Below are 576,716 nucleotides of genomic sequence, written 5' to 3' on the forward strand. Positions count from 1 at the left end.
GTGTGTGTGTGTATGATTTTGTGTGTGTGAGAGTAGAGAGGGGATATGCCCCGAAACACTTTATGAATCACACGGATGCATGAACTTTCTATTTTTCTGATGTGAACCGAAATAAATACACTACTGACCACTAAAATTGCTACACCACAAAGATAACGTGCTACAGACGCGAAATTTCACCGACAGGAAGAAGATGCTGTGACATGAAAATTATTAGCTTTCCAGAGAATTCACACAAGGTTGGCGCCGGTGACGATAGCTACCACGTGCTGACACGAGGAAAGTTTCCAACCGATTTCTCATACACAAACAACAGTTGACCGGCGTTGCCTGGCGAAACGTTGTTGTGATGCCTCGTGTCAGGAGGAGAAATCCGTACCATTACGTTTCCGACTTTGATAAAGGTCGGATTGTAGCCTATTACGATTGCGGTTTATCGTATCGCGACATTGCTGCTCGCGTTGGTCGAGATCCAATGACTGTTAGCAGAATATGGACTCGGTGGGTTCAGGAGAGTAATACGGAACGCCGTTCTGGATCCCAACGGCCTCGTATCACTAACAGTCGAGATGACAGGCATCTTATCCGCATGGCTGTAACGGGTCGTGCAGCCACGTCTCGATCCCTGAGTCAACAGATGGGGACGTTTGCAAGACAGAAATCATCTGCACGAACAGTTCGACGACGTTTGCAGCAGCATGGACTATCAGCTCGGAGACCATGGCTGCGGATACCCTCGACGCTGCATCACAGACAGGAGCGCCTGGGATGGTGTATTCAACGACGAACCTGGGCGCACGAATGGCAAAACGTCATTTTTTCGGATGAATCCAGGTTCTGTTTACAGCATCACGATCGTCGCATCCGAGTTTGGCGACATCGCGGTGAAGGCACATTGGAAGCGTATATTCGTCATCGCCATATAGCGTATCACCCGGCGTGATTGTATGCGGTGCCATTGGTTACACGTCTCGGTCACCTCTTGTTCGCATTGACGGCACTTTGAACAGTGGACGCTACATTTCAGATGTGTTACGACCCGTGACTCAACCCATCATTCGGTCGCTGCGAAACCATATATTTCAGCAGAATAATTAACGACCGCATGTTGCAGGTCTTGTACGGGCCTTTCTGGATACAGAAAATGTTCGACTGCTGCTCTGGCCAGCACATTCTCCAGATCTGTGGTACCGTGTTGAAGCTGCATGGGCCGCTGTACCTCTACACGCCATCCCAGCTCTGTTTGACTCAATGGCCAGGTGTATCAAGGCCGTTATTACGGCCAGAGGTGGTTGTTCTGGGTACTGATTTCTCAGGATCTACGCACCCAAATTGCGTGAAAATGTAATCACATGTCAGCTCTAGTATAATATATTTGTCTAATGAATACCCGTTTATTATCTGCATTTCTTCTTGGTGTAGCAATTTTAATGGCCAGTAGTGTAGTTAACGGTGAACGTCCATGTTGCATCATAATATCAGCTGAAAGTGAAACGGATGAACATAAACGATAATAGGAATGCTACTTTTTTTTCAAGGTTACGGAATGGAAATCACTAAAATCAAAGTGTTTTGAGCCGTGGCGGCTGGCGCTAGGGTGTTCTACGTGCATCGATGATACCGATATTCGGCTGCCTTGCTATATTTGGCCGGCCGGAGTGGCCGAGCGGTTCTAGGCGCTACAGTCTGGAACCGCGCGACCGCTACGGTCGCAGATTCGTATCCTGCCTCGGGCATGGATGTGTGTGCTGTCCTTAGGTTAGTTAGGTTTAAGTAGTTCTAAGTTCTAGGGGACTGATGACCTCAGAAGTTAAGTCCCATAGTGCTCAGAGCCATTTGAACCTTTTTTTTTTTTTTTTTTTTTGCTGTCTTTGACTGCTCCCCCCGACGGTTATCCGGGTGAACCGGTGAAGGGAGAGTCTCCGGTCGGCGTTCAACGAGCCAACGTGTGTTGGAAACAAGATGGCGTCCCTAACCGTGGTGCATGATGGGCCTCGCATTGCTCGCCGCCCGTGTCTTTTGTCGCGCCGGATGTACGGAGCCCATCATTGGGCGCCTTGACGTGCAAAATTGTGGTGGGTTCGTCGTCTCACGCCGAACAGCTTCCCAGCTCGTAATTTGCAAGCTCCAAGTTACTTATGACTTTTATTCTGTGTTTAACTAAGAAGATGGGTTGGGTTGTATGGGGAAGGAGACCAGACAGCGAGGTCATCGGTCTTATCGGATTAGGAAAGGACTGGGAAGGAAGTCAGCCGTGTCCTTTGAAAGGAACCATCCCGGTATTTGCCAGGAGCGATTTAGGGAAATCACGGAAAACCTAAATCAGGATGGCCGGACGCGGGATTGAACCGTCGTCCTCCCGAACTAAGAAGATGGTTGAATCTTACTGTGGCATGGGTAGCTGCCGGAGAAGGCTCTGAACTTGGTTACACAGTGGCTATTTTAAGGAGCTGATGTTCCTGATTTCGTTTCGCATCATCGGTGGTGTGTGTGTTTTAAGTGATTTTTATGCAAGTTTTAACTTGTTTTAGGACATGTGATCGCTTGGGGACTGCTTGCCGTTGAGTAAGCACCCGACAGCTGTAGAGTTAATGGTTTAATCATTTGTCACGGCAGGATTTTGTATGTTTATTTAATGTTGAAAGTGCCTTAAGGCAACTGGAAGTGATCTCTAAGTTTTCAGCTAGTTTACTGGAAGACGGCTAATGTTAGAGTATTGCTCCATAAGAATTTGGGGGCATGCTTATTATATATTCCAGTGTGGCTGTGATTTGACCTTGTTTTCACTGCAATCTACACTCCTGGAAATTGAAATAAGAACACCGTGAATTCATTGCCCCAGGAAGGGGAAACTTTATTGACACATTCCTGTGGTCAGATACATCACATGATCACACTGACAGAACCACAGGCACATAGACACAGGCAACAGAGCATGCACAATGTCGGCACTAGTACAATGTGTATCCACCTTTCGCAGCAATGCAGGCTGCTATTCTCCCATGGAGACGATCGTAGAGATGCTGGATGTAGTCCTGTGGAACGGCTTGCCATGCCATTTCCACCTGGCGCCTCAGTTGGACCAGCGTTCGTGCTGGACGTGCAGACCGCGTGAGACGACGCTTCATCCAGTCCCAAACATGCTCAATGGGGGACAGATCCGGAGATCTTGCTGGCCAGGGTAGTTGACTTACACCTTCTAGAGCACATTGGGTGGCACGGGATACATGCGGACGTGCATTGTCCTGTTGGAACAGCAAGTTCCCTTGCCGGTCTAGGAATGGTAGAACGATGGGTTCGATGACGGTTTGGATGTACCGTGCACTATTCAGTGTCCCCTCGACGATCACCAGTGGTGTACGGCCAGTGTAGGAGATCGCTCCCCACACCATGATGCCGGGTGTTGGCCCTGTGTGCCTCGGTCGTATGCAGTCCTGATTGTGGCGCTCACCTGCACGGCGCCAAACACGCATACGACCATCATTGGCACCAAGGCAGAAGCGACTCTCATCGCTGAAGACGACACGTCTCCATTCGTCCCTCCATTCACGCCTGTCGCGACACCACTGGAGGCGGGCTGCACGATGTTGGGGCGTGAGCGGAAGACGGCCTAACGGTGTGCGGGACCGTAGCCCAGCTTCATGGAGACGGTTGCGAATGGTCCTCGCCGATACCCCAGGAGCAACAGTGTCCCTAATTTGCTGAGAAGTGGCGGTGCGGTCCCCTACCGCACTGCGTAGGATCCTACGGTCTTGGCGTGCATCCGTGCGTCGCTGCGGTCCGGTCCCAGGTCGACGGGCACGTGCACCTTCCGCCGACCACTGGCGACAACATCGATGTACTGTGGAGACCTCACGCCCCACGTGTTGAGCAATTCGGCGGTACGTCCACCCGGCCTCCCGCATGCCCACTATACGCCCTCGCTCAAAGTCCGTCAACTGCACATACGGTTCACGTCCACGCTGTCGCGGCATGCTACCAGTGTTAAAGACTGCGATGGAGCTCCGTATGCCACGGTAAACTGGCTGACACTGACGGCGGCGGTGCACAAATGCTGCGCAGCTAACGCCATTCGACGGCCAACACCGCGGTTCCTGGTGTGTCCGCTGTGCCGTGCGTGTGATCATTGCTTGTACAGCCCTCTCGCAGTGTCCGGAGCAAGTATGGTGGGTCTGACACACCGGTGTCAATGTGTTTTTTTTCCATTTCCAGGAGTGTATTTGTGCTGTAGGCCATTTGTTAAGTCTGCTCGTTTTCTGGCACCGCTGCGGTTATGGATTCTTCTCAGGACCGCTCGTTGTGAGGCCGGTCGGACTATATATAAATATATACCGCCTGCTAGTGAGCCTGAGCACAAGCCGTGGGGAGTGAACGCTCGTATTGCCTGCCGGCCGTAGCGTCATTGCTTGCAAATACTGCTGTGGGCCTCAACGATGTTCTCTAAAGTTAAATGAGGCCACTTTGTTAATATTAGCGTTTCTGTAAGTTATTTTACTGGTTGAGTTATTACTAGCCATTCTTATTTAACATTTACGTTGATCATTTGTGTATCTTCATCTATATCTACATTTATACTCCACAAGCCACCCAACGGTGTATGGCGGAGGGCACTTTACGTGCCACTCTCATTACCTGCCTTTCCTGTTCCAGTCGCGTATGGTTCGCGGGAAGAGTGTGCAACCTGTTATTATTCCTGTGTGCCAGTCTTGTGACCTTAGTTGGCCCACTTTGCATTTTTAGTATAAGCATGTTTCACTGTGGACCTTTATGTGGGCAGTTTAGTTTTATTAAGCTTTAAGATTTTTTTAAAATTAAGTTGTGGTGTTATGTGGCTGTGTAACTTTGGGTTGGAAGTGTATATATAGTGTTACTAGTCTTTTGAGATATGGTTAAACAAGAACGATTGTTTATGACTGATTATTCACCGTGCCTACTATCTATGATTTTGGTCCGGACGCAAAATATTATTCTTATTCGTGTTTATGTAATTCAGTTAAAGTGAAGATTTGTATATTGCATCAATAAGAGGGCAAATGTCGGAATTGAAGTTTATAATAAAGTCTGTTTTGAGTCAAATTAAAATTGTAAAACAAATCACAAGCTTGTCCATCACCAGCGATCCCGGGCTTCCTATTTCCTTTAAATAACTGTGGTGAGATTGGAACTTTGATTTTCTAAAGTATTTTATTTGGAACATTCTGCTACACATTCCAGCTACTTCTCTACATCGTCACAACAGCGACTTGGACATCTGTCGTAGCGTGGTACCAACTTTCCGACGCCCTCGTCACAGAAGGCAGCGCCCAGGTCGTAGTCTGTGCCAAAACACTGATCTCTTAGCGGGCGGATCATGTGAGCAGAGAGGTGAGAATCACAGGGAACAAAGTCTGGCCCGTATGGTGGGTGATCGAACACTTCCCATCGAAAACTCTGCAGGATAGTCTTTGCTGCAGCTACGGTGTTCCGTCGAGCATTGTGATGAAGACGGACAGCCGGCCGGGGTAGCTCAGGGGTTCTGGGCGCTACAGTCTGGAACTGCGCGACCGCTACGGTCGCAGGTTCGAATCCTGCCTCGGGCATCGATGTGTGTGATGTCCTTAGGTTAGTTGGGTTTAAGTAGTTCTAAGTTCTAGGAGACTGATGACCTTAGAAGTTAAGTCCCATAGTGCTCAGAGCCATTTAAATCATTTGATGAAGACGGACAACATCTGATGACAACGTTCGCTTATTCGCTTATTCTGAACTGCCATCCGTAGACAATTTCCTCCAATAGCCTTATCCACTCGCTGAGCAACACTCGTTTACTTTCCATACCACCTGCATCATACTTTTTGGTACTTGCTGCACCGTTGCTGCACGTTGCTGTCACGCATGGCATTTAACGTTATGTGGGCTGCATGAAGTAAGGCAGAAACGCTCAGCAGACGAAATCAAATGACAGCACGCACTTCACACCTGCCGTGTGGCTCTACTGTTCCAGTGTCTTTACATCCTCACTGTGTGCTCAGAACTGAAAAGTGCGACGCGAAGCGATCGACGTGCATTCTAGAGACGATGCGCAACACACCTGCGCAGAAATTTATCTGATTTTTCCCTGTGGTTTTAATTTCGCGACCTACTGGACCTTGCAGGAAAGTAGCGCTCGTGGAACTAAAAACGTTAAAGTAAACGTGGATTCTTAAAATAGCTGTTGTGCTTATGATTAGCAGTTGATTTCAGTATGAAGTACTGGCTAGTTAGCACAAATGTAACTGAAATGAAAACCTTTCGATTACGTCCCCATCTATATATTTTTTGTGAAAGCTAAGCTCGCTTGATTTTAAGACATTTATTTCAAGTAGTAGTTTCCGCAGAATCGAGCAGTCATCTTCAGATTGGCATTATACTTTGCGTAAATGTTCACATTCATGTGTCGTCGACATTTTGAGAACAAATTGCAAATATTTACTATCAAACACAGTCGTGATCACAATTTGTTTATTACGGTGATTGTGATCACCGTAATAAATAAATTGTGATCAAGACTGTTTTTGATAGCAAAATATTTGTAACACTTCGATCACTGTTCACTTCCACAATGTATTCAAAAGTAATTAAACTGCAAATACATTAAAAAACTCCACATGGTTTCTCATTTATAAAACAAAATGCTCGCCAGTGGGTTGTTAAATGAATAAAAGGTAGAAGTACAACAGGCATTGCACATACAATTAAAACTACACGTCATGTCGATGACCTCGCTGAAATAGTGGTGGTAGGCTGTATGTGAAATTATACCGTAATTAGATGACGAATTATTCAAAATGTTTACATTGCAAACATATTTGTACTAACTACGACAATATTTCACGGAGAAGTCAGTTATGGCTTGTAACCACACATTAGCAGTTATCTCGCAAACTGCTTGTTTGCACACGCACTTTCACGGGAAACTTTTTTTTTTTTTTGTTTTTACGAAGGCGTTCTGAAGAGTGAAGCCTCGGAATTTTTCATGTGAAAGCCCTTAAAGTTTTTAAATAAAACCAATTGTAACCTCCCCCTCACTTACCGACCTTAATGACAGTGAAAAATGAAACCGCGTGTACCTAATGGGAGTTTTGGAAAAGCAATCGTCACCGAAGTTAACCTGTCGGTAAAGAGGGAGGAAAGGGTTACATCTCGTAATGAAAGGAAATGTGCTAATGAAACTGGTGGAAATTAATTTTGAAAAGGGGTAAAGTTAATAAAGAAAGTAACTGTGCAGCCGTTACGTTAACAATTAACTAGCGGTAATTAGGTATTTGAGATTTGGGGGAAATCACGGTCGCCAGTCCTAAGGACAATTACTATAGTAACTGAAAAAGAAAGGTTATTACACATATAATTAGCACTAGAAGCGTGGCAACTGAAGGTTGACACGTGTAGTGTGAAAACTGAAAGTTTGTTAGAAGTAATAAATTTCGCTACACCCTGACTTAATTTAGCAAAAGAATTAATAAAACCGGAAAATCGAAAGTTAATTTAGTGACTGAAGTTAATAGTGAGCTTTCTTTCTGAAGCACATCGAAATTCAGTAAAATACGGTTAGTCTTGGACTACCTCAACAATCATTTCAAAAACTACTTGAATCTACACAATTTAGAAATAAGAGATTTAACTTTGAACTTGAATTAAATGATTCCGAACAATTAACAATAGTAAAATTTAGTACGTACCAAGCTGAGCTGCAGTCACAGGTAAGCTAAAATATGGTAACAAAACTCGCACTCTTAATTTGTGCTTGTGTAATCTAAATAGTGTAGCCAGCTATAAATACTTTAACCGAATTTTGAAATTAAAGCAGTGAAAACGAGTTAGCTATATTACTTTAATGCTGGCGTTTGAATTTCAACGACACTCGGGTTCATTTCGGAAAAGGAAGGGACTCTGCTTGGTAATGCAGTTGGGACAATGAGCAACAAAAGTTCATGCTAAGTTGCTGTAATTACAGTGACGAAAATGGAACAGTTTGAAAAGCTGAGGTCTGCCATACAGTTCTAAAACTTTACGTGCGTCCAGTCTTCCTTGTCGGTTGATTGAAGGTTTGAAGCCGTCGGTCGAGGAGGTGGCGACAGTCACTCATTGTCGGCCGTCGCTGTTGCAGAAGCTGGATGTTGGCGCGCCTTCTTCTCGACACGGTCACCAGACGAAACGGGCTCTTGATGTGCGCTAGTTAATGTTTCCCGTCCGCGACACCATGTCAGAAACTATCATCGCAAGTCGATCGCAATTACATGCTGCCAAACCCCGAAAGCGCGGCAACTCGCGGGAGCGTCACACAACACACCTGCTCCACCGCACTACTCCAGCCAGACTCCTTCTCTCAGCCCGCGCTCCACGCGGCAGAGTTAACACTCCCAAAGATCCTACACACTTTGATTCTTCACACGACCTATCGATGTAATCGTTCGATAGCGTAGTTTTCCCTAGGCAAGACCCAGCGTAAAAATACAAATAATATTCACGAAACAAACCAATTATACATCGACATAAATGTATAAATATATATATACCAACAGTAAAACAATTACAATATACAAAGAGACAGAAATGTCATATCTTGAGGTAACAAATCAAGGAAAAAAATAATAGTACAATAGATGGAAACAGGAGGATATGCATTTCCGGCGTTACACAATGTTATTAACATTCTACCTCTTTATTCTACATGTCTACATATTTATTTCTCTACGTAGTCACCCTGGAGACGAACACGTTTTCCCAACGAGATCAGTTTGATGACACCGTCACTGTAGAATATTTGTTGACCGAGGCACAACTTCACCTCTGCTTTCACTACTTCACCGCTATCAAAGTGAAGTCCTCGAAGCTGTTTTTTGAGTTCTGGAAACAGATGAAAATCGGATGGGGTCAATTCGGGTCTGCGCGGAGGTTGACCGACGACAGCGAACCGAAGGTGTCGGATTGTTGCAGGATGTCGCAGGATACTTGTATCAGAATTCGGTATTAACTGAAGGAAGAAGAAAGGAAAATTGGTTCAAATGGCTCTGAGCATTATGGGACTTAACATCTGAGGTCATCAGTCCCCTAGAACCTAAGGACATCACACACATCTATGCCCGAGGCAGGATTCGAACCTGCGACCGTAGCAGTCGAGCGGTTCCAGACTGAAGAGCCTAGAACCGCTCGGCCACACCGGCCGGCCCGAAAGACTGGGTTTACCGTCCCGTCGACATCAAAGTCACAAGCTTGGATTGTGTCAAGGAGAGGAAAGGAAATCGTCCGTGCTGTTTCAAAGGAACCATCCAGGCATTTGCATGCAGCGATTTAGGGAAATCACGGAAAACCTAAATCTGGATGGCCGGACGCGGGTTTGAACCATTGTCTTCCCGAATGCGAGTCTCCAGTGTGCTAACCGTTGTGACACCTCGCTCGGTTCGGCATTAATTATAATACACTGGAACTGAACCTCGTCGAACAGTCTAACGCACAGAGCGCTAGTTTCGGGACAGGCAGGCGAATCAAACCCGGGTCGACCGTACGACGAATAAACGGGTATTTTCTGGCACACCAGTCAGCTTATGTGTGTCTTTTATGTGATTTTCCACACTCGTTTAGACAATTTCTGGGCTGGTTCCCAGTGCCTACCTTAGAAAATAGAGTATACAAACAACTGAAACCCGACAATACACAGAACAATGGGGTACACGTTACGCAGATGGCGCACACAGTGTTCTTCCCTTATCGAGAAAAAAGGGTGTCGGCTGAAGGACATTCTGTAACGTAGCTTTCCTTAGTGGCAGATAATAAAAAAGGCTGTGCATGGGTATGAGTTTGTCTTGGGAAAAACGCATGACGAATGCGTTGCCATGGTTTGGCTACAAAATTTTATGCACATCCACACATAATTAATGTCTTTAGGATCTTGAATCATTATTATTTCGATGTATTAGGCCTTCGCGATACTGAGCGTCAATCACTGAAGGTTCGGTCACAGCAAAAATACTATTGTGACTTCCACATAAAATGTGATAATAAATATTTGATCGGACTTCGCAAAGAAAAAAACAGATCAGGTCCGACTTGAGAATATAATATTTAAACGACACAGTGCCATAAGGAAAATATCGTCTTGCTTTCAAACAATGTGAGCAAAACTCCCTGATACATCTACCTGAAAAATACAAAAAAAAACATTAATAAATTCAGTATAGTAATATAAAAAGGCTTACTACCTTAGCTGGAGACAGTGCTGTTGCCGGCAGTGGTGGCCGAGCGGCTCTAGGCAGTCTGGAACCACGTGGCTGCTACAGTCGCAGGTTCGAATCCTGCCTCGGGCATGGGTGTGTGTGATGTCCTTAGATTAGTTAGGTTTAAGTAGTTCTAAGTTCTAGGGGACTTATGACCTAAGATGTTGAGTCCCATAGTGCTCAGAGCCATTTGAACCATTTTTGAACCATTTTTGACAGTGCTGTTTATGAATGTAAGTTGTTGTTATTCCATAAAAATACACGGCTTATATTTCTCGACAACGTATCTCTTAGTACATCGAATGCTAACAGAGAAATGAAACATTAGAAGAGGACGTATTCGCTTGCTTCACAAATCATTTGTTTCTTTAGAAAACAGAATGTAGCTTTCTTACAGAAGTTTGCTTTTTACTTTTCATGTATATAGTCTTTGAAATATATTTCACATTTGTTTGTTATTCACAGACATTCTACGTAATACTAGTGATAAATAATTTCGCTAAAAGTTAAGGGTTTTGTCGTAACAAATTGAGACAATACATATTTTCATAACATACTCCTTATTCGCCCTTGAACTTAATTAAAATTGCCACAGCTTGAAAATAGCGAGCCTTGTATGGCGAAATAAACGCTAGGCAAAAGACAGAGTATTGTGGAACCCAAACAATTTTTCACAAAAAGAAGTTTCGCTTCTTCCCGTATCCAAGGAACTAAAGGTGGATATCATTTGCAAACTATCTGCTGTCAACATCAAACCCACCACGGTCATGTACGTGTCGAACTTTCCTCGTTGTTGTCGTCGGATATGGCCATGCTACACTGGGTCGTGTACGACGACATCTTCACTGTGTTCTCATTGAGTCAGTACGTGATTGCTGTGAATGACCACAGGAACATTCACGTGCTCGAGCACCAATGCCCGAGATATATGTTGCTAAATGGCTAACCCGGTGCTAGGTGTAAACTCCTGGTTGCAAGCTACCTATGTAACAGCTTCCAGGGGCAACAAAAATTTGATTTTCGATATTTCATGTAATTGCTGACCTAATTTAAAAATATAAAATGCTGTATTAATCTAATCATTAAAAGTTGCAATATCATGTTAAAGACAAGATTTACAGTTAGAAACTGTGCTTGTATCTTGAGGGAGAGAAACTCACTTCGCTCAAAGAGAGAAACTCACTTCGCTCAAACTATCCAGACTATATTCATCCAGAGTTTGAGAATGGGAACACGTAGCGACTTAACGAATTTTACACACTACTTTTTAATCCTTTTGAATATTTTTTTCGCTCACACCCCCACGAAATGATGAAAGGAAAAAAATTATCGCTTACTACATGTCTTGCTGTTCATGCAGTAAAACTTCAACAGCAGGGATGACGTTTTAAGTTATTACCTCTTTACCACTAACTCTATACGTAACCCGTCACTGGATATACCTGCATAATTATGTCATCGTACGTCAGGTAGGAGATATAACGTCACAATAATTGACATCCGTGAAAAACTAGCTTTCGTTTAGCTCGGAAACTACCCAGACTACACTGATCCAGTTTTTGATAATGTAAGCAGTTGCCAGCTTCCAACAAACTTAAAACATAATCTGAATCTTTATTATACATGGCTGTTCCATTCTTCAAATAACGTAGAGGGGTTACTGCCTTGGAACCGAATGAGAAACGCATGTATCCACTTTTTACGACGTTCCGAATTAAGGTATCAGATACTTACACTGCGGAAATAATTAAGGGATACAGAATAATGAACATGTTCTGAACTACCGTCGTTTTACTAATGATATCGCACTGTTTGGCCTCAAGTGCGGCTACACTTCAACAACCACAGGAAAAACTTCGACAGCAATCCTGTAAATTTATTATTATAAATTAAAAATTATGTAGAGTATTTCAGAAAGAATAGTATGGATTTTGTAGTCCTGTCGTCCGCAGTTGCATGTAATGTTATGGAATGCTGATAATTTTTGCTCTGGGACCGTCTGACCATAACTGAATGGAACACAATTTTTGTACCATACGCGTTTCACCTTTATTCTTTGAACGGCATCCTCAGTGGAATCCAATATGTACACATTTTTGTTTATACTATTTAGTTTGCTTTTAAATAGTGCCAGAACTGCTTATAATCTATATATATGTACATGTATGACGTCCTAAACGTAAATTGAATAGTGTAAACAAAAATGATTTGTATATCGAAGATGCCTTGCAAAGAATAAAGACGAAAGGTGTATGGCACAAAATTGTTCATTCATTTCATTCAGTTGTGGTTAAACGATCCCAAAATAAAAATTGCCAACATGCCCTAAGAATTATCTCTTTTGAAAGAAGTACATCGTCTGTATGACTGAAGATAGAAATCTGAGCTTAATGTTTTAGCTCAGAATAGGACTACAACGTCATTGTTTTCAAAAGAACCATCTGAATTTTACAAGGGTATATCTTTTTGATGCACACACGTACAACCCTCTCGTACTTCTTATAATTCGTTCACCATTCACAAATATTCATGCGCGCACCTCCAGACCACATTCACTATTGTTGCTATGCATCGTCGCAGTTGATCCAAAGTCGTTGGAAGGAAAGGTACATAGCCCTTCACAAAAATCTCGTTTCGTGAGGTCTCTGGGAGTCAATGATGGGATGTGAAATCCGTAAGCCCATACTGGCCCACCTGTGGCTGAAGCAGCTGATTGTTAATAGTTACTGTCGCATGCAGGTGCCAATGCGGTGGTGCTTCCTGATGTTCAGAAATGAAACTTTCTACCAGATCTACGGCACTTCATGGTAACGAACCACAGATCTTCTCCCGAGAAAGAGCGTAAAACAGATGAAGCTGTTGAGAGTCTTTCTCGTGTTCGACTATCGTATGTGGCTAACGTGTTCCCCATATTCTGAAGTTGTGGCGTTTCATTTGACACACAAATGAAACGTACCCCCCCTCCCCCCCTCCACCAATGAATACTTAACATTAAAAGCAATTGTTACCTTCCCTCTCGAGGACCATAATAAAGTCAAAAAATTCTTCACGTTATCACCATCATGAAGAGCTTTTGGGAATTGAGTCCTGTACGAACTGGATGAAATATGTTGCCCAGAAGCATGCCAGGGAGACGCAGGAGGACTGGGTAAGTCTTGGCTGGCACGACTAGCGTGCACCACGTGAAAAACACTAGGTGAAAGGGTTGAAACAGATAGAAACGATAAAAATGGTTTATAACGAAAATATTTTTTATACATGGCTCTGGCTGCAAGGATACTACTTCATAGTAGGTGTCCCATGCCAGGATAAGATAGCATGGTACTTCTAAACAGAAATGTAAAATTGGGCTGAAGTGCTGTTCTGGGTTTCAAAATTAAGCTATTGCTGTGTTTGGACTGGAAATCTTAAAATCAGCGTAGTGAAGTGAAGTCCGAGTAATTATGATCGCTGTAAAAACGAAACGATGGTGGCCACGACATGCAGCCAGGTAAATCGAAGGAATCTACCAAGCAAGTCCTTTGCTGGATTCCAGGAGATAAGACAAGGATTTAATGATAAAACACTGCGCAGCTGACTTTTTTTATTGTTTTATTACAATCTGAAATCGGAATATATAAATCTTTTGATTTTTGTAATTGTAATCTTAGGTAATAGTAATTTTGATATATCGCAAGACTGATAGTTTCTGATTTTCAATGACAGTAAAACCAAGGAAAGAAGACTGCAGGGCAAAAGATGCAGAAATACGCTCATGCAGACATCTCATAAAATACCAATGTAAGTAGCTGCACTTCCAGATAGGAATAACTTCCTGAAATACGTCGAGCTATGCAGTGTTTTGTTATTTAATTAAAATGACAGAGTTGTAGGCTTTCTAAAAAAATGTATTGCAATTTATGAAATTGAGATAACGCCTGGAAAATTTTAAAGCAGTTGTCCAGCTGTTGCTGTTGTTGTTGTTGTTGTTGTTGATGATGATGATGATGATGGTGATTATGATGCGGTTCAAATGGATATAAGACATATCACATTTCATATAGAATTTCAGTCTGATATTCCGTACGATATCCTGTAGGACTAGAAATAACATCTACATCTACCTCTACATCTACATGGTTACTCTGTAATTCACACAAGTGCCTGGAAAAGGGTTCATCGAACCATTTTCATACTACTTCTATACCATTCCACTCTCGAACAGCGCGTGGGAAAAAGAAACACCTAAATCTTTCCGTTCAAGTTCTGATTTCTCTCATTTGATTATGATGATCATTTCTCCCTACGTAGGCGGATGTTGACAAAATATTTTCGCATTCGGAAGAGAAAGCTGGTGATTGAAATTTCGTAAATATATCTCGTCGCAAAGAAAACAGCCTTTGTTTCAGTGACTGCCACGCCAACTCGCGCATCAATCAGCGACACTCACACCCCTATTGCGCGATAACACGAAACAAGCTGCCCTTCTTTGTACTTTTTCGATGTCCTCCGTCAATCCTATCTGGTAAGGATCCCACATCGCGCAGAAATATTCCAGCAGAAGACGGACAAGTGTAATGTAGGCTGTCTCTTTAGTGGGTTTGTCGCATCTTCTAAGACTCTGAGAAGCTCATCTGCAGAAACCAGCACGGTTTTAGGAAACAGCGGTCATGCGAGACACAGCTGGCCCTCTTTGTGCATGATATACAACAGGCTCTAGATACCGGATCCCAGGTTGATGCCATATTTCTCGACTTTCGAAAGGCGTTCGACTCAGTTCCGCACTGTCGCTTGCTACGAAAAGTGAGCGCTTACGGTCTATCCAATGACATATGCGGTTGGATAGAAAGTTTTCCAGCAGATAGGGAGCAGTATGTCGTCCTGAACGGGGTAACTTCAACAGAAACAAGAGTAACTTCAGGTGTGCCCCAGGGCTGCGTAATAGGTCCTCTGCTTTTTACGATTTACATAAACGATCTGGTTGATGGTATTGACAGCGGCCTTAGACTGTTTGCCGATGATGCTGTAGTCTACAGGAAAGTAGTGTCACACGAAAGTTGTGAACAAATCAATGAGGATTTGCAGAAAATAAATGCGTGGTGTAATGACTGGCAGTTATCTGTCAATATTAGTAAGTGTAACCTACTGCGTATAAGAACGCGAAAATTCCCATTAATGTATGAGTACAAAATAAATCAGTCTTTGGAAGCGGTAACATCAGTCAAGTGTCTGGGTGTGACCATTCGAAAGCCGGCGGTTCTAGGCGCTTCAGTCTGGAACCGCGTGACCGCTACGGTCGCAGGTTCGAATCCTGCCTCGGGCATGGATGTGTGTGATGTCCTTAGGTTAGTTAGGTTTAAGTAGTTCTAAGTTCTAGGGGACTGATGACCACAGATGTTAAGTCCCATAGTGCTCAGAGCCATTTGAACCGTTTTTGAACTATTCGAAATGATCTCAAATGGAATGATCAGATTACACAAGTAACGGGTAAGGCGAACTCTGGATTGCGGTTTATTGATAGAATCCTGAAGCGATGCAGTCCTTCAACTAAGGAAATAACTTACAATGCGTTAGGTCGTCTAGTCTTAGAGTATTGTTCGTCTGTATGGGACTCTTAGCAGTTGGGTCTGATTCAAGAGATTGAGAAGGTCCAAAGAAGATTCGTGACTTGTACATTTAGCCATCGTGAGAGCGTTACAAATGTCATAGAAAGTTTGAAGTGGGACAGACTTGCAGATACACGACGCGCTAAACAGAAGGGGCTGCTCACTAAATTCCGAATTCCAATCTTCACCCAGGATGTAGAGCATATATTATTACCACCAACTTTCAAATCGCGTAATGATGATGATTCAAAGGTAAGGTAAATAAGAGCTCGTACTGAAGCGTTTGGGCACTCGTTTTTCCCACGCGCGATCAGCGAGTGAAACAGAGGGGGGAGAGGGGGGGGGGTGGAAATATGACTTTGGCGCGAATTGTGCCCTCCGCCACACACCGCTTGGTGGCTAGCGGAGTATATATGCAGATGTAGATGTAGATGTGTTGTGCCAACAAAACGCAGTCTTTGTTTCGCCTTCCCTCACAATATTATCTATGTGGTCTTTCGAATTTAAGTTGCTCGTAATTGTAATTCCTAGGTATTTAATCGAATTGACAGCCCTTACATTTGTGCGATTTATCGTATACCCAAATTTTATCGGATTTCTTTTAGTACCCATGTGGATGACCTAGCACGTTTCTTTATTTAGTGCCAATTGACACTTTTCGCACCATACAGAAATTCTCTCTAGATGAGTTTGTAATTGGAATTAATCATCTGATGATTTTACTGGACGGTAAATTACAGCGTCATCTGCAAACAATTTCAGGGGGCTGCTCAGATTATCCCCTAGATCATTTATATAAATGAGAAACAGCAGAGGGCGTATGACACTACCTTGCGGAACGCCAGATATCACTTCTGTTCTACTCCATGATTTACCGTCTATCACTACGAACTGTGGCCTCTCTGAGAGAAAATCACGAATCCAGTCACACAACTGAGACGATACTCCATATGCACGCAATTTGAGCAACAGTCGCTTGTGAGGAACGGTATCAAAAGCCTTCTGGAAATCTAGGACTGTGGAATCGATCTGAGATATCCCTTGTCGACAGCACTCATTACTTCATGGAAATAAAGACCTAGCTGCGTTGCACAAGAACGATATTTTCTGAATCCGTGTTGGTTATGTATCAATAAGTCATTTTCTTCAAGGTGAGTAATAATGTTTGAGGACAGTATATGCTCCAAAACCCTACTGCAAATTGAGGTCAGTGAGATGGGTCTGTAATTCATTGGGTTACTCCTATTTTCTTTCTTGAATATTGGTGTGGCCTGTGCTAGTCTTCAGTCTTTAGGAACAGACCTTTCGCCAAGTGAGCGGTTGTATATGATTGCTATGAAAGGCGCTATTGTGTCTGCATACTCTGAAAGGAACCTGATTGGTATACCATCTGGACCTGAAGACTTGCCTTTCTTAAGTGATTTGAGTTGTTTCACAACACGTAAGGTATCCACTTTCATTTCACTCAAACTAACAGCTGTTCTGGTTTCGAATTCTGGAATATTTACTTGGTCTTCTTTCGTGAGGAACTACGTAAAACTGTATTTAGTAACTTCGCTTTAGTGGCTCCATCATCGGTAACATTTCCATCGGTATCGCGCAGTGATGGTATTGACTGTTTTTTTGCCACAATTCCTGACCGTAATAGCATAAAAAGACAGTGGATTCCAAGGTGTGAGCTCAGGTCTTGGTAAACGTTCGTTAACTTGTAACTAATACCTGACAAGCAATGGAATTGATATGTATCCTGCTGTACATAAAATAAATACATATATTCAGGAAGAAATAAAGAAGCTCCTGTGCTTTAATTGGTCAAATATGAATACAGTTACTGACTGATCAACAACGTATAGATGTGCGGGGTACCAGCTGAAGTATGTGAAGTGTGAATCAAGAATAAAATATCTGACTCGGAACGGAGCGTGACATGACGCCGTATAGGTTCGGAGAATCGCACTGATATGCCTTTGACGTTCGCCAAGTGTGCTTGCTCTTCCACGGCTGCTAAGGCACGAACGGTTCCCGGAACTCTGTGAAATGTCCACAGAGCTACCTCAATCACATAACGGAGGGAAAGGCGTCCTTCCGGGGCAAATACGGTTTTCCACGGAACTGTCCGAATCCGGCGCTACCTGGAACTCTAAAAGGGATCACAAGTCCAATCGTGGCTCTGTGTATTCAATGTTACGTACACCCAGCTGCACATCAACGGGCGCTTTCAGAATGACTGCCAAATATTTGCTCAACGAACGCAGCAATCTCCTTTAACACAGCTACGGAACAATACACACAGCAATATACGCAGTAATATGCAGACGTAATGGAAATTATCAGTAACAGTTCTGGTCCTGTGTAGCGCATGGCGCGTAGATCACTCTCTCTGATAACTGTTTCTGAGGAAAGAAGATAGCGGTAGTATCCCTGTGTTCATTATTTCATGACAAACGAGTGTCAAAATTTGTAGAGACGAAATAGTTGAACAGATTTAGAATAATGGAGCAAAAATCGCTAATTGGTTATTCGGTACCTCAGAAACTGATTTTGGATGCAGAACGAAAAGAGGAAACAGAATACGAGTCCAGGAGCTTAATACTTGTGTTTGCTCAAGACAGAATTTCCACACATATTTCCATAATAATGTATTAGGAAACAACAATAAATCGTCATTTTCTAAATAATTGTATTCTATGGCGTGTTCCACGCCTCGTGGTCTAAGCGTATTTGCGCTGGACCAACACAGTATCTGCTGGTGGCGGCAAAGGTTCAGCCTTGATAAGTTTTCACTGTTAAACTGATAGTAGGACTTTACCTTTGTCTTTACCTTTGCTGCAGAAATGTGTGACTGGTATAGAAATTTTCGTGAGAGATATGCTCAATGTAGGTAATATAAATGTTGAGTGGGATTATATTTTCTAAACGGTGATTTAGACTTAGTAACATTCACAGCCCGAGGACAAAAAATAATTTAAATTTCTCATAATACGTTCGGTGGCCACAGCAGAAACTTCATACTGTAGTATGAATTCCGTGTTCTCTAAGTATTTTGGAAGCAGTTTTTGCAGCCAGAACCTGACAAACCCGAACAAACTACTACTTGAGCACTTACAACCGGAAGTAGTTGGAACATGTATTCTGTGAACTCACTCCTTGAACGTTTTTCACACGATGCATGACAATTTTCTTCAAAACAATGTCGTAAAATTTACACTACATTCGCCTGTTGATATTTTTCTGCCTTCCTGATTTTGGATAATCGTTTGTGCACAGAAGGCCACCACAAAAACGATTACACCAGTTAGATTCTGTGATTCGTGCGGCCACACCAATATATCACTATCAGAAACTAAGATCTGGTCCACTGTCGACTCGCCACTAATTTCACATCAGACAATGTGGACTCGTGTAGAATGTTTCTAGGTGGAGTGATTTTAATGCATATGTTCAACATACACAGTGCTTATCACTCGTGCAGGGCCGCGCAGAATGGCCGCGCGGTTAGAGGCGCCATGTCACAGACTGTGCGGCCCCTCCCACCGGAGGTTCGAGTCCTCCCTCGGACATGGGTGTGTATGTTGTTCTAAGCATAAGGTAGTTTAAGTAGTGTGTAAGTCAAGGGACCGATGAGCTAAGCAGTTTGGTCCCTTAGCAATTCACACACATTTGAACATTTGCAGGCTTTATCTACATCTACATCTACATACATGCTCCGCAATCCACCATATGGTGTGTGGCGGAGGATACCTCGTACCACAAATAGCATCTTCTCTCCCTGTTCCACTCCCAAACAGAACGAGGGAAGAATGACTGCCTATATGCCTCTGTACGAGCCCTAATCTCTCTTATCTTAGCTTTGTGGTCTTTCCGCGAAATATAAGTTGGCGGCAGTAAAATTGTACTGCAGTCAGCCTCAAATGCTGGTTCTCTAAATTTCCTCAGTAGCGATTCACGAAAAGAACCCCTCCTTTCCTCCAGAGACTCCCACCCGAGTTCCTGAAGCATTTCCGTAACACTCGCGTGATGATCAAACCTACCAGTAACAAATCTAGCAGCCCGCCTCTGAATTGCTTCTATGTCCTCTCTCAATACGACCTGATAGGGATCCCAAACGCTCGAGCAGTACTCAAGAATAGGTCGTATTAGTGTTTTATAAGTGGTCTCCTTTACAGATGAACCACATCTTCCCAAAATTCTACCATTGAACCGAAGACGACTATCCGCCTTCCCCACAACTGCCATTACATGCATGTCCCACTTCATATCGCTCTGCAATGTTACGCCCAAATATTTAATCGACGTGACTGTGTCAAGTGCTACACTACTAATGGAGTATTCAAACATTACGGGATTCTTTTTCCTATTCATCTGCATTAATTTACATTCATCTATATTTAGAGTTAGCTGCCATTCTTTACACCAATCACAAATCCTGTCCAAGTCATCTTGTTTCCTCCTACAGTCACTCAACGACGACACCTTCCCGTACGCCACAGCATCATCAGCAAACAGCCGCACATTGCAGTCCACCCTCTCCAAAAGATCATTTATGTAGATAGAAAACAACAGTGGACCTACCACACTTCCCTGAGGCACTCCAGATGATATCCTCACCTCCGATGAACACTCACCATCGAGGACAACGTACTGGGTTCTATTACTTAAGAAGCCTTCGAGTCACTCACATATTTGGGAACCAATCCCATATGCTCGTACCTCAGTTAGGAGTCTGCAGTGGGGCACCGAGTCAAATGCTTTCCGGAAGTCAAGGAATATGGCATGCGTCTGATACACTTCATCCATGGTTCACAAGATATCATGTGAAAAAAAGGGCGAGTTGCGTTTCGCAGGAGCGATGCTTTCTAAAGCCGTGCTGATGCATGGACAGCAACTTCTCTGTCTCAAGGAAATTCATTATATTCGAACTGAGAATTGTTCTAGAATTCTGCAACAAACCGATGTTAAGGATATTGGTCTGTAATTTTGCGGACCCGTCTTTCTACCCTTCTTATATACAGGCGTCACCTGCGCTTTTTTCCAGTCGCTCGGGACTTTACGTAGGGCAAGAGATTCGCGGTAAATGCAAGCTAAGTAAGGAGCCAATGCAGTAGAGTACTCTCTTTAAAACCGAGTTCGAATCTCATCAGGACCTGGCGATTTATTTATTTTCAACCCATTCAGCTGCTTCACAACCCCAGGGATGTGTATCACTAGTCCTCCATACGGGAATCTGTACGAGACTCAAACGGCGGTGTGTTTGTACGATCCTCCTGCATGAAAGATTTCTCTAATGCTGAAATTAAAATTTCAGCTTTCCTTTTGCTGTCTTCCGTTGCCAGGCCAGACTGATCAGTGAGTGACTGGATGGAAGCCTTCGACCCGCTTACCGATTTTACGTAAGACTAGAATTTCCTTGGGTTTTCAGCAAGATCTTTTGCTAAGGTATGACGGTAGTAGTGGTTGAATGCTTCGCGCATCGCTCTTTTTGAAGCAGCACGAATCTCTACTAACTTTTGCCTGTCCTCATTCTCCCGATCTTTCTTGTACCGCGAGTGCAACTGTCTTTGCTTCCTGAGCATTCTCCGAATTCCGCTGTTAAACCACGATGGGTCTTTTCCGTCCGTAACCCACTTTTTCGGCACATACTTGTCCAATGCGTGATTTACAATGTGTTTAAAATTTGCCCATAATTCTTCCGCGTCCATCGTACCGAAAGCAAATGAACTCTCACCTTGCTTAAGAACGATAAATGGTAAGGATAAAACTAAACTTCCGGTGATGCCTCATTTCACCTTACATGTGTTTTACTATTGATTATACACAGCAATTGTGCAGTACTCAGAATGTAGAGACCGCTTTGTTCTTACAATTGTTATTAGGGCTGCTCATCTCACAGATGTGCCAAACACAATTTACTAGTAGAAAAACTATGTTACTACAGGTACTAAATTCTAGTTACAGTAACTATAAATTATTATTTAGCACACAAACACGTTTGGGTGAAGTTTTGCCATCGTCAACGGCCAGCCATGGCAGCTTTGTTTGTTACATACTACCTTCATACATCTGATCACCAAGGTGCTTATGACAGTCTGATGACGGGTTTTACAAGACACGCGTCCAATAAAGTCATCGGTGTATCAGCTGGTGACTTCTTATTTTGTGCCAATACAGCAATTGTGCAGTACTTTTATCGTGCATGTATATATACTGTTTTTGTTTTTTAATCTCTTAATGTAGTAGACAGTAATAATTTTCCTTTTACTTCTATTGTAGATTTTGAAGTTGGTTACCGCCTAGCGCAAAGCCGTAATTCTGTTCAAAAATATTTGCAATCAATCACATGACCACTTTCAAAACGGATATTTTATGTCAAATTCTGCTCGATATATCCATATGCCAACATCTCGATTGGTGCTGGATTATTTTCTCCACGTGCTGTAACATCGCCAGTTTTCATCGTAGAGGTTGTAGCTGAGCGTCGATGAGCTCTCTCATCGGTACAAATAAAACATGCGCTTAGATTTTGGGTCGCAATAGTGGTTCAAACACAATTTGATTCCCGCGGAATACGGTAGTCAGCTCTTCTAAAACTGCGGCCACCAACGTTTGAAGGCACACGAGACGAGGATTTTTCCACAAAATGTGAGTACAGAATTCTGCCTCCTCCTCATAAAAAGCCCTACCTTAACACGCAGAAGTCAAGACTCAGGTGGGTGCCTTTGGTGCACTAACGAGGAGAACACGGTAAGTGATATAACCCGACTTCCCAGAAACTTTACGCACTCGATAGATTCTCTCCTGTTATGGAGGAAACGACGGAGAACATTTTCAAGGTATTTTATGTGGTTTTCAGCGTTATACAGTGCAATGGCAGCTGTGTCACAGAGGATAGCGTCGCTGATTCACACTTTTGTGCCCTTTTTTAGAAACCCGTTTGTTATTTTTATTTTTGTTTCTTATTTACCCATCTGCGTAGAAGATTACTGTACAAATGCTTTCTAAATTATATCAAATAACGTTCTCCTTATTCGTCTACTAATTGTATGCGCGGTGAATGTATTTAAAATAAATAAATAAATGACACATTTGTTAGAGATTGTTTTCTGTGAAATTGGTGTAGTTTATCTTGATTCATAATCAACTGCAAGAGCAAGTTTTCGGTAAAGTGATCCGTAATGCGTGATTTGCGTCGGAATCATTGCCTCCAGCCGTAGTGGCCGAGCGGTTCTAGGCGCTTCAATCTGGAACTGCGCGACCGCTATGGTCGGCGGTTCGAATCCTGCCTCGGGGCATGGGTATGTGTGATGTTCTTAGGTCAGTTAGGTTTAAGTTGTTCTAAGTTCTAGGAGACTGATGACCTCAGATGTTAAGTTCCATAGTGCTCAGAGCCATTTGAAATTATTGCCAACGCAATGTTAGCGACGTTTCTTCTCCGAGTAAGACTCGTACGAAGAAATGTCACTGTGGTAAACCTGCCTTCACGAGATGCTCGTTGTGTTCAGAATATCTGTGTTTCGACTGTTTCTATGATCGATGTCATATAAGGGAATGCACAAATCTTTCTGAAGATTAAACATAAGAATGAAAATAGATAAGAAATAACATAAGCACGAAACATGTCCGCAGTTCGTGGTCTAGTGGCTAGCAATGCTGCCTCTGGATCACAGGGCCCCGGGTTCGGTTCCCTGCCGGGTTGGGGATTTTTCTCTGCCAGGGGACTGGGTGATTGTGTTGTCCTCATCAATCATCATCATCATCATCATCATCATCATCATCATCATCACCACCACTAGCGTAACGGGTTGGCGACGGGAAGGGCATCCGGCCACCCCTTGAATTACACATGCCAAATCCGACCCTAACCATGCCAACCCGGCGAAAATGTTGGAAAAAGGTACAAGAAAAGAAGAAGAGAATGTAAGAACGAAACATAAAAATACGAGAATTTAAGAGGGCTATTCAGAAAGTAGGGAACGTTTCCGTCTGACGCCGCTAGGCGCGTGCCGGTCGCTTATATTATGATATGTGCGTACTCGGCAGCTCAGACGGAATCCACCCATGAAAACGGGAACGTGTCTGCGCGTCTGGTTTTTTCGATATTCGAATCTGAAATGTGCGCTGCAATCGAAAATCCCGCCAGTTGTGAGGTGCGGCCTGTGATACAGTTTTTGTTGACAAAACACCTAAAACCTATAGAAATTTATCGTGAACTGAGCGAAGTATAGGGGAACAACGTAATGAGTGAATGTTCCGTCCGGAAATTGTGCATTCGGTTTAAAAATGGCCGAACCAGCATCCATGATGAAAAGAAGAGTGGACGCCCGAGCACTGCGACTGACGATCGTGTCGCTGAAGTTGATGAGACGATTCGTGGAAACCGTTGCTTCACAATACCGGAGCTTTCGCTTTCTTTCCCACTAGTTTCAAGGCCTTTGTTGTTTGGAACTGTCACTCAAAAGCTAGGCTACCACAAATTTTGTGCACGATGGATGCCCAAAATGCTTACAGAGCACCATAAAGAACAGCGAATTGGCGGCAACGTTGACATTTCTGGAGGTCTACCACAAATATGGTGATTCATTACTAGATCGAACCGTAACCGGTGACGAGACTTGGGGGAAACACGTCAATTGCGAGACAAAATTACAGTCCATTGAGTGGGGGCACACAACGTCACTCCAAAAACCAAGAAAATGTTTGCAAACCTTGTCAGCAAGGAAGTTGATGGCGACGTTGTTTTGGGATAAGCAAGGTGCGCTTCTTATTGATTTTCTCGAACGTGGAGCAACCATAAATTCTGCCCGGTACTGTCAAACTTTGCACAGCCTTAGAAGAGCAGTTCAAAACAAACGCCGAGGAAAGCTGACGTCCAAAATTTTGTTTTTGCGTGACAACGTCCGACCTCACACGACAAACCGCACTAAAGAACTAAATTCATTCAGATGGGAAATTTTCCCTTATGTGCCCTACAGCCCCGATCTTGCACCAAGCGACTTCCACTTGTTTCCCAAGATGAGGAACTGGCTTGCAACGCAGCGCTCTGATGACGACGCGGAACTCCAGGAGGGCGTGACTCACTGGCTGAAGTCTCAGGCGGCAGAATTTTACGACGAAGGTCTTTCAAAGCCTGTCCACCGCTATGATAAGTGACTATGTGGAAAAGTAGTATCTCAGTAGCTCTTTCAGATATATATATATAATAAAATGTATTTGTTGTTCTTAGTTCCTTTTCAATGCCAAAACGTTCCCTAGTTTCTGAATAGCCCTCGAAAAAAGGACTAAAACGGTTAAAAATAATATTATATAATTAGTGCAAAACACTTATCGTGAAACCCAGTTGTTATTCCATAATTAATATACAGGGTGATTCAAAAAGAATACCACAACTTTAGGAATTTAAAACTCTGCAACGACAAAAGGCAGAGCTAAGCACTATCTGTCGGCGAATTAAGGGAGCTATAAAGTTTCATTTAGTTGTACATTTGTTCGCTTGAGGCGCTGTTGACTAGGCGTCAGCGTCAGTTGATGCTAAGATGGCGACCGCTCAACAGAAAGCTTTTTGTGTTATTGAGTACGGCAGAAGTGAATCGACGACAGTTGTTCAGCGTGCATTTCGAACGAAGTTTGGTGTTAAACCTCCTGATAGGTGGTGTATTAAACGTTGGTATAAACAGTTTACAGAGAATGGGCCAATAAAGTTTTTGGTCCCTTTTTCTTCGAAGGTGCTACTGTAACTGTACTACAGTATCTGGAGATGTTAGAGAATTGGCTGTTCCCTCAGCTCGAACAAAAAGCACAACAATTCATATTTCAGCAGGATGGAGCGCCACCACATTGGCAATTATCTGTCTGTAACTACCTGAACGTCAACTACCCGAGGGGATGGATCGGCCGCCAGGCAGCCCGTGACAGAGCACTTCATCACTGGCCTCCAAGAAGCCCTGATCTTACCCCCTGCGATTTTTTTTATGGGGGTATATTAAGGATATGGTGTTTCGGCCACCTCTCCCAGCCACCATTGATGATTTGAAACGAGAAATAACAGCAGCTATCCAAACTGTTACGCGTGATATGCTACAGAGAGTGTGGAACGAGTTGGAGTATCGGGTTGATATTGCTCGAGTGTCTGGAGGGGCCATATTGAACATCTCTGAACTTGTTTTTGAGTGAAAAAAAACCTTTTTAAATACTCTTTGTAATGATGTACAACAGAAGGTTATATTATGTTTCTTTCATTAAATACACATTTTTAAAGTTGTGGTATTCTTTTTGAATCACCCTGTATTGTTCTTCTATCCCCAAACCTGATAAGAATCATTCTTGTAGTAACCTTCTACGGACGTGGATAGATAAAAGAAAAAAGTAAATAGAAACAATAACTGGGTATCGAACACGGGTTGCAAAAATGAGACCCTGTACGCTAGCCACTGTGCTACCATCTCGGCTGACATTATCGCGCTCTGAAAGGCACGTAATTTTCGTCGGAAACTCTCACCATCGTTTTCACACAAACGATCGAATATCTACGAATAAGCCGGAACTCGTATTCGTTTACTTTGACTTGTTCCACTGGACGAAGTTTCTGGAAAATGGGATTAGAGCACTTGCCGTGTTCTCCTCTGAGACCCGCCATTTGGATGAACTGTGCAGCACAATTACTATGCCCAACCTACTGCCACGGCGGTCAGTGTTTTGACCGCTTTGTCGGATTACCTGCAACCGCCACGTCACAGTTTGCCTACCTTGTAGGAACCCATTAGCCTATACCCACAAGTACTGCGCTGTTTTCGTAGCACTTTCGTATTTTTGCGGATCTTCCTTTTCCGACGAACTCACTTCTGAGAAGTGCTGCGAGAGGAGAGAGAGAATCTCACACTGCTGACGCAGGCTAGCATCATCGAATTGAAGTGTGCAACTCCCCCCCCCCCCCTTTCCCCCCAGTGACTATACATTCGGTTGGGTGGTGGGGAGGGGGGCCTACCGATTCAGTGTGGAGCAAGTACGACCGTTGAAAGATTAAGTGAATCTAACAGTCGGCTGCGTGTATCCCTCGCTGTCGATGGATCCCCTCCCCATAGGAAAGCGACAAACTCCCTCACTGCCTGGCACCGACAAAAAGCGACAAAAAAAAAAAAAACAAAAAACAGACGCAGAGCACAGTATTCAGTAGGGGTCACGGCCAAAAAAGAGAAACAGCCGACGAATCTCTAAAATTAAAAAATTCATGAGGGCTCGCGTCGCGAAATCCCATCGAGTGGGGGGCGGTTCCGTCTGCTGGCGGTGATTCTACTGGCTGAAAACTAACGCGAAAAACTGGCTCTCCACGCCGATCGAGAGACGAACGGATGGAGAAGGAGCTGATAACAAGAAGCATCGATATCCACACTAACCTACGTCTCTCGACAAGGTTATCGAGTTGTGGGAAAAAGAGAACAAGCGCGTAACGAGTTGGAGGCGTAACAGAGGCATGGCTGCGAGTCTTTCAGGCTCAAGCTCGCTAGTTTTGGTGAACGGCTGGTGAAAATGAATGTGTGCACGAATTTTAGTGTCTAATACGTTTTGCTTACTGGAATTATTCAGCGTTTTAAACACCACATTTCGACAATTCCGTGTGGTAATACGCGACCCAGTCACATTAATGTGACCACTACCTGTATTTGATGTCAACGTGCAATAACCGCTCACAGACCGCAGGTGCCATCACTAGCCGTGGAGCGTATCAAATTAGTGTGTCGGGAAGACGCGGAAGCCGGCCGCTGTGGCCGAGCGGTTCTAGCCGGTTCAGTCCGAAACCGCGCTGCTGCTGCGGTCGAAGGTTCGAATCCTGCCTCTGGCATGTATGTGTGTGTCGTGTCCTTAGGTTAGTTAGGTTTAAGTAGGTCTAAGTCTAGGAGACTGATGACCTTAAATGTTAAGTCCCGTAGCGCTTAGAGCCATTTGGACCATTTGAGACGCGGAAAATAGTGCAGTCTTTGTCATAATGCGGAAATGGAATGGTTTATCAGACGTCCGAAAGTGCACGACTGTTGGCTTTCGGGCCAAGGGTTCAAGCATTTCTAAACCACCCAAGTTTGTAAACTGTTCGCGTGCTGCCGTTGTTAAAGTATATCGTGCCTGACAAAACGGCGTTATCCAAAACTGGCTTCGAGGCAGCTGTGGTGCGCCACAGGCCGTAGTTGACAAGGATAAACGACGGCTGCGGAGATGTGTATGGGCGAATATGTGTACAACTGTTGAGTAGCTGACCACCCAGATAAACCAAAGAGCTACCAACCGTGTCTAATCAACGACCGTTCAACGGACATTTGTGCGTATGAATCTTTGCAGCGGGCGTCTGGTTCATGCACCCTTGCTGATTACTGTTCTTTGCCGACTTGAATTAGTAAGCCAATACTGTAACTGGGTGTCCACTGCGTGGTGCGCAATTCCAGGTGAATCCCGTTTTATGCTCTATCGAGCAACCTGCAACAATCGTCGGAAGTTTCGGGTCCGGAGGAGAGAGCGTTATGGTCTGAGGAATGTTTTCGTGGCGCTCTCTGGTCATCTCGTTACCCTGGAAGGCAGTATGCAGTTATCCTGGGGGGAACATGTTCCCCGGCATGATGGCATCTACCAGCAGGACAATGCAGCGTATCACACAGCTCGCAGTGCAAATGGGTGGTTCGAAGATAGTTCAAATGGTTCAAATGGCTCTGAGCACTATGCAACTTGACTTCTGAGATCATCAGTCGCCTAGAACTTAGAACTAATTAAACCTAACTAACCTAAGGACATTATCACACACATCCATGCCCGAAGCAGGATTCGAACCTGCAACCGTAGCGGTCACTCGGCTCCAGACTGTAGCGCCAGAACCGCACGGCCACTCCGGCCGGCTGGTGGTTCGAAGAGCACCATGTGAGTTTACCGTACTCCCCTGCCCAACAAACCCTCCCGATTTAAACTTTACCATCTGAGAACCACCTCGATCGGGTTGTCCGCGACACGGAACCTCAACCGAGACGCCTACCACAGCTGGGCACGGCACTCGAGTCGACATGGCTCCACATCCCTGTCGGTAGCTCCCAGAACCTCACTGACTCCTTCCGGCTCGTCGGCGGAGCAAAAGGTGTCTATTCAGGCTCTTGAATGGTGGTCACGTTAATGTGACTGGACAGTGTAAATATCGGTACGTTGCGGTGAACGGCGAATGTGCATAAGAGATACACGATGTGATCGAAAGTATCCGGACACCGCCAAAAACATACCTTTTTCATATTAGGTGCATTGTGCTGCCACCTACTGCCAGGTACTCCATATAAGCGACCTGAGCAGTCATTAGACATCGTGGGAGACCAGAATGGGGCGCTCCACGCAACTCACGGGTCAGGTGATTGGATTTCACATGTGTATACGTCCGTACGTAAGTTTCCCACACTCCTAAAAATCCCTAAAACCACTGTTTCCGATGTGATAGTGAAGTGGAAACGTGAAGGGACACGTACAGCACAAAAGCGTACAGGCTGACCTCGTCTGTTGACTGACAGAGACCGCCCACAGTTGAAGAGGGTTATAATGTGAAATAGGCAGACATCTATCCAGACCATCACGCAGGAATTCCAAACTGCATCGGGATCCACTGCAAGCACTACGACAGTTAGGCGGGAGGTAAGAAAACTTGAATTTCATGGTCGAGCGTCTGCTTATAAGCCACACATCACGCCAGTAAATGTCGAACCACTCTTCTCTTGGTGTAAGGAGAGTAAATATTGGACCATTGAACACTGGAAAAACGTTGTGTGGAGTGACGAATCGCGGTACACAATGTGGCGATCCGATGGCAGTGTGTGGGTATGGGAAATGCCCGGTGAACCTCATCTGCCAGCGTGTGTAGCGCCAACAATAATATTCGGAGGCGGTGGTGTTATTGTGTGGTCGTTGTTTTCATGGAGAGGGCTTGCACCCTTTGTTGTTTTGCCTGGAACTATCAGTGCACATGCCTACACTGATATTTTAAGCACCTTGTCGCTTCCAACTGTTGACGAGCAATCCAGGGATGGCAACTGCATCTTTCAACGCGATCGAGTACCTGTTCATAATGCACGGCCTGTGTCGGAGTGGTTACACGACAATAACATCCCTGTAATGGACTGGCCTGCAAAGAGTTCTGATCTGAGTCCTACAGAATTGCTTTGGGACGTTTTGGAACGCCGACTTCGTGCCAGGCCTGACCAACCGACATCGATACCTATCCTCAGTGCAGCACTCCGTGAAGAATGGGCTGCCATTGCCCAAGAATGATTGAACATGCCTGCGAGAGACATTCTACTTTACAAAGTGACTAGCTATATTCTGCCATTTGTTGCTGAGGCTCAGTCTGGTTAAACGGAAATGAAAAAAAAAATGAGAAAGAACACGTTTCTAATAATATATGTAGCAGCTGTAGATACGTCCTTTGCTCATTATCCCCCCCTCCCTGTCCTTGTCCATCTCCTCATCCCCTCTCTTTGTCCCTCCTCCTTACTTCTCTCATTGTCCGTCGTCTTCTCCTCTCTCTCTCTGTCCACCTTCCCCTCCCTTCTCTCTCTCTCCATCTCCTCCTGCTCCTCCTGTCTGTCTGTCTCCTCCTTTCCGTGCTCTATATCCATTTCTTCCCACCCCTCTATCCATATACTCTTCCTTTCCCTCCTCTGACCTTGAGCCTTGTTTACTGTTATTGCCAATTCAGATTCTACAGTAATATTCTAATCATAAGCCGACAAGCTTGAAATACAACTTTTCTGTGAAAACAGTCTGTGACGAAGAAAAGAAATCAGCATATAGTTGTTTATTCGGTTTATGTATAATAAGGATGGAAGCCACAGAAATAAATTAAAATTTATACCATAGCCGGGACTTGAATCTCAGTCTCCTTGTTTACTAGGCAGGAATGCTAACCATTGCACTACCACATCACTATGGCTAATAAGGTCCATGGACTAACCAAGTCCAATGCCCTCGCCAACACAAACTTCAATCCATATCTTCAGCTTATCTTCCCTTTCTGAGATCGTCACTATTGCCGAGGCTCTCTCGCATTGGAATAGCACCCCATTTAATTATAAGATCTATAGATCACCTACACCTTATGTACAGGATTTCCCGATTAAGTCCAATGCTAGGGTGCTATTTCAATGCAAGTGTAACACGCCTAGAACTCCACCTCACAAAATGACATCCGGCACATCACGACGCATGCACGTTTGCATGCTTGCATTCAACATTCTGGTGGTTACACTGGTCATTAAAGTACCAGCATTTCACATTTGCAGTGGCATGTCTCGCACTCACATTAAACATTAACTTGCAATGTTAATCACTTAACTGTGTTATCTTATATATACATGGTGGTCCACTGATCGCGACCGCGACAAATATCTCACGAAATAAGCGTCAAACGAAAAAACAACAAAGATCGAAACTTGTCTAGCTTGAAGGGGGAAACCAAATGACGCTATGGTTGACCCGCTAGGTGGCGCTGCCATAGCTCAAACGGATATCAACTGTTGTTTTTTAAATAGGAACCCCCATTTTTTATCACATATTTATTCATTTGAAGCTTATTTCGTGAGATATCTGGCCCGGTAACTATCAATGGACCACCCTATATATTAAACATATTAAAGATATACAGCCAATGACCATGCTTATGTACATTGGAGTGGCGAATAAGAATTTGAAGTAAATCAATCAAGAATTTTTGGAGTTTTCTGTAACAACCTTTCCCCTTTATATGTTACATATTTGTTTATGCCTCAAAATGGTTCAAATGGCTCTGAGCACTATGGGACTCAACATCTGATGTCATCAGTTCCCTAGAACGTAGAACTACGTAAACCTAATTAACCTAAGAACATCACACATATCCATGCCCTAGGCAGGATTCGAACCTGCATAGCGGGGTTCCGGACTGAAGCGCCTAGAACCGCTCGGCCACATTTGTTTATGTGTGAAATATAATCAAAATCAGATATACAAAAACATGCACGTATTGGAACGTTGTTCAAAAATTTCAAGTCAATCGACAGATTGCGTTTCGAGTTTTGCGAGCGCGAACGTATGACGGCTGAATTTTTGTATCCGTTTTTCATCATTACGTGTGACTTGTGTTGCAATTTCCGTGATGGTGTAAACTGATAATTTACTTCGAGATCTATTTGCTGTCAATTTATCGTGGACAAAATTGCGCCATCTTGAGCTCTTATATCTCTAAAGATGACTTTACGTATTTTTTCATAAAATTCAGTGGGCGTTGAAACCATGTGGCATGTGGCTAAATATAGTGCGTACTATGGGGGCCAGTGAAATATATGAGTAGGACAGTGGCACACTGACACTTTGATGGGACGTAGAAAGGGATTTGCGTAAGTCCCCCTCACAGCGGCATCTTAAACAGCAAGCAACTGGAAAGATTTCATTGTATCAATTCATATGATTTTATAGCTTAAATGAGGATTAAACTTCGTGTTTCGAATTTTCTTTCATCATCTGCTGCCTTATTTACTTAATTATAACACAACACAATGAAATGAAGTCTATTCTTCTGTATCATTATGCTATTGGCGCTTATGTTCTTTGTTTAGCAGCAGCTGGGTAACTAACGCTGTACACTAAATATAATGACCCTAAATGTTCTCTAAAAAAGCGCAACTTATCGCAGATCATGATCATGAACCGCGAATGCTTCCGTTCTTACATACAAAGCACAGTTATGTTAATTACCAGTGTCAACAGCCGTTCCACACAAAGGACAACCACAATATGTCTTTTTAACACTGCTTTACAATAGAAACCATTCTGCAAACGAAGTTAACATTTATCATAAGTAATTACATCATACGTAAACAGAATAAAACTTCCATCGACATAAAGACGACCCCTGAGTATTTTTCACCTAGACATCGTAAAATGTAGAAAAAATAAACGCAGACGCCATATCCAACACACAAAAAATGCAGAGGGAAATTAGCTGGTGGAGTAATTACGACCTTTTGAATTTACGTTTTCACACTCATTAACTTTTCAGCATCGTATATAATAGGTGAAGTTAAGTAAGAGAGGAAGTTAGGGAAAGGGGAAATGGAGAGCAGATGACAAGCTGAGACTTTTTTTGTTATCAGCGTCGCTATGAGGCTGTGCTGGACGCGGGCTCGATGTCCAGCGCGTTCCCTTCCTTTCTCTCTCTCTCTCTCTCTCTCTTTCTTTCTTTCTTCCTCTCACTCGCCGCGTCGCCAGAGCAGCCGTCGCCTGGCGCACGTAGGGCCCTTTGTAGCGACACAATGGAGCTGGCGGCGGATTTAGAGCTCTCCCCGCTGCCCACGAGTGTCCACACACACACACACACACACACACACACACACACAGCTGTTCCATTCGGGAGGCGCCTCTCCACCACTTACTGTCGATACCTGCAGCGGACATGTAAGGCTCACCCAGACAATGTAGCTAGTACACAAAAAAGACTCCCATTTGCATTCTAACAACACCCCTGATGGCCTGCAATAGGCTACCCTCCCGACAGCGCTCGGACAAGATTAGTTAATGTATAAATGGCATTATACAACAACGTAAGCTGCTGTTTAATGCTTTCTTTAATGTGGTATACACTCTGAGAAGTTGCGCACACAAGAACAAATGTTGTCCTCAGAGTCTTCCGCAGTGGTATGCTTCAATAAAGTCTTCTCGGCTTACAAACCGCGTCCTTCTCAATAAAAGACTCAAGCTTTCGATAGCTATCTCCGCTTTCATCATCAGGGGTTACACTACTGGCCATTAAAATTGCTACAACATGAAGATAACGTGCTACAGACGCGAAATTTAACCGACGGAAGAAGATGCTGTGATATGCAAATGATTAGCTTTTCAGAGCATTCACACAAGGTTGGCGCCGGTGGCGACACCTACAACGTGCTGACATGAGGAAAGTTTCCAACCGATTTCTCATACACAAACAGCAGTTGACCGGCGTTGCCTGGTAAAACGTTGTTGTGATGCCTCGTGTAAGGAGGAGAAATGCGTACCATCATGTTTCCGACTTTGATAAAGGTCGGATTGCAGCCTATCGCGATTGCGTTTTATCGTATCGCGACATTGCTGCTCGCGTTGGTCGAGATCCAATGACTGTTAGCAGAATATGGAATCGGTGGGTTCGGGAGGGTAATACGGAACGCCGTGCTGTATCCCTACGGCCTAGTATCACTAGCAGTCGAGATGGCAGGCATCTTATCCGCATGGCTGTATCGGATCGTGCAGCCACGTCTCGATCCCTGAGTCAGCAGATGGGGACGTTTTCAAGACAAAAACCATCTGCACGAACAGTTCGACGACGTTTGCAGCAGCATGGACTATCAGCTCGGAGACCATGGCTGCATCACAGACAGGAGCGCCTGCGATGGTGTACTCAACGACGAACGTGGATGCACGAATGGCAAAACGTAATTTTTTTCGGATGAATCCAGGTTCTGTTTACAGCATCATGATGGTCGCATCCGTGTTTGGCGTCATGGCGGTGAATGCACATTCGAAGCGTGTATTTGTCATCGTCATACTGGCGTATCACCCGGCGTGATGCTATGAGGTGCCATTGGTTACACGTCTCGGTCACCTCTTGTTCGCATTGACGGCACTTTGAACAGTGGACGATACATTTCAGATGTGTTACGAGCCGTGGCTCTACCCTTCATTCTATCCCTGCGAAACCCAACATTTCAGAAGGATAATGCACGACTGCATGTTGCAGGTCCTGTATGGCCCTTTCTGGATACAGAAAATGTTCGACTGCTGCCCTGGCCAGCACATTCTCCAGATCTCTCACCAACTGAAAACGTCTCGTCAATGGTGACCGAGCAAATGGCTCGTCACAATACGCCAGTCACTACTCTTGGTGAACTGTGGTATCGTGTTGAAGCTGCATGGGCAGCTGTGCTCGTACACGCCATCCAATCTCTGTTTGACTCAATGCCCAGGCGTATCAAGGGCGTTATTACGGCCAGAGGTGGTTGTTCTCGGTACTGATTTCTCAGGATGTATGCACCCAAATTGCGTGAAAATATAATCACATGTGAGTTCTAGTATAATATATTTGTCCAATGAATACCCGTTTATCATCTGCATTTCTTCTGTGTGTAGCAATTTTAATGGCCAGTAGTGTTTAATCTCTGGTTTCCAGGGCTCGCACGGTCTTCTGCCTATATAGACGTCATGGCAGCGTCTGGATCCTTCCAGAAAGGGCTTGAGTGACACATGCGTGGAAGGGACGTTGGACAGCTCCTAAGAGCGTGACATTAGATGGTGCGAAGGGGGGCTCTATGAGAGAAACAGGCCTCAAAACAAACTTGTGGTGTCTTACTAGTCAGCTTACCTGTCATACTTCGCTCTGTGCAGTTCCCAGACGAAATCAGAAGGTCAATAAAAAGGTATTCACTACAGGTTTTAAATTTGCGTGTGCTATCGAGAGCTTACATGCATTTAAACGTACATCTGAGAATTATTAAACTCGTGTGAATGATACTCGCACACCGCTGAAGATGGTTGCTGGCACTCATAAGACCTGTTGTGTCACGTGCTGTGACGTAAGCGCCGCGGCAGGTCTTTCTCGTGGGCTTCAGCGTGAGGGACTGGCGCCACCTCAGCCGCTCCCATGAAGTATTAAGCCTATGTCCTTGCCTTCTGTAGCATCCAAAGCTCGCCCACCCTCTAATAAGTGTACCCCTGGTCTCCATTAAAACTTCCTGTTTATTCAAATTTCGGCCCCTGGAGCGCAAACGTGGCGCCAGCACCTTGTTCCGTCTGAGGTTAATAAGTCCTGCAGCGGGAAAAAAATGGTTCAAATAGCTCTGAGCACTATGGGACTTAACTTCTAAGGTCATCAGTCCCCTAGAACTTAGAACTACTTAAACCTAACTAACCTAAGGACATCACACACTTCCATGCCCGAGGCAGGATTCGAACCTGCGACCGTAGCGCTCACGCGGTTCCAGACTGTAGCGCCTAGAACCGCACGGCCACCCCGGCCAGCCCCTGCAGCGGGAAAGAGCTGCTAGGAGATACCCACTTTGAATTCCGTGCATGCATGACTCCGGCCCTCTCTGGAAAGTTCTAGACGCTATCACTACATCTATATAAGCAGAACACCATAGCAGCCTCAGTCAGTGATCCTAACTCCTGAGGACGATGGCGCAACCTCAAGTGTTTTAGTCGAAGTTACGCAGCTTGTGAGACCTTTAGTGTGGTGGAGCAAAGGACTACAGACGTGTGATTTTGGTGGGCGGGGGCGAGAGGGGGAGGGGGGGAGGGTTGGAGACACTGTCGACCCTGGGATAACTTAGCAAGTCATCATCAGCAGGCACATCTGGGTAGCACCGTGCATAAGTAGTGTCACCCACTGCATCAGTAGGACGGTTGCAGCTGGCAGAGGCCATGTTTTATAGCGGAAGTAGGGCAGTCCAACCAGGCTACTGGCGCACGCCGGGCTGCAGAATACAGCATAGGGTGGGATGGTACAAAAACCAGTGGTTCCAGCATGGTCGATGTCGAAGGCTTCTGTCTGGGCGATGATTAGCGTCGATGGAATCGTCCAGGAACCAGTGCAAGATGACAGAGAGGCTGGGACGCTTCCAGCCCAGACTCCAGCAGGATGTAGTCACCCTGAGGGTGAGCCATTGGTGCAAAGGCGCTAAGTTGTCTGCACATGGTCTCCAACATACATGGTTTCCTCTCGTTACTGAACACCAGTTTACGTGGGAGGGGAAAGGAGAAGGAGGTTACGGTATCCGTCATATTACGACAGTGTACGGAGATCGAACAACAAATTGAAGTGGGCAATCGAAGGAGACGCAGTTCATGTTAACTTGTGTTGGTGGCCGGTCATGGAATGCAGAGCCAGAGGTTCTGCCTCCCAAGAAGGACGTCTGTTCTGCTCAAGGTCTGGATCACAAGGTGACTGAATAATTTATCTGATAGGGTAGCAGTGTCCATCTCGAAATCAGCAGGTTATAAAGACATCAGTGTTTGGCATCACGTACACACCTCGATACACTCGCGCACAGGGAACGTCGGCGAACATCTGAGAAGAGTCTGCTGGACAGTAATTCTGCAGCAGCCGCACCTCCATCCTGGCAGAGACAAAAGGCTCAGTAACCGGGTGCGTAACGTGGTGATGACTTTATTCGGTCTTCTTTTCTTGTTTAGTCAATGCCTCAAGGAACCTTGTCGGAACTGTAGCCTAGCCCAAATTCAACCTTCAATGGCGCTGGCTACCGTATTCCGTTTCTTTGGCTTCCTGAATAAGCGCTCTTACACCCCGAGTACGTTTCCTGACTGCACAATGCGTGGCCACCACAGTGAGGGTACTGCTCTCCCTGTGACATCGTTTTGCTGAATTGGCTCCAGGCAGTTCTATGCTCCTGACTAGGGCGTGACGCAACAATCTGTTCAATCGATGACAGCAAGATAGCACTATAGGTATTATCGACAGCAAACGAAGATGCTGATGTAATGGGTATAGATCAAATGACGTCCGTAGTACTGTGCAGTGCATTGCTTGGTAGGCGTGTCACTTTCCCAAGAGCAGCGACTTTTCACAGTTCAACAGTATTTTGCCAGTTGTTCGCATGCACGTGCTGTTGACGCATTTCGTGTGAAATACTGCAGATACGAACAGATACACGACAGCGAGATTAACTGCTCGCCTCTGGGAATGCAGATCTGTTGTAGACATGAAAAGCTCTTGGCGACTGGCCACTTCGACGAACGCTAAATGAGCTAAGGTAAAGAACATGATGCTACATTCGCCTTCAAACAGTTTGAGGAAATTTTCTGTCTAATGTATGATTTCATATGCTAGTGGTCCGAAACCGATTCAGAGGCTACAATTTCGTGATCATTATGTACGTTGTGCGCAGGAACTGATGCCGCCGCAAAAAAAGAACGACCAGGCAACTGCAAATGGTTTCGGTCATTTGTTGACGTTCATGGAATCTCTTCTGATAAACCACTGATAAAGCGCGGGTTCGGTTTAGCATATACGCCAATACTCAAAACACAAGAAGTTGATCAACTGATAATTCACACGTCTTTCATGAAACCAGTTTCACGTCCTAAAGTAGGAGTGTGGTGTACCGTATCGCACCGTTGGATGGGCGAGCCCCATTTTCTTTGAAACAACAGTGCGCTGTGTTGGGCAACAAGATATTGTTACACGGTTTATTTCGCTTCTGAAGACTGATATGCACGACGTTTCGATCACGTTATGGATATGGAAACATTCAGATCAAATAGATACTTCAAAATTCTAGTAAAAGCACAATCTGTAAGTAGTACTTGTGTTCTTACTACAATTCTGAAACATCCTTTTCTGTACCAAGGACGTCTGGCAAGTGCTGCGTAATGGTATTTGACCCAAACCGATCACACATTAAAGAACAATTAAATGAGCAGCTTACAAACATACAAAATGTCATCTATAAAGCTTATCAAAGCTATACAACAAAACCAACATTGCTTAATACACGAAGTCGTGCTGAAAAGTAATGCCTCCGAATTTTTTATGTGACAAGTCTCAAAACATTTTAAATAAGACAAGCTTTATTAACGTTCTCCATATTTATTTCTAAACGTAGTCATCCTAGCAACGAACACATTTCTCCCAATGAGAGACCGTCACTGCAGAATGTTTGACTGTTCACGGAGCCACAAATTCACCTCTGCCTGCACTACATCACCATCGGGAAATCCTCGAAAGTATTCTTTAACTTTTGGAAACACGTGAAAGTCGGGACTGTATGGAGGATGATTGATGACAGTGAATTCCAGGATTGCTGCAGATATCGCAGCACTCATGTGTGCTCTGGCGTTGTCATGCTGAAAGAGAGTTTCGATGAACTCTTTTGTGGTAAAACCTCGATCACAGCACGCACCGATTTACAGGGTGATAATTATTGAACTATGTGAAAAAAACGTAAATTAGTTACAAACTACGAGGTGCACACGCTTTATTCAACAAGTAAACGTCACTACTGATGTTCAGATTTAGGCTATGATATGTTCGATATGCCTGCTATCATTGGCGATAATGTGGCGTAGACGAATAGCGAAATTCTGCATGACCCGGTGAAGTGTCGGAACATCGATACTGTCGATGACCTCCTGAATGGCTGTTTTCAGCTCAGCAGTGGTTTTGGGGTTATAGCTGTACACCTTGTCTTTAATATGGCCCCACAGAAAGGAGTCGCATGTGTTTGGATCCGGAAAATATGGCGGTCAACCGAGGCCCATGCCAGTGGCCTGTGGGTATCCCTGAGCCAGAATGCGGTCTCCAAAGTGTCCTCCAGGACATTAAACACTCTCCTGCTTCGATGGGGTCGAACTCCGTCTTGATGGACCACATCTTGCTGAAATTAGGGTCACTTTAGAAAATGGGAATGAAATTATCTTCCGAAGCCGTCACATACCGTTCGGTAGTCACCGTGTAATCAAGGAATATTTCACCGATTATTCCGTGACTGGACATTGCACACCACAGTCACTCGTTGAGGATGAAGAGACTTCTCGATCGCGAAATGCAGATTTTCAGTTCTCCAAGTACACAACTGTTGCTTATTGACGAACACACGCAAAAAAAGTGGTGAACACATATTGCCTAGTGGGGCGATCACTCTGTTCCAGAAATAATTCAAAAGCCAAGAACGCTTAAATACTGTTTTCTGGATAACCGGTTTCAACACACTAAAGGTGCCATCATCGGATCTGACTGTAGATCAACATTTATAAACCATTCGGACATAACGGAACATGAGGCAGTGTGATGCCGACCGTTGTTATTGGTTCAATTGGATCTGAGCACTATGGGACTTAACTTCTAAGGTCATCAGTCCCCTAGAACTTAGAACTACTTAAACCTAAATAACCTGAGGACAGCACTCACATACATGCCCGAGGCAGGATTCGAACCTGCGACTGTAGTGCCTAGAACCGCTCGGCCACCCCAGCCGGCTCGTTGTTACTGAGCAGCTGTCATGTACCAAATAGTTTTATTTTGTGACTTCGGTTTTACATATTTTACGGAAAAGAATGACCATGACAGCACTTGTTTTTTTATTTTTTGTGACAATGATTTTATATCAGCTGGTATGCCTCATGTATCGTTCTATACGAATGGTTTATTAATGTTAATCTACTTTCAGATCCGATGATGGCACCTTTAGTGTGTTGAAACCGGTTATCCAAAAAACAGTATTTAAACGATCTTGGCTTTTGAATTATTTCCAAAAAAGTGGGTTTCGCCGCTGAACTAAATCATATTACACTCCTGGAAATTGAAATAAGAACACCGTGAATTCATTGTCCCAGGAAGGGGAAACTTTATTGACACATTCCTGGGGTCAGATACATCACATGATCACACTGACAGAACCACAGGCACATAGACACAGGCAACAGAGCATGCACAATGTCGGCACTAGTACAGTGTATATCCACCTTTCGCAGCAATGCAGGCTGCTATTCTCCCATGGAGACGATCGTAGAGATGCTGGATGTAGTCCTGTGGAACGGCTTGCCATGCCATTTCCACCTGGCGCCTCAGTTGGACCAGCGTTCGTGCTGGACGTGCAGACCGCGTGAGACGACGCTTCATCCAGTCCCAAACATGCTCAATGGGGGACAGATCCGGAGATCTTGCTGGCCAGGGTAGTTGACTTACACCTTCTAGAGCACGTTGGGTGGCACGGGATACATGCGGACGTGCATTGTCCTGTTGGAACAGCAAGTTCCCTTGCCGGTCTAAGAATGGTAGAACGATGGGTTCGATGACGGTTTGGATGTACCGTGCACTATTCAGTGTCCCCTCGACGATCACCAGTGGTGTACGGCCAGTGTAGGAGATCGCTCCCCACACCATGATGCCGGGTGTTGGCCCTGTGTGCCTCGGTCGTATGCAGTCCTGATTGTGGCGCTCACCTGCACGGCGCCAAACACGCATACGACCATCATTGGCACCAAGGCAGAAGCGACTCTCATCGCTGAAGACGACACGTCTCCATTCGTCCCTCCATTCACGCCTGTCGCGACACCACTGGAGGCGGGCTGCACGATGTTGGGGCGTGAGCGGAAGACGGCCTAACGGTGTGCGGGACCGTAGCCCAGCTTCATGGAGACGGTTGCGAATGGTCCTCGCCGATACCCCAGGAGCAACAGTGTCCCTAATTTGCTGGGAAGTGGCGGTGCGGTCCCCTACGGCACTGCATAGGATCCTACGGTCTTGGCGTGCATCCGTGCGTCGCTGCGGTCCGGTCCCAGGTCGACGGGCACGTGCACCTTGCACGTGCACCTTCCGCCGACCACTGGCGACAACATCGATGTACTGTGGAGACCTCACGCCCCACGTGTTGAGCAATTCGGCGGTACGTCCACCCGGCCTCCCGCATGCCCACTATACGCCCTCGCTCAAAGTCCGTCAGCTGCACATACGGTTCACGTCCACGCTGTCGCGGCATGCTACCAGTGTTAAAGACTGCGATGGAGCTCCGTATGCCACTGACGGCGGCGGTGCACAAATGCTGCGCAGCTAGCGCCATTCGACGGCCAACACCGCGGTTCCTGGTGTGTCCGCTGTGCCGTGGGTGTGATCATTGCTTGTACAGCCCTCTCGCAGTGTCCGGAGCAAGTATGGTGGGTCTGACACACCGGTGTCAATGTGTTCTTTTTTCCATTTCCAGGAGTGTATTTACTATCATGCCGCGCGGCCAACCGTGCAATTTGAACGTTCTAACGCAAACCGTTCAGAAGTTATAAAGATATTATTTCGAAATACAACTGTGACCCTATAGTTACGTTACACACATCCATGTGAGATACTACTTCAGAGCCCTCTATCGGTAGAGGGTCGCAACGTGCGTCAACATACACTATGTTATCGAAAGTATCCGGCCACCTGGTTGAAAATGACTTACAAGTTCGTGGCGCCCTCCATCGGTAATGCTGGATTTCAATATAGTGTTGGCCCATCCTTAGCCTTAATGACAGCTTCCACTCTCGCAAGCATACGTTCAATCAGGTGCTGGAACGTTTCTTGGGGAATGGCAATCCATTCTCCATGGAGAGCTGCACTGAGGAGAGGTATCGACGTCGGTCGGTGAGGCCTGGCACGAAGTCGGCTTCCAAAACATCCCAAAGGTGTTCTTTAGGATTTAGGTCAGGACTCGGCGCAGGCCAGTGCATTGCAGCGATGATATTGTCGTGTAACCAAAAATGGTTCAAATGGCTCTGAGCACTATGGGACTTAACAGCTATGGTCATCAGTCCCCTAGAACTTAGAACTACTTAAACCTAACTAACCTAAGGACAGCACACAACACCCAGCCATCACGAGTCAGAGAAAATCCCTGACTCCGTGTCGTGTAACCACTCCGACAAAGGCTGTGTTGAAAGATGCAGTCGCCATCCTCGAATTGCTCTTCAACAGTGGGAATCAAGAAGGTGCTTAAACATCAATGTAGGCCTGTACTGTGACAGTGCCACGCAAAACAACAAAGGGTGGAAGCTCCCTCCATGAAAAACACGTCCACACCACCGCCTCCGAATATTACTGTTGTCACTACACACGCTGGCAGCTGACGTTCGCCGGGCATCCGCCATACCCACACCCTGCCACCGGATCGCCACATTGTGTCGTTACTCCTCACAACGTTTTTACACTGCTCAATGGTCCAATTTTTAAGCTCCTTACGCCAAGCGAGGCGTCGTTTAGTATTTACCAGCGTGATGTGTGGCTGCTCGACCATGAAATCCAAGTTTACTCACTTCCCGCCTAACTGTCATAGTACTTGCAGTACGGATCCTGATGCAGTTTGAAATTCCTGTGTGATGGTCTGGATAGATGTCTGCCTATTACACATTACGACCCTCTTCAATGTCGGCGGTCTCTGTCAGTCAACAGACGAGGTCGGCTTGTACGCTTTCGTGCTTTACGTGTCCCGTCACGTTTCCACTTCACTACCACATCGGTAACAGTGGGCCTAGGAATGTTTAGGAGTGTGGAAATCTCGTGCACAGATGTATGACACAAGTGACACCCAATCACCTGACCACGTTTGAAGCCCGTGAGTTCTGCGGAGCGCCCCTTTCTGCTATCTGACGATGTCTAATGACTAATGAGGTCTCTGATATGGAATACCTTGCAGTAGATGGCATAAAAATTAACCTAATATTAAAAACCTATGTTTTTGGGGTTGTCGAGATACTTTTGATCACGTAGTGTAGTCTACTGGGTAATATTCAGGACAATATATTCGGAGGAATTACTTTTCAGCACGCCCTAATAATTCTGGCACAGATGAGACACTGATATTTCTTTCGTTGGATAAATTTGTGCGTTTGGATAGCAGCAGCTGAAATGACAAAATGCTATCAGAATAATCATGTAATAAGAACATTATCTACAGAATGTACAAGAAAATATCTACCAGACGTCGTGGCGAGTATGTCGTGATAAAAGATAATTTCTACCAGACCAGGATCAGAACACGTAACTCCTGCTTATCGAAAGCAGTTGTCTTAACCTATTCTCTAAATTTTAATTAATTTACCAATGAAGAACTAGATTAAGGCACAAACAGAAAATGATAAATGAAGTGTATTTAAAATACTTAAATTATATATTTTTTGCTCCGCGTATCACTTCAGATAAAAATCAAAGTCGAGATGTAAAATAATGACACAGTCAGCAGCAAACTATTAGACTGTCTGAGCACACCTCCACACCCTACAGATATTCTGACAATTACAAAAATATCTTCAATGACCACTGGAGGACCGCCGGTCGTTTGACTCCCCAACCTGTTCATCCAACGCAACGTCAAAAAGTGATTTAATATAATTTTCTTTTCATGTGAATGGTAGCGCGGGCAGGACGTGTCTTTGTGCGCGAGACGAAGCAAATTAAAGACACTAATTTTCCACTAGCACAACCACGATCTTCGCATCGGAAAATGCAACAACTTTCTGAATCATCATAAACGTTACAAGAGATTCTAAGTTGTACATGTATCTGTGGTTCTGCTACTATGTAGAGATACTGTATCACTGCAAGTAGTGTCTATCGTGGGACCGCACCATATCTACGGATTGCTTAACGTTTACCTTTCTGGAGACCATCATACAAACGCATGACAAGGTTGCAATACAATCTAGGGACCAAATAAGCGTATTTTGATTGTTATCTACAGTGCTCTATATGTACTAATATAAAATTTCTCTTAAATATGTATTACTTTGGCAATGTGATGCTGGTTGCATGGTATTTACACCAGACACAAATAAAAATTTAGACTACTACATATATAAAGACAAGTTGTTCCTCAGCGTTTCTCCCGAATATATGGAAATGTGCTTGACCGATTTACTTCACAGCTTTACGTGATACTCTAATGAACGTTCGGATCGTCATAGGCTGTATATATATATATATATATATATATATATATATATATATATATATATATATATATATATATATATATATATATACTCCTGGAAATTGAAATAAGAACACCGTGAATTCATTGTCCCAGGAAGGGGAAACTTTACTGACACATTCCTGGGGTCAAATACATCACATGATCACACTGACAGAACCACAGGCACATAGACACAGGCAACAGAGCATGCACAATGTCGGCACTAGTACAGTGTATATCCACCTTTCGCAGCAATGCAGGCTGCTATTCTCCCATGGAGACGATCGTAGAGATGCTGGATGTAGTCCTGTGGAACGGCTTGCCATGCCATTTCCACCTGGCGCCTCAGTTGGACCAACGTTCGTGCTGGACGTGCAGACCGCGTGAGACGACGCTTCATCCAGTCCCAAACATGCTCAATGGGGGACAGATCCGGAGATTTTGCTGGCCAGGGTAGTTGACTTACACCTTCTAGAGCACGTTGGGTGGCACGGGATACATGCGGACGTGCATTGTCCTGTTGGAACAGCAAGTTCCCTTGCCGGTCTAGGAATGGTAGAACGATGGGTTCGATGACGGTTTGGATGTACCGTGCACTATTCAGTGTCCCCTCGACGATCACCAGTGGTGTACGGCCAATGTAGGAGATCGCTCCCCACACCATGATGCCGGGTGTTGGCCCTGTGTGTCTCGATCGTATGCAGTCCTGATTGTGGCGCTCACCTGCACGGCGCCAAACACGCATACGACCATCATTGGCACCAAGGCAGAAGCGACTCTCATCGCTGAAGACGACACGTCTCCATTCGTCCCTCCATTCACGCCTGTCGCGACACCACTGGAGGCGGGCTGCACGATGTTGGGGCGTGAGCGGAAGACGGCCTAACGGTGTGCGGGACCGTAGCCCAGCTTCATGGAGACGGTTGCGAATGGTCCTCGCCGATACCCCAGGAGCAACAGTGTCCCTAATTTGCTGGGAAGTGGCGGTGCGGTCCCCTACGGCACTGCGTAGGATCCTACGGTCTTGGCGTGCATCCGTGCGTCGCTGCGGTCCGGTCCCAGGTCGACGGGCACGTGCACCTTCCGCCGACCACTGGCGACAACATCGATGTACTGTGGAGACCTCACGTCCCACGTGTTGAGCAATTCGGCGGTACGTCCACCCGGCCTCCCGCATGCCCACTATACGCCCTCGCTCAAAGTCCGTCAACTGCACATACGGTTCACGTCCACGCTGTCGCGGCATGCTACCAGTGTTAAAGACTGAGATGGAGCTCCGTATGCCACGGCAAACTGGCTGACACTGACGGCGGCGGTGCACAAATGCTGCGCAGCTAGCGCCATTCGACGGCCAACACCGCGGTTCCTGGTGTGTCCGCTGTGCCGTGCGTGTGATCATTGCTTGTACAGCCCTCTCGCAGTGTCCGGAGCAAGTATGGTGGGTCTGACACACCGGTGTCAATGTGTTCTTTTTTCCATTTCCAGGAGTATATATATATATATATATATATATATATATATATATATATATATATATACTGAAGCGCCAAAGAAACTGGTATAGGCATGCGTATTCAAATAAAGAGATATGTAAACAGGCTGAAGACGGCATTGTGGTCGGCAATGCCTATATAAGACAAGAGTCTGGCGCAGTTGTTAGATCCCTTACTGCTGCTACAAGGGTAGGTTACCGAGATTTAAAGAAGTCGGAACGTGGTGTTACAGTCGGCGCACAAGCAATGCGACACAGCATAGCGATGAAGTGGAGACTTTCCAGTACGGCCATTTCACGTATGTACCGTGATTATCAGGAATCCGGTAAAACGTCAAATCTCCGACATGGCTGCGTCTGGAAAAAAAAATACTGCAAGAACGGGACCAACGACGACTGAAGAGAATCGTTCAACGTGACAGAAGTGCAACTCTTCCGCATATTGTTGCAGATGTCATTGTTGGGCCATTATAAAGTTTCAGTGTGCGAACCATTCAACGAAACATCATCGATATGGGCTTTCGGAGCCATAGGCTCACTTGTGTACCCTTGATGACTGGACAACACAAAGCTTTACGCCTCGCCTTGCCCCGTTAACACCGACATTAGACTGTTGACGACTGGAAACATGTTGCCTGGTCGGACGAGTCTCGTTTCAAATTGTGTCGAGCGGATGGACATGTGCGGTTATGGAGACAACCTCATGAATCCATGGACCCTGCATGTGAATAGGTGACTCTTCAAGCTGGTGGAGGCTCTGCAATCGTGTGGGGCATGTGCAGTTGGAGTGATATGGGATGCCTGATACGTCTAGATACGACTCCGACAGGTGACCCGTACGTAAGCATCCTGTCTGATCACCTGCTTCCATTCATGTCCATTGCGCATCCTGACGGGCAATTCCAGCAGGACACTGCGAAACTCCACACGTCCAGAACTGCTACAGAGTAGCTCCAGGAGCACTCTTTTGAGATTATGAATATCATTGAGCATATCTGGGATGCCTTGCAACGTGGTATTAAGAAGAGATCTCCATCCCCTCGTACTCTTACGGATTTATGGACAGCCCTGCAGGATTCATGTTGTCAATTCCCTCCAGCTCAACTTCAGGCATTAGTCGAATCCACGCCACGTCGTGTTGTGACGATTTTGCGTGCTCGCGGGGGCCCTACACGATATTAAGCAGGTGTAGCAATTTCTTTGGCTCTTCAGTGTATAAATATGTACACGTTATATGAATGCGTGCGCATTCACATAATTGATTCCCTCTACGAACATTGAATCCACCAAATTCGGTGCAGATGCACGATTGCGTCCGACCTCCTCCAGGAAACCCAAAGTAGTGAGCATGGCGGACATGGACAAGGACAGCAAGTAGGTGGCGCTGTGTGGGAACGTGGGCCAGCCGGGAGGCATGCCCAAATAGTCCCCGCAGTGGTGATAAACGCTGTGGCCGGGAGCTGCAGTAGTTATCACAACTGGCTGGTAAAAAGCAGGTCCTGTGTTCGATTCCCGGTCCCGCCCACATTTTCACTCGTCGCCGCTGATGCCTCGGGTCGGTTGGGTTGAGTTGTCCGCGAGGTCATCGGTCTTATCGGATTGGGGAAGGACGGGGAAGGACGTCGGCCGTGCCCTTTCAAAGGAACTATCCCGGTATTTGCCTGGAGTGATTTAGGGAAACCACGGGAAACCTAAATCAGGATGGTCGGACGTGGTATTGAACCGTCGTCCTCCGAATGCGAGTACAGTGTGCTAACCACAGCGCCACCTCGCTCGGTTATGCCTCGCGAAGTCCTGATGCGGCTGAAATTAACAGTCCCTTTCCTTTCTCTCCCCTTTTCCTACAATTTACAAAATGTGTACGTAATACCTACAAGTTGATTCTTCCTTTTGGTTTCAACGTATGTACTGAATGGGTTTCAGTATTTGACGACGCCATTATAATTATGTAAGACTATTACATTATTATACTTTTAAATAATTTTTAAGAAAATCTAAGGCAAAATTTTCAGTAATAAAGAGAGCACTAGTTACTAGTGACGTTACGTACCAAGGTCATCTTCATGGAAATGTAACCAGCAAGATCAGTTTAACACATGTTTGTTACCTGTAATGTTCGTACGATGAGTCAGCATGATTTGGATATAACTCGTACGTAAAGTTATTATTTACAAGTTAACATATTTAGTATCGGGTTTTAATTTCTATTTTTATTACCTTATTACGATTACGATCTTGTATTCACGTAGCACTGAAGATAGTTACACACCAGCTGAAATCGACATGCAATAAACAGATTAAGAATTGAAGACCGATGCTGCTCTTCCTCCGCTCTTGGATACACGTAAGCCGGCTGGGGTGGACGAGCGGTTCTAGGCGCTACAGTCTGGAACCGCGCGACCGCTACGGACGCAGGTTCGAATCCTGTCTCGGGCATGGATGTGTGTGATGTCCTTAGGTTAGTTAGGTTTAAGTAGTTCTAAGTTCTAGGGGACTGATGACCTCAGAAGTGAAGTCCCATAGTGCTCAGAGCCATTTTTGATACACGTAATATATAAAAGGCGTAACGGGGTTACCAAAATATCTAGGAAAGTTCTTGACCGATTTACTTCGACTTTTACACCGTACTCTAATGAACATTTGGACTGACAGAGACTATACACTTCTTAAAAATAACCTAAACAGGCCTGCAAAGTATAAACAGAAGTAAAGATATGTGGTGTCACCGCCAGACACCACACTTGCTAGGTGGTGGCCTTTAAATCGGCCGTGGTCCGTTAGTATATTTCGGACCTGCGTGTCGCCACGATCAGTGATTCCAGACCGAGCGCCGCCACACGGCAGGTCTAGTCTAGAGAGACTCCCTAGCACTCGCCCCAGTTGTACAGCCGACTTTGCTAGCGATGGTTGACTGTCTACATACGCTCTCACTTGCAGAGACGACAGTTTAGCATAGCCTTCAGCTACGTCATTTGCTACGAGCTAGCAAGGCGCCATATTCAGTTACTATAATTACTTCAAGAATGTATTCTGAACAGAGAATATTGTCAATCATGTACCGTCAAGAGCGACGTTCATTATTAATGGATTAAAGTATCAAACTAATTACGTCCGCTTTCTGAATTCTCATTCCTTGTCATGTTCCAGACCTCGCGTCAGTATGGTTCTTCCCTCCTCACGCCAGCCTGCGTGAGCTAAAACGCGCGCATTTCGGCTTCCAATCGTAACACGGTGTTGGCTCTTCTGCCAACACAAAAAGATATATTTTGTAAGGGACTGGTTGCAGTATTTATTTTTGCAGCTGACGTTCCCCTCTTCTTTATCACGACGAAAGCTACGAGATCTCACTGTCTGCTCTTAAGGTGTGGTAATTTCCTCCTCAAACGCTCTACACGTCGACGTCTCTCGTTATTGAATGGGTGATCTCGTATATCGAGTGTTGGCAATATCCCGCGGCCACACCCCACAGAGCGACCGCACCCTTCTTTGCGACGGCGATGAATTGTCACCTGTTTCACGCGGCGATTTTATTCCGATCTCGGCAGGGCACTCTGCGTGGTGTAAATCAGTGTGCATGTGGGGCCGCTGATGGGCGGGGTGGCGGCCCAAAGGGTTGCTCCCCTCGCTGTCCCTGTGCCATGCGGGCTTTGCGTCCATCCCCCCTCTGCCCGCCCCCAACCGCCCCCAGCGTCGCCTGGTGGAGACAGCGATGAGTCGCAGTCACCGCGAGGGGCGGTCCCACGGCCCGTATTGATCACCCACACTACCCCTCACCCTACATCCATCCCGTATGGTCGACCGCCGTTTTAACTTGGCTGCGATTGCAGCAGCGGGCAAGGTCCTGCCCTAACCAACCACAGAGTCCGTCCCGCAATATCCGCGGCAGTCAGTCCCTCAGAATTCTCATACTCCATGATATGGCGCGCGCCGTTAACCTGTGATCTTGTTCAGAGCGCGCACTGTAATCGATTATAGTTCGGTGTCCTGGCGCGGGTGGCGCTCCGGTGGCGATTTGCTATGACGTCGCTGGTGTGTGTTTGCGGTGGCCGGCGGAAAGCGAGAGGGTAGTTGGTTTTCCGGGTATTGCACGGAACAAGTTCGCTCTGCCTGACCGGCTAGTGACTAGCGCTAAGGTTGTTGTGCCTCGCAATACGAGCACAGACGTCTGGGGCGGAGGCGACTCGCCGCTGTGTTGGCCATGCGGTGGTGATTAATGGGAGTCGGCGTACTTGTTCTTCCTGCCTGTCTGATGTGGAGGTCCGGCGGGGTCCTGTGATACTCTGGCCCGGGGAAAACTAGTTGGTGAATTTTGGAATCTTCTTCCAGGTTAGGGTGTGGGATCGGTTGGCTCTTCAGATTTTCCCCTGGAAGCTCCAGCAGCGGTTTCTGAAAACTTTTCTGATCTGGGACGGCGTTTTTGGAACTTTTTGCTGTGTGTGTGTGGCTCGTTACGATATTTGTTGGTACTAATTTATTTGTTCAACTGGAGTCCTGCCCGGAGTTGCGTTCATGTATGGTACATTTGGCAGTCGATGTGTTAGATAAAGACTGCCTAAGAAGGGCGGGTTTTTGCAGTATATACATAGTGAATTACTGCTGCCTGGTATATGTGGCTCTTCTGGGACCTGAACAACACGATCTAGTCCATTTGGTTGTGTAACAGCATTTAGTGGTATGTTCTGTATTTTTTTCTGTGTTATTATTAATTTGGTGGAATAGTCGCGTTTGGTGTCGTTAAGGCACTTCTAAGACTGTGGTTTGACTATTCATTTGCGCTTGACTTTTATTGTTTCGTTTTAGGAAGCGAGAAATGTTTGAGTGTTGGCTTCCGGCACTTATTAAGAGCGCCGGAGTTAACGGCGCTGTGGTTATCATGTGCTGTCGAGATGTTATACTGTATTTTTGAATTTTATCTTGTGTTCATATTATCTGTCGTGTGTTACAGAACATAACCAAGGTGCGTAAGTGATGGGCACTTGTGGGAGGCATGTCGGGGAGCTCTCAGCGGTTTATTTCGGGGACCGTTTTTACTGGGAAGGCTCCGAACTGTTGAGAGCTCGCTCGTCTGTGATTGTGTTGGGAGTTGCCCTCGCCCTTTGGTTGTATCAAATTATTATTTTTGTATTATATTTATTTGTTGTGTGTTGAGTTTCTTTCATTTTATGGTGCCAAGCACCATTATCTTTCTCAAAGTTTTTTATACAAATCATTTTAAATTGTAATGCCAAGTTAACTTATTATTGGATTTCGTCTTTTGGATAAACTCTAAAAGCACTATTGTAAAAGGTTCTTGGTTTTATGGTGGCAAGCCGCCGTTATTGTTTTTAAAAACTCACTCTTTAACCATTTGTTAAGTTTTGTAAGTTATATGAATTTGTTGTTATTTAAAAGAGTTTGGTATTGGCAATTTAATAAATTGTGTACAGAGTCTGCTGTTTGGATATTATTTTGTGGAACTCATTGGATAGTTGTCCTATAAGAATACACATTTCACTCCACATACCTCAGGCGAAACGCGAGGCAGAGGAAAATTAGTTGAACCATTGACCAAAACTAGTAGATGACAAACCTGATCATATCTGATTTAATATATAAGAAACTAACATCCTCGATTGAGGTAATGCAACAATCTTTACCTAGGTTTCAGCCCAAGTAACTGAGCCTTCTTCAGAAGATACGCCTGATTCTATAATATGTTTACGAGGGCATGGTCTAGAAATGAAACTAAAACAGCCTGAATAGGCGTAGTCACATTCTAAAAATGCGGCACATAGGTACTACGTCACCACCAAGACTTGACTTAAGCTACGGCGAGCGCCTCGTCTCAATGGACGCCCTGCGGTTGGCCTCGGGAGCTCACGTAAAACTTAGTAGACCTAGATAACGCGCTGCGTATATAATTTACTTAACAAATTTCATGACAGCGCAAACCAAACAGTGTAAATGTGTGTACATCGATGTCGCCATTGGTCATGTCATACATTTGTGTTAGTCGGCACTTCCTCTCTGCAGTTTGTAAGAGATTTCTAAGGATTTCACGATCCAGACTGTAATACAATTCTATTCACATCGCCGATCTTTCCATAAGTTCAAGTTCGTCATAAACTAAATTCTAAGTAAAAAAACTTAGTTGAGATTTACGATAGCAAACACTTTCGACTATTACATGAAACTGCTGGAAATTATCCGTAACTTTCCATATCGATCGTTTTACTTATTAGCTTCCTTCGTGTCTTCCAAGTTTTATATTCGGTTTGTCTTAAGAAAATTATCCCCATCTTTACTAACATTTATTTGAAGGCAGAACCACTTCTTAAAACAGATTGGCGTACTAGGTTTAGTGAGAGATCGCTTTCATCAACTAATCTTGCAATTCAGTTCGAAATAAATTCGCTGCCGAGTACGAATATCTAGGCATCGGCTGTATTAAGTGTAGATATATTACCTATTGGTTAACAAGATTTGCGCCAGCTCACCGAGCGAGGTGGTGCAGTGGTTAGCACACAGGACTCGCATTCGGGAGGACGACGGTTCAAACCCGTCTCCGGGTATTCTGATGTTGGTTTTCCGTGATTTCCCTAAATCGTTTCAAGTAAATGCCGCGATAGTTCCTTTGAAAAGGGCACGGCCCATTTCCTTCCACATCGTTCCCTAATCCGAGCTTGTGCTCCGTCTCTAATGACATCGTTATCGACGGCAGGTTAAACACTAATCTCTTCCACCTTTGTGCCGGCTCGAGTTCTAACCCGGATTTCCTCCTTATCGCGAGCGGTCGCTTAAACACTTTTTGATTCTGTTAAATCTCATTTTGTTCGTTGCATTTGTTCGGGACGGACGTCCTATGATACACGTTCAAGTTCATTGTTGATCCACTCCTTTTCTTTTTTTTTTTTTTACAGGGGGCAGCAGTGACCAAACACCCTGAGCTACCGTGCCTGTAAACACTTCGGTTAAGTACGAAATCAATTCGAAATAAATCGCTGAGTGTTAATAATTTGCACCTGTCCAGGACAAGGTTGTAGACAGTATGAAACATGGAAGTTTGGGTCGGTCCGGGAGGTGTGCGCGAATAGGCGAAGTATTTCAGGCGACCGCTCTCGATAAACAGGAAACCCGGGCTCGAGTCCTGGTCCGGTACAAATTTTCATATGTCACCAGTAGGCAATATAATTGTACCTAATACAGCCGATTTCACGATATTCGCAGTCAGCGATTTCATTTCGAATTCATTCAAAAAAAAAAAAAAAAAAAAAAAAAAAAAAAAAAAAAAAAAAGTATGTGAAATCTTATGGGACCTAACTGCTAAGGTCATCAGTCCCTAAGCTTACACACTACTTAACCTAAATTATCCTAAGGATAAACACACACACGCATGCCCGAGGGAAGACTCGAACCTCCGCTGGGACCAGCCGCACAGTCCATGACTGCAGCGACCGAGACCGCTCGGCTAATCCCTCGAATTCATTTTGTACGGCTATCGATCGTGAGGAAAGTACGCTACTGGCCATTAAAATTGCTACACCAAGAAAAAATGCGGATGATAAACGGGTATTCATTGCACAAATATATTATACTAGAACTGACATGTGATTACACTTTCACGCAATTTGGGTGCATAGATCCTGAGAAATCAGTACCCAGAACAACCACCTCTGGAAGTAATAACGACCTTGATACACCTGGGCATTGAGTCAATCAGAGCTTGGATGGCGTATACAGGTACAGCTGCCCATGCAGCTTCAACACGATACCACAGTTCATTAAGAGTAGTGACTGGCGTATTGTGACGAGCCAGTTGCTCGGCCACCATTCACCAGACGTTTTCAGTTGGTGAGAGACCTGGAGAATGTGGTGGCCAGGGCAGCAGTCGAACATTTTCTGTATCCAGAAAGGCCCGTACAGGACCTGCAAAATGCGGTCTTGCATTATCCTGCTGAAATGTAGGGTTTCGCAGGGATCGAATGAAGGGTAGAGCCACGGGTCGTAACACATCTGAAATGTAACGTCCACTGTTCAAAGTGCCGTCAATGCGGACAAGAGGTGACCTAGACGTGTAACCAATGGCACCCCATACCATCACGCCGGGTGATACCCCAGTATGGCGATGACGAATACACGCTTCCAATGTGCGTTCACACGATGTCGCCAAACACGGATGCGACCACCATGATGCTGTAAACAGAACCTGGATTTATCCGAAAAAATAACGTTTTGCCATTCGTGCACCGAGGTTCGTCGTTGAGTACACCATCGCAGGCGCTCCTGTCGTCTGTGATGCAGCGTCAAGGGTATCAGCAGCCATGGTCTCCGAGCTGATAGTCCACGCTGCTGCAAACGTCGTCGAACTGTTCGTGCAGATGGTTGTCGTCTTACAAACGTCCCCATCTGTTGACTCAGGGATCGAGACGTGGCTGCAGGATCCGTTACAGCCATGTGCATAAGATGCCTGTCATCTCGACTGCTAGTGATACGATGCCGTTGGGATCCAGCACGGCGTTCCGTATTACCCTCCTGAACCCACCGATTCCATATTCTGCTAACAGTCATTGGATCTCGAACAATGCGAGCAGCAATATCGCGATACGATAAACCGCAATCGCGATAGGCTACGACCCGACCTTCATCAATGTCGGATACGTGATGGAACGCATTTCTTCTCCTTACACGAAGCATCACAACAACGTTTCACCAGGCAACGCCGGTCAACTGCTGTTTGTGTATGAGAAATCGATTGCAAACTTTCCTCACGTCAGCACGTTGTAGGTGTCGCCACCGGCGCCAACCTTGTGTGAATGCTCTGAAAAGCTAATCATTTGCATATCACAGCATCTTCTTCCTGTCGGTTAAATTGCGAATCTGTAGCACGTCATCTTCGTGGTGTAGCAATTTTAATGGTCAGTAGTGTATTTTACAGTCCATGTTTGCTAGACTTTTTTCACTTCGAATGTTCGTTCCTGTCATATCCCAGATTGTGGACAGTTCCTCCTTGGAAACCATGCCACCAGACAAACAGTCCGCCGGTAGGTACTTAGTGCTATCGTTGAGAAGCAGGGTGGGCCGCAATTTAACACTAAACAGTAAAACAGTGTGTCAAGTTTCACGACAAAAATATGTTTCTAGGAAATATTCAGAGTGTATCTACTATCTAAGAAACTAAAACAAGATTTATCCCAGTAGTTAAGTATCTATGGAATGTAAATGACTATATGTGATAATGTGAAAATGGTTCAAATGGCTCTGAGCACTATGGGACTTAACATCTATGGTCATCAGTCCCCTAGAACTTAGAGCTACTTAAACCTAACCAACCTAAGGACAACACCTAGTCATCACGAGGCAGAGAAAACCCCTGACCCCGCCGGGAAGCGAACGCGGGAACCCGGGCGTGGGAAGCGAGAACGCTACCGCACGACCACGAGCTGCGGACTGTGATAATGTGAATTGATGACGTTGTGTCTGGTGTATTATGTGTGGCAGATACGTGTACAGTCAGCAAAAGCATAGGTAAAGACCATTGAGATTATTTGAACACAAAACACAGATACACTAACCAGCCAGAATATTATGATCACGGACCTACTATCATTATAAACCCGGCCAGGCGACAGCAGCAGCATCTGCAGGGGAATGACTGCTAGTCAGGTACACGCACGGTGCATTTAGTATTAGTGAGCGTGCTGTCCGTAGAATGGGGAAGGCGCGCGATATATCTGACTTACACCGAGGGCAGATGGTGATGGCCCTTCAGCTGGGCACGAGCATTTCGGAAGCTGTACGACTTGTCGGGTGTTCGAGGAGTGCTGTGGTGAAACCACGTCGAGACATCGTAGGGTTCGGCGGCCACTCCTCTTTACAGATGTCGGACATCGTAGGCTTGGCGGACTGTTAAAACAGGACAGGTGGCGAACTATAGCGGAACTAACATCAGACTATAACTCTGGGCAGAGAACAAGTGTGTCTGAACACACAGTCCACCGAAAGTTGCTAACGATGGGCCTCCGCAGCTAATGAGCCAAAGTTAACATTACGACATTGGCAACTATGGCTGAAATGGGCAAGTGACCATCGGCACTGGACGTTGGCGCAGTGGCAGAGCGTATCATGGTCTAATGAATCCCGATATCTTCTTCATCATGCCGATGAGAGGCCGGAAATCCGTCATCTTCCAGACGAACAGCTCCTTCTGTACTGCGGTACGGAGACAGATTGGCCGTGGTGAACATTAACGTGGGAATTCTTGGGTCCAGTGGAGCTCGTGCAAGCCGCCATTACGGCCAAGGAGTATCGTACACCGCTTGCAGACCACCTGCACCCCTGCATGACTATCATGTTCCTCGACAGCAGTGCAATTTTTCAACAAGATAATGCGTCACGTCACTGGGCCAGGAGTGCTATGGTGTGGTTCGAGGAACACAGTGGCGAGTTCCAGTTGACGTACTGCCCCCCCCCACCCCCAACTAGCCAGATCTGGACCCGATCGAACACATCTGGGATGTGACTGAGCTCCTCGTCCCCCTACACGGAATTTATGGGAATTCGGTGACGTTTGTGTGCAGATGTGATGGCAACGCCCTCCAGCGACCTACCAAGGCCTCACTGCTTCCATACCACGACGCATCATCGCTGTTATCCGTGCCAAAGGTGGACATGCCGGCTATTGGGTAGGTAGTCACAATGTTGAGGCTGATCAGTGTAATCGTGCACACTAAAATAAGTAAATGTCTCTGCACAGGGACAATTTTTGGTACACAATCTCATTGACACACCAAACAAAGACACCCTATCACACTTCAAAGGCATCTACAAGTAATTATCAGTTTACAAGTCATTGTAAAGCACCTGACGGTGGCTGCATTTCAGCATCATGTCAGTTAGTATTTATAAGTGAGAGAGATTGAAACTGAGAAATTATTTTATATATTTTGCGATACTGTCCCCATACAACAGCGATAAACTTAATTTTGAATATTCGTTTCCGACCATTAATGTCCTAATTCAGGTTTCTCAGTTTAGGATTCACTACCACCTCTTTCAGGTATTTCAGATTCCGAAAGATGTGTTGGACGACAGCACATCCAGCAGAATTTAGAAGATACCGTTGGATAGCCTGAAACGGAGACGAAAATGACCCGCTAACGCAGCAGGAACCTGATGAAGATCACAATGTGTGTTATTTTTGCTCAAAGCCTTTGGAACAGCCATTAGTTTCGCATACTTCCACATAAGTGGCACGTATGATGCTAAAAATTGTAATTATATAAGATCTTCTTCCAATGCTCTATGGGCGAAGGATGTCGGCCGGCCAGTATGGCCACGCGGTTAAAGGCGCTTCAGTCTGGAACCGCGCGACCGCTACGGTCGCAGGTTCGAATCCTGCCTCGGGCATGGATGTGTGTGATGTCCTTAGGTTAGTTAGGTTTAAGTAGTTCTAAGTTCTAGGGGACTGATGACCTCAGATGTTAAGTCCCATAGTGCTCAGAGCCATTTGAACCATTTTGAAGGATGTCGCTGTTTGCGTTACTCGAAAATAACAGAATCTACAGTGTTATCAAGGACTTCTAGAAAGCAACGAAACAATGAAAATCGTTCCTACGGCCTCTCCGCGTATCGATCTGCTACCGATCTGTGTACATGAAATGTAGCTGATTTTCTCTGGAAACATCGACACGGACGCAGAGCTTATAGTTTCAGGATATACAGGCCTTAGAATAATTAAGCTCTACAGAACTATAGCTGTTCAACGATCGTTACCACCCTGTGGTTAGTGTACTTGCATGTAATTGCGTCCCTCGCAACTAATGGCAGCAATGTTCTTTACGGTCAAGTTACACAGCGAAATCTCACCTGGCGATCAACACGCACCTTTCTGTCGTTATGTTTGCGACCGAGTTATCTGTAACTGCAGCCATTACATGTTCCTGAACGACTCTTTCTCGACTTCAAAATTAAAGATAAACAACAACGGCGTAGAAACAGGATCCCATTACGCAATTAAGACATCGAGTTACACTTTCATTTACTTCATAAAGGCTGCCTGGAACCTTAAAAAGTAGTGCACAACTTCTCTACTCTGTAACTAACAAGGCTACGGACCAACAAATTATTTCACAAGCAGGCTTTAGGCCAGGCAAAAGTGCTTGAGGCGGTCTGTGGTCGATGGCAGCGGTTATTACCTTACGCGCGAAGTTCAGCTCGCCGACAGTGTGAGGGGTTGGGTTCGCAGAGGTTTGAAGAGCGCGAGCAAACGGTTTCGCCTTGGTTTGTATCCCGACCGCTAAGCGAGCTTGATGGTGGGGTTTCTGACAGAATACTTGTGCATAGAGATACATGCTGTGGACAATGATATATGGAACGGGATATGTGATTAGCAGTGCTAGTGAAGTTACGTAAACCTGTCACAGTGTACCTTTTGTAACGATAAGCTATCAAGGCTGTTGATTCAGACCCGTCTGGAGTCCGCGAATTTTTACGGAGGTAAACATCGCCATTAGCTTAACTGGGTCGGCCTAGCCGCTGTGCTGCAGAAAAGGTGCTATTCTGCGAAGGTTACAGCACTGTATTGATTTCACCTTGGTTTCGGGACGGGTAGAGAGTGAGATTGGTGGAGTCATTTGAGTCGTATTGCACAGCACGATTGTTTGTGTTTTGCACCTGTCCTTGCGTAATGACAGAATGCAAGTCTCAGGCTTGCTGTTGGCGCCGGGAATGTTTTGGCAGCTCCTGTCTGAGTAGTTGTATTACCTGATCGCTGGTGGTGTTAATTTGGATGTTTTAAGGCTTTTAAGTGTTTTTAAATTTTAAGCTGAGTGCGTTTAAACGTTGGGGGCCTTTCCAGTTGTTACGTGAATTACTATTTGCTGAATCTAACCCGCAGTTTGTGGTACTGCACAAATTTGATTTCTGTTGCACTATAATGAACATGAAACATCCATTAATTTAAATGATCTTCCAGATGTCTTACTGGTGTTATTTAAAATTTATTGCGGTTTTGAAGTGTCTTTCTATTTTAAATAAATTTTAAAGTTACCTCGCACCTGCAGTGGTCTTGGTGTAAGTGTTTCATAATTATTTGGGTGTTAAAATTCGGTTTGTTTTGTTTTAGATAGCCAGTTGGTTAGTGTTCAAAATGTTATTTGCCTGAGGACGGCCGCTGTTGGCGCCATTTTGGCATTGAAGCATGTTGAACCTGTTTGTAAGATAGGAAATACATGAATTTGAAATTCTTACATACATGTGAATGTGAACTGACTATTAACTGTATTATAACTTTGTGATAAAAAGTGTGATTTGTTAAACTTACTGCCTCTGGTTTGTGGTTTTGGAACCTCTTAATTGGTACGATTTGTCATTTTTTCGAGTGTTTTTAAAATGTTGAGCAGTCGTTAGTTAATTTTACCTGCATGTAAGAATTGTTAGGACTGAGCCATAGATTAAGTCATGTGGCTACATTGCGAGTGTAGCCAAAAATAAACTGTCAGTCACATGTGCCAGTGCCCTCTCTCCCCATTACCATGGCAGAACAGGGTCTGTTGCTTGCCAGTAGCAGTGCTGCAGGTTTGGAGAAATGTTATATGAATGCAAATTTAGTCAATTCCTTTAGCATGCTTCAGACACCAATAAATAAAAAAGAACCCACGTAATGATACGGCGCAGAACGAACAGAGAACCAACTGTGCCCTCTTAGGTGCAACAACAGAAAAAGTTTTCGCTGTGATGTTGCAGATACATTGAGTTAAGTGGAACCAACGCAAGAATAAGTGCAATTTGTGAAGAACCATCACTGTCTTAAGTGTACTAAATGGAGTGATTTCCATTGCCTTCTACATCCTCAAGCCATTGATCATTGCTGATTCTTCCGTCTTTTATGGGCTAAAGGGGGGCTTCATCCTCTGCCGCCCCCTCATTCTTCCTTGACAAGACCATTGACAGAATGACGATGACTCTTTTGCCAAAGCTCTGCTCTTCGGTCCCCTTCGCTGACGAATTTTAAGATCGTTTCTGGCACCGACGACGTTTTGATTGCTCGTGAAAGATGCTACCCCTAGACCACAACTGGTCATGGCAATATGTGTCAAAAATTGATTTTGTGCGCCTCTGGCCCCTCCCTTAAATTATCGCCCCAAGCGGCCCCTTGATTCACTTGGGCTCATAGCAAATGTAACAACATTTTTACTTCGGAGACAATGTACGCTGTAAGAGAACCGCCAAATCTTTCCGGCCTCGGTACTTAAAAGAGAAAAATGATTTGTTATGAAGGCTGCATTAGATTTAGTTGTTGCTGTTGATGATAATTATATTGTTCACAACAATGATGATGAGATTTTTGGGGCTCGATGTCAACTTTGGTGCCCAATCTTTCAGTCACCTGGCATGTTGAGCTTATCATTAAGATCCTTTTTCTTTTACAGTGGCCACGTAATCATTCTCGCTCCTTGCACGAGTTTCTGGACGTCCACGCAGCACAGACGCCCACCAGCATTGTCGTATTGTAATGACAGTGGTCGCAGATCGTACAGATACCACAACACAGGTAAGACGGCTTGTGCGCTCATGTGGCGAACCGGTTGTTAACAGTGGAATTACGGGCACCTACACCTCTGGCCGTGTCTCCCACTCACGCCACAGCATCGACGTGCACGGCTGGACTGGTGCTGGATCACTTAGCAGATGGAATGGCGCGCCGTAGTCTTCAGCGGCGAAAGCAGATTCTGCGTGCACGCAAGTGATGGTCATTTGCGGATACAACGTAGACTTGGTGCGAGCTGTCTCGTAGAGTGTATTCGTCGCACTGGCCCCAATCCTGGCCTTATGATCTGGGGTACTATAAGTGACATCTCCCCTTCACCTTTGGTGTTTATAGAGAGGACACTAACCATGCAGAATGTTCTTAGACTCTTTCTTTTGCCGTTCTTGCAATAGGAGGGTGATGTGTTGTTCCAACGGGATAATGCTGACCCTTACACTGCCCGTGAAACTCAATGTTCTCTGCAAGACGTGCAGCAACTTCCCTGGCCATCACTACGAGGTGCATTCAAGTTCTAAGGCCTCCGATTTTTTTTCTCCAGACTGGAAAGAGATAGAAACATGCGCATTGTTTTAAAATGAGGCCGCGTTCATTGTCAATACGTTCCAGAGATGGCAGCACCGTACGGCAGATGGAATTTTACCGCCAGCGGCGAGAATGGGAACTGTTTTAAATACTTAAAATGGCGAAGTTTTCCTTACTTGAACAGCGTGCAATCATTCGTTTTCTGAATTTGCGCGGTGTGAAACCAATTGAAATTCATCGACAGTTGAAGGAGACATGTGGTGATGGAGTTATGGATGTGTCAAAAGTGCATTCGTGGGTGTGACAGAACATCGTGTGACAACGAACCGAAACAACCTCGGGCTCGCACAAGCCGGTCTGGCGACATGATCGAGAAAGTGGAGAGAATTGTTTTGGGGGATCGCCGAATGACTGTTGAACAGATCGCCTCCAGAGTTGGCATTTCTGTGGGCTCTGTGCACACAATCCTGCATGACGACCTGAAAATGCGAAAAGTGTCATCTAGGTGGGTGCCACGAATGCTGACGGACGACCACATGGCTGCCTGTGTGGCATGTTGCCAAGCAATGTTGACGCGCAACGACAACATGAATGGGACTTTCTTTTCGTCGGTTGTGACAATGGATGAGACTTGGATGCCATTTTTCAATCCAGAAACAAAGTGCCAGTCAGCTCAATGGAAGCACACAGATTCACTGCCACCAAAAAAATTTCGGGTAACCGCCAGTGCTGAAAAAATGATGGTGTCCATGTTCTGGGACAGCGAGGGCGTAATCCTTACCCATTGCGTTCCAGAGGGCACTACGGTAACAGTTGCATCCTACGAAAATGGTTTGAAGAACAAATTCCTTCCTGCACTGCAACAAAAACGTCCGGGAAGGGCTGCGCGTGTGCTGTTTCACCAAGACAACGCACCCGCACATCGAGCTAACGTTACGCAACAGTTTCTTCGTGATAACAACTTTGAAGTGATTCCTCATGCTCCCTACTCACCTGACCTGGCTCCTAGTGACTTTTGGCTTTTTCCAACAATGAAAGACACTCTCTGTGGCCGCACATTCACCAGCCATGCTGCTATTGCCTCAGCGATTTTTCAGTGGTCAAAACAGACTCCTAAAGAAGCCTTCGCCGCTGCCATGGAATCATGGCGTCAATGTTGTGAAAAATGTGTACGTCTGCAGGGCGATTACGTCGAGAAGTAACGCCAGTTTCATCGATTTTGGGTGAGTAGTTAATTAGAAAAAAAAATTGGAGGCCTTAGAACTTGAATGAACCTCGTATCTCTGAGCTTGTTTCTAATCGAGAAAGTGTGGATTATGATAGGATGAGAAGTGACTTGTGTGACCCATCAACCAACAGCTCTTGCAGAACTACGTGAAGAGCAGGCATGGAATGAGCTATGCCAAGGTAGTATTCGCCACTGATATTTTTATTGCCGTCCGTGGAGGCTATATTACATACTATTGCGAATGTCTCAGCACGGGTCGATGCCTGGTGCCTCTGTTGATTTGTAACTGTTATCATTTCATATACTACATAATCACTGTTGCAACAATGAATCTTGAATATACTAGAAACCTCTAAAAGGATGTAATAATTTTTACCCAGTAGTGCATAATAACTTTTGATAAAGTGGTGAAAAGTACCCCGTACACTCTGACGACACTTTCATCCAGTCGCAAAGACCCATTATTGTCTTCGGTACCGTCACTAATAACTAGTGTCGGTAACGATCATCAGATCTGTAGGAGCATCGTCACGAGGAATTTAGGGTGTATCAGTCACATAAATCTAAATGACAGAAAACGTATCCATCACAGAGATTCCTTGGAAGATCACACAGAAAGTGTTGTTCAGCAACGAAGTAGGTCTCCAACAGAATTCACCATGTGAAGCCCACCAGGATCAAAAGTGATTGCTTCCACTGCGTTATAGCGATTCAATGCACTGAGCTTACACGACGTCCATCATCTTTTCACGTATTCAAAATGGTGAGTCTTTCCTCATGGTAAAATGGTAATCGTTTGTATGACAGAATCACGCCCGAGTACCGGTACCTCGGAGTGCCTCCCTCAGGGACGCCCTTCTCATCATACAGTTTCCGTACATGCGTCAGCTGCGTCGCATATGTGGGCGTATGCGTCTGTATCAGTATGCCGCTCTCGATTCCACTTCCTGCTGCCGCCGTAACCCAGTTTGTCCCCGCTCGCAGGGCAGGTAACCTCGTTGCTCCTCGTCTGCGTCCCGCTGGGACACGGGCTGCTGCTCCCTGCAGGCGGCGTAGTTGGCACGCCTGATGCTGTTACAGGCTCCCCAACTTGACGGATGGCGCCGCCGTTGCGATAGTTGAGCGCGCCTGACGTCGTTACACGAGTCTCGGGGAACTTGCCCCCCCACCAACATCAACAAGCGTAGTGGCGACTCGTCTCCCTTCGTGTTCCTTCCTTATCACCCTTGTCGTCTGTCTAGGCCGTTAATACCATGGTATCTTTCAACTGCGTACAGCACACTTACAGTCCCTTTTAAGTAGAAGGCCTCCGACAGCTTGTGGTCTGTTACCTATAGGCACGACCCGTTCAGTTCATTGTGCTTGCCATTTATGCAGTAGGAAACTTTTGCAAATGCAAAATTTATCCTATTTCAAGAAAAAAGTAATTACTTCTGGTATTCCGAGGGACTATGTTCTGGAAAAGGCGAATACAAAAATTACCTTTTTTTCTTATTTGTCGCCATCCATTCGCCTTCCTGCCCATTCACCTCCCTCCATACCGAGCATGGTTGTGTTGTCACTAGCTCACTGGACTTACATTTGGGAGGACGGTGGTTCAAATCCACGTCCAGCCATCCACATTTCCTTTTTCCGTGATTTACGTAAACTGCTCGAGGCAAACGCCGGGATAGTTCCTTCGACAGGGCACAGCTTACTTTGCTACTTCACCCTTGCATCGTCTGTGATGACGCCGATGTCAACGGGACATTAAACCCTAGTCTTCCTTACTTCCTCCCTTCCTCCATGGCAACCTACACAATATCGTGATAAGTACCTATAAGGTAGTTTGTATAACATACTGCTCTGTTAATTATATTTAATGTAATTGAAGACTGACCTTAAGGTGACAGGGATACAAGTTCCATGATGTTTCAAATGCATTTGACTTACTCTTTTAAGCTGCTCACGCAGACGAATGAAAAAACTGGTAGAAGCCGACCGCGGGGAAGATCAGTTTGGATTCCGTTGAAATTCCGTGAGGCAATACTGAACCTACGACTTATCTTAGAAGCTAGATTAAGAAAAGGCAAACCTACCTGTCTAGCATTTGTAGACGTAGAGAAAGCTTTTGACAATGTTGACTGGAATACTCTCTTTCAAACTCTGAAGGTGGCAGGGATAAAATACAGGGAGCGAAAGGCTATTTACAATTTGTATAGAAACCAGATGGCAGTCATAAGAGTCGAGGGACATGAAAGGGAAGCAGTGGTTGGGAAGGGAGTAAGACAGGGCTGTAGCCTCTCCCCGATGTTATTCAATCTGTATATTGAGCAAGCGGTAAAGGAAACAAAAGAAAAATTCGGAGTAGGTATTAAAATCCATGGAGAAGAAATAAAAACTTTGAGGTTCGCCGATGACATTGTAATTCTGTCAATGACAGCAAAGGACCTGGAAGAGCATTTGAACGGAATGGATAGTGTCATGAAAGGAGGATATAAGATGGACATCAACAAAAGAAAAACGAGGATAATGGAATGTAGTCGAATTAAATCGGGTGATGCTGCAGGAATGAGATTAGGAAATGAGACGCTTAAAATTGTAAATGAGTATTGCTATTTGGGAAGAAAAATAACTGATGATGGTCGAAGTAGAGAGGATATAAAATGTAGACTGGCAATTGCAAGAAAAGCGTTTGTGATGAAGAGAAATTTGTTAACATCGAGTATAGATTTAAGTGTCAGGAAGTCGTTTCTGAAAGTATTTGTATGGAGTGTAGCCATGTATGAAAGTGAAACGTGGACGATAAATAGTTTGGATAAGAAGAGAGTAGAAGCTTTCGAAATGTGGTGCTACAGAAGAATGCTGAAGATTAGATGGGTAGATCACATAACTAATGAGGAGGTACTGAATACAATTGGAGAGAAGAGAAATTTGTGGCACAACTTGACCAGAAGAAGGGATCGGTTTAACCCTCGTATTTGGTTTGTGGGGCGCTCAGCTGCTTGATTGTCAGTGCCCGTACAAATTCCCAATCTTTTCACAGTCCAGAGTCGCTACTTTTCCCGAATGGTGATGAAATGATGAGGAAAACACAGACACACAGTCCCCTGGACGTAACAGATCCCCAAGATGGCTGGGAATCGAACCCGGGACTCCGTGATTAACAGACAGAAACGCTAGCCACTAAACCACGGTGTGCGCTGTGATTAGATTAGATTAGATTAGTTTTTCGTTCCATAGATCCATGCTGAGGAGATCCTCGTGGATGTGGAACATGTCAATATTTTTATTAGCTGAAATAACAATACTACTAGTATGAATATACAATACATCATTTGTTTCTATTAAAAAATGGAGTAGAAGGAGTTGGCCACTAGTAAGTCTTTCAGACTCCTTTTAAGCTGATCTTAATTTGTAACTAAATTTTTTTATGTTCGCTGGCAAATTATTGAAGATGAGTGAGTGTTCCTGAGTAGTGCACCACTTTTTGAACTAAAGTAAGTGCTTTTAAGTCCTTGTGCAGATCATTTTTGTTCCTGGTATTGTATGTAAGAACTGAACTGTTTGTTGGAAAAACATATATATTATTTAGGACAAATTTCTTTAAGGAATAAATATACTGAGAGGCAGTAGTTAGTATACGAAGTTCTTTGAAGAGGTTTCTACAGGACGTCCGTGAATTTACTCCAAAAATAATACGTATTACACGCTTTTGGACTCTAAATCTTTTGTTTGACTTGAAGAGTTACCCCAAAATATTATACCATATGACATTATGGAATGAAAGTAGGCAAAGTATGCAAGCTTTTTCATTTTTATGTCGCCTATGTCAGCTGCATCAAACCAGTCTCATGACTGAAGACCACAACAACAACAACAATGTCAGCTAACACTCGAATTGCAAATACAGATTTGTTAAGGCGTTTCTGCAGTTCTGCGGTGTGCTCCTCCCAACTGAATTTCTTATCAAGTTGTAATCCCAGGAATTTAAGACTGTCAAGCTCTTCTATCTGCTCTTCTTCATACTTTATGCATATGCTGGGTGGAAACCTCTTACAGGTTCTGAATTGCATATAGAGAGTCTTTTCGAAGTATAATGTCAGTGAGTTGGCTTTAAACCATTTATTAATATCCATGAAAATATCATTGGCAGATCTTTCTAGAACTACACTCGACATATTATTTATTGCAATATTTGTGAGTTCAAATGAAGCCGATCATGGAGTCTCAACACAGACACAAATGCCACACTCGTATGCTTCGATGCTGATGCTATCTTCACCAGGTAACTCTCTATGGAATATTCAGAGTCTCTGTCAGTGCTATTTCCCGAACCACCCACTATAACCACGGCATCCTCCTTTGTGAAATCCTTGCATAAAGAACCTACATCCTCTGTTACCTGAGCCAGATCTGCACTAGGCTTGAAAAAGTTTGTGACCTGGCACTCTGGACCTAGATTTTCCTGCAGTAGTTGGCCAACGTAGATTAAAACTGAAGAAACTGCAAAAAGGTGGGAACTTAAGGAGATGGGACCTGGATAAACTTAAAGAACCAGAGGTTGTACAGAGTTTCAGGGAGAGAATAAGGGAACAATTGACAGGAATGGGGGAAAGAAATACAGTAGAAGAAGAATGGGTAGCTTTGAGGGATGAAGTAGTGAAGGCAGCAGAGGATCAAGTAGGTAAAAAGACGAGGGCTAGTAGAAATCCTTGGGTAACAGAAGAAATATTGAATTTAATTGATGAAAGGAGAAAATATAAAAATGCAGTAAATGAAGCAGGCAAAAAGGAATACAAACGTCTCAAAAATGAGATCGACAGGAAGTGCAAAATGGCTAAGCAGGGATGGCTAGAGGACAAATGTAAGGATGTAGAGGCGTATCTCACTAGGGGTAAGATAGATACTGCCTATAGGAAAATTAAAGAGACTTTTGGAGATAAGAGAACCACTTGTATGAACATGAAGAGCTCAGATGGAAACCCAGTTCTAAGCAAAGAAGGGAAAGCAGAAAGGTGGAAGGAGTATATAGAGGGTCTATACAAGGGCGATGTACTTGAGGACAATATTATGGAAATGGAAGAGGATGTAGATGAAGATGAAATGGGAGATACGATACTGCGTGAAGAGTTTGACAGAGCACTGAAAGCCCTGAATCGAAACAAGGCCCCCGGAGTAGACAACATTCCATTGGAACTACTGACGGCCTTGGGAGAGCCAGTCCTGACAAAACTCTACCATCTGGTGAGCAAGATGTATGAAACAGGCGAAATACCCTCAGACTTCAAGAATAATATAATAATTCCAATCCCAAAAAAAGCAGGTGTTGACAGATGTGAAAATTACCGAACAATCAGTTTAATAAGCCACAGTTGCAAAATACTAACACGAATTCTTTACAGACGAATGGAAAAACCAGTAGAAGCCGACCTCGGGGAAGATCAGTTTGGATTCCGTAGAAATACTGGAGCACGTGAGGCAATACTGACCTTACGACTTATCTTAGAAAAAAGATTAAGGAAAGGCAAACCTACCTGTCTAGCATTTGTAGACTTAGAGAAAGCTTTTGACAATGTTGACTGGAATACTCTCTTTCAAATTCTAAAGGTGGCAGGGGTAAAATACAGGGAGCGAAAGGCTATTTACAATTTGTACAGAAACCAGATGGCAGTTATAAGAGTCGAGGGACATGAAAGGGAAGCAGTGGTTGGGAAGGGAGTAAGACAGGGTTATAGCCTCTCCCCGATGTTATTCAATCTGTATATTGAGCAAGCGGTAAAGGAAACAAAAGAAAAATTCGGGGTAGGTATTAAAATCTATGGAGAAGAAATAAAAACTTTGAGGTTCGCCGATGACATTGTAATTCTGTCAGAGACAGCAAAGGACTTGGAAGAGCAGTTGAACGGAATGGATGGTGTCTTGAAGGGAGGATATAGGATGAACATCAACAAAAACAAAACGAGAATAATGGAATGTAGTCGAATTAAGTCGGGTGATGTTGAGGGTATTAGATTAGGAAATGAGACACTTAAAGTAGTAAAGCAGTTTTGCTTTTTTTTGGGGAGCAAAATAACTGATGATGGTCGAAGTAGAGAGGATATAAAATGTAGACTGGCAATGGCAAGGAAAGCGTTTCTGAAGAAGAGAAATTTGTTAACAACGAGTATAGATTTAAGTGTCAGGAAGTAATTTCTGAAAGTATTTGTATGGAGTGTAGCCATGTATGGAAGTGAAACATGGACGGTAAATAGTTTGGACAAGAAGAGAATAGAAGCTTTCGAAATGTGGTGCTACAGAAGAATGCTGAAGATTAGATGGGTAGATCACATAACTAATGAGGAAGTATTGAATAGGATTGGGGAGAAGAGAAGTTTGTGGCACAACTTGACCAGAAGAAGGGATCGGTTGGTAGGACATGTTCTGAGGCATCAAGGGATCACCAATTTAGTATTGGAGGGCAGCGTGGAGGGTAAAAATCGTAGGGGGAGACCCAGAGATGAATACACTAAGCAGATTCAGAAGGATGTAGGTTGCAGTAGGTACTGGGAGATGAAGAAGCTTGCACAGGATAGAGTAGCATGGAGAGCTGCATCAAACCAGTCTCAGGACTGAAGACCACAACAACAGTTGGCCAACACCTCTACCATGGCAGCTACATAACAAGAGAACTTTCTTTCTCTTTACAAATTTCCCTACCTTTTTCAAGTCCTTGAAAGCTTGTTGTGCCCTTTCTACAGCTTCAGCTACATGAGGCTCATCCGATTCTGACTGAGGCAACAGGTCAAATCTATTTTCAAGATTTATGACAAAGGTGTCTGATGCTCTCCTTTGCCTGTTCCCCCTATTACCTGTTGCCACTTCCCACCTCTGTTCACCCTTCTCCCTCTTAACCTGTCCAGATCCTCCCTTGCCTTGTGTAAGTCAGCTTGAAGAGCTGCAATTTCCCCTTCCTGTTCCAATATTTTCCTATCTCTACCGCAGATCCTACAATACCACTAGTGAGCCTCATTTATGTCCCCATTTCCCACGCCACTAAATTCTCCCCAATGAAAGAAACTACAGCACCCATCACACTACATCCTGGAACTAACGATCCTACGGCATGTATCACACTTCTCACTCATGGTTAAAACAAAAATCGTATTATCTGATTAAAGTACTGACTAAAACGTAAACAAAGGACCCTAGAAACTATTCAGGCAGATATAAATAAACTGAAAGCTATAAATAAATTGAGAACATCCGCCCCCAGTAGGCAACACAAACCTCTGTTTTCGAGGTTCGACGAAACAATGATGTGCACGATGGAGAGTATAGCTCAGTTTCAAAATGACATTTCCTTAAAGTCAGAATATAATGAAGAGAGCTTCTGGAAGTTAGTGTGCGTAAAAGCATACCTTACGTTGTAATAGCGGCATAGTGTATCCAATTGTTTTCTGAGTCAACGTATCTACGTGAGTCAGCGTTTTCAAGGATGAACGTAGTGAAATATAAGCGTAGAAAAGAAGTAACCATCCCCAACATGCAGACTGTGTAAGGTTGCCGCAGACAAATTATTCACAAGATTATAATAAACTCGCCAATGATATGCAAAATCATATATCTCACTAAGCGTTTTTCAACATTTATGATGATGTGTATATAATGTTCACATGTGTAATATCTTTGAAACTGGCCAGTCAGCCTGAAACTTTTGCTGGAAAGAATATTACATCTTTATGTATTTTGTGTAATTAAATGGTTAATTTTGTGATTAAACCTTTATGAATTTTTAAGGCAGTAGCTCTCTAATGTACTAAATTGTTTGTAGCAGAATTCAAGCCCTAAGTAACTGAACACTGCTACTCTAAGCCAAGAATTTGCTGTCATACAAAAAAAGTTGTTGTTTAAAGGAATTATTTTAAGTACGTACTATGATTTCTGTATTGTAGGATGGCCCGATGATGGTGCTTGATACCAAAGCCGGTAGCCAGTTGGCAGAGCAAAAGAGCGACTGTAGACCAGGTCCTCTTGCTCGCTCTTGCAACGATGGTACGAGGGTGTACCAAGAAATAATACCACTGAAATTTTTATTCTGTTTTCAATATCTCTTGAGGTATTACGTCATGCATCTTACTAGGTCGGTTTTTCTGCTTCGCTGACGGAAGTTGCATCTCACATACATCAAGATTTCGGGTAGTTATACGATGCATTTTTTTCTCACAGTAAATGTTCAAAAAATTTATAGATCAGCCTTTTTATTGCTTCTAGCGCACATGAAAATGCGCTAGCACGTCAGCAATTACCTAACTAACGTATCTATAGTTCTCTGTTCACAGTTCATGCAACCAATTTCACACGCAAAGCAGCCAAAAATTTACACAAGTCCGACCCGATTGATGACGCGATCTCTCAGTCACAGATCTGCTACTATAAATGAGTTTCATATTTGGTCCTTTTCAGCGGGTTTCTTCAAAAGAAACTGCTCACCAAATACTCCATAACTGAATACAGACTATGCCAAACGGAATTTTCATAAAGGCCGAAAGTTCACACGCGACTAACTTTCCAACAAAACACTTCTGAAACTCCAAACTTTCATCAAATTGTTCCGAACTACACCAGTGTTGGTCACGACACGTATTAAACGCGAGGAACTCAACGTTCCTTCATTTTACACATAATGAGAATCGTCACATTTCACATGTCCTTCCGTGTCCGAAGCTGGCGAGCGATTCTCCCGAAACTGCCTCGCTCACAGCATATCTAACTAGCTGTGCGAGGGAACTACTTAATTCTGATTGGCTGATAAGTCTGATGGACCAATCAGAATGATCCTTCGAGATCATTCTCACGGCAAAACTCTCCCTAAGTAAATCACTGTTCAAAAAGTAATTTACGTCATCCCAAAATGCAAATAATAACACAATATTTAACAAAACAAAATGAAATCAAATTAATCTTGAAATTAATTTAGAAAACGATTGTACTTTAAACTAATATTCTGGCTGCCTTCTTACAAAAACAATCACCCCTAGACAAACGTCATCAGCAATGTGGGTAAATTACATCTTTCCCACATTCCAATTGTGTAATGTTGTACATAATATGAAGGGCTTATTTCAATAGTGGTGGAAGTCCATTTTCGTTCCTTCTGAGATATAGAGCCCTAAAGTTAAAAATCTGCAGTTGAGATACCAGAAATATTCAAGTGTATACACTTGAATATTTCTGGTATCTCAACTGAAGATTTAACTTTAGGACTCTGTATTTCAGAAGGAACAAAAATGGACTTGTAGCACTACTGAAATAAGCCATTCACATAATATTGAATTTTTTCATATGTCCCACATACACACTCTCACTCATTTTCATTTATTCACACAACAATATAATAAGCAGATACTAATTTTTTCTGCATTTTTGTACTATGAAATGAAGAATAATTAAAGTTTTGAAAATAAAAATCCAAACTAATTGATTTGATATATTGAGAACTCTGTCAGTGATTTCAAATGGTAACAAAAGACAAACTGTAAATCGTTCCTAACTGAATTTTTCACCCTAAATTTTCGGTCTGGTGGGTTTTAGGTTATTATCTGAATCTCCGAAACTATTATATGAACAGCTTTGAAATTTGGAGGACATCTTCTTCTGAATAACAAAAAATTGTATACCAAGTTTGAAAATAATCGGTTAATATTTAATATGTTTTATTTAGGTTCGTTGGGGTATGAATAAACAGTCGTTCTAAGTGACACAGAAGCCCGTTCTCATGCTGGCTACTAGCGACAGATGTGCAATGAGTCATGGCTAGGACACCAGTTTGCAGCCTCTTGTACGGTCACTGGGCTCCACATGTAGGTATCTTACTGCAATAAATGTTATCCCGTAATAACGTGTGACGTCACAACACTACTGGTCAACTTCAGAGTCAACCTGATGCTGCATCAGTAAGATCCCCACCAGCCACATAATGCCTCCGGTAATTCCGCTCTTTATGGCCTACTGTTAGGCAGCGAATCAACAGTGACGTCCAATTGTGCAGCGAGGTGTTTGGTTGTGATCCGTTGATCACCCGAAATGACAGTCTCCGTCCGTTACAACATTGAAGGAATCACAGCTGTGTCCGGCCGGCCGGCTTGCGGGAGGGTAGGAGAGCTTTGCGCAACCTTGTTGCGGTAACAGACTGCTCGCCCGACGACTCACCGTCGTTTATTTCATTGCCAGGTTTACGCAAACATTCTGCAAGCTCCTATGAACGTCTGCGATGCTCTGGCTTGCCAGCAAAAGAATCTCAATGAGAGCTCTGTGCTTGGAAAGCACCTCCTTTACACACACGATTTTGTAAACTACGTATAGCACCGCCGCCTGTCGGAACCTCATGAAAGTATAAAGGCTGAAGCGGGAATAATCCACGATGTCCCACAACAAACTGCTTACTTTTGCAACCAAACTGGCCTAGAAAAGAAAGTGTGTTGAATTACTTATTGAGTGCCCCACGTACACTATGTGATCAAAAGAATCCGGACTAGAGATGGGCAAACTGCAACACGTAACTGTTTCGAAACAAATGAAACAGTACAATGTAATGTTCCGATACGCTGTTTCGAAACAGTGAAACAGTTTGTGTTTTGTAATCTATTCCTACACATTTTATCATCTTGAATGTCTACTGTATAAGTATGTCCATATAAACACAAATGAGGTGCGAGAGCGCTAATCATGTCCCAGAAAGTATGAAACTATCACTTAGGCGTCTTGGCAGTTTCGTATTTCCTGCAGCAAATGCGCTGCTTTCGTGTCGCGTGACTTTCATACTTTTCAGTTGGCTGAGGGCAGCCATAGCTGAAGACAGAAGAACCACCACGAACGGAACTGGAGGTGGGAGCAAACTGCAGAAACAACGGATATTCTACTGGGAGTCCCACATTCAGTTAGTATGAGTAATATACCCATCCTGCTAATTTCCATCTACACAAAGGGAATCATTGTGGATAATAGGCACAGTGACTATAGACTCACAAATAACGCCAAATAATTCGAATAAATAACAAAATATAACAGAAAATTTTTTTGTCTTTCAAGGTGTTTCGAACCGTTACTATAAATTCACCATGCTTCCCAGCCCTTCCCGTACACCATTACACTATCAGTGATTTGTCAAACAGATTGCTTGCAATTATACCTACATCAAATTTATGTATATGTCTAATAACTGTCACTCTACGCCTTTTTTTATTCAAAATGTTGTAGGCTTACTTGCGTTTCTTAATATGATTACTGTACATGAACAGAGAAGCGTATGTTATAAAAAAAGTGTAATTTAACTGAATGATTTTCATATATTTATTATTTTGAATGTGAATAGTATGCGTTGTTTTATTGTTTGGTTAGTGTTTATAAAGCAGATGTTACGCCATTTCGAAACAGGACAGTCAGCTAGAAACGAAGCTTTATTTTCAGATATCTTAAGCTTCATGCTATTGCTTGTCAACAAGATTTCGACACTCTTGCAAGAGTTTCATGAAGTGGTATGTTGTGTTTCAGTATCTGTGCTGAGCCCGAATCTCGTTCGACACAGAGTGGAATGAAACAACACTGTTTCGATACAATTAGTCCGTTCCAGGCACAGGTGGACTGAAACAGCTTTATTTTGAAACAACGATACAGTTTCTGTGTCTGGCTCGAGATCGAATCTGGTCCGAGACAGGGGCGGAATGAAACACCACTGCTTCGAAACAATGAACCACAACCGTTCCGAAACACTGAAACAGTTCCACGTATCGATACACTGTATCGAAACATAGAAACAGTGGCCAAGTCTAATCCGGACACCTGGCTGAAAATGACTTACAAGTTCGTGTTGCTCTCCATCGGTAATGCTGGAATTCAATGTGGTGTTGGCCTACCCTTAGCCTTGATGACAGCTTCCACTCTCGCAGGCATACGTTCAGTCAGGTGCTGGAAGGTTTCTTGGGGAATGGCAGCCCAGTCTTCACGGAGTGCTGGACTAAGGAGAGGTACCGGTGTCCGTCGGTGAGGCCTAGCACGAAACATCCCAAAGGTGTTCTATAGCATTCAGTTCAGGACTCTGTGCATGCCAGCCCATTACAGGGACGTTATTGTTGTGTAACGCGTCCGCCACAGGCCGTGCATTATGAACAGGTTCTCGATGTTGCTGAAAGATGCAATCGCAATCCCCGAAGTGCTCTTCAACAGTGGGAAGCAAGAAGGTACTTAAAACATCAATGTAGGCCTGTGCTGTGATAGTGCCACTCAAAACAACGAGGGGTGAAAGCCCCCTCCAGGAAAAACACGACCATACCATAACAGCGTCTTCTCCGATTTTACTGTTGGCACTACACACGCTGGCAGACGACGTTCACCGGACATTCGCCATGTCCAAACCCTGCCATCGGATCGCCACATTCTGTACCGTGATTCGTCACTCCACACAACGTTTCTCCACTGTGTCAATCGTCCAATGTTTACGCTCGTTGCACCAAGCGAGGCGTCGCTTGGCATTTACCGGTGTGATGTGTAGCTTATGAGCAGCCGCTCTACCATGACATACAAGTTTTCTCACCTCCCGCCTAACTGTCATAGTACTTGATGTGGGCCGGCCGGGGTGGCCGAGCGGTTCTAGGCGCTACAGTCTGGAACCGCGCGACCGCTAAGGTCGCAGGTTCGAATCCTGCCTCGGGCATGGATGTGTGTGATGTCCTTAGGTTACTTAGGTTTAAGTAGCTCTAAGTTCTAGGGGACTGATGACCTCAGTAGTTAAGTCCCGTAGTGCTCAGAGCCATTTGAACCATTTTGAACTTGAAGTGGATTCTGATGCAGTTTGGAATTCCTGTGTGATGGTCTGGATAGATGGCCTATTACACATTACGACCCTCTCCAACAGTCGGCGGTCTCTGTCAGTCAGCAGAGGAGGTCGGCCAGTACACTTTTGTGATGTACGTGTCCCTTGACGTTTCCACTTCGCTATCACATCGAAAACAGTGGACCTAGAGATGAGTGAGGAAATCTCGCGTACAGACGTGTGACAAAAGTGACACCCAATCATCTGACCACGTTCGAAGCCCGTGAGTTCCACGGAGCGCCCCATTCTGCTCTCTCACAATGAGGTAGCTGATATGGAGTATCTGGCAGTAGGTGGCAGCACAATGCAGCTTATATGAAAAACGTATGTTTTTGGGATTGTCTAGATACTTTTGATGACGTAGTGTATATAGTGGTACAGGAATTAAACTGGATCAGTACTTTGGTATCGTGTATGTGCAGTCCTAAATAATTAGTGAGTTGGAGAACAGAGAAGCGGAGATGAGTATGAGGGTAAGAGAATGGGCAGAAAGGTGAAAGTATGTAGGGCGTGGGAGAATGGCGGACGCGCGTGGCTTCACACGCCCAGGGAGCACTCGGGCGATGGCGAGATTAGGCCACTGCCGGCGTATTTACCACTGAGCGCTCAGCCTCCATTAGCTAAGAGGATGAGTGACTGCTTGCTTAATGCGACTCCCGGCGCTTACCTGCAACAGAGGAGTCGACGCGGAGGGCGAATGGGCGTGGGCGGCGGTGGCGGCGGCGGCGGCGGCGGCGAGACGCGAGATGAAAGCGCGGCCGGCGAGTAATCCCAGTTTACGACTCTATCTGCTTAGAGGCCGGTTTACGCCGCGCGTTCACTTTTCTTGAAAGCTACGAAACGCGCTGTGGTCGGTGCGAAACAAAGAACGAGTGTTTATGTGGCAGCAAGGGATCTCGCTGGTGCTGGAGTGGGCGTTGAAGGTGACTGCCTGTCATCCGGTCGCAGCCGACACAGAGTCACATGAAGCTGCTGAGTTCCCTCAGGAAGGTCTCTGCACAGCACACCTCTTACTTCACTGCAGAGTCATATTAGTAGGAAATTCTTCTACAGTGCTGGCCATCAAAATAGCAACTCCAGGAAAGATAATAAATGACATGTTACTTATTGTGCGTATATAGCATAGCAGGGAGAATATACAGGGTGATTCAAAAAGAATACCACAACTTTAGGAATTTAAAACTCTGCAACGACAAAAGGCAGAGCTAAGCACTATCTGTCGGCGAATTAAGGGAGCTATAAAGTTTCATTTAGTTGTACATTTGTTCGCTTGAGGCGCTGTTGACTAGGCGTCAGCGTCAGTTGATGCTAAGATGGCGACCGCTCAACAGAAAGCTTTTTGTGTTATTGAGTACGGCAGAAGTGAATCGACGACAGTTGTTCAGCGTGCATTTCGAACGAAGTATGGTGTTAAACCTCCTGATAGGTGGTGTATTAAACGTTGGTATAAACAGTTTACAGAGAATGGGTGTTTGTGCAAAGGGAAAAGTTTTTCTTCGAAGGTGCTACTGTAACTGGACTACAGTATCTGGAGATGTTAGAGAATTGGCTGTTCCCTCAGCTCGAACAAGAAGCACAACAATTCATATTTCAGCAGGATGGAGCGCCACCACATTGGCACTTATCTGTCCGTAACTACCTGAACGTCAACTACCCGAGGCGATGGATCGCCGCCAGGCAGCCCGTGACAGAACACTTCATCACTGGCCTCCAAGAAGCCCTGATCTTACCCCCTGCGATTTTTTCTTATGGGGGTATGTTAAGGATATGGTGTTTCGGCCACCTCTCCCAGCCACCACTGATAATTTGAAGCGAGAAATATCAGCAGCTATCCAAACTGTTACGCCTGATATGCTACAGAGAGTGTGGAACGAGTTGGAGTATCGGGTTGATATTGCTCGAGTGTCTGGAGGGGGCCATATTGAACATCTGTGAACTTGTTTTTGAGTGAAAAAAAACCTTTTTAAATACTCTTTGTAATGATGTATAACAGAAGGTTATATTATGTTTCTTTCATTAAATACACATTTTTAAAGTTGTGGTATTCTTTTTGAATCACCCTGTATGATTAACAGCAATTTGTAGGCGGTTTGAAAGTGTACGAGTTGCGAAATTTAGTACAAAGAGCTGCAGCTCTGACAGCAACAATGACTCTAACACGATGGAGCATCAAGTGTAACTTTTTTCCGATGATAATCACATGTAAGTAATTACATGCTGCTTAACCTCTCTCAGACTCCGTTCATCAGTGGGGATGGTCGACAGTGTCTCGGCAACCCGTTGCATCTACACTGATGCTCATAAATTAAGGATAACTGCAGAATGTGCTGCCACACAACGTGGCACTACACAAAATTGGCACTAATAGCATAGGCTCATAGGAAACACACACGTCACAGATCTGTAAGTCCACGGTATTGGTGATAAGTTGAGAAAACCATCCCAAAACACATGTGCGACATCAGTATGGGATATAATCACCATGCACACGTACACAGGCCGCGCAACGGGTTGGCATACTCTGGATCAGGTGGTCGAGCAGCTGCTGGGATATAGCCTCCCATTCTTGCACCAGTGCCTGTCGGAGCTCCTGAAATGTCGTACGGGTTTGAAGACGTGCAGCGATACAAAAATGGTTCAAATGGCTCTGAGCACTATGGGACTCAACATCTTAGGTCATAAGTCCCCTAGAACTTAGAACTACTTAAACCTAACTAACCTAAGGACATCACACACACCCATGCCCAAGGCAGGATTCGAACCTGCGACCGTAGCAGTCCCGCGGTTCCGGACTGCAGCGCCAGAACCGCTAGACCACCGCGGCCGGCTGCAGCGATACGTCGACCGAGATCATCTCAGACGTGCTCGAAGGCGTTTAGATCTGGAGAACAGGCAGGCCACTCCATTCGCCTGATATCTTCTGTTTCAAGGTACTCCTCCACGATGGCAGTTCGGTGGGGCGCGTCATCATCCATCAGGAGGAAGATGGGACCCATTGCACCCCTAAAAAAGCGGACATACTGGTGCAAAATGATTTCCCGATACACCTGACCTGTTACAGTTCGCCTGTCAAAGACATGCAGGGGTGTACGTGCACCAATCATAATCCCACCCCACACCACCAAACCAGGACCTCCATACAGGTACCTTTCAAGGACATTAAGGGGCTGGTATCTGTTTCCTGGTTCACGCCAGATGAAAACCGGCGAGAATCACTGTTCAGACTATACCTGGACTCGTCCGTGAACATAACCTGGGACCACTGTTGCAATGACCATGTACTGTGTTCTTGACACCTGGCTTTACGGCCCCTCATGTGACCAGGGGTCAGTGGAATGCACCTTGCAGGTCTCCGGGCGAATAAACAATGTCTGTTCAGTCGTCTGCAGACTGTGTATCTCAAGACAACTGTTCCAGTGGCTGCGGTAATGTCCTGAGCAAGGTTACCTGCAGTACTCCGTGGCCGTCTGCGGGCGCTAATGGTGAGATATCGGTCTTCTTGTGGTGTTGTACACTGTGGACGTCCCGTACTGTAGCACCTGGACACGTTTCCTGTCTGCTGGAATCGTTGCCATAATCTTGAGATCACACTTTGTGGCACACGGAGGGCCCGTGCTACGACCTGCTGTGTTTGACCAGCCTCCAGTCGCCCTAGTATTCTACCCCTTATAACGTCATCAATATGTATTCTTTGAGCCATTTTCAACACACAGTCACAATTAGCACGGCTGAAAACGTCTGCACACTTACTCGCTGCACCGTACTCTGATATGCACCAACACACTTCTGCGTATGTGGACTGCTGTCAACGCCACCGTGCGACGACCGCAGGTCAAATTCACCGCATGGCCATACCCCGAGGTGATTTAAACCCGCAAACCGCCCCACCAGAGCGTTGTTTCACCATGTATCAGTATTATCCCTAATTTATGAGCATGAGTGTACATCTACATCGATACTTCACAATCCACCTTACTACACGTGGCGGAGGGTATCCGTATCACTACTAGTCATTTCCTTCCTGTTCCGCTCGCAAATAGAACGAGGGAAAACTGCTGTCTTTATGCCTCCCTGTGTACCTTAGTTTCTCATAACTTTGTGGTGTGTATTTGAGGCAACAAAATCGTTCTCCTAGTCAGGTCCAAATACCGGTTCTCTAAATTTTCTCGACAGTTTTCCTCGAAAAGAACGTCGCATTCCCTACAAAGATTTCCATTTAAGTTCCCGAAGCCTCTCAGTAACACTTGCGTGTTGTTCGAACCTACCAGTAGGAAACCTAGTAGCCCGTCTCTGAATTGCTTCCATGTCTTCCTCTAATCCGACCTCGTAAGAATCCCAAACACTAGAGCAGTACTCAAGAACAGTCGCACTAGCGTCCTATATGTGGTCTCTTTTACAAATGAACCAGACTTTCTTAGAATTCTCCCAATAAACTGAAGTCTTCGTACCACAATCCTCATACACTCCTGGAAATTGAAATAAGAACACCGTGAATTCATTGTCCCAGGAAGGGGAAACTTTATTGACACATTCCTGGGGTCAGATACATCACATGATCACACTGACAGAACCACAGGCACATAGACACAGGCAACAGAGCATGCACAATGTCGGCACTAGTACAGTGTATATCCACCTTTCGCAGCAATGCAGGCTGCTATTCTCCCATGGAGACGATCGTAGATATGCTGGATGTAGTCCTGTGGAACGGCTTGCCATGCCATTTCCACCTGGCGCCTCAGTTGGACCAGCGTTCGTGCTGGACGTGCAGACCGCGTGAGACGACGCTTCATCCAGTCCCAAACATGCTCAATGGGGGACAGATCCGGAGATCTTGCTGGCCAGGGTAGTTGACTTACACCTTCTAGAGCACGTTGGGTGGCACGGGATACATGCGGACGTGCATTGTCCTGTTGGAACAGCAAGTTCCCTTGCCGGTCTAGGAATGGTAGAACGATGGGTTCGATGACGGTTTGGATGTACCGTGCACTATTCAGTGTCCCCTCGACGATCACCAGTGGTGTACGGCAAGTGTAGGAGATCGCTCCCCACACCATGATGCCGGGTGTTGGCCCTGTGTGCCTCGGTCGTATGCAGTCCTGATTGTGGCGCTCACCTGCACGGCGCCAAACACGCATACGACCATCATTGGCACCAAGGCAGAAGCGACTCTCATCGCTGAAGATGACACGTCTCCATTCGTCCCTCCATTCACGCCTGTCGCGACACCACAGGAGGCGGGCTGCACGATGTTGGGGCGTGAGCGGAAGACGGCCTAACGGTGTGCGGGACCGTAGCCCAGCTTCATGGAGACGGTTGCGAATGGTCCTCGCCGATACCCCAGGAGCAACAGTGTCCCTAATTTGCTGGGAAGTGGCGGTGCGGTCCCCTACGGCACTGCGTAGGATCCTACGGTCTTGGCGTGCATCCGTGCGTCGCTGCGGTCCGGTCCCAGGTCGACGGGCACGTGCACCTTCCGCCGACCACTGGCGACAACATCGATGTACTGTGGAGACCTCACGCCCCACGTGTTGAGCAATTCGGCGGTACGTCCACCCGGCCTCCCGCATGCCCACTATACGCCCTCGTTCAAAGTCCGTCAACTGCACATACGGTTCACGTCCACGCTGTCGCGGCATGCTACCAGTGTTAAAGACTGCGATGGAGCTCCGTATGCCACGGCAAACTGGCTGACACTGACGGCGGCGGTGCACAAATGCTGCGCAGCTAGCGCCATTCGACGGCCAACACCGCGGTTCCTTGTGTGTCCGCTGTGCCGTGCGTGTGATCATTGCTTGTACAGCCCTCTCGCAGTGTCCGGAGCAAGTATGGTGGGTCTGACACACCGGTGTCAATGTGTTCTTTTTTCCATTTCCAGGAGTGTATGTTCGTTCCATTTCATATCGCTTTGCAGCGTTGCCCCCAGATATTTAAACAACGTGACTGTGTCAGGCAGGGCACGACTAAAGCTGTATCCGAGCATCACTGGTTTGTTTTTGCTACCCGTTCAGGTTAACTTACGTTTTTCTAGATTTAGAGCTAGCTGCCATTCATCACACCAACCAGAAATTTTGTCTATGTCATCTTGTGTCCTCCTACAGTCCCTCAACGTCGGCACCTTACCGTGCACCACATTAGCAGATGTTTGGAATGGGTGAGACATAGGGAGAATGTGGTGACGGGGACACCAGGACATTGAGGTAGATCAGATCAGCGTGGGTAACGTGCATTCTTGCATTATCGTGTTGAAATATACTCGAAGATAGACCACAGCCACTGATGTGATGGGACGGAGCACGAACTCGGGTTGCACGAGTGTGCAGAAACAAATTAGCGCTGTCCTTTCCAGAGGAGCAATATGGTTATTTAACTTAATAAAACTGCGGAAATTCTAAATCTCGATGGCGGCATGCAGACCTGGAGCGCATTCCTTACGGGTGTGGGGTCAGTTCCTAAGTTATCGCTGGTATGGAACATTGTAGTGTAGGCTTACTTGACGTGGGGTATCAGAGAACTGACTTACGTTTCGTGGCTCTGGGTATTGAATAGCTGATTTATGGTTTTCGAGATACGAAACATCGGTTAGTGCATTTACACTTTTCAGTCAGATAGGTTTCACAATTTCGTACATAAGTGTCGTTCTGTTAACCTGAGTCGTTTTTTATTTCTGTCCAATTGCAAGTTCTCCAAAATTCTATTTAAAATTCATTAACTGAGAAAAATAATATCTGATAACATAAAATTTTCATTGGAGATTCTGAAATTATAATACTGATGTGTATAATGTATTTTGTAGAAAAATTTTCCTGTATAACTTCGAGTGGTATTTATCATCTTTGCTTTTGCGCTTACTTTGGCAGATACCAGCTTTTTAAAGTACCTGGTTTTCAGAACTCATGGCGAGAGAACCACATTAGTGAGAGTTTATGGAGATTAGATGCAGTGAGGAGAATATTCAGGGTACCAAGTGGATGCTTCGCATAAACCATCGTCCTTGTCGAGGTGGGATGGCTTGCAAGCCTCAACAATATACACTCCTGGAAATGGAAAAAAGAACACATTGACACCAGTGTGTCAGACCCACCATACTTGCTCCGGACACTGCGAGAGGGCTGTACAAGCAATGATCACACGCACGGCACAGCGGACACACCAGGAACCGCGGTGTTGGCCGTCGAATGGCGCTAGCTGCGCAGCATTTGTGCACCGCCGCCGTCAGTGTCAGCCAGTTTGCCATGGCATACGGAGCCCCATCGCAGTCTTTAACACTGGTAGCATGCCGCGACAGCGTGGACGTGAACCGTATGTGCAGTTGATGGACTTTGAACGAGGGCGTATAGTGGGCATGCGGGAGGCCGGGTGGACGTACCGCCGAATTGCTCAACACGTGGGGCGTGAGGTCTCCACAGTACATCGATGTTGTCGCCAGTGGTCAGCGGAAGGTGCACGTGCCCGTCGACCTGGGACCGGACCACAGCGATGCACGGATGCACGCCAAGATCGTAGGATCCTACGCAGTGCCGTAGGGGACCGCACCGCCACTTCCCAGCAAATTAGGGACACTGTTGCTCCTGGGGTATCGGCGAGGACCATTCGCAACCGTCTCCATGAAGCTGGGCTACGGTCCCGCACACCGTTAGGCCGTCTTCCGCTCACGCCCCAACATCGTGCAGCCCGCCTCCAGTGGTGTCGCGACAGGCGTGAATGGAGGGACGAATGGAGACGTGTCGTCTTCAGCGATGAGAGTCGCTTCTGCCTTGGTGCCAATGATGGTCGTATGCGTGTTTGGCGCCGTGCAGGTGAGCGCCACAATCAGGACTGCATACGACCGAGGCACACAGGGCCAACACCCGGCATCATGGTGTGGGGAGCGATCTCCTACACTGGCCGTACACCACTGGTGATCGTCGAGGGGACACTGAATAGTGCACGGTACATCCAAATCGTCATCGAACCCATCGTTCTACCATTCCTAGACCGGCAAGGGAACTTGCCGTTCCAACAGGACAATGCACGTCTGCATGTATCCCGTGCCACCCAACGTGCTCTAGAAGGTGTAAGTCAACTACCCTGGCCAGCAAGATCTCCAGATCTGTCCCCCATTGAGCATGTTTGGGACTGGATGAAGCGTCGTCTCACGCGGTCTGCACGTCCAGCACGAACGCTGGTCCAACTGAGGCGCCAGGTGGAAATGGCATGGCAAGCCGTTCCACAGGACTACACCCAGCATCTCTACGATCGTCTCCATGGGAGAATAGCAGCCTGCATTGCTCCGAAAGGTTGATATACACTGTACTAGTGCCGATATTGTGCATGCTCTGTTCCCTGTGTCTATGTGCCTGTGGTTCTGTCAGTGTGATCATGTGATGTATCTGACCCCAGGAATGTGTCAATAAAGTTTCCCCTTCCTGGGACAATGAATTCACGGTGTTCTTATTTCAATTTCCAGGAGTGTAGATAGCAGTACTGTAGGTGCAACCCTAGTGGCGTGATGTCTGTGCCAGCCCTACTCGTGATTCCTGAAGAGTGGCAGCACCCTTTTCACTATTGCAGGGGCAACAGTATGGATGATTTATTGATCTGGCCATGTAACATCAACCAAATAGGCCTTGCTATGCTGGTACAGCGAATGTCTGAAAGCAAGGGGAAAGTACAACCGTTTCTTCTTTTTTCAAAGGCCATGCTGCTCTACTGTATGGTTTAATGATGATGGAATCCTTTTGGGTAAAATAGTTCTCGATCGCACCTCCGAGTGGTGACTACTCAGAAGGATATCGTCATTGTGTAAAACAAAACTGGCGTTCTGCAGTAAGGAGTGTGGGATGTCAGACCCATTAATCGGATAGGCAAGTCAGAGAATTTAGAAAAGAAAATGGACAGGTTGAAGTTAGGTACAGTGGGAATTAGTGAAGTGTGGTGGCAGAAGGAGCAGGACTTCTGGTCAGGAGAGTACAGAATTATAAATACAAAATGAAGTGGGGATCATGCAAGAGTAGGCTTAATAATGAATAAGAAAACAGGAATTCGGTTAAGCTACTATGAACAGCATAGTGATCGCATTAACCTAGGCAATATAGACATGAAGCCAATATCGAGTACTGTAGTACAAGTTTATATGCCAAATAGCTTCGCAGATAAGGAAAACAATGAAAAACTATATGATAAGACAAACAAAGTTATTCAGTTGGTTAAGGTAGATGAAAATTAGTGATCGACGAGTGCAATTCGGTAGTAGCAAAACGAAGAGAAGGAAAAACAGTAAGAGGACATGGGCCAGTGAAAAGGATGGAAACATGAAGCTGCCTGGTAGAATTTCGCACGGTGTATAATTTAGTCACCCGTAACAGTAGGAAGAACCATGAAAAATGAATGTGTTCTTGGAAGACACTTGGTGACACTGGAAGGTTACAAACTGATCACAGGATGGTAAGACAAAGAGTTGAAATTAGATTTTAAACTGTAAGACATTTCCAACAGTAAATAAATAAATATCACTATTTTTCTGACACCTAACTGACATATCTTAGTTTATCAGAACCGTAATTGGATATTACAGTATCTCAAATATTATTATTAGTCCTGGGTCGAGGAAATCTACGAAGAATACTCATTCTGGGACTGATAACACTAAAACATTGTTCCCAAGAATTGCAGTATCTTATTATCCACCATGGTTTGAGGAATTTATTCATATCTATATAGTGTCTATTCAGAAAATAGTGTGACATTGGTTGTATTTTGCTAGCAACTGTCTGCTTCTCGGAACACTATCTTTTAAAGAATTTCTGCTAATTTAATTTCCAATAATAATTCAATGTGAAATCACCGGCGGAAATTCAACAGGAAGTTGCTATTGATGAAGTGATGTTTTTACAGCATATATTCTATCGGGTAATCAACAAACATTTCTCCTTGAACGCAAAGCCCTTTTCCCGTCACGCTCCTTGGCACAGACTATCCCAAATACTCTGAACCATTCCTCATTTCTCCCTTATTCACTGCTGTAGGCCGGTAAATGTCGCAATGTTCGGTTTCAGCCATATCAACCATCTTAAGATGATAAACAGGATCTTTCTTTCTTTCTTTTGCTTGTGCCGCTTTTCCCTAAGAGACGCAGGGTCGGCATGGTTAATCGGATGTGGCAATGTTAGTTGAAGGGGTGGCCGGATGCCCTTCCTGCCGCCACCCTGTACCCCAAGGGAAGCAATTAGTGTACCCCAACTGTCTGCGACTAGTGTAATCATATGAAATGTGTTCAGATGTCTGCGAGCCGTGTAACTGAGGCGGGACGTGGGGACCAGCCCGGTATTCACCTAGGGGAATGTGGAAAACCGCCTAAAAACCATATCCAGGCTGGCCGGCACACCAGCCCTCGTCGTTAATCCGCCGGGCGGATTCGATCCGGAGCTGGCGCGCCTATCCGAGTCCAGGAAGCTCGCTAACCTTGCGGGTTTTAAGAACATAAACAGGATAAAAACCTAATTAGCATATGATACAATTCTTAACTTTCGAAGCCGTTTTAAATCGCTGTCGTCAGAACATTTTCGCGTGTCACAGTACGATTACAAGCTATAGGTTTTGTAGCGCATTTAAGGCTACCAGCATACTTAATTTGAAATATGTGTACGTGTTTATACAGTATGTCCACTTTAGTTTCCAAATGTTCTTAAAACCAAAATATTTAGACGTATTGTAACTGAACAACACATAATGCCTCATCACAGTGATACACGTCTCAACTCTTGAAAAATATTTTACGCTTAGGAATCGCTCCTTATACAAACGTAAATACTTTTGTACCGAAAGTTTATAAAACCCACACAATAGCTTTACACACAACAACAATTTTTCAGAAAGAAAATATACAAAAAAACCTACTGAAGATAACACAAGTAGTGCTGAAACACGTCTGGGTGAAAACAAAACTATAGCACGGCGTCTTGCATAAGGCGGAGTTCTTATCCAATTTTTCTTAGTAACCAGGGAAATAAGAAGAAGTGCAACATCCACAAGATGATTACGAACAACAGTCACATTTTATAGTCAACCAATCGCTGTTTCGGTGACGTCCTTCATAAATACAAACAGGTAGTGCCTAGTGAGAAGCAAATGAATAGCTGGAGAATGATGTGCCCAGAAAAATGTCTAGAATCATAAATACTTGTTTGTTAGCAGCGTGGCCTCCCCCGGCGCAGATGTACTACGGACCTCGCCTTCTTTTGTTTCCGGGGAGTGCTCCGGACGCGCCGGCGGGGAGGGGCGGGTCGGGTTGAGGTGTACGCGGTCCGGTGTTCGAGGCCAGACAGGGCTGTCAAGCGCAGACGCGGGTGCGGGGAACTCTCAGCGGGGTGCCTGTCGCCGCCATGTGCACGTGAACGATGACGTCACGACGAGAGAGCGCCCCACCGCCTAGAGCACGGGCGCGTCTGCACTCAACCCTTTCGCCACGTCAGTAGCAGGGGAAGAAAAAGAACAATTTTCTGCTCGTGTCAGCAGTGCAGACCTAGTCATCCGCACGGGCTGAAATCCTGAGATAATTTTCTTACCAAGTTGCAAGGACGTCCACCAGCGTCGTACACGTGGTTCAAAAGAAAAGCGAATTATACGACTTCGCTACATTAGAGTTGTACGCAGCTCGTGGTCTTGCGGTAACGTTCTCGCTTTCCGCGCAAGGGGTCCCGGGTTTGATTGCCGGCGGGGTCAGGGATTTTCTCTCCCTCGAGACGACTGAGTGTTGTGTGTCTTCCATCATAATTTCATCATCATTGACTCAAAGTCGGCTAAAAAGGAATTGTAATTTCGGCGGCCGAACACCCCGTATAGGGTCTCCCGGCCAACAATGCCGTACGATCATTTCATTTCATTTACTACGCTACATTGTTATACCATGATCGGAAAAGGAGACACATTGATACGCCAGAACGGATTTACCCTGTTTACACATGTTCATGGTCACACTGTGAATGAAGATATTGCCGGCCGCGGTGGTCTAGCGGTTCTGGCGCTGCAGTCCGGTACCGCGGGACTGCTACGGTCGCAGGTTCGAATCCTGCCTCGGGCATGGGTGTGTGTGATGTCCTTAGGTTAGTTAGGTTTAAGTAGTTCTAAGTTCTAGGGGACTTATGACCTAAGATGTTGAGTCCTATAGTGCTCAGAGCCAATGAAGATATCCGATTGTTTGGTATATTAACGGGGACTGACCTATGTGTCTACAAATGACAGTGTACCAGTCGCAGCCATGGGGTAAAAACAATCGCCATGAAAATATCAATGGGAGACAGACTGCTTTAAAATACCGGGTGATCAAAAAGTCAGTGTAAATTTGAAACCTGAATAAATCACGGAATAATGTAGATAGAAAGGTACAAATTGACACACATGCTTGGAATGACATGGGGTTTTATTACAACCATAAAAATACAAAAGTTCAAAAAATGTCAGACAGATGGCGCTTCATCTGATCAGAATACCAATAATTAGCATAACAAAGTAAGACAAAGAAAAGATGATGTTCTTTACAGGAAATGCTCAATATATCCACCATCATTCCTCAACAATAGCTGTAGTCGAGGAAAAATGTTGTGAACAGCACTGTAAAGCATGTCTGCAGTTAAGGTGAGGCATTGGCGTCGGTTCAAATGGCTCTCAGCACTATGGGGCTTAACATCTGAGGTCATCAGTCCCCTAGGACTTAGAACTACTTAAACCTAACTAATCTAAAGACATCACACACATCCATGCCCGAGGCAGGATTCGAACCTGCGACAGTAGCGGTGGCGTGGTTCCAGACTGAAGCGCCTAGAACCGCTCGGTCACACTGGCCGGCGCATTGGCGTCGGATGTTGTCTTTCAGCATCCCTAGAGATGTCGGTCGATCACGTAACTACAATGCCAATAATCGCACGGACTGAGGTCTGGGGACATGGGAGGCCAAGCATGACGAAAGTGGTGGCTGAGCACACGATCATCACCAAACAACGCGCGCAAGAGATCATTCACTCGTCTAACAATATGGGGTAGAGCGCCATCCTGCATAAACATCGTACGTTCCAGGAGGTATTTATCAGCCAGTCTGGGTTCAAAATGGTTCAAATGGCTCTGAGCACTATGGGACTTAACATCTATGGTCATCAGTCCCCTAGAACTTAGAAGTACTTAAACCTAACTAACCTAAGGACAGCACACCACACCCAGTCATCACGAGCCAGTCTGGGGATGATGCGATTCTGTAACATATCGGCGTACCTCTTACCCGTCACGGTAGCAGTTACAAAACCAGAATCACTCACTTCCTCGAAGAAAAAAGGCCCGATAACGGTAGATGTGGTAAATCCAACCCATACCGTGACTTTCACATCGTGCAATGGAGTTTCCACGACAGTTCTAGGATTTTCGGCAGCCCAAATTCTGAATTTGTGGGCGTTGGCAGACCCTCGGAGCGTGAAATGAGTTTCATCGGTCCACAACACGTTACTCAACCAATCGTCATCTTCCGCCATCTTTTGAAACGCCCACACCGAAAATGCCCTCTGCTTCACTAAATCGCCAGGTAACAGTTCATGTTGGCGATAGATTTTGTACGGATAGCATCGGAGGGTACGCCTAAGTGCCAACCAAACAGTAGTGTATGGAAAGCCGGTGCGACGTGCGACTGCACGAGCGCTGACTTCTCCGTGCATAGACGAACCCGCTACAGTCTCCATTTCTTCCTGAACTGTCTCAGCAGCATTACGCCTTGTGCTCGGTCGGCCACTACGGGGTCTATCGTCTAAACAACCCATGGCTTCGAACTTCGAAATCATTCTCGCCACAGCTGCATTTGTCAACGGACCTTTACCCGTTCGAATCCCCTTCCTGTGGCGATAGGATCGTAACGCTGAACTAGCACATTCCCCATTCTGATAATACAACTTCATTAAAAGCGCCTTTTCAGGTAACGTCAACATGCTGTGACTGCTGGCGCATCTTATTCTCGCTCTCTCTCTCTCTCATTACAGCTCCTTTTATAAAAGATTGTCAGGCGCAGTCACTGACGTTCTGCTGTCCAGCGCCATCTGTCGGACATTTTGTGAACTTTTTTTTTGTTCTAATAAAACCCCATGTCATTCCAAGTATGTGTGTCAATTTTTACCTCTATATCTACATTATTCCGTGATTTATTAAGTTTTCAAATTCATACGACTTTTTGCTCACCCGGTACGACAGGAATTGCAACTGGCAGCGCTTGCAGTTCCATGTCAACGAGTTTCCGAGCGAACATTGCGAAAGGAACTATGGGTGTTCAAAAAGTCTCTCCGCAGTGCCGTATGATTGTTAGCCGCGCGTGGCGTATGCCGCAGCGATTACACCGAAATGAAACTCAGTGAAATACAAGTTATTAATATATTGAATATTCATTGTTACTTACAAATTTTCACATTAAATATTGAAAGTGTCCCCCCTGTTATTGAATACACAATTCAATTCTTCTAATCATGTTTCCAAACACAAGCTGTAACATTTCTTCTGTAACAGAAGCAGTGAAAGTGGATATTGCAGTTTTCAATTCATCGATGGATTTTGGACGGTTTTTATAGACAATTGCTTTCGCTGCACCCCAGAAGAAAAAGTCAGTTGGTATTAGGTCAGGCGATCGTGGAGGCGAAAGTCCCTGTAAAATCATGCGATCACCAAAAACATCAGCAAGCAGTGACATTGAAACGCGAGCTGTATGCGCGGTTGCACCATCTTGTTGAAAATAACCTATCAGTATTTCACTTAACACAAGATCTCCTATGAATGGGTACAGAATATCACTGCAGTATCGCTGTGCGTTTATTGTTTCGTTGAAAAATATGGGACTTACAATCCGACGCCTAGAAATTGCAATCCGAACTCCTATTTTCACAGAATGAAGTGGTTCCTCAGCCGGCCGTGGTGGCCAAGCGGTTAAAGGCGCTACAGTCTGGAACCGCGCGGCCGCTACGGTCGCAGGTTCGAATCCTGCCTCGGGCATGGATGTGTGTGATGTCCTTAGGTTAGTTAGGTTTAAGTAGTTCTAAGTTCTAGGGGATTGATGACCTTAAAAGTTAAGTCCCATAGCGCTCAGAGCCATTTTTGAAGTGGTTCCTCATGAGTACACAATGCATTTGCAGTATCCCACATATGAGAATTTTGCGAGTTCATGTACCCGGAAAATGAAACCACGCCTCATCAGTGAAAAACGTTTCATTAAGAATATCCCTTCTATTTTGTTGAACGAAATGTTTGAACCATTGACAATAATGCAGTCTCTTGCCATCATCAGTATTTTTCAGTTCTTGCACGACTGTCACTTTTCCTTGCAGCTGTGTGGGCCGTTCCGACACTAACATCGATTTCCTGGGCGAGTTTCCTTATTGACTTGTTCGGACTCATGGACATATTATCGGAAATATCGAGTAGCTTATCCTCAGACAAAACGCTAGGACGACCACTTCTCGGTGCATCTGTCACTGAACCCGTACTTCGAAATTTGTTAATCAGATCTCTCACAGTATCGTGACATGGAAGTGTTGTCTCCGGGAAAAGTGAATTAAATCTTTGACGAACTGAAACTGTGTATTTACCGCCAGTTTTGAACGCATATTCGACTAAAAATACACGTTCTTCAATGGTTAGCATTTTAACAGCGACAAAAGCGAAACAAACTACCGAAGGAACTAAACTTAAACGTTCACGTCAACACGTAACGACACACACCAACGATACTACTGAAGCTGGCTGAGATAAACGAATTAGAGGAATGTTGGGAGAGTCCACTTGAAGGGAAGCAACCCACGCAGGAGAACAATCATACGGCACGTGCGGCTAACAATTATACGGCACTGCGGAGAGACTTCTTGAACACCCCGTACAAGCTATGGACGTTTAGGGTGGGGTACCTTGCAAAAGATTATTGCTAATAGTAACACATAAATATTAACGTTTTCAAACGGCCGATAATATGGAAACTAAACAGTAGCTGACTGCACGCGTGTTGCATCATCCGACGAATTTCACTTTTGCCCTTTTTGGAATGATGCGAGACGTCGACTGCACCCGGGGTTCAATGAGTCGTTTAACACGCAGCGTTTGGATGGTGTAGGCAACGGCCTTGCCGCAGTGGATACACGGGTTCCCGTGAGATTATCGAAGTTAAGCGCTGTTGGGCGTGGTCGGCACTTGGATGGGTAACCATCCAGGCCGCCATGCGCTGTTGCCAATTTTTCGGGGTGCACTGAGCCTCGTGATGCCAACTGAGGAGCTACTCGACCGAATAGTAGCGGCTTCGGCCAAGAATACCATCATAACGACCGGGAGAGCGGTGTGCTGACCCCACGCGCCTCCTAACCGCGTCCTCCACTGAGGATGACACGGCGGTCGGATGAGTCCGGTAGGCCACTCGTGGCCTGACGACGGAGTGCTTTTGGATGGTGTAGGTTGGTCGTACTGTCATGTCATAGGGGAGTTTTCGTACAATGGGATTTGCCTACTCATTCACATTAGCATGAATATGAACCAGAGTGTTTATTTCGGTATTCTCGGTCATCATTGTTGTCCTTTTTTCTACAGCGGATGGACAAAAATACGGAAAGACCAAAAAACACAACACTAACCATATCTAATACGGTGCAGGAAGGCCGTTGGCAGTTAAAACACTTTCCAGTCGTCTCGAAATAGCTAAATATAGGCCCTCTGCGGTTTTCAAGGACATTTTTTAGCATTATTTCTGCAAAACACAGATAACGATGATGGAAGTGGATAGCGATCGCGCACATTTCTCTCCAAAGTAGGCAACAAATGCTAAATATATTGAGATCAGTTGACTGTGGTGGCCAAGAGAGATTTGACAATTCATCCTCGTGCTCACAAAACCAGCACTGGATGATGCGAATTGCGTGGACACCGGCCCTGTCATCTTGGAAGAGAGCATAACCATTGGGGGACAAACACTGTACCATGAGATGGACCTGATCAGCCAAAATGGTCACATAATTCTTGGCAGCACAGAGACTTTCCAGCGTTACCATGGGGATCATGGAATAACACGACATCGCTGCAAAAATCATCACCTGACATGTTTCAGGCTTGGGAAGTAAACTGTGGCAGAAATTGGAGACAGTGTGAAACAAGGTTCACCCGACCCAGTGGATTTCTTCCATTGCTTCATGGTCCAGGTTTTATGGCTTCGGCACCACGTTTTCCTGTTATGGGCATTTGAATCACTGATGAATGGTTTTGGAATTCCTCCTCGACCGACCTACATGTCTCAGTTTATGGAAATCCCTTCGCGTTGTTTCGTTGCTGACACCCAGTTCTGCAAAGACATTTGCACCTGCTGTCTTCTTATTTTTCGACAGAATCTTTTTCACTGACTGTCAGTCACGATCACTCAACACACCCTCTCGTTCATATTGCGATTTAGCGGAAGATGTTTTTCCGCTTTCCCTGCCAAACACTTGGGTTACCTCGTGTTACAGAATCATCCATCAGTTGCGTGGGAACTCTATTTAAAAGATAAAAAGATAAACAATATATACAATACTGGCAATTAAAATTGCTACACCAAGAAGAAATGCAAATGATAAACGGGTATTCATTGCACAAATATATTATACTAGAACTGACACGTGATTATATTTTCACGCAATTTGGGTGCATAGATCCTGAGAAATCAGTACCCAGAACAACCACCTCTGGCCGTAATAACGGCCTTGATACGCCTGGGCATTGAGTCGAATAGAGCTTGGATGGCATTTACAGGTACAGCTGCCCATGCAGCTTCAACACGATACCACAGTTTATCAAGAGTAGTGACTGACGTATTGTGACGAGCCAGTTGCTCGTTCACCATTGACCAGACGTTTTCAGTTGGTGAGAGATGTGGAGAATGTGCTGGCCAGGGCAGCAGTCGAACATTTTCTGTATCCAGTAAGGCCCGTACAGGACCTGCGACATGCGGTCGTGCATTATCCTGCTGAAATGTAGGGTTTCACAGGGATCGAATGAAGGGTAGAGCCACGGGTCGTAACACATCTGAAATGTAACGTCCACTGTTCAAAGTGCCGTCAGTGCGAACAAGAGGTGACCGAGACGTGTAACCAATGGCACCCCATACCATCACGCCGGGTGATACGCCAGCATGCCGATGACAAATACACGCTTCCAATGTGCGTTCACCGCGATGTGGCCAAACACGGATGCGGCCATCATGATGCTGTATACAGAAAAAAATCAAATGGGTCTGAGCACTATGGGACTCAACTGCTGAGGTCATTAGTCCCCTAGAACTTAGAACTAGTTAAACCTAACTAACCTAAGGACATCACAAACGTCCATGCCCGAGGCAGGATTCGAACCTGCGACCGTAGCGGTCTTGCGGTTCCAGACTGCAGCGCCTTTAACCGCACGGCCACTTCGGCCGGCTGTATACAGAACCTGGATTCATCCGAAAAAATGACGTTTTGCCATTCGTGCACCCAGGTTCGTCGTTGAGAACACCATCGCAGGTGCTCCTGTCTGTGATGCAGCGTCAAGGGAAACAGCAGCCATGGTCTCCGAGCTGATAGTCCGTGAAGCTGCAAACGTCGTCGAACTGTTCGTGCAGATGTTTGTTGTCTTGAAAAAGTCCCCATCTGTTGACTCAGGGATCGAGACGTGACTGCGCGATCCGTTACACCCATGCGATAAGATGCCTGTCATCTCGACAGCTACTGATATGAGGCCGTTGGGAACCAGCACGGCGTTCCGTATTACCCTCCTGAACCCATCGATTGCATATTCTGCTAACAGTCATTTGATCTCGACCAACGCGAGCAGCAAGGTCGCGATACGATAAACCGCAATCGCGATTGGCTACAATCCGACCTTTATCAAAGTCGGAAACGTGATGGTACGCATTTGTCCTCCTTGCACGAGGCATCAACATTTCACCAGGCAACGCCTGTCAACTGCTGGTTGTGTATGAGAAATGGGTTGGAAACTTTCCTCATGTCAGCACGTTGTAGGTGTCGCCAACTGCGCCAACCATGTGTAAACGCCCTGAAAAGCTAATCATTTGCATATCACAGCATCTTCCTCCTGTCGGTTAAATTTCGCCTCTGTAGCACGTCAACTTCGTGGTGTAGCAATTTTAATGGCCAGTAGACAGAATCCTTTTCCATGACCGTCTGTCACGATCACTCAACACACCCTTTCGTTCGTATTGCGATTTAGCGGAAGATGTTTTTCCGCTTTCCTTGTATATGGTGCCAAACACTTGGGCTACCTCGTATTACAGAAGCATCCATCAGTTGCGGGGTAACTCTATTTAAAAGGTAAAGAGTGAAACAATAAATAAGTATAGAGGGATCAAACCAGGAAAAAAGTGAAACCTATATAAGAGTTTACATTAAACAAACAAACCCAACAAAACACAATAAAATTAGTGACTGACAATATTACTTCAGGAGATATTACGAGGGTTGACTGAAAAGTAGTGCCTCCACCTTCGTAACTCTTTAACAGTTGGCAGCATTGGTATGTGGCAAGTACTGGCTTGTTCCGTAGCCTCTTCTCTACAGCTCCAGTTGGCAGGAAGCCTTAGCATTGAAGAATGGTTGTGTTGTTACCGTGTAAAGTATGGAAACCTACGCAGACGGTCGGTCAATGCGATTTAAGCAACGTTCCGCCATTGAATTCTTGAAGCAGAAGATGTGACTCCAAAGGCGATTCATCAGAGAATGAAAGCAGTTTATGATGATTGTGTTGATGTGAGTACTGTGCGTCGTTGGGCGAGTAAGTTTAAAAATCTTGAGGCGAGAACGTCTGACCTGCATGACAAAGAGTTGGAAGTCCAGTGACAGGAACCACCGAGTTTCGCAAGCAAAATGTTGACAGACTGATTCAGGACGATCGTCGTATCAGTCAGAGAAAAATTGCAAGCACAAGCGGCATTTCGCAAGAATGTGTGGGTCACATTATTGCTTTGCTTGGCTATCGGAAGATCTGTTCACGATGGGTACCCCAGATGTTGATCCCTGAAATGAAAGCGCATATACCTGAAATTTGATAGGAACTCCACTCGCGTTATGAGAATGAAGCTGACGCCTTTCTCCACTCAGTTGTGACAGGAGACGAAACGTGGGTTCTCCATTATGACCCGGAGTCGAAACGTCGGTCTGTGGAATATCGACACAGAGACTCGCCCCAGAAAAAGAAATTCAAGACGCAGCCATCAGCTGGAAGAATCATGGTCACAGTATTCTGGGACGCAGATAGTGTTATCCATGTTGATTTCTTTGATCGTGGAACAACAATAAACTCAAAGCGTTACATCATAACGCTGCGAATTCTGAAACGACGGCTAACAAGGGTCCGAAAGGAAAAGGGAAATGTTTTTCCTGCAGCATGACAATGCCAAACCACACACTTCACCTGCCACCACAGCAGAACTTCGGAGAGTGAATCTCACCGTCGTACGGCAGCCTCCATACAGTTCAGATTTAGCACCGTCTGACTTCCATCTGTTCCCAGTAATGAAAGACGATCTGCGGGGATATCATTACGCTTCTGATGAAGACGTTGAGAGAACTGTGAGACTGTGGTTGCGGAAACAGAGTGTCAACTTCTTACGTGATGGCTTCAGAAAACTTGTTCATAGTAGGCAGAAACGTATCCAAATGGCTGGTGATTATGTGGAAAGGTGAATATTGGCCTATAAAGATCACATTCGAAGGATTATTTCTGCCTTTGATTTATTAAAATATTCCCATTCAAACCCAATTAACGAAGGTGGAGGAATACTTTTCATTCAACCCTCGTACTTATGGAAAGTGATACAGAAACCAAATAAAACTCAGAATTAACAATAGTAGCAACTGAATATATGGAGCACGTAGGTAACCACAATAAAGTGAAAAAAAATGAATAAATACAGGGAAATTGAGTCATCTGAAGGAACAGACAGACTGGGAAAACTGAGAGGATTATGTGGAGTTTAGAAGAGGGAAGCTTTAAGATATGTTTGGTTGTTTAAGTTTAAATCAGAACTTTGGGGTAGATGTTTGTTGATTTCCAGCTCTTCCAACAAGCTGAGGGGTCTTTGTCTGCTAAGTGAAGGACATGGGACGGTGGCTGCTACTTGTGGTCGTCACATAGTACATGCTCTGCAAATGTGAAGTCATAATGCTGCAGCCTCTAGCCGCATGCATTTTCAGCCAGCCTAGATACTATGTCACTGTCTGATTGATCAAGACAAAACTTATTACACCCAATACAAGTAATTTCGTACAGCCTAATGTTGGCTAGTAATTGGGTCATATCTTTGCTATGGAAAATATACTGCGGTGTGGGGTTCTTCACGTTACAGAAAATACTATAGTTGCAGCTGCTACTGATCGAGACAATAAATATTACTGTGTCTAACTCTCCTTTGAAAGCTTTACTGCCTCAACCAGTTGCACTGCAATTATACGATCTTCTACTAGGTGAAGAACACCACAGCTCAATTCGTTTTCCACAGCAAAGGTAAGACCCAACTGCTAGCAAAAAGTGGGGTATACAAAATTACTTGACCTGACTGTGATAAGTTTTGTCTTGATCAATGAGACAGTGACGTAGCATCTAGGCTGGCTGGACATGAACGCAGCTGGAAGGTGCAGGTTTCTGACTTCACGTTTACTGAGGATGTACTGAGTGGGGGCCGCAGCCTCAGGCCACAGTCCCGTGTCCTTCATTCAGAAAACAAAGACCAGAAACTCAACCTGTAGGAAGCCTTGTAAATCAACGTTGCCCACAGTATTGATTTAATCTTAGTTGACCAAACACAGCTTAATACTTTCTCATTACTGAACTTCACATAACCCTCTCAGTTTTCATTACCTCCCACGCTGTCAGTTCCTTCCTATTCCTCCATTTTCCTGTATTTATTCATTTCTTTTCATTTTATTGTGATTGCTTATTGCCTCCATATATTCTGCTGCAACAATTGTTAATTCTTACTTTTCCGAGCGAGGTGACGCAGTTGTTACCACACTGTAGTCGCGTTCGGGAGGACGACTGTTCAAACTCGCGTCCGGCCATCCTGATTTAGGTTTTCCGTGATTTTCCTAAAACGTTTCAGGCAAAGACCGGTGTGGTTCCTCCTGAAGGGCACGGCCGACTTCCTTCCCCATCCTTTCCTAATCCATGGGATTGGTGACCTCGCTGTTTGCTCCCCTCCCTCAAAATCAATTAACCAGCCAATCTTACTTTTCTTTGCTGTTTGTATCACTTTGCATGCGTAAATGTGCAATACCACCTGAATTAATCTTGTCAAGTGCTAATTTTATTTTATTTTATTGGATTTGTTTATTTAATATGAACTGTTATATGGCCATTGTTTCTCGAGTTCACTGTTAATGGTTTTCCTGGTTTGCTCTCTTGAAATTTATTTTTTTGTTCAAGTTTTTTACCTTTTAAACTGTATTAGCACTATACTGTCAAAAATGATATTTTCTGTGATGTTTGTGGGTGTGTGACACAGTCGAGATGAGTAACATCTTTTCCAGTTTGTTTACGAACATTGTGACTTCTTTGACGCCAATTGAGAGTTAAATCCTCAGGATGACCTTGTAAGCCGAAACTCGGTTAACCTGAATAAATTATCCGGCAGCACATACGCAATAAAGGGAAAAATTTGCATATTAAATTATTTGTTATTGCTTAATATTCCTGCAATCGACCAGCGAGAGCGTTCATTTCATTCCTAATATCATCAGCTGTTATAATCTGTGAAAAGATTTTAAGTGAATTGACATAAAATGCTTTTTCTTTTGTATAAGCTGAGCCACGAACTGCTGATAACGTATGTTCTATCGCTAAACTGGTAACTGCTGTTGTCTATACAGCTTCCAGGCCTCTTCACTTCTTTTGCAACCAATCTCTTAAGCTCTCACAGATAGTTACCAGCTCCGCTTATCTCTCTGTGGAGTTTTTTCCTTTTTAATTTTGTAATTCGAATTATTTTCTTTGTTTCCTACGCAAGCACATTACCTTTGCCTCGCCAACGTGAGACCGACTCAGTCTGGAAAAGTCTGTGACTTACACTTCGCTTTATAGGATTCAAGAGTGAAGACGATTGACTTTAAATATCGCTGCTTATAGAAGGCGAATGTCCAGATACGAATTTTTGCCTCCATATTGCACGCTTATAGGTCTTATAATGACAAGTGCTCTGTAATACGACAAAGTTATGTACTAAGCGAATTAAGAGGACAAGGAAAATGAGTTGCTAACTTTATGCACGATGCTGTAGAGGCAGAAATTTAAACAGGTAACCAGTTTTGCGAAGAAGGCGATTCATTGCACAGAACGGTGTATGAGCGGAAGGCTTGCCTTTAATGTGGTCACCTCTCCTCGGCGTCCAGCTTTTGTCACCGTCTACTGTTTGGGAAGTGACTGGCTCAAGAACGGGCCTCCATGAAGTAGCCCGCTGCTCACAACTTACCTACAACATAAAAACACAATCTGGTTAGCGCTTTTCCAGCAAATCTGTCAGGCTTATTATATTACAGGGTGGTAAGAAACAATCCGAAGAGCTTGTAAGGGTGCTGCAGGATAGGTTGTACAGAAAAGTGATTGTGCAGAAAAAAAATTTGATACGTGGCTGGTTTTCGAGTTAGCTAGCATTGAAGTTAGCCAATCAGATCGTTGCGGCGCTCAGATTCAAGCGGCTCGGCAAAGACGATGCGTGTAACGTGTTCTTTGTTTGGTTTCCTAAACCGAAGAAGAGATCGATACGAAAGTTGGCATGGGATCGAACCAGAGCCAAAGACTGAGCAGTATCGTCCGCTATCATCGATGTCGTGGGAACAACTGACTAACTGTATCTGGCTGCCCGCTTACTTTTGCGTCCGCAACGGCCTGACTGGCTACCTTCAATGTCAATTAACTCAGAAATGCAGCAACGTATGGAATTTTTTTCTTAGCAGTTATTTCTCTGCACAGCCTACCCTGCAACACCCTTACAAGCTTTTCAGAGTGTTTCTAAGCACCCTGTGTAATACAAATAATCAATGGACAAAATGATATCAATACCTTCTAAAATAGGTACAGGTCCACATTTGGCATTTAAACTCTTGGAATACTCCTGAGAATAATGTACATAGATTTTACAGATTCCACAGAAGGGTCGTTCCTAGCAGGGAACTTCAAGATTTTTCAGCGATACTGAAGAAAGGTAATAGAATTTAATTACTGTTCTCAATAAAGACCACATGGTATTGATTATACTCAGACTAAGAGTTTCTAGTTGGCAGCAATGTTTATACGTCTGGAATATAAACTGATCCTGTTGATCACATCACTTACCTTCCCATATGTGCATCTACATCTGTAGATATAAAACAAGTCACTCTTCAGTGGAAAGGGATCTAGTCAATTTTTAATTCGTTTCTTCATATCACACTTCTTTAGAATATGAATGTACTGATTCTTGATTGGCTTCCTCGTCACTAAGATATTTGTCCGAAGCGAGAGTCGCGCTTTGATTCAGTAATCTTTAGTAATGTGCTTCCAGCTGGGGCTGAATGAGATAGCGTAGACACTCTTTGCCCTGTATCATTCAGAAGTGGTTCGCTTTACCGCAGTGTACAAGGAAATTCACACTTATCAATTACAGGCCGTATGTCCTGTTGATACACATTATGTATCTTTAATGCAGTGGCTTGCTTTGCCTTCTGCATCCTCATGCCGTTGATCATTGCTGATTCTTTCGCCTTTTGGGGCAGTTTCACACCCGAAGGGCAAGGGATCGCCCTGAACCTCTGTCTCCTCCTCCTCCGTGTTTGACAAGGGCATTGATGAATCATGGGTGACTTCTTATGCGAGAAGTCTTTGGCTATAATTGCTGGTGAATTTTATTCTAAATTTAAGCGGTGGCAGGGTTCGAATCCGGGTCCAAGGACGTTTTGATTACCAACCAAAGACGCTACCCCTTTTTCTGTTACTTATTTTTTTTTAAATTTTGTATTTTCGGTTTCTTAGCTACAGATTGGAGGAGACAAGCTGGACAGGGGTCGAATTCCGAAGCCTCGCCACATTGCCTACCCCTTCGCGCCGCCGTGCTGCACTCTCACACTACACATATCAATTTTACTCATTTATTTATTTCAGTTTTTGTGCTCATATACACGGAGGAAAACAAATGAAAATCAGTCCATGCAACTGGAACCCTGAAATCCCGCCAGGTAATATTGGTAGGCAGCCGCGCCGAGTCCCACGTGCAGGCGCCTCATGTTTCCTTCCTAATCGGGTGGGCGCCTACCACGCCGGGAACACGCCAGCTGAGTGGAGACGTGGTACAAACGCTGTTAAGGTAACTGGCGAAAAATGCTCGATAAAGGGAAATGCGCGCAACCGCTGCATGATCAGTCTGCAAGTATTGACAAAAATCAGGGCGCGAGTGAGGAGAGTCTCCATATACACTACTGGCCATTAAAATTGCTACACCACGAAGTTGACGTGCTACAGACGCGAAATTTAACCGACGGGAAGAAGATGCTGTGATATGCAAATGATTAGCTTTTCAGAGCATTCACACAAGGTTGGCGCCGGTGGCGACACCTACAACGTGCTGACATGAGGAAAGTTCCCAACCGATTTCTCATACATAAAGAGCAGTTGACCGGCGTTGCCTGGTGAAACGTTGTTGTGATGCCTCGTGTAAGGAGGAGAAATGCGTACCATCACGTCTCCGACTTTAATAAAGGTCGCATTGTAGCCTATCGCGATTTGGGTTTGTCTTATCGCGACGTTGCTGCTCGCGTTGGTCGAGACCCAATGACTGATAGCAGAATGTGGAATCGGTGGGTTCAGGAGGGTAATAGGGAACGCCGAGTTGGATCATAACGGCCTCGTATCAGTAGCAGTCGAGATGACAGTCATCTTATCCGCATGGCTGTAACGGATCGTGCAGCCACGTCTCGATCCCTGAGTCAACAGATGGGGACCTTTGCAAGACAACAAACATCTGCACGAACAGTTCGACGACGTTTGCAGCAGCATGGACTATCAGCTCGGAGACCGTGGCTGCGGTTACCCTTGACGCTACATCACAGACAGGAGCGCCTGTGATGGTGTACTCAACAATCAACCTAGGTGCACGAATAGCAAAACGTCATTTTTTCGGATGAATCCAGGTTCTCTTTAGAGCATCATAATGGTCGCATCCGTTTTTGACGTTTGGCGACATCGCGGTGAACGCACATTGGAAGCGTGTATTCGTCATCGCCATTCTGGCGTATCACCCGGCGTGATGGTATGGGATGCCATTGGTTACACGTCTCGGTCACCTCTTGTTCGCATTGCCTTTACTTTGAACAGTGGACGTTACATTTCAGATGTGTTACGAACCGTGGGGCTCTACCCTTCATTCGATCCCTGCGAAACCCCACATTTCAGAAGGATAATGCGCGACCGCATGTTGCAGGTCCTGTACGGGACTTTCAAGATACAGAAAATGTTCGACTGCTGCCCTGGCCAGCACATTCTCCAGATCTCTCACCAATTGAAAAGTCTGGTCAATGGTGACCGAGCAACTTGCTCGTCACAATACGCCAGTCACTACTCTTGATGAATCATGGTATCATGTTGAAGCTGCATGGGCAGCTGTACCTGTACACGCCATCCAAGCTCTATGTGACTCATGCCCAGGCGTATCAAGGCCGTTATTACGGCCAGAGGTGGTTGTTGTGGGTACTGATTTCTCAGGATCTGTGCACCCAAATTGCGTGAAAATGTAATCACATGTCAGTTCTAGTATAATATATTTGTGCAGTGAATACCCGTTTATCATCTGCATTTCTTCTTGGTGTAGCAATTTTAATGGTCAGTAGTGTAGATGTGCCGAAGTCCAGCCCTTTATCCAGAGAACTGCCGGGTACTTTGTTGCAAGAAAATATTCCACCATTGGGTAAAGAAAGTACTCCTATAACATGCGGTGAAACACATAGAAAACGAGCGACCGTTTGTCGCCCCAACAGCCAGACATCCGCGACGCCTACACAGTTGAATCGGCGATGATCATCGTCGGCATTACGACAGACGGCGCAGAGGAGAGTGTTCGCCAGTCCGATGGCATGCGGCCGCCGATTAGCTGGATACTTCCCTCAAGCGCATAATACCAAGTCATCTGATATGCGTCGGAAAGAAGCTGCGATGAATGTGCCACCAAGTTACAGGCCACCGCTGCAATGGGACCTTGAGTTCTGCGACGTTACAGGCGACACTGCGCGAGAAAAGGACTTAGAAAGACTGCCCGCTGCAGAGTCTTTCGTGGGAATTCGGCACGAGCATAACACAGTTCTACAATGAAGGCCGCAATGTGTGCAAACGCGAGTCTAATGTTACCGACAGGGACCTGCGGAGAGAGGGATGCTGGCTCTAGAGTGCTGCAACGCTCCGTGTTTGACCGGTCACGGCTCGCCTGTTGACGGGGGGACCGAGCAGCTCGTGTCCGGCCCCACACGACTCGGCTCGGTCACGTACTCGCCCCATGTCTGATGTCCGGATTCCGGACACGCGGGTAACCGAGCATGACCGGTCACTGCTGACGTCTCACCTCGCCTCGCCCCGGCTCGCTGCACTGTACTTTACTGTACAAATCCAACGCCTCTCTCTCTCTCTCTCTCTCTTTTAATACAAAAGTAACATTTCCAAGAACGGGTACGTTACACAGCTACACAGCTAAATTCATAGAGCACTTTCTTTTATATTATTTACTCCCGTCTTCCTAACGTCCGGGTATTTTGTTGTAAATAAAACATTGATCACAAGAGACCAATCTGTGTTAATGTAATGAAATGTAAGCGTCAAATAGTGCACCTGATTATGCGAATCACTCCACATGTCAACTGTCGCAGTACTTGTTTTATTAATAACTTCCGCAATAACAGAAGGCATTAAACTGTTTCGTATTGCATCAGCTTGTTCTTTGACATGTCTGCTTGTAGTAAACGGATGTGGCATGACATCTACCACGTTAACGTTTACATAATGCGCACCTAGATGTATTAATTCTTGGCCTAGTTCTCTGAAACCTTCACCGCAAACAGCATTAAAAGGTCTGATATCTTTAGCACACATTGCAACACACTTTGCTGTAATACTATTTTTTATTACTGCCGGTATTCCTGAAGGAGCTGTATATTTGTGAGGTTTCTTGCAACTGTGTTTCTTTAAAAGAGTGGTTCGCGATTGGAAACACAATAATGTGGAGCAGTTTATGCACGATACGTACCCAGTAGACGCACTGTTTTCGTCTACAACCACCAAAAATATGCTCCGTACTTGGCTTTTTAGGCCTTCCCGTCTCTTCAACGTGTAAACATTGATTTCAATCTTACGTCTTACTGCACTGGTTTCCTCGCACTGCATGATTGCAGAGAGAGAGAGAGACACCAAAAATGAGAAGCCTGTACTGGCTGCAGTCTCACACGGCTAATGACACGTGTAATGTGTTTGAAGTTGCGTGCTACGTATTCGGTCACGGCTTCTATGCTCGGTCACTAGAACTAGTGCGGGCAGCCTATCCAGTTAGGGTGTGCTCGCCATATCTCGTATTTTGTACTCGCTTACTCGGTCCTGCAGGACTCTAGATGGCACAAGAATGGCAAGTAGATGGAGCGTAAGGGAGGCCTCGACACTGCGCCATTGTTTGTGCATCGTGGCCATGTAAAGTGCTGCCGCACTTTGTAGGACCGAGCCCTCCTGCATGTGGGGGCGAGTGAGTGTGCGACAGTGTTCTCTGAAGATGGACCCAGCCGTCATAAAATATCTGAAAGCCGCTTGAATACAACATCCTATGGCAATCAGCAGCGGTAGAATTTGCGCAATATGAACCATTCTGGATGTTACATAGGCATTCAGGTAGGCAACACGCTGCAAATGATCAAGGCGGCGTCGGGAGGTGTGAGTGATCACCAAAACTTCACGAAAGTTGTGCGCCGCTGCACGACGCGTTGACGATGTAAGGGTGATCCCAAGATAGAGGAGATGTCTGACACGGCAAGAGCGCCAGATCTTCCGGGGGTAGCCCGCGACCAATGGACAGCACGTTCACCACACCCCCAGCCGATTTCCCGCGAGCCGTGATGGTGGCAAGGGTCCGTGGTACCTCCTCCCCAGAAGGAACTAGCAGCAGGAGGTGATCTGCGCATGCACGAAATCGGAAGGTGTAACCACGTAGGCAGGCCAGAGAACTGCGCATCTCAGCAGCGTTATGCGTGGCTCAAGCGCCACTGCATGGAGGTACACATACAGTCGTGGACAAAACGAGCGAGACCCCTCGCCTTTTCGTTATGCTGATCCGCATAGCTTTAAAGCCTGCTTCACAGCATAACAGGCAAGGCGACGAAGTGCTACCAACATACTATACACAGGCGTGAAATTGACAGACTATCCGAACTTTGTCAGACTGTTTTCAATCATGTGTATGACTATGCTGATTAGTGTGTTAAACACAACGCGTAAATATAACGTGTAAATGAAAGAAGAAAAGCTAGTTAGTATGAACTGTACTAATAAAAATAAATTTCAGCTTATCGAGATAACATAACTGTTTTAGTAAGACAAAGTACCCCAGATCGTTACGAATTAGCAAAATATTTTGCGTATTCGGCTACGAAACGGTCTGTGTCAACATTCATACCAGTCATACTGGATTACCGTTGCTGACCTACCATGAAAATGTGCAAATTTAGCAATGCATGAAGATTCATAACGAAATTCAGTCAAAAATCAATCAGTGCCACACGTAAGTCAATTCAGTTAGCGACAGAAGCGGAAAACGTAATCAGTAAGAAGTATGAAATTCTACAAGATCTTCATATTTACATCCACAGGACGCCGGTACAGAATAAAGGTAGCAAGAAAACGTATTGGGGGCGCGAGAATTTCTTAAAATTGCTTTCCTGCCAGTCTATCTGCCTCCATCGAGATTAGAACCGAAAACAAACCAGACTTCCCTTGCAGTAGCAAACACCATTCACTACGCTAGCAGACAACCCAGGCAAACAGCCCTCTATCATTACCCCAGACCTGAATAAGCCGGCAAAACGATCTGCAGTTTCCGTTGCACAGAGCTTTCTGGACTCAAAAACAAGAATTTTCTACTTTTACATCACTGCTTATGTGACAATCATTCGGGATGTTTATGGAAGTAACAAAATACTGTTATTAGCTAGTAAATTTAGCAGGATAATTCTGCACCACCCCAGGGAATATACGGCTACATAGCTGCCAAACGTATTCTACAATGTTTCGAATTCTCCATTAGACTCGCCACAGCCAGAAAACGTTCATTAATCGAAGTGTTTCTTAAGCTGCCTGGCAGTGGGAATGCTCGCACTTGTAAAGCGCGGTGGCATTAATACTGGGATCTGAATTACCACGTGTATAGGCAAATGGATTTTATTTGCATTCCTGTAAACGTGATTTGGAGCTATCTAATCAGCATTAATATAGTCATACAAATGATTGAAAACAGTCTGAGAAAATTCGGATAGTTTGTCAATTTCACGCCTGTGCATAGTATGTTGGTAGCACTTCGTCGCCTTGCCAGTTATGCTGTGTAACAGACTTTAAAGCTGTGCGGATCAGCATAACGAAAAGGCGAGGGGTCTCGCTCGTTTTGTCCACGACTGTACAAGGGCAGCCTTGTCGGACCGACGACACATTACCTAAGACATGTCTGCCTTGTTCAAGAACTCGACATAAAGTGTCTAGAATAGCTCCGTTGAGCTCTTCGCTGGAAAATTCCCAGTCTCCCCTCGACTCCCGTAGTGTTCTGTTACTGACTGCTTTTCCGTTGGCTGAAGGCCACCCCACCAAAAATGCATCGTTCTTACATTCTAACCGACATCATTTCACTGATTTACATCTATATCTACTCTGCTATTCACAATAAAGTGCCTGGCAGAAGGTTCAATGAACCACCTTCAAGCTCTCTCTCTACCGTTCCACTCTCGAACGGCACGCGGCACTTAAATTTTTCTGTGCGATGTCTGATTTCTCTTATTTTATCGTGATGATCATTTCTCCCTATGTAGGTGGGTGTCAACAGAATGTTTTCGCAATCGGGAAAGGAGAAAACTGGTGGTCGAAATTTCATGAGAAGATCCCGTCGCAACGAAAAACGCCTTTGTTTTATTGATTGCCACTCCAATTCACGTATCATGACTGTGACGCTATCTCCCCTGTTTCACGATAATACAAAACGAGCTGCCCTTCTTTGTACTTGTTCGATTTCATCCGTCAGTCCCGTTTGATACGGATCCCACACCGCACAGCAAGACTCCAGAATAGGGCGGACAAGCGTGGTATAAGCAGTCTCTTTAGTAGACCTGTTGCACCTTCTAAGTGTTCTGCCAATGAAACGCAGTCTTTGGTTTGCTCTACCCACAGTGTTGTCTATGTGATCGTTCCAATTTAGGTTATTTGTAATTGTAATCCCTAAGTATTTAGTTACATTTACAGCTTTCAGATTTGTGTGACTTATCGCGTAATCGAAATTTAGCCGATTTCTTTTAGTACTTCACACTTTGCCTTATTCGGGGTCAATTGTCACTTTTCGCACCATACAGATATCTCATCTAAATCATTTTGCAAATCGTTTTGATCATCCGATGACTTTACAAGACGGTAAATGACAGCATCATCTGCAATCAATCTAAGACGGCTACTCAGATTGTCTCCTATGTCGTTAATATAGATCAGGAACAATAGGTGGCCTATAACACTTCCTTGGGGAACGCCGGATATTACTTCTGTTTCACTCGATGACTTTCCGTGCATTAATACGAACTGTGACCTTTCTGACAGGAAATCACGAATCCAATCTTGGCCACTTTGCCACAAAAACTTATATATTACAGCAATAAATTAAAAAAACGTTATAAATATTCGGTCACACTCATATCATTCACAGTAGTTACAAATGAAGGAGTGTTCACACATAAGCTAGTATTCTTAAGCAAATATGCTCACATTAAACGATAATGGATCTTCGTTAACTATTATTTAAACAATTATTTATTCCATCATCACACAAGGATCTTTTGGTTCACTTTTCAACCACTAACACATGCTATTGATCACTATTAAATTAACTCAGTTTTTAATAGCACTTGCAACTAATATTTAAATAAAGTTACCGGCAAAAATAGTAAACTCTTTGTTATACAGATATCAAAAATGTTTTTTGCACCACCGCGGCTCTCGAGAATTCCGGAACCTGTACAGAAAATTGGAATAGAGATCAACATAAACATCATTTCCGCCCTTTTTACTGCTCATGAAAACCACACATTGCATGCTGTACCACAATACAGCGAGTAATTCAGAAGTGGTGGTCCAGATTTCTGTACACACCGGTACCTCTAATACCCAGTAGTACGTCCTCTAGCACTGATGCATGTCTGTATACCTCGTGGCATATTATCCACAAATTCATCAAGGCATTGTTGGTCCAGATTGTCCCACTGCTCAACGGCGATGTGGCGTAGATCCTCAGAGTAGTTGGTGTGTCACGTCGTCCATGAACAGCCCTTTTCAATCTATCCCAGGCATGTTCGATACGGTTTATGACTGAAGAACATGCTTGCCACTCTAGTCGAGCGATGTCGTTATCCTGAAGGAAGTCATTCACAAGATGTGCACGATGGGGGTGCGACTTTTCGTCCATGCCTCGCCAATATGCTGCCGATATGGTTGCACTATCGGTCGGAAGATAGCATTCACGTATCGTACAGGCGTTACGGCGCCTTCTATGACCACCAGCGGCATACGCGTCGGCTCCACACAATGTCACCCCAAAACAGCAGGGAACCTCCACCTTGCTGGACTCGCTGGACAATGTGTCTAAGGCGTTCAGCCCGACTGGGTTGCCTCCAAACACGTCTCCGACGATTGTCTGGTTGAAGGCATATGCGACACTCATCGGTGAAGAGAACGTGATGCTAATCCTGAGCGGTCCATTCGGCATGATGTTGGGCCTATCTGTACTGCGCTGTATGATGTCGTGTTTGCAAAGATGGTCCTCGCCATGGACGTAAGACGTGAAGCTGCGCATCATGCAGCCTATTGCGTACTGTCTGAGTAGTAAAACGACTTCCTGTGGCTGTACGAAAAGCATTATTCAACATGGTGACGTTACTGTCAGGGTTCCTCCGAGCCATAATCCGTACGTACCGGTCATCCACTGCAGTAGTGGACCTTGGGCGGCCTGAGCGAGGCATGTCATCAACAGTTCCTGTGTCTCTGTAACATCCTCCACGTCCGAACAACATCGCTTTGGTTCACTTCGAGACGCCTGGACAATTCCCTTGTTGAGAGCCCTTCCTGGCACAAAGTAACAATGCGGACGCGATCGAACCGCGGTATTGACCGTCTAGGCATAGTTGAACTACGGACAACACGAGCCGTGTACCTCCTTCGTGCTGGAATGACTGGAACTGATCGGCTGTCTCCGTCTAATAAGCGTTGCTCATGCATGTTTGTTTACACCTCTGGGCATGTTTAGTGATATGTCTGAACAGTCAAAGAGACTGTGTCTGTGATAAAAAAAATCTACAGTCAACGTCAACCTTCAGGAGTAGTGGGAACCGAGGTGAAGTAAATCTTTTGTTGATGTGTATAAAAACACAAGTACAACAAAATAAGAGGTACTGATGCTGTGTAAATGTGGAGAATACGATGTTCTGACAAACATTTGCGGAATGAAAAAGATAGAAAAGGTGTCGCGAGTCAATAAAGAAAGTAGCTACAGATATGTAGCTTTCTGGGATGATAGCTTTAGTGCAGTGCTATAGTCTGAAATATCGTTTGTTATAACTGCGTGAAGGGATTAGAAGTTGTTAATTCAGAGTTTCATTGTGTATATATTCATTCACTGTGAAAAATTAACTTATGTACTTTTAAGGATATCAAAATAATGTTGTGACACTGGATGCACCTTATTTATCTGAGATCGCCGATATATTCAGATTTGCATTGTCTGATACTGTGAAATTTCTTGGAGCATTGTCTGTCCACCTAAGCTATTGTCCTGATACAGTGCCGTTTCTTGGAGCATTGTTTGTCCACCTAAGCTATCGTCCGTCGCAAAAATTCCTCGTAATGATAGTGACCCACATCAGGTCCTCTGGTGAGACACTTCGCTCACCTGAAGCAACCGCTGCTATGCGCCCTGAGCCCTGGGCCCGCTGCCGTTCAGTCGTACATCAAATACACCTCACCTTGTAGCAATTATGGGCAGCCGATAAGCTCGCCTAAATGTGCATAACGTTACAGCGAGCATCGAACAGTGCTGGACTTAAAGCTTTCTATATTATGAGCTGATGGTTTTATCTAAACCAATGTGGGCGTCCCTACAGAGTATTTCTGTAAAAGTGTGCAAAAATGTAACAGGGCATAGGAACTGCTCCAATGAAAATTGGCGATAGGCAACGTGGAGACCAAGGAACAGCTTAAGGGGCTCCGGAAAGGCTCAAAATCATGAAAAGTTCAATTTTTACTTTTTTGCGTTTTCTGAATCTGCAGACTATTAACTTTTAATAGATATATAATTTATTCAGTTCCGAAGACTACAACTATTTTTAAATTTTTTTTTAATGTGTTCTACATGGGCGTGACCCACTGTGGCGCTGTTAAATTGCTGTCAAATGGTGTAATATTAACGTCCGTGTTCATCAGGTACATTTTAGTGATGTGAGATAAAGTATGTGTTGTGGCTAACCTGTGATGGTTCAATATATATCGCTGGTGTGATTGTCGATTGTTTCATGTTTATTTACTGTGTCGTTATCTCGAAAATATTCGTAATTAATTCTGTTTCTTGAGTCTCTGTTTTGTTGAAGTATAATAATGAGTAAAAGTAAAGTTATTAGAAATCCTCTGAAGGCTTTTAAGAAAAGGAGAAATGTTGGAAAGCCAAAGGTATGTGTTATTACTGTAAACAATAAAGACGATAACCAAGTGAGTGAACCTAACCTCTCAATTACACCTGCCCATAGCAGTCAAAGTGGGAAAGAAAATACTTCACAGAAGAAGCTTGGTTCAATGAGTGAAAACTATGAATGTTTTATGGGCGAATCGGATGTGAATGAAATATTTGATATGTCGGTTCTCAAAGGAATTTTTTCAAACTGTGTAAGATGTATTCATTGTAGTGAAGTTGGTCTGGAACACAATAGTGTTATATGGTCGAGAATCCCCAAGACTGTATTTGTTGGAATAGAAACACTTCACTTTGGTGTGTATGATGCTGTTGCGACTTTCAATGATGGCAACATTCTAAGGTGCAAGGTATTTAGAAATATGGGAATGAAGATACGTTCTAACATGGTACGAGCGATGCTTGCTTTAGACAAGGAACGCCTTCGGGCTGCAGACAGGGCTGTAAAGAGTCTAGAAATACAAGCAAGAGTAAACAGGAGGAGGAACAAGAGGAAGCTGGAGGAGGAGTTTGCAGAGGATGAAGATAATCCATCCTATGGACCTGGAATGCACTAAAAAGTTAATCCAATCTTTGTCGCTCGATTCCCAAAACTTTTATTTTCTCATACTAATTACATGTTTTCTAAGGATCTTCCAAACATATTTGTTTCAAACTTTCAGTAAATGTTACACAGTACCTTGTGCATAATTTAACACAGCCTTTTTCCAAAAAACTGTATATTTTTGAATATATAAATAAAAAATTGCAAAAAAATGTTGTGAATTTTCGTTACAATTGAAAAAAAATCATCTTTAATAACTGAACTAAAATTTTGTAAAATCCGTGTGTTAAGTTGTAGCCCATATTCCAATAAATAATCTGTAAAAAGTTCAACTTCCTACCTCAAATACTTTGTGAGGAAAGATGTAATTTATAAGCGTTATTTTAACATTGCAAGTATAGGGCGTTCCGGAGCCCCTTAAAGAGGTATGGAAGTAAACTTGTCTACCGCTTTATCTAGCATTACTGTTTACCAGCTTATTTACAAATTACATGCATACAAATTTTCATGTACTGTGCTGTCTACTTACAAGCACATTCTTGATTTCCTGCAAGGAAACAAGGAGGACGAGCCTGATTACCAGGAAGACATGAAGCAGGTTTTTTTTTTAGTTTTTTTTTTACTTGTCCATAAGCTCTGTTGCATTGTATTTACATTGTCTCATGACGGAACGTGCTATGAATCAACTACAGACCCATTCAGCATGACGGTGCAGCGCTTAACTTCAGTGTGGATGTTCGCAACCATCTCAGTGTTGTATTTCCTGGTCTCAGGACACTCATTGAGTGTGTTGTCAGAAGTGTCAAAAACGTCTAATGTGTGTGAAATCTTATGGGACTTAACTGCTAAGGTCATCAGTCCCTAAGCTTACACACTACTTAACCTAAATTATCCTAAGGACAAACACACTCACCCATACCCAAGGGAGGACTCGAACCTCCGACGGGACCAGCCGCACAGTTCATGACTGGAGCGCCCTAGAGCGCTCGGCTAAGTCAGAAGTGTCTGTGCAGATCACATTTCGCCACATTTTATGTAAGTGCATGATAGATGAAGTAGTGAGCGGAAATTTGTGGTAAACTGAGTGAAAGCAATGAACTAAACAGCAGCTGACTGAGACACCAACCAGGGACACGAAACAGGACGGAAAATTTTGCAGATGGCATGCTGTCAAAAAATCGACGACAACGAGCACTAAAATGTATAATACTACAATTCGGTTAGCGACATAATTTTAAGAAATAAAAATTCGACCCAAAGAAGATGACACATTGGTGTCGAAACATGTCTGGGTAAATATAAAACTAATTGTGTTTACATAATGCTAATTTCCCAAAGCACCCAGTTTTTACAGAGATACGCAAACAGGCAGAATAAGGCGCTGCGGTCCGCAACCCCTATATAAGACAACGAGGGTCTAGCGCAGTTGTTAGATTGGTTAATTCTGCTACAGTGGCAGATTATGAAGATTTAAGAGAGCAGAATGAGATTTTCACTCTTCAGCGGAGTGTGCCCTGATATGAAACTTCCTGACAGCTTAAAACTGTGTGCCAGACCGGCCCGGCACACAATTTCAATCCGTCAGGAAGTTTCAAGATTTATGTGAGCTTGAACGTGGTGTTATAAGCGGCACACTAGCGATGGAACACAGCATCTCAGAAGCAGTGATTGAATGGGGATTTTCCCGTACGACCATTTCACGAGTGTACCGTGAAAATCAGGAATCCGGTAAAAGATCAAATGTCCGACACCGCTGCGGCCTGAAAAGGTCCTGCAAGAACGGGGCTAACGACGACTGAAGAGTATCGTTCAACGTGCCGAAGTGCAACCCTTCTGCAAACTGCAGCAGATTTCAATGCTGGGCCATCAACAAGTGTCAGCGTGCGAACCATTCAACGAAACATCATCGAAATGGGCTTTCGGAGCTGAAGGCCCACTCGTGTACCCTTGATGACTGCACGACACAAAGCTGTACGCCTCGCCGGGGTCCGTCAGCACCGACACTGGGTTGTTAATGACTGGAAACATGTTGCCTGGTCGGACTAGCCTCATTTCAAATTGTGTCGAGCTGACGGTTGTGTTCGGGTATGGGGTATGGAGATAACCTCATGAATCCATGGACCCTCATGTCAGCGTGGAACTGTTCAGTCTGGCGGAGGCTTGTAATAGTGTGGGGTGTGTGCAATTGGAGTGATACGGGACCCCTGATACGTTTGGATACGACACTGACTGGTGACACGTACGTAAGCATCCTGTCTGATCACTTGCATCCGTTCATGTGCATTGTGCATTCCGACTAACTAGGGCAATTCTAGCAGGACACAAGGACACTGACCCCTCCCCCCCCCCCACCACACACACACATGTGCAGAATTGCTACACAGTGGCTCCAGGAACACTCTTCTGTGTTTAAACAACTCCGGTGGCCACTAAAGTATCCAGACATGAACATTATTGAGCACATCTGGGATGCCTTGCAACGAACCTCCAGGTTAGACGAGAGCGCTAATGCCCTGCTTCCTGGACTGGGTAGGCGCAGTGGCCCCGGATCGAATCCGCCCGGCGGATTACCGTCGTCGGTCTGTGTGCCGGCCAGCCTGGATGTGGTTTTTAGGCGGTTTTCCACATCCCACTGGGTGAATACCGGGCTGGTCCCCACGTTCCGTTTCAGTTACACGATTCACAGACATCTGACCACGCTCGCACTGTTCCATTACACTCGACCCAGGCAGCAGGGGTGTACTAATTCTGTCCCTGGGGGTATGGGGTGGTGGCAGGAAGGGTATCAGGCCACCCCTTTCCACTAACCTTGTCAAATCCGTTCGTAACAATGCCGACTCTGCGTCAGCGCGGGACATGGCACCAGTGAAAGAAAGAAAGAATCTGGGATTCCTTGCAACATGCTGTTCAGTAGAAGGTCCACCCTCTCGTACTCATGGATTTATCGTCAGCCCTGCAAGATTCATGGTGTCAATTCCCTCCTGCACTATTTCAGACATTAGTCGAGTCTTACCAGTACTGCTTCATCCAGCATGAGTGTGCTGCATGCCCTAAGCATTGGGCTGTTTGCAGCAAGTGTGAAAAGAACGGCCACATTGCATCAGCGTGTAATTCTTTTTCAAACGTAACGGATACAGTAGTACTGATGGGCATCAACTGCCTCTCTTCAATGTCTCTCTCTCTGAACAAATTGTTTATTGACTTGCGTGTGTTTAATAAACAAGTGGACATAGGAGCTGCAACGACTTTAGTAAATGCACAAATATACATGGACTTGGGGTTCCCTACATCACACAGGTTTCACAGAAGTTAGTTAGCTACAATAAACAGCAGACTCTAATCCAAGGTCAGTTTTCCACTCCTGTATCTTGCAAAACTGTTGTTTGCCCTCTCACCTTCCTTGCTGTGGATCATTCCCATACCAAAGACCTGTTTGTGTTAGATGCATTTAATGCTTTTGGTTTCTCCATTGCCGATGAGGTAAATTTAGAGTCATATCAAATTCTGTATCAGCAACTAGAGGCCCTCTGCTCTCAGTTTTCATCACTATTTTGCCCTGGGCTTGTACTACCGATTTTCAGCTCACGTTACCATGAAAGATTCCACCTATCCTTGTTCTTTCAGGTGCGACAGGTGCCTGTCACTTTGCACGACTCTCTCAAGGCCGAATTAGACCATTTGATGTCTCTCAATGTCATTTGGCCAATTTCTTCCACTGGCTGGGCTACATCACTGGCCATTGTTATGAAGCTGACGGCTAAGCTTTGCCTCTGCAGTGACTTCCGTCTCATGATTAATGCACAGTCCATGACAGATATGTACCTTTTGCCCCACTCTTACAAGTTTTTTGCGAAATTAACATGCAGCCACTACTTTTCCAAGATTGATTTGTCAGAAGTGTACCTCCAACTCCCCTCGGATGAGACCACTAGGCCACTATCAATACACTTTTCAGCCTATAGCAATATCAACACTATGTGCCCGCAATTTTTCAGTGATTTTTAGAACAACTGACAGCCTCTGTGCCTGGCTGCATCAGTTATCTCGATGACATCACTCTTTCAGGTGCTTCCATTTAAGACCACCTTAGAAATGTCCTGTTGTCGTTTTCTGTTTTGCAGTCTGCGGGACTTACGTGCAATATTACCAAATCTCAATTTTTTCAGCTGTCAATTGATTATTCTTCCTCGCGCTCACGGGAGCCCTACACGGTATTAGGCAGGTGTCGCATTTCTTTGGCTCTGCAGTGCAGGTTACTAGGTGCAAACGAATTATAGGCAGTGCAAGCATAAGGTGGTATGACAACCTCAATGTAGACTGTGGGGTACTGAAACAAGCTTTAGCCTGGTATGAAAAGAAGAACAAGAAGAAGAAGTCACTTCGCTGCCGTCGTGACAGAGTGCCGTGGCGAACTGCACGCTCCGACTTTTGCCTGTCTGGCAGGTCCGTGCCCGTGGAACAAAGCGCGCAATATGTGGCCCCTTCTGGCGGCACGTGAGACGCAGAGAACCGGCGGCGCTTGTTTTCCAATTTTAGGCCGCGGGCGTCGTGTGCAGGCGACACAGGGCCCCGAGCCTCGCGCCGGCCTGCAGGCAGAGGCAGCAGCCGCCCGCAGGCCGCGGCTCCGGCAGTGACAAACGCCACCAGGTACCGCCCGCCCTGTCTATGCATACGAAACGCGCCGCGCCAACTGCGCGCCGCCACGCGCACACCGCAGAACCAGCTCTGGAATATCGACGCCGTCTCCAGAGACCCGCCAAGGGCTCTCCGTTACCCTACCGCCAAGCAGGAGGCGATGCTGGGCGGCTACTGCGCGTCGGTGTCGATTGGTGATGGGCAAACTCGTTCGCCGTTGAGAGCCACACACTGTTTGCAAAAGAAGTCAAGCACCTAGAAGATATGGCGGGATGTCACAATAAGGTCATCTACACTACTGGTCATTAACATTGCTACACCAAGAAGAAATGTAGATGATAAACGGGTATTCATTGCACAAATATATTATACTAGAACTGACATGTGATTACATTTTCACGCAATTTAGGTGCACAGATCCTGAGAAATCAGTACCCAGAACAACCACCTCTGGCCGTAATAACGGCCTTGATACGCCTGGGCATTGAGTCACATAGAGCTTGGATGGCGTGTACAGGTACAGCTGCCCATGCAGCTTCAACATGATACCATGATTCATCAAGAGTAGTGACTGGCGTATTGTTACGAGCAAGTTGCTCGGCCCCCATTGACCAGACGTTTTCAACTGGTGAGAGGTCTGGAGAATGTGCCGGCCAGGGAAGCAGTCAAACATTTTCTGTATCCAGAAAGGCCCGTACAGTAACTGGAACATGCGGTCGTGCGTTATTCTGCTGAAATGTTGGGATTCGCAGGGATCGAACGAAGGGTAGAGCCACGGGTCGTAACACATCTTAAATGTAACGTCCACTGTTCAAATTGCCGTCAATGCGAATAAGAGGTGACCGAGATGTATAAACAGTGGCACCCCATACCATCACGCCGTGTGATACGCCAGTATCGCGATGACGAATACACGCTATCAATGTTCTGAAATGTCGCCAAACACGGATGCGACCATCACGATGCTGTAAACAGAACCTGGATTCATCCGAAAGAATGACGTTTTGCCATTCGTCCACCCAGGTTCGTCGTTGAGTACACCATCGCAGGTGAGATGCAGCGTCAAGGGTAACCGCAGCCACGGTCTCCGAGCTGATAGTCCATGCTGCTGCAAACGTCGTCGAACTGTTCGTGCAGATGGTGGTTGTCTTGCAAACGTCCCCATATGTCGACTCAGGGATCGAGACGTGGCTGCACGTTCCGTTACAGCCACGTGGGTAAGATGCCTGTCATCTCGACTGGTAGTGATATGAGGCCGGCGTTCCGTATTACCCTCCTGAACCCACCAATTCCATATTCTGCTAACAATCATTGGATCTCGACCAAAGCGAGCAGCAATGTCGCGATACGATAAACCCAAATCGCTATAGGCTACAATCCGACCTTTAGCAAAATCGGAAACGCGATGGTAGGCATTTCTCCTCCTTACACGAGGTCTCACAACAACGTTTCACCAGGCAACGCCGGTCAACTGCTGTTTGTGTATGAGAAATCGGTTGGAAACTTTCCTCATGTGAGCACGTTGTAGGTGTCGCCACCGGTGCCAGCCTTGTGTAAATGCTCTGAAAAGCTAATCATTTGCATATCACAGCATCTTCTTGCTGTCGGTTCAATTTCGCGTCTGTAGCACGTAATCTTTGTGGTGTAGCAATTTTAATGGCCAGTAGTGTACATCTACATCGTATCCGCAAACCACCTAATGATGTGTGGGGAAGGGCGCTTCTTCTTCTACTAACTGATCCCCCCCCCCCCCCCCCATCCTGTCCCATTCGCGTGGAAAGAATGATCGTATTGGCTCTAATTTCTCGAATTTCCTCGTCGTTGTCATTACGTAAGGTGTATGTTAGCGTAAGCAGTACTCTGTCCGACTCTTCCCAGAAACTACTGTCTCGAAATTCCAATTGTATACTACCCCGTGACGCACAACCCCCCTTTTTTGTAACACCAGCCAATGGAGTATGTTGTTCATCTCAGTAAAGCTCTTGCGATCCCGTGACGAAACGTGCCACTCTTCGTTGGATCTTCTCTCTGTCAGTACTACTTGGTAAGGATTCAAGACTAATGAAGAATACTCAAGAATCTATCGAACAAGTGCGTTGTAAGCCACTTCCTTCATGGAGAGCTACCTTTGCTTAAGATTCTTCCAACTATTCTCGGCCTAGCGTCTGCTTTTCTTACAATCTTTTTTATCTATTCTTTCCATTTAAAGTCGCTCTGGAGGGTTAGATACTGTTTCCAGGAGTTTCTTATCGATAGTGTAGTTGTACAGTAGTGGCTTTCTTTACCTATGCAAGAGCAGTATGTTAAACGTATTTATATTCAGGGTCAACTACCAGAATCTGTACCATTCATAAATCCTCTCCAGGTCATTTTGCAAATCGATACTGTTTTCTGGTGTTTCTACTTACTTAGATAACTGCATCATCTGCGAACATTATTAAACAACATCCGACGATTTCTACTAGATCATTTGTACACATTGTAAACAGTAACGATCCTATTACATTTCCTTGGGCTACTCTGGATATTACCCTTACACCTGTCATTTTTGTTCCGTAAAGAGCGACAAGTTTGAGTTCTCTCTGCTAGGAAGTATTGAAACCACGATAAGCTCGGATTCTTTTTCACTAAATGGTGTTGAGGGACGGTGTCAAATGCCTTTCTGAAGTCAAAGAACACGGCTTCAATCTGAGTGCCGTTATCTACAGCGCTATGCATCTCAAGGAGGAACAAGCCGACCTGAGTTTCGCAAGATCTCTGTTTGTGGAATCCATATTGATGTTCATAGCGAAGATTTTCGTTTCCCAAATGAATGACAATTCTATAACATAAAACATCTTCCATAATTGTGCAACAGATTGCCGTCAACGATATAGATAAATGTGTGCATCTGTGCTGAGGTCCTTCTAGGAAACGGAAACGACACGGCACTTTTTCCAGTCGCTAGGTACTCTTAGTTGCCCCAGCGGTCTACGATAAACTGCTTCTAGAAGGATAAAGTCGTACACGTATAAACCATACGCGGGTTTATAAACGATTCGAGACCTGCAATTGTCTTTGAATGGTAGCACGGCCACCAGAGCCCATTTGTGTTGTTCGTCTTTAGCACTGTTACAAGACCTTGTGGAGTTTATAAGGGACGTAAATGGCGTCAGATGTTAAGTGAGCACTCTGAATGATACGAAGATGCCGCATAATAGAGAGAGAGACAGCGTCATCAGCACCTGACGGAATTTGTAACGGGCCTCACTTTGGATCTCCGTTTGGTAGGTTGTGGAATTGTACAATATCCAGATTTTTGTGGCATTCAGATGTGGCACTGGCCTAATGTTGGACTGAATGAGAAGGTGAGGGCAGACAAGACTCCGGTCGACCACATCGGACCACCACCACATGTGAGTATCGCCGATTTGTGTTCCTGTCTCCGAGCACAAGTGATTGACTTACTCCAGCACTGTGTGGCGTCCATAACCACTGCTCGACGACTTCACTTATCTTATTTTGGTTTTATTTGCTACCGTTTACAAATGACCTGCCACCTTGTTATAATTCATCCTTAGAATATAGGAAAATAGGAAGACAGAAAGTAAGCGATGGCATATTGTAACTTTATGACTATAAATTCAGAAAAAATTTCTAAAATAAAAAGATTCTTGCACGTAAGAAAGAGAAATAAAGATAACAGGAAAGTAAATGGAGTTCTATTATGATCCCCTCACGTACCTGCCTCGTATGGGAGGGCTCTTCAAATCATCGAGCCTCTCACATTCGAGATATTGTACAAAATATATCTTTCTTATTCATTTTGTAAATTTGTATGTACAGACGTATGTTTGTATTATTCTTGTATTACATTTGTTATACGTCACACGTGTTTTACACAGGACATAAAAGTACTCCGTCTTCATGCCACAAGTGGCCCATCGGGATCATCCGACCGCCGTGTCATCCTCAGTTGAGGATGCAGTTAGGAGGGGCGTGTCGTCAGCCCGCTGCTTTCCTGGTCGTTATGAGGGTTTTCTTTCACCGGAGCCGCTACTATTCGGTCGAGTAGCTCCTCAGTTGGCATCACGAGGCTGAGTGCACCCCGAAAAATGGCAACAGCGCAAAGCGGCCTGGATGGTCACCTATCCAAGTGAGGCCACTCCCGACAGCGCTTAACTTCGGTGATCTGACGGGAACCGGTGTATCCACTGTGGCAAGGCCGTTGCCTACACAGGGCATAAGCGGTACATTATTTCTGAAACTTTGTCTTTCTTATTTCTAACTAGTATCAGCCGCACTAGGAAATCACCGTCCCATATGTAGGCTGCCACTAACGCCACAACACAAACGGTTGCGTTGAGAGTGGTGCCGCAAATAGAAAGCATCGACTACTGATTAATGGCATCGCATTGCGTTCAGCGATGCATCGCGGTTCTGCACTGCCCTGCACGAGCATAGGCATCATTCTTCCAATGTTTTGGAGAGACGCAGGGGTGTTACTCCTTGTGCCGTGGTGTGGGCAGCCATCCGGTATTACTTCAGGTCACGGCCGCCAGTGACTGAGATAACTCTGACGGCACAACGGTAAATCGCGGACATCCTACATTCTCATGTGTTACCCCTCATGTTACAGTAACGTGGTGCCTTTTTCAGGACAATGCTCGTCCCTGCATAGTACATGTCTTTATGAGCGGCCTGCGTGATGTGGAGGGTGCCGTGTCCAGCGAGGTCCAGCTCGGACGTCAACTCCTCAGTATCAGTACCAAGGATATCAAGAACCATTTCCAGCGGTCGTGGGCCACCTTGCGTCAGGAGAAGATATAACGACTTCATGACACCCTCTGGCGTATTGCGAAAGCCGTCAAGCGCCAACGCCGCAAGGCAGCACACCGCCGTCGGGTTGGTTGCCAACTCAGCTCCTGTGACTACACGACGTTCCGGCCGCTCCATTTGCAGCGCGACCTGCAGGTGGTGCTACTTTCATAATTCTGTGGAGGGTAAGCTACCTTTCATTCCCACCAACGTCACGATTATCTCCGGAAATTGATTTGCTTCACTGTTACACTGCAAGGTAACTTTTAAAGTGTACACTGGACCAAAGCAAAGACGGTGTGTGAATCAGAAAGAGAGGTCGCTCCTACCACGAACCTTTTGTTGCATCCGCCAATGTGACGTGCAGCCAATCAGGAGACCCTGCTATTTTTGTTTCCCTCGACCTCCTGAACGCCTATGACCGTGTATGGTATTCTGGGCTCCTCTTCAAATTCCAGACCAACGCCCTTCCTGTCAACTTCATCCACCTCATTGCCTCTTTCCTCTTCCACGGTCCTTCCTATGTCACATCTCAAAACACCAATTCCCGTACCTTCTATACTACTGCAGTGTGCCCCAGAGCTCCGTCCTCTCCCATCCTATATCGCCTGCATACCGCTGACATGCCCAAACCACGCCTACCCATCCATCTCCTTCAGTATGCTGATGGTACTGCCTTCCTTGCACTGTATTCTACCCTTCAACTGTCGCAGCGCTCCCTCCAAACCCACTTAAACCAGTTTACCACTTGGTGCAACCAGTGGCTCCTTCCAATCCATCCTTCAAAACCCAGGCAGTCGTTATAGGATGCACCACCCCCTGCTTCTGGCTCTATGGTTTCTACCTCACCATCTATGACTGTCCTATCCAACCTACTCCCACCTTGAAGTACTTTGGCTTCACCCTTGACCATCACCTCACATGGACTCCCATCTCCTTACCATCCAACGCAAAACCCACAATAGACTCCAGCTCCTGGAACTACTGTCTGGCCAGACATGGGAATTGCATCCTTCCACAATCCTTCATACAGATCATTGATCCATCTCATCCTTTGTTATGCCAGTGCTGCCAGGATCTCTAACCCTACTAAATTCTATAAAGTCCTTCAAACCCACAAACGCCATGCACTCTGTGTCATTTTCTGTGTGTGTGTCTCCCATTCCCCAGGAGGATCCTCTACGATCTCATCCCTTTCCATATCTCCTCCTTTTCCCTGAGCATATCTATATCCTCTACACCAACGACCATCTCGATCCCCCTTATCCCCTTTCCTCTCCACACCCTGCCTGCTGCTACGCCTATGGCCCACCCTTTCCTCCATCTCCATCTCCAAACCCTCCACCTCCTCTCCAAAAGAAACTTCCCATGTCTCCCCATCCCATACGATGTGCTTCATTCTGACATTTATACTTCCTTCCAATTCTGACCCCCCCTCTTCCCTTCCCCTCCTCCCTAGGGCTCCCTCTCCTTCCTCTCCTCCTCTGCTGTTTCCTCCCTACTACCTTCCTGTCCTTCTTATTTCTCCTTTCCCAGTCCTTGCGCTCCTTCCTGGGCTGCGCCCTCCTCACGCTCCCTGTTCCTGCCCCTTGGTGTGCTATTGGCTCCCTCCCCCCTTCTGCCCCTTCCTGCCCCCCTCCTCTGATGAACCCCTCTCTCTTTCCTCTCTCCCTCCTGTCTGACCTCCCCTTCCTAGGCAGGTCTTCCAATTTTAATCCGGTTACCTTGTCGTGTTTTAGTGCTCCCTGTGAATGTAATGTAAGTGCAGTGTGTGTTCAGTCCGGTCGTCCCGTGTCGGTCTCATTGCTGTGAACGCCAATTTTAATGGCGCTTTTCGTGCCGGTAGTGTTTGTGTGCTATATCTTAGGTGAGAGACATTTTAATTATATGTGGATTTCATGTGAATGAGCCTCGTTAAACTACTCCCTTTTTTGTATATTTTAACTCCCATTGTATCCTCTTCTAATGCGTCTAATCATCTTTTATCGCTGTATTTTATGTATTTAACGTTTCCTTTTATACAGTATCTCGGCTGAAGAGCGGTGACTTGTGCCGCTGCCAGCTCGCCCCCGCCCACGTGGGGCTGGCGTGTGAAATAACAATAAAGGAAAAAAAAACATCAGGACAGTTACGACACAGCCAGCCAAGAGAAGAAGTCTGCGCCGGATGCAGCGCTGCCTCGACCGCATGTCGCCTTCGCCACCAGGGTACGTTGGGAACGAGCTCGCGAGCTTGCTGGTATTCTGTCAGTCTCATTTGGCAAGACTATAGAAACTGTGAACTCGTACAGATTGTAACTTAAGTGTTAGTCTGTTCCACGGCGCTGTGTTCAAGGAGACAGAGTACTTAAATATTTGGTGGTCGAGTAGTGGCAACAAAAACCATTTGTGATGGGTTCATTGTGTTCTTAAATATAGAGGATGAACTACATGCTCGTGTCTTTCTTGCGGAAGTGTTCCAAGCCAGGGATAGTTCACCCTTCTCAACATAATCTTTACATGCATCCAGGTCAGATGGGTCGCAACGTCGTACTGATAAGTGCGTACACGCTGACAAGTTCTTCGTGAATTTGCCTTCATTTTGTAACCACAGCTATAAATAACATCACTTTCCCTCCCACCAGTGAAGTTTTGATTCGTTTCCTTCTCTCATTCTGGACGCTTCACTCTTTCTTGTCAGGCAGTTCACTGGTGACTGGTCCTTTTCGGAACCCATTCATTTCTAATCGTTCACCTTTCCTTTTTCGACCTACTTGTGTCATGCTGTATGGGTTTTTAAAAAGGCAGAATGGAAAACTAAGAGTATCGTACCCAAGAAAGAGAGCGTACGCAGGATGTTAGCGAAAGAGATGGAGAGGAATGGGGAGGCAAGTCATATTAGTTTCACGGTAAACAACGAAGCAGTTTTGAGATTTTACGGCAAACGGTTGTGAATGCACTTGCTACTAGTCAGTAGCTGAAATGATGTATGTGATACGAGTTTGGTTCGTGAAGACCACATTTTTCTAAACGGATGCAGCTGAATCCACTCCTCCCCTCTTCCCTGGAGAGTATGCCTATGACCTATAACAATCACGTTGCCGTTGGAAAAAGTCGATGTATTTGGGTGAATTTCTTACACTCGGCAAACTCAAATGCGATGGGAAACTATCGAAATTCGAAGTAGGAGCTTTGACGAGTCAAGGAAACAAACTCATATTTTATGGGGCCTGGGACTGTCTGAAAGCCCTTTAATCCCTTCAGAAGTTGAAAATGGTGCAGCTACTGTTCTCAAAAATTCATTTCAGTTTAAAATTTTACTTTTTATTAACTCACTGCCAGTCACGAATATTACTCCCGAAAGCTAAAGTGTGAATTATACATAAAAAAGAGAAAAGGAATCCAGAAGATCGTCCGCAGCTCGTGGTCGTGCGGTAGCGTTCTCGCTTCCCACGCCCGGGTTCCCGGGTTCGATTCCCGGCGGGGTCAGGGATTTTCTCTGCCTCGTGATGACTGGGTGTTGTGTGCTGTCCTTAGGTTAGTTAGGTTTAAGTAGTTCTAAGTTCTAGGGGACTGATGACCATAGATGTGAAGTCCCATGGTGCTCAGAGCCATTTGAACCATTTTTGAATCCAGAAGATCGGAAATTCTTGTTTTAATGGTAATAAATATGCCGTTCCTTTGAATCCGTCTCATCACGAACGATCCACCTCCACTGTGATGTACCGGATCACGGTCACATGTATTAGAGATACATTCATCAGACTGATGACGTGGCAGCTTGTGACGTCAGTGGGCCGGCGAAGCCGAGATGATATTTTAGATTTCGCCGAGTGCAGACGGCCTCACATCTATCCTAAATTTGCAATCAGTTCCTTTTTTATATATGATTCCAAAAAAAAAATAACTATTAACTTCGGAAAGTGAATTTCTTGCAGTAATATGCCAAGTTTATGTAGACATTACATATTTTGTTATCATTTCGTAGCAACAACTCAAATGTTTTGTGATAAACTTTTAGGTAACACACGCCTTCTTCGTAACTGTTCTGATGTTCCTCATACTAGACTTGCATTTACAAATTCAGCAATCAAACTGTCTCTTGAAATGTTGACGTACAACATTTTTGCGTAGTGTGGCGTTTGCGTAGTGTTGAAGTGCTAATATACAAGTGAAATAACGACAGAAATCAATGTGGGGTATACAACGAACGAACGTAGTGCTGCGAAATGTGTCGTTAATGGTCTACGACAGCAGACGACCGACGCAAATGTCTTTGTTAACAGCACGACATCGCGTGCAGCGCCACCCCTACATCGCTTGGACCCTAGACGACTGGAAAGCGTGGACTTGTCAGATGAGTCTCTATTTCAGCTGGTAATAGCTGATGATAGGGTTCGAGTGTGACGCAGACCCCACGAAGCTTCGGAGCCAAGTTGTCAAGAAGGTACCAGCTGCTGGTAGCTCCATAATTGCAAGGGCTGTGTTTATATCGAACGGACTGGGTCCTGTGGTGCAGCTGAACTGGTTATTGACTGGAAATAGTTATGCTTGGCTACTTGGAGATGATTTGTAGTCAATCATTGACTTCACGTTCCGGAACAATGACGTCATGTCACCAGGCCATTGTTCGCAGTAGGTTTGAGGAACATTGTGGACAACACGAGCGAGCGATTTAGTCACCCAGATCGTGCGACATGAGTCCCATCGGACACAGTGGAGAGATTAGTTCGTGCACAAAATTCTGCACCGGCAACATTTTTGAAATTACGGACGGCTGTAGAGGCAGCATGGCTCAATATGTCTGCCGGAGCCTGCGGGCTTTCAAATAACTACGCACCCTCCGACTCAACGTCGAAATATTGAAAGCTTTGGCTGGATTCGTTGTCTAGGGGCTGGGATACGTAGTTGCCTCATTACAGGCCAAATAGTGCTGAGTCTACAGTATACGAGAAGAATACACACATGAATCGAATGGTCGAAGGCTTCTATCACTCGGCAATTGGGAATTATGAATGTAACATATAAATTTATAAATGAAAGCCCGCATCTCGTGGTCGTGCGGTAGCGTTCTCGCTTCCCACGCCCGGGTTCCCGTGTTCGATTCCCGGCGGGGTCAGGGATTTTCTCTGCCTCGTGATGGCTGGGTGTTGTGTGCTGTCCTTAGGTTAGTTAGGTTTAAGTAGTTCTAAGTTCTAGGGGACTGATGACCATGGATGTTAAGTCCTATAGTGCTCAGAGCCATATAAATGAAAGTTTGCAGTTATATAAAATCTACAGGTACTATCTTGACGACTTTAAATGATGAGCACGACAGTAGAAGTACTTTTGAGAATGCGGTATATTTCTGCAAAACACTTACTGGTGTCGATGGTCCAGTAATTAAATAACATATAAGTTGAATAACAGGGAAGAAATAGCTTCCTACTGCGCGTAATTAGTTATAACAACAACATAGCTCGCGAGATATTCACTTCTAAACGCACACTACGTCTTCACTGTAGAAGACAGGGAAATCTCACAAGTGCACACAAGTCGGCACTCCGAAGTTCAACTGGTTCAAATGGCTCTGAGCACTATGCGACTTAACTTCTGAGGTCATCAGTCGCCTAGAACTTAGAACTAATTAAACCTAACTAACCTAATGACATCACACACATCCATGCCCGAGGCAGGATTCGAACCTGCGACCGTAGCGGTCACGCGGTTCTAGACCGAAGCGCCTTTAACCGCACGGCCACACCGGCCGGCAACTCCGAAGTACGAGGGCTGTTCAGAAAGTAAGCTCCGATTGATCGCGAAATGGAAACGACTATGATAATCCGATAAAGCTTTGCACAGATGTGTTGGGCAGTGTCTCTAGTATGACCCTAGATAGCATCACGTCACTCCTCTCATTTCTGAGCTCACAGTGATCGCGTAAAGTTGTCTAGAGAATAGTGTCTCCCGCCAAGTACGAGGACCTGGTGAGAAATTTCGCCTGAAGCTATACAGCCAACATTACATAAATGTCGTGCAGTTTCTTCTACAAGGCAATATTCTCAGCCGCATTCTGAAGGGGCAATGAAGATGCTCCTGCATCGTTTTCAATTGGAAATGTTTGACTACCCACAATACAGCCCGTAATTGACTCCCCCTGCGTTTCATTTCTGCTCACATGAACCGCTGGCTATGAATACAACATTTTGGCACAGAAAACGAGCTGTAGGCCAGCGTAGAGAATTGGCGGAAAGCACTGGCGGCTGTCTTTTATGATGAGGGTATTGGAAAGTTGGTACAACGCTACGACAAATGTCTTAGTCAGAACGGCAACTACGTAGAGAAGTAGCTGGATGGTGTAGCTAACTGTTAAAAATAAAACATTTCTAATTTTCACTGTGGTTCCCATTTCGCGATCAATCGGAGCTTACTTTCTGAACAGCCCTCGTATTTCTATCTGCCGCGACCACGCGCAAACTGCTCCACTGTGCAAGTCTTTCCGCCGAGTCCGCGCCCGTCGCGCCGTTGCGTCCAGCACTTCCCGTGTCCAGTGCCGTACTGTCCAGAACTACCGTACTGTCACAACTGCCTCGTGTCCTCTCCGGAAACGATGCTACCATCCAGTCTCCCCATTCACGAGCTCTGTGATTGGCTGGAGCGCTCGCGCCATGTCTTCAAGCGAACGCACCCACACACATATTTAAGCACATACGAAATACTGTTTTTACATTTAAATACTTGAAATTAAATAAATATTCCTACGGTTGGACCATAAACACGCTCTAACACACATTATTAAATACGTAAACAATTAAATAAACATGCATCAAAAGAAAAGAAGCAAAAGGCAGTCCAGGAGCCTAATGTCTCTGTGCTTTCCAGCACACAGTAAATATTTAACCAGTTTCTTCATGAATAGTATATGTCGGATATAAACAAAGACATAGATGAATCAATATATTTATAAGCATGCTGCTGCCGTTTTTTCGTGTAACTGTGAAGTACTTATGGCCTGACGCAATCGGTAGTAATCGGCCGCTTTGACCTCCAATAACACATGCACTATTTGAGTTACATGCCTGTAATTCATATCAGTTTAGGTTTACACTAACAGTTTTCTAAAGACACGGCGATCGACAAAACGGGATGAAGTATCTATATTTTGGAAATTCGTTGCTGGGTGTTACTTGTATAATTTACCGTCAGATACTAAACTTTAAACTAATAAATATATTGAAAATCTGATTACACCATCAGAATCGTCGTGCAAATAACACTAATGTACATGTTTCTTTTTGAGGTATCACGATTCATCCGGCTACTATTAATTTCTATACAGACTGTGAAAGTCTGCCATTAAGGTTTCACAAAGTCACCATCTTTGGCACTCCCGGCGTGTCTCTTTCATCGACACAAAGCACCGTCCTCGTCACAGCGCAATTGCCAGCCACGCGGCTGGACCACGCGCTGGGGTTACCCCTCTCGTCCGGCTAACGTTTGCCACCACGTGTTTGTTGCCGGGCCGCGGCTTTGACGAGCGTCCTGTGCGGCCACGCCAACTTAGAATATTTTCAGGGTGCCACAATTCGCCCGTTACCTCACGGGCTTCCAACGACTTGTTGAATCCGTGCCTCGTCGAGTTCTTTCATTATGCCGAGCAAAGAGATGTCTGACTGGGACTTAACATCTACGGTCATCAGTCCCCTAGAACCTAGAACTACTTAAACCTAACTAACCTAAGGACAGCACACAACACCCAGCCATCACGAGGCAGAGAAAATCCCTGACCCCGCCGGGAATCGAACCTGGGAACCCGGGCGTGGGAAGCGAGAACGCTACCGCACGACCACGAGATGAGGGAAAAAAAAAACATATGTCTGACGCGACGTTAGGAGGTACCCCATGACTTTTAGGACCTCACTGTGCATATCTATTTAAATTATTTTACACGTTTTTCTCGAGACTGCGTGAACTTGGAATTTGGTGTGTGATCTCTATATAATACATACACTCCTGGAAATTGAAATAAGAACAACGTGAATTCATTGTCCCAGGAAGGGGAAACTTTATTGACACATTCCTGGGGTCAGATACATCACATGATCACACTGACAGAACCACAGGCACATAGACACAGGCAACAGAGCATGCACAATGTCGGCACTAGTACAGTGTATATCCACCTTTCGCAGAAATGCAGGCTGCTATTCTCCCATGGAGACGATCGTAGAGATGCTGGATGTAGTCCTGTGGAACGGCTTGCCGTGCCATTTCCACCTGGCGCCTCAGTTGGACCAGCGTTCGTGCTGGACGTGCAGACCGCGTGAGACGACGCTTCATCCAGTCCCAAACATGCTCAATGGGGGACAGATCCGGAGATCTTGCTGGCCAGGGTAGTTGACTTACACCTTCTAGAGCACGTTGGGTGGCACGGGATACATGCGGACGTGCATTGTCCTGTTGGAACAGCAAGTTCCCTTGCCGGTCTAGGAATGGTAGAACGATGGGTTCGATGACGGTTTGGATGTACCGTGCACTATTCAGTGTCCCCTCGACGATCACCAGTGGTGTACGGCCAGTGTAGGAGATCGCTCCCCACACCATGATGCCGGGTGTTGGCCCTGTGTGCCTCGGTCGTATGCAGTCCTGATTGTGGCGCTCACCTGCACGGCGCCAAACACGCATACGACCATCATTGGCACCAAGGCAGAAGCGACTCTCATCGCTGAAGACGACACGTCTCCATTCGTCCCTCCATTCACGCCTGTCACGACACCACTGGAGGCGGGCTGCACGATGTTGGGGCGTGAGCAGAAGACGGCCTAACGGTGTGCGGGACCGTAGCCCAGCTTCATGGAGACGGTTGCGAATGGTCCTCGCCGATACCCCAGGAGCAACAGTGTCCCTAATTTGCTGGGAAGTGGCGGTGCGGTCCCCTACGGCACTGCGTAGGATCCTACGGTCTTGGCGTGCATCCGTGCGTCGCTGCGGTCCGGTCCCAGGTCGACGGGCACGTGCACCTTCCGCCGACCACTGGCGACAACATCGATGTACTGTGGAGACCTCACGCCCCACGTGTTGAGCAATTCGGCGGTACGTCCACCCGGCCTCCCGCATGCCCACTATACGCCCTCGCTCAAAGTCCGTCAACTGCACATACGGTTCACGTCCACGCTGTCGCGGCATGCTACCAGTGTTAAAGACTGCGATGGAGCTCCGTATGCCACGGCAAACTGGCTGACACTGACGGCGGCGGTGCACAAATGCTGCGCAGCTAGCGCCATTCGACGGCCAACACCGCGGTTCCTGGTGTGTCCGCTGTGCCGTGCGTGTGATCATTGCTTGTACAGCCCTCTCGCAGTGTCCGGAGCAAGTATGGTGGGTCTGACACACCGGTGTCAATGTGTTCTTTTTTCCATTTCCAGGAGTGTAACTTATAAACTGAAATTTATCGCACAGGAGAAATTATCAGTTGATCGCACTAAACCAGTCAGAAAATTTACAGAAAAAAAGGAAATCTTGTGCTATCAATGTTTCTCTGAAGTTTTGAAGCATACACAATTGAGCGTTTAATAAACTGATAAGTTTAGGCTTAGCACGTTAACATTATTTAAAGCAATGTACCTTTGGTAAGTGTACTATCCTGCAGCTAACAATTAACAGTAGGGAATATGTGTTCACAACTTGTAACACGACGTTACTTAACTTCCCAATGTTGCGCAAATGTTCCGCGTATAACAACGCAAAATCCATATCAACATTTATGGCAGGAAATTATAACTTACGGAATATATTGATAATATGACAGCCTAAGTAGTACAGGGTTTCGGAAGACGACTGTACGAAAACTGCAACACATACATAAAATAAACACATATCACTGAACAGAGTATCTCTAGCAGTTTTTAAGTCGCATTACAGGTGCTCAGTATGGACACGATTTGTGACGCGCCTAACGTCAATACGTGCGCTCGACGCGTGTCAGTACTCGACAGCAGCTCGCTTCAGCAACCTGTTCATTGGGTTGCCTATCTGCAGGCCTGAACTAATTCGACGCGACAATATGGATCGGATGATTTGTTTACATGTTCTGACGCGCCTGTGATTCAGTGGTGCGCTCAGCAACTAATCGCCGGCGCGTAGTACAAATACACTCCTGGAAATGGAAAAAAGAACACATTGACACCAGTGTGTCAGACCCACCATACTTGCTCCGGACACTGCAAGAGGGCTGCACAAGCAATGATCACACGCACGGCACAGCGGACACACCAGGAACCGCGGTGTGGGCCGTCGAATGGCGCTAGCTGCGCAGCATTTGTGCACCGCCGCCGTCAGTGTCAGCCAGTTTGCCGTGGCATACGGAGCTCCATTGCAGTCTTTAACACTGGTAGCATGCCGCGACAGCGTGGACGTGAACCGTATGTGCAGTTGACGGACTTTGAGCGAGGGCGTATAGTGGGCATGCGGGAGGCCGGGTGGACGTACCGCCGAATTGCTCAACACGTGGGGCGTGAGGTCTCCACAGTACATCGATGTTGTCGCCAGTGGTCGGCGGAAGGTGCACGTGCCCGTCGACCTGGGATCGGACCGCAGCGACGCACGGATGCACGCCAAGACCGTAGGATCCTACGCAGTGCCGTAGGGGGCCGCACCGCCACTTCCCAGCAAATCAGGGACACTGTTGCTCCTGGGGTATCGGCGAGGACCATTCGCAACCGTCTCCATGAAGCTGGGCTACGGTCCCGCACACCGTTAGGCCGTCTTCCGCTCACGCCCCGACATCGTGCAGCCCGCCTCCAGTGGTGTCGCGACAGGCGTGAATGGAGGGACGAATGGAGACGTGTCGTCTTCAGCGATGAGAGTCGCTTCTGCCTTGGTGCCAATGATGGTCGTATGCGTGTTTGGCGCCGTGCAGGTGAGCGCCACAATCAGGACTGCATACGACCGAGGCACACAGGGCCAACACCCGGCATCATGGTGTGGGGAGCGATCTCCTACACTGGCCGTACACCACTGGTGATCGTCGAGGGGACACTGAATAGTGCACGGTACATCCAAACCGTCATCGAACCCATCGTTCTACCATTCCTAGACCAGCAAGGGAACTTGCTGTTCCAACAGGACAATGCACGTCCACATGTATCCCGTGACACCCAACGTGCTCTAGAAGGTGTAAGTCAACTACCCGGGCCAGCAAGATCTCCGGATCTGTCCCCCAATGAGCATGTTTGGGACTGGATGAAGCGTCGTCTCACGCGGTCTGCACGTCCAGCACGAACGCTGGTCCAACTGAGGCGCCAGGTGGAAATGGCATGGCAAGCCGTTCCACAGGACTACATCCAGCATCTCTACGATCGTCTCCATGGGAGAATAGCAGCCTGCATTGCTGCGAAAGGTGGATATACACTGTACTAGTGCCGACATTGTGCATGCTCTGTTGCCTGTGTCTATGTGCCTGTGGTTCTGTCAGTGTGATCATGTGATGTATCTGACCCCAGGAATGTGTCAATAAAGTTTCCCCTTCCTGGGACAATGAATTCACGGTGTTCTTATTTCAATTTCCAGGAGTGTAGAACCTTGGAAAGGAGCCCTATCCACCAATTTGTGTCTGTTTTCTGGGTGTCTTTCAGTTTTTACTGAATTGTCGTCTGAAATGCTGCAGTTACTTATGACGAATCCTATATTAAAATTTGGTCATGAGCGGCCTCCACGTTCTTTGTTCAAAATTGTTCAAATGGCTCTAAGCACTACGGGACTTAACATCTGAGGTCTTCAGACCCCTAGACATAGAACTACTTAAACTAACCTAAGGACATCACACACATCCATGCGCGAGGCAGGAATCGAATCTGCGACCGTAGCAGCCGCGTGGTTCCTGACTGAAGCGCCCAGAACCGCTCGACACAGCGGCCGGCCCCACGTTCTTTGTCTATGGAATGGGTTGGATTCTTTGGGGAAGGAGACCAGACAGCGAGGTCATCGGTCTCATCGGATTAGGGAAGGATGGGGAAGGAAGTCGGCCGTGCCCTTTCAGAGGAATCATCCCGGCATTTGCCTGGAGGGATTTAGGGAAATCACGGAAAACCTAAATCAGGATGGCCGGACGCGGGATTGAACCGTCGTCCTCCCGAATACGAGTCCAGTGTCTAACCATTGCGCCACCTCGCTCGGTAGTCTATGGAATGTGAGTTAGGAGGTCCGACTCCAGCAAACAAAAAATGTCAAGCCAGGTGCAAGCTTACTTTCAGAGTTTCAGCACACCGAACAGGTTAAAATCTTTTAAAATACTTTATCCGCGCAGGGAGATGCGAATAAAATGCTTGGTGATGCAGATGAGGGACTTCCGTTGCCGTAATGATACGACTAACATTTTTCTTATCCGCTCAACTCTCTATCTATAGGATATTGTACTGGTGCTCTATAAAAAAAAGTAAGCTGTAACATGTTATTTCAGTATTACAGCTTGTTTTCTACAAGAATACCCTGCTGCGCTAAATTCACTCGGTGTTTCAATGAGGTACATTAGATTTCGCAATACTGCATCTCCTGTAAATATAAATGAGTGGGGTGAATTTTAAGCTACGCAGCGAAACTGTAAGTTTACATTAGCGCTAACTTAGGTTGGCTGTTCGTGTGGTTTGCCGAACGTGCCTCTCTGGTGTGGCTACCTCGTTCGTTCATTATCCAGTGTTCGTCGAGGCTAGATGGCTATAATACAGCTTCGAAAGTAGTATTCCGTTATCCGTTTCAACATGTGCAATTCCGTTAGAACTTTGCAGTGAGATTTTCGACGAGTGTACTGAACGGCACCTTCTGACGTCTACAGCAAAACATACAGTTATAGACTGAAGCGCCAAAGAAACCGGTATAGGCATACGTACTCAAATACAGTGATATGTAAACAGGTAGAATACCGCGTTGCTGTCTGCAACGTCTATACAGGGTGTTACAAAAAGGTACGGCCATACTTTCAGGAAACATTCCTCACACACAAAGAAAGAAAATATGTTATATGTACATGTGTCCGGAAACGCGTACTTTCCATGTTAGAGCTCATTTTATTAATTCTCTTCAAATCACATTAATCATGGGATGGAAACACACAGCAACAGAACGTACCATCGTGACTTCAAACACTTTGTTACAGGAAATGTTCAAAATGACCTCCGTTAGCGAGGATACACGCATCCACCCTCCGTCGCATGGAATCCCTGATGCGCTTATGCAGCCCTGGAGAATGGCGTATTGTATCACAGCCGTCCACAATACGAGCACGAAGAGTCTCTACATTTGGTACCGGGGTTGCTTAGACAAGAGCTTTCAAATGCCCCCATAAATGAAAGTCAAGAGGGTTTAGGTCAGGAGAGCGTGGGGGTCATGGAATTGGTCCGCCTCTACCAATCCATCGGTCAGCGAATCTGTTGTTGAGAAGCGTACCAACACTTCGACTGAAATGTGCAGGAGCTCCATCGCGCATGAACCACATGTTGTGTCGTACTTGTAAAGGCACATGTTCTAGCAGCACAGGTAGAGTATCCCGTATGAAATCATGATAACGATCTCCATTGAGCGTAGGTGGAAGAACATGAGGCCCAATCAAGACATCATCGACAATGCCTGCCCAAACGTTCACAGAAAATCTGTGTCGATGACGTGATTGCACAATTGCGTGCGGATTCTCGTCAGCCCACACATGTTGATTGTGAAAATTTACAATTTGATCACGTTGGAATGAAGCCTCATCCGTAAAGAGAACTTTTGCACTGAAATGAGGATTGACACGATGTTGGATGAACCATTCCCAGAAGTGTACCCGTGGAGGCCAATCAGTTGCTGATAGTGCCTGCACACGCTGTACATGGTACGGAAACAACTGGTTCTCCCGTAGCACTCTCCATACAGTGACGTGGTCAACGTTACCTTGTACAGCAGCAACTTCTCGGACGCTGACATTAGGGTTATTGTCAACTGCACGAAGAATTGCCTCGTCCATTGCAGGTGTCCTCGTCGTTCTAGGTCTTCCCCAGTCGCGAGTCATAGGCTGGAATGTTCCGTGCTCCCTAAGACGCCGATCAATTGCTTCGAACGTCTTCGTGTCAGGACACCTTCGTTCTGGAAATCTGTCTCGATACAAACGTACCACGCCACGGCTATTGCCCCGTGCTAATCCATACATCAAATGGGCATCTGCAAACTCCGCGTTTGTAAACATTACACTGACTGCAAAACCACGTTCGTGATGAACACTAACCTTTTGATGCTACGTACTGATGTGCTTGATGCTACTGTAGCCGGCCGGAGTGGCCGCGCGGTTAAGGGCGCTACAAAAAAATGGCTCTGAGCACTATGGGACTCAACTGCTGTGGTCATAAGTCCCCTAGAACATAGAACTACTTAAACATAACTAACCTAAGGACATCACACACATCCATGCCCGAGGCAGGATTCGAACCTGCGACCGTAGCGGTTGTGCGATTCCAGACTGTAGCGCCTTTAACCGCTCGGCCACTCCGGCCGGCTAAGGGCGCTACAGTCTGGAATCGCACAACCGCTACGGTCGCAGGTTCGAATCCTGCCTCGGGCATGGATGTGTGTGATGTCCTTAGGTTAGTTATGTTTAAGTAGTTCTATGTTCTAGGGGACTTATGACCACAGCAGTTGAGTACCATAGTGCTCAGAGCCATTTGAACCATTTGATGCTACTGTAGAGCAATGAGTCGCATGTCAACACAAGCGCCGAAGTCAACATTACCTTCCTTCAATTGGGCCAACTGGCGGTGAATCGAGGAAGTACAGTACATACTGACGAAACTAAAATGAGCTCTAACATGGAAATTAAGCGTTTCCGGACGCATGTCCACATAACATCTTTTCTTTATTTGTGTGTGAGGAATGTTTCCTGAAAGTTTGGCCGTACCTTTTTGTAACACCCTGTATAAGACAACAAGGGTCTGGTGCAGCTGTTAGATCAGTTACTGCTCCTACAATGGCAGGTTATCAAGATATAAGTGAGCCTGAACGTGGCGTTGTAGTCGGCGCAAGGTAGCAATGAAATAGGGATTTTCGCGTACGACCATTTCACGACCATCCCGTAAAACATCAAATCTCCGATATCGCTGCGACCGGAAAAAGATACAGCAAGAACGGGACCAACGATGACTGAAGAGAATCGTTCAGCGTGACAGTAGTACAACCCTTCCGCAAGTTGCTGAGAATTTCAGTGCTGGACCATCAACAAGTGTCAGCGTGCGAACCAGTCAACGAAACATTATAGATGACGGCTTTCTGAGCCAAAGGCCCACTCGTGTATCCTCGATGACCGCACGTGACTAAGCTTTACGCCTCGCCTGGGCGCCTCAAAAAAGACATTGGGCTGTTCATGACTAGAACCATGTTACCTGGTCGGACGAGTCTCTTTCCAAATTGTATCGAGCGGATGGACGTGTACGGGTATGGAGACATCCTCATGAATCCATGGACACTGTATGTCAGCGTGGGACTGTTCATTCTGGTGGAGGCGTGTGCAATTGGAGTGATGCGGGACCTCTGAAACGTCTAGATACGACTCTGACAGGTGACACGTACGTAAGCATCCTGTCTGATCACCTGCATGCATTCATGTCCATTGTGCATTCTGACGGACTTGGGCAATTCCAGCAGGACAATGCGACATTCCACACGTCCAGAATTGCTACAGAGTAACTCCAGGAACACGCTTCTGAGATGAAACACTTCCATTGGCATCAAGCTCCCCACACATGAATATTATTGAGGATATCTGCGATGCCTTGCAACGGTTCAAAAGAGATCTCCACGCCCTCGTACTCTTACGGATTTATGGATAGCCCTGCAGGATTCATGGTGTCAATTACCTACAGTACTATTTTAGACATTAGTCGAGTCCATGCCACGTCGTGTTGCGATACTTCTGCGTGCTCGTGGTGGCCCTACACGATATTAGACAGGTGTACCAGTTTCATTGGCTTTTCAGTGTAAGAGTCACTTACAGGAAACTATTTTAGCACATCACTTACAATGAAACGCTGCAAGAATTTTGCACACCGATGTCATTAACATTTAAAATATATTTAACATTCTGAGGGTGAAAACACGGAAATTCGGTTTGGGAACTGTTGTTGATATCATAAAATACGGCTAGTGACTGTAAGGTGTCCTCTGAAATTTATATATCTGTCCTTTATTGACTAAGTGACGGTCTTTAACGGATTGCGAATGTCTGGGGACCGTGCAAACATGCAGAGGATTTACTTGTGATGATACAGTGTTTGGAGCGCTGTACCATCTATTTGTTCCCGCCATGTGACTTACGGAATGTAAGTAGCTGTAGGTTTGTTATAATGTTTAGCTATGGTGAAATGAATTTTATATTTTGTTGTTACAACTGTAACACTGGATGAAATGTTTGTGTTTATTTCTGTTTTCTGTTGATAGCGGGGGTGTGGCAGCGGAGGAAGGAAAGGTCTTCCCGTTGTCACATAGTCGGAGTTAGCGGTTATCAGAAACGTGACGACGACGGTCGAGTTCCAAAGAAGACGTCCCGAAGCGACTCGCCCAACCTTGCCGTAATAATGGAAAACAAGAAGAATGTTAGAAACTGAAAAAGATTTTGTATCGAATTGATACCGTAACGATCGAGAGAGTTCATCTTCAGCTTTAGTCACGAATGAGTACAAACTTACTCATGCACGTTGTTAATGTTTGATACGTGGCTATTTATAACGATTTCACTGTAATGAAGTGGATAAAAAGTGAAATTATTAATTATGAAGTGTTCAGTCGAAAAGTTTATTTGATGGTAATTGTTAAGAACTGAGTCTGAGTGGAATATATTTTGTATTAACTAAAGTTGATTTTTTAAAGATGAAGTGAACTTAATGAAACAGAAGATAAAATCATACGGCATAATGCCATCTTTGGAGTACTGAATGCACGGATGTGATATTTTATGGACTATACCTGACAGCGATTAGGATGCTGAGCTTTTTCTTTAGCAGGCATACAAAAGATAGTTCCATAACATTTCAGAAACGAAGGTTAATCAAATTACAGGAGAAATAAGTTTTCAAATGACAGTCATAAATCAACAGACAAAAATCTTCTTTGTACTTGAAGCGCAGCTGCAGCGGACCACTAAACTGAAGTCGCTGGATATTGTAAGTTACGTTAAATGAAAATTTAAAGTGGAAAGTCATATTAATTATGGAAAAGTGTTAGTTGGATCTAGTCCTAAAGCAAATTATTCTTGTAAGTGAAACTTCCTGAGCCTTTTCTTTTTTCTTTTTTTTCTTAGTGAAAAATTGTGAACTGTTCCAACATTAAATGTTATTAGTACCAAAGATCAATTGCTGTGAAACTTGCAGAAAGTGAATATCTTTGGGTTGCTATGTCGACAAAATAATAAACAAACCCGTGATAAGGAAATTTTTATAATCATGAATCTATTAAAGCTACTGCTAGCAAAGCGCTTACGCCCTCGACGATTGACCGTTGAGACTGAACCGGCATATTGATTATATCTTCTGAAGTATACAGCGTACGGCAGTTACAGTATGTGCTTTGCTTTATTGCAGTAGCTTATCGTAACTGACAGGTAGCACCTTTACGTCACCAAGAAAGAGGAATTGCCGTGTCACTGTAGACTCGAGACAGAGCGACAAGACACTTTTCGGGGAGAAGATCGATGACTAGTGGACGGGACCACAGACGGGTGGCGTGAGGTTAACGGAAGTGAGGACGGTCAAAAAACAGGGCCCACGAGAAATACGGGCCATGCAACGGAATTGTGACGTCATACTAAGCCGGCTTCTCCGTCACGCTTTGCGAACGCATGGTTTTGTGCAGGACGCACGGGAAATCAATACGTACGTGAGAAGGTACCCACTAACGTTCTTAACTTTGTCTTGCACCATCGAGAACTTCCATGCATTTAAACGCACTGTAAAAAAATAATTAGTCTGAAGTAGTTAATCGCTCCCCGCTGTAGCGTCACGTCCTGTGACGCACGCACCACGGCCTCATCCCAAACCCTCTCTGTTCGGCAAGCACTGACCTCCGACAACGGCTGCTGTCGGCTAAACCCCTTTTACGCGATCGACATTCTTGTCTCAATTGGCTACTCGAGAAAAGTGCATCTACTGCGGCGCCCCTGGCTTTCTATTCCTGTACTGAGTCTCGTCGGCTTTGAGTGGCCATTTTCGTTTACACGTCAGGGCCAAAATTGCGGGTGTTGAGAGAGCTGTCTGCCGTATAATTTCGCATCTGAATGGTGAAAGGTTTTGAAGGAGTACTCTTTTTACGCAAAAATCGAAGTGTAATAACAAAATGTAGGAACAGTGGCAATAGCAGAATTCATAGTAGAAGCTCTTGGCGAAGGCGCGTGGTAAATTGAAAGAATAAGAAACGTGTCATCCAATCATTTCGGAATATATACATTTATTTGCTCGAGAAAATATATACTTCCAAACAGCAAGTATGTAGACCACAGTAAATAGCGCCCTTTTGCTTTATCCCTGTATTTTGCTTTCTTGCGAAATGCCAAGTAACAACAAAACTAATTTTTTTCATCCCATAATTCTGCCTCTTTCACTGTTGAAATAATTTTCAGTAAAATACTTTTATCTATTTACTTTCTTATTTATGTATAGTGTAGGTTTCCTTTCTTTGTAGAACGTAAATGCTCTTTGCTTTCAAATATTTCGTCTCTCTTGCAGGAGAACACTAGCAGGTAGGAAGAAATACCAAGACCTTATGGAACTTTTCAGTGTGCTAAGAAAACAAAGAAAACAACATAAAGAAGACTAAGAAATACGAACACACAAAATCCATTTCTATAATAGGAGTGAGCACGACCAGAATAGGTGATAACTTCTGATGTTTGCAGAAGCCGCCATAGCCCCTTGTCTCTGCGCTTGTGCGGTTGTAAGTAGGCTGTTTATGTTTTCTTATTGGCAACGTTACGTAGCGCTCTGTATGAAAATCACTGGCTGTGCTATGTGCAGTCTGTGGCTAGTTTTCATTGTTGTCTGCCATTGTATCGTTGGGCAGTTGGCTGTGAACAGCGTGTAGCGTTGGCAGTTGGAGGTGAGCCGCCAGCAGTGGTGGATGTGGGGAGAGCAGCATACACGGTAATTTAGAACGCTGCATTCGACACAATCTATGGATCATTGGCGTCATAGACAAACTCGCGTCGTGGCTGTTTGCTGGTTCGTACGAGGGCACGAAAGGCGCACGTACTTGTAAGTAGTCTGTTTTGACTAGAAAGTCTCTCGTGTAAAACGGACTTATGGTCCAATCAGGTGCGGTAAGGCACCTCGTGCAGGACTCGGGGGCGCGTTAAGAAGTTTTCTGACTTCTTTTGAGGATTAGCAGCTGCCACCGGAAACAAATTCTAGCTTTGTAGCGGACCTTCCTGACTCTTTAGAATCCTCTTTCGAGGCTGTGGACATTGGCGGTAGAACGTGCAAGTGACGTAAGGATGTGTGACGTCAAATCACAGGGTTGAAATGAATGCTTTTTGGTGGTAGTGGAGAGTTTTCATGTTGTCATTGGAGGCTAGAAAAGACGCGCTATCCTCGTGGTTGGACCGTAGTGGTTTGTAATTTTGCAACTGGCGACTGGTACCGTTTTGGTTGCAACGAATACACAGGGCACAAGAAAGCGCCGCTTGAGAAGTACTTGCCGATAGGACGCCAAAGAGTCTTCTTCGAAGAAGCTCTTGCGTACAGACCGCGAAATTGTTTGGATCGACTCGGCGAAGCAGCGTGGTAGAGGGTGCCGCATCTTTAAGTACTGCTCAGCTGCTGACGATTCCGTCTTCCCGAAGGAGCCTGTTTGTCTGCTCCGCCCAGCTCGGCGCATCCCAGTCTTACTTACGGCGAGCCTAACTGGGAGAACTTGTGGAATCCATCTCCTTTGCGCAGGCAATGAATAAGTGGTCATCTGGATCTTAGTCACCAACTTCCAGTCACGGCTCTGATCAAGCATTATAGGATTTAATAGTTGTCAGCTAACACTCCTAAGTATAAGTTCTTAGGAGTGCTGTCGAAACGTCCCCTTAGAAAAATTAATGAATTACTGTGCTGGTAAACCCCTTACGTTATTTGATTTTCAAACAGCTGAGCAAAACTGAACGTACTCAGACATTTCTCTCTTTACTTATTCTGATCATCACTAAACTGACACACAATATTTTTAGCGCAACGCAATCTGACTTTCAATAATCCCTACAAAAGAATGGCCCTAACAATAACCTATACCTTTCATGAATCACGTACCTCAACAAAAATCTTCGTTACTCAAACTACTGCAATACAGCGAGCGCCAATGCTGCCAGCTAAATAAAAGTTTCTAACTACTGAAGGCGCTAACTACTGATAGGCATAGTTAGCAAATGAAAGATTTTGATAGAGAACAAACAATGTATTTACCTTAATAGTGTTCAAAAGTCATTTTTTTATATATATATATATATATATATATATATATATATATATATATATATATATATATATATATATCAGTTCATGACATTCAGTCTTACAAATTTACTCTGTCTGATGGACACACGTCCAAATCATCCGCTCTCAAAACTCCGCCATCTCTCTCCCCACATCCACCACTGCTGGCGGCTCACCTACAACTGCGCAACGCTACGCGCTGTTCACATCCTACTGCCCAACACTACAATAGCGAGTACTCCAACAATGCCAACCAGCCAGTGATTTTCATACAGAGCGCTACGTGGCGTTACCAACATAAAAACCTATACAGCCTACTTACACTGTAAGTAATAACTTACAGAGGAGCGACATTTTTTCCGTTTAATCCTTATATAAATTTGGATAGATATAATTATCACACGTTTCGATTATTCATTAATATGTTGATCTCGTAAGCGTGTTTACGAATAAATGTGAATATTGAGTTTAATTATTGTTTCTGTTGGAGCCTTTCACATGCATAAGTTTTAGGCTTCTGATCTACTGGCTGATCAAAAAGTCAGTATAAATTTGAAAACTTAATAAATTACGGAATAATGTAGATAGAGAGGTAAAAATTGACACACGTACTTGGAATGACATGGGGTTTTATTAGAACAGAAAAAAAGTTCACAAAATGTCCGACAGATGGCGCTGGACAGCAGAACGTCAGTGACTGCGCTTGACAATCTTTTATAAAAGGAGCTGTAATGAGAGAGAGAGAGAATCAAATGCGCCAGCAGTCGCAGCATGTTGACGTTACCTGAAAAGGCGCTTTTAATGAAGCTGTATTATCAGAATGGGGAATGTGCTAGTTCAGCGATACGAACCTATCGCCAAAGGAAGGGGATTCGAACGGGTAAAGGTCCGTTGACAAATGCAGCTGTGGCGAGAATGATTTCGAAGTTCGGAACCACGGGTTGTTTAGACGATAGACCCCGTAGTGGCCGACCGAGCACAAGGCGTAATGCTGCTGAGACAGTTCAGGAAGAAATGGAGACTGTAGAGGGTTCGTCTATGCACCGGCAGTCGATACACTACTGCTTGGTTGGCACTTAGGCGTACCCTCCGACGATTTCCGTACAAAATCCATCGGCGTCATGAACTGTTATCTGGCGATTTAGTGAAGCGGAGGGCATTTGCGGTGTGGGCGTTTCAAAAGACGGCGGAAGATGACGATTGGTTGAGTAATATGTTGTGGACCGACGAAGCTCGTTTCACGCTCCGACTGTCTGTCAACGCCCACAACTGCAGAATTTGGGCTACCGAAAATCCCAGAAATTTCGTGGAAACTCCATTGCACGACGAGAAGGTCACGGTACGGGTTGGATTTACCACATCTACCGTTGTCGGGCCTTTTTTCTTCGAGGAAATGCGTGATTCTAGTTTTGTAACTGCTACCGTGACGGGTGAGACGTACGCCGATATGTTACAGCATCGCATCATCCCCAGCCTGGCTGATAAACACCTGCTGGAACGTACAACGTTTATGCAGTATGGCGCTCTACCCCATATTGTTAGACGCGTGAAAGATCTCTTGCGCGCGTCGTTTGGTGATGGTCGTGTGCGCAGCCGCCACTTTCGTCATGCTTGGCCTCCCAGGTCCCCAGACCTCAGTCCGTGCGATTATTAGCTTTGGGGTTATCTGAAGTCACAAGTGTATCTTGATCGACTGGCTTCTCTAGAGATGCTGAAAGACAACATCCGACGCCAATGCCTCACCATAACTCCGGACATGCTTTACAGTGCTGTTCACAAGATTATTCCTCGACTACAGCTATTGTTGAGGAATGATGGTGGACATATTGAGCATTTTCTGTAAAGAACATCATCTTTGCTTTGTCTTAATTACTGCTATTCTGATAAGATGATCTGTCGGACATTTTTTGAATTTTTGTATGTTTTTGGTTCTAATAAAACTGCATGTCATTCCAAGCATATGTGTCAATTTGCGCCTCTCTATCTACATTATTCCGTGATTTATTCAGTTTTCAAATTTATACTGACTTTTTGATCACCCGGTATATTGTGGAAGAAACTAGCAAGCAGCTCAAAATCGCCACCAACATATTACTCCAGTCAGATAGCGGTAGTCATAGTAAGATATATGTTTCGCAAATTCCCCATTTTAAGAGCTACACTTAGGGTCATAATTTTCGCGTTATCTGCTTAACTTTGTCCACAAGCATTTAGAGGTCGGTTCTTGAAAAGGTGGCCTGCCGTCAATTAATTTTGGAGAGTTAAGGGAAATTCATCACTGCAGGGTCTTGCAACAACATTAGGAGCGCGTAGAATTTCTTAAGTACTCAGCTCTTGTAGTTCATAAGTTTTTGATAATTTTAGTATGTCCATTGTGGATGACGAACTGCGACTGTGATTTAAATTTGCGATATATCTGGTAGTAAATATGCAACCAGTCGCTTGTTTACGATTTATTCGACCATGAACATGTTTTCGAGCCACTGCAGGTTCATCATCAGATGGAGTTGTTACAAGAACATTATGTTGTGGAACAAGTGTAACTGGATGCAGTGCTGGTGCAGTTGGCGGAAATGACAGAAATTTAGTAATCTGTGACGAAACGTTACGAACCCGGAAGTTTTTTATGTTTTAGGTACTTACAGTGCACTGCCTTGTTGTATCCATGTCAGATCTCTTCTTATAACGCACATTATTAAGCTATGTACACAAATATACACATTATTTAGTTACACTTGGTTTTACATTGTTTCACAGAAAGTAAACATTGCATGTTTTTACAAAGGTTATGGATGTGATAGATATTTGACTTTACCACATCATGGTCTTTGGCAAAAAATACGTTGTATTATAATACAAATATTGCTAGCACATATATTACATTTCAGTAAATGAAGCTAGTTGCAGGAGTGTTTTTACATCGGCAACAAAACTTTAATATGCGTTAACAGTTATACAGAAGGTAAATAGACAGAGTGGAATATTTATCACATAATAAAACTTACAAAAAATTCCCAGATTTTCCAAAACCTTTTGTAAGTTCCCAATTACGGGTTAAATATTAAAAACTTTTTATAAGTTTTTAATTATGCGTTAAATATTCCAAAACTTTTCAAAACTTTTTGTATTTTTCTAATTATGTGTTAAATATTCTATTATATCTGTTTACCTTCTGTAGAGCTATTAACCATATTAAAGTTTCGTTGCCAATATAAAAACACTTCTGCAACAAGCTTCATTTACTGAAATGGAATATCTGTACTAATAATACCTGAAGGTATAAATACCGCTAGCACGCACCAAACACATCATTCCATCAACACTACCTAAAGATGGAGGAACGATTGTCCGTCGATATATCGTGGACTTTCGTAAGACTGTATCTAGCAGCACACTCGCGAACCTTGGAAACATTATTACTGTTGTTCGTATTTTCACAATCACATACTTCTGTTTCCTTTATTTGCATTACTATTAATTCAAAACGAGGTATGTGATTGTTAATATACAAACAAAATTACGAATATGATGCGTTGGTAGAAATCTGTCAAAACAAATGCTCCAGGCTGACGTTGCACCTAAGATGCTTTCTAACTCAAGTGTGTAGCGCAAACATCTCTATTACTTGTCTGTAACAGTGAATTTATTCTAGGAGCACTCACCAATAAACCAATGCATGATATGTTTTCACGAAAGCATGAAAGCTGTCTGATGATGAATTATTTTTGAAGAAGGTAATCTAAAACGAATCAATGGTTGGCTGCTGTACATTATCAACAGTTCATTTGATATAACAGCCCCGGTCTCCATCCATGTCTTTGTTTTGTTGGATAGTAATGGTAGTGCTATAATTCGTATAATTTCGTGCCCAAACAATGACTTTCGAAATATTTAAATCACAGGTAAAATAATTCAAATGAAACTATATGGTTCCAGAGACATTTTCAAGTCTGAAATGTCTGTGAGACTTGAAAAGGTGTCTGGAACCATATAGTTTCATTTGATTAAAGCTACTATGTCTGGGTTTTAGGCAGCATTCCATTTTTGTTCGCTGCTGAGATGCTATTCCAATACAGTTGGAGAGTCTCTACAATTCTGTTCGAAGTTACAGGGAACATCATGTAGACTGAGGCTTAGCGCATCTGTATAGTGATCAGGAGATCGCGTTCGAGTCCCGTCCTTGGTACAAATTTTCATTCTTCGCTTCAGTCTGCGCCTGTACACAAAATAATTCAGTTTCCTTCATTTACAAGTACTGCAATGATGAAGTCTTATTAATTCCTGGACAACGATGTCTTTATAAGCATGATAAAGGTTGTGAACATTTGAAATGTTAATTTGAATCATCAAGCATGTTGTGTGCGTTGTTGTAAACAACAATGATAGCGTGCTGGTATTAAATGAAGTTGTCCTCATTGATGTGAAATAAATCACAAAATCTTAAATATGTCTCAAAAGGTAATCTACATCCACACCTGCATCAGTACTCTCTGTACCACTGTGAAGTGCATAGCAAAGGGCACGTCCCTTTGTAATTATATTTGTTTTTTATCCGGACACCAACCGAAGTTGACGTCATGAGTACGTCAGCTACAAACTAGTGTCGACTGATGGCTCGCGCTATCCACTGTCACCCTCGTCCATTGTTGTCGTCACTGCTTTCACGCGAATCTGCAAGCGTGGGAAGACGTCGAGTTTAAAGTGTGGGGTAACTTCGCGAAAACAGGTTTTCCTGCTAGCCGAGCTTGTCAGCAAGGCAAAAACGTCCGCGACAGACACCCGGAACTGCTGAAAGTTTGTTCGCAAACTCCGGCCAATCGCCGACCGAAGAGCGACTGGCTACTGTGTATCGCCTGGGAAGGAGCCGCGCGCGCTACCGGATTGTCCAGAGGTGGGAGGCAAGGTGGAGGCGGCGTTCGAACCGTTGTGGTGGCTGGGGAAGGGAGGATTGGAGGGGGGGGTGAAGGCTAGAAACTCGACCACAGTAGCTGTCTGGTGGTGGGCCAAAGTATTTAGGCGACATTTTGTCGGACGTCTCAGAGGGCGGCGGTTGAGCGGGTTGCGCAGCGGCGAGGTATTGGTCTTCGGCTCCTCTTCCTCTGTCTCCTCCTCCCCTTTCTACCGTCTCCCTCCCCACTGTGTAGCGTTGCCGGTCCTTCCCGAGGGAAATACAGACCCGCGGCAGTTTGCAAAACGGATATTGCTTCTTGCTTCTCGGCGGTCGCTCGAACCGCATCGCGTTCCGTACGTACGTACACCCTCTCCCCCACCCCACCACCCACTCCTCCTCCGGCGACGTACCACACGTTCCGCCATCCACCTATCGACGTGGAAACTTTACCCTTTCTTTCTCTCGGTCGCGAGGGTGAGCTGTGTATCGCATCTGCCGATGGCCGCTCGCCTCGTTGCCCGATCGTTGTGGGCTGCCGCGAAGTTTGCTGCGGCTAACAGCTTGTTTGTTTCTTCAGCCTTGGGCTCCGTTTGCCTCCGCTGCCCGAGCGTCATAATTGATTTCGCTGTCGTACCTCGCCTCGGTATGGGAGAGAGACGTCTGTATACAAGCTGCCAAACACATCAGCGCTTTTTTTTTTTTTTTTTTAACAAGGTGTGACATTGTGTAACAGCTTGTGAGGTGCCGGGGCTAGCAGTGTATTTAACACTAAATTCTTCTAGAATCTTCATATGGAAATGATGCTCTAACTCAGACTTTTGCTGTTGCACATTGATTAAGAAAAAACGCGAACTGACTGTAATCGACCCTGCAAGTGGAGTAGAAAAGAGTTTGGCACCTGCAATAATTTAATTTGATAGAAATTAATCTGATAGAAATTAATTTGATAAAGGAAAGTTTCATTAACGTAGTCAGAAATGAAAGGGTTGTTTTACCGATCCACAGAATGAAAGTTCTGTCCAAAATAACCAACTAGATTGTGACATTTATGACCAAGTGGTATGTGGAGCCAATTCCTTGCAACTCAAATCTTAAGAGAGAGACCCAGCCAACCCAACATTAATTGCTGCTACAGTAGTGAGAACTCAGATAAAGAACACCCAAGACAGAACGAAATTAGAAAAGACGAAAAGGCGCGCTCTGTTGAGCTCTGATTGTCACATAGCAAAATTCCCTGATTTGCCGGTGCCGCTGACATACATTACCAAGCTGTCTTCTTAACTGCAAGGATACGATCTGGCATACCGGAGGTGATGGCTGGTTGCTTCGACGTCCCGTTGTGGTGATGATAATGTCGCGAGTATAGCCCGAAACAAATTTCCCTGGTCTGGTTATTCCAGACTAAAGACTTCCTAGCAACACAAATACGCCTCTGAGGGAGTCGAAGAAGGCTCGCTACACAATCACTGACAGTTCAGCGAGTGATTTTAACAAGCGAAGTCACACAGTAACTCCGATAGAGTCAACTTTAGCCAAAACTGCTCAAGACGGACAACATAGGCCGCTTGTACGCAGAACGCTCAATTGCCAACTGTACTCGGAAAGTTACGTTGAAGTCGAAACTTCAGCAACTTCGTCAAACACTTACAATTAAATGAAAGTATATTAGACAGCCAGCGGAAGGCAGGCTGTTCAGAGCAGCGAGAGCTTAGTCTTGTAACCTACTCCAACCGAAAGGCGAGAGTCGACTCCCTCAAGAGCACCTGTACAAGCCGAATTCAGATCATTCCCGCCCCCACGACAGTGGCTGTGGTTAAACATTCCAATTAGCAACTCGAAAACCGGCTGAAAATTCCACTCTATTGCCGAAACACTACTATTCCACCAATGGAGATACTTGGCGCCAATTCCTGCTCCGATTTTGCTGCGTCACGGAGCTATCCCCTGAGCAAGCCAATCACAGTTACGATTTTACAGAAAACGCGGGAATTTGCTCGCCAAAACTGCCTGGGAACCAAAGTCATTCCCACGCCTCGCTGGTAGCCTGTCAGAAAGTGTTTTCACTAAGTTTCTGCGAAGTAACAGAATCTCTAGCCCCAGCCGCTCCTTTAGGCCCCTGTGGGCGTGTCGCCCCCGCTCTTATGACAATCTCGGCGTCTGAACAGCATCCACTCGACTCCCTTACACCTGTCGGCATAATCCTTTCAAGATTAGCAGAACCCGCCTGTCACCGGACCACCCGGGTGACGAGAGGTGCTGCGAGGGAAGTCCGCGTGTGAAGGAATAGCAGCTTTTCACCACATGCAATTAGAGAGGAAAATATTCATATCTTATGAGTTCTCAATACTAGCCTTGTAATGACCATACTCGGCTATACTTCCCCAAAACGAATTACTCAGAGTAAGATAGAAATATGAGAGGGGGCTCATGCCACCTTTCAAGCTCTCAGACGATTTTAGCCCTATGTCGTTATAACTAGTATGCTTTCCTGGGTAAAACAGCACCTGCATATACTGACCTCCAGTTACACGTGCCGAGCCTCCACCGCTCGTTACAAATAAATGTGGTGCTAAAGAGACTCTTCCAGAGAGCTCGAACACTTTCAGACAAAAAGGTTCTCGCTGAAGAATAGTGTCCCGCAGAAATGGGTATGTAGACGGTCAGTTTTGGTGGGCGTTACACACAACAGCAAGAACGACTGAGAAAGAGGTGGAGTCTGAGAAATAGAATCCAGCAATAGCTTATCTGCATTGCTGCCTTGTGCTGAGGTATGAGAAGTAGAATAAGAAACCAAATCACAATATCTCTATGTATTTTTTTACATCATTCACGCTAAAACAGTGCAAATTTTCATACTTTCGAGGTGGTAATAGTTACTTTTCCATTTTTCTTTTTATGTTTGTTTTTATCATCTCCATCTTTCCCTAATCCGATAGGACCGATGACTTCACTGTTTGGTCCTCTCCCCTAAATCAGCCAACCAACTAATGCCAGTTCTTATGGTATGAAACTACTTCTTATAATTATTTGATCGAAGAAAGATGATACAATACAGACTGTTAAAGTGTTCAGTAAATAATATCATTTCATGTGCTATGAAATTACTACTTACAACTATGTGATCGAAACAGGTGTGATGGAAAAGGGCAATTGCCATGACATTTAAAGCAAAAATAACTACCTTACCTCTAACCTATGAAACTGTTTAAATAGTCTGCCGCTGATATTTGCTTGCATTTTCAGTATGAGTGTTGCTAATGGCTTTAAAATGTGCGATGATTATTTATTCATGAAATAATTTATGTTTTAATATAGGTATATCACATGCGTACTAACTAAAATACAACCTTTTATTTGTATTCGACTGCCTGTGCAGAGGTAGTTTGACAGCTTGCACCGAAAGGAACAGTATAATCACTCTCAGATGGATAGTAATCAAAATGATGCAATACAAGCTATGCAAATGACCATATATACAGTGTCATGGAGCCGTTTAATGATATAGTTTCTTTCAAATTCTACTATCTCGTTGCCCTTTAAAGTATTCCTTTCTTTCAACAAATTTTATAGTAGTGTCCGTGCACAAAACAATGAACTGAACAACTCTACACCATTCATTCACAGATACTCATACGACGTCTTTCAGGGTGTCCCAAAAGTTGGGACTGGGCTAAATGTCGCGAAAATGGTAAGAGGCAGGTACAGGGTGGATATGGAGGTAGGCAAAGGGGATGGCGGGGAAAGTTTTTGGCTGACTTGCGAGAGAAGACCGCCATCTTGCATCCGCCATATTGGATTTAGCTCACATTTCTTCAAAAGGAAGGGAGAAATCATGTTATATATATTTCAAGGGTAAAACCTGACGAGAAATGCAATGGTGAAGGTAGAAAATCAGAAAGTGCAAGTAAAATTAAAATCTAGTTAGAATTAAGCGCTGAAGAGGCAACACATTATGACACAATAGCGTGTAGGTCCACCTTTGGAAGGCAATATAGCAACGATTCTGCCTGTCATGGAATCGCGAAGTCCTTGGTACGTTTTCGGAGGTATCTGGCACCAGACGTCCATGCGCAGATCACGTAGTTTCTGCAAATTATGGACTATGTTTTATGGGCGCGGAGCTAGTACCCCCGCGCGGTGTAGACGTCTTGCGACGGTTCGCGCGGCTCCTCCCCCCCCCCCCCCCCCTCGCCCCGCCGTCGTAGGTTCGAGAGATCCCTCAGGCATGGGTGTGTGTGTGTTGTCCTTAGCGCAAGTTAGTTTAAGTTACATTAAGTAGCGTGTAAGCCTAGTAACCGATGACCTCAGCAGTTTGGTGGCATAGGAACTTACTACTACAGGACCGCAACTCCAACCTGCGAATCTTATCTGTGCCAGGTTCGAGACTAAGTGCGACACACAGTATTTACTCGGCGAGGAGTTTCAACCGAGAGCACACTTCGCTGCAGAGTGAAAATGCATACTGGAACAATTGCTTCCTAGAGAATGCCATCGCCGTTAGAGAGACATTGAAACGATCCCTCAGAAAAATTATAAATGACTGTACTTAAACTGACACACAATATTTTTAGCGCAACGCAATCTGACTTTCAATAATCCCTACAAAAGAATGGCCCTGACTAACATTAACCTATACCTTTCACAAATCACTTACCTCACAAAAATCTTCGTTACTCGAACTACTGCAATACAGCGAGCGCCACTACTGCCAGCTAAATACTAGATTCAAACTAATCAAGGCACTAACTACTGATAGGCATAGTTATCGAATGAAAGATTTTGATAGAGAACAAACAATGTATTTAAATAGTGTTCAAAAGTCATAATATATACAGCAGTTCATGACATCCAGTCTTACAAATGTACTGTCTCTGATGGACACACGTCCAGATCATCCGCTCTCAAAACTCCGCCATTTCTCTCCCCACATCCATCACTGCTGGCGGTTCACCTCCAACTGCGCAACGCTACACGCTGTTAACAGCCAACTGCCCAACGCTACAATAGCATATGCTCCCCACAAAAAAATTTACAAATTGTTTTGGGCAGTGGCCAATACAGATTTGAAAAAATTTTACATAATTACAATAACAAAGAAATCAAATGGACACACTTATTGATACACTGTTGGTCAAAAGCAAAGATTTTCTCACAGTCCATAAAGAGAGTCCTGATCATTCTTCACAGTAAAATTGCAGTGTTTTTTTTTCTCAAAGTCTGAGCAGTAAAAGAAAATGCACACGGAAGTAGTGGATTTCCATGCAGTCTTGAAGAAGCAGTGTTGTCCTTCTAACGGAAAGACAGTGCTGACTCTTGACATGCAGACAGATAATGGGCCACAACAGAGCAAACCCACACCACAGTCAGTCGAAGTTTTGAAGAATATTGGTAAGTAGGTCATCACAGATGCAGATCCACTGCAGTCCTTGTAGAAATAATGGCATTGGCGGGCCATCAAAGGTGCAGACTCACTGCAGTCCTTGTAGAGACAGTCAGCAGCCATCTGTTGCGACTGTGCAGGTGCACAAACACCATCAAAGTCTCATGCGGACAATATAGCAAGTCCATAAACCACCACTTGTTCACTCACAAAGTTTTTGGAATTGTCCTTGGAACCAGCAAAGCTGTTAACCAGTCCCTTGCTGAATTATTAACACAAACAATAACAGTCCCTACTTCTCACATATTGTGCATATACTATAACCAACAGAAACGTGTTCAGTGAAATGAAACTTAATTTGAAGAACTGGTGTCTATACAATTATAAATTTACAACATAAGAATACAATTACAAAGGTACAAAATACATTATTAAAGAACATAACAATACAGGTAACATTTGTAGTAATACAGGCCTTACAAAAGAATCAAAATAACATATTCATCAGTGTTACAGGAATTATGACATAAGTAAATACATAAAAGGTCAGAATAACTTTCGAAACACGTGAGCATAAAAACAAAACAGAATAAATAATATCTAAACATCTTTACAAAGTAAATAACATATTATTAGAAAAATTCTACAACATAACTCTCATCAGATAAACACATGAAAACAGGAAGAACACAAATACACAAGGGTACACAAACACATAGTGGGATAACACAAAAGGAAAAGACAGGGTTTGTTTTACTGCAGTATTTTCCAAACAAAACTTCTCCCTTCATTCATCATTATTCCCAAAAAGTCCTATCTATACCTGCTTTCTGTACTTTTTTCGTATAACTTCTGAATGCATTTCTTCCAATTCATCACTACTCATTATCTTATATAGTTTACCCCCTCTTAAGCTGACTTAAATCTACTGAGCTCAGATGCTAAACTAAGGGACGACGCAATGCAGCAGTACAAAGCAATTAACACAAACAGCAATGACAAAAAATGCAAATTGGCAAAACAAGCACCAGTATATCTAAATTAGCAAAACAATTGCAATTTTACAACTAGTATAAGGCACTGTGCAGCAAACAAGAAAAATAAATCAGTAGTAAAACTGTTTTAACAGAGTAATACAAAGTGAAATTCAGTAGCGCTATGCCTGGCAAACAGCAGCAGCAAATACTATAACTTATATCTAAACATGAGAAAGCTCAAGCAGAAAAACTATTACGGTAAAGATATGAAATGTCTAATACCTATGTCAGATCTTAACACTAGAGTGATGCATCACCTTAACTTGAACTGCTAAACAAGTTACCCAGTCATCGACAGAAATTATGTATGCATTTCCTGTGAAGGGAAATGTCTTTTTGTGCTCCCTCGCTTTTTTGGAAGTAGATCGTAAAACTATTATTTACTGGATCTGTAGGCATAAAATATCTATATTAGTACATCTATTAAATTTTATTTTAAACAATGCTGCAGTGCAGCTAGAAACTAGATATTAAACGAAATGAGCAAATATATACAAAGCAATGTGTGAAACGTCTTTCACTAGGCAAATGGTGTCTCCAAAGGCAGTAAAAAAATCTCTCAACTAGAAAGACAATAGATGTAAAAATGTTTCTCATCATTTCATTAGGCAATTTAGTAAATATCATAAATTAAGAGCTCCACAGTGTAATCATATGTTTTCAAGTTCGGGCGTGTTGTATTTGCGATGCTTTCTACAAAGAAATGTCAACAGCGAGGATACTGGCCTCTTTTTTCCCCACCTGTGCCTCTGAAAGGCACACACTAATGGCTTTTTTCCAGGTGACTGTCGCGCAGCTGGGTGCTTACAGTGCATTACGTCAAGGTGACCTACCTTCCTTCCCGAAATATTTACAACATCAGTTTCCACTACAGTGACAGTTTGATACAAATAAAATTTCACAGGTCGAAATAATTGCGTTACAAATCTGTAGAAACAAAATCCTATAAATATAACAGTGTCCAAAAAAATTTTGCCGGCATTGTGATACATTCACACATATACACACATTTTATAACTCTTAAAAGTGTGATTCTTGGTTTCCAACATCCTTTTTCACAAACCAGAGTCCCTAACTACTACTCGTTATTCCTTACCTTATTACACATATACATATTCGTTGACATGTCAATCTTTCGTCGACACTTCAATATTTCATCATAATAAATACGTAGCATAATCAGATTCCATGTATAGCATCAGCTTATTGATCATAAACATACCTCAACAGCATAATACACATTGTCATCGTAATAATAACATCATAAAAACTCAGCCAAATCTAAAAAACGTCGTAGCTTTCTGCAATAATTTCAAAACCTAAAAAAAAGTTTCTGCTCATTTCAATCATGTCATCTACCTCAATCGTACTTTAAAAATCATGATCCCATACCAAATACACCATTAAAAGCTCTCATAATATCACAATGTTTCCAAAAAGATATGAACAGTTCACAAAGTACAGACAAAATACAATTTCATAAGTGTGAAGTTATCCAACTGAGTAACTGCGTAAACATCTGTCACTGACGTAGTAAAATAAATGTTTGTCTCTCTCAGTTAAATGATCAGATAGCTGTGTAATTCTGTGTTAGAGAAATATGGTACCGATGTGTAAAGTTGTATAAGCAAATTCCATATTAGCTAGGGCTCCTTGTGCTTGGCAAACACATGGTACACAAAGTAAGCATGTACCCCCCTGAGGATTAATGTAATTATACCCTCAGGTGTTACAGATTACAGCAATGGAATGAAATGTATCACAGAAAACCTTTGTATCATTGTAATTCAAAAATCTTTAAAAATAAATGTTTTAAGTACAAAATTAATCACTCAAATACGTGTACTGCAGTGCTAAACTGTGCGTCTTGTAAGATAATCTCTATCACTATTTAACGGTAAAAAAGTGCTAAGTGTAGTAATTATCGTCGTTCGTGAGCAAAGTTCTGTAGAAGTCAATGTACTTTACCTCGTAATAAACAAAAGTGAAATGCTATGCGTGTAGATATCGTAGTTATTATGTACAGTACCGTGGCCAAGAAAGTACTATACTGTAATGTATTGTTGTGCTACGTAAAAGGCTGTCTCATTGTAGCTATACCACAAAAGTTACTACTAAAACATGTTTCTCTTTCCAGAAGAATTCAGAAAAACTGTGCAGGTATAAAACAGATACACCGCAAAAGTAACAATGTAAATTGTGTCACATATTAGTAGCGTCGTGATATAATTGTGTAGCTGTCAAAGAAACAAAATACTATGTCATCCTTAATCTCACAGAAAGTACTTCAGATAAAGAATGTCTTTTCAAGTAAACCAAAATGTTGCATTAAAATCTCATTAGCAGTATATGTTCTAAGTATGTAAGCCATATATTCGTTATGTAATCGTGCAACTAACAAGGAAGAATGTACAAATAACAACACTATGTTGTCTGTTCACTATAACAACACATTCGTAATTACTTGTCTAAGTTCCCTAGGTTCTTGACTGGATAGTTAACTTTAAAACATAGTTGCACGTTAACGGTTTGTAAGTGTGACAAAGAGTACTAGTAACGTGAAGTGAAAAATTTTGTAGCAAAGACTAAGTTAAAATCAGATTGTCTTTCAAGAAACGTTTTTACATGTGAAATGTGGTGCAATCCTTTAACGTTTCTAGTGCGCAGAGTTTCAACATCAAAGTAATTATCAAGTTGTATACGTCGGTAAGGAATGCTAAAATTTTTCTCAAGGTGCACGTGGCTGCCTGCAGTGTGAGTCATTGTCTGTCTCTTTGTTGGCATGTGTCTTTATTGGGATTAGGAGACCTAACTTCTACTAATTCACTTTGTCGAGAAGGCCCTGCCTGGTTTGAATCCCGCCAGTTCTGATGCAATTCAGGTCTGTCATTACGATTATATCGTCTGTCGTAATGTCGGTAGATTCCATAATTTCTTTCTTGTCGGTCACATAGTGGAGAATTTCTCCCTGAATCGTAACTGCGTGCTGAACTGTTGCGTCTGAAGTTATTCTGTCTCCCTTGATAATAATTGTTTTGGTTCCCATATTGTCTGTTTCTATGGTTACCTCTGTCATATTCATTACTACGGAAGTGTGATCTTTCTCTGTAACTATTATTCTGCTAACGGTTGTCATACGGGTGGTGTCTGTTGTCTGTTTTGGTCACGATTTGTGTTGTGAGAATAGCCTTGTCGTGTCCAGGTATTATTTCTTTCATTGGTGAATTGACAGATGTGACCTGTAATTGTTGTGATCCTGTTTTCGCATCCCGTGATTGTCAGTGTCAATTTCCAATTCTTGTAACAGTCCCTGAAAAGCTTCATTGTCGTCTTTGCAACGTCCTGCCAAAATAATATGTCGTAAATGTTCAGGCAATTTGATTAAGCAAATGCGGATGAGTTCTGAGGGGCTGTAATGGTTTGACAGGTACTGATTCTTGTGCAACATGTCTTCAAAATATTTCACAAGACTGGAAAATTCAGATTGTTCGAAATGTTTCATCATTATGATGCTATGTTTTACTCGGTCTTGTGTACCTTGAGACCAATATGCTGAGAGGAAGGTATAAAATTCTCCTGCACTGTGACAATCGTGAATGACCGGTCGCATTCTTTCAGCTGGTTCATTTTCTAAGTAGCCACACATAAATTCTAATCTGTGCTCTAATGACCATTTGGGAGGAAAACAATGAGAGAATTGATGGAGCCACGCTTGTGGATGAATGTCGTTGCCAGATTTCTTAAATGTTTTGAATTTACGTGTAGTAATGAACAGCTTATAGTCAAAATCATCGTGTCGGCGAGTCGCATATCGGTCATTGTTACGTCGTGTCGGCGGTTCCATCTCAAAATTCGTTACACCTTGCAAATTTCTTTCATAATTTTCGAAATGCCCTGTGTTATTATTTTGCGGCTTTTCCGTATTTCTAAGTCCTTCTTCCCGTGTTGGAGCGCGAGTGTCCTCTGAAATATGTAATTCTTGTCTTAATTGTGCCAACTGATCTTGTACTTCCCGGATCTCTCTTTTGTGATGCGTATTAATTTGATTCTGATTTTGTTTGAATTTCTTAATTTGTTCATACTCTTCTGTGTCAGTGATGGCTACAGGTCTTGTGTCATTCAGATCATCATCTACCTTTGTAGGTAAGTTAGTGAACTGATCCGAAAGTTCGGCTACTTTCTCCGATAGTGTACTTATTTCCTCAGTGTGTTTTTCTGAACCAAGTTTCAGAGTGTCCATTTGTGTTGAAATCGTATCTACTGTATCCTTTAAGTTTTCCTGAGTTTTTGCAAGTTGCTTAACCGAATCGGTAGATGCAACTGAGTCAATTTGAGCTTTCAAGGTGTCGTGATTTTGATGAACAATAGTTTGCAGTTCCTTTATGGCTGCTTCATGATTCTGTAATGCATTTTCATGACGCGAATAAATAGGTTGGAAATACTCACAAATTTGTTTTTTTTTTACATCATTACAGACTTTTTGACATTTCGATTCGATTTTATGTAACTCAGTAGTTAAATCTTCACATGTTTGTTCAAGCATGGTGTCTAACTTTTGAAGATTTTGTTGCATTGTGTCTAACTGTTGCTGTGTTTGTCTCTGGTGTTGTTCCATTGTGTCTAACTTTTGAAGATTTTGTTCCATTGAGTCTAACTTTTGAAGGTTTTGTCCCATTTGTTTCTGATTTTGTTCAAGTGTTGTGTCTAACTTTTGTCGCCTTTGTCCCATTTGTTGCATTAACTGTAATAACAATGCACTGGTCTCTAAAACATGTTCCTCAGGGCTATTCAGCAGTGCATTTGAACCGGCAATATTCGCATTTTGAAAAGCAGAAAATGTGTCTTGACTTATTTGAGAAAACGGTGAGGACGCAAAACCTGAATTTACCGTATTTGCAAGATTGTGTCCTGTCATTTCGGATTCCTGAGGCGAGCTGTTGCCGCCCGACCGATCGATAATGCTTCCCTGTTCACTAATTGTTTCACTGTCCACACCATTATTTGCAGCCCGCTCCATTTCCCTACGCACAGTTACCAAATTACTACTTTGAACATTAGTTAATTCATTACACGGTGACGCTAACACACTGCTTCCGTCTTCACTGTCATTTCTCAGTTTACTTTGGAGCCTAATGTTACGTTTTTCGCACGCCATAATTATCACGTATTTCACACGATAACAAGAGAAGCACAAAAATAAGAAAACACATTAACATAGCACTGAAAATAATATCTAGTTAATTGCAAGCGCAGCTGCGAAATACTTGATGCAAATCTACATGCATGCCACAACTGTTTTACTGTACAACAATGAAAAACTACAACTACAAAGGAAATTCTCTCTATAATTACGCGCTAGCAATAAACAATAGCTACACTAATTACACAAACTACAAGAAAAAAATCAGAAGATTTCAGTGAGGTATCCTCGGCTAAGGGTCGACATATGAAACGTCCCCTTAGAAAAATTATACATGACTGTGCTTAAACTGACACACAATATTTTTAGCGCAACGCAGTCTGACTTTCAATAATCCCTACAAAAGAATGGCCCTGACTAACATTAACCTATACGTTTCACAAATCACTTACCTCACAAAAATCTTCGTTACTCGAACTACTGCAATACAGCGAGCGCCACTACTGCCAGCTAAATAAAAGATTCAAACTACTGAAGGCACTAACTACTGATAAGCACAGTTAGCAAATGAAAGATTTTGATAGAGAACAAACAATGTATTTACCTTAATAGTGTTCAAAAGTCATAATATATACAGCAGTTCATGACATCCAGTCTTACAAATGTACTGTCTCTGTTGGACACACGTCCAGATCATCAGCTCTCAAAACTCCGCCATTTCTCTCCCCACATCCATCACTGCTGGCGGTTCACCTCCAACTGTGCAACGCTACGCGCTGTTAACATCCAACTGCCCAACGCTACAATAGCATATTACAACAATGTAAACCAGACAGACTGCACCACACAGCACAGCCAGTGATTTTCATACAGAGCGCTACTTGGCGTTACCAATATAAAACCCTAAACAGCCTACTTACAACATCAAGCATGAACGGATGCAGATGGTACGCAGTAATGTTCCCGTAGTCCACACCTTTGATTGCTTTGATTGGTATCGCAGTTCCCAAGGAAGCCTTATAGCATAAATACCGTCCATGTCCGTGGCGTGGTACATATTACGAACAGCCATTCGGCAGGATGTCGCCTATCCGGACACGACGTGATGCAGAAAGAAAAGTGAGCTGGCAATATTCCACTGTCGATTCAAGGCCCAGTCTGGGTGATTCTGTTACCACTGCAGTCGCAGGTGTCCATGACGACACTCAGAAGCCGTCTGCTGTCGAGCCCAGTGATCAAAAATATGCGCTGAACGGTCCGCTCCGGTACTCTGTATTACGAGAGGTGATCAGGAGGGAAAAAAAGGACGCACCTAGAAGGAATCATCCGAATGGGGCGAAAATCGCTGGCTGTGATGTACATAATACAAACAAATGATCAAAATTTCAGGAAAATTGGAAGATTTATTCAGGACAAGAAGCTTCACAAATTGAGAAAGTCAATAATGCGTTGGTCCACCTCTGGTCCTTATGCAAGCAGTTATTCTGCTCGACATTAGTTGACAGAGTTGTCAGACGTCCTCTTGACGGATATCGTGGCAAATTCTATCCAGCTGGTGCGTTAGATCGACGAGCTGGTTGGAACTGCCCATAATGCTTCAAACGTTCTCAGTTGGGGAGAGATCCAGCGACCTTGCTCCCCAGGGTAGGGTCTGGAAAGTACGAAGGAAAGCAATGGAAACTCTCACCATGGGCGGGCTGCCATTATCTTGTTGAAATATAAGCGCATGATGGTTCTCCATGAATAGTGACAAAACGGGGCGTAGAATATCGTCAACGTAATACTGTATTGTAAGAGCGCCGCGGGCGATATCCAAAGCTCTCTTGCTATGAAAAAAAATAGCATCCTAGACTATCACTCCTGGTTGTCATTCCGTGTGTCAGGCGATAGTTGGGTTGGTATCCCATTACTCTCTGGGGCACTTCAGAGGTCATAGGGGTTCAGTTCGAAGCGGGATTCATTGCTGAAGACAATGCTCCAATGAGCTTCCAGGCTGAAATCGCATGAACGGGAAAGACCTTGATGCTATCCCTTTTCTCACTGAAATATAAGTATTATTTCATTTTCTCAGTTGTAAGGAATCGAGCGAGCTGTTGCAAATGCGGCACATTATAGAGTCGCATTACTTTTCTGCCAACACCAGAGAGCTGGTAAGGGGGTAACGAGTGTTCCGGCGTAAAGTCAAGCGCCGGCATGCTGGTGGGGAATGTTAGAGCAGAGATGGCTGTGAAGAAGAATTGCACGTGGACCAACCCCTGTCTAGGTCGGCAACGCGACGGCAGCACCCTCTACCGAAGAGAACATAAGCTCTGAACCCAACTAGCCGCGGGCTGTTCTGCGAGTTCTACAGCAACTAGTTCAAGGATAGCTTCAAGACTAGTTATTTCCCTTCTGCTATGTAGCATTGTCTACACTGAAGAGATTTCTTATTTTGTCTGTCGGCCGGCTGGAGTTGCCGTGCAATTCTGGGCGCTATAGTCTGGAGCCGAGCGACCGCTCCGGTCGCAGGTTCGAACGAATCCAGCCTCGGGCATGGATGTGTGTGATGTCCTTAGGTTAGTTAGGTTTAATTAGTTCTAAGTTCTAGGCGACTGATGACCTCAGAAGTTAAGTCGGATGATGCTCAGAGCCATTTTTTTTTTTTTTTTTTTTTTTTTTTTTTTGGTCTGTCGCCCTTTCCCTGCGACACATCTGTTTAACACAAAGTGTGGTAATCATTTCCTTTTGTAATAAACTTCATTTATACGATTTGCTTGAATTTTTGTCTAGAGATCCGAGAAAGCAAGTTTCCTAGGCACCCCATATTTGACGTGTAGGTAGGATACAACAGCGGGGTTCCCAATTGGGGATAAACTGGAGAGACAAATCATTTCCATTAATTTTTGACAAACTTTGGTCGAAACATTTTTGTTTGTTCATTGTGTATTTGTTTGCTTGAATGCGGCTGCACCTGGTTATTCATTCTACTTCGCACTGTGCACCACCACAAGATTCGGTTTGGTGATACCAAAATTCATCATTTTTCAGCTGTTCGTTGGCCTGCTGCCAGCTCTGTGCACTTAATCGATATGTAAATGAGACAAACTACTCATTAGGAGAGGATGATTACAGGATTACAGTTTAACAATTAGCTGACAAGGAAGTCATTACAGATGGAGCATAAACCGTGGAGGGAAGGGGGGGGGGGGGGCAACATTGGGGAAGAAATTATTGGAGGACATCTAAAATGAATCAAGCCGGCATTAGTCTTAAATGATTTAGGACAATTACGGGACACCTAAATTCGGATTTCCGGATTAAAATGTAAACTGGTTTCTACCGATTATGAGTCCAATACTCACATGGTGAAAACGTTCGTGAAGAGTAACCGTCATACTTTACAGTCTGCAGAGAAATATCGAGCCGGCTTGGGCATATTCCACCCGATGTAGTTCCGTAATACACCAGTGGACGTTCGGTTACCCAGTTCGTTAGCCAATCGTGGTAAGAAAATAGACATACGAATTGCAGAAAACGATCTGCACCTACACCTATACTCCGAACCATGCCTCAAAATTTAGTGGTCAGTGTTTCTTCGACTACTACTAGCATTCTTCCCTTTCCTTTTCCATTCGTGAATGGTGAAGGAAAGAACTTTTTCTGAGTCTCCATACGACATCTAACTTCTCAGATTTTCCATTCGTGGTCATTTCACGATATTTATGCCTCAGGAAATAATACTGTGGCTGATATCTGTGAGGGCGTACCATTTAGGAATTTTAACATCACCTGCCTCCTAAATGCACAATATATCACTAATACGAATTGCCATTGCATATGCCCTGAGCGTCTGCTGACGCACTGGGGTTGCCTAATGACTAACCCGTAACTCAGCGGGTCGCTCTTCGTTGGATCTCTGCCTTCCCTGCTGATGGTCCCAGGCTGACGAGCAATAAACAGTCGGTGGACCAGAGGTTTTACGAGCTACCTCATTATGACAACAGTAATAATAATGGGTATATAAGTGCTTAGTCTACCTCCGTAGCTGAGTCGTGAGTGTGGCTGGCTGCCTTGTGGAGGACCCGGTTTCGATTCCCGCATTGTCAGGGATTTTTCCTTAGTGGGAAGACTGGAAATGGGTTCAATTATTCATGTCATGCTAACTAAGGTGATACTCGAATGAGAAGTAGAGGCAGCAGGCCTGCTAAACCGACAACGTATGGGACAGCATGGTACTAACTCCATGCTCCTCCAAATGACGCCACTGGCTTTTTGGATGACGCGGCGGTCGGTCGGTCCCGAATGGCTAGACTGCAGAACTGTAGGCTTTGTGAATGAGTTATGGGTAGATATCTATTACACTAGGGAGAATAAAATGATGTCCCCATCTTCCGAGAGAGCATGAGACTACAGCTATTCTACATCTTGACGTAGTAGGGATGACATCTTCAGCTGTATTTATAGGTTTTATTTTTCCTGAAATCGATTTCAGTTTCGGTAAGACCACGTTGGGGCACTTCTGTGATACCAGGTGATCATATAACTATCCAGTATGATGACCATTACGCATTTCATAGAGGTTGTGAGAAATCGGTGTCCTTAATGCTGGACCTGCTGTTCTGTTTACCGTGCGAATCGTGACAGTCTAATTGATGTGCTGCTACCGTTCAAACCAAACCACGGAAGCAGATTCAGCATTGCTAACAGTGATTTCTCACAGCCACCATGATATACACTGCTCAACGAAAGTTTGGAATACTGTCATAAAATGTAGTCTACGATACCATGGGTTTCACTGATCCACGCACTTGCCGCATTATCGAGTTAGATACCATATACTGGACGGTGTTGATTACTGGCAAGCTTTTTGGCCGTTTCCCAGTCATGTAGACACACCGCTGCTGCAGGGTACACCGTGAGCAGTCCAGTATCAATAACAGCTCCTTTCAGTTTGTGTTCAACACTGCAGTAACATGCCACGCAGAGGCATACAAGACTTTCATAGAGTCAGGATAGTGGCTTCACTTTCATCAGGTTGTACACAGTAAGATGATGCCGGTCGGTTACATGTTACTCAAAGCAGTCGTCTGAGGTGTGGAGAAAGTACAGAGAGATGGGAAATGTGAACGATAGAGCTCACTGTGATGATCCTCGCATGACAATAACAGTGCAGGATTGCTTCTTCCAAATGTCGGCTCGCAGGCGCCTAACATCAGCTGCTAGAAATATTGGAAATAACTTCCCCCAGGCAACAGGGATTTGTATTTCAGACCAAACAGTGCGAGGAAGATTGTATCGGGGTGGTCTTCATTCCAAAAGACCAACGCGAAGTTTTGCACTGAACCACTGTAACCGACGCGGCAGAAGGTCCTGGGCTCTTGCACATCGACACTGGACCATTGTAGAATGGAGTAACGTCTGATGAAGAGACCAAGACCGGTATATGACCAACCAGTAGACGTGTTAGAGTTTGAAGAAGCGCTTGACGATAAGAGGAACGCCGATACGTTCAGGAAATCCATCTGTTTGCAGTTGGATGTGTAAAATTCTGGGTGGCAATAATAATGGGACGGCGGTCTCCTCTAATTCTCATCTATGGCAATTTGATTGGTCCGCGATACCTCTAAGAGGTCCAGAAACTACTGTAAACATTTACAGACGTGAAGTCGGAGGGAACTTAATCCAAGTCGATGACAACGCAAGACCGCACCGTACTCTAGCAGCTTCTACGTATCTCCAAAGATGAAACACCAACCGAATGCACTGGCCAGCACAGTCCCCAGAAACGAATGGAACTGAGCATGCATTGGACTTGTTCAGGGTGGCCATTGGACAGCGTCCGAATCCACCTGACAATCTTCAGGGCCTCACAGAAGCTGCCATTGAGGAGTGCGACTTCGTACTCCAAGATAAAACTGATTGTTTCATCCAGAGCGTGCGTCGCAGAGTGGAAGAACTCACTACAAAAGACATAACAATCGTCATGTTTTCAAGATGTTTACTTAGGAGAGAACCTGAAACTTCCTGGCAGATTAAAACTGTGAGCCTGACCGAGACTCGAACTCGGGACGTTTGCAAAGGTCCCGAGTTCGAGTCTCGGTCAAGCACACACTTTTAATCTGCCAGGAAGTTTCATATCAGCGCACACTCCGCTGCAGAGTGAAAACCTCATTCTAGGAGAGAACCTGATTTGTTATGTAGCGATTTTTTGTAACTAACCAAAATCGTTCTTGTTTTCAGAAGGAATTATGTTTATTTTGTTAATAAGGTACTACACAAACCTCAGTTGGTGTACTATAAGAAGTCATTGTAGTAAACTGTACGATATTCCAAACTTTTGTTGTGGTGTGTATGTGATGGTGGAGACCCAATATCATATGAGCTTGCCTTAAGATTGCGTAATGACGCACCGAAATCGATTGCAGTAAAAATAAGATTTATAGGTGTCATCACTACGACAGCAAGACCACAATGAACTCTGCAGCGAGTTTTCGCCCGTATCCGCGCCGTCCAGTAGCGTAGAGATGAGACTAGGGGTTCGCTCGTGTGCGAAAATTGACACATTATTGATTAGGATGTGAGTCAGTGCATCTGTGGGCAGCGGAGTGCATTCTGGCAGAAGACGGGGGAGGGGGGGGGGAGGGATGCGACACGTCATTTTCGCCGGCAGCGCTACACACTCGCACTCGATCAGTTCTGTAGTCGCAGTCATACCGCCGCCTTCCTGGTTCAAGTTCGGATTATACTTCCTGATTAAAATGTCTCTACAAATATAAAGGAAACAGCCTGGGTTATTATTTACTCACGTTTCTATCACATTGCGTACAATTTTTCAGTGGTGACTGGTCTCGAAAGTCAATGTTCATTCTCAGACCATTGCTTGCATTTCAAATGTTCGTTAGAGCACAATTCAACTGGTAGACTTACATGATCGCTACATGATATGGATCCACGTAACAGATGTGGTATGGCCATAACATACACGTGGTACATTTAACAGCCTAACTAATCGGTGCTGAAGTGCTCCAAACGTTGTTGAAAATTCATTTTTCGCATTTGCCATTAGTTATCGTTCCCCAAATGCGGCACCCGTCTTGCACAAAGTTTTCCCATAGTCAACTTCTCACGCAGTAGTCTTACCGTTCTTGTTTTGGCAGACTTTTAACCGTCATTAGTCCACTTCTGACTACCATTCGTCCTATACTGTATTATGTAGATTCTCGGTGTTTACGTTTGTGATAGCAAATTTGGTACGTCCTTCACGTGGAACAGCATCGAAAAGCATTTGACTCAGTACCACACGTACGCCTTTTATCGAAAGTCCAGGGTCGGAAAAAACTGGAAAGGAAAATACTTACATTAAGAGACAAGGTACTGGCGGAACTGAAACTGTGAGGACGGGTCGTGAGTCGTGCTTGGGTGGATCAGTTGGTAGAGCACTTTCCCGCGAAAGACAAAGGTCCCGGGTTCGAGTCTCGGTCCGGCACACACTTTTAATCTGCCATGAAGATTCATTTACATTAATGTTTTTTAGTGTTCGAACTGTCTTCGCACGATTACGATTTTGCGCCATTTTTTCACTAAATTTTTGCACTGGAGACGTTGTTGGACGTTTTGCCAAAACGCTACATCTTGAACTCTTGTACAAGTAGTTATGCATGCGTTTTCCACGAATTGTGCTTCGTATAGTACACTACCGGATAAATAAATTAGTACATCTGGAAAGATTTTGATCCGATGACGGGATATGCCACCAAGGGGATGGTTAGGTTAGGTTAGTGTTGTTTAACGTCCCGTCGACAACGAGGTCATTAGAGACGGAGCGGAAGCTCGGGTTAGGGAAGGATGGGGAAGGAAATCGGCCGTGCCCTTTCAAAGGAACCATCCCGGCATTTGCCTGAAACGATTTAGGGAAATCACGGAAAACCTAAATCAGGATGGCTGGAGACGGGATTGAACCGTCGTCCTCCCGAATGCGAGTCCAGTGTGCTAACCACTGCGCCACATCGCTCGGTCCAAGGGGATAGTAAAAGTACTGTTAAGGGTTCAAACGCGGACGCCAACAGAGAGCATAATGGCGTAGCTATGAGAGCGCCATCTGTGTCTACCCTTTTATATAGTGTGCTCTCGGTCAGAAGACTTAGCGTGGTGTAAACGTTTGAAGTAAGCAGGCAGCTATGCCAAGAAAATGCACTCGTGCTTCTACAACCAACTGAGGGAGTTTGAAAAGGGTCAAATTGTGGCTTTCCGAGTGGTGGGATGGTCCTTTCGGAGAAATGCAACACATGTTCGGCGCCCTGCATCAGTCGCGCAACGATGCTGGTATAAGTGGTCATGTGAACATTCTCACACTTTTAGACGAGGTTCTGAACGTCCCCGCAGCACAGGCGCCAGCCCCGATTCTCATACTATAGGGGCAAACTTACGTTTCTAGCATTTGTAGACTTAGAGAAAGCTTTTGTTGACTGGAATACTCTCTTTCAAATTCTGAAGGTGGCATGGGTAAAATACAGGGAGCGAAAGGCTTTTTACAATTTGTACAGAAACCAGACGGCAGTTATAAGAGTCGAGAGGTATGAAAGGCAAGCAGTGGTTGGGAAGGGAGTGAGACAGGGTTGTAGCCTCTCCCCGATGCTATTCAATCTGTATATTGAGCAAGCAGTAAAGGATACAAAAGAAAAGTTCGGAGTAGGTATCAAAATCCATGGAGAAGAAATAAAAAATTTGAGTTTCGCCGATGACATTGTAATTCTGTCAGAGACAGCAAAGGACTTGGAAGAGAAGTTGAACGGAATAGACATGTCTTGAAAGGAGGGTATAAGATGAACATCAACAAAAGCAAAACGAGGATAATGGAATGTCGTCGAATTAAGTCGGGTGATGCTGAGGGAATTAGATTAAGAAAGGAGACACTTAAAGTAGTAAAGGAGTTTTGCTATTTGGGGAGCAAAATAACTGATAATGGTCGAAGTAGAGAGGGTATAAAATGTAGACTGGCAATGGTAAGGCAAGCGTTTCTGAAGAAGAGAAATTTGTTAACATCGAGTATTGATTTAAGTGTCAGGAAATCGTTTCTGAAAGTATTTGTATGGAGTGTAGCCATGTATGGAAGTGAAACATGGACGATAAATAGTTTAGACAAGAAGAGAATAGAAGCTTTCGAAATGTGGTGCGACAGAAGAATGCTGAAGATTAGATAGGTAGATCACATAACTAATAAGGAGGTATTTTGTAGAATTGGGGAGAAGAGGAGTTTGTGGCACAACTCGACTAGAAGAAGGGATCGGTTGGTAGCACATGTTCTGAGGCATCAAGGGATCGCCAGTTTGGAACTGGAGGGCAGTGTGGAGGGTACAAATCGTAGAGGGAGACCAAGAAATGAATACACTAAACAGATTCAGAAGGATGTAGGTTGCAGTAGGTACTGGGAGATGAAGAAGCTTGCACAGGATAGAGTAGCATGGAGAGCTGCATCAAACCAGTTTCAGGACTGAAGACCACAACAACGATGGAAGCAGTGGTAGATCGTACAGCTACCACAGCAAAATAAGACGGCTTGTGAGCCCATACTTGTCAACAGAAACTGTTGCGAACCGGTTATTAGCGGTGGGACTACGGGTACGCACACCTCTAGTCTGTCTTCCACTCGCGCTGCAGCGTCGTCATGCACGGCTCGACTGGTGCCGCTTAAGGATCACTTGGAGGATGGAATGGCGCGCCGTGGTCTTCAGCGATGAAAGCAGATTCTGCCTGCGCGCAAGTGATGGTCTTTTGCTCATACGACGTAGATCTGGTAAGCGCTGTCTCGCAGAGTACACTCGTCCAAGACACACTGGCCCCACCAAATACCTCATGGTCTGGCATGCGATAAGCTTCAACTCCCGTTCATCTTTGGTGTTTCTGGAGGGGACGCTAACGAGCACTCAGTACGTGCAGAGTGTTGCTAGACTCGTTCTCATGCCAATCTTGCAACAGGAAAGTGATGTTTTGTACCAGTAGGTTAATCCCGCCCACACGCTTCCCATGAAGCTGAATGTTCTCTGCAACACTCTCAGAAACGACGCTGGCCTACATTATCTCCGGACTTGTCAGCAGTTGAGCACATATGTGATATAATGGGACAGATACGCCATCTGTACGATAGACATGATGCCAGACTCACCTTTTGCATTGGAGGCTACACCATGTAATAGGTCTACAACTTTGCTTCCGCCTTTTTTTCTCGAAGTTCGGTTCTTTATTGTGAAAAACGTAAAACAGAAATTATTATTCATAGTATTGCCCATCGCTGGCCACTACATTCTCCCATCTTTCGGATAGCATACGAATCCCGTGGTGGAAGAACTGGGTTTCTTTTGTGGGGATCCATGAATCGATTCAATTCTGCACTTGTTCATATGATCGGAAGCGCTGGTCAGCCAGACTGTATGCCACCGGTCGAGAAAGGTGGTAGTCAGACAGAGCAACGTATGGAGAATAAGGCGGGAGGGATAGGACTTCACATTTCAACGTTTCCATGTATATTTTGACGGGTTGTGCGACACGGGGTCGAGCACTGACCTGCTGTAAAATTACCTTTACGTGCCTATCGTCGTATTGTGGCCGTTTGTGTTTCAGTGCTGCCCTCGAACGCATCAATTGCTTTGGATAATGATGTCCTGTGACTGTCTTCGTCTGTTTCAGTAGCACCGAAAACGTTATGTCTTCCACCACCATGCCGGTCTTCCACATCAAAATCACCGTTCTTAAGGCGTTGAAAACATTCTCTGCACGTTCTTCCTCTAATAGTTCCTTCACCATTGGTCTTACCCAGCATTTTAAGAGCCACAGACGCAGACTTCTACATGTCAAAAGCAGAAAATTATAACTTCCCACATATGGGTACGTAAGTTGACGTACTTAATCGAGAATAAATCGGCTAATATTTTTATGGCATTATGTCTACAGATGCCTAAGCTTATTGTATTACACCTACGACCAACCACCTGAACACCACTTGCCGCTACTGCCGTTTACTGCAAAACTGCGGAAGCAAAGTTGTAGACTAATACTAATATGGGTGTTTCAGCATGGGTCGATACTTGGCACCTCACTGTCAGAACCGCTTGTACTATTGATCCGTAAATGTAATCATTTCATGTTATCCACATGCACTGTGGCAACAATAAATCTTGAGCGAATTGTAATTTTTTTAAGTGGTGTACTAAGTTTTTTTTCCATTAGTGTGCTTGTTTGATCACGCTGTTTTATCGTCAGCACCATTTTGTGTTGCATTCAAATGCTCGCTAAACCCTCACATGGTATAGTATATCAAAACCTCTGACAGGAACCTGAACAATAGGTGTAGACGAACTAGAGCATATACACTGAAGATCCAAAGAAACTGGTAACCTGCCTAATATCGTGTAGGGCCCCCGAGAGCATGCAGAAGTGTCGAAACACGACGTGGCATGGACTCAATTAAAGTCTGAAGTAGTGCTGGAGGGAATTGGCAACAAGAATCCTGCAGGGCTCTCCGTAAATCCGTAAGAGTATGAGGGGGTGGAGAATTCTTCTGAATAGCACGATGCACAGCATCCCAGATATGCTCAATAATGTTCATGTTGCGGGAGTTTAGTGGCCATCGAAACTGTTTAAACTCAGCAGAGTGTAATGTTGTTGCATTAATTTGTTCTGAAAGCGGTGCTGATATTCAAGACAATAAAAGTGGGTTCAAAGCTGTGAGCTATCTGAGGAAGTTAACCTTGCATTACTGCGCAACTGTTTCACCAGGTATCCAGTCTAGCTTACCAAATTCCCAACCAGACTAACATTAATTATAATCTTTTAGAACTCATCTTACGATAACCGGTGATTATCTATATATAAAGACAATTTAAATGAAAAGAAATAAATCAGTTTATATTTGGACATTTATTTTAACATTGATCATTATTCTGTTAAAATTTCAGCATATCAAACTTGATTCATAACTAAACTGGTGCCTTATTTAGGATTGTGTAAACGTGAGTTTGTAATCTTACGGAACACATCAAATGGGGAGCCAAGATTGGGAGACTACATACAACACTGTATTCATAAAATATAAAGTATTTAAAAAAAGCGGATGTAGGTACCGTATGAGACTGTGTGACATGAATTACAAATAAACCGTGTTTTAAAGTGTAGTAGTGTGACAGATCGTTCTTGTTTATGTGTAAAAGTAACACGTTCCACTGCTCAGTCTCCTCCCAGATAGTCAGAAACACCACATTAAATTTAGAAGAGGAATTTATGCCGTAAATGACATTATGTTTAAGAAATTAATCCAACAGAGACCTTTCAAGAGTGTTTCTGGAGCCGCACTGTAGCAGTTCTGTACGTTTGGTTTGTCACTTTGTCCTACTGGAATTGCTGAAGTCCGTCAGAACGCACAATGGATCTGAATGTGTGCAGGTGATAAGACAGAATACTTACGTACTTGCCACTACTTGGAGTCGTATCTACACTCCTGGAAATTGAAATAAGAACACCGTGAATTCATTGTCCCAGGAAGGGGAAACTTTATTCACACATTCCTGGGGTCAGATACATCACATGATCACACTGACAGAACCACAGGCACATAGACACAGGCAACAGAGCATGCACAATGTCGGCACTAGTACAGTGTATATCCACCTTTCGTAGCAATGCAGGCTGCTATTCTCCCATGGAGACGATCGTAGAGATGCTGGATGTAGTCCTGTGGAACGGCTTGCCATGCCATTTCCACCTGGCGCCTCAGTTGGACCAGCGTTCGTGCTGGACGTGCAGACCGCGTGAGACGACGCTTCATCCAGTCCCAAACATGCTCAATGGGGGACAGATCCGGAGATCTTGCTGGCCAGGGTAGTTGACTTACACCTTCTAGAGCACGTTGGGTGGCACGGGATACATGCGGACGTGCATTGTCCTGTTGGAACAGCAAGTTCCGTTGCCGGTCTAGGAATGGTAGAACGATGGGTTCGATGACGGTTTGGATGTACCGTGCACTATTCAGTGTCCCCTCGACGATCACCAGTGGTCTACGGCCAGTGTAGGAGATCGCTCCCCACACCATGATGCCGGGTGTTGGCCCTGTGTGCCTCGGTCGTATGCAGTCCTGATTGTGGCGCTCACCTGCACGGCGCCAAACACGCATACGACCATCATTGGCACCAAGGCAGAAGCGACTCTCATCGCTGAAGACGACACGTCTCCATTCGTCCCTCCATTCACGCCTGTCGCGACACCACTGGAGGCGGGCTGAACGATGTTGGGGCGTGAGCGGAAGACGGCCTAACGGTGTGCGGGACCGTAGCCCAGCTTCATGGAGACGGTTGCGAATGGTCCTCGCCGATACCCCAGGAGCAACAGTGTCCCTAATTTGCTGGGAAGTGGCGGTGCGGTCCCCTACGGCACTGCGTAGGATCCTACGGTGTTGGCGTGCATCCGTGCGTCGCTGCGGTCCGGTCCCAGGTCGACGGGCACGTGCACCTTCCGCCGACCACTGGCGACAACATCGATGTACTGTGGAGACCTCACGCCCCACGTGTTGAGCAATTCGGCGGTACGTCAACCCGGCCTCCCGCATGCCCACTACACGCCCTCGCTCAAAGTCCGTCAACTGCACATACGGTTCACGTCCACGCTGTCGCGGCATGCTACCAGTGTTAAAGACTGCGATGGAGCTCCGTATGCCACGGCAAACTGGCTGACACTGACGGTGGCGGTGCACAAATGCTGCGCAGCTAGCGCCATTCGACGGCCAACACCGCGGTTCCTGGTGTGTCCGCTGTGCCGTGCGTGTGATCATTGCTTGTACAGCCCTCTCGCAGTGTCCGGAGCAAGTATGGTGGGTCTGACACACCGGTGTCAATGTGTTCTTTTTTCCATTTCCAGGAGTGTAGACGTATCACTTCAACTGCACACGCCCCACGCCATTACAGAGCTTCCACCTGCTGACACGCAGTGTCCATGGATTCATGAGGTTGTCTCCACATCCATAGACGTCCATCCGTTCTATACAGTTTGAAACGAGACTCGCCCGACTAGGCAACATGTTTCCAGTCATCAACAGTCCAATGTTGGCGTTGACGGGCCCAGGCGAGGCGTAAAGTTCTGTGTTGTGCAGTGATCAAGGGAACACATGAGGGCCCTCGGCTCCGAAAGCCCGTATCGATGATGTTTCGTTGAATGGTTCGCACGCTGACACCTGTTGATGGCCCAGCATTGAAATCTGCAGCAATTTGCGGAGCGTTGACTTCTGCCACGTTGAACGATTCTCTTCAGTCGTCGTCGATCCCATTCTTGCAGGATCTTTTTTCGGCGGCAGCGATGTCGGAGATTTGATGTTTTACCGCATTCCTGATATTCACGGTACACTCATGAAACGGAAAATCCCCACTTCATCGCTACCTCGGAGATGCTGTGTCCCATCGCTCGTGCGCCGACTATAACTCCACGTTCAAACTCACTTAAATCTTGATAACCTTCTGTTGTAGGAGCAGTTGAAACGTCCCCTTAGAAAACTTAATGAATTACTATGCAGATAAACCTCTTACATTATTTGATTTTCAAACAGCTGAGCAGAACTGAACGTACTCAGTTCATTTCGCTCTTTACCTATTTTGATCAACACTAAACTGACACACAATATTTTTAGCGCAACGAAATCTGGCTTTCAATAATTCCTACAAATAATGGACCTAACTAACATTAACCTATACCTTTCACAAATCACTTACCTCACAAAAATCTTCGTTACTCGAACTATTGCAATACAGCGAGCGCCATTACTGCCAGCTAAATAAAGGATTCAGACTACTGAAGGCACTAACTACTGATAGGCATAGTTAGCAAATGAAAGATTTTGATAGAGAACAAACAATGTATTTACCTTAATAGTGTTCAAAAGTTATAATATATATAGCAGTTCATGACATCCAGTCTTACAAATTTATTGTGTCTCTGACGGACACACGTTTAGATCATCCGCTCTCAAAACTCCGCCATTTCTGTCCCCACATCCACCACTGCTGGCGGCTCACCTCCAACTGCGCAACGCTACGCGCTGTTAACAGCCAGCTGCCTAACACTACAATGGCGAATATTACTCCAACAATGCAAACCAACTACAGCCTTCACACAGCACAGTCAGTGATTTTCATATAGAGCGCTACATGGCGTTACCAACATAAAAACCTAAACAGCCTACTTACACAGTAACCTATCTAACAACTGCGCCAGATGCTTATATCTTATATAGACGTTGCCAATCGCAGCGCCGTATTCTGCTTGTTTACATGTCTCTCCATTTGAATACGCAGGTATAGGCATGCGTATTCAAATGCAGTTTCTTTGGCGTTTCAGTTTATAACACCTGTGAAATACTTCACTGATAATGGCTATTTACTAGCCGAAATGTGGATTTGCTCCAATAAAACTAGAACGGAAACGACGAATGATTGCTGCTCTTTACCATTTTGAAAATCATATCACAGTCATTGGGCGCATTCCACTCTTCCTGGTAGAAGGTAATTTGATGAGACAATTTTCTGGCATGATGGTTCCGTTTATCCTTTTCAACATACCATATACACAAGATGACTACATTAAAAAAGCTATGTTTTTACGCCTGACTTACGTTGTTGTGCAAAATCAACAACCTAATAAAAATAGTTTTGCCAACACTTTCGTCAAAAGAGGTTTCAATGACTGCATTGGTGCTGAAAGTTTCATACATCGTTCATTTTTACATCTCAGTTGTACCTTTTTTAACAGTATGAATAGTTTCGATCACACTCGATCGTCTTCACATCTATGTACGATGGCATGCCGAAAAGTAATGCCGCCGAATCTTTTATGCAAAAACTCTTAAAAGTTTTAAATAAAACAAATGTTATTATATCTTTATTCTTCGTGTCTACGTATTTGCAGCTCTCTGCCGCTGGAGGGCTCCGCATTGTAGCGTGTAACGTGGCGGTGCGTAACGTAAGTATGCCATGGTGTGAGAAACAGGGTGCTGTAATCGAATTTCGAAGTCGAAGATTTTGTCCACACACTTATCACTGCCTCCTTCAGCATGACAGTCCCAAATGTGTGAGTGAATTGCTAAGGGGCCAAACTGCTGAGATCATCGGTCCCTAGACTTACACACAACTTAAACTAATTTATGCTAAGAACAACACACACGCCCATGCCCGAAGGAGGACTCGAATCTCCCGGCGGGAGGGGCTGCGCAGTGCGTGAAATGGCGCCTCAAACCGCGCGGCCCTCAATCCCGAACGACACACGAGCGCTGCCAGATCTGCAATTGTCTGACGCCTTAGGTTCACTGCCATCGCTCATCCTCCATACAGTCCCGAGTTGGTCCCATCCGATTTTCATCCGCTTCCAAACATTACAGAACTTCTTAGAGGATTTCAATTTGACAGTGAAGGAGCGGTGTAAGAAGAGGTGAAGTTGTGGTCTCTGTCAACAAACAGATCTCTCGTTGCGAGAAATGGTTTCTTCGCCAGGGTGATTATGTTACGAAATATGCAGACGTGAAGACTAAAGATGTAGACTGTTAATAACGTTTATTTCAAAGAAAGAGCAATAAGAATATTTACATAAAAAATTCGGAGGCATTACTTCCCAGCAAGCCCTCGTATATGCGTAAGCAAAACGTTGCATATATATCGGTATACTGTCATAATAAAAAAATGGCTCTGAGCACTATGGGACTAAACTGCTACGGTCATCAGTCCCCTAGAACTTAGAACTACTTAAACCGAACTAACCTAAGGACAGCACACAACACCCAGCCATCACGAGGCAGAGAAAATCCCTGACCCCGCCGGGAATCGAACCCGGGAACCCGGGCGTGGGAAGCGAGAACGCTACCGCACGACCACGAGATGCGGGCTACTGTCATAATATTCTGGTGTGCAGTTCTGATACAGACGCGACGGGTTATTTACACAACTACGAGGGTTGGAACTTTAATAATGGCAACTATTTATTTTCAGCTCGTACAAAATAGATACGTGTTTCAAAATCTTACTGACCTTCAAAGTAGTCACCAGCATTGTGCATAACCCGTTGCCAGCGATGTGGAAGTCGTAGGATCTCAGCAGTGCCAGTTGTGTTGACAGTTGGAGGTGCGCGGCCTATTGCCCTACGAATTTGTAGCAGTGCTGAAGCGAATGCCGTGAAGTGTTTCCTTCAGTTTAGAAATCGAGTTAGGCTCACGAGGGCTTGAGTCAGGGAAGTGCAGTAGGTAGTATAGCACTTGGCAGCCCCATCAGTCAAACAAATCAGTAACAGCTTGCACTGTATGTGCTTGAGCATTGTCCTGCAAAATGACGGTCAGATCCTGCAGAAAGTGTCATAACTTCTGTCTCTGTGTTTCTGTAACACAACCTACGACCATCTGATTCAGGAGCCTAGCACACACGTCCCTGACACAGGCAGACACATTTAGAATCTGCAAAAAAATGGCTCTGAGCACTATGCGACTTAACTACTGAGGTCATTAGTCGCCTAGAACTTAGAACTAATTAAACCTAACTAACCTAAGGACATCACACACATCCATGCCCGAGGCAGGATTCGAACCTGCGACCGTAGCGGTCACGCGGTTCCAGACTGAAGCGCCTTTAACCGCACGGCCACACCGGCCGGCTTAGAATCTGCAGCTTTAAGTGACGGACATGCAAAAAATGTTAATTAAATGAAGCCACTGTTCCCAAACAACCTAGTGGTGAGACTTTCAAGTGACAATAAAAAGTCGTCTTGAGCTAATATATTATAAGAGTGTATGTATAGAAACAGCAGTTCAAGGAGTCGCACTGCATACGTCCTGTCTTTAGTCAAATGGTTCAAATGGCTCTAAGCACTATGGGACTTAACATCTGAGGTCATCAGTCCCCTAGACTTAGAACTACTTAAGCCTAAGGACATCACACACATCCACGCCCGAGGCAGGATTCGAACCTGCGACCGTCGCAGCAGCGCGGTTCCTCGGCCACCACGGCCGGCTGTCTGTAGTCCAATGAGGAATTTTTCCCTGACCCGTTCAACCCGTACCTCAGATGTTGGTGGTCACCCAGTTCTTTTGCCTTTACAAAGACATCCCGTTTCCTTAAACTACTGTGCCCACTCGTAAATGGACACACTGTGTTAAATGTTGTCTTCAGTTTCCGACGAACTGCAGTTGCGGAATCGCTCTTGAAAAACTCACACAAAATGCCTTCTCCATTGATTTTGCAGCCCTGTCACTGGAGATCACCGTGAAGAAAAACATTTTTCGAGTTGCTTTATCCACACCTATAATCATATAATACTTACCACAATACAGAATTTTCTTTATAAATCGTGTGATAGTGTCTACATCATTTTGAAAAATTCTGTATTTACACCGCTAACATGTTGTATGTAGAGCATATTGGCGAACGCTGTAGTAAATACTACATCAACACGGAAAATCGTGCGAGTGTTCATAGGAGACAGTTAAAAATAGAATTTTGAATGCTACCGCTCGCTTTCTAAGTACGCGAGCATGATTTATTCGGTAGCAAAACGTGTGACTGGAATATCAGTTTATTCTGTACCAGTAATTAACCGCACTTTGTCCTACCAGCCAATTTATGCAGCAATGATTGAACGCACTGCTGAAATTCGCCGTCCCAATTTATTTGCTAATAAAATACACGGATGGCTGTTACAGTGTACATTGTTCCAGTAATTAAAACGCGGGGCTTTGGCGGCGGGTGCTGCGCACTAGACCGGCTAGACGGCGCTGGGTAGCAGCGCAAAGCAAAGCGCGCCTCTCCGTGCGCTCGATTATACATGAAAAAAGAACCTTACCGCAAATCCGGTAGCCGGCAAGGAAAGTATGTGCTGGTCGTGTGGTTTCGAAACGGACAGTAACTCCTGCACGCCACTCCAACGCCGGAATGAGATCTGTTACTTTTTTACTGAATGTGATATTAGTTTCTCTGCTGACAGAAGGCGTTGTTTAACATCGCTATTAAAAATGTCGGAAACCAGTTCAGCAATTTACTTCGAATTTTCACACGATACCCTCTTAAACGAGGCAACATTATTAGCAAAAATGTCGATGAGTTCTTGACCTATTTAGGGGTAACTTCAAATTATTTTACACGATACTCTTATAAAAGAGGACACACAAAGCCCACATATTTTTCAATATATGTGGTATATCAGCATACATTTAATACATATACCATTATACAGAGGTAAGACAATGTTTAAAGTTGTTAACGAAAATCTCAGAAGGTTCTCGATCGATTTACTTCAAATTTTTACAAGATACTCTAATAAACGTTCGAACGGACGTAAACGATCCACTAATAAACATTCGGGTGGACGTGGGCTACAATCCTTGAAATCTATATAAATACTCAAGTTATTAGCAAAAATATTCCGTATGAAGTATACTGGTTCTCTGTATTTAGCAGACAACCAGCATATTAGGAAATGTGAATTTATGGCTTGTAAGTAGAACACTTGTACGCAGTCTGAATCGTTACAAGCTTTACCAGGCGAAATGATGTTATTGAAGCTACTGTACTCAGAGATCCAGCAGGTGGCGACGTCTGTCTCATACTCCGTATACCAATGATCCCAACTGATCTACCTATTCATTTTAAGCGAGTCAAGGTTTCATTTGCAGTAACAATAAACGAGGGTCAAGGTCGGACAATCAAATATGTTGGAATTCATATACGATGGGTGTGTTGCTATAATTGTCTTACCAAAGGATAAGATGAAAACTAAAAGAGTACCGTATGCTACCTGAACTGCGTTATATATAGTTTTTAAAAATAAGAATTGTATACACAAGTCTACTCCAATAGCAGCGTATTTAAACAATTAGACAAGTTTTTAACATGGACAGATGTATGTTGCCCTTTCATGAACTGATGGTTCAGAAACCTATTCATACTCTTGCGCCAGAGTATCCAAAAAACGAAAAATATTATATAAGCCGAAGTTTTGTGTTTGCATTGTGTACAAAAAGTTAAAAAAATTCCCCAAATCAATAAAACTGAAAACGAAAATAAAGGAGTGCTCTTCACTCATATTGAACATTACTTATGATAATTTCAAGCTTTGTACTTTCAAAGCGGGGAAAATCGCAACTAGGAGCCGATGTTTCAGTCCTGAAACTAATCCCAGGTATACGCCAGATAAAGACTACACAAAATTCCTATACATTTTAAGCTGCGAAGGCATTGTTGATTTCGCAAGTTCTAGCATACTACGTTCACTGAGGGATGCCTGAGTTAATCCTGTCAGTTGCTGCAAGTTTATGATACGTGACACTTTTGTAACGTTTCTGGTTTCACTTTTATTTAGTGTAAGGCAAGTGAATACAATAATGTGAAGAACTGTAGCTGCACAGAGAGGGAGGCGCGTGTAACCTGAATCGATTCCCTACACCTTCTTAGGAACCATTAGTTGACACATTGTCTACATTCGCTCTGGTTTATGGGCATTATCTGACATCCTTCTCAGTGAATTCTGGGCTGGTAACTCGCCTTCTTCTGAAACCACACACAAGTAGTGAAGGAACACAAGCTCACACGCGGTTTTCAGATTCGTTGCCTTGGTTTTGTTCTCTCGGGAAGAACATCTAGTCACACAAACCAGTGACTGGCCCAATATGATCTCAGAGCATGGCACCCAGTGTATATTGTGAATGTAGCACAAATTCCGGGGAAAAAGCTTGGTTTTCTGTAATACGATACACTTAACTCTTTTCCAATACCAAGCCAAATGTTATCTTAGTGTCGATTGCGATATCATTAGAGATGGAACAGAGGCCCGGATTGCAGAAGGATGGGGAATGAAATCGGCCATGTCCTTTTGAAAGGAACCGTCTCTGTGTATACTATTATTGATTTATGAAACCAAAGAAACCGTAACACTGGATGACGATCAGCCTTGAGCTCAAACCGGCTCTGGCTCAGTCACATATTGACAAGATTTCAAAGTGCTGTGAAGACTGGCATCTTACTGTGTATGTCCAGGAACGTAAAACACGAAAAGACGAAACGTGACTACAACAGCAGTGAGTCGCAACTTAAACCCTCTACATTCAAAAAACTGCTCGTAAGTTAAGTAGGAATATGAAATGGAATGATCATGTAGGCTCAGTCACAGGAAAAGCAGGCGATAGACTTCGTTTAATTGATAGGAGAGTAGAGAAACACAGTCACTCGCTAAAGAAAAGTTGCAAAATGAACTGTCACTGTGCAACGAACTGTCTGATGATTTGAAGTTTATCGTCAGAAAAATCTTCTGTACAGGTGATACAATCGAATTTTTTCCCTGTGTCCATGTATGCGACATTTTCAATAGACATCACGTAAGTGGTCGAGCGTCCCCCCATAAGCCACACATTTCTATGGTCGATACTATGGTTCAAATGGCTCTGAGCACTGTGGGACTTAACATTTATGGTCATCAGTCCCCTAGAACTTAGAACTACTTAAACCTAACTAGCCTAAGGACATCACACAACACCCAGTCGGTCGATACTATGGGCCACTTGACTGTAATGGCGGAAAACGAGTGATTTGAAGTGATGAACTGCGCCATATCCTTTGGTAATCCGATGGAAGCTCTGAGTTGCCGATTCCCTGGAGGACGTTACCTACCATAATGTGGAGTGCCAACAGAAAAGTACGGAGCATGTGGTGTTATTTCTCGGGCGTATTTTTCGTGTCTGAGGGGTGTTTTCCTTATTGCGCTGAAGAACACTCTAAATGCGGCAGGAGATGAACACATTTTACAGCACTGTGTACTGCGTACGGCAGAAGAACAGTTCGGAGACGGTGATCGTATTAGCATGAAAATGCACCCGGCCATAAAGCAGCATTTGTGAAATAATGGTTTGTGGACAACTACAATCCTGGAATGGACTGACCTGACCACAGTCCCACCTTTAACCAAGTAGAACACTTTTGGCATAAGTGTGAACGTTGTTATCGCTCCAGACCCCTGCGCACGATATCACTACCTTTTGTGATGTCGGCTCGAAGAAAAATGGGCTGCCATTCCTTCAGAGACACTTACACCTCAATGAAAGTTGACCGGCGTTTTTCCTCTTTAGAGGTAACTACGTGATGGTTAGCCACTGGCAAAGTTGTCTTTTCCTTCGTGGTAGTATCGAACATTCACTAAGTTCTAGGGGACTGATGATCTCAGATGTTAAGTCCCATAGTGCTCAGAGCCATTTGAACCATTTCTTCGAACATTCAGTGCGATGAAGCGAGGTTGCTTTGCCACGAAAGTGCTACTTGGAGACCATGTGTACGTTATTAACATCACACAGTGAGTTAATTGTGAGCTGCTGTCAGCTGTATTATATAACTAATGACTTGTGACAAAGGCAAGATTGATGCCCTCGCGTTAAATGCCCGTAAGATCCTTCATGACTGATGCCACGGAACAACAAGTAATCCTATGTAAAAATCAAGTTCTAGTTTGTAACAAATATTTTACACAACTGAAGAAAGTCATTTGTGCACCAGACATGGCTGACTATGTTTCAGTAATTGAAACATTTCATCATGATTTGTCAAACAAATTCAGAAATTCAGACATTGCACAACTGAAGACGGATATCGATTTATTTGTCAAATCGTTCTTGTTTTCTGGCTGCTGATATACCTCACTACTTCTAACTGGGCGCCAGGGTTCCCGGGTTCGATTCCCGGCGGGGTCAGGGATTTTCTCTGCCTCGTGATGGCTGGGTGTTGTGTGATGTCCTTAGGTTAGTTAGGTTTCAGTAGTTCTAAGTTCTAGGGGACTGATGACCATAGATATTAAGTCCCATAGTGCTCAGAGCCATTTGAACCATTTCTAACTGGGGTTCATACGTGTGCAGTGTACCACCCATGTCAATGATCTGTTTGTCCAGTCTAGGTATTTACAAGACTTTTATAAAATGTCATCCCAAGAGCAATATACTCGAATGAACAAACAAGCCACTAAAGTTATTTCAATGTTTGTTTCAAAATATGTGCGCGAACCTTTTTTCTGTTATGAAATTGACAGTGTCCCACCAACATTCAGATTTAACAGGTTTCAATCTGCCTAAGTCCATCTGTCCAATCTGTATATTGAGCAAGCAGTAAAGGAAACAAAAGAAAAATTCGGAGTAGGTATTAAAATCCATGGAGAAGAAATAAAAACTTTGAGGTTCGCCGATGACATTCTAATTCTGTCAGAGACAGCAAAGGACTTGGAAGAGCAGTTGAACGGTATGGATGGTGTCTTGAAAGGAGGATATAAGATGAACATCAACAAAAGCAAAACGAGGATAGTGGAATGTAGTCGAATTAAGTCGGGTGATGTTGAGGGTATTAGATTAGGAAATGAGACACTTAAAGTAGTAAAGAAGTTTTGCTATTTGGGGAGCAAAATAACTGATGATGGTCGAAGTAGAGAGGATATAAAATGTAGACTGGCAATGGCAAGGAAAGCGTTTCTGAAGAAGAGAAATTTGTTAACATCGAGTATAGATTTAAGTGTCAGAAAGTCATTTCTGGAAGTATTTATATGGAGTGTAGCCATGTATGGAAGTGAAACATGGACGGTAAATAGTTTGGACAAGAAGAGAATAGAAGCTTTCGAAATGTGGTGCTACAGAAGAATGCTGAAGATTAGATTAGATCACATAACTAATGAGGAAGTATTGAATAGGATTGGGGAGAAGAGAAGTTTGTGGCACAACTTGACCAGAAGAAGAGATCGGTTGGTAGGACATGTTCTGAGGCATCAAGGGATCACCAATTTAGTATTGGAGGGCAGCGTGGAGGGTAAAAATCGTAGGGGGAGACCAAGAGATGAATACACTAAGCAGATTCAGAAGGATGTAGGTTGCAGTAGGTACTGGGAGATGAAGAAACTTGCACAGGATAGAGTAGCATGGAGAGCTGCATCAAACCAGTCTCAGGACTGAAGACCACAACAACAACAACAAGTCCATCTGTTACAGATATATTATGTATTATAAAATTGAAATGTGTATAAATTTATAAACATCAAAATTCAATGTTAAACGCCTTTTGTAGTTCTGCTCTCCATATTAGCACTATCTAATGTAGTTCTTTAATCAAGTAGTGAAAGTATTGCTTTGCAGAAAAATAAAAAGTTGAAACGAAACATGTATGTAAAAATCATGTTTATAAAACTTCCTGGCAAATTAAAACTATGCGCCGGACCGAGACTCGAACTCGGGACCTTTGCCTTTCGCGGGCAAATGCTCTACCAACATTTTTTCCCTTTTTTTTTCTTTCTTCGATATAGTTCGTTGCGTTTGGTCTGGGCGGACGTCATAAGACATCCGTTCACGTTGATCGTTGGTTCCTTGACTCAGTTTTTTTTTTATTACAGACAGCACGCAGCCCTCTGACCGAACACGCTGAGCTACCGTGCCGGCGTCCAACTGAGCTACCCAAGCACGATTCACGCCCCGTCCTCACACCTTTACTTCTGCCAGTACCTCATTCTGGGGATGTTTGTAAAAGTTTGTTGCAACTGTCGTTTGTAGAAGCAGATGTACTGTGTTGCAATACGTTTTCCTAAGAACAGCCTTCAACATACAGCTGCCTCGCTGTGGAATAGTGCAGTGCTGGGAGAAGCCAAAGCGCTGGCCAGACCTAGCTTCATTCATGGTGCGCGGGCGCGCTCTGACGGCGCAAATCTTGTCCAGGCCTGATTTAGAAGTAGAAGCAGTACCATAATAGGACTTCAATTCTACTAGAGGCAGCAGTAGAGGGCAAAGAGTGAAAGGGATGATGGGACTTGGGTATACAGGGTAGACCCAATACGGTTCAAATGGCTCTGAGCACAATGGGACTTAACATCTGTGGTCATCAGTCCCCTAGAACTTAGAACTACTTAAACCTAACTAACCTAAGGACATCATATACATCCATGCCCGAGGCAGGATTCGAACCTGCGACCGTAGCAGTCGCGCGGTTCCGGACTGAGCGCCTAGAACCGCTAGACCACCGCGGCCGGCGTAGACCCAATATCCAACAACTAAATTTCGGAGGTCGTTCACGAATACTTTCCGACTATTTTGGTATAAGGAACCTATAGTCTCTGGTAGCTTGTTATATAGTATTCTATTCATTTGATTTTCAGCCCTTTTTAGCTCTCTGTCTGCATTGCACTGAAAATACCTCTACCACAATGCAAATATCGAGGGCATTCACAAGGAAACTTGTTCGATTCACTCACTGTGCTTCTCGTTGGAAATACGAATGGTAACGTTATTCTTGCATTCAGCACTGCTCAGTTACGTTTCGCCGTTTTTTACCCATCAACGTTAGCTGTACATTAACAGTAATACACAACGGTATGAGCAGGTTTATTGATGAACTGTTGGCAAATACACAGTTCTTATATGCTTTCACTGGAAGAGAAGAGTGGCACAGCTACACTACACTGAGCTATTCCCGCAGTGACGGCAGCCACGTCACTGTAACTTTCATTGCATGTTACAGCGTCTCCCTCTGCTGTCACGTATTGCCACAGAAAAAAAGTGGTTGCAGTGTAACGTTTTTTAAAAAATGATTTGAAAAACTAATTAACGTGTTGCGTGTTGTAACTGCAAGTGGTGTGCTTACTCTGTGTTACTGTTACCAAAACCTTACACATATCGATTGGGCAATGCAACTCCCACTACCAATAACGAAATACAGTCACTGAAAAATACATTTAGCCTCTTAGGCACTGAATCATCTGGCCCTGTTCAAAATTGATAACTCTGGTCTCTGTGCACATAGCAAATAAATTAGTCTTACCTCTAAAGCAGCTACGGAGTAACTCGAGGTATTCTGGTCTCTCACAAAAAATATGAATGTTAGCTGCAGGCTCAGCAGCGTGAAGTGCTGGCCATAATACTTGAAATGCGCGTGAAACTCTTTCGGCTGATGAACGAGAACATTTAAGAAAATTCAACTTATTTATAAATATAGGACCTGGACTGCGAGGCGGTACTGATTATGGTGATTTACTAACACTCACTTGTTTAGCAAAAATTATATTGCTCGTTAATTTTGGATTTCAAAAACATCTGACAATTGAAATTACATTACTCACAATTGATTCACAAACAATGAGATTTAACCAGGAAGTATTATCTAACTCCTTTAATCCAACATAAATGTAAATCATCAGATTACGTGCAGCTCTGTTAACAAATCTTAAAAGCACTACAAACATGAAATATCTAACTAGTCTTTTTCTCAAAACGGTTTACGTATATTCTGGGATTATTCAAAAATTACAAATTATCAGCCAATTATCTATACCAACGCTCTAACAAAAACAGAAATCATAATTATTTAATTCTTTACCTTCCTTACATGAAGACTTCTGCTTCCATATTCAGCAATATTGACATACCTATATTAATCTAACTCTTGGTGGCTTCACACAGCACAGCACAGAAACTGCCTACTCCATCGTCTTTCCCTCACAGACAGCTACCTACAACTGAGCCCTCAGCGCTCTCTTACTAAGACAAAGCAGTACAGTATCTTTGGCTCTGTGCTCGCACGCAGTCAGCGATCCACATTACCAAGCCTATAAGAGACATTCATTGTTTATAGTACACTAGTTTCATTTTAATTTATTGATATTCTCATCTTATTCTGTTGTCACATACGAGTGTGCCCCAATATACTCCTTTCAGCAGCAATAAACCGAATAAATCACAGTTAAATTAGTAATTTTTGAGTATATTTCTAGTGGAGAACAGCAGTCTGGCTAAAAGTATTTAAAAATGGACACAAACAGTCTTGACTGCAAAAACGTTTATTTGACGATAACCAGTTCCGACAGTTTTGACTCTCCTCAGACCCTCATACCACAATGGTAAGCGGTAGCGGTGAATTCGACGGGTGCTCTAACGCCATGAAAGTCAGTTGCAGTTGATATTCGTGAAGTTACAACACCCGCTCCATTTACCGCCACTGCCTATCATCTTGGTATGAGGGTCTGAAGATGGTCGAAAACTTTTCGAAACCGATTGACATTGAAATGAATGTTGATGGTGTTAGAACAGCAACCAGCCACAAATTTACTTTCAGTTCCTTTATTCTAAGGTTACCGGTTTCGAATCGTTGTGATTCATCCTCAGATGGTTTACACGCTTTCTTCATGACAAGTGGTGTGCTTTTTTTACAGATTAATTGTCCTAAAAATATAAATAATACATAATTATAAACACGCCACACACAGATGGTTGCGTTACAGATTTTCGTTGCATGTGACTTACGTGAAACCGTCTAAGGATGAAACACAACGATTCGAAACCGGTAACGGTACCCTTTGAATAAAGGAACTGAAAGTAAATTTGTGGCTGGTTGCTGTCCTGACACCATCAACATTTGTCTTCAAACAACAGCCACGGTCTCCATCATGTCATCATATGACAAAATTGCATTGAAATGAATGTTTTTGTGGTCGAGACTGTTTGTGGCCATAAAAAAAACCACCATAATTAAATTGCCTTCTGTTACGAGTCACCGAAGACTACTGTCCTCTGATTTCAAAATACTCGAAAAGTTTCCCTTAACAACCGCCCAATGTTTCACAGAAAGCTACACATGAAAGAGAATAGAGTGACACTAACCGTCCGTGTGACAAAGTTTATACAAAGACACTACATACCAGATACGACAAAAAAAAAAAAAGGTTCAAATGGCTCTGAGCACTATGGGACTTAACTTCTGAGGTCATCAGTCCCCTAGAGCTTAGAACTACTTAAACCTAACTAACCTAAGGACATCACACACATCCATGCCCGAGGCAGGATTTGAACCTGCGACCGTAGCGGTCGCGCGGTTCCAGACTGTAGCGCCTAGAACCGCTCGGCCACTCCGACCGGCGATACGACAAACATCGATGTGTCTAATCACGAAGCCGATAGGAGACACATTGTCATCAATGTTACTAACGATTATAAATTATTTTTGCTATCTTGAGGAATAAAAGGTTATTTATTGGAAACCATAAGTTTTAACATTCGCAGATTGTTTATCTTCACATGCCGGAAAACAACTTAAGTATTTCTGTCCTATGCCCAACAATATTTTACAGAAGGGATGAAGAGGCCTTATTCCTTGTGTTCTAGACCGGATTTTAATTTTTCCGTCGTCAGTGACAGTACAGCCCCTGCATAAAGAAGTAACGTCTTTCCTCTCCCCCCTCCCCTCCCCTGCCTCCATCCACGGGAGCTGTGAGACAGGTGTCACGTTCCATCCTACATTATTTATTCACAAATCACGGCTTCACTTAAATTATTTCAGCACCTCCTTTTCTTCTTCTCACGTCTGCTATTCTGAAGCAGACACTGAATTTTTCATTCCCTCCTCCGTCTTGAGCGGGAAATCGGTGGACCTGCTGTACAGTTTTTGGGATCTCAAACTTCGTCACGAGTCCACTGGTGACTATTGTAGACCCACTGGCTGATTAGTAGTGGCAGAACAAAGGGCGATGATGAAGATGAGAGGAGCACTGAAAGAGATGCCAAACAGTGATATTGTGTGTCAGCAACGGTTATCTGTATTTATGCTGAGAAACTAACGGATAAAGGATCAGAAAAAAGCAAGAAACATAATACGGGATTGAGAAAGCATTAAGACAATTAATTACTCTATTCGTCGAGCTGGCAAAGTATCTGGTAACGAACACTGTACGCTGTTTGCGGGTCATTCATACACATGACACATTCATACTCACATGAGATTAGTATTGTTTCGCAATACTCATTAAAATCAACTGAATATTACCGAGTCCAAAAGGGTATAAGAGGCAGTCAAATAAAACGAGACTGCCCGCATCTCGTGGTCGTGCGGTAGCGTTCTCGCTTCCCACGCCCGGGTTCCCGGGTTCGATTCCCGGCGGGGTCAGGGATTTTCTCCGCCTCGTGAGGGCTGGGTGTTGTGTGTTGTGTGCTGTCCCCCACTGCGAATTCCATATTATTGAATCCCTGGATAAATAATTCGTGGACGTCTATTTACTTCTGACGAAGAGGTGCAATCATGGTTGCCGGCAGGAGTGGCCGAGCGGTTCTAGGCGCTACAGTCTGGAACCGCGCGACCGCTACGGTTGCAGGTTCGAATCCTGTATCTGGCATGGATGTGTTTTATGTCCTTAGGTCAGTTAGGTTTAAGTAGTTCTAAGTTCTAGGGGACTGATGACCATAGATGTTAAGTTCCATAGTGCTCAGAGCCATTTGAACCATAAAACGAGACAGATGAAAAAATGGTTCAAATGGCTCTGAGCACTATGGGACTTAACATCTATGGTCACCAGTCCCCTAGAACTTAGAACTAATTAAACATAACTAACCTAAGGACATCACACACATCCATGTCCGAGGCAGGATTCGAACCTGCGACCGTAGCAGACCGGCGGTTCCGGACTGCGCGCCTAGATCCACTAGACCACCGCGGCCGGCAACGAGACAGATGAAAAAAAGTAAGTAAACCGTTTATTATTTCAAAAGTAGTCGCATCACTGTGCAAATATTTATCCCACAGTGAGACAAGACGGTCATTGCCTTCAATGAAAAACGTTTGCGGTTGCATACGAAACCATGATTGCAAAAAAATGGCTGTGAGCACTATGGGACTTAACTTCTGAGGTCATCAGTCCCCTAGATCTTAGAACTACTTAAACCTAACTGACCTAAGGACATCACACAAATCCATGCCAGATACAGGATTCGAACCTGCAACCGTAGCGGTCGCGCGGTTCCAGATTGCAGCGCCTAAAACCGCTCGGCCACTCCGGCCGGCAACCATGATTGCACCTTTTCGTCAGAAGTAAATAGACGTCCACGAATTATTTATCCAGGGATTCAATAATATGGAATTCGCAGTGGGGGAGATCGCGAGGGCTGTATAGAGGAATTGCTAACACTGAAGCGCGCCATCGCGTTCAAACATCCAGGGCTGTTGACGGACTGCATCACCTTGTTGCAGGATAATGCCTGCCCACCAGTTGTCAAGACTGTTACGACTAAGCTGCAGAAGTTTTTCTGGATAGCCCTTACACATCCTCCATGCAGTCCCGATCTCTCCCCATGTGATTTCCATATTTTTTAATCCGTGTCGAAAGACATTGGTGGCCGTTGATTTGCTTCGCACGAAGAGGCGCTCGCCTGGGTACAGCTGTGGTTCCGCAGGCAAGGGCGATTAATTTTGAAATAATAAACAGCTTACTTAGTGTTTTCCAGCTGTCTCATTTTTATCTCACCGCCCCTTATGTATAAACACGAATTATTTGTGGTGAGAACTCTAGAAAATCCTGCAGAGGACTGAAAAAAGGCCTGGGAATACTAGTTACTGCTTTTCAATGTATTTCTCCCAAAATGAAATTTGTCATAAATATTAGAACACAGAATGAGATTTTCACTCTGCAGCGTAGTGTGCGCTGATATGAAGCTTCCTGGCAGATTAAAACTGTGGTGACAGTTTTAATATGCCAAGAAGTGTGCGCTGATGAAGCTTCCTGGCAAATTAAAACTGTGTGCCGGACCGAGACTCGAACTCGGGACCTTTGCCTTTCGCGAGCAAGTGCTCTACCAACTAAGCTACCCAAGCACGACTCACGCCCAGTCCTCACAGCTTTAATTCCGCCAGTACCTCGTCTCCTACCTTCCAAACTTCACAGAAGCTCTCCTGCGAACCTTGCAGAACTAGTGCTGGTAGAGCACTTGCCCGCGAAAGGCAAAGGTGCCGAGTTCGAGTCTCGGTCCGGCACATAGTTTTAATCTGCCTGGAAGTTTCATTAGAACTCAGTTCATAACAAGACTAATATACATTTGAAGTCACTTGCTCTGATTATTAAAAATATCCATTATTCTAGAACAACCGCTTTCAATAATTTGTCACCAGCCACATAAGGTTTAACTACTAATAATGTTCGGTTTAAGAGGATCCTAAATGAATGATTGATGGGGAACTTGGTCTACTACACTGACGAATTTCTTAGAACATACAGTAGATGTACGTATTATTAACTACTGTTAACTAGTTGAGTATATATTTATTACAATCTTCTATTAGACCATCTCCTCTCTCCCCCTCCTTGTCTCTCCGTCTATTTCTGCCCTTCTACCTCCACACCACAGTAGGAGGCTGCTTGTTTTTTTCTCCGCAGCATTTCTTTCGAGAGGGTAAGTAATATGTGTTCCAGACTTGGGTGAAATCGATGCAGAGATCCAAGAGAAGCTTTCTACCCATGGCTTTGCCTGCGTACGCACATGTCACATAAAACGGTTCAAACGGCTGTAAGCACTATGGGACTTAACATCTGAGGTCATCAGTCCCCTAGAACTAAGAAGTACTTAAACGTAACTAACCTAAGGACATCACACACATTCATGCTCGAGGCAGGATTCGAACCTGCGACCGCAGCAGCAGCGTGGTTCCGGACTGAAGTGCCTAGAACCGCTCTGCCACAACGGCCGCCCATGTCACATATATTTAACATATTGTACTCCTATTTGTATACATATTTCACCTGCATCTCTAGCGAATTATTTCCTGCAGTTTCACTTTGACGCAGTTCAGTATTTATGGCGTAATATCTTCTGAACTACGTGCCGTACATTGATATAATGTTGCAGGCACGTCCAGTGGTATATGGGGACGCTCTCTTGAAGCTCCTTGCGAATAGAGTTGGTAGTAACAAAGTAATAAATTAAAACGTAATGCATGATACGACTGTTTTTCACGCGTCTCAGTGTTTACGGCGTCATATCTCCTGAACTACTCGTCACACAATGATGTATTTTTGTAAGTTTATTCAGTAACGTATGTGGATACTTTCTGTGAAATTTGTTGTGAAAAGAGGTATTAGCAAATAAGAAATAAATTTAAGCGTCATGCACTATACGGCATCTCAATATTATGACGTCATATTTCATGAAGTATAATGATATAATTTTGCTATACATTCAGAGGTGTATGTGAATACTGCCTGCAAAATGTAACGGGAAAACTGTTAGCAGATTGGAAATAATAAATAAAAGTGTTGCCTCGTGTGGCAGCTTTACGGCGTGAGTGCTAAAATGTAGGCGATAACCTTTTTTCTTTTCATAATTTTGTGGAGACTTTCAGTAAGAAAAGTTTCGTATGGGTTTACGTTGTATGTTAAGTTAGCTACAAGCCACTAAGAGTTCTCGTCCTCAAATAATGAATGAATTAAGTCTGTTGGGCATTAGCGCGCAGTGGCTGCACTTATTTTCAACCCCCTCCTCCCACCCTCCCCCCAAAAAAACTGACAGCTATCGGCTTTTTACCCCCACAGTAATTCTTTCCAAACCGTAAGTGATTTTTGTACCAAGTGTTTTCGAAATCGGTCCAGTGGTATAGGAGGAGCTGTGGAACATACATATCTACACTCCTGGAAATTGAAATAAGAACACCGTGAATTCATTGTCCCAGGAAGGGGAAACTTTATTGACACATTCCTGGGGTCAGATACATCACATGATCACACTGACAGAACCACAGGCACATAGAGACAGGCAACAGAGCATGCACAATGTCGGCACTAGTACAGTGTATATCCACCTTTCGCAGCAATGCAGGCTGCTATTCTCCCATGGAGACGATCGTAGAGATGCTGGATGTAGTCCTGTGGAACGGCTTGCCATGCCATTTCCACATGGCGCCTCAGTTGGACCAGCGTTCGTGCTGGACGTGCAGACCGCGTGAGACGACGCTTCATCCAGTACCAAACATGCTCAATGGGGGACAGATCCGGAGATCTTGCTGGCCAGGGTAGTTGACTTACACCTTCTAGAGCCCGTTGGGTGGCACGGGATACATGCGGACGTGCATTGTCCTGTTGGAACAGCAAGTTCCCTTGCCGGTCTAGGAATGGTAGAACGATGGGTTCGATGACGGTTTGGATGTACCGTGCACTATTCAGTGTCCCCTCGACGATCACCAGAGGTGTACGGCCAGTGTAGGAGATCGCTCCCCACACCATGATGCCGGGTGTTGGCCCTGTGTGCCTCGGTCGTATGCAGTCCTGATTGTGGCGCTCACCTGCACGGCGCCAAACACGCATACGACCATCATTGGCACCAAGGCAGAAGCGACTCTCATCGCTGAAGACGACACGTCTCCATTCGTCCCTCCATTCACGCCTGTCGCGACACCACTGGAGGCGGGCTGCACGATGTTGGGGCGTGAGCGGAAGACGGCCTAACGGTGTGCGGGACCGTAGCCCAGCTTCATGCAGACGGTTGCGAATGGTCCTCGCCGATACCCCAGGAGCAACAGTGTCCCTAATTTGCTGGGAAGTGGCGGTGCGGTCCCCTACGGCACTGCGTAGGATCCTACGGTCTTGGCGTGCATCCGTGCGTCGCTGCGGTCCGGTCCCAGGTCGACGGGCACGTGCACCTTCCGCCGACCACTGGCGACAACATCGATGTACTGTGGAGACCTCACGCCCCACGTGTTGAGCAATTCGGCGGTACGTCCACCCGGCCTCCCGCATGCCCACTATACGCCCTCGCTCAAAGTCCGTCAACTGCCCATACGGTTCACGTCCACGCTGTCGCGGCATGCTACCAGTGTTAAAGACTGCGATGGAGCTCCGCATGCCACGGCAAACTGGCTGACACTGACGGCGGCGGTGCACAAATGCTGCGCAGCTAGCGCCATTCGACGGCCAACACCGCGGTTCCTGGTGTGTCCGCTGTGCCGTGCGTGTGATCATTGCTTGTACAGCCCTCTCGCAGTGTCCGGAGCAAGTATGGTGGGTCTGACACACCGGTGTCAATGTGTTCTTTTTTCCATTTCCAGGAGTGTACAAATATATTAAAACATACTGACTTTGCCTGCGAAGTGGTTGTTAGAGTAACATAAACATTTGAAGTAAATTGGTTACGAACTTTTCGAAATTTTTGCTTATCTTGGGGAACGCCAGAAATTACTTCTGTTTTACTCGATGACTTTCCGTCAGTTACTACGAACTGTGACCTCTCTGACAGGAAACCACGAGTCCAGTCACATAACTGAGACGATATTCCATGAACACGCAAATTAACTACAAGCCACTTGTGTTGTACAGTGTCAAAAGCCTTCCGAAAATTCAGAAATACGGAATCAATCTGAGACCCCTTGCACTCAACACTTCACTTCATGCGAGTAAAGAGCTAATTACAAGAACGATGTTTTCTAAATCCGTGTTGACTGTGTGTCAATAGACCGATTTCTTCGAGGTAATTCATAACGTTGTAACACAATGTATGTTCCAAAACCCTGCTGCATATCGACGTGAATAATATGGGCCTTTAATATAGTGGATTACTCCTACTACCTTTCTTGAATATTGGCGAGACCTGTGCAACTTTCCAGTCTTTGGGTACAATTGCTTCTTATTCCTAATTTCTGTCTTATTCATGGACCAGCTGTTTTAAATAGAAAATGATAGAGTGCTATTGTAAATATTATAGCGTCAGGAAGGCATTTTTTAGACGTTTCTATGGTCTTGAATGCATATTTGACCCTGAGATATTACGCATTTGGCCTCGTTAATGTAACTTTCTTTTTATTACACTTTTAGAATATGCGAGAATCGAAGTATGCGATGTGAAAAGTCTGCTTTCGTAATCCAACATTTTCCTTAATACAGAATGATGAAAGTAATGTTCGATCTATGTGCTCTTCCCGAAAATGCAGAGTACATATTTTGCTGCCTTTCGTCGGTTTCCAGTCTCTCGTTCTCAGCGTTCACCCAGAGAGGTTTTCGAGTTGGACAGATACTAAATCTAAAAGCAAATTACAGAGATGAAACCACTACAGTAAAAGTAAGCAGAGCAACTGAAATTCATGAACATAAAAGAAAATATCTGCTGAACGGGTCCACTTACGAATGAAACGCGAAACCCGCATGCGTCAGAGATAAAACTGTTCAAATAAATTACGGAAATGCAGCCTGGCTGCGTTACCGTAAGTTATTTGGCCAATGTATATGCCGGGAGAAACTCAGGTTTCACAGAGATAACACTGATGGTAACCAGAGTGTCTGCCATAGATAAAATTTCATGCTTCTAAGAGTAAAAGAAAACAAGCGTATACACAAGGCTTACGAAATATTTGGTTGGTTGCTATGCGTGGCGTATGTTGGGATGCCAGGCAATGAAGACTTAAAACGAGACGCACTGCAGAAGAACGTTGCATTGGACACCTGCGATACTCTCACCTACTGCAGCCCAGCAAGTCTGTACCGGCTGAACATCGTATTTTCACCGGCCATTCCACGCATTACGAGAAAGTTAAGATATTGGCCACAACCTCATCCTCCTGTGGCTTAGTGGTCAAGGAAGTTTTGGATTATCAGGCAACCTGCTCAACCGATATATGATGGAGAAATCCTCATTTCACGTTTGCGTTTTCGTTATGCTGATCCGCACAGCTTTAAAGTCTGCTACACAGCATAACAGGCAAGGCGACGAAGTGCTACCAACATACTATGCACAGGCGTGAAATTGAAAAACTATGCCGGCCGGAGTGGCCGAGCGGTTAAAGGCGCTACAGTCTGGAACCGCACGACCGCTACGTCGCAGGTTCGAATCCTGCCTCGGGCATGGATGTGTGTGATGTCCTTAGGTTAGTTAGGTTTAAGTAGTTCTAAGTTCTAGGGGACTTATGACCACAGCAGTTGAGTCCCATAGTGCTCAGAGCCATTTTTTTGAAAAACTATCCAAACTTTGTCAGACTGTTTTCAGTCATGTGTAAGACTGTATTAATGCTGATTAGTGTGTTAAACACAACACGTAAATATAAGATATAAATGAAAGAAGAAACGGTAATTGGAATAAACTGTACTAATAAAAATTTACTTCGCTTATCGAGATAACATAACTGTTTTAGTAAGACAAAGTACCCCAGATCGTTACGAATTAGCAAAATATTATGCGCTTTCGGCCGCGAAACGGTCTGTGTCAATGTTCAGACCAGGCATACTGGATTGCCGTTGCTGACTTACCATGAAAGTGTGGAAGTTTAGCAATGCGTGAAGATTCATAACGAAATTCAGCTAAAAATCATTCAGTGTCACACGTAAGTCAATTCAATTATTGACTGAAGCGGAAAAAGTAGGCGGTAACAAGTATGAAATTCTACAAGAGTTTCATATTGACATCCACAGGGCGCTGGTACAGAATAAAGGTAGCAATAAAACGTATTGGAGGCGCGAGAATTTCTTAAAATTGCTTTACTGATAGTCTAGCTGCCTCCATAGAGATTAGAACCGAAAGAAACAAGACCTTTTAGAGTGTAAGGATTCAATTGAAGCGGTGGCTCAGCTGCTAAAAGGTATCTACACTACAGCAACAGTACACTGAAAACTTTGACTGTCGTTTTCTCAGAAGCGGCCGAGTGTTTGCAGATAAGTCGAGACACGTGTTCGCTTATTTTTGTCCCCTCTTTCACTGAGCAAAGCTTCAGCAACATGGCACTTGGGGTATGGCACTTGGAGGATCCCCTCGTAAGTGGCGTACTTTGCGATTCAGTAGACAGAATGCGTCCACTTTACTCGACTACTCATTGACACGTTTGGTAACTTTCGTTCTAGTAGTGGCAGTTTGCATTGTGAGGGCTGGTTTTCCTGGTAACGATCTACTAATGGACTTTGCTCCTAATTTACATTACTGTGTAGTAGAACTACTGCAACGACTTGAACCGGAAATGCTTGTTTATTTGGATAGTCCGCTTCTTAGTTGCCATATTTCGCTATAATATTTTCCTTTGTTTCAAAACGGCAAGTTTAGATGACCACTGCAACTTGGTGACATCAGTAACAATTTAATACTTTGAAACAGCTACGTGTGGTGTACGAGGAGTGTACTCTGTTGAATGAGGAATACATTAAAAACAAAAGCTGCGTCCAGTAACAATAATTAACTTTCGGTTACATGACAAAACACAAGTCGAAATACTGTCTATTCACCGAGCGAGGTGGCGCAGTGGTTAGCACACTGGACTCGCATTCGGGAGGATGACGGTTCAATCCCGTCTCCAGCCATCCTGATTTAGGTTTTCCGTGATTTCCCTAAATCGTTTCAGGCCAATGCCGGGATGGTTCCTTTGAAAGGGCACGGCCGATTTCTTTCCCCACCCTTCCCTAACCCGAGCTTGCGCTCCGTCTCTAATGGCCTCGTTGTCGACGGGACGTTAAACAACACTAACCTTACCTAACTGTCTATTCATCTCAGTACCCAATAAAACTTAAACTGGAACGATCGCAAACTTACTTTTGTGGGGAAGGCAAACGAAAGACTGCGTTTTATTGGCCGCACGCTAAGAATACGCAACAGGTCTAGTGAAAACATTGCCTACACTACGTTTGTCCGTCCACTGCTATAGTATTCCCGCGCGGTATGGGATCCGTGACAGACGTGATTGACGGTGGACGCCATAAACGTCCAAGGAACGGTGGCACCTTTTGTAATGTCACAAAATATGGGAGAGAGAGTCCCAGATTTGATAAGCAAGTTGGGGTGACATTAATAAAAACCTTTTTCGTTGCCGTGAGATATTTGCACGAAATTTCAATCACCAACATGTGTTCTGAGTGCCAAAACATTATTTGCTCCGGAACTTACACAGGAAAAAATGACCATAGTAGTAATGTAATTCAGGGCTCGTAAGAAAATATTTAAGTGGTCCTTTTTCCCGCACGCTGTTAAAAAGTGGGAAGGCACGTAAGTCTGGATTGCAAAGAAATCCTGTAGATGTAGTCATGTAGGTGTAACAATGAAATTATGTTGTAATATGCTACATGTGAGTTACATTTGATTTGAACATCGAAGTTTTTTTTTCTCTTAATGTATTTTTTGTTCATTATTTTCAGCCATAGACAACACCTAGGTGCGTAAAATTGATACTGAAATAAAGTGTCATGCATGGACCAATAACAATAAATTAATTACTACTTGTTGTGATAGTGCAGTATCTGCCAGCATCTTCAGCAGTGGACGTTCCTAGGATGTTTATAAGTGGATATTGCAGACGACTTCGAACAAAATTTGAATGTAGCTTCGTAAAAGTTCCGTGATCAAACCATCTGAGTTGCTGGCGAATACAGTTTATCCTCACTAGACAGTATATATTATCATAAAATACGAGGTGAAAAGCGGTTTCGCCGGGTGCGGGGGCCGTGCGGTTCTAGGCGATTCAGTCACGAACCTCGCGGCTGCTTCAGTCGCAGGTTGGAATCCTACCTCGGGCATGGACGTATGTGATGTCCTTAGGCAGGTTTAAGTAGTTCTAGGTCTAGGGGACTGATGACCTAAGCAGTTTGGTCGCATAGTTCTTAGAGCCATTTTTTTATCTTTCGCATATATTTTCTTTGCATAAACGGCCGTATCGTTAAATTGCGTTGACATAGAAGCTCATTTTTTTACACCACGAAGGGACCTGTACTCGAGGTAAACGGGTTTTAAGGGTTGGGTAGACAGATAGGCGGTCAAGAAAGTGAGACTAGTAGGGTTCCATTTATACCAATTTAGGTGACGAAATCCTAACAATGAAAAAAGCTACGACAGTTACTTAAGATGAGGGTCGCATAAATAATTCCCCCTACTCTTTATTCAAATGTTCTAGTTACAGTCGATGCATCAGCATATTAATCGTAGCTACGTTTTCGATCCAAATCACGTTTACAGGAATGCAAATAAAGTCCATTTGGCTATACACGTGGTAATTAAGATCCCAGTATTAATGCCAACGAGTTTTAGAAGTGCGATCATTCCCATTGCTAGCTAGCTTAAGAAACACTTCGGCTAATGAACGTTTTCTGGCTGTGGCGAGTCTAATGGAGAATCCGAAACATTGTAGAATACGTTTGGCAGCTATGTCGCCGTTTATTTCCAGGGGTGGTGCAGAATTATCCTACTAACTTTACTTGCTAATAACAGTATTTTGTTATTTCGATAAACATCCCGAATGATTGTCACATAAGCGCTGACATAAAGGTAGAAAATTTATGGTTTTGAGTCCAGAAAGCTGTATGCAACAGAAACTGCAGATCATTTTGCCATTTTCATAGCGAAATTGCTGCCTTATTCATGTTTGGTGTAATAATAGAGGGCTGTTTGCTTGGGTTGTCTGCTAGCGTAGTGAAAGATGTTTGCTACTGGAAGGCAGGTCTGGTTTGTTTTCGGTTTTAATATCGATGGAGGCAGACAGACTACCAGTAACGCAATTTTAAGAAATTCTCGGGCCCACAATACTTTTTATTGTTTCCTTTATTCTGTACTGGCGCCATGTGGATGTCAATATGAAAATCTTGTAGAATTTCATACTTGTTACTGCCTACTTTTTCCGCTTCAGTCAATAATTGAATTGACTTAAGTGTGACACTGAATGATTTTTAGCTGAATTTCGTTATGAATCTTCACGCATTGCTAAATTTCCACACTTTCATGGTAGGTCAGCAACGGTAATCCAGTATGACTGGTCTGAACGTTGACACAGACCGCTTCGCGGCCGAAAGCGCATAATATTTTGCTAATTCGTAACGATCTGGGGTACTTTGTCTTACTAAAACAGTTATGTCTTTACGACGTGTTCTACATACATAAATCTCCTCACCATACATCTATGGCACGGCAAAGTATATTTATCTATCTGTTTGTGGCAAAGCAGTGGCCACAGTTTTTCACATGCAGCGAAAGCTCTGGTGAAACAATTGTCTGAAGGACGGGTGTCGATGCCAGAGGTCACCGCCCTCGCCTGCGAGGGTATTCTACGCGCATCGCGGAGCAGTCCTGGCGCCGGGATTAGGGCACAGATTAAGGGCGAGCACCGGCCCAGGTGGTGGCTGGGAAGCTTCATAGGGCGGCCGGCAATTTCCCCGAGCTGGCGCTGCATAATGCAGCAGGCCCGCCACGCCGCGTCTGCACTCTCAGGGTTTTACCGAGAATCTGGTTTCCCAGCAGTCCCTAGATAAACGCGTCCACGGTGTTACACGAGGCACCACCTCACGGGACTGTGGTGGGACTGCTGCTCTTCAAGTGAATGTAGGGGCGTAGGTCACAATATGCTATTACGAATTTATCAGCGATATAATGTAGACAGCAGAGGGTGGTCTACAACTTTTACAGAAACCGGACTGGTGTTATATGAACTGAAGGACGAGAAAGGGTAGCAGTAGTTGAGGAACGAGTGACACAGTGTTGTAGCTTATCCTCCAAGTTAATCATTTCAAACACAGAGGAAGCAGTAAAGGAAGCAAAGGAAAAATTTGGAAAATTGATTGCAAATCAATAAATCTTTAAGGCTAGCCAATGACACTGTAATTCTATCAGAAAGGACTTTAAAGTCCACCGGAATCTGCCGCGAATAAAATAAATAAATAAATAAAATATTAATTATTAATTATGTATGATAGTGATTGGTTGTAATTAATATTTGCTTATCTGGAACGTGGATGTTTAATTATTTGGTATCAGACGCTTGACAATGGCTTTTTCGTAAATGCAATGTTATTCGTAGTTGACCGTGAAATAGGACTCAAATAATCGGACTTTGTATTTAAATCGTTTCCAAAGACTGCTGCGGTAGGTGCGGACTCAAAATCTAAATCTCAATATTAGAATAATTTGCCAGCCATGTCAATACGTCGTACAGAGGTGACTGTCTACTAAACATAAAAAAAGTTTACACAGTTAGTTAAATCAGATATATTCAACGAATAAGCCTACAGTTAAATAATTCTACTTACTTTCATAAATATAAATTCTTTACAGAATCGAGTGCCTAGTAAGATTGCAACTCGCAGTGTTCTTATATAACATCAAATATGGCAGTGTACCAGTTAATAAAATATACGTGCTTTCCGCACCAGCTATTCTACTCGACCTCCTTCTTCTTAATGAAACATAAGAGTGTCATAATTGTATTTTGTTTTATCAGCGGCATAGCGCTGCAGTTCTGTGCCATAGGCTTTATTTATTTGTCAGAGATTAATCATATAATTAAGATTTCGCGTTTCCGAGGAAACTCACGCATGGCATGCAAATGTGCCTTTATACGCGTCTTGAAAGAAGATTACTCTATCAGCACAAGTACAACGAAGGTAACAGATTTTAATCTAAATAAATCAGTTGGTTCTGAGGGAATGAAATGCGAAAAGCTGGAGAGCACAAGAACTGGCTATGGCAGAAATAAGGCGGATATGAAATACATTACGGCAACAGTATCAAAAGTTCTTTCCAGACAAAGAGGGATATAAGTAATTTAAATAAAAATTGATGTATTAGAAAATCTTTTCTGGAAACATTTGTTCGGAGTGTAGCCTGATACGGAAGATAAACAATTCAGAAAGAAGAGAACAGACACTTTTGAAATGTAGTTCTACAGAAGTATGCTGAAGGTTAGGTGGGTAGGTCAGACACTATTGAAGAGGTACTGAATCGAATTAGGGTAAAAAAAAATATTTGTGGCACAATTTGACTTAAGAATAGCTACGTTCACAGGAGACATAATGAAGCTTCACGGTGTAGTTGTTTTGTTAATGGAAGGAGGTGTGGAGAGTAAACATTTTAGAAGGAGAGCAAGTACGTTTGAATAGTTATGTAAGGAACAAAAAGTTTATGTAGCTGGACTAGCGTGGAGACCTGCCCAAAACTAGTTTCCGACTGGTGACCAACGCAACAAAAAGGATTGTATTCTATACATGTAGTATCATCAATGAAAGTCCCCCGCCACTTATTTATACACCGACGTGTGTTGCTATTTCTGTACCGCGCGCTCGAGGAAATAAATGCTGGGATCTGGCCAAAAAGAGAACAACTCTAGGTGGGTTCGTAACCATGATGGGCGCCTTTCTACTCAGCGTCTGTCCACCCAGAGTTGCGGCTGCGAATGAATGCTCCAAGAACTAACAGTCCTCGGTTCTAATTTACCATCGGAAGAACTGGACCAAAGAGATTACAAGCAACTATGACTCCTGCGAGGAATGAAAACAATGCTCCAGGTGCTAGCCAAACCACCTGTCAACACACCGCAACCCAGAACTCGGATTCCGGGAATCCTGGACTTAAACGATAACAGAGAAAGACGAAGTTCTCTGACAAACTTACACACACAACTGCTACATTTCTTGGAATCTTCAATATAAACACACGGATCCAACCAAGAAAACTGCAAACATAACATTAGAGCTCGATGAACAAAAGATAATGATACTTGCTCTGCAGGAGACACTCATACCACATGAAGACACAGGGGATTATGGAAACTACCGTTTTTTCAAGACAGAAAAACGAGTAGCCAAGAGTGTTCCATTTCTGGGTGTCATGCCCAGACCTCAAGATTATGTCAACGACCTTCAGGAAATCCCCGCAGAAACAGGAAACATTGATGTCAGCTACACCACAGGTGGGAGAATTCCAAATAGACAATGCAGCGATATCCTGCTAGGAAGTCACCCTCCTGACCTATAGTATAATGACAATGTGCCTACACTGGGCTAGCAACCGATGTATCGTGATCAACGTACACGCCATCACAGATGGTGATAGCAAAAACGACCTCAGATCAACAGAGAAGTACTGGGCGACATTAGAAACAGTGATAACCAAGATCCCTAAAGACGACATAAAAATTTTCCTCGCTGATTTCAACGCAGGAATCGGCAGAGAAGAAAGATATCAAAGAACTGTTGGAAACTTCCCCGCAGACGAGTATACCAACAAAAATGGCAGGAGCCTCATCGAACCATGCCAGCACAACAACCTGAGGATTATGTCAACATCCCTCAGAAAATCCTCGCGAAAACACGAAACATGGATGTCAGCTGCACTACAGATCAGAGAACTCCAAATACACGATGTAGCGACATCCTACAAAATCTAGAAAGAGACCATGACATTCAAATTCGCAGAGAACGAATGTTGTTTCAGAACACTACCGATCTCGAATAAAAATCAAATTTACACCGAAGAAAACAATCATGCAAGAATAGACATGAAGATGTTCGAAAAAACCAACATAAAGCAGGAATGAGAAAGACAATAAGCAAACATATGGAAAGAATTCCATAGAAAGATCACACAAAAAGTAAGAGAACTGGTGCTACGGAAAAAGAACACTAAACAACCACGGTGTAACTCAGAATGTGAAAATATGCAAACAGCCCTTCCAGGATTACACAGTAAGAAATTCCCGGAATACCAATATCGCTTTAACGGGTCCAGGAAACAAGTTGCAAAATTCATTAGGCAAAATAAGGAAAAGTACATGAAGCAGCAACTGCACGCTAACCACAACACGAGGATATTCAACACGACTTTCGCAAGGAAGGTCCAGAGGTACACACCTCGAAACTTGTGCTTCAGGAAGCAAGATGAAAAACTCGCATTAGTTAATCAAGAGAGTTGTCTGGACTTCTCTAATCTGCTTAAGACATCCCTGAAACTTAAACAAGATTCCGAACACAGGATTTGCGCTCCACTTACCCACAATCACTGCCACTAACATGTGAAGATATCAACAAATATACATTTAAATCAAAAAACAGAACATCCAGTGAAGACGACAGCACTGGAGAAGTATTAAAGACTCCTGGACCAAAATCTTTACAGAAACTCACAAAAATAACCTTCTGGCAACAGAAAAAGATCGTGACGACTGGAAATATGCACTTGTCTACGCGCCGCACAAGAAAGGAGATAGGGCGAGTGTGAGTAACTGCAGAGGAATCTCGCTGTTACAAGTCACCTACAAAATTTTGTCAGTGTGCTTACAACATAAGAACAGTTAGAACACAGAATTGGTGAATACCAGGCACGCTTCCGCCCCAGTCGTTCACGCACAGAACAAATCTCCTTTCTGAAAACGAATCTAAAATACAGGGCTATTAGGAATACTCCAATGATTTGCACTTTCATAGATTCAATAAAGCGTACGATTCTGTTGACTGTGAATAATTGTTCAAAAAATGGCTCTGAGCACTATGGGACTTCACTTCTGAGGTCATCAATCCCCTAGAACTTAAAACTACTTAAACCTAAGTAACCTAAGGACATCACACTCATCCATGCCCGAGGCAGGATTCTAACCTGCGACCGTAGCGGTTGCGCGGTTCCAGACTGTAGCGCCTAGAACCGCTCGACCACTCTGGCCGGCCTGTGAATTATTGTCCACCATATTAGAAGAACAGGGACTTGGCTCAAAAACACTACGACTAATCAAACAGACATTGGCTACATCGGAAGTTAAATTATTGGGTGAAATCTCTGACCCCTTCATGATAATCGTGATCACGACGCGAAGACGGATTGTCCCCGCTACTGTTCAGCCTAGTCCTGGACAACGTAATGAGGAAATGGAAAAAAAAATCTCAAATTCCAAGGACACTGGTAACCAACATGACTAGGACGATCCCGGGACAAGATAGATGTCTCACACCTAGCTTTCGCAGACGATCTGGCCGTACTCTCGGGTAACGAGGCAACAGCAATCAAACAAACAGAATTACTAAAAGAAAGAGCTTGCAAATCTCTTTTCACAAGTATAAATTCGTTTGCACAAAATTAAACGTACAAAGATTATACACAAAATACTGAAAGATAAACAGTTACAGTTTCAAATACTTAGGTGAAATCCTGGAACCTACAGAAGGAGAAATCATCTCACAGGAGACTCCACTACAAAAAGGAAGAGAGCTTACGGCAGAACACAAGACACACAATAAGAAACTAGCTTAGCGCCTGCTGCTCCGCTCATGTAGACTGTATGGGCTGCAGAGAGTTTTTTGTTTTTATTCAATAGAATTTTTATGTTGTTTACAAATTACAACACCTAAGATTTTCACGCTAATGAAGGCCAAATAAGCGATTCCGGTGCCTGACCCCGAAGTTTTTGTTGATCATGCCTTTTGCGTTCTTGTAGAGATATTTCCACAGCAACTTTCATCCCCTAACAAAATTTCTTTGTATCTAACTGAGAAGTGAAATACCAATATTCATAAATTTAGCTTTAAATTTTTTAATGTAACGAAGTATTTTCTTAAAAAAAAATCCTTTACTTTACGTCTACGTTTTCATCCACTATTGCACTCCCTTAGGGGCTGAATTTCCATAAACAATCAAACATGAATTTTTTTAAATTTCTAATCGAGAAATAAAATATCAGTTGTCATAGACGTAGCCTTAAAAATCAGTAGTTATTCTTTTAGGCAACGGTCTTGCCGCAGTGGATACACCGGTTCCCGTGAGATCACCGAAGTTAAGCACTGTCGGGCGTGGTCGGCACTTGGATGGGTCACCACCCAGCCGCCATGTGCTGCACTCAGCCTCGTGATGCCAATTGAGGAGCTACTTGACCGAATAGTAGCGGCTCCGTTCAAAGAAAACCATGATAACGACCGGGAGAGCGGTGTGCTGACCACACGCCCCTCCTATCCGCATCCTCAACTCAGGATGATACGGCGGTCGGTTGGTCCCGTTGGGCCACTTGAGGCCTGAAGACGGAGTGCTTATTTTTTTAAAAGAAACTTTCACCCACCAGTTTACCACCTTAGTGGCCGAGCTTCCAAAAATGCTGAAACACATATTTTTGTTTTCTAGCTGAGAAACCAAATACCAGCTTTCGTAGTTCAGCTTCAAAATTCCCTTAATAGTGACATACTTTAAAAAATCCTTGCATCCACTAATTCCACCCCTTAGGAGTGGAATTTCGGACAATCCCTTCGTAATTCATCATGTAGATTTTAAACGATTGCTGTAATATAAGATCCACACCCTTTCCAACTTCAAGTTTCTACCCATAGCGGTTCTGCGCGATGATGAGTCAGCATAGTTGATCATTTTAGGGGTTGAATTAAACCAAAATCAGTGAAAAACGTATTTTTTCATCTCTAGCCGAGGAGCCAAAATCAATTTTTAAAGATTTAGCTTTAAAGATGCTTTCGCAGTGAAATATTTTCCTAAAATGTTTCATCCTCTATTTCACCTTCTTAAGAGTCGAAATTCCACGAATAGTGACTTGTATATATTTTATTTCTAACAGAGAACACAAATACAAATTTTCATAGATTTAACTGCAAAAATGATTTCCATAAAAACTAACATCCCCTGTTTCACCGTCATGGGTGTTGAATTTTTAAAAACATTGAAATACATATTTTTTTATTTCTAACTCAGAAGCCAAATTTAAATTTTCATAGATTTAGCTTTAAAATGCTTTCACAACAATATATTTTCATAAAAAAGTCTCATGTTCTATTTTGCCCCCTTTGCAGCTCAGTTTTCAGAAATTCTGGACGATGTATTGCTTTATTCCTGACCGAGAATCCAAATACCAAAGATTTAGCTTTAAAAGTGCTTTCAGAGTACAATATTTTGGTAAAACTTTTCACCCCTTACGGTTGGGATTTCGAAAACAATGCCTTCTTAAACGACGCCGCAGCTCGTGGTCTTGCGGTGGGCGTTCTCGCTTCCCGAGCACGGGTTCCCGGGTTCGTCATCCTTCGTCCCCATTACGGTCGGAGGAAGGCAATGGCGAACCACCTCCGCTAGGACCTGGCCAACTCGGCGGTGCGGGTCTCCCGCATCGTCCCCTACGCTCCTCGGAGTATGGGACCTCATCATTATCTTCAGTTTCTAGTACAACGATTTATGTTTATTTCTACGTCAAGTTTACTTTTTGTGATCCATGGTACCGTTGACTTGGTCCACTGTATGTCTGTCAGAATTCTGTTGGTGAGCCTTGTTAGGGGGAGCCTGCTGGTATGCCCGTAGAACATTAACCTTCTTTTTCTGACAACTACTGCTAGATTTGATATCTTCTCTGTGGTTTTCGTAGAGCTTATCCGTTTCGTGTCAGTTTTGGGCCTGTAGTTTTTCTCATTATTTTGCATTCTTTCTTCAGTATGCTTCCCATGTCGCCTTGCGTATAGAGTGTTAGTGTCTCACTTGAGTACAATATTTCAAGCTTGATTACTGTGTTGTTGTGTCTGAGCTTTTTCTGAATAGACATCTATATATACAGGGTGGTCCATTTTTAGTGAACGGGCCAAATATCTCACGAAATAAACATCAAACGAAAAAACTACAAAGAACGAAATTCGTCTAGCTTGAAGGAGGAAACCGGATGGCGCTATGGTTGGCCCGCTAGATGGCGCTGCCATAGGTCAAACGGATATCAACTGCGTTTTTTTTTACATATTCGTGCAGTACGTAAAGAAATATGAATATTTTATTTGACCACTTTTTTCGCTTTGTGATAGATGGAGCTGTAATAGTCACAAACGTATGGCTCACAATTTTAGACGAACAGTTGGTAACAGGTAGGTTTTTTAAATTAAAATACAGAACGTAGGTACGTTTGAACATTTTATTTCGTAAGTTCCAATGTGATACTTGTACCTTTGTGAACTTATCATTTCTGAGAACGCATGCTGTTACAGCGTGATTACCTGTAAATACCACATTAATGCAATAAATGCTCAAAATGATGTCCGTCAACCTCAATGCATTTGGCAATACGTGTAACGACATTCCTCTCAACAGCGAGTAGTTCGCCTTGCGTAATGTTCGCACATGCACTGACAATGCGCTGACGCATGTTGTCAGGTATTGTTGGTGGACCACGATAGCAAATATCCTTCAACTTTTCCCACGTCAGATCCGGTGACCGTGCGGGCCATGCTTCGACGACCAGTCCACCTATCATGGATATTCAATACCGCTTCAACTGCACGCGAGCTATGTGCCGGACATCTATCATGTAGGAAGTACACCGCCATTCTGTCATGCAGTGAAACATCTTTTAGTAACATCGGTAGAACATTAGGTAGGAAATCAGCATACATTGCACCATTTAGATTGCCATCGATAAAATGGGGGCCAATTATCCTTCCTCCCATAATGCTGCACCATACAGTAACCCGCCGAGGTCGCTGATGTTCCACTTGTCGCAGCCATCGTGAATTTTCCGTTGCCCAATAGTGCATATTATGCCGGTTTACGTTACCGCTGTTGGTGATTGACGCTTCGTCGCTAAACAGAACGCGTGAAAAAAATCTGTCAACGTCCCGTAATTCCTCTAGTGCCCAGTAGCAGAACTGTACACGACGTTCGAAGTCGTCGCCATGCAATTCCTGGTGCATAGAAATATGGTACGGGTGCAATCGATGTTGATGTAGCATTCTCAACACCGATGTTTTTGAGATTCCCGATTCTCGCGCAATTTGTCTGCTACTGATGTGCTGATTAGCCGTGACAGCAGCTAAAACACCTACTTGGGCATCATCATTTGTTGGAGGTCGTGGTTGACGTTTCAGATGTGGCTGAACACTTCCTGTTTCCTTAAATAACCTAACTATCCGACGAACGGTCCGGACACTTGGATGATGTCGTCCAGGATACCGAGCGGCATGCATAGCGCACGCCCGTTGGTCATTTTGATCACAATAGCCGTACATCAACACGATATCGACCTTTTCCGCAATTGGTAAACGGTCCATTTTAACACGGGTAATGTATCACGAAGCAAATACCATCCGCACTGGCGGAATGTTACGTGATACCACGTACTTATACGTTTGTGACTATTACAGCACCATCTATCACAAAGCGAAAAAAGTGGGCCAAGTAAAACATACATATTTCTTTACATTCATATTTCTCTTTGTACTACACGAATATGTAATAAAAATGGGGATTCCTATTTTAAAAAAACGCAGTTGATATCCGTTTGACCTATGGTAGCGCCATCTAGCGGGCCCACCATAGCGCCATCTGGTCTCCTCCTTCAAGCTAGACGAGTTTCGTTCTTTGTAGTTTTTTCGTTTGATGTTTATTTTGTGAGATATTTGGTACGGTCGCTATCAATTGACCACCCTGTGTATATACGCGGAACCTTGTATCGTTCATGTTGGGATGTGCTTTGGAAACAGAGACTGTTTGCCACGCAAAAGATAATCTAGAATAATTATTTGTCATTCACAGTTCTTCTTCCTCCGACGACGCTTTTCAGTGGCTTGTATCTTAATCTTCAGATTGGTCAGTCGATTACATTACATTTTTGTTTGCTGCCTTTAGGCATTTGTGTGCTTTCGAGTCTCATTCCGCTATAAATAAGGTGTAATCAGCACTTGTTAACGTAATATGGCACAGAAATTACAAACTTTAATCAGTACTAAAGCTACTTACAATATGTTCCAGAAGAAATAAGCAGTCATAAATGTACATTTTCACACCAATGAACTATTTTAGAAGCTTCGCAAGCGTGACTTTTAGTACATCTGTTTTTGAGTGACCCAAAGCGCGGTAAAGAGTCTCGTATCAGCGTACCTATGCATTAACAAAAAGTATGCTGAAGTACAGATTTATAAGTATTTTATTTTTCATATTTTTTGCAATAACGATATTCTTCAGCAAGAAGATTGTAAGGAGTTAAACATTCATACAATAATCATCTTGTGGTGTTGCAGTTCATAGAATTGTTGTCGTACGTTTGATTCTGAATGTAAACTGGTAATGAATGTTTTTTGACCTACAGGGGACTTTATTTCTGCATCTGTAAAATTTCTGTAAAGTTTACGCTGTTCTTTGGTGTTTGTCTTACATCTAAAGATGAAAATGTATATTTATAACGACGTTCAGCATTCATTCCGCTGGAACGTATTGTAAGTAGCTTTATAACACCTTATTACTTTAACAATTTCTGATTATACATTCTTTGTAGTGAAATGATACTAATTGCACAACGGTCTACATTCAAAAAACAAAAAGTGTGATTTAATTCACTAATCCTTCTGAAGACGAGGGTGTAAGCCCACGAAACGCGTCGTGTCAGTAAATAAAAAGTGACTTGCAGATTATTGTTCTAGTTTATCTTTCGAGAGATGTGAATTAAAACACGTTCTTAAACAAAAAGTTACAAGTTTATCACTGTGTCATCATGTCGCCTATGAAACAAATGCTTCGGTTACTTACGAAATTCCAGCATAATGTGGGACCGAGGACCAGCAACATGGATTATCAAATTTCATATTTCCTAATTTCTGTCTCAGTTGCATCCAAAAAATTTTATTTGTGTTGTCTAGTTTGGGCCTGCCTTCTCCATTCTGAAATCATAGCCTTCGTCGTAATCGTTTACATACATTTCCAACAACAGCCAAGTCAAGTATGGTTGGTATACCAAGTACGCTTGGAGCGATCTGTTTTTTCTTGTTTTTGTGTAGCTATTGATTCCTGTGAAGGCATTACTAATTTATACATATATAAAAATTATAGTTATGCTGTTGCATGTTTGTGCTCTGGTGGAAATGTGTGTTAACGTTTACTACGATGGCTGTGGTTTCAGAACGGACAATGTAGTCCGAAACTAATCACCACTGACAGAAGAATACAACTTAGACAGAAATTTAAAAAAAAATTAGTTTCAGTTACTGCTGTAAGTGGCCATCAGAGTAATGTAAACGAATCACCCAGATTAAAGGAGTCAAATACCCGGAATTTTTTTTAAAGGATGACAGTGGTCACAAAGGCCGACTCTCGTGTAACATATTATTCGAAAATATTTCCTTTTCAGATGAGATTTAAGAAGTATCCACATGTTTGTCGCGAATAACGTACAAGGAGCACCAAGAATTCCCGTAGTTATTAATTACACAGTTAGAATTAAGTTACTAATCACGCTGTTAGAATGGGTGTCTCGTTTCTCTTTCAACAGGCAACGGATCACAGTGGACGAATCAAATACAAGATTCTCGTAAAATAATTAACAAGCAACAAAGTTGCATTTTAGTACTGTATATTGCGACTGACATAAATCGTTTCAAATGGCTCTGAGCACCATGGGACTTAACATATGAGGTCATCAGTCCCCTAGAACTTAGAACTACTTAAACCTAACCTCAGGACATCACACAAATCCATGCCCGAGGCACGATTCGAACCAAACTGAAGCGCCTAGAACCGATCGGCCACACTGGTCGGCCCATAAATCGTTTCGAGACAATGTAGTTCTTAATTACAGCAAAACATATATTCATCCTAAAGTAATCTACAAATGTACAAATATTGACAAAATAATGTGGACACTCACCCAGTGTAGTGGACGACATCCGAAAGAGCTTGGAGCCCTTTTAGGATCTATACATTCAAAAAGGTAGCCTAAACAGGAACAGTGAAATATGGCAGGACAACATAATTAACCTAATAGGGTGAACACGGAGCAAAAGCTGGGGACTTTACACGTATTCACAAGCAAAACACCGATCCCGCTTTCAAATGACTAATTAGTTGTGGAAAATATATTATTCGTCTGCTACCATATACAATAAAGTGATCACGGCGTCGATAGAATTACCCATCTAGACAAGAAAAAATGTAGTATTCTTGAAAGAGATGAAAACAAGGATGCCACTCTCGTTACAGGTGAACTTGAAATGTGACAGCGCTGTTTTATTTCCCTGCCTACGTTCATTCCCAAACCTAAATTTTAGTAAAAAGGAACTGTGAGCCGTGCCGCGAATCGATGGATCATGTCACGCTCTCTAGTATATTCATCTTTCAGTGTTGAAAATGGCTGTATCTCAGCAACCGTGTATTAGTTTCAATAAAAGATTAAACAGCCAACCGGTTGCACATAAACGTTAGGTACAATGACCTAGGTTTCGCCACCTACTAGGGATGTCGTCATCAGAATGAACAGTAGCTAAATGCTATAAAATAACACACAAAAGGCATGACAAAAAACGCATTAAGTAAGATGACAATTTTCTTGACACACAAACGTTATTGATGTAAAATTACATTACTAAAAAGCAAAAGTCAGAATTTTGAGCAACTATGCTCAAGTCAATAGTAAAACAAAACGTAGTAGCCTCCGCCCCATATACCCAGCTGGGAACATCATCAGTGTCTTACATTGCTTCCAGGAAAACAATACGAGTAGCGCCGCCTATCAGGAGCGGACTGTCATATGTGCCCATTCGAAACATAAAAAAAATAAAAAAAACGGTAGTTAACTTAAAAAAAACAAAATATAAAGACAGCGTAATGCCTTTTTGAAATTACACAATAGTCAAGTGGATTAAGAACAATAGCGACATCTGTTAGGCTTTACAGAAATTACTATGACATAAAGCGCGGGAGACATAGAACAAGTTTTACAAACAGCTGTACAATCCAGAAAATTATGCATGAAGGTAACTTTAATACGACATACAGTATCTATGAGATTAAAAGAAAATAACGTTTCAAAACCAGAAGCAGGGAAAATATACACTACTGCCCATTAAAATTGCTACACCACGAAGATGACGTGCTACAGACGCGAAATTTAACCAACAGGAAGAAGATGCGCTGTGATGTGCAAGTGATAAGCTTTTCAGAGCATTCACACAAGTTTGGCGCCGGTGGCGACACCTACAACTTGCTGACATGAGGAAAGTATCCAACCGATTTCTCATACACAAACAGCGTTGCGTTGCGTGGTGAAACGTTGTTGTGATGCCTCGTGTAAGGAGGAGAAATGCGTACCATCACGTTTCCGACTTTGATAAAGGTCGGATTGTAGCCCATCACCATTGCGGTTTATCGTATCGCGACATTGCAGCTCGTGTTGGTCGAGATCCAATGACTGTTAGTAGAATATGGAATCGGTGGGTTCAGGAGGGTAATACGGAAAGCCGTGCTGGATCCCAACAGCCTCGTATCACTAGCACTCGAGATGACAGGCATCTTATCCGCATGGCTGTAACGGATCGTCTGCCACATCTCGATCCCTGAGTCAACAGATGGGGACGTTTGCAAGACAACAACCATCTACACGAACAGTTCCAAGACGTTTGCAGCAGCATGGATTATCTGCTCGGACACCACGGCTGCGGTTACCCTTGACGCTGCATCACAGACAGGAGCGTCTGCGATGGTGTACTCAACGACGAACCTGGGTGCACGAATGGCCAAACGTAATTTTTTCGGATGAATCCAGGTTCTCTTTACAGCATCATGATGGTCGCATCCATGTTTGGCGACATCGCGGTGAACGCACATTGGGAGCATGTATTCGTCATCGCCATACTGGTGTATAACCCGGCGTGATGGTACGGGGTACCATTGGTTACACGTCTCGGTCACCTCTTGTTCGCATTGACGGCACTTTGAACAGTGGACGTTACATGTCAGATGTTTTGCGACCCGTGGCTCTACCCTTCATTCGATCCCTGCGAAACCCTACATTTCAGCAGGATAATGCACTACCACATGTTGCAGGTCCTGTACGGGCCTTTCTGGATACCGAAAATGTGCGACTCCTGCCCTGGCCAGCACATTCTCCAGATCTCTCACCAACTGAAAACGTCTGGTCACTGGTGGCCGAGCAACTGGCTCGTCACAATATGCCAGTCACTACTCTTGATGAACTGTGGTATCATATTGAATCTGCATGGGTAACTGTACCTGTACACGCCATCCAAGCTCTGTTTTGACTCAATTCCCAGGCGTATCAAGGCCGTTATTACGGTCAGAGGTGGTTGTTCATGGTACTGATATCTCAGGATCGATGCACTCAAATTGCGTGAAAATGTGATCACATGTCAGTTCTAGTATAATATATTTGTCCAATGAATACCCGTTTATCATCTGCATTTCTTCTTAGTGTAGCAATTTTAATGGCCATTAGTGTAGTAAAAATTAGAGGAATCAAAATTCTGCGAGCAGTGCATTGAAATCACTGGAATTTTTTTGTATTTGTAACTGTTCATTGAGGATGAGGCATTCATTCTTAAAAATATGCTTGAAAATCTCTAGCTCTTCGAGTACATCGAGCCTATGACGTTTCCTTTCTTCATGCAAAAAGGAAATCTCTTCAGCGGCTTTTGGTTTGTGTCCGGAAATAGCAGACGATCAGCAAACGTGGAACTGAGTATATTAGTGCCTCTTTTTCTCAACAAATGTTCTTTCTACCTGACAATGAAAGACCCTCCAGTTTGTCCTATATTATAAACAGGACACCTATCACAAGTGATTTCATGCACTCCTGAATTCTGTATCGAAGCGACTGTGGACTTGAGATTGTAGATGATATTTTATTGTTCGTGCGAAAGGCAACTTTGGCTCTATATGTTTTAATTAGAGAACGAAGAAATTTTGTACGAAATAGGGCCTAAAAATGGAATGGAGAAAACATTTTTATGCTCGTTACTATCAGGAATAACACTCCTGTCTTAAGTGGTCAGTTTAGCGTCAGTTTTAACTTTGAAGATCTTGTCAACTAACCTGGGATCATAGCCGTTATTAACTGTAATAGTTTTTATTGTGAAACTTCCTGGCAGATTAAAACCGTGTGCCGGACCGAGACTCGAACTCGGGACCTTTGCCTTTCGCTGGCAAGTGCTCTACCAACTGAGCTACCCAAGCACGACTCACGCCCCGTCCTCACAGCTTTACTTCTGCCAGTATCTCGTCTCCTACCTTCCAAACTTTACAGAAGCTCTCCTTCGAACCCTGCAGAACTAGCACTCCTTCCGTCCATATGTATTCAGCAGTCATTGTGTTTCTTTTACACTCCCCTCTCTTTTGTATAACCCAAGCCTCCTGGAAACAATAAACAGTTTTTGAGGTAAATTTGGATTCTTGTTCACCTTGAGACATCGCCCTGTCCTGATGCTCACTTCGCAGCTTGGCAGTTTTGTACACAAAAAAGCTAGAGTTAAAGCACACTTGGTGTAACGGCGTAAGCTCAAAGCTCAGTGGGGTACTGTCTGACAAACAAATGACAGTATTACATAACAAATGCAATTTGACAGTGTAACTGGTCGGGCCTAGTGGTTGAGTGGTAAAGCGCGTGTCTGGAAACCGAAATGTCGTGGGTTCATACCCCGATTAGACCACGAGATGTTTTTGTGTGCCTTATCATAGCCGTCATCTCTCATTGATGTGAAGATTCACCAGAAACGACACGTGGTTCGGACTCAGCATAAAACTGTAAGCCCCCTTGCCCCGGCAGGTTTACTGCGGTACGTAAGGTACATATTTAAGTCACCAAAGTGGGGTGCAATTGAAAGGCAGATTTATAATGATTATTATTACAATGTGAAACTGCTAAAAATTAGTAACTATAACATGAAAATACTTCCCTTACAGAATACAGATCGCAGGTGTTGGTCCTGTGCATTCAACCAAAATGTTTAAAAGCCCCAAAATAGGTCAAAGATATAACTTATATAAATAATAATGGAAATAAGTGGGAGGCAGTAGCAGCGGCCACTGAAAAGTATCGCTATCCTATGGAAATACGTAGCTCTGTTGAAAAATTGTGTGTTCCCTACTTGACTATACCACCAACGAAACTTTCCAGCCGAGATACGGCATTTATATATTTCCAGAGAAACGAGAGAAAACGAGGTTTTCTAATACTGACACTTTCATGAAGAAACATTTCCTGCTGTTACCAAGATTGCAATACAAACAAGAAATCAATGGCTGGCGATAATGCGGATGAATTATGCATATGTCGTATAAATAAAATTTGCTGATCTCCATCCAGAAGGAACTGAATTGGAAAAATGCTAATACGAAAACGAATGCCAGTGAAACACGTACTACGGTTACACTGAAGAACAGAGTAAGTGACGCTTGCCTGTAATGTGAACTTGGTTCTCAGCTGCGTTGAAAGTCACTGCTTCACGTCTCGGCCTGTCCCACGTTGGTGGAGTAGTCTGCAAATGCGTACTCACCTGAAAAACAAAAACACAATCTCATTAACTTTCATCTAGGAAAAAACTGAGGCAATATTGTACACGCATACAATAAAACAAATTAAGAAAATGAACATCTACCTATGTAGGGCCACCTGTGTCAAACTAAACACGCTTAATCCTTTCAACATAATGGGTAGTTGCCTCGAAGAGACATTGCGCGAGTCACACTGAAAGTACTGTCTATAATTACGAAATTACTGTGCGAAACAGCACCCAGTTATATAGGTCATGCCCCGTTGTTCGTTTAAACAAGTTTCATCAAAGACGTAACTGAATAAATATTAAACCTTAACGTACCTGTAGTGGAATAGCAAACTAGCTTCGCGGTCGACGCTTGCAACTTATTTGTGCTTTGCAAGTCCGTGCTTAGTGCGATGCCCCACCAGTCAGCTCCAAGGGACCCAGGAAGTAAAGTAGTCTGCTTTACCATACAGCCTCTGCCAGAGGCCCGGATCAAAGAAATTGGTCCACGTGATAGATCAAAAATATATTTACCACACAGGTTATTGACAAGGATACCCGTAAAACCTCAATACATCTATGCAGTAAGAGGTGGTGATTACGACAGGCGCGACAGATGGACAAGATTTCTTCTAACACAACGTTTTCCAGCTGCAGATCCCAAGAACCACGTATTCAAATAAACTGCTGAGAAAGCCTCATGTTTCACATGTTGAATACTCTGCGAATCTGTGTCTATAAAATATGAACGGTGGTCACTGTGATTATTACCATCCTTTCAATGAATGTTCCAATTTCCTAAGATATTCTGGAGCTTTTCAAATACATAGCACAATACATCTATAATATTCAAATCTGTTGAGGTTACAGTCACTGAAGACTTGATAGTTCAGTCTCTTTCATGACTCGTGATGTCATAACAGGGAGCTTACACCCTACCATGCTCGAAAAACAGTAAGAGGATAATTCTGAATTGAGCTCTTCCCTCTCTGTTCAACATACGTACGCACGCTATGTAAGTGGGAGAAGTGGGAAACTAGACTCATAGAACAGCAAAACACATTTACAGCAATCGACAGTGAGGATTTTGCGTTTCTTTTATCATGTTGAAAGTTGCTTGTCGCAATAATAACATTAAAAAACAGTTACTTCTTTCGCTTATTCTAGACTGCAAGCATGCCGTAGAGATGTTTGATGGTAACAGTCTGTGGCTATCTGATTGGTTCAAATGGCTCTGAGCACTATGGGACTTAACATCTGAGGTCATCAGTCCCCTAGAACTTAGAACTACTTAAACCTAACTAATCTAAGGACATCACACACATCCATGCCCGAGGCAGGATTCGAACCTGCGACCGTAGCGGTCGCGCTGTTCCAGACTGAAGCGCCTAGAACCGCTCGGCCACAACGGCCGGCTGTGGCTAGCTGAGAAGAGACCTCTGGAGCGAGATACTTTGGTAAGTTGAAGCGGTAGCCAATGATAACACAGGGTTTCTGCGTGGTATCTGTACGTGTGCCCATTTCAACCATGCAAAGTATTCTAGTCATTTCCTGCTTGCGTTTCCGATTAGTTGTCTACTGCAAGCGGTCTTCGCTGTTGCATCCACATGTATGCCATGGACGATAGATGCGGTAACTTGCTCTGGACTTGACGTCTGATGGTTATTCTCATGCAACAAGTTACAAGAAGTGTGAGAGATTGGAGCTCGCATCTTGCAGGTCGGCCTTATATTGCTTGCAGAATTTTCAGGTCTTTCTGTGCCTTTACTTGTCGTCAGATTTCATGTTCTTTGTTGATGAGTTAGTTAGCTTTCGATGCACACGGTACAGAATCGCGTTTTCTTTAATCCATACGTTTATTTAAATGTTTACAGCGTGTTTCAGTTCATCCGTATCTCTTTGTTGTTCAATTGTTTCTTATGTGGTGGCCCATTATACCACGTATTTCATATCCAGACAATTGTATTCTTTCTTGTATCAACGATTACGTTGTGACACGAAGTATTTACCAACTTAGCTTGGGCCTCTGATTTATTCACATGTCCATGCTAATGATGAATTCACGTTTAAACATTAGATTACTTGCGTGGTATCATATGCGTTTTGTATTCTACGAGGTTTGGAACTTTAATAGTGGCGACTATTTATTCACAGCTCGTACAAAAAAGTTACGTCTTTCATAGTTTTACTGACCTTCAGAGTAGTAACCAGCATTGTGTATAACCCGTTGCCAGCGATGTGGAAGTCGTGGGATACTCTTAGCAGTGCCATTTGTGTTGACATTCGAGCGGCGCGGTCTATTGCCCGACAAATTTGTAGCAGTTCTGAAGGGAATGCCGTGAAGCGTTTCCCTCAGCGTAGAAATAGAGTTGAACTTACGAGGGCTTAAGTCAGGGGCGTGCAGTAGGTGGTATAGTACTTACCAGCCCCATCAGTTAAACAAATCAGTAACAGCTTGCACTGTACGTGCTTGAGCATTGTCTTCACCGCCCTTGAACATGTTCCCTGACAGGATTATAAATCATTTCCTGAATCTAAACTTTGAATAAAAAGGAGCACTTATTCCGGGCATTATTCTGAAGTCTTATTGTACTCAGATAAGACGAAAAGTGAGGACGTTAGCTTAGAAGTTCTCTAAATTCTTCTAATTTTTAAGACGTTTGGGAATAACAATTTTTTACGTTTTTTTTCTGAGCTTTTGTCGACACTGTTACGTACAAGTACCTTTAATTTGGCAGCTATTTTCTTGTCAGTGTTTTGATTAGAGATGACAAAGCCCTTAACGCTTTCCTGTCTACACGGAGACGCGTACGTTTAACATTTTGTCTAGTGTTCTGTTATCAGGCTAATTTTTCCTAGAGCTCATCGCCTGTTTCTAAGTAAACAACAGCGTGTACATTCCACAAGTAACATTACAGCTTTTGGTGGACGGCACTGTGAACCAATGTTCACGATTTTATGTGCTACCGCTTTCGGGTACTGATCAAGAGGAAAATTACTATTTACCCCAGCCTAGACCCCAATCTCTCTTATCTCATGATCTCTACGCGAGATACACGACGCTGGCAGTGTTATGGTCACACAATCTTCTTCGAATACAGGTTATCTAAGGCCATACAACTGGATTTAACGAGAGCTACTTCCGCTTTCTTCCAAGTATCCTCATTTTAGTTGCCCATTCATTCCTGTTAACACTTTTTGCTACACTCTAGAAGCACGTCTCAGAATTCCTTACATGTCTACCGTCTTGCCCACTTGATAAGGACCCCAAACATGGGAACAGTGCTCTAGAGCTGGTCGCACTATCATCTTGCCTTTAGAGATCACATGCATGCTACCAGAATCCTTCCAACAAATCTATGTTTCTATTCACCTTCCCTATTACTGATTGTATGTGATTATACCAACTCACATCACTTCTTGATGTTATCACCGGCTGTTAATTCGACGTGACCTGCCGAAGATGCTCACCGATCTTGCTATCGGGTACTACTCAGTTTTCTCTCTCTTATCATCATTATCTTACATTTATTCACGTTTAACGCGCATTACCAACGTGGCGTGGGAGAGGGGAAGGGGGTGCTTTATGCCCAACTTTAAAAAAATTGAAAAAAAGAAAAACAAAATTCATTCTTGTTGACATTTAACAGCATACTTTTTAAAGACATATTAATGTGTAAGTGGGGTCTAGAACTTGAAAATATCTTTAGCACGCTCTTAGTAATGACAACGAACTTTCAGATGGTTCAAATGGCTCTGAGCACTATGGGACTTTAACTTCTAAGGTCATCAGTCCCCTAGAACTTAGAACTACTTAAACCTAACCAACCTAAGGACCTCACACACATCCATGTCCGAGGCAGGATTCGAACCTGCGACCGTTGCGGTCGCGCGGTTCGAGACTGTAGCACCTAGAACCGCTCGGCCACCAAGGCCGGCCAACGAACTTTCAGTGACGTGTATTACTGACTTCATGCCGACTGTAAAAAAAAGAAAGAAAAAACAGTCGTTTTTTGTTGACTTTTATCCAAAGTATAATGTTTAACGGGATATTGATGTGTAGGTAAAAACCTGAACCTGAAAATATTGAACATGACATTCACTGGGGAAGTGACTTTTATGCCGTAATTTAAATTTTTGGGTTACGTTTAGCTGAAGAATTTAAAATATTTATAGAATCAGACAGAATAAATAGATAATTTTTTTCGAAATTTTAAAGTATAAAGTAAGTGACTAGAGTACCGTATTTTCAAAAGCTGGGGAAGATGTACACCCACCTCCCCCCGGGATTTCCAGCTGTGGTTCATTATTTCCTGTCCAAGTCTTCCTGCATTCCCACATGACCGTACAGGGACCATACTACCCCGTAGAGAGAACATAATCGTCAGCAAACAAAGTTACACTGCTGGTGATCTGTTTGTTTAGCTACTTGTGGATATTGAGAATTGAGGCCAAGCCCGATGTGATTTCGTTTCTGTAGTACACTTGCTGTCCAGTACAGTGCATTGGGTTCTATTGAACAAATATTCATCGAACCTGTCACATATCTAAGGAGAGTTCCGTACGAACGTCCGTTAGTAATGAGTCAACGGCTTTGTACTGTGTCGAACGCTTTTCGGATCTATCATTACATCCGCATCTACTGCTCTTAAACTGCGTTTGACACACTTGGTCAGTTGTAGATATTTTGGCGTCCCTGGAGATTAATATACCTCCCACCCACAACACACTACCCACGAGTTAATCGACTGAATTCATAATGACACAATCTGGTTAAAATTATAATATTATGTTGTATAGATGGCTAACGCGGAAACTGTATAGCATTCATTAGTACTCTGATTGCAGTAATATGGTGTACAATTGTAGTGCATAGCTATACTTTGCTTTTCTTCCAACTACTGAGTACAGATCTGAGTGCCGGAGCAACAGCTGCGCTAGTAACACCTACTCAAAGTGGCATAATCTTGATCTTTAGTTTTAAGAGATTAGGTGGTCGGCTCTTAGACTATTCTAGCTCTAGCAGATTTATTCAGCACTGAATAAAGATTGAGTGAATGAGTGCTTTAATACAGTTTGTTTTAAGAGACCTGCATTAAGTAACGAGAGTATATATTTGATTTCTTAGCAGCAATACATAAATAAATGTCCTGAAACTACAGTACATCTAGATAATCGTCGAAGGTATGTAACTGTTACAACAAGTTACTGCTGTTGTCGTCTTCGGTCCGTAGACTGGTTTGTTGCAGCTCTCGCCGTTACGCTACCCTGTCGAAGACTCTCCATCTTCGGATAACTACCGCAAACTACATCCTTTCGAACCTGGTTACTGTATTCATTTCTTGGCCTTCCTCTACAATTTTTACCCGCTCTAACCTACAGTTCTAACTAAATTGACGATGCCTTGAATCTCCGAATATGTTTTAGTTAAGTTGTGACAAAAATTTCTTTTCTCCCCAATTCTGCTCAGTACCTCGTCATTAGTTACATGATCTACCCACCTACTCTTCAGCATTCTTCTGTATCCATCATATTTCAAAAGCCCACAGTTCACTTCTGTCACATACATATCAACAAAGAGGACACGTTCAATTTGGCTTCGTAGAAAATGTTGCAAGGCTCAGTACCTCACAGAAGATAGACAAAATATAATCACCATCACATAAACACTGTAACCTCAAAACGTATGAAAAAATTTAGTGTAAGAGGAGAACGGAAGACAACGCCAGTGCGTTATAGACAACTCAGGAAACAAGCTCAAGAAATGACATGACTAGGGTGCTGATAATATTTCTTATACCCTGTGTAATGTAGTCCTGAGTATATGGCACGGTTGGCATAGCGAGCTATACAAAAGTCCATTCGCTGGTATTAGTGCAGAGCAACGGGCTAACACCAGGTGACAAGAAACAATGCGCGCTGCTTGACGCATTTAGGCAGATAATCGCGCCATCCGTCTAGTCGGTGGCAGGTCCTTGACTGCGACAGCCGCGCTATCGAGTAGGGCGCCATATTTCTGAGGGAACCGGAAATACGCAGCCCTTAACAGGCTGTGAAGGGACGGCGAGAAGGGCAGCGCAGCTTGGCCGGCGATCGATGCGACAGCGAAAGTGGGGGCGGGAGCAGCAAAAGAGGGGGACCGACAGAGAGATAGAGAGAGAAAGACAGAGTACTGCCAACAGCTGTCTGCGGTGGGATATTCACTGCTGGTCAGTTTCGCGTCGACGCCGTGCATGTCCTGCTCAGGCGCGGATACAAGAGAGGTTATGGGGTGGTCAAAGAACTTTTTATCATAAGCGACTATTTATTTATTTATCAGATTTCGTGGGATCATACGGGCCAGAGCCACTTGGTCATGAACGTGTCAGTACTTGGAGTCTGACTAGAATTGGATTGGATTGTTTGGGGTAAGAGACCAAACAGCGAGGTCATCGGTCTCATCGGAATTGGGAAGGACGGGGAAGGAAGTCGCCCGTGCCCTTTCAAAGGAACCATCCCGGCATTTGCCTGGAGCGATTTAGGGAAATCACGGAAAACCTAAATCAGGATGGCCGGACGCGGGATTGAACCGTCGTCCTCCCGAATGCGAGTCCAGTATGATAACCACTGCGCCACCTCGCTCGGTCTCTGACTAGAAGGTTTATATGAACAAAAAAAGTATTTGTCCTGAAATATGACAAAAAACCCAAAGAGATTCTGCTCGTATGTAGAGTACACTGGCCGAACAATACAATAAATACCTTCGCTGCACGATACCAATTTTAATTTTACTGATGACGGCGCCATTAAACCGGACTTTCTAAACACAGTTTTCCGAATTTTTTTCACCAAACAAGACAAAGTAAGTATCGTAGAATTAGAATAAACAACATGTGTGCCGCGTGGGATTTGCCGAGCGGTCTCAGGCGCTGCAGTCATATACTGTGGGGCTGGTCCTGGCGGAGGTTCGAATCCTCCCTCGGACATGGGTTGTGTGTTTGTCCTTAGGATAATTTAGGTTAAGTAGTGTGTACGCTTAGGGACTGATGACCTTAGCAGTTAAGTCCCATAAAATTTCACACACATCTGAACATCATCATCAATATGTGTAACTTACATCCTCGGTGTAGAGAAGAACCTTAATCGACAACAAAGGCAGGTCCTCGTAATGTAATTTTATCTGGCAGTTGACTGAAACGGCTCTATGCACTATGGGACTTACATCTCAGGTCTTCAGTCCCCTAGACTTAGAACTACTTAAACCTAACTAACCTAAGGACGTCACACACATCTGTGCTAGAGGCAGGATTCGAACCTACGACCGTAGCACCAGCGCGGTTCCGGACTGAAGCGTCTAGAACCGCTAGACCACCGCGGCCGGCTATCTGACAGCAGAAAACTTATGTCATCCTCTGCTGATAATGCCAAACGTTACACTGATATCCCTGCTAGAGCATTAATTTTATCTTGCAGCACAAATCGTTTGACATTTTCTGCTGCTAAAGCTAACATGTACCGTGACACAGAGAAGACAACAATGCTAAGTAGGCAATGCAGTGATAGCTGACATAGACAAACAGACATTCACAGCCGAAATAGTATTTTAACACCAGACGTTGTCACTGTATGTGCCATAAGTTGCCAGTGTGTGTCAGCATCTGGATATTTAAAATATATTGGTAACGCCAGAAGGTGGCAGTGTGTATCTGGAGTAACTGTATCACTCTGTAATCAAATGGAATGGAACGGCTCAGAACATCAAAAAAATACCACAATGCATTCCATTCATGGAGACAGTTAAAACGGAATGAGACAGAACAGATCTGCTTGATAGATAATTTCACAATGAATTTCACACTGTCTGTGAAAACGGATTGGAACAGAAGGGATCGGAATGTAAACAAACGTTCCACAGTGCACTTCAAGTAGTGGCATTTACACGTAGACTGGCAAAATGAAACAGAACAGACTGGAAAGTCGAAAAAATTCCACAATGAATTTCAAAATAACGGCTCACGTGCGCACGCACACACACACACAGACACACACACACACACACACACACACACACACACAGTCTGTCTAATCAGAATACAAAAGTACAGAATGGTACAGAATGTTAAAATGTTAAAAATTTCCAAAATGCGTTTCAAATGGCGGCAGTCACATAGTCCATTAATGAATGTCAATGTTTCTCAGGAGGATAGTTGTAGTTGGCGTTGAAGGGGGAAACATTATTGCCCTACTCTTGCCACAGTCTCTCAGTTTTTGTAAATGATTTTGTTGTTGCTGTTTTTTCATGATATATCTCAAACAATCCGTGAGGACTAGTATATCTTCCCCATGAATATCCTCACACAAAAGAGGCCAAATGCCTGAAAGAGAAAAAAAACTAGCTTCAGGCTGTGACTTTTTCCAAAAAGCACAAATGATTACTCAACAAACTGAGACTTGCCAATGCCAGTAAGTCAACATTTTTTCCAACAAACAAAACAATTAGTCTGGTTCGTAATGTCGCATATACAAGACAGTACCACATCCCTGACGTCACAAACCACAAACCCCTACCGATATTTTAGGTTTTGAATTAACATTCTGAATCGCTTGAGAAGCGTCATGGGTTTCGCAGAATAACTTAGATGTGGAAATATTTAATTTGAAGACCCATCGTGCCTTACATCGTTATTTGGATCCAACTATGAATATTCAGAAGCGCTGCTTCAACTTTAACTTCATGGCATAAACTGTGTGTGTGTGTGTGTGTGTGTGGGCGCGAATGTGTGATGAATAGCATCAATTTATACTATTCAGGTGATGCTTGGATAATTTTTGGAAATACTGTAGTATTGGCGTTTATCCAATTCAGCTGAAAGTTCTGATTTTTTCTTGTTTTGTTTTTTATGCTCTATACACATGTGAGATGACAAGTAAAGCACTTGACGTAAACATCTTTGTTAAATAGTACAGAGGCAGAAATACTGTATTGTCACATAGCTTTGAACATGATGCACAAAAGGTCAGTTACTTTTGACCTTAGCAGTTACGTTGTGATTGGTTATTTGGTTTTAATAGCCTGTAAAATAAGACGTTTGGTTGGATGTGGATTCATTCATTAGAATCGCCCACTGCAGGACTGGAACACAACAGATCGAGCAGCTCATTCAGTCACATGGGTGCTAAAGATGAGAAAAACCGAATTGTTAAAAACGATACCGGTATTTTAGTTCGGAATGACTTGAATTTTTAGGTATTTGTTTAGTCTCCCTTATAAGAGGTGTTATAAAAAAAAACCTAGTATCGTTTTTAAATAAACTTTTAAAAAATGAGAAATTTTTATTCGTAAAATTTGCATTGGTTTGAGATATTGCATTATTATTGCAGAAAATGGGAAAACCTGGCAGTGCTATTTTAATAAGAAGGCTGAGAAGGCTGAAGAACCAATCGAGAGTCATTTTTTTTCAATCTTTGTTCGATTTCCGCGTTTATCACAGGACATAAAAGGAATAAAAAGCAGAAAATCGGTTATTTCAGAAACCGATTATTTTGAGCGGTTTCAACAGTCAGGTTCAACTGGCGTGGGAAAAAAAAGCCAATATAACCGAAATCGCTTGTTTCAGCGATTACCGCCATCCCTAATGAGTACTGTTTAAACCACTAAATCACGTTCAAAGGCAATTCACAATAATGCAGTTACATTCCCATGTAAGTAAAACAGCTACACCGTCAAATCCCTGATTATTCTGAAAATCGTAAACAGGGATAAGAGTGCAGTTAAAGAAAATCTCGGCGCTGTTCGATCATTAGATGAATACGACGTTTCGGAACTGTCTGTGTATTTTTTGATGATTTTAGTTCATTTTAAACGGGGACCGTTGACATGTAACGTGCAGCGTAACATTAAACCAAGGAAATTCCCTGTCTTGAGGCACGTCTGTATACTCAGTTGTCCGTGTGCCACTCACACCGTTCAACCAATCCCTTCACTAGAATGTTACGTGGAACGTAATAACATGTCGACATCCCTTTCCGCTTGGAGTCAGCTGAACCCTTGGTTACAGCAGAGTCTACACAGGCACAGACCACGATGTACGTAAAACTAACTTTTTTCATTTTTCCGCATTTCTTTACTTGTTTTCATTCGTAATACTGTAACATATTCACATTTCTGAAGTCACATCCATTTGTTTCTTATATCGAACACACTACATGACTTTCCATTTCTAATACGCTTCAATTTCCTTAGCAAACAACTCTACCTCAAAACGAAATACTTATAGTCTTACCTGAGAACTAGTAAAGTAAATGATAACAAGTTTTCATTTTTCAATCAGTAAACCTATGAATTACAACAATATCCTCATATACATTTATTACTCAACTTTCTCTCATAAACTCATTTGTCATATGTAACTGTAAATTGAATACTAAAATTCCTCATTCATCACTACATCTCATTTAAACAGAGCAATGAAATCAACACAACCAGGTTTCATACTAATATTCTTTTACTTCATTCATCTTTGTGCACCTTACTGTACGATCTTTTTCCAACCTATACACAAATAACATAAATACCTTTACGTATTCACCATCGCTACAATTGTCCCGCCCAGCCCACTGTACAGTTAGCTAACAATTAACCTAATTCTCCACACAAGATCAATTAACTCTATTAAATAAATATCATTCTTTACGTTAAGATTATTTCTTGATCCACTTACTCGCATCACACTGTGCCCAAATTATTCGGCTTCTCAGTAAATAACCTTTCTTTTTCATCCTGACGTTATACACCAGTAAAGTGAATAAATCTTCCACTCCAATCCTATAAATTCACTACACGTGGTTCCTTTATTTATATTTAATACCATTTAATATCTTTGTGTTATTTATTTTATTTCGGACGTCGGTAGTGGTACTAAAATTACATTCCTCGTATATAAAAGTTGTAATGTCTCTTGGTTCACACTTATTTTATATGTAATACTCGTTTTACGTTTAACAGGGAACTTGTAAACGTTAAGGTATTCTTCAGGCTAGTATGGCACCTTTTTTTTTTTTTTTTTTTTTTTTGCTGAATGTGTAGATCTGCCTGTTATGCAAAACACTGTTTTTTTCTTGTGACCCGAATAGGCATCAGCACCTCCGTGCCGTCATAAGTGAGTTTTCTTTATTCAAGACTGTATGTATGAATTTTTACATGGTAAATAATCTCAGAAAATTAGGCCCAAAGACAGCTTTTGTTATTACCTTGATTTTACGTTATACGGTTTTGTAGGGACTTTTTTGTCTCGTGCTGTAATGATAGCTTGTCATATGCAACCAAACGATGTTAATGTGAGTTTCATTGGCGAGTCAACAGATTACTTTATATTTAAAAGTAATTTTGTTGTGGTGTAATATTTCGTGTACCTATTTACTGTCACTTACGTTTTGCTGTGGCAGGCCTGCTTTCTTTGGCGTTCTGATAAGTTGATGGGCACTACACATAAATGCTACACATATTTTGTAGAATTTTGCTTGTAATGAACGTTTATGACTTCACCAAAACACAGTGTATACGTTGTTACTGTGTATCCTAACCTACTGAATGTTCACTTGTTCTCATGTGCGTTGGCCACCCAGTTAGAATATTGTTTAAATGCTCTCTCTCTCTCTCTCTCTCTTTCTGTGTGTGTGTGTGTTGTTGTTGTTGTTGTTGTGTCTCTGGCTAATTTATTGACGTTGTATCGTTTTATGTATGTATCTCTTTTCATCCGTAATCAGTATGACATTACCTTTGTCAGCTCTCATTACTATGGTACTGTTTTGTTTTAGTTTTTATTTTAGGTTCTTGATGTGAGTTCTGTTACTAGAGTTTACATTGGGTTTGTGTATACTGATTATATATGTTATTTCTGCAGCTACTAATTCTCTTGTGAAGTTTTCATTAAAATTTGGTGTGCTCAGTCTTTTTTGTTCCTTTATGAAGCATTCAGAGTCTGTTATGAGGTATTCTACTGTTTTTTTGTGACATGTTTGTGTTGATATTCTGTTTTGATATTGAAGGAAAATGCCGTCTTTGAGCTGAAAAAAGAATTTTATTCCCAGAATGAAGGAATACCAATAAGATCACCAATTGATGGCCTCCTAGCCACGATATTCGTGGACAACATAGAGAACAAAATATTCAGTCACATAATAAAACCAAATAAAAATTGGCGAAGTGTGACTAAGACTCACACACTGAGGGTTCTATACAAACTATGTTTATACATAGTTCATCCATCCTAGGAACCAAGAACCTCAAAGATATTTGACTGTTATCGACATCGACACTGGCAAGATAGCGGTCCTGGGAATTCCAAGACTGTAACAAATCTGTAAATAGTTCCTGAGACTAGCTCGGACTTACAAAATAAAGAGAGCAGCGGACTCAAGAAGTTGATACACCGGTTTGTAGAAAGAGAGATTTAGTAAAATATATTTTTTCTTACTAAAACAACTTACATTATATGTTCGCATGCAGTAATGTTCGTGTGTTATGCTTTCGACGGATGATGTATGCAATATATGTTTTCATGGTATCAGGATCTGTTTTTAGTTATATAATCGCAGTTTAACAATTTTCATATTTTTTCTCTTGTACTATAAAACCTTGCAGCTTGCCGAATTTCATTACTGTAGATCAGTAGGATGTATCCTATAGGTTTTTAGCAAGTGAATTTGCGTATATAAAAGTACGTGACACAAACTGCCTTAGCTTTTGATCATATTGACTTTGAAGCTTAAACTTTTTACACTGTCAGGGGACCATAGACGTTAGTATGCGACAAATTTTAATATGATACATCTCCCAATGCCTGAGGAAAAGGGTTCTCAACAGCTAGCAGACAGACAGACAGAAGTACAAAAAAGGTATCCTATGGGGTTTCCGTTTTTCCAGACTGAGACATGATACCTAAGGATGCAAAGTTATATATACTGCTACCGTTATGTTGATGATATAATATACCTGATCGACGAACCACACACACACACACACACACACACACACACACACACACACACACACAGAACAGCTACACAATAAAATAAATTATTTGCACCCCAAAATTCACTTCACATTGTAAACTAAAGCAGACAACAGACTTAATTTTACGGATTCTTACGACAAAAAACAGACAATACCCATGATTTCACAGTCTTCAGGAAAACGACGACAACCACCATCATTCATAATTTAAGAAACAACCCGTTGTCATACAAACAAGAGAGCTTCACTTCCGTGCTCCACAGATTAAATATAACACCCATAAGCAAACAGAACATGATTCAATTTGATAGAGAAACAAGACCAGTAGATATGTAAACGGAAAAGGAATGAATTGGCTACGTACACGAAAGACATTTCACAACACGGAAGAACACAATACACAAGCAGTAACCACATATAAAACACATGAGAACAAAAACACCCACACAAAACTGTGTGGCACATACACACCTACAACAGCAAAACCGTTCACATAATAGACTACAAATGACTTACACATCATAGAACACCTAGTTCATGATGTGAAACCGAGTTCACGATGTGAAACTTCGACCCTGATGTCACACAAACTACAGATACCAAACGTGATAATGTCACATTTCCAAGAGTAAAAAACAATTAAGCATCTGGAATCATTAATATCAGAACACCGATTGACTGAGGCAGGCATATGACTGGAACAAGTGACGTATGCTTTCAGTGGTTCAATGTGATGTAGAAATAACCACAAAAATCGATGGTAAGATTTATAAAACGGCTGCAAGACCGAACAAGAAGCTCCATACAACAGAAATGCGTATCTTACGTAGGGCAGGAGGAGTAACACTAGAACAGAAAGTGCGCAATGAATCCATGAGAGGTAGTTTTAAAGTCCCCCTCCCCCCCCCCCCCATTAATCAAAAACTCTCAGAATCGAATGCTGAAGTGGTATGGTCAGATTCCACGAATACTTTACTACCACGTTGTGAGAAAGTCGCTTTGCATGGGTACAAAGATAAGAGAGAGAGAGAGGGAGATCTCAAACCAGCTGCTTGACGAATATCCGAGGCGATATGAACAATCTAAGACTTATCCTGCCATGTAGGCGGGTGCGTTAAACCACCGCTTCCTGGATACGGGAGACGAACCTGGCTATTGGTTTAACGACTTACGGCTGGTGAGCCGGCCAGGCTAGATGTGGCTTTTAGGCGGTTTCCCACATGCAGCTAGGTGGTCGTGAGTACCAGCCCAGTAGCTGGATGTGGGAAACCGCCTAAAAGCCATATCCAGCCAGATGAATACCGAGCTGGTACCCACGTCCCTTCTGAGATACACGCTATGCAGACATTTAGAAAAGGTTATCACACTTGGAAACAGATTTACTATAGCCAAAAACAGATTCGGTACACAGATACAAACCCTGAGGGAGTGGTGGCTTCAGGAAGGAAATTCGGCCACCGTCTGTCACTGACATTGCCTCAAGCCACATACAATGCTCGTTCCACAGTAGAAACGGTACAAGGCGGAAAAAGAAGAAGAAGGAAAACAAGAGGAGGGAGAAGAGGAAGATGGTAAATGGCGCCGCATGATTGGAAGCCGACACTGAGCAATGGGAAAAGGCGAGGACACAACAAATAAACAAATAAAAAAGGTCTGCATCTACATTTACTCCTACAAGACTACACTGCAGTTCACAATTAAGTACCTTGGAGCGAGTTCATCGAACCAGATTCAAGCTATTTCACTACTGTTCGATCTCGACATGCGAGCGGGAAAAAACGAGCACTTAAATATCTCCATGCGAGCTCTGATTTTTGTATTTTATTGTGACAGTCACTTTTTCGTACGCAGGCGGGTGCCAGCAATATTTTTTCCACATTGTGAGGAGAAAGTTAATGATCGAAATTTCAGGAGAAGATCCTGCTAACATGAAAAATGCTTTTGTTTTAATGACTGCCTCAACAATTCACGTATGTTATCAGTAGCACGCTCTCTCCTATTTCGCCATGATGCAAAACATGCTGCCGTTCTCTGAACTTCCTCAATGTCCGCAGCCAGTCCTATCTGATGCGGATCCCACACCACACAGCAATACTCCAGAACAGGACGTATCTGCTGAGAGTACGCCGTCTCTTTTAGTAGACCTATTGCGTTTTCTAAGTGTTCGGACAACAAGTCGCAATCATTGGTTTGCTTTCCCCACATCATTATCTATGTGATCGTTCCAGTTTAATTTAGTCCTAATTGTAATCCCCAACTGAATTGTAATCCCCACCCTGAATTCACGGCCTTTATACTTGTGTGATTTATCGTGTCACCGAAATTTAGCGGATTCCTTTTAGTACTCATGTGGATGACATCACACTTTTCATTATTTTGAGTCAAATGCCACTACTTGTACAATAGAGATATCTTGCCTAAATCATTTTTTAATTGGTTCTCGTCATGTGATGATTTTACAAGATCGTACGTAAAATCATCGTCTGCAAACAGTTTAAGTGGACTGCTCAGATTGTCTCCTAAATTGTTTGTATAGACCTGGAATAGAGAGGGCCTGTAGCACTTCCTTGGATAACGTAAGATATAACTTCTGCTTTACTCAATGGCTTTCCGTCTATTAGTACGAACTACGGCCTTTGTGACAGAAAGTCACGATGCTCTCATTTTCAGCTACGTCAGAAAATAATTCCAGATGAATCAACACTAGCCCCACTACTACGTCAGAACAGGTTAATTTCCATAGCAATTTAATGTAGGAATCAACTGACAGAACTCAATTCGCACATTGAGTTTTTCAAGAACTTTCTCCTTTAATTCTTTTCCTCATTTCTTTCCACAATTTTGCATTATTAGGAGTGAAATGGCGAAAAAATACAGCGAGTTCGAAAAATGAAGAAAGACAAAAAAAAAAGCCGCAGGCGTGATAAAACTTCGCCTGATTCTTGCTCGACTGCGACAAAATTATCAAATGAGGCCGTTTGCAATTCTCTCCTTCCTAGAGAATGTTTTTCCCTACGTGTGTGTGTGTGTGTGTGCGCACGCGAAGACAGGGCAGGCGGCGGCACTTCCACTAATGAGATCCGCGTCGACAATTTTCGCTGCAGAATAAATGTTCCAGCCAACTAAGGGCAATTGCATTAGGACAAAAAACTTTAGAAGAGTCAATAGTACGGGTGATCACGCGCATTTGCATCTTCCGCGAGGGTAACGGCCTGCGACCGCCCGGTCCACGGGCTGCACAAGTTGTTCTGGGTCCCATGAATATCGGAGGGAATCACTACGGAAGCTATTTCCGTTTTCGCCCGGCGGGGTGCATATAACAGCTGTTTTTATGAACATGGGACACGCACCGTGAGTCATGTCTTCTGTCGTGTCCGATGCGATGGAGAGAATGGCGAAGTGACGGCTGGAACAGGGGAGAGGATGGAGAGAATCTAAAAAAAAAAAAAAAAAGAAAAATAGTACACCCAGCCGTACGATACGATGACGAACCGACAGATGCAATAACACGGCAAGTAGAATTTGCCGCTCAGAATACTGTCGAATTTTCCGTGGCGGCTGTTAATACTGGGTCGCAATTCGTGTTTTGACGTATTTCGCTTTCAGCTCCATTGAACTTATGAGAGGGGACAGGACCCCGCGACGAAGTAGACAATACGTACTCGGACAAAGCAAGAGCGCACGTGTTAGGGCGGGCTCCGATGCTACAAAGGCAGCATTCTGTTGCGCACAAAGAGGGATTTTACGGGAAACACTTGCAACACTTGTGAAACTAGATTACCTGATAAAAAAAAGTGAAACACCCTGAACACGTGGTCGGATGTGATTGTATCACTACTCACCATCGTCAGGTATGTAAATCATTAAAGAGGAGCAGTTCTCTGTGTCACGTGGAATGGCCACCAGAGTGCAGTATTGTTGTTCGTGTTTAGTTTTGTTACCAGGCGTGGTAGGGTAAGTATGGAGGGGAGAACAGCGTCAGATATTGACCGTTCGCTGTGAAAGACACGGAGATACCGCGTACGTTTGTAAGACAGTGCTACCAGCATCTGACAATAGTTTAAAAGCGGCCTCACTGTGGGTCTCCATTTTGCTGGCTGGTCGAATCTCGAAATATCACCATTAGGCTGGCTGGTCGAATCTCAAAATACACTACTGGCCATTAAAATTGCTACACCACGAAGATGACGTGCTACAGACGTGAAATTTTAACCGACAGGAAGAAGATGCTGTGATATGCAAATGAATGGCTTTTCAGAGCATTCACACAAGGTTGGAGGAGAAATGCGTACCATCACGTTTCCGACTTTGATAAAGGTCGAATTGTAGCCTATCGCGATTGCGGTATAACGTATCGCGACATTGCCGTTCGAGTTGGTCGAGATCCAAAGACTGTTAGCAGAATATGGAATCGGTGCGTTCAGGAGGGTAATACGGAACGCCGTGATGGATCCCAACGGCCTCGTATCACTAACAGTCGAGATGGCAGGCATGGCTGTAACGGATCGTGCAGCCACGTCTCTATCCCTGAGTGAACAGATGGGGATGTTTGCAAGACAACAACCATCTGCACGAACAGTTCGACGACGTTTGCAGCAGCATGGACTATCAGCTGGGAGACCACGGCTGCGGTTACCCTTGACGCTGCATCACAGACAGGAGTGCTTGCGATGGTGTGCTCAGCGACGAACCTGGGTGCACGAATGGCAAAACGTCATTTTTTCGGATGTATCCAGGTTCTGTTTACAGCATCATGATGGTCGCATCCGTGTTTGGCGACATCGCGGTGAACGCACATTGGAAGCGCGTATTCGTCATCGCCATACTGGCGTATCACCCGGCGTGATGGTATGGCGTTCCATCGGTTACACGTCTCAGTCACCTCTTGTTCGCATTAGACGGCAGTTTGAAGAGTGGATGTTACATTTCAGATGTGTTACGACCCGTGGCTCCACCCTTCATTCGATCCCTGCGAAATCCTAAATTTCAGCAGGATAATGCACGACCACATGTTGCAGGTCCTGTACGGGCCTTTCTGGATACAGAAAATGTTCGACTGCTGCCCTGGCCAGCACATTCTCCAGATCTCTGACCAATTGAAAACATCTGGTGAATGGTGGTCAAGCAACTGGCTCGTCACAATACACCAGTCACTACTCTTGATGAACTGTGGTATTGTGTTGAAGCAGCATTGGCAGCTGTACCTGTACACGCCATCCAAGCTCAATGCCCAGGCGTATCAAGGCTGTTATTACGGCCAGACGTGGTTGTTCTGGGTACTGATTTCTCAGGATCTATGCACCCAAATTGGGTGAAAATGTAATCACATGTCAGTTCTAGTATAATATATTTGTCCAATGAATACCCGTTTATCATCTGCATTTCTTCTTGGTGTAGCAATTTTAATGGCCAGTAGTGTATCAAGAGTTTCGGGGCATTCAGACGCGACATTGGCGCGATGCTGGTCTCCATGGGACGCATAGGCTAACCGGACGTCAAGGTTCCATTTGACGTCTAATCACTGTAAGAAAGGATCACCGTATTCTGCAATAAACAGAGTGTAAGCCCTTTTCATCTGTGTCTGCTATCTGAGAACAAGTAACAGACTCCCTACAGCATTGTTCCAGTGCAAGCCAGACAAGTGAATTGCCACCCCATGCGTAGGCTGCCGTGAACACCACAACATAAACGGCTGCCTTTGGATGTTTCCGTGTGCGGGAAACGTTGACTGCTAATGAACGACGGGGCGTTATTGGGTTCTGCACAACAATGGATGGCCACAGTCGGCGATTATGGCGGCGCCCTTGGGAAAGGGCCCAACCTTCCAATGTTTTAGACAGGTGTCATGGTGTGGGCAGCCCTACGGTTTGATTTCAGGCCAAGGCCGATGCTGACAGAGAGCTCTGAAGGCACAACCTTACGTCACGGACATCGTACTTTCTCGCGTGTTACCTCTCGTGTGACAGTAAAGTGGTGGCAGGACAAAGCGCGTTCACTTATCTCTGAAAATGTAACTTTGGTGTTCTACCGTGGCGATCGGGATCCCCTTATCTATCACGGATACAATATACACTCCTGGAAATGGAAAAAAGAACACATTGACACCGGTGTGTCAGACCCACCATACTTGCTCCGGACACTGCGAGAGGGCTGTACAAGCAATGATCACACGCACGGCACAGCGGACACACCAGGAACCGCGGTGTTGGCCGTCGAATGGCGCTAGCTGCGCAGCATTTGTGCACCGCCGCCGTCAGTGTCAGCCAGTTTGCCGAGGCATACGGAGCTCCATCGCAGTCTTTAACACTGGTAGCATGCCGCGACAGCGTGGACGTGAACCGTATGTGCAGTTGACGGACTTTGAGCGAGGGCGTATAGTGGGCATGCGGGAGGCCGGGTGGACGTACCGCCGAATTGCTCAACACGTGGGGCGTGAGGTCTCCACAGTACATCGATGTTGTCGCCAGTGGTCGGCGGAAGGTGCACGTGCCCGTCGACCTGGGACCGGACCGCAGCGACGCACGGATGCACGCCAAGACCGTAGGATCCTACGCAGTGCCGTAGGGGACCGCACCGCCACTTCCCAGCAAATTAGGGACACTGTTGCTCCTGGGGTATCGGCGAGGACCATTCGCAACCGTCTCCATGAAGCTGGGCTACGGTCCCGCACACCGTTAGGCCGTCTTCCGCTCACGCCCCAACATCGTGCAGCCCGCCTCCAGTGGTGTCGCGACAGGCGTGAATGGAGGGACGAATGGAGACGTGTCGTCTTCAGCGATGAGAGTCGCTTCTGCCTTGGTGCCAATGATGGTCGTATGCGTGTTTGGCGCCGTGCAGGTGAGCGCCACAATCAGGACTGCATACGACCGAGGCACACAGGGCCAACACCCGGCATCATGGTGTGGGGAGCGATCTCCTACACTGGCCGTACACCACTGGTGATCGTCGAGGGGACACTGAATAGTGCACGGTACATCCAAACCGTCATCGAACCCATCGTTCTACCATTCCTAGACCGGCAAGGGAACTTGCTGTTCCAACAGGACAATGCACGTCCGCATGTATCCCGTGCCACCCAACGTGCTCTAGAAGGTGTAAGTCAACTACCCTGGCCAGCAAGATCTCCGGATCTGTCCCCCATTGAGCATGTTTGGGACTGGATGAAGCGTCGTCTCACGCGGTCTGCACGTCCAGCACGAACGCTGGTCCAACTGAGCCGCCAGGTGGAAATGGCATGGCAAGCCGTTCCACAGGACTACATCCAGCATCTCTACGATCGTCTCCATGGGAGAATAGCAGCCTGCATTGCTGCGAAAGGTGGATATACACTGTACTAGTGCCGACATTGTGCATGCTCTGTTGCCTGTGTCTATGTGCCTGTGGTTCTGTCAGTGTGATCATGTGATGTATCTGACCCCGGGAATGTGTCAATAAAGTTTCCCCTTCCTGGGACAATGAATTCACGGTGTTCTTATTTCAATTTCCAGGAGCGTACTTAAACCTAACTAACCTAAGGACATCACACACAGCCATGACCGTGGCAGGATTCGAATCTGCGACCGTAGCGGTCGCGCGGTTCCAGACTGTAGCGCCTAGAACCACGCGGTATCATAACGATAAATTGGCTCGATATTGTAATCACTAAAATAATATCACATACCCTTGCAACCCCCTTACCCTCCTCGGTGCTTCACACTGTTTTTTATTTATTTCAAGCAGTGTATATATTGCACGAAGTGGACGTACTAAATGACAGACATTTTTAGTGTGATTTCTCTATGAACTTCTCTTTTGAAACTTCTTAGCCGATTAGAACTGTGCGCAATTCGCCGACAACCTAGGCATGGCTCACGACCAGACTTCACGGCTTCAGTCCAGTCGCTACCTTTCTCCGCCATCAACTGTATGGTGTACTGTGGAGACGTTTGGGGCTTAAACCAAGACATATTATTTACTATCCATGCCGGCTTTGCACAGGTTCCACTATGAGTTGCTTATACTGTAATAAGTAGTGATCGACACTGACCTCCATCGTGAATTCGTCTATGTATTTGGAAAAACAGTTTGAAAAGTACGTCCTGAGATTAGCCTTATGTACAGACATAAAAACGAGACACATAATTTTAATTTATAATTTGCGTAGCGATACGCACAGATTCTTGTCAAGCTTCGCTCCTCTCTGCAGTTGCGGCTACTGATTAATTTATCACTTTTCTCACCACATGCCGCCTTCTCTACAGCTGACTAGCTCGCAGCTGCCATCACTGGCATAAGATGTCACTTCAAACGCCAATTTCACATGGAACAGATGACAATGCACGTTCTATACATTCATCAGTGCTATAAACTAATTTTATACACACACCTCCCTTATGGACCAGTTTATTCGTTATTGAAAACCGTATCAAAATTGCTACAGTAGCTACTGAAACCAGCAATAATGCAGAGAAGAAAAATTTGGCGGGGGACTTGGAAGACATAATACTAGGTGTGACTAGTGCAAGCGCAGATATTTTCATATGTGGTACCTTAATATGTACACATATCTGTGTACTGGTTGCTTTTTCTCTGTTTCGAACATTATTTCCACAAACATTCACAAATTTTACGATGTGATGTCTTCAGCATGGTCGTAACTGCACAACTAGATAGACTACACTTGTCAGTATATACTAACTGTTTTGCATCCACGCGTCCACGCTTCATCACCTGGCCCGCTGCCCAGGGAAAAATAAACAATAATATCTTGTTCTTTCCACATGTACTTAGAGTTACTAACCAACCTAAAAACATACTATTCTTAACAGCAATAATTATTAGTCTGCAAATGAAGTAAATACTGGTGTAATGTTGTTCAGTACACTGTCCTCAGTCACCAATAAAAATATCTACTCTTATACCTATTACACAATGTATGTATAGATTTTCTGTGTCCAGATAAACTTTAAAATAATTATACATCAAGATGTGTGTCATAATAACATACAGATAATATCTGTAACGACATATGAATGATAATATTAATAATAACAACGTTTCCGACTTTCTCATAATTCTAAAATCGTAATACGGAGAGGTAAAGTAAGAATTCAGAAAGCATGATGAACTGATGAAAATTTCTTTTGTTATCAGACCTCGGTGTGTGTCAGTGGCTTAGACCATAAATACAGGGATCCGAGATTCAGATGCCAGTCTGCTTGTAAGCTGTGTATATATATAAATTGATACTGATTGTAGTGAGGCTTTTGTTCGTTTGCACGCATTAAGAGATGGTTGCCGCGCAAAAGTAATTGTGGAAGTCCCGTAGAGGATGGCTCATCGGAACTTGGTGAACAGGGTGGTGAGGGATGTTCTCTTCAAAATGGTTCAAATGGCTATAGCACTATGCGACTTAACTTCTGAGGACATCAGTCGCCTCGAACTTAGAACTAATTAAACCTAACTAACCTAAGGACATCACACACATCCATGCCCGAGGCAGGATTCGAACCTGCGACCGTAGCGGTCACGCGGTTCGAGACTGAAGCGCCTAGAACCGCACGGCCACGCCGGCCGGCGATGTTCTGTTACAGCAGTAATATGGGAGTTATTATCGTTGCTTGAACGAGTATGCCAAATCACTTCCACCTGTCGCAGCTGAATATATGTAGATGCAGACATTAAGACACAAGGTGTGGTAAAGACCTCAAGACTGCATTTCAACAAAATATACGGAACGTCGACACTGCAGATTGATGCCAGGACCAATTTAACGTTTCAGAACCAGGATCCAGCTAAAGCAATGGCAATGCAGTTCCTTTCTCACTGCGGTGTATATAGATAAGTCAAAATCTAGTGACGGCATTAATAGTGCCAATTTTGTAAGCCGGAGGAAACAAGTTGAATACACACTCCACCAATCTGAAAGCCGAGCTAATATTCTCATAGACGACCATGGCAGAACAGTAGTCAGAGTCTCCCATAGTATGTCAGCCTTACATCATGATAATTGTGACAACCCTATAGTTCAGCGATTGTTGAACTGTGTTTCTGGTGCAGCGGAACTATCGTGACGTCGTGATACTGTGGATGACAGGTGATTTGGGATACCTAGAAATGTACAAGTAGGTGTCCTAGGAAAGCAGGTATCTCTATATGGAGCTATTAAGTATGATAGACTCACTATCACGGACACGATGTCGACACTTAGAGAGCGGTTGTCACCGGAGCAGCAAGAGGAATGGTCAAGGACATCTAAAAGCAAAGGCAGTCAGTATGCACTAATTCCTCCAACGATTCCAAGAGCACGATGGTGTAATGTCTCTTGCAGCGATCTCTCCGTGATATTTTCAGAAATTTTATAAATTATATAACTCAGTACATATCTCGAAATATCTCTTCTTATCTTACCGATTATCAATGCAAAGTAGTTTCAAGCCCAATTATTCCTTGGGGCGTCCATTTACTCCATGGAATAGCTTCTCTGCTATCTATGTTTTTTCTTAGGAAAAAGAATAGGGCTTCTTGCCGATTAGTCGTGAAAGAAGGATGTATATGTATGTATTGTTGAGCTAGTCGCCATCTTGATGAGATTCTGTATGAGAAGGAATTTAATACATGAACTAAACTAAAGTAAGTGTGTTCGCGTATTATTTAACGGATTATTATTATTGACAGTGTCTGCTTACTACGCTGTGTTGCACGGGATCAGTGGGGAACGTCTGATTTTCACTGGACGAACCTGCCGTTTTGTATGCTCAAGATATCCAGTTACTTCAAATAAATAGGCTAACACGGTCTTACCAGCAGATCTCCGGTCTTCCCCAAGTGATCACCGAAAGCTAATAATTATTACAAATGTTTCCAGGAGATCGACTGACAATTTTCGTCGCACCGAGACTTCGAAATTGCTTCACTGCCTTATGGAATTTAAGTTAAGCTTAATTTAATAAGGATAGAACAGTATTGAACTGTGTGAATGTGATAAGCCTGCATTGTCAATGGAAATTCCCTTAATATACGCATGTTTTTACTATCCTGATCAGTGAAGCTAAATCAGGCCGGTGTGAGAGAGGTTTTTAAATTTTAGATCCCATACAAAATATATTAAAATGGTATGGAAATGAAATGAGCGTATGGCATCGTCGGCCGGGAGGCCTCATCTGGGGAAGTTCAGCCGCCAAGTGCAAGTCTTATTTCAGTCGACGCCACATTGGGCAACTTGCGCGTCGGTGATGAGGATGAAATGATGATGAGGACAACACAACACCCAGTCCCCGAGCGGAGAAAATCTCCAACCCGGTCGGGAATCGAACCTGGGCCCGCTTGCGTGGGAGGCGAGCACGCTATCACGCAGCTAAGCAGGCGGACTAACACCATGGTATAATAAACATTAACATCAAAGAGCTTCGCGACGGTAGTAGGGCGGCTGAAATTTAACCATTGGAAGTTCAAGAAACATCTGTATCGGCTCATCCTCAGCTCCAGGACCCTCTATGTGTTTTCGGAGAGAAAGAAGATCCAAACCGCATATTCCTACAGTGTTCTGGGAACACGTAACACATGGGCATTCTTGCAAGTAACCTGCGGGCTCTTGGTCATCAGTTCCGATGTAGCCTCCAAACCTTCTTCTTAACTTCCAACGATATAGCAATATGTAAACAACAATGCGAGCTCATCATCAGTGCCAATTTTAAGTTGTAGCTGCCCGAGCTGCTAACCTAATGATCCTGGTAATTAGAATACCAGAGGACGACCAACGCTCAATTAACTTTCTGTATTTCCACGTGCTACTCAGTAGGATATGGAGCTCTCAGCTTCTAAATATATGTACCTCCTACATGTATGTGTCTGAATACTGTGTAACTATACTATCGCTGTAGTACCCAAATCTCGTTCTTGTGTACTGTTGCCATGTTGTGTCTAGATGGTACTTATATACCTGCACAGATATTCAATTCTCTATCCACAGCATGTTGACTGGAATACTCTCTTTCAAATTCTAAAGGTGGCAGGGGTAAAATACAGGGAGCGAAAGGCTATTTACAATTTGTACAGAAACCAGATGGCAGTTATAAGAGTCGAAGGACATGAAAGGGAAGCAGTGGTTGGGAAGGGAGTGAGACAGGGTTGTAGCCTCTCCCCGATGTTATTCAATCTGTATATTGAGCAAGCAGTAAAGGAAACAAAAGAAAAATTCGGAGTAGGTATTAAAATCCATGGAGAAGAAATAAAAACTTTGAGGTTCGCCGATGACATTGTAATTCTGTCAGAGACAGCAAAGGACTTGGAAGAGCAGTTGAACGGAATGGATGGTGTCTTGAAGGGAGGATATAAGATGAACATCAACAAAAGCAAAACGAGGATAATGGAATGTAGTCGAATTAAGTCGGGTGATGCTGAGGGTATTAGATTAGGAAATGAGACACTTAAAGTAGTAAAGGAGTTTTGCTATTTGGGGAGCAAAATAACTGATGATGGTCGAAGTAGAGAGGATATAAAATGTAGACTGGCAATGGCAAGGAAAGCGTTTCTGAAGAAGTGAAATTTGTTAACATCGAGTATAGGTTTAAGTGTCAGGAAGTCATTTCTGAAAGTATTTGTATGGAGTGTAGCCATGTATGGAAGTGAAACATGGACGGTAAATAGTTTGGACAAGAAGAGAATAGAAGCTTTCGAAATGTGGTGCTACAGAAGAATGCTGAAGATTAGATGGGTAGATCACATAACTAATGAGGAAGTATTGAATAGGATTGGGGAGAAGAGAAGTTTGTGGCACAACTTGACCAGAAGAAGGGATCGGTTGATAGGACATATTCTGAGGCATCAAGGGATCACCAATTTAGTATTGGAGGGCAGCGTGGAGAGTAAAAATCGTAGGGAGAGACCAAGAGATGAATACACTAAGCAGATTCAGAAGGATGTAAGTTGCAGCAAATACTGGGAGATGAAGAAGCTTGCACAGGATAGAGTAGCATGGAGAGCTGCATCAAACCAGTCTCAGGACTGAAGACCACAACAACAACAACATCCACAGCATTTGAAACATTTCTTACCCGACATACAAAAGAATAATTTATTGTTGGTGTAGATTGATAGTTATTACTATGGACTGTATTGGGAATACCCAAAGACGATTTATCATTTCTTGTTGCGTTGCTAGCAGGATTTTTATAGTATATGGCCTCTGTGTATCCTGTGTTACATTTCAGTATTCTTTAATCGCTTCAGCATATTGTAGATGTAAAATTTGTTTTATGACGGAATCTGTCCTTTTTCTTACCTATGTAACATCGTACCATGGTGCGACTAAATGTTTACTCTGAAATATTACAACAAACTGTAATGTACCGTTTGTAGTGTTGAGAAGGCTGTATGAACACATTCCGAAAGCTAGTGAATTGGGACAAAATGTCAGAAGTTATTGATAGGTATTATCGATAAACGTCGGGTGGGGAAGCAGCATTAATTCTGTCCACCTGTTGTATGACGAGAGAGAGAGAGAGAGAGAGAGAGAGTGAGAGAGAGAGAGAGAGAGAGAGAGCAGTCTCTAAATAAAAATGCCCGTCTCTGTTTATAAGGTCACTTAGTAACTTTATCCAAATTCTTCCTTCATAATACTATCCCAATAGTTGTAAGTTCACACTAGAATATGTGTTTTGTTATATTCCACAACATGACAGGTGGATAGGTGATGTTTTCCAGTAGTAGATTTGTTCGGCTTTTGTAAGCGTGTGTAACCAGTACTCTACGGTCCTGATGGACTCACTACTGTACTATATGCGACAACACTACGACATCCACATTACGCAAAGCAGCATAATCGTTCACATACCCCCTAAGGGCCCTAATCACAGTAGGCGATGGCCAACCCTCTTCGAAATGCCAACTGCGTAAGGCAACAAGAAAACTGATACGAAAGCAAAGATAGCTTCACTGCAAATTTAGACGTAGTCAGAGCCTCATGGACAAATAAAAGTTATACAAAGCCAAAATTAGTTGAAGGAGAGCCAAGCGTAAAGCGAATTCGAAACATTCTATCGACTTGCCAGAAAGTGCGAAGAAGTTTTCTTGTTATCTTAAATCAGTAAGCGGATCGAAGCCGTCTGTCTGATATCGAAATAAATGATAGAAAAGTGGAGTAGAAAGCAACTGAAATCGTTCAATACAGGGAAGGTCAGTGCATGTCACGGGATACCAGTACGATTGTGCATAGAGTATGCAAAACAACCTGCCCCTGTTCTTGCGGCAGTGTACCTTAGGTCTCTTGAGAGACGAAGTGTTCCTAATGACTGGAAGTAAGCACAAGCCTTTCCCGCTTCCAAGAAGGATCATCACACTGACGCAGAGAACTATACCAAGAACCTTCCTCCAGACCATCAATGAAGATAATATAGCCATCGTTTCATACCTCCATAGTGAAACGAATATTCTGGTGGATTCAGTTAAGATGTTATAAAAAGCAGTTTCTCGCTGACGTCAACAGGCGAACAACAAATGTACGATCGAAATACACTCCTGGAAATTGAAATAAGAACACCGTGAATTCATTGTCCCAGGAAGGGGAAACTTTATTGACACATTCCCGGGGTCAGATACATCACATGATCACACTGACAGAACCACAGGCACATAGACACAGGCAACAGAGCATGCACAATGTCGGCACTAGTACAGTGTATATCCACCTTTCGCAGCAATGCAGGCTGCTATTCTCCCATGGAGACGATCGTAGAGATGCTGGATGTAGTCCTGTGGAACGGCTTGCCATGCCATTTCCACCTGGCGGCTCAGTTGGACCAGCGTTCGTGCTGGACGTGCAGACCGCGTGAGACGACGCTTCATCCAGTCCCAAACATGCTCAATGGGGGACAGATCCGGAGATCTTGCTGGCCAGGGTAGTTGACTTACACCTTCTAGAGCACGTTGGGTGGCACGGGATACATGCGGACGTGCATTGTCCTGTTGGAACAGCAAGTTCCCTTGCCGGTCTAGGAATGGTAGAACGATGGGTTCGATGACGGTTTGGATGTACCGTGCACTATTCAGTGTCCCCTCGACGATCACCAGTGGTGTACGGCCAGTGTAGGAGATCGCTCCCCACACCATGATGCCGGGTGTTGGCCCTGTGTGCCTCGGTCGTATGCAGTCCTGATTGTGGCGCTCACCTGCACGGCGCCAAACACGCATACGACCATCATTGGCACCAAGGCAGAAGCGACTCTCATCGCTGAAGACGACACGTCTCCATTCGTCCCTCCATTCACGCCTGTCGCGACACCACTGGAGGCGGGCTGCACGATGTTGGGGCGTGAGCGGAAGACGGCCTAACGGTGTGCGGGACCGTAGCCCAGCTTCATGGAGACGGTTGCGAATGGTCCTCGCCGATACCCCAGGAGCAACAGTGTCCCTAATTTGCTGGGAAGTGGCGGTGCGGTCCCCTACGGCACTGCGTAGGATCCTACGGTCTTGGCGTGCATCCGTGCGTCGCTGCGGTCCGGTCCCAGGTCGACGGGCACGTGCACCTTCCGCCGACCACTGGCGACAACATCGATGTACTGTGGAGACCTCACGCCCCACGTGTTGAGCAATTCGGCGGTACGTCCACCCGGCCTCCCGCATGCCCACTATACGCCCTCGCTCAAAGTCCGTCAACTGCACATACGGTTCACGTCCACGCTGTCGCGGCATGCTACCAGTGTTAAAGACTGCGATGGAGCTCCGTATGCCACGGCAAACTGGCTGACACTGACGTCGGCGGTGCACAAATGCTGCGCAGCTAGCGCCATTCGACGTCCAACACCGCGGTTCCTGGTGTGTCCGCTGTGCCGTGCGTGTGATCATTGCTTGTATAGCCCTCTCGCAGTGTCCGGAGCAAGTATGGTGGGTCTGACACACCGGTGTCAATGTGTTCTTTTTTCCATTTCCAGGAGTGTATCTAAAAAGACAGTCAGGTTTAAATGCCATCGAGATCTGATATTAACAGACTAGCCATAATAGGGTACCGAGCTATGTGGCGCAGTGGTTAGCACACTGGAATCACATTTGGGAGAACAACAGTTCAAACCCTCGTCGGCTATCGAGCTTTAGGTTTTCCGTGGTTTCCTTAAATCGCTTCAAGCAAATGCCGGGATGGTTCCTTCGAACTGGGCACGGCCGACTTTCTTCCCCATCCTTCCCTAATCCGACGGGGTCGATGACCTCGCTGGTTGGTCCCTTGCCCCCGTATACGTCAACCAACCTAACGATAACAGGTAACGAAGTGCTCCCCATCCCGCCTCCATCTGCACATTGAGGTCTAAGATTTCGAGGAATGCCAATCGACGGTATTTTAAATTCCTTCACAATTTTGCATTTATGGATTGAAAATGACGGGATAGAAACCTGTCGAAATACCAGCGATTGTCAGAGACATTGAATGAAGGCTTTCACGACAGGATGACATAGCTGCAGGTAAACCTTTCGGGATGTGAGGTCGTGGTCCAAGAAACTCTTTTGTTCCTGACGTTTCGTCCAGGAGTGCGCTGATCATCCTCAGAGGCGCTCCTCCGCTAAGTCGGCAAGACTCAGTGGAGGAGTGCCTCTGAGGATGTGCAGTGCAGTCCTGGACGAAACGTCAGGAACAGAAGAGTTTCTTGGACCACGACCTCAAATCCTGAAAGGTTTACCAGCAACTATGTCAAAGACATTACCCGGCTGCCTTCAACAACGCTCTTTATCTTTGCGCGGGCCGCTTACAGGTCCTGAATTTTTTCTCCTCTTATAGCTTCGTTCACATCATACACTAATTTGTTAATGTGGCTAATATAGCTACACACTGATTCGACGTCCACATTAAACTGTAGGTCCCTACAATCGGCTGGGAAAATCATTTCAGTGGTCGGAAGAAGTAAACGGCATATCACCCCAGTGTGAGAACGCCTTTTAAAGAAGTGTTGTACTCAAATCAACTTTGGATTGACAACAGGAAAAAGAAAGCAGTACCATTATGGCCACAGACGAGCCAATCGGAACCAACCGACCGCCGTGTCAATCTAGGCCAGTGGTGTCATGTGGATGCGGCATGGAAGGACGGTAGGGTCAGCACACCGCTCTCCCGGCCGTTAGCGGTTCAGCAGACCTGGTCCCGCTACTTGTCACTGAAGGGGCTTCTCAATTGGCATTACGAGGGACGTGATGCGCCATGAAGGGGTACGAGACCACAGTTGGTCATTGTGGTGGCACTCGAGCCCCTTCTGTGTCTGTCTCCGCCCACGTGTCGCGACTACTGTGGCAGGAGTCCATCACCCTTGACCCCATACGAGTGGGGCCACACGGCCGTGCCCGAGGTGTAGCGCTAAGAGGGTCGAAAGCAGGGCTCAGAAGGCGACGGATAGATCAATGTCTGTGGTTGCCCCCCCCCCCTCCCCTCCCTATGGAGGAGTTCGGCCGGACTATGACCATCAACGAGGCTGATCACTTCTGTACTCCCACCAAGGAAAATTCCCTGGCAGTACCGGAAGTCGAACTCGGGTCCTCCGCCATCATCTACGCTGCCTACTCAGCCTCAGCTAGAGAGGTGGGTGGCTTGATCGCACCTCGAAGTTACTTCTGGGTTGGGAGCTACCATAGTTGTGTATGTCAGCAATCTCGAGTACCAGGGAGATGGATAAAAACGGAAAAAAGTAACTGTGATTTGGCGCCAGGCAATTTCGCAATGATAAGCCTTTTTAAAGAGTAAAGAAGGCAACGCTTTGACAACGTGCGAGTGCGTCGCGCCTGCGTGGCGAGCTATTCAAAATAAATAAACAGGTCAGCGGGGGCGGCAGAGTGGCTTTTCGCACAGCGAGGTGACGGGAAAGCGGGGGCGGCTGTCGCCAAAGCCAGTTGTCGGCCAGTGTGGAGGGTGGGTCCGACAGGGGAGGAATTGGGTGGAAGCGAGGACCGGGGGGAAGGACATGTAATCCCGCATCACAAAACTGTCAGGTGATTAATTTTAAATGTGCGCGCGTCCATTGGGCTTCAGATATGCATTAGGCCGGCTCCATTAATGACGGAACGCGGCTTGGCGCCGCCAATCTGCGAATGGCGCCGCAGATTGTTGCCGCATTACGCCGCTGCAGGCGGGGCGCGCTGCAGTCGCGGACGCGCAGTAGTGCGAGGGGGCGTCCGCTGTCTACCTGTTCGCCCCTTCTTTCTTTCTCGGTATCACAGCTGCGGAAGGTAAACGCGACACACACAGTAAATGAACTGCAGCATTTCTCATAGCAAATCTCATCTTTGTAGACAGTGTTACCACTAGACTTCAGTTAACTTCTCTGAAGGGCAACGGACGACTGACGACATACACTATCTGGAGAAAAGTAACTGAACACCTAGCCCTCGCCTTTGTGACGGCTTGAACTATGCTGCGAACATTTTGAAGGAGGTGTCGTAATGTTTGTGAAGAAGTGGCAGCCTATTGTTTCTCAAGAGCCGAAACCAGAGAAGATAGTGATGTTTGACACTGGGGTCTGGAATTGACGTTCTAACTCATCCAGAAGATTATTTCGATACACACAGTTGTCATCTCATTTAAGCACTTCATTTTTAGTGTTCTCATCGCCCGCAGAAATAGACCTGCTCCACGCCAACGGTTCCTACAGTGATCAAGGAATGTAAGGCAATCTCTTAGAAGACTGAAACCGGTCATCTAAAAATAAAAACAAAGGTGAGCCGCAGTGCGTTGGTGCTGTTTGTAGGTTTCCGCCCTCTGTTGGAGGCCAGACGGTATCGTTTAGTTGTCACGGTTGCGGTTGTTTGTCTTCTTCTCGTGTTGACTGGCGCCACTCTGTTTCGCTAGCGTTGCCTGTCCGCTGATGGCAGCAGCGGCGGTTATCGATATGTAGTAACTGTTGCCATATCGTTTAGTTGTCATCTACATCTACATCTACATTTATACTCCGCAAGCCACCCAAGGGTGTGTGGCGGAGGGCACTTTACGTTCCACTGTCATTACCTCCCTTTCCTGTTCCAGTCGCGTATGGTTCGCGGGAAGAACGACTGTCTGAAAGCCTCTGTGCGCGCTCTAATCTCTCTAATTTTACATTCGTGATCTCCTCGGGAGGTATAAGTAGGGCGAAGCAATATATTCGATACCTCAGCCAGAAACGCACCCTCTCGAAACCTGGCGAGCAAGCTACACCGCGATGCAGAGCGCCTCTCTTGCAGAGTCTGCCACTTGAGTTTATTAAACATCTCCGTAACGCTATCACGGTTACCAAATAACCCTGTGACGAAACGCGCCGCTCTTCTTTGGATCTTCTCTATCTCCTCCGTCAACCCGATCTGGTACGGATCCCACACTGATGAGCAATACTCAAGTATAGGTCGAACGAGTGTTTTGTAAGCCACCTCCTTTGTTGATGGACTACATTTTCTAAGGACTCTCCCAATGAATCTCAACCTGGTACCCGCCTTACCAACAATTAATTTTATATGATCATTCCACTTCAAATCGTTCCGCACGCATACTCCCAGATATCTTACAGAAGTAACTGCTACCAGTGTATGTTCCGCTATCATATAATCATACAATAAAGGATCCTTCTTTCTATGTATTCTCAATACATTGCATTTGTCTATGTTAAGGGTCAGTTGCCACTCCATGCACCAAGTGCCTATCCGCTGCAGATCTTCCTGCATTTCGCTACAATTTTCTAATGCTGCAACTTCTCTGTATACTACAGCATCATCCGCGAAAAGCCGCATGGAACTTCCGACACTATCTACTAGGTCATTTATATATATTGTGAAAAGCAATGGTCCCATAACACTCCCCTGTGGCACGCCAGAGGTTACTTTAACGTCTGTAGACGTCTCTCCGTTGAGAACAACATGCTGTGTTCTGTTTGCTAAAAAGTCTTCAATCCAGCCACACAGCTGGTCTGATATTCCGTAGGCTCTTACTTTGTTTATCAGGCGACAGTGCGGAACTGTCTTCTTCTCGTGTTGACTGGCGCCACTCTGTTTCGCTAGCGTTGCCTGTCCGCTAATGGCAGCAGCGGCGGTTATCGATATGTAGTAACTGTTGCCATATCTTTGGAGCGATGTCGTTGTTTTACCAGGTGGTATGAGTAGGCCAGTTCGGTTGTGGGCTCAGGAGGAGCCAGGTCCGCACAGTGCGACAACACGCTGGGACTGCTGGCGGCACGCATGGACTGTCGGATGGAAGGGCTGTGGTCACGAGGGTGCACGACCTCGTCGTAAACTGGATACAGCAAGCTGTAAGATGAGTGCATTTCAATCCAAGTAGAGAAACCTTCACCACTGTGATATCTCGCGATTCTCCAGTGACTTCGTGTTGTTGCTCATAGTGTCACCGGGGCGAAGAGCAGCGAGTGGAGTGCTTGGGGAAGACGGATCTGATTACCTTTCCTCGACTTCTTATCACTGTTTACTGCGTTCAGCTTGCTATAATTTGTTGAATTCAACCAGCCGTATTTTTCCTGCCTGGTGGCCGCTAACGCCCCAGTTACCGGCCCTGGGGGTTAGTGCATGTAGCGGCAGTGTACGTTTCCTCGCCTTGCCGCCACTGTCCGGTAAGGCGTGTAGTGTTGACATTGTAGGCCGGTTGGTGATTCTTCTACTCGGCTGGTAGTGATTTCCGTCTCGTTCCGGGCGCTCTATCACGGTATTCTGGGGACGTAGTGCAGACCGAGTGTTCGGCTTTGGCGTATTGTTCGATTGTTGCACTTGGTTTAACGGACGTCAGTAAGCTTCAGCAAGATTATCATTAGTCATTCGTTAGACTGCCACTAGTCTGAGTTACCATCTGGTGAACTAAATGCAACTCTTGGCTGCCTATCTCATCGCACGCGAAAGTGTGTGTTGCCGGACCTTCTCAGAGGTCGATTCTTGGAGCACCGTCTGTGGCCCTTGGTTCCTGTAAGACGTTTGTGTTCTAAAAGGAGGTTTTATGGCCAGTAGTTCAGTGTAACGCTCCTTCAGTCCACGCCTTCTGCCGGTATAATCTGCCTCAGTACCCTTTAAGGAACTTATGTGCTGGTCCTTGTGTTTTATCATTGTATTATTTATTACAATATCTTGTAATGCCTACATTAAAGGTTATATATGTCTAGTTAATAGTTATGGTCGCCTTTTGGAATAAATCTAGCAGTGTAGTGTTCAGTGGATGTTAAAGGTTGTGCTATAAAGTTTACCATCATCTTATTTCACCCGTTTGGTGATCAGTTGCTTGTTTTTTTAATTAACCTTTGCTATTGTTTTTGCTGTCTTACAGCAAGTTTCTAAATTTTTTTTATATTATTGTCGTTCCTGGCGTGTAAGGCCTTCAGCCGTGGTTGTGGTCATTTGCCTTAAAATTCTAATTTGGTATTTCTATTTTAGCAGTAAGCCTTAAAACCTTATTTACTGCCATTCCTGGCGTCTCATGCCTTCTGCTGTGTTTGTGGTGACTTACCATTAATTTTTCAGTACCAGTAAGTTGTAAATTGCAGAGAGTTTTAAACAATTCTTAATTTATTGCCATTCCTGGCGTGTAAAGCCTCCAGCCTAGATCACAGTGGCTTGCTTTTAAAACATTTTCTGCTGTATCTGTGTTTAATGGTAATTTGCTAAATTTTATCTCACTGAAAACACCACTATTTGCACAGTTGTTTATTCCTTCATTAATAACGTGTGGTATTTTTTATTTATTGTTGAGTCTGGAATTACTCGTTTGAAATAAATTGCGTGTAACTGTAAAAGGCAACCAATAGTAACTGATTACGGCCCCGTCCACAATCGTAACCGAATCCTGCCTTCCCTTGACTACCAGGTTTCAAAAGAACTTAAATGCGATCGGGTCCGTGCGTTTTAAAATAAGTTATAACAATATAGATCGCTCTTTTTCCTTGAACAACATTCCAAAAATTTTCAGCTAAAAGGTGTTCACTGGATTTAGGGTGGGCCTCCGGGAAAACCAGTCCTTTTCAGGATCACAGATGCTGCTTTATGACAGGGTGCATGGTCACACTGATACAATCAGCTTCTCCGAAATGTCAGTCTGCAGTATGCAGTACACAATGCAGTAAAATATCCTTCCGCTTTCAATGTATTCCAAGCGCACTAAGTGGATCACTTTCTAACCACGTAAAACACCCAGACACCGTAACATCACGCCTACACTGCGCTGCTGGCACCACACAAATGTAGAGGGTAGCGTCCTCCAGGCATTCACTAAGCACGAATTTTTCCGTCAGATTTCCACAGGGTATGAAGCGCTTCATCACTCCAGGGGGACAACTCGTTTCCAGTCATCTTCTGTTCATTGTCGTCATTCTTTACATCACTTCAAATGTGTAGTAGCTTTGAATTTGCAGTAGAAATGTGTCTCACTAGGAGCTGATCATTGTATCCCATTCTTTTAAATTCCCTCTGAACATTCATTGTGCTGCGAGGACTGCTGCCAGCACTTCGTAAGCCACGAGTAGTTCAGTGATCCCTTCCACTGATTTCATGCTATTTTCTACAACCACCCTTCGCGATGCTTGACGTTCCGCCCATCAGTACATAGGCTATGCCTGGTCTTGGTTCAGCTATGGATGTTCCTTTGCGCTTCTGCTTCACACTCACGTCTGTAACATTCGACTTGGGCATCTATAAAACGGTTAGAATGTCCCTGATGGACTTGTAATTTACAATAATCAATGTTCGAAGTCACTGAGCTGTGCAAATCGACCCGTTTTGCTGTTAAAATGGTTCAAATGGCTCTGAGCACTATGAGGCTTAACTTCTGAGGTCATCAGTCGCCTAGAACTTACAACTAATTAAACCCAACTAACCTAAAGACATCACACACATCCATGCCCGAGGCAGGATTCGAACCTGCGACCGTAGCGGTCGCTCGGCTCCAGACTGTAGTGCCTAGAACCGCACGGCCACTCCGGCCGGCGGTTTTGCTGTTACTCCTGCTGCACTACCAACATAAGAATCCCTGCTCCCTTTATTTTGGTGGATCCTAACGTCTGACATCTAATGATCAGAATCTTTCTAGCGGATTAAAATTGTGTTCTGGACCGAGAGTCGAACTCAGGACCTTTGCCTTTCGCAGGCAAGTGCTCTGCACTTGAACAGCATCGTGCCATACCAGACTGGAAGCTTTTATTGCTGTTGCCGATGATCATTTTGAACATGAGATGGTCAGTTGTCTCGATACTGGTCAGAATCATCACTACTATTGTATGCATTTGTTCTTTAGTACTTGCTGCCACAGGTATCGTACAGACGTCGATGTGGGAAATTTTCAAAATACGATAGCTCCTGAACGGTTCGCACTAGAATCCTGTAACAAACACCACTGACATTATAACTTATCCTAATTTTTGTTTGTTAATGTAAATAGCCATTGTTCCATTTAGAAAAGTGTATGTTTGCGCAAAAAATACACTTTTTAAGTATTATTACAACCTGTTGATTGGCTAACAACACGAGCCCGTAACTACCAGTCCATTCTGTGAAAACCACGCATCAATAGAACTTTCTGTCTCCGCAGTATCGGCCGTGCAAGTAATTCAACCTGTACATACGGGCGGAGGATTTAGCGGCCGCAGCGTCAGAACTAAAATCTACACGTTCATTGTATTTTTACTCTATGATTCCTTGTTAGATCTACAGGAGGATTCTATCACTGAATTTTCTGTCGGCAAAAAGTAGTACAGTTGCATTAAAAATTGATTTTGCTGATTTCAGTTGTTAAAGTTAGAAACATAAATGAGTATGTTAATCAAATGTTATGCAGAACTTTTCTTACGTTTATTTATATTTATGAGTACGTCTTGCTGTTAGAGAGCGGGAGCATCAAGTACTTCAATGTATGTCAATCGTATACGAGACAAGTATGTTGCCATGTAGACTTCGAGCAGTGTTGTATATTAGAATCGCGATTTTATACTTTTTACTCTGCATCTATAATATCGTGATCAGTGCATGACATTAATAATTTAAATTCTTTCTGTTTTTCCTTACGATTGTACGAAGGATCTGCATCCCTTTTGTTCAGGGCGTGGACCTGGGGAGGTCTACTGTGCACATCATGTGAGGATGTCTGTCGGACTTGGTGACGTTTCTGATTTAATCTGATTGAACTGTCACTACCTAGATTTAATGGTATACTACTGTCTTCTCAGGGATCGTTGTTTTTTATGTACAAAGTTTATGTTAACGTTTTGTGGTTGACATGGACTAAGAATATTATGTAATGGAGCACAGGCACTTTATATGCGCTGTACATTGTGTTCCAGTTATCAGTGCTTTCTTTGCGCCCTTTACTTCCTTGCGTCGTTGTGTGCTACACCTAGACATCGACCACCCGGGCTCCCTGTTACCGAGTGTTACGTTAATAATTTCAAATATCGTGAAACGCATTGGTAGCGTAACGATTCCATTGTAGTACCATTATGACTGTACATTAAGAGTTGTTTATGGTGTTTTACCTTGAAACTGCTAATTGTTCCTCTTTGATGTCAACTACATATAGATATTGAGCGACACTTTTATGTGATACCTGAATTCCATGCTATTATAGCCGCAAGCGGTGCACGGCAGAGAATGGAGACACAAAGCCATCACGTGGGAGAGCTGCTGGTGGTACCACCAACAACGAACGGACAAGGCAGACAAACGAGTAGAGGACGACAGACACTGTGACTGACCAGGACACAATACGAGACGAGCAAGCAAGAAATGAGGTGATAAACGCGGCAAGACAACAACAACAACAACGCAGGAACAATCCAAACAACGACAGTATGTATCGCAACACACGGAATTGGGTTACAGTATGACCGAGATGCACACGCGAACTACGGCGAATATCAGACTGCCTGGGTAGCGCCACGCGGTCACCTAAATACCTGATTACGGGAAACGCGATTGGCCACGGACTTCACGTGGTACGGAGATTGGTGCACTCGCAAGGCGAGGCTTGCCCCAGAGCGCAGACCCCATGTGGGTATCCAGGTTTATACCCTCTGAGCGCATTCGAGTTCCGCGCCTTTCGACACAAGATCCCTCCCCCGAAATCTGTGCGTAGGGCCACATTTCCCCAGACGCTGCCGTAGTGGACGGAACGGAGGGAGACCCTGCGGCGTCAACTGCCAGCGGTGGGTTGGGAGGGCTGTCTGTGAAATCCATCAAAACGTCACCGGAAGGCAGCGCATCGCACGGTGCCTCCGATCCTTGTAGATGCGGGCCGGCGGTCATCGGCAGCTGGGCCGACTCAGTGGCCTCGTGCACACCAGAAGGAGGCAGGATGATGGGGGACGTGAGGTGCCATGAACGCGTACGAGGCCAGAGTGGGTTATGGTGGTGGCACTCGACCACCTTCTGTGTTTGTAACGACGTCACATGCCGCGACTACTGTGGCAGGAGTCCAAGCAGCCTTGCCCCCACACGAATGGGCCCACACGGCCGTGTCGGAGGTGTAGTGCTGAGAGGGTCGGAAGCGGGACTCGGAAGGCGACGGTGTCAACCGATAGAGCAGTGTCTGTGGTTGACGCCCATGGAGGAGTTAGGCCGGACTATGAACATCAACCAGTGCGGTGGCATAAGCGCTCAGGAATAAGGCGAGGGCCGATGTGGTGGCAGAGGAGTCGACTGCTTTTGTCAGCTGTTGTTTAAACATGTTGACCAATTGTTCTGCTGTGCCATTGGAGGACGGATGGAATGGAGGATTGTGAGTGTGTTTGATACCGTTGGCCTCACACAACGTGTGGGAGGAGGCTGCCGTGAATTGGGGCCCATTATCGGAGACAAAGGTATGAGGCAGGCCTTTGATGGTGAGAACCTGAGCCAAGGCCATGATTGTGGCATCAGCCGTGGTGGACACTATGCGCACCACGTACAGGCATTTGAAGTATGCATCCACAATGGGTAACCTCATCGATCCCAAGAACAGTCCCGCAAAATCGAGATAGATGCAGTCCCATGGCCAGCAAGATGAGAGCCAGGGGGCAAATGATTGAGGCGGGCTTGCCTGGTGATGCGCACACACTGTACACCTACAGACCAAGTGTTCGAAGTCGCCATCGATGCTGGACCAGTATACATGCTGGTGAGACAATGCCTTCATATCATACATCCCCCAGTGCCCGTCATGTAGCAAGCGTAGGACACAGCGGTGGAAATCATGTGGGATGATCAACCAACCTGCAGCCAACAGAGGGGCACCCGCCACAACCGAGAGCCTGTGGGAGAGGTGCTGGCAGGGGCTGAATTCATTTTTCAACTGGCAAGCGAGATAGGTGGGCCAACCATGAGACACATAGCTGAGAACCTGCCATAGAATGGGGTCCTGGAGTTTGGCAGAGGCGACCTGTGCAGCCATGATGGGAAATCCGTCCAGTGTATTTGGCAGGCCATGTCAATGTGGAAGCAGAGGACTTCATGATGGTCTAATTCGGGATCAGGGCCCGAAGGGAGACGTGACAAGGCATCGGCATTGGAGTGTTGAGGGGTGGGCTTATATCAGTGTAAGTGGAACTGTTTAAGAACAGCGCCCAGTGCTGGGGACGTTGAGCAGTTTGCACAGGGAGGTGCGTGTGTGAGTGGGCCAAAGAGGGTAACCAAAGGCTTGCGAACTTCGTCACAAACGGGTAGATGTGAAACTTTTGAATGGAAAACACAATCGACAGAGTCTCTTTCTCAATTTGATAATAGTTCCTTTGTGTGGCGGATAGTATCTTGGACACATATGGAATGGGCTGCTCTGAGCCATCCACATTTTTCTGAGCCAGGAGTGCACCAATACCACAGGCCAAAGCATCAGCCGCCAAAATCAAGGAGCAGTCTGGAAAGGTGGGGGGTCAGGCAAGGGGTGGGTGAGCATAGTTTTCAAGTGGAAAAAAGATTGATCACAGGCAGGTGTCCAGTTGAATGGCACCCCTTTGCGACACAAGCAATTGAGGGGCTGTGTTAAATCAGCAGCCTGAGGTAAAAACTTTAAGTAGTAGTTAACTAGCGCAAAAAAAACCTGGTCAGATAAATCCTTGGGGCAGGGAAGGGCAACGATGGCCACGACATTATGATCTGATGGAGCTCGCGCCCCAGGTATGCGACTCCCAGTTGAAAGAAACTACACTTTACAGCCGATAGCGTAAGCCTGCTGCCTGCAGAGCGTGAAATAGGGTACTAAGATTTGCAAATGCTATTGGCGTGTATGGCCAGTGAGCAAGATGTCATCAAGATAATTGACATAAGGTGGGATGGGCTATGTGAGCTGCTCCAGGTACCGCTGGAAAATGGTTGGCGCCAGGAAATACCAAATGGAAGGCGCTTGTATTTATATAATCCAAAATGCGTGCTGATGACCACGATGTTTTGGGATTCCTCATCTAAGGGCAATTAGTTGTCAGCCTCTGCCAGGTCGATCTTAGAGAAAAACTCGCCTTGTGCAAACCTGGCGAGAAAGTCTTCCTGCTGGGGAATGGGATAAGTTTCAACCAGGGATTGTGCAATGATTGTAACACCGAAACCCCCATATAGGTGGAGGGAGCCATTGGGTTTCCTGGTCACCACCAACGGGGTCGCCCAAGCACTGGCCTGCATGCGCTCGATGACGCCAGCAGCCTGCAGTCGATCGAGCTCTTGACTGAGTGATGGACATAAGGCCACCAGAATAGGTCGAGTCTGGAAGAACTGCACTTCCACCAGAGGTTCGTGTCCTCCCTCGCGACCGAGTGAAGTGGCGCAGTGGTTAGCAAACTGGACTCGCATTCGGAAGGACGACGGTTCAAACCCGTCTCTGGCCATCCTGATTTAGGTTTTCCGTGATTTCCCTAGATGCTGGGATGGTTCCTTTGAAAGGGCATGGCCGACTTCCTTCCCTAATCCGATGAGACTGATGCCTCGCTGTTTGGTCTCTTCCTCCAAACAAAATCCAACCCTCCCTTGTGCATGGGTGTGTGTGTTGTTCTTATCATAAGCTAGTTAGTTTAAGAAGTGTGTAAGTCTAGGGACCAATTGCCTGAGCAGTTTGGTCCCTTGCTCCCTTAGCCATTCACAAATATTTGAACATTTTCTGGAAGAACCGCAGCTGAGCATCGGCTGGAGAGCAATGCTCGCCCGGAAGTCTGAAGCACACTGTACGTCAGACTGAAACAGACTGGAATGGGACGGCAGTGGAAATGACCATAGCTTCGTAAGAAATCGAAAATCCAAACAGAGTGAAAGAATCGAGTCCAAAAATGTTTGAAGCCGAGAGATGGTCAAGCACCAGTAGGGTTAAGAGCAGAGGAACGTGTTTATAGGTGGCGAGGACCGAGAACTGCAAACGGAGGGCAACAGAAGCGTCACCATATACGACTAATCGTCAAGAGATGGTAGACAGCTTCGGGGAATTCAGGCGTGTATACGTCGCCAGATTGATCAAGGAGACGGTTGTCCCTGTATCGACCTGCAAACAAACATTCATGTTAAAAATGTAGAGTGTGAGGGACAACTTCTCTCTCAATGGGGCGTCCCGTAGGACGACTCATTGCAACGTGTGTACGGTGTGCTGATGCCCCTGGGTGAGGGGCGGGAGGGTGTTGAGCGACTGCGACAGACAGATCGGAGATGACCATCTTTATGAAAGAGCGTGTACGTCTTCCAGCGATGGGGACAGTCTGCACAAGAATGGGCAAGATGGAAGCGACCCACACGACCGTCGATGAATGGCGACCGGCGGCTCCGAAGCCATAGGGACATCGGACAAGGAGGAGGAGTCTCGACGACGTTGCTCTCTGTGGCGTGTACCACGCCGACGGCTCGAAGGAGGCGCCCATGTAGAGGACTCTACTGCTGCCACTTGTGGCCTCACCATGAAACGCTGGTTCGCCACTTGAGCGATTTCAAAGGAGTAGGCTATGTGGAGAATGTCTTCCAGCGAGCGGTTATCGAGATTCAAAGCAACCGCGAGGACCTCTGGATTGTGTGCCAGGTGAGCGACAGCGTCACGATCAAGGAGTGCGCATACGATGCCTTACAATGCTGATTGGTGCAAGTGACAGAGGGGCAGCAGCAACTCAAAGACCAAGAAATATACACCAATGAGACGGCTGTCTACCCCTTCTCAGAGGAGGAGGTAGCAACCCACATAAGATCTCTGCAAAGAGGGAAAGCACCTGGGCCAGACGGCATTGTGGCGGAGGTGGTGCAGTTTCTGGCGCCTCAGCTGACTGCGCCACTAACACATCTGTACAATGAATGCCTCAGACAGCGAAAATTCCCAAAGAGATGGAAAATGGCACATGTAGTTATCATAAAGAAAGGACCAGATAAGGATCCCGCAGAAGTGAAATCTTACAGGCCGATTTGCCTGCTGGATATATTTGGCAAAATACTGGAGAAATTGCTGGCTGACAGACTGGCAGCACACCGAGTGTTGTGCGGGATGAGTGACAGGCAGTTCGGGTTCAGGCCGGGGCGGTCGGCATCTGATGCAATCGCCCTGGCGGCCGAGGTCTGTGGCTCGATCCCGCACTAATACGTGGTTGGCATCATGGTTGACATCAGTGGCGCCTTCGACAACCTGTGGTGGCCTTCGCTCTTCTCCTGCTTGCGGGAGAAAGAGTGTCCAGGGCCACTATACGGTTGCCTGAGGAGCTATTGCGAGGATCAGGAGGTTTGGCTATCTTCCTCTAGCGAAAGAGTTGGAAAGACAATCACCAAAGGATGTCCCCAAGGTTCCGTCTTAGGACCCCTCTTCTGGGACATCCATATGGAGCCTTTGTTAGATAGTTTACAACAGAGTGAAGAGGTGCTAGAGGTGATAGCCTATGCGGATGACCTCCTCCTGTTGGTTGGCGGCCGCAGCCGCGAAGACATTGAACCGAAAATAGTGACAGCATTAGACAAACTCCAACAGTGGTGCCACGCGACTAAAATGACGATATCGCCCAGCAAATCTACTTACCTCCTGCTAAAAGGACATCTCATTAGAAATCCGACTGTCAGAATAGACGGTTCACCAGTTCTCAGACGACGTGAGACACGCTACCTAGGAGTCATCATTGATGAGAGGTGGAGTTTCGGAAAACACATTGATACCGTCACCCAGAGAGCCCTTCAGATACTAAACAACCTCATCTCAATAGGCCATAAAAGATTCCATCTTCCTCCACACCTAATTAGACTTTATCACAACAGCATCCTAACTTCAGTTGTGGGCTACGGCTCGGGAGTCTGGGCGCACAGGCTCACGAGGGTAGTGCCCGCCATGGCAGTGAGAAGGGTCCAGAGAAGCATGCTACTAAGAGCTGTGGGTGCTTACAGAACATCTCCAGGGGAGGCCGTATTAGTCATAATGGGGCTCTGCCCTCTGGACATAAATATAAGGGAACAGGCGGCCTGGTATTGGGCCAAAAAGGGTAATAACGAGAAGATTGTAGATATTATGGGTATCAGGGTGGGGGATAAAAGAGAAATAAGGAAAAGAGGAGAGGAACTCTGGCAGGAGACTTGGATGGTAGAAGAGGCTGGACGACGAACCTTCCAGTTTCAACCTGATGTGAGGGAACGCCTGGGAATGAAGTACTTCGAGCCTACACGAGGTCTGATTCACTTTCTCACTGGCCATGGACCCTACGCGACGTACTTATGTCGATTTGGGAAAAGGGCAACACCAGCGTGCGACTGTGGCGATCCGGAGGGTACACCCGAGCATGTTGTTTACGAATGTCCCCTCTTCAATGATATCGCAAACACCCTACGAGACAGACTTCCCAGCCATGACACGTATCAACTGCTCAGACGTGAGGAAAATTTTCAGACCCTAAACACCTTGGCAAACGAGGTATCTCGAAAAGTTCTAACTGAATATTTAAGAGAGATACAGTAAATAACAAGGACAATAATTACCGATTGCGACCAAGAGCCCTATTCCCATACCGCCTGTGCGTGGACTGGCCGACTTCATCCGAGTTGGAATCCGCCATGTGCAGGACAAGGGGGAGTAGGGGTCAACCACCGCTTATGACACACACCAGACATGACGTAGGATAAGTTAGTTTGTAGGACTTAGTTATAGGAAATTAAGATAGGTACTGCAGCGAATTATAACGTCGAGGCCTGCCCAGTGCGAGGGGCATGTTCTTCGGGATTAGCTCGAAGAACAAGGCATATTATAGTAGGTTTATATTCTTACTGGCACACATGTGACGCTGCAGAATAGATATAAATTCAATTAGTTATAGGAATTATGTATAGACAGTAGATGTAGATATTAAATGCCCATTGTTGATAATAACTGTAGCTCACTATAAAACTAAAAACTAGCTGCACAATTTAATATAAATGTATAACTGTTAGGACCCACTAATGAGCTAAGGAAGTGGGTTAACTTGTATAATTATAATGGTTATCTTAAATAAAGAATTTAACAAGAAAAGTGAAGTCGCATTTGCGGCTGACACCCCGCAAGTCCGTGACCCAAGAACGGTATAACTGACCGGGCTGTTTATGGTACTGGTGGAACTCAAGCCGGGACGCCACGACGTAGCGCTGGGATAGTAGCTAGTCAGCAGCACACAATATCTCTTTAAAGGTGAGAGCCACGGGGTCGGTCAACAGGGCCAACTTGCGGAGCAGAAAGAAAGTGTCTGGTGATGCCACTGACAAGAGTATCGACTGACGTAGGTTGTCATCTGTGACCTGAAACGCTGTGAAATGTTGTTTCAGACGATGCAATATGTCTCCCAGTCTCCCTTAGCGTCGTCAAACGGCGAAAATGACGGCGGATGTAGGGAAGCATCAGGAAGCTGGTGCAGGAGGGTGTCCCATCAGGAACTACAAGGATTACTGTAAGACTTCTAACTGGCGGTGCCGCTGCTGCATGAGCTGCTGCTGTTGCCCCAGGAGACAGACCAACTTAGCCTCCGTGCTACCGAACCTTTTACCTCATCGCCAATGCTACAGCCGCGAACGACCATCGAGCGGTGCATGGCAAAGAATGGAGACGCGAAGCCGACAGGCGGGGGAGCCGCTTTAGGTATTGCTAACAACGAACAGACAGGATAGACGAACGAGTGGGGAACGACAGACACTAAGACTGACCAGGATACAACATGAGGCTAGCAAGCAAGAACTGAAGTGATGAACACATGGCTAGACAACAACAACGCAGGAACACTCCAAGCAGCGACAGTGTGTATCCCAACACACGGAACTGGAACGCAGTACGGCCGAGGTGCACTGTAAGGTGCCAGGACATGGGCACTTACACGTTAGCTTACCAACATTAGTATTTGTAGTGGACTGACAAGACAGCCAGTCCACAGTGACGGGTAACCGAAAGCAAGCGTTTACACACGCCGGCTGGCGTTAAGTCTGAAACAGGATACGTAATGAATGCTATAAAGAAAAGTACGTAGCTGCTGGAATACTTAACTTTAATCCATCATTTGTATACAGCATTCTTGATGATACAAGTGAGACTCCCTCTAGAAATGGTTAATGGCGCCTTGCTAGGTCGTAGCCATGGACTTAGCTGAAGGCTATTCTAACTATCTCTCGGCAAATGAGAGAAAGGCGTCGTCAGTATAGTCGCTAGCAAGTCGTGCGTACAACTGGGGCGAGTGCTCGTACGTCTCTCTAGACCTGCCGTGTGGTGGCGCTCGGTCTGCAATTACTGACAGTGGCGACACGCGGGTCCGACATGTACTAATGGACCGCGGCCGATTTAAAGCTACCACCTAGCAAGTGTGGTGTCTGGCGGTGACACCACAGTATTAATAATAAAGGGACTGGCAAGAGCATCAGATCATGACCCTATTGAATTATGATAAGTATGAGGCACTCTCGAGCAGTACTCCCTGCATGTCTGGAGGATTGGGCCACTAAAAGCGTTGGTGAAAAGCGTCGGAAGTTGAGAATTGTGGAATGTAAAGTCTGCAGATGGCCGTAGCTCGGCGGGCCGCCGTCGGCGGCAGGTAGCGCTCACCGGAAACGCGGGACAATACGGCGCTTTTGGGGGTAGCCCGGCATCCGGAGCCACCTGTTCTGGGCAACACGTGGCGAAGACGGGAATTTCGTTTGCCTAGGGGCGTTATGACCTATTCGATCATTGGGTAGATCTCAGTGGAGGGATTTGGGCCATGATAGAGCGTTCGACATTGGCCGAAACTGAGTAATCTTCCGCCGCGTTTTCGTACGCGTGGGAGACGAGAGAATTGTGGAAGGACTTGGCCTTCAGCCATCGAGCGGTACGAACTTGGAGACGGCCTCTTGCCCATCGTCTTCGAAGGAAGATATACGGTCTGTATCGCAGCATTGCACCATCGCGTGTTCCGTGCAGAGTTATGTGGTTAGAGCTCTTTGTGTGCTCAGAAGCGAGATTTTCACCAACGCCTAACCACTTCCAATAACTTATCTAATATTCTCGATCTAGAAGTTATCCTTGCGAGGTGCCGAGTATTTATCAACGCAGCTGCCAGTAATAGGGGCGCGTAATTGCAAATTGTTAATGTGCCATTCTCAGGAGTGTGTGGGTGGACAAAGAGATTCACATTTTTTTTTGTAAATTTTGTCAGTTGTGGGGAATATCAAATTAAAATGTCAATATTACGATCGAATTATCGACTTCATTGTAGCTAGCATTTACCCTGTCCCAGTAAGCTTTCCATGTACTCTAGTCACTGCACAGCTTGCCCAGACGGGAAGGAAAGAAGGTTTGCTGTCTTCTATGTCAGCGACGGACTGATAAGCTTACAGCACAACCGAACTACGGCGAGTGCCAGTCTGCCAGGGTTGCACCGTGCTTGTAACGTCTAGAGAAACAAAAACAATATATTATGTAGTAATTAGAGAATTAGATGTATCATATTGTGTCATTGCATAAAATTATGTATTTTTTTTATTATTTATTTTTGAAAACGTCTGCGTCGGCGAGTAATAAAACCGACACAGAAGATAAATGTTAAACAGAGATTAAAAAAGGAACTAGTATATAATACGTGTTGAATATGAATGTCTTTGTCTTCTTAAGTTGGAAGTTGTGCGAGTAAGATCTCCTGTTGTTGTCGTAGAGAACGCCAATGTAGCATTCTTTTGTCGAGACTAAGCAATGTACGCCATTACGTGTGAATTCACAAAGGTCTGTAATCACTGAGATATTTAAAGGTTTTAATAGAGTTGTATCAATGAAAACGTGTATTATTTATTGTTAAGCTTGCTTGCATATTATCCCATCCTGTTGAGACATTTTTCAGTTATATAAATATTATCTGTGGTGCTGAGCTGCGTGGAGAACGAAGAGCCGCTGCCGCGGCGTATTTAAACGACTTACAATATAGTCGAGCATACCGCAAGGAAGCGGTAAAATAATAGTAAAATAATGTTATTTCTTTTAGCTCCCAGACTGGCAGTGAAGATCAGCAGATTTTATGATGTGTTGCAGATTGACGCGGTCTGCTGATAGGATATAATTTACAGTGCAAATAATTTAATGTACCTTCAGAATCTGATAGGAATCTTGCTGTGCTCCGTTCTGATCTGGCAAACTTTATAGTGACAACGTATTTTTTAATGAGAGTCTCATGTTCTTGGGCTAGTCGTGGTATGAAATAGCATTTTACTGAGAAATAAAATCCACTGCGAACTTGTGTTTTTGAACGATCAGACGAACTGTAACATCAGTGTTCATAACAAAGTAATTTCAACTTTTAATCACTATGAAGTAGGAAGATATATTGATTCTTAGCATGAGTTGCAGTTACGAAAAAATCGTTCCTTAAATTGTAGGCCAGATACAGAACAATAAGACTCCCATATATACATTTTATTCCGCTAAAAGGTAATGATGATAAAGAAAAGCAAAGCACAGCATTGCTAAAAGTATTTCACGTAACTCTTTTCGTAAATGTGTTGTTACAAAGAGAATAAATAAACCAAAGAGCAACAATTTTACAATTCGCGAAAGAGTATTACGCGAAATGCTGCCGCCTAAATACCTGACTGCGGGAAATGCGATAGGCCGCGGACCTCACGTGGTGAGGAGAGGGGCCTCCTCTCACGGCGAGGCTCCTGGCGCAGGCGTGCGGTGGAGCACAGGGACCCCTAGTGGATATCCAAGTCCATACCCTCTGGCAGGCATTCAACTTCCGCGCCTTCCGGCACCAGACATGCCCTACTATTTTTGTATTCAATATAAATTATTGCACACAGCGGTGGAGAATACAGCAGTTAATTCTCGTCATGGTGCTTCCTATACTTGACATTTACTATCTACAATCGGTGAGTTTTTGGAAAATTGTTGTTAACATAAAAATTGACTATACATGATTCATTTATGCTTGAATGCTGGTACCTGTATAAAAAAAGACCGTATATACTCTTGTCACACCTATATCTCGTTTACCACGCTAACACATATCATCATCATCATCATCAGTTATCTGCTATATTAGCAGGTTCTTTGCCTCTCCATTTTCTGCGATCCATTTCTTCCTTCTTAAGGCTGCTGTATGTTGTACCGTCCATCATGTCATCCAGTATCTGGAATCTCTTCCTTCCTCGCTTCCTTTTCCCTTCTACATAACCTTCTAAAACTGTTTTTATCAGTCCGTCATTCTTTCTTAATATATGCCCAATCCAATTTCTTTTTCTTCTCTTTATTACATCTAGTAACTGTCTTTTCTCTCCCACTCTTCTCAGTACCTCTTCATTTTTTACTCTGTCCATCCAACTTATTCTTTCCATCTTCCGCCATGTCCAGATCTCAAAAGCCTCCAGCCTTTCTCTGTCTTTTTTCCTCATAGTCCATGTTTCAGCGCCATATAGAAGAACACTCCATACAAGACATTTTATGAGTCTCTTTCTGAGTTCTCTGTCCAGACCGCTGCAGAAGATTCTCCTTTTCTTATAAAACGCCTCTTTTGCCATTGCTATCCTTGTTTTAATTTCTGTGGTGCACTTCCAGTCGGTGTCTATCCTGCTTCCAAGATACTTAAAATTTTGCACCTGTTCTAGTGTCTCTCCATTCAGCACAATTTTTATTTCCTTATTTCCTCCTATTGCCAATACAAAAGTATTGGCTAACACATATACTTCGAGTTAAATGTTACGAGCTCAATATTGAATGGTGTGTATAACAGCTTATGTGATTCCATTTGTACCACCAATGATTAAATGACCTGCATATGTAACGAAAAGTGGAACAGTATCTGCTTTCCCTTTTGTGTCTACATTGTGATTAAATTCATACATGCACTTTCAGTAGCATGTAATATACAGTGCCCTGCCTACATAGTAAGGTTATAACTTTATTTGTCCAACACTGTGCAAAGGAGCTGAAACATTTTTTTTTTTTTGCTTGTTGGTGCGGTTCAATGTGCGCACCATTTGTAAACGGTACTCCATTTTAGCCACATGTTCATAAGGATGACACGTGTTATGGCTTCTACTAGGGTGTAGATGCTTTGTCTCAAATCTACCAGATCTCGAAACCTTGTTCTGTAAACAATTTTCTTGAGAAACCCCCATGCACGGAAATGCAGCGGAGTCAGATCAGGACACCAAAGGGGCCAGGCAATTGGACGCCCACTTACGATCGAATGCTCAGGAAAGACACATGGGACAAAAAAGTGGCGACATCCACATGACAGTGCAGGGAGGGACACCAACCTGCTGGGAAATGACGTCGGTAGGCATCTGTTGAACCGCACAGTTCGGAAAAATCTCGAGATAGCATGCGCCATGCGACTTAACGCTGTTCACATCTCGGAGAGTGTGTCTATCGTTTACATATTTACTCAACTGTAGATAACGTCGAGTCCTTTCGATATAAGGACTTGTTTGTGTATACCTCTAGCACTTACACGCTGTGCATTACTTACATATGATTGAAAGGAACACAGCAGTCAGTTTTTTTATGTTGCTTTTGTGTTTTATTAAAAAAATGGTCTATCTATACTGTGTATATTCCTTGTCTTTTAACTTCAAGTGGGCTTTCGCAACATGTTTAAGTTTGCTGTGACTTTCGCATCATTACAAATATATTAAATGATGAACATGAATAAATAAAACTTGCTATTATAAATTACGAAGAACTACAAAAATTAAAAAAAACTGTAGAAAAGGCTTTTTAAATTTTTTATTGATTACTATGATTTGGCCGATTCCTTGTATAGTATTGTAATTGCATTGTAAACACTTATATGGATCTATATTTGTACTTTTACTTTATGCGACACGATATACTCATGTTCGATACTACTACACTGTCACCTGGTGATCGACCATAATATCTACAATGTTTAATCCCGAATCTCAGTCTTTATTCACCAGCTGAGCGAACATGAAGATGTATACGCCGCGCACGATGCATGGTATTTTATATAATGGTAGTTATGACATGCTGATATACTACCCTTTGCATCTTCTTGAAATGTCTTTTTACATTGTGACACGATATGTAGAGCACATGGACGAGGTTATTTGAAGTGTAAGGTACGTGATATATACATATATTTAGAAAATGTTATGTAGATTTGTCACATCTGATTTGTATAAAAATAAATGCTCTACAAAAGCGATCGCGTTTGTTTGAACCTTTTTTCCTCCTGTTTTCAAATACATTTCAATGACCGAACCGTTTTGGTTCTTCCAACACAATTCAATGTAAAAGGCCTAGAGCTGAGGCAAAATATGTTGAGAACTATATTTGTGTGAGACTTCTAGCAGTACATTTAGTCTGTTGGTAATAGTAAAAAAAGTGAAACAGTAAAAATAGGACAACAGTAAAAAATGTGTCTTGTATTATTCAACAAAACAAGGAATATTGGTCCGAATAATGTATTCCCAAAAAACATTACTTTTAGAGATCTAGACGACTTACTTACGTCGGGTAATATTCAGTCGTCTGTGGCGTAGGAAGTTCTCTGTTACAATTCATCATCCACTTCAGATTGCTCTCTTTACGCTGTCCACTGACTGCTGATGCTGCTGTCATGCGTAGCTTTCAGAACTGTGCGCTACATCAGTCACTGCGTACGTATAATATTGATAGCTGAAGTTTATAGCTTGCATGTTATTGACAGATGAGACCGCATTCATGCAGAGGGGAATACTAAATTACTAAAATTATCGCACGTGACCTGGTACAAAGCTTCAAGTGATCATAGATGCAAAGAACAAAGTTCACAGTGGTATGAATATGTGGGCGGGAACTGTTTGTGACAGACTCGCAGCCCCGTACATTTTACCATAAATATTAACACTTGCTGTTCATCAACTACTCCGCTGGACATAAAACTGTAAGTCCATGAAAGCGGTGTGCAACAGACCTCAAATTAATATGCGGTGTACTACATGCTTGAGTTGAAAATGATAAGGATTTGAGCGTATCCTCACGAAAGAGATACGAATAACTCTGTCCACATACTGTGTGCATAAGACGTGTTTGGTGTAAGTACAAATGACAAGCGAGAGTATATGTCAGCGAGACAAATAAACAATCCTAACGAACACAGATTCGGAATCCAGTGGTTTCCCCTGTGCGGCGTATGCAAAAGTGCAGTCATGTCCATGTTAAAACAATTTTAATGCCTGAGGCTACGTATATTTTGAAACACCGAAAGTCAGGCGTACACTGCAAAGTAATAAACTGTCCTCGTTCGATTTTATCATCATTTTGTAAAACTAGGTGCTTGTAAATAGCGTTAAGACGACAAGTGTAAATGGCCGTGGCTCGCAAATACCACAGCCTCCAGGTCTCCGGAGATTTATTTGTGTTGAAATATTTAAAAGCTTTGGTGTATTCTGTCCCTGTTGATTGTGTCGATGAGATCAGAGAACGTATTGCGAATGATGGTAGAGGCATTCGGTAGAGCTCCTAGGATTTTCGATGTGCGTTCATCGACGAGGAGACGTGCTAAGGCCTACCTATAGTGAATGGTGCCCACGTGGAACATTTGTGTAATGTGCTTGTTCCCACGTGCATATCTGCAGTTTCTAACCTACGGTACTCTCTTATAAAGTGTTTACTTTTACTCACAGAAGAACGCCTTGAGTGCTAGGTCTCAACTACAAACTTCAGTAACGCTCATTTGAAAATGGTTTGTTAATTATGACAGGAAAAATATTAGCTGATAATGACTCACCATGTGTACCAGGATAGCTACAGAAAATGACTGTCTGGGAGGTGCAGAAATCAACGTTCCACGTAATGTATGAATTACACTTCACAAAATGAACATCACCAACATCCAAGAAATGTTCAAAACAAACCAACAAGTTTTCCCGAATGAAAAATGGTGCGTCACAGTGATCACAAATGTTTGCACATTCAAGGTCGAAGGCGAACTCCTTGGAAATTGCAAACTGTGCAAGACGTTCAGCTAGGTATCCACTCTTAAAGAGTGCATATAGAATCATGTTGGTGTAACGGTTTGATGAGAACTGATGGAATGTTTCCAGAATGAGATTTTTAACTGTGTAGCGGAGTAGCGGAGTGTGCGCTGATATAAAACTTCCTGACAGACTGAAACTGTGTGCCGGAAGGTAGGAGATGAGGTACTGGCAGAATTGAAGATGTGAAGACTGGTCTTGAGTCGTGCTTGGGTAGCTCAGATGGTAGAGCACTTACCCGCGAAAGGCAAAGGTTCCGAGTTCGAATCTCGGTCCGGCATACAGTTTTACTCTGTCAGGAAGTTTCATATCAGCACACACTCCACTGCAGAGTGCAAATCTCATTCTGGAAACATCCCCCAGGCTGTGGCTAAGCCATGTCCCCGCAATTCCCCTTTCTTCCAGGAGTGCTAGTTCTGCTAGGTTCGCAGAAGAGCTTCTGTGAAATTTGGAAGGTAGGAGATGTGGTACTGGCAGAACTGAAGCTGTGAAGACGGGTTGTGAGTCGTGATTGGGTAGCTCAGATGGTAGAGCACTTGCCTGCGAAAGGCAAAGGTCCCGAGTTCGAGTCTCGCTCCGGCACACAGTTTTAAACTGTCAGGAAATTTGATGGAATGTGATGGCACGCAACCGAATGCGAAACAGTTTGTCATGGAGCTTATCATGAAGATGGCTATCCTTTAAGACGTGCTGTAGATAGTACGATAATATATTTTACAGGCACGGAAAAAACCAATATCAAGAGGCTGGATTTGTCCAGTGGTTCCAGGTGGTTCTAAATGCAATGTCAAATACTTCTGAGGAGGGATAGTTTGCTCTAAAGGTGTATAATTTTTACACGCAGACCAGTAATCAAGCAAAGCTCATACCCTAAGTGTAGTTCTCTTACGCTCATTTTCCCACTCTTGTTTGCTGTGACTAAATATTACGTATAGCCCTTCAAGATCACGCACGCGAGAAAGAACCGTAGGGTTCAGCGCACCTCCAACTTCTCGCAGCGCAGTAAATCACTTTTCAGCCAATTTACGATCCATATTAACAGTCGGCATAATTGTATACGAATGTGTTAAGGGGACCACACCGTGGTTCAGGTCTAAAAAAAATCGATTTTCGGTTTTCATGATATTTCGATAGATTAAGGTTTTATTTAAGTACTCGGAAAAGGATTTTGCTGAAAAAAATTTTTTTCGAGCATTTAAAGAGTATTTTACTACCACGTGGCCGGCTGTGGTGGCCAAGCGGTTCTAGGCGTTTCAGTCTTGAAACGCGCGACCGCTACGGTTACAGGTTCGAATCCTGCCTCGGGCATGGATGTGTGTGATGTCCTTAGGTTAGTTAGGTTTAAGTAGTTCTAAGTTCTAGGGGTCTGATGACCTCATATGTTAAGTCCTATAGTGCTCAGAGCCATTTGAACTACCACGTGTGTTTATGTGCCACGCCCACTTTTCTGTCACCGACTTTTCTGCATATATTTTAGATCTTTATATCCCCTAAATTGCACGTTAGGGATTTTTTTTACTCCGGACTGTGTTGGCTATCCTTGGAATACAACGGTCGGTATTCTTTTGTTTCTGCTGTTTGTAAACAACACGCTTTCAAACACACGGTTAGTTTTGTTCAACTTTGATTGCGAGTTGTTGTTATACTTACGTTTGCAGTGCTTGTTTACAAATGTACTCACCTCTTTCACAGATATTTATATGGAAGCTCCTGCAAGTTAAGCTTATACCTAATGTCCTCTACTGATGATAAGCTATGTCATGGATTGTGTCCATCAGGAGAAAATTCGTGGTGCAAATACAATAGGGCTCAGGCAACTGGGGAATCTTATATTCACCAGCATTCTCTTCCTGCCACTGTTATTACAGCAATTAAACCTATTTTTAGAGACTTGGTTCATCCTGACCTTCTAAGGAAATGTCTGCCTGGGGAGACATAGAACCCAAATGAATGTTTCAACAGCATAATTTGGAACCGCCTTCCTAAAACTGTGTTTGTAGGCATGCATACAATGAAACTAAGAGTTCATAATGCTATTATTACATTCAATTGTGGTAATATTGGAAAGGGTTGGGTACTGAAAAAGCTGCGAATTAATCCTGGTGAAAACATGATCACTGGGCTGCAACATTGCGATAAAATGAAGATAGCCGATGCAGACAGGTCTGCATCTAATATGGCCAAGAAAGCAAGAGAAACATCCAGGAAGGTGAAAAAGAAGCTGGAGGACCTACTAGATGCCAAAGAAGGCCAGTCATATGCAGCAGGACAGTTTTAATTAACTGTAAATAACAAATTTCAAAAGTTTTTTCTTTAAAGTCAATTTCCTGCAAACTAAACTTTTCAGTACATATGCCCCATTATATCAGAAACTATTACAGATAAATGAATGAAATTTTCAGAGACTCTGCATAACACAAAAAGCCACCTCTGGTACTACCTTCATTGATATTCCCCCATTAGAAAGTTCACAAAAAATATTTTCTGCAGAAACAACTTAATATTTTTTGTTAATAAATTTAAAAAAAGTATTTCCTAAAAACTATAAAATGGATAAAGTAGATTTTAGTACAGTTGACTCTAATAGCATCATGTAACATACAGTAACAATATTAAGGTCCTGCATCAAATAATTTTTTCAGAAATGGGTCAAATACTTGCCTAAATTAACATGGGTTAGATAGGCTGGGTGTGGTCCCCTTAAGGCATTGATATTAGTTGATACAGTTCTCTTGGTACCTCTAATTTCCACGGTTCCTTCCGTTTGCATTTCCTCTTCAAATTCCGATTGGCCGGAGTTGAAAACAACCTCCTTGCTGAACGATGGCATAGGTTTGTTTATCTCATCTACAAATTTTCCGGCCCGACTCCGAAGGTTGCTCTGCATCGCCAAGTTGTCACTTTCTTCGAAATTTCGTTACCTTACGTCCTCCAATTCTGTAGCACTGAAGTTATGCAACTATCCAGTCCTTTCCTTCAAATCACTGTAATCTATGTCGCGTGCAGTTTGATGTGAATAACGTAGTTGGCCACTATCATGCACATCCGGTAAATTGTATCGAGCAGCCTTTAAACGCGCAAACAAATGTACACTCCTGGAAATGGAAAAAAGAACACATTGACACCGGTGTGTCAGACCCACCATACTTGCTCCGGACACTGCGAGAGGGCTGTACAAGCAATGATCACACGCACGGCACAGCGGACACACCAGGAACCGCGGTGTTGGCCGTCGAATGGCGCTAGCTGCGCAGCATTTGTGCACCGCCGCCGTCAGTGTCAGCCAGTTTGCCGTGGCATACGGAGCTCCATCGCAGTCTTTAACACTGGTAGCATGCCGCGACAGCGTGGACGTGAACCGTATGTGCAGTTGACGGACTTTGAGCGAGGGCGTATAGTGGACATGCGGGAGGCCGGGTGGACGTACCGCCGAATTGCTCAACACGTGGGGCGTGAGGTCTCCACAGTACATCGATGTTGTCGCCAGTGGTCGGCGGAAGGTGCACGTGCCCGTCGACCTGGGACCGGACCGCAGCGACGCACGGATGCACGCCAAGACCGTAGGATCCTACGCAGTGCCGTAGGGGACCGCACCGCCACTTCCCAGCAAATTAGGGACACTGTTGCTCCTGGGGTATCGGCGAGGACCATTCGCAACCGACTCCATGAAGCTGGGCTACGGTCCCGCACACCGTTAGGCCGTCTTCCGCTCACGCCCCAACTTCGTGCAGCCCGCCTCCAGTGGTGTCGCGACAGGCGTGAATGGAGGGACGAATGGAGACGTGTCGTCTTCAGCGATGAGAGTCGCTTCTGCCTTGGTGCGAATGATGGTCGTATGCGTGTTTGGCGCCGTGCAGGTGAGCGCCACAATCAGGACTGCATACGACCGAGGCACACAGGGCCAACACCCGGCATCATGGTGTGGGGAGCGATCTCCTACACTGGCCGTACACCACTGGTGATCGTCGAGGGGACACTGAATAGTGCACGGTACATCCAAACCGTCATCGAACCCATCGTTCTACCATTCCTAGACCGGCAAGGGAACTTGCTGTTCCAACAGGACACTGCACGTCCGCATGTATCCCGTGCCACCCAACGTGCTCTAGAAGGTGTAAGTCAACTACCCTGGCCAGTAAGATCTCCGGATCTGTCCCCCATTGAGCATGTTTGGGACTGGATGAAGCTTCGTCTCACGCGGTCTGCACGTCCAGCACGAACGCTGGTCCAACTGAGGCGCCAGGTGGAAATGGCATGGCAAGCCGTTCCAGAGGACTACATCCAGCATCTCTACGATCGTCTCCATGGGAGAATAGCAGCCTGCATTGCTGCGAAAGGTGGATATACACTGTACTAGTGCCGACATTGTGCATGCTCTGTTGCCTGTGTCTATGTGCCTGTGGTTCTGTCAGTGTGATCATATGATGTATCTGACCCCAGGAATGTGTCAATAAAGTTTCCCCTTCCTGGGACAATGAATTCACGGTGTTCTTATTTCAATTTCCAGAAGTGTATTTGTGATAAGTGTGCATTGTCCTCTCTTGAATATCCGTAGTTTTCCTTACACACTACACAGTCATAGTGCTGAGAACTTATTCGAAATCCGTTCTTTTTTTATTTTTACTATTCTGCGGATGATCTTCAATGTATGTAATTATCTTTACGTCCCGCTCTTGGACAACGATTGTCCTATACTTCGTTTCACTAGAGATAGGATTTGTGGCTCCCTGTTCGACAAGGATGGTGAATTTTACACGGCTATACATCAGTCTCAGTATCACTTCCACTTGTCAAACACATATCGACAGCACTGTACTCCTCTTGTACACAGTCGAGTGTATACGACACCACACATTCCACTGACTCATCTTGCAGAAACGCTAATATTTCATCTGCTACTTCTTCCTTACTCTGTGAAATACCTTGGGCTCGTTTTTAACGAAATGTCAACTGTGGCATCTGTTGCTGTAGATATAATGTAATGTTTCTCGTTGCCATTGCTCTTCTTTGTATCAACACCACTAGCACTGTAGCACTGACGTGAATTACACGTCGACTAAGCTGTCCAGCTATGCTCCGTGGCCTCACGCTGTGCTCCCGATTGGTTACTTCCAGTCCGGTCCCCTGTTGCCACTAGCAGCCAAAATTGTGGTTTCATGGTAGACCACATGTGGGACGTCGAATGCCGTAAAAATCATTGGCATTCCGCAACCTCGCAGGCATCTAGATCTTCATCTACATCTACGTTTATACTCCGCAAGCCACGCAACGGTGTGTGGCGGAGGGCACTTTACGTGCCACTGTCATTACCTCCCTTTCCTGTTCCAGTCGCGTATGGTTCGCGGGAAGAACGACTACCGGAAAGCCTCCGTGCGCGATCGAATCTCTCTAATTTCACATTCGTGATCTCCTCTGTAGGTATAAGTAGGGGGAAGCAACACATTCGATACCTCATCCAGAAACGCAACCTCTCGAAACCTGGACAGCAACCTACACCACGATGCAGAGCGCCTCTCTTGCACAGTCTGCCACTTGAGTTTGCTAAACATCTCCGTAACGCTATCACGCTTACCAAATAACCCTGTGACGAAACGCACCGCTCTTCTTTGAATCATATCTATCTCCTCTGTCAACCCGACCTGGTACGGATGCCACACTGATGAGCAATAATCAAGGGTTCCTTGTCAGCAGTTACACGCCGCATCAGGGAAACCTTTGGTTTCCGGACGTAAGCTTATTAGCATTCTTTTCTTGTTACATGTCTTCCGCCGGCCGGAGTGGCAGAGCGGTTCTAGGCGCTACAGTCTGGAACCGCGCGACCGCTACGGTCGCAGGTTCGAATCCTGCCTCGGGATGTGTGTGATGTCCTTAGGTGAGTTAGGTTTAAGTAGTTATAAGTTCTAGGCGACTGATGACCTCAGATGTTACGTCCCATAGTGCTCAGAGCCATTTGAACCATTTTGAACATGTCTTCCATTTCCTCCTTTCGTTTGTACCTATAATGTTCAAATACTCACTATAGAGGTTATGCAGCAGGTTCCTCCTTCGGAAATCGTATTTGAATGTTGATTATTTGCGAGAAGACCATGTTATACCTTGAGAAAAGCTGAGTTCACACACGTAACTAATGTCTCGCCGGGCTTGAGCACTCCATAGTGGCACCGTGAGGTGCCGTTCATGCTGAGCGTCACCAGCACTGCGTAGCTGCACAGCCTTCAGTACGGCGTCAGCTGAGATTATGGGGATTATACGGGCGGTTATTAATGTTACAGTGCAGGTTATGACATTAGAGCTGCGACAGAGTTAAATACAAGGAAGCCGAAACTCAAATGTTGGATCCGAAAATAGATTTCGTGCAGGGATAAATTAGGGGCGGCAAACACGCTTATAAAACAAGTAACACTCGAAGACTTTGTCTCCTATGACAAAGTAACCAACAGCCGTCACGTACTTGTAAATATCATCTGCAGACACGCCACTCTTCCGAGACATTAGAATCTTATTACACTACTGGTCATTAAAATTGCTACACCACTGAGATGACGTGCTACAGACGCGAAGTTTTACCGACAAGAAGAAGATGCTGTGATACGCAAATGATTAGCTTTTCAGAGCATTAACACAAGGTTGGCGCCGGTGGCGACACCTACAACGTGCTGACATGAGGAAAGTATCCAACCGATTTCTCATACGCAAACAGCAGTTGACCGTCGTTTCCTGGTGAAACGTTATTGTGATGCCTCGTGTAAGGAGGAGAAATGCGTACCATCACGTTTCCGACTTTGATAAAGGTCAGATTGTAGCCTCTCGCGATTGCGGTTTATCGTATCGCGACATTGCTGCTCGCGTTGGTCGAGATCCAATGACTGTTAGCAGAATATGGAATCGGTGGGTTCAGGTGGATAATACGGAACGCCGTGCTGATCCCAACGTCCTCGTATCACTAGCAGTCGAGATGACAGACACCTTATCCGCATGGCTGTCACGGATCGTGCAGCCACGTATCTACCCCTGAGTCAACAGATGGGGACGTTTGCAAGACAACAACCATCTGCACGAACAGTTCGACGTTTGCAGCAGCATGGGCTATCAGCTCGGAGACCATGGTTGCGGTTACCCTTGACGCTGCATCACAGACAGGAGCGCCTGCGATGGTGTACTCAACGACGAAACTGGGTGCACGAATGGCAAAACGTCATTTTTTCGGATGTATCCAGGTTCTGTTTACAGCATCATGATGGTCGCATCCGTGTTTGGCGACATCGCGGTGAACTCACAATGGAAGGGTGTATTCGTCATCGCCATACTGGCGTATCACCCGGCGTGATGGTACGTGGTGCCATTGGTTACACGTCTCGGTCGCCTCTTGTTCGCATTGACGGAACTTTGAACAGTGGACGTTACATTTGAGATGTGTTACGACCCGTGGCTCTATCCTTCATTCGATCCCTGCGAAACCCTACATTTCGGCAGGATAATGCACGTCCGCATGTTACAGGTCCTGTACGGGCCTTTCTGGATACAGAAAATGTTCGCCTGCCGCCCTGGCCAGCACATTCTCCAGATCTCTCACCAACTGAAAACGTCTGATTAATGGTGGCCGAGCAACTGGCTCGTCACAATACGCCAGTCACTACTCTTGATGAACCGTGGTATCGTGTTGAAGCTGCATGTGCAGCTGTACCTGTACACGCCATCCAAGCTCTGTTTGACTCAATGCCCAGGCGTATCAAGGCCGTTATTACGGCCAGAGGTGGTTGTTGTGGGCACTGATTTCTCAGGATCTGTGCACCCAAATTGCGTGAAAATGTAATCACATGTCAGTTGTAGTATAATATATTTGTCCAATGATTACCTCTTTATCATCTGCATTTCTTCTTGGTGTAACAATTTTAATGGCCAGTAGTGTATATTCGTTGTTATAGGTATTCTTAGTTTAGGAGGTGCGATATCACACTCGAGGCCTATAATTGACAATTTACGTATTGCTCGGTCTCATATACCACATGGTACACACACACACACACACACACACACACACACTGGTCAGGTTGTTGTTCTTGTAGTTCCGGAAACTGCGGAAGCGCATCTGCCGGCCTCTGTGTTGACTTTTTTCTGTAATAAAATGAAAACACATTGAAATCGAATGGGTCACATCAGCAATTACTCCACGATAACTGTGACAGAATGCTCGTGTTTCGAAATACAGCCACCAGAGAGCAGTGGTGAAAGGCAAATGCCGTCACAAAGTACAACTGAGTTGCACATTTTGTGGCATGAGGAAAGTTGCGACACCTGAGTGACGCCACTGAGAACTGGGTGCTCTGCTACTGCAGTATGCCATTAACTGTGGCGTCAGTTCAGTTGCGTGTATGAACCCAAGTTGAGAAGAACAAAAGTCTATCAGAACGAGATGCGTTCGAACACGGTTGGATTATGGCCTTTCGAGACTATGTTTCATCCTTACACGATGTTGTTGCTGGCGCTGGTCGGAATCTTAAGACTGTCACGCGAATATGGAACAGATGTGTTCAGGAGGGGCATACCCGACGCAATGCTGGATCTTAATAGTCCAACTTGACTAACGCCCGAGAGGACAACTGTTACTTCGGGCGTGCTGGATCGTACAAAGACGTTGAGTCAAGTAATGGGCTTGTTTATAAGGGGACAAGAATCCACTTGCGACGGCGCCTGGACTTCCATAAACCGTCAGCACGGTGACATCGCTGTGCTTACCTTGATGCGACAACAGAGGGAAGTGCGCTGTCAGAGGTTCTCAATACTGACAACACTGGACACACAAGTAGAAACACGTCGTCTTTACAGACAACTACTACAATGAATGTACACGTGCGTGGAGGCTTCGTGTAGAACGAACGTTGCCAGATTGGATTCATTATAATCATGGTATGGGGTGACATCGGGTGCACAACACGTGAAACATCCCCTTAGAACAATTACATAAGACTGTGCTTAAACTGACACACATCTGACTTTCAGAAATCCCTACAAAAGAATGGCCCTGAGTAACATTAACCTATGCGTTTCACAAATCGCTTACCTCGCAAAAATCTTGGTTACTCGAACTACTGCAATACAGCGAGCGCCACTACTGCCAGCTAAATAAAAGATTCAAACTACGGAAGGCACTAACTACTGATAGGCATAGTTAGCAAATGAAAGATTTTAATAGAGAACAAACAATGTATTTACCTTAATAGTCATCAAAAGTCATAATATATGCAGTTCATGACATACATTTTTACAAATTTCAAAACTCCGCCATTTCTCTCCCCATATCCACCACTGCTGGCGGCTCACCTCCAACTGCGCAACGCTACGCGCTGTTCACATCCAGCTGCCGCTGCCCAACACTACAATGGCAGACAACAACGCAAACTAGCCACAGACTGCACACAGCACAGCTAGTGATTTTCATATAGAGCGCTACGTAACGTTGCCAATAAGAAAACATAAACAGCCTACTTACATAAAGGAAACATAAATAGCCTACTTACATAGCCCCCATGCTCCCCACAAAAAATTTTACAAATTGTTTTGGGCAGTGGCCAATAATGATTTGATAAAATTTTTCATAGTTTCAATAACAAAGATATCAAATGCACACACTTATGGATACAATGTTGGTCAAAAGCTAAAATTTTATCACAGTCCATAAAGACAGTCCTGATCATTCATCACAGGGCAACGTTACGTAGCGCTCTATATGAAAATCACTGGCTGTGCTGTGTGCAGTCTGTGGCTAGTTTGCATTGTTGTCTGCCATTGTAGTGTTGGGCAGCGGCAGCTGGATGTGAACAGCGCGTAGCGTTGCGCAGTTGGAGGTGAGCCGCCAGCAGTGGTGGATGTGGGGAGAGAGATGGCGGAGTTTTGAAATTTGTAATACTGGATATTATGAAGTGCTATGTATATTATGATTTTTCAACACTATTAAGGTAAATACATTGTTTGTTCTCTATCAAAATCTTTCATTTGCTAACTATGCCTATCAGTAGTTAGTGCCTTCAGTAGTTTGAATCTTTTATTTAGCTGGCAGTAGTGGCGCTCGCTGTATTGCAGTAGTTCGAGTAACTAAGATTTTTGTGAGGTAAGTGATTTGTGAAAGGTATAGGTTAATGTTAGTCAGGGCCATTCTTTTGTAGGGATTTTTGAAAGTCAGATTGCGTTGCGCTAAAAATATTGTGTGTCAGATTAAGCACAGTCGTATATAATTTTTCAAAGGGTACGTTTCACACAATCACCTGTGGTTAACATTGCTGGTAATGTGGACAGCAGCCGTTATAGTTCTTTTAGTTTTCTTAAGACCGGTGGCTGCGTCCTGTCTTCGAGGCCTCCGTGATGTTATCTTTCAACGAAATAACGAGAGACCGCATGTTGCCGTGCTAACCAGACCTACCTCGATATGGAGGTGGTTCGACTGTTGCTCTAGGCAGGATGCTATCCAGCTCTCGCAGATGCCGCATCTGTTAAAAATGTCGGGTCATTGCTTGTCACTAGATTATGACACCACTACCTGTGAGACACACTACAGCTGATGGGCTTTGGCATATAGATTTTTGGACAACATGGTTGTGGAGATGAAGTTTCCTGCCGTTATGTAGACAGGAGTGACACCACTAGTAGTCGACCAATGGTGTAAACGCCCAGAAGATGACCCCTACGTCGGGTTGAAACCGGTTGGCGGTGTAATAATAATAAATGCGATTAAGACTGTTTTTGAATAATTGGTTTGGCATATAGTTGTAGCGCCATGGAATGGTGTACCCATGTGTACGATTCAATCCCAGTTCGTCTACTCAGATCAGTAAGCAACGTTGTTGCTGCTAGGGGTGGAAAATTCTGTACGCTAAATTCCCACATGAGTAACAACGAATCCACTACAAATGCTTGTATTCCTCTTAACATACTCTAGTTGTACAATAATTGAAATTTCATTATTTTTCATCCTTCTAGGTGTTACATGTTTGCCAATTTCGTAAGTCAGTCTGGCTGCGCCATTAGAGATTGTTACCCTTACAGAGGGGCTACGCAGATCTCCTGTGCCGAAAGGAGCTCAACTCCATTTCCTACGCCTCATACGGTAATCCATGCTGTTATCGAGACCTGTGTTCCAGTTCGCCTGTCATTTAAAGACACTGATCTGTGCTACACCTATAGACGTATGCACGGTATAAAAGAGCTTGTATCCCAAACATGTGACCAAATCCTGATGTCAGTCAGCTTCGGTTGGCACGAGCTGGAAATGAGGGCCAACGGAAATAAAAGAACTAGCGGTAACCACATGCAATATCAAAAGACATATGGCTGTAATTAAAAAGAAAGGGACTAGCTTACATATACATACAAGTTTTTTCTTCTAGATTCAATGAATACTGAAGAAATATACAGTACTTATTTTTAATTATTCTTCACATGGCAAACGACACTGATGAGCCGTCACATTAAGAGCACCTAATTAATAGCTTGTTTGTCCGTCTTTATAACGAAATACATACCGATTCCGCGTAGCAACAAGCTTACAGCTTGTTGGTAGGCTTATGGAGGAGTGCGGCATTATCTGTCTACTCTCAGGTCATGAAATCCGCGTAAAGGCTGCGGATTTGCGTACGCGGTAATGGTACCCGATAGCGACCGAGATCGGTTCCATAGGATTTACGTCAGGCGAATTCGGTCGCCGACACATCGTCGTGACTTCACTACAATGCTCCTCAAACCACTGTAACATGATTCTGGCTCCGGGACACCAACAATTATACTGCTGAAAAACGAAATCGCCGTCGGAGAAGGCGGGCTTGAAGGGATGCAGATCGTCCGCAGTTGAAATGATGTCTTCGATTACTATCACAAGCCCCATGCCAGAGCAGGAGAATGTCTCGCATAGCATAACACCCACCATCCTGCGTCCGTGGCACGTTGCACGTTTCACGCCGCCGTTCATCTCGATGGTGCCGTTTATAGAGTCGACCATCGACATAGTGTAGCAAAAATTGTGATTCCCTCGAGCAGCAGACACGTTTCCATTGATCTATGGTGGAATCCCGATGGTCTCGTGCCCACTGCAATCATAATTGACGAAGTCGTTCGCTCAACATGTAAACAAGTAGGGTGAACGGTATGCTTCTAGGCTCTCGTGTATGCACCAGCATTGTACTCTTTCAACAGACATGGCGCAGATCACCATATATCGTACTTTATAGAGTACATAAGGTCCCGAATCCCACGTTCTGTGAAAAGTGGTGGACATCCAACCATTTACCGCCTAGTGGTAGTATCACTGTCCTTGTACCTCTTCCTGTACATGCTCACGACAATAGCACATCAACATTTGACGAGTTTCATCGTTTTCGAGATACTCCTTCACAGGCTCTGCGTTATAATAATCCGCGTTTCGTCAAAGTCGCTTATCTGAATAGATTTCGCTAGGGTGATAACCTTCCCGCTTACATACTTTTGCTACCGCTTTAGGTGTACACAACACCACCAGCACGCATGAAATGTCGCCTTTGGGCCGCGCCGGGGTAGCCGAGCGGTCTCAGGCGCCTCTTCACGGTTCGAGCGGTTCCCCCCGTCGGAGGTTCCAGGCCTCCCTCGCGCATGGGTGTGTGCGTGTGTTGTTCTTGGCGTAAGTTAGTTTAAGTACTGCGTAACCTTAGGGACCGACGATCTCAGCAGTTTGGTCCCGTAAGACCTCACCACAAATTCCCAAATTTCGCCGTGAGGAGTGGTCATTACTTTTCGACTCATCAGTATGTGGCATGCGATGCATACCTGTTTTCCGTATGAGGTATAGGTTCAAAAAATGGCTCTGAGCACTATGGGACTTAACAAATGGCTCAAATGGCTCTGAGCACTATGGGACTCAACTGCTGTGGTCATAAGTCCCCTAGAACTTAGAACTACTTAAACCTAACTAACCTAAGGACAGCACACAACACCCAGCCATCACGAGGCAGAGAAAATCCCTGACCCCGCCGGGAATCGAACCCGGGAACCGGGGCGTGGGAAGCGAGAACGCTACCGCACGACCACGAGATGCGGGCTGGGACTTAACATCTGAGGTCATCAGTCCCCTAGAACTTGGAACTACTTAAGCCTAACTAACCTAAGGACATCATACACGTCCATGCCCGAGGCAGGATTCGAACCTGCGACCGTAGCAGCAGCGCGGTTCCGGACTGAAGGTATAGGTTCAGAAACATATGCTGTTTCAGGTATGCTGGTGTCGTAAGGACATAGAGGTACACACAACAAGTTGCTCGCGTCTGCCTACAGAAGGTTATTCAAGCAATGTGTTCTTTATATGTAAATTGAAGATGCAGAGGGAAAGAAAGGTAAGGAAAGGGGACGGATCACTGCTGTCAGGTCCATCAGATCCACTGAGACATTACACGGAATCGGCGGCGGCGAGTGAAAACGTGTACCGGATCGGGATTCGAACCCGGGACCTCCTGCTTAGTAGGCAGGTGCGTTAACCAGTGCGCCAGCCGCGGCACAGTGTCATCACAGCTGCACGGACTATCTCGGCTCGGTTGACGGCCGATCCACACTCCCATCTAGCACCACCTATCCGTAGCCTCTGTCTATTTCCTCCATATTCGCTCTTCCGAGATTCCCAACGGAGGTCGGACATATTTGTACGTTCGCACTGAAAAAGGTGGATTCATTGCCCAGCTAGGACAGACACCACGCAGAACCCGCAGCTGTTATACATTATATGTAAACTTGAAACATCCCCTTAGAAAATATCTGAATGACTGTGCTAGTGATTTTCAAACAGGTGAGCAAAATTGAACGTACTCAGATATTTCTCTCTTTACTTATTCTGATCATCACTAAACTGACACACAATATTTTTAGCGCAACGCAATCTGACTTTCAATAATTCCTACAAAAGAATGGCTCTGGCTAACATTAACCTATACTATTAACACTGCTATTTATTTAGGTAAACAGCGCCGTTACCGGTGCAAAGTACAATATGGTGATGCAAAAGTTACGTAAGTGCTGGATGTATTTAGGAATATGCGAAAAATACAATCCTGCAACTTCGCAACAAAATCGCGTGGAATTTTCGACGGCAAAACCACACACAAATAATACTTCGTCACAGTGGAATAATAAAAATCGGAAACGGACGATAATGTAAAGTGTATCTTGAAAATAATGTGAACAGCTGTCTGATGATGAACTTGCCAGTTCGAAACCGGTAACGGCGCTATTTACCTAAATAAATAGCAGTATTAATAGTGGCTGGTTACTGTTTTCTTCTTTGTAAGAATTAACCTACATTAATTGTACACAGCCACGGTCTCACCATGTCAGTTTAGACAAAATAACATAACTTATACCTTTCATGAATCACTTACCTCACGAAAATCTTCGTTACTCGAACTACTGTAATACAGCGAGCGCCAATACTGCCAGCTAAATAAAAGATTCTAACTACTGAAGGCACTAACTACTGATAGGCATAGTTAGTAAATGAAAAATTTGATAGAGAACAAGCAATGCATTTACCTTAATAATGTTCAAGTCATCATATACATATCTATCAATTCATGACATTCATCTTTACAAACTTCCTTTCTCTGGCGGACACACGTCCAGATCGTCCGCTTATAGTAACCTCTAAAAACTCTGGCATCTCTCTCTCCACATCCACCACTGGTGGCGGCTCACTTCCAACTGCCCAACGCTACGCGCTTTTCACATCCAACCTCCTAACACTACACAAGCGAATATTCCAACAATGAGTCCAACCATCACAGTCAGTGATTTATCAAACTTTTCATTTGCTAACTATGCCTATCAGTAGTTAGTGCCTTCAGTAGTTTGAATCTTTTATGTAGCTGGCAGTGTTGGCGCTCTCTGTATTGCAGTAGTTCGACTAATGAAGATTTTTGTGAGGTAAGTGATCCATGAAAGGTATAGGTTATTGTCAGTCAGGGCCATTCTTTCGTAGGGATTATTGAAAGTCAGATTGCGTTGCCCTAAAAATATTGTGTGTCAGTTTAGTGATGATCAGAGTAAGTAAAGGGCAAAATGTCTGAGTACGTTCAGTTCTGCTCAGCTGTTTGGAAATCAAATAACGTGAGAGATTTACTAGCACAGTCATTCAATATTTTTCTAAGGGTATGTTTCAAACTGGTGTGGAGAGGGGAAGAAGGGAACACATCTTTACTCGTCACCGCCGATTCCGCTTTCCTTTCTTCCCTTCCCCTCTTCGATTTACATATTATTTATTTATTTATTTATTTATTTAACCTGGCAAGATTAGGGCCATCAGGCCCTCTCTTACATCTAACCAGGCATTCTACTTATTTTACATTCATATGTTTTAGTAGGCATGTTAAACTACATCTAGTACAAAAAGTGAAATAAACAATTAGAAAGGTACACCTGGAAAAATACATACATATAGAGTTTATATTCGTAGATCATAAGCACTGTTATAATTAGACATTAATGAAGAGACAGATTTTAGATAGGAGTGCTGGCAGCAGGGAGTATGAGGGAGACTCATGGGGAAGGAGGAGAAGAATAGTGAGACATGATGAAACATAATTAAGGAAATATAAAGGAAAAAAAGATTGCGTAGCTAATAGAGATAGATGAAGAGGAAGGCATCTCAGGAGCAAGATAGGAGACGCTAGCTTTGCTATTTGACAGATGAGAGGATTGGCCTTGTGCATTAATTTTGTGGAGAACTTTATGAGGATGATAGTAGGAAATGCTTCAACTTCTTCTTAAAAGCAGCAGGAGATTGAATTTTGCGCTAGGTAAGGGGCAGTTTGTTCCAGAGGCGGACAGCGGCAACTGAGAAGGAGTTTGCAAAAGTTTTTGTTTTGTGAGTGGGCACAGTTAGGATATCAAATAAGAGTGACCTCGTGTTTTGATTATGATGGCATCACAGGTTTTTAATCTCTGAAGCAAGGTACTGGGGTGCTTGCGCGACGAGGAGTCGGTGAAGTAGACATAGAGTGTGGTAGTCACGCAATTTGTCCGGCCGCAGCCACCCTAGCTCGTAGTATGAAGCACTAACATGATCATATCGGCGAATGTTGCAGGTGTAACGCACACAGGCATTCATGGTTAGCTCTAACCGTCTTTTGTTTTCACTACTCATGCCTTGTTGAATCACATCACAATAGAGGAGGTTCGGTAGAACGAGTGCTTGCACGAGCTGGCGTTTCAAGTCCTGTGGAAATATGTTCCGAAACTTTTTGAGAGCATAGAGACAAGCAGACGTCTTTCGGCACACTGCGACTGTATTCTCCGCCCAGTTGAGATGCTCATCCAAAGTTACACCCAAGTTCTTCACTGCTTTCTGATGTGGTATTGGAGTACCGTCGAGCAGAATGGGAGGAAGCCGTTCGCGGAAATCTGAACTTATTAATTTCTGATGGGCTATTAAGATTACTTGCGTCTTTTTTGCATTTAGTTTAAGCCCCAGGTTTTTCGCCCATGTCACTACTGAAGACAGATCATCATTCATCTGAGCGATTGCAGTGTTTACATCTTCAGGTCTGACGCTTAGGTAGAGCTGGAGGTCGTCGGCATAGGAATGATATTTACAGGAGGACAGAACCGACGAAATATCGTTGACATATAATGGAAACAAAAGTGGTCCTAAGACTGATCCTTGTGGCACTCCCGAGGAAACATGTTTCCAGGAAGTTTTTTCATTTACGCAGACAACACATTGCTGTCTGTCTTTTAAGTAGCTTTCAAACCATCTCATTGCACTATCAGAGAAATTAAGCTGTTGCATTTTTCTGAGCAATATGTCAAAGTTAACAGTGTCAAAAGCTTTGCTGAAGTCCAGTAGCGTCAATATTGTTGCCTTTCGATTGTCGATGGCACATTTCAGGTCATCAGTTACTTTAATTAGAGCAGTGTTTGTGCTGTGATGTTTACGGAAACCGGACTGAAATTTGTCATATAGGCTGAATTCATGCAAGTGTTCAGTGATTTGGTCATGAACAACATATTCAAGTGCTTTGGAAACAGCAGGCAATATGCTAATTGGTCGGTAATCACTAGGCAGTTGCGGGTTTTCGATCTTAGGGATGGGTCGAATTATGCTTCTTTTCCATGCAGTGGGGTATATTCCGTTCACGAGGGAAAAATTAAATATGGCAGTTAAGACATGTACTAAGATATCGGCAACATTCTTAATTATGGTTATACCGATGCTGTCGTTGCCTATTGCATCAGAAGAGATTCTCATTATTGCTTTTCTTGCCGTATTTGTTGTTACATGTTTTAGATGGAAGGTATCGTTGTTAGTTATCCTGTTTGGGGATTCTTGTGGACAGTAATCATCAGCCGTGCTGGTATTGAGAGGTGCAGAGAAGAATTCATTTAATTCGTTAGCTGACACATGAAAAGTAGTTTCCGATTTTGCCTTTCCGACCCCCAAGCTACGGAGATTCTTCCATAGAGTCGTGGGCGTCAGATCGCTGCATACAAGGGAGCGAGCGTGCCTGATTTTAGCATTGCGAATGCATTGTTTCACTCTGTTCCGTAGCTTTCTATATTCTTCGAAACGCTCGGGTTTCGGATCTGCCTTGAAACGCCTGTGGGCAGCATCCCTATTAGTCATCATTTGACGTAATTCAACTGTCAGCCATGGAGCAGGAGATTTTCTTACACGGATTGTGCGCACAGGTGCATGTTTGTCATAGAGGGCAGTGAGTTTATCACCAAGTTCATTAATTTTGCCGTCGATTGTAGGTTCTCTGATTATTTGATGCCATGAGATTTCTGAGCAATCGGCTGTTAGAGCGTCAAGGTCAATACGTTTCATGTTCCTACAAGTTATGTAACGCGATTTGATCCTTGGGGGCTGCACAGAGTAGGCCAGGAATATTACATCATGTGCTGAGAGGCCAGGGGCCGATGTTTGACCAATATCTCTTACTTTGTCAGTCTGTTTCGTTGCGATTACGTCTATAAGAGTATGACTGTGCGCCGTATGGTGTGTAGGTTGTAATGGAAGAATGTTCATGCTATTGCAACTAAACAGTCTTCTTCGGTTTATTGCGGAGGGAGTGTCTCTTAGCAGGTCTATGTTCAAGTCACCCATTACGATGACATGTTCGTATTGACACTGAAGTGAATGTAATTCCGACTGGAAGGAACTCATTGAGTTTATTTTTGGCGGCTTGTACACGACGCCAGTCAAGAATTTCCGACTTTGTACATTTATTTCAATGAACATGAATTCAGCCTCTTTTTCTTCAGCAGGATTTGACGTACATAAGACTTTCGCTTTGAGATCTGTTCGTATATACGCGCCGACCCCGCCACCTCGCTTTTTTGATCTGTCTGCCCTAAGAAATGTGTGCCCTGGGAGAGGAATAGATGCAGAGGATATGTGTGGTTTCAACCACGTTTCGGATAAGAGGATTACGTGGTAGTTTAGTTGGTTGAAGAGGAGGCTAAGTTATGTATAACAGCTGGGGATTCCGCGTAGTGTCTGAGTAGGAAAGCAGAAAAATTTGTCATCTTCTAAGAAGTGCCGTGTATGAGGCCGCAATATTGTGGCTAGATGCAGTGCATGGGCAAGTATAGACACGATATCAGTACAGTCTGTTCCGGACAAGTGTGTAGTGAACGTGGGATGAAAATTGGGACGCAGCGGTCATTGCGCATGAGAGGTGGTTTTTCCTCCTCCTGATATGAATACGTGATCTGCAAACAAAAACAAATTTGTTGAGAGCAGAAAAATGAATGAATCCAATGATGAGAAAGTCCAGCTGCAACGCAAGCTCGAAATCCAGTAATCAGAATGGCGTTAGTTACTTAGTTACATGTTCCGTAGACCATCTGAACGATTGTCTTATCGAAATGATATCCAGCGAGTCAATTTACAGTATATGTGTACATGATTTCTGTTAACACTAATGAACACATTGTCATTTTATTCTAAGTGAAGAGTTATCTCGGAAAATTTCCGTAAAACATTATTGAGTGGAAATATGCAGCCGGCCTGGGTGGCCGAGTGGTTCTAGGCGCTACAGTCTGGAACCGTGCGACCGCTACGGTCGCAGGTTCGAATCCTGCCTCGGGCATGGATGTGTGTGATGTCGTTAGGTTAGTTAGGTTTAAGTCGTTCTAAGTTCTAGGGGACTGATGACCTCAGAAGTTAAGTCCCATAGTGCTCAGTGCCATTTTGGAAATATGCAAATTATGTCAGGAGGCTGATAAGTTTGTTTCCATGATTACCAATTGTATGTGGAACAAACGTAGGTGAACTTAATTGTTTGAGAAGCTCGGAGACATGCTTCTTTTATTTCAAGCTTACATCAATATGTATACCCAAAAATTTGGAGCATTCTACCCTACTTACCGATTTCTGCCCTTGTGCTACATCAATAGTTGGAATGAATCTGTTTGTTGTACAGAACAGAATGTGGTGCCATTTAGGGAGAGCTGTTTTCAGTGAAGCGCTCATTAATTCCTTGGTAAATATCATTTACTAACTCTTCTGTTGCTTTCTCTCTAAAGCTATTTATTACAACACTAGTATCGACTGCAAAAAGTGATAGTTTTGCTCATTGGATGTTGAGTGATTGACAGTAGGTCATGCAAACGGGCTGTACAGGACTGAATTACGGCTGCCTGCCTGGCCTATCGCTATGAGCAGCTCGATGCATTTGACATGCTGCCCCCGCTCCAGGAGTCTATCATCAACCACGAGCCGTAGCTCCTCTGGCCGCTATACAGGGCTATTACAAATGATTGAAGCGATTTCATAAATTCACTGTAGCTCCATTCAATGAAATATGGTCACGACACACTACAGACACGTAGAAAAACTCAAAGTTTTGTTCGGCTGAAGCCGCACTTCAGGTTTCTGCCGCCAGAACGCTCGAGAGCGCAGTGAGACAAACTGGCGACAGGAGCCGAGAAAGCGTATGTCGTGCTTGAAATGCACTCACATCAGTCAGTCATAACAGTGCAACGACACTTCAGGACGAAGTTCAACAAAGATCCACCAACTGCTAACTCCATTCGGCGATGGTATGCGCAGTTTAAAGCTTCTGGATGCCTCTGTAAGGGGAAATCAACGGGTCGGCCTGCAGTGAGCGAAGAAACGGTTGAACGCGTGCGGGAAAGTCGACGAATAAAGCGAGCAGGGAGCTAAACGTACCACACCCGACGGTTTGGAAAATCTTACGGAAAAGGCTAAAGCAGAAGCCTTATCGTTTACAATTGCTACAAGCCCTGACACCCGATGACAAAGTCAAACGCTTTGAATTTTCGGCGCGGTTGCAACAGCTCATGGAAGAGGATGCGTTCAGTGCGAAACTTGTTTTCAGTGATGAAGCAACATTTTTTCTTAATGGTGAAGTGAACAGACACAATGTTCGAATCTGGGCGGTAGAGAATCCTCACGCATTCGTACAGCAAATTCGCAATTCACCAAAAGTTAACGTGTTTTGTGCAATCTCACGGTTTAAAGTTTACGGCCCCTTTTTCTTCTGCGAAAAAAACGTTACAGGACACGTGTATCTGGACATGCTAGAAAATTGGCTCATGCCACAACTGGAGACCGACTGCGCCGACTTCATCTTTCAACAGGATGGTTCTCCACCGCACTTCCATCATGATGTTCGGCATTTCTTAAACAGGAGATTGGAAAACCGATGGATCGGTCGTGGTGCAGGTCATGATCAGCAATTCATGTCATGGCCTCCACGCTCTCCCGACTTAACCCCATGCGATTTCTTTCTCTGGGGTTATGTGAAAGATTCAGTGTTTAAACCTCCTCTACCAAGAAACGTGCCAGAACTGCGAGCTCGCATCAACGATGCTTTCGAACTCATTGATGGGGACATGCTGCGCAGAGTGTGGGAGGAACTTGATTATCGGCTTGATGTCTGCCGAATCACTAAAGGGGCACATATCGAACATTTGTGAATGCCTAAAAAAACTTTTTGAGTTTTTGTATGTGTGTGCAAAGCATTGTGAAAATATCTCAAATAATAAAGTTATTGTAGAGCTGTGAAATCGCTTCAATCATTTGTAATAACCCTGTACATGTCAACTGCTGGCGGGGTATTGAGGAGATTAAGTTTTTGTGCTTCTGGCGTCAACAGTATCTACAGGGGATCTTAAGTATAGCAGAGATCATATCAATATATGTGTGCACATTGCCACGTTGGACGCCTACAAATGTTTTGCAAACGGACAATTCGTCGTCTCTGCAGAGTCATGTGGGCGATCACCGGTCTACCATTGACGGGTCGCCGCTGATTTGAATGTGAGGCGCTGGGAACCCATTTGTACCAGTACTATAGAGACAACACTGAAACATATAGGCATCATCTAGCATTGACTGACTCCTGATATGGCGGCTTCTCACGAGTTTTGACCGCTTAGCTAAATGCATATTTACCTTTCGATTTCTTGTAAAATATTCATTATTGTCTCTTCTCTGCAATGCGTAGAATTTTGGGCTCTGTTCTTTTTAGTTCCAGCATCTGTGGCACGCTCGTTTTCCTTAAAACACAACACTGAAAGGAATGAAATGGGACCGTAATTGGAGATGGTTTACCTATCTCCAATTTCCATAATGTGCGTCACTACAGCAAATTTATGCCCGTGAGGAGGTATTTGTCGAGATACTAAAACTGAACTAAACTCCGTCCGAACAGGCCATGAAGGCCCAACGGTACCGACCGGCCGCCGTGTCATCCTCACAGTCCACAGGCATCACTGGATGCGGATACGGAGGGGCATGTGGTCAGCACACCTCTCTCCCGGCCGTTGTCAGTTTTCGTGACCGGAGCCGCCACTTCTCAGTCAACTAGCTCCTCAGTTTGCCTCTGAAGGGCTGGGTACACCCCGCTTGCCAACTGCGCTAGACAGACCGGATGGTTACCCATCCAAGTGCTAGCCCAGCCCGACAGCGCTTAACGTCGGTGATCTGAGGGGAATTGGTGTTAACACTGCGCCAAGGCCGTTGACTGTCGAGATTCTGACTGATTGCAAAGATAGCACAGTCAAAATGGTTCTAGAAAACATCGTTCATATGAAACACAACTAGCTCTTTATACGTATGAAGTGTTCAGTGCTATTGACAAGGAATTTCAGATAGATTCCGTATTTCTGGATTTTCGGAGGGCTTTTGACACTGTACCATACAAGCGGCTTGTAGTGAAATTGCGTGCTTATGGAATATGGTCTCATTTATGTGACTGGATTTGGGATTTCATGTCAGAGAGGTCACGTTTCGTAGTAATTGACGGAAAGTCTTCGAGTAAAACGGAAGTGATTTTATGGCGTTCCCCAAGGTAGCGTTATAGGTCCTTTACTGCTCCTTATCTATATAAATGATTCTGGAGACCATCTGAGTAGCTGTCTTAAGTCGTTTGCGGATGACGCTGTCCTTTATCGTCTAATAAAGTCATCAGAAGATCAAAACAAATTGCAAAACGATTTAGAAAAGATATCTGTATGGTGCGAAAATTGGCAGTTGACCCTAAATAACAAAAAGTGTGAGGTTATCCACATGAGTTCTAAAAGGAATCCGTTGAACTTCGATTACACGATAAATCAGTCTAATCTAAAGGCCGTAAATTCAACTAAATACCTAGGAATTACAATTACGAACAACTTAAATTGGAAGGAACACATAGAAAATGTTGTGGGGAAGGCTAACCAAAGACTGCCTTTTATTGGCAGGACACTTAGAAAATGTAACAGATCTACTAAGAAGACTGCCTTCACTACGCTTGTCCATCCTCTTTTAAAATACTGATGCGCATTGTGGGATCCTTATCACATAGGACTCACGGAGTACATCGAAAAAGATCAAGGAAGGGCAGCACGTTTTGTATTATCGCGAAATGTGGGAGAGAGTGTCACGGAAATGATGCAGGATTTGGGCTGGACATCTTTGAACGAAATGTGTTTTTCATTGCGACGGAATCCTCTCACGAAATTCCAATCACCATCTTTCTCCTGCGAATGGGAAAATATTTTGTTGACACCGACCTACATAGGGAGAAACGATCGCCACCATAAAATAAGGGAAATCAGAGCTCGTTCAGAAAGATATAGGTGTTCGTTGTTTCCGCGCATTATACGAGATTAGAATAATAGCGAATTGTGAAGGTAGTTCGCTGAACCCTCTGCCACATACTTAAATGTGATTTGAAGAGTATCCATGTAGATGTAGATGTAGATGTAGGTAGTAACGGGTGAGGTGGCGCATTGGTTAGCGCACTGGACTCCAATTCCGGAGGACGACGTCTCAATTCTCCAGCCTGCCACCCAGATTTTGATTTTCAGCGGTTTCCCTAAAGCGCTCAAAGCAAATGACGGCACGGCCGCACTCTTTCCCTCTTCCTCCTCAATCCAAGCTTGTTTTCCGTCTCTAATGACCTTGCTGGTGACAGGACATTAACCTCTGATCTGCCTTTCTTCTTTCAAAGATATCTTCACGGAAGTTCTTTCAAACTACCAATTTTTTAAAAAAATATTTTACTATAAATATTATTATAGACAGCACAGTTGTTGCTAAATATTTAATCTCCTTTGTGCTTCGGTTTTTGAAACTAAAGCTTCTAGAGTTACATCCAGTAGATACCGAGATAAGTACAATATGACAACGATTCACTTTCGATTCTCTATCCAACTCACACTCTTAGCCTACCACGTAGCTTCCACAGATCATAATCTACCGCAGACTGAATTCTTCATGATATACGTTCTTCTGAGAGATGTAGTCTGGAAACATATGCAGACGAACTAAATTTTGGCATAATGGAAGCCGTGAGGTCGGTTTGTAGTTCCAGCCCTGCTTGGATTCTATTAGGATGGTGCACAAGTTTGTAGCGTTTTTGTTTTGCATGTTGGTATTCCGAGTGCTATGGGTTTATTTATCGATTGGCATTTTTTATTTGTAATTCACTGTTGCCTTTTGAGTTACATGTTGTCATTGTACTCGAGAACTGGCAAAGGTGATGAACTATCATCATTCCGTCATCGTGCGACATTTGCATTCAGTGGGGAAAGTTCAAAAACTGGGCGTGTGGATACCGCATGCTGTGTCAAAATTAAAAAATCAGCGGGTGGGGCCATATGTGCGTCTCTGCTTGCTCATCATCAACTGACACGTGAACAACACCGACCATTCGTATCCTGTGTCGTTAATAGTGACAAGAAACGGTGTTTTCATGCTGCCTTAACGAAAAGAAAGGAATGGTTGAGCCCCAAAAAAAAAAGGCAGCAACTCCCCTTATAAAGACCTGCGCGCCTCCACAAAAAATGTTACGCGTCTGTTGGAAGAGAAATGGCGTGCTGTACTACGAGTTGCTTCCCCGAGGTGTAACCCTTAGTGCTGACATTTATTGTCAATTTATGAGACGTCTTTTAGACACAATCCAAGACCAACGACCAGGAAGACTGCGTGAAATGATATTTTCCACCATAACACCGGCCCGGATTATGCTAGACTGACAGAAAACTCTATACAAAAGTCCGGTTAAGGTCTTACCGCACCCATCTTACTCACCTGACCTTGCGCCCTCAGATTTTCACATTTTCCGTTCTCTATCGAGCAACCATAGAGGACCTTCCTGTCCAGATGAAAATGCGTTCCCAACATGGCTCGACGATTTCTTTGCCTTGTTGTGTCCGTAGAAAATTTTAATTTTTATTCATGCTTTCGTGACCATAATAAGAGTCCAGGCCCCATAGGCAAACAGGCAACTGACATTAAGAAATAGTCCACCATGACGTAGGGACAAGATAAGCGGCGGAGGCTACCAAGTATGGCTTGTTGATCAAATAACTTAGTGCCAGAGGAAGCAGCACGACTCAAACTTGCGCAATGGAAGATGCAAACACCAGGGTGATAATACAGCAAGAGAGAGTGTCAGTCACGTGCGGAAAAGACTCGTGTGGAACCAAATTAAGTTGTGTGCAGCTAGAAACGAAAATGTGCGGAACCGAAGGCATTCTTGCGCAAGCCGACCAAATGAAAGGGTCGTGTGAAACAAATTAACTCGTGTGCACCCGAGTAAATGAGAAACGAAATAAAAGGCCAGGCAGTGGAGAGCTAGAAGCAGAGATTCAGATGCAGATTCAGAGCCAGTGCCGGCAATTTGGAGATTCCGCAGCGAGACGCCAGCGGGGCCGAGTAGGCCCATAGCAGCCGATAGAGCTGATAGAGACTTCAACTAGGAGAAGACGGTGATAGATTCTGGTGGACAATGAGGAACTGCAGGTCAAGTAGGATTTTTAGAGTTTCATTGGAATAGTGTTGAACGGAGGCTGTCAGTCTTTGTCTCAATTAGAGAGATTTCAGTGCTAACCAAGAACAATTGATTGCTTTGTACTTGTTTCTTATATGTACCGACAATTAGCGTTGAAGTAACAAGTCTGAATAAATAGACTGAATCTTACTAAGGGGTTTATGGTCCAACACCTCACGTGTATGTGAGAATAAACTTGATAGAAACTAACCAATATTTTCTGCCTATTGCAATTCTGTAACCTATTTTCAGGAAACTTATTTGCTGCAAACCAAAGACATTCTCTCCCTATCATCTCCGATATAAAGGTTGACAGCAATTTATAGCTAATCCATTGTCGTTAACGTCCCGATTGCGCTACGCAGTTCGCACTTACTTCGTTCTGGTATAGTGATGATGTGCCGGGACGCGACAGCCTCAATACCACGTGATTTCTAAGTTCACGGAATCGAAAATTTACCCCAACGCTGACAAACTGTTGTAAACAGCGAAGGAGAATATATTACTGATGATTAAAGTCTGTCTTATGTGCGTCTGTTGCGTTTATTATACTTGTGGAAAATATTAGGAACTTACGCACCAACCCACTACAACTGTTAAAAAACGTTGATCGCGGAAAGCAAGGTTTCGGTGTCAATTCCATAAATCTCCCGGGTGGATAGTTGTCAGAAAGACTAACCGGATCTACCCATAGTTTACTTCAACAGTCAAAGTCGGTCTACGTGCGAACCTCGACCAGTGCAGAAACACGAAGATACGAAAAAGGTGGAAGAGAACGGGGCAGAAATTGCACGCCATCTGGAAGACAGTCCCAGGCTTGCGAGACGGGCAATATTTTCCAGCCTTTGTTTCGCCTCTAAAACGGCTTCCGGCCTTATGTTTACGTGCCTTCTATCACACTCGCGTGTCTGGCAGCTGTTGAAAGAAACGCGCGTCTGGCTATGACGTCAGCGAGCCCCGCGCCCGGCGCAGTGATGGACGCTCGTTCCATCTGTTGTTCAGGGCTACGCCCGACAGTTTTACAACTGTTGCTCCCACCGGCCGCGCTAAAATCAGGACTCCTCCCCCCCCCCCCCCCCCTCCATCCGTCGATCGTGCTTTATGGCCAGAGTGTCGGCCAAGTCGTTCCCAGCGCCCGGGAGCAACTGCGAGGAAAGGTCAGACGATAGGCTCCAAAATAACGGTAACTTCTACTTGCGCAATCTTCCTCGAACCTCAATTACCTTGCGATTTTTGCTGTGATTTATTTTCCTGTGTCTGTCCAAATCATCCATCGGCAGAAGCGAAATAGAATCCCCATTTCAGCCATTCTGGTGAGTTTTTCATGAATCTCCCCACTATCTCTACAAAGTGCGACTCTTTGATCCTATCAGCACCTTATTAACGATGCGTGTCGATGATGATACGAGTCCGCCAACAGCAGTCTTGTCGTCCAACCAGCTGGCATCAACACCTATAAGCAGTTTTCAGACACAGCTAGTGTATAATACCATCCAGATAGGTATGTTCTCGCTACTTTTCAAAAAATGTTGTACATGGTGTGCTACGTCGAGCCCTATTTTTTTCAACTTCCGATCGATTGTGTAATGGAAACTACAGTGAAAATAACAACATGTTTAATTTGGAACATTTAGCTACACCTTCCGCCTAATTCTCTGCACAATCGCTGCTCCGATTGTGACATTTATCGTGTCGTGCTGTAACACCACAGCTCTAATACTCTACTGATTTATTTTGCCTTTTGTTTCATTTAATGTTACATCGTTGAGCTTCTGTAAATGTGTTTGATTGAATAGATAACACAAACTTGTATACTCCTTTCTTTGTTAAAACATTGATGTCATGATTTGATTCTATGCAATGTAGTGTACCTGTCATTTAAATTCTTTGTCCCAATTGGAGGGAGACTAAAACTTGCTGTATACATTTGGAATTTTTTTAAACAAATGTTTTAGAAATGTAAATATGTGTAAAGGTTCTATTTTATTTAAAATGTTTATTTGGTGTTGTGTAAACTGCTGACCTTCACTTAGGATTCTTAGTTACACTCCTGGAAATTGAAATAAGAACACCGTGAATTCATTGTCCCAGGAAGGGGAAACTTTATTGACACATTCCTGGGGTCAGAAACATCACATGATCACACTGACAGAACCACAGGCACATAGACACAGGCAACAGAGCATGCACAATGTCGGCACTAGTACAGTGTATATCCACCTTTCGCAGCAATGCAGGCTGCTATTCTCCCATGGAGACGATCGTAGAGATGCTGGATGTAGTCCTGTGGAACGGCTTGCCATGCCATTTCCACCTGGCGCCTCAGTTGGACCAGCGTTCGTGCTGGACGTGCAGACCGCGTGAGACGACGCTTCATCCAGTCCCAAACATGCTCAATGGGGGACAGATCCGGAGATCTTGCCGGCCAGGGTAGTTGACTTACACCTTCTAGAGCACGTTGGGTGGCACGGGATACATGCGGACGTGCATTGTCCTGTTGGAACAGCAAGTTACCTTGCCGGTCTAGGAATGGTAGAACGATGGGTTCGATGACGGTTTGGATGTACCGTGCACTATTCAGTGTCCCCTCGACGATCACCAGTGGTGTACGGCCAGTGTAGGAGATCGCTCCCCACACCATGATGCCGGGTGTTGGCCCTGTGTGCCTCGGTCGTATGCAGTCCTGATTGTGGCGCTCACCTGCACGGCGCCAAACACGCATACGACCATCATTGGCACCAAGGCAGAAGCGACTCTCATCGCTGAAGACGACACGTCTCCATTCGTCCCTCCATTCACGCCTGTCGCGACACCACTGGAGGCGGGCTGCACGATGTTGGGGCGTGAGCGGAAGACGGCCTAACGGTGTGCGGGACCGTAGCCCAGCTTCATGGAGACGGTTGCGAATGGTCCTCGCCGATACCCCAGGAGCAACAGTGTCCCTAATTTGCTGGGAAGTGGCGGTGCGGTCCCCTACGGCACTGCGTAGGATCCTACGGTCTTGGCGTGCATCTGTGCGTCGCTGCGGTCCGGTCCCAGGTCGACGGGCACGTGCACCTTCCGCCGACCACTGGCGACAATATCGATGTACTGTGGAGACCTCACGCCCCACGTGTTGAGCAATTCGGCGGTACGTCCACCCGGCCTCCCGCATGCCCACTATACGCCCTCGCTCAAAGTCCGTCAACTGCACATACGGTTCACGTCCACGCTGTCGCGGCATGCTACCAGTGTTAAAGACTGCGATGGAGCTCCGTATGCCACGGCAAACTGGCTGACACTGACGGCGGCGGTGCACAAATGCTGCGCAGCTAGCGCCATTCGACGGCCAACACCGCGGTTCCTGGTGTGTCCGCTGTGCCGTGCGTGTGATCATTGCTTGTACAGCCCTCTCGCAGTGTCCGGAGCAAGTAGGGGGGGTCTGACACACCGGTGTCAATGTGTTCTTTTTTCCATTTCCAGGAGCTAATTCTCTACACAATCGCTGCTCCGATTGTGACATTTATCGTGTCGTGCTGTAACACCATAGCTCTAATACTCTACTGATTTATTTTGCCTTTTGTTTCATTTAATGTTACATCGTTGAGCTTCTGTAAATGTGTTTGATTGAATAGATAACACAAACTTGTATACTCCTTTCTTTGTTAAAACATTGTTGTCATGATTTGATTCTATGCAATGTAGTGTATCTGTCATTTAAATTCTTTGTCCCAATTGGAGGGAGACAAAAACTTGCTGTATACATTTGGAATTTTTTTAAACAAATGTTTTAGAAATGTCAATATGTGTAAAGGTTCTATTTTATTTAAAATGTTTATTTGGTGTTGTGTAAACTGCTGACCTTCACTTAGGATTCTTAGTTAGTTTGTATGAGAAAGGTGTAGTGGTTCCCCTCGGGAACGGCACTGTGTAGCGCGCGCAAATTGTGGTAGGCCTAGGTAGAAAAGGTGGAACCAAGAGTCAGTCGGGGACGAGCTACCAAACTGTGCACTGACAAGTAAAAGATGTATATTGTGCTGGTTCCGAGAGAGGCTTTTTCTGCCACTTTCCAATGCCTCGGATGGATGGATAAATAGCTGGAACGATTCTGGAATTGGTATCCATCATCGCCACCAAGAAATGACAGAGTCCAGCAATTCTACCTGCAATTCCACATTCCAACATGCAATCGCCACCACATTGCGCAATCACTATAATGGAGCACTGTAATAATGTACAGTGAAGGATCAGCTCATGGGGTGTTTCAGTGTGCACAAATATAAGCTAACGTATAACTGAATTTATGTACCTACCTTGATTTTTTCCTTATCTTAACACCTCTCATGTTCCTCTTCGTTCGAACTAAAGTGATTACCTAGTTTTCCTACTGAAAGAACATTAAAGACCAGTGTTTTGCTAATCAATGCCTCTTCAACATAGTAAAAAGAAAATTAAAGTTAATGTGGCAAGAGAGTGAGTTTAAGTTAAAAAATGGTTCAAATGGCTCTGAGCACTATGGGACTTAACATCTATGGTCATCAGTCCCCTAGAACTTAGAACTACTTAAACCTAATTACCCCAAGGACATCACACAACACCCAGTCATCACGAGGCAGAGAAAAGAGTTAAAGTTAATGATGCTTGCTGAAAATAATTTTCCTATTAAAACTGCTTATTGCCTACTTAAAAATTAAAAGTTCTTAAGACTGAGGCTTATAAAGTTTTCCTTTGTAAAAGATCACATTGCTGCCTGTTGTAAATCGCAATAGGTGAGTCAGTATCTTACAAATATGTTAATTTTGTGTCTCAGTGTAGTAACTGTGGAAAACTGCAGCTGTAGAAAGCTATATGCTCATGCTTGCTGAGCACTTGTTTCTTTTGTGTACTGAAAGTGCATATTAATAGTGTAATAAGATCCAGAGGTTATCCTTTACCACTATTTATGAAAACAATAATTTCTTTATTCAAAAGTCAGTGAGAAGTAACCTGTTAGTGAATTTCATTAAACTTTCATTCTATATAGGGTAGCATTTAGTTGAGAGATATTTAATCTGTGACCAGTTCATAATTTTGCAGTGAACTGCATTTATAATTTTATGTCAGCTAGGAAAATGTTTGAACAATAATACTGAAACTATGTCCAATTTATGATTTAAAGAGAATATTAATAGTAATGTTATAGAGACCATTCAGTTTGAATAAGCACTGGGAGTAATAGTGTGTTTCATTATCTGTTATATTTATGCAAATATGCAATATTTATGCAATATGCAATATTTATGCAATATGCTCTGTCAGCTTCCAATCTTAACCGTGAACATATGCAGGTATCAGAGTTCATTGCAATCGCGTGTGGCAAAATATAGGTTGTGTTTGTCCGTTAAAGTTCCTCATACCTACTTTCTTAAACAAGAACGTTAATCTTTCTCTTGCCTAATTAGGCTGGCGACCGTTTTCCTTATTCTTTAAACAATGTAGCTAGGTAAAACATTATTTGTTACTGTTTGAATATTTACGTAATTCTGACTTTCACTTCCGATAAGCCACCTCCGTTAGGTACAACACGGTCAACATAACAAAATTCCTCTCAGAGGGTAACACTGCTCTGTTGCTTTATACCATAATTGCTTCAATAACATTTATTTCACAACCTGCCTCCAACTTTAAGGCTATGGTACAGCAGTAGCGGACAAGAGTGTTATAGTGCTACCAACTTTCCACAACTCTCGTCACAGAAGGCAGCTGCCAGTGATTTGCGCCAATTCCCTACGCTGGTCTGCAGCTCCTTGTTTGTGCTAAAATGCTGTCCTCATAGCCCAAAGTTCTTGTGAGCGCAGAGATGAACAGCAGAGGGAGCCAAGTACAAGCTCTATGCAAGATGATGAAACATTGCCCACCGAAAAAGCTGCACCTGTAGTATTCAGCCGGGAATTGACATGAACAGGGAAATTCATGGCAGTTGCGTCATGTGGGATGCATAAAGTCAGGCGGAAGCCTTAAGCAGGACTTCACACTTGGCGGGATATACTAGTTTCTAGGCATCTTTACATGACCACGGTGCGCTCAGAACAGAGATGTCCGACGTGACGCGATAGACGGCCATACTAGACACACTGTGCAATACATCTGCGAGAAACTTCACTCGATACTCATTGCGGTCTTAATATGGCGACTGATCGGAGGTTGAAAGAAATATGCCTCGTATAATAGTCCTACATCGATCGTCACCAACTTGGAGGGAATCATGCCTTTCGGGGTAAAATAAAACGGGAATGATTAGCTTATTACACCACTGGACATTAAAATTGCTACATCACGAAGATGACGTGCTACAGACGCGAAATTTAACCGACAGGAAGAAGATGCTGTGATATGCAAATGATTAGCTTTTCAGAGCATTCACACAAGGCTGGCGCCGGTGGCGACACCTACAACGTGCTGACATGAGGAAAGTTTCCAACCGATTTCTCATACACAAACAGCAGTTGACCGGTGTTGCCTGGTGAAACGTTGTTGTGATGCCTCGTGTAAGGAGGAGAAATGCGTACCATCACGTTTCCGACTTTCATAAAGGTCGGATTGTAGCCTATCGCGATTGCGGTTTATCGTATCGCGACATTGCTGCTCGCGTTGGTGGAGATCCAATGACTGTAAGCAGAATATGGTATCGGTGGGTTCAGGAGGGTAATACGGAACGCCGTGCTGGATCCCAACGGCCTCGTATCACTAGCAGTCGAGATGACAGGCACCTTATCCACATGGCTGTAACGGATCGTGCAGCCACGTCTCGATTCCTGAGTCAACAGATGGGACGTTTGCAAGACAACAAACATCTGCACGAACAGTTCGACGACGTTTGCAGCAGCATGGACTATCAGCTTGGAGACCATGGCTGCGGTTACCTTTGGTGCTGCATCACAGACAGGAGCGCTTGAGATGGGGTACTCAACGACGAACCTGGGAGCACGAATGGCAAAACGTCATTTTTTTCGGATGAATCCATGTTCTGTTTACAACATCATGATGGTCGCATCCGTGTTTGGCCACATCGCGGTGTACGCACATTGGAAGCGTGTATTCGTCAACGCCATACTGGCGTATCACCCGGCGTGATGGTATGGGGTGTCATTGGTTACACGTCTCGATCACCTCTTGTTCGCATTGACGGCACTTTGAACAGTGGACGTTATATTTGAGATGTGTTACGACCCGTGGCTCTACCCTTCATTCGATCCCTGCGAAACCCTACACTTCAGCAGGATAATGCACGACCGCATGTTGCAGGTCCTGTACGGGCCTTTCTGGATACAGAAAATGTTCGATTGTTCCCTTGGCCAGCAATTTCTCCAGATCTCTCACCAATTGAACATGTTTGGTTGAAGCTGCATGGGCAGCTGTACCTGTACACGCCATCCAAACTCTGTTTGACTCAATGACCAGGCGTATCAAGGCCGTTACTACGGCCAGAGGTGGTTGTTCTGGGTACTGATTTCTCAGGATCTATGCACCCAAATTACGTGAAAATGTAATCACATGTCAGTTCTAGCATAATACATTTGTCCAAAGAATACCCGTTTATCATCTGCATTTCTTCTTGGTGTAGCAATTTTAATGGCCAGTAGTGTAATTTCTATGCATCTTCACATGACCACGGTGCGCTCTGAACTGAGATGTCCGACGTGACACAGTAGACGGCGATACTAGACACTCTGTGCAATACATTGCGGTTGTAATATGGCGACTGATCGGAGGTTGAAAGAAATATCCCTCGTAGACGAGTTCTAGATCGATCGTTACCAACTTGGAGGGAATCACGCCTTTCGGGGTACAATAAAACAGGAATGATTAGCTAATTATTTATTTAAAAAGACTGTTATTGTTATTTCGTTAGGCTCTAAAATTTATTAGGCCATCATTATGATGATCATCATAATCACCATGAGCCGTTTCAGATCCACTGCCTGATAAATGTTTGCATTAGACTTCTAGCCATACAAGGCCACATTGCACACTCTTGTTGATCCTGCGTATTTCAACTGACCTTCCATTACGCCTATGTATAGGTCTTTTCTTAGCTCCTGAAATACACCAAAGAGCTTTATTGATCTACCGTCCACGTACGTTCTGCACATCTGCGTTACATTTTCATCATAGTCGTGTTTACATATTCCACTAGAATCTGTTTCCTGAACAATTCTGTTTCGTTCTTTTGTCTTTTATAGTAAATCCATCATGAAATTCTCCGAGCTCTCTGAGCAACGACATATATCTGCGCGGCTTTCGCATTGAGTTTGCAAGCTATTAAGGCATACTGTTTGTGAACTTCTAGTTCTAGAGAAATTAGAAATTTGGCATTTCCATTTACTTCACCAAAAACAGTCCAAGTCATCTTTGCCATTCCGTAATACCTCTTGCTGTCCAAAGGTATCATCATTAAATTCAATCACCAATAAAGAATATTTTTCTGACATGGTAAATCGACATGGAAATGCCTAAGTTCAATGATTATTTTATTGGTCTCTGGAAGGAAACCAAATCAAAAATAAATTTTGTCAAAATATAGCAAGCGCCATTTCGGCGAAAGATCGGCAATGAAAGTTTCATTACTACTGAAATCTAGTCCATTCTCCACAACTTGTAGGAGTGAAGTAGATTTTCGATTTTGCCAGCAACGGAATAACTGAACGTGGTTTCAATCCCCCCTTTCCGACTAAGGTTTTTGGAAGTTTCCCTTGCTGCCAACTGAATGCCTGAACTGCATTTCACCTCCTAAATATTCTCAATAAGAATCCCTCTGGCTGCCAGCCTACTATTTTAATTTTTTTACTGAAAATAATGTGGTCCCCTCAAATAGCCTATTCAACTTTTTAAAGTAGGAAATGAAAAGTAAAAAAAAAAAATCAAAGTGTATCAGGAAGAATCATCCGATTTTAAAAAATCGCAACTATTATGTTATTTGAGATAAGTGCGTGAACAACGTACTGTTGGAAGGAGCAAACACTCGTGTTTTACATGCCACCCCGCTAGGTAGCAGCACTGTGCACCCACTTTCAGTTCTAGTAAAAACGGTGTCGGGACAACAGAGAACGTCTTGTGTTCTACATTTTGTGCAGTGCTGGTCAGTAATAAATGTTCAGCATGACTTTCTTGCTAGGAATGGTGTGAGTCCTCCTACAGCACAGAACTTAAGACGATGACGTGAACACTTCAAAGAAACAGGTTGTTTGTGTAAAGTCAAATCTCCAGGCCGTCCCTGAGTGTCTGACACAGACGTCGAACACATCCGCCGTAGTTCCGCAAGGAGTCCGCAGAAATCTGTTCGCCGTGCAGCTCAGCGACTCAGCATGCCCCAGATGTCCGTCTGACGTGTGTTGTGTCGAAGTTTACACTTGAAACCATACAAAATTCTGCTACTGCAAGCTCTTCGTAATGATGACAAACAACAAAGTGCGGAGTTCTGTAATTTTGTTCTTGGAAAGATGAAGCATGACAGTTTTCTTCCACGCTTTGTGTTTAGTGACGAGGCAACATTCCATTTAAATGGAAAGGTGAACCGTCATAATGTGAGAATATGGGGTACGGAACAACCACATGAAGTTGTAAAACATTTAATGTATTTTGTCCAGTTTAACGGGAAAAGGCGTATGGTCCATATTTCTTTGCAGAGAAGGAAGCACATATCTCGATATGCTTGAGAACTTTCTTTTCCCTCAGTTGGCGACTGATTCGAACGGTTTCATTTACCAACAGGATGGAGTACTGCCACACTGGCACTTGGAAGTGCAGGAATTTTTAAATCAAAGGATTACTGATCGGTGGATAGGTCGCAGTGGACCGATTGATTCAGCCTTACATTACTAGCCTCCAAGGTCACCGGACCTATGAGATTATTTCATGTGGGGGGTCGTAAAGGACTATGTTTATGTGCCTCCATTACCGACAACACTGAATGAATTGAGAAATCGTATAACAGTAGCTGTGGAAGCTGTAACTCAAGACATGTTGACTGAAGTGTGGGAAAAATTTTAATACCGCATTGACATATGCCATGCATCTCAAGGGGGACATACCGAACACCTATGGAAAGGTATGAAAAAGAATTTTTTGAGTTTCCCAGTCATCAATAAACAAAATTCATTTTATGTTTATTAGTTTCAGAATTACAGACGTGCCACATCGGATGATTCTTCTTGATACACCGTGCACAGTATGCATCAACGCGCTGCAAAGGAACTATGCCCAATGCATGTGGATTAAATAAATGTTACCTAGTTAGGGGGATACACCTCTAACATGGGAAAAAATTTCTGAAATTGGTGCGGCCCTTTGCTAAGTGTATATTCTTTTGAAGGAGACTATTCTAAGAAAGAGTAATCCAACCTAGTAGCTGAGTACGAGACTGGATTCGACCGGCGGATTAGCATCGAGGGCCATGTTAGACGGTTTCCCTTAACCGCGGAGTCGAATAATTGGCTGGTACCCAAGTCCCGCTTCAATTACGCAATTCACAAACATTTAGAACCCGTTCTCTCGCTTTTACATAAAACTACACTACTGGCCATTAAAACTGCTACACCAAGAAGAAATGCAGTTGATAAAAGGGTATTCATTAGACAAATATATTATACTAGAACTGACATGTGATTACATTATCACGCAATTTGGGTGCATAGATCCTGAGAAATCAGTACCCAGAACAGCCACTTGTGGCCGTAATAACGGCCTTGATACTCCTGCCCATTGAGTTAAACAGAGCTTGGATGGCGTGTACAGGTACAGCTGCACATGCAGCTTCAACACAATACCAAGGTTCATCAAGAGTAGTGACTGGCGTATTGTGACGAGCCAGTTTCTCGGCCACCATTGACCAGACATTTTCAATTGGTGAGAGATCTGGAGAAATTGCTGGCCAGGGCAACCATCGAACATTTTCTGTATCCAGAAAGGCCCGTACAGGACCTGCAATATGCGGTCGTGCATTATCCTGCAGAAATGTAGAATTTCGCAGGGATCGAACGAAGGGTAAAGCCATCTGAAATGTAACGTCCAGTGTTCAAAGTGCCGTCAATGCGAACAAGAGGTGACCGAAACGTGTAACCAATGGCACCCCATACCATCACGCCGGGTGATACGCCAGTATGGCTTCCAATGTGCGTTCACCGCGATGTCGCCAAACACGGATGTGACCATCATGATGCTGTAAACAGAACATGGATTCATCCGAAAAAATGACGTTTTGCCATTCGTACACCCAGGTTCGTCGTTGAGTACACCATCGCAAGCGCTCCTGTCTGTGATGCAACGTCAAGGGTAACCGCTACCATGGTCTCCGAGCTGATAGTTCATGCTGCTGCAAGCGTCGTCGAACTGTTCGTGCAGATGGTTGTTGTCTTGCAAACGTCCCCATCTGTAGACACAGGGATCGAGCAGTGACTGCACGATTCGTTACAGCCATGTGGATAAGATGCCTGTCATCTCGACTGCTAGTGATACGAGGCCGTTGGGATTCAGCACGGCGTTCCGTATTACCCTCCTGAACCCACCGATTCCATTTTCTGCTAACAGTCATTGGATCTCGACCAACGCGAGCAGCAATGTCGCGATACGATAAACCGCAATCGCGGTAGACTACAATCCGACCTTTATCAAAGTCGGAAACGTGATGATGCGCATTTCTCCTCCTTACACGAGGCATCACAACAACGTTTCACCAGGCAACGCCGGTCAACTGCTGTCTGTAAATGAGAAATCGGTTGGAAACTTTGCTCATGTGAGCACGTTGTTGGTGTCGCCACCGGCGCCAACCTTGTGTGAATGCTCTGAAAAGCTAATCATTTGCATATCTCAGCATCTTCTTCCTGTTGGTCAAATTTCGCATCTGTAGCACATAATCTTCGTGGTGTAGCAATTTTAATGGCCAGTAGTGTAGGAGCAGTCACATGGGGTACTCAATATCCGTTCCGGAAGGAAATGGTGCTGTGTCAGGAAAGGAATCCGGTCACACACTGCCACTAAATACCCTCGTACTCAATCAAACTAGTTTGTCAGATTCTCTCTTTTCTATTCCAAGGTGTGTCAAACAAGTCCATACGCGTGCTAGGGAAATTGGTCCGTGTAACCTCACTTTTAAAGCAGAAACTGTTCGAGTTGCGAAGTATTTAACACTAGTGGAGAATGACCAGCAATGCAAACAAAGCATTTCTCTCATTGACTGTAGCACTATGTTTAAAGAAGAGAAGGAAAACAAGATTCTGTTTTCTGAAATGGTTGAAACTGAAAGAGAAAAATAGCAATGAAAAACTGCTAAAGGAAATGTTACACGCAGAACCTCTTTTTCTCAATGGACAGTCAGACTTATAACAACTGAGTATCTCCATCGTAGACTGTAATAGAAGATAAAAGTTTGCGAAAATGTATTCACTTCTATTCGATCTTCTAATGAGACTTCATTAAAATACCACACTCTGGGAACATGGAAGAACCGGAGAGTTTCAATTTTTAGGATTCCGTGGGTCAGTCTGTAGAAACGGAACGCTTACAGGATCGCTGTGTGTCCGACTGTTAAGAACCAATTTTTTTCAGGAACGGGTAGATGCATCACTTTCAAATTTATGTCACATATTAGGGTCTCTGGTTCATCAGCGGTGTAAAAACTTTAAGCTTCAAAGTCAATTCAGTCAAAACCGGCGACCATTTACGGCACATATTTGCTACTCGAAAACTCACTCATCAATCCTTATAAAATACTTCCCAAGAATCATGACATTTGACAGAAAGCACCATTTCACACTACAAATAAAAGAATAAATCCGAAACTTGTTAATCTGTAACTATCTTACACGAAAAAACATTTTTTTATCTTTTTTTATCCATCTGCCTGCCATCTTTTAAGACCTCTTTTGCTCTTTAATAGCTTGGCACAAGAAGCTAAAATTTAAGTCACATACTAAAGTCTATCGTCTCTTGGCGGTGTAAGAAATTTAAGCTTCTAAGTCGATCCAATCAAAATATTCTGTCATTTAGGTCGCAAGTTATATGCTCGCAAAGTCATTCGTCAAAACTTATAGGGCACTTCCGGTTGATCTGGAATCATGAAACGCAGAAGGAAACTATGTTTCGCAGTACAAGTAAAGTAAAAAATCTGAAACCTGTTAAACTGAAGTTACATCACATAAAAGATATCTTTTTGTTATTTGAACATACCTTGCATTCATCATCCGCCAAAAGCGTAATAGACGAACATTACTACACGCAAACATAAAACAAAAATGTTTCATTACATTTCTCTCTCTACATATATAAACTGAACTCCCCTTCTTGCCTCTTTTTGTATGTCCCTGCTAGCCTGGAGAACTGTAGTCTGATTAATATTACTTCACTGGCTGCAGCTGGGTTTTCCAGTTAGAGAGTTCGCCGTTGCCAAACTGCACAACAATTGGTCAGTTCACCTTGTGCGGCTTTCTTTCTTGTGATGTTTGGCTCCCGAATCCTGGATCTAGCTGTTTAATCTTGTATTTCATCATACTTGATACCCATAGAACAAACCACAAACACACACACACACACACACACACACACACACACAATAAACGACGCTAACCATATAAACACGCGTTTCATGCACAGCACTAAACAAAAACTAGTACATCTCTTCGCAAAATGTACAATCCAGCATGACATATACAGTTACGATAATCACAGAGATCGGCTTACATTAGAAAAGTTTCGCACGAAGTTACATAAAACCAAATTTTTGAGGGTTGCAATTCATCGTTGCTACTGGAAGATGAGTCATAAATGTAACTGTTTATAACAGGGTACTGTCCTAGCGTGATGCTTAGCGCATGAAATTGCTGTGTAGATGGTTGTAGGTTCGAAACTCCCAAAGGATACTGAGAAATTTTGTTTCTAATTCTAATCAAAACACGTTCATTATTATTTTTATTTAATTAATTGAGTTAGATGTAATTTATTAAATTTCTAATACTGTGCTGTGTAATTTTCATTATCGTATTGACTTTTTTATTTTGTCTTATTTTTCTTCCCATCATTCGTTTTTCGTTTGGAATCTACCAGTATCGTCTACAATCTACAGCCAAGTGCCAGACAGGACAGCTCATGGTTCGTAAATCGGCAGTTCTTGTAGCCAGTATAAGGATCGTTTGAGGTAACCAATGGGTGACAGCGAGAAATTATAGTTCGTTTTTTAGCACTGGAACTGAAATTTTCCTGTCTTGAGTTTGCTCGTAGAGGTTAGCTTTAATCGCTGTGAATAAAGTGATGGTGATTTTAGTTCCACTGAAGGTTTTCTCGGATATACTGCACATCACGTGGTTGTGGTTAGGTCACTTGTAATCAGAGCATCTCGTAGCCCTTCCGTCATACCTTGCGGCAGCCCCTTCCAGCATTGTCCCGCGTTAACATTAACATAATTTGTGAAGTGACCCACCTATAAGCGAGCAGTAGCCGGCAGCAGATGTGGCAACATTGTAATGGCAAGTGACAGACATCAGCTATCAAGTACTTTTAATCAGGCCATGCTGTAGAGATTTCGATACGGTCTTGGTATTTCCAGACAGGTATCGATGTGTATAACAGGCAAAAATCGTTGAGATTTTCGATTCCCAGGATGGATAAGTTTGTACAGAACCCTCAGGGGGCAAGTCCTATTTGAACTCTGCCAGTTTTTAGTTTATATCATTGAACGCCTGCTTTCTTCCTGTGTGTAGAATACTGATTTTCTTCAGAAGATCTTCCTGCATAATATATGGCTGGTGAAGATGCAACACTTCTACCATTTTCGTAACTGTAAGTGCTGTTCTGTTTCTATCCTTGATCGTAGTTTCCATAGTTTTGGAAACTCCCGTTGCAGTGATATAAAAATTTTTCCATTCCATTGTGGCAGAATTCTACAGCAACCGGCTCCAAATTATTTCGGCATAAAAACAGCCTTGGTTGGGCAATTATTTAATATCAATGATGCGTTTTATCTTTTTGGGGCATCACCAGATTGTGTAAATGCATCTGGGTATCCAGCTACTTTTACACAATCTGATGATGCTCCAAGAAAGTGTAACGTGTGATTGACATTAAATAATTTCGTAACGAAGACTGTTTTTATTCTGAACGAGTGATATAAACTGTAATAAAACAGTTTTTTCCTAAACATGCACTTCGAAACATCGATACAAACAACATCTGCCATATTGTCAAATCTGCCGATTGCACAAACACGTCGAAGAGCGCCATACACTGTCAAATGTTTTCCAAACATAACGAAGTTTGACAAATTGTTTGATCATCCGAAATAACGTACCGACCCCGTGGAGACACGGGATACAATCAGGAAGAAGAAGAAGATTTTGAGAAAGAATAAAACTATGTTTACATAATATGCTAATGTCATTCATTGTTCTTGCCAAATCATTTCCGTATACAACGCTTTTTCGGTATTATGAGTAAACCAAATAAACGGTAGCATAACGGCACTACTGTCCCTTTCATGTCGACGTAGCGACGTCAGCTGTAAATCTTTTCGGCCCCGGCTTCTACTTTCCGCGCCCTTAAGGCCCATTTTCGCTCGCGGAGAGGCATGCAGTAATTAGCACGAGTGTGGCGGGCATTGCCGCGCCGGGACCGTGTCGCGGGTTGCATCGCGCCCCTGCCACCCCAACGTCTGCACCGCCGAGTCACTTGCTGCCGAAAGCGTCGCCCCAACCTCCGGTGCGAGCGCTAATACACTTAATGCACCGTTCCGCAGTCCTTGTCGGTGTACTCCTCAATATAAAAGCCGAGCACTGAACGCGAGCTTTCTCCTTTCTTTTGCTCCTTTCCTTTGCCCTCCGCGGCTCCTAGCCTCCCTCTCCTCCTCCCTCACCCTCTGACGAGCTCTTACTCGACGTCCTTTAGCGACGTCGTCTCGTTAAAACGCCTCTGCAGCTTGAATACGAATGTCCCCTTTCAATGTGGTCCGACAACCCACACACACTTGCAGAATAACCCCTAACGTCTCCCCGTATTATCTCCTCCGCCTCTCGTTTTTTTTTCCCCTTATTCGTTACTTCTCTCTCTCTTACACACTCACTCTCCGTCTCTTTCTCTCTCTCTTTCTAGCTTACTCCAGCGCCAGTATTCGGCGCACGGTTCCTAAACTTAACGTTTTCAAACTCTTCCTCAGTCGGAAAAGGGTAATTTCTTGTTTACGCCTTCCGTTCACCATTTGAGCCGGCCTCTTCTGTGGGTGGAGGTTCGCTCTGCAACAGCTTTCACGAAACGCCTCTACCACAAGCAGTTGTGCAGTTGCTTTCAGCAGCAGTCTCAAGAGGCCTGTTCGTTCTGACAAGTAGCTCTCCACCTCAATGGCGCTCTTACAACTAACTCTCTGGGGTGCAATCCCCTGTGACCCGCGTTGTGGCAACAACGGTGTCTAAAATGAGACCTCCTCTAACACTTTACCCCTTCCAATATTCAGCTCTCGACTGAAGTGTTGCGAAATGCACCTCATACCTACCACTAGACTGTATTTAAAGGACACCTGTAAAGTCGCCTCCTATACCGTTAATTTTCTTTCACCTCAAAATGGATAATCTCTCATAAACCGCCTGTTTATTTTGTTTTCCTTTCTCGTCTGTTCAGTTCCCTCTACACTATTTCCACTCGTTGGGTTACATACCTTACGTCTGTGTGTGTATGAATTTCCAAGGGACCAAACTGCTGAGTTCATCGGTTCCTTACTTTATGTCTGCTCTCCTTTTTACACTTTCATAGCCCGCATTCTTCTTCATATCTTTCAACTATTTAAAAAGCCAAGCATAATCTTTCTTATACAATTTTCTCAGATTCCAGTCGCGTCATGTGACCAGAATCATAAAACTCCATAGGCTGCTGTGGACAATCATAAATAAGCGTAGACTACGGTAGCTTTTCTAGTAGCCTTGATCAATTACGATGCGTTAACTGTACACTAAGTGTGTTGCTTTAACTATATATATATATATATATATATATATATATATATATACATTAAGTGTGTTGCTTTATATATATATATATATATATATATATATATATATATATATATATATATATATATACATTATATATATATATACATTATATATATATATACATTAAGTGTGTTGCTTTATATATATATATATATATATATATATATATATATAGTTAAAGCAACACACTTAATGTACAGTTAACGCATCGTAATTGATCAAGGCTACTAGAAAAGCTACCGTAGTCTACGCTTATTTATGATTGTCCACAGCAGCCTATGGAGTTTTATGATTCTGGTCACATGACGCGACTATATATATATATATATATATATATATATCGCCTTGTTTACGTATGTGACCAGTGTCTTACTAGATACCCCTAGAAACTAGAAACGGTGAACTGTCTAAAAACTGAGTGCGGATATATAAAGGGCCGCTTACCCTACGGAACATTTTTGTTCTACATAGTTAACCTCCTGTCTGTTACGTAAAAATAGACAGCATTTATAGCAGTATTAAAATTTTTAACGTTTAATTCAGGTTTTACTGGAAAATTTTTGGTTTGTAATGTGAAACAGAGGATTGTACTAGTAGAAATTTTTAAAAAAATGCAGATTCATCATGTATCGTTGGAAGTTGCAGTCCCCCCCCCCCCCAAAAAAAAAGGCGAAACAAAAATATATCAGACATCTCTTCAATACTTCATCGAGCTTATATAGAACATGTTTCTGTAATTCAAAAACAACTTTCACATTTATTAACAATAACAGGAAACGCTTGCCTTGATGATAACATCCTGTTAAGTAGAAAATAAAATCGATAATTATAGAGAGTTTTTTATATCAGTGCATGTAAACTGTACTTGAATCAGAAGTGATTGCGATGGCTGCATAAAAGCGCCGAAGCTACGTGTTCAACTAATTTTTATTACTTATAAACTGACCGAGCGGGGTGGCGCAGTGGTTAGACACTGGACTCGCATTCGGGAGGACGACGGTTCAATCCCGCGTCCGGCCATCCTGATTTAGGTTTTCCGTGATTTCCCTAAATCACTCCAGGCAAATGCCGGGATGGTTCCTCTGAAAGGGCACGGCCGACTTCCTTCCCAATCCTTCCCTAATCCGATGAGACCGATGACCACGCTGTCTGGTCTCCTTCCCCAAACCAACCAACCAACTTATAAAATGGTCTAGCACTGAATGAAGTTCTAATCTAATTAAGTGCAGAAAAAACAACCCAAAAAATACAAAAACAAAAAGAACTCGTCGGCTCCCTGTTTCTGTCTTCTACATTGGTACCAGCAATGTACCAAAACTACCAGACTAATTTTGGTATAGCCCAGCTGTACGAGCGACTAATACGACTAATACCCTCGAGCTCTCAACCGAATGTTCCTTTGTCACTAACAAGAGCTCACCTCTTGACGTTGGCAGAGGAAATGTGTCTCTTGTCAGCAGACACTCAGTTAATATGTTGGTATTGGATTGCGGGAGTACTTACTGCTGTCTCGACACCCACATTGGAAAAGCAATCGTTCTGTTAAAGCATCGAGTGGTCCAAAGAGAAGCATCTTTATCTGTAGACTGACAGTAAGAAATTCCCTTAGCATAGATTGCAGAAGACCATTTCACTTTGAAACTTGGCATAATGAGACCGGTAGAGAAAGTCTTTGACAGCGGAAAGTGTGATTTGATGATCCAACCCTATGAAAATAGGGACTAAAGTACAGTGACAGACAACTTATCTGTGACATTTATAGGTAACAAATTTATTTTATACGACGTATTGTTCAGGAGAAGTGACATCATAAACATGGAAATCCAATTTTTTAATTAATCAGGACAGGGGGCGGGGGAAACGGAGGGGTTACTGCTGAGTAATAAAAATAGAACGCAAATAAATACAAATTCGTGCTAAATGGATGTAAGGTTGAGTTGAAGTTTGTAATTACTTTTCTTCAACGTGTGCGTCGAAGACGCAGCGAATCACGTGAAAGAACATTTCGAAAGAAAAGTGAAAGAACAAGCGGAATTTACACCAACGCTAAATAAAATTCATCAGCTACACAGCCCTTCTGTCCGGATGTGAAGAAGATTCGAACAACTGTCGAAAGAAGTGGTCAGCATACTTAGCTTATAATATGGCAAGGAGCAATAGGGACTAGCTTAACATCAAAATTGAGAACGACATGTTAGTGGAATAAGTAAAAGAATTCTCCGATCAAAAAGTAAGACCTCACAGGTCGGCCGAAAGTTTAAGTACATTTGTATTGGTGAAGAAAGCTTCTTTCAATAAAACAGCTCTATTGCTATGAGGTACTGACTCGGCAATGAGAGAGAAATTTCTGGAAGTGTTTGCATGGAGCTTATTATTGTACGCAAATGAAGGGCAAACTGTTCTATACCATGATTGAAGGAACTGAAAGAATTTGCAATGTTGTGCTATCGCAGAATGTTCAAAATTAAGTCTACAGATAACGTACGAAATGAACTAAACATACTGATTAGGAATTATGTGTGTGGAAGTTCCTTATAAGAAAAAGGACCAAGAGCAAATATGTATACAGTGTGGTCACAAGCCCCTACGACTTACTTACTTGTATCTCCGCTTTACAGGGACGCGTTGCCTCAAGCAAGCTGGGGCTGTATATGTGCTGTCTTCATTACTGCCCACTCACCTGTAATAAAAGAACACAATCTGGTTAACTCTTTGTTCGAGAAACGCTAAAGACTATTTTAAAAAACACGCAATACCTAAATTTATCTTCAAAGATACTGCGTGGATAAGATTTTCTTTCAAATCGGTTACCACGACGAGAAAAAAAAGTCAATGCATTTTTATATTGCTACATCTGTACATTTATAGCTGTGCTAAATTTCTCGTAGAGCATATGGGTAACTTTTTGCTCGTGGGTCCACACGACGGCAGTGTCTGCAGTATTTCTGCTGTTATGCGAGATTATGTGAAGAGAATTATAAATAGGAATGTAAAACAGAAGAGTCATAAAGCATTTCGAATACATTTGATTCGTTAGTTAGAAGAAACATTTTGGAACTGAAATGTCATATCTGCGCATCTTCTGTGCGTATTTTCCGGGAGATCACTCCATTTGAGCTTACCGCAATCACTGTTAAAAAACTTGTCTGAGATGTTACTCGTATTAGTTTATTTGAATTCTGAGTTTTATTATGTAAACTAAATTGACTGAATTCGATAACAATTTGATCCATTTTGAAAAGTAGTATATGCAACTCTGAACCCAAGGAGAGACTAGGTTGTTGTGATCTTCAGTTCGAAGACTTGATCGATGCAGTCCTCCACACTGATACGAGTATATCTTCTGAAAGCCTCACATCCATTTGAAACGGTGTAATGGACTCGTCTTGTGGTCTCCCTCTACAGCTTTTAACCCCCCCCCCCTTCCTTCTTTCTTCCCACTTGCTTCAATTACCAAACTGAGGATTTTTTCATGCCTCAAGCTGTATCCTATTCATTGCTTCGTCCTTTTCGTCAAGCTGTGCTACAAATTTCTTTTCCATCCACATCCCCAGTGCCTTCTTATGGTTATTCTATCTACTCATTTAATCTTCAACTTCAAAAGATTCCGTCATCTTCTTCTCTTAACCGTTCATTGTCCACGTTTCACTTCTTTACAAAGCTACATACCATTCATATACGTTGAGAAAAGACTTCCAGAAAATTAAATGTATATTCGATTATGACAAATTTATCATTTTCAGAAATGCAGTTTTATCTTTTCTACTTCTTACATCATTAGTTATTTTGCTGTCGAAGTAGAATTACAGATCTACTATTTTCAATGTATCATTTCGAAGTCTAATTTCTTAGGCATCGCCTAATTGAATAGGACTAAAATTTCATTTTTCTTGTTGACGTGCATCGTGTAACTCTTTCTCAAGAAATTATCCGCTACTTTCAATAATGCTCTTCCACATCCTTTGGCGTCTCTACCAAAATCACTACGTCGTTGTAAAGTCTCAATTATTTCTCCTCACTGAACTTTAATTCAATTTCCAAATTTGTCCTTAGTTTCCTTTACTGCTTGCTGAATGTGCTGATTAACTACAGCATACTAAACTTGTCCTTCCTCGGATAGAGTATTGCTAAGCGGTATGGGATCGTTACTATACAGGACAGACGGAAAACATAAAAAAAATTCAAGCAAGGGAAGCTCGTTTTGTACTGTCGCGAAATGGAGAGAGTATCACAGACGCGGCACGCGACTTGGGGTTGCAGTCATTAAAACAAAGGCATTTTTTCTCCGAATGTGACACTGTTTCACTGTCACCAGCAACATAACAAACTAGAAGAAATCAGAGCTCATACGAAAGATTTAAGCGTTTGAGTTTCTCGCACGCTGTTAGAGAGTGGAACGGTGGATAAATAGTGTGAATGCTACGGACTGAAGTGCGAGTTAAAGAGTAGTAGCCACGTAGGTGTAGATTTAGATGTAGATGAAGAAAACTGACAAGTAAGTAGTTAAAACTTAAGGATTTTGACATGAAAGTACTTGAAAATTTATAAACTTGGTCAAAATTTTTATGTAAGGAAATGAAAAATGGAAATGTAGTTTTAGATGGAGATGAAGAAAACTGACAAATACTTAAATTTTAGAGAATCTGACACGACAGTACTTGGATATTTATATACACGGTGAAAATTTGTATGTAAGCAAATGAAACACCAGTTAGTGTATGCTACGAAAGAGAAATAGTCTATTAATAAAGTTACGACAGTTCGTACGTTTCTGAAGGGAAATTTCAGCCCAACTACATGTTTCAGCTATGTTTCTATTAACTAGGACAGTAAATGATACTGAAGTCAGTTGCGGCTCGTTATCTTACTTTTGCCGCTATCTCGTTAGCGGACCGATAGGTAATGTAACGTTTTTCCTTCTATAGTTTCACCCGTGTCAGTTTTCACCAATAATTCCGGTACACGCTTAAGACAAATTTAGCATTAGGTGCGCTTCTGGCACCCGTCTCAGTTTGGCGCCCCGAGCGGGCACTTCTGTCGCTTGTGCTTTAAACCCGGTCTGGTTCCATTTCATATCCCTGTAGATTGTTATATCTCGATCATTGTATCAGTTGATCTTTTCCAGCTGTGACTCGTTGATATTGTAGTCCAGGATGCTACGTTTTCACGTTTTGTGAACACAGCTTCACGTTGCACATTTAACCTCTTGCCGTACCATTCAGTTTGACGAGATCCGTAGCCAAGCGGTTGCAGACGACGCGTGCGAAACGGGCCAGTGTAATGTTCGAGACACTCGCAATAGAAGCCGACATACGAGTACCTGTTATAATAGCTATGTGTGTATTTGTTTCACATGATACTGATACGCTGAAATTACTTCAATTCTGTTCGCACTCTAGCAGAGTGGTCAGCGCGTCTGACTTCCATGCAACGGTCCCGGGTTCGATTACCGGCCGGCTGACAGATTTTCATTGCTCGCGGCCTCATCACCGTTTTATCAACACGCAAGTCGCGCACTGTGGCGTCATCTGAAAACTTCCCATGTAGGGACCCGCGGCCATGAACGCCATACGATCAATTAATATATAATTCTAGTTCCTTTTATGTACAAATGGCTCTGAGAACTATGCGACTGAACTTCTGAGGTCATCAGTCGCCTAGAACTTAAAACTAATTAAACCTAACCAACCCTAGGACATTACACACATCCATGCCCGAAGCAGGATTCGAACCTGCGACCGCAGCGGTCGCTCGGCTCCAGACTGTAGCGCCTAGAACCGCACGGCCACTCCGGCCGGCTTTTATGTACAGTTCGAACAATACTTTAATATGTAAATACAATTTTTTACATATAATCAATACTTATGTAGAAATTATCTTCTTCGTGAGTGTCTTCAGGTGTGACTTCTTCTGAAGGAATGCAATAACGTGTCGCCTGGACGTAGATACACTCAACAAGAATGTAACTAGAAGAACGAATTTGTGATAGGAAAATATCTACAAGTGTAAAAATTAGTAGTCTAACATGGAACTGTAGTTTCAAAAGTATTGTGGCAGATGTAACGCCACTTTACACTCCGTGCATTCTCACGTCGTTTCGCTTCGTACTCGTTGAAGTATAGCAATCTAGCATGGAATTGTAGTTTCAAAAGTATTGTGGCAGATGTAACGCCACTTTACACTCCGTGCATTCTCACGTCGTTTCGCTTCGTACTCGTTGAAGTATAGCAAGGGGTTAAAGGAAGAGTGATTATTTGTGCAGATAACTGCATCATCTGCGAAAGGTCTCAATCTCTCATGACTAATACAGTGGGTTTGAAAAAGAACTCCCTAGTTTTAATGTGTCCAGGAATCTGAACAAAGTGACATACACTAGTCTGTGCAACGTGATTCACCAACACTCCAAGTTTAGCTCCCCTGCAGTTGGCAGGTCTGCTTGGCCTTGAGACGGCAGCAGTACTGTTTTTTCCTCTGTTCCTTCAGTTCAGTCAAGGCGTGCGTGCAGTGCAGTGCAGAGCAACTCCGCAACAATGTATACTCTGCAACAGGAAGCGCAGTGTGTTATTTGGCTTGTGAAATGTGAGTCATTTATAACAGGACAACGTAATTTTTAGACTTTAGTATGGTGGTGAACCACCTACAGCAAAACTATCCTTTATTGGCAAAAGTCTTTCATGGAAACGGGCAGTGTTTTAGAAGGAAAATCACTAGGTAGACCGAGAACTTCTGAAGACGTTGTTGAACAGATTCGTGTTTCGTGTGTTCGGAGCCCGAAGAAGTCATTGGCCAGATTGAGTCTACAATTAGGAGTTCCTATAGGTACTGTGTATGCTGTTGTACGTAAAAGACTTAAGCTGCGCTCCTACAAACTACAGCTGTTGCATAGGCAGGGCTGACTCAATACCTTGGCCACCACGAAACCCACACTTGACCCCACTGGACCTTTTCTTTTGGGGCCACATAAAATAATGTTGGGTACAGTGAAAAGATCAGAGACAGCAATCATTTATGGGGAAGAATAGTCGCGGCGGTTGGAACAGCTGCACCTGAAATGTTGGTGAATACGTGGCGAGAAGTGGAATATCGTCTCGACGTGTGCAGGGCAACAAATGGATCCCACGTTTAAGTCTAGCTACATTAAACAAAACTGGAAGGAATTCTCTTCATGACGGGTACTCATTGATGTAATTTTTTATTCGTAAATTTGTACTTAAAACTAGGGAGTTCTGTTTCAAACACCCTGTATGATGGTAACATCATTTGTAGGTGAACAGACAACTAACAATCTGGATATACAGTGTGTCCCAAAAAGAATGATCAGATTTTAAATAGAATTATTTATTAGGAAGAAGGGCTTTACCACTAACAAATTGCTTACTAAATTACTCAGAAAAGACAGAAGTTTATAAAACTCCATCATAAATGTTCAATATGTCTCCACTGGCTGCACGGACGACATCTAGCCGACAGCAGAATTCATCCCAAACTGAGAGTAAGGTCTCTTCTGTCACTGAAGCTACAGCAGCTGATATTCTGGTTTTTAGTTCATCAATGTCACAAGGTAAGAGAGGAACGTAAACACAATGTTTAACATATCCCCAAAGGAAGAAATTACATGGTGTTAAGTCAGGGGACGTAGGAGGCCAAGAGTATGAAGCCTGGTCTCACGATCCTGTACGCCCTATCCAACGTTGAGGCACGTTGTTGTGCCAGTGCGGTGGTGCTCCATCTTGCTGATAGATGAAACTGTCAGAGTCATGTTGTGGGAATAACCAGTTCCGTAGCATTGCTCCACCCAAATGCTCGTCCGATTTGTTCCACTGTTTGTTCAGGAACGCGTGGCTGGCCAGGACTTCTGCCTTTAAAGAGGCACCCTGTTTCTTCAAACTGTCTATACCACCGTCGAACGTTCTTCGGTGATGGTGGTGGTTTAGCACGACATCGAATATGAAACGCCCGCTGAACTGCGATCACTGATTGAGTATGACTAAATTCAATAACGCAATACGCCTTCTGCTGCGCGGACGCCATATTGCGCGGGACTGGCTGCACGCTCCAGGTTAGCGCTCATAGCGACATCTAGCGGATTTTTTTCTGAAACTTTAGATATGCCGATTACATCTAGCGCTGTTACCTAGTGATATTTGTCTCAATATTATTACAAGTTAAAATCGGGTCACTCTTTTTGGGACACCCTGTATACTGGGTGGTCCATTGATCGTGACTGGGCCAAATACCTCACGAAATAAGCGTCAAACGAAAAAACTACAAAGAACGGAACTTGTCTAGCTTGAAGGGGGAAACCAGACGGCGCTATGGTGGGCCCGCTAGATGGCGCTGCCATGTGTCAAACGAATATCAACTGCGTTTTTTTATAGGGACCCCCGATTTTTATTACATATTCGTGTACTACCTAAAGAAATATGAATGTTTTAGTTGTACCACTTTTTTCGCTTTGTGATAGATGGCGCTGTAATAGTCACAAAAGTATAAGTACGTGGTATCACGTAGCAATCCGCCAGTGCTAACGACGCCTATCAACATTTCCTGACGGATGCCTGCTGTCAGCGACAGTAAACCATGGTTCGATGGTCTCTGGTCGCTAAGGGTGGCACAAAGAAGAGCCATTAAATTTCATCCTTGCCCAGGAATATCAACCTGGCGTGTCAAACGAGGATACCACGCGAATTTGACAACACAACCATGGAACCAAATCGAGATGTACGTGACACGGGCCACCAAGAGAAACTTCATGAGAGGGCAGAGACGACGGGATTGCACGCAACAGATGGAAAAAAATCCCTACTGACTGCTGCGGCGCCGAACCCCCCCCCCCCCCATCTTATATTGTGCCTCGGAACAGTGGAACTACTGAGTGTGCCAGTGAACAGTGATTATACGGTTCTTAGTACAATGAATATACGTGTGTTCTTTCAGAGAAACTTTGATCGTGTATTTTGCAGGGGTTCGATTTATTGGTGTTGTTTTTTATTAGACTCAATCTTGTATTTTGCAGGTGTTTTATTTATTGGTATTTTTTTAGACTTTGACTACTCTACTTCTGTTTTATTTCTCAATGTTTGTTTTTGTGTAATGTATTAGATTTGTGATATTTTGTTTCGTAAATTCATTCCTGTGGCATTGCTTTGTTTATCAGTCAGATAGCTTAAAAATGGTTCAAATGGCTCTGAGCACTATGGGACTCAACATCTTCGGTCATAAGTCCCCTAGAACTTAGAACTACTTACACCTAACTAACCTAAGGACATCACACACACCCATGCCCGAGGCAGGATTCGAACCTGCGACCGTAGCAGTCCTGTGGTTCCGGACTGCAGCGCCAGAACCGCACGGCCACCGCGGCCGGCAGTCAGATAGCTATTCATTCTCATTGGACTGTGATCGATTAGCCTTTGCATGGGGCATATTTATAGTGAGGAACCCCTTAAGGTTAATTAATTGTAGTTTCAATATAATGACACAGTGATCATTGTTTGCTAACTAACTGAAATATAGTAGAGTGATTAAATTAGTGCCACAAAGTTATTTTAATTCTACAAATTATTAGTTTTATAAGATGTAGAATTTTTTTGCGATAACCACTTTGTAAAACATGTTATTTTCTCTTATCTTTTTTTTGCTTTTGCGGATTGTGCATTGTAATGTCTTGCTTTATAATACTGATGTTATTTTCATATATTTTTAAATTGTTGTGGCACCTTTGCCATTTTCATAAATTTTACTTGTTAATAAACAGTCATAAATTTTCCTGTGATCGGCTGGCTCTTGCAATGACCAAATACTGGTGAACTCCATAAGGGTAACAACCAGAAATTGTTTTCATATTAATGACACAGGGACCATTGTTTTTACTTGCTGACCGAATTAGGTCTACACTATCTATTAAATAGGTGTCACAGATTGTTTTTTTCTCTTTGAAATTGGTAGATTCTAAAGATGTGTTGACATTATTGTGTTTTAGCAAGTAGCTGGTGACCTTTTGCCTTTTCTTTACATTTTTGGTTTAAGTTGGGTGTGAGAAGCCTGCTTGGGAATGCCCTAACATTGCCAGAAAATTCCCTGCACAGTCTTTTCCCGGAGTGTGCGGTTATGAAAGCTCTCTGTTGGATTCTTTTCATGTTAATTTCTTAAATCTGTTGTCATTTACGGCATAAATTCCTCTTCTAAATTTACTGTGGTGTTTCTGACTATCTGGGAGGAGACTGAGCAGTGAAACATGTTACTTTTACACATAAACAAGAACGATCTGTCACACTACTACACTTTAAAACACAGTTTATTTGTAATTCATGTCACACAGTCTCATACGGAACCTACATCCGCTTTCTTTTATATACTGTATATGATAAAATACTGTCATCCCCCTTCCCTTCCGTGTGAGAGGATGAATGAGTAAATGTATTTCTAGTTGCATGCTTGATGGTAGCAGACAAGTCTGTCTGCTAGAGAACAGTAGGACCAACATCGGAACAGGTAGCTACGCTTTCTAAAAGCAGAGAGGTTTCTATTCTTAGTATGGTCTTGTCCGTCCCTTGTCATGTTGGTATAGGAAGCTGCCTCTCTGGTCACTTCCGTTTGCATCTGTTAAGCATGCTCGGTAGGGGCCCAGGTCAGTCTGTCCGCGGGGAGCGTCTGAAGTGGTAAGATCTCCGGCTAAGCGCGTGTCTGCTAAGTCCGTAGGACAATGGATTTCTTAAGTTCAGCCTAACTGAAAATTTAATCACCTTTATTTCAGGTTTAGTTCTAAAATATCTAATGTTATCTTAAATTTCAACGCAGTGTAATTCGAGTGTGAAGTTCAGAATATCTTCCGGTAGTTGCTTTGTCACTACTTTGTGAGTAAAGTGGAACCACGTGTTGATCAGTAACTCTAACTAAGATTATCAATCTTTAATGCGAATGTCCGTGAGATTGTAACATCTCGTCTTGACAATATTTTTCAATTAGCAACTTTTCTTTATGTTCAACCCACGTGGGGTGTACTTTGTGAGACCAGTACCACGTGCTTATACAATTGTTTGACCCATCAGGTTAATAATAGGCCAATAGTAACCAGTTCGAGGTTTTTCTTTTGTAAATTGCGTTTCTATGTAATTTATTTTTTAATCATCAAAATTATTGTGGAGTTACACTCTTTGTGTAAACCAAGTTGACCACGTGAAGCATGTGGTGTAAGCATCAAAGTAGGCCTCAGCTATTCATTTCGGGAAGATTTCACAGAGAGTTAGTATGAATTTAGTATACCAGTGTGTGGTAATTTCATGACGGACAGGATTGCGCTACGAACGTAACTTCTTTAGGTGAAAATTGAATCGCTTGGTTGTGGTTAATTTCCTCTTGCATATGTTTCAACGTTCTCCGTGTGTTATTTTATGAATGCAGTGTTGTATGTAGTCTCCCAATCTTGACTCCCTATTTGATGTGTTCCGTAAGATTACAAACTCACATTTACACAATCCTAAATAAGGCACCAGTTTAGTTATGAATCAAGTTTGATATGCTGAAATTTTAACGGAACAATGATCAGTGTTAAAATAAATGTCCAAATATAAACTGCTTTATTTCTTTTTATTTAAATTGTCTTTTTATATATATATCACCGGTTATCGTAAGACGAGTACTAAAAGATTATAATTAATGTTAGTCTGGTTGGGAATTTGGTAAGCTAGACTGGATACCTGGTGAAACAGTTGCGCAGTAATGCAAGGTTAACTTCCTCAGATAGCTCACAGCTTTTAACCCACTTTTATGATCTTGAGTATCAGCACCGCTTGCAGAACAACTTAAAGCATCAACATTACACGTGTTAAAATGGACCGTTTAACAGTTGCGGAAAAGGTCGATATCGTGTTGATGTATGGCTATTGTGATCAAAATACCCAACGGGCGTGTGCTATGTATGTTGCTCGGTATCCTGGACGACATCATCCAAGTGTCCGGACCGTTCGCCAGATAGTTACGTTATTTAAGGAAACAGGAAGTGTTCAGCCACGTGTGAAACGTCACCCACGACCTGCAACAAATGATGATGCCCAAGTAGGTGTTTTAGTTGCTATCGCAGCTAATCTGCACATCAGTAGCAGACAAATTGCGCGAGAATCGGGAATCTCAAAAACGTCGGTGTTGAGAATGCTACATTAACATCGTTTTCTATGCACCAGGAATTGCGTGGCGACGACTTTAAACGTCGTGTACAGTTCTGCCACTGGGCACAAGAGAAATTACGGGACGATGACAGATTTTTTGCACGCGTTCTATTTAGCGACGAAGCGTCATTCATCGACAGCGGTAACGTAAACCGGCATAATATGCACTATTGGGCATCGGAAAATCCACGATGGCTGCGACATGTGGAACATCAGCGACCTGTTGACGTTGTGGCTGAACGCTTACTGTTTCCTTACATAAAGTAACTATCCGACGAACGGTCCGGACACTTGGGTGATGTCGTCCAGGATACCGAGCAGCATACGTAGCAGACGCCCCTTGGACATTTTGATCACAATAGCCATACATCAACACGATATCGACCTTTTCCGCAGCTGGTAAACGGTCCATTTTAACACGGGTAATTTATCACGAAGCAAATACCGTCAGCACTGGCGGAATGTTACGTGATACCACGTACTTTTACGTTTGTGACTATTACAGCGCCATATATCACAAAGCGAAAAAAGTGGTCCAAGTAAAACATTCATATTTCTTTACGTACTACACGAATATGTAATAAAAATGGGGATTCCTATTTTAAAAAAACGCAGTTGATATCCGTTTGACCTATGGTAGCGCCATCTAGCGGGCCCACCATAGCGCCATCTGGTCTCCTCCTTCAAGCTAGACTAATTTCGTTCTTTGTAGTGTTTTCGTTTGATGCTTATTTCGTGAGATATTTGGCCCGGTCACTATCAATTGACCACCCTGTGTACACAAATTTTCGTCTTCTAAAAATAGGAGAAATTTTCCGATCAGACACCAGCTCAACTGAGATCATTGCATTTCAAACACTTCGTAAGCTGCCAACCACATCGCGAATTTATGTTGATGCATGAGCTGAGCCGCCTGAGGGAAATGGACTAGCATACTGTGCAGTCTCTGCTAAAACCGCGTCCCGTTGTTAATTCGATGCGAGCCCATTTGCGGCCGCTCCATCAGACACGTCCGACGCTGGAGCCTTCGGTGTGATGAGTGACAGTTATAATACTGCTGAAGGGCCGTCCACGAGCCGAGGACAGCGAGTGACTGTTTAGCCCGCGGCCGGGACATGTCCGGGCCCGGTCATGTTAATTTGCGGCGTGCGGTCGCCGGACATCAAAGGCCTGCGCGGCGCGGCGCGGCGGCGACTGGCGGGTCGCCCTGTACCTCGGCCCTTTGCCGCGCGGCACGCGCTGTCGGCACAGCCTGTGCCGTGGCGCTGTGCGGCTGATATTGAATTAAAGCAAAGCCCAGTGGCGCGTGGGTAATCCCCTCCGGTAGTCAAATAGTGCGGCGGCTGGCAGTGACCGCCGGGGCTCGAACCCGCAAACGCCCGCTCTGCAAAATGCCTGGAAGCGAGGCGACTGCACTGCCTGCATGCCTCGCTCTGTCCGTGGACCTGAATCTGCCTGCCAGTCTCCGTCCGCAGCCAATGACGCGCACACACACACACACACACACACACACACATAAACACACACACACACACACACACACACACACACAGAAGAACCACCGTAGAAGACGTCAACCAATTCTTTCTCACATCTACAGCTACATCTTTACACTTCAATTCACAATTAAGTGTCTGACAGAGGGTTCATCGACCCATCTTCAATCCGTTTCTCTACTGTTCCATTCTCGACTATCGCAAGGGCGAGCTCTGATTTGTTATCCTCATGATCGTTTCTCCCTGTGTTTTTGGGCGCCAACAAAACATTTTCAAACACTGAGGAGAAATGTTGTGAGTAAAAAAGCCCCAACGAAAGACGTGTTTGTTTTAGTGATTGCTACCGGAATTCGCGTATGAAACTTGTGGTACTCTGAAATGATAATTAAATCAATACCCTAAGCTGTCGACAGGCGTTGATATACATCAACGGGGACTGTTGAAAAATTGTACCCCGACCGGGACTCGAACCCGGGATTTCCTGCTTATATGGCAGACGCTCTATCCATCTTTTCTTTCAGTCACATTTTGTTCTATATTGTTCGTTGAATTTATTAATTAAAACTTCCGGGCTGAATTGCCGTGGTCCATATATAAAACTGCTTCTCCTTCCTGACGTTTCGTTGCCTACTGCGGGCAACATCTTCTGAGGTGAGTTGGTGACTGGCTGCTAGGCGCTGGAGGTCCCGATTATATAGAGCGCTTAGATGGTGCCACCACTCATCACGTGCTTTCGACTTTGGAACCCCTTTCAAATGGTGTCGATACGTGGATGACACCTTTGTGATATGGAATCATGCTGAAGAGGAACTGAGTGATTTTTTTGTGCACATAAACAGCTTCAATCCAAAGATACAATTCACCATGGAGAAAGAGAGTAATGGACAACTAAATTTTTTGGATGTATTGGTTATTAAATGGGCAGATGGGACTTTAGGGCACTAGGTATATAGGAAAGACACACACACCGATCGTTACCTACATAAATATTCGAATCATCATCCTAGGCAGAAGAGAGGAGTCATAAAAACTTTAGTGGACAGGGCTAATAACATCTGTGAGCCAATTTATTTGCAAGATGAATTAAGCCATTTGCGAACGGCTTTGAAGAGAAATGGGTACACTGACAACGAAATAGATCGAGCACTCCACCCTACAAGAAAAGTGTCCGAAAATACACAACAACAACAACCGTCGGCCGGAAAAGTTTTTCTTCCATTTATTCATTACATCAAAGACCGTATTGGGAAAGTTTTGGCCATGTTTCAAGTGGAGACTATCTTTCGACCTACCAAGAAAATGAGTGAAAGTTTAAGATCGGTGAAAGACGCACGACACCCCTTAGCTACCCCAGGAGTGTATAAAATTCCTTGTAGCTGTTGCATGGTTTATATTGGAACAACTAAAAGGAGCGTTAATACCCGTCTAACGGAACACAAAAGGAACGGTAGATTGGGACAAATTGACAAATCAGCTGTAGCGGAACACGTTTTCAAAGGCGGTGATCACGAAATAAAATTTAGTGAGACAAACGTGATAGCTAGGACCTCACATTATTATACCCGCATATATAGAGAAGCTACAGAGATATACAAGCACGAAAATAATTTTAATAAAAAAGTAGAAGGGTTAAAACTAGACAAGATATGGCGGTCGACTCTGTACCAACGAAGTGACTATCGATTACCTATAATTGAGAGAGATGGCGCTAGCCAGAGACAGTTTTAAAGTCGAAAGCACGTGACGAGTGGTGGCGCCATCTAAGGGCTCTATACAGGGTGTCACAGAAAGGTACGGCCAAACTTTCAGGAAACATTCCTCACACACAAAGAAAGAAAATATGTTATGTGGACATGTGTCCAGAAACGCTTACTTTCCATGTTAGAGCTCATTTTATTACTTCTCTTCAAATCACATTAATCATGGAATGGAAACACACAGCAACAGAACGTACCAGCGGGACTTCAAACACTTTGTTACAGGAAATGTTCAAAATGTCCTCCGTTAGCGAGGATACATGCATCCACCCTCCGTCGCATGGAATCCCTGATGCGCTGATGCAGCTCTGGAGAATGGCGTATTGTATCACAGCCGTCCACAATACGAGCACGAAGAGTCTCTACATTTGGTACCGGGGTTGCGTAGACAAGAGCTTTCAAATGCCCCCATAAATGAAAGTCGAGAGGGTTGAGGTCAGGAGAGTGTGGAGGCCATGGAATTGGTCCGCCTCTACCAATCCATCGGTCACCGAATCTGTTGTTGAGAAGCGTACGAACACTTCGACTGAAATGTGCAGGAGCTCCATGGTGCATGAACCACAAGTTGTGTCGTACTTGTAAAGGCACATGTTGTAGCAGCACAGGTAGAGTATCCGGTATGAAATCATGATAACGTGCTCCATTGAGCGTAGGTGGAAGAACGAAACTAAAATGTGCTCTAACATGGAAATTAAGCGTTTCCTGACACATGTCCATATAACATCTTTTCTTTATTTGTGTGTGAGTAATGTTTCCTGAATGTTTGGCCGTACCTTTCTGTAACACCCTGTATAAGCGGGACCTCCAGCGCCTAGCAGCCAGTCGCCGACTCACCTCAGAAGATGTTACCCGCAGTAGGCAACGAAACGTCAGGAAGGAGAAGCAGTTTTATATATGGACCATGGCAATTCAGCCCAGAAGTTTCAATTAATGAAGACGCTGGCCGTGAAAGCTTACATGTTATGAGTTCGTTGATTTGTTCGTGGCGGACGTCCGATGACACCCGTTTAATTTCTTCGTTAATTCATTCACTCACTTTCTTGTTACAGATCACATAGGATAGTGCGACTGCAGGGACTTATCCCTTTCACGCTCCCGGTGAGACCCACATTCCCAACTTAATCTCCACACACCACATTCGAAGTGCCCCTGCCCATTACACTCATTACTCGCGGCAGACAATCTTACCGAGTCCCGTAAGAGTTCGGGCAACAAGTGTGCATCCGCACAGAAGGAGGTCAACGGCCGGTTATCCTTAACTATATGAAGATGGTATCTGTTCTTTCGCACGCGGTAGGGTTGTCTGTCGCGAGTAATGAGTGTAATGGATAAGGGCACCACGAATGTGGTGTGTGGACATTAAGTTGGGAATGTGGGTCTCGCGGGGAGCATGCAAGGGATAAATCCCTGCAGTCGCACTGTCCAGTGTGCCCTCGGTGGCTCAGATGGATAGAGCGTCTGCCACGTAAGCAGGAGATCCCGAGTCCGAGTCCCGGTCGGGGTACACTTTTTCAACGGTCCCCGTTGATGCATATCAACGCCTGTCGACAGCTTAGGGTCTTGATTTAATTATCATTTCATTCTAGAGAGCTGCACGGCATCTGTTCTTTCGGACGTGTCCGAAAGAACGGATACTATCTTCATATTGTGGTACTCTGTCTCCTATTCCGCGATAATACGAGGACTATTTGGAAAGTAAGGTTAGGTTGGTTGTGAAATAGAAACCCCAGAAATACTTTATTTCCAACAGTTTGCTACACCTACCCGCTACTTCTCTGCTCAGTCGCCGCTCCAACTTAGGAATCTGTCGTAGCGCTGTACCGACGTTCCAATACCCTCATCGTAGCAGACAGCCGCCTGTGCTTTCCGCCAATTCTCTACTTTCGTCTGTAGTTCATTGTCTGCGCCAAACTGTTGTCTTCATTGCCAGCGGTTCATGTGGGCAGAGATGAAAATCAGAGGGAGACAAGTCCGGGCTGTATTGTGGGTGACCATACACTTCCCATTGGAAATTCTACAAGTGAGTCTTCACTGCCCCTGCAGTGGGCGGCGAGAATTGTCATGAAGAAGGAAATGCGTGACAGGTACGTTAAGTGAGATTGCATGACATCGCCGGCCGTGTCGCCGAGCGGTTCTAGGCGCTACAGTCTGGAACCGCGCGACCGATAAGGTCGCAGGTTCTAATCCTGTCTCGGGCATGGATGTGTGTGATGTCCTGAGGTTAGTTAGGTTTAAGTAGTTCTAAGTTCTAGGGGGCTGATGACCTCAGAAGTTAAGTCCCATAGTGCTCAGAGCCATTTTTTTTTTTTTTTTTTTTGCATGACATCAAGCGAAACCTCGCAGTGGACGCCCGTACTTGGCGGGAGACACGACTGTTCTACCCATCTTTTACGTGCTCACTGTGCGCTCAAAAACGAAAAGAGCGACGTGACGCGATAGACAGACTTAAATAGAGACACTGATCAACAAACACATCTGTGCTTCACTGGATTTCCAGTGTCGTTTCCATTTAGCGGCCCTTCGGACCTTGCTTTCCGAAGAGCCCTCGTAGAAAACGAGCTGAACTTTTTCTATATCTCGCTTCAATTCTGTCTGATGCCGATCCTACACCGCACAGAAATACTCCAGAAGAGGGAGGACAAGAGAATTGTGAGCAGTCCCAGTATCTTTTCAGTTTCTAGGTATTTTGCCAAAAAAATCGCAGTCGGTTCGTTTTTCCCTACAACATTATCTATGTAATCTTTCCTAATTAAGTTTTTCGTGACTGTAATCCCTAAGTATTTACACTGAACAGCCACAAAAAGTGGTACCCCTGCCTAATACCACGTATGGCCGCCGGAAGCGCGCACAACGTGCCGTGGACTCGACTAACGTGTGAAGTAGTGGGGAAGGGAACTGACAACAAGAATACTGCAGGGCTGTTCATATATCCGTAAGAGTAAGAGGGGATGGAGATCTCTTCTGAACAGGACGTTGCAAGACATCCCAGATATGCCCAATAATGTTCATTTCTGGAGAGTTTGGTGGCCAGTGGAATTGTTTAAACTCAGAAGAATGTTACTGGAGCTACTCTGTAGCAATTCTGGGCGTGTTGGGTGTCGCATTGTCCTGCTGGAATTGCCCTAGCCCGTCGGAATGCACAATGGACATGAATGGATACAGGTGACCTGAAAGGATGCTTACGTAAGTGTTACCTGTCAGAGTCGCATCTAGACGTATCAGGGGTACCATATAACTCCAACTGCACACTCCCCACATCATTACAGAGCCTCCACCAGCTTTAACAGTCCTCTGCTGAGAAGCAAGGTTCCGTGGTTTCGTGAGGTTGTCTCCATACCCGTACACGTCCATCCGCTCAATAGAATTTGAAACGAGACTCGCCCGAACGGGCAAAATGTTTCCAATTATCAACAGTGCAATGTCGGTGTTGATGGGCCCAGGTGAGTCGAGAAGCTTAGTGTCGTGCAGTCATCAAGTGTGCACGATTGGACCTTCTAACAACCCTACCACAACAAAGGTCAAAAATTAATTATGATTGCACTGTTGCTCACGCTGCTAAATATTGCATTTTCGGGCAACAACAAAGTTATATTATGTGGAAGGTGTCATTAGAGCACAGTTAATAAAATCATTTCATGAAATAATGGATAAACTAGGCACTCATCTTTTCGTGTTTCCCACGCTGGTATCGTTGTGAACAATGGCTCAATCGTCGAAAATCTAGGTAATGATGATTCCAAGCTCGGATGCAAAAAGGCCTAGGTGTTATTCTGCGATATTCAAAAGTTTTATAGATGTGTTCCATAAACCATTCTTGAAGATTAAACTTTTGCAAGTTAGGACAATGGTGATGTAAAATAGTAATCAGCACTCCGAATTTAAGTTACACTTCTTTTTTTGCAACATCACTTCACAATATAAAACATACTTGAAAATATCTTCCTCACTGTTAAAGTTCACATTTCATAAACTGACTACAATTTGCGTCTTTTCAACATGACGACCAAGACTTGACTCTCTAATAACCGCTTACACGCCCAAAAATCAGAGTTACAAGTACGTCAAAGATCATAGTGACAAAAGAAAGAATACACATAAGAATAATATCACTGCAATGTAAACATATCGATGTATCAAAGTACCTCTACATTAATGAAATCAAATCTGAATGTTGTCACAGAAATATGTTAACTATTTTAGAGAAACACAGTAGAATATTGCTGGTATCGAGAGGTTGAGGTGAGGTGCCGTAATGGTTACGTAATTCAAGTAACATTACAACCTTCGACTCCGAAAGCCCATATCGATGATGTTTCGTTGAATGGTTCGCACGCTGACACTTGTTGATGGCCCAGCATTGAAATCTGCAGCAATTTGCGGAAGGCTTGCACTTCTGTCTCGTTGAACGATTCTCTTCAATCGTCGTTGGTCCCGTTCTTGCAGGATCTTTTCCCCGCCTCAGCGATGTCGAAGATTTGATGTTTTATCGAATCCCTGATATTCACGGTACACTCGTGAAATTCCCGCTTCATCACGACCTCGGAGATGCTGTGTTGCATCGCTTGGCGCCAACTATAGCACCACGTTCAAATTCACTTAAATCTTGATAACCTGCCATTGTAGCAGCAGTAAACGATCTAACAACTGCGCCAGATACTTGTTGTCTTTATGTAGACCGCAGCGCCGTATTCTGCCTGTTTACGTATCCCTGTATTTGAATACGCATGCCTATATCAGTTTCTTTGGTGCTTCATTGTATTTTAATGAACATCCTTTATATTTGTCTGATTTACCCAGTAAATGACACTTAGCGAATTCCTTTTAATTCTCATGTGGATGGCTTCACACTTTTCATTACTTGCCACTTTTAGCATCACACGTATCTTGTTTAAATCATGTTGCATGTGTTTTTGATCATCTGATGACATTATAAGACGTAAATGACAGTATCATCTGCAAGCAGTGTAAGAGAGCTGCTCAGATTGTCTCGTAAATAGTTGATATAGAAGGATCAGGAGAAGGCCTGTAACACTTCCTAAGGGTACGGCAGAAATCACTTTTGTTTGATTCCATGACTTTCCAATAATTAAAACTAACTGTGACCTTTCAGACATGTAATCACGATTCCAGTCGCACAGCTAAGACGATACTCCACAGGCATAAAATTTGATTAGAAGTCCATGAAAAGGGTTTTACCAGGGTAAAGGTAAAGCCCAGCACAAGGGCTGTGGACTGGAAGGGCAACCCAAGGGTAACGCACCAGCAACATCGTTCACAGTAAAAAAAAATTTAACAGAAGGTTTATACCCTAAATAACAAGCAAAATGGACCTACAATGTAATAAATTTATATCAAATGTACCTACTGCTCCAGTGGTTTCATTACGAAACCACTTGTAACAGCAGTAGCACGAACACAAATTTACGTTACAATAACTTTAGATATGCTTGCAGCGTCAGTGATCTCAGTACGATCGCTATAAAAAAAACCACATCTCACGACCTCCTATAACCACGTAGCACAACATCTACGCCGAATATTGCTTACCACTGGTACTCGTAATGTGGCGGAGCTTGATAGTGAAATAACGTTGATGTATTGACCACCAAACACGTCTGATCTGAGTGCAATGGAACACATATGTGACGCTATCAGACGCTAACTCTGCGTAGATATCTGGTTCCACAAACCTCTGGAAGCCTACCGAGGGCTTATGGATTATGTCAGGGATAACTAGTGCTGTATTGCGTTCCAAAGGTGGAGCAAAATGCTCTTAAGCAAGTATTCATAGATTTTTGGCTCACCGTCGTATTCCAATGCCTATATGTGCATTATCTTCTCAATCGCCTCGTCTTTAGTCTCTTTCTGTAGTGAACAACCTTTGTCCACTGTATTTGCGTCACTCAGCTGCCCAATTACCGCTTCAATCGCATCACTATTTAAACACTTGGGGGGTGTTTTCACTACGAAGTGTTCGTGACTATGAATTTGACGTCTAAACGAAAATATTTGTTATAATTATAACAGGATACTTGACGCGTGGTTTATTACTTTTTGAAAAACCGCAAAAGTATGCACGTATAATCGGGAAGGCAGATCATCCGCAGCCGAATAATCTACTTCTACGTCATTACCCTGCAATTCACAATTAAGTGCCTGGCAGAGGGTTTCTCGATCCACCTTCAAGCCATTTCTTTGGCGTTCCACTCTCGAAAAAAAGAGTGTGAAAAACGAGTACCTTAATGTTTTCGTACCAACTCTCATTTCTTTAATTTTATGATGATGATCATTTATTCTCATGTAATGGACGCCAGTAAAATATTTTGATACTACGAGGAGAATATGGGTGATTGAAATTTCATGAGAAGATCCTGCCGCGAAGAAATACACCTTTGTTTTAGTGATTGCTGCCCCAAGTCGCGTATCATATCCGTGTCACTCTCTCCCTTTTTCGCGGTAGTACAAAAAGACCTGCACTTCTTTGAATTTCTTCGATGGCCTCCATCAGTCCTATCTGATACGGATCCTACACCGCTCAGCAATACAAAGACGCCATTTTCTACGCCTCACCGAGTTTGAACGAGGTTGTGTAATATGTCTACGAGAAACTAAATGTTCCTTCTGCGACATTGTAGAAATACTGGCGGAAATATAGCCACTGTACATGATTGCTGGCAGCGGTGGTCACGAGAACGTACGGGTCCGGACGGCCACGTGGCACTACCGAGAGGGAACACCATATTGTTCGGCGTATGGATATGGCGAATCGCACTGCAACTGCAGCAGCATTTTGAAGAGTAATTGACACCACAGTGACACAGCGAATTGTTGTAAATTGGTTACTTAAAGGACAGGTCCGAGCCAGACACCCTGTAGCTTAGAATGAAATTTTCACTCTACAGCGGAGTGTGCGCTGATATGAAACTTCCTGACATGTGGAATAATCGGGTCTACTGCCGGATGTTTCTGTCGCTTTGGTACAACATTTCGGCCACGTAACACGTTGCCCTCTTCAGGTGCTATCTGAGACTGCCGTGTTGGAGGATCTTGTCCAGTATTTATGCCCAGAGGGCGCTGGGTGCTCTCTCTGCCGTCCGCGCCTGCCTGGCGCTGCTTGTGATGTGTTGTCTCTTCTCCGGTGCTCCCTCGGACGTCGCGCCTGACTTGGTCGCCATCTGTGGCAGCTGTCTGAGGCCAGCCTTGTGTCGGGCGTTCCGTTCGCGGCAGGCAAACATCCGGCAGTAGACCCGATTATTCCACATGTCAAGATCTCGCCGGGAAAGCATGAAGAGTTACATGAAACTTCCTGGCAGATTAAAACTGTGTGGCGGACCGAGACTCGAACTCGGGACCTTTGCCTTTCGCGGGCAAGTGCTCTGCCAACTGAGCTACCCATGCACGACTCACGCCCCGTCCTCACAGCTTTAATTCCGCCAGTACCTCATTTCATTCTAGAAACATCCCCCAGGCTGTGACTAAGCCATGTCTCTGCAATACCCTTTCTTCCAAAAGTGCTAGTTCTGCAAGGTTCTCAGGAGAGCTTCTGTGAAGTTTAGAAGGTAGGAGACGAGGTACTGGCGTAATTAAATCTGTGAGGATGGAGGGTGAGTTGTGCTTGGGTAGCTCAGTTCGTAGAGCACTTGCCCGCGAAAGGCAAAGGTCCCGAGTTCGAGTCTCGGTCCGGCACACAGTTTTAATCTGCCAGGAAGTTTCACCCTGTAGCTTGCATTCCACTGACCCCAAACCACCGCCATTTGCGACTTCAGTGGTTTCAGCGAGAAGCTGTCGCAGGGCAAGGTGGAGGTTTGCTGTGTTTTCTGATGAAAGCTGCCTCTGCTTCGTAGCCAGTGATGGCCGTATGTTGGTTAGAAGGAAACCAGGTGAGCACCTGTAATCGACCTGACTGCGGCTTAGACACATTTGAACTGCTACTGTAGTTATTGTCTGCATGCGATATCGCATGATAGCAGGAGCACTTTCGTGGTTATTCCACGCACCATGGCTGCATGTTTGTAAGTCAATCTGGCGATTCCACCTGTTGTGCTGCCATTCATTAACAGCATTGGCTCTGAGCACTATGCGACTTAACTTCTGAGGTCATCAGTCGCCTAGAACTTAGAACTAATTAAACCTAACTAACCTAAGGACATCACACACATCCATGCCCGAGGCAGGATTCGAACCTGCGACCGTAGCGGTCACGCGGTTCCAGACCGAAGCGCCTTTAACCGCACGGCCACACCGGCCGGCATTAACAGCATTCCAGAGGGAGTTTTCCAGCAGGATAACGCTCGCTCACATACCGCTGCTGTAACCCAACATGCTCTACAGAGTGTCGACATCTTGTCCTGCTCGATGACCACATCTGTTCCCAGTCGATAGGGGACGTCACGGACGATAACTTCAGCGCCATCCACAAACAACATTAACGGTCCCTCTATTGACCGATCAAGTGCAAGACGCAAGGGACTCAATTCCACAAACTGCCATCCGCCACCTGTGCTACATAATTTATGCCCTTTTGCATGCTTGCTTTCAAAATTCTGGCGGTTATATGGGTTATTAATGTTCAAAATGGTTCAAATGGCTCTGAGCAGTATGGGACTTAACATCTGAGGTCATCAGTCCCCTACAACTTAGAACTACTTACACCTAACTAACCTAAGGACATCACACACATCCATGCCGGAGGAAGGATTCGAACCTGCGTCCGTAGCGGTCACGCAGTTCCAGACTGAAGCGCCTAGAACCGCTCAGCTACAGCGGCCGGTGGTTATTAATGTACGAGCAGGTCAAATTTGCTTAGGTTTATTTCGCGCTTACATTAAATTTCGACTTTCTATAAAACTTTATCAGTCTTGAGGATATTGTGTTCTTTTAATTTTGGTTTGCCTTCGTTTTAATCAGGAGCTTAGCGCAGTTCAGTCCTAGCGCTGTAACGAACTAGACAGCTTGCACGATGGGCAATGCCTCTGCCGAAAGTACTGATGTATTCTGTTGGAGTGTGTCCGTAGTACTAGAGATCGAGACGAAAGAAGGCGCTGTGCCCAAGTAATTCTTTGCTTTTTTGCACGCACTGCTGGGACTTCTTGGGATGGTCGAGAATTCTCAGCCCGGGAACTAAGCTTGCTGCAGTAACTATGGCCGAGACCATGCACGTTTAAAGCACCAGAAATAGGAGCGGCTTACGGGGTGGAAGCGTCGTTTAAGTGGCGGGGATCTCTGAAGCGGCTATCTGAGAGCGTCTGGAGCGCAACACGTCCCACGGAAATGAGAGGTTTGCTTTACTGGAGAAGCTCCGGAACGCAGATGGCCGCCCTAAACGTTAACAGTGCAGAGCTCTGGAAGCCTTTTTTATTCCTGGAAGTCAGCTTTGTGAGAAGACCGCACTCCAGTTTGAGTATCCATCGCAAGGGATATGTAGTATTATCCCATTGTACTAGCATTCATTTGTTAACCGTAGTTGGAAAAAAAAACAGAAAACTATGTGAATAGCTCCGGAACGAACGAGTGTCTTCATACAACGGTCATACTAAAATTCGTGAGCAAAACTTTGTTAAAACACAATTCCTTCAATGAAACAAAAACTTTTGCAGGGCTGTAATCTACAGACTCTACGCCACATTTTGCCGTATTGTGAAGTCATTAGCTTTTATCACATGAGGTCAGGTAGTACTTCTAGAATGTACGACGTCAATATAATTTCGTTACGACAGCATGCCGTTCCTGAATTCATCGTTAAAGTCGGAAAATGTGCTGCTGAAATCAATCGCAAACTTCAGCGTGCCTTTGAAGACGTCTGAATGGGCGCTACCAGTGGTAAGAGATAGATGAAATATTTCAAAGACGGAAACACGAGTATCCACGTTAAGACTTCTAAAGGTCGACCTCGAACTGCCTCCGCGGAATGCAACAAGTAAAGATTCTGATGGAGTTTCTTGAATCTGGACAAACCATAAATGTTGTCCTCTATACCTAGACAATTTGGAAGCTCCGTCGGACATTGCGCAATAACCGCCCTGGGAAGATCATTCTGCAACAGTATAAAGCACGCCCTCACACTGCTTGTCTTATTGTGGAGATAAGCGGGACATCTGGATGGGAAACTCTACCACATAATCTCCGTAGTTATAACTTGGTACCCGACGATTACTATCTTCTCCGTTCTGTTAAGTAACAGTTTCGAGGCCAGCGTTACGAGGCGATGGATTATCTTCGGGAAGCTGGAAAAGGAGTTATACCGTGAGGATATTTTCAGACTTGCAAAACGATGAGAAATGTGTGTGCGTAGGAATTGAGACTATGTTGAAAACTGAGAGATGGTATGTAGATTAAGATTATATGCTTGGTTTGTCTCAATAAATAATGATTAAATACTTTTAAAAAGTTCTTATTAGTTTTAGTACGACCCTCGTATATTTGTAACAAGCTACACATGAGCAGCTTAATGCAGTCACTTTCTGTAAGACTTACTGACAACAATTATTACTAGCTATAGGGGACACATACTGATAATTACGCTCGCCGGAGTGGCCGAGCGGTTCTAGGCGGTACAGTCTGGAGCCGCGCGACCGCTATGGTCGCAGGTTCGAATCTCGCGTCGGGCATGGATGTGTGTGATGTCCTTAGGTTAGTTAGGTTTAAGTAGTTCCAAGTTCTAGGGGACTGATGACCTCGGAAGTTAAGTCCCATAGTGCTCAGAGCCATTTGAACCATTTGAACAGATAATTACGTGGAATTCATAATTACTTCTAAGAATAAAAGTATGTACCTTCGGAAAAAGTGTCTTTTTTCTACACTGCTCAGCTCCTCTTTTCATCTAGTACTCGATATTTAACGTTTTTGTAACAAAACCGACTTCAGAGAGCACTGTAAGCTTCCCGCATAATGGAAGAGGCAAAAGCATAATTCATGTGAACATTATTGTTGACCTAATACTACATCATAGAGTCCAAATAGTGTGTGAATTATGCACTGGGTAAAAAAGCATTCTTTCACTTCGTTTTTCAATACCTGGCGAGTTCCAATATCGTGCATGATGTCTTCGTCTAAAGAAAAGCGGAATCTTTCAAAATTAATACTGAACATCTTATCACATTCGTTACAGTTTCTTGAGATCCCGATAGATCGATTCTGTTTGTACAGAAATCGATCTGTTATTTGTTCCATCGATGGCATGCTCCTTACTCTAAGTCGTAATGAATATTGTCAAGTCAAAAAATACTAAATATGTATAAAATTGAAAAACTGAAAAAATACATAGGTCATTAATTTTGTACTCATAGATGGAAAAGCAGTGATCTATGAACAATATTTAATAAAAAATTGAATAGTCTTGTTCGCACAAACACATTTATCAGGACTGTTTTCTTTTTAATATTTGTTAACTGCAGAAGTCGTTACCATAGAAATTGCACATAGTCTATGAATTCATATTGAAATTATCACTATCATCGTTAGTAGCAAATAGCACAGGTAACAGATAGAGACAGAAGGCTTAAATGAGATCTGACGCATCCCAGAAGTGCAACTCAAATGTACTGTAAAACTGTACACTTTAAAACGATCAATTTAACAGTGTTGATGAGTCTCGTTATAAAAGGATACCATGAATAACATTAAATTCACATTAACTACTGCAACAGTTAATAATTGTCATATGAATTTGAGTATTATTTATTATGATTTTGACTACATTAAATGGAAAAGAGCTAATGAAATGTTGTAATTTATTATTCTCGTGCATTTTATCTCTGCAGTATTTTGCTTAATATATTTAAAGGTAAATTAAATAATGTGTAATTTGACATGCTGCTTTTGTCATGGGTCAGTTTAAATAACTTTTTCACATCGTTTTAAAATTTGGTAAAATTTCTAGGTTATTATTGAGTTCAGACACTTAATTAGACAATTTTACAAATGTGTTAGTCTAATTTTAGATCATTTTAAAAGTAACTGTTGTTAATACCAACGAGAAACTTCTTAAATAAACTGCCTGTGGATGCACAAGAGGTAGGCTGTCGTCAGGAAGAGAGAGTGACACAGATCGTAAGACTGATACTTACTCCGTTAGAGGGTTGGTAGCACTGTAAACCACCGGTCACTCACTCATTTTAAGTTACCACAGCTGTATACATACAGCCAGTCTACAGTATGTCAATATATTTTATTAATCAGGAAATATGCACATTGCCCACTTTCAAAACTTCTAGACTCTGATAATGGCTTAAGACTGAAAGTGAAATTGTGAAACAAATAATTTCTACAGCCAACGCCGACTACGATATCCTTTAAAAAATAAATTAAAATAGCGTCGTGACTGACGTTTCAAACGAGTCGAGTTATAGGACCGGCCGCCAGTAATAGCGTTAGAGTGTTCGTACGGCTGTAAATCATTGATGAGTCATTTTGGGTTACCATAACCACACTAAACAGCGCATCTTCAGTAAGTCGAAGATACTTAAATATGAGAATGTGCATAAATTTTAGATTCAAAGCCACTAGACACTGTGCAGAGAGAAGACCAAAAACCTATAATATATTTAAATTAAAACTACTTTGTCGTATCACCGAGTCGAGTGATTAGGTGCGGCAAGCCAAACCTAGTTCGTCCTCTACGTCACGTGCTCACTGTGTTGCCTACTTTCTAGGTACATGGAGAGCCTAAACACTGGCAATACTGCCCAACGCCACTGTGATCTGTAAGCATAACTGATTTTATCGCAGTGGAGAATAATTTATAAGCATTTGAGGCGTCTTGCGAAACTCCTTGGTGAAGCGTAATAATTGCTAATTTCGTCATTCTCCAGTGAATTCTACTTTTCCTCGCTCGTTCTCTGAACGAAAGGCGTTCAATAAATAGTGCAACATATACTTTTTTCGGCAAAATCTGGTTGAAAACACGCGGAATTTGTTGTGGGACGTCGTGGAATATTCCCGCTTCGGCCCCTAAAATTTAATGAAATTCCGATAGAGGGCAGCGCGACACGTAGCCTCCAAAACGGAGTCAGAAATGGAGGTGCGTTCCAAGCAGAGAACTGTTACTGAGTTTATTTTGGCGGAAAACAAGAGCATCATAGATATTCATAGGCACTTGTCGAATGTCTACGGACACTTCGCAGTGACAAAACATGAGTGGTTGGGCAAGGCGTCTGTCCTCATGGCAACAAAGTCGCGCAAACTTGTCCGATCTCCCGCATACTGAACGACCGCACACAGCTGTGATTCCTGCAATGTTGGACACTCTCAGTCGAGATGATCCTTCTCCTTATTTTCCTACTTCTCCTTCTCCATGACAACGTGAAACCTCACCCAAGTCTGCGCACATGAGAGGAGCTCACACGTCTTCATTGGACTGTTCTTCCTCATCGACCGTATAGTCCTGATCTCGCTCCTTTCGGCTTCCATCTTTTTGGTCTACGTGAAGCAGTACTTCGATATTGGGGAGATTACTGATGCAGAAAGACATTGTCTCCGACGTCGACACGTAGAGTGGTGTCTTGCGGGCATGGAGGCCCTCCCAATGAGGTGGAGTAAGGCCGTTACAAAATAGAGTTTTGTAGCCAAAATAGTGGGGAATAATATGGCGTATTGAAATTCTCTATAAAAATCAACCTGGTTTCAGAAGAAAAAAAATTTGGTGCGTTACTTATTCATCGCTCCTTGTACGTTCGCCTCGAATTGCAAAGATGACGTCTCGAGACCTAACTCTTGACATACAGTCAAAATCGATACTTTGAGTTTTCTGTTGATATTTCACGCTGCGTAGTTCAAAGATAACGAACAATTGCTACCTTGCTGTATTGTATATAAAATGTACGGCATCGACTGTAATGAAAAAAATCTAACAGAGACATCTGAGCTCTCTTCTGTTTTATTCGCTTGGAGCGTTCCTCCAGTGAAGTGATGCTGCTATACTCAAAACGCTCCGAACGCTTTATACTTGTCAAGTATAAAAAAATAAAAAATAAAAACAGTAGGCGGAGGCGACTTTCGATCGATGGAACATCACAGGATTAAAACACAAAGAAGAAATTGAATCAGTTTTATTCCGTTCTTATTTTTCAGAACTTCTGATTTACAAAGCCGGTATTCATCGGATCCTTGGACCATCACATTTTTAATAACTTTGCAAGCGATACGATTTAAATGAAAGCGTTATTCGTTTTCATAACCAACGGTACGCGGGAGCGTCCTGTGTGACAAAGACCCAGTCGGAAGCGGGGGAGGTTATGGGAGAACGGTAAGAGGGGGGCGGGAGAGTGGCTAATGTAACGCAATAAAATTTCAAAAAGCGATACCCTTGTTCCGCAACGTAATAAGAGATTTTCATAATGGTATCTGATATCGGCTATTCGAAGTAATTTAGCTCTACAACGTTCTCGATAAACGGGTGAACGACCGACACACTATAGGGATACAGAGAGGAAATAAAAAGAAAGACAAAGCTTTGGTGGAGGGAGGATAAAATTATTTGGTACAGTGATATCTGGTATCAAAAGCTGGCAGTAACAAAAAAAAATATTAATAGTAGGCGAAGGGGATAGCAATATGAAGTGTCAGGTCGTGTTGCAGTGTGACGAAGCAGGTGTAAACTACGTTTGGAGTGGAAGCATTTCTGAAAATGGTGCAAGAATGTGTTCTGAGGAAGGAGGAAAATCTACATGGTGCAGTAACATCCTCTATAATTGCATAAATATTTTGGAGAAATCCAGAGACGTTTGATAGTTTCTTCTGAAAAGGGCACGGCCTATTTACTTCCCCTTTCTTTCCCAATCCGAATTTGCGCTCCCTCTGTAATGAACCCATCGTTGATGGGACTTGAAACACTAATCTTCCATGAACCTACCTAATGATGGTATCATTGACAGGGTGTCAACCTTAATATTCCCTTTTTTTTTTATTCAGATGAACAACACTGCGGAAAACTACACTTTTTAGCTTGGTAGTCTCGTTGACGTTTCCATTGGCTGCACAATATTTTGGTAACGTACCTAGTTGTCTTAAACTACTGTGAAATGGGTCATATACATGACTTCAGCTAGATTGTTGGTGTGCGTTCCTGTTTAGTGATTTATATTTAACTGGACATGCGGATGCATGGAACAATACCACAGAACTGAAAACAATACCACAGAGCTGGAAACTAAATGGAATAGTGTCGGAAGTTCCGTGCGGCTTTTCGCGGATGATGCTGTAGTATACAGTTGCAGCATTAGAAAATTGCAGCGAAATGCAGGAAGATCTGCAGCGGATAGGCACATGGTGCAGGGGGTGGCAACTGACCCTTAACATAGACAATTGTAATGTATTGCGAATACATAGAAAGAAGGATCCTTTGTTGTGTGATTATATGATAGCGGAACAAACACTGGTAGCAATTAATTCTGTAAAATATCTGGGAGTATGCGTACGGAGCGATTTGAAGTGGAATGATCATACGAAATTAATTGTTGGTAAGGTGCGTGCTAGGTTGAGATTCATTGGGAGAGTCCTTAGAAAATGTAGTCCATCAACAAAGAGGTGGCTTACAAAACACTCGTTCGGCCTATACTTGAGTATTTCTCATCATTGTGGGATCCGTACCAGGTCGGGTTGACAGTGGAGATAGAGAAGATCCAAAGAAGAGCGGCGCGTTTCGTCACAGTGGTATTTGGTAATTTCTCATCATTGTGGGATCCGTACCAGGTCGGGTTGACAGTGGAGATAGAGAAGATCCAAAGAAGAGCGGCGCGTTTCGTCACAGTGGTATTTGGTAAGCGTGATAGCGTTACGGAGATGTTTAGCAAACTCAAGTGGCAGACTCTTCAAGAGAGGCGCTCTGCATCGCGGTGTAGCTTGCTGTCCAGGTTTCGAGAGGGTGCGTTTCTGGATGAGGTATCGAATATATTGCTTGCCCCTACTTATACCTCCCGAGAAGATCATGAATGTAAAATTAGAGAGATTCGAGCGCGCACGGAGGCTTTCCGGCAGTCGTTCTTCCCGCGAACAATACGCGAGTGGAACAGGAAAGGGAGGTAATGACAGTGGCACGTAAAGTGCTCTCCGCCACACACCGTTGGGTGGCTTGCGGAGAACAAATGTAGATGTAGATGTACTACCGGATGAAATATGAAAATAAAAACACAACTAAAACAGTAAATTTACAGTAAAATACACTTTTGGAAATGGAAGAGTCATACACCGCGAAGCACTAGTGCAATACACATATGTTACAAAAATCATGGAATAGCGATATGCATATATACAGCTGGTGGTAGTATCTCTTACGTGAGGTACAAAAGGACAGCGCATTGGCGGAATTGTCGTTTGAACTCAGGTGATTCATTGGAAAAGGTTTCCGATGTGTTTGTGGCAGCTGGCGGGAATTAAAAGTCTCTGAAAGTGGAATGTGGAATGGTAGTTGGAGGTAGACTCTTGGGACATTCAATTTCGGTAATCGTTAGGGAATTCAATATTTCGAGGTCCATAGAGGCAAGAGTGTGCCGAGAATACCAAATTTCAGGAATTGCCTCTCACGACGGCCAAAGCAGAGGCCGACGGCCTTCGCTTAACGACTCAAAGCAGCGTCGTGCGTGTAGAGTTGTCTGTGCTAACAGACAAGCAACGCCATGAAAAACCGTAAAAAATGAATGTGGCACGTACAACGAAGGTATCCGTTTTGACAGTCCGGCAAAATTTGACGTTAATGGGTTGTGGCAGCAGACGACCGATGCGAGTACTTTCACTAACAGCACGACATCGCGTGCAACGCCTGTCCTGGGACCGTGACCGTATCGGTTGGATCCCAGATGATTAGAAAACCGTGGCCATATCAGATGAGTCCCGATTTCAATTGGCAGAGGTAGTAGGGTTCGAGTGTGGCGCAAAACACACGAAGCCATTGACCCAGGTCGTCAACGCGGCACTGTGGAAACTGGTGGTGGCTCCACAATGGTGTGGGTTGTGTTTACATGGAATGGATTGGGCCCTGTGGTTCAACTGAACCGAGACCATTTCATGGGCTTCATGTTCCCACATAACGATGCAATTCTTATGGATGACAATGCGCCATGTCACCGGAACACAGTTGTTCGCAATTTGTTTGAAGAGTATTCTGGATAGTTTGAGCGAATGATTTGGCAACCCACATCGCCTGACGTGAATTCCACCGAACATTTATGGCACATAGTCGAGAGGTCAGTTCGTGCACAAAATCCTGCACTGACAACACTTCCGCAATTACGGACGACGATAGAGGCAGCATGTCTTAATATTTCTGACTGGGACTTCGAATGACTTGTTGAGTCCATGTTCATCGAGTTGCTGGACTATGCCGGGACAAAGGAGGTCCGATACCACAATACAAGGTATCCCTGTCACCTCAGAGTGTTTATCAAATTTTGTACAGAGACTGATCACGTAATAAATAGCAAGGAGAGGGTCTGGTCGACACAGATGAAGAAATTGACTTTTTTTATATAATTTGTACCCGTGAAGTATATAGATTATGCCTGAAAAAGTGTTTGTTTTTTACTGTGGAAGCATTTTTTAAATTACAGCGTGTTGAATAGGATCGTGCAGCGGCCAAAATATTGGCAAATGGCAATAGTGCTCGATGAATTAGTTCAAGAAAAGATTCGACCGGTGTATAGATTTATGTCTAAAGAATATTCGCTTGAGAAAGATGCACCGGGGCCAATACGTAAAATGATAACTAGAGCTTCAACGCGTGCATTTGGAAACTGTTGCAGAAACACTTGATTGTGGGGCAAAAACTATTGAAATAACAGCATACATAGCTACAGGTATGTCTCAATTTGTCAAAAGAGCCAGGACTGAAGAAATACAGCATCTAATTCAGACCCAGAGTACGTTTGAGAAGGGGAAGGATGTCTCTGTAGTCCTGGGATCGCAGATTAACCGTCAGTTTTTAAATATCGTCTTTATGCTATTCCAAATTTGAACACTTTTTCTCGGTGCAGTATTTTCAGCGTGCGACATGCTCTATAACCTCTGCGGATTAAACGATTCATTTGTTTTGATTGTGAAAAATAATTAAATCGAGGGCAAGAGCTTTTTTTATTCGAATTCTTAATGTATTTTTAACACCTGAACTCACAAAACAATCCGAAAAATTGACATGTCTTTCAGATAGTTGCCAGTTCCGTTTCTAGAGGTATTTTTCAAAACCCCATATTGATCCTCCCCTCCTTTATTCTGATTTAAAACTTTTATATTTTTGTGAGTTTCAGAAACAGCCATGAGTCTGTACAACGCTTCGTTGAAACCACATTGCCCAGCGAGACGCATATTTTTAGAAGGCCTGCATCCGCCACTTTTAAACTATTATGAGATAAAAATTTGTTTCATACGTGAATGTATGTGTAAAGTAGGAGAACTCCCATTTTGATAAAAACAATCATTGTACGAAACATAACTTCTGAACATTACCCGTTTTCGTGTCTCTACACTAGAACCTTTCATTAAATGACTTATCTTTCCTGTCTTTCTGAAATCACGTATATCATCGACAGTAGGGGATGGGAAATCACACGGCTACGACCACACTCTTGCATTCGTTGAGGCATGGAAGCAAACAGCCTCCGAATGCTATAGTGCAGAACCTTCATACAAGATCCGCTGCCTAGAGGCTGTTATCAAATTATAATTCTCATCGCTCCCCAGACATGCTCTAAGGGTGACGAATTAGGGGACCGGGCATGACAGTCAAGGATTCATACTTTTCATTACAACTGCCGTGTCAATAGCAGAGTGGCGCCTTGATCACCCTGATAATTTGTGCCATTTGGTGCCATGGTCATTAAGAGTGTGAAAACAAGGCTTACTATTCTTGTCGCGTACTGTCGAGCTTTCATCACCATTCGGCAATCACCAAATCAGTCATGTTGTCATACCCAATACCTACCCACACCATAATTCTAGGAGCTGGAAGGATATGGGTCGCAAGAATCACAGCTGTCTGTGACCTTTCACCAGGGCGTCTACGGTCACGTTGGTGTCGACCTGACCGCCACAAATGGAACAACTACAGCATGCCACTCAATGTTCTAGTTGATTCTCTATCATGAAATTCTCTGAAGTCTGTGGTATGGAGTCAACGGTAAAAGAAACATGGCAATTCGAAATTTAAAAATAGCTTCCTGCAAACTGTTACCGTCTGTTCATCGTAATAATCTGCTCGTAATGTCTGCCCATAATTCAGCTGGTGTCGCCCGTCTATTTGTCATACTCAGTCGAACATTTCTACGGGCTTCTTGTGGAGTAGTCTTTCTGAAAGCCCCTAGCCAACTATTATTGCCACGCTCTCCTGAGTCCATCTCGATATAATTCATTTCTGCAGTGATTGCAGTACAACTAACTGTCTGTGTAAGCTGTCCGTATGATGCTCTCACCTCCCTGTCGCTACTGATTCGATCTATCTCGAAATCGCAAAGATGGCTATAAGCAGCACGTACACGTGAGCATTCTGTACTGCAGTATCTGCTTCAAACAGTAACGTTAGAAGCACCATTCTTTATCTGAAGGAATGGCTTTTCTCTGCGCTGAAAATAATCTCCCATCAGGATGTAATTAACGTACCGCTCAGTCTTAGAAATATTAGAGTAGCTTCGTAGCGTTCGGTAAAGGTGCTCGTAGTGTAACACTTTCAGTTTCAGGATAAATACGTCGAATTCTTAATACTGGGTGTGAAAGACAAAGATGTCGGCCGTGGTCTGTTACTAGGTGGTTGAATCAGGTAAACAAGTATCCGGAAACTTTCTGGCAGATTAAAACTGTTTGCCGTACTGACACTCGAACTCGGGACCTTTGCCTTTCGCGGGCAAGTGCTCTACCGTCTGAGCTACCCAAGCACGATTGACGTTCCGTCCTCACAGCTTTAATTCTGCCAGTATCTCGTCTGCTACCTTTCAAACTTCACAGAAGCTCTCCTACGGAACTTGCAGAACTAGCACTCCTGGAAGAAAGGATATTGCGGAGACATGGATTAGCCACAGCCTGGGAGATGCTTCCAGAATGAAATTTTCACTCTGCAGCGATGTGTGCGCTGATGAGAAACTTTCTTTCGTTCTAGAAACATCTCCCAGGCTGTGGCCAAACCATGTCTCCGCAATATCCTTTCTTCCAGAAGTGCTAGTTCCGCAAGTTTCGCAGGAGAGCTGCTGTGAAGGTTGGAAGGTAGGAGACGAGGTACTGGCAGAAGTAAAGCTGTGAGTAAGGAGCCTGAGTCGTGTTTGGGTAGCTCAGACTGAAGAACACTTGCCCGGCAATGGTCTCGAGTTCGAGTCGCGTTCCGGCACTCAATTTTAATCTGCCAGGAAGTTTCATATTAGCGCACACTCCGCAGCAGAGTGAAAATTTCATTCTGGAATATGCATCCTCTTCAGTGCTGATGCTCTGACAACTCTCAGTTGCTACTAGTATCTATAATGTAGAGTGTTTGAAAAGAATGACATGATTTCAGAATTGCATGTTTATTGATAAAAACTTATTACAAACAGGGGATGAATTGCAAAATACTGAAAAAATCTTAAAGTTGCGGATATATTATCACAAATGCTGTGTATTTCCATCAGCAGCAGCAAGAACAACATCTAGGCGATAGCTCAGTTCGTCATAAACTATACACAGTCTGCTTTTACAGAAGTTATGGCGGCTGTTATTCTGTTCTTCATTTGGTGTACGTCACGAGGTAAAGGGGAGATGGTCACAATTTTCTTCGCATAACTTGACAAGAAAAAAATTGGATGAAGACATGTCTGGCAATATTGGAGGCCAAGAACGCATGACAGCGTCTCGGGATCCCGTGCGCCATAGGCAGCATTGGGGCAGCGTGTCATTGAGAAATGGCTTCCTAGCCCATTCACTTCAGTGATTTATAGTCCAGTGACATCCTTCAGGTGATCTAGAGTTTGAAGGTTAACAGCAAAACCTTCTATTTGTCACCAACAGGTTCCAGATCTTTTGGAAGCCTGTCTAACATACATTCTGCTGAGTGTTCTACCCTCTTCTGAACAGTGGCTAAGTATGTGCTCACAGCAAAATGATCCTGGCTCACATCTTCTGTTCACTGAATTAAGTTTTGTTTTTCGAAAACAATCGCATACCAAGCAAAGGGAGAAACTGCTGTGCAAGTGTAAGAATACCCATGCCATTAAACAGTGGCCTACGAGAGCCCCATGTATTAACATTAGATATAGCGTCTGAAATGTGATGCTATGTAAGGATATTGAAAATTAGGTGTACAGTTCCGGCGAGAAATGACGTGGTTTTCTGCACAATCGCCGAGGAAATGAATGTGTGAAAGACATTAACAAGAAGAAGAGACAGGTGACAGGTCATGTGTTAATACACTCCTGGAAATTGAAATAAGAACACCGTGAATTCATTGTCCCAGGAAGGGGAAGCTTTATTGACACATTCCTGGGGTCAGATACATCACATGATCACACTGACAGAACCACAGGCACATAGACACAGGCAACAGAGCATGCACAATGTCGGCACTAGTACAGTGTATATCCACCTTTCGCAGCAATGCAGGCTGCTATTCTCCCATGGAGACGATCGTAGAGATGCTGGATGTAGTCCTGTGGAACGGTTTGCCATGCCATTTCCACCTGGCGCCTCAGTTGGACCAGCGTTCGTGCTGGACGTGCAGACCGCGTGAGACGACGCTTCATCCAGTCCCAAACATGCTCAATGGGGGACAGATCCGGAGATCTTGCTGGCCAGGGTAGTTGACTTACACCTTCTAGAGCACGTTGGGTGGCACGGGATACATGCGGACGTGCATTGTCCTGTTGGAACAGCAAGTTCCCTTGCCGGTCTAGGAATGGTAGAACGATGGGTTCGATGACGGTTTGGATGTACCGTGCACTATTCAGTGTCCCCTCGACGATCACCAGTGGTGTACGGCCAGTGTAGGAGATCGCTCCCCACACCATGATGCCGGGTGTTGGCCCTGTGTGCCTCGGTCGTATGCAGTCCTGATTGTGGCGCTCACCTGCACGGCGCCAAACACGCATACGACCATCATTGGCACCAAGGCAGAAGCGACTCTCATCGCTGAAAACGACACGTCTCCATTCGTCCCTCCATTCACGCCTGTCGCGACACCACTGGAGGCGGGCTGCACGATGTTGGGGCGTGAGCGGAAGACGGCCTAACGGTGTGCGGGACCGTAGCCCAGCTTCATGGAGACGGTTGTGAATGGTCCTCGCCGATACCCCAGGAGCAACAGTGTCCCTAATTTGCTGGGAAGTGGCGGTGCGGTCTCCTACGGCACTGCGTAGGATCCTACAGTCTTGGCGTGCATCCGTGCGTCGCTGCGGTCCGGTCCCAGGTCGACGGGCACGTGCACCTTCCGCCGACCACTGGCGACAACATCGATGTACTGTGGAGACCTCCCGCCCCACGTGTTGAGTAATTCGGCGGTACGTCCACCCGGCCTCCCGCATGCCCACTATACGCCCTCGCTCAAAGTCCGTCAACTGCACATACGGTTCACGTCCACGCTGTCGCGGTATGCTACCAGTGTTAAAGACTGCGATGGAGCTCCGTATGCCACGGCAAACTGGCTGACACTGACGGCGGCGGTGCACAAATGCTGCGCAGCTAGCGCCATTCGAGGGCCAACACCGCGGTTCCTGGTGTGTCCGCTGTGCCGTGCGTGTGATCATTGCTTGTACAGCCCTTTCGCAGTGTCCGGAGCAAGTATGGTGGGTCTGACACACCGGTGTCAATGTGTTCTTTTTTCCATTTCCAGGAGTGTACATCGAGGAATAAGTTCCATCCTACTTGAAGGAACTGTAGAAGGAAAAACTGTAGGAGAGACAGAAAGTGGAATATCTGGAACAAATAACTGAAGAAGTCACGCGTGAGTCTAATCTGAGGCGAAGGGGTTGCCACAGGCGTAGAATTAGCAGCGGCTCAGAACAAATCACTTAAAAGGCTAGGCACCGATACAAATAAAAAGTAGAGTGTGTATCTACCGCTTCGTCAAAGAATATTACATCTCAATTAATAAAGGGAAGGAAGCAAGCACAGAAAACAAATATTATTTTACAACTGCAGCTGTCTGTGGACGGTATTCCGACCACAAACCGAACTGAACCAACATACAGGGTGACAATTATTGAACTACATGAAATAAAATCGTCATAACTTCTGAACGGTTTGCGTAACGACTTTCAAAGTGCGCGGCTGGACTCGGGGCATGATGGGAATTAATATGCGCACTGTCGTTTGGTTTAGCGACGAAGCCCACTTTTATTTTGATGGGTTCGTCAATAAGGGAAATTAGCGCACTTAAGGCACTGAGAATCTGCACTTTCGAACGAGAATTCACTCACAACGGTTAACTGTGTGGTGTGCAACGCCCAGTCACGGAATAATCGGTGCGATATTCCTCGATGCACGGTGATTACCGAGCGGCAGGTGAAGGTATTGGGAGATGATTTCATCCCCATTATCGAAAGTGACCCCGATTTCGACAACAAGTGGTTTATGCAAGACGGAACATGCTCCCATCGAAGCAGGAGAGTGATGTGGAGGAGCACATTGGGGACCGCATTCTGACTCCAGAGTACCCAGAGGCCTCGATTAGCCGTCATATTCTCCGGATCTGAACACATGCGACTCCTTTCTGTGTGTCTATATTACAGACAAAGTGTACAGTAATAAACCCAAAACATTTTTTGAGCTGACAACAGCCATTCAGGACGTCATCGACAGCATCGATGTTCCGGCATTTCAGCGCGTCATACAAAGTTTCGCTATTCGTCTGAGCCACATAAACAATGATGGCAGGCGTACTGAACATGTCATAACCTAATTCCCAATACCTGTAGTGATGTTTACATGTTGAATAATGTGTGTGCTCGCCGTAGCTTGTAACTAATTTACGTTTCTTTCATGTTGTTCAATAATAAAGAAAAACCCACATAATGGCCACTGCGTGGGATTTAAAAATCTCTCTTCTTGTAAAAGCATATTGTCTGTTAACTATGTCGCAAAATCGCTCGCTTCTAGTACTTTCCGTTGAATGAATACCCGTAAAACGTAATGAACTTAGTATCTACGGGTCAGTAGACATCAAACGATGACTCTTGTTATTTCGTATGCGCAACCATAGCTCAAATGTATGAGAACGGAGTACAGGTAAACGCATTTAAGACCAATAATACTTCGTACTGTGCTCAGACTGTTATGGCGTACCACGTTTTGATTTTACGTACACATTTCAGTACCGGTACCTAATGCGGAAATCTGTTCATTAGAAAAGTGACCTGCACAGTAAACACTTGAGGATAAGACAAAAATTGGAGGAAGAAAGAATATGAGTTGCAAAGAGAGCGTAATTATTTATCTAGGGCAGCATTGTGCGCCGTGCAGGTAAGATACAGCACAAGATTTGTACAGCAAGAGTAGACTCTACCGCTTAACGGACACTGCGCTCTCCGCTAATTAAGTATTACGGGCAGCGTAGCAAGTGCAATGTAAACTAGAAGCGTAAACTCGCTTAACTGCTGCTCGGAATTTGTTAACGAGGTTATTTTAACAACTACGACTTAGTCCAGTGGACGTAATAAAAGTTCCTTGTCTTGTACTTTTTCTTACACGCTGGCTCGTTTGAAGTAAATACACAACTTTTCTTACAGGTTTTGATTCCTCTGCTGTTTCCACCGACAGGGCTACTTCAAAGTGACGAAGAAAGCTCGTAATACAGATTTTTTGGGACAAAGCATTGTCAGATTCAACCTTCCGTATCTGTCAAATACTCCCATAAATGAGCTTACACCTTAAAACTACAAAAGTAAAAACGAAAACAGTGATTGAAGCAAGATTATGGTGTAACGTTCTACTAAAATGGTAGTCATTAGAGACGGAGAATAAGTCTGTATTGATCTGCATGTTTAAGGAATCCAGTCTTGGTCCATTAAGGTGAATTTTTCTTGTATTAATGCAAAGTTAATAACGGGAAAAAACACAGAAAACCTGAATGTGTCTGCCATGTAAAAATTTAAACTCTCCTCTTTCGAGTTTGTAGCTATCATTTTTCGATTTGAGCAAGAGGACAACTGAATTTTTCGTTCTAATGGTTCAAATTCAAATGGCTCTGAGCACTATGGGACTTAATTTCTGAGGTCATCAGTCCCGTAGAACTTAGAACTACTTAAACCTAACTAACCCAAGGACATCATACACATGCATTCCCGAGGCAGGATTCGAACCTGCGACCGTTGCGGTCGCGTGGTTCCAGACTGTAGCGCCTAGAACCGTTCGGCCACTCCGTCCGGCTCGTTCTAATGGCAGTCGGGCATTTACTATGGTTTTGGTTCCGTATTGTTATAGACTATCCACGTGTATTCGCACTTGCCATTTGTAAGTAGGCTGTTTATGTTTTCTTATTGGCAACGTTACGTAGCGCTCTGTATGAAAATCACTGGCTGTGCTGTGTGCAGTCTGTGGCTAGTTTGCATTGTTGTCTGCCATTGTAGTGTTGGGCAGCGGCAGCTGGAGGTTAACAGCGCGTAGCGTTGCGCAGTTGGAGGTGAGCCGCCAGCAGTGGTGGATGTGGGGAGATAAATGGCGGAGACTTGAAATTTGTAAGACTGGATGGCATATACATTATGATTATTAAGGTAAATACATTGTTTGTTCTCTATTAAAATCTTTCATTTGCTAACTATGCCTATCAGTAGTTAGTGCCTTCAGTAGTTTGAATCTTTTATTTAGCTGGCAGTAGTGGCGCTCGCTGTATTGCAGTAGTTCGAGTAACCAAGACTTTTGGTGAGGTAAGCGATTTGTGAAACGCATAGGTTAATGTTAGTCAGGGCCATTCCTTTGTAGGGATTTCTGAAAGTCAGATTGCGTTGCGCTAAAAAATATTGTGTGTCAGTTTAAGCACAGTCATGTATAACTGTTCTAAGGGGACGTTTCACATTGTCAGAAAACATCTCTTTTTCGAGTTGTTCGTAGCGGTACAAAAACGCTCGTCCGCTTGACGTTTGTGCTGTGTCCTGTCCACTCGCCTCGCGTAACGTGACTAAAGGAAGCTGCGTCCTCGGAGTGCTATACAACAATTCAAGCAAATCACATTAATAGTTTTTTATTACAAGAAAGAAGATTGACAATACTTAGCTTTGAATTTACAACGGTGTCGCAAACGATGGGCGACATGCAATATAAATCAGAGTCCAGAATGAGATTTTCACTCTGCAGTGGAGTGTGCGCTGATACGAAACTTCCTGGCAGATTAAAACTGTGTGCCGGACCAAGACTCGAACTCGGGACCTTTGCCTTTTGCGGGTAGGTGCTCTACCAACTAAATAAGAGTCGTCTACTGTATACAAGGTTCATGTAAGCAAACTGATATGGATCACACGTCACTGCTGTCGTAGTGTTAACCGCTAGTACTGTGCTAATACTGCCCGAACACTGTGCTGGTCTGCTAACTGTCCGAATACTGTCCGGTTTTTTTTGTTTTTTTGTTTTTTTTTAAATTGTGTAGCGTGGACTGAAGAGATCATCCTTGATGACTTATTCTTCTAGGATGGGATGTAAGGATAAAAGGAAAACACTTTATTTATTACGCATTCAGTTAGGCTTGGCCACGCAATGGGTCCTTTAGCCTGCTGTCTTTGGTGATGTCTATCTCCTGTGGAGGGTGAAATGTGTCAAGGCTGTTATGTGTGACTGCTTCCTCGTGTTATGACAGATTGCCTATGGGGGGTGAAACGTTATTGACTTCGGTACGCGATACTTGTGCCATCTTGCAGGGTTTACCGTTCCTACCGACTGTAATTGTCGAACTTCGTCCCTAAGGGCATCGATCTTGTCAAAAACTCGTAGAGCCTTGTCACGGACCTTCTCTTGTACGGTGGTCTCGTGGAGTGCGGTGCGGATGTCGACGTTTCTTGTCCACCATGGAGCTCCAGTGATCCATCGATAGCAAATGTTTTGCAGCGCTTGGAGTTTGTTGTAGTTGGAGACGCACGTAGTTCCCCACGAGGTGGAGCCATACAACATTGTCGGTTCCACCGTTGCCTTATACAATTGGAGTTTAGTCTTAGGGTTGAGATCCTTACTCTTCAGGAACGGAATCAACGACCTGGCCATCTTCTGGGCTGCCGTCTTCTTGTCGTCAATATGCTGCGTAAAGAGTAATTTTTTGTCAAGGTAGACACCGAGATACTTCACTCCCGGCGACCATGGGATAAATTGGTCAGCTATTTGGAGTCTGTCGTTGAGAACTGGTTTCCTCCGTGTGAACAGAACGGCTGCCGTCTTCGTCGGGTTGATCGTTATGTTATTGTGCAGCGCCCAGCGTTCCATTACAGCAAGTTGCTGTTGCATCCTAGCGATGAGCTGGACCAAGTGTCGTCCAGTTGTCGGACAGGCCGTATCGTCCGCATAAAAACTCGCCATAACAAGGGGGACTGTTGGGATGTCATTTATATACAAGTTGAAAAGTAGAGGCGAAATGACACAGCCCTGCGGAATTCCTGCGGAGATCAGTTTCATTTTGGAGTTTTTATCGTCGACTCGGACATACAGTTTCCTGTCCTGCAGAAAGCTATCTATGAGTCTAATGTAACAATCCGCAATAGGGGTAGTGCGATGCAGTTTGACGATAAGGTTGGGCCGCCACACCTTATCGTAAGCTTTCTCGATGTCAAGGAAGACACCAATCGTGAAGTATACTGTCCGGTCGAGGCAGGCAGGAGCGGCACTTACATTCTCTTCGGCTAGAGGACGCTCCTGTCGTGGGGCGGTCCTTGTCAGCGGGCTATTGGCTACTATCGTCTCACCGACTCCCTTGCTCTAGCGATCTTCGTCTTCGTGCCGGCGTTTGTCGATACGTCGGAACACTTTGCTCAATGTGTTAGCTGGGAACCGTTTTCGATAAACACCTGGCGAATTTCTATGGAAATTTTCGAAATATTGATGCGTCAAACGCAAGGAAATTCATAAGCCAGACTACCGACCGTCAATCACCGATCAGCTCGTTGTTTTCTCTCCTTCTATTGAGACATACTGGGATTATCGCTCCGCTCTTCAGTGCGCACATTGTACGCAGACTTGTAACGAAGTGATTATGCGCTCTTTTATGTTAATTAGATTTTCTAATTACACAAAATTACAATGGAATGAGCCTTTTCCAGTCAGTATCAAGGGTTAACTAGCTGCAATATGTACTAAAAATTTTGTTATAATTTAATTGCGTATCTGATTGTTGCCAGCATCATATTTAAAGTACCAGGGAAGCAGGTTGCTAGCCTTACTTGCCCCGAGTCCCATTGGGTTTTACCCCTAACGGCTGAGGGACTATCCGGTGGATTTGGTGGTCTTTGCCGTATGAGCACAAAGGTGACCACGACTCAGAATATGTCCGAGATGCCCAGCCTTATTCCAAAGTAACTGGTATCCCGACTGTCGGGACCACTTACTTGGCCACTCATACGTTGCCCGTGGTTCATGAACTAGGACATGACTACAGGAACCCACACCGTGAACCGCTGTGCACCGTTCAATCTTTCGACCAACTTTGTTGTATGGGAGCGAAAGCTGGGTGGATTCAGGTTACCTTATCAACAAGGTTGAGGTTACGGATATGAAAGTAGCTAGGATGATTGCAGGTACTAGTAGATGGGAACAATGGCAGGAGGGTGTCCACAATGAGGAAATCAAAGAAAAACTGGGAATGAACCCTATAGATGTAGCAGTCAGGGCGAACAGGCTTAGATGGTGGGGTCATGTTACACGCATGGGAGAAGCAAGGTTACCCAAGAGACTCATGGATTCAGCAGTAGAGGATAGGAGGAGTCGGGGCAGACCAAGGAGAAGGTACCTGGATTCGGTTAAGAATGATTTTGAAGTAATAGGTTTAACATCAGAAGAGGCACCAATGTCAGCACTGAATAGGGGATCATGGAGGAACTGTATAAGGGGGGCTATGCTCCGGACTGAACGCTGAAAGGCATAATCAGTCTTAAATGATGATGATGATGATTAATTGCGTATGTTTTTGCGAGCAAAGTCAGTTAGCATAAACATTTTCTGGGTATAATGGCACGTCCTATTGTGACATTGCTATCAGTGAATCATACCGACATTCCAGCCACCGATTTACTGGTGTGTTTGGTTGTCCAGGACCGATTGTATTTCGCCTTGACTCCTCTACTAACCATGATACTGCGTCACAATTTCAAAGCCATTTGTCTTCCAGAGTGTTGAGAGTGAGAAACGTTATTAGGTAGATTGTTTTCCTGTGGTGGAGGGAGCGGACCTCGGCTGTTGTCTGTTGCTTCTTATAGTATGCGATTTGATCGGTAGTAATCGACGAATGATGAGGCACAGCAAACAGAAGGTATGAATGGTATACAGATTGCTCATAACTGAAGTTCCTCTTTTAAGATGCTTTAGAAAGAGAACCACAGCTCTGAGTGGTGTCAGAATTGAACAGCATATTATTGATGCAGAGGAGAAGTTCATGGAAAAAATAGTTTTGATGAATAGATGGCGCTGTAAGCATCAGAATATAAACACCAACACATTTCTGGCACATGGCTTTTCCTTAACATGACTACATGGCTGTATCTACAGAGGATCACATGCTGCCGCCGTTGGTGAAGCTCTTTCACGACAACGTAAGAATGGTGACTTGGCACCAGTAGCCCTGCAGATGATCAAGAGCATGAAAAAGAGAGTATTGAAAAGTTCATTCGTCTGATGCCTGCTAAGCGTCTGGAGAAAATGATTATAAAATCCTGAAACACATGTTCTTTTGTAGAGCAATGTGGCAGAGGGGGATGCAGAGGATCCGACAGCCGTGGTGTGCAAATGTACAGTGCACAGGGAATTGCCTGAACGTTGCACATACCTGCAAACACAGTGCATAATCATACTAACATCTCACATTGCTGTCCATACAAAATCAGGGGTTGCTTCCTGCTGATCTACGTGCCAGAGAAACGTTCAATATGGAATGTCTTGCTGGCATGGAAGTGGACAATGAATGGTCATGGAGCGCTCTGTAGACAGACGAAGCCTATTTCCATCTCCAAGGAGATGTCAATGCCCAGACTTGGAGAATATCAGCAACGGAAGATCCCCACAAACATCAACTGGCACCACTTCATACTGCGGAGGTGACTGTAATAACAGCACAAGAGCGGTGTCACCCCACTCTGCATTGTTGCCAAATTTATTCAAGATGGCGGATCCAATATGGCGGCGATAGATATGGCAATGTTGCAATTATGTAATGGTGGGAAGTTCAAATTTTGGCGGGAAAATAGGTCAACTGGGCTACCTCCACCAACTTAAAGCCCTCCCCTCCCCTCCCCTACCCCCTCACCCAGAAAATGGTGGAAAGTTCAAATTTTGGCAGAAAAAAGGTCATTTGGGCTACCTCCACTAACCTAAGAAAATGGAGGGAAAGTAGGTCACTTGGGCTACCTCCACTAACCTAAGTCGTCCAACCACCACCAACTCTTCATTGGAATTGGCAGGAAAAGGACTCACCCTGTGCTGGGCTGCTGGATAGGATGGACATAAGTCGTCACTCTGCATACAGTGTTTACTTAAACAATTTGAGGCAGTAGCTCCACCCAGTGTGTTCACCATGAGGTCCAGAATCCAAATGACCTAGTACACAGTATTCTCACCAGAGGGCACTATTGTCCCATGGCGGTTTGGGGGAAAATAACGGGAAAAGAGTCTGTGTCCAGTTGCTGGGGGGGGGGGGGGAGGTGAAGGAGTGTACTTCATTTATTTTGGAAAGATTTATTTAGGGACAGATTACACATTGTTTATTTATCAAACTGATAAAAAACACTCGCCCTGACGTGCTTGGGGTCACAGTAAATAGTATACAGACCTGACAACAACTCATAAATCACCGAAATAATTCAGCACACTGAACTACAGACACGCAAACAAATCGTAAATTAACGAATTAATGAATTTCACTCCCTATAGTCCTGCACACTACTCATAGATCACCGAGACAATGCATGTAAAACGCTATGCAGACACGCTTGATAATTGTAAAGTATAGAAATAATGCATTACACAGTCTAAAGACCTGCAATCTACTCGTAAATTACCGAGATATTGAAGTTCACTGATGTGCAGACACAAGAACAACTAATAAATTGTCAAAATAATGCATGTAAAACGCTCTGCGGACACGCTAGCTATTTATAAACTGTCGAAACACAGCATTGCACAGCCCACAGACATATTCACAAAACAATGCAACAGACGTGAAAACAACTCGTAAATTGTCAAAAAATAATGTGTGTGTGTGTAACACTATGGAAACAGGCTCACAGCGCTTAAACAACCAAAAATGATGAGGTGCACTGTTGTGTACATAGTTCCACGTAGTCAGTGCGTACACAACTTTCCCAATAGAGCGCGCCCCGCTAAGCATAACAGCGCAGGCGTAGCGCTCGTCCGTCTCCGCACTACGAGATGGCGCTGTCTTACAGACGGACCAAATTCTGCTTCCGCCGATCCACGTATTAATATGTAATGCAGCCAATGAGATTGCTGCTAACGTAGAACCTTTTCTCCTCGCGGATCACACTCGCGCAGTGATATCTGAACGCTCAATGGAGGTATTATAACGAGTGTGCAGACCTCCGATTAGTCAGTCTGCATTAGTCTGTACCAGTCTACATTAGTCTGTACCAGTCTATAGTCAAGTTTGTCTACGCCTAATAAGATTATCATATTCCTGTACATAGCCATGAAGACAAATGTATAGACACTTTGTCAAGTATCAGAGATATGTGAGACTAAGATTAACGTACCAAGACCAAAGGAACTTCAGATTGTCAATTGTAAACAGCATCCAAAATCAAGTTAAGTAATTTCTATGCTTTTTATTATTTTAATAAATGTGTGTGAAAATTAATCAAGTTCTGTTTAAAGTTGGTCACCGTCAATCTGCTACTCTAAGCGTGCAAGTGGCATTTCTATCGTCTGACCTAACGGCAGAAGATAAACACGCCACGATAAGACCACGAGACATATTGCTGACACTCGCCTACGTCGTTAGATCGACAGGTCAAATAATCTGATGGTGTGTGTACCGAAGGTCTTACAGTACGCACACCACATGCACAAACACTTATTGCACATAAAAACGCTTTCGAACTATCGTCAACTGCAACGTATTAGCAAACTCTTCCCCACAGAGCCCCAGGTACACACGCCGGGTGGCGCCCTCACGCCGATCCCATACGATAGACGCCTCTGGGCCATGAGCACACGTTTACCGCAATGCCTTTCTACCTGCGGTCCAGCGAAGACCCAATTGCCGAGCGACTCACCATCGTGGTGCAGATAAAAGGTTGTCAGTGTTATACTGACGTCACAGATCGCGCAATATAAATCTGTTGCAATACTTCCCAGAATAGCACAGTGTGAATTGTTCCTAGGAATCATAACGGGACATGCGAGATGCGTCTAGCCCCACACTGTGGCTGACGCATACCTGCCAGTCCAGTGCAGGCATAATTGCCAAGCGAGAGAGGTATGTGTAGCGACTCACTTGCGCAGGCGCAGCTAAAAGGCTGTCAGTGTTCTACTGATGTCTCATGTCTATGTAAATAACAGCCAAGCGCCTCCCAACTTCGGACGCATTACAGAAATCTTCTGCTATGCTTCCAGAAACTGTTAGCGAAAATAGTCCAGAATAACACCGAAAGCATTCTTCCTAATTCTCCTAATGGCAGAGCCTGTCCATCACATATCAGCCCCTCACAGAAATTGTAGTGTCGCAAAAATAGTTAACGGTCGCTTTTGTACAAGCTTTCGTGATGTCTCAGCTTGTCTGCATGGAAATTCTTGTTCTAATAGGACTTTTTTACGAAAATATCTCAGAATAACACCGACTGCATTCTTCCCTATGGTCCCAACGGGGCACACTGTCCGTCACGTGTTACCCTTCCTGCAAATGGCTGAGTCCTGCTTTCAACAAACATCTCTTGAACACAAACTTGCTGAGCACTATGTAGAGGTTTCTATGTCCCTGCACAAAGGATGACAGTGATTGGTGGCCTTGGTGGCCGAGCGGTTCTAGGCGCTTTAGTCTGGAACAGTGCTGCTGCTATGGTCGCTGGTTCGAATCCTGCCTCGTGCATGGATGTGTGTGATAGGTTAGTTAGGTTTAAATAGTTCTAAGTTCTAGGGGACTGATGCCCTCAGTTGTTAAGTCCCATAGTGCTCAGAGCCATTTTTTTGATTGCGATTGAATGAATCATTCCGATGGGCTCTTACTGAATTTACCCACCAGACCACTCATGCTGCCAGTGTGGAAGCACTGTGCACGTTTTTCTTTCCACAGACGAGACTGTCGGCAGCAAAACTATTTTGTACTGACCGCCATATTGCACCGACAGTTAAACCCTGCAAAAGTGGCCTACAGATAGTCAAATATGGAAAGACTCTTGCTCAATTACACTTTTCTGAGACTGGGGATGGAAGCTTGAATATTTCAGTGTGAAACCGATCTCCAACCTGCATACCATCTCGGTGTAGTAAATGTACAATTTGTTTCCTGTGCCATACAAAATCGCCCCTTTTGCATCATGCATATAGCTATCAACCGCCAGATATCTACATCTACATCTACATCCATACTCCGCAAGCCACCTTGCGGAGGGTACCTTGAGTACCTCTATCGGTTCTCCCTTCTATTCCAGTCTCGTATTGTTCGTGGAAAGAAGGATTGTCGGTATGCCTCTGTGTGGGCTCTAATCTCTCTGATTTTATCCTCATGGTCTCTTCGCGAGATATACGCTGGAGGGAGCAATATACTGCTTGACTCTTCGGTGAAGGTATGTTCTCGAAACTTTGACAAAAGCCCGTACCGAGCTACTGAGCGTCTCTCCTGCAGAGTCTTCCACTGGAGTTTATCTATCATCGCCGTAACGCTTTCGCAATTACTAAATGATCCTGTAACGAAGCGCGCTGCTCTCCGTAGGATCTTCTCTATATCTTCTATCAACCCTATCTGGTACGGATCCCACACCGCTGAGCAGTATTCAAGCAGTGGGCGAACAAGCGTACTGTAACCTACTTCCTTTGTTTTCGGATTGCATTTCCTTAGGATTCTTCCAATGAATCTCAGTCTGGCATCTGCTTTACCGACGATCAACATTATATGATCATTCCATTTTAAATCACTCCTAATGCGTACTGCCACATAATTTATGGTATTAACTGCTTCCAGTTGCTGACCTGCTATTTTGTAGCTAAATGATAAAGGATCTATCTTTCTGTGTATTCGCAGCACATTACACTTGTCTACATTGAGATTCAATTGCCATTCCCTGCACCATGCGTCAATTCGCTGCAGATCCTCCTGCATTTCAGTACAATTTTCCATTGTTACAACCTCTCGATACACCACAGCATCATCTGCAAAAAGCCTCAGTGAACTTCCGATGTCATCCACCAGGTCATTTATGTATATTGTGAATAGCAACGGTCCTATGACGCTCCCCTGCGGCACACCTGAAATCACTCTTACTTCGGAAGACTTCTCTCCATTGAGAATGACATGCTGCGTCCTGTTATCTAGGAACTCCTCAATCCAATCACACAATTGGTCTGATAGTCCATATGCTCTTACTTTGTTCGTTAAACGACTGTGGGGAACTGTATCGAACGCCTTGCGGAAGTCAAGAAACACGGCATCTACCTGGGAACCCGTGTCTATGGCCCTCTGAGTCTCGTGGACGAATAGCGCGAGCTGGGTTCCACATGACTGTCTTTTCGAAACCCATGCTGATTCCTACAGAGTAGATTTCTAGTCTCCAGAAAAGTCATTATACTCGAACACAATACGTGATAAATGTAGATATACCGCAAAGACAGACAGCATACATAAGTACACAGCCGGCCAGTGTGGCCGTGCGGTTCTAGGCGCTTCAGTCTGGAACCGCGTGACCGCTACGGTCGCAGGTTCGAATCCTGCCTCGGGCATGGATGTGTGTGCTGTCCTTAGGTTAGTTAGGTTTAAGTAGTTCTAAGTTCTAGGGGACTGATGGTCACAGATGTTACGTCCCATAGTGCTCAGAGCCATTTGAACCATAAGTACATGCAACGTATATACTCCTCACAACACTAGATATTTCCCATCAGGTCAGATGGTCATCCACCACCGGCGACTGTCACAAGTCATCCTCTCCCGACACGTTATCAGAGTGCCCTCAGCGACCAAAGTCACTCTCACAACTGTTGTACAAAGGTTGGGTCGGTTCCCCTCGACACAAAGGCGTTACTGTTTCTGGCCCCGACCTGCTTGCTTGCTTTCTACACGCATCTACAGACTCTGGGATTACAAGAACGTATGTAATTTCACATGTTTGCCAGAATATCAAAAAATGTTCAAATGTGTGTGAAATCTTATGGGACTCAACTGCTAAGGTCATCAGTCCCTAAGCGTACACACTACTTAATCTAAATTATCCTAAGGACAAACACACGCACCCATGCCCGAGGGAGGACTCGAACCTCCGCCGGGACCAGCCGCACAGTCCATGATTGCAGCGCCAGAATAACATACCATTTTCGAGATACTTCTCAGTATCAAGCACATAGCAATATCGCTTGCATAGCAGCATTGCTTGTGCAGTATGATTCCGAAGATAAAGAGTGGAAATTATTTCTCTAGAACCCGAAACTTTACCAAGGTGCGGCATGCTGTAAACCACTGAGTAACCAGAAACTATCGCATCTGCGAAGACTTTTATGTGAAACATCGAAAAAAATAGAGGCAACTGATATTTCCACTCGCAAATACCGATGTCGGTGATATAACAGATTCCAAATCATCCTTGTAATTTACAAAGTGAACTAAGATGTTTCTCATGTCTAGAGAACCAGCAAACGTGTTCTCGACCCGTCTTCACCTGTTAGATGCACTCAACACACACCACAATCGATGTTATCTCAACCAAATAAAAATGGGAAATGTGAAGAAGCAGTCAATCGGACAATTCAATGGGAGGGAATAATTGTACAGCGCGAACACATGTCCATATTGAATCTTCCAAATTTCCATGCGATCACAAAAGCTGTCCAACACATACTAAGTATTAGTTCGCTATTCGGCCGTCTAGAGGACAACACGGTTAAGTCAACCACACCCCTGCATCCCAACAGGCCTTCCCATTCAGACGGCTCCTGCCATTAGCGGAAAACATGAATCAATCCCAGCACAGCCCACCACTGGCGCGCCATGCACCCCGTGCCGGAATCCTCCTAGGAAACCGGCCACATACATATTTGATCGTTATACTTGCAATTAAATGTAAGACGGTTGACGATAGTTCAAAAACGTTTTTATGTGCAATGAGTGTTTGTGGACTTCATCATTTACGGCTGTTTAGGTGTTGTGAGCATGTTTGCATAGCGTTACACATGCATTATTTTTTGACAATTTACTAGTTGTTTTCGCGTCTGCACATCAGTGAACTGCATTATTTCTGTAACTTACGAGTGGTTTGCAGGTTTGTAGACTATTTAACGTGTCCACAAATAAATTGTTCCAAAATAAATGAAGTACACCTCTTCCCCCCCCCCCCCCCCCCCCCAATGGCTGGACACAGACTGAGTCCTTTTCCCACCATATTTCCTCCAGACCGCCATGGGACGACAGCGCCCTCTGGTGACATTACTGTGTACTAGGTCAGTTGGACTCCAGACCTCATGGTGAACATACCAGAAGGAGCAACTGCCTCAAATTGCTTAAATAAACACTGCATGCAAAATAAAAACTTAGCCCATTCTATCCAGCAGCTCAGCACAGGTTGAATCCTTTTTCCGCCAATTCCAAGGAAGAGGTGGCGGTCGGACGACTTAGGTTAGTGGAGGTGGCCCAAGTGACCTGCTTTTTCGCCTTTTTCTTAGGTTAGTGGAGGTAGCCCAAGTGACCTTTTTTCTGCCAAAATTTGAACTACTCGCCATTTTCTGTGTGATGGGGGTTAGGGGATGGGGGAGAGGGGGGAGGGGGTTCGGTTAGCGGAGGTAGCCCAGTTCATCTATTTCCCCCCCCCCCCCCAAATTTGAACTTCCCGCCATAACGTCGTAGCGACATAGTCATATCTATCGCCTCCATCTTGGAACCCCTATCGTGAACAAATTTGGCAAACATGCAGAGTGGGGTGACGCCGCCCTTGTCCTGCTTCTGACTGTGTGGTGCGGGTTGACGGCATGTCTAATCGTAGGGCCGTATTTTTGCGAGCAGATAAGTTCTGCAGGTCCTGTTACCTGTACCGTCATTACTAACCGCTAAGAAAGCCTTACCCACACCAGCATCACTCCAACCCTTCTCCAACGTGCATGTGTGCGGGCAGGATCATTTTCATGCAAGGTGGCGCTCCTCCGCACATTGCGCAGTCGGTGAAACGGTTCTGCAGAGGCATTTCGGAAATGCTAGAATTATCTGCGGTCAATTCCCTGCAGCCTGACCGTTCAGATCTTAATTCATGTTATTTCTGGTTGTGAGATCGTCTGAAAGATGTCGTTTGTGTTCAGTGCTCCAATTACGAACGTAGGTGAATTGAAGGCACGTACTGTGCAACGCATTCTAAATGTGAACCCGAGACACTTCTTCGATTGCCGGCCGCGGTGGCTGAGCGGTTCTAGACGCTTCAGTCCGGAACTACACGACTGCTACGGTCGCAGGTTCGAATCCTGCATTGGGCATGGATGTGTGTGATGTCCTTACGTTTGTTATTTTTAAGTAGTTCTAAGTTGTAGGGGACTGATGACCTGAGATGTTAAGTCCTATAGTGCTCAGAGCCATTTGAACCATTTTTGAACTCCTGCGATCAGCTGTGGAACATGCTGTTTCTCGGTTTCAACTTGTGGCAGCTCAAGGACAATTACAAAACTGACATCATTTTGCTTTTTATGTAGTTTTTTCCCCAGGACAATTAAAAATCAATTTCATTTTGCTTTTTAGCCTGAGAATAATAAAAAGCTGATTTTTCCCATCCGTTGTGGTACGACCTTGCCGTGGTGGATGCGCTTATCTAAGTAACAGTGCCACAACTGTTGGCTACCGAACTTGTGCAGTCATGCACATTGAACAATTCGGATGGTGTAATGTGCAACTCAAACCAGAGCCGTCGTATTGCTGTCGTTTGTAGGCAACCTCGTTCACATTAAGGCGCTCACAGCACCGTCTGTGGGTAAGCCTTTCGTTACTTTCTGTTTTTGTTCCGATGCATTTCAACCTGAGTCAGTGATATGCTGTTCAGATATGAGTAATAAAATGAGCAGTGTAATAAAATGGAATACCTACAGCCGTCCTTACGATATGGCTACAGGTTTCTGTGCTTCTGTATACCATTTACAGGTCTTAACTGACGTTAAGGGTGGTTAATTCCATTTGTATACCCGATTCTGTCAGTGGCCAACGTCTATGAACTGGTATACGCAGACTACCTGTAACAACGATGTTGGAGACGCATGTTGCCGCAGCGTATATGCAACGCATCACGGCACCGATGCGGGTATATAAACACCGACATGTTATGCAAAGGGTTAGCGTTACAGTCATGTTTTTCCAATGCGGAAACGCGAACTATGGCGATATTATTACTAAATGCGTCCAAACGGGACCAACGTGCTGCTTTTGTTTCTTGGCTGCCGAAGAACGAACACCGGTAGAAATCTATCGGCGAACGGAGAATGTGTATGAGGCAGCATGTCTGTCGACGACCACCGTGAAATGGTGCGCGACAATGGGTGCTGCTACTTCATGATAACGCACGTCCCCCTATCGCAAATGTCGTAACGCAGATGTTATGCCACCTCAAGTGAGAGACATCCGAGCATCCGCCCTACAATCTTCATCTCTCCCCACGCGATTATCATAACTTTAGTTCCTTAAAAAAGGCCTGTAAGGGTCGACGATTCCTGTTGTACGAGGATGCGCAGGAGGCAGTTAGGGGCTTCCTCACGCAGCAGGACGCGGTTTTTTACCAAACGGGTATATTCAGCCTGGTGCGTCGGTCGAATCGTTGTCTCTACATCTACATCTACATCTACATGGATACTCTGCAAATCACATTTAAATGCCTGGCAGAGGGTTCGTCGAACCACCTTCACAATTCTCTTTTGTTCCAATCTCGTACAGCGCGCGGAAAGAATGAACACCTATATCTTTCCGTACGAGCTCTGATTTCCCTTATTTTGTCTTGGTGATCGTTCCTCACTATGTAGGTCGGTGTCAACAAAATATTTTCGTATTCGGAGTAGAAAGTTGGTGATTGGAATTTCGTGAGAAGATTCCGTCGCAACGAAAATCGCCTTTCTTTTAATGATGTCCAGCCCAAATCCTGTAACATTTCTGTGACACTCTCTCCCATATTTCGCGATAATACAAAACGTGCTGTGTTTCTTTGAACTTTTTCGATGTACTCCGTCAATCCTATCTGGTAAGGATCCCACACCGCGCAGCAGTATTGTAAAAGAGGACGGACAAGCGTAGTGTAGGCAGTATCCTTAGTAGGTCTGGTACATTTTCTAAGTGTCCTGCCAATAAAACGCAGCCTTTGGTTAGCCTTCCCCACAACATTTTCTATGTGTTCCTTCCAATTTAAGTTGTTCGTAATTGTAATACCTATATATTTAGTTGAATTCACGCCTTTTAGATTAGACTGCTTTATCGTGTAACCGAAGTTTAACGAGTTCCTTTTAGCATTCATGTGGATGACCTCACACTTTTCGTTATTTAAGGTCAACTGCCACTTTTCGCACCATTCAGATATTTCTACTAAATCGTTTTTCAGTTTGTTTTGATCTTCTGATGACTTTACTAGTCGATAAACGACAGCGTTATCTGCAAACAACCTAAGACGGCTGCTCAGATTGTCTCCCAAATCCTTTATATAGATAAGGAACAGCAAAGGGCCTATAACACTACCTTGGGGAACGCCAGAAATCACTTCTGTTTTACTCTATGACTTTCCGTCAATTACTACGAAACGTGACCTCTCTGACAGGAAATCACAAATCCAATCACATAAGTGAGACTATATTCCATAAGCACGCAATTTCACTACAAGCCGCTTGTGTGGTACAGTGTCAAAAGCCGTCCGAAAATCCAGATACGGAATCGACCTGAAATTCCTTGTCAATATCAGTTATCACTTCATGCGAATAAAGAGCTAGTTGTGTTTAACAGGAACGATGTTTTCTAAACCCATGTTGACTGTGTGTCAATAGACCGTTTTCTTCGAGTTAGTTCACTATGTTCGAACACAATATACGTTCTAAAATCCTGCTGCATTTCGACTTTAACGATATGCGTCTGTAATTTAGTGGATTACCCCTACTACCTTTCTTGAATACTGGTGTGACCTGTGCAACTTTCCAGTCTTTGGGTACGGATCTTTCGTCGAGCGAACGGTTGTACATGATTGTTAAGTATGGGGCTAATGCATCAGCACAGTCCGAAAGGAATTAATTGGTATACAGTCTGGACCAGAAGACTTGCTTTTATTAAGTGATTGGAGTTTCTTCACTACTCCGAGGATATTTACCTCTACGTTACTCATGTTGGCAGCTGTTCTAGATTCGAATTCTGGAGTATTTACTTCGTCTTCTTTTGTGAAGGCATTTCGGAAGGCTGTGTTTAGTAAGTTTGCTTTGGCAGCACTGTCTTCGATAGTATTTCCATTGCTATCGTGCAGAGAAGGCATTGATTGTTTCTTGCCGCTAACATACTTAACGTACGATCAGAATCCCATTGATCACGGCGATTTTGTGAGTAGCCTACAGCTTCTCGACTAGAAGCCCTTCGAAACGTCCGGAACCGCGCCAATGCTACGGTCGTAGGGTCGAATCCTGCCTCGGGCATGGATGTGTGTGATGCCCTTAGATTAGTTAGGTTTAAGTAGTTCTAAGTTCTAGGGGACTGATGACCTCAGAAGCTAAGTCCCATAGTTCTCAAGGCCATTTGAACCAACCCTTCGAAACTTTTTGATCGTCTCTTATATACTGCCGGAAAGAAAGTAGTACATATTTAGAGAGGTTTCCAATTCACTCAGGATTTATTTTTCGACCAGTGCATATGGAGCACGTGAAATGATTACATTGACAGATCAATAGCACAAGTGGTACTGAGGTACGAGGCATCGACCCATGCTGAAACACCCTTATTGGTAATTGGCGTAGCCTCCACGGGCTGCAATGGAAGCACTGTCTTTGGCATCCAGTCGATTGTACAGATAGTGCATATTGTTCTGGGATACGTTGTGCAACCTCTGATCGACTTGTAAGGTAGTTATGTAAGAGTTGTTGGTTGACGAGTCACTTCGCGTCCCATCATATCCCGCACGTGCTCTATTGAAGACAAGTCCAGATATCGTGCTAGCCAGGGAAAATGCTGCACGTCTTGTAGAGTGCGTTGAATTTCACATGCAGTGTGTTAGAAAGCATTAGTTTGTTGGAACAACACATCACCTTCCTCTTGCAAGAACGGCAAAGGAATGGGTCTAAGAACATTCTGCACTTACCGAGCGCTGGATAGCGTGTCCTCCACAAACACTAAAGTTGAATGAGAGTTGTCGCTTACCGCACCCCTTTACCATAAGGTCTAGCTCGGAGCCAGTGTGTCCTGGACGAATGAAGCGTCCGCCGCTCGTGGTCTCGCGGTAGCGTTCTCGCTTCCCGAGCACGGGGTCCCGGATTCGATTCCCGGCGGGGTCAGGGATTTTCACCTGCCTCGAGATGACTGGGTGTTTGTGTTGTCCTCATCATTTCATCATCATCCAGGAAAGTGGCGAAATTGGACTGAGCAAAGGTTGGGAAATTGTACGGGCGCTGATAACCACGCAGTTGAGCGCCCCACAAACCAAACATCATCATCATCATCACGAATGAAGCCTGCAACACAGCACCAACCACGCAAACGACCATCAATTGCGTGCGGGCTGACGCTGCTTTAATGGCTGGAGACAAATGCGTGTCAGTCCATCTTCCAAGTGATCCTCTTACGGCATCAATCGAGCCGTGCACGTCGATGCTGTGGCGTCAGTGGAAGACGGGATAGAGGTGTGCGTGCCTGTAGTCCGACTGCTAATAATCGGTTCGCAAAACAGTTGGCGTTGAGACGCCTGGGCTCACATGCACTCTTATCTGTGCTGTATTAGCTGTACGATCTGCCGCTGCAGCCCCTACAAGACGACGATCCTGGATGGCGTCTGAGCTGCGTGGTCGTCCAGAAACTCGTCTAAGGATGTGGGAATGTTCAGGTGATTACTGACACCAGCATCGTTGCAGCATGTCCAACATGTGTGGCAATTCTCCAATAGGACCTTCCCGCCTCTCGGAAGATCACAATTTGACCCCTTCCAATCTCGGTCAATTGGCTGTATGAAGCACGAGTGTGTTGCTGTAGAATGGTTGCCTACTTGATTCACGCGTTTGCACTACACTAAGCCTCCTGGCTGTGAACATTCGCTATAACAGTTTAGACACAGACAGCTCTCTAGTAGCTATGTTACTACGCTATATATTGGCGGACGATGCAGAAATCATTATCAGTACATCAACTATCCTCCAGGTGGCATATGATGCCATCCGACCTGAACCCTGGTTTCGCAGGACAAGAGTGGATCAGGATAAGGTTGTGGAAAGGGGCCAAGATGAGTTACTGTTAGTTGCACAAAACATACAAACTTTATTTTCCTAACACACTTAATCACACATGCCCTTATAAGCATTCAAAACAATACGGCTGAAGGCCCAAACACAGGTTAATAAAATTGCCTTAAGGGATACACGCGGCTGAAGGCCTTACTTAAAAATACACTACTGACCATTAAAATTGGTTCACCAAGAAGAAATGCAGATGATAAACGGGTGTTCATTGGACAAATATATTATACTAGGACTGACATGTGATTACACTTTCGCGCAATTTGGGTGCATAGATCCTGAGAAATTAGTACCCAGAACAACCACCACTTGCCGTAATAACGGCCATGATACGCCTGGGCATTGAGTCAAACAGAGCTTGGATGGCGTGTACAGCTACAGCTGCCCATGCAGCTTCAACACGATACCACAGTTCATCAGGAGTAGTGACTGGCGTATTGTGACGAGCCAGTTGCTTGGGCACCATTGACCAGACGTTTTCAATTGGTGAGAGATCTGGAGAATGTGCTGGCCAGGGCAGGAGTCGAACATTTCCTGTATCCAGAAAGGCCCGTACAGGACCTGCAACATGCGGTCGTACATTATCCTGCTGAAATGTAGGGTTTCGCAGGGATCGAATGAGGGGTAGAGCCACGGGTCGTAACACATCTGAAATGTAACGTCCACTGTTCAAAGTGCCGTCAATGCGAACAAGAGGTGACCGAGACGTGTAACCATCACGCCGGGTCATACGCCAGTATGGCGATGACGAATACACGCTTCCAATGTGCGTTCACCGCAATGTCGCCAAACACGGATGCGACCATCACGATGCTGTAAACAGAACCTGGATTCATTCGAAAAAATGACGTTTTGCCATCCGTGCACCCAGGTTCGTCGTTGAGTACACCATCGCAGGCGCTCCTGTCTGTGATGCAGCGTCAAGGCAAACCGCAGCCATGGTCTCCGAGCTGATAGTCCATGGTGCTGCAAACGTCGTCGAATTGTTCGTGCAGATGGTTGTCTTGCAAACGTCCCCATCTGTTGACTCAGAGATCGAGACGTGGCTGCACGATCCGTTACGGCCATGCGGATAAGATGCCTGTCATCTCGACTGCTAGTGATACGAGGCCGTTGGTATCCAGCACGGCGTTCCATATTACCCTCCTGAACACACCGATGCCATATTCTGCTAACAGTGATTGGTTCTCGACCAACGCGAGCAGCAATGTCGCGATACGATAAATCGCAATCGCGATAGGCTACAATCCGACCTTTATCAAAGTCGGAAACGTGATGGTAGGCATTTCTCCTCCTTACTCGAGGCATCACAACAACGTTTCACCAGGCAACGCCGGTCAACTGCTGTTTGTGTATGAGAAATCGGTTGGAAACTTTCCTCATGTCAGCACGCTGTGGGTGTCGCCACCGGCGCCAGCCTTGTATGAATGCTCTGAAAAGCTAATCATTTGCATATCACAGCATCTTCTTGCTGTCGGTTAAATTTCGCGTCTGTAGCATGTCATCTTCGTGGTGAAGCAATTTTAATGCCCAGTAGGGTATTTCACGTAAAAGCTCGGCTAAAGGCCACATACTGAACGTAAAACAACTCAAGGGTTAAGGCCTTTCCAATAGAGCAAAAATTCCTCTTTCCTTTTTTTAAACACAATTAATTTAAACAAGTATCTTCAAAGTATTAATTTAAGACGGCTGAAGGCCTCGCACAATGCTTCAGACTGAAAGAAAATCACAATCTAAAACCAACAGAACAGTGGTGCTCAGAAGTGTTCCAAGGGTCGGCCTGAGGAGGTAACTCTAACGTAAAGTTAGGTGAGACAAGCAGAGAAAAGTAAGATTAAATAATCGGATGGCAACCCGACCCAGGGACGGCTGAAGGATTTACCAACAACCTAATCAATTCCGCTGCGCCAACCAACGGCACGACAACGGAAAATATCAGCCGAGGACGAAGATACCAGCAGCACCATGTATTCAAAATTGGCATCTAGAAACAGTCAAGGCACACTGACCACTCAAAAATATGAACAACACCGAAGGCTGTCAAACTACACGCGGTACGGACAACAACACGGCCAGGAAAAACACACTGCGGAACATTACGCTAATGCCCTCGCTACGGAGACTTCCTCGCTGCAATGTCCTAACCAACCGACTGCCTACTCTAGTACGCAGACAGCATTAACATAATCGATAAGTCGAAATTACACAAGCTAGACACAATTCCACGAAAACACTTGCACAAGAACTCGAACAATCATAAAAGCAATCACTGTGGAACAACCAGGACGAATGACAAGTTGACACACACAGAGAACCCGAAGCGGTCGGCGACCAAATATACGTCGTCCGATGAGACGACTGACAGAACGACCAACCGAGGTCTTCCCCACTCAGGCCATATGTGTCAGTAACACTCGGGCGAGTCTTGGCTGTCCCGACCTCACTGCAGCTCCATCCCGACTCAACTCCATGTCCGTTCGGAACCCTGAGACACGGCGACCCGGGCACACAGGCTCGGACCCAACCATGCCCATTGGCCACCCGACACCTCTGCACAAGGAAGGCACCGACCCACGTCCGGGAAGATGACCAACTGAAGAGGCCCAGAAACAGTAAAAAGACCAAATACACGTTGCCCAATGAGACGAACGACCAACCAACGGTCGTTCCCACTCCAGTCTCCTTCCGTTGGACAGTGCATGTATCGGGTGATCAAAAAGTCAGTATAAATTTTAAAACTGAATAAATCACGGAATAATGTAGATAGAAAGGTACAAATTGACACACATGCTTGGAATGACATAGTGTTTTATTAGAACAAACAAAAACAAACAAAAAAATACAAAAGTTCAAAAAAGGTCCGACAGATGGCGCTTCATCTGATCAGAATAGCAATAATTCGCATAACAAAGTAAGACAAAGCAAAGATGATGTTATTTACAGGAAATGCTCAATTTGTCCACCATCATTCCTCAACAATGGCTGTAGTCGAGGAATAATGTTGTGAACAGCACTGTAAAGCATGTCAGGAGTTATGGTGAGGCATTGGCGTCGGATGTTGTCTTTCAGCATCCTTAGAAATGTTGGTCGATGATCACGATACACTTGCGACTTCAGGTAACCCCAAAGCCAATAATCGCACGGACTCAGGTCTGGGGACCTGGGAGGCCAAACATGACGAAAGTGGCGGCTGAGCACACGATCACCACCAAACGACGCGCGCAAGAGATCTTTCACGCGCCTAGCAATATGGGGTGGAGCGCCATCCTGCATAAACATCGTACGTTCCAGCAGGTGTTTATCAGCCAGGCTGGGGATGATGCGATTCTGTAACATATCGGCGTACCTCTCACCGGTCACTGTAGCTGTTACAAAACCAGAATCACGCATTTCCTCGAAGAAAAAAGTTCCGTTAACGATAGATGTGGTAAATCCAACCCATACGGTGACTTTCTCGTCGTGCAATGGAGTTTCCACGACAGTTCTACGATTCTCGGTAGCCCAAATTCTGCAGTTATGGGCGTTGAGAGACCCTCGGAGCGTGAAATGATCTTCTTCGGTCCCTAACACGTTACTCAACCAATCGTCATCCTCCGCCATCTTTTGAAACGCCCACACCGCAGATGCCCTCCGCTTCACTAAATCGCCAGGTAACAGTTCATGATGCAGATGGATTTTGTACTGATAGCATCGGAGGCTACGCGTAAGTCCCAACCAAACAGTAGTGTATGGAATGCCGGTGCTACGTGCGACTGCACGAGCGCTGACTTCCCCGTGCATACACGAACCCGCTACAGTCTCCATTTTTTCCTGAACTGTTTCAGAAGCATTACGCCTTGTGCTCGGTCTTCCACTACGGGGTCTATCGTCTAAACAACCCGTGGCTTCGCCACAGCTGCATTTGTCAACGGACCTTCACCCGTTCGAATCCCCTTCCTATGGCGATAGGATAGGCGCGTTTCGTCACAGGGTTATTTGGTATCCGTGATAGCGTTACGGAGATGTTTAACAAACTCAAGTGGCAGACTCTGCAAGAGAGGCGCTCTGCATCGCGGTGTAGCTTGCTCGCCAGGTTTCGAGAGGGTGCGTTTCTGGATGAGGTATCGAATATATTGCTTCCCCCTACTTATACCTCCCGAGGAGATCACGAATGTAAAATTAGAGAGATTAGAGCGCGCACAGAGGCCTTCAGACAGTCGTTCTTCCCGCGAACCATACGCGACTGGAACAGGAAAGGGAGGTAATGACAGTGGCACGTAAAGTGCCCTCCGCCACACACCGTTGGGTGGCTTGCGGAGTATAAATGTAGATGTAGATGTAGATGTAACGCTGAACTACCACATTCCCCATTCTGATAATACAGCTTCACTAAAAGCGTCTTTTCAGGTAACGTCAACATGCTGCAACTGCTGGCGCATCTGATTCTCTCTCTCTCTCTCATTACAGCACCTTTTATACACGATTGACACGCCCAGTCACTAACGTTTTGCTGTCCAGCGCCATCTGTCGGACATTTTGTGAACTTTTTTTTGTTCTTATAGAACCCCATGTCATTCGAAGCATGTGTGTCAATTTTTATATCTCTATCTACATTATTCCATGGTTTATTAAGTTTTCAAATTTATACTGACTTTTTGATCACCCGGTATGTGCCCGGCGGTCGGGCGAGTACTGGCTGTGCAGACCTCACTGTAGCTCCATACCGACTGAACTCCGACAGAGGACGACCCGGAAATAGTAGCGGTCGCTCCAGAGATAGAACGACAGTGCACTTACCGATAACAGCTGCTGCTGTCACTCACGGGCAGGCAAACCAGCAACTTAGTAACGCCACTAAATCGAATGACAAACGAGGCGGCAGTACCATAAATACAAGGTGACAAGCAATAAACGGTACGAACACGAGTCGCGCACAGCTCAGGACCAAAATCACTGTCGTCTTCTCTGGCGTACTAACTTTTGTTTCCGACAGTGTAACTACAGGTGAAGAGGACGTTTGACGACATGCTTCAGCTAGTATGTAAGTTTCTTCTGAGGACGAATGCGTGCTGGGAGCACGTGGCGTGCTAGTCCTTTCGTCTGAGGAAATTTAGTGCGAGGCGGTGCTGGTCCTGCGGCAGGACGGACGCGCCGCTAAATACGGGGCGTCGGCGGAGTCGGCCGCGGTGATCGATATGCGGGCTGGCGCGGCATGAATATTGCATACGGCCGCGGCGCAGCGAGCGCCGGCCGACCCAGGTAGCGGCGGCGCGCGTTGTCGGCGCCGACGCACACGTAGACGCCGCTCAGTGTAATCGAGGCGACTGCCTCTAGGGCAGTCACTCTCCAGACGCCTGCACACACAACAGTGACGTCGGTCCGCTCTTCTACTATGAGAACTGTTTACCACGGACAAGGCTGATACCTTCATCGCTTAAGACATACGGGAAAGACGTGCAGTACTGCCTGCTGAAGTTTCCTCACCTTGCTGCGTAACCCTGGTGATTAACAGGAATATTACTATACTCGTACTATTCTCTTACCTCAAGACATATCAACAGCACAGTGTAATGATTTTTATTTGTTTTTTATTGTACTTACCATGTCGAAAGTGGCTTGCAGTATCGACCATTGTCTATTCTCTGATAATATCGATTGTTGATGATATACACTGGGCTGACAGAATGGTCGAATAGCGATATGCACATATATACAGGGTTATTACAAATGATTGAAGCCATTTCACAGCTCTACAATAACTTTATTATTTGAGATATTTTCACAATGCTTTTGCACACACATACCAAAACTCAAAAAGTTTTTTTAGGCATTCACAAATGTTCGATATGTGCCCCTTTAGTGATTCGGCCGATAATCAAGTTCCTCCCACACTCGGCGCAGCATGTCCCCATCAATGAGTTCGAAAGCATCGTTGATGCGAGCCCGCAGTTCTGGCACGTTTCTTGGTAGAGGAGGTTTAAACACTGAATCTTTCACATAACCCCACAGAAAGAAATCTCATGGGGTTAAGTCGGGAGAGCGTGGAGGCCATGACATGAATTGCGGATCGTGATCTCCACCACGACCGATCCCTCGGTTTTCCAATCTCCTGTTTAAGAAATGCCGAACATCATGATGGAAGTGCGGTGGGGCACCATCCTGTTGAAAGATGAAGTCGGCGCTGTCGGTCTCCAGTTGTGGCATGAGCCAATTTTCCGCGGGCTACGCGTGAAACTTGCCCGCACGCGTTCAACCGTTTCTTCGCTCACTGCAGGCCGACCCGTTGATTTCCCCTTACAGAGGCATCCAGAAGCTTTAAACTGCGCATACCATCGCCGAATGGAGTTAGCAGTTGGTGGATATTTGTTGAACTTCGTCCTGAAGTGTCGTTGCACTGTTATTACTGACTGATGTGAGCGCATTTCAAGCACGACATACGCTTTCTCGGCTCCTGTCACCATTATGTCTCACTGCGCTCTAGAGCGCTCTGACGTCAGAAACCTGAAGTGCGGCTTCAGCCGAACAAAACTTTATGAGTTTTTCTACGTATCTGTAGTGTGTCGTGACCATATGTCAATGAATGGAGCTACAGTGATTTTATGAAATCGCTTCAATCATTTGTAATAACCCTGTAGATGGCGGCAGTATCCCTTACACAAGGCATTAAAGGACAGTACAAAGGCGGAGCTATCGTTGGTACTCTGGCGATTCGTGTTGAAAGGTGTCCGAAGTGAGTATGGCCGCAAGACGGGAATTAACAGACTTTGAACGGTAGTTGGAGCTAGAAACATGGGGCATTCAGTTTCGGAAATCGTTTGGTGAATTCAGTATTTAGAGATCCGCAGAATCGAGAGTGTGCTGAGAGTACCAGATTTCAGGCGTTACCTCTCACCACGGACAACTCAGTAGTCGACAGTCTTGCGTAATTGTAAAATAGACGTAATTTAATTATGATCTAAATTGTTAAGGTAAATAACCTCTGTACAAAAGCATATCATACTCTTTGGAAGACCTACAATGTCGTCTCTGTTGACTACTTGTAGAAGCATCTGTGTAACTATTTTCTTCATGTATAGTGTTTTGGATGTTTAAAGTGTACTAAAAGTTGTGTGTGATGTATAGTGTGTGTGGGACTCTGCACAAATGGATCATAAGGAAATTGTAAGTACAAATTCTTCTAAATTTCGCCACTAACTTCATAAAAAGATCAACAACCAAGTAAAAAAAAATGTTTCAAATGGCTCTGAGCACTATGGGACTTAACTTCTGAGGTCATCAGTCCCCTACAACTTCGAACTACTTAAACCTAACTAACCTAAGGACATCACACACATCCATGCCCGAGGCAGGATTCGAACCTGCGACCGTAGCAACAGCGTGGTTCCAAACTGTATCGCCTAGAACCGCACGGCCACAGCGGCCGGCAACCAAGTAAAACATCGCGTGTTTTCTCATATATTGCATTAAAGTCAACGAAATGAAGCAGGATCTCACACATCGACAACATCTCATAGGAATGACATAACAAACACAAAAAACGTACATGAAAATGGGAATCAGTCCCCGAAACGCGTCGTGTGAAAAATAAAATAAAGAAAATCGTGACTAGTAGCAGATAAGTTATTTATAAACAAACTTATTGGGATAATATTATTGACAAAACAAATGAAAAACAATGGCGACATAAACATTTGTTATATGCCTTGTCTTATTTGACACAGCGGTCTTGGGGGGGTAGAGGGGAATACGCTTGTAATCACGCAACTGAATCAATTGTATTCGTGAAGTGGCCTGTTACTCTTGTGAAGTTAACTGAAAATAGATAGTACTCCAGAAGGGAATATGTCACATTGTGGCCGGAGCGAAAGCAGACTGTTTATTACCGTTAGCATACAAGTCTCCAGACCGAAGCTTGAGGTGTTCGAATTACTAGAAAATCTCTTTAATGTCCCTACACATTGTCTCGCAGTTGTAGTTCGATCTCACGATGGTATTTCAGGTGGAGGTTGTAGTGGCTGCAGAACCCATCACTGGTGGAACCAACGACCCTCGTCAGCGTCTAAGTGCAGATCAGCACGACATTTTTCCAAGTACCTTATAATCATCAGGTCATGTGATGTGGAGGACTGGCGGAACAGATGTCGACTCTCAGCGTGGAAGGGAAACCGCACGTTGCCACCTTTGCAAGTCTTACTAAATTAAGACTGACTAGGCTCTGGATCCTCTGAGGGTCAACCGATAAAAAAGCTTCTTAAAAACGCTAGTTTCCTTCCTCTATCTGACAAATGTTCGTCCTACAATCTTCCACAGCAGAAACCACTCTACTCAGTCTATCTCTCTCTGTGACCAATGAGGTCATTTTCGTCGTAAACATCCTATTTCTCTTTCTAACCTTTAGTTTATTTATGTTAAAAATACTGGCGGTTCTTAGACTGTGTCAAGATTTGTTTTTCTGCAGAGTCGGTACGTTCAGCAGTGTCGCTTGTTTTCAAAAGCCCAAAACTGCAGGACTCCAATCAGTCTTTGAGATATCTGTGGCGTCCTTTGCTTTATGGAGAAACAGTCAGCTTTCTGCATCTGCTAAAAAGCGAACCTTCTCAATCCACTCCCAGGAAGGAAAATATACTCAACATGAGTTTGTGCCACAGAAGATTCTATCTGTGTGCGTTCAGAACGAAACTGGTTGTCTCAGCGTGGGACTTCTCATTTCATTTGTTGTATGTTTTAAAAAGCTGCTGCCTATTTTAAAAAGTAGCTCGTACATTTTACAATTTTAGATGTAACAGTACAGTGTTCCATATTTCTAAAATAACTTATTTTGAGCAATAGATCGAGGGTATAAGATGAACAGCAACAAAAGCAAAACAAGGATAATGGAATGTAGTCGAATTAAGTTGGGTGATTCTGAGGGAATTAGATTAGGAAATGAGACACTTAAAGTAGTAAAGGAGTTTGATATTTGGGGAGCAAAATAACTGATGATGGGCGAACTAGAGAGAATATAAAACGTAGACTGGCAACGGCAAGGAAAGCGTTTCTGAAGAAGAGAAATTTGTTAACACCGAGTATAGATTTAAGTGTCATGAAGTCGTTTCTGAAAGCATTTGTATGGAGTGTAGCCATGTATGGAAGTGAAACATGGACGATAAATAGTTTAGACAAGAAGAGAATAGAAGCTTTCGAAATGTGGTGCTACAGAAGAATGCTGAAGATTGGATGGATAGATCACATAACTAATGAGGAGGTATTGAATAGAATTGGGGAGAAGAGGAGTTTGTGGCACAACTTGACCAGAAGAAGGGATCGGTTGGTAGGACATGTTCTGAGGCATCAAGGGATAAGCAATTTAGTACTGGAGGGAAGCGTGGAGGGCAAATATGCTAGAGGGAGACCAAGAGATGAATACACTAAGCAGATTCAGAAGGATGTAGGCTGCAGTAGGTGCTGGGAGATGAAGAAGCTTGCACAGGATAGAGTAGCATGGAGAGGTGCATCAAACTAGTCTCAGGACTGAAGACCACAACAACAACAACAGATCGAGCGTAACAATAATGAGTTAATACTGGTATAAAGTAGACATAATTTGGGGGAAAGAATTTAAGAAGCAGCTAGTAGGTAGTAGGAGAGGGTTTTAATAGACGAAGGTGTCCCACTACATGACTATTGCAGGTGGGAGGGCATCGGAAAAACTTCAAGTCAGTCCCAGACGGAGCAGCAGTTTGTTTAGGTACAAGTACAAATTGTACTGAATTTTGTTATTCACAATTTTTCATTACATATAATAAATTAGTATACATTTATCACATTAATTTTACTGTTATAGTGTAATTTCTAGTAATGCACTATAAAAATGATCTACAATGGTAAATTTGTAGCTTGGATGGCATTTGACAGTAGTATGACGTTCTTGTATAATTACTGGCGATGAAAGGTCGTCGAGCCTCGCCTCCCCAGGAAGTTTTAGTTCAGTGTATTTCTGTAACGTAAGCCATTATGAAATTAAACTTCGTAATTATTCACATGTTACTTATCTATAGTTAAAATTCTTATACTTTTCCATCGCTAGCTAATATTCTACACACACACACACACACACACACACACACATATATATATATATATATATATATATATATATATATATATATACTTTTTTCATTGTTCTGTTACTACTTTTATATTGTTCTGTATATCCACGTTGTCTTATTCTGACTTTATTGAGACACCAGAGTTAGTAGTTGTGTTCATGTGTTGTGTTGTAGGTGATTCCCTGTTCTCCGTCTCATGTATAGCCGTTCCTATCTGTATCCTGTGTAGAGTGCTTGTGAAATTTTGTCTGTGATGGTGTTTAGTTCTGACAAATCATCGGCTGTCTTATCCTTTTTCGAATGTCGCTGTAGTGCAGTTGTGGTCGTAAGTGTCTCAACATGTTGCAGTGTAATGTGACGTGATCCGCTGTGAAGATTTCTCCACTTTTGCTGATGTTTGTGTCACTTAGTCCAACACGATGGAGCTGTTGTGGGTACCGTACAGACCCTGTAAGAAAGTGGGCCATACCACGCGTCGGATCTATTTATTTCATGCTCATTCGTTCTCAGATGTTCGGAAAGAGTGTCTGTACTCTGCGTCTTTTGTCTGTTGTGTCCCATTCGGTCTACCAGGTGTCATTTCGCCATTATTTAAGTTGTTTCTTGTCAGTTGTTTATTGGCCTGTAACTTCTTGTTCTTTGTCCTGTCGGCCCTTTTTCACGCAGTATCCTGCAGTTATGAAATATACGGTAAAGTCTATTGGGTATGCACCCAGGGTGAAGCGTAATATCTCCATAGACGTTGTCCCAAACGTTCCTGACATTCTTAAAATGACGCTTTTCTGTCCGCGTCTTACTATGATCTTGTGTGATGTGAGGCAGAGACGATGGGCCCATGTGCTAGCTGCAAAGCTCAGGACGGATACAAATGTTCAAATGTGTGTGAAATCTTATTTGACTTAACTGCTAAGGTCGTCAGTCCCTAAGCTTACACACTACTTAACCTAAATTATTCTAAGGACAAACACATACACCCATGCTCGAGGGAGGAACCTCCGCCAGAACCAGCCGCAGAGTCCATGACTGCACCGCCTCAGACCGCTCGGCTAATCCCGCGCGGCTCAGGACGGATTCAAATAAGGCGAGATGGTAGGTTCGTATCATCTGTAGTGGTAGTCTAAAATGTGCAGTGTTGCCTCTGGCTAGTTTATGAATCAGTTTCGTCGCTTTGTCAGTAGCGAGTTTCGCTAATTCTTTGAATGAAAGCTTTCCGTTAACGTATACTCCGAAGTATCTTGTCGTAAGTTTTCGTTGTCTGGTGGTATTTTCAAGTCTGATTGTTGGGTTTCTTTGTAATGCTCCCTTGAGCAGAAGGTAGAAAGTTTTGTGGCTGTTGTTTGAAGTTTTGTTGTTGTTGTTGTTATTGCACCAGTTATTTACCTATCCCAGTATCTGTGTTGCCTTTAGTTCATGATTTGCTCAAGATGGCCGATGTAATTACCATTACGTCGTCTGCATACGTAATTACTCTTGTCATTCCCTTGTCTTCATCAAGAGTTGTCATGGTACGTCACATAGATGGACGTTTGGAGAACGGGAAAAGAAGTTTTTGCTATGAGACATGTGAAACATAAATTATCTAAGACTAAGTACGTCTGCGCGATGTATAACAAATAGTAAAGTACGTAAGTTATTATTATCAAAACACAAATATCGATGCAATTAACAAAACTCAGTTTTCTGGTATAATCTCTGTGTAACATAGGCCATGAAGATCAGAGACAATGCTTTGATTGAACCATCTCTCCTGTTTTGTCTCGTATAGAGGTGGGTTGCCATTGTAGCGCTGGATAATATTTAATGTAAGTTTTTCTGTATTTTTGCAAAATATAATAGAAATTGTTATCAGAAAGTGTGTATTATTGACTTAGTTGTCACCTCTCATGATCGCAACCATTAATTCTCATTAACCAAGTTTTTTACGGAACTTCTCCACTAGCAAGATTTAGTCGGCCATTACACTGACTGTAATATTTAATTAAAATTTCATGTCATAATATTAAATGTAAATGCGAGAGACTTCTCAATTTTGATCTTTCATTAATTTCAAAGCTAAAAAGCATAGTAATAAATTTCATTTACTAAAATTCACAGCACTGAATGAGTTCAGTATGTTTCATTTTGGCCACCTAACGGCCAGTTTTGCCTTGAAAATAATGAACTAGAAATATTGAAAATCATTACACCATAATGAACAAGAAATATTGAAAATCATTACACCCAATAAGCTCCGCAATATCTCAGTTAATCTTTGTGATATTTGGTACATAAATAACCAGTAGCCCCTGAGACCCATATTAATAACTACAGTTTGCGTAAGAATAAGCATATTTCCCTTTCTAAATAGCAGCGCTCACGAAAACTATTTATTAGAAGGCGGTGAGTCGCGCGATGTGTTTAAAAAAAATATCGTACGTGGTTCGGGGCAGCCGATTTTCGCATGAGTGTTATCGCGGTATAAGTTAATTAAAAGTCTCATGCAAGCCCGCAATATTTAAATTCACCCCAACCAAAATCATAAAATATAATTATAAAAATAAAAATATATAAGTATCCCGTGATAAAGTGGCCACACACACACACACACACACACACATACATATACATTTATACTGTGATAGAGTGTTTAAAAGAGGTTCTGCAGTGATGTCCTATAATACGGGACCACATATAGCGGTGGGAAGCCTTTCGTAATTTTGACGATCGTCTGATTGCATGTGCGCAATTCTACAATAGTGTTGCAGTAGTCTAGGAGATTTCAATACAACGATGTGGGTATCTGCATTTCCCTAACTCTTGCAAACAGTGCAGACAATCAGCGGTTATCAAAGGCGCCAGTTATATCAATTAGGACTGCCACTACGTATTTGTCTTGTGTCGTTTGTTTTGTCTGCATTGCACTTTTACTGGCGTCATATATAAATATCTGCTGTCTAAACCAGAACTGGTTGGGGCTGAGTCCGAAGACCTGTTTGTGTGACTCAAATTTGTCGAACAGCAGTCTCTCTTGAACCTTAGGCAATGTGTTTATCAAGCAAATTCATCTGTATGTCTTCGGATCAATTGTGTGTCTCGCCTCAGTCTTCTTGATGATTAATGCATCTGCAGATTTCCATGTTGTGGGTATCTTGTGCTGTTGTAAGGCGTCATTCATTCAGTAATTCAGTCAGAGATGGTATGAACTGTGATGCTATACTGCTAAAAGTGTCGGATGAATTCCGTCCGGGGCTGGGTTATTTCGGTCTGAGTTCGTTAATCGCCGGGAAACTTGAGCGAAGGGGATGACTACTTGATCAGTAGCGTAGTTAATTTCTATTAGTTGGCGGAGAATGATATATTGTTTTTGATCGTGAGTTTGGTAATGGTCCGGAAAAGAATAGTAAATTTGTGGTAAAATCTTATGGGACCAAATCGCTGACGTCATCGGTCCCTAAGCTTACACACTACTTATTAGAACTTAAACTAATTTACGATAAGGACAACACACACACCCATGTCCGAGGGAGGACTCGAACCCCAGACGGTGGCAGCAGTGCATATCGTGACAAGACCCCCCCCCCCCCCCAAGACCGCGCGGCTACCCCGCGCGGCGGTAATCGTCCGGATGAAGCTTTTGTATATTCTGTAGAACTTCTCCAGCCTGTCTTAGTGGAACAGTCTGGACGTCTCAGTGTGGACAGTACAAGTGTTGATTTGATTTTGTGAGTCTGCGATTAACGGTTCTCCCCACGTATTATTTCCTAGCTGAGTCCGCACAAAGTTGTCCAAGTGGTCCTGTCCTCTCTTGTTAAGACCAGTTTTATACCTGTCGTAAGCGTCGTGACAGATTTGGAGTCTAATTTCCCGTTGTTGTGCCGTTTTTGATCTTTAAGAGCGTCGCATTTTGTCTCGTGTGTCTTTGCGGAGTCTAGTCAACGTTGTGGACCATGCCATTCCATGTTTGCGTTGTTCGTTTATTTTTTTTTTTTTTTTTGTTGTAATATGTGTCAGTGTGTAATCTCTGAAATCAATTCTATTATCTGTAGTACAGAGGCGTGAGTTATTGATCACCTCTCTCAGAGCACCGCGGGTGCTGCATTGTATGTGTGTTTACACTCCTGGAAATGGAAAAAAGAACACATTGACACCGGTGTGTCAGACCCACCATACTTGCTCCGGACACTGCGAGAGGGCTGTACAAGCACTAATCACACGCACGGCACAGCGGACACACCAGGAACCGCGGTGTTGGCCGTCGAATGGCGCTAGCTGCGCAGCATTTGTGCACCGCCGCCGTCAGTGTCAGCCAGTTTGCCGTGGCATACGGAGCTCCATCGCAGTCTTTAACACTGGTAGCATGCCGCGACAGCGTGGACGTGAACCGTATGTGCAGTTGACGGACTTTGAGCGAGGGCGTATAGTGGGCATGCGGGAGACCGGGTGGACGTACCGCCGAATTGCTCAACACGTGGGGCGTGAGGTCTCCACAGTACATCGATGTTGTCGCCAGTGGTCGGCGGAAGGTGCACGTGCCCGTCGATCTGGGACCGGACCGCAGCGACGCACGGATGCACGCCAAGACCGTAGGATCCTACGCAGTGCCGTAGGGGACCGCACCGCCACTTCCCAGCAAATTAGGGACACTGTTGCTCCTGGGGTATCGGCGAGGACCATTCGCAACCGTCTCCATGAAGCTAGGCTACGGTCCCGCACACAGTTAGGCCGTCTTCCGCTCACGCCCCAACATCGTGCAGCCCGCCTCCAGTGGTGTCGCGACAGGCGTGAATGGAGGGACGAATGGAGACGTGTCGTCTTCAGCGATGAGAGTCGCTTCTGCCTTGGTGCCAATGATGGTCGTATGCGTGTTTGGCGCCGTGCATGTGAGCGCCACAATCAGGACTGCATACGACCGAGGCACACAGGGCCAACACCCGGCATCATGGTGTGGGGAGCGATCTCCTACACTGGCCGTACACCACTGGTGATCGTCGAGGGGACACTGAATAGTGCACGGTACATCCAAACCGTCATCGAGCCCATCGTTCTACCATTCCTAGACCGGCAAGGGAACTTGCTGTTCCAACAGGGCAATGCACGTCCGCATGTATCCTGTGCCACCCAACGTGCTCTAGAAGGTGTAAGTCAACTACCCTGGCCAGCAAGATCTCCGGATCTGTCCCCCATTGAGCATGTTTGGGACTGGATGAAGCGTCGTCTCACGCGGTCTGCACGTCCAGCACGAACGCTGGTCCAACTGAGGCGCCAGGTGGAAATGGCATGGCAAGCCGTTCCACAGGACTACATCCAGCATCTCTACGATCGTCTCCATGGGAGAATAGCAGCCTGCATTGCTGAGAAAGGTGGATATACACTGTACTAGTGCCGACATTGTGCATGCTCTGTTGCCTGTGTCTATGTGCCTGTGGTTCTGTCAGTGTGATCATGTGATGTATATGACCCCAGGAATGTGTCAGTGAAGTTTCCCCTTCCTGGGACAATGAATTCACGGTGTTCTTATTTCAATTTCCAGGAGTGTATATCAGTAGTGGTCACTGTGTTTGTGACTATTAAGAGCGTAATCCAAAAAGTAAGGTCTATTTTTTTTATAAGTTTATAGACCTATTTATTTCTACAATGGTTTACATCAGTTTAGAGCTTGAACATTTAGCTATTTTTCGACATAATCACCATTTCTGTCGATGCATTTTTGTAGACTCTGTGGCGGTTTTTGTATGCTCATGTCATACCAGCTCGCCGCCTTGCTGTTCATAAAGTTATGAACCGCTTCTTTCACCTCATCGTCGAAGCTGAATAGCTTTCCGGCCGAATGTTCTTTTAACCTAGGGAACAGGTGATATTCTCTGGGCGCCAAGTAAGGCCTATAAGGTAGGTGGGTGATTATGTTCCACTGAAACTATTGCAAGAGAGAAACGGTTCGCCGAGCGATGTGTGGGCGAGCTTTGCCATGGAGAATGTGTACGCCCTTGCTCAACAGTCCTCTTCTGCGGTTCTGAATTGCTCGTTTGAGTTTTTCAGAGCCTCACAGTACCTGTCAGCATTAATTGTGGGCCGCATGGGATTAGCCGAGCGGTCTCAGGCGCTGCAATTGTGGGGCGGCGGGTGGAATTAATTGTTATTTAAACTGTTTTGTATTATGTAATGTAGAAATGGTGCATTTCCCGGCCGATTCACCAATTGTGGGGCGGCGGGTGGAATAATTATTGTTATTTAAATGTAGAATGTGATGTAGTAAAGAATGCATTTCCCGGCCGATGCACCAATTGTGGGGCGGCGGGTGGAATTGGTTGTTGTTATTTATAATGTAGAGTGTTTTGGAATGTTGATGCATTTCCCGGCCGATTAACCATATGTAGGACGGCGGGTGGAATTAATTGTTATATAAATGTTCCTATTATTTATGCCGTCTTTTGCCGTTCTCAACACTGGCTCTCTAACTACAATATTGGCAACCAGAAAGTGATTAACAAAACGTGAAGCCTGTAATTAGAATTCCTAGTGCCCACTTCATCTGAGAAATACACTTATAGCTACAGCTTATAGCTCTGAGGAATTAGGAGATTGTCTGGGATTCATAATCAAAAACGATCGTGAAAAAACGTTCGCTATATTCTGAAAGTCACAGATGGAAAAAAAAAACCACACAATCCAACTACCAGAGCAGTTCAGAGTCTAACGCGCTGATGCAACTATAACTGTCCAAATTAAATGTTTAAGTGAATTCTCGCCATAATTTGATGATAATGTTCATCAAACGCCACGTTAAATAATGGTAGAATGTTTGTCCCGCGGCGGCACGTGAAAATACGACATATGCAAACTGAAGATATATCATGAAAGTCATCCCAGAATTAACACTTCACTCGAAAATGATTTCATGGTTATGCATATCCCGAGTGACTTAATACGGCATCCGAGGCTGTTTATAGCAATGATACCGACGCGACGCGACTCCCGACACAGATGGTGTGCTATTCAGCGTCTGGAAAGAACTGGGGCCTTTTTTCCTCGTGCAGCGTTCTTATATATAAAGCCGCGGTGCGGACGGCTAAGGGAAAGCCTGATCAAATCGGCTCTCCCAACTAGCCGCTGGGCTAGTAATGCACCACTTTAAGTTACTGAATAAATCATCGCTTCCTTTGATGATGGTCGATGAAGTTCTCAATTTAAATGTGCATTCAGCACACAGGTAAGTAATCATAATAAAAGTCTGACGTGGCTAAGTCAAATATTTTTGGCGAGAGAATTAATTTAATTACACTACACGCAGTAGACGAGCTCTGAACTTGCCCTTTGGAGATACGCTATCGCTATAGTTTTATAGTTATTCAATTGAAACTTCTCACATCTTTATGATTATAGCGGATCTCCATTCTACTTAAATTTAAACATCCTAGCCTTATTTATTCGCCTACTTAACCTATCTTGCTTCCTTAATTTTTAAGACAAAAACCAGAAAATTATGAATTTCAACAAAAATTTTAATTTGTGAGATCCAAAGTACTGTTTCTATTAAATTATTATGAAAAAGGAATCTAAATATAAATTTTTAAGTCTCTACCTCTTTTCTGTTGCGCCAATGACTGTTACAGAAAAACGTCCAAATTTCGAAAATAGTTAAAGTTATTGAACTGACATTCAACACATATTGATTTAGTATTACTCCTGACATGCTGCCCGCATCTCGTGGTCGTGCGGTAGCGTTCTCGCTTCCCACGCCCGGGTTCCTGGGTTCGATTCCCGGCGGGGTCAGGGATTTCCTCTGCCTCGTGATGGCTGGGTGTTGTGTGCTGTCCTTAGGTTAGTTAGGTTTAAGTAGTTCTAAGTTCTAGGGGACTGATGACCATAGATGTTAAGTCCCATAGTGCTCAGAGCCATTTGAACCATTTGAACCTGACATGCTAGAAACATTTCAGGTTATTTACTTGATTTTTAAAGTATTGCGCAACATTTATGACGTCAGAGCTAGTTACAGCGGACTAGGCTGGCACACAATGGAAAGACTGATGAGAATTTTATACAGCGTGAGTAGGCTGCTTCCCTACACAGTCATGGACTGTGCGGCTGGTCCCGGCGGAGGTTCGAGTCCTCCCTCGGGCATGGGAGTGTGTTTTTTTGTCCTTCGGATAGTTAAGTAGTGTGTAAGCTTAGGGACTGATGACCTTAGCAGTTAAGTCCCATAAGATTTCACACACATTAATTGTGGTTCCAGCGATTCAGCTGCGACGACGAGGTGAAAGAAAAGGTTCATAACTTTCGGTACAGCATGGCAGCGAGCTGGTATGACATGGGCATTCAAAAACTGCCACAGCGTCTACAAAACTGCATGGACAGATATGGTGACTATGTCGAATAACAGCTAAATATTCAAGCTGTAAACTGATGTAAAAAAAATGGTTCAAATGGCTCTGAGCACTATGGGACTTATCATCAGTCCCCTATAACTTAGAACTACTTAAACCTAACTAACCTAAGGACATCACACACATCCATGCCCGAGGCAGGATTCGAACCTGCGACTGTAGCGGTCTCGCGGTTGCAGACTGTAGCGCCCAGAACTGCACGGCCACTCCGGCCGGCAAACTGATGTAAACCACTGTAGAAATAAACAGGACTAAGTACTTATAAAGAAAATAGGAGACCTTACTTTTCAGATTACCCTCGTACGTTGTGATCACTATGTGTGACTTTATCTAGGACATGCCAGTTTACAATGTGTGAAACTGATTTTTCATTTGCGAGAATGATGTCACTGTTTCTGGTACCACCTGCATACCCACAGAAGGTCTGTGGCTATCCTGCTTTAGGAGAGGGTTACGTTCGTTTATTATATCTACAACGACTTGCTCTCTGGCTTTCGTTCTGTCGGCATGCCGGAAGGTCGAGCGTGTATTGATGTCTGTGTGTGTGTCAATAAGCGTCTACCTCTGGCGAACTGTTTTATCTTTCTTATTTTATTTGTGATGGTTCTAATTCGAATGAATATTGGGCATTCATGGAAGAGATTACCCAGTGTTCCCTGAAAGGCTTGATTTCTGTTGCTACTTTGCGATCTATGTTCAGCTGTGTAATTGGTGTAACCGTTATCTGTGTATTTACCACCACGATTGCTGACTTTGCATCTGTGGAACGTATGATTACAGAGAGTTGCCTTGCAATGCCACGTATTTACTCACTACACATGTATAGTTCCTGTAGGCAAATTTCGTCATCGTGGGATAACAAAATCATGGACGATGGTAAATGAGCTATTGCTATCGCTAGAGTTGTGGCCGAATGTACTGTGCCTGACAATCCGCATGCTTTCAATTTTCTCTCACTTCTGCAAGGCATGCAAATCTCAATCAAGTGCAAACGAAGAGTAAGGCTGCATCAGTCAGCCACCGGAAACCACTAGTATTGTTCTTCAAAAGGGTTTTCAATACGAACTTGCGTATATTATGCGACTGTTTCGGGAAAGAACGTCTGTAACAAGTGAAAATGTAGATGAATTACAGGACATGTTGGACAGGATGAACGGTATGTCACGTGTCAGTTACAGCACGATCTCGCCAGGAGAGATATCCACAACTGAAGAGAGATCTTTTTAAATAAATGAGCTAATATCAAACAAGTGAATATATTGCCTGGTACAGAATACGTTTGGTTGCCTCTGAGCTGGTCTGTGAGGCCATTACCCCGTCAACATAGGATGACGTACTCTGGGTGTCAGAACGAAGCGCAAAATAAGCAGAGAGAGGATATGGTCCACGTCATAGTTAGCTGAAAGCTGGAGCCATCTCTTTCCAACGCTGCAGCAATGGCCTGCACCTGTACGTGATCTCTCTCCATCATTTCTTATTGGCTATCCAATGGTGGTGCATTGTGGCTTGTTTGTCAGTACGCACCACGGGAACGAACAACCTCTACTAAGACTGGGAGGGTGACTTGCGCTTGTAAGCACAGAATACGAAATAAGAGTAAACCAAACAAAGGCAGAAGTTAGGAGGAGTTCCAGAAACGAGATTAGCGATGAACATAACATCGAAATAGGGGACTATGAAGTGAAGGAATGAAGCAGCTCTGTTATTTTCGAAGCAAAATGACGCATGAGGTCGAAGCAAGAAGGATGTAAGAAGCAGACTAGGACAGGAAAAGAGTTATTCTAGTTTCAAACAAGGCCTTATTTGAGGACGAAATTTTTTGAGTAAAAATCAAAACAGAAGGAGATGGAAGTGTTCGTGCGATAATATGCAGTACGTCAGGGGAAGATGACATACTTTTTGCTTCTACATGAAATTTTGACGGACAATTTCGGGATTTTCAAAATAAAATTAACCACACTTGCTTGGCAATGTTTCTTCAAACTGAAAACCGATGCATATGACAAAGCCATAACTTTTGTCCCGTAAGAATTTTCTTTACAGGTTTTACTACTGGGTGGCTCACCATGACGATAGGGGTGAGTTAGCAAAATAAATTTGATACGACGAGAGCATAGCCAGCAGGGGAAACAGCGATTGTTGAAATTAAGATCATTAGGACGGGCACAAGTCGCAATTAGCAAACTATTGTATTTTAAAATCATTCTGATGGTGCTCTTGTAAAATTTTACAGCGAAATCGCAAAAAATAAAATTAACTAATTGTGACTTGTGAATTTCCTGATAAACTTAAATTTGATGCCGTCACCAGGTTTATTACACATTTTATTATCAAGTAACACAATTATATTACAATTACTGACAGTTACACGGTTGACATTTACAGCTTTACAGCACAGTCATTATACATATCTGCTTCATCTGTGCATGTTTTACGCAGCCACTTCTTAGACTGAATGCACTGAATCCAGTCCACTGACGGTCCGTGGATTTCCTAATGGTTGCTTTTACACACAACACAGTCACTGTCTTATGTACTTGATTTTACTTTTCTCCATCGTTTAGTGATTGCTTTCAAGCTTGTCTGGTCTGTCAAACCGATGCCATTCTTTTCCTCATTTTCTCTGCTGTAACCAAAATTGGTATCGGTACAATCTTTTCAAACAAGATAGAGGTCTGTGATTTGGCTGCAACACTTAGATAATGATGGCTGCAGAAGAAATGAATTGAAATTTGTGCTTCGGGCAGAACTCGAACCCTGGTCTTCTTGCTTTTTTTGTCTTTGATCTCATTTTGTTCGATATCGTTCGTTGCATTGTAAGGTAGCTATAACTTCGCACCTTACAAGCACTCATCCACATACTTTGCCGTAAACTACAACCACAATTAGATATCATTTGATAGGTTGTACGCTGTATATACGAATATTTAAAGGAGACTGACATTGTCACGTACGCCTTGTAAATAGCTGTTAACGCTTATTGCATGAAAGGTGACGGAGTGTCTTTATTATAAAAACGGCGTTATGAATGACTGCCTATATTAGTAGAGGTTGGAACGCCATTGGAGATGAAACGGCAGGCAGAACTCAAACTGTGGTTGGAAGGCCCGCACAGGTGTTGGTCCTGCTTAAACAGAGGAAGTAGCTAGACAGACGTCGTGGCACCTGAGCTCTGGAGCACAATAGGGTGAGGGGCGGCCGCTATTGTAGTAGGGCCGGAAGGATAACCGGATAATACTTCCGAACTCTGCAAATTTTGGACGCAGGTGAGAGGAATGAAGAAGCAGCACCTCGTAAACCACGCAAGCTGGGTTATTTCCCAGGATTTTTACCCAGAAGCGTACCAATGTACAAATATAGGTTTTTCCTCCAAACCTTCCGCGCTGGACAACAAAAGACTAAAATTTGGTTGGTCGGCGTTCAGAAGAATCTTTAGAGAGGGCGAATATTCCGTGGTTTCGGGAATATCATTCGTTTTCGGAATCAAGATGGTGGGGAGCTGAGCCTTGCTGGGAAGCTAGCGGCGGAGAGACGAGGTCTTCCGTTGTGAGCGCCCGTGTGTGACGGTCGCTCGATGTCAGCTTTGTTGGTACAGACAGACTTGCTGTCTTTGCTGTCAGGAGAGTTTACAGTTAGAACAGTTAGGGGATCTTGACCTCAAACTGATACATTTATCCGTCTCCATACTCCTTGTCAACCTATACGATTCCGGACTTCACCTCCGGGTTGGAAGTCGTCGTTGAGTAGGCAGTGTTCAGTAATTGAGAGCACTTCCTCTGTCTATACTTACGTTGAGACGTTATCTGAACTTCGTCCTTGTGGCTGGGAGTTCACGTTTCTCGTCTGTAGAACACAGAGAGGAGAAGACAGTATTAGAGTATATTAGTCAGAGGACCACCTTCTGCCGTACTAGTGTTTGCAAGAGCTTATTTGTGGCTGGAGTTCTTCCATCGTTGCAGACGAGTACGAGAACCATCACTTCGACGCACCGGACGCAGTACATACGGTGATATCGCAAATTGCTTCAGCTTATTAGGGCTACAAAGCTAAACACCTGTGATCACCTTAGTTTATTTCCACTGAGGTTCGACACCACCGTAGATCATCTTTGAAAGTAGTGTCTTCTAGTGTTTGGTACGTAGATGATGTCAGTCATTTCGCGTTATTGATATTAGATCGCGCAGTCATAATAAGGGGCAGAGTTGGGCAATTGATTAGTAACTTTACTTAGGAAATGTAAACTTTGTAAAATAAAGGTTTTTTTTTATCTACAATAAATATATAAGCAGGAACAACGTTTATCATCTAGTAATATTAGTTGCCTTCATCATTCATTTATGTTTAGATTGTAATTTATAGAATTAATAGAGCTTAAGATCTGCTTCACGGGGTAGTCAGAGCCAAATATTCATTTTAGCGTTTATTATTTTCCGTTGTGCGCATTCATTTTACACCCGCCTGAAGCGGCATCATGGAGCATTTATTCGGTGCGGGTGTCCCATGAGATGCGTTCTAGTTCATTGTTGAACCGTTGACACAGTTTTTTTTTTATTACAGAGGGCAGCTAACCCTCTGGCCGATGCATAGTAGGCAGAAATGCTAATCATTTCACTATCGCAGAACTGTGGATGCTGAGTGCCCTCCCCAACACAAAAATCGTATCTTCAGCTTCATTAGATTACCCTCCATTCGGAAAGTGTGTGCACTCAGCGACTGCTATGTGGCTAGCCGCTAGCCGAAATCTGGATTTGCGTAATAAAATCTAAAAAAGAACGACTGATTGCTGCACTCTATAATATATATCTTCAGCTTATTTTGCTCATACATTGTCACTACTGCCAGGGCTCTCCGACACTGGAACAGCAATCCAGCGTTGAACGCAATGGAGAAGTCGTGTACCACAGGTGATCTTATAGATCTTATAATTAAACTTTCGCCGAGATATTTAAGTCTCGTCTTTGCTTTAGAGACAGTTTCTGCCCTTACAGATTGATGTTGGGTTCTGAGTGGGCACAATGTTGGTTCCATTAGGAGGTTTCTCCGTAATTTATAAGCATCGTCTGCAAACAAATAAATGTACAAAAAAGGTATTACGAATGTCCATCTTACCCGACAAAAAAATTTGGCGTCTTTCCTATGTATTGGGGTGCGATGCGAGTTGAAATATGTGTTCCAGTATGGAAGCAGACGGGAAGTAACATAGTTCAATATACAGTTGGCATAAATTAATGGAAACCACTAATATTAGTTTTAAATACAGGGTTATTACAAATGATTGAAGCGATTTCACAGCTCTACAATAACTTTACTATTTGAGATATTTTCACAATGCTTTGCACACACATACAAAAACTCAAAAAGTTTTTTTAGGCATTCAAAAATGTTCGATATGTCCCCCTTTAGTGATTCGGCAGACATCAAGCCGATAATCAAGTTCCTCCCACACTCGGCTCAGCATGTCCCCATCAATGAGTTCGAAAGCATCGTTGATGCGAGCCCGCAGTTCTGGCACGTTTCTTGGTAGAGGAGGTTTAAACACTGAATCTTTCACATAACTCCACAGAAAGAAATCGCATGGGGTTAAGTCGGGAGAGCGTGGAGGCCATGACATGAATTGCTGATCATGATCTCCACCACGACCGATCCATCGGTTTTCCAATCTCCTGTTTAAGAAATGCCGAACATCATGATGGAAGTGTGGTGGAGCACCATCCTGTTGAAAGATGAAGTCGGCGCTGTCGGTCTCCAGTTGTGGCATGAGCCAATTTCCCGCGGGCTACGCGTGAATCTTGCCCACACGCGTTCAACCGTTTTTTCGCTCACTGCAGGCCGATCCGTTGATTTCCCCTTACAGAGGCATCCAGAAGCTTTAAACTGCGCATACCATCGCCGAATGGAGTTAGCAGTTGGTGGATCTTTGTTGAACTTCGTCCTGAAGTGTCGTTGCACTGTTATGACTGACTGATGTGAGTGCATTTCAAGCACGACATACGCTTTCTCGGCTCCTGTCGCCATTATGTCTCACTGCGCTCTCTAGCGCTTTGACGGCAGAAACCTGAAGTGCGGCTTCAGCCGAACAAAACTTTACGAGTTTTTCTACGTATCTGTAGTGTGTCGTGACCATATGTCAATGAATGGAGCTACAGTGAATTTATGAAATCGCTTCAATCATTTGTAATAGCCCTGTACATACGTGATTATTTTACAGCGTAAATATCAACACATAAAACAGTTTTTCTACTCTCAAAAATGAAAAATGTCTGTTATGACTGCAGCTACCGCTTGACGTTCGAGGCTTGGACTCAAGATGCAGTGGAGCGCAGGGGTCTGCGCCCTGTTGACGCAGCGAAGCGAGCAGATAGGTATTACACCCAGATTACCATCTGTTCAATCTAAAACTCTAACAAGGGAAGACGTTCTCCACAGAATAGACAAGGAAAGGGACGTACGGATAACACTAACAATAAGGAGGGAGACGATGATAGGGCACGTGTTACGGCATCAGGGAGTAACTTCCATGGCACTGGAGGGGTAAGCCCGCAACTCGTGGTCGTGCGGTAGCGTTCTCGCTTCCCACGCCCGGGTTCCCGGGTTCGATTCCCGGCGGGGTCAGGGATTTTCTCTGCCTCGTGATGGCTGGGTGTTGTGTGCTGTCCTTAAGTTAGTTAGGTTTAAGTAGTTCTAAGTTCTAGGGGACTTATGACCACAGCAGTTGAGTCCCATAGTGCTCAGAGCTATTTGAACCATTTTGAACTAGAGGGGTAACAACTGTAGGGGAAGTCAGAGGAAAGAATTTATGCAGCAAATATTGAGGAATGTGAGAGTAAGAGAGATACAGATGTTGGCACACGACAGTACAGCAGCGCGTCGCACGAAACCAGTCAGAAGACTGATGACTCAAAGAGAACAATAAAAATATGTCAAAGCGCTATGAGATGGAACGAAGACCTGCGATCTGTAGCACAGTTGGCGCGTGAAAGACAGACTTGACGATTCAGGGAAGTTACTGTGACCAATAATACAAGGAGTGTTCAAATGAAAAAGTATGAAACGCAGTAATAGCGAAACCGTGGAAATTTGCATATTCCGATCTGGGACAATGTAATGAGATATTTCAAAAATGTCCCCTCAGAAAGGAAGGTGACGCTCACCGAATTCCTCGAGCACGGAAGAACCGTTAACAGCGACGTGTACTGTGAGACTCTCCGTAGGAGACCGAAGTCCATCAAGAGCAAACGTCCTGAGATGCTCACGGAGGAGGTGATTCTGCTCCACGATAAGCCGCGTCCACACGTCTCCAAGCTCGCACAAAGTGTAATGGCCAAGTTCAGATGGGACAAGACTGCGCATCCCCCTACAGCCCGGAAATGTCGCCCTGAGACTTTGTAAGTAGGCTGTTTAGGTTCCTATATTGGTAACGCCGCCGCCACGTAGCGCTCTCTGTATGAAAATGACTGGCTGTGCTGTGTGCAGTCTGTGGCTAGTTTGCATTGTTGTCTGCCATTGTAGTGTTGGGCAGCTGGACGTGAACAGCGCGTAGCGTTGCGCAGTTGGAGGTGAGCCGCCAGCAGTGGTGGATGTGGGGAGAGGGATGGCGGAGTTGTGAAATTTGTAAGACTGGATGTCATGAACTGCTATGTATATTATGATTTTTCAACACTATTAAGGTAAATACATTGTTTGTTCTCTATCAAAATCTTTCATTTGCTAACTATGCCTATCAGTAGTTAGTGCCTTCAGTAGTTTGAATCTTTTATTTAGCTGGCAGTAGTGGCGCTCGCTGTATTGCAGTAGTTCGAGTAATGAAGATTTTTGTGAGGTAAGTGATTTGTGAAAGGTATAGGTTAATGTTAGTCAAGGCCATTCTTTTGTAGGGATTTTTGAAAGTCAGATTGCGTTGCGCTAAAAATATTGTGTGTTAGTTTAAGCTCAGTCCTGTACAATTTTTCAAAGGGGGCGTTTCAATTTCCACGTATTTGGTCCGTAAAATGACATCAGAAAGAGGAGCGATTCAACTCGCACGGCGAACTGAAGGATGCAATGGAGGACTTCTGTTACAAGCACAGGAATTCTGGGATCAGGGAATCCTTCGGCTCGTGAAAGCTCTGCTCAGGCCTCAATTATACCCACAGTGTTGTTTCGTGCCTTTTCTTTTGAACGTCCACGTAAATAACCAGTAAATTATTTGCTACGTAATAGATTCACTGGATCCAGAAATGGACTAAATAGTGAAATGCGATGCTAGGATTATAAATGTTCCTTGTAACTAATGCCAAAGTATGAGAGAGATTTTCTTTCAGAAAACTGCGGAGGCAATCATTGGAAGACATGCGACCTCACTCTCGAAGAAACGGCCTGGGTAAGTGTAAATGGTGTTTCACAATTCATGTTGCACACCTCTAGAGATTGTAGATAAAGTTTTACATAGGAAACCGTGCCCGGAAACGTCATCCAGCGATGGTAAAGAGGCACCGGTGCCTGTAAGTGGATGTATCTGCAGAGTAATTCTGTCATGATGCTACAAACTTTCAGGGATGATGGAGAAGGATAAATATATCGATCTGGAGTGAAGGCCCCTGTACCGGAAAAGAATCAGTCTGAATCTCTTGACAGTGGAACATTGCTAAGGTTCTGGGGTACGAAACTTTCAGAGATGGTAGTATGGTTCTATGGATCAAAACAAGAGCTATGAGCACTTGTTCAATAGAGGAGATGTGTTTCACATTAGCGAAGATGAACAAGTGCTCTTAGTTCCTCAGGTACTCATTTTAGAGCCCATTTTTTCTTTTTTTGTTCCACACTACCACTTCTGAAAGTTGCATACCGTATCTTCTTAGTAACAACAATACTGGTACATGTGTCCCACTGTTAGAGACACCAGAACGGTTTTCACTTGTAACATTCGACTTGGGGTCTTTACCTCAAACTGTTACATTTATCCGTCTCCATCATCCCTGAAAGTTTGTAACATCATCAAGGAATCACCCTGTACATACATACATTTACAGGCGCTGACACCTATAACTATGAAGCTCTATAACGTCGTTCAATGGCGTTTCCGGACATGGGTTCCTACGTAAAACTTGATCTACTTAGACCCCTTTACGCCGGCCGCGGTGGTCTCGCGGTTCTAGGCGCGCAGTCCGGAACCGCGCGACTGCTACGGTCGCAGGTTCTAATCCTGCCTCGGGCATGGATGTGTGTGATGTCCTTAGGTTAGTTAGGTTTAAGTAGTTCTAAGTTCTAGGGGACTGATGACCACAGCTGTAAAGTCCCATAGTGCTCAGAGCCATTTGAACCATTTTTTTGACCCCTTTACAGCCTCTAGAACTGTATAAGATGAACTACGAAACATCCTGTAGAGAAATGCTGAATGATGCTACATGACCATAAATTGACTATCTTTCCAAAGGCTATTGTGTACATGACGAAATTGTGTATATTAAGGTATTCTAGCGGCACCACCGTTTGGGAGAGGAAAGTTAGTTCTGTGCGATATTTTGAGCACAAGTTACAGCCACGTGCAGGCCGGACTGCAGTGGGTTATGCAAACCAGCGGTTGCGAAAGCAAATGGAGGCCACAGGGGCGTAGAACTGCTGGAGAAGGCAGACACAGCAGTTTGCATGTCGCAAGCTACAGGCAGAAGGAGCCCACTGACACAACCCAGGTGTTGTGCGTACGTGACTCGGAGCAATGTGTTAGCGCAACAGAGGCGTACAGCCGAGTATAAATAGGTGCCGTTTTCTAATGAGATTCATTCAAGTGTGGCAGCTCTCCTGGATGGCAGGGCATGTCACACCACCGGGCTACACGCAGCAACGGATGAGGCACCAGTGTCCCAGTCCATGGTGGGTCGTTGGTTCGACCCTCTGAGGCCTACGTGGGGTCCGCAGCCAGCCAGTGGCAGGCCACTCTTCAGTTCGCTACCGTGGGCAGTCGTCTCGGCTCCCAACACATGCCGGAGACATCCCGAGGCGAGGGCCGCAGATTCGGACGCCGGATCGTCGGCGCTTGTTGCCGCCGTGGTCTCAAGTGAAGAAGAAGCAGCAGTGGGGCCAGCCTACGACTCCCGGTGGAGCAGCGTGGAGACAACGTCGGTGGCCACTGAGTCGGCTGCTGGCGCAGCCATCCTGACATCATCGGAACTGAGCGGGCTGGCCGAGGCCGGCACTACACAGCATCGCATTGCACAGGCCGCTGGGGTGCTTCCTCAGCATTGCAGGGCCAAGTGACGCACACCGAGGTGAACGAGGACGCTGTAGTTCAAAACAATAAATGATTTTGAAAGTTCTCGCCGAGCTTTAATACGGCACGTCCTGGCACCCATCCACTACAGTATATTAATTGCGATTATAGTGTTTTGAGACATTTGCATTTCGGCTCGTGAGAGATATGAGGCTATGGGAGAGACATTGAGCGAGAACAGCAAGAATATGTACCACAGGTACTTGCGAAAATCGATGTCAAACGAAAAATATAAGACAAAATAAAAAATAAAAAGTAAGCAGCCCACTAAAATTAAAAGCTCTCATTGTCAAACTATTGCAAAGAACTGATGCTCTGCTGATGTCTACATTTTAGTGACTAAGTCTGATTTTTGATGAGATTTAATACTCAGCGTGCACATGAAGTACGGTGGCAAGGTTGTATATTAAAAAGTGGACTTGTATACTGTACCTCAGCGACGTATGGGAAGGAATTTGCTTCATATCTCCTATTTTGATGAGGCCTTTGAGTCTAAATTATAAAATATTTCGGAAACTAATACTGGGCGAGTTTGATGCACGTTGGAAGGCAACTTTTGGAAAACGTTATTTGTTTGCTAGCTGTAAGGTTTACTCCGATTTTTGAATTCCTTATTGAGTAGGAAGTGAAGGTTGGAGATGGCGCACAATTTATATAATTATATTTTCTTTAATCTATGACTCAACACAATGCCAACCCTTTTATTACATTTGAAATAATAACTGTTACTTTATATTAGGGTGAGCTACTCAGGCGAGATGAGCGTCCAGCAACTTCAGCACCAGCAATTTGAGTTAGTACACAGTGTTTAGTTTAGTTCAGTGTTTATTTTTCACGAGCTTTTGTCAGAAAGTGAATATTGTTGGGGCTTTATCTGACTGTCCAGTGTTTGTTTACATTTAGGACTCGTGTATTTATTTCCTGCTATAACAATTGTGTGGACTGCATGTCTACTGAAATGTCACTGTACATACAGCACAGAGCATAGCAGATTTAAATGTTTTTTGTTCTTCTTGTTTGGTTTTTGTTTACACACCAACGCCATTAGCTCCACAGCCGGGTAATTTTCTGTCCTATAGAGGTATGTTTTCTCGTTCTCAGTTAGTCTCGCTTTTTTGTGTCTTTAAGAATGATAAAGTTCTTTTACACAAACGGTGTTTGTAGAAAAAAAAATCAGAATTAGGGAAATGGCAATAAGAGTAAAAACTTATGTGAATAATCGGACTAACTGTCGGTAAAGAAGGGAATTCTAACTGCACTGTCAGAATACATATACCAATCCAGTACTGCCTCTAAGGAAAATACCAGTAAATTTTACACTGGCATCTCTAAGCACGGTCTGCAACGAGACTGAGACATTACGTACATTTACCGAAGAAGAAATGAACGAAAACTTGAAACATTATGTGTTTTACCACAGCAAACTGTTAAAAGAAAGAGGTAACTAAAACCAACATTTCTTATACGCACGTAGTCAAGGTTTATTCAAACCACAAAAGTTAGATGTTTGGAAAAATGAAATACAAATGAATAATATTCATTGTGGGGAAGAAAGCAATATCCACAGGGATTTGGTTATTTTATTAACAAGTGATGTGACAGGGGGTTCATCTCTCTAGAAGTATACGGTAACATTTCAGACAAAACCAAACACAGTGAAGGATGCCCGAAAAGTTGCACCAGTACACAGCGTACCTCCCTCTAGAGGCAACGCAAGAGTAAATTGTCGCATGTAAGGTATCGTAAAAATTTATAGTTATTTTGCAATGTTCGTTGCTTCAAACATGCATATATAAACAGCTGATTTAAAAAAATTCGTAGTCCCAAATAAAGTTAGTAATATTATAAAGGTACAGAACGATATCATGCCTGCAATAGATTGTCCCAAGCATATATCACCCTTTGTTGACGTTCGGTAACGATTTTTGCAAACTCTTGACGTTTTCGCTTCATCACGTCCCCATACATCTTCAACTGGCGAGAGATCAGGTGATCTTGATGGCCAGGGCACTTGTTGTACACGACGAAGACGCACACGACGAAGACGTACACGACGAAGATGTACACGACGAAGACGTACACTACGAAGATGTACACGACGAAGACGTACACGACGAAGACATACAGGACGAAGACGTACACGACGAAGACGTACACGACGAAGACGTACACGACGAAGACCACGTTGCGTAGCGGCAGCCATACATGAACATGAATTACCCGTCTGAAAAAACACGTCACCTTCCTGTCGAAGAAATGGCAGTAGCACGGATATAACAGCCTGTGAATGGTAATGGGCCCCGGCTACTTCACCATACAGAAACACCAGATGTGACCGTGAGTTGTTCTGATAGCTCCCCACAACCCGAAGCCTTAGATAGAGGGCGCATGCACACCGGTATAGACCGCGTCAACGCCGTACACGTGTACGTCCACTACACGTGTACAGGCAGAACCTATTCTCAACAATGAAGACGACGGAGCATCATTCAACACTCCAGTCGATTCTTTCGTGACACCAGGGTAGACATGCTTGGCGGTGCCAAGGTGTTGGTGGCTGTCTGGCCAGAGGCACATGCAGCCTTAATACTGCTGAAAGCAGATATAACAGGTGCCTGAATTTCTGCCTCTGCTGCCGACGCTCGAACAGTGCGTCGCTCTCGACGTGTGTATGTACATCACCGATGTTCAGAACCTGGTCTACAGGTGTGGGATGTTCCACAGGACGCTGATAAAAACAGCGACACACCGCCAATACATTGTGCCCAAAATGTGCATCAAACCGTCAATTTTACCATCTAGCTTCCCGCAGGCCCATAATGCGACTACTTTTAAATGGTTGTAGTATGAAACGTCCCCTTAGAAAAATTATACAAGGCTATGCTTCAACTGACACACAATATTTTTTAGCGCAACGCAATCTGACTTTCAGAAATCCCTACAAAGGAATGGCCCTAACTAACATTAACCTGTACCTTTCACAAATCACTTACCTCACCAAAAATCTTCGTTACTCGAACTACTGCACTACTGCGAGCGCCACTACTGCCAGCTAAATAAAAGATTCAAACTACGGAAGTCACTAACTACTGAAAGGGATAGTTAGCAAATGAAAGATTTTAATAGAGAACAAACAATGTATTGACCTTAATAGTCCTAATGTATATAGCAGTTCATAATATCCAGTATAACAAATTTCAAAACTCCGCCATCTCTCTCCCCACATCCACCACTGCTGGCGGCTCACCTCCAACTGCGCAACGCTACGCGCTGCTCACGTCCAGCTGCCGCTGCCCAACACTACAATGGCAGACAACAATGCAAACTAGCCACAGATTGCACACAGCACAGCCAGTGATTTTCATACAGAGCGCTACGTAACGTTGCCAATAAGAAAACATAAACAGCCTACTTACAGCAGTTATTCGATATCAGTGCGTACTCGTCAGTGGGACATAGTTAACGCTATAACGAGTTTTTCAATCAGTGTTTACTTCTAAAATCAGGTTAATTAGTCTGCAGGGGAAGACAAATGGCGCACACAGGTGTGCCTCCTGTGCGCCATGTGATCACCGATGACCGTGACGAATTAATCACTGACACTACACTCCTCAATATGCACTTTGGTACCACTGCGACAGTGTAGAAGCTCTCTAACTACGGAATATACTGTCACAGAATAACTGATGTGAGTAGATGACCATATTCCCAAGGCTCTTGTAGAAGAATAATAACCTAATTTCCACTTCCTGCACTAAACATGTCCATTGTGGAGGGAAACTGACTCAGTTTTTTTAGACAGAAGAATGGGAAAGCATGAATAATGTAATGATGAGGCAGAGGTGTAGCCTTGGTCCTGATGTCAGCTGAAAGTGTGTGTGTGTGTTTGTGTGTGTGTGTGTGTGTGTGTGTTTGTGTGTGTGTGTGTGTGTGTGTGTGTGTGTTTGTGTGTGTGGTGCAGTGACTATCGGTGGGAAATGAGTGAATACTGTAAGTTTTGTCACATTAGCTAATCTATTAGTAGCTTTAGGCAATGTATTAATCTCTGTTGAACTAAGCTGTGAGGAATTCAGCGAGCATCTGTGTGAACGAGGATTCGTGAACATGGCGATGATAAGCCGTACAACAGAGGGAAATTCAATAAGTGTCATATTTAGTATATGCCAATGAGGTTTGCTCCGTATGTGTTTTTCTGATATTAAGATTTAGTCGTAACATCCACGTGTCACTGATCACAAATTCACACTAATGATCAAATTGATTAGCAGCCAGAGAACTGACTAAATGTAATATAAGTTACAACTTCACAGAAAGTCTATTACATTTTCAGAGTGATTAAAAAATATCTTCTAAGGAAATCACAATTGTGATATAAAACGGTCCATTAAAGAGAAACATAAAATTCTATTTTTGCTAGATAGTAGACTTTGTTAATCGATGCATAGTATTTTCAACGCACATTATAAACACGGAATAGCAGAGGAATTTATATAGAGCCCCGTGTGACACCATTACCGGATTTTTTCATCCATAGCAATTCGATTTTTTGCCTGTATTCCTGAAGTTACTAAACGTGGGATATTGCATACATTTTCCGGCATACGCCACGAGCTAAACGCCGTGTTATGCAAACGAACTGTTTTGATGGACCGAGACGTCACCATCAGGTTACCCGAGAGTGTCCAGTACTGCTCCAACGAAAGCGTCGCAGAAGCGTTGTCCCTGGTCGCTATGGCGACGCGACCGTCACAACTCGTCTATACGTGGTATTGCGCGCCATTAATGTAATAGCAAGACGCATTGGCGGGGAATTTATTCATGTCAATTCGCGTCGAGGTGCAATTCAATTACCCTAGCAAGCGTAATGGATTACCTGCGACCCATTTTTCACCGTGTCGATCCCCAATTCCTTCTCCCTCAAACACTACTCTATCGTTATCTTCCTACATAATGTTCGGTCACGCACCTTAGTAATACCCACGATTACCTAGAAAGGATCATTATAACATAGTACCTTAGCACACACACGTGGACACAGGGAGGTTATATGTTTGGATAGGAGGGGCGTGTCCAGCCCGTCTTGGAAAACATAAACTATTCAGAGAGACATGGCCGGAGGATGAAATACGTCTGGCAGGCACAACAGAAATTACAACCTGTCCAGTTCTGACGCGCTGCGAAGATCTTAAATAACGATGCTGATGCGTTATGAAATATTGTAAGCGAAATCGCGGGAAAGCTGAGTAAGCGCCCGTGACCGCATTTCACGTGTTTCACGTAATTATTCTGCCGTGAGAGAAAGAAGTTTCGCATGCTTCATTGCTTGTAAAATGGCCAGCCTCGCTTAGACCTGTGAGGCAATGATCGTGCACTTACCCATAAAATTTCGGAGGGTCATCAAGGGTATTTTCTCAATATGTTGACAGAATGTGCCGTGTGTCTTGTACAGGAACAAATCTGTTACGTTCAGCGATGTCACTTGCTATTGACAACATGAACGCTTTAAGCACTGAAGGTTGTATTCAATTCTGTTCGTTTCTGTCTCGGGTTTGTTTCTCCGGCGGTGTTATTTGCACGTTAATATTGATAGTTTCACTGATGAAGGGTTGACCGGCATGCACCTCGTGTGTGTGTTCTAAGCTGAACTGACACTGCAGCGATGGCGAGCGTCTCCGTGCACTTTTTTTCCGTACACACACCTACGGGAAACTGGATAAGTGTTTGTTAGAATGGAAGATATTAGCAACGCAAAGTATACGAGAACATCCGATTTGAATGAGAATGCGTTGCAAGTTGTAAATATCTTATTTGTTTTGTTTCCTGTGTCTCCTAATCTTAATTTTCGTGTGTTTATGTACTGCTGCGCCGCGAGTACGCATAGGCGTTGATTTGGGGAATTCTTGTTAATTTCGCGCAGCTTCGGCTGCAAAGTAGTAGGTAAGGGACCGATTGGCACATCGGATGGCAGGCGTGGGTGACGTTGATATTTAGCACATAATTCTGCGAGGCAGTTTCACGACATCGCCAGCAGGCTAGAAGACACAGCCCGGCGGGCAGTGTATACAGTGATTTTATCGTTCAGTCCACCTACCTCAATAGGATTCTTGCAGATGTCCCTTCACTCTGAGGTAGCAGATACGTGCTAGGCAGTGTAAAGCAGCGTTGATGAAACCACTACCTAATACCTACCACACAGAGGCCGCGCAACTCTAGTTGAATGTCAGTTCCTGAAAGTTCATAATTAAAAATTCGGGCGTTCGGGATATTCAGTCTACTTGCAGAAAAGCGTTTAAAATCAGATTAACTGTGTTTTTTATTTATATTGAAACACATGAAGTCGCTATCAAGTCCGTATTTAATATGGTGAAACGTTATCATTGAAAGTTCACTGTCTGTGTAACAAATAATCACTTGACAAGCAGCCAGAATTTTAGCAAACCCGACCCGACTAATTTTCACTTTCTACTAGTCACAGACCCACAACTATTCGCGAGTTTAACCTTCGGTCGTTTCAGTGGTCTTCTTCGTAAGAAGTGCTCGCCAAAATATTCCGTACAGAGCAAGAAACACGCCACGCTGAGTTATTACGACCAGAAGGTTCACACGCTCATATCTCTCTAACTATTTAACTTAGAAACACCAAACTTTTATTAAAATGTTCGTTACTCCAGTCGCTTCAGTCGCGATATGTTCGAACCGAAATTAGTTCAGTATTTCCTCATCTTACCGAGTATTTTTAAGGAGCGATCTAACATAGTGTTATCCGTAGGCCGGCTAGCAAGTGACTCTCTCGAGATACTCTCCTCTCTGCCCACTCCTCTATTCGTGCGGGAACAGCTTAATTCTGATTGGTTGTTGATCTAAACGAGTAATCAGAACGTTCCTTCCTGATCATTTTTGCGGCAGATCTTGCCTTATCCAATCACTAATTTGATAGTAATTAATATCAGCAAAACTTCAATTTCTTTTATTATGTTTAATCGAAATAAGCAAAGTGCGAAAAATTCTTCAAATTGATAAACTTATTCCGCCTCTAACTGCCATTCTGGCTGCTTTTAGACTAAAGCATGCTCACACAGACATACGTCATCTGAATCGTGGTTGCAACATAACTTTCCCACGGTTCGTTTGTACAAAGTTTTACGTAAAATGAAACATTAAGTTTTAAAAAGAAAATTCTAATTAATTGATTTTTATGCACAGAAAACTTTGTAATGGTTTCAATTGATAATGAAAGTCAATCTGTTATTGTTCCCAACTTGATTTAAACAAACAATCGTATGTTTTAGGACTTTTAGGTAATTCTCTTTATCTCCAGAACTATAATAAATAAGAATCTGGAACTTTGACAGCAATATTCCATTAATAACAAAAGGCTGTATACCAAAATTGAACAAAATCGGATTATAACTAATATAGACTAATATAGACTAATATAGACAAATATAACTAATATAGATTATTTAGATTCGTAGAGGGTATGAATCTTCTTATCGACTGAATGATACGCTATGATGTTCTCAAGGCAGGCAGCGTCAGCTGTGCTGTGAGCAGAATTTAAAGAAACATGTAAATCCTGCAGCCACCGTACTAGATGGCTGCATGCCTTTCCTGCCGTTATGTAGACAAGAGTGACACCAGCAGTCGACCAATGGTGTAAACACCCAGAAGATGACACCTACATCGGGTTGAAACAGGTCGGCGGCATTATAACAATCATAAATGCGATTAAGACTGTTCTTGAATTATTGGCTGCATGCCTTACTGCAACGAATGTTGTAATAACTTGCTGCATAATAATAGATGTGAAATAATGAGGGCAGCATAGGCACCGACGTGCTGTGAAGAACGCATACGTTGCATTTACAACAGCGCCAAGTGACCTAGGTGTAGGGGCCGAAGCGGGCTGAGTAATGCTGAAGTTGTAATTATCAATGAGCACTCCAGCTGCCCCCTCCAGGGGGGTCGGGGCGCGAATTCAAGGCCTCACGGGTCTAGAGCAGTCTGCGAGTACTGAACGAGCTGCCCTGAGCAGCCGGCCGCTGTGGCCGAGTGGTTCTAGGCGCTTCAGTCCGGAACCGCGCTGCTGCTACGTTGGCAGGTTCGAATCCTGAATCAGACATGGGTGTGTGTGATGTCCTTAGGTTAGTTAGGTTTAAGTAGTTCTAAGCCTAGGGGACTGATGACCTCAGATGTTAAGTCCCATAGTGCTCAGAGCCATTTTTTTCGAGGCTAGGCAACCGTACGCCGACGCTGCAGATTCCGGCATTCGCCTTGGCGCTGACCCACGCACGCTGCGCGGCGAAATGGCCGAGTCCAGCAGCAGGCCCACTGTGTATCTGCGATGTACACTCCTGGAAATTGAAATAAGAACACCGTGAATTCATTGTCCCAGGAAGGGGAAACTTTATTGACACATTCCTGGGGTCAGATACATCACATGATCACACTGACAGAACCACAGGCACATAGACACAGGCAACACAGCATGCACAATGTCGGCACTAGTACAGTGTATATCCACCTTTCGCAGCAATGCAGGCTGCTATTCTCCCATGGAGACGATTGTAGAGATGCTGGATGTAGTCCTGTGGAACGGCTTGCCATGCCATTTCCACCTGGCGCCTCAGTTGGACCAGCGTTCGTGCTGGACGTGCAGACCGCGTGAGACGACGCTTCATCCAGTCACAAACATGCTCAATGGGGGACAGATCCGGAGATCTTGCTGGCCAGGGTAGTTGACTTACACCTTCTAGAGCACGTTGGGTGGCACGGGATACATGCGGACGTGCATTGTCCTGTTGGAACAGCAAGTTCCCTTGCCGGTCTAGGAATGGTAGAACGATGGGTTCGATGACGGTTTGGATGTACCGTGCACTATTCAGTGTCCCCTCGACGATCACCAGTGGTGTACGGCCAGTGTAGGAGGTCGCTCCCCACACCATGATGCCGGGTGTTGGCCCTGTGTGCCTCGGTCGTATGCAGTCCTGATTGTGGCGCTCACCTGCACGGCGCCAAACACGCATACGACCATCATTGGCACCAAGGCAGAAGCGACTCTCATCGCTGAAGACGACACGTCTCCATTCGTCCCTCCATTCACGCCTGTCGCGACACCACTGGAGGCGGGCTGCACGATGTTGGGGCGTGAGCGGAAGACGGCCTAACGGTGTGCGGGACCGTAGCCCAGCTTCATGGAGACGGTTGCGAATGGTCCTCGCCGATACCCCAAGAGCAACAGTGTCCCTAATTTGCTGGGAAGTGGCAGTGCGGTCCCCTATGGCACTGCGTAGGATCCTACGGTCTTGGCGTGCATCCGTGCGTTGCTGCGGTCCGGTCCCAGGTCGACGGGCACGTGCACCTTCCGCCGACCACTGGCGACAACATCGATGTACTGTGGAGACCTCACGTCCCACGTGTTGAGCAATTCGGCGGTACGTCCACCCGGCCTCCCGCATGCCCACTATACGCCCTCGCTCAAAGTCCGTCAACTGCACATACGGTTCACGTCCACGCTGTCGCGGCATGCTACCAGTGTTAAAGACTGCGATGGAGCTCCGTATGCCACGGCAAACTGGCTGACACTGACGGCGGCGGTGCACAAATGCTGCGCAGCTAGCGCCATTCGACGGCCAACACCGCGGTTCCTGGTGTGTCCGCTGTGCCGTGCGTGATATCATTGCTTGTACAGCCCTCTCGCAGTGTCCGGAGCAAGTATGGTGGGTCTGACACACCGGTGTCAATGTGTTCTTTTTTCCATTTCCAGGAGTGTAATAAAGTCAGTGACACACGCGCACGCTTCGGCGTGAGTCAGCCTTCTCTCCAAAACCATACGTCTCGGTCGTTCTGAAATATTGCAACCCCTGCGGTCGGACGATTGTAACAGTATTATCATTTGAATGCAACTGGTATGCTCACGTAAACACTGTCTGATGAAAGCAGTCACCAAATCCATCTGAAATTCTGTAACTTTTACTAAGATTGATTAAAAACCCAGAAACTGTGTACTATGCTATCATGTGAAATTCTGTATTATGCAGTGCAGTGAGCATTACTACTATGCATGACGTCACAGTACGTATCTGGCAAATTCCAACACACAAAACTACAAGAGTAAAAACCCTGCATAAAACTACAAACTGAAATTTGAAAAAAAGAGTGATCAAAATGCTTCTGTTAAAATATTGTGAAAATTTATGCATCAAAACTGACTTAATAAAATTCCGAACGTTGAATGGCACACATGCGGACGCGTATCATAGCACTGTAAGAAAAAGAATATCTGACAAAAGAAATGAGGTCAAAACTAAACTTTGACTAAACTAACCCTGATGATGATTTGTAACGCAGTGCTTGATGTAACTAATCTTACTGGCTACCAAAAGTAATGTTAAACTAGCCCTAAGAAACTCTCGTAACTTACCTTGTGGTAACGGAAAATCGGTAGAGCTCGAAAGTGATGAATGTCAGAATGCAGCGCAGCGGCAAACCAGCTAAAGAAAATCTTGTCCAAGTGTAATGAGAGGAACAGCACATCATACTTTAAGCTTCAAATAATTGTGCTTCGCTAAGTGCAATGCAGTGACACACGATTACAGAATAAAACTTTTGTAATGGGACGTCACTCGTCCAAGCCTCATGCCTCAGTAGCGTGTTTACATTTTGCGGCGTGCAGTTGCAGCTGTAGCGTTTATAAAGCTAAGTACTGACAAAATTAGTTGTGCGCTGTTATACAGTTATTAAATTTAATAGATTTCAGCGGTGTTTCGTGCTGTTTGTGGCGAAATAACGTCTTAATAAACTTTTGGAAACGTTTGATCGCTGTGTTTTTTTAGAGTTTTGTGTGTGTTGAAGTCGTTTAGTAAATTTCGTGCTTTACTTTTTAGCTGAAGTTTCTTATTGTTTATAGTGAAATATTTCAGTAAAATTTTTATTAACTGTTTTAACTTCGTTGAGTGTTCCAGTATGATGGCTGGGTGTTGTGTGCTGTCCTTAGGTTAGTTAGGTTTAAGTAGTTCTAAGTTCTAGGGGACTGATGACCATAGATGTTAAGTCCCATAGTGCTCAGAGCCATTTGAACCATTTGTTCCAGTAGCCGCTTGAATTTTTGGTTTTAGCTGGTAATTTTGTGAAGTTTTGTTGGTATTGGTATTAGCTGTTGTGTAGTAGTATTAATACAAGTAGTTGCTTTCTTAGTAGACAGAGAATTTCGAGACCGCTATTGTTAGTTCTACAGATAGTTTTACTGGTGTAACTGAATTTAGGTAACGTAGACGTATAGCTCATAAATTATAGAGTGCAGCAATCATTCGTCCTTTTTTAGATTTTATTACGCAAATCCAGGTTTCGGCAAGTGGCTAGCCATTCTCAATGCACTATTTTCTATTGTCGATGCATTTAAGACCCTGCTGTTCGGACGTCAGTCACATTTCTTTGAATGCTAGAATTCAAAGAAATGTGACTGACATCCGAACACCGAGAATAGAAAATAGTGCACTGAGAATGGCTAGCCACTAGCCGAAATCGGGATTTGCGTAATCAAATCTAAAAAAGAACGACTGATTGCTGCACTCTACAATTTATAATCCGCATCCAGGATACACATTACCTTGCTGTTTTTCAAGGATTTCCTTGTGGGGTGCGGGAGAGGTTATGTACGTAAAAAACAGTATTCCATTTGAGTCCATAGACGTATAACGGTACTGCACTGAACAGATTTTTGAATGTTGTGCGAAGACAGTAGAATTTAGTGAAACTCAGCTTCAAATTGTTGTTGTTTATAGGTCCCCTAACTCTGACTTCAGAGCATTGCTGCTCAAGCAAGAGAGGGTTCTTGATTCACTTTGTGGGAAGTGCCAGAAATCAGTTATATGTGATGAACTCAATATAAATTTTGTATATGATGGTGCAAGAAAAAGAATGTTGGTAGATCTCTAAAATTCATATGGTCTTATACAGACTGTGTTTTTTTTCAGCTAGGGCTCAGGGGAACAGTAGCAAAGCCATAGACAATATTTTTATTCATTCTTCATTACTAGATGGGCATTCTGTTACTAAAAGGGTGGATGGCCTTTCAGACCATGATGCGCAAATTTTAACACTGAAAGGCTTTTGTACTCAAAAAAATGTCACATATAATTAATCCAACAGCAATAGAGAGTTTTTTAAACTCTGTCAAGGAACAAGAGTAGCAGAATGTTTATAGTGCCGATAACATAGATAATAAATATAATGTTTTCCTTAACACATTCCTCATGCTCTTTGAGAGTTGCTTGCCATTAGAACGCTCTAAACGGGGTACCAGAAGTAATAGGCAGCCCGGGTGGCTGACTATTGGGACAAGGTTATGATGTAGAACAAAGCGGGAATTATACCAAAATATTAGAAGTTGTCACAATCAAGGTTCAGTAGCCCATTACAAACAGTATTGTAAGGTGCTTAAAAATGTTATTAGGAAGGCAAAGGGTATGGTGTGCAAATAGAAAAGCTAATTCACAGGATAAAATTAAAACCACATGGTCAGTTGTGAAGGAAGTGTCTGGTCAGAAGCATAGCGTCGACGATATAAAGACAGTTCGTAGTAAAAATGTTTCTGTTAATGACAAATTGGATATATGTTCAGTACTTAACAATCATTCTCGGAGCTTTACTGGTGAATTAAATAAAAATTTAGTTTCCACAGGGAATCATGTAACTATCTTGGCAAATGTCTTTCCGAGATTGATGTCTGAAATACTCCTCTGTGATCCAGACAAGGGGGAGATTGAATCCATAATTAAATCACTCTTATGGTTACGATGGAGTGCCTAGCAGCATATTAAAGTACTGTGCTGCACATGTTAGCCCTGTGTTTAGCCATATTTGTAATTTTTCCTTTAGGAATGGTCAGTTTCCTGAACGATTAAAGTACGCAGTTGTAAGGCCACATTATAAAAAGAGAGAAGTGGATGATGTCGATAATTTTAGACCTATTTCCATGCCATCAGTGTTTGCTAAAGTTATTGAAAAGGTTGTGTATGTAAGGATAATTGATCATTTTATATCACACGATTTGCTATCAAATGTACAGTTCACCTTTAGAAGTCGTTTAACAACTGCAAATGATATACTCTCTTTTCTCTGTGGGTTACTGGATGGGTTAAACAAATGTTTAGAATGATAGGCATATTTTTTGATTTCACTAAGGCGTTTGATTGTGTTGATCACAAAATATTGCTCTAGGAGTTGGACCACCACGGAATACGGGGAGTAGCTCACAGTTGGTTCACCTCTTACTTTAGCAACAGACAGCAAAAGGTCATTATTCACAATGTTGAGAATGGCTGTGATGCGGGGTCTGAGTAGGGTACAGTCAGTGTTGGGGCCACACTGTTTCTTATTTATATGAATGATCTGCCCTCTAGTACACTCCTGGAAATTGAAATAAGAACACCGTGAATTCATTGTCCCAGGAAGGGGAAACTTTATTGACACATTCCTGGGGTCAGATACATCACATGATCACACTGACAGAACCACAGGCACATAGACACAGGCAACAGAGCATGCACAATGTCGGCACTAGAACAGTGTATATCCACCTTTCGCAGCAATGCAGGCTGCTATTCTCCCATGGAGACGATCGTAGAGATGCTGGATGTAGTCCTGTGGAACGGCTTGCCATGCCATTTCCACCTGGCGCCTCAGTTGGACCAGCGTTCGTGCTGGACGTGCAGACCGCGTGAGACGACGCTTCATCCTGTCCCAAACATGCTCAATGGGCGACAGATCCGGAGATCTTGCTGGCCAGGGTAGTTGACTTACACCTTCTAGAGCACGTTGGGTGGCACGGGATACATGCGGACGTGCATTGTCCTGTTGGAACAGCAAGTTCCCTTGCCGGTCTAGGAATGGTAGAACGATGGGTTCGATGACGGTTTGGATGTACCGTGCACTATTCAGTGTCCCCTCGACGATCACCAGTGGTGTACGGCCAGTGTAGGAGGTCGCTCCCCACACCATGATGCCGGGTGTTGGCCCTGTGTGCCTCGGTCGTATGCAGTCCTGATTGTGGCGCTCACCTGCACGGCGCCAAACACGCATACGACCATCATTGGCACCAAGGCAGAAGCGACTCTCATCGCTGAAGACGACACGTCTCCATTCGTCCCTGTCGCGACACCACTGGAGGCGGGCTGCACGATGTTGGGGCGTGAGCGGAAGACGGCCTAACGGTGTGCGGGACCGTAGCCCAGTTTCATGGAGACGGTTGCGAATGGTCCTCGCCGATACCCTAATTTGCTGGGAAGTGGTGGTGCGGTCCCCTACGGCACTGCGTGGGATCCTACGGTCTTGGCGTGCATCCGTGCGTTGCTGCGGTCCGGTCCCAGGTCGACGGGCACGTGCACCTTCCGCCGACCACTGGCGACATCATCGATGTACTGTGGAGACCTCACGCCCCACGTGTTGAGCAATTCGGCGGTACGTCCACCCGGCCTCCCGCATGCCCACTATACGCCCTCGCTCAAAGTCCGTCAACTGCACATACGGTTCACGTCCACGCTGTCGCGGCATGCTACCAGTATTAAAGACTGCGATGGAGCTCCGTATGCCACGGCAAACTGGCTGACACTGACGGCGGCGGTGCACAAATGCTGCGCAGCTAGCGCCATTCGACGGCCAACACCGCGGTTCCTGGTGTGTCCGCTGTGCCGTGCGTGTGATCATTGCTTGTACAGCCCTCTCGCAGTGTCCGGAGCAAGTATGGTGGGTCTTACACACCGGTGTCAATGTGTTATTTTTTCCATTTCCAGGAGTGTATTACGAGTAACTCTAAGATATTACTGTTTGTTGATGACACTATCTTGGTAGTAAAGGATGCTGTATGCAACAATGGCTTGGTTTCAAATAGTGCAGTTCATGACCTAAGTTCATGGCTTGTAGAAAATAAAGTAACGCTAAATCACAGTAAGACTCAGTTTTTGCAGTTTCTAGCACACAATTCAACAAAACTTGACGATTTAATTTCACAGAACGGGCATATGATCAGTGAAACTGATCAGTTCAGATTTCTAGGTGTTCAGATAGATAGTAAACTGTCATGGAAAACCCACGTTCAGGAACTTGTTCAGAGACTTAATGCTGCCATTTTTACTATTCGAACGGTATCTGAAGTGAGTGATCGCTCGACACGAAAATTAGTCTACTTTGCCTATTTTCATTCTATTATGTCGTATGGTAATATATTTTGGTGTAACTCTTCCCATTCTGAAAGGGTATTTTTGGCTCAATAACGGGCGGTTCGGGCAATAAGTGGTGTAAGTTCACGGATCACTTGTCGACACCTGTTCACGAGTCTGGGTATTTTGACATTGGCCTCTCAATATATATATTCCTTACTGTCATTTCTTGTTAACAATATTAGCTTATTCCCAAGAATAAGCAGCTTTCACTCAGTTAATACTCAGCAGAAATCAAACCTGCATTTGGATCGGACTTCCTTCACTCTTGTGCAGAAAGGTGTGCAGTATAATGCTGCATCCATTTTCAATAAGCTACCATTCGAATTAAAAAATCTTAGCAGTAATCCACGCACTTTCAAATCGAAACTCAAGTTTTCTCCATGTGTGACTCCCAGTAAAATTAAGCAGATTCTTGTTGTATTGTTGATTGCGTTTACATAAACTTATGGAATGCCTTTTTCGAACTCGTAAACATTTTATTTTTATCTGTTATTACTTTTATGTTGTAATTTCATGTACTGACACGTTCCATGGCCTTGGAGATTTGCTCCTGAACTTGGTCCTACAGAACTTGAAGTGTAAATAAATGAATAAAATGAAACAAACTGAGCCTACTGCATGACGCAGAGAAGGATTACTTTTCTTTAAAACATCACTTTTTATAGAGGAATGTTATATTCCTTTATAAAAAGGAATTTTTTAAAGAGGAATGTTATATTCCTTTATAAAAAGTGATTTTTTTAAAGAAATGTAATCCTCCTTTGCGTCATGCAGTAGGCTCAGTTTGTTTCATTTTATTTATTTATTTACACTTCAATTTCCGTAGGACCAAGTTCAGGAGCAAATCTCCAAGGTCATGGAACTGCAATGTAACTCATCAACTAAATATCATTCAGTCTAAGCCATGTGAACAGATAATTTTGTTAAATCTCGTCTTGACGATCAAACTAGAGCACTTGAATAAATAAATAAAAATCATATCGAAAATCTGCCTTCCTCAAACTCGTCATAAGTTACGCGCGAGCAAGGAATACAACGGTTACATTAACTGAACCTTCACACTTCTAAAATCGGTCTTTACAAAACCATATTTGCAACAAACTATATCATCTTTGTCTTAATCTCTGTGTTCTGCGTCCGCAGCTCGTGGTCGTGCGGTAGCGTTCTCGCTTCCCACGCCCGGGTTCGATTCCCGGTGGGGTCAGGGATTTTCTCTGCCTCGTGATGACTGGGTGTTATGTGATGTCCTTAGGTTAGTTAGGTTGAAGTAGTTCTAAGTTCTAGGGGACTGATGACCATAGATGTTAAGTCCCATAGAGCTCAGAGCCATTTGAACCATTTTTTTCTGTGTTCTGCTAATTTTTTTTTCTAGTTATTTTCGCAGAACGCCCAGCACCGTGACCGACGACAGACTCTGTCACTTATTACTTGCAAGTGCTACTTTGACGACGTCAAACTTCCGACAACCAAAGATCATATTGCTTGTACTCAAGAATCTATTTGGCTAACATGCCGATTATTAACGACATGTGTCTGAAACTTATTCACTCTACAAGTATGACTCATCAAATAAAAAAAGACCTCATATCACTTTCACCGTCTACCAAAAATAAGGTAGAGACCTTACATCGCCTTACAACGTAATTGGTGACAATCGTCCCAACTACAGTTAGCGCGTGGTACGACCTCTGGCCAAACAACTTGATAGTCGTGATGGTATATATAGAACGCTCAACAGCGAGATCGTCAGCTCCCTTACTTAACTAACCGGATACGAAAATGGTTTTGTTTTGTGACAAGTATGCTAGTTGCGTAAATATACTTCAGTGGGGTCTCTATCCCTTCCACTAAATTAAAACACGTTACGCAGATTTAAGTTTGACTCTTTCTTTATTTAATTCAATTACTTAATTTCAATACAACTTTTAAAGTTCAGTGTGAACGAGTGACACAAAGGCCAAGGCCCACACAAATCAGAAACGACAAAGAAGCCTGCTAAATTTAAAATTATAATAAAAGTTCAACCTCTTCAGATGTTGGCTATCGCGTTCCCAAAGACAGTCCCTAATTTAACTGTCACTCCTCACCCTATCAAGCAACTGAATATGGTCGTTGTAAGTCCACTGGCTCCGCCATGGTACAAACCTACCCTCACTGTTCAAGGTCACTAATTTACGGGCAACAATAACGTTGCTCTCTCAACGTAAACCGTGCAAATTCTTGTTCCTGGCTCTTACTAAACACCGATTGAGACTTTAACTCAACGGTACGTAAATCACATACGATACGCCACTATCGCAATAGTGCAAACAAATACCTCAATAAACATCACCGGTCAACACTCCATTACCTTAGACTGGGTGTCATACAGCAGACACAAAATTACTGCAAGCGCTTGATTACCTTAAAGCGTGCGTTCCTCTGAACACCACAAAATGCAACCACAACGACTTTCAAAGTATTGTGCACACCAGGGAAAACACGAATGCACTAACAGTCCAGTTCCGTGACTGACGATCACACTTGTGAACACAAAGCTTCTCCAGATATGGAACACAGCTTCCTCAAATCGAGCGTAACCTTTCCTCAGCAAGCTAGCCCGTCACCTTTCATCTCCATGGTCGCGAATAAACTATATCTGTGCCCTACCAGCGACAACTAACACATTCACCAACTACCATGTCGTAGCTAAATCTCTCCAGAGCTTACGACGAGAACAATCTCAAATTAACTGACTTCAGCGTACCTAAATTTCTCTTACGGAACGACATTAATTCAGACACATTGCAGAACTCGTCTACGAAAACTGATCACACTAACTTAGTGATGCAAAAGCGAATCAGACTCTCGATATATCTAATCAAACTTATCGACGATATTCGCATTCCCGACTAGATCCACGATCAATTGTCGTTCCCTAGGATGACTGCCTAGAGCTTTCACAGATCAAACCTCGCGTAGGCCTCTTGTGTAGGACTCAACTTGTAACACACAATAACCATAGGGGAACCAATTTTTAACAATCATTTCACGACTCCATTGGTTTTAACAATTAACTATTTATTTTTCTGCGCCCTTGGCTGCATCGAATAGTGGTTAGCTAGATGGGGTGGCATCTCTGGCACGGACTGCTGCCGGCGCATGTAGGCTCTTTGCCGCAACTTGCTGTAACTGTCAAGCGCGGACGTTCGCTCGCTTTTCTGCAACAGTTCGACGCACAAAGATTTCAGTCCGAACATTATTACGAATAAAACCATTCTTGAAGTATTAACACCTTTCCATCCTCTAAATTAATACGTTGAAGCGACTAAGAATCTATAAAGGCTCTCAAAAACTTTTGTCCCGTCACATAAAGTTGCCTTTGAATATAAGAATGCCTCTTTAACAGTTTTGAGTAGACTATGTTTGATGTAATGTGTGGTTGCCTACTATCTTGGCCGCTGGGCCGTGATTAGTAATCATTCTGTCCAAAAGATAGTTAATTGAAAGATAGTGAAATTTCAAACAGTTATTAGAAAAATAATTCTGGCAGTTGCTGATTTCAGTGTGCTTTCTTTCAAAGAAAATTTGTTATTTTATATTAAATTACTGCAATAATGTTTTAAGATTTGTTTTCTTATAAATGCCTATTCTATTCTATATTCTTTAGGTTGCTCCGGTAGGCCTTTCTACGTTGAATGTCTAGGTGAAAGTCTTCAGTATTGTTTATTTGGTATGTCCAAGGAATTTATTCAAATATAAAGGGTCTTGCTTCTTGACGAATTTGTAGCATTTCAACCACAGAAACATTAGAAAAATACAATAACATAAGTTTAAAGCTATTCTAGCAACAGCCGCACACATTCAGATATTACACACATTCAGTGTAATTTTAAAGTAAATCAACTTAATTGTGAATATTGTTCAGCGAGTTTTTTGCAGATGTAATGATGTTTTTAATTGACTAAGGATTGAATTTATTAACGGTTGTGAGTTTTTTGTTTTTTTAATTGTACATTTTTTGAGTAAGTCAGTATTGCACACTGCTTCTCAAATGTTGTAAAATAAACGTTATTTGGTGGGAGCTTTTTGAAGTATTCACTGGGTTCAGATCGAAACCACTTTCCAGCCCACTCCCTGTCGTTCAAAAGCTATACAATTTTAGCTACCTTTTTTTTTTTGGATGATCTCATTTTGTTCGTTAACGTTCGTTGCATTTGTCCGGGGCGGACGTCCCATAACACCTGCTCAAGTTCATCGTTGATCCGTTTTTTATTACAGAGGGCAGCTAACCCTCTGACCGAACAGGCTGAGCTACCGTACCGGATAACTACCCAAGCACGACTCACGTCCGGTCCTCACAGCCTTAATTCCGCCAGTGCCTCGTCTCCTACATTCTAAACTCCACAGAAGCTCTCCTGCAAACCGTGCAGAACTAATACTCCTAGAAGAAAGGGTAACGCGTAGACATGGCTTAGCCGCAGCCTGGGAGATGTTTCCAGAATGAAGTTTTCATTCTGTGTGTGCTGACATGAAACCTCAGGGGAGATTAAAACTGTGTCCCAGACGAAGACTCGAACTCGGGAGAGTAGTGCACTAGTCCGCGAAAAACAAAGGTCCCGAGTTCGAATCTCGGTCCGGCCCACAGTTTTAACCTGCCAGGAAGTTTCATATCAGTGCACACTCCGCTGGAGAGTGAAATTCTCATTCTAGAAACATCCCCCAGGCTGTGTCTAAGCGATGTCTCCGCAATATCCTTCCTTCCAGCAGTGCTAGTTCTACAAGGTCTGCAGGAGAGCTTCTGTGAAGTTTGGAAGGTAGGAGACGAGGTACTGGCAGAGTTAAAGCTGTGAGGACCGGTCGTGAGTAGTTCCTGGGTAGCTCAGTTGGTAGAGCACTTGCCCGCGACAGGCAAAGGTGCCAACTTCGAGTCTCGGTCCCGCATAACGTTTTAATCTGCCAGGAAGTTTCATGACTATATTATTGCTCCGTAACGAGACACCGGAGACGATGAGGTCCGTGATAACAAAATACTGAGAAAATATCCCTGAACAACATCCAACATTTTTGGAGATCGCGTTCTCCCTGTGATCTGTAACGTAGGCACCGAAATATTCTTCAACAGACTGGTTACTGTTTGTGTATGCCTGCGGTGTGACAGCACACGCCGCGCTCTGTTAACTGCTGATTAAAACGAACGCATTGGAGTACAGTGACGTACATCGACAATTCGTTGGAATGACGGTACCCTCAGGCACCGCCCGCTTTCACGCCCAAAACTGTGCCAAAGCTGATCCCCCATCAAAATTCACCGTTGACACAGTGAGAACAACACCAGTGCGCCTGGGCCGTGGAGGGAAGCGCGTCAATGTTTGAAACATCACTGCCACCATTTTTTCTCGATATTGAAGAACACAATGTAAACGCATATACATCGACATGCAAATGAGCCCATACGATACGGAATAATGTTGCGCGATGCGGCGGAACGCGTGTTTGACGTACGTGTGGCGGAGGCTGTGGTGAACGAACGATGTAGCCAGTAATGACGTAAAACACCGGCGACGCATAGCAAATATTGACAGCGGCAGCGGCTGGCGCTGTTTTACGGGCCGAAACGACAGCGGCAGCGAAGCGAGCAGCAGCTGGGACGTTGTTGACGGTCTGCTGTCTGGGAGCCTTCCAGAGGCGTCAGACACTTTGCAATGCGGCAGGGTTCCTTACTGAGACTGTCAATAGCTTAAATGCTCCGGGCGTGGACAGTACTGGACAAATTAGTAGGCAGACAGCCAACCACCTGAATAATGAAGGCTGTCGGGCAGCAGTATGACCTTTCCTACCTCACTCACTGATACAGTAAGGCGCTCTGCAGTCGATGCGCACCACCAGATGGTTTTGACTGTGGAGAACAGGCGCTCTCTCACGCCGTCCGCATCCAATGTCGTACCCATGATGTCGCTTTCATTGTGCAGTAATTCTATACAAATAATGACTGTTCGTATGACTGGGTGTTGTGTGATGTCCTTAGATTAGTTAGGTTTAAGTAGTTCTAAGTTCTAGGGGACTGATGACCATAGATGTTAAGTCCCATAGTGCTCAGAGCCATTTGAAACATTTTTTTGACTGTTCGTGTGATCATATATACCCGATCCAGTAAAGCCTTCTACTTACGTTTTCAAATCTAGACTTCAATAATAAAAGGGGAAGGTACTGTTAATCAGAACTCAGGGAGAAGTGATCTAAATGACAAAAGATTTATTCATCCTTAACATCACAAGACAACAAAAATAATTAAAGAAACGTCACACAAGCACTTTTATTTGACAAACGCTTTCACTAACATGGGGTCTATGGTAGACAAAGTGATCAGCTGGGGATCGACACACGACACTAACCGGAACACTTTATCTGACTTCATACACGTGAATCCGAGTTACGGCACAAAACCTATGCCACCATCAAGCATCTATATTCCACACATTCCAAAAAGAAAAATATGGTTCGAAAGAGCAGGGTGCTGAGAAACATATACTGGAATCCTACGCCGTAGCAGCGAATACTTTACCCTCCTGCTGGTCAGGGCGGCACAACACGATGCGTTCAGCGACTGAAGTCGTGGATGGCCGCAATCTGTTATTAATGGCGTGCGCCCGACAAATGCAAGTACACGGTCTTGCGTTCAGTTAATTTGGGACGCAGGTACTTTCCTATGAGCCTCTGAAACCCCGATGGATTCCGGTGTGCAGGTGGACCAGTTTGCTGGTCTGCCAAACCAATTTGACTCCGTGCCACGATTATGCGTGACAGAATATGTCAAATGCTTAGACGGCCGACTCAAGAGAAGTAAATACACCCACACATCACTCGTTGTGGGCATGTTGCTAGAAGCAGTACCTCTGGTGGTTCAGAAGGCCCTAAGTGGCACAATAGCGAAGGACACGAGTCTCACCATTTAGGTAGAGACCTGCAGTTCTTTACTAGCGAAGTGCCAGTACAAGAGTGATCTTATATTTATGTCCGCTTTCTTCCTCAGCTCGGCAGCAAAAGTCCATTTACATCTTAGACTTCCTCCACTTTGGCACATGCCATCCACGAGCTGGAGTATGGTGTTCAAAGCTCGAAGGGCGCCCCTTGCTCTACATACACCGATTTGACCAATCAGAGACTTGAAAGTTAATCAAGAGAAAAGGAAAAAATATTCAGCTTCGCAGCCTCTTTCCCGTGCGTTTACACCGTGTCTTTTGCTAACAAAGTGAGTAGGATGGAACCACAGCTCTCCATAAAAAGCTTGTTATCTCCCCTGTTGCATCCATTTCAAAGTTTCCAAAGAACAGCCACAAACTCGCAAAAAGCCTCATGCTTTCACAAATATGTTTTGCAACAGTGTCTGGACGCCTGGTCGCCAGTGACCTGTCCGACAGAAATTCGCAAAACACTCACAGTTGTTTTGTCTGCTTCCTGCCTAACAAGGGCCCATCCTCTGTTTTATTGCCGGTCTGCAATGCGCTGGCCATTGCAGTCGCGACTTCTCGGCGCTAATCAGTCAACCTGGACATGGCTGCCTCCTGACCGGCGCCAACCAACTTGCCTACGCAATGAGACCACAGAACTTTGCTGTCCGGAAATGTTTCCACCCAGGTCCCGCAGAAAAAACGCGCTTCCCTCGGCCCACCATCGCCGTGCTCTTTTACTGCAGTTGTTTAAATAGGCACTCTATTACTTTGAATGCAGGTAAAGCTTACCATTATTCCTTCCCTAGAGCACGCAAGCAAGAGCATTAACTACTGCCCACCATTTCAAGATGTATGAAGTCAAATCGCAATAAAGATCATATTCCCTAAGAATATGAAGCAGCATAACACTAAATCAGAAGTGAGAGTTCGCTGCAATCTCTCACACAGTCTCATTAATGTGACTACCAACTATGTTCGACATGAACATACAATAACAGCTCACAGAAGGCAGGTGGGAACTCTAGCAGTGGAGAATGTATAAAACGTGTCATGAGGGAATGCGGAAGACACGAGGATAAGAAGCGATTAATCTGACGTCCAAATGGCTGTCAGGCCAAGGGTGGAAGCTTTTCGGAAATGGGGCACATTGTAAACTGTTCGCGTGCCATCGTTGTGAAAACATACCGTGTATGTAAAAGTGGCGCCATCCCAAACTGGCGCTGAGGTAACTGTGATGCACCACGGGCCATAGATAACAGAGACGAACTACGGCTGTGGTGATGTATACGGGCGAACAGACGTGCAGCTGTTGGGCGACTGACCGCCAAGATGCACAAGGGTCAACCAACAGCGTCTCCACAACGACCGTTCAACAAAATTTATTGCGTATGGGCCTCTGCAGCAGGCGCCCGGTGACTTATAATGCTGTATTGTTTTCTTCTCCTGAATTTTTTTGAATTTATTCTTTTATCGAGCAACTGGTTATCACTTCTGTTAACCAAAGTTTACTCTCCTGTATGGCTGAGGTCGCTAACGCACGCCTGTGCAGTGGCGCTCAACTCGGAAGTAAACTGATTTGCATCTTGGTGGTTGAACATTTTCACTGCCACTTTTCGCCGGGAAGGAGACGAGAAGTGGTGTCATAAAGTTCCTCCCACTTACCTTTACGCCATTGTCCTGGATTCATTTCCAATGTAATGTCTCGTGAAATGAGGGCAAGCTCGGCGGCTCCCGTGGTACTGTACGAGAGGAGGAAGCTATGCACCGGCACCGGGTTTCAGAATCTCCCTCACCTTCAACCATGACAATACAAATTCGTTACCACACTGCCCAAGGCCTAATAACGCAAATACGCACGTGACACTTCATAATAGGTCGGAGGAAGGCAAGTCACTTCCTCAAGGACTTTGCCTGGAACAGTTGTGCAGGATTTCCTCATTAACTCGCCAATTCTCATTCTCTGAGTACGGGTTACTCTGACTTTTTAACCAACATTTCTTCGCTGTGCATCTACACTATAAATAAAATAGTTTTCTAATAAACAGATGGCTATGACGGGGATTGTGATTCCAGTTGGAGTTTAACATTGCACGTGCCTATGCAGTCGATAGTTGCGCATCCATTATTTATGAAAAACAACGCCTTCTGTTTCATCCTATTAACTCAGTCGTCTTCGCCGATATCAGGGAGTGTGTGGGCGGCTACAGAAGCAGCAGATGTACTTCTAAACTGATAGAAAAAATCGCAGCACCAACAAATAAATAATGTAGAGTAATGAAATTTCAAGAATTCAGTTGTCCAGGTAACGAACGTATCTAAGTGATTAATATTGCAAGGCGCGGTATGCGTCATTTCTGGTATATCGATAACAAGTGTAACCGCCAGAACGGTGAATGTAAACATCCAAACGTCCGTACACTGTCTTGTACAGGTGCTGGATGTCATTTTGTGGGATGGAGTTCCATGCCTGTTGCACTTGCTCGATCAACAGGCCGTTTGTAGATGGCACAGAAGTTGTCGTCCGAGATGTCCCATATGGGTTCGATTGGTAACAATTTGGAGATCGAGGGGCCAAGGAAACCCGTAGCACTCTGTAGAGCATGCTGGCCTCCAACAGCGGTATGTGGATGAGAGTTATTCTGTTGCATGCCACCGTGTGGATTACTGTTCATGAATGACAGTACAGCAGGTCGAATCGCCAGATTGGCAGTTTTGCAGTCTGAGTTCATGGGCTAACCACGAGTGGGGTGCAGTTCGAATAGTTCAAATGGCTCTGAGCAGTATGGGACCTAACTTCTGAGGTCATCAGTCCCCTAGAACTCAGAAATACTGAAACCTAACTAACCCAAGGGCATCACACACATCCATGCCCGAGGCAGGATTCGAACCTGCGACCGTAGCGGTCTCGCGGTTCCAGACTGTAGCGCCTAGAACCGCTCGGCCACTCCGGCCGGCTGGGGTGAAGTCATATGAAATCGTACCCTAGACGATAACTCCCGGAGTTGGTCTAGTGAGTCTAGCACGCAGACATATTGGGTTCACGTCCTCAACTGGCCTCCTCCTAACCAACAAACGGCCATCACCAGCACCGAGGAAGATCCAGCTGTCATCAAAAAACACAGCATACCTTCACCCTGCCCTTCAATGAGCTCTCGCTTGGCACCACTGAAGTGGAGATGGCGTCGTTTGGGTTCAGGGGAATGCGAGTTACAAGGCGTCTGGCTCGGAGCTGTCCTTGAAGTTACCGATTTTTAATAGCTCGTTGTATCACTGTGGTGCAAACAGCTGCTCACATTGCAGCTGCAGATGCGGTACGATGCGGCGGAGCCGTATGCTGAACGGGATGGTATTCCCCTCTTGGTAGTGCCACACGGCCATCCAGAGCCCGGTCTTCTTGCGACTGCACATTCTGGTGACCACCCCTGCCAGCAATCATGTACAGTCGCCGCCGTCCTGCGAAGTCTTCCTACATTATCACAGAAGGATCGTCCAGCTTCCCGTAGCCCAATTACACGACCTCGTTCTAACTTAGTGAGCCGGCCGCGGTGGTCTAGCGGTTCTAGGCGCTCAGTCCGGAACCGCGCGACTGCTACGGTCGCAGGTTCGAATCCTGCCTCGGGCATGGATGTGTGTGATGTCCTTAGGTTAGTTAGGTTTAAGTAGTTCTAAGTTCTAGGGGACTGATGACCACAGATGTTAAGTCCCATAGTGCTCAGACCCATTTGAATCATTTTTTCTAACTTAGTGAGGTGTTGATAATGGCATCTTTGTCGCCTTAAAGGATTTCTTGACTAACATTAACTCCCTCATTCAACCCCATAGGTTACTAACGCTCACGACCGTTACAACGTGTGTTTGATACAAACTTTATATGCATCCTCATATCACACTACTAGGCCACTCGTATGCAACAGGCGCAAAATTTGAGTAGACATCGTCTTTCGAAAAGAGAAACAGGCCTGTCAACTTACGTTCGTGTCGCGTAACTCCATCTTGCGATTTCGTTTTTGTCAGTGTATACAGTAAGTACTCGTATGATGCTGAATAGCTACCATAACAGGCTGCTGTAGTCACAAAGTTTTTCTGGTGGAAGTAAATCAGTAGCATCCAAGCAGATTCTAGTTAAGTTTGACGTAGAGTAAATAGCTGACATAGCAGTGAGCTGAGCTCACACGCAATGACGCATTTCGTAATGAGGTATTTCGAACAGAATGACCTTCGGCAGCCTAACCAGAGTGTATTCCGAAAACACCGGTCATGGGAAGGCCACTTCGCGTTTCTGTCTCACGATACCCTGAATGCCATGTATCAAGTCCATCATGAGATTCAGTATTTCTTGATTTCAGAAAAGCATTTGAATCAGCACCGAACTTGTTCTTATTAGTGAAAGTACCATCATGTCGGGCTGGATAGAGAATTTCTTGGTAGGAAAGAGTTGTATACTAGCTTGAATAGGGAGCCGTCAGAACATGGAGAAGGAACTTCAAGTGTGCCACATGGAAGTTGTTGCAACCACTGCAGTGAGGATTCTATATTAAAGAAATGGAAGGTAGTGTTAATAATAATCTCTGATTTTATGCAGTTATCTATGATAAAGAACTGCCTAAAAATGGAGCGCAAGTATTCAGGTATGTCTTGGCAAGAATTAAAAAAATTTAAAATGTGAAAACTTGCTTTAAATGGTCTGAAATATAGATTTGTCCACATTACAAAAATTAAAAGCTACAATACCAGTTCTTCGAAATAGACGTGTGCGAACACATACAAATAGCTGGCCGTAACAACTTGTGGGAATAGGTAGTGGAGTGACCACGTAAGGCCAGTAGTACGTAAACTATCTGGCAGACCTCGGTTCATTGGTACGATACTAGGAAAACGTCATCTGTCTACAAAGGAGATTGCTCTCGTGCGAGTCATTCTAGAATTTTGTTGCATGGCAGTTCCCAGTGCACCAAAAAAATTTGCACGGCTATTTTCAGACCCTAGGCCGTTCTCAAGCATTCAAAACTAACCATAAAGGACAGACAACAACTATCTAAAGCACTAGCAACTATACATAGTATAATTACGAATAGCTAACGACCCACCCGCCAACAAATCCACAGCCGCACAACTTATTTGGCGTAGCACCAATAAATTACATACACGAACCTTCCTCGTGAAACAGTCCAATATATCTGCGGTAGTTCCTGAGATTAGCCTTCACGTACAGGCAGAAAAACCCCGCGAGGAAATTTGATTTATAATGTGTACGGATGCTGCAAAACAAATCGTCACAGGTGAAATAAATATCCAAGTCGTTATAAGTAAAACATATGCCGATCAACATATAAAACTTCATATCAGCAGCTCTTTTGTGAGATGGAGTGCTCAGGACGCACTCGTGGAACAGGATTTTTCATCCTTTGTAATTTTTTCAGTTCCCCACGACGTGGCGAACTTGTAGCGGATATAGTCGCTCTTCAGCCAAATGTTATACATATTTAAAAGAAGTTTTAGAATGCATAAACACACATGGAAAAATGTTGTTGCTTTAAAAACAGAAAAACAGTCTGATGAATAATTTTTATGACTTTTAAAATGTCTTAGACGAATTGTATTATGCGAGCCACGTTCAATAAGTAATGCAACACATTTTCTTTTTCGGGCGATTTCGGTTGAAATAATGCGGAATTTGTCATTAGAGATCGTGGAACATTCCCGCTTCAGCAACTATAGTTTCGTAAATTTCCGATAGGTGGCGGGGCTAACGTAGCCTTTAAAACGGTGTGGGTAACGAAGATGCGTTCAAAACAGAGAGCTGTCATTGACTTTCTTTTTGCCTAAACCTGAGCATCGCAGATATTCATAGGCGCTGGAAGTGAACAAAAGCACGGTGAGACGTTGGGAGAGGCGTCTGTCATTATGGCCACAAGGTGGCACAAACCTGAACACAGGTGTGAAACTGAAGCGACTTGAGACTATTCGTCGCCCCAAACATGCAAACGAACTTATCCATCTCCATGAACCCGCAATGCCTCACACAAGTCAGCGCACCCGAGAGGAGCTTACAAAAATATATTGGACTGTTCTTCCACATCCACTCTACAGCCCTTATCATGCGCCTTGCGACGTCCATTTGTTTCGCCCAATGAAAGGTGCATTTAGCGTGAAGCCCTGCATCGATGTTGTGGAGGTTATTGATGCAGCAAGACATAGCTCCGACATCGACAAGTAGAGTGGTTCCTCGCAGTCATAGAGGCCCTCTGTGATGTAGCGTAAGGCTGTCGCAACACAGAGTTTTGTAGCCAAAAGAGTGGAGAATAATATAATGTATTGCAATACTGTATAAAACAACTGTACTTTCAGGGAAATACACTCCTGGAAATGGAAAAAAGAACACATTGACACCGGTGTGTCAGACCCACCATACTTGCTCCGCCATCGAGATTTAGAATTTCCGCAGTTTTATTAAGTTAAATAACCATATTGCTCCTCTGGAAAGGACAGCGCTAATTTGTTTCTGCACACTCGTGCAACCCGAGTTTGTGCTCCGTCCCATCACATCAGTGGCTGTGGTCTATCTTCGAGTATATTTCAACACGATAATGCAAGAATGCACGTTACCCACGCTGATCTGATCTACCTCAATGTCCTGGTGTCCCCGTCACCACATTCTCCCTATGTCTCACCCATTCCAAACATCTGCTAATGTGGTGCACGGTAAGGTGCCGACGTTGAGGGACTGTAGGAGGACACAAGATGACATAGACAAAATTTCTGGTTGGTGTGATGAATGGCAGCTAGTTCTAAATCTAGAAAAACGTAAGTTAACCTGAACGGGTAGCAAAGACAAACCAGTGATGTTCGGATACAGCTTTAGTCGTGCCCTGCCTGACACAGTCACGTTGTTTAAATATCTGGGGGTAACGCTGCAAAGCGATATGAAATGGAACGAACATACACTCCTGGAAATGCAAAAAAGAACACATTGACACCGGTGTGTCAGACCCACCATACTTGCTCCGGACACTGCGAGAGGGCTGTACAAGCAATGATCACACGCACGGCACAGCGGACACACCAGGAACCGCGGTGTTGGCCGTCGAATGGCGATAGCTGCGCAGCATTTGTGCACCGCCGCCGTCAGTGTCAGCCAGTTTGCCGTGGCATACGGAGCTCCATCGCAGTCTTTAACACTGGTAGCATGCCGCGACAGCGTGGACGTGAACCGTATGTGCAGTTGACGGACTTTGAGCGAGGGCGTATAGTGGGCATGCGGGAGGCCGGGTGGACGTACCGCCGAATTGCTCAACACGTGGGGCGTGAGGTCTCCACAGTACATCGATGTTGTCGCCAGTGGTCGGCGGAAGGTGCACGTGCCCGTCGACCTGGGACCGGACCGCAGCGACGCACGGATGCACGCCAAGACCGTAGGATCCTACGCAGTGCCGTAGGGGACCGCACCGCCACTTCCCAGCAAATTAGGGACACTGTTGCTCCTGGGGTATCGGCGAGGACCATTCGCAACCGTCTCCATGAAGCTGGGCTACGGTCCCGCACACCGTTAGGCCGTCTTCCGCTCACGCCCCAACATCGTGCAGGCCGCCTCCAGTGGTGTCGCGACAGGCGTGAATGGAGGGACGAATGGAGACGTGTCGTCTTCAGCGATGAGAGTCGCTTCTGCCTTGGGGCCAATGATGGTCGTATGCGTGTTTGGCGCCGTGCAGGTGAGCGCCACAATCGGGACTGCATACGACCGAGGCACACAGGGCCAACACCCGGCATCATGGTGTGGGGAGCGATCTCCTACACTGGCCGTACACCACTGGTGATCGTCGAGGGGACACTGAATAGTGCACGGTACATCCAAACCGTCATCGAACCCATCGTTCTACCATTCCTAGACCGGCAAGGGAACTTGCTGTTCCAACAGGACAATGCACGTCCGCATGTATCCCGTGCCACCCAACGTGCTCTAGAAGGTGTAAGTCAACTACCCTGGCCAGCAAGATCTCCGGATCTGTCCCCCATTGAGCATGTTTGGGACTGGATGAAGCGTCGTCTCACGCGGTCTGCACGTCCAGCACGAACGCTGGTCCAACTGAGGCGCCAGGTGGAAATGGCATGGCAAGCCGTTCCACAGGACTACATCCAGCATCTCTACTATCGTCTCCATGGGAGAATAGCAGCCTGCATTGCTGCGAAAGGTGGATATACACTGTACTAGTGCCGACATTGTGCATGCTCTGTTGCCTGTGTCTATGTGCCTGTGGTTCTGTCAGTGTGACCATGTGATGTATCTGACCCCAGGAATGTGTCAATAAAGTTTCCCCTTCCTGGAACAATGAATTCACGGTGTTCTTATTTCAATTTCCAGGAGTGTATGTGTTGCATTAATTATCGAACGCCCTTCGTAGTTACAATATAATTATTGATGGTAATGTTACTTATGATAGGGTATTGTGGCAATATGGTGCAGTTACGTAGTGCTGTATCGCGCGTGCCGTCTGCATGCATTTACAGACAGTCGCGCCGTCGAACATTTCGCGCCAGCCACCAGAGGCGTTGTGTTTTATATATATTATGTGATCAAAAGTATCCGGACACCCCCAAAAACAAATGTTTTTCATATTAGGTGCATGGTGCTGCCACCTACTGCCTGGTACCTCATATCAGCGACATCACTAGTCATTAGACATCTTGAGAGAGCATAATGGGGCGCTCCGCGGAACTTGCGGACTTCGAATGTGGTCAGGAAATTGGGTGTCACTTGTGTCATACGTCTGTACGCGAGACTTCCACGCTACTAAACATCCCTAGGTCTACTGTTTCGGATGTGATAGTGAAGTGGAAACGTGAAGGGACCCATACAACACAAAGCGTACAGGCCGACCTCTTCTGTTGACTGACAGAGACCGCCGACAGTTGAAGAGGGTCGTAATGTGTAACAGGCAGACATCTATCCAAGCCATCACTCAAGAATGCCAAACTGCATTAAGATCAACTGCAATTACTATGACAGTTAGGCGGGAGGTGAGAAAACTTGGATCTCATGGTAGAGCGGCTGCTCATAAGCCACACATTACGCCGGTAAATGCCAAATGACACGTCGCTTAATTCAAGGAGCGTAAACATTGGACGATTGAACAATGGAAAAACGTTGTCTTGAGTGACGAATCACGGTACACGATGTGGCGATTCGATGGCAGGGTGTGGGCATGGCGAATGCCCGGTGAACGTCATCTGCGAGAGAATGTAGTGGAACAGTAAAATTCGGAGGCGGTGGTGTTATGGTGTTTTTCATGAGGGCTTGCACCCCTTGTTGTGTCACGTGGCACTATCACAGTACAAGCCTACAATGATGTTTTAAGCACCTTGTTGTTTCCCACTATTGAAGAGCAATTCGGGGATGGCGACTGCATCTTTCGACACGTTCGAGCACCTGTTCGTAACGCACGGTCGGTGGGGTAGTAGTTACACGACAATAACATCCCTGTAATGGACTGATCTGGACAGAGTCCTGACCTGAATACTATAGAACATCTTTGGGATGTTTTGAAACGCTGACTTCGTGCCAGGCCTCACCTTCCGACATCGATACCTCTCCTCAGTGCAGCACTCCGTGAATAATGGGCTGCCATTCCCCAAAAAAATGTTCCAGCACCTGACTGAACTTACGCGTGTGAGAGTGGAAGCTGCCGTCGAGGCCAAGGGTGGGCCAACACCGTACTGAATTCCAGCATTAGCGATGGAGGGCGCCACGAACTAGTAAGTTATTTTCAGCCAGGTGTCCGGATTCTTTTGAACATATAGTTTATGTGTGTTTTGTTTTTGTATTCTTTGAGTATGTTTTTTGTTGTTTGGTATCTTCCATGCTGATAGTTAGTTCCTGCGTAGATAAAGCTAATTTTTTTGTTCCCTTCATGGAAGTTATTTTCAGCTGCAAGGTCGGAACGATCGAACACGCCGTATATCCTTTATCGTGTCCTGTGATTGTGATCTATGAAGCTAACGTTAATATTGTTCGAAGGAGTATTTGTGTAGTGTGGTTCCGTCGATTAAGTACACGCAGGCTCTAACGGGTGAACGACAATCTGCCCAGCTTGTACCAACAGACATGATGATGATATGAAGCGTAAAAATGATCATGATGGAGGTGGAAAGATGAGTGTGGCTAAGTCACTGAGGTGGAGGAATGGGATGGGAGGAAAAGGGAAGAAGTGTGTGAAATGGGGTAGAACTGGTGAAACTTTTGTAGTTGTAAGGATGAGAAGGGGAAAGAGGAGACGCTAGCAGACGGCGGCGAAGTCGGACTAAGTAGCAGTTGGTACAAATAAAAGCTACGTTTTAAAACCAGATGATGACACTGTAAAACACATAAAAAGATACAATGCTAGAAAAAACAAAATCGTAGACATGAAAGTTAAGACTCTATATATTCATATTACACACAGCATCCAGCAGATGTCGGTCAAGGTACATCAATAAAGAATAATCAGACGGCAAGTTAGCGGCACCAAGTAACTATATGGTTTGCACATGCGCACAAATATTGCGTTCAACCAGCGATATACAGTAGTCTGCTGTTTGCGAGAAGGGCAGACAGAGAATACTAGTAGTAACTTGTTGTACAGGTGAAGAGATTTATTTAAATCGAAAAACATAACAAATATTTTGAAAGGCAATATGGAACTCTTATGTTTTTCAGACTTCTGTATTCACTGAAGACTTTATTCTTTTTGTGGGGCACATAATTACAAATTTTAATTTCTTCGATGTGTCCATTACTAAAAACTGCAGTATTATTATTTATGCTTCTGCATTGGGACTTTCCTTGGTTAGGAGACACGCAAAAGTAGATTTCTCGGATGAGTATTTCTTTTCAGATTCAGAATATTATTTATATCTGAATCAAATCATTCTCCCTGTTTGCCGATTGTCAGATCCTTTCACGTTCATTGCATTTGATGTTTATATATGATTCTTGTTTCGACACTATTTCTTTAAGTTTAAATGTTGTGTACTGTTACCGTGCTATTACGTAGTTTATTGTGAGAGTGCTGTTTTATGTGACCACGACCACGACCACTAACAGCATCTGTGCAGTGCCCTCAATACACCGAAAATGCCAGTCGCGGTCAGGCAGTGTTCTCTGCACTTGTGACTGCATTTTGTCGGACCTAAGTGAATTCTAACGTGAGCAAATGGGTGGTGTTTGTATTGTGGTTGCTTCCATACGCAAGGTAGCGAAAGTTTTTGGTGTTACCAGGGGCGCCATATCGAAGTTTTATACCGCATACAGGGACAGCGGGAAAAGTTATCTGCTACGTCACAACGCGGCCAAATGTATATGTCGGGTGATAGGGACAGACGGTCATTGAACAGGGATGTGCCTAAAAGTAAGTGACGACAGCTGCAAAAGCCATCACAGAACTGAATGTAGCACTTGCGAACACTGTCGACACCAAAACAACACGAAGGAAGCTTCACGGGCAGGAAATTACAGGGTGAGATGGAATTCGAAAACCACTTATCAGTTATGCAAATTCGTATGTAATTTATAGTCACCTGTCCCTGCTCTTACCCCTGCATCGCACGGCGAGTAGTTAAGTACTTAAGGCCGGAAGATTTGTTTAGCATAGCGGTCATAAATTATAAACACAAACGTTCCTGCCCGAATCTCGTGGTCGTGCGGTAGCGTTCTCGCTTCCCACGCCCGGGTTCCCGGGTTCGATTCCCGGCGGGGTCAGGGATTTCCTCTGCCTCGTGATGGCTGGGTGTTGTGTGCTGTCCTTAGGTTAGTTAGGTTTGAGTAGTTCTGGGGGACTGAAGACCATAGATGTTAAGTCCCATAGTGCTCAGAGCCATTTTTTGAACAAACGTTCCTCATGCACCAACCTATCTGATTGATTTTTGATTATGGTTTTAGGGCCCAAAACCGATAATGTTACAAGCACCCTTTAATCTATCTCTTAGTGAGAACCGTATCAAAATCTTTACAGTGTTTCCTGTTGTTAGCGTTCATATATATAGGTAGAAAAAGGCCGTGTGGGACTTTAAACTATACTGGCGACCCGGTCTGGCTTCACACGGATAGCGTTAAGCATCTACGGACAGACGACTTTACTGGCGTAGTATACATTGTTTGGGGCCACGAATAACAAGTTACGCCATCTATGCCGCGAACGGTAGGAAAATTGTCTGGCGGCGTGAATGTTATGAGTTCCACACTATATTGGCGTTCGGAGTCCAATCTCATGACAATGATGGGAGCACATCGTGAGGTAAGTAATAAGTTAACAACCAACGTAAACTTTGCGTGGGAATCATGGGTACATTTGTGTGTGTGAATGATTCAGTATGTATCGAAGATTGGGTTACGTGGCACAAAAGAGAAATAAGAAAAAACACTCAAGGTTAGCATGTTTAGCTTGCGTTATAGTCCTCCTCTTTTGAGGCTTAGTACGCACTGTGACGAAATATTGAGACTCATTGCCACAACTCTTTGTTGTGGACTCTTTGTGGTAGGCTTCTTCGCCATGCTAAGTAAAGAATCGTGACCAGACGCTCAAAGCTGAATGTAGAATGCTGCGCTGATAAAACAACGTACTGTATGTAAACGAAGGAAAGTTGGTAAGGTTGCTGAAGTAATTTGTCAGAAACCTTTTCACTTGAAACATGAAAAATAAAACACCACATATTTTTGATCTAATGTTTTCGCTACAAGATTTTTCTCAAATGACTGCATAGGAACTATTGGTTAAAAATAGTTGACTACTTCAAATGGTCTCCCATCGTAGCCTGCTGACGAGATCGTTGTCTTTTCGTTATTCCTCACATTTATTGCGATACTTCAAAGATGAAGAACTCTCGGCCCATGGTTCGAAGAATCTGCAGTGAACTAAGAGCACGAATTGGTAGTCTGAAATTGTGGTCATACACTACTGGTCATAAAAATTGCTACACCACGAAGATGACGTGCTACAGACGCTAAGTTTAACCGACATGAAGAAGAGGCTGTGATATGCAAATGATTAGCTTTTCAGAGTATTCATACAAGGTTGGCGCCGGTGGCGACACCTACAACGTGCTGACATGAGGAAAGTTTCCTACCGATTTCTCATACACAAACAGCAGTTGCCGGCGTTGCCTGGTGAAACGTTGTTGTGATGCCTCGTGTAAGGAGGAGAAATGCGTACCATCACGTTTCCGACTTTGATAAAGGTCGGATTGTAGCCTATCGCGATTGCGGTTTATCGTATCGCGACATTGCTGCTCGCTTGGTCGAGATACAATGACTGTTAGCAGAATATGGAATCGGTTGGTCAGGAGGGTAATATGGAACGCCGTGCTGGATGCCAACGGACTCGTATCACTATCAGTCGAGATGACAGGCATGTTGTTCGCATGGCTGTAACGGATCGTGCAGCCACGTCTCGATCCCTGAGTCAACAGATGGGGACGTTTGCGAGACAACAACCATCTGCAGGAACAGTTCAAATGTTCAAATGTGTGTGAAATCTTATGGGACTTAACTGCTAAGGTCATCAGCCCCTAAGTTTACACATTACTTAACCTAAATTATCCTAAGGACAAAACAAACACCCACGCCCGAGGGAGGACTCGAACATCCGCCGGGACCAGCCGCACAGTCCATGCCTGCAGCGCCTTAGACCGCTCGGCTAATCCCGCGCGGCTACGAACAGTTCGACGACGTTTGCAGCAGCATGGACTATCAACTCGGAGACCATAGCTGCGGTTACCCTTGACGCTGCATCACAGACAGTAGCGCCTGCGATGGTGTACTCAACGACGAACCTGGGTGCACCAATGGCGAAACGTCATTTTTTCGGATGAATCCAGGTTCTGTTTACAGCATCGTGCTGGTCGCATTCGTGTTTGGCGACCTCGCGGTGAACACACATTAGAAGCGTGTATTCGTCATCGCCATACTGGCGTATCACCCGGCGTGATGGTAGGGGGTGCCATTGTTTACACGTCTCGGTCACCTCTCGTTCGCATTGACGGCACTTTGAACAGTGGACGTTACATTTCAGATGTGTTACGACCCGTGACTCTACCCTTCATTCGATCCCTGCGAAACTCTACATTTCAGCAGGATAATGCACGATCACATGTTGCAGGTCCTGTACGGGCCTTTGTCGATACAGAAAATGTTCGACTGCTGCCCTGGCCAGCACATTCTCCAGATCTCTCACCAATTGGAAACGTCTCGTCAATGGTGACCGAGCAACTGGCTCGTCACAATACGCCAGTCACTACTCTTGATGAACTGTGGTATCGTGTTGAAGCTGAATGGGCAGCTGTAGCTGTACACGCCATCCAAGCTCTGTTTGAGTCAATACCAAGGCGTATCAAGGTCGTTATTACTGCCAGAGGTGGTTGTTCCTTGTACTGCTTTCTCAGGATCTATGCACCCAAATTGCGTGAAAATGTAATCACATGTCAGGTCTAGTATAGTATATTTGTCCAATGAATACCTGTTTATCATCTGCATTTTTTCTTGGTGTAGCAATTTTAATGGCCTGTAGTGTATTTCAAAACCCGTCCCTGAACCGTCCGTTGTAGTAGTTCGAAATCATGTGTATTCATCCGCAAGAAATTTCTGAATTCCAATCAGGAAGATTCCACACACGTCTTAAAATCCTAAATCTCTTTCTCGTCAGTGGAAATTCATTTACCAGTCTTCTGTATAATTTGTCCAGACATATATCTTTCGCCCACCACGCACAGAATCGTGTTTGATTCAAGTAAAGCACGCAGCCTAAAGTTGTCATTTGCTGCACAACTGCAAAACATTCTTGATATAATCGAAGTAAAGCTGCATCTCACCCTTCGTTTTACTCAGTGCACAAATAATTGAAAAACACAGGTTTTGGACTCGTATGGTTTTTCGCTAGGCAGTTGTTCTGAAACGACTGCAGTCAACTGGATGACACGTAGGTTGGTTGGTTGGTTGGTTGGTTTTGGGGGAAGAGACCAAACAGCGTTGTCATCGGTCTCATCGGATTAGGGAAGGAAGTCGGCCGTGCCCTTTCAGAGGAACCATCCTGGCATTTGCCTGGAGCGATTTAGAGAAATCACGGAAAACCTAAATCAGGATGGCCGGACGCGGGATTGGACCGTCGTCCTCCCGAATGCGAGTCCAGTGTGCTAACCACTGTGCCATCTCGCTCGGTGACACGTAGGCTACTTGCATCTTCCTGACCAGTTATCAAACCGGGAGAAGCGGGACTGCGGTGTACAGTGGAATCAGATCCACGTTTCGTTTTTTATGAATCTTCACATCATTCATGGATGAATGCTTTGTTAAAGGCAGAGTGAAAAAAGGCCACCGGGCTCGCAGCCTTTCGATTGCTTGCCGAACGCTTTTCCATTAGACCAGCAAACGAGATGCGAATTCTGTCACACTTTCTGCTAACTCAAGAGGGGCTGCTTCCTCCAGTTACGACCGCTGTTAGGTAAGTGGTGGTGCCATCGTTTTCACAGCATGACTTTAATTCAGCATAATTCAGAAAATTTGTACGAAATGTTGATCAATTATACACAAAAACCTTTCTCGATTAGTGAACACTGGATCGTAATTCCTTCAGCAGTTCCTGAGATTAACGTCCACATACGGAGGGGCGCTAGTGGGTGACCTCAGGTAATAGGTATAGAGATTACCGCTGCGAAGCAGGGGCAGAGGCGGGTGGCTAGTTAAAAATATAAAATTTTGGAACGAACATTAACCAAGTGTGGAGAATCCATAACAAATAAAACCAGTGGGTGATTACAGGATATATATATATAGAGAATGTCAGCACGAATATTTACAGATGTTTGACCCACAGGAGAGCACCACGTAAATATTAAAAATTTTCAGCTGGAAGAGTTTTGAAGATAAGTGCCAAGTAACCCGTGAAATCTTACAAAGTTTCAAGGAACAATATTAAGTAACGCTCCTGTAGACACAGTGAATATAAAATTTAGGTAATTACTATGTGCAAGGAGACGTTTAGGCAGGCATTCTTTCTGTGTTCCATACACTAGTGAATGTTAAGTCTTCAAGTGACACATTTCATATAGAGGGCGTTCTAAGCCCCTGTCGCACAGAGGTCTGCTGTATAGGTGAACGTAAACACCGGCTTCAGTTATTGTGATCGTTTCATAGCTTCTGTTACTGCTAATAACTAGACACCAGTGCCTACGAGCTTCAATTTGTACGCTAAAGGTATGTTGTTGCCAACAACTGGTTTATACTCAGGTGTATTTGTATCTTTTCTTATTCACTGATCGCTATGCGGAGATTTTTAACTTCCAGCACTGAAGAGGATCATTAAGTGATCGAAAATCGATTTTGCTGTTAATAAATCATCAAAATTACGGAGAACGCTGACCTTGCTTCTAATTTTACTAGTGAAACTAGTACATATTACAATGGGAAGCATCCCTTGCCGCTCACTTCACACTGGTATTCAGAGTACGGATATAGGTCAGTATATGTAGATTGCTCTTGCTACGTAGCACCCTCTCACGAGTAACCTTGGGTCATCATTTCAGGGTCCCGAGATTCCTGGCTGCACACTCTCGATGTAGGTACCGATACTCCGAGACAGGCGACGAGCTACTGTTATGCCGACACGGAGAAATGAACTCTGTGGGCGGGTAACTAAGGACGATAATCGAAGCCGGCAGTGGAGCAGGTATTCCTGGCGGCCCTGCGGTCTACCACGTACGCCGGTGCTGCCCCGGCACAACCTTTAGCGCCCTCTCACCGCCGTAAAATTAATATTAAATTTATCAGCGGCGGGCTTTACGAGCAGCCCACCCCTCGGCGCTGTTTTACAAGCACCTCTCCCCCCACCCCTTCCCGCGGTAATGGCGGACGGCACTCCCTCGCCTAGGGGAATCCCCTCCGGAACTATAAACGCTGCCACACGACCACCTCAGCTCACCTCGCCTCACCTTACTGCTCCTACCGCCATCTTACGTCTGCGGCTGTTCCCAGATCGGATCGCAACGGGGACAGTCGCTGACTTTGTTCGGCAGCAGTGCGAGCCCAGTGAAGCCTACTCATTGAAAAATGAGAGAGAGGCCTTTTCTGTGGACAGTGTAGCTGGCTGCGGTTGGGCAAAGACGGAACATCTTCTGCCGTGATTTTCAAGATATTTGGATTTTCCGCCTCCGTTGCTGAGTTTTCTGGCAGCGTGTTTTTGTGCGCTCCGCGATATGCCGCTCGCTATGCATAGGCACCAGTGTGAGAACCCATTTAACACCAAGCTTTTATTAAAATGTTCGTACCTGCATTCGATTCAGTCACGATACGTGCGAACCGAAATTAGATCACTGTTTCCTCATCTTAGAGTGTATTTTTAAGGAGCGATCTAACATCGTGTTATCCGTTCAAATGGTTCAAATGGCTCTGAGCACTACGGGACTTAACTTCTGAGGTCACCAGTACCCTAGACTTAGAACTACTTAAACCTAACTAACCTAAAGACATCACACACATCCATGCCCGAGGCAGGATTCGAACCTGCGACCGTAGCAGCAGCGCGGTTCTGGACTGAAGCGCCTAGAACCGCTCGGTCACAGCGGCCGGCTCGACACCAAAACAACACGAAGGGAGCTTCATGGGCAGGGAATTACAGGGCGAGATGGAATTCGAAAACCACTTATCAGTGATGCAAATTTGTGTGTAATTTATAGACACCTGTACCTGCTCTTATCCCTGCTTCGCATGGCGAGCAGTGAAGTACTTAAGGCCAGAAGATTTGTTCAGCATAGCGATAATAAATTATAAACACAAACGTTCCTCATGCATCAACCTATCTGAGTGATTTTTGATTATGGTTTTAGGGCCCTAAACTGCTACGGTTATAAGCGTCCATCAATCTATCTACACTCCTGGAAATTGAAATAAGAACACCGTGAATTCATTGTCCCAGGAAGGGGAAACTTTATTGACACATTCCTGGGGTCAGATACATCACATGATCACATTGACAGAACCACAGGCACATAGACACAGGCAACAGAGCATGCACAATGTCGGCACTAGTACAGTGTATATCCACCTTTCGCAGCAATGCAGGCTGCTATTCTCCCATGGAGACGATCGTAGAGATGCTGGTTGTAGTCCTGTGGAACGGCTTGCCATGCCATTTCCACCTGGCGCCTCAGTTGGACCAGCGTTCGTGCTGGACGTGCAGACCGCGTGAGACGACGCTTCATCCAGTCCCAAACATGCTCAATGGGGGACTGATCCGGAGATCTTGCTGGCCAGGGTAGTTGACTTACACCTTCTAGAGCACGTTGGGTGGCACGGGATACATGCGGACGTGCATTGTCCTGTTGGAACAGCAAGTTCCCTTGCCGGTCTAGGAATGGTAGAACGATGGGTTCGATGACGGTTTGGATGTACCGTGCACTATTCAGTGTCCCCTCGACGATCACCAGTGGTGTACGGCCAGTGTAGGAGATCGCTCCCCACACCATGATGCCGGGTGTTTGCCCTGTGTGCCTCGGTCGTATGCAGTCCTGATTGTGGCGCTCACCTGCACGGCGCCAAACACGTATACGACCATCATTGGCACCAAGACAGAAGCGACTCTCATCGCTGAAGACGACACGTCTCCATTCGTCCCTCCATTCACGCCTGTCGCGACACCACTGGAGGCGGGCTGCACGATGTTGGGGCCTGAGCGGAAGACGGCCTAACGGTGTGTGGGACCGTAGCCCAGCTTCATGGAGACGGTTGCGAATGGTCCTCGCCGATACCCCAGGAGCAACAGTGTCCCTAATTTGACGGGAAGTGGCGGTGCGGTCCCCTACGGCACTGCGTAGGATCCTACGGTCTTGGCGTGCATCCGTGCGTCGTTGCGGTCCGGTCCCAGGTCGACGGGCACGTGCACCTTCCGCCGACCACTGGCGACAACATCGATGTACTGTGGAGACCTCACGCCCCACGTGTTGAGCAATTCGGCGGTACGTCCACCCGGCCTCCCGCATGCCCACTATACGCCCTCGCTCAAAGTCCGTCAACTGCACATACGGTTCACGTCCACGCTGTCGCAGTATGCTACCAGTGTTAAAGACTGCGATGGAGCTCCGTATGCCACGGCAAACTGGCTGACACTGACGGCTGCGGTGCACAAATGCTGCGCAGCTAGCGCCATTCGACGGCCAACACCGCGGTTCCTGGTGTGTCCGCGTGTCCTGCGTGTGATCATTGCTTGTACAGCCCTCTCGCAGTGTCCGGAGCAAGTATGGTGGGTCTGACACACCGGTGACAATGTGTTCTTTTTTCCATTTCCAGGAGTGTATTAGCGAAAACCGTATCAAAATCTCTACAGTATTTCCTGTTGTTAGCGTTCATATATAGATAGAAAAACGCCGTGTGGGACTTAAAACTACACTAGCGACCCGGTGTGGCTTCACACGGATAGCGTTAAGCATCTACGGACAGACGACTTTACTGGCCACGAATAATACAAGTTACGCTATGTAAGCCACGAACGGTAGGAAATTTGTCTGGCGGCGTGAATGTTCTTTGTTCCATACTGAATTGGCGTTTGGAGTCCAATCTCATGGCAATGATGGGCGCACATCGTGATGTAAGTAATAAGTTTACAACCAACGTAAATGTTGTATGGGAATCATGGGTGCATTTTTGTGTGCGAATGATTCAGTATGTATCGAAGGTTGGGTCACGTGGTACAAAAGAGAAATAAGAAAAACACTCAAGCTCTGCATGTTTAGCTTGCGTTAGAGCAGTAGTGCGAGGCCAGTGAAGCCTACTCATTGGAAAAAGGAGAGAGATGCCTTTTCTGTGGACAGTGTAGCTGGCTACGGTTGGGCAAAGACGGAACATCTTCTGCTGTGACTTTTCAACACATTTGAATTTCTCGCCACCGCTGCTGAGTTTTCTGGCAGCGTGTGTTCGTACGCTCCGCGACATGCCGCTCGCTATGCATAGCCACCAATGTGAGAACCTCTCTGGGCGATTTGTGTAGGTGTGCGGGAGAGTTCATTGACGGCCTCCGAAGAAAACAGCACGGAAAGGAGAGTGCCTTGGATCCGAGCAGCGTGATACGGCAGCATTCCATAACAATCAACGCGAAGTGCGGTGAGCTGTATTTGGACGTCGTTGAGATGGGTAGCGGGTTGCGTCCTGTTGCTGATGCAGGAGAGAAGATAGCAGCTCACAGCCACTGAGGAGGAAGGGCGGAGATGTTTATGGCAAGAGAATGCACAGCACTAAGTGTCGTGTGCTTCTGTGAGCCATATGTTAGCAGCAAGCATTGTGAATATTTGGGCGCTTTGTTAGTGTGGCGGTATGCGGCGAGGTAGGTGATGTGAGCTTGTGCATGTTGTGATTGTATAAAAACAGGGCGAGACCGTGTCAAGTGAGTTGGAGAATTCCACGTCAGGGTCCTGGTGCAAGAGAGCTTAATATTTAAAAAAAAATGGTTCAAATGGCTCTGAGCATTATGGAACTTAACATCTGAGGTCATCAGTCCCTTAGAACTTAGATCTACTTAAACCTGACTAACCTAAGGACATTACACATATCCATGCCCGAGGCAGGATTCGAAGCTGCGACTGTAGCGGTCACGCGGTTCCAGACTGAAGCGTCTAGAACCGCTCGGCCACACCGGCCGGCTGTAATATTTTAATTGTGAAATTACATACTGGTGATTATTTACTGTGTATTCCACTGCTTCTCTGATGATCTAATTGTAGTTAGTTTTGTGTGGTTGTGTTGTTTTCTGGAGGTAGGCTGGCAGATGTTGAAGGATGATAGTAGCAGACTGTATATATTACAGTGAGTCAGTTGTTCGTCTCAGTGCTCTGCCTGTAATGTTAATCACAGAACTGAACAAGGTCTTCTACTTAGTTGGAGCATACTTGTATAGTTTATCTGGACGAAGCAAAGTTATTTCATCTAAGTAATATATGAATGTGTTTTAGAATATGTTCTGTTATAATTATTGTTGCCCATTTGACTTATAAATTATTGTTAATGCTGTCTGGGCAAAATATTGTTTTATTTCCAGTATCAGCAATTCTATCCTATTATTAATTGTGTTACTGAGCGCCAAGTTTTTACTTATGCATTTGCCTGTTAATAATAATAATTTCCTGTGACTCAGTGGCCTGATGCAAGACTTTAAATTGGGATATCACTTACCGATTTCCATGTCCCTACCTGACAGTCGTTCACAACGAGCTAAAGGGGACCTACAGTTTAACATTGAATCTGAACCATGTGTCATGTATGAATACACGGCTTCGCGGCGATATGAATTAATAAAATTTTCTCGGGCCTTCAGCCGCGTCAGTTGATACGGCTGGAGGCCCGAGAAAATTTCATTAATTGACCCACATGTTGTTTCTGACGTCTACCACAGTGTTGAGGGGTCACAATAGTAAAGATTGGGTATTTTATGTGTGATACACTTATTAAAATACCATAACTACGTTTCATTCTGACAGTGTATTAATTCCGTAAACATTAGCAGTTCCAATTTACTGTAAGGTATTCACATATTCTGACAATCTTTTGACAAAGGATAAGGGTAATGAGTATTATATTCAAGTGTTTTATGTTTTTTTGTGTTATATTTTCTGACTTGTTCCACACCCACGAGAATCACCTTTTCTTGGTTCTGTGGAACGAAATTTTATCTAACCTAATCTCTAATCTCCATTTAACCAACACACAGCTATCACTGGCACCGAGGCAGAACCACCTTTCATCGGAGAACACAACAAACCTCCACTCTGCCCTCCAATGAGTTCTCGATTGACGCAACTGTAGTGGCAAATGGAGGTGGTTTGGAGTCAATGGAATGTACGCTGTGGGTCGTCTGGTTCGGAGCTTTCCTTGAAGTAACCGATTTGTAACAGTTCGTTGTGTCACTGGGAAGCCAACTGCTGCTCAAATTGCTGCTGCAGCTGCGCCAGGGACATACGCCGAAACGGAGATCTTCCCTCTCGGTAGTGCCATGTGGCCGACCACAGCCCGGTCTTCTTGCGACCGTACATTCTCCTGACCACCCCTGCCAGCAGTCATGTACAGTGGCTTCATTCCTGTCGAGTCTTTCTACAGCATCGCAGAAGGAACACTCAGCTTCTCCTAGTCCTATCATATGACCTGGTTCAAACGCAGTGGTGTGTTGATAATGGCGCCTATATGCCTTGAAGGCATTCCTGACTGACGTCAGTTCACCACGTCCAGTCTCAGTGGCAGCTTACGCTCACGACCGTTACAGCACGTATGTGACGCAAACCTGATATGCATCCTCACAGTGGCGGTGGTAGTGCCACCCTTATGCAACAGGAGCGAAATATGAGTAGACAACATCTTTCAGCTGTAGAAAGACCCTCATCAACTTTCTTTTATATTGAAACTCCTTCTTGGTGCTTCTCTTTTTTCCCGTCGGTGTAGTTTAAATCTAACTTCCTGTAATATGTGTTTACAATAGTCCTTCTCATGAACGAATGTGGACTGTGTTTACGAGGTGCATTCAAGTTCTAAGGCCTCCGATTTTTTTTCTAATTAACTACTCACCCGAAATCGATGAAACAGGCGTTACTTCTCGACGTAATCGCCCTGCAGACGTACACATTTTTCACAACGCTGACGCCATGCTTCCATGGCAGCGGCGAAGGCTTCTTTAGGAGTCTGTTTTGACCACTGGAAAATCGCTGAGGCAATAGCAGCAGGGCTGGTGAATGTGCGGCCACGGAGAGTGTCTTTCATTGTTGGAAAAAGCCAAAAGTGACTAGGAGCCAGGTCAGGTGAGTAGGGAGCATGAGGAATCACTTCAAAGTTGTTATCACGAAGAAACTGTTGCGTAACGTTAGCTCGATGTGCGGGTGCGTTGTCTTGGTGAAACAGCACACGCGCAGCCCTTCCCGGACGTTTTTGTTGCAGTGCAGGAAGGAATTTGTTCTTCAAAACATTTTCGTAGGATGCACCTGTTACCGTAGTGCCCTTTGGAACGCAATGGGTAAGGATTACGCCTTCGCTGTCCCAGAACATGGACACCATCATTTTTTCAGCACTGACGGTTACCCGAAATTTTTTTGGTGGCGGTGAATCTGTGTGCTTCCATTGAGCTGACTGGCGCTTTGTTTCTGGATTGAAAAATGGCATCCAAGTCTCATCCATTGTCACAATCGACGAAAAGAAAGTCCCATTCATGCTGTCGTTGCGCGTCAACATTGCTTGACAACATGCCACACGGGCAGCCGTGTGGTCGTCCGTCAGCATTCGTGGCACCCACCTGGATGACACTTTTCGCATTTTCAGGTCGTCATGCAGGATTGTGTGCACAGAAACCACAGAAATGCCAACTCTGGAGGCGATCTGTTCAACAGTCATTTGGCGATCCCCCAAAACAATTCTTTCCACTTTCTCGATCATATCGTCAGACCCGCTTGTGCGAGCCCGAGGTTGTTTCGGTTTGTTGTCACATGATGTTCTGCCTTCATTAAACTGTCGCACCCACGAACGCACTTTCGACAAATCCATAACTCCATCACCACATGTCTCCTTCAACTGTCGATGAATTTGAATTGGTTTCACACCACGCAAATTCAGAAAACGAATCATTGCACGCTGTTCAAGTAAGGAAAACGTCGCCATTTTAAGTATTTAAAACAGTTCTCATTCTCGCCACTGGCGGTAAAATTCCACCTGCCATACGGTGCTGCCATCTCTGGGACGTATTGACAATGAATGCGGCCTCATTTTAAAACAATGCGCATGTTTTTATCTCTTTCAAGTCTGGAGAAAAAAAATCGGAGGCCTTAGAACTTGAATGCACCTCATATTGTTTTCTTTTTACCAGTCAATATTTATTAAATATTTTATTTTGAAATGTAACATTATATGCTTATAGTACGAATGCTGCGCAAAGTATTTAGAATGGTCACGTGAGAGAGGGCCTAATTACCCTAATATAGCTAAGTTAGATAAATCAACAAAAAAATCAGGTACAAACTTTGTTGATGGTGTTGGGACAGCAACCAGCCACAAATTTACTTTCAGTTCCTTTATTGAAAGAGTACCGTTACCGGTTTCGAATAGTTGTGATTCATCCTCAGATGGTTTACACGCTTTCTTTATGACATGTGGTGTGTTTTTTACAGATTAATAGTCCTAAAATATAAATAATACATGATTATAAACACGCCACACACAGATGATTGCGTTACAGATTTTCGTTGCATGTGACTTACATGAAATGTCGGTTTGGAGTGTTTGTTTTCATAACATTCGTCCAACAGATGTGAATATATTCACACTGCATTCTTCGTGTTCCACACGTAAATTTTTCTCACTGAACACTTTAGATTTGTCGCTGAGAAGATTTGTACCACATGTTTTGATGCATACAAAGAGCTTACAAACATATGAGTATCAAAGATGCTATAATATATCGTAACATTTGACGATGATATCCTATGTTTGGAAAGGATCATATATTCATTCACGCAACTGTAATGTCTTTTACACTAGTACAGAGACATTGGTTTTTTGAGTTGATATTGTTACATTAATTATAAAGTTTTTTTAATATATATATATATATATATATATATATATATATATATATATATATATATATATACCATCAACATTTGTCTTCAAACAACAGCCACAGTCTCCATCATGTCATCATATGACAAAATTGTACAAACTTTGTTCTGCGAAAACATTTTGTGTATAAAGTGAACCAGAACTGCACCTGAATAAATTTCCGATGTGGTTCATTGACATTTTCCGAGTGTTTGGTGTAAGTAATTCGCAGTCTATGATGGTTAGATGGAAACTAATGATGTAATTATTCCTTAGTCTGTTTCTTATCCCAGTTAGCTTTGTATCTGTAAAAATATTTTCGAAACAGTGGAAAAGCTTGTAATGTGCAGTCACTAAAACGTACAACATGAAACCGAGTAAGACCACAGCCATCACATGCAAATGTAGTGTGATATCGTTGGCATTACCGTGGTAACAGGTCAGTACAACACAGTTGTGTTGTTCTTCCACTGCATTGAATGAAACCGTACACGAAGTGAATATCGGCTTTCTCTTCTTCAGGAAACCTATCCATACTGTTGGGTAGCACCGTTAATTTACAAATAAAGCTGTCGCTAGAAGAAACCCGACGCTAAACCGAAGCATTACTGTTATCAAAAGCAAGTACCGTGAATGAGTGGAAAACGTTTTTTGCGAAATAAGACACGTACCGTTTCATAGTACTCTTCCTAACTTCGCTACCTTTGAAGGGATGAACTAGAACTCAAATACGTCATTATCTCCTAGTTTTAACGCGTGATCACTAACAAAAATTTATCAAGTTACAGCCAAGTCGTACGTGTGCCTTCACTGGTTACAGTTACTCAATATTTTCGGGAAACAGTGATCATTTTATACTGAAAATAAAAACATGATGTCCAAACTTACCATTAACAAAAGAAATAAAAGAAAAAAATTAGTTATACCACATAAAGTGGCTCATACTCCAATCACATGACTAGACAATCATTGTATCTTGACGCTCTTCCATTGGTACGTGTTTGCATAACGTCAATAATACGGACCATGGCTGCATCTTGGTACAAAGCACTTTTGTTTAATTTTTTTCCCTTCAGCGTCAATATCACCATCGTCTGTGAGTTTGCCTGTGTTCTAAAACATGCAACATTAGTATTGTTGTAAACATTACTGGTGTGTGAATAGTTTTACAGCACCTCATTTACTTTAAGCCACAGTATTGGTTATACGTTTATTGCCGTTGTTTCCGGCATATTTTCTGTGTTTTGTTGGCGTTTCTTCGCCATAAGCATGTCATCTGCAACTGTATGATTGGCTGTTATTAACGTATGTGAAAAGGTAAACTTGTATACGTCAGTATCACACTATTGGGATTTGCGGTGGTGTGTGGATACAGTTTTGGTGTGTACTACGTTGTTACGTGATCTGTCATGTACTCACGTTCGTTGATTGGTTTTCAGTTGCTTTTAAACACAGAGAGACGTAACTTATAAATTTCTATCACAGCGTTAATAGCACGAGCTGTTTCTTTTAACTGATGAATTCAGAATTAGATTTATTACTTCTCATTTCGCGGTTTTTAATTTCATTACAGTATTTGCTGGTGTCTATAGGCAGGAACATGAAACTGGAAGTAAGTAAGTAAGTAAGTAATATAAGCGAAAACTAAAAAAAAGAAGAGAAAAAAGAAAATGAAAGTGTGATTGTGGACCCATATCGTCAGATGAGATGGAAAATCTAGTTTAAATAAAAGATAAAAATATAATAAATAAAAAATAAGAAATAAAAATATTTTATTGCATTATTAGGTAAAAGAAACCTCGTATCTGAACTATTAGGAAGCGAATGAGAGGTAATGATCTATGTGCTACGCTCTAGTGAGGAAAAAAGAAACCACGTATATCCCTAATCAACCATGTAAAGTGAGAAAAACACGCATACCTCCTGAAGTTCGTTGTACGTGTTTTAATGTTGGCAGCTGAAGCAGACATTTATCACTGCAAAGTACGTACACTTATCTAAGATATTAATCAACATCGCTGACAATTTTACCTCTAAAATAATACAATTAGATGTGAAAACGAAGTATAAAGATTAGATCAGTTGTAATGAAAAACCAGTAATTTAAAATCAGTTTATTTCGCCTGATGTGATTTCTCACATATGAAAGTTTTGATTGTAAGCGTCTTGTATGTTGAACTTACTTCCTTTCTTGACTGTGTCTTCATTTTCAACACCTGAGGAAGGTGGCTGGTTCCAAATGTGCCGCACATCTCTTGAAGATGATGCAGGCGAACGCTTTCACCCAAAGCCAAACACATTTACTGAAGGAAACGTAAAATATTACACACGAAGGCCTAGACCGAACTTTGTTGAACTGTTCCAGTCTTTCTTCGTATACAGTTTTTATCTTTTACGTCTGTCTCTAGCAACATACAAGCTATTCTCGGAGGTCTTGACGAATGTCCTATGATCCTGTCCCTTCGTAGTTGCAGTGTCTTGCACGTAGTTCTTTCATTGCCGATTCTGCGGAGAACTTTCTCATTTCTTATGTGACCAGTCTTCCTCTATTTCACCATACTTCTAGAGCACCACATCTCAAACGCTTTATTTTGCGTCCTGGTTTTCCCACAGTACATGATTCTCTACCACACAGTGCTGTACTCCAGATGTCCGAGGGTGAGTCAAATGAAAACCTTAGATATTTTTTAAATATTATTTATTGTGCAGAAGTGGTACAAAGCTGTATCACTTTTCAACATAATCTCCTCCACGCTCAATGCAAGTCCTTCAGCGCTTACAAGGTGCATAAATTCCTTTAGAAAAAAATTATTTTGGTAGGCCGCGCAACCACTCATGAACCGCGTGGTGTACCTCTTCATCAGAACGGAACTTCTTTCCTCCCAGAAATAAATGGAAGTCATTTGGGGGCAAGGTCTGGTGGGTATGGTGGATGCAGGTCTGTGATTCTTACAACACTTTCTGAAACTGGAACACATCATGCACAATGTGGAGTGCTGACCCATGACTAATCTGTAAACATGCTGCAGTGTCATTCAGTGTCACTCGGCGGTTTTCCTTCACTATGGCTTCAACTGCTGCAACGTTCCGTGGAGTCACAACTCATTGTGCCTGACGTGGATGAGGAGCATCTTCCACTGAAGTCACAGCATTTGCGAACTTCCTACTCCATTCGTAGAATTGCTGTTGTGACAAACATGCATCACCGTACTGAAACTTCATTCGTCGATGAATTTCAATAGGTTTCACACCTTCAATATGCAAAAACCGAATAACAGAATGCTGTTCTTCCCTGGTGCAAGTCGCAAGTGGGGCGGCCATCTTTATACTGATACTGCGACAGTATGTGTGCATCTGCACTATGCTGCCACCTACAGGCCATTCTGCACGCTGTTTGTCGCACGCTTACCAACTTACGGGATAACGGCGCGAAATTTCGATTTGTTATTACAAATTTAAAGTTTTCATTTGACTCACCCTCGTTTATTCTCATAAATTTCGTCCTCAAATTAAGGCTACTGTTTGGTAGTAGTAGTCTTCTTTCGACGAGGAATGTCAACTTCGCCTGTGTCGGTATGCTTATAAGTATCCTCCTTACTTCTTCATTAACTATTTTTCTTAGATGGCAGCAGAACTCTTTCACTTTGTGTACTACGGTTTCCCCAGTTTACATGTTAAATTTCTCTCTAATATCATTTCTGCTATTCGTCGTTGCCTTCCTCTTCTTCGGTATACTCTCATTGCATATTCTATGCTCCGTAGACAATTCTTTTCACTCGGTACGTCCTACAACTGTCCCTCGCTTTCACTAAGGATGGGAAAATAGTCACGCAACCTTATCGTCGATGTTCACGTGGAATTTTAATTCGACTCCTGAACCTGTATTTTACTTCTGTGATTGCTTCTTACACAGCCCTTTTAATCCTAGAATCTCGTTTTTCGTCTTTCATTCTTGTTGCTCCTTCTTGGTCCTTATACCCGTCTTTCCTTGGAGTTTACACATAATTACACACCTAAAACTTTCCTGTTGGAAACCACATTTCCGAATCTGCAATCGACGCATTGAGAAAGTGGTGAATAACGTCAGTTAACAAAAATACGAGGTTGTGCCGAAAAGTAATGCCTCCGAATTTTCTTTGTAAACTCTTACAGCTTTTTACATAAAACAAAAATTATTAAAATTCTACATCGTTATTCTTTATGTCTGGATATTTGTAGCCTTCTGCCGCTAGAGGGCTCTGAGTTGTTGCGGGTAACGTGTAATGTAACTATCTATCTCGATGCGTGAGAAACACCATGCTGTATTTGTGTTTGCCGACCGGTGTGGCCGAGCGGTTCTAGGCGCTTCAGTCTGGAACCGTCTGACCGCTACGGTCGCAGGTTCGAATCCTGCCTCGGGCATGGATGTGTGTGATGCCCTTAGGTTAGTTAGGTTTAAGTATTTCTAAGTCTAGGCGACTGATGACCTCAGATGTTAAGTCCCCTAGTGCTCAGAGCCATTTTTTGAGCACCGTATGCATTCCGTACCTCCCTCAACCCGAATGTCATGTTAGTGCGATACGAGTGAAACATAAAAGTATATCGGCTTCGTGCGAAACCGTATAGTGGAGAGCCGTTACTTTGTTAATGGAAAAAATGAAAAACTTGAAAGAAAGGTTTCCTACTAACACCGACAAAGTCATTTCTGCCTCGAGAGCCTCCGAGCTTTCCAGATTGCAGGCAAAATATTTGCGGAGTTATGTTTATACTGAACATGGCGAAGACGTGCAGTTCAGTGAATGAGAGTTCGCATTAAACAGACATGAAGGCGGTTGTTCTTATCAATAGTCACCAGCCTGACTCCGTATGCTGCTGGAAGTTGTGTATTGCGAACATCGCATAGTCCTAACGAAACCTTCTAAACAAGCCGTGCGCGCTTTCGATGTGTCGCTTCTTTTTGTCCGTTGCTAAGCAACGGCTAGCTTCCCGCCAGGGGCCACAAAAGCGCCGACGGCTGTCCCGGATCAGCTCTGCCTCAGTGGGTGCCGACCGATGAGAAAGGATGGCCGTCCAACAGCAACGATGGTCGGTTATGTGGGACATGGACGCCGCAAGCAGCTGCCGGAATTGTACAGCACTATGAGAGAAAGTTTGCATTGCCATTCTGTCAGTTTACGTGCCCGAGAAAATCGACTTTCGATTCTGGTGGAAGACGGCCTTGGTATTACGTCTGCTGTTTGGTATATATTCAACCGCAGGCAAAGTGGAATGGCTAAGGCATATGGACTCCCTTGGTGAGCATCTTAACGTGCAGACTGTACTAGAACCTGCTTAGAGTTATCATCTGTGCTGTGGGGTTTCTTGTACTGTGTGTTTTGTGCTTCAGTTAACTCCAGTGTCCGTGTAAGGCGCTTGCCAATACACTCCTGGAAATGGAAAAAAGAACACACTGACACCGGTGTGTCAGACCCACCATACTTGCTCCGGACACTGCGAGAGCGCTGTACAAGCAATGATCACACGCACGGCACAGCGGACACACCAGGAACCGCGGTGTTGGCCGTCGAATGGCGCTAGCTGCGCAGCATTTGTGCACCGCCGCCGTCAGTGTCAGCCAGTTTGCCGTGGCATACGGAGCTCCATCGCAGTCTTTAACACTGGTAGCATGCCGCGACAGCGTGGACGTGAACCGTATGTGCAGTTGACGGACTTTGAGCGAGGGCGTATAGTGGGCATGCGGGAGGCCGGGTGGACGTACCGCCGAATTGCTCAACACGTGGGGCGTGAGGTCTCCACAGTACATCGATGTTGTCGCCAGTGGTCGGCGGAAGGTGCACGTGCCCGTCGACCTGGGACCGTACCGCAGCGACGGACGGATGCACGCCAAGACCGTAGGATCCTACGCAGTGCCGTAGGGGACCGCACCGCCACTTCCCAGCAAATTAGGGACACTGTTGCTCCTGGGGTATCGGCAAGGAACATTCGCAACCGTCTCCATGAAGCTGGGCTACGGTCCCGCACACCGTTAGGCCGTCTTCCGCTCACGCCCCAACATCGTGCAGCCCGCCTCCAGTGGTGTCGCGACAGGCGTGAATGGAGGGACGAATGGAGACGTGTCGTCTTCAGCGATGAGAGTCGCTTCTGCCTTGGTGCCAATGATGGTCGTATGCGTGTTTGGCGCCGTGCAGGTGAGCGCCACAATCAGGACTGCATACGACCGAGGCACACAGGTCCAACACCCGGCATCATGGTGTGGGGAGCGATCTCCTACACTGGCCGTACACCACTGGTTATCGTCGAGGGGACACTGAATAGTGCACGGTACATCCAAACCGTCATCGAACCCATCGTTCTACCATTCCTAGACCGGCAAGGGAACTTGCTGTTCCAACAGGACAATGCACGTCCGCATGTATCCCGTGCCACCCAACGTGCTCTAGAAGGTGTAAGTCAACTACCCTGGCCAGCAAGACCTCCGGATCTGTCCCCCATTGAGCATGTTTGGGACTGGATGAAGCGTCGTCTCACGCGGTCTGCACGTCCAGCACGAACGCTGGTCCAGCTGAGGCGCCAGGTGGAAATGGCATGGCAAGCCGTTCCACAGGACTACATCCAGCATCTCTACGATCGTCTCCATGGGAGAATAGGAGCCTGCATTGCTGCTAAAGGTGGATATACACTGTACTAGTGCCGACATTGTGCATGCTCTGTTGCCTGTGTCTATGTGCCTGTGGTTCTGTCAGTGTGATCATGTGATGTATCTGACCCCAGGTATGTGTCAATAAAGTTTCCCCTTCCTGGGACAATGAATTCACGGTGTTCTTATTTCAATTTCCAGGAGTGTAGCTGCATTCGTAAATTTTTTTTCTTTGTGCTTATTTCTGTCTATTATCCTAGGACTCTGTAATAATTAATGAGTGTTATGAGCTGTGCCTGTAACGTGTAGTCAGCGTAGACGCAAAGGGAACAGAGCAAGGACCGGTTCCATCACCTACTCTGACACCTGAGGTTATATCTGGTACAGAGAGGATAGTTTACACGCTTTACTAAAACAAACACAGGTAACATTTAATAATGGACCGATAACATTCTTCATGCTGACCGCCGTAAGATAAACCATTACAGTCGAAAATTAACTTAAAAAACGCTTGAAATATTGCACAAGAGAAGACAGGCTAAGAAATCAAGATATTACCGAAGATCTGCAAATTTTTAGCCTCAATGATAAAATTCGAGATTACAGAGGAAAATGGAGCGAACATCTACAAAGAATGGAGAATGAGACACTTCCCTTAAAGGCAAGAAATTGTAAGTGCCTTGGGAGAAGAGACAGAGGAAGACCCCGACAGAGATGGGTACCGTAACAGGCAATTCCTGCCTAATACCTGAAAAGAAGATGAAGATGAATATTTAATCAGGTAGACGAAATTTACGCGACAACCGCGGGAATGAAGGGGTTTTTGGCGCGACAGACTAAGAAAAAGGTTGATAAAAAAAAGATCATTCCAAACCAACAAACAAATCCAAAAATCACGCACACAGATTCCTGTGGAACTAATTGAACGAAAATACACAGAAAACACAAATTTACAATCGAATTTCGATCGACCTGTATAGCTCAAACGAAGACAGCGATACCATACACACCTCTACAAAACAAGGATATAATCGAAAAATAGCGCACAGGAAGGCCTGTACAATAAACCTAAAAGATATTTGAAAACACACAGAAGTGGCATCGCAGTGTACGCTGGTCCAACGTAGTTCAAACGAAGACAGTGATACTAGATACGCCACAAAAACAACCACATAATTAATAGCACACATGAATCCCTGTAAAGTAAAACAAACCAAGAAGTCGTAGAACAGAATGAAATATTCGTATTTCACTTGACCTATACAGCTAAAACGAAGGCAAGGATACAAGACCCCTCCTCCTCTCCACCAAAAAATACAAAGATTTAATCGAAAAATAATACGACACAAATTCCTCCAGAATAATCAAAAAGAAAATGTTTGAAAAAGATTGGAATCGGACTATAGACGAAAATTAACTGATCAAAAATCGAAAACAAATAACCAATAAATAACAAAGGCTCGATCCCATTCAGCAGGACTATTAGTACAAACTAGTCCACAGAAACAAATATCAACAAGAGTGAGCCACAGGACACGACATAACTTCCATAATATCAAGTGATTCCCTGTAGCCAGCGCTTCAGCGACGACACGTTGGGCAAAAACAGACAAATATTTGTAAAAACCAAAATGATAAACAACATAGCTACCCGTTTCACTCACAACAATTTGAGCTTTGCACTTAACCCTCAACAAACTTGGCACATTACAAAAAAGCCTAATAATTGTATGAAAGATCATGAAAATTATAATCACTATTCGTTTCACTCGCAGCTACTTAACTTGTGCTCATTAAGTTCCTGCCTAACCTTATCCATCGAAGTCGTGCCAAACACGGAAAGAAACTACCATACACGTGTGAGGGAATATATATAATTGTTATCTGTGCGCTCAGGCTGCACCCAAACCAAATCATCGTACATCATGAGATATTTGCAGTAAAGAGCACTGCTTAAAAAGATTACAGTTTACACCAGTTACGAAGAAAACACAGATAACAATTAATAACAGGCCGCGTACTTCCTTCACATCGTCAACTCATGACGTCACACATGACGCCACCCGTCAAAGCAGAAGGGTGGAATCGGACTGTGTGCTTGGTCAAAAGCAAATTCAATTCTCCTGTCTTCATTGAAGCAGTGTAGTTTTTCTGGTGCATATTGTGTTTATATTCTTTTATATGAATTTTAAAACGGCAAGCTATCTTCATTGTTGAGGTTTTCTGTCTGTTTATACTACAAATATTCGTCTTTATTGGATTCGGGCCTGATTTGTGACTTAAGAATATTATTTGGGATGGCTTGGGCGCGCAGGTTTAAATATATTACGGTTAGATAAAGTCAACTCTGCGTTGTTTCTTAAACATGTTTGTTCATCTTCTATAGTTGAGCATTTGTTTCGCAGTATTTTTTAAATAGCGGTTCATTTCCTGGACAACTATGGTAAATGCCCATTCATGTTAGTTTATTGGTATGCAACAGCTGCTAATTTAAATGTTTTTCTCTCTGTTTTAGGTAATACTGTGCTTGTTAATCTCTGTTGAAACAGGACCACCGGAATGAGGTGAAGCTTAATAGTTTTCAACCTTCTGTTAAATTGTACAATTTCTAATTCTAAATTTGTTCTACTCATTTGTTTGGATTTATTGGAGTATCTCAGTTTTAGTTAAAACTTGGTAAATAAGTACACAAATATTAGCTTCTCCCTAGCTACCCCTCACACCAAGCATGCATAAATGTGGGTTGATACAATATGATGTACATAAAATACCTCGTGACACATCATTAGCTGGAAACCCATGTGTGCTAGATATGCCCGCTTCTGTAGGAGGCTAGTTCCCGGTTGCAGGGGGTAAGAGAGTTTGTTTTCAGCCTGCTGATTTTGGACTGACCTCTTCCTAATCCTCCGAAGTGGGTGGCCGCCGGAGATGATAACGCTAATTTTAAGGGCGAATTATTTTCCAATCGCAGCCAGTATTTCCCGGCACCTGTTGCAGAGAAATTATTAAAAGTTATATCAGGAAGCACTAATTTACAGAATCTCCATTAGCGAGGGCAGGAAATGGCCAGTGAGAACGACTGCCCTTGATTCGGATTGGCTGCATGGACCGGTCTGGATCGTGGGATCAGCCGGCTGATCTCATGATGTGTAGAGGTAGCGTGGCCTTTGGGGCAAAATTGTGTTTCCGTATTGTATTCTAGAAGTTGGTCGAAGGTGAAAAATGGTTCAAATGGCTCTGAGCACTCTGGGACTTTACATCTGAGGTCATCAGTCCCCTAGACTTAGAACTACTTAAACGAAACTAACCTAAGGACATCAGTCAAATCCATGCCCGAGGCCGGATTCGAACCTGCGACCGTAGTGGTCGCGCGGTTCCAGACTGTAACGCCTAGAACCGCTCGGCCACACTGGCCGGTGGTAGAAGGTGATCTGTCGTGGCCAGCAGAGTTATTTCTTGCAGTACTTAAAAGTGTGAGATTTCTAAAGTGAGTTCCCGTTTGGGGACGTGGATTTCGTGTTGAACTTTCCAGTTTTCTAGGCAAATTTTTCCGTCTAGCGACTGCGCAGGCGTTTAGCAGACACAAGTTGTAGAGCCAGGTAAGTAGTTGGACGGTGGTGTTTACTGGACAGGATGGACCTAGCGAGTTTTTCTCTGAAGCCAATAAATTACATTTGTTTTCTTCGAAATTTGAGTACTATATTTTCGTTTCACCCCTCGGCATTTTTATTTTTATGTGTTCATACCTTATATGTAGGTCTTTAGATAGGTGTACCAAGTGCACATTTTACGATGTCTGCCAGCCGCGTTGACTTTACCGTTGCTCTGAATTGTGCACTCCATATTATGGAAACTGCGCTTAATTTTTGGTTTTACATGTATTCATCCAATTGTAACTTCTTCATACTCATAGTTTCCTAATTTTTGACATTGCGGTTTTCTATATATTACATGCAGGTTGGTCAGAAACAGCCTGAAAATCCTGTAAGGGTTTAGCGGGTAGGCTGTGCCGAGAAATGATTGCTGAGAAAAAAAAAATTCGATACCTTGTGCCGTTCCCGAGTTCGTTAACGCTGAAAGTAGTTTAATTAGGCCAATGCCTGCATAAATTCAAGCGGATCGCCAGAGAAACGTATCGCTAAGTGTGTCCCCCCCCTTTGATTTCCTAAAACCGAACAAGAGAGCGATACAAATATCGGACATGGGACGGTAGTAAGGATGGGTTGGTTGGTTTGGGGAAGGAGACCAGACAGCGAGGTCATCGGTCTCATCGGATTAGGGAAGGACGGGGAAGGAAGTCGGCCGTGCCCTTTGAAAGGAACCATCCCGGCATTTGCCTGGAGCGATTTAGGGAAATCACGGAAAACCTAAATCAGGATGGCCGGACACGGAATTGAACCGTCGTCCTCCCGAATGCGAGTCCAGTGTCTAACCACTGCGCCACCTCGCTCGGTGTAGTAAGGATGGGTCTCGTGCCAAGGGCTGATCAGTCTCGTGCGCCGTCATCTACTATATAACAACAACTGCCACTAATTGTGTCTGGCACGCTGCTTTAATTTGAATGAGCGGCAGAACGATTGGCTAAATTCAATGCTAGTTTACTCGGAAAGGGCGCAAAGTATAGAATTTTTTTCTCAACAATTATTTCCCATCACTACCTGCTCTGCAACACCCTTACAAGCTTTTCAGACTGTTTCTGACCAACCTGTATGTCTTGTGTCATTGTGTTTCATTTCTAGTGTTTTTGTTTCCTGTTTACTTTATATAACCTGTGTTGTGGACTGACAAGACAGCCAGTCCACAGTGACGGGTAACCGAAAGGCACGCGTTTAATTCACGCAGGCTTGTTCAAGTCTGAAACAGGATACGTAATGAATGCTATAAAGAAAAATACGTAGCTGCTGGAATACTTAACTTTAATCCATCATTTGTATACAGCATTCTTGATGATACAAGTGATACTCTGTCTAGAAATGGTTAATGGCGCCTTGCTAGGTCGTAGCCATGGACTTAGCTGAAGGCTATTCTAACTATATCTCGGCAAATGAGAGAAAGGCGTCGTCAGTGTAGTCGCTAGCAAAGTCGTCGTACAACTGGGGCGAGTGCTAGTACGTCTCTCTAGACCTGCCGTGTGGTGGCGCTCGGTCTGCGATCACTGACAGTGGCGACACGCGTGTCCGACATGTATTAATGGACCGCGGCCGATTTAAAGCTACCACCTAGCAAGTGTGGTGTGTGGCGGTGACACCACAACCTGCACTACCGTTTTATTACTATTTTTTCTTGAAATTGGATTGCGCTTCACATTTTTTATCTTTTATTATTATTACTTTTTCTTGGCAGTTACATTTATTGGATTGCGAATCACATGTTTCAGCTTAAACGATTACGTGTGTTTTAGATTTATTTGTATTCTGTTGCTTTTTGAGATAGTGTTGGGGTGAGTCGGGGATGTAAGTAAATGAGTTTTCTCCGTTTTCTTCACTTTCCTTCGGCACTGTTTCGTGCTGCTGTCACTCAATGGCGTGTGTGTACTGAGAGCAGCTCCTTGCACTTCACACGACTGTCATCGTCCAAGTCATGGTGGTCGTAATCGACATGTGACGGTCAGTGCGCCTATATGGCAAATTTCCAAATCTGGAACTGGCATTTTGGTTGTTTGTGTCGTGTCTAGGAATCATGCATACTCGGTTGGCTAGACACTCAATCAAACAACTCGCGTTAATGAGTTTTATTACAACAAGATAAGTACAAATACTTAACTTTCATCTGAGAATTCTTGTAGTTCTTTATACATGATCATCCACAAGTGCAATTACACAGATGTGTCACAAGCAAAGGGCGACATACAAAATAATCAGTCTTCTTCAGAATAGACAAACGCAAGTAACACTTCTGGTCCTAGAGATCTGCCAATTGAACTGCAGTGACTGCTGATCTCTATCTGTACTACGTAGAGATTGCTAATGAAGAGGCTACGATGCGTCGGCTAACCAAGTGGCTAACTTTGAAGCTGCTACCGGAGTGGGCAGCCAGCAGTCGGGCGCGGCGCTTATGTCGTCTTCACGTAGGGGCCGCTGCTGTCGCGTTGTCATCCTGGAGGGAGGTCGGTCAGCGTGCTATTGGCTGACCACTCGGATTTCTGACCTTTGTTGTTCCCGACTGGCGTGCTGGCGTGACTTCACACTGTAACAGTTTGCAACAGTATTTTTGCCACATCTCTGGCCATTCATAGTAGTCAAGTCTTCGAGTGCATATTTATGAATTTAGCTGTGTGTGGTTTTTTTTCTTCCTTTTTAAAATTCGGTCAGGCCCTGTTTACTTCCAGTCTCGTCGGCTGACCGTGCATTTTTCATGCGTCACCCGCGCAGCTTCACTCATCCTACGTGATAAATTTGTTAACGTTTCCATATAACGCGCACGTTTTTGTCGTACGCAACCGAAGCCTGACCGACGATTGGGTTACAGCCTCAACAGTCCTTCTATGTTCATTTATTTTGTCTGGAATCGCATCTAGTCTGTATTAATTATTACAGTAGCACCTAAAGATGGGATCAGTGTCCTGAAACCGGATAGTGTACATGCCAGTATCCAAATATAACAGTTTTGAATGTACAGCTGCTCGGGATTTATTCATAACGAACAGTCTTCTTCTATTCGCTTTAAGCTGCAAACTTGTTCTCTTGTTGTAATGATTACTGGCCACAGGAAGTTGCTGGCAGCCGCGTAATGAAGTAAATGGTTCAAATGGCTCTGAGCACTATGGGATTTAATATCTAGAGTCATCAGTCCCCTAGAACTTAGAACTACGTGCACCTAACTAACCTAAGGACATCACACTACACCCAGTCATCACGAGGCAGAGAAAATCCCTGACCCGCCGGGAATCGAACCCGGGAACCGGGGCGCGGGAAGCGAGAACGCTACCGCACGACCACGAGCTGCGGACCGCGTAATGAACTATTAGTGGTGAAAACGTCCAGTCCAGTGATCGGGTACTGGAATCTGTCCCGAAACTAGTCACATAGTTACAGGGCTTTTAGTTATTGGCTTTGGAGTCGTGAGAACTTTAACCCTACATCGAAGCTGGGCTGGGGACCCATTTATAGACTGATTTTTTGGTTCGGTAATGGAAAGAATTAATCCGAGTTCACCAACGAACGTTTCCGGTTAAACCTGTGGAGCAGTACGTCGGGTAATGTGTCTCGCGTGCGCACATCGTTTAAGCTAACTGCTACATCTGACACGTGTGGATCAACACTGCGAAGACGCAAGCACAGAACAGAAATGTATCTACAGAAAAGAGGATACCAGCTGGCCAGAATCTCTTTCCTACTTTCGTTAACGTATACGATGATGCCGAAAGCTGTATGCATCATGAAAAATGGTAACTTGAAGCCGGCCGGAGTGACCGAGCGGTTCTAGGCGTAACAGTCTGGAACCGCGCGACCGCTACGGTCGCAGGTTCGAATCCTGCCTCGGACATGGATGTGTGTGATGTCCTTAGGTTAGTTAGGTTTAAGTAGTTCTAAGTTCTAAGGGACTAATGACCTCAGAAGTTAAGTCCCATAGTGCTCAGAGCCATTTTCACCATTTTGGTATTTACTACTATGAGCGTCTTTGGATGCCTGGACACCCGAGTGGTACGTATTCTTTGGGTACCAAAGGTTGTATTATTAGTAGAGCACGAGCGAATGCGTGAGCTGGCTGCAGAGAGAGAGAGAGAGAGAGAGAGAGAGAGAGAGAGAGTGAGAGTGATAGATAGGTAAGGGGGGGGGATGTGCGGTTCGGTCTCCAGTGGACCCCCACGGGAACGTCTCCTATCAGATGAGTGTAACCCCAAATGTTTGCGTGGTAGAGCAATTATGGTGTACGCTTACATGAAGACAGTGTTTGCGCAGCAATCGCCGACATAGTGTAACTGAGGCGAAATAAGGGGAACGAGCCCGCATTCGCCGAAGCAGATGAAAACCGCCTAAAAACCATTAACAAGCTGGCCGGAACACCGAACATCGAGACTAATCCGCCGGGCGGATTCGTGCCTGGGACCGGCATTCCTTCCTACTCTGGAAGCAGCGCGTCGGACCGCGCGGCTAGCCGGGCGGGTATAAGGTAATTAGTCATGCGGTGATTTATTTCAATGTCATGCAGTCGAATACTTCGTATTCCTGCAGTATGCAGACAAAGCAGAGGTGAGTTATCCGTTGCAAAGGTAAGAAATAGCTGTAGGGCTTAAATGAACTTTGTGAGATGAAATTAGGAACAATATTCATTTATAAAATTTTCATAAAATTCTGTAGTTGCATATTCTGACACGGTACAGTTTGAATACTCGACAGTTAGTTATTCTGTTGGAACAAAATGTTTGATGGAAATGCACTTCTGCGTATTATTGATAACAATTCATTAGATTCAGTTTCATTTACAGATAATCAGATTCACTATCACACACATTAAAAGTAATTTAAGCAGCTGATGTTCGTATTCAAAAGTAGATTATTCTACATCAGAGTTCATAGTCATATTGTTAGCGAGAGGTTTCGGCACATACAGTTTCCACTCAGAAAGCTTAAACTTAAAAATTTCATTGTCACTCTTCTCACCAACATAATTAGCTAAAGAGGTCTACCTCACTTATATCCGAGACTCAGCGTGTTTCTTGCTTCTACCCTATCGGTATTACAACCGGGTGCATCTTTGTGTGACAGGACTATCGTGTACTACTGCTGCAGTTACAACAACTTGTTAAAAATTAAAGCTATGGCAACTTCTCATACGTAAGGTGCATTTACAACTGTACGTCATGCCCTTAGTCACCATGAGCCACTGCTTGGCCCAAGCACAAGTAAAGAAGTAAAGGCATGCGTGTAGGTGCATGCGTCTTTCTCCACATGAGTGCACAAATGACCTCATTCACAGCCGAGAGCTTACAACAGGCACCGGGCTGGAATGCGCGACTGCTTGAAGAAGAGGGAAAAACCGCTTTTCCGATTTTCACGCAGTAAAAGCATATGAAGCTACGAGGGTTGGAACTCTAATAGTGGATGGCGATGGTTCATCGACCTGCTTTAGTAACGACCTCTCAGAATGATGATCTTGTGACAGAGACAGATTGAAAAGTGAAACTTCTTGAGATAATCCTACTTGGCTCAGTGATTCTGTTTCTACTGACAAGGAATTATGCATAGGTCTTGGGATTAAAATGTCTTTTAAGAAATTCATGTGGTGAAACCACGGCTAAGTGAAATTACGTTTTGATGGGCTACTCCCTCGACCACCGAATCTCGCTTTGCCACTTTTTTAATGCTGTCCACTATAATCCTATCTGATGTGCATCCATTTCGATTTCACCATTTTAGTTCTAATAATAATAAAAGGATCTAAGAAAATATGGCTCTTTAGTTTCCTGTTGCTACAAAACTACGAAAATAGACGGACAATGTATATGTCTATTTTAATAACAAAAGTAAGAAGAAAGCTTTGGATTAATCATTACAATACACGTAATTTTTCCCACCGATTGTGAAGTATGGAGTAGCTTCTCGTTTCTTTAACAAACATATTAACTTGTGCAGTCATACTTTTGATAAGAAAGACTGGGAGGCGTCTGACACGTTTACTGCAGAAGCTGAAGCGTAGCTCTATCAGCTTGCGCCGGCAATTGTCCAAAGTGTTAAAAAAAACTTGCGAAACATAAACGCAAAATAAAGTAACCAGTGTACTAGTACAAAAAACAGAGGCTGACGGAAGCCTCTTTAGGAAATCAGATAGGACATACAAGATCAGAAACAGTGTTAGCCGGTCCTAAGAGCAATACATTAGCAACTACATGAACTACTACACGGTCACAACGAATATGTGAACACTTCATGGTGGAGCGGGAAGTAGTACGAATCAGTAGTGCAACAAGCTCAAAAATAACTTTAAAACAATATATTAAGTAGGAAGCGAAACTTAGGCTGCCACTTTCAAAAGAACTGCATGGTTAGTAAAATCTACCAGATTCTGTATCCTGTGGCCCTTCCGAAAATCTGGTTTGAAGATTACTCGGCGAAGCATCCTATCGGCACCATCACTGGCAGTAGTTCTCTTGCTTCACTTTCTGTATCTAAGACCCTGTTGAATTGATAAGAAGCTTTTTTTTGTTTTTTTTAGGTAAGTCATAAACTTGGTTTTGAAAACATTATGAATTTACCAGAATGAATTTTCGCGTTGCAGTGAAATGTGCGCTGATATGAAGCTACAGTACCTAGCAGATTAAAACTGTGTAAACTGTGTGTCGAATCTTTTTTTTTTTTACAAGAGTGCTAGTCCCGTGAAGTATCGAGGAGGTCTTATGTGAAATTTGGAAGGCAGAAGAAGCGGTACTGGCGGAAATACAGCTCTGAGGGCTGGTCATGAATTGTGATTGGATAACTCAGCCGGTAGAGTACTTGACGGAGAAAGGTACAGATCACAGTTTCGAATACTGGTCTAGCACACAGCTTCAATGTGCCAAGTAGTTTCAATATTAATTGACCATTTGTAGTCCATAGCAGTTTTACCCTATAGTTATCTCGTTTGCAATGGAACATGGCTTAACTTCAGTGTCAAAATGTCCGAAATTGTTCAAATGGTTCAAATGGCTCTGAGCACTATGGGACTTAACATCTGTGGTCATCAGTCCCCTAGAACTTAGAACTACTTAAACCTAACTAACCTAAGGACATCACACACATCCATGTCCGAGGCAGGATTCGAACCTGCGACCGTAGTAGTCGCGAAAATGTCCGAAATCAAAGCAAATGAGACAAGCACTGGACTATTCATTTAAATATTCATTTATACAGAACAACAACTGGTTCCGTGAATACATGGTTACTTTGTATAATTTTGTGTCAAATATTTATTCATACATTATTTTACTATGATTATGACTGATTTTCAGACGGTTTCGAAGTTGCTGTATTACGTTCATTGTTTACTTTTATCTACAGCAATGAGTACAGCAGAACGTAGTTGCTTCAAGCAATTTCCATTAACACGTATTCTTCTTCTGCTTTATCAGTTTAAGGATCTGATAGTTTCCTCTACGAACATTGTGGACAGTGTTAGTGGAATAAAATTCTTGATTAATTTTTACGTCCATGTGACCCGTCGCTGCAGTTAGATTTTCCAGTAACCAGGGAGTCCCATGGAATATTTGACAGCTCAGTTGTGGGGCTGTCCCCGCTGTGCTTCTAAACTTGCATAATTAATTTTTCACTTTCCAGTCTGTCAGGGTCTTCCACTCTCTCGGTCGTCGGAAAACAAAATTCCTCTTTCACTTTGAGACCATTGGCAGGGTTTCATCTGTAACGCTAGACATCGGTTCTAACTGTCCGCTCCCGGGCAAAGTTTTTGTTTGAACAGGTTTTCCGTCTGCATCTCCTTCTGCTCCATTATTTGCAACAGGAGATTCTGGAACGCAGGCTTCCTAGATGAACTTTTCTGTTATAATAAAATTATATCACCGAAAATATCTACAGCAAAGAGAAAATAAATGATATTGCAGGGCACAGAACGAGTTTGGTTAGTAATCATACCGCTCTAGAGCAAATCTTGGATTTCACCTATTTAAGTTGTGGGAGCTTTTATTTTCAAAGTAGGGGCGTAGATAAAAAGTCGGAAGGTATCACAGGCTGCGTCGCACGATCATCGGAAATTAAAGCAAATGAGACAAGCACTGAAACATTCATTGAAATATTCATTTATACAGAACAATATCCGGACTAACATACAAATAATTACTTAAATAAAAAGTTTTGAATATTACTTGTTTTAAAAATGGACTAAAAAGTATAAAATAAATTCCCCTAGTCTCATACAGATTCCTAAACCATTACAGACAGTCCTGAAAATTTGTGCTTGTGAATTTTTAATAGCTGTGACAATAGACGTAAAATTTAAAACGGAAAACGTGGGGCACATGCAATAGATAACTAATGTGCGAATAGTCCATTGTAGTCACTAACACTTTTATTGTACTGCAAATGACATGATAGCTATTCTCTACACGACAGATATTCTCTACACTCCTTTCTATTATCTATAGCATGCGCCCAACCATTTCCGTTTCAGATTTTACAAGTATTTTCATTGTATTAAAAATAACCAATCATAGATTTTCAGCATTGTCTGTGTGGTTAGGAATACGGGAGAAATTATTTTATACATTTTACTCCTCTTTAAAAACTTGTTATATTAAAAGGTTTTTACTTAACAAATTATTTACTGCTTGTTAGTCTTGTGTGTGTGAAATTATTCAATCGTTTCAAAGATTTTGATGAGGTTACTATAGATTTGAAGTTTATTTCAGTTTCTCTTCACCTAACCAATACAAAGCTACCTTGTACGTAAATCTCGCGAATATCCGTTTAAAGTAACAATTAAAGAGAATCAAGCTTATCAGCAATCATATCCGCGACAGGAACAGGAGAAAGCGGAATAGCAGCGGTACACAAAGTACCCTTTGCCACGCACAAACAAGGAAGCGAGTTAATATTGCAGTGTCATCCAGTTCTGAGCTACTTTGAAAGTAGTTTAAAATCAACTTCAAAATTTATAGAGAAAGAAGTATTAAAAAACACAAATATCTCATATGAGATTCTAAAAGCCACATGAAGGGGTATCCAAGAATTGACCGGCAGAGAAACTGCAGTTATTGATGTGATAACCAATTACTCGAAAAGAGGGTGAAACATGTGAGACCGATGAAAAAAAAAATCAGATTATCGTTACAGCTAATGAACTACAGATTTCAGGCAAAACGAGAAATGGGGAAACAGAGACTTCGTCGGACGGAAACAATCTAATGTTAATAACAGGGTGCCAATGGTAGTATTCAAAATAAATACACAAGGCTTCATTCTATACATAGTAAAAACAAAAGGCCAGACAAAAGGAAGCAGCCGGCTGTGACCAGGGGTGACCAGTTCGTTGGAGTCGCATTGGCATTTGCCAGAAATTATTTGGTAAAATCAAATCTATATATGAAGAGATTTCTTTCTTTAGCTTTTCATTCTTCTTTCTGCGAGTTTTCTACGCCTTGCGGCGTCTCTCACATCCAACTTTCCATGTCCTTACATCCTGTCAGTCCTCTTCTTGCTTGGCCCTGTCCTGCGTAGCACACCTCACTCCAGAAACTCCATTTCCATTGGCCTTAATTTCTTCTTACTGGCACTGGTGATTTCTCACAGTTCAGCACCACACATAGCAATGCTCTCAACTATAGTTTCGTATATCCTACTTTTCAGATTTTTTGATGTAGTTTTATACCAATTTATGGAAAGTAACTGCATAATTACCACCTTTCCCTTTCATATTTTATGCATTTGCATTTGAGACATGAAATTTCCTTCGTTATTACTCTTTTTACTCTTCACAAAGATAACCAATCAAGCTGAGCTCGCAAAGTAATTCCATAGTGTCTTCGCCTGAATGTGCAAGCAGATCGGGAATTGCATTTAGTAGTGTCTAAATCATTCAATAGTCATGGAATCACTCTTAAACTCACACTCTTCTCACTCTATAGACGTATCTCAACGCAAAGGCCGCAATGTATCTGAATAATGCTATTTGAGTAAATACCACTACTCCGCGGTTAAACCCTAGGAGAAATGGTTCACAATCTTTTATCACCGACCTGTTACCAGGTTTCATGTGTCCATCTATTCCGTATGGTTGACTGTGGTGACTGGTTGTACAATGAAGTGTTGTGTTGGATAAAAGTAAAGTCTTATGGAACTTCGGTTGGCACAAACTAAGGGGCTGTTTCAGCCACCAAACTGTTCACCAAGTGTGACAATCGTGTCTTGCGACGCAAAAGTCCTTTTGAAGGAACACATTTCTTACCATCTATAGATGACCTGGTTGTGCCTTTTGGCTGTTCAGGAAACATTACACACTGAAAATTAGCTCCTCATCACTCTTGAAACGTTTGCCAGAGGAGGGGAGGGGCTCCGGTGGGTGAAGAGGTGGCGGGGGTTGGGGGTACGGATTGTGGACAATCCCTTTGGCCCTTTGGGCAGCCTAAAGCAACCTAATCGGAAGATTTCGACAGCATGATCCTGTGATGGCTTGTCCCTTACGAGCAGAATGTATTAGCATCAGACCATGGCACTCAGCATCACTTTACCCGCTGATGCTTGACTGTCCGCCTTTTCGGCGGTAGTGATTTTAAATACGTGCACTCCTTGCTTTGCTCTCGGAGTCATAGTGATACATCCAACACACATCCATGGTGATTAGGTGGCTACGGAAGTCATCTCGACTGACCTGACAATACCGCAACATTGCCACCGCCGCCCTAGTTCGGCACACATTTCGAGTGGGCGTGAGTATCGTAAAACTCAGTAAGTAGTGGGCGGGGGGGGGGGGGGGGAGAGGGGGGGAGGGGGGGGCGGATCGGCATTTGTCATTTCAAGAATGTCGCGTGATATGCTGAAAACTGATGCGTGACTGACTATCATTTTTTCCACTCTCGCCTCTGTTGTGATTCGCCGTTCTTCGAAAATCAGGGCCTCATTTATTTTCCGATCCTCGATTCTGCCACTTTCTCTTCGTCATTCGGTTTGATCACACTGCAAGCGTCTGCGTCAGCTAACTATCGGATCACCGGACGAAAAATTAGTTAAGCCTAGAGAAATCACTACAAGCATTGTTTAATAGTGTGTAATTCCGCTCCTGGACTTGACAACCACCTACATACGGATAAGAAGTGAGATAACAAAGCTGAGCAGTTACATCGCATCCAGGTTAAGCGACGCGATGAGGATTTGGTAGCGCAATTTCAGCAAATTGCGAGGATGGTGATGTCGGCGTTCTACCAGCTGTTCCACTACGTCCTACAGGTTTTCTAAGGGGTTCAAGTCAGTTGATTCTGCAGGCCAATAGAAGTTGGGGAAGTATTCAGAAAACCAGTCACATGTTCTTCCAGCCCGATGACCTTTGCTGTTGTCGTCTTTATATCCCTTTGTGAGTAATATCTTCTCGCGAGGTGACTGAATCCAAATGTTCACTGCATGCAGCCCCTGTCATAATGATCGCTTGCTAACAGTTTGGGCTGAACCTGCATTCACAGCCTGCAGCAATTCCTGTCGGGTTTTGAAACGGTTTTGAGCCACACACCTTGAAATTCGACTCCGGTCACTTTCAGGATATTTTCCCGACCACAATTCCGACGTCGTGTTTCGTGGTCACGGGTGTTACATCACTGCTTGTAGACAAATCAGTCCACCGCGAAACACTAATAAGGCAAGAAACTTCATAAAACGTATGGCCGTGGCCACACGATTGCCACTTTTTGCCATTCTGTCATGTTACGTACAATGTCTGCTTGAAACACAACTGTCGCACTGATCACTTTTTCCTTGTGCCCATGTGAAGACAGTGTACAAGCGGTAGCGCAGGTGACTCGATAGCTGCGCCATCTGCAAAGGCTTAACGCTTCATCAGTGGTGAGCACTAGCGTGATTAATTTTTTGTTCGGAGACCTTATTAACAGATGCATGCAAACAGATCTAACGTGCCGTCATTCTTTTCTTGCCTGCCGTGTTGCTCTGACCGGCGCGCGACTCAAATCGTGGCGGGCATTCAAATGCGGGCAACACGGGCAGTTTTCATGAGTTTTTGCAACAAAGGACGAAAAATCCCATAAGAATAACATTAGCGGAAGTGAGTTTTTGAGCAACACGGATTAAGTAAATATACTGGACGATCAAAACTTATTGTGGCCCTAAAAAGGGCCGTTTATTGAAAACATTACTTTCAATGATTATATAACGTACAATCACCGACAATGCGACAATCTTCCAAAGAAGGACCACTTGCCTTCACCCATAAGTGAACGCTAAAGTCAGAATTTATCTTACAATGTCTACGACAAGACAAAGACAAACTCCCGTGCGGAAAAAGGTAGGAACCCTCACTAGCAATGATAATCTCAGAAACAGGTATAGTACGGTAAGCTAAGATCTCCCTAGTTTCAAAAGATTCCCAACCTGGTCTACCTGCATTGTTACAAGCAACGAAAGCTACATTTAGCCACCCGTTACCCAAACTAGAGGAAAAAGATACTTTCATTAAAGAAAAATTTAACCTCGCACCACAAAATAAAGTAGGTCCATTAATAAGAACAAATTGAGTAGTTTTACCAACTCCTCTCGTTTCGTTCTTTTTACCCTTCGCAGAAGATGTCGAAGCACCTAGAGTGCCGTCCAATCTTTTAAAACTAGGGAGATCTTAGCTTACCGTACTATACCTGTTTCTGAGATTATCATTGCTAGTGAGGGTTCCTACCTTTTTCCGCACGGGAGTTTGTCTTTGTCTTGTCGTAGACGTTGTAAGATAAATTCTGACTGTAGCGTTCACTTATGGGTGAAGGCGAGTGGTTCTTCTTCTTTGGAAGATTGTCGCATTGTGGGTGATTGTACTTTATATAATCATTGAAAGTAGTAGTTCTCAACAAACGGCCCTTTTAAGGGCCACAAATACTACACATTGATCTTGCCAAAAGCCGAGAAGCGATTCTTCTTAGTGTTGTAGCTATCTGGGGCACTCTGGGATGCTCTCTGGGCACCCTGCGCTGCTCTGCGGGATGCTCAATAGATGTCGAGCATAGTCTCTGATTGGCTGACGTGTTTTTGGCGCGCGATTCAAATTGGTCTGAGCAACAGATCACAGGAGAATAAAGAATGTGTATGGGGCAGCATGTCGGTCGAAAACCACCGTTGTCCAGAGGTGCGCGACAAGTGGTGTTGCTGCTTCATGGCAGCGCACGTTCCCATATCGCAGAAGTTACACGTGACCACCCGGCCTATACTTCTGGTCCCTTCCCGTGCGATCATCATGCCTTAGATCCCTAAAAAAAGCCCTTGAAGATTCGACGATTCCTCTCGGACGAGGTCGCGGAGCAGGAGCTTACGGACTTCTTCATGCAGCAGGACGTGGTGTTGTATTAAACTGATAGCTTCAACCCGGTGCCTCGGTGGGGCGATTGCACCAATGCTCACGGCGATTTTATCTGATTGGCATACCGATTCTGAACTCTACAGCCTTCGAACGGAAACTTTTTGATCGCCCCTGATACATAGGAGGGACGAATATGTTGTCTGCCTCCTCTACGAAGGCACAATCTCGAAATTTTAACAATAAAGAACACGACAGTACACAACGCCTCTGCAACTGCAATCGGGTGAATATTGTCATGGTACTTTTGAGCTTACTAAACAAACCGTGAAGAAAAGCGCTGCTCTCCTTTGGATCTTCTTTATTTCCTCTGTCAATCCTTTCTAGTCCGGGTCCCACACTAATAAGCAATACTCAAGTCGTGGTCGAACGAGTTTTATAAGTTGTCCACGGGTAGATGGACCACGCCATTTGAGTGTTCTTCCAGTGAATGTCAGTCCTGTATTTTACTCCCTTGTTATCAGTTTTATTGAGGTGTCCCACATTACAATGCATGTGATTAAGAATTTACTTTCGAAACTGTTTACTTTTTTGTATTTTTAAGATTTAATACAACATTTTAGTTGTTTCTTTCTGCAATCATCTACATGCAAATTCCCCTGACATAGCTCTTCTGACTCCTTCCCACGTTATTTTCTGGCATCCTCTTATACTATTTTCGGTTATTTTACTGTGGTTTTAAACATTACTCACTCAGCCTGTCTCCAATGCATGATATGTTAAAATTTGTAAGGTACATCCAATCAGATACATTAACATGCACATACTGGGTGATCAAAAAGTCAATATAAATTTGAAAACTTAATAAACCACGGAATAATGTAGATAAAGAGGTAAAAATTGACACACATGCTTGGAATGACATAGGGTTTTATTAGAATAAAAAAAAAAACACCCCATATTGCTAGATGCGTGAAAGATCTCTTGCGCGCGTCGTTTGGTGATGATCGTGTGCTCAGCCGCCACTTTCGTCATGCTTGGCCTCCCAGGTCCCCAGACCTCAGTCCGTGCGATTATTGGCTTTGGGGTTATCTGAAGTCGCAAGTGTATCGTGATCGACCGACATCTCTAGGGGTGCTGAAAGACAACATCCGACGCCAATGCCTCACCGTAACTTCGGACATGCTTTACAGTGCTGTTCACAACATTATTCCTCGATTACAGCTATTGTTGAGGAATGATGATGGACATATTGAGCATTTCCTGTAAAGAACATCATCTTAGATTTGTCTTACTTTGTTATGCTAATTATTGCTGTTCTGATCAGATGAAGCGCCATCTGTCGGACATTTTTTGAATGTTTGTATTTTTTGGTTCTAATAAAACCGCATATCATTCCAAGCATGTGTGTCAATTTGTACCTCTCTATCTACATTATTCCGTGATTTATTCAGTTTTCAAATTTATACTGTGTTTTTGATCACCTGGTACACACACTCAAGGGTAGTACAGAATATTTACATTTTTTATACAGAGCAAATATGGTGTGTTCAACTGCCAAAAAGTGATATATATGTCTATACATAACGCACTGTGAACAGTGACTTGACGCTGGTAGGAAGCTATTGTTCATTAAGCACCAAGCACTGCAGGTAGTCGGTTGTCGCGTGGTATCACTCTACGAAGCCGAAAATTATGTGACACATGCCCTCCTCGGCGCCGCAATCATATGGGGGCGAACCGATCAACTGTAACCTGTAGATGTGCAGTGGAAACCGTCCATGGTTAAAACGGAGGCGCAACATGGAAACCAAACTTTTTGTGGTACATACCAAGGAAATACCACAGTCGTGCCTTTCTTTTTGTTGGTACGATAGGCGCCAGTTATTGTTCCACAAGGTTCTGATCTGCGGCCGCACGTCTTGTATCATCTCTGTCTAAGGAATATGTTTGTATACGTCTGTCCCATGGTGGATGTCCCTCTTAGCTAGAGTGTTCTTTTTCTATTTTTTAGAATCAATTTTCTCATCTTCATAGCACATATGTCATCAAAACGGTACAAATGATCAAACCATCACACCATCTCAACCGTTTTGCTTCGATGGTATCCGTTGCAGTGCTGTCTAGTTTCATTCTCTTACGTAAGGCTTCGTTCCTAATTTTATCCTGTAGTATCAACGTACAGCAGTATCTCCAAAATCCCGTTTCCACTCCAATATTTTCCTATTTATTCTTTCGGTTGTTTCCAATATTTCTGCTGCCTACGTGGCCATACTTATAAAATATTTTTAAACATCGTATCTTCGTTTTTATGTAATATATGTGCTCCATTTAACTACACTAAGTGATCAAAAGTATCCGGACACCCCAAAAAACATACGTTTTTCATATTAGGTGTATTTTGCTGCCAGCTGCTACAAGGTACTCCATATCAGCGACTTCAGTAGTCATTAGAAATCGTGAGAGAGCAAAAGGGGGCGCTCCGCGAAACTCACGGACTTCGAAATTCGTCAGGTGATTGGGTGTCACTTGTGTCATACGGCTGTACGCGAGATTTCTACACTCCTAAACATCCTTAAATCCACTAATTTCCGATGTGGTAGTGAAGTGGGAACGTTTAGGGACACGTACAGCACAAAAGCGTACAGGCCGACCACATCTGTTGACTGACAGGGACCGCGAGACAGCTCAAGAGGGTCGTAATGTGTAGTAGGCAGACATCTATGCAGACCGTCACACAGAAATTCCAAACTGCATCAGGATCCACTGAAAGTACTATGACAGTTAGGCGGGAGGTGAGAAAACTTGGATTTCATTGTCGAGCGGCTGCTCATAAGCCACACATCACGCCGGTAAATGCCAAACGACGCCGCGTTTGGTGTAAGGAGCGTAAACATTCCACGATTGATCAGTGAAAAACCGTTGTGTGGAATGACTAATCACGGTACAAAATGTGGCCATCCGATGGCAGGGTGTGGGTATGGCGAATGCCCGGTGAATGTCATCTGCCAGCGTGTGTAGTGCCAACAGTAAAATTCGGAGGCGATGGTGTTATGGTGTGGTCGTGTTTTTCATGGAGAGGGCTTGCATCCCTTGTTGTTTTGCGTGGCACTATCACAGCATAGTCCTAAACTGAGGTTTTAAGCACCACCTTGCTTCCCACTGTAGAAGAGCAATTCGGGGACGCTTATTGCATCTTTCAACACGAGCGAACATCTGTTCATAATGCACAGCATGTGGTGGAGTGGTTACACGACAATAACATTCCTGTAATGGACTGGCCTGCACAGAGTCCTGACCTGAATCCTATAGAACACTTTTGTGATGTTCTGGAACGCCGACTTCGTGCCAGGCCTCACCAACCGACATCGATACCTCTCCTCAGTGCAGCACTCCGCGAATAATGGACCGCCATTCCCCAAGAAACCTTCCAGCACCTGATTGAACGTATGCCTGCCACAGTGGAAGCTGTCTTCAAGGCTAAGGGAGGGCCAACACCATACTGAATTCCAACACTACCGCCGGCCAGGGTGGCCGAGCGGTTCTAGGCGCTACAGTCTGGAGCCGCGCGACCGCTCCGGTCGCAGGTTCGAATCGTGCCTCGGGCATGGATGTGTGTCCTGTCCTTAGGTTAGTTAGGTTTAAGTAGTTGTAAGTTCTAGGGGACTGATGACCACAGTAGTTAATTCCCATAGTGCTCAGAGCCACTTGAACCATTTTTTGAACCAACACTACCGATGGAGGGGCCACGAACTTGTAAGTCATTTTCAGCGTGGTGTCCGGATACTTTTGGTTACATAGTTTATTTGGTTACTTGCCTACCTTGGACAATGCGGTCCTTAATTTCGCTTTTAGCAGCCCCATCTGTCTTAATAATGACTCATAAATAGCTGGCGAAGAGTTCTCGGGCTTCCAGCCGGGTGGCCACCCGGCTGGAAGCCCGAAAACTCTTCGCCAGCTGTATACGCCGGGAAAGCATACATTCACATTTACGACTCATAAATATTTATAATAGTCCAAATATGTTACTAACCATAACTCCAGGTCTTCAACTACTTCTCAAGTGACCAAATACTCCTTCTCTAAATCAATGACTAGACCCTATTCAAAATCATAGTAGTCTTTAATAACAAGTCTTTACCAGACCCACTTCCAATCCACAGCACTGAAGTGCCTGATTCTGTATTTCTTCACTGAAATTCAAGGAGTACCTCCACGTACGTCCAGTGCAGAATATCTTCAGCCGGAACTTCTGAGCAGTCACGTACACGCGCACTTTCAAGTCAGGGCCGTGAACGACGAAAGCAACAGAGATAGACCAAAGTTATTGCTAACACATTCTGCAACGCAGAACCGTAAATTCGCGACGATTAAAAAGCCGGCGAGCCAAAGGCCGTGCAAATGATGTATGGCGCGTTGGCACGCTCTCCGTGCATAGTTCACGCATGCAAATGGACGCCGTCGCACATGCGCCGCGGCTTTTTCATCCGTTACTCTACCTGCAGCTCTGTCGTGCAGACCCAGCAGAAACGCTGCGCCTCATGAATTATGCTTCTCCGTAATTGGAGGCAAATGGAGCATCCGTGTATTTGCCCGGTTTTCAGATGCGACACCAATTTCTCAATGTGAGGGGGGGGGGGGGGGGAAACGTGATGGACAACGGACAGGTATCCCGGTAGGACGCACATCACCCGTCGTAAAACTTGAAACGGAGCGCTGGAAGTCGCATGACGCAGTCGGAATGAGATGGTGCGGACGTTATTGCCCCTGAATTATTTGCTACCCCATTAACACCCGATAGCTATAAGCGAACGCAGGGCGCCCCCATGTAGTTTCTGCAGAATGGTGCACTGCTAGGTGGACAGTATACACGTAACTGGGATGTAGGAAAGCTTGAGTTGGTGGGACGATGTCGGCTAACCCATCCACAAATGAGCGGTAATAGGGATAACCAGGGACGCAATTATAATTTACAGGAATTTAAGGTCAAGAATAGATTCAGTAGAAATTTCTTCCACTCCATTGGGACGTCTGGTACATGTGGAATATCTGAATTCAAATCAGTCTTGGTTGCAACTTATTCTTCTACTATCGACGCGTTTCACCTGATTGGCGCATCTTCAGATTATCCCAAAATGTTATGTTTACTACGTTTTAAAAGCCGTAAAAGAGCTCTGCGCAAGAAAGAACCACGGGTCAACTCAGATGAACCCACAGAGGCATTTTCTTTTCCGATATTTTAAAAACGTTAAAACGGCTCTCTACTACACTACTGGCCGTTAAAATTGCTACACCAAGAACAAATGCAGATGATAAACGGGTATTCATTGGACACATATATTGTACTAGAACTGACGTGTGATTAAATTTTCAAGCAATTTGGGTGCATAGATCCTGAGAATTCAGTACCCCGAACAACCACCTCTGGTCGTAATAGTGGCCTTGATACGCCTGGGATTGAGTCAAACAGAGCTTGGATGGCGTCTACAGGTGCAGCTGCCCATGCAGCTTCAACACGATACCACAGTTCATCCAGAGTAGTGACTGGAGTATTGTGACGAGCCAGTTGCTCGGCCACCATTGACCACACGTTTTCAGTTGGTGAGAGATCTGGAGAATGTGCTGGCCAGGGCAGCAGTCGAACATTTTCTGTATGCAGAAAGGCCCTTACTGGACCTGCAACATGCGGTCGTGCATTATCCTGCTGAAATGTAGTGTTTCGCAGGGATCGAAAAATGACGTTTTGCCATTCGTGCAGCCGAGTTCGTCGTTGAGTACACCATCGCAGGCGCTCCTGTCTGTGATGCAGCGTCAAGGGTAACCGCAGCCATGGTCTCTGAGCTGATAGTCCATGCTGCTGCAAACGTCGTCGAACTGTTCGTGCAGATGGTTGTTGTCTTGCGAACGTCCCCATCTGTTGACTCAGGGACCGAGACGTGGCTGCACGATCCGTTACAACTATGCGGATAAGATGCCTGTCATCTCGACTGCTAGAGATACAAAGCCGTTGGGATCCAGCACGGCGTTCCGTATTACCCTCCTGAACCCAACGATTCCATGTTATGCTAACAGTCATTGGATCTCGACCAACGCGTGCAGCAATGTCGCGACACGATAAACCGCAGTCGTGATAGGCTACAATCCGACCTTTATCAAAGTCGGAAACATGATGGTACGCATTTCTCCTCCTTACACGAGGCATCACAACAACGTTTCACCAGGCAGCGCCGGTCAACTGCTGTTTGTGTATGATAAATCGGTTGGAAACTTTCCTTATGTCATCACGTTGTAGGTGGCGCCACTGGCGACAACCTTGTGTGAATGCTCTGAAAAGCTAATCAATTGCATATCACAGCATCTTCTTCCTGTCGGTTAAATTTCGCGTCTGTCGCACGTCAACTTCGTGGTGTAGCAATTTTAATGGCCAGTAATGTAGATTTAGTAATTGCGAAGTAGGACAGAAGATCGGTAGTTCAGGATGTGAGAGTATTTCGAGGACCAAAATGTGTAACAGATCACCACGCGGTACTGTAAAAAGTCATAGTCGCCCCAGTATCCAAAGATGTAGTGTGGAGCAGGAGGTAGGAGTCAGTATCGAAATACCACTGCTGAAGTTAGGGTCTGTAGGACTGAAATATACGAGTTCTATGCCAGATTCGGGCTGAGCAGAAACTCAGGTTGGACAAGGACGGAACTGCATCATTACTAAATGAGGATATAAAATCATGTTTACTGAGAGCTGCTGGAAGAGGAGAAAGAGGGAGCGGTACTGAGTGAATGATGAAGCATTTAAAAAAATGACTGAAGAAAAGAAGACTGCTTACCAGACATGGTAAAAAGCAAGAAGATAGATGTCACTACAATACAGTTAAGAGAGAAGTAGAAATGGCGGTATTCGAGGTAAACAGGGGTCGTGGGGGAAAAAATGTGCCGACGTAGAACATTTAGTTGGATACTACAAGACATCACAAGCTTAGCGTTTTATACATCAAGTGCGAACTCCTGCTAAAATTGGAAGAGGAGCTAGAAGTATTGCCATTTCTGAGTGGAAGACGAATTTTAAGATCTTTTTATAGAATACAGGGATACGTTTGGAGAAGAGCAGAACGAAGTGGAGATTTGTCCTGTGGAAGGGGTGGCTGACAACGGAGCTCATCAGGCCGTTCAAAAATCAAAAAGTGGAAAGGCAGCCGATCTTGGAGGTAAATTACTGGAATTATTGAAGTACGGAGGACCTAAATTAGTAGCGGCACTAGTAGCTATTTTGAATAAAGTTGTTGGAGGGGATAATGTACCCCAAGAACGGAAGATAACTCACTTTTACAGCCTCTAGTAGTATTTAATATGAATTGTGAACGAAATGTACTGTAGATTGAAGTAATTATAGTCTTTCCCATTCCTTGTGTACCTGATCCCCATCCAAGTACTTATTATACAATTTGGTTCAGATGTCACACACTACCATAGGAGCAACCTTTATTAGTTTTATGTTGGTTGTATGTTTCTACAAAGGAACAGATAGTTGATATTCGTGTGCATGCAAAAATAATTATTACAGTTTTAAAAATGCCAAATTGTAACTCTACTGGCTCACGGAAAAGTGGAGTAATCAGATGTTGGTGTGGCATGTAAATGACATTAGTTGCAATTTTCTGAGACATGTAGAGCGACCATTAGTGTTCTTCGTTTTTAGTACTGCCATCAGGCCTGGTGGCGTATATGGGAAGCTCGAACATTGACAGATGTCGCGTAACCACCGTGAGAGACACACATAATCCGCGACCTCGTGCGAGTCAGCTTTATCAACATCTGCCAGAGTATTACAGGAGCCACAATGTCGGCCTCCATTTGCTCAGCGCGAAGGACCTTTCAGCATGGTTTTATTTGCAGTCGTCAATGGTAATTATGAATTCACGTACGTTCACACAGGGGTAAATGGAAGTATTTCTGCTGGAGTTCTGAAACAAAAGGTGTTTCATCAAAAGTTAGAATATTCAGATTTGTGGGGTATTCTGGTGTGACAGCAGCCCAGTATTGGACTCCATGAGAACGTGAGAGCTGGCACACTCATCGTTTCGGTCTACTGCGTCTGACGACCGAAAGGGAGGATCGCCGTTTTGTGCCCCAAGCATCTGCGCCTGGCATCCCAAGAGAAGTACAATCTGTGTCAACCCGCACCATGGGTTGTAGACTAGCAGTTGCGAACTAGTGAATTACCATTCAATGCCTTTGCTGCCGTTAACAGGCCAACACAAACGAATGCGTTTGGAGTGATACTGTGAGCGGGAACAACGGAGCACTAATGAATGGGGTTGCACTGTATTCAGTGATGAAATACAGTTCTGTAGTATCCCGAATGATTATGGTCGGCGTGTTTGTGGTCCCCTGGTTCAAAATGGTTCAAATGGCTCTGAGCACTATGGGACTCAACTGCTGTGGTCATAAGTCCACTAGAACTTAGAACTACTTAAACCTAACTAACCTAAGGACATCACACACGTCCATGCCCGAGGCAGAATTCGAACCTGCGACCGTAGCGGTCGTGCGGTTCCAGACTGTAGCGCCTTTAACCGCTCAGCCACTCCGACCGGCGTGGTCCCCTGGGAAGAGGTCCAATTCCTCCTATGTTTTGGAGAGGGACAGCGGTATTGTTTCTGACATCCTCTCTTCGGATCACGGCTGGTAGCAAGCGAGGGAACTTTGACGGTGCAACAATAAGTCACAGACATCCTACATCTTCATGTGTTACCTCTCGTGCGAGAGTAGCTTGCTACCATGTTTCAACGGATAAAACAAATGTGCGACCAGCTCGGATGTCAAGCTCGTCCTAGTGCCAGTATGTAGCATACAAAGTACGACTTACAATCGTTGTGGACTAACTTGTCTTAGAGGAAGATACAACAACTTTACGACACCCTCCCCAGCCTGATCAGTGAGTGCAGCTAGGTCAAGAAGGGGGGGTGGCCTCATTCTGCCAGGATTTTTGGTAAATCTGGCCTGAATTTATAACTCCTGAAATAACATCAGTTACCCTCTCAATCCGTGAAGCTGTTATTTTCGCTTCTTCCTCTCATTCTACGTCCTCCTATTATTTATAAGGCAGGGTATAAGCGATTGACAGTAGTGTAATTTTCGCGACCAAGAAGTATTTTCTATTAAAAAAAACGTTTTTGTCATAAATACTTATATATTTCACTTTAAATTTTCCCCGCCGAAACGATCGGGCTATGGACGACAAGACATGCTGCTCGTCACGTCAACGAATAAAGGTATCCAAGAATCGTTTTTCGCAGCTTCTAGAGATTAAAAATCAGCGTGTTGCATTAGGAATTAAAATAATGTGTGGGTCCTGGATTGGATGAAATTGATCTTCAGGAAATCGCAGTCACTTTACACAGCCTACATTCCGTTAAACAATCTTTAAAAATTATTTAAATATACGCCAGCAGAAGTGCCACGTGTCTGCCTGGTTGCCATTGGAAATTTGATGTGAAGCACAGCGGGGATTGACAATCGAATGGTGACTAAATTCATATCTGGTGTCTACAGGAAAATAGAGTCGAAGAGGCCCGTACGAAAACATCAAGTATGCATCTTTAACGACTATGAAAGGTATTCAAACATAGAAATTGTATTTCAAATTTTAGTGTTATGAGTGTAAGAGAGCGGCTTTCAGAGACGTTTAAAGCATGTAACGAAGTCTCTATAGCTGCCCAATCCAGTCCCATGACAAAGGGAGAGAGAGAAAGTAAAATAATACTGAAAATGCTTTCCCGACCAAATATTCGCACTGCTTATGCAACTACAATCTCATGGCAGGAGGCTCTGGGCTGTACACCCTTTAATTAAAGATGCAATAAATTTAACCTGCATGTTTATAGTATAAAAGTCATTTTACCAGCCGGCCGTGGTGGCCGTGCGGTTCTAGGTGCTTCAGTCTGGAACCGCGTGACCGCTACGGTCGCAGGTTCGAATTAGATTTCGTAAGTCTATAGACGTTCCAGTAGTCGTTAGTTCAAACTCAAGCTGAGGCAATGCGGTCAGAGTGGTGACGCCGCCTCCAGGAAAGCCAACTACGTGTGGGCGGACCGAACTGACCCTCTGTGCGAAAGACCAAGTGATCATCAGCATTGGCAGTCGGGGACCTATGCCTCTCGGAGGAAGCTCCAAGGTTATGATACTGCTGAGAGACGCCCACTCTGCCTCAGTTCCTTGCAGTTCTTAGTAGGCATCATTTCGTGACCAGCAATAGCACGAGGTACTGGCAGAAGTAAAGCTGTGAGTACCGGGCGTGAGTCGTGCTTCGGTAGCTCAGTTGGTAGAGCACTTGCCCGCGAAAGGCAAAGGTCCCGAGTTCGAGTCTCGGTCGGGCACACAGTTTTAATCTGCCAGGAAGTTTCATATCAGCGCACACTCCGCTGCAGAGTGAAAATCTCATTCTGGAAACATCCCCCAGGCTGTGGCTAAGCCATGTCTCCGCAATATCCTTTCTTTCAGGAGTGCTAGTTCTGCAAGGTTCGCAGGAGAGCTTCTGTAAAGTTTGGAAGGTAGGAGACGATGTACTGGCAGAAGTAAAGCTGTGAGTACCGGGCGTGAGTCGTGCTTCGGTAGCTCAGTTGGTAGAGCACTTGCCCGCGAAAGGCAAAGGTCCCGAGTTCGAGTCTCGGTCGGGCACACAGTTTTAATCTGCCAGGAAGTTTCATATCGGCGCACACTCCGCTGCAGAGTGAAAATCTCATTCTGGAAACATCCCCCAGGCTGTGGCTAAGCCATGTCTCCGCAATATCCTTTCTTTCAGGAGTGCTAGTTCTGCAAGGTTCGCAGGAGAGCTTCTGTAAAGTTTGGAAGGTAGGAGACGAGGTACTGGCAGAAGTAAAGCTGTGAGTACCGGGCGTGAGTCGTGCTTCGGTAGCTCAGTTGGTAGAGCACTTGCCCGCGAAAGGCAAAGGTCCCGAGTTCGAGTCTCGGCCGGGCACACAGTTTTAATCTGCCAGGAAGTTTCAATAGTGCAGTAGTTGCCGCCATATTCTCGATGAATGCGTTTTTTCCCATCACTTTGTAAGCAACGACGAACTGTTGCCTGCTGTTTTAGCCAAGACGTCGAGGTGAAATGCTTGTAGCACTTCCGTCCGTGATTAAGCTGCAAATGCGCGATTTGCACAGCGAGGAATTAGCTTTACGGTATCTACATTGCTAGAGAGTAATGTTTGTCATTCAGCCCCAATGTGCTCGCAACGCGTGGCTACTCGTGGATCGGTACCTTCGTTCGTGATACGAATCCTGGAGATTCCTCCCTAATTTACTGCATCAATATTTTCTCTAGGGACTAGGCTAGTTCCCATTATTTCTCTTGTATTTTATGTATTTTATGTACTTTTCTCGGATCACTGTGTAATTCAAATTCGTGTAATGGGATGTTCCATTCTTTTCGTGTAACGAGACTGCCTCGCATAACAATGTGTTTTGAATAATGTATCCAGGTTTATTTGAGTTGTCTCACTGTTGCTGGTCTGTAGTCCTCCCCTGTTCCCTTCATTAATCAATTAATTTTAATATGCAGTCGAAATCCCTGCTAGACATGAACAACACCGATGCTGCCACAGTCCATAGAGCAAACTAACAGATGAGATCATTTTAATCTGGTGGTAGGGCAGATGATAACAGGCAGCATACGTCACTTTCACAGTCCATATGAAGCCAAGCATCTGCAGAATTGGCGACCTTGACAGGACTGATAAAGATTTTTACCAGTGATACAGTACTGATTGCATGATACTCAATTAGACTTCAGAACGGTCTGTTCTTGTACGACTTCAGACACACCTGGCCGAATCCTTAGCACTGACGGGAGTACAATCCGTTTTTCACTAATCACCGACGGTACTGTTCAAACATGTCGGAAACAACAGACACCACACATTCATATAACTGATGGGTGGCGCTGGGTGGGAACCTGAACTGGCGGGGAGAGTACCTAGGCAGTCCACACATTTCCTTTCCTTTCCTTTCCTTTCCTTTCCTTTCCTTTCCTTTCCTTTCCTTTCCTTCCACCTTGAATTTACGTAATGTGCATCACAGCTGCGGATTCCGTGGGATATCTATTCTTTCGGACAAGTCCGATACATATTACGTAAATGGGCGCCAAATATTTATATAACGCTGTAACGTACCTTCTTGCTGCTCTAGGACTCTCGTTTTCTGCACTTCACACCTAACTGCTTTTAAAGTTTTCCTGTAATTTTGTATTGCTGAAATTGTCTGAAATGAGGTTTCACCATCTAGTAAGGTGAAGGCATCTTCAAGTCACCGAACACTTCGAAAGGCGATAACTTCGAGCTCTCGTGGATCTTCGTCAAGCCAGATATTACGTAAGGCAGCAAAAAGATCATTCATTGTGATGATTATTTACGTAGCGACTCAGCATTTTACACATATTCGAGTGCACCCGCCCTGATCTGCCATTAGTACGTGGATGCAAAGCACTTGTTCTCAATTTACGGATGCGCAGTTGCCGACGTAAGAGCTTCATTAACGTGGACCTGAAATTTGACCCTTGATCCGTAATTAGCTCTTCTGGAGATCCGAACATTAATAACCAGTTGTTTCCTACAACCCATGCTACTGTTTCAACCTCATGATTTGGAATGGCAGTCATGACCTGGTGCATCTACATCTACCTACATACTCCTCGAGCACGGTGGAGGGTACCATGTAGCACCACTGATAATTCGCTCACTTGTTCCACTCGCAAGTGGAACAAGAGAAAACTGCTGTCTATATGCTTCCGTATGAACCCTGATATCTGTGTCTTTGCGGTCCTTACCCGACATATGCATTGGTGACAATAATCTGTAACAACCTCTATGGGTGTCGACCGCTAATGGAGTATGGAGCAGTTGTAGGAAGTGTTATATTGACATACGTCTTACCTCGATATTTTCTGCATTTAACTGATTAAGTGCTTGGAGCACAATGAGGGCCAGGGAGCGTGCTATAAAAATTTGGCGTGTAGTATTTTGGCTCAATCTCGTTAACTTTCTTACTGATATTTTCCTAATCTATGCTTGTGCTTTATCTCTGTATTTTAAGAAATATCTTGTAGTGGTTAGTAGCTCGATCTTTTAAGTTATACATTTACAGTATTGCCGTTGGAGTTTTAGAAAGTAAGTGTCGCTCCACATGATAGAGATGAGGCATAATTTTTAAATTACTTTATGATATGCTTCTTAAATGTTCAGCCTTGATGTGAATAAGTTATATTTTATGGGGTATTCTCCTGTATATGATAATTATTGATAATTATTCTACGGAGTATGGTTTGTGAATTTGCTAACGCATTCTGTAGAGCTAACATCGAGATGGGACTGAGTTATAATACCCGTATCAGATACGGGACGGAAAGAAGCTAACAGTTACAGCTGCAAATTATTTCGGTAATGATTGTAACCTTCTCTTTTGGCCAATGCTAATTTTAGACGTCAGTTTCTTCCGGCGTATACAACGTTCAAATAAATTCCAAGAATGCAGCCAGGTTATGTAGTGCACACTGCCATATTCAAACTAGTTCCCAATGCTGCTGAGAAGGCTAAGAAGGAGACATATCTTGTGTTGACTGGTGTACTTCGTCCCAAGGGTAATACAGCAGAGCTGAGAGGGTTGCCTTACGTTCACTTAGAAGATCCATATGTTGTTATGTTAACTGCGGTTAAGAGCAATGGTACAGCTTGTAATATCTCTTTATATTCGATGAATTATTCTGATACAATTCTACCCTTGAATGACGTTTACTAATTTTCTATCTTCATACTCGCAGAATCCACGCGAAAAGTAGTTCTTACAATAGCTATGCCGTGAGTGCATAAGTATTCTTTGTAGTACTCTCTCTGGTGGTTGTTAGAAAAAAAAGAAGGGAGCTTGCGAGATTGTCTTCGTGCCGATTAGCATGTGCTTGGTTTGGAAGAACTGTAATCTGATTATTGAGATTTATCACAGAAGATAACTGATACGAACTGTACGATTAAAAGGGAAATATATATATATATATATTGCTCCTTCAAAAAAAGGTGTGTATGTGACATTTAGGAATTAATGATATTTATCGATATATTGCGTAGTTGTTAATCAGAAGGGACTTCCGAAAAACTGGATACGAACCTGCATTTAGTAATCCAAGAGCTCCATTACTTCTTCGGAAGGTTAAACTTCATCAAAGCCAAATATCCGCTTGATCTGAGGTTTCCCGACTGATTATACAACGCTCCCAAAATTACGAGGCATTTTATTTGTACAGATTAGCAGACTGCCGCAAAGCACGAGCCTGCAGAGAAGAAGAATCATCGCCTGATTTCATTCTAACAAGTAAAATTTCAGAATCATTTCGGAGTGACTGAGCTATGACTGTGTTTCCTATCATGAATGATTGATTGCTCGAACGAATTGAGAGCTACAGAATTACGTAGATAGGAAAAAAAATTACAAGCTGTTTTATAAAACGAGGATTACATTCATTCAAACGATGCAGTGTTCACTGACTGATTCAGCATATCGCGGGATCGGTGCTGACCGCACAAAAAGTGTTGAAAGAAAAGCTAACAGTCTCCTGAAGGGAAGTCCTTGTCGCAGCAGACTGTCAAGAGTCTTAATTCTTTTTGTGCTGTACTACCTACGTCAGGGCTTCCCAACGTGTGGTCCGCGGACCCCTTAGGCGACCGCCGGCTCTTTCTAGGGGGTCCGCGGCCACCTTTCACCAAATCGTGTAAAATAATGAGTACAATTATGTGAAAATCAAATTCTTCACTATTTTTTTCCGTGTGAAAAACATGTGTACTTTTAATTCAGGTCGTATTCCCAAGCAGCCTTTGCGGTTCCTAAGTGAAAACGCATACAAAGTTTAGGGCCGGAGAATGCGGCTTCTATGATTGACTGTTTCGCAATAATACGGGGGTCGTTAGTGGGCCGGCAAAGGGCGCTAGATGCGCTGAAACCTTTTACGCATGCGCGGAGCAAGCTTTGTCGACCAATCACAGCGCTCGCTGGCTCGTATGAGGCCCCAGGCGTCATTAAATGGTAAACTTGCTTTGTCAGTGCACTACCTATTTTGTAAGTCGATTTTTGACTAGTTTATTATCTCTAACATGGAGGCTGAAGTCAGGAGCCGGCCGAAGTGGCCGTGCGGCTCTAGGCGCTACAGTCTGGAGCCGAGCGACCGCTACGGTCGCAGTTTCGAATCCTGCCTCGGGCATGGATGTGTGTGATGTCCTTAGGTTAGTTCGACCTATTGCTCATCAATGTGGGATCCGTACCAGATCGGGTTGACTGAGGAGATAGAGACGATCCAAAGAAGAGCGGCGCGTTTCGTCACAGGGTTATTTGGTAACCGTGATAGCATTACGGAGATGTTTCGGAAACTCTAGTGGCAGACTCTGCAAGAGAGGCGCTCTGCATCGCGGTGTAGCTTGCTCGCCAGGTTACGAGAGGGTGCGTTTCTGGATGAGGTATCGAATATAATGCTTCCCCCTACTTATAACTCCCGAGGAGATCACGAATGTAAAATTAGAGAGATTCGAGCGCGCACGGAGGCTTTCAGACAGTCGTTCTTCCCGCGAACCATACGCGACTGGAACAGAAAAGGGAGGTAATGACAGTGGCACGTAAAGTGCCCTCCGCCACACACCGTTGGGTGGCTTGCGGAGTATAAATGTAGATGTAGATGTAGTTAGGTTTAATTAGTTCTAAGTTCTAGACGACTGATGACCTCATAATTTAAGTCGCATAGAGCCATTTGAAGTCAGGATCATTGAAGAAGGGTGCATTTTCTCCAGCGGCTTCACAAGGGAAGATTCCAGTTGAAATGAATGAGGAGGGAGGACGACCAAAGGAAGAACAATCACAAGAAGCTCCACAGCCGGATTTATTATATGAAAACGCTGCAAGTACTCCATTGGTTGCAATATCCTGTGGAAGTGGAGTAACCAAGAAGCGTAAGTACAACGAAAGCTATTTAGAAATGAGCTTTATGGAGACAAAGGAGGGTGAAACTCAGTGTGTAATTCGTGCGCGAGTCCCTCCGAACAGTTCAATGTTTCCAGTTAAGTTGAACCGTCATTTTGAAGGTACTCACCCGGATTTCCAGGCTAAAGACATAGATTTTTTCAAAAGGAAGAGTGCTGAACTAGCTGCTTCTCAGCACTGAATGAAAGCTCATGGAAAGAAAAATTAATGAAAATTCATTAAAAGCTTCTTTCTTGGTTAGTTAGCGAGTGGCAAAAACAGGCAAAGCTCATACCATTGCAGAAAATCTCATAAAGCCGTGTGTTAATGATATTGTTTCTTGCATGCTAGACGAAAAGGCAGTAAATCTTGTATCTTCGGTGCCATTATCAAACAATACTGTCAAGAGATGCATTGTTGACATGTCAAATGATGTGAAAGACACTCTTGTTTCTCGCATCCAACACAATTTATTTTCTCTGCAGATAAATGAATCCACTGATGTTGCAGGATTAGAGATTTTATTGGCTTTTGTCCGTTATGAATATTCTGGATGTTTTGAAGAGGACCTCTTATTGTACAGACCACTACCTGCCAGCACAACAGGTGCTGAAATATTCCATCTATTGGATGATTTTCTAAGGACTAACGGAGTTTCATGGTCTAATTGCATATATGCGTGCACAGTTGGTGCAAAAGCAATTGAAGGGACCTTCAGTAGGAGCAACAACGAAAATAAAAGAAAACGCCAAGGATTGCAGCAGTAGTCATTGTGCTCTCCACAGATACGCTTTAGCTACGAAACAAATGTCTGTTTCGTCCAAGGAAGTTTTAGACGAATACATTCAAATCATTAACTATATAAAATCAAGGCCGTTGAAGTCAGGACTTTTCACAATGCTGTGTGAAGATATGGGAAGCCTTTATCGTTCCCTGATTCTCCACAAAGAAGTGAGGTGGCTCTCACGTGGGGATGCACTCTCTCGGTTGTACGAATTAAGATTGGAAGTCAGTTTTCCTTTCGGAGCATAACACCAAATTAGCAGACCTTATTAATGACGAAAATTGGTAGTGTATACTTGCCTATTTTGTCAGATATTTTCTCCAGTCTGAACGATATGAATATTTCACTCCAAGAGCAAAGTGAAACAAAGGTCACTGTTATCGATAAAGTTCGAGCATTCAAGAGGAAAATCAATTTTTGGGCAGAGACTGTCGAGAAGGGGGAGGTCGAGTGTTTTCCTCTTCTCAAGGAGTTTTTGAAAAACAAAACATTGGCGCTTGGGAATAATTTGTTCCATCAAATCCTGGAACATCTCCAAAGCTTGATGTCTTTGTTGGAGCATTATTTCCCAACAGATGAAGATGAGAAGCTGCAGAAATACGAATGGGTGGTCAACCCATTCACTGTATCAAAAAAGCCGAACATTCTATCATCAAATGAATATAGGGGTTGATAGAAATTGCCACAGACCCTACCTTGAAATCAAGTTTTGACATTGACGGTCACTCACACTTTTTGATCCTTTTGGATAACAAGAAATACTACTCTCTTGTTAAAAAGGCAAAATGTGTACTTCTTCCGTTTGCCACAACATACATGTGTGAATCTGCATTCTCGATCTCTGCTGCCCACAAAACTAAGTACCTAAGCTGTCTAGATGCGGAACCAGACATCCGTCTCCAGTTGTCAAGAATTGAACCCAACTTTTCAAAACTGTGTCAGCAGAAGCATCCTCAACCATCACATTAGGATTCCATTATTATTCCTACAGACTCATCTATACTAAAGAAGTAGCGGTTCTAGGCGCGCAGTCCGGAACCGCGCGACTGCTGCGGTCGCAGGTTCGAATCCTGCCTCGGGCATGGATGTGTGTGATGTCGTTAGGTTAGTTAGGTTTAAGTAGTTCTAAGTTCTAGGGGACTGATGACCATAGATGTTAAGCCCCTTAGTGCTCAGAGCCATTTATACTAAAGAAGAAAGCATTTTTCTTCGTAGATGCTCAGTGAACGTACCTGAACTCTGTAGGAATTTTGTTTCTGTCTTCTATCATTTACAAAATAATTATTGATTGAATTCTGCTGAAATTGATATTTTGTTACCAAAATTAAAATGATCTCTAAAGCTAATTTCTTTTCTTTATATTATATTCCGTTCTCTCAGTTAAACATACGGCCTGCCTATACGTCAATTACAATTACTTGCTATTACTCTGACACTATATTGTAGCAACTGGCTGCGAGCGTAAACAAATGAGGACTTGAAACTTCCTGGCAGATTAAACCTGTGTGCCGGACCGAGACTCGAACTCGGGACCTTTGCCTTTCGCGGGCAAGTGCTCTACCATCTGAACTACCCAAGCACGACTCACGCCCCATCCTCACAGCTTTACTTCTGCCAGTACCTCGTCTCCTACCTTACAAACTTTACAGAAGCTCTCCTGCGAACCTTGCAGAAATAGCACTTCTGAAAGAAAGGATATTGCGGAGACATGGTTCAGCCACAGCCTTGGTGGACGTTTCCAGAATGAGACATCACTCTGGAAATGAGGACTTTTCACGTGCCTCCTCTGTCAGAACTGTTACCTTTGAGAAAAAAAGTCTTACTTTCTGTGAAATGCTTTGTCGTCTTATATAGAAATAAGAGAGTCTGTTTGTTTGTTTTCCTAATTTGTTTACAGTCGAGGCTGACTGCCACGATATAGTGTCCAAGTAGTAGTTGAAGCTGTCAGCTGTGGCTAAACTGTTGCCACGCCGCCTGCCAGTTGCCAGCCTCCAACTAACAGTACACTGTTGCTACGCCGCATGCTAGCTGCCGGCTATGGACTGACAGCTGCCGTTCAGTAGATACGCAATGACTTAAAAATAACTAGACTTTCCGAGCTGTTTACATAGGCACGAAAATCGATTCTGCAACTGGAAAACGGCTTTATAAAAGCAGATTTCCAGAATCGATTTTGAAGTGTTTACCTGACCAACCAAAAGCGGAACTGGGACATCGGCTTAAGAAATCCGGTTTTGGAAACGCATTTAAACTGGGTGAATGAATTCCCACACATTGCACAACAGATGTCACAATAGTCCTTTAAAGGCAATTCCTTGGCCTCTTTTATTTCGTGATGTGTTTGTATCCCGAATCATGGCCTCTTTTCTTTCCTGCCGCGCGGAATGGCCGCGCAGTCTGAGGCGCCATGTCGTCGTGCATTGCGCGGCCACTCCTGCCGGAGGTTCGAGTTCTCCCTCGGGCACGTGTGTGTGTGTGTGTGTTCTCCTTAGAGGAAGCTAAACTTAGTTTAATAGTGTGTAAGACTAGGGACTCATGACCTCAGCAATTAAGCCCCATGGACTTACATTTGAACATTTATCTTCGGATTTCACGAAAAACCACACACACACACACACACACACACACACACACACACACACACACACACACACACACACAGACACATACATACATACACACACACACACACACACACACACACACACACACACGACTGTTACGAAATATGCATGCTCCTTACACAACAGTAGCCAAACAGTGGAAGTGAACAGACCACAAGAGGCCGCTTGTCAACAACGAACAGTTTGGACGTGACGTTGATTGCTCTTGGAGGAAGGCAGCTCCAACGTGTGAAATGTCAATTACGAAGTAATTTTAATCAGGCTATAGTGTGTTGAACAAAGGGAGTAAATCCACTAGTAAGTGTCTGGGTACAGTGGGAATTCAAATTGCATAGTTAATTTCAAGTTCTTTTCATTCATCTTTAAATCAAAGACTATTGATACTTCGGGAGGGGAGGGGGGGGGGGAGTTTGCCTATTGGGAACATGGCACTTGCATTAAGAAGCTTTCAGTTCCCATGGGTTTCGCTCTGATGTTTAAAGTTACTGTGCTCTTGACTGACTAGGGGTCCGCCATGGATTTTCGACTGAAGAAGGGGTCCGCCAGCTGAAAAGGTTGGGAAGCCCTGACCTACGTTATATAGCTTTCTGAAGGTCCACAAGGAAGGGGTACCTCTTAGGCCGGTTGTGACATTGCTACACCGACATATCATGTAGCAAAAAACTTGGCTACTCTGTTGAGCCCTGTGGTAAGACGGTGCGATCATCAAATTAAGAACTCGATGGATTTCTTATGTCTATTGCATGGAATGCTTTTGAATGGTTCTGATATTCTAGAAGATCTGATGTTGTCTCTCTCTTCACTCGCGTTCCTCTGCCTGATTCGTTACGGTTAACTGATGTTACCATTGGTGCTAAATTAAGCTTTTTGGCATGTGTTGAATTCCACTCACTTTTTACTCAGTGAGCAGTACTATGGGCAGATAGATGCAGTTGCGATGGGAAGCCCGTTATCAACCGTTGTCAACTATTACTGGCAATTTGTCTTCGGGAAAATTCGAGGAACGTGCCTTGGAATCGGCGGCTTTGAATCCTGCATTTTTTTTTTTCAGATGTGGTGACGATACTTTTATTGTTTGACCTCGTGGCAGCGAGAATTTGAACTTTTTTTTTTTAACATGTCAATTCAATCCACCCGAATATCCGTTTCGCGATAGTGAAAAAGGACGGCTGAGTCCCTTCCTTCACGAGTTAATCAGGAGGAAGGTTGATGGTTATGTTGGGATATAATGTTCAGAGGAAGATTATTTCCACTGACGGGCTGACATCATCATGCGGCTCAGTGCGAAGGGGTATTTCGTACCTTGGTTTACAGAGCCCACGTTGAGAGCTTCTCAGCTGAGTAAAACCATCTAGAGCTCACCTTTTGTCAGAATGGTTGTAGTGAGCTACCAAGCAACCGAGAGAGATGATAACACCGAGGTGTCACCTTCTTTACCTTACGCAGACAGCATTTCCAACAGACTGGTCGAATTTGCGGAAATATGATGTCAAGTATGTTTTTTGAGCGCCATTTAAGATGAGGGTCATTTAGGTTCCGTAAAGTTTGACCTCGGTTTATGTAAGGTGAATGTGCACGGTACATCTTGCAGTTGTGGCATGTGGTACATTGGTCAGACTATCAGGACTGTGGGAGACCGGTATATTGAGCTTAAGCGTCAAACACGCTTACAATAGATATAGTGGAACATTGTCTTGATACTAAAAGATGGCTCTGAGCACTATGCGACTTAACTTCTGAGGTCATCAGTCGCCTATAACTTAGAACTAATTAAACCTAACTAACCTAAGGACATCACAAACATCCATGCCCGAGGCAGGATTCGAACCTGCGGCCGTAGCAGTCGCTCGGTTCCAGACTGTAGCGCCTAGAACCGCACGGCCACTCCGGCCGGCGTCTTGATACTGGTCATCCTACGGAATATAACAACACGGAGATTATGGCATACACTTATAGCTACTTAAATAGCGTTATTAAGGAAGTAATTGAAATTAAGTTAGCAAGCAACCTTGTAAAAAGAGAAGGAGATCTTTGTTTAAATTCTGCGTGGAATCCTGCTCTCACACTTGCCTAAAAACAGAGCAGAGGAATTAATGATGTGTGTGTGTGTGTGTGTGTGTGTGTGTGTGTGTGTGTGTGTGTTTTATCTTTCCGTGATAGCTACGCTACGCTAAGCGAGGTTTTGAATTTAATTCCACATCACTAAATTGCTGCATTTTTATTTTGAAAATGACAGGATGCGCACCTGTGGAAATACGTGCAGTTGTCGACGACTCCAAACAGCTGCATCCTCATAAGTTATGTAAGCGGGTTCGTTTCTGTTTGTAACCTGTAACTGAATGGCAAGTATGGAATTTAAGTGTTGATGACTTGTATACTTTCTACGTGCCCTCCCTCTCAGTAGCTACATTGAATTATTCTATTTCCGTAAACTGTTTTGCTCTGTTCCATCGCATATAAACTGTATTTCTTAAAAATGCTTGGTAACAGAATGTATGTGTTTAATTTATAAATGTTTTAAATTGTGCCGTGCGGGGTAGCCGCGCGGTCTTATGCCTCCTGCCATGGTTCGCGCTACTCTCGCCCCCCCCCCCTCCTCGTCTGAGGTTCGAGTCCTCCCTCGGGCATGGGTGTGTGTGCTGTCCTTAGCGTAAGTTAGTTTAAGTTAGATTAAGAAGTGTGTAAGCTTAGGGACCGATGACCTCAGCAGTTTGGTTCCATAAGATCTAAGAACAAATTCCCAAATTTTAAATTGTAATCCTGCACTTTCGTAACCCAGACCTTGCTCCACTACACCCTGTGGAACGCGCTTAAGTTCTACTTGGAACTGTACCTGGACTGCTACTATTTGTTGAATATGAGACACGACCGTTCAACAAACTCTCGCACTCTTCCCGAGAGCAAGACACTTAACTAGTCACTCTCGAGGACTGTAGACTCACTGTCCACCGCCTAAGTCGGCCGCCATTACGTGGCCGGACTTCCTCGCGGCCTCCTTCTCCTCCTCCACTTGCACACAGACACGGACGCGGACACAGCAGGGTACGGCGGCGGTAACGCGAAATGACAAGGGTATCGGCGCCGTAAATGGAACACGCCCCGACACGGCGTGTTTCCTCGCGATAGCATCGACCGCGCCGGCCGGACCGCGGCGCCACTGCACGAAACGCTCGGCCCGCAGGAGTGCGCCTGCCCGTTTCCGCTTCTGCTTCCCGCATAACACGATCCGCTCTGTGCGTAAACCTGTCCCGTCTTCCGCTAGGCGGGTTTCGTCGTGGTGTCCCATCCACGGTGTATGCTTGCAATTAGGCCGTGACCTCCCAACTAGAAACCAACAGTACCTTTCTTCTTTATAATTATTGTTGTTACTGTTGTTGCTGTGGTCTTCAGTCTGAAGACTGGGCCGATACAGCTCTCTACAATAATCCTGTGCAAGCCTCTGCAGCTCTGCGTAAGTGATGCAACCTACGGCCTATTGAACCTTCTTATTGTATTCATCTCTCGGTGTCCCTCTACATATTCCATTCCTGTTCTGGCGTAACCACCGCCGGAACGAAGAGGAAGAACGCAAGACCAGAGAAGGCGGTGAGGCGACGTCAGCCAATAGCCCGCTGACAAGGACCGCGACAGGAGCGCCCTCTGTAAGAACTCAATATAAGCGACACTCCTGCCAGCCTCGGCCGGACATTAGTGGACAGGATTCACAGAGTATTAGCACGGCCTAGCAGAGAGTGCTTCGATATCAGATTGTAGTGATCCACATTCATTGCAAGACCTGGAGATTAACCCAAGCACTGAAATCTCTTGTTTCCAACTAGCGAATCGTGCTGCGAACTACAAACCACGAGTTCTGCTCAATGGACAAACGTTGAGGTACAATCCTGTCCCAGAATATATCGGAATCACTCTAGATAGAACCCTGAGCTACAAAGAACACATCACCGAGCTTAAGTTGCTGCAAGGAACAACATACTACATAAGCTCAGTGGTACCACCTGGGGAACCTCTGCTGACTGTCTGCGCTTAACTGGCATCAGTCTTGTGTACTCTGCTGCCGAGTACTGTGCACCTGTCTGGTTGGAAAGTGTACATGTGAAGAAGGTAGACACAAAAATTAACGACACAATGCGCTGCATTACTGGTTCCATCAAATCAACCCCATGCCACTGGTTACCTGTACTGAGTCACATCCCTCCACCTCACTTAAGGCGGAAACAAGCTCTACTGAGGGAGACCAAGAAAATCTCTGCATCACCTTCTCTACCACTGCACCAGGAATTCTGTCATCCTCCACAGCAACGATTGTGATCAAGAAGACCAACAAGTGTTACTGCAGGACAACTCATCGCGGATGGTTTTGATCTAATGAAAGCTGGAAGCATGAATGGTCAACAAAAACATTGGGAACAAGAGCCCATCACTTTGACCCCACAAAGAAGCCAAAAGATTTTGACCTACCGAGGAAACTTTGGTGCCGCCTCACGAGGTTAAGGACTGGACATGGTTGTTGTAGCTGCTTCAGGTACAGATGGGGCTGGATCAGTTCACCAATGTGTGAATGTAATCAAGAAGAACAGACAATTGAACATTTAGTCCAACGCTGTCCACTTCATTCATACCCTGGAATTCCCGATGAGTTGTTCACTCTCACATTCAGCTTAATTAACTGGTTGAAAAACACGGAGTTTAAGGTTTAACCTTATCTTATATCATGTGTATATTGTATAAAATCATTTGCCCTATATCAATTGTATATTGTATAAAATCGTCATACGATTAAATAAATAAATAAATTGCTTGTTTGAACATTGTGTGTAGTGAAACGTCCCCTTAGAAAAATTAATTAATTGTTGTGCTGATAAACCTCTTACATTATATGCTTTTCAAACAGCTGAGCAAAACTGAACGTACTCAAACATTCACTAAAGTGACACACAATATCTTTAGCGCAACGCAATCTGACTTTCAAAAATCCCTACAAAAGAATGGCCCTGACTAACATTAACCTGTACCTTTCACAAACCACTTACCTCACCAAAAGTCTTCTTTACTCGAACTACTGCAATACAGCGAGCGCCACTACTGCCAGCTAAATAAAAGATTCAAACTACGGAAGGCACTAACTACTGATAGGCATAGTTAGCAAATGAAAGATTTTGATAGAGAACAAACAATGTATTTACCTTAATAGTGTTGAAAAATCATAATATACATAGCAGTTCATGACATCCAGTCTTACAAATTTCAAAACTCCGCCATTTATCTCCCCACATCCACCACTGCCGGCGGCTCACCTCCAACTGCGCAACGCTACGCGCTGTTAACATCCAGCTGCCCAACACTACAATGGCAGACAACAATGCAAACTAGCCACAGACTGCACACAGCACAGCCAGTGATTTTCATACAGAGCGCTATGTGACGTTACCAATAAGAAAACCTAAACAGCCTACTTACAATAGCAAGGACTCAGATTTATGTTCCCCATTGCTTGCAACACCCTTCTACATTCAAGTTAGGTACTGTCAACCTGCTTCTTTGAAATAAAACTTCTAATGTTATTAGCTTGAGTTGTTGTATAGCATTCCGAGAACGCAGCATCCTTTAGGCACCCTATACGCGACGAGTAGGCAGGACCGCACAATTTCACCTCTTCACAGTTCCCACCGTTATTAGGTGAACTGCTCCATTATGACCCAGTACGTGCCCTAACAACTGATCTCCTATTTTAGTCTTCAAAATGGTTCAAATGGCTCTGAGCACTATGGGACTCAACATCTTAGGTCATAAGTCCCCTAGAACTTAGAACTACTTAAACCTAACTAACCTAAGGACATCACACACACCCATGCCCGAGGCAGGATTCGAACCTGCGACCGTAGCAGTCCCGCGGTTCCGGACTGCAGCCCCAGAACCGCTAGACCACCGCGGTCGGCTATTGTAGTCTAGATGTGCTATAAATTTATTTGTTTTGTAGTACCTCCTCCTCTGTAATTCGGCTTACACGTAACCTTCAGCATTCTTCAGTAGCATCAAATTCTAAAGCCTCTGCTTTCATTTCATGAGAACTCAATATCTTCCACATTTCAGTTCCGCACGAGGCTACACTGAGCACAACTACTTTTAGAAAAAATGTGATAAGTCTGAAAATATTATTCGATATTAACAAACATTTATTTTTAAGAAGGGCTTCTCTTGCTATTAGCAGTCTCCATTTTACGCTTACAATGTTACTATAACACGTAACTTTTTTGTACCTATGTGCAACATAATTTCCAGGATGTCTAATGATGGCAGTGTTCGAAATGCTTAATACTGGAATAATAAAGTCAGTTTGCATCCAGTCAATGACTTCTTCCCCAGCGACCGATCCAGCATTTTGCGAATACACATTTTTTCAACATGGCCGCATACCTCATACGTGAATTCATGTTGCACCTAAGTTAGTCTCCATTTTATACCCCACACCAGTCATCGTCAGTTACGTTGCTGTCCAAATAGCAAAACTCATCTAGTAGTTTTAGCGACTCACTTCCTAATCATAATTTAATTCGACATCATTCTATTACCCTTGTTTTGCATTTGTTGATGTTATTCTTATAAACACTTTTCAAGACATTTCCAATTCCATTCAACTGCTCTTTCAAGTCTTTTGTCAACTCTCACAGAATTACAATCTCATCGGCAGATCTCGAACTTTTTACTTTGTCGCCCTGAACTTTTATTCTCTTTCAAAAGCTTTCATTCGTTTTCTTTGCTGCTTACTCACTGTATAGATTGGATAACATCAAGAATAAGTTACAACGCTGGGTTATTCCATGCTTAATTTGTCCTTCCCTTTCATGTCCTGCTCTTGCAACTGCAGTCTGATTTTTTTTTTTTAGAAGCAGTAGACAAACTGTCACTCCCCTATTTTATTCTTGACATTTCAGGAATTTCAAAGAGTGCAATCGAATCAATATTGTGAAAAACTTTCTTTAAACCTATAAATGCTATAAACATGTGTTTCCTTTTAAAGTTATCCCTGATAGTTTCAGAATTACAAGGAATGTATTCCAGTCGACGATGGCAAAAGCTTTCTTTAGGTCTTTACTTTCATCTCTGGTGCTCTTAGAATTTCAAAAAGTGTGTTACAATCAACATTACCGAAAGCTTTCTTTAAATCTATAAGTGTTATAAAGATGAGTTACCTTTATTCAGCCCATCTTCTAAGAATCATCGTAAGGTTATCATTGCACAGTGTGTTCCTACATTTCTGTGAAACCCAAACTGATCCGCTCCGATGTCCGCTTCTATCAGTTTTTCCATTTCTATATTAATAATTCGTTTCATTATTTGTATTCATTTGTTAAATAATTCCTGTCAGTATTTTGTACTTATGATTTTGTCATTGAAATATGCTTTTCAAATTGAAGCTGATGTGTAAAGGGAGTCAAATATTGTACTCAAACTTTGGAAGTCAGTATCCTTGTATCTAAACGAAATTTCGATTTGATTTTATCGGCATTCCTCTCCCATATCCATCACACACGTTTCCGCAAAAGCAAATCCATACCACCAACTCGTGCACTCGAATTCACAGACTCAGTACCGCCAGTTGATAATCCCATCCACCCAAGCAATGCCAGCTGTCCATCAGGCACAGCAGAAGATGTAACCAGACTCCACACATCAACTCTGCAAAACACGTGTCCCACCTACACCGTTCCCACATACTTAGTCTCATTCTCTCCTTGCCAATTTCATTTTGAAATGTCGTTGTTCTTTGGCATTAATTTATATGGTAAAATGGTTTCCGGCTAAAGAAGAAATCATTCGCCTATAAATGACGTTCGTCATCGAAGAGTATGGACTACTGACGAACATCATTGAAAAAGTTAAAATGAACAGTAAAAATCGCAGTAATATTTGTTTATTTACCTGCTTCGGCTTGTGTAAAAGCCATCTTCAGAATTTTTGGCCTCCTATGGCTGGTGCCGGCGGCTCCTCGGTTGTCTCGTGATACCACACGATTTGAGTGTATGATCGCGGCATCACGAGACGACCGAGGAGCCTCCGGCACCAGCTATAGGGGGCCAAAAATTTTGAGGATGGCTTTTACACAAGCCGAAACAGATAAATTTATGAATTATGGAAAAACATATTACACATGGTGCAGACACACAGTAAATGTTATTTTCGACAGTGAAGTAGTAAAGTTCTTGAATATTTTTAGGCAAAACTGTAAATAAATGTGAAGGGAACATACGAGGCTATGTTACGTATATATATATATATATATATAGAGAGAGAGAGAGAGAGAGAGGAGAGAGAGAGAGAGAGAGAGAGAGAGAGAGAGAGAGAAAGGGCGGGAAGAGGAAAGCGTTAGCAAAGAACTACCGTCAACGAAGGAGAGGGCGTACACGTCGTAAAACAACTATGTAACCTATACACCCATTACAAGTAAAATGATATTCTCTATCAGTTAAAATAATCACACGTCAACAGTACTGAAGAAAATCTTGAAAATGGATTACATATGGAAAGTGTTTCTGAAACTGAGTAGACAAGATCATTGAGTGTTCTAAAAGGGAAATACGGATGTTAAACTATACATCAGTGTCAACATGTATATTACATCTACTGCATGGTAGACACATATAATAACAGATAAGAACATTTAGTAATTTAGAATACATTGACTATCGAAATAAATTAGTTCAAAGGTTCAAATGGCTCTGAGCACTATGGGATTTAACATCTGAGGTCATCAGTCCCCTAGAACTTAGAACTACTTAAACCTAACTGACCTAAGGACATCGTACACATCCATGCCCGAGGCAGGATTCGAACCTACGACCGTAGCGGTCGCGCGGCTCCAGACTGAAGAATAAATTAGTATGGAGGAAGACAATAGTACAAGCAGTGTTGGACGAAATGAACATATGTAAGGCTTAAGTGAACTTTATGAGAAAGAAACTATTAAGCTATGACATTCTACAAAGAGTAAACTCAAGTTACTTACTGATCTCAAGGTGCTCCAGTGTGTCCTTTGATTGCTAATTTGATGACACATTATTTGAACATCTACGCTAAGCAGGCATCAAATATGGCTCATGTTTCAAAGCATAGGAACCCATTAGTTTCTCCCCGTCAGGCCTATATCCTTAGCCCTATTTTCTCTAGCGTACATCCTTCCTACCTCCTGCGATCAATACACCATTTAAAATCGTACCACTCATGATTGTCATCCCACTCCACTCGGAACTACTACTGCTGCTGAAATTACAGACGTCCCTAATCTGCAACCGCATCAAGAGACTAACAACGCCAGAAGTAACGGGAATAAAGCATTAGCTGTAGTGTGGCCGTGATCATTAGCTACAGCACCAACATCATCGCCTCCGAAACGACGTAGAACCTCGCCATCAGTAACTGCATATCATAAAACCAACGACTGATGAGGTACAACAATACGTACTTAACCGAGTGCTGATCCACCTCTGGAACACATTACAACTGCGATTCTGCGTGATACGGATTCTACATGTTCTTGCTGGTTTGCCCGAGGTATCTAGCACCTCAGATCTATGCACAGGTCACATAAATCCCTTAAATTACTGGCCTATTTTCTGTGGGCGCCGAGATGCTACCCATTAGCATCCCAGATATATTCCAATGGATTTAGATCAAGTGAATTTGGAATCCAAAGCACCAACGCCACGTTACTATTATTCTCCTCAACTACTGCAGCACTAAGGCCGCGTGACATGGGCAGTTATCTTGCTGGAAGATGCCATCATCGTCGGAAAGTCATCAAAGGAAGGTAGAAAGATTAGAGTTTAACATCCCGTCGACATCAACTTCATTAGTGACGGAGCACAAGCTCGGAGGACCGATGGCCGTAGCAGTCTGGTCCCTTTAATCCCACAACCACAAGCTCGGATTAGGGAAGCATGGGGATGAAATCGGACATGTCCTTTCAAATGAATCATCCTGGAACTTGCCTTAAGCTACTTAGGGAAAACATGGAAAACCTAAATCTGGATGGCTGGACGGTGATTTGAGCCGTCGTCCTCCTAAATGCGAGTCATCTATGCTAAAAACTGTGCCATCTTGGAGGGAAGCCAAGAAACGTGAGAGAAGCAGGTGGTCTGCAGTAATAGTCACGTATTCTAAAACTGTCATGGTGACTTCGATTACTGTCGCAGAAGCTATGGAGATCCCGATTGTCTCCATAATACTGCTCCTATTGGGCTGTGACCGTGGTGCGGTGCATGTTTCATGCAGCGGTTCACCTAGATCAGGGGCGGGCAAACGTTGCACGCGGCTCATGAGCACACAGCGCTGCACGTGTGCTGCTCGCGTGCAGTCGTCGACTGGGGCAGTGGCGACAGCCGGCAGGTTGCGGCAGTGTAGTACCAGGCTAAGCTGCGGACGTTGAAGCGAAGCGACCACTACGTAGTGAACGTTGTATTTCAAGAACTGGAAAATGCAGAGTGAATCAAGGAAACGGAGAAGTGGAGATTTGTTATCTTTTAAAAAGGAATGGGAGAATCATTTTTTCTTTGTGCAAAAACGTGAAAATTTGAAATGTTTAATATGAGGCAGTATCCTCGCTGGTCAACGGAAGTTTAGTATTGAACGCAATTATAATAAATTTCAATATGTTCCCGTACTTAGTGCAATAAAAGAGGAATTTCTCAAGCGATTTGGGATATATCACACTTATCCCAAGGTTTTGAATAGTTCTCGAGACAATTTGCTATTTCTGTAGATGATATTCATCCCTGTTTGCAAATGGAATTAATAGATCTGCACTGTAGATTCTACAGCATAATTATCGTCTGAGAGACAAGTTCAGTTTGGCAAGGCGTGTAATAGATTTTTATCACGACTTTCCACAGCAAGAGTTTCCTCGTCTTCATCGTGGAGCCGCGAAGATAATGTCACTGTTTGGCTCGATATACGTTTGTGAGAGACTTTTTCTGTTATGAAAATTAATAAGTCTCGGTTAAGAGCAAACATCAGTAATGAAAATTTACGTAACTGTTTGCGTTTGTCTGTGTGTAGAAATTTTGTTCCAGACATTAAATGTATTGTAAACTCCACCTGTGATAATTAAATAAAACGTATCGTATGTAATAGGTACTCTTTCAAACCACGATTTCTTTCAAGCACTCCTACTAACCTTATTCCTTCATTCAGAACACCTGTTAACTGCACACGTGTAAGTGCATCGCACACGTGCGGGATTCCTGCCCGCCCCTGACCTAGATGATGTATCCTGACACGACTGGCGACATGATGTAACCAGAAACGTGGTTCATTCGACCAGGAAACAAGTTATCTTGATCCGTGCTCCAATCTCGGTAATGCCGTGTCCTCTGCAATCGTAATTGACTATGTCGATGGGCCAACGTGGGAACACGTAGGGATCGTCTGCTTTGGAGTACCGTATTTGACAACGTGCACTGAACTGTGTGTGCCTGCAGCGGCAATGCAGGGTGTCGTCATACCTGACACAGATAGCCCCCTATCCCGCTATACCGATGGGCTGATCTCCAGTTTCCAAGTTCTGTGATCACGTGTGGAGGTCCAACACCTTGTTTCCCATTCGTGGCCAGTGGCAAGTAACTCGAGCACTGACCGCGCAAGGCAGTCGTTCCTCCGAAACGTTTCCGTCACAGCTGTTCCATGAGCAGCTGTTGACTCACTGTTGTGAGCTGCGCCCAGGTAGCGCAGGTCGCTGAGCAAAATATGGAAACACGGCGAGATATGAGCAACGAATAGGTCTTGCTGTAAACTGAGATTAATAATTAATTGTTGTAAGACTCTTGTTGTTGTTGTGGTCTTCAGTCCTGAGACTGGTTTGATGCAGCTCTCCATGCTACTCTATCCTGTGCAAGATTCTTCATCTCCCAGTATCTACTGCAACCTACATCCTTCTGAATCTGCTTAGTGTATTCATCTCTTGGTCTCCCTCTACGATTTTTACCCTCCACACTGCCCTCCAATGCTAAATTTGTGATCCCTTGATGCCTCAAAACATGTCCTACCAACCGATCCCTTCTTCTAGTCAAGTTGTGCCACAAACTTCTCTTCTCCCCAATCCTATTCAATACCTCCTCATTAGTTACGTGATCTACCCACCTTATCTTCAGCATTCTTCTGTAGCACCACATTTCGAAAGCTTCTATTCTCTTCTTGTCCAAACTAGTTATCGTCCATGTTTCACTTCCATACATGGCTACACTCCATACAAATACTTTCAGAAACGACTTCCTGACACTTAAATCTATACTCGATGTTAACAAATTCCTCTTCTTGAGAAACGCTTTCCTTGCCATTGCCAGTCTACATTTTATATCCTCTCTACTTCGACCATCATCGGTTATTTTACTCCCTAAATAGCAAAACTCCTTTACTACTTTAAGTGTCTCATTTCCTAATCTAATTCCCTCAGCATCACCCGACTTAATTTGACTACATTCCATTATCCTCGTTTTGCTTTGTTGATGTTCATCTTATATCCTCCCTTCAAGACACCATCCATTCCGTTCAACTGCTCTTCCAAGTCCTTTGCTGTCTCTGACAGAATTACAATGTCATCGGCGAACCTCAAAGTTTTTACTTCTTCTCCATGAATTTTAATACCTACTCCGAATTTTTCTTTTGTTTCCTTTACTGCTTGCTCAATATACAGATTGAATAACATCGGGGAGAGGCTACAACCCTGTCTTACTCCTTTCCCAACCACTGCTTCCCTTTCATGCCCCTCGACTCTTATAACTGCCATCTGGTTTCTGTACAAACTGTAAATAGCCTTTCGCTCCCTGTATTTTACCCCTGCCACCTTCAGAATTTGAAAGAGAGTATTCCAGTTAACATTGTCAAAAGCTTTCTCTAAGTCTACAAATGCTAGAAACGTAGGTTTGCCTTTTCTTAATCTTTCTTCCAAGATAAGTCGTAAGGTCAGTATTGCCTCACGTGTTCCAACATTTCTACGGAATCCAAACTGATCTTCCCCGAGGTCGGCTTCTACCAGTTTTTCCATTCGTCTGTAAAGAATTCGCGTTAGTATTTTGCAGCTGTGACTTATTAAACTGATAGTTCGGTAATTTTCACATCTGTCAACACCTGCTTTCTTTGGGATTGGAATTATTATATTCTTCTTGAAGTCTGAGGGTATTTCGCCTGTCTCATACAACGTGCTCACCAGATGGTAGAGTTTTGTCATGACTGGCTCTCCCGAGGCCATCAGTAGTTCAAATGGAATGTTGTCTACTCCCGGGGCCTTGTTTCGACTCAGGTCTTTCAGTGCTCTGTCAAACTCTTCACGCAGTATCTTATCTCCCATTTCGTCTTCATCTACATCCTCTTCCATTTCCATAATATTGTCCTCAAGTACATCGCCCTTGTATAAACCCTCTATATACTCCTTCCACCTTTCTGCCTTCCCTTCTTTGCTTAGAACTGGGTTGCCATCTGAGCTCTTGATATTCATACAAGTGGTTCTCTTCTCTCCAAAGGTCTCTTTAATTTTCCTGTAGGCAGTATCTATCTTACCCCTAGTGAGACAAGCCTCTACATCCTTACATTTGTCCTCTAGCCATCCCTGCTTAGCCATTTTGCACTTCCTGTCGATTTCATTTTTGAGACGTCTGTATTCCTTTTTGCCTGCTTCATTTACTGCATTTTTGTATTTTCTCCTTTCATCAATTAAATTCAGTATTTCTTCTGTTACCCAAGGATTTCTATTAGCCCTCGTCTTTTTACCTACTTGATCCTCTGCTGCCTTCACTACTTCATCTCTCAGAGCTACCCATTCTTCTTCTACTGTATTTCTTTCCCCCATTCCTGTCAATTGTTCCCTTATGCTCTCCCTGAAACTCTCTACAACCTCTGGGTCTTTCAGTTTATCCAGGTCCCATCTCCTTAAATTCCCACCTTTTTGCAGTTTCTTCAGTTTCAATCTGCAGTTCATAACCAATAGATTGTGGTCAGAATCCACATCTGCCCCAGGAAATGTCTTACAATTTAAAACCTGGTTCCTAAATCTCTGTCTTACCATTATATAATCTATCTGATACCTACTAGTATCTCCAGGATTCTTCCACGTATACAACCTTCTTTTATGATTCTTGAACCAAGTGTTGGCTATGATTAAGTTATGCTCTGTGCAAAATTCTACAAGGCGGCTTCCTCTTTCATTCCTTCCCCCCAATCCATATTCACCTACTATGTTTCCTTCTCTCCCTTTTCCTACTGACGAATTCCAGTCACCCATGACTATTAAATTTTCGTCTCCTTTCACTACCTGAATAATTTCTTTTATCTCGTCATACATTTCATCTATTTCTTCATCATCTGCAGAGGTAGTTGGCATATAAACTTGTACTACTGTAGTAGGCATGGGCTTTGTGTCTATCTTGGCCACAATAATGCGTTCACTATGCTGTTTGTAGTAGCTAACCCGCACTCCGATTTTTTTATTCATTATTAAACCTACTCCTGCATTACCCCTATTTGATTTTGTGTTTATAACCCTGTAGTCACCTGACCAAAAGTCTTGTTCCTCCTGCCACCGAACTTCACTAATTCCCACTATATCTAACTTTAACCTATCCATTTCCCTTTTTAAATTTTCTAACCTACCTGCCCGATTAAGGGATCTGACATTCCACGCTCCGATCCGTAGAACGCCAGTTTTCTTTCTCCTGATAACGACGTCCTCCTGAGTAGTCCCCGCCCGGAGATCCGAATGGGGGACTATTTTACCTCCGGAATATTTTACCCAAGAGGACGCCATCATAATTTAATCATACAGTAGAGCTGCATGTCCTCGGGAAAAATTACGGCTGTAGTTTCCCCTTGCTTTCAGCCGTTCGCAGTACCAGCACAGCAAGGCCGTTTTGGTTAATGTTACAAGGCCAGATCAGTCAATCATCCAGACTGTTGCCCCTGCAACTACTGAAAAGGCTGCTGCCCCTCTTCAGGAACCACATGTTTGTCTGGCCTCTCAACAGATACCCCTCCGTTGTGGTTGCACCTACGGTACGGCCATCTGTATCGCTGAGGCACGCAAGCCTCCCCACCAGCGGCAAGGTCCATGGTTCATGGGGGGGTAAGACTCTTACGTGCTATATTGTGAGGAGTGTCTCGAGATCGTCTTGAGAGAATTTGTTATTGAATATTAAGTGCCTATATTTAAAAACTGCGAAACCAAAGAAGAGAAAGCGGGAGGGTCCATTCTAAAGCTATAAGCTATAAGCTCCCCCACTGAACCTAGAAGGAGTTTTTAAAACTTTGCTTACAGAGTGAGTCACGAGGACATAATAATCGTTTGATTTTATGTATGTTTAGAGGTATTAAATCGAGATGTTCGGTGAATGATAGTACTGGGAGAAGCACGAAATACTGTTGAACGTCTAACCCTCTTACTTTTGTGCAAACCGACATATTGGTGTAAGCATCTGTAATGGATCGATACTTTTTTTAATGATATTCAAAAACGCTTGACATGAGAAGTACAAATTGTTCATATTGAAGTTGAAACTTTTTTGCAGAGATATGCCAGAAATGTTCCCAAATTTTTCATGATGCATTAATTCACTCCAGTTTTCAGAATGAGATTTACACTCTGCAGCGGAGTGTGCGCTGATATGAACTGGAGGATTAAAACTGTGTGCCGGACCGAGACTCGAACTCGGGACGTTTGCCTTTCGCGGGCAAGTGCTCTACCAACTGAGCTACCTAGGCACGACTCACGACCCGTCCTCACAGCTTTACTTCCACCAGTACCCCGTCTCCTACCTTCCAAACTTCACAGAAGCTCTCCTGCGAACCTTGCAGAACTAGCACTCCTGGAAGAAAGGATATTGCGGTGACATGGCTTAGCCACAGCCTGGGGAATGTTTCCAGAATGAGGTTTTCACTCTGCAGCGGAGTGTGCGTTGATATGAAACTTCCTGGCAATTGGTAGGGCAATTGCCCGCGAAAGGCAAAGGTCCAGAGTTCAACTCTCGGTCCGGCACACAGTTTTAATCTGCCAGGAAGTTTCAATCGTATCTCCAGCAACTAAAGGGGGTGGGGAGGGGGAGGAACTAAGAGCATTCTTCATAAAACTAATTAACATTAAAAGGGCGCATACAAATGTGAAATGTGAATATCAGGTTATATCTTGAATAACTACGAGAATGTCGTACCAGTCATATAAAAAATCACCAAATAGCTTGCAAGGCGCCGTGTTGGTGAGCCGCAAAATGGTTCTCTGCGTCAACCAGTACCACACCGGGCAAGCGAGACCTAACCGAAGAAACATGACTGCAACAGCAAATAACCATACAATGCCAGCCTAATATAACCTATGAACCACCTGCGAACGACAAGACATGCAGCATAGGCACAAGAAATTAAAATGCCAATTTGTGAACCTCGGAAGTAGCTTGCGATATAAATATCCAGCCTGCCACATATTGCGGAAGCCTAGCAATACAGGTCAACAGACTGCCACGGGAACCGCCATGAGACGCCTTCTGTGTACATATATACGTCAGAGAGTGGCCGCCACCGGAGGGCAGTTGGGGAGGACCACCGAAGAAATCATAGCTAATAACAAGGCCGCACCCCCCACGTTTCCTCCCAAATGCCACCCGCTAGTAATAACGCTATAACCACCTTCTTAATGCACGGCATTAGCAAATATAGACCTAGTACAGAGAGAGAAAAAAAAGCAAGGCATGCTACCTATACTGCAGTTGTCAAGAAACAAGAATAACAAAAAGGTATAATGAAACTGTCGAGAAATACAATTAACTAAACCATAGTTCAAAATAAAATATTAATACAACCATACTATAAATAAAAAAAGGCCCAAACTGACATACCATGAATGAATTGACCCATCAAAAAAAGTTTTGTATCAAAACAGTTCCCAGATCTCCTGAAGATAGATGACTGTGGATATTGTATCCCAGACACAGTCACTTTGACTGTTCAGAGGTGTCATTAAAGCCGCCCAAAGATGTAAACAAACATACATGCGAACGGCCTATTAGACGGAGGGGGTCCGACAGCCGATTAGTTCCAGTCATTCCTCCAGGAAGAAGGTACACACACAGCTCGTGTTGTCTGTAGCTCAACCGCGCCTAGACGGTCAATACAGCGGTTCAATCGCGTTCGCATTGTTACTTTGCACCAGGAAGAGCTCTCAACAAGGTAATGTCCAGGCGTCTCGGAGAGAACCAAAGCAATGTTATTCGGACATGGAGGAGATACAGAGAGACAGGAACTATCGGTGACATGCCTCGCTCGGGCAGCTCAAGAGCTACTGCTGCAGTGGATGACTTCTACCTACGGATTATGGCTCGGAGGAACCCAGATAGCAACGCCGCCATGTAGAATAATGCCTTTCGTGCAGCCACTGGACGGCGTGTTACGACTCAAACTGTGCGCCAATAATCTGCATGATGCGGAACTTCACTCCCGACGTTCATGGCGAGTGCCATCTTTGTAACCACGACACCATGCAGCGCGGTAAAGATGGGGTCCAAGAACATGCCGAATGGGCCGCTCAGGACTGGCATCACGTTCTCTTCACCGATGAGTGTCGCATATGCCTTCAACCAGACAATCGTCGTAGACGTGTTTGGAGGCTACCCTGTCAGGGTCATCGTCTTAAACACACTGTACAGCGAGTGCAGCAAGGTGGAGGTTCCCTGCTGTTTTCGGGTGGCATTATGTGGGGCCGACGTACGCCGCTGGTGGTCATGGGAGGCGCCGTAATGGCTGTACGATAAGTGAATGCCATCCTACGACCGATAGTGCAACCATATCGGCAGCATATTGGCGAGGCATTCATGGTCTACCATTCACACCCCCATCGTTCACATCTTATGAATGACTTCCTTCAGGATAACGACATCTCTCGATTAGAGTGGCCAGCGTTTTCTCCAGACATGAATCTTATCGAACATGCCTGGGATAGAATGAAAAGGGCTGTTTATGAGCGGTCCGCAGCTCGTGGTCGTGCGGTAGCGTTCTCACTTCCCGCGCCTGGGTTCCCGGGTTCGATTCCCGGCGGGGTCAGGGATTTTCTCTGCCTCGTGATGACTGGGTATTGTGTGGTGTCCTTAGGTTAGTTAGCTTTAAGTAGTTCTAAGTTCTAGGGGACTGATGACCATAGCTGTTAAGTCCCATAGTGCTCAGAGCCACTTGAACCATTTGAATTTGTTTATGAGCGACGTGACTCACCAACCACTCTGGAGGATCTATGGCGAATCGCCGTTGAGGAGTGGGACAATCTGGACCAACTGTGGTTTGATGAACTTGTGGATGGTATGCCACGACGAACACAGGCATGCATCAATGTAAGACGACCATACTACTGGGTATTAGATGTACCGGTGTGAACAGCAATGTAGACCTCCATCTGTGAAGGTCTCGCTCTACGGTGGTACAGCATGCAATGTGTGGCTTTCATGAGCAACAAAAAGAGGAGGAAATGTGTTTAAGTTGATCTCTATTCCAATTTTATGTACAGTTTCCGGAACTCTCGGAACCGAGGTGATGCAAAACGTTTTTTGGTGTGTGTATAATAATGTGAAGTTATGTCAGTATAGAGCGTTCGTCATATTAAGAATGCAAGGCTATGGCTGCAGATAGTGAAACACAACATAGAGGGTAACCTACATAACCGTGGAGCGCAGTTTCCAGTTCTCAAATTGACGGGTCCAAGGCGGCCGAAATTCGCTATTGCGGCGTAATCACCGACAAGCGGGCCACTGATGCCAGTCCCTATATTTGCATCAAGCCTTTGCATTGTGTACTTGTTTCTACAAAAATTTTTCGCCTAAACATGAGCATGTCATCACATGTTAAGTAGTTCTCCAAGGCACATTCTGGTACACATGAAAGTAGTTCACTGTTTCATAAACAAAAATCTTAGCTGACTCTTTAAGCCAAGAGGAAATGCATTTTATCTTATTAGCAGAGGTCCAACTTCTTGCCATGTACGGCGACAGAGCCTGGCACGAGAGCCGAGTTTAGCATTATTTCCAGTGCAACAGCTGACTCCGGACGCCTTGCATTTCAATTTTCGTACGTTTCTCGGATACTTACAGAGTAATTCCAACATCAGCGTTAACAAGTGTAGTTCAATGTACTAATCTTTTTGAGGACTTTCGAATGCCGTTAAATAAGTGTACCGTTCAATTAAAAATAATGCTAATTTCGGTACTGCCAACGTCCGTGCCACAGTGGTCACACCGGTTCCTGTCAATCACCGAAGTTACGCGCTGTCGGGCTTGGCTAGCACTTGGATGGGTGATCATCTTGTTGTGCCAAGCGCTGTTGGTAAGCTGCCAGTACTCAGACTTTGTGAGGTCAATTGAGGAGATACTTGACTGAGAAGTAGAGGCTCCAGTCATGAAAACTGGCAGTATCCAGGACAGCGGTGTGCAGACTAAATGCCCCACCACATCGGCATCGAGTGACGTCTATGAGCTGAGGATGACACGGCGGTCGGTCGGTCCTGTCCGGCATTCGAGGCCTGCTCGGACCGAGAGTTCATTTCAATACTTCAGTTAAGCCAAGAGATAGAAGTAATAACCAAGAAACAAAATTACATGCCCTTATACATACTGTCACCGGCTGAGAACTCTATTTCAGGAAATAAAAAGGGGTGTTATGTCTAATGTGACTCACCCAGTACAAGGAACATGCATGCCTTTCATTGAGTCAATTGTCATTAGTAGAATATTTGTAAGAGTAGAGTGTACACCATGAAAAATTGGTAGGAATGCTACACATCTATTGAAAATAACAATTGACTGAATGACCAGTGTACAGTATCCTTCTATTTTCATTTGCTTATTGTCAAATCTAGTAAGTGCACGGGTTACATTACCATGGCAGGTGTGCTAGTAGAGGAGAATGAAAGTCAATTTTTTGTTACGTTTTTAATAACGTCATGTTTACGCGAATGGCACACTGTAACAGGGTTTGGAACACATTCTGAGGAGAGCAAATGGATTACAGAATGAAAAAGTAGGGTTTAATTTAAAAAAGGCGTACTGCTATTCACATCATCATAACGAGTAAACGATCTGAAGTTTTCCCGGCGTATTTCCAATTTTAACAGTTCTCGGGTATCCGACCGGGTAGCGTCGCAATTTCTACACAATATTTCGGTAGACGTACACGATGCCATCTTCAGGTGGTTCCTGACGAATGTTGTGCTGTTCCTCCCGGCGCCCTATATAGACTAGCCGTTACCCCTTCCACCGTTCCTCTGCTGGTGTCTTTGGTGCGGCCGGCGCGGCGGCTACTGGAGGTGGTGGGGGAAGCGGCGCCTGGGTCTGAACTGGGGTCTGCAGTCTCCCTGCTGCCGCCGTCGGGGGCGGTCCTCGATCTCTGGGACCGCATCTTTCTCTCCAGGCTGAGTTCAGGCTTCCAAGCCTGACTAAGTTGAAGGCCGCTGAATTAGATCGTCCTGTAGTCGGATTTCGATGGCCTCTTTAGTAACGCAGTCCCAGAAATAGGAGGATTGACAGAGTATTTTTGTTTTTTTTATAGTCCATACTATTGGCCAGTCTTTATACAATGGTCAGCCACGGCTTATTTAGTGGCCTGGCGTAATTCGGTATGGCGCTTGTGTTCGCGGCACCTCTTTCTATAGTGCGGGCTGCCTCCCCAATGTATGATTTTCCGCACTGACAGGGAATTTGATAAACGCCTGGTTTTCGAAGGCCTAGGTCATCTTTCACAGAGCCCAGTAGAGTCAAGGTTTTTGCAGGGGGTCAGAATACACATTTCACATTGTGTTTCCCCAGCATTCTGCCGATTTTTCTTGAGGTGTTTCCGACAAACGCAATGCACGCCAATGACTTGTGTTCTTCTGTTTCTTCTCCTTGTTCTCTTGGCGCAGTCTGTCTGAGTGCGTGTCTTATTTGCTTCTGGTTGTACCCATTTTTCCGAAATGTTGTCTCGAGGTGCTGCAGTTTTGCTGGAAGGCTCTCCTGATCGCAGATCGATCGTGCCCTGTGAACAAGTGTGTGCAAAACGCCTTCACGCTGGGAGTTGTGGTGGTAACTGAAAGCATTTAGGTACAAATCGGTGTGTGTAGGTGTGTTGTGGAGAAATTACGACGCTACTCGGTCGGATACCAGAGAACTGTTCAAATAACGAGTAAAGTTAATTGAAAGGAATTCATACTGGTTAGTATGCCCTTCGCAGTTAAACAAAACTTGCTTAACACTTTTTTTTTAAATTTTGTTTTGAAATTATCTGAATAAATGGAATGCCCTGTATATCATTCAGCGATAGGCTGCAACCTTATGAGGTGTTGGATACATAAGAATTTACGGTCTTTCACAGAATATGTACTATTTTGTGACTCCTCCGGTGCAGACAGTGGAATGAGTTTCACTACATAACAGCATATGTCCCTCGTGTTTGACGCGACCATGCGGCGGACTTCGTAATTGCTGAACTTCCATAATGCAGCTTTGTGGACTCTCATCTCAGCTGAGCGGGCAGTAGCGGATGCCGATGCGCTGTGCTGGCTGTTTAACGACGAATTACTGCGGTAACAGGTTCGTGCCAGCTCTCGAAATTAAAATCTCCAGTAGTACGGCCGGCGTCCTTATAAATGCGCACTTCTGAGCGAGGCTGACATTGACGCTACGACGTCGTCTCGCCGCGCGGCGTTCCATTAGAAAGGCGGCATTTTCCGCGTGACGTGGCGGGTCGACTCTAATGGACACATTAGGGCGACGGTTACGTGCGAGGCTGTAAACGCGTCGCCAACTCTACTCGGGAACGGAGTAATCCGCCGCGACCATCGACGAGCGGAATTTACTGCGAGAGGGGAGGAAAAAACCAGTCCTTGTCACCGGCTGAACGCGGTAAGTGCGAGGCGAGTTTTACGCGGCGCTAGGCCGTATAGTTTTCATTAAGCGGCTATAAAGGCATCCGGCCAAGACTGGAGTGGGTGGAGGCGCGGTGGGGATGGGACGTTTACAGCGAGCGGCGCCGGTTGGCCGGGGGAACGCCGTGCGTCACGCGATTGGTCGTTCGTCGCGCCGCCGCTTGGCGGTCGGAGTAACGGGGTCGCCAATGCTCTGTTCGAGTGAAAGGCGTGAGAGGCGAGAGGAAAGGCAGCGAGGGCGCAACGGGGCCGCTGGCGCCAGACGGAACTGAATGCAAGTCCACGGCTAACCACTGTACCACCTCGGAAGAATTTATCAAACAGAAAGGGAAGAATACGATATTGCATTGCGTGTGTTATTCTGATGACGCAGCACTGCGGCGGCCACAGCCGTTACCAAACACATTAGATGAAATTACATATGCGAATAATGACTATCATCTGATGTTGAGTGGACTCTTTTCTCGCTTATCACTAGCAGTCGCCTTACCATTTGGCAATCCCTGCACCTATCACAGCCAGACCCAAACTTCCATATGTCATCAACCGTACGTCAACGATCTGTACTCACACATCCATTATGTGTAGCAGACGTCTGATCTGTACGGGAATACACGTAATGGATGTGCGAGTACAGATCGTAGACGTATGGTTGACGACATATGGAAGTTTGGGTCTGGCTGTGATAGGTGCAGGGATAGCCAAATGGTAAGGCGACCGGTAGCGATAAGCGGGAAATCCGGGTTCGAGTCCTGATCCGGCACACATTTTCATCTTCGTCATTCCATTCTACAACTGATGGTAGTCATTACTCGCAATTGCGAATTCATCTGATGTGAAGGGAAGAAAATGATCCTCAATAATGATCACGTATTCTAAAGTTGTCATGGTGAGTTCGATTACTCCCACAGGAAGCCTACATTGTCTCGTGTACCATAATACTGCTCCTTCCGCCTGTAACCGTGCCGCTATGCATGTTCGGAGCTGCCATTGGACTGGATGACACTGGAAGTAATGCGACCGACTACTTGATGTAGCAAGAAATGTAATTCATTCCAGCATGCAGCAAGTTATCACTGATCTATTATCCAGTCACGATGATCTCATGCCCTATCCAACTGTGACTGACAATGTTGTTGGGTCAACATGGGAACACATAGGCCATCTGATTTGGAGTCCCGTGTTTGACAACATGCCCTGAATGGTACGTGCTGAAACACTTGTGCTTCCATCGGCACTGTTCTGCGTTGCCAGATCAGCCACAGAGCGCTGCCTACCCTACTATACTGACGGGCTACTTTTCGATTTACGCGTTCTCTGATGAGGTGTGGACGTCCAACACTATGTCTTCCTTTCGCAGCAGCGTGTTATTTGTGTAAGGCAGCCGTTCCTTCGGAATGGTTCCATTGCAGCTATTCCACATGACACCTGTTGGATAGTTATTGTGAGCTGTGCCTGGGTGCCGGCCGCTGTGGCCGAGCGGTTCTAGGTGCTTCAGTCCGGAACCGCGCTGCTGCTACGATTGCAGGTTCGAAACCTGCCTCGGGCATCGATGTGTGTGACGTCCTTAAGTTAGTTAGGTTCAAATAGTTTCTAAGTCTGTTGGACGGATGACCTCAGCTGTTAAGTCCCATAGTGCTTAGAGCCATTTGAACTATTTTTGCGCCTGGGTAGCACATGTCGACCTGAAACATTGTAAGTAGGCTGTTTAGGTTTTTATGTTGGTAACTTCATCCAACCGCTCTGTATGAAAATCACTGGCTGTGCTGTGTGCAGTCTGTGGCTGATTCGCATTGTTGGAATATTCGCCATTGTAGTGTTGGGCAGTTGGAGGTGATCCGCCAACAGTGGTGGATGTGGGGAGAGAGATTGCAGAATTTTGAGAGCGGACGATCTGGACGTGTGTCCAACAGAAGGACTAAATTTGTAATACTGTATAGTATCATGAACTGATATAAATATATTATGACTTTGGAACACTATTAAGGTAAATACATTGTTTGTTCTCTATCAAAATCTTCTATTTGCTGACTATGCCTATCAGTAGTTATTGCCTTCAGTAGTTAGAATCTTTTATTTATCTGGCAGTATGGGCTCTCGCTGTATTGCAGTAGTTCGAGTAACGAAGATTTTTGTGAGGTAAGTGATTCATGAAAGGTATAGGTTATTGTTAGTCAGGGCCATGCTTTTGTAGGGATTATTGAAAGTCAGATTGCGTTGCGCTAAAAATATTGTGTGTCAGTTTAGTGTTGATCAGAACAGGTAAAGAGCGAAATGTCTGAGTAAGTTCAATTCTGCTCAGCTGTTTGAAAATCAAATAATGTAAGAGGTTTATCAGCACAGTCATTCATAAATTTTTCTAAGGGGACGTTTCAACATATACAGGGCGTTCATTTTAAGGAAAACATTGAAATATTCGAAAACTTCACATCGGATCGAAAGAGTTATAATTCCAGTTTGTTTGGCTCGGAGGCGGACATCCAACTATACCACACTTAACCCGCCCACCCGATCCTGTGCGTGGGAGGTGGGGGTCAATTTTTAAATCTTTAATGGGAAATCCCTCAATGGTCCTTGAATATCCAATGGAACATGAGACCCATCTCCAAGTTGCGAGGGTAGGGCAGGGCAGTATTTCATAACTTCTAATCGGAAACCCCATTCGCAACGTTGTATTTCTCCGACATATCGAACGGTGGACTATTCGACAGCCGCGAGGAGTCGCCGCGCGGTTAGAGGTGCCATGTCATTAATCGTGCGGCCCCTCCCGCCGTAGGCTCGAGTTCTCCCTCGGGCATGCGTGTGAGTGTTGTCCTTAGCATAAGTTACCTTAAGTAGTGTGTAAGTCTAGGGACCGATGATCTCAGCAGTTTGGTCCCTTAGGAATTCACACACATTTGAACGTTTGACTATTCGACACACCACCGTGTCCGTGTCTCGTAATAGGCGGTAGACTGTGACCTGAGCTGACACATCGTGGAGATGTAGAACAGATAGCGGGTCTGAACACTACAATACCTGCGCAGTAGAACGAAAAAACCAGAACAAGTTTCAAATGTTTTATTTTTCATTCGATGACAAGTTTGGGCCGAGACTCATTTTCAAATGAACATTAAAAAGTCGAAACCGGCGTTTCCGCTGATGTCAACAAAATGTTTACTGTACATTCACAATGCATACAGATACATGTACATCACACATTTTGTTGAATTCTTCGGAAATACCACTTTCGACTTCGTTATGTTGATTTGAAAATGGCTCTCGGCCCGAAACTAGTCATCGAATGAGACATAACAAATTTTCAACATGGACTGGTTTTTAATTCTATTGAGTAACAGAAGTTTCTGACCCAAGTTACACCAGCACGCTAGAAGTTCGTAAATACTTGCGCAGTGTCTGTTGCCTCATACCTACCTATCATTTGGGGAACAAACGTGCAAGTGAACGATGAATGTTGCAACAACAGAAGAAAAAATTGAAAATATCCTGATTTATGTAGAACGTAGGAGAAATGTTGACGCTTGTGTGCCGAGCGTTACACAGAGAAAGGTCGCTGTCGTTCGTTCTTTCACAAGGTTGTAAACGCCTTAATGTCTGATGGCAGCGTACTAGGGAACGAAGCAAACGTGTTACAGGAGACGCTAATGAAATAGCTGTGGAGGCAACGGCCTTGCTGCAGTGGATACACCGTCAGATCACCGAACTTAAGCGCTGTCGTGCGTGGTCGGCACTTGGATGGGTGACCATGCGCTGTTGCCATTTTCGGGGTGCACTCAGCCTCGTGATGCCAATTGGGGTACTACTCGACCAAATAGTAACGGCTTCGGTCAAAGACAACCATCATAACGACCTGGAGAGCGCAAAGTGCTCAGAGCCATTTGAACCATTTGACTATCACAATGACATTACCTCAGAGGAGGAATTTATCGTCATCTCAGGGAGCTTGAGACGTTTAAATCTACTGCTCGCGACGGGGGAAGCAACAGAAGGGCGAGGATGCCAGCAGTTGACGTTAACCCTAGTTTCAGTGTTAACACAATTGTAATGTATTTGTGTGTCATCCGACAGGTGCCACACGTATATATCTCATTACGTGTCGGACGGAACAGAATGAGCACAGAAATAATTCGAGGGTGAAAGTTGAAAATATGGGGCGGACCGGAACTCGAGCCCGGATTTCCCACTTTACACGACCGGTCACCTTAACCGCTTTGGCTATCCCAGGACTTTCCCCGTCCTACCCAAAACCTGAACTTACAGCACGCTACCAAGGAGCGTCGCTGTCTGTTTATAACATGAGAATTTGTGTCGAGCGGAGAGCGTGTTCGGATAGGCGGATGGTGTTATGGCGGTCGTTCACGTAAAGAGGGAAACCAGGTTCGAGTCCCGGTCAGTACGAAGCTTTCAACTTCCGCCACTGAATTATTTCAGTGCTCGATTGCGGCTGTCATCAGTATCCCCCTCGCAATATTAAGACAATTAGCTGCAAGAAGTAACGTTGAACAAACTATCCGGACAGTGCTACATGAGAACCTGCTGTATTCACTCACTGTCAGCACTTGATTTTCCTGCACTAGTATACGTCTGCGAATGGTTCATTCAATAATGTATCATTCCTCACCTTTTCGCAGATCTGCTGTTCACGGATGAGGGCTTCGTTTCAAAGTAGATGATTAATGCCTTGGGGAGTTTGAGAATTGAGGACGAACACAGAGCCGGCCGTGGTAGCCGAGCGGTTCTAGGCACGTCAGTCCGGAACCAAGCTGCTGCTACGGTCGCAGGTTCGAATCCTGCCTCCAGCATGGATGTGTGTGATGTCCTTAGGTTAGTTAGGTTTAAGTAGTTCTAAGTTTAGGGGACTGATGACCTCAGCTGTGAAGTTCCATAGTGCTTAGAGCCATTTTTTGAACGAACACAGAAATAGAGCGAGGTCCATATCATGTATTTTATTCCTCTTTGTATGAAGAATGCGTCCTGAAAATTTGGTCATACATTTTTGTTACACCCTGAATTTTTAAATCTGTCAATAGGGTAAGTCAGCGCAGTGTTTAAGGCTATGGACTCGCTGTTGTGAGGACACCGGTCACCCATATGTTGGTTTCCCGTGTATTCCTTAAATTATTGGAGGAGGACTCTGATTCTCCGTGCTTGTCCAATCCGAGCATGCCCTTTTACCCCAACGATGATGTCGTCGACGTGACGTTCAAGACCCATCCTTGCTGTTTTTACACTGTCTAGTCACATTAATGTGATCGCCTCTCAAAAGAATCGTTATCGCAACTTTTTGCAGCTCAGATTTCGGCAACATTTGCAGGAGGAGAGTCAATAACGTTCTGAAAGGCACCTACAGGGATGCGGAGCCATATTGACTACAGTACCGTGGTCAGCTGCGCTAGGTTTCTCGGTTGAAGACCCATGGTGCAAAAAGCCCGATCAATGATGATGTTCGGTTTCATGATGATGATGAAATGATGAGGACAACACAAGCACCCAGTCATCTCGAGGCAGGTGAAAATCCCTGATCCCGCCGGGAATCGAACCAGGGACCCCGTGCTCGGGAAGCGAGAACGCGACCTCGAGACCAGGAGCTGCGGACAACCTTATCGATGTGGCCCCGTTTTGTGACAAGGGGGATTCGGTAAACTCATGTATGCACACTCTGCACCGTATGACACTCTACATAATACAGGGTGATTCAAAAAGAATACTACAACTTTAAAAATGTGTATTTAATTAAAGAAACATAGCCTTCTGTTATACATCATTACAAAGAGTATTTAAAAAGGTTTTTTTTTCACTCAAAAACAAGTTCAGAGATGTTCAATATGGTCCCCTCCAGACACTCGAGCAATATCAACCCGATACTCCAACTCGTTCCACACTCTCTGTAGCATATCAGGCGTAACAGTTTGGATAGCTGCTGTTGTTTCTCGTTTCAAATCATGAATGGTGGCTGGGAGAGGTGGCCGAAACACCATATCCTTAACATACCCCCATAAGAAAAAATCGCAGGGGTAAGATCATGGCTTCTTGGAGGCCAGTGATGAAGTGCTCTGTCACGGGCTGCCTGGCGGCCGATCCATCGCCTCGGGTAGTTGACGTTCAGGTTTCATAACTAACCTTTTTCGTAGGACTCTCCATACAGTTGATTGTGGAATTTGCAGCTCTCTGCTAGCTCTGCGAGTCGATTTTCCTGGGCTGCGAACAAATGCTTGCTGGATGCGTGCTACATTTTCATCACTCGTTCTCGGCCGTCCAGAACTTTTCCCTTTGCACAAACACCCATTCTCTGTAAACTGTTTATACCAACGTTTATTACACCACCTATCAGGAGGTTTAACACCATACTTCGTTCGAAATGCACGCTGAACAACTGTCGTCGATTCACTTCTGCCGTACTCAATAACACAAAAAGCTTTCTGTTGAGCGGTCGCCATCTTAGCATCAACTGACGCTGACGCCTAGTCAACAGCGCCTCAAGCGAACAAATGTACAACTAAATGAAACTTTATAGCTCCCTTAATTCGCCGACAGATAGTGCTTAGCTCTGCCTTTTGTCGTTGCAGAGTTTTAAATTCAGGAAGTTGTGGTATTCTTTTTGAATCACCCTGTACTATTTGTATATGCCGTCGTTCCAGGGAAAAACAGCGTGCTGTGGTGGTAATGGTTCCCAAGGATAAATACATACTTGTGTTGATACAGCGTTCCTGCAAAATGACGAGATCACACAGGGAAGGCAACCAAAGTATCCCCCAGCCCATAATGCTCCCTCCGCCGGCTTGGACCATCCCGACGATTGTTGCTGTCAGACGCGTCACGCCTTACACGCCAATGGCAACGTTTCCGAAGGTACAAAAAACGAGATTCACCTGAAAATGCTACCTGTAGTCACTTAGCAGAGGTCCAGTTGCGGCATTCGCGTCCAAATTCCAGTTTTCGTCGCCAGCATGCGTCCACGAACAAGGCGCCTGACGTGGAGGTCCGTACGCAGCAATGTTCCCTGAACGGTCGTTGAGGAGAGAGTGTTGGTAGCCTCTGGGTTTATTTGGATGGTCAGTTCCTCAACAGCTGCACTTCTCTTCGCCCGTACACAGCCGTCGTTCACCCCTGTCATCAATAGTGCACCACACTGCATCGGCACCCATTTTGGAAAGCGCCATTTTGCCATGTATGGTATACTTTAACCATGGCGGCACGAAAACAGTTTGCAGACTTAGCTGTTTCGGAAATGATTCCATCCTTGGCCCGAAAGCCAATGTTCGTGCCCTTTTGAACGTCAGATACATGGCTCCGTTTCCCATTACGACGATGACTGCACTCTTTTCCACGTTCCCCCGACACGCTTTATATATCCTCCACTGCTGGTGCTGCCATCTGCCGTCCGTGAATGGTTATTGCACTCAGACGTCAAACATAAGCGGTGGTGACATTAATGTGACTGAAGCGTGTAATTCTGTCTGCGCCACAGTCTAAAATATTTTCCTGCTGCTGGTGTCTGGAGACAGGATGTGGCGTGACGCGACACTCGGGCACCGCCCGTAATCGGGAGGAACCTGTTGACAGAGCTGTGGCGGTGTCGCGTGACGGGCCGGCTGAACACTCGGCGATAGCAGCGGCGCTGACCTCCACAAGGCACCTCGGCCCGAGCACAGCGCGGCCAGCCCCCCTGCACTGGTCGCACAGGTAGCTGCCAGTACCAGCGATACCTCCAGCTCCACCTTAAACAGTTTTCTCGATGGTGTACCCAGCAGCTCCTGAAGGTAAACCCCGACAAAATGCAGGACGAAACACCTTTAACTGGCCGGCCGGTGTGGTCGAGCGGTTCTAGGCGTTACAGTCCGGAACCGCGCGAACGCTACGGTCGCTGGTTCGAATCCTGCCTCGGGCATGGATGTGTGTGATGTCCTTAGGTTAGTTAGGTTTAAGTAGTTCTAAGTTCTAGGGGACTGCTGACCTCAGATGTTAAGTCCCATAGTGCTCAGAGCAATTTGAATTTTTTGAACACCCTTAACTTTGCGAGTCATGAGTTTTACCCAGTGATCTCTATGCTACCTGGATGTTGAACTTCAGCCGTCCTAACGTGCCAGCCATAGATGCTCACATTTCGTTTCTTGCCAATCTACAACATGGCTGCTAGGAAATGTCACTAGAACACGAAAAGAAAATACTTTTTAATTCCTCTCCCTCATAAGCCTATTACTCCATATGTTGACATAAAGTTCTAAACAAGGATCAGTCTGCAATTCTTTGTCACATGCAGACGGATGGAAATTTGTTTGCCAAACTACAATATGGCGGACGATGCAAAGCACGTGTATTTGCAGACACGCTGCAGATCTATATTCAGAGACCAGACTTCTACATCCAGGTTGTATAGAGATCACTGGTTGTACCACACCATTCACAACGGCCGACCGAAGTGGCCGTGCGGTTAAAGGCGCTGCAGTCTGGAACCGCAAGACCGCTACGGTCGCAGGTTCGAATCCTGCCTCGGGCATGGATGTTTGTGATGTCCTTAGGTTAGTTAGGTTTAACTAGTTCTAAGTTCTAGGGGACTAATGACCTCTGCAGTTGAGTCCCATAGTGCTCAGAGCCATTTGAACCATTTTTGAACCATTCACAACCGTCCAGTACAGTTAACTTCCAAGATACAACTCAAGGCGGGTGTACAATGAAAGTGCACAACGGAAAATAATAAACACTAAAATGAAGATTTGGCCCTGTCTGACTAGCCCCTGAAGCAGATCTTAGGACCACTTAATTCTACAAACTACAATCTAAACATAAATGAAAGATGAAGGAAACTAATCCTACTAAATGATAAACGTTGTTCCTGCTTATATATTTATTGTAGATTAACAAAAACCCTTATATTACAAAGTTTAAATTTCCTAAGTAAAAATGTGGCAACGGCCTTACCGCAGTGGATACACCGATTCCCGTGAGATCACCGATGTTAAGCGCTGTCGGGGGTGGTCGACACTTGGATGGGTGACCATCCAGGCCGCCATGCGCTGTTGCCATTTTTCGGGGTGCCCTCAGCCTAGTGATGCCAATTGAGGAGCTACTCGACCGAATAGTAACGCCTTCGGTCAAGAATACCATCATAACGACCGGGAGAGCGGTGTGCTGACCACACGCCAGTCCTATCCACATACTCCACTGAGGGTGACCCGGCGGTCGGATGGTCTCGATGGGCCACTTGTGGCCTGTAGACGGAGTGTTTTTTTTTTTTTTAAGTAGAAATATTGATCAGTTGCCCAACTCTGCCCCTTATTATGACTGCGCGGTCTAATGTCAATAACGCGAAATGACTGAAATGAACTACACACCAAACACGACACCAGTTTCACACGGTGGTGTGGAACCTCAGTGGAAATAAACTAACGTTATCACAGCTGTTTAGCTTTTATAGCCCTAATAAGCCGAAGCAATTTCCGATATCACCATATGTACTGCGTCCAATGCGTCGAAGTGATGGTTCTCGTACTCGTATGCGACGATGGAGGAACTCCAGCCGCAAATCAACTCTTTGAAACACTAGGACGGCAGAAGGCGGTCCTCTGACTAATATACTCTAATACTGTCTTCTCCTCTCTCTGTAGCGAAGACGAGAAACGCGAACTCCCAGCGACAAGGACGGAGTTCAGATAACGTCTCAACGTAAGTATACGCAGAAGTGCTCTCAATTACTGAACGCTGCGTACTCAACGACGACTTCCAACTCGGAGGTGAAGTCCAGAATCGTATAGTTTCGCAAGAGTACAGTGCGTAACTGTTCTAGCTATAAACTCTCCTGAGAGCAAAGACAGCAAGTAGTCCGTCTGTACCAACACACACGGGGGCTCACAACGGATGACCACCTCTCTCCACCGCTGGCCTCTCAGCAAGGCTCAACTCCCCAGCCTCGTAATTCCAAAACGAATCATATTCCCGAAAACAGGGAATATTCTCCCTCTATACAAATTGTTCCAAACGCCGACCAACCATATTTTAGTCTTGAGCCGTCCAGTGTGGAAAGTTTGCGAGGAAAAACCTATACTCGTACAGTGGTACGCTTCTCAGTAAAAGTCCGCGGAAATAACGAAATGGTTCAAATGGCTCTGAGCACTATGCGACTTAACTTCTGAGGTCATCAGACGCCTAGGACTTAGAACTAATTAAACCTAACTAACCTAAGGACATCACACACATCCATGCCTGAGGCAGGATTCGAACCTGCGACCGTAGCGGTCGCTCGGCTCCAGACTGTAGCGCCTAGAATCGCACGGCCACTCGGGCCGGCCGGAAATAACCCAGACTGCGTGACTTCCAAGGTAACGCTTCCTCGTTCCTCTAGCTGCGTCCAAGATTTTCATAGTTTCCGAAGTATAATCCTTCCCGTCCGGCTACAATATCGGCCGGTCGCGACTCTATTGCGCCCCAGCATTCAGGTGTCCCAACGTCCGTCTTGCTATTTCCTCTGTTTAAGCAGGACCAACACACCTGCGTGGGCCTTCCACCCAGGGCTTGAATTCCGCCTGGCGTTTCATTTCCATTGCCGTTCCAACCTCTACTAGTATAATGATAAAGACACTCTTCACCTTTCATGCAATAAGCGTTAACAGTTATTTACAAGGCGTACGTGACAATTTCAGTCTCCTTTATACATTCATATACAGGGTATTACAAAAAGGTACGGCCGAACTTTCAGGAAACATTCCTCACACACAAAGAAAGAAAATATGTTATGTGGACATGTGTCCGGAATCTCTTATTTTCCATGTTAGAGCTCAGTTTATTACTTCTCTTCAAATCACATTAATCATGGAATGGAAACACACAGCAACAGAACGTACGAGAGTGACTTCAAACACTTTGTTACAGGAAATGTTCAAAATGTCCTCCGTTAGCGAGGATACGTGCATCCACCCTCCGTCGCATGGAATCCCTGATGCGCTGATGCAGCCCTGGAGAATGGCGTATTGTGTCACAGCCGTCCACAGTACGAGCACGAAGAGTCTCTACATTTGGTACCGGGGTTGCGTAGACAAGAGCTTTCAAATGCCCCATAAATGAAAGTCAAGAGGGTTGAGGTCAGGAGCGCGTGGAGGCCATGGAATTGGTCCGCCTCTACCAATCCATCGGTCACAGAATCTATTGTTGAGATGCGTACAAACACTTCGACTGAAATGTGCAGGAGCTCCATCGTGCATGAACCACATGTTGCATCGTACTTGTAAAGGCACATGTTCTAGCAGCACAGGTAGAGTATCCCGTATGAAATCATGATAACGTGCTCCATTGAGCGTAGGCGGAAGAACATGGGGCACAATCAAGACATCACCAACAATGCCTTCCCAAACGTTCACAGAAAATCTGTGTTGATGACGTGATTGCACAATTGCGTGCGGATTCTCGTCAGCCCACACATGTTGATTGTGAAAATTTACCATTTGATCACGTTGGAATGAAGCCTCATCCGTAAATAGAATATTTGCACTAAAATGAGGATTGACACATTGTTGGATTAACCATTTGCTGAAGTGTACCCGGTGAGGCCAATCAGCTGCTGATAGTGCCTGCACACGCTGTACATGGTATGTAAACAACTGGTTCTCCCGTAGCACTCTCCATACAGTGACGTGGTCAACGTTACCTTGTACAGCAGCAACTTCTCTGACGCTGACATTAGTGTTATCGTCAACTGCACGAAGAATTGCCTCGTCCATTGCAGGTGCCCTCGTTGTTCTAGGTCTTCCCCAGTCGCGAGTCATAGGCTGGAATGTTCCGTGCTCCCTAAGACGCCGATCAATTGCTTCGAACGTCTTCCTGTCAGGACACCTTCGTTCTGGAAATCTGTCTCGATACAAACGTACCGCGCCACGGCTATTGCCCCGTGCTAATCCATACATCAAATGGGCATTTGCCAACTCCGCATTTGTAAACATTGCACTGACTGCAAAACCACTTTCGTGATGAACACTAACCTGTTGATGCTACGTACTGATGTGCTTGATGCTAGTACTGTAGAGCAATGAGTCGCATGTCAACACAAGCACCGAAGTCAACATTACCTTCCTTCAATTGGGCCAACTGGCGATGAATCGAGGAAGTTCAGTACATACTGACGAAACTAAAATGAGCTCTAACATGGAAATTAAGCTTTTCCGGACACATGTCCACATAGCATCTTTTCTTTATTTGTGTGTGAGAAATGGTTCCTGAAAGTTTGGCCGTACCTTTTTGTAACACCCTGTATACTATGTACAGCCTATCACATGATACCTAATTGTGTTTGCAGATCACGGCAAAGTATGTGGATGAGTTTTTGCAGGGTGCGAAATTACAGCCACCTTACAAACTAATACACTAAAAGATCTTGGGCTGACCCCCTACCTGCAACTATAATGGTAACCAGACCTACTAACCATCTAATGCAAACTGTACAATACCGTAAAAATATAAGGGATGATCAAGAATTTTCCCGTTTGAGTGTGTTGCTGCAGCGTATATCCTACGTAGAACGACTCCGATGTGGGTATGTAAGCACCGGCATTAGTGTGGCTTTGGTGTCTTTGTGACGTACTCGTAATAAGTGCTGAAACATGAGATATGGTGACGCTATTACCAAATGCGTCCAATCAGGAGCAATATGCTGTTATTCTTTTCTTGGCTGCCGAAGGACAAACACCGGTAGGCATCCATCGGAGAATGAAAAATGTGTATGGCCAGCATGTCTGTCGAGAAACACCCTTGTGGAATGATGCACCAGGTTCCGTACTGTTTCAGGATAACGCACGTCCCAATATCTCAAATACATGAAATGTATTCGCAGTTGCGAATACGGACGACCAACATCTGTATAATGGAATGACACGAATGAAAATCTGTGCTGGAACCGGACTTGTACCCGGATTTCTCGGTTATCGAGAGCGGTCGCCTTACCATTAGGCTATCCGAGCACGAGTCACGGCTAGAGCAAAACTTCTATATGTCGACAACCTGTACTCGTACATCCATTAAGTATATTCCCGTACAGGGAAGGCATTTTACTTGAAAGTCGCTTGAACGCTGTCGGCAGATAAATACAATATTGGAAATACAATATTGGAAATTAAGATGCAATGTTCTTTCGGATATCTATGCATGTCCGAAGGAACAAAAGACAGATCTCTGTAACAGTTCTGAAGTGAATGCCGTGTAGTGCTTCCTTCACCTTAGGATTCAAGACGAAGTCAGAAGGGCTCATGCCCTGGGAGTGTGGTGTGTGGTACAACACTTACAAGGCTACATCGGTCGTACAAATCAATCAAAACTTGCGCCACGTGTACCCGAGCATTGTACAGCAAAAAGAGTGCGGACTCTGCAGGAATGTCGCCGTTTCTTTCTCTAAGCTTGTAGCAGGGTGTGTTCTAGTAATGAACAGCTTAGAGAAAGAAGCGGCGACGCTTCATGCAGGACCCTCAAATCACCTTACAGGACAATGCTCTGCCGCACATGGCGCAATTTGTGAGTGATTTGTTCGGTCGAAAGGGCTACGAAGTGCTGTAGCATGCACCATATTATCCGGACTTCAGATTTTGTGACATGAGTTTGATTTCTATGGTGAAGGAAGTATTCACTTCACAACTGTTACCGAGATTCTACAGCCACTAGACCGCTCCACAACAGTTATCCTATTACTTTCACTTCACTGACCGCGGCATGTCCGGGGACTGGGTGTTTGTGTTGTCTTCATCATCATCATCATCATCATCATCATCATCATCGTTCATGATAGTGGTCAGATTGGACTGTGTAAAAAAACTGGACTGCGTAAAAATTGGGACTTTGTACGGGCGCCGATGACCGCGCAGTTGAGCGCCCCCCTAACCAAACATCATCATCATCAGTAGCATCATCAACAACAGCGGCCTGTATACAACGCTGGTAACTACTTTGAAGTACAGTAATACTTTGAAATACCCTGTACGTACCTATTTGATATAAGTTGTAAGTAATATGTATCTATTTTGTATAAGTTGTAAATAAATAGCTGCCACTGTTGAAGTTCAAACCCTCATATAAATCCGAGTACAGTCGTCGTGCTTTCAGTGGTAGAGACATGTATAATTATGCGATATTAGCTGTTCGCACCAGGACTAATAACGTCACCGAGCGAGGTAGCGCAGTGGTTAGACGCTGGACTCCCATTCGGGAGGACGACGGTTCAATCCCGCGTCCGGCAATCCTGATTTAGGTTTTCCGTGATTTCCCTAAATCGCTCCAGGCAAATGCCGGGATGGTTCCTTTCAAAGGGCACGGCCGACTTCCTTCCCTGTCCTTCCCTAATCTGATGAGACCGATGACCTCGCTGTCTGGTCTCCTTCCCCAAAACAACCCAACTAATAACGTCGAATGGTTATGTTTTGCGGTTTTCTAAGCAAATGCGCGCTATAAAACATACCCTATATGTGAATAATTGGTAAATTGGGGCAATACCGCGCTTAAGGTTTAATTAGCGATATACTGAAGGGAACTTCACAAATTACTATTATATTTTAACTGCCTTTTCATCTGAATTTTGCCTAGCATATAAAAGAGTCCGAAAGTCATATGTACAATTTAAATTATAATTCGTACTTATTAGCTGAAACGCTAATTTTAAACAGAAAAAAGGACATTCAAGAAATCCAAAAAAGAGAAAGAAAAGTAATCAGAAAAATTCTAGGTCCAAAATATACTGAAGAAGGAACATACAGGCTAAGAGCAAATAGTGAAATTCAACAATACACCAGCATATATTCGGATATGAAAAAACGCAGATTAAAATTTTATGGGCATATTAAAAGAATGGATGCTACCAGACTAACTAAACAAGTAGTGGAATTCTACGAAAATCGAAGTAAAGCTAAATTTGAGACAATAAAATGGATTGCTGCTATAAAAGAGGACATGAAAGAGGCAGATATAAAACAAGATGAAATTCAAGACAGAAAATTATTTAGGCAAAAAATTCATGACTGGGTAGTTGGTCAAGCTGAAAAACCAAAGAAAACTGGAACCACATGGTCTGATGAAAGGAAAAGAGCTCATTTCGAGAGAATGAAAACAATTTGGGCAGAGAGAAAGTCTAAAAGAAAATAACTGAATGCCCCGTGATTGTACTTCGCGTGGTCCAGTAGGGCCCAAACGTGAATAATAATAATAATAATAATAATAATAATTCGTACTTAGTAAGAAACGTAATGCAAACGCACAGTCTTACCCGACCGTGGGGTAAGGGAGTGTTTCTAGTGAAGTAAATTTGGACTTTATTCTTAAATGATAACAACATATGTGCCATTCAGTTCATCATTTTTATTTCATTTTTAGCGTCCATAAACATAATATGCTTTTTTTCTCAGCATATAACAGTTACTATTGATACAAGATTTGATGTAATGTACGAAGTGGAGTTGGAAAATAAGTTTCCCCTGTCGACTGTGGGCAGAGTTGTGTGATATGGGCGAAAGACGACACGGCAGGTGAACGCGCACGTGCAAGACACCTATACACCATTGGGTAGAGGTCGACCGCGATCCAGCAGATAGCGCTGTCGCGGTGCCTGCATAAAGCGGAGGCCAGCCGCTCAGTCTTTTCCGGGAGCTATGGAGAGAAGGTGCGTTTTGGAGTCGTGGTCAAAGGCGAAAGTGAGAGCTGTTATCCGCCTGGAAGAGCTCGTGCGTTACCATGACTCTGGCAATGACCTTCTGTTTCGGACTGTAACGGGGGATGAAACGTGGGTCCACCATTACTCGCCCGAATCGAAGGCCGCACCCATGGAGTGGAAACATTCGCCATCACCTGTCCGAAAGAAGTACAAAAGCACTCCGTCTGCAGGTAAAGTGCTACTCACCGTTTTCTGGGATGCCAAAGGAGTTTTGCTGCTGGACTTTGTGGAGGATACAACCATCAATGCTGCGCGGTAATACTGTGCCACTCTGTCGAAACTGAAAGAGCTGATTCGGAAAAAGCGGCCTGGCCTTCTCAGATCTGGCGTTCTGCTGTTGGATGACAATGCGAGACCACACACGACGATGGCAACGCAAAACCATGTTGCAACTCTCGATTGGGAGCGCGTACGCCATCCGCCTCACAGTCCGGATCTCGCACCAGCTGACTTCCATCTGTTTACTGCTTTGAAGAAGACCCTCGGCGGAAGGCGCTTTGGTAGCAATGCTGACATCAAACAAGCCAATTATGTAGAAAAATAAAGATATGTCTTATCTTTAATGTCTCATCCTCTTTTTTTTCTTTTCCTTTCACTCACAACTCTGAACACAGTCGACAGGCAAAACTCATTTTCCAACACCCCAACTTACAATCCCTGGGGCCAAGAAAAAAAAAAAGTTTCCAGAACCTTCATAACAAGAGCAGGATTCATGCCACCACTCATCGCGCTTGTGACATTGAATCCAGTCTTCTGTTGGTGGGTTATTGTACTTTTAAGTTCAGTCTGGGCAGCGAAAAGTTTGCGAATTTTCCGTCGACGTATTTAAGTTTTGTTTTCCTTTCTTTTTGTTTGCTTGTTCTGAATCAAACAGTTTCCTCTTGTTTCTTTTCTGTCTACTGGGATTCCAGTTGTTTCTTGAATGGGGCCCCAGTTACTGCTTCTGACTTCTTCCCTTTTTCTGTCTTTTTCGGCAATCTTTTCTTCTTGGCAAGGAAATTATTTCTTTGGTAGGTACTTGTTCCTGTTTGTGGTTCATTTGTAGATATCTGTGAACTTTGGCTCTGGAAATATCATTAATTTGTCACTGTGGTCTGTAACAGTCGAGGGCGGGAAATATTCCTTGGTGAATACGTGACGATCGATTGGATAAATGCCACATTTCTTGAACGTCTTTGTTCCTTCGTCATTGTGGCCGTCCTTTGATAAGCGTTTACAAGCAATTCAGCAATTAATTCTCCCGTAATTACATATCCAGGGTTGTTAATGAGCTACTGGTCGCATTCTTTTGCATGAAAGTCCTTTAGCTGCTTGAAAAAGCAACAATCCAGTGGCTGCAGTTTGTGGCTGCTTTGTGGAGGAATGGTAAGCGCATGAATGTTATGATCTCTGAAATAAAGGATTGGTATTCAGACTGAAATGTGACGGGTGGATGTCAAAAATTAACAACACTGGATTTTCTTCTGTTGGCTGTGTATGCTCCTTAAAATGTTGTAGCCATTTGAGATACAGATCTGAGTTGATGTATCCAGTGTCCGAACACATAATTAGTGACCCAGGATGGGCACCATTCTTCAAGCTCTGCTTCATCGTTTTCCGAGGAAATAGTATTCCTGGAGGGATATAACTCCCTCCCCCCCCTCCCCTCCCCAGCTCCAACACAACATACAAACGTTAGCAGCTGACCTCTTTCTCCAGATGCAGTCTCGCCCATGTAATTCTCGCCGCATGTTGCAATAACTCTCGGAACTTTGTTAGGAACAATTGTAATCCCCGACTCATCCATGTCAAATATGCGATGAAATTAAAATTTATATCTCTCCATTAGTGACGAAAGATTATCACAGAAAATGCTGGATTGCTCTTTGCTAAACCCCATCACACGTCCAAGACTAGTTTTCTATGGGATCCTAAGGCTAAGGTTTCGTCTCTGCATGAAACAATAAGCCAAGTCCTTTCCAGCCATTTTAGTGTTACTGTCGAATTTTGTTTTCACATTATTCGTCTCAGAGTAGTCATGAACTAATCTTTCGAAATATTTCAATGACATACCATAATAACATCTGTTTGGCGAGTTCCATTTCCTGCTCCTCATTAAAAGTTCTTCTGAATCTTCCCAGTTTGTTTACCCGAAAACCCTGAAAAAAGTAGGGGTAGGAGTATTAATTTTAAGCTTATCTTTACGTAGGCAACAGTCTCCAACAGAGATAAAAGTACACTTGAAAGGGCCTCTTCCCTCTTCAAGGCAATTTCTGAGGGCAGATTCACTTATTCCAAGCTCCCTCGCTACTTGTCGTTTAGATGCCCTATTTTTGAAGCCCTCTTTTACAGCTTCCAGCATTCCTGGAGTGCATGGCTTCCGTTCGCTTTTCCTTTTGTACACGTTAAAATAGAAAACAATGGCTTTTGAAGGCTAATATCTATGTATAATATCCACCTGTAGTGTTCATAAACATTTCTAGCTCCATATCAACGAAAAAGCTGATACTTATAACGGATGGGGTAAGATTACGCACTGCGAAATTTTACTTCATCTGCGAAGCGTAAACTTGCCCCGTACTACAAGACTGTAGCTTTTGTCTGCACATGGAAACGCTTTGTAGGAATGTCGATGTGTTAATATACTACAAGACTGCCAATACATCATAGTACACAATGGAATAAAATTGAAATTCATAAGCCCATTATTGCCTGAGTTATAACTTATTTCCGCAACATAAAATTTTATATGAAAGTAACGAAAAACATTTCTTGCCGCAATGGGCAGCCATTACACGAGGACAACAACCAAACTACGGCAACAAAGGGTCAGACACGTGCCCTGCAGAGTAGCCAACTGCTGCATTATTAAAACTGAGATACAACCCATAAACATAGTCCTGAATATTTGTCATTGTCAGATTTTGAAAGCTATGAAGATGAATCTTGCTGGCAGATTGAAACCGTGTGTCGGACAGAAACTCGAATTCTCAACTTTTCTTTTTGGTGGGAAAGTGCTCTACTAACTGATCTACTTAAGCACGACTCACGACCAATCCTCACAGCTTCACATTTGCCAGTAGCTAATCTACTGCCCTCCAAATCTACTATCTTCCACACTTCTGTAAGAAAGGATATTGCACAGACGTGGCTTAGCCACATTTGAGGCATGTTCCCAGAATGCAATTTTCACTCTGCAGCGGAGTGTGGAAGTTCCTGACTGTTTAAAATCGTGAGCTGCACCGAGACTCGAACTCCGGACCTTTCGCGGGCAAGTGTTTTGTAGATTGCTTTCATGACGCGATTCAGAGAATGTGCTTATGCAGAGTACTATTTCAATAATGCAGTTATGAAGACTGCTTTTGTAATAATGTTACAAGCTTCAGAGTTGATCAGGAAAAAAAGCGTCAATTTGAGATAGGAAACCCTTGATTTAGAAATGACCGAATCCAAAGTTTTAAGCAAAAATGAGAAATTTTCAACAAGTCGGCTGCCGATGATAAAAATATCGGAGCAGACAGATTGTTGGAATAATTTTATTTACTTATGTAACTCGAACAATATTCTAAATTCAGAACAATTATTCAAATTTCATATTGGTATGTGAACATTACACTGGAACCTTTTCTTCAAAGAGCTAACAACTAATTAGAAAACTACAAAGTACTGTGAGTTCACACAGATTCTCATAAAAAGCGACTTACTTTACATTTCCTTTCTTTCGTGTGTGTTTGTGTATTTATCAGGGGCCATATTCTGAATCGTTAATACCGATCGGTGCAGTAAGTTAGATTCGGTAGTGACGTCACTTTGGGCTCTATATCCGAAGTTGCTTCTGAGACCTGCTACCGATCCGTCTGCCCATCGATTTTTCGACAACTGTACCAAGAGGTTTTAGGTTTCGGTATGGCCCACTCGTTCGGTTCAGTGTGATTTATTTACACCTAGAATTTGTCATTTTAAACATATTGAGCGGTTTTAGCTTCGGATTTAGTAACTGTGTTACGGAAGAATCACCAGGACGCATCCAGGTGGAAAGTGAGTTCAAAATAGACTGTTTCCCTTTGTTATACGTGTGGTTTATACTGCTGTTACTGTGAATGATTATAACATAAAAAACAGCTGTGGTCAATATTCTCAAAAAATACCTGTTATTTTTACGTAAATAAAAGTTTGAGAAATCATTAAATTTCTTAAGTTTGTCTCCTCTTATGTGTATCATATGAGTGTTAGCTGAAATTACTAGTGACTTCGTGTACTTTTTTCCACAGATGGTTTACTTATTAAGCATCGAAAAGTATTTAAAACTTTTAAGAAGCAAAGGAAAGGAATTTTGTGAAGCCTGATAGAGGAAAACTTCCAAACTTTCATGCTTTTACGGCTTACGCCCGCATCATTTGCAACGAAGTCAGCCTGCCTCTCTCTCTCTCGACTAGAATTGTGTGAAATAAAGCGAGCAGGGCACGCTAGTTGTAGCAGCCAAGCGGGTAAGTCAACGAATTCCAGTAAGAAAGGTCATCGGCTCGCATAACGCTGGGTACAAAAATTTTTTTTCCTCTTCATGTTTGTAACACGTTCTGATACTTCGTTAATCGTTAAAGTTAAGTATATTTCTGAAATATTCGTTGTTATTTACACATAAGAGAGCAATTTCTCAGTAATGAGTATCTTCGGTTTCATGACTTCCATCGATCTAAGAAATAAAAGATGAAGTTGCTGTGTGTGAAACTACTGACAGTGACATTTATATTTCTTCTTGTCACCAATAATTCACCATTTTTTTCTGAATACGTGGCGATTTCCGAATGTGTGGTCAGACAGGAATCTAAAAGCGCAACTTAAATTACTGCAAATGAAACTAGCAGCAATCGTCTTTATACTCTTGCTTGTCACAAGTATTTATCTGCGATCGAATCCTTAACAACAGTAGACAGAAATGAAAGATTCTCGCCACAGTATTTTCAGATTATACCAATTTATATGAAACATTTTGATTCATCAGATGCATGTTATAAACTACAACGAATTTCTGTAGCTGCACTCGCCACACGCTCTCGAAAAGGCGTTTTTTAAAATTTTGTTTTTAAGAACTTAATCGTTGATGTATCATATAGGGAGATCATCATTTGGATCTCTAGAAGCGAGTTACAACCGCATTCTATGCATCTTCTTATTCTTTACCACTCTCGTAAACAATTTTTCGGGTTCATGGAGGTATGTTCCGTCTATGCAACTAATTTAAGGTAGTTTGTTTTTCGCTGTACACGTTTCACTTCTTTCATCAGTGAAGCGCAAGTAATTGTTTATTGCCATACGCGTTACGCTTCTTTTATTTGTGAAGCATCTTTGCAAATAAAAGAACAGAAACGCCTATAGCAATAAACAAACTGCCTTCAATTAGTTGCATAGAAGGAACGTACCTCCATGAATTCCGATGCAATTAAGGAATGACAAAAAACAGAAAGAAATGACGAATACTCTATAGACGTACTTGTACAATGTGGCCGGCCGGGGTGGCCAAGCGGTTGTAGGCGCTACAGTCTGGAACCGTGCGACTGCTACAGTCGCAGATTCGAATCCTGCCTCGGGCATGGATGTGTGTGATGTCCTTAGGTTAGTTAGGTTTAAGTAGTTCTAAGTTCTAGGGGACTGATGACCTCAGAAGTTGAGTCCCATTGTGCTCAGAGTCATTTGAACCATTTTTTTGTACAATGTGTTACTGCACTCTATTTCTATCTCATATTCCGGAACGTAAAATCCAAAACAGGAGGGCGATATGAATGAGAATAAAATGACATAATGTGACATTTATGGCAGTTTCCAGAACACATTCAACTTCCTATCGCTCTCATGGATTCATGGAAGCATCTGGTCAGCGAAATTTGAACAGTATTATGTACTCTAATCACACTTTTCGGTACTGTGAAGAATAGCGTGCCTGTATTGGCTGCTAGCCGCTTCAGGTTCGTGCTGCTGTGGCGCTGCAATGTGCATATGCGGATCTGAGGCAGATTGCTTTTGATTGATTGGCGCAAGGAGAACTGGCAACAGCGTCTTGGTTCACTAGAGCCGTTCGGCATCGCTTCCGAAATGCTTACAGAATAGTATTGGGGCTCTCCTTCGAAATCAAGACCGTTCGGTGCCCTTGCGTACCCAACCGATCGGCAAAATGGCGGAATGGTACAAAATAGGGCCCCAGGCACGGCTTGGCACTTTATTAACTGTGTTGTGCATAAACTGCTGTTTCAAGAGCCGCTTGCTGTAGTTGGATCCTACAGTCGAGTGACAGCTCTCAAAGCAGCAGCTAGTATGAATAGAAACTGTGATTGCCGTGTTCAGGTTTGAGCTGAATTTGCTGACCTTTCGCTCATAGCTCTAGGTGGTGTTAGCTTCAGTCACACAGCCTGACGCCGTTGCTAATGGGTATCACTGTGGGGGAACTGGATGAAGCGATCTGAACACCAGCCACATGTCTTCTGCTCGGCCCACTACTATGGCTGCCATGGATAGCAACTGCACAGAGGTTGATCGCTCACTTGTGGTCCAGTGAGAGGCATTCCAAGATGTGGCCAGCAGCAAAATATTTTCAGATGCGCTAGTCAGAGCGCCTCCCCATTCCATCTCATGAACAAGTTATGGGCTCTGTCTGTGGCTGGCGAAGTCCCTGAGCTAGATAAAGTCTCTCACAGTGTTCCAGATTAATTCTCTCTACTGCAAGGTTGAGGATTCATAGAGGGTGGGATTACCAGTATCTGGGAGCACCAAGTCTGGGCGCATAATGGGGATCCTTAGGTATCTGGCTGCGAAGTAGGGGAAAGAATCCAGTGTGCAATCTGTCTGTATATTGGGAGGAGTCATTCCAGATGTTGAACATGTTCTTCCAGATAACATGAAGAGCACAGGATGAAGCTAACTGCATGTAGTGGCTAATGTTGGTACTTATGATTTGTGTCACTTTGGATCGGAAGAGATTCTCTTTGGTTTTGGGCTACTAACTAGAGCAGCAGAGACTGCCAGTCTTGCTTGCTAGATGAAGGCGGAGCTCACCATGTATAGCATCGTCGACAGAACTGTGGTCTTTTCGCACAGAGCCAAGTGGAAGGTCTGACTCAGAGGATCACATGATTCTACAGCCATGTAGGTTGCAGATACTCGACCAGCGCCATAGCGTTCCGCTTAATAGATCAAGAATCACTGTAAGTAGGCTGTTTATGTTTTCTTTATGTAAGTAGGCTGTTTATGTTTTCTTTTTATCACGACGCTACTAATGAGTGACAATTTACAATGTTGCTTTTGCGGTGTATCTGTTTTATATCTGCACAGTTTTTTCTGAATTCTTCTGTAAGTTGATGTTTCAAAAGTTATTCTGATCTTTTATGTATGTACTCATGTCATAATTCCTGTAACACTGATGTATATGTTATTTCGATTCTTCTGTAAAGCCTGCATTACCACAAATGTTATCTGTATTGTTATGTTCTTAATGATTTATTTTGTACCTTTGTAATTGTATTCTTATGTTATAAAATTGTAATTGACACCAGTTCATCAAATTAAGTAACTTGTAAGCATTCATTTCACTGCACACGTTTCTGTTGGTCATAGTATATGGACAACATGTGAGAAGTATGGACTGATAGTGTTTGCACGTGTGTTAATAATTCAGCAAGGGACTGGATAACAGCATTGCTGGTTCTAAGGACAATTCCAAAAACTTTGTGAGTGCACAAGTGGTGGTTATGGACTTGCTATATTATCCGCAAGACTCTCCAATGGTGATTGTGCACCTGCACAGTCACAACAGATAGCTGCTGGCCATCTCTACAAGAACTACAGTGGGTCTGCATCTCTGATGACCCACCAATACCATTATTTCTACAAGGACTACAGTGGGTCTACACCTCTGCTGACTCACCAGTACCATTATTTCTACAAGGACTGCAGTGGGTCTGCACCTCTGGTGGCCCACCAATACCATAATCTCTACCAGGACTACAGTGGGTCTACTCTGTGATGACCTACCTACCAATCTTCTTCAAAACGTCGAATGACTCTGCTGTGGGTTCGCTCTGTTGTGGCCCATTACCTGTCAGCATGTCAAGAGTCAGCACTGTCTTCCAGTTGGCAGGACAACACTACTTCTTCAAGATTGCATGGAAATCCACTACTTCCGTGTGCATTGTCTTTTACTGCTCAGACTTTGAAAAAAAACCACTGAAATTTTACTGTGATGAACAATCTGGACTGTCTTTATGGTCTGTGAGAACATTTTAGCTTTTGACCAACATTGTATTAATAAGTGTGTGCATTTGATATCTTTGTTATTGTACTTATGAAAAAAATTATCAAATCATTATTGGCCACTGCCCAAAACAATTTGTAAAATTTTTTGTGGGTAGCATGGGGGCTATGTAAGTAGGCTGTTTATGTTTTCTTTATGTAAGTAGGCTGTTTATGTTTTCTTATTGGCAACGTTATGTAGCGCTCTGTATGAAAATCACTGGCTGTGCTGTGTGCAGTCTGTGGCTAGTTAGCATTGTTGTCTGCCATTGTAGTGTTGGGCAGCTGGACGTGAACAGCGCGTAGCGTTGCGCAGTTGGAGGTGAGCCGCCAGCAGTGGTGGATATGTGGAAGGAAATGGCAGAGTTTTGAAATTACATTTATTATGACTTTTGATGATATTAAGGTAAATACATTGTTTGTTCTCTATTAAAATCTTTCATTTGCTAACTATCCCTAACAGTAGTTAGTGCCCTCCGTAGTTTGAATCTTTTATTTAGCTGGCAGTAGTGGCGCTCGCTGTATTGCAGTAGTTCGAGTAAGGACGATTTTTGGTGAGGTAAGTGATTTGTGAAACGTATAGGTTAATGTTAGTCAGGGCCATTCTTTTGTAGGGATTTTTGAAAGTCAGATTGCGTTGCGCTAAAAATATTGTATGTCACTTTAAGCACAGTCTTGTATAATTGTTCAAAGGGGACGTTTCACCACTACACACGAGAAGGAGCTATACGGGTAGCGTGGAATATGTGGAAGGGATTGAGAGATCTTTAAAGTTAGAGAGTCTCGAGAAAGTGCAGAAAACACTTCAGTTTCAAAGGGTGCAGGACGAATTGAGGAAGAGAGTAGACACAGTAACTGTCAATATTGTAGTGGTAAGCTGTCGTAGCTGTGTCGGAAAAGAACCAGAGCTCTAAGCACTAAAAGAAAGCACTGAATCTCAAATCATTATAGGCACAGGAAATTGGCTACAGCCAGAAACAAATTCAGCTGAAATTTTCACACAGGACCTAACCGTGCTCGGGAAGGATAGATTAAATACAGTTGGTGATGGTATAATTATTACCATCATAAGTAGCTTTACCTTGTAGTGAAACTGAAGTGGATAGTTTCTATGAGCTAATCTATGTAGAAGTTACACTTGGCACCAAGAATAAATTAACAGTTGATTTCTTTTACCGAATCCCCGTCTCAGGTGATGCAGTTGCTGAATAGCTCAAAGAAAACTTGTGGGACATTTCGAATAGGTACCCTACTCGTACAATCATAACAGGTGATGACTTCAATCAACCCTATACTGTTGGTGAAAACACATATTTAAAGTCGATTGTAGGCATAAAATGTCGCCCGAAATCGTACTGAATGCCTTCTCAGAAAATTATTTTGAACCACGAGTTCAGGGGCCCACTCGAAGTGTAAATGGTTGTGAAAACACACTTGACCTCTTAGCAAGAAATAATCCTGACCAGGTAGGGAGTGTCACGAAAGGTGCAGGGATTGGTGGCCACAAGGTGATTGTAGCTCAGCTGAATAACGTAACATCGAAACCCACCAAAAATAAACGCAAAATACATCTATTAAAAAAATAATAAATTTTTTTTCACACCTTCCTAATAGATCGCCTCCACTCCTTTCAGTCTGACTATGTAAGGATAGACCAGATGTGGTTCAAATTCAAAGAAATATTATCGACTGTCAATGAGAGATATGTACCAATGAATTAATATCAGATGGTCCGATCCCCTATGGAACACAAAACAGGTGAGAACACCATTTCAGAAGCAACGAAAAAAGCACATAAAATTTGAAAGAACGTAAAATTCCCAATATTAACGGAGTTTCACAGAAGCTTGAAACTTAGCGCGAACTTCGAGGCGACACACTTTAATAGTTTTCGCCACAAAACTCTGTTTCGAAATCTGGCGGAGAGCCCAAAGAGATTGAGGCCGTATGTAAATTACACAAGTGGCTAGACGCAATAACTACCTTTACTGCACGATAACAATGGTTATGTTACCAATGATAGTGCCACTAAGGCAGATTTACTAAACACGGTTTCCAGAAATTCCTTTAAAAAGAAGACGAAGTAAATATTCCAGAATTTGAATCAAGAACAACTGCCAGCATGAATAACTTAGAAAAGCTAAAGAACTAAAGAAAGGCAGGGCTTCCAGTCCTGTTTGTTTATTAGTCAGAATCTTTCCACAGTATGCTGATACAATAGCTCCATACTTAGTAATCACGTAAACCGTAGAAAAATCACTACCCAAAGACTAGAAAGTTGCAGATGTCACACCGATAACCAAGAGAGGAAGTATCAGTAATTCTCTGAAATACAGACTTGTATCACTAACGTCGATTTGCAGTAGGGTTTTGGAATGGAACGTGCACTGTGCTCGAACATTATTAATCACCTTGAAGAAAACGATTTATTGAAAAACAGCCAACATGGATTCAGAAAATATCGTTCTTGTGAAACACAACAAGCTCTTCACTCTCGCGAAACAGTGAGTGGTATTTACTGGGGACGTCAGATTGATTCCATGTTTTTATATTTCCAGGAGGGCTTTGACTACAGTTCTTCACCAGCGACTTCTAATTAAATTGCTTGCCTATGGAGTATCGTCTCAACTGTGTGACTGGATTCGTGATTTCCTGTCAGAAAGGTCACATTTCGTAACAACTAACGGAAAGTTGTCCATTAAAACAGTTGGCATTCCCCAAGAAAGTGTTACATAAACAATGTAGGTGACAATCTGAGCAGCCCTCTTAGATTGTTTTCAGATAATGGTGTCATTTATCGCCTTGTAAAGCCATCAGATTATCAAAATGATTGTGGAGTGATTTAGACAAGATATCTCTATGGTGGCAGTTGACTCTAAATAATGAAAAGTGTAAAGTCATCCACATGAAGAAATGAAAGAAATTCGCTAAATTTCAGTTACGCGATAAATCACACAAATCTAAAGGCTGAAAAAGGAACTAAATAGTTATTGATTACAATTACAAATAATTAAATTGGAACGATCACATAGATCATGTTGTGGGAAAACCAAACCAAAGCCTACGATTTGTTGGCAGAGCACTTAAAAAATGTAACAGGTCTTCTAAATAGGCTGCTTACCCTACACTTGTCCGCCTTCTTCTAGAGTATTGCTGTGAGGTGTGGAATTAGACAAGATTGACGGAGGATACTGAGAAAGTTCAAAGAAGGGCAGCTCGTTTTGTGTTATCTCAAAATAGAGGAAAGAGTGCTAAGGATATGATACACGAATTGTGGTAGCATTCATGATAACAAAGACATTTTTCGGTGCGGCAGGGCCTTCTTGTGAAATTTGTCACCAACTTTTTCCTCAACGTGTGAAAATATTTTGTTGGCGCTCACCTACAAAAGGAGAAATTAGAGCTCGCACGAAAAGACTTAAGTGTTCGTTTTTCCCGCTCACTTTTTGAGAGTAGAATGGCTGAGAAACAAATCAAATATGGTTCGATGGACTCTTTGCTAGCGCACTTATTTGTGAAATGCAGAGCTATCATGTAGAAGTAGGAGTAGACTTTTGTTTCATGCTGGGTGATGCATGAGGACACACCGCCAATGAGTCTGTGACAGTATTATGCGATGTTTTGATGACAGGAACTATCCTCAAAATGCTCCCTTCCTCTGCCTATATCTTCAGTTTGAAGAATACGAAGGTACGTTAGAAATTAAGTTGCACATTATTACGATACGTCAAGCCACACTACATCTGCGCAGTTATATGACACCATATTTCAACAGTCACTAAGTCTCTATCAACAAAGGTTGGAGCGTTTTGTCATAGTTGAATTGCTCGGCGATGGAAGTCTGCCCTTTTGTCATGGAGCCATTCAAGAACCGCTCTGTGAACGTCCTCGTCCTTGGTGAATCTAGAGAGACAACTTGTCCACGAGCAACACTGGCATATCCAATGAGCACTGCGGGCAATGCTACTTCGGAAACGACACGTAAACACTCCTGGTTGGTAACACCAACATCGGTTTGTTTTCTTGTACAACTCCAGCGGTGACCGCACAAGCGAACATCACCCGATTTGCCTACAGGCGGTGCTCTTATCGACAAAAGAGGCGCAGCAAACATGGCTGCACTCCCTTCCACATTGTCATATGCCAGCTAGCAGACCGGACTATACCCGTCTGCTGGAGCGCCGTTTAGGCTGACATCCAGCAGCTGCAGCCGCCGCACCGACCAGGAAGTTAAAAGACTGCAACCACTACCAGCTGCCATCCCTCGTCTCCGAGCCTCCACCACTCTGACATTGTCCTCCCACGGACTCTGGGCATCAGTACTTGGTATATGCCCGTTGTTGTTGATATTTGTGGTTGTGTTGACGTTTGTAGTTGTGTTCATATCAGCGCACACTCCGCTGCAGAGTGAAAATCTCATTCTGGAAACATCCCTCACGCTGTGGTTAAGCTATGTCTTCGCAATATCCTTTCTCAAAAATGGCTCAAATGGCTCTGAGCACTATGGGACTTAACATCTGAGGTCATCAGTGCCCTAGACTTAGAACTACTGATGATGATGATGATGTTTGGTTTGTGGGGCGCTCAACTGCGTGGTTATCAGCGCCCGTACAATTACCCAATCTTTGCTCAGTCCAATTTCGGCACTTTCCTGTATGATGATGAAATGATGAGGACAACACAAACACCCAGTCATCTCGAGGCAGGTGAAAATCCCTGACCCCGCCGGGAATCGAACCCGGGACCCCGTGCTCGGGAAGCGAGAACGCTACCGCGAGACCACGAGCGGCGGACTCTTAGAACTACTTAAACCTAACTAACCTAACGACATCACACACATCCATGCCCGAGGCAGGAATCGAACCTGCGACCGTAGCGGTCGCACGGTTCCAGACTGAAGCGCCTAGAACCGCTCGGCCACAGAGGCCGGCAATATCCTTTCTTCCAGGAGTGCTAGTTCTGCAAGGTTCGCAGAAGAGCTTCTGTGAAATTTGGAAAGTGGGGGACGAGGTACTGGCAGAATTGAAGCTGTGAGGTTGGGTCGTGAGTCGTTCTTCGGTAGCTCAGATGGTAGAGCACTTGCCCGCGAGAGGTAAAGGTCCCGAGTTTGAGTCTCGGTCCGGCACACAATTTTAATCTGCCACTAAGTTTCATTTGTGGGTGTGTTCAAGGAATGCCATCTGAGGTTTGGTCCGCCTAGGCTTAGACTGGTACTCTCCAGTGATTGAAATCCGACGAGAACGTATTTACCCAAAGTGCTAGTAGATTTGGCGCGAACTATAGGAGGCAGTTATTCAATATGAACCGCCGATCAAGACCATTTATTTGTGTTCAGGTACTCTTGCTAATATGATACATCTGAGGACATTAATCGTGAATCATTAATTTTATGCTTATTAAAATAATGTATTTATGGTTTCATTTCGGTCTGAGAATTGTTGTGGACCTGTGTGAATTGTGAAGTCACCGCATCTTACATCCCAGATGTTCTTTCCAGCTGCTGGAAAGATGGAAATCGCATGGTGCAAGGTTTGGATATCCCGATCAGCATTATCCACGTCCTTATGGCCTTGGCCACATTGTTCCACCGTTTCCACTACGACTGGACACGGCACTGCATTTGGTCTGTGTGTCACCAGAATTTGATGGTGAAAATGGATGCAATTTGGACACTTTGCCCACGAGAAACTTACTATCCTGCATTCCAGTTGCCGCGCCATTTCACTTCCATACTGTGATGCACCTACTGAATGTGCCTCTGCTAAACTGTCTCTGCAGGAAACACAGAAGATGTACTCTCTTCTGACGATGCCGCCACCCTTGTTGCACAATGGTCGTAATATGAAACGATATGTGTAATTTACTTTCTGAAATCACTGTATTCTGAACTTTTGCCTCATCCCACTCGCGTAGTTTCTCCTGATAATTTCTATTCTGTGAGACGTATTAACAGGGAAATATCTGCACAGGCGTTTAATGTGAGGGTCACATTATTCCTTCATGTCCTTCCGTACAGCTATTTTCAGTCTTATGGTACCTCTGTTGCTCCGCCATCGCCCAGTGAGCGTCAAATGAATTATAATTATGAGCATTTATAACTTAACTACCCTAAATTACTGGTCCGTTCCTCTTCATTGAAACGGTTATTTGACAATAGAAATAATAAATTACTCTGCATTTAATTCTGCTCATCAGCGTGCAAGTGCCATTACTTCTCAAAGAAAGAATATTTTAATTTTAATTGCGTTTGTTGCGCAGTTTCCCAAAATGTTTACCTTTAATTAACGGCATTTTGCACCAGAGGGGGATAATTAGGTATCGCTTGTTATTAAGTGATATTCTGATTAACTTTATGGCTACAGTAATTCTTGTAGATGAATGTTCACACATACAAAAAGGATGTGTTAGTACAGATTTGTTATTTTCATTTCACCTACCTCCTCTCTGATTAATCAGGCGCCGATCTTGCGGAAATTGTATTCATCCGTTATTGGTTTGAGATACAAGTAAAGCAATAAACGCAAAACTACTGCGTGACATGAATGTTCTTGATTAACACCTAATAATGAAATTTATTAACGTTTTCATAGTGGTATCGTGTGGAGTATATCGGTGTATGAACCTCGATCATCTCAGTCTGATTGCCACTTGATTAAAATTTTCACCATAATGGTGAAATCACTGCCTAAATGTGTTTCTACACATTCAGGAAAAGAGATGGTTCATAACACGTTCTGCAGCTACACCGAAGCGCTAGAGAAAATGGTATAGGCATGCATATTCAAATACAGAGATATGTAAACAGGCAGAATACGGCGCTGCGATCGGCAACGCCTAAGACAACAAATGTCTGGCGCAGTTGTTAGATCGATTACTGCTGCTGTAATGGCAGGTTATCAAGATTTAAGTGAGTTTGAAGGTGGTATTATAGTCGGCACATGAGCGATGGGACACAGCATCTAAGAGTTAGCGATGAAATGGGACTTTTCCCGTACGATAATTTCACGAGTGTAACGTGATTAGCCGGCCGAAGTGGCCGTGCGGTTAAAGGCGCTGCAGTCTGGAACCGCAAGACCGCTACGGTCGCAGGTTCGAATCCTGCCTCGGGCATGGCTTTTTGTGATGTCCTTAGGTTAGTTAGGTTTAACTAGTTCTAAGTTCTAGGGGACTAATGACCTCAGCAGTTGAGTCCCATAGTGCTCAGAGCCATTTGAACCATTTGTAACGTGATTATCAGGAATCGGGTAAAACATCAAACCTCCGACATCGCTGCGGCCTGGAGAAGTTCCTGTAAGAATGGGATCGACGTCGACTGAAGAGGATCGTTCAGCTTGACAGAAGTGCAGCCCTTCTGCAAATTGCTGCAGATTTCAGTTCTGGGCCATCAGTAAGTGTCAGCGTGCGAACCATTCAACGAAACATCATCGATGTGGGCTTTCTGAGCCGAAGGCCCACTCGTGTACCCTTGATGACAGCACGACACAAAGCCTCGCCTGGGCCCGTCAACACCGAAATTGGACTGTTGATGACTGGAAACATGTTGCCTGGTCGAACGAGTCTCATTTCAAATTGTATCGAGCTGATGGACGTGTACGGCTATGGGGACATCCTCATGAATCAATGGATCCTGTATGTCAGCAGAGGACTGTTCAAGCTAGTAGAGGCTCTGTAATTATGAGGAGCGTGTACAGTTGCAGTGATATGGGACCCGTGATGCGTCTACATACGAGTCTGACAGGTGACTAGTACGTAAGCATCCTGTCTGATCACCTGCATCCATTCATGTCCTCCGTGCATTCCGATGGACTTGGGCAATTCCAGCAGGACAATACGACAAAATGGCTCTGAGCACTATTGGGACTCAACATCTGAGGTCATCAGTCCCCTAGAACTTAGAACTACTTTAACCTAACTAACCTAACGACATCACACACACACCCATGCCCGAGGCAGGAGTCGAACCTGCGACCGTAGCGGTCGCGCGGTTCCAAACTGAAGCGCCTAGAACCGCTCGGCCACACCGACCGGCGACAATACGACACCTCACACGTCCAGAATTGCTGCAGAGTGGCTCCAGCAGCACTCTGAATGTTCAAATGTGTGTGAAATCTTATGGGACTTAACTGCTAAGGTCATCAGTCCCTAAGCTTACACACTACTTAACCTAAATTATCCTCAGGACAAACACACCCACCCATGTCCGTGGGAGGACTCGAACCTCCGCTGGGATCAGCCGCACAGTCCATGACTGCAGCGCCCGAGACCGCTCGGCTAATCCCGCGCGGCACAGCACTCTGAGATTAAACACTTTTGCTTTCCGCCAATCTCCCCAGACATGAATTTTATTGAGCATATCTGGGATGCCTTGCAACATGCTGTTCAGAAGAGATCTCCACACCTCGTACTCTTATGGATTTGAGGATAGCCTTGCAGGATTCATGGTGCCAATTCCCTCCAGCACTATTTCAGACATTAGTCCAGTCCACGCCACATCGTGTTGCGGCACTTATGCATAGTCGAGGGGTTCTAACGTATTAGGTAAGTGTACCAGTTTCTTTTGCTCTTCAGTGTATTTAAGATGTAGGGGAACTCGGGACTGAACTGTATAGCTTAGCATAACGGGACTGTGCTCTTTTCTAGACTGAAGAATGCTGCATCCTCTTGTAGTGAAATGAGCTACATTTTTGAGTGGAAGGTAATGTGGCATTCATTTTGACTTTGAGAGCAACCTGTAAGTGAACGGTTGTCGTTCACGTTTTCAATTGTATTTTTATAACTTTCGGCGAATTAAAACGCAAGATAAGCCGTTAATTGTGTGCCTTTAAAGGACATATAATCTTAAATGCATTCAATTTGCTATACGTTAGTTACATAATACGTTTAACTCCGTCAGCTTTTAAGTCCCATAAAAGTTGTTGGCCTCTAATGTGCCCTTGGAGCGGAAGGGGATGGCCCAAAATGGAAAAATGTCACGTTCTGCCACGTAATTCTTTTTATGCAAGTAGATTTTAAGCCACATGATTCTGACAGACAATAAATGGATATCAGATCAATGGAAATGTAGTGTCAGCTGTTTTATCTTCTGAAATGGGAGTTATAAAAAAATCTAATGAGTTAAACGTACCCAAAGCAAAGTTCGACAGACACATTCGTAAAGATAAGACGAATTGTAATCATAGCATTAGCAAATCAGATTGGAAACTAAGAATGTGCTGACTGTTACAAAAAGACGAGCTGGTAGCTTATCTGAGATCAATGAAGAGCAGAATTTTTAGTCCAACGATGAAAGATCTCAGTGTCAGTTCATTAGCCTATCAGCTAGCAGAGAGAAGTGGCTTACATAGATATTTGTCAAATAATCTCATCTAGCTGGTCAGGACTGGGTTATAGGATTTATTGCTATGCATTCTATTTTATATTGTCTATTCGAAAGCCAAAAAATAAATCTGGTGCACGAGCTCTGGGATTCAGTAAAGTCACAGCAACAGTAACTTGGTATTAAACATTAAACATATGTGTACTTTTTTGAAGATGACATTGAATATTTCTTATTGTTAACGATTTTTTTGAGGTTTTATGTTCCTTAGAATACATTGCTCATTAAACATGTTTGTCTTAGTTTTAATCTGATATTCCTAAAAAAAAAAACTGAACGTTTATCTAATAATTTTACCAAGAACTGTTATATCCCATTCTGCCCTGCAGGTGGACGGAACGAGAAATATGGAAGTATTTGTTTGAAAAAAAGGAAAAAAATGCATAACACACAGTTTTAGGTGATTTTCAAGCAAGATATGTTATTTTATACTAAGGATAATTTTTTTATACCATTAAGAAATTTTTTTCTTGTGCTCCTTTATTTTAATAAAATTGTTAAGCATTAAGTATCCCGTTCGACGGCCGTTCCCGTGAGAAACGTTTTTTGGAAATTTGTGATAAGCTCCTATGGGACCAAACCGCTGAGGTCGCCGCTCCCTAGGCTTATACACTACTTATTCTATCTTAAGCTAACTTACGCTAGGGACAACACCCACACCCATGCCCGAGGGAGGACTCGAACCTTCGACGGGCGAAGCCGCACGAACCGTGGCAAGGCCCCCAAGACCGCACGGCTACCACGCGCGGCTCCCTAAGAAACATGTTCGCATGCAGATGAATTATGAGAAAGTCATCAGTAAATGATGCAGAGTCTCTTGTCACAGCTATGTTATTTCCAGATACATGTGTATAAATTGCGTATTTTTTTCTTTTTAAGGAAATGAAAGTTATTTCTGCAGCTAATACCGTAAATCAGAAAGAGGGAAATTCAATGGCATTGCTCGCTTCGATCAATAGTTTCGGAGAAGTTACGATATTTATAACTTAATTTTTTTTGTTCTGAACGTCAAACTATTTGCGTCTAAGGAAGTATGTTCTTTAATACCGAAATAAGGCGTGCGGGATGAAGAAGAAACAGGACGTTGCACTCTTTATGCGGTGCGACTTATTCCCTTATTTGCGTTTGAAGTAACAAACTTTATCATCAGACATAAATAACTTTGTTGCTCAAAACAAAGAAATCCTAGGACACTAATATTATAATTTCCTTGAAATTACCCATCGAATTTCGGACAGTGAAATGTACTGAATTCACCTCTTTCAGACTTACGTAACTAGCTACAGAAATGGACGATGTTACATTAAAAAGAAGGAATGTCATTTGATACCGATACCCTCGTTATTAATGTTGCTGAGACAAGAGACAATCGTTGTTGACTAATGACCTTTTTCGACTTTATGTCTATGAATGTACATTTTGTGTGTTTTAAACGAATTAGGAAATTTTTAGACCGTCGACTTTGATAACTTATACCGTTTTAGAATGTGTGAATATCATTAAGAGTTGGCGACTGTAGTTAAATTAACGAAGGATCCTGTAGTGAATGCCGGCCGCGGAGGCCGTGCGGTTCTAGGCGCTTCAGTCCGGAACGGCGTGACTGCTACGGTCGCAGGTTCGAATCCTGCCTCGGGCATGGATGTGTGTGATGTGCTTAGGTTAGTTAGGTTTAAGTAGTTCTAAGTTCTAGGGGACTGATGACCTAAGATGTTAAGTCCCATAGTGCTCAGAGCCATTTGAACCATTTGGACCTGTAGTGGAACTGCCGTTTTTATTGACCAGATAATGGCTGTGGAACCCATCATTCGGACCGTTGGCTGTCCACGTACTGGCCACCGCTGGAACTATAAAGCTATCGCTTTACCGATTGGTAGAAGTACTCTTCCTACATCTGCCAACGACCAGCCTCAGACGAAATCTCAAAACTTAGATTTCGATAACTGCTGCTTGTACTAATCGCAGCCATTGGAATTCTTTACTGTAAATTAGATTTACTCAGTCCTAAAAGTTCAGTAACTAGCGTTGGCTTTCGACCTCCAAACCCTTAGTTACAATGTCAGGACAGTGTAGAAGTAGAAATAGACTCAGAATGTGGACAGCTTGTATTGGATGGAAGACCTGAAATGGATTCGATGCGTACATCCACCGACTGGTGCCGTGGGGCACCAGGTCAACATTGCACACTATATTCCATTCTTTTTGTGTCCTCAATATCTATGATCTCAGGTTCTCTCAGCGCGATTAATTAACAGTGAGCTTTAGGGCGCGCTGACGAGTTATTGTTTCATTTGATGCACGTATTTTTCGACGACCGACCCAGACGTCTTGTGCAGGTACTGCCGTTGGTTGGAGTCCATGCAGCGAGTGCAACACTCGGCAACGGAGCACTAGATAATTTTATGTAAGATAAAATAAAATTTTGAATTTAATAGCAATAGATTGAATAATATTTAAAGAAAGCTGTTACTGTTTAAACTGTGATTATAAAGTAGTATCTTACTTAGAACTCAGTGACATGAGAATACATGCGGGCAGTAACGGGGAGTTGCTCCGCTAATGGTTTGTGAAAGGGGGGAGCAACAAACAGTGATTCGATTTCTTTGGTCGGACGAGGTGAAAGGGGATGAAATTCTCGCAGACTTTCAACACAATACAGGATTGTGCTATGTTACGTAATAGCGTTTATTTGTGGATCAAAATATCTGAAAGTGGTTGGACGAGTGTGACACATGAAGAAGGAGCAGGGCCCCCCTTCAACCTCAAGTATAGTCTAAAAGATACAGGAAGCTTAAGACATGATTTCAGCCCTTACCCGAGTTGTCATTAAAATGGTAGTGTCTTGTTTGTACATCACTCATAGTTATGCCTATCACATCATCCACGATTAATTCCATAAAGTTTTTATGGGCTGGGTGCGGAGACAGCGTAGTGGAGAACTGAAGGTGAAATGTTTTGACGTCTGCCAATCTTAACTCAGCTGTTTCAACAGGGGAAGCGTCTCATTTTTGACAAGGATCGTCACCGCTGATGAAAAATGTGTTCGCCACTGTGAGAAAGAAACGAAATCCCAGAGTATGGAGAGGGAACACCTTGCGCCACAAAATACCAAAAAAAAATTCAAGGTTCTGACATTGATGGGATTATTAACACTTAATTTCTTTTTTGGACGCAGTTGGGCCCGTTCTGGAAGAGCACATAGCAAAGGGACCCGTGATTAACACTGAGTCTTATAGTGAGTTGTTGGAAACTGGCTAAAGCCAGCAGATTAGGGTCTCTGTTGTTAAATAAAGTGTTGCTGTTGTTTTTCAGCGTCCGCCTGCACACGGATCACCGCTGAAACAGTCAAGAAATTGTGCTGTGAGTTGTTGGAACATCTAGCCTACAGATCGGGTCTTACTCCTTCAATTCATTTGTTTGTGCCGCTTACGGATGTTGCGCCAGATCATCGATTTTCCTCAGATGTGAAGGTGCAAAAAGCTGTGGAGAGTTTGCTTCACGATCAACCGTAAACGTTTCTTTTGGCATGAATATGAAGGCTTGTGGACTGTTGGAAGTGTAATGCAAAGGAAGGCGAATATGTTGAAAAATAATGTACATGCTGAAGCACAACATTTTAATGCAGCAGTTATTTTTCATTTTAAGAGCAAACTCAGTTTTGCAGGATACGTAATAGCAACTACTTTCTTCTCCTGAAAATAGTTGACAACGATATTTTTTTTCTTTCAGTCCCTGCCTCCAAAGGCTTGCTTGCAATCCTCTTTGATAGTTTTATCTGTGAAGGTCGCTCACAGTCTGTCCAAGGTTCACATTGTTTTTAAACATTACATAATTACTTTCAGAATGACTTCATTTTAACTGCTCCTTCTTTTCCTTTCGCTAAAACGTGTCAAAGACTTAAGGCAGTAATAACCGGATGCCTAAAATACTCGCACGTGGTTCTGAGACTGTATGTTGACTCACAAAATACAGGTGAAGAACCTACTTTGGATTGTATTACTCTCTCCTCCATGCTAGGCAGCTATTTTCTCGACACAGGGCAATAAAACACACTCATTTTTGAAATTAGTGCACCGCATTTTTTTTTCTCAGCCGATAACAATGCGAAACGTTACGTGTGTATTATTTGAAGTCTCCTGAGTGATGGCACCAAGTTTCCGTCACTTCCGACAGATAGTGTAGCTGCAGGACAGTTTCAAAATGGCGACTGTAAGTGATGTACGTTACAAGCAAAGTGTCGACTCACTGCAGAGAAACAAACTGTGAGGAATATTCAACAATGCTTGTGCAAAGTCTGTGGAGCATCTACTGTTGGCAGAGGTACAGTTAGTCGCTGGGCACGGAGGGTGAGGTCATCAGAAGGCGGTTCGGTGGAGCTCCACGATTTGCAGCGGTCACGAAGACCATCCCCGGCTGTGACACCTGACAGCCCTGAACTAGAATACTCGAACTTCCACTTGTTTGGGGCATTAAAGGATGCCATTGTAGAAGAATTTTTAGAACAATGAGGAGGTGATTAACACAGTGAAACACTGGCTCCGCCACCAGGACAAGGATTGGTACCGACAGGGCATACACGCCCTAGTTTCGCGCTGGAGGACAGCCAAGGAACGTGATGGAGATTACATGGAGAAATAGGGTGTGCAGCTAAAACGCCATTCTTTCGTGTGTGTAATTCTCATTATGTTCTATAAAGAAATGTTGAAGAAAAAATCGTGGTGCATTACTTTCTGGGCAACCCTATTACATACAGCTCATTAATATCTGATGAACTAATAAGAACACTGTACAAACATCACACATCAATACACCGTTAGACAATGTTACATTCGAGATTTATACATCTACACTAATGGGCTTTAAAATGGCTACACCAAGAAGAAATGCAGATGATAAACGGGTATTCATTGGACAAATACATTATACTACAACTGACATGGGATTACATTTTCACGATATTTGGGTGCATAGATCCTGAGAAATCAATACCGAGAAGAACCACCTCTGGCCTTGATACGTCTGGGCATTGAGTCAAACAGAGCTTGGATGGCGTGTACATGCAGCCTCAACACAATACCATAGTTCAAGAATAGTGACTGGCGTATTGTGACGAGCCAGTTGCTCGGCCACCATTGACCAGACGTTTTCAATTGGTGAGAGATCTGGAGAATGTGCTGGCCAGGGCAGCAGTCGAACATTTTCTGTATCCAGAAAGGCCCGTCCAGGACTTGCAACATGCGTTCGTGCTTTACCCTGCTGAAATGCAGGGTTTCGCAGGGAACGAATGAAGGGTAGAGCCACGGGTCGTAACACATCTGAAATGTAACGTCCACTGTTCAAAGTGCCGTCAGTGCGAACAATAGGTGACCGAGACGTGTAACCAATGGCACCCCATACCATCACGCCGGGTGATACGCCAGTATGGCGATGACGCTTCCAATGTGCGTTCAGCGCGATGTCGCCAAACACGGATGCGACCATCATGATGCTGTAAACAGAACCTGGATTCATCCGAAAAATTACGTTTTGCCATTCGTACACACAGGTTCCACGTTGAGTAAACGCTCCTGTCTGTGATGCAGCGTCAAGGGTAAGCGCAGCCGCGGTCTCCGAGCTGATAGTCCATGCTGCTGCAAACCTCGTCGAACTGTTCGTGGAGATAGTTGTTATCTTGCAAACGTCCACATCTGTTGACTCAGGGATCGAGACGTGGCTGCACGATCCGTTACAGCCATGCGGACAAGATGCCTGTTATCTCGACTGCTAGTCATACGAGGCCGTTGGGATCCAGCACGGCGTTCCATATTACCCACCTGAACCCACCGATTCCATATTCTTCTAACAGTCATTGGATCTCCACCAACGCGAGCAGCAATGTCGCAATACGATAAACTGCAATCGCGATAGGCTACAATCCGACCTTTATCAAAGGCGGAAACGTGATGGTACGCATTTCTCCTCCTTACACGAGGCATCACAACAACGTTTCACCAGGCAACGCCGGTCAACTGCTGTTTGCGTATGAGAAATCGGTTGGAAACTTTCCTCAAGTCATTACGTTGTAGTTGTCGCCACCGGCGCCAACCTTGTGTGAATGCTCTGAAAAGCTAATCATTTGCATATCACAGCATCTTCTTCCTGTCAGTTAAACTTCGCGTCTGTAGCACGTCTTCTTCGTGGTGTAGTAATTTTAATGGCCAATAGTGTACATTTACGTACATATTGAGCAAGACATCGTACGGAGCATGGTGGGGAGTACTACATGCCACTATTAGCATCTCCTTTCCTGTTGCACTCGCAAACAGAGAGAGGCAAAAACGACCAGCTGCAGGTCTTCGTATGAGCCCCAACTTCTCTCAAGTGCAGATAATATTTGACTCTCCCAATTTCAAGTACTTCACTTCATGACATGGCAGTATAAAGGTGATCGACACGGGCCGCGGTGGACTGCGTGGTTACGGAGGAGACACAGTTCAAGCAGTGTGGACGGTGGTGGTGGTGTGTGCTAGAGGGGCCCCGCTGATTGGTGGCCACTTTTATCACTTCCTGCGGAGGGGCGCGACGCGCGAGCATGAAGCATTAGCCGTCTGGCGCCACGTACGGGCGTGAAACATCAGCGCGGCCGGCGCCGGCGACGGCGTTTACAGCTGGCGACGCAGTTGGAGGCGACGTTTATTGGAGCAGAGCAGAAGCGCGGCGCGGCGCGGCGCGGCGCGGCGGATCGAACGGCCGGGGGTTGGCCGTAGCTGAGGGGCGCCGGCGCTGGGAGGGGGCGCGTAAAAATTTCACTGCCGCCCTCAAGGTCACGCCGCGCCACGTGCCCCACACCGACAACTACCACACAGCAGGCCTGCCAACCGTCACAGTCCGTCAGTGTACTTTCGGTGATGCTAAAAGGAGTCCCTTGTGGTGGGACTGTCTTTCTCTGCGACCCAAGTCGTTTAAAGTTCCATGAATATTTATTAATAGTATTGTCATTTTCAAAAGAAAAGACCGTTTTAGTCGTACGTACTTTATTTATAGGCACGGTCAGTTTCACAGCATTTTAGCTCTATCATCATGTGGCGTTTCTGTACAAACTTACACTACTGGCCATTAAAATTGCTTCTCTACGAAAATGACGTGCTACAGACGCGAAATTTAACCGACAGGAAGAAGATGCTGTGATATGCAAATGATTAGCTTTTCAGAGCATTCACACAAGGTTGGCGCCGGTGGCGACACCTACAACGTGCTGACATGAGGAAAGTTTCCAACCGATTTCTCATACGCAAACAGCAGTTGACTGGCGTTGCCTGGTGAAACGTTGTTGTGATGCCTCGTGTAAGGAGGAGAAATACGTACCATCACGCTTCCGACTTTGGTAAAGGTCGGATTGCAGCCTATCGCGATTGCAGTTTATCGTATCGCGACATTGCTGCTCGCGTTGGTCGAGATCCAATAACTGTTAGCACAATATGGAATCGGTGGGTTCAGGAGGGTAATACGGAACGCCGTGCTGGGTCCCAATGGCCTCGTATGACTAGCAGTCGAGATGACTGGCATCTTGTCTGCATGGCTGTGACGGATCCCTGAGTCAACAGATGGGGACGTTTGCAAGACAACAACCATCTGCACGAACAGTTCGACGACGTTTTCAGCAGCATCATGATGGTCGCATCCGTGTTTGGCGACATCGCGGTGAACGCACATTGGAAGCGTGTATTCGTCGTCCATACTGGCCTATCACCCGGCGTGATGGTATGGGCTGCCATTGGTTATACGTCTTGGTCGCCTCTCGTTTGCATTGACGGCACTTTGAACAGTGGACGTTACGTTTCAGATGTGTTACGACCTGTGGCTCTACCCTTCATTCGATCCCTGCGAAACCTTACATTTCAGCACGACAGCATGTTGCAGGTCCTATACGGGCCTTTCTGGATACAGAAAATGTTGGACTGCTGCCGTGGCCAGCACATTCTCCAGATCCCTCACCAATTGAAAACGTCTGGTGAATGGTGGCCGAGCAACTGGCTCGTCACAATACGCCAGTCACTTCTCTTGATGAACTGTGGTATCGTGTTGAAGCTGCATGGGCAGCTGTACCTGTAGACGTCATCCAAGCTCTGTTTGACTCAATGCCCATGCGTATCAATGCCGCTATTAAGGCCAGAGGTGGTTGTTATGGGTACTGATTTCTCAGAATCTATGCACCCAAATTGCGTGAAAATGTAATCAGTTGTCAGTTCTAGTATAATATATTTGTCCAATGAATACCCGTTTGTCAGCTGCATTTCTCCTTGGTGTAGCAATTTTAATGGCCAGTACTGTACATACAAAGACTCATGTTGGGCAAGGAAACGTAACAAAAGTGAGAAGTATAAACAAGATGAACATAGCAAATAAAGTCATGTTCCGATCGAGAAAACCGATTGGGATGACACAGCGTTCAAATGCTGCAATTTTTCGCTAGGCGGCGGAGGCGAGTCATAAAGTAACATAAAAAGTCATAGAATTCTTCCGTGATTCGCTCCCGTGATATCTAGAAGTGACAAAAGCTAATAACAAAATATTGCTAACGATAGTCAGATAGGTAAAATACTAACAAGTTTCAGTCACCATGAGTGACAGTTTGTAGCGAGCTAACGGGACCTCCGTTTACCGAAATAGTCATCAAAGAGCAAACCGTATATTATCATCTATGGGATTATGTAAAATCTTAGCAGATCAGTGCCCCTGAGTTACGTAAATGGACTGGTAAACATATTGGTATAGACCCAGTTATTCAATCATGAATTGTAGTTAATCCGAAAAAGAATCCAATTTAAAAGTATCTTAATGCTTACCATGAAACTGACAGCAAACGAAATATGACCGCAAATCGCGTCGTACCTGAACAGCTCAGTCGGTAGAAAGCGACGCATTTGGCGAGAGGTTCCACTTATCCGCAGCAAGCGCGCAGAATGGAGTGTGTACGAACAGGCGGTGTGTCAATACGCATATACGGAAGCGCCAGATACGGATATGGAGAGGGGGGAGGGGTCATGTGGAGCGCGCATGCGCATCTGCAGATAACTAGACCAATAGAACGATAGCTGAGCTGATGGAAAGGCTGGGTAATCCCTTACAATGCATTAAAACCAATATAAATTCATGCCGGTCGTTGTGGCCGAGCGGTTCTAGGCGCTTCAGTCCGGAACCGCGCTGCTGCTACGGTCGCAGGTTCGAATCCAGCCTCTGGCATGGATGTGTGTGATATCCTTAGGTTAGTTAGGTTTAAGTAGTTCTAAGTCTAGGGGATTGATGACCTCAGATATTAAGTCTCATAGTACTCAGAGCTATTTGAACCACTATAAATTCATAAAAACTATTATTCGTGCCAATGGCTGGCTCTGAGCACTATGGGACTTAACATCTTAGGTAATCAGTCCCCTAGAACTTAGAACTACTTAAACCCAACTACCCTAAGGACATCACACACATCCATGCCCGAGGCAGGATTCGAACCTGCAACCGTAGCAGTCCCACGGTTCCGGACTGCAGCGCCTAGAACCGCTAGACCACCGCGGCCGGCCGTGCCAATGTTGTCCATGGAAAAGTACCAAGTTGATGGCTGCAAAGTGGTTTGAGATAAAAGCTATTAAAAGTTCCGAGTTATGACGTACAACTATAGTTTATAAAAAGAACTAAGAAAAGCCAGGACCTACGTTAGTGTGGTATACTTTACAAGAATCGTTGACACTGAAGGCCATTTATAATGAATTCGCTGCAACTAGTTGCTTCTATAGGCGTCTATTTTTCTATGACATTTCAATATGCCTGGCATCCCATCTTCAGAAGTTTGTATTTATTTACGTGTTGTGAACATCGTTTCTTTACTGACAAAGCTCCAGAATTCTTCAATGTAAGTTTTTATTACTGCTATTCTAATGCTATTCTAAAACTCGTAAGTACAGAAACAATGTTCACGAAGCGTAAATAAATAAAAAAATATGACGATGGGGTAAATATAAAAACGCATGTTTTGAGGCACGTTTTGCTGCCGTGGCATGTTGGAAAAGGAGTGCCAGTCATTTCGTTGCGTTACCACATAAACATTAATAGGGCGCTGATGACCTCGATGTTGAGCGCCCATAAACCCCAACACACACAAAACATTAACATCACGGACGTGATAGTTCTGACTTTGTGCGCTAGGAGCGCTGCTGTCGCGACACGTGAAGAGGCGGCCCGCAAGAGCAACGCCTTTGAGTGCCAGTGGTTTCTGTCTGAAACCACCATTTTACTAGGTTTTTTATTTTTTGAAGTACCAGTGCGTTTGGTCGAAATCACTGATGCTGTTGCAAGAAAAACAGTCGTACAATGAGGTATTTCTACGAATTTAGTGATTTCCAACAGTAGTTTCTAATGCTCAAAGTAACAGTCGGTGCGGAGAGTGCGCTACGTAATTTTGAAATGCGTTTCCTTTTTTTATAATGTGGCCATATTGAGAAGATTTATTACTGATGATTATACATATTTTCTTTAACTGATTAAGGTAAAATTTCGTAAATACATTGTTTGCTCTGCAATAAAATCTTCCCTTTGCTAATCACATGCCTATTAGTATTTAGAGCCTTCAGGAATTAGAACCTTTTATTTAGCTAGCTGTATTGACGCTTGCTGTACTGCAGATTTTTGTGAGGTAAGTGACTTATGAAATGTATGGGTTACTGTTAGGATTTCTACTAATTCAGGGCCATTCTTTAGAGTTAATTTTAAAGCAGTCAGATCGCGTTATCCTTAAATATTGTAATTAATGTATAGGAAAAGTTTGAGTTCTGTTTGTCAGAGCAAATTGCGAAGGTCAGTGTTGAAATGATAAGAATAAGTAAAGAGACAATGCGTCAATTTCACTCATCAGTTTAAAAACATTGAGCAATCATTCAGCAGTTTAAGTAAAAACTTAATAAAGAAGATTCATCTTCTCAGTTATTTCAGTTTAAGAAAAAAATAAATAAATGAGTTTCAAAATATCAAAATGATCTTGGACAAAAGGAGCAGGTCATTACTGGTGAATCCCTGGTATCAAAACAAGAGTAATGCTGCAGATGCATTTCCAGAATATCGCCGGCTGAAAGGATGGCGGAAGAGTCCTCTTCCTCCACCTGCTGTGCGGAGCATGATGGAGAGGTTCAAATCAAGTGGCGACTGGGCGTCGCTCCGGGAGGAGGCCGACGACCGGTTGCAACACAGAAGGTTGATGGAATCGCTGTTACTATGGCAGAACGCTGCGCTCAGTTCCCCATCGTCAGGCAGTGCGCGTGCTGTGTCACGGCAGCTGAACACCTCGTGGTCCGCTGTACGGAAGGTGGTTCTAACCATTCTCAAATGGTATCCTTACAAGATCCATATCGTACAGCAGCTTGCACCGCAGTGCGCACAACGAAGTGGTGACTTCGTTCTCCATTTTCTCGCAGGGATTGAAGTTGACGAGGGCTGGCTCTGGACCATCATATGAACAGGCGAAGCTCATTTTTCACTGACGTGTGAGGTGAACACACAAAATTGCCGAATGAGGGGATCTTCACCGCCAGTCACTGTGTATGAAGTTCTTCTGTATGGTGAACGTGTCACCGTATAGTATGGCTTCAAGTCTACGTTCATCATTGGCCTATTCTTTTTTTGAAAAGGTTGGCGCTCAGTGACCAAAGACGAGCAGTGTGACTGGCCAGCGTCACTGCGATATGTTTCGCAAGCATGTCATACACGGCCTACAGGAGAGAGACACATTGAACTCAACAGTTTTCTTGCAAGATGGGGCCCCAGCGCACATCGCTCGTGAAGTTCACCTGCTTCTCCGAAGCACATTTTGAAACGATGAATTATCAGCCGATCGTTTCCGAATGCTTGTCTGGCACGATCACCTGATTTCACTCCCTGTGATTTCTGGTTGTGGGGCTATCTGAAGGGCAATGTTTACCAGGCCAACAGTCACATATGTGCTGAAGCACAGTATATCAAGGCGGGTAGCCAGCATACCTTCGGACATGCTTCGTTCTGCTGTGCAGAATGCAATCCTGCGCTTTCAAATCTTCTGGACACTGATGGGCGCCATATTGAGCCTCTTTTAGCAATCATGGTACCGGTATGTAATGGTACGATGTACCTTAGCAGCACATGAAAGGGTTTCAATTGAATTTATTCTGCATTACTTCTCTCCCCCATGTCTTCACGTTGGGCAACAGCCTTGCTGCAATGGATACTAGAGATGGGCAAAACTGTTCTTTTCAGAGATCGGATCAGAACTGTTCACTCCCTGAAATGAATTAGCTCTTTTTCATGACTCACCACTCATTTACAATAGAAAATAAATGGAAGGCACATTGCCCTTTAAACTTGGTTTATTCCAGTACTATACCTGTATTTTGATCTTATTTGATCCTATTTTGAAGTAACACAGATAATGAGTAAGAATTTTGTATTGTTTATTGAAATTTCCACGGTATGACAAAGTTTTTGATTATTGATTTATTTTGCACTATCGTGGTTTTTTGGGTGATCGGAAAATGTTGTAACTTGAGATTTACATTAACAATATATTTGGCTATAATGTATTAAAATTTCATTAACCTCATACAAATACATCGCAAGCCATATATTTTTAAAGTGAACGTTTCCTTCCGAAGACGCCTAAAATCGCAAAATCCGTACCAGAATAAGAAAAAAAAATATAAATTTGACTGTAAAACGAAAGTGCTGCATATAGCCTTACGCAGAATAAAACAAGGAAAATATTGGTGTATCACATTTTGCGATACGTTTATCGGTTCGCTCGTAATTAAAGTGTAAATTCGAGTGTCCATGATAAAAATCCTATAGTAAGAGGAGTCGTCAGGAACCTAATCTGATCAGTTTAAACAAATAAAAATAAAATAAAAACAAATGATGTATACATAACATAATAATGTAATATACATAGCGGTATTACTACGAAGAACAATATCCAGTAGAGACGAACTCCGATGCAGAAGCACTGAGTCGAGCAGGTCGAGCCGCGAGCTGTATTACTGCGTGAGCTAAGACCGCAGAGACCAGAGTGACACTTGAGTTGCTTTGCTCAACGCTCTGGCTAGAGTCGAGAGCGGTGGGGTGAGCGTTGAGCGGGCGAGTTCCGAGGGTGGGGGGAGTGGTGAACTCACCCGCTCCGAGACAAATCGTCTGTTACCTTGCGAGCAGGTTGTTGCAGGTAGTTCCTATGTTATCCGCTAGGTGGCTCTCTGTCCTGTTGCTCACATCAACTGCCCAGAGGGCAGGACGTGCGACTGAAATGATCGCCGACAGAGTGCGATGCGAAGTTAAGCTGCGCCAGACACTGCACGCGGCAGACGACGCACAGAGACGGCACGGCATATGTGAAACACAAAATCCAATGGGGCACTGCACAATGCAGGCAGCCAAGGTAGAAGCAGGGCAGAGGCCGGCGCTGGCTGTGTTGTGTGGCGTGCACTGTGCTGTGACCAGCAGAGGCGCTGCTGATATGCTCCGTCTCTCTCTCTCTCTCTCTCTCTCTCTCTCTCTCTCTGCCGTGAGAAACGTTTGGAGGTACCGTTCTTTTTTTCTGAATCACTGATTGTTCACTCCTTTGAAAGATTCAACTCTATGAATCAGTTCAAGAGCGCATCCCCCATCTCTAATGGATACACCGGTTCCCGTGAGATCGCTGAAGTTAAGCGCTGTCGGGTGTGGTCGGCACTTGGATGGGTGACCATCCAGTCCACCATGCGCTGTTGCCATTTTTCGGGGTGTACTCAGCCTTGTGACGCCAATTGAGGAGCTACTCGACCGAATAGTAGCGGCTTCGGTCAAGAATACCATCATAACGACCGGGAGAGCGGTGTGCAGACCCCACGCCCCTTCTATCCACATCCTCAACTGCGGATGACACTGCGGTCGGACGGTCCCTTTAGGCCACTCGTGGCCTGACGACGGAGTGCTTTTTTTATGTCTTCACATTAACACTACTAAGTTTGCTACTCGTATGGTAATTAGTTTCCGCGTTATAACATGTTAAATAGGGTAAGTTTAATTATAAACATCCGGTATGTAAATCAGGCCTGTGGGACAGCAGAGGCTGCCCATGCCTGCTCTAAACCGCCGAGAGACTACTTTGTCTCGTTTCTCAGTGAACCGCCACGAACCGAAAGAACGCTGAGATTCGCCGACGTGTAAGGTCGTTCTCGCCAGACGCCGAGCGAGTCGGTCGTCGCGTCGCGTGCCGAGCTGGCGCCTTATCTCGTCGCCGCCGCTCTACCGGCGCCTGTGTGGACGCCCGGCGTCGCTGCGGCGTGTCGTGTAGTGACGTCAGACGACGTGACGTGACGTGTGAGTCAGAGCGGGCCGACAGTAATCTGGCGGCGGAGCGGGGCTTCGCGCAGCACGGCACAGCGGCCGAACGCTGAGGCGGTGGCCAGGTGGGCGCCTCGGTCATTAGGCTGGCGTCGGTCTCACTCAGCCAAGCGTGGCGGGCAGGGACAGGGGAAGGTCGCATGCCACAGAAAATTTTCATCAGTCCTCACCGCCACCGTTAGTGAACAAGACATCCAAGGGGCGCAGGGGAGGTCACAGTATTCGAAGAAAGTCAGAACTAGTAATGCATACTGACTTCAATACGATTAAAATTACTTGATAGTTGACACTTCACGAGTTATAGCTGCATTCTTCCAATCAGAGCGCCCAACGTCACACTCGGACCGTTCGCCGTAGCCAACCTGCCACAACAATTAGTCAGTTCGCGTCCAGTTCCTTCTCCGGCTGGTCTTTCTTCCTTTGTTTGGATCCGCAATCCTGTTTCTGGACCTATTATTTCGTGTTTAGTCACACATGATAACCTGGCTAAAATAACACACACACACACACACACACACACACAAAACGATGCTAACAAAGTACAGTACACGTGTTTCATACACAGTACTAACCAAACATCACTGGATCTCCACGCTCAAGACGTGATTCAACGTGTAAGTAGGCTGTTTAGGTTTTTATGTTGGTAACGCCACGTAGCGCTCTGTATGAAAATCACTGACTGTGCTGTGTGCAGTCTGTGGCTGGTTTGCATTGTTGGAATATTCGCTATTGTAGTGTTGGGCAGTTCGATGTGAACAGCGCGTACCGTTGCGCAGTTGGAGGTGAGCCGCCAGCAGTGGTGGATCTGGGGGGTGAGATGGCGGAGTTTTGAGAGCGGACGATCTGGACCGTCAGAAAAAGGAAATTTGTAAGACTGGATGTCATGAACTGATATATAATGAAATTTTAAACACTATTAAGGTAGCCAGCCGTAATGGCCGAGCGGTTCTAGGCGCTACAGTCTGGAATCGCGCGAAAGCTACGGTCGCAGGTTCGAATCCTGCCTCGGGCACGGATGTGTGTGATGTCCTCAGGTTAGTTAGGTTTAAGTAGTTCTAAGTTCTAGGGGACTGATGATCTGAGAAGTTAAGTCCCATAGTGCTCAGAGCAATTTGAACCATTTTGATTAAGGTAAATGCATCGTTTGTTCTCTATAAAAATCTTTCATTTGCTAACTATGCCTATCAGTAGTTAGTGACTTCAGTAGTTAGAATCTTTTATTTAGCTGGCAGTATTGGCGCTCTCTGTATTGCAGTAGTTCGAGTAACGAAGATTTTTGTGAGGTAAGTGATTCATGAAAGGTATACGTTATTGTTAGTCAGGGCCATTCTTTTGTAGGGATTACTGAAAGTCAGATTGCGTTGCGCTAAAAATGTTGTGTGTCAGTTTAGTGTTGATCAGAATAAGTAAAGAGAGAAATGTGTGAGTACGTTCAGTTTTGCTCAACTGTTTGAAAATCAAACAACGTGGAGGTTTTCCAGCACTGTCATTTATAAATTTTTCTAAGGGGAAGTTTCAAAAAATGTTCAAATGTGAGTTAATTCTTAAGGGACCAAACTGCCTAGGTCATCGGCCCCTAGACTTACACGCTAGTTAAACTAACGTATGCTAAGAACAACACACACACACACCCATGCCCGAGAGAGGACTCGAATCTCCGGTGGGAGGGGCTTCGCAGTCCGCGACATGACGCCTCAAACCGCGCGGCTGATTCAACGTCACATACACAGTTATTATAATCATAGATACCGGTTTACAATAAATCAGTTTCGCACGACATTGCGTGAAGCCAAATTTATTGAGTCTGCAATTAATCGTTGAGATTGGGTCATAAATACAACAACGATCCGCAGGGTAATGGCGCAGCTCAATGGTTAGCATATAAACATAACCATGGAAGGTGATAGGTTCGAAGCTCGTCAAATACAACGACTTTTTTATTTTTATGAACCTAATCTAAATACTTGGATTACTATTTTAATTCGATTTTGGATTAAATGTAATTCTTTTTTTATTTCTAATGCTTTACCACGTCATTTTCATTATCATATTGACTTTTTTATTTCCTATCAGTCTTTTTTCGTCTGGTATCTGCTTGTGTCGCCTATAATCTGCCACCAAGTGCCAAACAGGACTGCTCATCGGTTGGTAACGCGGCAGCCTGTGTAGTCAGTGGGAGAATAGTTTCAGGTAACCAATGACAATGAGAAACTGCAGTTTGCTTTTACCAATGAAGCTGAATTTTTTCTGTTGAAATGGCTCTGAGCACTATGGGACTTAACATCTGAGGTCATCAGTGCCCTAGAACTTAGAACTACTTAAACCTAACTAACCTAAGGACTTCACACACATCCATTCCCGAGGCGGGATTCGAACCTGCGACCGTAGCGTTCGCGCGGTTCCTCACTGAAGCGCCTAGAACTGCTCGAAATTTTTCTGTCTTGAGTTTGCTAGTAGAGGTTAGCCTAAATGTCGTGTACAAAGTAACTGCGATTGCAGTTCTGCTGCAGATTTCTGATCTCTGTTTTCTCAGATACGTTGCACATCACGAGGTTCTGTTTAGGCCACGAAACGCATTGTCAGCCGCAGTTCAGTCACTGGTCACATGTAATTAGCTTGTCGACAGAGCATCTTCCATTTCCGCCACAACTCGCGGCAACCTCTTTCAATATTGCTCCGCGTTATACATTTTTGCGAAGTGACTCGCCGTGTTTGTGTGTCGCCTGTAATCGAGTGGTAGCCGGGAGTCGATGTGGCAACACTGTAGCGGCAAGTAGCAGACGTCAACGATCAAGTAATTTTAATCAGACTGTAGTAGCAAATACATTCAGTTGTGAGGTTGCGAATGTATGGCACTCCACAGTCTCCATGGTGGTTGATAAACGACATTTTCTAAAACAACATTTTTAACTTTCGTTGACGCCGGGAACAGGAGAAACCTCTGTTCCTACGTTAAGACAGCAAAAGGAAAGCTGAAGTTTTAAGTTTCACATTTCAGGAATTATACACATGGGAGTATCGTACAAAAATACCGTCGTTTCACCATTACACAGACTCCCTTGTGGGGGACATTATAACAGACATCGCCGCTATAGACATGTAACTGAAAGAGCTGCGAACAAATAAGTCACCAGGTCTGGGTGGTTTTACAGAGAGTTCTCTTTTACTTATCTACTATTTATCGCGAAGCTTTCTCCAAGAGGAAAATCCCAAGCGGATGAAAAAAAAAAGCAAAGATGACTCCTGTACGTAAGAAGGGTAAAAGAACGGACCTGCACAACTACACACCAATATCCTTGACACTGGGTTGCTGTAGAATTCTTGTACATATTCTGAGATCTAATAATGTAAATTTTCTGAAGCTGCAAAACATTCTACCCATAAATCAGCACGCATTTGCAAAGCATCTGAAAGTCAGATTACACTTTTTTCACATGATATTCTGCGAGCCATTTACGAAGGGGAACAAGGATATTCTATATTTCTACATTTTCAGCAAGCGTTTTGCACGGTGCCCTATTGCTGATTGTTAATGAAGGTCCGAGCATACATATTATCTTCCCAGAGATGTGATACGTTCGAAGACTTCTTATGTAATAGTACCCAGTAAGATGTGCTCAACAGCGATCGTTCGTCAGAGACAATGGTATCGTCAGGAGTGTCCCGGGGAAGTGAGACAGGACACCTCTTATTCCCTATGAACTTAAATGATCTGACGGACAGAGTGAGCAGAAGTCTGCGGCCGTTTGCTCCTAACGCTGTGGTATACGGGGAAGTTTTGTCGTTGAGTGACTGTAGGAAGATAAGTTGTGACTTCGATAAGATGTGTAGTTGGTACGGTGAACGGCAGTTGTGGAGAAGGTATATAAGTGTATATTGTTTTTTTTTTAAATCAGTTTGAAGACTTCGTCTCTCTCCTCTGAACATGTTAAATACAGCAGAAGGAAATTACTGATAATGTACATTTGGTATGCAGAATTTTGTGTAAATGAATCATGGCCTCCGGGTAAGGCAGAAACGAAGAGGACCGAAGCATTGTATTAAAACATCAGGGAATAACTTCCATGGCACTAGAGAATGCTGTAGCGGGCAAAAATTGTACAGGAAACGAGAGATTGGAATAGGTCCAATAAATAACTGAGGACGTTGCTTGCATGTGCTACTGTGAGGTGGAGAGACTGACGCAGCAGAGGAATTCCTAACGGGAAACTTCAAACCAGTCAAAACACTAGAGAAAAGAAAAAAGACTTTGTTCAATATCCTTGGTTCTCCCTTTACAATTTTACCCCCAACCAATGCCCCCACACTACCCTCCATTAGCAAATAGACGATTCCTTGATGATCCACGATGTGTCGTATCGACTGAGCCCTTCTTTTAGTAAAGTTGTACCTCCGTCGATAGAGTACCTTCTCAACCGGTTCTCAGTCACCCCAGTTAATCTTCACCGTTCTTCTGTAACACCACGTTGCCGGCCTTTGTGACTGAGCGGTTCTAGGCGCTTCAGTCCGGAACCGCGCTGCTGCTACGGTCGCAGGTTCGAATCGTGACTCTGGCAAGGATGTGTGTGATGTCCTTAGGTTAGTTAGGTTTAAGTAGTTCTAAGTTATAAAGGACTGATGACCTCAAATGTTAAGTCCCATAGTTCTCAGACCCATTTGAACCATTTTAACACCACGCTGAAGAAGCTTTTAATGTCTTCTTGCCTGAAGTGGTTGTCGTCCAAGTACCATTTCCGTGGGAGGCTACACTCCAAACCGTTACCTTGAAAACAGATTTTCTAGCACATAAATTACATTCATTTTTAAGAAGTTTATGTTTTTGGGGAACTCTTTTCTTAATATTGCCACTCTTTATTTTATACCCGCTGTATTTCGGCCATCACCAGTTTTTTTGCTGCTCAAATAACAAAATCCATCTACTGCTTTTGGGTCTCATTTTATGTTAGATGATAAAATTCGATTGCGTTCCATTACATGAACCCCCTACCACAACTGCATGATGATAAATGTCAGAGGATGACACGATGGCCAATCGACATCTCTTTGTCCTTCAGGGCCTGGGTAAGGAGTTCGATTACAGTAACGTTATGTATTATGGATGTGTGTTAATGGAATACACGTGCAGATAACTGCAACCAGTCACTTATGAAATATTTGTTGATTCCCATAAACTAGTTTTAGATCCTTTTGGGGCTCCTATTGAAATGGGGCATGTATAATCACATACCTATCGTCTGGGTAGTGGCTTGCGGCACTATGGTTGAGAGCGCCGTTAGTAACCATTTGGTAGATTCCACTTTCATTGCCTACTGAAACAAGATTCCAGTGGCAGGCGCTACAAACGAGGCGGAGTGCATCACGGAGTGGTTTGCTGTTGAAATTCGGAGACAGTACGTAATGGGAGGAGCTGGGCAACATATTACTCCCTGCACATACATCCCGCGAAACAAGCACAATGACAAAAAACCAAATGATTCAGAAGTAATATGGTTTACCGATAATTATTCATCAAACAAACAAAAAAATCCAAATGTGTGTGAAATCTTAGGAGACTTAACTGCTAAGGTCATCAGTCCCTAAGCTTACACACTACTTAGCCTAAATTATCCTAAGGACAAACACGCACACCCATGCCCGAGGGACGACTCGAACCTCCGCCGGGAAATTATTCTTCGCAAGGGCCATTAGCGATTGGAACAAGGAAGGAGGAAAACGATAATAGTACCAGAAGTATTGAAAGGTGGCTACACTGAGTCACAGCGCCAGAGATTGCGCCAAAGAGTATTATTCAGCCGCCTCCACTGGCAGTGCTTGTTGAGAGGTTGCCGTGGGCAGTTGTAGTTCTAAGGTTGCCGTGGGCAGTGCTTGTTGAGAAGTTCCCATGAGCAGTGCTTGTTCAGAAGTTGCTGTGGGATGTCGATTGCAGTACTAGTTGAGGCCATGTTGGGTGCAGTTGTTTTGATGGGCTAGACACCAGATGTTGTTGGATTGCGGATGTTGTAATGATCAGAGTGTACTTTTCGTCAATATATATGAAGGTAAAGAAAATTTTTTATTTCAAATGTCTTAAACAATAATGCCTCTTGGTTACAGGTTCAGTCAACAAAGCATCTGGCTCTTGTTCTGTATTAGACTGTAATTCTGGTTTCTATATGCAATTATTGTATTTCTAGTTTTTTTTATTTACTTCAGTATAAATGGTGTTGAAAATATCTTGTCTTATTGAGGAAGAACCGTGCCAGATGTGTACGTTGAATCACACTTCCACACACACAACAGTTACACTTGTGCTTTGCTGTTTTGTAGTTTGTGTTTCGTAGCTTTTACAGTTGCTGGGGACTTAATTAATTAATTAATTAATTGTGTTAACGGAAGTTTCCTTTCATTCCTTGTTGTTATTCTATGCAGTCAGATTGCGTACTAATACTAGTCAGGGCCAACCCGTTACGATACTGCGTAATCGGACTAACAGCGACAAAAATTAAAATTATTTGCATTATATTTAATTAAGCCCCCATGCAGTATCTTTCACCACACGTCGTAAGCTGTTGCTCCAAAATGGTTCAAATGGCTCTGAGCACTATGCGACTTAACTTCTGAGGTCATCAGTCGCCTAGAACTTAGAACTAATTAAACCTAACTAACCTAAGGACATCACAAACATCCATGCCCGAGGCAGGATTCGAACCTGCGACTGTAGCGGTCGCTCGGTTCCAGACTGTAGCGCCTAGAACCGCACGGCCACTCCGGCCGGCTAAGCTGTTGCCCCAAGCCATTAGCAGCTGGAATAGGAAAGGGGCTATGTCACAGTGGTACGTAAAGTACCCTCTACTACACACCACAAAGTGGCTTCCGGGATATATAGATGCAGCCATTCCTGCTTTACCACTTTGCGTTTTCTGTCGATCTCATTTTCTTGATCATGTGTTTCCACTTTACTTCATTCTCTGCGTTTTAGTTGCCATATTATTAGTGAGCTGACGGTAGTGTAACACAGGATGGTTACAATCGCGACTGTACTTCATGTTTTGTGTGTCATCCTATGGCTCTGAGCACTATGGGACTTAACATCTATGGTCATCAGTCCCCTAGAACTACTTAAACCTAACTAACCTAAGGACAGCACACAACACCCAGCCATCACGAGGCAGAGAAAATCCCTGACCCCGCCGGGAATCGAACCCGGGAACCCGGGCGTTGGAAGCGAGAACGCTACCGCACGACTGTGTCATCCTAACCCGCCATCGTGTTTTGCTGCGAGACTCCATACAGTAGGGGCTTCCAAACTTTTCCAGTGACGAAGCTCTTTCTACATCTACATCTACATCTACATTTATACTCCGCAAGCCACCCAACGGTGTGTGGCGGAGGGCACTTTACGTGTCACTGTCATTACCTCCCTTTCCTGTTCCAGTCGCGTTTGGTTCGCGGGAAGAACGACTGCCGGAAAGCCTCCGAGCGCGCTCGAATCTCTCTAATTTTACATTCGTGATCTCCTCGGGAGGTGTAAGTAGGGGGAAGCAATATATTCGATACCTCATCCAGAAACGCACCCTCTCGAAACCTGGACAGCAAGCTACACCGCGATGCAGAGTGCCTCTTTTGCAGAGTCTGCGACTTGAGTTTGCTACACATCTCCGTAACGCTATTACGCTTACCAAATAACCCTGTGACGAAACGCGCCGCTCTTCTTTGGTTCTTCTCTATCTCCTCTGTTAACCCGACCTGGTACGGATCCCACACTGATGAGCAATACTCAAGTATAGGTCGAACGAATGTTTTGTAAGCCTCCTCATTTGTTGATGGACTACATTTTCTAAGGACTCTTCCAATGAATCTCAACCTGGCACCCGCATTACCAACAATTGATTTTATATGATCATTCCACTTCAAATCGTTCCGCACGCATACTCCCAGATATTTTACAGAAGTAACTGCTACTAGTGTTTGTTCCTCTATCATATAATCATACAATAAAAGATCCTTCTTTGTATGTATTCAGAATACATTACATATGTCTATGTTAAGGGTCAGTTGCCACTCCCTGCACCAAGTGCCTATCCGCTGCAGATCTTCCTGCATTTCGCTGCAATTTTCTAATGTTGCAACTTCTGTGTATACTACAGGATCATCCGCGAAAAGCTGCATGGAACTTCCGACACTGTCTAGTAGGTCGTTTATATACAGGGTGTCCCAGCTATCTTGTCCACCCAAAATATCTCTGGAACAATAACAGCTATTGGAAAACGACTTTCACCGGTATAAATGTAGGGCTGGGGCCCATGAATGTACATATTTGGAAACATTCTAAAACGAAAGCGTAGGCCTCCTATATATTTTCTTCAGCAATCCATAGCATGACTAAGCACATACACAATGGCGTTGATTGCATCGCAATATTCCCATTAAATCCCGAGATACTGAGACGCGAAGTTGACGCTAGAAACACCCGACATGCGCTGCTAGCGCACGTCCTGAGGCTCAGGCGTGAACCCCATGCTGCCCGTAATCGCGATGGTCCGAAATGAATAATACGGTCTGCTGCCATCCTCTTGATAAGTATGGAGGTGTGATTACACATGTCAATCTCATCGCGATTACGGCCAGCATGGGGTTCACGCCTGAGCCTCAGGACGTGCGCTAGCAGCGCATGTTGGGTGTTTCTAGCGTCAACTTCGCGTCTCAGTATCTCGGAATGTAATGGTAATATTGCGATGCAATCAACGCCATTGTGTATGTGCTTTGTCATGCTATGGATTGCTGAAGAAAAAATATAGGAGGTCCATTTAAAAAACATAAGTTTGTGTTAAAAAACACATATGCTTTCGTTTTAGAATGTTTCCAAATATGTACATTCATGGGCCCCAGCCCTACATTGATACCGGTGAAAGTCGTTTTCCAATAGCTGTTATTGTTCCAGAGATATTTTGGGTGGACAAGATAGCTGGGACACCCTGTATATTGTGAAAAGCAATGGTCCCATAACACTCCCCTGTGGCACGCCAGAGGTTACTTTAATGTCTGTAGACGTCTCTCCATTGAGAACAACATGCTGTATTCTGTTTGCTAAAAACTCTTCAATCCGACCACACAGCTAGTCTGATATTCCGTAGGCTCTTACTTTGCTTATCAGGCGACAGTGCGGAACTGTATCGAATTCCTTCCGGAAATCAAGGAAGATGGCATCTACCTGGGAGCCTGTATCTAATATTTTCTGGATCTCATGAACAAATAAAGCGAACTGGGTCTCACACGATTGCTGTTTCCGGAATCCATGCTGATTCCTACAGAGTAGATTCTGGATTTCCAGAAATGACATGATACGCGAGCAAAAAACGTGTTCTAAAATTCTACAACCGATCGATGTCAGAGATATAGGTCTATAGTTTTGCGCATCTGCTCTACGGCCTTTCTTGAAGACTGGGACTACCTGTGCTCTTTTCCAATCATTTGGAACCTTCCGTTCCTCTAGAGACTTGCGGTATACGGCTGTTAGAAGGGGGGCAAGTTCTTTCGCGTACTCTGTGTAGAATCGAATTGGTATCCCGTCAGGTGCAGTGGACTTTTCACTGTTGAGGGATTTCAGTTGCTTTTCTATTCCTTGGACACTTATTTAGAGAAGGAACTACAGTGCGGTCTTCCTCTGTGAAACAGCTTTGGAAAAAGGTGTTTAGTATATCAGCTTTACGCGTGTCATCCTCTGTTTCAATGCTATCATCATCCCAGAGTGTCTGGATATGCTGTTTCGATCCACTTACTGATTTAACGTAAGACCATAACTTCCTAGGATTTTCTGTCAAGTCGGTACATAGAATTTTATTTTCGAATTCATTGAACGCTTCATGCATAGCCCTCCTTACACTAACTTCGACATCGTTTAGCTTCTGTTTGTCTGAGAGGTTTTGGCTACGTTTAAACTTGAAGTAAGCTCTCTTTGCTTTCGTAGTAGTTTCCTAACTTCGTCGTTGAACCACGGTGGGTTTTTCCCGTCCCTCACAGTTTTTCTCGGCACGTAACTGTCTAAAACGCATTTTACGATTGCCCTTAACTTTTTCCATAAACACTCAACATTGTCAGTGTCGGAACAGAAATTTTAGTTTTGATCTGTTAGGCAGTCTGAAATTTGCCTTCTATTACTCTTGCTAAACAGATAAACCTTCCTCCCTTTTTTTATATTCCTATTTACTTCCATATTCAGGGTTGCTGCAACGGCCTTATGATCACTTATTCCCTGTTCTGTCTGTTCGGGTCTGTTTGTTATCAGTAGGTCCAAGATGTTACCTCCACGAGTCGGTTCTCTGTTTAATTGCTCGAGGTAATTTTCGGATAGTGCACTTAGTATAATGTCACTCGATGCTCTGTCCTAAACATCTGATTGTTCCTGTCAGAAAGGTCACAGTTCGTAGTAATACACTCCTGGAAATGGAAAAAAGAACACATTGACACCGGTGTGTCAGACCCACCATACTTGCTCCGGACACTGCGAGAGGGCTGTACAAGCAATGATCACACGCACGGCACAGCGGACACACCAGGAACCGCGGTGTTGGCCGTCGAATGGCGCTAGCTGCGCAGCATTTGTGCACCGCCGCCGTCAGTGTCAGCCAGTTTGCCGTGGCATACGGAGCTCCATCGCAGTCTTTAACACTGGTAGCATGCCGCGACAGCGTGGACGTGAACCGTATGTGCAGTTGACGGACTTTGAGCGAGGGCGTATAGTGAGCATGCGGGAGGCCGGGTGGACGTACCGCCGAATTGCTCAACACATGGGGCGTGAGGTCGCCACAGTACATCGATGTTGTCGCCAGTGGTCGGTGGAAGGTGCACGTGCCCGTCGACCTGGGACCGGACCGCAGCGACGCACGGATGCACGCCAAGACCGTAGGATCCTACGCAGTGCCGTAGGGTACCGCACCGCCACTTCCCAGCAAATTAGGGACACTGTTGCTCCTGGGGTATCAGCGAGGACCATTCACAACCGTCTCCATGAAGCTGGGCTACGGTCCCGCACACCGTTAGGCCGTCTTCCGCTCACGCCCCAACATCGTGCAGCCCGCCTCCAGTGGTGTCGCGACAGGCGTGAATGGAGGGACGAATGGAGACGTGTCGTCTTCAGCGATGAGAGTCGCTTCTGCCATGGTGCCAATGATGGTCGGATGCGTGTTTGGCGCCGTGCAGGTGAGCTCCACAATCAGGACTGCATACGACCGAGGCACACAGGGCCAACACCCGGCATCATGGTGTGGGGAGCGATCTCCTACACTGGCCGTACACCACTGGTGATCGTCGAGGGGACACTGAATAGTGCACGGTACATCCAAACCGTAATCGAACCCATCGTTCTACCATTCCTAGACCGGCAAGGGAACTTGCTGTTCCAACAGGACAATGCACGTCCGCATGTATCCCGTGCCACCCAACGTGCTCTAGAAGGTGTAAGTCAACTACCCTGGCCAGCAAGATCTCCGGATCTGTCCCCCATTGAGCATGTTTGGGACTGGATGAAGCGTCGTCTCACGCGGTCTGCACGTCCAGCACGAACGCTGGTCCAACTGAGGCGCCAGGTGGAAATGGCATGGCAAGCCGTTCCACAGGACTACATCCAGCATCTCTACGATCGTCTCCATGGGAGAATAGCAGCCTGCATTGCTGCGAAAGGTGGATATACACTGTACTAGTGCCGACATTGTGCATGCTCTGTTGCCTGTGTCTATGTGCCTGTGGTTCTGTCAGTGTGATCATGTGATGTATCTGACCCCAGGAATGTGTCAATAAAGTTTCCCCTTCCTGGGACAATGAATTCACGGTGTTCTTATTTCAATTTCCAGGAGTGTAGATGGAAAATCATCGAGTAAAACAGAACGAATCTCCGGCGTTCACCAAGGACGTGTTATAGGCCCTCTATTGTTCCTGATCTATGTTAACGACATGGGAGACATTCTCAGTAGCCGTCTCAGATTGTTGCAGATGATGCTGTCATTTACTTTCTTGTAAAGTCATCAGATGACTAAAAATAGTTGCAAAATGGTTTAGATGAAATATCTGTATGGTGCAAAAACTGGCAATTGACCCTGTATAAAGAAAAGTGTGAAGTTATTCACATGAGTACTAAAAGAAATCCGCTAAATTTCGATTACGCGATAAGTCACACAAATCCGAAGGCTATAAATTCAACTAAATACAATTACAAATACCCTAAATTGGAACGAGCACATAGATAATGTTGTGGGTAGAGCATCAATTGGCAGAACACTTAGAAGGTCCAACAAGTCGACCAAAGAGACTGCTTACACCACGCTTGTCCGCCCTATTCTGGAATATTGCTGTGCTGTGTGGGATCCGCATCAGGTGGGACTGACGGATGACATCGAAAAAGTGCAAAGAAGGGCAGCTCGTTTTGTATTATCGCGAAGTAGGGAAGATAGTGCCACAGACATGATACGTGAATTGGAGTGGCAGTCATTAAAACAAAGGCGTTTTCTTTGCGACGGGATCTTCTCATGAAATTTCAATGACCAGTTTTCTCCTCCGATTACGAAAACATTCTGTTGGCACCCACCTACACAGTGAGAAATGGTCACCACGATAAAATACGAGAAATCAGGGTTCTCACAAAAATTTATGTGCTCGATTTTCCTGTGTGCTGTTCGAGAGTGGAACGATAGAGAGCTTGAAGGTGGTTGATTGAACCCTCTGCCACGTACTTTATTGTGAATAGCAGAGTAGTCACGTAGATATGTAGATGTAAATGAAACTTCTGGTACTTCGAAGAAATACATTTTTTTATTTTGAAGGTTAATAAAATTTTAACAAAATTGAGACACAGTTGTTTCATTCAGTGATTACTTCAATTTTAAATCATAACTAATAACACAGAGATCGCAACAAAATTTTAAAAAATCCGAAAGTGGTCTGATAAGTCTGGTAATTTTCCATGAAAAAATGGAAAATTTTTGTTGTACTTTCATGGTTGGTAAGCTTGATTATTCGCAGGATCATACGAAGAATCTCAACAATGTAGACCGTGCAGTTCGTTTTCGACAGCCAGAATTCGTCAGTGTGTCTACAGTGAATGGAAATGGAGAAAACACAGTTTCGTATTGTTATTAAAGATTTTAATTTGAAGAGTGCGACTGTAGCACATTTCTAAGCAGAATTATGGTAAATTAACGTTGACTGTGCACCTTCATTGAAAACCATTTAGTTTTGGATTAAACGCGATCAGACAAGCATAGTAGACGAAGCGCACACCGGCCGTCCAACTGAGGTCACCACAGGGGAAAACAGTAACAAAATCCATGATATAGTAATCTAAGACCGCCACATAAAAATTCGTGAGATTTCTGAGACTATAGGCGTCTCAACTGAGTTAGTGCATAATATCCTGCATGGAGAATTTGCTACGAAGAAGCTATCTGTAAGATAGGTACCGCGATGGCTCGCAGTCCTCCAGAAGCACATCCACCACAACATTTCAACAGAATGTCAGGCTACGTTTGATCTCATCTGCAAGACTTTTTGTAACGATTTGTGACTGTTGGTGAAACCGAGATTCGTAATTACACATCAGACTCAAAACGGCAATCAAAACAATGGACACAACCTGGTGAAAGGTCACCGAAGAAGGCAAAGACCATTTTGGCAGCTGGTAAGATGATGCGCACTGCCGTTTGGGGTTCCCAAGGAACAATATACATAAATTACTTAGAAAAAGGCATAACCATAACAGGACCCTATTATGGTTCATTGTTGGATCGTTTGAAACTTTCATTGGCAAAAAAAAAAATAGGCCATCTCGCACATCAGCGGTAACAACGCCGAAAGGGCATGAATTTTCACTTGAACTGGTCCCTCATTTACCCCATGCACCAGATTTAGCCCCAAATGACTTCTTCCTATCTCCGAACTTGAAAATTTGGCTTGCTGGGAAGAAATTTTCATCAAATGACGCAACCATTATTTTGCAGGGTTTGAGAGAACCTGTTTTTCCAGGGGGATGAACAAGCTGGAGGATCGCTGGACTAAGTATATAAACCTTAAAGGGAACTATGTCGAGAAGGAACGTGAGTGTTATCAGGAAACAAACATTTTTCGTGCTTTTTTATCAGGCTCATCAGACCACCCTCGTAATAAGAATAGCCAAAATCTCGAAAAAAAAAGAAACCGCCATTTTATTAACAGTTCTTCGCGGAGCAGTTATTCACTTCCCATGGAACAGCAGTGTTACGCGGCACACAGTTTGGGAAACGCTGTCCTAGAGCCGACGGACGTCATCTAGGGCCTACTCGGTGCCGCTAACCCGTACTGGCAGGGTCGCCAAGGCGGCAGCAAGTATCGACCATCGACCCGTCGCTCTCGCTGCCGCCACGCGAATGCCTCGTTTGTGTCCCATGCTCCTCTGCCGGGAACTCCGTCCGGGGAAATTAATGCCATTTATAAATACTAACAGAGCCCCGTCTTCGCCGCTTCAAGCTGTCCTAACGAGGACGCAGATCGAAGGGCATAAATACTGTATCCGCCTGAAAGATTAAGCTGCTCGCGGCACGTAACCTCTCCTCTTGCCCGTTCCCCTGTTTGGACAGGTCTCCTCTGCCGTGAGGCGCGGGGAACCCCCGTCCTGTTCCTACAGCGCAAGACGTACTGCGGATTAATTTATCGGTGGCTTTATCTGGGTGCCTCAGTTAACGACGCGCGGCCCAGACCGGAATAGAACGGTGCGCCGGAACGGAAGCTTCCGAAGTCGGCAAGAGAAAACGTCCCGCGGATTAATCGACGGTATTAAAGTGGTCGCGGGGCGGAGGGTAAATTAACAAGGCGACTACGTGACGAGCCGTTCGTATGCGAACTGCAAATGTGGATTTAATAATAACAGAGTATTAATACAGCAGCCGCAGCGTTTGTGTGTCGTGCGACTGGAACAAAGTGGAACGGGTGCAAGCAATGCGGACCTTTGGCCCTGTCTATAGATACGAGATGATGACTTCCGGGCTGGAGGATTATGGAACGTGCGAAGCTTGGTGACCCATATTAGAAAATCACGTATATGAGAAAGAAATAGTCCCGTTCTTCTAAATATCGTATATGAGAGCCCGTATGAAAGGTTTCAGTATGCCTGTCAAAACAATCATTGGTACACTGTTTCAGTCACTTTTGTTTTAGCACCGAAATCTTTTCAATGGTCGAGTCATGAGCTTTAGGTGTATTATGGTATTTTTTGCCCTCCCGGTTAGCCGAGCGGTCTAACGCACGGCTTTCCGGAGCGGGAAAGAGCGCCTGGTCCTTGGCACGAACCCACTAGGCGGACTTGTGTCGAGGTCCTGTGAGCCGGCCAGTCTTTGGATGGTTTTTAGGCTGTTTTCCATCTGCCTCGGCGAATGCGGGCTGGTTCCCTTTATTCCGCCTCAGCTACACCATGTCGGCGATTGCTGCGCAAACAAGTTCTCCACCTACGCGTACACCACCATTACTCTACGACGTAAACTTAGGGGTTACACATGTTTGGTGTGAGACGTTCGGCCGGGCGCGGTGGCCGAGCGGTTCTAGGCGCTTCTGACCGGAACCGCGCGACTGCTACGGTCGCAGGTTCCAATCTTGCCTTGGGCATGGCTGTGTGTGATGTCCTTAGGTTAGTTAGGTTTAAGTCGTTCTAAGTCTAGGGGACTGATGACCTCAGATGTTAAGTCCCATAGTGCTCAGAGCCATTTTTTTGTGAGACGTTCCCTAGAGGGGTCCACCGGCAACAGAACTGCACAGTAACCTAGGGTTCGGTGTGGGGCGGCGGAGGGGTGAAGTGGACTGCGGTAGTCGTCGTGGGGTTGTGGACCACTGCGGCTGCGGCGGGAACGGAGCCTCTCCGTCTTTTGTAGGTCCCAGTTAACATACATACAACATGGTATTTTTACATTACTGAATTTGTGGTAGAATGGTTCACGGAAAGGGGAACGGCTTCCTAGATGTGTGTCTTGGAAACTGGCGTGCTCGTAAGAGGGCATGCTATAACGTAATGCTTCCCAATTTTTATGTGTAAAGTATTAATTTTTTTTAAACAAAATAAACGTAACTACGAAGGCTTTCCCGGCGTAATAATTGATAATATTCTTCTCGGGTATGCAGCCGGATCATAACGTCTTCATGACACAATATTTCCGCTGTCCAACTGGCCGCCATCTTCAGGTGAGAGTGCTGGTGCACGATTTCGCCGGAACTGACTTCCCAGCGCAAGGGTTATCTTTTAAGTAAGACTTGGTAAGGGTTATCTTGGTAAGTAAGACTGTGTTATTTGACATTAAGAAACAACGGTCTGTGTTTCGATCGTCGGAATAAAATATTTTAAAAAATTTTTAATTTTTTTTTATTTTTTGACAGTGATATCTCGATTTCACCTGTTTTCACCACTGGCGGCGCCGTATATATACGGCGCTAGAGGGCAGTTACGCACCTTCTCGCGCACGCGTTGTGGGTCTTCTGCGGCCTATATAGGGGCCGCCGCTTGCGCTGGGAAGTCAGTTCCGGCGAGATCGTGCACAGCACTTTCATCTGAAGATGACGGCCAGTTGGACCGCGGTAATATTGTGTCATGAAGACGTTATGATCCGGCTGCATACCCAAGAAGAATACTATCAAAATAAACGTAATTAAAATTCTACATCTTTATTCTCCATGTCGACATATTTGCAGCCCCCTGCCGCTAGAAGGCTCCGAATTGTAGCATGTAATATGGCGGTCTGTAATGTAATTACGTGGGGTACTTGAGAAACGGCGTGTTGTAACGGAATTTCAAATTCGAAGAGTTAATCCACACATGGCATGAAGATGCCAGAACACACACGACCGCTGCGCTATCTACAACGATCCGGCGCCTTGGATTCACTGTAATCCATCATCTTCCATACAGTACCGTCCCGGTCCCATCCGATTTTCACGAGTTTCCAAAATCTTCGAGGACTTCTCTTCGGTAGCGATGAAGCAGTGGAGGCAAAGGTAAAGTTGTGGCTCCGTCAACAAAGGTAAATATTCTACTGTGATGAGATCAGCAAACTCGTATCTCGTTGAAGTGACTTTGTTGAGAAATAATATACAGAAATGAAGAGAAAAAGATGTAGAGCGTAAATAAAGTTCGTTTAACTGAAAAACCATTAAGAGTTTACATATAAAAAATTCGGATGCGTTACTTTTCAGCACTCTCTCACAGACTAACAGAAGGGGTTAGCGTCACTTTACTGAAATAACGGTCGGCAACAGACTATAGTAAACATTTATAACTTGAAAAGATCCGGAAGGCAACGCTGGATTACTCAATAAAAACTGCAAACATACACTACTGGTCATTAAAACTGCTATACCAAGAAGAATTGCAGATGATAAACGTGTATGCATTGGACAAATGTATTATAGTAGAACTGACATGTGATTACATTTTCACGCAATTTGGGTGCATAGATCCTGAGAAATCAGTGCCCAGAACAGCCACCTCTGGCCGTAATAACGGCCTTGATATGCCTGGGCATTGACTCAAACAGAGCTTGGATGGCGTGTACAGGTACAGCTGCCCATGCAGCTTCAACACGATACCACAGTTCATCAAGAGTAGTGACTGGCGTATTGCGACGAGCCATTTGCTCGGCCGCCATTGACCAGACGTTGTCAATTGGTGAGAGATCAGGAGAATGTGCTGGCCAGGGCAGCAGTCGAACATTTTCTGTATCCAGAAAGGCCCGTCCAGGATCTGCAACGTGGGGTCGGGATTTTCTCTGAAATTTAAATCGCCAGTTTTCTCCTCCGATTGCGAAAACATTCTGTTGGCACCCAACTACACAGGGAGAAATGATCATCACGATAAAGTAAAAGAAATTATGGCTCGCACAGAAAAATTGAAGTGCTTGTTTTTCTCGCGCGCCGTTGTAGAGTGGAACGGCAGAGAGGCAGCTTGAAGGTGGTTCATTGAATCCTCTGGCAGGCACTTTATTGTGAATAGTAGAGTTATCACGTAGACGTGGATGTAGATACGATCCGGGCACCAAGCGACAGTCGACGGCATGGTGTTCATCGTATTCCTCGCCTCCTTCGCGTAGAAATTCATAATGGGTCAAGTCCTCGCTACCGAAAAAGGCGATCAGTGTTGCGTTAGTCTTGAATTTTGTGAGCCGAGTTGTTTTTGGGAGGCGGGGAAGTCCATAAAGCATATATAATTGACTGTCGCTTTTCTTTTATAGTTTACTGATAGCAGCAGGTCCCATTTACTGTAACGATGCAGATAGCCAGCTACGCGTAACCACGATGCTTCAATTGATTCCACAAGAAGCGTTTGTTGATAGCTTCCAGCAGTTCTTCAACCGATGTCAGAAGTGTGTTGTAGCTAATTGCTGGTTACTCTGAAGGCTAGTAAAGATATTTTATTTGTAAATTTTCTTTCGTTTACTCTCTGAGATGATTCACTGAAATTTTCTCGAAAGGTTGTCTTCTAAGACATCGTTAAACGGGAATCACCTTCGATTTCAAGTTGGGTCGAAATAGCGTATCCTAATAAACGCTGTTTTACAGAGACGGTGAAAGTTTAACTTCAACGAGGTATGGAACCTAAAACAGCGGACTACAGCGAACTGAAGCAAAGACAAGAACAGAACATGGCAAAGTTTTTCGCGAATGCGGAACGAAGGGGATCCTGGAAAAGCGTAGAGGGTCGCCGGAAGGAGGAGTTCACAAGTGAACTCCGGAGGAAACATGCCGCGGATTAATTTAGCGCAGATGTTATCAGGATGCGGCTGTTAGCGCAGCGGCGGCGGGCGATGCCGCAGCTACGCCGAGAGAAGTGTTCTCTCGCGCCAAGCACCGCCTCAGAAAACCAGAGGACGGACACAACTGTGCGAAATCCACTACTGGCTTCACGAAGTTTATTCTACAGAAGCAGACGATAAAAATAAGTGAATACAATTGAGATTTATATGAGCATGTTCCACGAGAACAGTAATGAAACACTTGTTGTTACAAAAAATAACTGGCTGTCAGCTTGAGCTTATGATGTTCTTTACAGGGAACCTTATATAACCTCCCAAATCCTGTCAGAGCTGAAGAAGAAAAATTATCCTGTTGGTATATGCTGGGGCCTTCGCTTGAGTATAATAAACTTTGTATCGTAATTATAAGGGCTGTTCGAAAAGTAAGGCCCGACAGGTAGCGAAATGGAAACCACAGTGAAAATTAAGAAAAAAAATTATTTGCAGCAGTGTGGCTTCCAGCTACATTTCTGCGTAGTCGCCGCTCCGACTTAGACGTTTGTTGTAGTGTTGTATCAACGTTCCAATATCCTCGTCATAGAAGGCAACCGCCTGCGCTTTCCGTCACTTCTCTGCGGTGGTCTGCAACTCTTTGTATGTGCAAAAACGTTGTCTTCATAGCCAGCAGTTCAAAAAATGTTCACATGTGTGTGAAATCTTATGGGACTTAACTGCTAAGGTCATCAGTCCCTAAGCTTACACACTACTTAACCTAAATTAACCTAAGGACAAACACACACACCCATGCACGAGGGAGGACTCGAACCTCCGCGGGGACCAGCCGTACAATCCATGACTGCAGCGGTTCATGTGAGTACAAATGAACATCAGAGGGTGCCAAATCCTGGATGTGTGGTGGGTGAACAAACGCTTCCCATGGAAAACGCTGCAAAATCATCTTCACTGAAGCTGCGGTGTGCGGTCATGAAGAAGGAAATGCATGACAGGTACATTACGTGTAGTTGTATGAAATCAGGTGAAACATCTCAGCTCTCAACCATACTCCATGGGAGACACTATTGCTCTACTCATCTTTACGTGCTTACAGTGTGCTCAGGACTGGAAAGATCCAAGTGACGCGATCGACAAGCATGCTAAAGATATTGCCCAACACATATGTGCAGAGCTCCATGGGATTTTTCACTGTTATTTCCATTTCACGATCTATCGAACCTTACTTTCCGAATAGCCCTCGTAGCAGGGGAAATAATATTGGTTATAAAACTTCCTGGCAGATTAAAACTGTGTGCCGGACCGAGTCTCGAAGTCGGGACCTTTGCCTTTCGCGGGCAAGTGCTCTACCAAACGAACTACCCAAGCACGACTCACGACCCGTCGTCACAGCTTTAATTCCGCCAGTACCTCGTCTCCTACCTTCCAATTTTAATCTGCCAGGAAGATTCATAACAGCGCACAGTCAGCTGCAGAGTGAAAATGTCCCTCTGTAATATTGGTCATAGTACACAAAAATTGACGGAACGAGGTTTTCAAGCTCTTTTGCTCTGAACAAGCCTCTTCATCTGTGCATAACTCAGATTTGAACTTCCTTCTGTATTCATCCATTGGTCTCCCTCTGCAGTTTTTACCCTCCTCTCACTTCCTTCCAGTACCAGCTGTCGATTCTTGATGCCTCGGGATGTGTCGTGTCAACTGACCCCTTCTTTTAACTAAGTTCTGTTGTAAATTCCCTTTTCCCCCAGTAAGGTACGTGCTTCTTCCTTAGTTGCGCGATCTTTCCAACTAATCTTCAGCATTCTTCCGTAGCACTGCTTCTCATTACCTTCTATTATCTTGTGTGAACTGTTTACCGTCCACGTTTCACTTACATACAAGGCTACACTCCAGGCAAATACCTACATAAGAGATTAACTTAAATTTATATCTTTTACGTAAATGATTTTTCTTGCTATAGCCAGTCTGCCATTTATATCCTGTCCACCTCGGCCATCATTAGTTACATTGCAGCTCAGATAGCAAACATTATGTACTACTTTCAGTATCTCGTTTCGTAATCCAGTTACAGGTTGCAGCGCCTTGTTTATTTCAACTACATTCCATTATCTCTGTTTTACGTTTGATGTTCCTCTCATAATCTCTTTTCAAGACACTACTGATTCATTTCAACCGTTCTTCCAAGTCTTTTGCGTCAGTGACAGAATTACTATGTCGTCGACAAATAAAAAAAAGCTTTTATTTCTCTTCCCTGAAATTTAATTTCCTTCCCAAATGTCTCTTTGGTTTCCTTTACTGCCTGCTTATAGGACCGTTCGTGAAATACACTACTTCCCATTAAAATTGCTACACCAACAGGAAATGCAGATGATAAACGGATATTCATTGGACAAATATATTGTACTAGAACTGGCATGCGATTACATTTTCATGCAATTAGGGCTCATAGATCCTGAGAAATCAGTACCCCGAACAACCACCTATGGCCGTAATAACGGCCTCGATACGCCTGGGCATTAGTAAAACAGAGCTTGGATGGCGTGTACAGGTACAGCTGCCCATACAGCTTCAACACGATACCACAGTTCATCAAGAGTAGTGACTGGCGTATTGTGACGAGCCAGTTGCTCGGCCACCGTTGACCAGACGTTTTCAATTGGTAAGAGATCTGGAAAATGTGCTGATCAGGGCAGCAGTCGAACATTTTCTGTATCCAGAAAGGGCCGTACAGGACCTGCAACATGCGGTCGTGCATTATCTGCTGAAATGTAGGGTTTCGCAGGGATCGAATGAAGGGTAGAGCCAAGGGTCGTAACACATCTGAAATGTAACGTCCACTGTTCAAAGTGCCGTCAATGCGAACAAGACGTGACCGAGTCGTGTAACCAATGGCACCCCATACCATCACGCCGGGTGATACGACAGTATGGCGATGACGAATAAACGCTTCCAATGTACGTTCACCGCGATGTCGCCAAACACGGATGCGACCATCATGATGCTGTAAACAGAACCTGGATTCATCCGAAAAAATGATGTTTTGCCATTCGTGCACCCAGGTTCGTCGTTGAGTACACCATCGCAGCCACTTCTGTCTGTGATTCAGCGTCAAGGGTAACCGCAGCCATGGTCTCCGAGCTGATAGTCCATGCTGCTGCAAACGTCGTTAAACTGTTGGCGCAGATGGTTGTTGTCTTGCAAACGTCCCCATCTGTTGACTCAGGGATCGAGACGTGGCCGCACGATCCGTTGCAGCCATGGGGATAAGATGCCTGTGATCTCGACTGCTAGTGATACGAAGCCGTTGGGATCCAGCACGGCGTCCCGTATTGCCCTCCTGAACCCACCGATTCCATATTCTGCTAACAGTCATTAGAGCTCGACCAACGCGAGCAGTAATGTCGCGATACGATAAACCGCAATCGCGATAGACTACAATCCGACCTTTATCAAAGTCGGAAAAGTGATGGTACGCATTTCTTCTCCTTACACGAGGCATCACAACAACGTTTCACCAGGCAACGCCGGTCAACTGTTGTTTGTGTATCAGAAATCGGTTGGAAACTTCCCTCATGTCAGCACGTTGTAGGTGTCGCCACCGGCAACGACCTTGTGTGAATGCTCTGAAAATCTAATTATTTGCATATCACAGCATCTTCTTCCTGTCGGTTAAATTTCGCTTCTGTAGCATGTCATCTTCGTGGTGTAGCAATTTTAATGGCCAGTAGCGTAATTGCGAATGAGTGGTTATGAACCGCCACAGACTTCAGTGTGAAAAATGTTATCCGAATTCAAAGACATTTACTCCACACGTAAAATTTTCGATTATGACCCCATTTCTTTGGGATCTAATTTCATCCATGGCCCATTGTTGAGGGATCTGCTGGATGTTTGACTGAGCACCAGTACACTCTGCTGCCGGTGTAAGGCGACATATAATGCACTAAAATGGTTGCAGAACAGCATGTCGAGGTGGGCCTTTAACTTCGCCTCCAAGGTGACTTCACGTCATATCTCGAGATTTATCTGTCTATTGTCATCTGAAGAGTGACGTATGTAAGGCGTCCCGTTTATATAATGAAGAACTAGAGCAAGGAATTGTACAGTATTGCCAAAATTTACGAGATGATCCCTGTGTACTGAAAAAATTCGCCACTGGTTTGAGAGACGATTCCAGAATTACGTCCAAATGCGGGAAAGACACGTGGAACCCTTCCTTTGGCAGATACAGGAGTACTTTGTCTTGTAACAGGTAATGTGCTGAATCAGAGCTCTATTTTGTGATAACTGAAGGAAACTTAACAAGCCAAGATTGCTAAAAAAGCATTTTATTGGATGACCAGCTTCGACAGAATGCTGTCATTACTGCCTCTTACACCTTAAAACTTTTACAATTTCTGTCGAAACTAGCCATTTCTTTTTTTTTTTTTTCAAGCGATCTTGCTTGTGAAGTATTCTTCAGTTTTGACGTATTGCAGTTCGCCCCAATCCGACAGTGACAGGCGTATATAAGTATTGTATTTCTTATTAAGGTTGGCCTTGGGTGAAATTTGTGCTCAATTAACTGGGCGTCACCGAAAGGTTCACACTTCAGAAATACGCTGATACAAAAGAAAGTAAATCACCCAGAAGATAAAGACGGACGTCAATGTAATTTCATACGTGTACACACCGTCGGTGGTGATGTAAATGATAGGAGATGCAGTTCCCTGCGACATGTAAGGCGACCCCCAAAGTGCATTAGTGTTGATCCTGTTCGGTATTGTTACCAAGCCTGTTGTGTACATGAGGGGCGTAAAATGCGTCAGATATTGCGTGATCACGCAGACGCCGCGTACTCGTGTGGCACAGCTTTATCAGCAACTGTCAGAGCTGGAAATGGGCTTCATTGTGGGCTTCCACTTGGCTGGATG

General features: G+C 44.2%; 2 non-coding genes across 2 annotated transcripts; both read left to right on the plus strand.

Moving 5' to 3' along the window:
- Positions 1 to 283,770: 283,770 nt before the first annotated feature.
- Positions 283,771 to 283,854, plus strand: Trnas-gga (transfer RNA serine (anticodon GGA)). Its single transcript is given in 2 exon segments — positions 283,771 to 283,810; positions 283,820 to 283,854. It is a non-coding gene; the product is annotated as a tRNA-Ser (tRNA).
- Positions 283,855 to 474,999: 191,145 nt separating this feature from the next.
- On the plus strand, positions 475,000 to 475,074 carry Trnas-cga (transfer RNA serine (anticodon CGA)). The gene has a single exon. It is a non-coding gene; the product is annotated as a tRNA-Ser (tRNA).
- The last annotated feature ends 101,642 nt before the right edge of the window (positions 475,075 to 576,716 follow it).

This window comes from Schistocerca cancellata, chromosome 9 (genome assembly GCF_023864275.1).
Source record: "Schistocerca cancellata isolate TAMUIC-IGC-003103 chromosome 9, iqSchCanc2.1, whole genome shotgun sequence".
Taxonomy (NCBI): domain Eukaryota; kingdom Metazoa; phylum Arthropoda; class Insecta; order Orthoptera; family Acrididae; genus Schistocerca; species Schistocerca cancellata.